General features: G+C 40.4%; 9 protein-coding genes, 2 long non-coding RNA genes and 1 other non-coding gene across 20 annotated transcripts in view; 8 read left to right on the top strand and 4 right to left on the bottom strand.

Moving 5' to 3' along the window:
- Positions 1 to 18230: 18230 nt before the first annotated feature.
- Positions 18231 to 95901, bottom strand: tbkbp1 (TBK1 binding protein 1). The gene is made up of 10 exons (XM_024803529.2): positions 95458 to 95901; positions 62072 to 62333; positions 55786 to 55911; positions 51460 to 51564; positions 48918 to 49065; positions 46398 to 46594; positions 44720 to 44781; positions 39790 to 39905; positions 27065 to 27852; positions 18231 to 23561 (listed from the first exon to the last, which is right to left on the bottom strand). The coding sequence occupies exons 2-10, from the start codon at positions 62315 to 62317 to the stop codon at positions 23433 to 23435; spliced, it is 1917 nt and encodes a 638-aa protein (XP_024659297.1). The 5' UTR covers positions 62318 to 62333; positions 95458 to 95901; the 3' UTR covers positions 18231 to 23432.
- Positions 95902 to 106943: 11042 nt separating this feature from the next.
- pdk2a (pyruvate dehydrogenase kinase 2a) lies at positions 106944 to 116352 on the top strand. Its single transcript, XM_004556797.6, has 11 exons — positions 106944 to 107171; positions 107832 to 107973; positions 108514 to 108585; positions 108724 to 108908; positions 110319 to 110408; positions 110495 to 110572; positions 111034 to 111110; positions 111197 to 111295; positions 114173 to 114283; positions 114616 to 114729; positions 114924 to 116352. Exons 1-11 carry the CDS (start codon positions 107054 to 107056, stop codon positions 115065 to 115067), a joined length of 1230 nt encoding a protein of 409 aa, XP_004556854.1. The 5' UTR covers positions 106944 to 107053; the 3' UTR covers positions 115068 to 116352.
- A 5078-nt stretch (positions 116353 to 121430) lies between these two features.
- Positions 121431 to 123582, top strand: LOC112435230 (uncharacterized). Its single transcript, XR_013100005.1, has 4 exons — positions 121431 to 121484; positions 122067 to 122141; positions 122374 to 122439; positions 123517 to 123582. It is a non-coding gene; the product is annotated as an uncharacterized LOC112435230 (transcript).
- Positions 123583 to 124126: 544 nt separating this feature from the next.
- Positions 124127 to 125779, top strand: LOC143419979 (uncharacterized). Its single transcript, XR_013100004.1, has 3 exons — positions 124127 to 124351; positions 124565 to 124654; positions 125172 to 125779. It is a non-coding gene; the product is annotated as an uncharacterized LOC143419979 (long non-coding RNA).
- A 1878-nt stretch (positions 125780 to 127657) lies between these two features.
- On the top strand, positions 127658 to 246344 carry myo1d (myosin 1D). The gene is made up of 22 exons (XM_004556795.4): positions 127658 to 128165; positions 147053 to 147261; positions 147853 to 147946; positions 151375 to 151540; positions 151869 to 151922; positions 153153 to 153248; positions 154020 to 154136; positions 155084 to 155287; positions 155645 to 155790; positions 155913 to 156027; positions 156189 to 156359; positions 173936 to 174006; positions 179259 to 179333; positions 180336 to 180468; positions 181159 to 181325; positions 185486 to 185693; positions 199003 to 199226; positions 200474 to 200612; positions 201617 to 201721; positions 201920 to 202033; positions 212659 to 212813; positions 241624 to 246344. Exons 1-22 carry the CDS (start codon positions 128071 to 128073, stop codon positions 241778 to 241780), a joined length of 3015 nt encoding a protein of 1004 aa, XP_004556852.1. The 5' UTR covers positions 127658 to 128070; the 3' UTR covers positions 241781 to 246344.
- A 4682-nt stretch (positions 246345 to 251026) lies between these two features.
- Positions 251027 to 256804, bottom strand: cdk5r1b (cyclin dependent kinase 5, regulatory subunit 1b (p35)). 3 transcript variants are annotated; one of them, XM_004556793.2, is made up of 3 exons: positions 256451 to 256804; positions 254074 to 255233; positions 251027 to 253491 (listed from the first exon to the last, which is right to left on the bottom strand). In XM_004556793.2, the coding sequence occupies exons 2-3, from the start codon at positions 254976 to 254978 to the stop codon at positions 253470 to 253472; spliced, it is 927 nt and encodes a 308-aa protein (XP_004556850.1). In that variant the 5' UTR covers positions 254979 to 255233; positions 256451 to 256804; the 3' UTR covers positions 251027 to 253469. The 3 variants fall into 3 exon arrangements, with proteins under 3 accessions (XP_004556850.1, XP_023008454.1, XP_004556851.1); XM_023152686.2 differs by having other exon boundaries at positions 254074 to 255230; XM_004556794.2 differs by lacking the exon at positions 251027 to 253491 and having other exon boundaries at positions 254070 to 255233.
- Positions 256805 to 258994: 2190 nt separating this feature from the next.
- Positions 258995 to 267952, top strand: psmd11b (proteasome 26S subunit, non-ATPase 11b). Of its 2 annotated transcripts, none has more exons than XM_004556792.5 (13): positions 258995 to 259252; positions 260315 to 260416; positions 260954 to 261150; positions 262060 to 262117; positions 262410 to 262604; positions 264586 to 264730; positions 264822 to 264882; positions 265252 to 265314; positions 265568 to 265693; positions 266414 to 266449; positions 266555 to 266606; positions 266696 to 266838; positions 266933 to 267952. In XM_004556792.5, exons 1-12 carry the CDS (start codon positions 259162 to 259164, stop codon positions 266836 to 266838), a joined length of 1269 nt encoding a protein of 422 aa, XP_004556849.1. In that variant the 5' UTR covers positions 258995 to 259161; the 3' UTR covers positions 266933 to 267952. The 2 variants fall into 2 exon arrangements, with proteins under 2 accessions (XP_004556849.1, XP_004556848.1); XM_004556791.5 differs by having other exon boundaries at positions 258999 to 259252; positions 266928 to 267952.
- A 1652-nt stretch (positions 267953 to 269604) lies between these two features.
- On the top strand, positions 269605 to 301106 carry LOC101470525 (vesicle-fusing ATPase). 2 transcript variants are annotated; one of them, XM_004556790.3, is made up of 22 exons: positions 269605 to 269742; positions 273991 to 274076; positions 274829 to 274925; positions 276892 to 276931; positions 279726 to 279892; positions 280114 to 280221; positions 280441 to 280516; positions 280935 to 281090; positions 283713 to 283912; positions 286409 to 286574; positions 286728 to 286802; positions 287469 to 287656; positions 288499 to 288594; positions 289750 to 289906; positions 290025 to 290158; positions 290328 to 290394; positions 290520 to 290599; positions 293084 to 293218; positions 293446 to 293559; positions 297807 to 297862; positions 298075 to 298147; positions 300137 to 301106. In XM_004556790.3, the coding sequence occupies exons 1-21, from the start codon at positions 269731 to 269733 to the stop codon at positions 298103 to 298105; spliced, it is 2241 nt and encodes a 746-aa protein (XP_004556847.1). In that variant the 5' UTR covers positions 269605 to 269730; the 3' UTR covers positions 298106 to 298147; positions 300137 to 301106. The 2 variants fall into 2 exon arrangements, with proteins under 2 accessions (XP_004556847.1, XP_076743815.1); XM_076887700.1 differs by lacking the exons at positions 269605 to 269742; positions 273991 to 274076 and adding an exon at positions 276523 to 276538 and having other exon boundaries at positions 274854 to 274925.
- A 2370-nt stretch (positions 301107 to 303476) lies between these two features.
- On the bottom strand, positions 303477 to 378454 carry wnt3 (wingless-type MMTV integration site family, member 3). 3 transcript variants are annotated; one of them, XM_076887697.1, is made up of 6 exons: positions 378052 to 378454; positions 377196 to 377383; positions 375768 to 375861; positions 314817 to 315058; positions 310164 to 310429; positions 303477 to 306132 (listed from the first exon to the last, which is right to left on the bottom strand). In XM_076887697.1, exons 3-6 carry the CDS (start codon positions 375803 to 375805, stop codon positions 305653 to 305655), a joined length of 1026 nt encoding a protein of 341 aa, XP_076743812.1. In that variant the 5' UTR covers positions 375806 to 375861; positions 377196 to 377383; positions 378052 to 378454; the 3' UTR covers positions 303477 to 305652. The 3 variants fall into 3 exon arrangements, with proteins under 3 accessions (XP_076743812.1, XP_004556845.1, XP_004556844.1); XM_004556788.5 differs by lacking the exon at positions 377196 to 377383; XM_004556787.3 differs by lacking the exons at positions 375768 to 375861; positions 377196 to 377383; positions 378052 to 378454 and adding an exon at positions 327142 to 327541.
- ormdl3 (ORMDL sphingolipid biosynthesis regulator 3) lies at positions 336201 to 389364 on the top strand. 3 transcript variants are annotated; one of them, XM_076887698.1, is made up of 4 exons: positions 336201 to 336554; positions 337108 to 337312; positions 337920 to 338071; positions 388318 to 389364. In XM_076887698.1, the coding sequence occupies exons 2-4, from the start codon at positions 337139 to 337141 to the stop codon at positions 388499 to 388501; spliced, it is 510 nt and encodes a 169-aa protein (XP_076743813.1). In that variant the 5' UTR covers positions 336201 to 336554; positions 337108 to 337138; the 3' UTR covers positions 388502 to 389364. The 3 variants fall into 3 exon arrangements, with proteins under 3 accessions (XP_076743813.1, XP_076743814.1, XP_004556846.1); XM_076887699.1 differs by lacking the exon at positions 388318 to 389364 and adding an exon at positions 383659 to 383868 and having other exon boundaries at positions 336209 to 336554; XM_004556789.4 differs by lacking the exon at positions 388318 to 389364 and adding an exon at positions 340218 to 343393 and having other exon boundaries at positions 336213 to 336554.
- Positions 389365 to 408475: 19111 nt separating this feature from the next.
- On the bottom strand, positions 408476 to 417034 carry LOC143419895 (uncharacterized). Its single transcript, XR_013099919.1, has 2 exons — positions 416082 to 417034; positions 408476 to 408826 (listed from the first exon to the last, which is right to left on the bottom strand). It is a non-coding gene; the product is annotated as an uncharacterized LOC143419895 (long non-coding RNA).
- A 15217-nt stretch (positions 417035 to 432251) lies between these two features.
- The window catches only part of thrab (thyroid hormone receptor alpha b), a 154921-nt gene continuing 60525 nt past the window's right edge, over positions 432252 to 526647 (top strand). Inside the window, exons 1-3 of the mRNA XM_004556777.6 lie at positions 432252 to 432761; positions 455716 to 455798; positions 495509 to 495583. The gene's annotated coding sequence lies outside the window, so the exon portion shown is untranslated. The remainder of the gene's footprint in view (positions 432762 to 455715; positions 455799 to 495508; positions 495584 to 526647) is intronic.

Here is a 526647-nt window from a genome sequence, read left to right as displayed (position 1 = left end):
ACTAAACGGCATCACCAGAGATTTTTTTTTAAAAAAAGCAACAAATATTGCTTTAAGGTGACTTTACACATGATTCCTTTTATTGGTATCATTCTCTAGCAGCACTGAAGGTTTGCTAGATCGAGCTCAGAGCTATAACCTGTGAATGGAGACGTTTGGCTCCTTGTTGTGTGATGGTCAACAACGGCAGCAGGTGCACCATAGGGAAGAACAACAGGGAAGCAGGGCCACCATCAGGAAATGACCCCTGCCACAGAAACAACAATGAAAAATCCAGGGTTTTGGAGCTTTGAAAATATGAAGTGACAAAGGGTGCCCTTTGTGTGGGAATTGACGTGGCACAAGGCTGACACTGTGCAGCCTCTAGGGGTTGATCTTCCAGTCAGGATCAAATGCCAAAACTAGGTCAGGGGGAAGAGAGAAAAAGAGACAGGGTGGGGGGATTGGTAATATTGAGATATTTAAAAAAACAAAAACAAAAGAAAAAGTGTCACATTATTTAAGTTTTCAACAACTTAAACAAAAGAAATTGTAAAGTGTATCAAGTTCGTCTTTATCACCCACTCATCTACCACTGTCAAGCATTTCTACTGTACCAAAAGAAAACATGGCCATTTCATCAGACAGACAACATCAGCAGTCAGTAGACAATCACAGACTTGTGGTTTCATTGTCAGTGCTGGTTTGGTCCTAACTGCTGAAGACACCTGTGGTTGCTACCGCAGGATCTCCACAATCTCGCAAACAGAGGGCAACTGATAATGACACGAGCAACAAATGAACTTTAAAGAGTTGCATAATTCAGATGCTTTGCGGGAAGGTATCCAGTAGCCGTAATGAGCAGCATCTGTCACTGCTAGTGCTGAATATCTCACTTCAGTGCTATTTTGGGACCCTATTAATATGGAACAGAATTGGCATCAGATATTGGGGATGGACCTTACTTGCTTACTCTTAAATTAGATGATTTCTGTTCCTGGAGCGGTCACTTAAGGCTGGCTCCAAAACACAGATGGTATCAAAGATGGAGCAGCTTCCAAGTCTAAAAAGTGAATCTAGCGCAGAACTTGCACCCTTTTTAGTGGCCACCAGTGGATATAGTCTTGTTTGCAGAAAGACTTCTTGTTCTATAGAAGTGTAGGGGAAAACAGCCCTTGAACTCTGTAAATGGTTTCCTGGAAGTCTCATTTCCCGGTTTTAAAACAGGAATCAGTGGGTGATGTCAAGGTTGTTGTGGCCATCTTCTTTATGGTCCATCCTGTGGATTGATCCCTGTGGACCCCCATGTTAAAATATTGAATTTAAGGACTGAAATGAGAATGTTTGACTGCCTTAAAAAGCATTTTGATCCCAGGTTGTGGAAGGAAGCCAGGCAGGCACAGGGAAAATGTGCAGTAAGGCTGCAGCTGCCTGGCAGGTGCAAACCAGGAACTGTATGCCACCTTTATAATATCGATAAAGGTGGCATACAGCGATAATATCACTTACAGTGGCTTGTGGAATATAATTTATCCGATTGACTTCTTGCATCGATGTTCTCTCCCCTTTTGCACAGTCGAGGAGCGTGTCAGGATACATTTCACTGCGTGTTGTACTTGTATAACTATGCATGTGACGAATAAAGAATCTTCAATCTTGAAAAATGCTCGTGAAGTCAGACTGCATGGCTAGGTGCTTGATTTTACAGACTTTTAGAAATGGGACAGAAAACTCCAGAATTAAAAAATTAAGAGTCTGTGTGGCCCAGTCCTTTCTCCATACACTTTATGTTTTTCCTGGTGCTGATTTAATGTACTCATTAGAAAGTGGAGTAAAAACCAAAAACCTCTCCAATCTGCAAAATACTAAAAAGATCAATTTTAAAAATCTCTGTATTTATAGTTATTTTTATTACATTTTTGTCAGCAAACAATAGACATCTTGTATTTAGCCAGTAATCTTTATCAAATTAATTGATATCACAGCAACATAAACCATATTTTCAAACATTTCCACCTTAAAACATGGCTTATAGTCCATATTAAAAAGTCATGCTAACAAGGCAAGAAGACGGCCTCTTTTTTCCTTCCTCTGCATTTCTGCCTACCAGCCATCACTTGCCTGCAAATTTCTCATTCTGGAATGAGGGGATTTAGCATTGTGAGATGAACAGCAGTAGTATTAACAACAACTGGCCTGATATTCCCCTCCAGAGGAACGGGGGTCTGGCTGGTCCAAGCGCACCAGCACACCGACCCTCCCTCTGGCCCATGTTTGTCACAAGCTGACCCTTCCGTTTAATTAATTAAAATTAGCATCTGTCCCCTTGGCATTGACTTGTTACGTCAGATAGAATCAGCTTTTGTACCAGTGGGTCCCCGGGGATGTTGGCCTTAACGAGGCCCAAGATCCTAATTAGACAATGCAAAAGGGGAGGGGGGGGGGGGGGGGGGGGGTAAGAGGGAGCTGGACAAGGAGGGCTGGGGAGGGAGGGTCTGAGCAGGGGGGCAGAGAGAGTCCTGCTGGGCTGAGCTGGCCCAAAGGGAAATGAGGTATTTATACACCCGGCACCTACACATGATGGAGCGAGGGAGGCGGAGGAGATGAGCAGCCCTGATTCTTTCGCTGTCTGTTGTACATCCTCTCCCTTTCTCTGTTTACCTTCCTCTGTCTTTGTCCGGTATGTCTCAGCATTTGTCTCTTTCTGCCTCCCACTCACTTGTTCTCACCCCCGTAGTCACAGTAAAACAAGAAATATAGGTACAGACAAGAATCTGCAATCACAGATTCGACAACAAGCCCATCAGTTTCTTGCAAGCCCTCTGATTTACAAAAGAACATTTTTCAAGCAAATATATATAAGGAGATTTTAGAGTTTCATGAGAGCTGGTATGAAGGGAATTAAGATTAAAATGTGAACAAAGGTGTGCAACTTTTGAAACATGAAATAACACAATTTTTACTTTAAAATGAGGCTGTGGAGTGTGAAATAGTTTTTGTTGGGCGCTGTAAGCTTATTTATTTCTGGGCACTTTAACACAGGAGTCTATGGGGACAGTCTCAGTTTAAAAACCAGTCTCGGGTGATCATTAAAGGAATTGCAGTCTTGCCACTTCCTTTTGCAGCCATGCTGCTGAATTTCAGTGAATTTTACAAGGATAAATTTAACCAAAGTCTGAACAAAGCAAATGCCTGAAACACAATATGAATGTGGCCAGACATACATATATATATATATGTATATATATATATATATATATACATATATATATATATATATATATATATATATATATATAGTTATAAATAAACTAACTTTAAGAACTTCCTTGTGATACGGATACATTCGAAAGACACAGAGCGTGACCTGCTGTCTATAGCTGTTGCTCGTTGCTTGGATTGCTGCCAGCCCCTGTTGTCTAAAACCACAGCCGTATATCTCAGTCTCACTGCACCATCTTAAGCGTCAGGGGCTGGTGGCTCAGCCTGTGTTTTCAAGCTCGTGTCATATCCTGATCCTCTCACTGTCCGGGGGTCGGTGGAGACAGATGCTGGTGCTCGGTGCTGACGAGGGACCAGCCAACATGTCAGACAGGATGTGGGCAGCAACTTGTCCCAGATAGACGTGTGTCAGTAAAATAGTGGGTGACATGGGAGGATGCCCATGTGGTGGGTGATGTTAAAGCTTCCTGAAAGTGTAAGAAGGGGAGGGTGCGAGATGGACGGAAAGTGAGACTGAGAATATATCAGCTTTAATCCACAGCAGGGCTGCAAGCCTGCATAAGATGCACGTACACACACACACACACACACACACACACACACACACACACACACACACACACACACACACACGCACGCACGCACACATATATATATATGTATTTATAGATTCATACAATTCACCATGATGATTGGCTATCTCTTATCAAACTGTCCATCTTTGCTTTTCTTCTCTCTTTATTCTTCCTTTTTCTCTTCTGTGGTTTGGTTTTATGCACCAACCATGACTCTATTTTAGCTTAAAAAAAGAAAAACGCACCAAAATCCAAACTATAAATGCACACGATCACCCCTCCAGCAGCTTGATCAGTGTAAGGTTAAACAGACGGTTAAATTCTACCATGATCTTCAGTGTTCCCATATTTAGCTCTCATGTCTTTGATTTGAACGATGCAATTATTTATTAAATATTTGTAATGATTGGATGTGTTGCACCAGTTTCAGTTCTGCTTACGTGTGCGCATGTGTATGTCTTTGAGGATCTGTTCATATTGTATCCGTACGCGGCTGTGTGGGGTTGACGGTGGGTGCCTGGGTGGGGTCAGTCTCTTCACCCAGTTTTGCAACTAAGAGGAATGCACCTATTTTAACTGCGTCAAATTGAGGTTGTGTCTCCAAATTATGCCCCTATCACACACATTAAAACACCGCACACACAGCCCATCCCCTGTTTCATCTCCAGTATCATGTTTATGATTTCATTCTTAGTTAGTTTCTTAGTTAGTAGCTTAGATGGGAACTTAAAAATCTTAATAAATAATATGCTTCTTTGAAAACAGGCTGATGTCAAAGGAGGATAAACCAACTCAACCAGATGATGAAAAAATAGGAGATGCTAGGGAGGTGTTGACTGCTGGCTGTTGCTTGGTGTGTGTCTGTGTGTGCGCCTGTCCAGCGTAGCTATGAGGAACTCCTTCAGCCAGTCTCCCTGTTTGTCAGCTGGCAACCATTCTCAATATAAGCTCTCTAATTGCTCAGAAAATTAGAGCTAACAGTGATTCCACTTGACACGGGCTGACATTACGGTGACACCGCAACGCCTTGTGCGCCCCAGCCCTCCCTTCCCCTCACCATCATCCCCCTCCTCCCTTTCTCTATCCCCCCTGCCCAGCACCCTCCTCCCGATGCTGTGCCAGCCCCCACTGACCGGAGCCGTGCCCTCTGTGACCGCTGAGTGCCCCCTGCTTGTTGAAGCTGTCCAAAGCATACAAAGTTCAGTGTGATTTGGTAACGCTTTCTGCCACCTCTCATATGTCATCCCAACCATGATATAGTCCTCTGTATATCATATGAGACCTATGCTATGGATGCTTGTGCTTAAAGACTGCTCAAGTGTAAATACGGCTGTTTGACGTCTCTTGAATGCAACTTTTTAAAAAGTGGGATCTTAAGACCTTGCACAGCACATAAAGTTTTCCCTTTTTCTTTATCTAATGTTGAATATTAATATTAAATGATAGATTTTTCAACCTTTCATGCCAACCGCATGTATGCATATATGAATCTGAGTAAATGCCACGTGGATGGATGTGTTCATATATCTTGGCCCCTGCAGGCCAAGATGTGTCACCTCTTTGTCCTGTCACTGTTAATGTGAGCATGGCCAGCCAGGCGTGGAGCTGTTGGAGATCAGCAGGCGAACCCCTTTGCTACACCCTTCCCCATCCGCCACCCTGCCTTCAGCACCACGATTAAATATCCTTTACTGTCCAGGCATCGCCTCGGGCACTTGGAACTTTTTATTTAATTTCGGGTCAGAACCTGTCCGTCTCTGGTGCTCGGGGTACGATGCATCACAGCGCCAAAGGATGCCCAGTGGGCGCCGTCGTGGTGGAAGAGAGGATCAGCAGTGATAGCTGTGTACGGTAGGCACCTCGCAGGTGTTACACTCGTGGCAAGTCGTAATTTCGCAACAGCAGTCTGTCGCTATAACCTGCAGCATTACCTCTTACAGTAGCACATATATGGTGGGTATAGGGGCAGATTGGTGGTTGCAACATGCAGGTAGGATATGCTTCACTTGTCACGCTGTGTAAGAAGCCCTTCCATTAATATGGCCTTTTTGGTTGCATGACTGTGTGCAAAACGCCACGTACACAGTAAACACATGGCTTTGTGGCTGAGACTGTGTGAATGTGAAAATGTTTAAAAAGTTTTAGCAGATGCAGACCTCAGATTTCACCTTGATAAGATTTTATAGATTGAGCCTGTGCCGTAAATAAGGCGATCACGTGTGTCACCAATATTAGTATTGGTAAATGGGTGTAGCGACTCGATTGGGCCTCTTATCAACTGGAGTCATCCCATCTTGTGGCACTTAAATCTGAAAAAGCTGAACCTGCAGCAGCTCATCACTGATATGAGTCTGAGTTAATCAGAGTTTGCTAACAAGTAAAATCTCCCATCAGAGTAACTGAACTATCAGTGTTGAGATTTTTTTTATAGTCAGATAAGGCTCTTGGTGTCTCTTTTTATCTTCCACAAATATATTCCCAACTGGGGACAAACACAAACTGACATCCCTTATTTGAGAATAAGTTGGATTATTCCAAATTGAACATGTAAAATTAAAGAATATTCAATTTCCTTTGATGAAAATTATATACAGACTCATTTCCTCTTACTGTAAGTTTTCTACTTAACCACAAAAACATTGTGGGTGGATCCCCACATGCACTTGCATGCTGATATACTTGTGGTCTGCTTTGCTCAGAGTTAGTCAGTGGAAGCCTCATGACTCAAAGCTTCACTAACTAAGACAGAGACGACCACTCATTATCGGGTCCACATCCAGGCAGAAGAGCCGAGCTGCAGCCCGCTTTGTCATCCTCTGTGTCATGAATACAGAATGGAAATGATTACTTAGAGTGCGAGTCATTAATGGGGCAGTGGCCCTGTCTTTCCCATTTGGCAGTTTTTGTTTCTGTTTCTCCAAATGTGCTGTTTTTCCACCATCCTACGACAAACCTCACAGCTAACTGTTCAGTTCAGAATAGCTTCATCCATTCAAAAAATATATTTCCAATGCATACGAGCAAAGAAATATGCAGTGACTCTTTTTAATGGTGGTTAAATAATCTGATAATCATATTTTTCGTCATTCATTTGTCTGAATCACTCTACAAGTCACATATGTGTGCGGGGTTATCAGTCTGGAAACAACTCTTATTTGTTTTAGAATGAGAAAGCTGTCTGTAAATTAGATAAGAATGGTTTTGTTAGTACTGTGTGGTTTTCATGACATTATCAGCCAAACTAGGGCCAGCCATGCTAGGCACGCAGTTGCTGTTTTCACAATCCATCTTCCTCCATCTCTTTGCTTTCCTATCTCATTCTCACCCTTCCTTTCGAGTATTTCAGATGAAAGGTTCTAAATTTCCTGCTAACCTCCCAGTGCAGTACACTGGTTAAATGTAATGTTTCCCTTATTGCCTCCCATTTAAGAAAGTTTATTTGTAGGTCAGACTAGATCAGAAGGGGAAGATTATGTCAACTGAATGGTGCATTTAAACTTTTAAATTTAGATTTCCCAGCTTGTCACTATACCAGTGACTACCATTCGTGCACGCACTCATGAGCAAGAATACCAAATCAACTATTTGGGGTTATTTTTGCTTAAACTGGATAAAAACACCTATCGTCACCCATGGTCATGGCTCTGGGTGTTTAAAAAAGAATGAGAAGGAGATATAAATTTCCTCTGAAAGGTTTCTGGAAACTCCCCTAACCTTAACCCGCCCTTAAAGTTGAGGAGCTCTGGGATTTGGGAGAGATTCATTGAAAAGAGCCATTTGATGTGGTTTGGACATGTCCTTCCAGGAGGAAGAGAACCTGGGGCAGACCCAGGAAACACTGCAGAAACTACATCCCTTAAATGGCTTGGGAACTCCTAGAAGGGGCAGGAGAGAGGCAAATAGGGGCTTCTCTGCTTAGATTACTGCCGCTGTGACCTGATGGATGGATGATATATAAAACAATCAAATCTATCCATCCAGCCATCCATCTGAATACCTTTCAACCTTCTAAGCAACAAACAGATGTTGATGACATATACTAAAAGAGGATCATGATGCATTTTGTTAGCAGTGTTGATGAAACTGCACTGAAATGGAACCAATAATGTACTTGGCGTCTTTGCCTGTTGTGGCCTCTGGAACTTCATGCTAGTTCAGAAACATTACCCGTACAATACCAGGTCTACTCTGAGAATCTCCACCACTATTTAGGTCAACACAAAAAAATGAAGGAGGCCTCAATTACTGGCTTTAGTAATGATTTAGTAAGTTGATTTGTCAAGGAGGCAAAGGACGGGTAAATCTGCCAAGTTAAATGACAAAAATCATCAAACTCTCCACCCCACAACCTGATTGTTAATATATACTCACCTAATCCTGTTTAGTCCCAGGACCCTCTCCATTGGGTCAACAATATCAGCTATCTGGTGAAAGCTACTGGGGAAAACAGATGTTTGTTGTACATTTTAGCCTTAATTTTCTCCAGTGGCTTACAGTGTAAGCGAGGCTTATAGGCAGTCAGCCAACATTTACTTCATAATGACCGGTGAAAGCAAAAACACGCCTCACTATTGGCTCTTTAATCTTATCCACTGGTAACACGTATCAAGTGTAGACTATGAGCATGATATTCTCGCATGTGGGATCTCATATGAGCCCTCCACTGAACCAAACACAGTTTTTCTTGTTAATTAAAAAATAGACCACTTGAGCTGTCCCCTGACTCTAAAAGTTTTTTGTTTATATTCCACCCAGAGGACCCTTGGCTCTGGCTGTTGGGCGGTCCTGTCACTCATTCAGCCGCAGTGATGGAGGTGTGGCGGAAGAGGAGGTGGTGGCGGTGGTTGCTGGGGATGTGTGATGTGTTGTGACAGCGGGAGCCAGGGCTGGCGGGCGGTCACCATGCGGCACCATATTGCCAGGCTCCCCGGGGATGAGGGATCAGCATGCCAGGCTTGCCAAGAAGTGCTAATAGGCGCAACACGTCTTGCTTTCACACATTAAGGCAAGCGAAGGGTGACAGATCAGAGCTGTGATACTGCCGCCTGAAAAGAAAAAAAAAGGGGCCACGCCACCCGTTTGCCATGCAGTGCAGGCTAATGATGAAAACTCCCCGAGTCGAGCAATATGCCCACCAATCACTCGCTTGATATGTTTGCAGACAGACATACCTCCATCTTGCATGGAGACCAGTGCAGCCTCACTCTTCACCAGTGATGCCCAACTCCATATTGTAACTGACAATAAAGCTACAAGTGTTGAAATGGGATCAACACTTTTCGAAGAAGACATCTACGTTCTCACCCAAAGCAGTCGAGGTCAAGTGGGCTGCTCCGGGCTACAACACCTTTGTCACATTTGTTACCAGAACCCACAGCTTGAATGTACTCTGCTGAGCTGAACATTTCAGTGTGGAAAGGAAATGAGAGCTACTGTGCACCAACTCTTTTTGCTTCCACCTTAGGGACCATATGGTTGATTTGGCAGATTCTCAAGCACCTGCCTCCATTTGTTTGCCTCAAAGATTACTTGGAATGTTGAAATAGCAGAGAAAGTCTCGTTGCTTCAGTCGGAGTAGCTTTCATTTCTTTGGGTTTCATTAAACAATCATTAAAGGCTTTACAGCATGGAAAAAAAAGACATTTAAATAGCATATTCAGACTATACTGTGATGCTTTACTCTCCTAGTTAAGCTTCTGCTTTTGGAAACTTGGCACATTTAGCTAACAGTGTAGGCAGAAGAATAAAGTAAACTGGAACAAAATGGAACAGCCTACACAATCTATTATATTAAATGTGTGCAATACTTTAATTCAGCTCATTTTCATGCTTTTAATACACTACATGGCAAAAAGTGTGTAGATGATAGGGGTTCCTTTTGCTTACTTTGGGTTTGGGGCTATTTTTAGGCCTCTTAGATTCAATTAGCAGAAACCTGAATGCTTTTCAACACAGTAGTAGCAGTTGACCTGTCAACATAATGTTGCCCCATGTACAGCAAGTGGTTCTGCTGATGTTAAGGGAACTTGACTGATCTGCACCGAGTCCTGACCTTAACTCCCACTAACACCTTTGGGGTGAACTGAGAAAAAACATGACCCCGGTGATAAGCCTCACTAATGAAGATATGCCAAAGGTGAGTCTGGAAGACGATGCTTATATCCACTGTACTTGTTTTGATCATTTCTTTTATGCTAAAGTTGTTTTAACACATGACCTGTGGATAATGTTGGAATACTGTCCCGAGTTGTCAATTTTTACAGGTAGCACCTAGCGGAAGATGGCGGTGCTTCAGACTAGGTGAGGGTGCTGCCTGTGGAGGTTGTGCAGGACATAGAACATATGTGATGCCCTCTGAACTGGTGTGAATTTACAGGGTATTAAGCTGCCGTTTTTATGTATGGGCACACATTACATAGATTTTGTACTGGTGATATGAAAGATTAAAAACTGTTCAGTGGCCAGGCCACCTGATTAAGACATTTGCGTTCTCACACAGTTTCTTTGAGTAATGTCCGGAGAGATTCATGGCAGCAGTCCATGCAGAAAAACAACACTTAAAAACGTATGCAGTTTAATTATCTCTTTTATCAATAAGAATCCAACACCATGGCTTTTTCTTCACATCATCGTCATCACCAGTGTCTTTTGACTGCATAAAAATAGACGTCCTGATGGGGCTGATTGTGTCACTTGATATTGTGAAAAGGGGAAAGGTCTGCACACATTGAGCTCCAAGTAATAATTCAATTCTTAAATCATTTACACAAAAGAGATTTTTTGATTTGTAGGATCTTCCTCAGGTATTTGTCAAAAGAAATTTTTCCTGGATGTGCACACACTTCCTCTTTTCTCTGAAGTCATGGGGCGTAGTAGTAGTAGACTCACACATATCGGTTTTTCCTGTTTTTTACATTAAGAGAACAAGAAGATGGAAACATTTTTCAAACATTATAATTAGTTCCTTTTTACCCCTTTCTTTTTTCTTGGAGTGATTTGAGTGCAGTGTGCATTTAAAAGGCTATTTTTTTCTGTGTTAGTGGGACAAAGATGAACTTAGCTGTACTATGTACCAGACACCTGGGCAGATACCCTGATGGAGAGCTGCCTGTTCTTGATCAAATATTAAAGCAGAAGGTGGTGCTGAGAGTAAAAGCTAGTACTGTGTGGGATACATTCATTCTGATACTGACCACAAATATCCTCTAACATCCATTACTTATAATGTGTCATTGATAAGAACATGCATTCATATATGCACTATATTAAGATATTGCACGAAGCTCAGTGTATCACACAGCAGGGTAGAGGAAGTCCCTGGCTTAACAGGCCGTTGTGAATGCAAAATTATAAACATAACGTGAATAATTTATGGAGACCGTGGCTCACCTCTTTGTCACCCCAAAGGTTTGTAGCAGCACCAATCTGTGCTCCAGGATAGGTCACATGACTGGTCAAAGTCTTATCCTCAACAGAATTTCTGTATGTGTTCTATATAATGTTTACCTGCAAATGCAACATGAACAAGCAATGTTTTATTAATGCTTAATATAGTAGATTGTATAACCAGTGGCATGTAGACAAGCCTGCTGAAATTTAAAGAGGTTGGTTTTTTGTTTGGGGATCATTTCGTATTACAGAGATCCTTCGAGGTGGGAAACCGACAATTTGGAAAAGAAAAAAGAAAGTACAGGATAAATCCTCCTCCTCAGTTGTGTTCTTAAAGCATGGGATTTTATTGAATGCTTGTGCATGACAAGGAAAGTACTTTCCATTCATCCACAGTTCATGTCATATTGTGATATAAGTGCACAAAGAGACCATGGAAGCACTACTTTTGCTGCAGCCTTTATGTCAGAATAAACTCAATTTGTGCAATTGAATACAAACATGCTCACAGTGCTCACAAAGGGAATAGCATTTGGCTTTTCCTTTAATTTACACCCTCACTGTCTCTAAGGCCAGTGTAGGACAGTTAGTGAAAAAGACTCTCCTCCTCTTTATCTCTTTAGCACCATTCATTAAACCTTCCTACTGGGGATAACATATTTCACTCTCCCCTCTTCTATCTTTCTCTTTGTTATTCCACCATAACACCTTGACAAATAAACTTGACTGGCAATGTGTTTGACTTGTCTGTGAACTCCGCCATTCATCCATCCATCCATGCTTCCCTCTTCCCTCCCCCCATTGACGCCTAGAGTCCCTGGAGCCATGCTATGCTTGCTGAAGCGCTGTGTTGTGAGCGAGTGCGCTGCCTGCCATCAATATGGGTGAGTTACAGAGGTCAGCGGTTCAAATGCAGTTCACTGCTTCACGCCGGCACTAGCTGTGCCTCTACCCGTGCATATTATGTGTGCTGGAGTGTTGGAGTGTGTAAGCATGAGTGCTGGGATGCATATATGTGGATGTGTCCTCGTCCCTGCATTAATATTCTGTATGTATGTTTGCGTGTCATTGGACCGTGTCGATGTCTTGGCTCGTGTGTTTACTCACTCGGCCACAGCACGGAGGGTTTCGATCTTTGTCCTGGGCTCCCTGCCAGCCGGTATAATGAACATGTTGCCACTGGGGGCATGTGGAACACAAGCGCATTATTGCCTCTTGAATAGCAGGTGGTAAATCTGTGTCTGATCAGCTGTATCACTGAATACATCTCAGTCACTGAGAGGCAAATGCCACAAAGATCTATGGAGTGGTAGCAGTCATACTGCATTGGCTCAGAGAGTATTTGTAAGGTTTGCTCATATTCAAAATCCAAATTGTGGAAGCATATTCCAGTTTGGATTCAGGAGACAGATATTCTCTCCACTGTTACAATCAGACTGAAAACTTTCCTTTTTGATAATGCATATAGTTAAGGTTGGATCAGGTGACCCTGAATCCTTCCTTAGTTATGCTACAGTAGGTCTGGGCTGCTGGAGGCTTTCCCATGATGCACTGAGTGCACTTACTTTTTTCACTCACTATGTTTATACACCACTCTGCATTTTAATCATTAGTTCCCAAAAAGCTGATTCTGTTCATCTGGATGTAATGATTTCAGTGTGAGAAACATTTCATCAGGTTTCCTTATAACAGTACATACAAGGCTTTCTCTGGCTCTCTTCCACAGCGTGTCTTTTGTCCCATCTTCCTGCACTGACCCCATTCAGTCATGGCAAATGCTCCTGAACCTGCCTGGACCATTCTTCCTGTTAAAAGTGAGTTTTTCCTTCCCACTGTTGCCAAGTGCCAGGTGTTGTTTGATTGTTGGGGTTTTCTCTGCATTATTGTATTATCTTACCTTACGATACAAAGTGCACTGCAGTGACTGATGTTGTGACATGGTTACTATATTAACCATATTAATAAAACTGAATTCAGCTGATTGTAAGAAAATGCCTTTTACACACAGTGACAGATAAGAAACTGCCTTTCTGCCTTGTTTCCTATATATAGACTTACAGTTGTGGGTACTTATATAAGAAATGGCCAGAGAGTCAAATAATATCAGTGTGTGTGTACAGTAATGATGGATTGCATTTATATAGCACTTTTCCCTCACATTCACACACTGGTGGAGGCAAGCTACAGTTGTAGCCACAGCTGCCCTGGGGCAGACTGACAGAAGCGAGGCTGCCATATCGCACCATCGGCCCCTCTGGCCAACACCAGTAGGCGGTAGGGTAAAGTGTCTTGCCCAAGGACACAACTTCCCAACCCCCTGAGCCACGGTCGCCCCGAGTAATCCCAGTAAGCCAAAACCTCAGGATTCAGAGTCCTCTACATGGTCAGTATCACAAAGGTTTTCTTATCTTTTCTTGGCAGGGAACGATTTTGATCACAGGCACACAACTGTGAATGCCAAAGCTCCGCTCACCTGCTGTTAAAACCCTCTCTTTGGGAGGGGCAACCAATCAGAAGAAAGTTAGCCTAAAGAGAGAAGCAACTTTTAGAAAGCTGAGGGCACCAAGTCAGTTTAATATACTTTGAACTATAAATCACACAAAGATACCGTACTAGAGTACAAGAATAATAACAGAAAGAGGAAAATGAGCGTAAAGCCCACTTTAAGGTTAAAACTGTTACCAAAAACAGTACACTACATACTATAAATCATGAAACAGCTACGAAACAGCTGTGTAGAACCAATTGGCTCATACAGCAATACATTTTCTCTCTTATCAGTTCTTCTCCTTCACCCTTCCTGTAAACACCTACTTTTCTGTTTTTACAGTCACCTTCATGTACTTTCTTGCTGATTGATTTTTTCAGTTCTTAGCCAAAACCAAAACTGTGATTTTATGTGCCTCGTGAATACTTCCTGTTAACAAGGAAACAGTGACTCCTGCACTGCTGAACAGACTGTGTCAATCAAAATGCTCTTTGAGGATCAGAGAGTTACAAACCAGAACCCAGCGCTGCAATATAGGTCAGTTTTGGGGCCCACCCTTCCTGTGTATTATATATATATATATAAAAGGTCAGATGCAAAATAAATAACCACATAAAATAATAATAATTAAAAGAAGTTGAGACTGCTTGTGGAAAGTAAACTGTCTATGGTTGATTAAAGACATTTGGACAGTGGGGACTACTTTTGCATCAGATAGTGTGGATATATTTGTAACATGACAGCTGTTTCAAAGATATTCTGGATTATAGACAAACTCAAAAAAAGTAAAAGTAAAAAAACAAACCAAATAAGGACATTTTAGAACTATGAAGACATGTTCATGTGGACATTGTTGCTAAAAGATTTTCTTCTTGACACTTGTGGATAATTTTGCATTTTAAATGAAGAGTATATTTAATTTAGACATGATCTGATTAAAATTAAAATCCAGAAAGTGTAACCATAAAGTTAACAGAAGATGGGACAAAACTCACAAACTACCTTCTTGCGTTTTGATAAATCTTTCCTAGCAGTGTCTCTGTGTCTCTAATCATCCACTGCTCTTCAAGACAGTAAACTGAGTTTGTTCCTGCTTTTCTTTTCAGCTCATGTAAAGACAAGCTGTGACTGTTTCCCCATGCTTTGGTGGAAAATGAGGTAGGATAAAGCTCTGTGGTTTGTGTGGTTTGTGTGGCCATCTAGTGGACTTGTAACACACTTCCCATATGGATACAAATGCACTGGATTTTCCTTGCTTGGAAAGTTACTGTCAACTCACTTTCAATGAGTCAAAGCTCTTAATGTGAAATGAAAAGTTTTCACTTTCTGTGCAAAACCCCAAATGCTGAAATTCACACAATACACAGTGTTTGAACATGAACACAGATGTGTAGCATAGCTGGTCTGGCTGAACCCACTGTGGATTTACTGTAAAAGTACAATGTTTACAAGAATTTGGCCTCTTTGGGCTTGTACCAAATATGCAAAAATAGTAGGTGAGGGAAATTGGAAACCTCAGTGACTGTCAGCGTTTTCGACTCCCACACAACTCGAGCGCTTTCTAATGCAAGTGTTAAAAACTACCCAGCAGCTGAAAACAAATGCCCGGTGTTCAGAGTGCCTTCAGGTTTGTTGTGTGATGTAGGAAAACCCGTGCACCTGTTATACTGCATCATTATGTCAACATCTTCTGGTGTGTTGCTGCTATTAAAAAGTATGCAAAAGCCCGCTGTGCAGACACAAAACTTTTGTGTTTTATGTTTTCCAGACCTGATATTTTTAGCACTTCTCTTGATTGTACGGTTTAGAATCCATATGATTGCATTTAAAGGTGACCTATCATTCTTTTCCTGAGTCTAAAGGTGAGGCTGCAGAGTTGTACTTGGTTTCAGACACTTTTTCTTCTTTTGAATCTGTGTGATGTCAGAGAGAATGGATACCCCTAACACCATCATCATAATTTAGCTGACCACAGAAGTCCACCCACGTACTACCACCCGGTGCTTACACAGGGAAGCCGGTTAAAAGAAGATTTTCAGACAGTGGATTGACCGAAGGGCTTCACCAACGTCCAGTATAAGATACAATTATTTTGAACTGTGAGTCATACAAAGCTACACTAGCAGAGCCCCAGAAAAAAAATAGCAGGAAATGAGCACATGAGATAAATTTAAACCAGGTTTATTTTTCAGTCCAGAAAATGTCCCCTCTGACATCAAAGGCGCTGGATACCTAAGCTGCCAGTATGAGATCATCGCAAGCTATCAAACTACCAACAAAGCCTTCATTTATTGCTACTGAATCATTTTCTTTTTCATATAACCCTGTTAGGAAGATGGGGTCAAAGTGCAATTTGAGTTTCAGGTCTAACCCTGCTCACAGGTCCAGCAGCTTCAGCACAGTTAACCTCTTTACCTAAAGCCAAATTCAGCAAAGTATTGAAAAAGAAAAGGCTTCTAAGAATCATGTGTCTCTCTCTATAATGCGTATATGTATAGATCTATGAGAGGCATGCGTGCATGTCGGTGTGTATTTAAACTATCTTGAGGTGTGCTCTTGTTTGAGAGCGTCTAAGTACAAAGAGAAGTTGTTGTGTTTTTTATCAGTGAACAGAAAGCGCAGCTTTTCATCGCTTATTGACAAAGTTCGTGTGGTTTTTCTCTGTTACTTCTCTCTGCAGGCCTGCTGCATATATAGCTTCTCAGAGTTTAACAGAGTTTGTGGTTTTGTGGCCCGGATGGGTGGGTGCATTTTTCTTTTTCCTGAGGTAGTCTAAGCATTGAGGTTAGCGGCGCAGAGCAAAAGACGTAGGAAACAAACTTGGTAAGAGAGCTGGCGGCTGAAGGATGGAGGCTATGATTTAAAGTAAACAAAACGACCTCCAGTGTTTTCATATCTTAAAAGCGTCGACGTTTTCTGCGTCAGAAGCGCTTCCAGTAAACAGATTGATCTGTTTTAAAGTAATGACGCCTGACGTGCAGATAAACTCTTGAAAAGTCGCTGCTACTGATTTTCTGGGTTAATAAAAACGTATTCATGGTTTCCTTAACAAAATTCTGTTCTGGCATTTGTGAAAAACTGACATCAGTTATCAGTAAATAGCTCTCAGCCTCCCTCCCGTAACATTAAACCCGTAACATAAAAATATTTGCCTAAATATTTATAAAGGCTGTAGTTACATGACTGGACATGTATATTTTGTGATGTTTTCTAACACATCAGTTGCTTCAACTTCATCCTCTTTTAAAACATATAATTAAGAACGATTAGATGTATCTCAGTGACTCATAGCAAACACAATTTATCAGCTGTCATCACATTAAGAGACAGAACTGTTTGAGGTCTCTGTCAGTGTATTTCTTTTTAAGTTGATCCTCTGCAGCGTGTCGTACCCACAACATCAGAGAGGTCTTACACGGTGATGAAGGTGCGATGTATTTTCGCAATGATCTCGGCTCACTCTGTAGCAAAAACAGCTTCTCTGCTGACTGAAACTAACAGCATAATTTCTGCTCTCAAGGACTCGTCAAGCACAACAACAGCACAGCTTATGTTTGTGTTTATGCACCTTTTGCATGTTTCAAGGATATAAAATCATTACAGCGTGCATCACGGGCACAACATGCACCAAGAGGTGAACGCGGTCTTTCATGCTCAGTAGGTTTGCGTTATTCTAAAACAAATATTCATGCTTCCTTTTACATACTTGTTGGAAATCTGTGTTCTATTGCAAGAAATTAAAGCTTTAAATACTAATTTCTATTCTAGTTTAGCTGCATTCTTATGTAAAGCCATAATTTACACTTTTGTGTCTACATTTTAACTGCTTTTTACACAGAAAACAGTTATTTTATCATAGTTTTAAATTCCAGAGCAGTATTTGCACCTCTGAAGGTTTTTCTGTATCGCAGAAAAACATGCAGTTTATCTTCACAACACCTGTAGCTCCAATGTGCAACTGGAGCTCTAAAATTAATACTGGTCAACGAAAACAGGATGTGAAATGGAGCTGAGGAAATGACATCACGGTGCGAGCATAAAGAAGCACGATCACACTTCATTTCAGTGCAAGTTTCAGTTTATTTAGTGGAATATTTACAAACAGAGAGATTGAGATGGAGAAAGAAAAGCGGTCTCTTTGTGTGGCTCTGTGGTTGTTTTCTTTGTGTTCATTAAACTTGTTGAATGCCAGCAGTGTTGCTCCACCACACATTACTTAAACACATAAATATTAGTTCTCATTAGTGTTGCGGAGAGTTCATTAGTGCCGAGGTCTCCATGTGCAATGAAGGTTTCGCATTTAGACAGCCTGACTCACATAGTTACTCATGGGCAAGTGGAGCTACACGAGAACAGAAAACTGACTTGATTTCAGCTGCAGCTCTTTGCTGGACCTAGCTATGTGTCTCCTGAGTAAATCTGAAAGAAATTTAGACTGAAATTTCATGACAAAGAAATCTATTTAATCTTTAATGCTGGCAAAGCTGATCTTTTTGTCTGTCTTTGTTAGTCTCCTGAGTAAACCAAAGGAGCCAGTTTGCTGTTAAAACACGAGAAATAAGAAGAAAGCGCTATGATTTTAGCTTTTGACGTTGACTTTTTAAACCATGGCAGCTGGTGGAAACAAAAACCAGAAATTAAACATTTAAAACCCTGAACCAGCGATCCTAAACTTCACTCGGTGGGCCTCGGGGCGGCTCGTACACGCGCGAATGTGTTGTTGTGTGAACATCCGTGTGCATCGCATTGTGAACTCATGCAGGGTGTGATCATTCTGCACCGCTGCTGCTGGCCAAAACGTTTGTGGTTGAGCACAAGACAGCATGAACCACAGTGCAGCATCTTCCCATACATGACATGAACTACCTGCCAAGCAAACCCTCAGTTTTTGAAACGACAGGAAATTATTTTCTTTGGTTCTGAGCCAACATAGGTCCTCAGTCGTAAGAAAAAGTACACATCTTAGTGATTTAATCATGTTTTAACTAAAAGGGGACATATTATGCTATTTTGGACTCTACTGGAGTAACATTGCATGATTGACCCTTCATTAAAATTCACTTTATACTGGACTTCTATCTGAAACGATGCCATTACATCCTGTCCTGCACACTTTAAAGCAGCTTTCTGTTGATTGGCTGCCCCTCAAAAACTAAAGGTGCCTTGCTGAAATGCCTGAGCTTTCGGCTCGAAGGGATTTCTTGTACCTACACAGACCTCATTATTTGAAACTTTGGTCACGTTTAAAGATGAACATCCACTATCCCATAAAAAAAAGGATAAGCATAATAGGTCCCCTTTACATTAAAGTTTATCATGTACTACTGTACTGGTTTGCAGTTTTCTACTGCTGCACAAATACTTTATGATGCAACGTCGCATCATCTTCCTCCACAAAGACAAACAGCTGTGCATGTTTTGATTCTTGTGCCGTTGCTGAATTATCAGTCAAGTCGGAAAAAAATGTGTCAAAAAGTTTCTGTAAGGACCGAAACTTTAAGACAAACACAGGTTTTTCTCTGAAAGCTGCAACCGTGTTTTTGGATATCACTTGAATATAGAAAGTACCGCTACTTAGTGAGTAAAAGTAAGTAGTGAGTAAAGTTGTAGGGTAGTACTGGCATGTAACTCACATATAATTCATATTTAGTGTGGTGTTGATTAGGATTATGTGTATATACTGATTTACAGACACTCCAATTTGAAGTTGTTGAGTAATAGAGTACATGTTTCATTAGTATTACACACTTGCAAAAATTCTGTCTATACACAGCTTTAAATATTGTACACAGAGTGATATAGTTACAAACTGTACAGACAGTATATAGAATACTCTGGAGCCATGAAAGCCCTCTTCGATTTAATGGTCAAGAACTGCTCTGAAGTTACTGTAAACCTCAGGATGCAGTTTTAAAGGACAATTCTGGTTTATTTTAATTCAGTTCTTTTTTAGCATCAATAAGTTTGTAATCACCTCCCGGTTCTTAAGAATCAGACTGGGCAGGAAACACAAGCTGTCATCAATTTTATGCAAGACTTAAGGAAATCTGCTACATGCACTCATTTTGAACTTCTCTGAACCTGACCATTTTCTTGTGAAATTCTTAATAGTTTTTAGGTTTTCCCCCAGGAAATTGGTTAGCAGAGGTGTTAAATAGAGCTCTCTTCTCCCCCCCACCTTGCTCCTATTTTAAAAAGAAAAGAAAGAAAATGAATCATCCATGGAATGCATTTGAACTACAAGATGACAATGACCTCGTCGCTGAAAGACCCCTGTTAACACCTCATGCAAACGACACAACAACACAGAGCATTTAAAGTAAATCAGACAGGTTTTTTTTACATTCAGTTTTAGATCAAGAAAATTCAAAAGTAACAAAGTTACAGAACCACAGCTTGTAACACACTCACGTCAAATGGAAGGTAAGGTTAAAGTGTAATAGATTCCTGTTTACGACAAGCTTTTAGACAATCAAGATGAGCTCAGACGACAGCTTGTGTTGCCGCTCGTTGGAGATTCCAGATGTGTACTATATGCATGCTTTCTTTATTTAAATACATTTTGAAAAAGGTGTGATAATGCTGAGTGACTGTTATCATAATGACTTTCTAACCTTGCTCTGCTCTCTTGCAATGCCAATAATAATAATAATCAATAAATAAAAATCTTCAGCACTACATTTAAAACACTTAAGCATTTTAAGTCTGTAGCAGTGGATGGTGACTTTTTCTGAGTTATAATTTCCACTTTAAAACAGCAAAAAAAAGCATCATGAGTCACCCGATGCAAAAGTAAGGTGTGCTGGTAGATGTGTTTGAGTCTCATCTGGTGCAGTTTTTAAGGTTTGCTGGCTTGTTGGTGAGGCTTAGGCACCAGATCCACTTCATTTGGATTTGAAAGATGTGATTGTTTTGGATCAAATTTCTAATTTTACAGTGCTGAAGACGTTTATCAGCACAGTGACCGGCAGATTAGAGTCACTAACTAAAACATTTACATCCCCAGATCGATTAGCGAGTGTATGCAGGACGTTGCTTGCTGTTGTCAGTGGAAGTCGATCACAAAGAGGGTTTTTCAACAAAAACCTCCCTGTGATTGCTTTGGTCACTAATATACTGCTGTGGTCACTGGAGGATGCCAACTTCTCTAACTAACCACTTAGCAGTAACGAAACTTGAAAAAGTGCGACACAAAACAGAAACGGAGAACGTTTGCCTTCAAAGTAAAAGCTGTACTTTACCACTGAAACCGACACGTTTCAAATGACGCAAATTTTACTTTGAAGGCAAACAGCCTGATTCTCTGTTTTGCATTGCAGTTTTCAGTTCTGCTACCAATTACCAAGTAGTTGGCAAAGCTTTACAGACAAGTCTGTGTCTTCCATCCAAAGTAGACGAAGACGGCAATCTCCTGCACTCCAAGACAATCACGAGGAGGCTTTTGGTGTAGCGCCTTATATACCGTTTTGCAACCAATTTCACCGAGTGACTACCAGCAAGTACCTTTGATTTAACCTCTTCAGTTAGAATATGAACTTTGCAGAACTCAGCAGTGCAAACACATCTGTTAAAATTTAAACCTGGTGGTATGCTAATAAGTTAACTAGCTTGCTAATGCCTAAGAACTTTACTTTTGAGTCCTTCGCTAACGTTTTAAAAATAAATTTCAGTAATCAATTGAAGTCAGCTTATTGCATGCAACATTTAAAAAATGCCAGTGTTCAAATTATTGAGAAAACTGAGAGAGCTTGATTGATTAGTAAGATTTTTTGAATTTTCAGCAGTGAAGCAGATGATTGCAGGGTCATCAGAACCAATAATAAATGTTAAAACCTGATAAATTAAGAGGCAGGTGGTAATAAACCAGAGTCATCCTTTAAACTGGTACTTCTTTGATCCATTTGGAAAACTCTTTCCTCTAAACATTCACAGGAAACTCAAAGCATCCAGAGTTTGCAGTGATTCAGTGATTTGCTCAAGAGTGCGTCACATTATGGTACACGTCCATCATCATCCTGCGGTCACAGTCACTGCCCTGTGTGCTCTAATCTGCTGCGTTCCTCTCTTCAGTAACTTCAAACCGGTTGAGATGCATGGTTGGCTTTGTAGGGACATCCCCAAACGTTAGAAACTGCACATGTAACTGAAAGCCTCGGATTAGCTGACATCAGTGTAACTGTGTTTTTTTGTTTTTGTTTTCACTTTTTGTGTTCAAAAAGTTCAGGTCCCACAAAGAGATCTTGAGTTCCCTTGTGGTAAAAATTAAACACATGTATCAAAAGAAGAGTCTCGTCTTTGCTTAAACCCTGGAGAGATAACTTTGCTGATTGGCGATGGTGTTTTTGATGTCAGATCTCTGAGACAGTAAAAATAGTACACTAAAAAGCCTGCCACTTTTTCTTCAAAGCAGGTCAGATGTCTTGATCTCATGCAACCAGCTGTGTGTTTTAGTTTTTTGTTGGGCGGTCTGGGCAGTCGTGACATCAATCTTTTACGAAGGTCAGATCTCGAGGAAGACTGAGAAGAATCCCAGTTGATATTCTTTGTACAGAAAGTATCCCATTCGGTGGGATTTTGAGCTTTGAGTCTGCTGTATGTAGCAGCATGTAAGCACATGGGAAAGATTCTTTTTCACCAGCATGAGACATGTGGTGCGTTGACATTTGCAAAAATATAACTTCATATTTTTTGCCTTACAGATAGACAATATAAATAGTAAATTACATATTGAAAATATATATAGGGACTGAAAACTGATACATTGTATAGACTATGCTAACTGAAAGGGCTAATATACGATTTGAACAGGCTGCAAGCATAAAAGGTATATACTGACTAAAATTTCCCTCCTCTTAAAGTACCTTCATCGGTGCCCCGCCCTGCAGGGCAATATCAAAACACAAAATTTGGAGCTTTCTGGCTCACTCAGACATCCTTTCTGATTCATGTTCTCCAGTTTGTCAGTTTTTTTCTCAGCAGATGAAATGAAAGACTGGAATGTTTTATACTTTCTTAACTGCCATACTTCCTTGTTTCAGAGAAGTGAAACTGGCATTTCCTTCCTTCGGTGTCAGAAACTTAAAACAACTTTCCCCGCATGCTTTCGTATGGCCCTCTGATCATCTCATTAGACCAGCTTCTACCAGGGCATTGTCCTTGGCACTTACTGCGCAGGGTCCTCTGTAAAAAAAACTGCAGTGCGCGTCTGTGTGTATATGTGTGTGTCTGTGCGAGATAGAAAATTTCCAAGCAGGAATATTTAAAGCTAAGTGGTGAGAATAGTTGCACCATAGCTCCCTGAACTTTTACTGCTGGACAAACATTTTGGCATGCAGAGCCCCTGAACCTGCCAGTGTGCCTCTCACAATTTACTTTGCTAAATCAAATCCACACTTTAGCGGAAAAAGAAAAAAGAATAATAATAATAATTTAAAAAAAGACAACACAATACCCTAAATTGCCTGAACACTGCACAACAAGACTTTTAAACAAATAGCAGCAACCAGAGCCAGTGATTATACAGGCAGATCTGTCTTAAGGGCAATCAGTAAGGGACTCTGCATGTAGACTTATTTTTAAATTCCTCCAAAATAAAATAAACCTCTGCGCCACTTTGCATCTCTACCTATAGCGTCACACATACAGCAGCTAACTGGTTCACACCCTAAATGGATGGCTTGTTTGTGTACATTTGACTTCCTCTCTAGCCAGGTCTGCTAATCTCTTACATAATCTATAAGAAGAGAGCGCAGATGTGCGCGGGCTGGTTGCCATGACAATCATATCTTGCTATTCTCCAGGTGGGAGTCGATGTGCTTGATGAGGGCATCGTCAGGGTAACCGACCGGGAATATCAGCTGGCAGAGAGGGCAGCTCCTCATGTCACTCTCTTCGGTCTCCATCCAGAGCTGCAAAACACACACACACACACACACACACACACACACACACACACACACACACACACACACACACACACACACACGCACACGGACACGTAGTCACTATCAGGTCAAATCACATGCAGTCCTCAGCGTACTCACTTCACAGGATAGTATTAGTAAGTCTGTGGGAGGCAGATTCACAGTTTCATCATTGCAGGGTAAGCGATCAATTCAGGCTTACACAAAAGGTTTTTAAAAAGAGACAAACTTGTAGTAAACCCAGGTGGATTTAATATATTAGAAAAAATAGTTCACAATTGTGAGAAATATGTGTATTTGCTTTCTTAATAAGGGCGACTTAACATCAGTACCAGCTTCAATTTTCTTTTTTTGTTGATTTTGTTGCTTAAGTACATCGTGATCCTCATGATTTAACACTAAAGAGGACCTGCTATGAGTTTTTTCTCTGATGCACTCATACGAAAAAGAAAGTACTGAAGTACGCCCTCTTTCAGTACTAAGGTTTTGCATATTACCACATAATAAAGAATTCACTGGGGACCAAAATTCCTCCACAATGATGTGAGAAACTGAAAAAGTCATACACAGACCGATTGCTTGACGTTAAAGCTGCTGTATGACTTGCTAACGATCAATTAAATACCTGTATTTGATTACTTGATTAGCCTCTTAATTCTTTGTAATATGGAAACAGTAAGCGTGTACTTAGTTTTCAACATACTACTTTTGTATGTAGAAATAAATAATGACACAGTTGCTCATCTGAGGCTGTAGTACCTGGGACTGTATATATACACTGCTACAGCAGTGAATACTGATATTATATTTCAAATAATGAGGCCAGCAGATTTACAATTAATCCTAATACGCCTAAAGCTCAGACTTTAGTCTGCTCTCAGTGCTATTATTGGCTGATTATGATTTTGAAGAGAAGGGATATCCTTAGCTCAGGCTGCGAGCACAATAGTTCCACCTACCTGCTGTGCAAGCTTGCCTGAAAGGGCAGGGGAAGGCAGTTACAACAGCTTGTTTCAGGAAGTGGATGAACTGAGTGACTACACCAAAGCTGGTATGAGATTTTTTGTAAAATTGTGAGTCATGCTACACTAGTAGAGTCCAAGAATTAAAAATATTAGCATAAGAGCTCCCCTTTATATTTAGAGCTTTCAGATCATATGTGGTGTGTTTCTAAGCCCATTCTCTCTCTGCTTGTCAAAAGTACCCAGTGAACCCACTGCAATCCAGTGATGAGCCACAGTTTAGGTGAGCTACGTTAAAAGGAGCTTCTGTAGCCAACATCCCATAAACTGTCGAGAAGATGGATGTCGAAAAACAGGCAAATACTTGCAAATGTGGAAGTGTAGTCCTTTTTATGTCCAGCAGGGGGTGACTCCTGTGATATTTTTTTTTCAAATAAGAAGTGTGATTTCATAGAAGTCTATGAAAAACAACCTATAAGTTATGGTCTCCGTTGCTGGTTTCAAGTGCTGTTTAGTCAGATCCACAGTTTACTCATGATGACTTAGAACTGGATTTCATAAAACAATGAGTGACGTTACACTGGTTACATCTATACTTTAGATAGAGCGTACTCTTTGTCCTTTACCCTCAAAAAGGAAGTAGTTTCATCTTCACACCTAGCCAACACTGACTCATGTGACATAGTTTGAGGTAATTTTTTATATTTTTGTCCCACTGAAAATGCAATAATACAAACGTGGAACTGTAAACACTCTGTAGTCGGGGGGGGGAAATCAGTGGATTCCCTTTAAAGGTTAAGGAACGTGCATCATCATGGTTAAAGAAAACCAAGATTGTCAGTAGGAAATCGGAAAAGAACTGCGGCTTCATGTGTAAAAGTCTGACTTTTCACTGACTCATCTATTCTCTTCAGCCTTCTCCATCTGAGGACTTTGTGGCTTTATAAACACCACAAATACGCCTCGGTATAGTCAGTTTATCTTAAAATGTGGACAGAGGGGGAAATAAGCAGACTTGTGCTATCATAAATTAAATACAGTCACCAACACGTCTAATTGAATGTCAATTAACCAAAATGTAGGGTGTCTTTCTTCTCTAACACAAATGTGACATAACTGTTGTTAGGACTTGTTCTGCCAACAACACATGAACACAGTTTGTTTTGGTCTGTTTTGGTGAATAATCTTTCTAACCTGGAAAATATTAGAGGAAATTGTTTCATTTATTCAGTGGCTGTTGCTCAAGGGTAGAGCGGGACATCCACTAAGTGGAAGGTTGGTGGTTCAATCCCTTGCTGCTCCAGTCTGCATGCCAAAATATCCTCTGGCAAGGTACTGAACCTGGAGTTGCTGTTACAGTGTAACAAAGTGCTTTGAGAGTGCAAGTAGAATAAACAGCAGACCAGCTCAGTTACTAATTATCAGGACAACAATAAAAAAATAATCTGGTACTAAAATTATTTAAATAATAATTTCAGAAGAACATCAGTATGTGACATTACTCCATGTTATTATTCATTCAAGAAAAACTATGTAAGAAGTATATGACAAACCAAGTATAACCTGAAACCTTATTATTTTATGCATGACTTCATATTTTCAGAGGGCTTTCCCCCACTTTTATAAAGAACAATGATTCAGTTAACTGAGTCTTTTGAGTATTTATTTATGCACAGCTCTGTTAAGGTCTTGCAGGTCTTAAGTTCATGTTAAGGTCATTCTGTGTGTTAAGGTCCACAGCATTTCAATTCAGTTAATTTTGGCTCGACCACTGCAACACTATTTTTTTCTTTTTCACCCATTCCTTTGTTGGTTTGCTGCTGTGATTGTTCTTTTGCATGATCCAATTTTAGCTAAACTTCAACTGTTGAACAATTGGCCTTTTATCTAGAGTACTCAAGCATGGAGAGGACATGACTGCAGGTTGCCCAGGTCAAGTCTAAATCATCATGCCTCCACTTCCTTTAGATAAATAATGACATGGTGTAATATAGCATGTGTTACTGTTCATCCAAGTTTACCTGGTAAGGATTAGATGACTTTTTATTATATCCTAATATGGATTTGTGCATTTGTTTTTTTTCTGTGTAGGTTAAATAATTAAAATATGTACATTTTCATATCTGAAGGATTGTTTTTAGGCATGTGGTTTAACTTCACACATGCCTGGGTAAGCTGTTTCCCCCTTTTTGCTAAGTTTGTCTAAGCACATCTTAACTCCATCTCTGTATTAAATGCAAAGTCATAAGATTGGTATCAAACTTCTAGTCTCTCACAAGAAAGCTGAGAAATGTATTTCTCAATATTTTTTAAAATGTTCATTTAAAGGAACTATGGCACGGACTTTAAGATGATTAAGTATGAGCAAGCTACCCTTAGTGGAAATTTTAAAAATGGGTCTGCAACAACTGCAGCACTGATAAAATTGACACCGAGTGCTAGTTAATGTTTTTAAAGTAACGCAAACATGCATCAGGTTGAATGTTTATGGTTTACATATATGTAATAAACTTTATTTAAACTCACATTGATTGAAGGCCAGGACTGAGCATGCTCTGCTGACATGTACCCTGGCTGCGGGTGACAGGTGAGGGTGTTAGACCTCTGAGGGACGGGAAAGGCTGAGCAGGACGCTGGGCCCCTCATGACACCGCTGGGCACTGCAGCAGAGAGCACGCCCAGTGTCCTCGGAGGGCTGATGGGATGCGGACAGGTCCACTCTTCCTCATCCTCTGAGGATTGTGGTGGTTGAGGGGCTGGTGTGGAAGGAGGAGGGGGCTCAAAGTGAAGGTGGGCCACCTCTGACAGTGGAAATGGCATCTCTCTGGAGTGGCGCATGGAGCTCTCGTCATGGCCTCCGTCTCCCCCTCCGCCACCTTGATGGGGAGATGGGGACCCTCTGTGCTGCAGTCTACTGTGGGGAGAACCTATGTGTTGGGACTGCTGTTTTGCGTAGCTCTCAACGTAGGGCCGAGGTTTCGGCAGGGTGGAAACTGGGTCCAGAGAGAAGCGGGGCGGGCACTGGTAAGCTGAGGGATCGGCAACCTCTGAGTAACTACGACGACCCTGAAAGCTGGCTCGTAGGTGCTGGCTGGGTGGTCGGCAGGAGTAAGAGGCTGGTCCATTGTTCACGTCCAGCAGGGGTGAGCGGCGGTGCATGTCCGGGGAGAGGCGCTGCAGCACCGGAGAGCGTCGCTGCTGAATAGGAGAGTGGTGCGGCGGAGGCGGGACTGGAGAATGGCGCTGTGGAATGGGCGAGTGGCGCTGCGATACTGGAGAGTGGCGCTGGTGGTGTATGGGAGAGTGAAGCTGAACTGAGGAAACAAAAAGGAAAAAAACCCAATCAAGATTTGCATGCATCTTAGCAACATGCTATAATTCATTACACACTATGGACAAGAGTTAAAACATACTTCAGCAACATTCTTTTAAGGCCTGTTCAACCGGTGCACAAAGAAAGAAATGAATAGTGTTTTATCTCATGAAGCTCCAAAACTGTTCACACAGAAGGCATGATGGGAAACACATTAGCTCTACTTATGCTGTTACTTATACAGGACAAAACACAAATCAATACACAGAGCTCAGTTGTACTTTGCAGTACACACTATATATTTATTTTCAACCAGTGCTTCTTGCAAGTCTGCTGTCAGATTACTTCATGTCTGGCATGTAGGAATAAACACTCAAACAGTTTTCATGTTTTGTTTTTCATACAGCACTGTGCAAAAGTCTTAAACCACCTCTACTTTCTTTTTATTTTGCTTCCAAGGAGCCAGACCATGTTGTCCGGGCTTTCTGAAAGTTTGGAAATTGGCTGCTTTCTGCACTCACTGTTAGTCCAGTCCTTTCTCTGTCCATTTTCAGAGGAATGTTTTCTTTCTTTATTTTGGTTTAATGTTTTAGCTCTGATCTATGAATCGGTTAAGCATATAAAAGGCACCAAACTCACAGCACGAACCATTGTTGTGTCTACATGTGACAAACAACTTAGAATCAATTTGTAATTTTTTTAATCTTTAGGCACTTTGTTACTTCTAACAAAGTAAAAATCTCCAAAAAGGCCAAAGGTAACACAGTTTGACAGACATAAAATTCTAATTTTGCACCAGCAAGGTGATTCTCAAAGAGATATTAACTACAAGCCAGGCATATCCTGGCATGGTGTGTCGTGTGTCCTTAAAAAAAATTACCTGAAGCAGATTAAAAGCATCTGAAAACAGAGATCACGGAATAGGTACTATAGTGAGCATCTACAGCCAGCTGTAAACCACAGTTTTATGGCTGCATTTCAGTCAGTGGTGTTGGAGATGTTTTCACATTTGATTATGTAATGAAATTATGAATGCAGAAAGGTATTTTGATCCAACATGCATTAAGTATGGCAATCCCAAACACACTAAAGCATACCTAAATAGAAAAACATACAATGAAACACTATCAGTCATTGATTGATCTCCCCAGACTTCGACATTATTAAAGCACCCTGACAAAGGATGAAACAAAAAGTAGCCAACATCCAAAAAACCATCTTTGGGATTCCTTTGAGAAGCCTGGAGAACTATTCCTGAAGAATACTTCAAGAAATATTAAGAAACCAATAGTTCATGCTGTGTTGAGGAATAAAGTTAGTGTTACACCACTCCAGGACAACTTGGTGTAAACAGCAGAACCGAGTTTATTTGGGTACTTCAGAACCGTGGCTTTCACATACAGAGCCCAAAAATACACTCTTCTTCTTTCCCTTTTTCGAACATAGTTTTTTCTTTTTTCGTGACTGCCCCCTACTGGTGGAAAAACATGTAGCAGCCAAAAATCCAAACATATAGTTGAATAACACAAATACCAACAGATTTATGCAATGTTTTGGACATATTTTAGCTTTACACTTTACCAAGTGCTACATTCCTCCCCTGCTAAATAAATGTTGTCCCAACATTGAGGAAACATGACAATAAGAAACAAAAATAAACAACTATACTTCTCTTTTCCTTGTGACAACGTAGAGATGGCGTAAGTCGGAATAGGATTTAGCAGTGCTTTAAGATCACTTTCATGATGCACTATTGGACCTCAGGTGACAGAATCACATGTTACTCTCTTACCAGATAAGCATCGGCTTATAACAATGCTGAGTTGTTTCCAACAGTCCACATACAATTATTACCCTCTAAGACATTACTATCACTTTATCACGTGCTCCGGAGCTTATCAACTTAGATAGTAACCATTTAATCACAATTAACCTCATCAAACATAACGATCCAATGTCTTACGCTACCATCCCAAAAGTATCAAATACTTGTGTCACCATATTGGTAAGGCCTTGTAAGTCCCCATACATTTTTGAAAAGTAACATCATTTAAATTCAAAAAAAACTCTTTCACAGTTCAATAATAACTAACTGGCACATAAGCTGCATAGTAAGGCATCTGTAGAGCTGCCCAAGGTACTCCAAACTGGTCATAGAATGGCGGTGCTGCTGCACTGGCATACAATGGGTTAACACTGTGACCAATTGCTCTTTGAACTGGTTGGCCAAACGCATCATAAGTCAATATTTTCCGTGGACATCTCTCCCTCTGAGATCTTCTCGGCTGCGGTTCCGACAGTTCTGGGTTCATTTCACTGGGCTGACCTGGCGAAGCAACAGTGTCTGATGATGCTGAGGTGTCATGTTCAGCGTTACCTTGTCCATTCACCATTTCTACTTGAAACTCTTCAGCATCCACTCTAAGCTCCGTGCTCTTTCGCTGAAGGTCCTGGTCCAGTTCAGTAGCAGGTGCAGACACCATTAAATCCCCTTGAGGCTGACAGTGGTGGTGCCTCACTCTCTGAGACCAATACTGTTCTTCATCATCTGAGCTCTCTATATGGTTCGATGCGTCTTGTAGGTCTCTTTGTTTTTGTGTCTGTGTAGTGTGGCTTCGTTCAGTTCTTGTTATTGTGGGAAGCGGTAATGCATTACAGGGCATTAACATGTTGCGGTGGAGGATACGGCCTCGCCCAGCACCACGCTCCGGCTTAACCTCATAAACAGGGCTGTTTTCCCCCTTTTGAGAGATCACTATGTGAACTTGATCCTCCCAATAGGAGCGTAACTTTCCCGGGCCTCCCCTCTCTGACATGTTCCTGACAAGTACCCTGTCCCCAGGTGAGAGTACAGCACTTTGTCTCTTCAGGTCATAATGTGATTTCCCTCTTGCCAGAGTCTTTTTAATGTTTCTGGATGCAATGTCATATGCTTCTTTCATTTGTTGTTGCCATTTGTGAGCATAATCCTCATATGATTTGCATTTGTTCGTCTCACTCAGTCCAAAAATTACATCAATAGGGAGACGTGGATGTCTACCAAAGAGTAAATAAAAGGGCGAGTACCCTGTCGAGTCACTAGTTGTGCAATTATAGGCATGCACAACTTTGTTTACATAGTCACTCCAGTTTCCTTTCTTTTCCTCATCCAGGGTCCGGAGCATTGACAGCAAGGTGCGATTAAACCTTTCCACTGGGTTCCCCTGTGGATGGTAGGGTGTGGTCTTTGAATTGGCTATTCCTGTGTACTTCTGCAGCTGTTTGAATAAATGGTTTTCAAATTCTCTGCCTTGATCGTGATGTAATTTACCAGGAAAACCAAATTTCAAGGAAAAGTCATTAAAAATTTTGTCTGCTGCTGTTTTGCCAGATTTGTTGCGTGTAGGGTAGGCTTGAGCAAACTTGGTGAAGTTGTCCTGTAACACTAAAATATACTCATACCCTCCCCTGCTCTTTTCGAGATGGACATAGTCTATTGAAACCATTTCAAAGGGTGCAGTAGCCGGCACGTGACACATGGGGGCCCTACACTGAACTGTAGGTTTTTTCTGAATATTACATTTGCACACCTGTGTGATGAAAAACTCAATATCTTTGTACATATTCGGCCAATAAAACCTACTCCTTGCCAAATTCATCACACGGTCCACCCCCAAGTGACCCATTTCGCAGTGAAGGTGTTTGTACACCAGTTCTTTGTGTGATTCCGGAATCACAATCTGAGTGTAAGTCACAGTCTTTCGTATCAGCAACCCGTCATCTGAGATAAACAGCTTTTTCCACTCGTGTAGTAGCTGTTTTCCTGTAGGGGTTTTGAGCGCTGATGTCTTGTCAAGACTCGCACCAGTACTCTTTAAGTTAAGAACATAAGCTATGGCAGGGTCCTGCTTTTGAGCTTGCAATAGCTCCTGCGTTGTGATCCTCACATCTGGCAGATTTTCTGTAAGTATTTTGTTTACTTCTGGATTGCATGTTATGGCTGATATCCAATCCAGTTGTTTGTCTTCCTGTGTTTCAATGGCATTCAGTACTGCGCTTAACACTTCAGGCGAACACAGCTCAGTACATTCTGACATGTATGAATCCATACTAGAAGGTGTTCTGGACAAAAAGTCTGCATCAACGTTACTTTTTCCAGGTCGGTATTTCAGTGTTATGTTAAAATCAGCCAGCTCGGAAACCCATCTGTGCCCTGTTGCATTCAGTTTAGCTGTGCCTAAAACATAGGTTAAAGGGTTGTTATCACTGTACACTGTCACTGAGGGAGCATAGAACAAATAGTCTCTAAAGCGCTCAGTCACAGCCCATTTTAGTGCCAAAAACTCAAGTTTCCCTGAGTGCCACCTGTAGTTCCTCTCAGCTTGTGTTAATGTTCTTGACCCATATCCAATGACTCTTAATTTACTGTCCTGCCTCTGATACAAAACTGCACCAAGGCCTTCTTCTGAAGCATCGATGTGCAGAATGAAGGGTTCCTCAAACTTAGGATAAGCCATCACAGGTGGATTAGTCAAAACATCCACCAAATAGTCTAGTGCTTTTTGGTGGCTGTCACTCCATATGATTTTTTGGGTGGGTGCAGCATGCCCCGCCTTGGCTGACCGCGCTGGTGTTTGGGTGTGGTCAACTGAGAGTAAATCATATAGGCACTTTGCATGTCTTGAAAAATCTTGTACATAGCTTCGGTAGTATCCTAAAAATCCTAAAAGCTTTCTCAGCTCTTTAATGTTTGTTGGTGGGTTGTCCTTCAAAGCTCGTACTGCTTGTACCTCTTGGTCATCCATTTTGTAGCCGTCTGCTGAAATGATTTTGCCCACATAGCGGACCTCATTTTTAAACAAGTCACATTTATCAGGTCTTAGTTTTACTCCCCAAGCCCGCTGACGTTTGAGAACTGATCTCAAATCTTCAATATGCTGTTCAAATGTTTGACTGTACACCAAAACATCATCTAAATATGGAGTGCATATTTTGTCCCTCAAGCCTTCCAAACTTTCCTCCATGCTCCGCTGGAAAGCTGCAGGTGCATTGGTGAGTCCAAATGGGATTCTATTCCATTCATACAGCCCCCAGGGTGTTGTGAAGGCGGTATATTTTTTTGAGTCTTCGCTGATTTCACCTTGATAGTACGCTTTGCCTTGGTCAAGCACACTAAACCACCTATTGCCGCCAAGTCCATCAAGGATTTCCTGTATTCGTGGAATAGGGTGTCTGTCTGGAATGGTCTTTTTATTGAGGCCCCTATAATCAACACACAGTCTCAGGCCTCCATCCCGCCTCCTCACACACACTATTGGAGAGGCATATGGTGAGGTTGATTTGTGAATAAAGTCTTTTTTTAACAAGTCCTGAATGTGACTTTTTACTTCATCATAGAGAGCACGTGGGACCGCATTATAGGATTTGGCTACAGGAATCTGATCAGTGAGTTTGATATCCATTTTTAAATTTTTTATGTAACCAACTTCCTCTTTGTGTTTAGCAAATGCGCCTGACTCCTCCCTTAACATTTCCAAGACAACTGCCTGTTGTTCTGTGTTAAGGTGGCCCAAATTGACAGGTGGTTCCCAAGGCTCTTCTGCTGAGCTAGGTGGGTTCTGATTGTCTTTTTCTACAATCGAGCCTATCTGAGCTTCTTTGAGATTTACAGGATAACTATGTGTTACCCTCTCTATGTTACCTAGAAGGGTTTTAGGTGGCAGCACAATGTCATGTTTGGTAGCATTAGTAACATAGATATTGACTTTGCGGGTACTGCCTGATATAGACAGCAACTGGCAGTTAGATTTCAGACCCTCATCTAAAGACAAGTTTTCATCTGGCTCAAAAAGCATTTCACTTTTTACCTTTAGGTCTGTTTTGATGGAACAACTAACGCCGTACATTTGTCCACTCGGTACGACAATAGCTTTGCGTCCTGATCTGATAGGATAAGTAACTATCTCGCTACTGGTGGTGTGGATAAGGTTCAACAGTGCTCCTGCTTTGCTTGATCCTACTCTTAGAGAGTTTCTGAGTAAAGACAAGCTTTCACTGGACTGAGTAGTGTCTTTTTTTATCAGTTCCTCAATAGCATTAAACCCTATTATTGGTTTTTGCATCACATCCTGACTTACTAGGATTGGAACCCGAACCTCATTCTGAGCTACAGCTTTTCCTCTCGAATCACAAAGGCTAAGGCTAACTTCTACCCAACCCTGGAAAGGGACTTCAGATCCATTTACAGCTCTCAAGTCTAAAAGTTCATCCTTACTTAGTAAATCGCTGATGGGGTGAACTTCTAAGTGAGGTAAATTGTCTGATTTCCAGCATGCACTCATTATTGAAACTTGGGCTCCCGTGTCCCACAGTGCCTGTGTTTTGCAGTTATTCATTCTACACCATACTAGACACTTTCTGCCCACGAGCTGTGCTACTTTTCTTTTTTTGGTACTTAAATTTAACACGTTTGGGGGTTGGTTCCTAATTTTAGGATTTCCTGAGTCAGTTGGTGATGCTAGGGATAAGCTTTGGGCCTTGGGAATGTTATCACATTGGGACATTGGTGGTAAAGCTGTGGCTTGTCCCGCAGTCACAGCCCCGCCCAGTTTTCCTGCTTCTGAGCTCCCCTTACTTTACATCCCTTTGCCCAGTGAGAGTCACTGCCACATTTGAAACAATGGTCACAGTCCCTGTTTTCTTGTTGACATGCAGAGCATCGCCTTTTTGGTCTCTGAGCTGCCTTTCTGTACGCCCTGACTTGTCTACCACCATCACCACTTCTATCTCGTTGGACAGTTTGCACTAGTGAAGCTACCTGTCCTGTGAGTTCCCTAATTGCTGAGTTACTTTCCTCAATTTTTGCAAATAAGGAGTTATCTTTGAGGGTTTTAGCCGGTTTTGTGTCAGGCTGGCTTGTGCGGGGATCAGTAAGCGCTACATTCTGCTCAACTACATTTAGTCCTGTTCTAAATGACCTGTGGGCTTTTGCCTTTAACGCTCTCTCGCTTTCATTGTACTGGGCTGTTTGCATTTTCATTAATAAGAGTTCATCGCTACAGTTTTCATCCTGCAAATATGCTCTCATTTCTGCTCTGACATTGTCATTTAGAAGACCCGTTCTAATGGACTGAAAACATTGACTTTGAACAAGTTCTTTGTTATACTTTAGGCTAGACTGGGTGCGCTCAGATGCGAAAAGGATTTTTTGACGCAAATCCAGCACTCTAATCAGGAACTCAAGTGGTGTTTCATTTGCCCCCTGTGTAGCTTTGGTTAATTGCTGGTACAGTACTGTTGCATCCGTTTCTGCATAATGGGCTTTTAGAACTTGTCTCAGGCTGGTCAATGTGAGATCTTCTTTCCCTTCCAAATAGCTCCTTAGTTTTAACCCAGGACTGATGGCACGTATGACAGCCTCCACAATCTCAGCTTCAGAGTAGCCCGTTTTTAAGCCGCTTTCCATCTGGTGCTCTAAGCTACTGAAACTCAGCGTGTCTTTAGCTGTAGACTCACCCACATGTCCACTTATCCTGAAGTCTTTTCTGAATCCACCTGATGAAACATTACAGCAGCTGTTGCCAATACAGTCTCTCCCCTTGCGCTGTGTTTCGCCGTCCAGCGACGTCCTCATGGCCACCTGCTGCTCCGCTGATGTCCCTTGAGCCGCCTGATGCTCTAGCGATGTCATCGGCCCTGTCCGCTGCTCCGGAGGTGCCCGCGCCGCTGCCAGTTGCTCCTCGTGCACAGCCTCCACCGTCATCTCCGCTCTGTCTGAAGATGAAGACCGGACCACCGCTCCTGCGCCGACAGCCGCTGACCGCGCCTCCACCAGCAAAACCAGCACATCATTTAGCTCCAGAAGCACCGGCATGCCTTCATCCTCTCGCTGTAAAAGCTCTTCTCGTTCACAAAACTGGCTAATAAGCTTAACGAGAGCTCTGCGAGATTTGCTTTGTATTTCTTTGCTGCCCTTTTCTGTAATATTACATAGTTCACATACTCTGAGCAGTTCTTCCAAAGAAAGTCCACATAACTTCTGCTCCAATTCCAACAAAAAATCTTCACGGTTCACAGACATGCTTGAAAGATAACTAAGACGAGTAAAACTCTCTCAGTGTATCCGACCGGAGAAAACACAGTTTCCGTGGCATTAGCTAGACTGTCGCAATCCGTTAGCATTAGCTCCTTTGCTCTGTCACGCTCCTTTACTGTGTTCCTCTGTGTGAAGTAGTCCCAAAAACTATCTCGGTGGAACCTCCAAAATGTTACACCACTCCAGGACAACTTGGTGTAAACAGCAGAACCGAGTTTATTTGGGTACTTCAGAACCGTGGCTTTCACATACAGAGCCCAAAAATACACTCTTCTTCTTTCCCTTTTTCGAACATAGTTTTTTCTTTTTTCGTGACTGCCCCCTACTGGTGGAAAAACATGTAGCAGCCAAAAATCCAAACATATAGTTGAATAACACAAATACCAACAGATTTATGCAATGTTTTGGACATATTTTAGCTTTACACTTTACCAAGTGCTACATTAGTCAAACCAAAAATTGCTCTAAAGTGTACAAATTCAGCTTTTGCCTTCTGTTCTATATTCCCATGTATGTTTGCACGTGTCAGTAAATCGCTTTATCCATGTCCCATTTTCCGAGTAAAGCCCAAAGAAATGAGGGGTGACTCAAGCCTTTCACAGAGCTGTATTTCATACTTAGATCTGCTTTTGGATTTATTAAACAGATTGCTGGTTGGTAAAAGAACTACATTGCGCAAAAGGTGACATAAATTACAGATTTTGACTGGTTATTTGTGTCTGTGTCGACCTCGAGGATCTTTGCCATCTGACCTCGCTACGACTTTTAAACCCCAAAACAGACACACATCCACAACAAGTCAGTGAGGTGACAATCCAAAAAATATTTTAGTAGTGTTGAATCTGTCTGCAAGCTAACATTCAGACCATGTGCGAACAGTAGTTTGCTAGCATTTTTGCTAGCGAACGGTGGTAGCCCCGTTTTTGTTTAAACATGAAAATAACTGTTTCTTTTTGGACACCGGGTACACATTGTTGTGCAAGACCTGAAGTGGCGTGCATAGAACCCTGACCCAAACCTCATGTAACACCTTTAAAACGAACAACAGCTGTGAGACAACACGTATCACTCACTGGTGTGTGTTTCTTGTGGCTCTTGTGAATACAATAACCAACACAAGTCTTCAGGTGTCAATGCACATTTAGCCTTGCGCAATAATAGAGTACACACTTACAACTGCTTTTGTTCCCAAACAGTCACTTATATGATTCTGTTCCACTATTTTTTCGGCGCAATGTGAAGAAAAGGAAACTGATTCGCCACTTTAATTATACATAAAGATAACATTTTCATTACAGCTCATTATTTGGCAATGATACCATTATTTTATTAGATGACATTTCTGTAAGGCTCTAATCCTTTCTTCAGATGATATGACATGATAGTCACTTAATAGAGATGCACATTATGTTCCCCTATATATTCATAAAAAAAGATTTATTTGCACAAGTACAGTTGTAGTATTTCCTGTAATTACAAGATATGCTGATGAGTCAGTCAGCCCTGTAGTCACCACTTCAGCTCCACTTCCCATTTCAAAGAGGAAACATCATTTATGGCTGATTGGTTGAGGTGTAAAAAGGGAGGGGGCGTTTGTGCTCTCAGGCGCTCTTTGAATGAGAAAAACACAGTCAAATGGGACTACTTTCCTTAACTCATACAACACCCAGGAGAAATTCCCACCTCCCTGAATATTTTAACAATTCATGAAAAATATTTGTTTGCGTTACAGATATCCAGGAGGAAATCATATCCCTCGCACAATCCTGCAACTAATGAAACAGAAGTGGCATATAAGACGCTTTTTCCAGCTTTGCGAGAGTTGCCCCGGGTTTAAGGAGAACTCAGATGAAGCTTGGGGTTTTCTGTGTTTTCCCCGCTGCTAGCTATGTAAAAATGTGCACATATTCATTGAGGCTTTTTTTTTAAACATTATTTTCCAGTTTGTAGCATTTACAAACTGTCAGTCTGTGTGGTATTTTTTGGTTTGTGGTAGGTAGTAGATGCACAGTTGCGAGACATTAGCTATGTGTGTGAATATGCGCACAGGAAGAGAAAGGTGTTGCCAGCGTTTAGCACTTTTAGGTTTTACTCCACAACGTGTCTGTGTGAGTTCCTATCTTTACTTGTTTTAATGAGAAAACAGCTGCAACAAATCACAACCAGTAGTTATTTTCTGGCACATGAATGGAACGAGCAAAAATGTCCACGTGATGTGTTTAAATAGATTTTAGCTAGGTGTTTCAATGTTTAAGAGCTCTGATTATATAAAACTTTTATATCAATTATTTGTGCTTTTACGCGCACCTACACCGAAGGACATTTATTCCAATGAAATAGCTAAAAACTTTACTTTAGGATTTAAACGTAAATACTACTTTATCATCCATCTCATTGTAGTTTCATGTCAGTAAATGTACTTTTTTATATTTACTGTCTGCTTCCTGGATCATTTATAAACATGTCATTTCTACGTAACTTTTGCTGACGGAAAACTTACATGACAGCTCTTCTAAAAAAATTTCTACATGAACCGACTACCATAGTGGTAAACTGCAAACTGTACTTTGACTTTGATGCATCAGTGATAACAATAGCACCCTTAAACACTCACAGGGGAAATACTTTTGAAACGACTGCTTCAAATCGAGAAGGCTAGCGCCATACAAGAGCACTCTGCACACTGTTTTTCAAGCACTAAGTACTTTTTTTATTACCACAGTGTGAACAGACTTAGAAAGAAAGCTAAAATGTGAGACCTCTAACAGCTATAGTGTGTGAAGGCCTTTGTACAGATTTCCTATAAGAATTCAAATGAAGTGCTGAAGTGCATTACTATTGCCAAATATGGCTATGCTTAGCTTATAAATGAATGCAGAGTCCGAATAAAGACAAAAACTGTATTTTCTGGTTACAGTGTTACAAAGGAAGCTATTGATAGCCGGCAAGCTGCTAGGTTGGGTAGCTTGTGTGACTGCACGACTTGTACCGAGAACCCCGCGTGTTCTTTAAATGTGCTAGGTGGCCTCGCCTTTGATTTGGCTTTTAAGATAAAAGCCTTAGGCAGAAACTCTGCAGGAATGCTGTACTTCTGCAGTTGTGTAAAATTGGTTATAAGCAACTGACATTACAAAAGTAGACTGAGACCATTTACTTCAGATTTAAAAAAAAATATTTGTAATTACTAGAAATAAAATAAAATAGTTATTACTGTTCCTGTTTATTTAAATATTATCTAAATTATAAGCATAATAAGATTATATTTATCATATTAAACATCAAGTCATTCTTGTTTCTGGAACGATGTAAATTAAGCTAATTTTGTCATCCACAAAAAAGCAAAAAAAACAGCTGTTAAAATCCTTGCACTAGTTATAAAGCAACAGCTACAAAAACAAAATAATTATATTAATTATGTGAGAAATTAATAAAATTGTGATCTATAATCTGTCTCTGTTCTTTTGGTAGTAAAATAAAAGCTAAACTAAAGATAATTAATCAATATGCGCTTCTAAAGATTTGCTCTTGTTAACCTAAAATGTGACTTAGCTTCAGTGTTTAAAAAAGGATAAAACACACCTATGGACACAAGAAGACAACTGACTGTAGTGCAATAAAAAACATAAAGCCGACTTCAACAATATATTGATATTAGCGTGACTCAAACATGTTGAATCGTTTTAATGTGGAATTCCATTTAAATGTCAAGGTGACAAGAAGCGCGCACATTTCTGTACACGCACATTTCTGCACACGCACATCCGTTACAGATAAGGCCGTGCAGCGTAACAGCCAGTTATCTCAGCTGAAGAGCTTCATGTGCTGCTGTGCTGTGGGTTTTGCTTTTTTACTGTCGATGCTAACCTGGACTAGCCTGCTCCTGCGTGGCTTTCCTCAGGATCTCCGTCTGCTTGGAGCTCAGCGCACGGAGGCGTCCCAGCTCCTCCGTTAACTCTGTGTACGCCAGAGCCAAATTCACCCTGAAGGAGAAAGCGAGGCAATGTGTCATTATCGTCATCGTTTTTAATCATAGAGGATCACAATGTTAACAGAAGGTGTTACAACTCCGCACGATTGCACACACATAGTAATTTCTGTCAAATCTCTGTCGAATATACACCACTGATCTTAATTACTTTGAACCATTTTTTAAATGAATGCATGCAACTTCAATACAAACGCATCTCCTCTTTAAACTCAATGAATCCTGCAGCTCTGACATGGACCTGCAAATTAGGAATTGACAGGCTTCTAGGCCTGAATTCTTAGATCTCATGTCATGGTGTATAATTGAAGTGCATAAAATCACACCATTTCAAGATGTGTCATGGCTCTGAGAGGCCATACGGACTACAGCATCTCTATTTCAAGAAGCGTAAACAAGGCTGTGTGTCTTTTAGCCCTAGCAACAAGATGACTTTGTCTTTTTTGTTAGTATAAAAACTGATCTGAACCCTGCAATATCAATTCATGTGAGGCCATTTAGTATTAAGCAAGTGGATATGAAAAATAATCACTTTACAGACTGTAAGCATTTATCTGACAGTTTAGATGCCATGATATAAGGAGTTTTGTTCAACAAGAATGTAGCAGATTTAGTAGTTAGTCACTACCAATAGCCCCAGATCTGATAAGACTGTTTATCTCACCAATTTTTATAAACTCTACAGTCTTGATCTGAAATTGACTCATTTCTTCATGTTTATTGCAAGACAGAAACCTTAATCTAACGTGAAATCCGCCAAGATAATCTATTTAATCTACTAATTTGAGTAATTTCTTATATGAAGACTTGCATTTAGAGGAAATTGCCATTATCACTAGTTCCACAAAAGGATACGTGAATTTGCATCTTTTAAAATGTCGCAGCGGGGCACATTTATCAGTCTTTGCTTTGTTCTCAAAACTTGAAAACAATAAAAATAAAAAATTCAAACATCTCATGATTGCAAATATGAACAGTCAGTTAGACAGGAAAGCGTGAAGAAAGATGCTTGCTGTGCTCGGGCACCAAATTGTTGCCAGGCTCAGATCTGATAAAGCACTGCAAATTTAGCCCCTTGATGAGAATCTGACTCAGTTCATTCCTCCATAGAGATCGTGGCAGATAAAAAGTTGCAAACGACACATCTGTATGTACTGGGGATTTCTATTGCATGAATAGGAACAGAGTTGAACTTCAACTGCAGCACCAACACAAAAAAAGAAGCAAAGAACGAACATGCATGCGTCCTACACAGCTAATAAAACACACTGTCAAATTAAAAATATGTTCTCTGGCACTCCCGCGCACTAATTTAATTGAGCCCTCCCACTTGCATGCGTAATCCTGCTACATGGGAATGTATTAGAGAAACATATGTTTGTGCTGATATCATCCTCTGAACTGCTATATCTGTATTCTATTAAAGATATCTGCAAAAAAGTGTACGCACAAACATGCTTTCCATGCCAACAGAGGACTGCATCCTGGCATATTTTTAACACCTGGCACAAAATAAGTAAGGACAGGGAACTCGGTTCAGTTAAGCTCACAAAAAAATAAAAATAAAAAAGAAGTCATAACTTCCACTGGGTAGCTGGCTTTGTGTTGGAGGCCCACCTAGTTTTCCAAAGCTGTGACTCATACAGAGTGGTGGTATCAAACCCCTTCAGCCCCCTCCATGTTACAAATAACGTCTTCTTTGTGGTACGAGTTGGTGGAACCCGATACTAATGCTGAGCTGAATCAAGGTCAAAGTTCACCCTTATCCTAATTGTGGCTTTGGATAAATAACGGCCACAAACACGCAGATACATTCAGTGCATCCGTAGGAAAATAACAAACATTTACGCTACTTACTGGCATGGTGGGTGGAGCGTGACGTACAATATCAATATTGCCAAAGGGCTGATAAAGTGTATTCGCTTCCTCTCCTCGGTACTCTCAGGTGGCTCTTGGCTCTCAGGCGCTTTATTTCTAAATGCAGATGTATATAGTGAAATTCTCTCTTTAGATTGGCATACCCCTTCCTTTTCACACTTGTGTTATCGCACGTTTCAATTTTGTGCGTTTTGAAAATCTTTGTCTTACGGTTTTGGTGAGAATGCAACACCTCTAAGTCACGCGGCCATGTGTGAACACCTGCACTTGAGTGCAAGGGTGCACGAAGCATTTAATCACTAATAAACTGCGTCGTTTTTTCTGTGAAACCAGGACCTGTGCGTGCTTTTGTGTCTTACTGCACATGTTTGCCAGCATACGTCTCTCCTTTTGGCTCGCACCTATATTTATTTCTCTCTCCACTTTGCATGCAAGTAAATGTGTGCATACTGTAACATGTACACTACAGTACGTAGGAGGGGTGTGATAATGCTGATACAGCATTGATAAAAGACTCGTGCAAGTGAATAGATCAGGAACAGAGGTATGTACATTGTATATGTTTGTGTGGGAGACGAGTGTGGGCTGATTTTCACATCTGATCTTGGATTAGACATTTTCGAGAAAAAAGACATCACCGCACGCGCCCGTGGACGCCGACCCTCTCTGTTTGGTAGAAAACGTGTTTTTCAAACCTGCTGCTACTGTTCAACCACTCACAGAATAGACCTGGCGTGAGGCGGAAGGTAACACGCAGATACCTGGTAGTCCACGTGATGTGGCGGTAAACTTCTTGTCACTGTGTGCGGCCAAGTTTCGGGGAAAGATAAACAAATAAATAAAGATATTTATTGCGCTTAGAAGAAATGGGGAAACTAGAATTCGGACCTCGCTGAAGGGGTGGGTGTTTAACAGACACTGAATTGTGGTGGGGGCTTTTTACACTCTGCAGTCCAAACACACACACACACACACACACACACACACACACACACACACACACACACACACACACACACACACACACACACACGTACTTCTGCATTATGTTTCAAGCACTTTCAGCTAAACAAAGAGAGGTGTCAAACAGTTCTCACGCCAAGCTGCAGCGATGCTAACAATACAGTTTGCACCAGCAAACACTTGTGTTTCATGCGTCTAATTTTTCATTAAGAAATTAATAAACAGATACCCGCAAGCTGTACTAAAAAATATAAATATCCAGTTTGAATTCATTGCAGAATTTGGTTAATATTGTTTTTTTACTTGAATTTCCAACAAGAAACGGGAATTCCGCTTGAATTTAAAATCATTATGCTGTGATTTATTGGAAACAGCTCTCACGTTTTCAAAGCTGAAGATGAATTAGTCATTCTCTCTGTGTACATTAGCATAGTATAGTATAGCATAATGTGTACGTGTGTATGTGATGTGTAGGGGGGGGGGGGGTTACTGCCAGGTGCCTGCCAGCGTCTCTGCAGTGTGGCTTGTGGTTGGTGAGGCAAGCTGCTTCACGTATTATCAGTCATGAGTGAGGCAAACGAAAGTCCACAAATGCGATCATGAAAATTTTGACTTGGAAAAGATCAGAAAGGTGAGAAGTGGTTAAAAAAAAGCGAAACATGACAAAAACAGATACATCTTGTAACTAACGGATGGCAAAATTAACTCGGCTGCACTGCCGGAAGGTGATTTCATAACTTTTCTTGCATTTAAAGGTGCTAATTAATTTATGGAATCGTTCACTGGTTACAACAACTACAAAAATATCAGGGAAGCTAATTAAACTCAAACACATGCTGCTCTCTAGATTATAAGAAGGCCAAAGATGCTGTGTTAATATCCTCCGCAGCACATACAAAATTCTATTCAGTTCTATTCTAAAATTCTTCTATCAATCTGTGCAGTTTACACTAAATGAGCCCAATTACAAGAAAAAGCACAAGGAAACCAAGTAGCGGCATATCAGTGGGAGTAGGTGATATTGTTGAGTAAAACCAAAAGGTGACCAAGGTTTGGAAAAAGCAGTAGGCTTCTACCACACACTTGTTAAAAGCTAAAAACTAAGACTGTCTTCGCTGGCAAACTATTTACTTTCAGTTTGAACCCCATCGAAACACTTCTGGGGTTTCGCTGTGTGGGAGTCAATTGCCCAACATGATGTGGTTTTTTTTGTCATTCTTTCTCGTTCTTTTTTTCTTCCTTACCTCCTCTATCTTGTAAACATGCAATGCCTGGGACAATCTGTGGGGGGGTTATTAAAAAAAAGAAGAAAAAAAGCTACTTTGTTGCCCCCTCAGTTGCAAACATATTTCTCTCATTGGTTGTACACAGGCAGGGCCATGAATACTCCCAGCTGCATTTATCACGATGGCTTATGTGAGGAAAAATAAAATAAAAATAAAAGAACAAATGCAAAGATAAAACTGGGTCTCTATTAAATAAACAGGAGGAAATGGACTGAAAGGAGTCTTAACGCTGTGCTTACACTGCCCCCTGCTGCTCAGGCTAATTTCATTCCAAACCTCCTTGATTAAATGTTAAACACACAAACAGTGGAGTTAAAGTTTCATGCACACACAGCGGAAAATACATAACATGCAGTGTTCGTGTCCAAACGTGAATACCCTTGTATTAATGCTGTGCTGGAGAGCTCATCTACTGCCTAACGAGGCCCCCGGAGGTCGGCCTGAGCGCATCACGGCGGGAGAATAAAAATACAGATGAGCAGCAGCTCCTGGTGAAAGCATTCTCCTAATCCTCGCATCAGTCTTCTTATATTCACTGTTGCCTCCTCTGAGTTTCTTAACCAGTATCCTTCCTTCCTCATATGACTAAGTTTCCTCCTTTCCATCCATCTCTCCTCAGATTTACTTCATCAGCTTTAGTCCCCCCCCCCTCCCCTCCCAGAGATCTGCCGTGGTCACTTACTGCTCATCTCCCACCTTCTTTATCCACTCCACATCACACTGCTTGCACGGAGAAGTCATTTCCTGCCGAAGTAGAGCATGAAATTAGATTAGCATGCAGGTGCTGGTAGAATATTGGGGAAAAAAATCTGACAGCAAGAGTCTATTTGAAGCCTGTTTGACACTAACACAGCTAAGAGAATGTGTACCCATAAAAACAAAAGGCTTGTGCCATTATTATTTATTTATTCAAGCACTACATGTGGTGGTTTTCTTGGCTTATATTGCATGTAAGATATGGACACCGCTGCCATGCCATTAGTTTGCAAAGTTCCTTTCTTCTTAAGCATCAAACTGAGCGTTATCGACCTCTGGACACTAATGGGGACCATCATTTACAAAATACATATCAGCTACTGAGCCCACAAACTCCTCAAGAAATTGTTTAGCAGGGGGTTGAATCAAGGGATTATGGGTAGCTTTTCCATAGATGTCTTTGTATACAAATAGATTTCTCATTTAAAATCAGAGGAGTCGCCCCCTGTGGGCCATTAGAGAGATTGCAGTTTTAAGACACTTCTGACTAGGCTTCACTTTTCAGACTCTGAATCTAAGTCCATTTTTATATACAGTGTGTGGTTTATGTGTGGTACCCTTTACAGCTTCCGTATGTGGAGGATGCCACCTTTTTAGCCATGCTGTTCCATCACAGATATGACGCAGACAGAAAGTTGACTTTCTTTACTCTTTGATAGAAGAATAGCATTCTGTGATGCGGTCTTGGCTGACACCAATAACAACTGAGGGAATTATCTGACTTCTAAGCTTCTAAATGCTTTACTGTGTTCACCAGCTTTCTGTGACTTGGCCCGATTGCTCTCTGGTCCGGTGGTGAAGCCAGACAGTTGTTACAGCTTTGATTAGGATGAGAGATTATGTACATTGGCATAGCACAGACGCTGATGTCCTTTGGATTTCATTTGTGGCCAACTGCATGCTTAATTTTTGTCTCTCGCTGTTTTCATTGGATTGTGCAGACACAGCTGACATGTACAAGCACACCGTGAGGCAGTAGATATACAGGTTATTCTCTCGCAATTGTTTTTAAAGGTCATGAGAGAATTTTAATGGGTGGTTGCACTGATATGTCAGCCATGGAGCAACTACTTAGTGAAGAGACGGTTCGCTAAAATGACTTCAGCTAGAAAATAGTATTTACCTGTTGTACCTAAGTAGACTCCTAATGTCTAGCAACCCAAACCCCCTTGACTCCACCCCTGGTTGCCACTAAACAGCGAGATCTTTACAGGGATCTCTAAATATGAGGCAAACTGCAGATATGGTTTATTTTTATGTATATAAATCATGCACATTGCATTTAATACACTGCGATATATAAATATCAATTATGGACACTCTAATTAGCTGTAGATATGCATTATTTAAAGACAAAATCGTGGCATTAAATGATAAAAAAAATGACTGTGTTTAAAGGTCATGGGGGATTTTGATGAATTATTCAGCAGGAATCTCCTCTAATGGACGGAGAATAGAGTTTTCATTTCTCTTAATGCTTATCACAAATCTCCAAGGACATTTCAGGGGATGCATGACCAGAATGTATTTTTGTTTGCTGCTTCTCTGACAGTGCACAAGCCTCCTAATGCTTCCCTAGCAGATTGAAACAAGCCAACACTGACCCTCTGGCTATTCTGCAGCTGTCTCATCTCGTCCTTTAGTCTTTCGCACTCTGCCTTCAGCTCCTCCTCCCGCTGACACGCCCCCTGGGCTTCGTGCCGCGCCCCTTCTAGCTCGGCCTCCAGGCGCTGCAGCTTAAGGTCGGACAGGGCGTCAAGGCTACGGGAGCTCTGAAGGGTCAACGCCGGGCAGTCAAGCACTGGGAGAAAGGAGAAGAGGTAAAAGCGCTAAAAAACACAGTGCTTTGAGTGGTTTTCGCCTGACTAATGCAGCGTGCTGCTGTCCATGGCTGCTGTACAATCGATGAGTATGAAAGAGCAAAAGAGATGACTTCTTCCAAGGGCAGCATCGTTCAGTTTGTACCTGGGTGATGTGATCTGTGTGGGCATGCTAGTGATTCAGCGCCGCTCACACAGACTCAGTCCTTGAGCCAGAAGACAGTAACAGTACAGCAGTATCATCTTTTATCCCTGCTCCTCCTGCCTCCTCAACAGAGCGCTCGTATGTGCAGTAACAGGTTTTCCTCATTCATATGCAGCTATTAATCATCACTTCCTCACGTATAAATTAAGGGAAAAAAAACCCATTGTTTACACCGTTTTTTCCAAATATTCGTTAAGGTAATTTGAAGCCTATGCAAAGTAGTACCTCCTCCTCATGAAGGTATACTATCAGCAGAGGCATCTGTTGAGGTGGCAGTGACACATTTCTTCCATCTTTCAACCGCCCACATTGTTGGAGAGGGCAGAGTTTAGCTTCTACTCACTCTAGATCAGTTTAAGTCAACAGATCCTCCTCCATGCAGAAGTAGACTGCGTGTCCTATCCTGAATTCGATGCTACAGTCACATAATGTACTGACTCGCTGAGACAATTTGAATTTAAAATCTAAAATCCTACGTTTGTTCACAAACTTTTTAAGAAGCACAGTGGAGTGCTCTGCCATGTTTGCAGAGTCTATAGAAATGCATTGTAATAAGTCCTGTTGTCTCAAGGGTTTTCCAGCATTTCGTAATGCACACTAGTCACAAAACAGATCACTCAACAGTACAGATGGAAGCAACAGCTGAATAATACAGATAAATCCCCAAATTTACAGAGCAAGTCACTTTACTGCAAATGTTTCTGAAGCCAGAATGAGTGAATTTCAGTCACCAGCTCACGCATAGATTACAGGTCTCTTTTCTCTGTGACTGGGGAGTAGGAACAAAATGTCCAGGCTGAGTCTTTCTGACAGGCTGCGGTCTAACCTGACCTCAATTAAAATGCTTTTCAAACAGACTGTTGGATTTGATCAAAGACTCCATGAACAGGAAAATGCTGAGCAATATTATAGAGTGATAGCTGTTTTCTTGTTTTTTTGTTTGTGTAAATAAAATGCACAAAAAAACTCTTTTACACTTTAAATCAGTAAGAAGAGCCAAGGGTGTACTCTGCCTCCCCACTGATGGTAGCTGGGATAGGCTCAAGCCCCCCCGATAAGGATAAGTTGAAGAGAATAGATAGATTGATGGATGGATGTATCAGGAAGAAGTCAGGCCACACTCCCTGTAAATCAGCTGATCCCTTTCTATGCATCCTACTGGCAAATTTTACATCACGTAGTCTGTTTAAGTTGCTTTAACCTTTAGCCTACAGTTGGGCTTATAGCGGTGGAGTTCCATTTCTATCTCAGCACCTACTGTGTCTCACTTAATCAGGGCCAGGGCCTGTTGTCACTGCCTCTTGCTCTACTCTGTTCTGTCCTGTCGTGACACTGCTCTCCCAATTACTGCAACAATATATCGTGACTAAAATCAGCAGTTGTTCTGAATGGCTACACTCAGTGGCGGGGCTATAAAAAGGAGTCCTTAAAGGTGACTTGAGCGATATAAATATTTCAGCACCTTTCTAGACGATAAGCTACACTTTGATTCAAATACAGATGCTATAAGTAAAAAGGCAAATCAACATTGCTTCTGTTTAAGAGAGTTGCTTTCATTTTTTATGATTTGCCTCAACAGGCTTCAACATTTGTACCAACTGAGGGTCAGCAATGAAGTTGGGTCAGCAGCACAGAAACTCCAGCTCCTCTCACCTCTGCACAGCAACCCAGACAAAAAACATTATGTGAGTTTGAATGCTGGAGTTACATAAATGATCAGGCACAAATCATCCTAATCCAACTTCAGAAAGCTATGGGGGCATATTCTTTCCAGAGCTACTTAGCCATTCACTGAGCACTTTTGGAGAGAAATTAGTGCACTCCCTGCTTTATAAGCACGGTTTTTCACAAGCTTGCTGAATCATACCAGGATGGTTTTGTAATTGCCATAATTGGGTCCATAAACTCTAGGTCAGAGTTCATAAATGCATCGTGATTTCAGCCTTGGTTTGTGGTGTGAGTGGTTGAAACTGATCACCATATTGCCATTTCTCTCTATTGAAACATTTGATGCACACCAGTGCTCATATGGTTTATTCAAAATCAGATATAAAGATGCATAGTGAAGATATAGAGAGTAAGATTGCTGGATCACTTACTGTGTGCGTCTGGGCCAGCATGGAGCTGCAGATACTGCATGTCTTTGCTGTGCAGCTGCATGTTGAGTTTCTGCAGGGAGTTGTCCCTCTGCCTCAGAGCTGACTCCAGGCTCAGGATCCGCTCAACATGTTTCTCCACCAAACTGGTCTGTAATCAAACGCATATTCAAATCTTTCTTTAAAGTCACCGGGATTCAACTATTTACTTAGGTTAAAAATGTTACATAGTAAATATGGATAGAGAAAACACCATTTAAATTACACTTCCAGAGTACCTTTCAGAGCTGAGATTAAAGAAACATTTGCTTTTTTGGTAATCTTAGTTATCACTTGTTTGCATTTGTATCATTACCCAGTGATGTTTGCAGATAATTCCTCTGTTGTGTTGATGCCACAATTTTAGTTTTTGTTTCTTTTGACATCAACTAGTTGGTTAGAAATGGGGAAGCAGGGGTGGAGCTGAGCTAAGGGACTGTGTGAACTTAGGGAAGACTTCTTTGTTTGTTCATGTGTTTTAAAAGTGATTTGCATACTTCCTTGCAATGCACATGGGTGGTAAATAAAACAATATGTGTTTAGCATTGAGGCATCTTTAGAAATATAAAGAAGAATGACTCCTGCGGTGGATGTTGTCAGCACAGAGGCCTCAACTCGACACCAAAAACATCAAAATCCACAGAAGAACTCTGACACGTTCTTTAATATGCTTTAAAAAAAGCATCCCTAGATTCAAAAAACACCTTTGAAATTAACTTGTGAAAAAACTATTAATGGTATTATGCTTCTGAATCCTCACTTTACTTTCAGTTCTGTATATTATGTTAGTAAGTGAGTGAAAGGATGGAAGATAAAGGTCAATGAGGCCCAACAGGTAGACGGAGCTGAATTAACAGCGAGCTGCAGCTTCAGGTGACATTGACAGTGTCTCAGCTGTTGGCAGGAAGCAGTTCCAACATCTTTGGTGCACTTTATCCCTTAATCACTGAGACCTCTGAAACTGCTGAGGCTTCTCTGTATGATGGACTTCACTATCATATGAGATGGTTTATTAGCATAGAGGGCATTTAGGGGAAGACCAGCCAGCCAATCTGTTCAGCTGGCAGCTTCGGGCGGATCTGGATCAACCTTGATTTGCTGTGTTTAAAAAATGAGATTATTTTCTTTGGGGAAACACTGAATAGAATCTTTTCAAATATGATTTTGTTTCAGCTTAATGCAGTTTTGTTTAGCGCTAGAGGAGAACTTTTGAAAAATGACTTTTTCACACCAAGGACAAATCACTCACTATAATAATTCATAAACATGTCTGAGGACAGTTACGTATTAAAGTAAAGTGAGCTTTTGGATTTTGCTTTTGGTGATGGCTATTAGTTTAAATAGATGTCTTCATTTAAGATGAGTGCAAACACTAAAGTTTTATTTTTGTAACTACATGTGTTCCACATTCAGTCATATATTCATGTCCGGTTTGGGGTGTTTGCAACATCTTTGGATCTTGCCTTTATTTTGTAGATGCACTCTTTTATATTTCCTTGTGTTTAAACTTTTTCCAAATTTCCTTGCAAGTCTTTGTTCTTGTATTTTTTTTGTTTTATTTTGGTCATCACTCTGAGCTTGTTTTACTTCCTGTCACTTTTTTGTCCCACTGATTCGATTCACCTGCCTCCTTATTTTATTCCTTGTTTATTCGGAATCCTATCTTCCCATTTTTCTGTTGTCAGTCTGTCTGCTCTTCTACTCCTATTCGGATTCTGTCTGCAAGGTACATTTTTAGTAGCAGTAGGTTTCTGCTTCTCATCTGTCGTCCAGGGTGCATTATCCAATCAGCTCTGAACGGCTTTGGTTGCATCCAGTTAAGAGCCGATTAGAAATTGCACTTACTGAAGTGTAATCTAATCTCAAAACCACCGGGAAATGTTAGGCAACAATTTCGCTTTTTTATTAACTCATTAAAATTTATATCCATTCATAAACAATGACCTCAAATGGAACTGGGCTGGGATAGATGTGGACAAGACCCAACCAGACAAAGGGTTTCCAGACATTCCTCCTTCCTGTCGTCGTCTTCACCAGCAGATCTTAATGTTTTTCAACGACTCTGCTTCTCCTTTAAGTTTAAATCTCAACCTCATCTGTTCTGTTGGATCATCTTTTGTCGGGACTGATGCTGATTAACTGTTAGCTGATTAACGCCCTAATCATTGCATTTCACACACGGATGATCATTCTTTAAAAGCTTAGAAGTATGGTATATGATGTAGTAGAGCATAATCAATGCAGGACTCCAGAATCTGAGACATCTGCAGTTTTAAAATAAAAGCTTTCATAAAAACAATGAAACTACACACACAAGTCAGCGCCACCATCCACACACTTTACTCAATTTTGCAATTTGTCTGTTGTCTTAGTGATGTCAACCATGAAGAGTTTTACTTTTTAAATTTGGTCCCGATTACCAGAACGTGAAGCTGCGAAACTTAATGAGCCATATGTCTCGCAAAGAAAGCTACTGCAAAATAATGAACTGAATAATGCCTCTGACCATCTTGTCGAGATCCCTCTGGAGGTTGTTCTTCTCCATGTGAATCTTCTCGTAAGCCTTGATCACATCCTCCAGCTGTTCCTCTCGCTCCTTTCTCTTCTGGAGCTGAAGCGAGATACAGAAAAGGAGAAAGAAATGTAAAAAGGAAAAGGGTTACTTTTTTCCCTTCATTCCAACTTTTAAAACTTCTTCACAAAGAAGAAACAAAACGGGGGTACAGCTTTCATTTTGAGAGGCGTCAAATGCGTTGGTTGAGAAACTGTTGTGTAACCAAGCAAATTTGGGGCACAGAAATCCTGAAAGCTCAGCGTTTGCCTCATCTCCAAAACAAGGATGTTCAAGTGTGTTAAAAAGAAGGATTTCTTGACATGTCGCTGATCTAATCTTCTTACAGTGTGGCATAATACGAGGGGTGAATGCCACTGGATGCCATAAAGACAGACAGCTCTGAGGGCAGTGACATGCACCAAATTGAGAGAAATGAGTTCATTTTCAAAGCAGATGAAGGCACAGAAGTGAGCCTTTTATTGAAGAATATGGAAAAATATGGTCACTTTGGACTACGCAGAAAATGAGAGCGGGAGCAGCAGCAAGGGAGTGAGATAAACAGAGGACAAAGGTATATCACTGCTGTGTGGTGGAGCACTGAAGCCTATTCAGTGTGTCTATGGTAACATAGGGGAAAAAAACTGGCACCAAGGCGTGTGCGGCTTGTCTTTTTTTTTTTTTTTTTTTTTTTTTTGCCTGTCCCGTTTGGCTCTTTTGCCATCAGAATTGTTGTCTAAAGGCAAAGAAAGATGCCCAACGGATTTACTTTACCAAACTGACCATCCCAGCCTTGCCATAATGGTCCATTTGATTCACCTTTTATTGTTTATTTTATTTTCACTTACTGAACATGGGACAGACTTGACTGGGGGAAAGAAGGGGAGAAAGAAAGAGGGAAAGAGAAACAGCTGAGAAGAGGGACGGGGGAGAAGGGCAAAAAACAAAAACCAACAGAATGAGCAGAAAAAGAAAAAAAAGAAAAAAAAAAGAAAAAAAAATGCATATATCAATCACCTGGGTCACCTGCTGAGAAAGAAAAAAGAAAACAAGCAGAAGAGAACAAGAGTAATAGAATAAACAACATCACAATGATATATGGGAATATGACAGTAAATACTAAATATTAAACATTATTGTGCAGCACATAAGATCAACAGAACACAGTGTGCTTTGAGGTAGGAGCCAAAAAGAGTGTAGTTTGTGGGTGTGATCACCCGTGTGTACACCTGTGAGCATGGACGCGCTTGTTTTTTGTTTTTTAAAAGGTTCCTTCATGTAATGATCTGCTAGAGGGTGTGGGGGGGCCACAGTCCCGTCCTCCAGGGCATGAAGCAGGTATGGAGGAGATCAAAACTCCAGACATCCAGAGGCCCCCAGAACACAAGAGACCAAGGAAGACCAACAGAGGGGCAGCCGCGCCACTGTCCCAGAAAGAGCTGAGGAGAGTCCCAGATGAGGGCTCACTCAGCAGCCGCGGAGCAGAAGCCAGGGGGAGTTGCAGTGACGCGCCCGTGAGCTCCGCCGGCAGCCAGCCGTGCCTGAGTGACCGAGCCCCAGGCCGAGAGGCCGGGGGCACCCCACCTCCGAGTGCGGCTTGTCAACAGCATCGTGACGGAGGCGAGCAGAATTACTCCAGAGCTGGATTTCTGTCCTGAGAGGCCCACAAACGCACGGTTTCCTAAAATAAGGAGATATATTCATTATCACGTTTTACATTTGCACTTCAGTGTAGATACTGTGGGCGGGATTGTTTGTTTTCCATAGTTGGTATCCCTTCGTAATTAATAGTATAAAAGAATCAGTTAGCAGTTATTAGTAGTATTTAGTGCTAAAGGAAGCATACAATACTCTGAGAATCTCGATGAAAAGGTGGAAGATTGTTTTTTTCTTTGTTATGAATGTGGAGTCCTTAAATGGAATAAAAAACTGTATTACTGTACAGTAAAAGAAAAAAGAAAAAATCCATCCATAAACTCAAAAACGTTTTTGTCAGCTGTTTAATAAACGTGCTTTTTGTGGTGCTATGCGGTTCCGTGATATTTAAAAAAGAGAGAGTGAGCGCTACGGGCCAGAGGAAGATCATATATGTTAGTTTTTTTTAGGTGTGCTGTGGCTTTAAAGAGCAGAAGCCTTCTGTGGTTAGTTTGGTTTGTTCAGTAGCTGAAGGCAGTGCTATCACGAGAGAAAACGCTGAAAACTCTGGTTACCTGGAGAGCCGTACAGTTGCAGTTTAAAGGGACAGCATCCTTAAATCAAACATACTCACAAATATAAGTTATCTCTGCAGTCTGGTGGCAAAAAAACAACAATGTAGAAGCACCTTTAGCAGCTATAACTTAAAGTAATTATTTTCAGTATGACTTTGTTGGTCTCTCACATCACTGAGGCAGAGTTTCAGTCCACTCTCCTTCGCAGTGTTGCTTCAGGTTTGAAGGCATTTATTTTGCAGCTTTCTTAAAGTCCGGTGAGGTTGAGGTCTGAACTTTGACTGGGCCCCTGCAACACTTTCCCCTTTTTCAGTCTTTCTGCTGTGCTTGGGATCATTGTCCTGTTGCATGACTCGATTTGGAGGACAGAAGGCCTCACCTCTAACTCTAGAAAAAACAAACCTAACTCCAAAGATTTGGGATGCTGTGTAAAACAACTAAAAACCTAATGCAATGATCTGCAAATCTCACCTATGTTATAGTCACAATAGAATATGGAAAAAATGTTTAAAATGTCTAAACTGAAATGTACCACAAGAAAACTATCAGGTATTTTTGAAGTTCATGGGATGTGCATAATAAGATTCAGATTTTCTGGAGAAATATCTGTGCAGGCTGACATTCAGTATTGGATCCCTGTGATCTTTGGGCCCTCAGGCAGCATTGTATTAAAAACAGGCATGCTTCTGTCATGGAAATCACTGCACAGGCTAACTGTGCCATCCACTAATGCAGGTTAGCAACTGCAAGGTGCCCGGATCCTGCAAGAGAAGCCCAAATAATCATAGAAAATGGACACGCATTATGATTTGTTGTCTGCAAAACACATTAATACACTTCTTATAGTGGACGAAAGTGACATTTTATTAAAGTCCACTTAAACTAAGTCAAAGGATCAAACACAGGACTTTAACCCAGAGACTCGGGCCTGTGTCCCATATGAAACCAAAAATGGCAAAAGCATAAAATGTATATTTTCAGATATAGCTTTTCATTTTGCTTTGACACTAAAACTGCTTATTTATGTTTAGGAAGGGGTGAAAGTTCAAATAAAAATAGACTAAGTCAGAAACAAAAAATTAGGAACACCAACACAGAAATTACAGACCTTGTGATGAAAGTACAGTTATGTATATTTGGTTTCAGAGGTAAAGGACAAAAAATTCCTCACATCAAAGCAAAGGTGAAATAAAAAGAAAAGATTTTGTAGGAGTTTGAAAAAACCCCTGATGTGTCTCAGAGCGTGCGTATGAGGGTTCACTGAGGAAATAGCTGAAAAATATTATTATACGCAAAACGGGGGCAGAAAAAATGAAAAAAGCATAAGAAAGCATCATTATGTTCCCAAAGCGAGTGTTCACATGATTGTGTGATGATACATGAAACTGTAAATTTATAGGCTGTACAGTAATTCGATTTTCTCTACCTGCCTTTGATTATTGGAGGTCACCACTTCATTGAAAATATAAGGTTTGTGCCTGTCAGCATGCATAGGTGGTTGTGGTCAGGGTCTTGTACCAACAGAGCATGCTCCTGCAGCCATGAGCCTTTTAATCACTCTGACTGCATGGTATCAGCGCCCCATGACCTTGTATGTCCCACGCTAATCGTTTATGCTGCTCCCATAAACCATTTCCTTCCCTTTGTTCTGCTGTGTAGTTCTTTTTACCGCTGCTGCTACCAGTTTTACCACGGCCTTCCTGTGTCAGTCGTTTCTCACTTGTATTTCCCCACGCTCTTGTTCTCACAGACTTTGAAACAGGAGAGTTACAAGTGAGGAGAAACAAGTAGTCCGAGCACATTTCGGGCACAGCCATTCATCAAGGTTTTGGACAGCGGGAGCACATAAAGTCCACAATTAGTGCTTGTGTGCAGCGTGCACACATTATGCGTGCACTAATTTAAAAATGTGTGATGCCTGTGTGTTTGTAAAAAGGCGCGCCTTCTTTAGCATTTGTTTTCTGAAGGTTTACACGATAAGCACATCTGTAGCCAGGTTTAGACCCGGTTATGCCGCGCCACCAAAATAGAGCACCAGCATAAAAATCCTGTGTCTTGTCTGTTCTCTTACCTCGTGGGTCAGGGCGTTGACTCTCTGCTGCAGGCTGCCGTTTTCTGAGTGCAGCATCGCCGTCTCTTTGCTCTCAAATGAGCAGTAGGAGTTAGTGTCCTCACCAAACTCATTGATCATGGGGAACTGCAGAGGAAAAGTAAACAAGAAGACAAAAGTACATTGAGCTTGTTTATATTTTTTGTTTGCTTGGTTTTGATTTTTGTTTTTGCTGCTGTATTCTGCAATTTTTCATGAGTCCACACTGTGATCATTAATGATTCATCTTACATCAGCTGCAGCTTCTGTTTGGCCCAGATATCACTCATAGGATTGGGGAGTAGGGGGGTATTTTTCAGAGCTTTTAAACTAATTTATGAATTTCCATGTCAAGTTGTTCCAGTCATATTTCCTAATTTCGTCCCACACGGTGAAATCTGGGGAGGGCCTATTACTAAGCTTTGTCGGTCAGCCTATCCATCTCTAAGTTTGTCCATCTTCTCGTGTTTTGCGGCAAAATGTTGGAGAATGATGAAGCGCTTTTTAAAAATCACCCTTTCAAAAAATGTCATTTAAGATCCCTCAGATGAATGCAAACAGCAGCCGGTGCCTAAATCAGAAACACTGCAGTTCCTCAAATAGGCACTAGATGGTGACTCGGAAAGCAAGTCAGTCCCCATAGACTCCCAAGTTAAAGTGCCCAGCTTTATAACAACAACAAACAAGTTTACAGCCTAAAAACAAAGTTTTCATCTCTGTTGCTAACTTTCTTCTTGATAACAACTTCTGAGGATGTGAATTTATTTATAAATCCAATTATAATATAAATTCAACTTCCGTAAAAAGTTAAAGTTACACATCGTTAGAGTGGCAGCTTTGAAAAGCATGCCCTACTAGCTTTCTATTAGGCTTCACCTAACATGATTGAACAAACTGCAGGTCCAAGAAGGTTTTATTCCTGTTTTGAGGGCCTGTTGCTTATTAACCAGTCTCCCTGTCCTTACAGATGGCTCCCTGGTTCTGCCAGACGATTCTTCTTGTTAAAAAGGAGTTTTTCCTTCCCACAGTCGCCAAGTGCTTGCACATAGGGTATTGTCTGATTGTTGGGGTTTGATATCTCACCTTCAATGTCTTCAAATATCTCTAAAAACCTAAAAATGTAGTTAATTGAACACTTTGTTATGCATAAACTACAAATAATACATTGTTTTGTGTCAATTCCACATCCAGTAAACCTCTCGGGTATGAGGGAAAACCCACACACACCTCTGAGGTGGTCAGTTAACCACTGAAATTTGCCCCATTAGTGATGCAGGTGGCTTGTTAGTCTTTAGCCTGTGGCGTTAACACTGTGTGGACTACAATTGACAGTTTCTTTATCAGAGGTTTAATCATTTATGAGCAGGCTACAAGTGACTATTTATCTGTTTCTATCATTATAACAATACAGTAATTTAACAAATGGACACAGATTGACATCTACAAGGTAAAAAATGTATAAAAAATAAACAAAGACAGATTAATGACATCTGCTTCTTGGATAAAAGTAGGTTTTCACATTCTGTGTCTCATATGGTCACTTTTAGCTCCAAAAAAGTCTTCTTTTTTTTTTAAACTTAAAACCATCAATTTCCTATATTTTTATGTCTGTCAGAAAGATCAAAAGCCACCACGCTCAGTCTGTCCAAGTGCTCTCATACTTAACCACTGTGAAGCCCACAATTTCCCACGCACTTCTACTAAAGAGCTATTTTAAAAAATGAGCGACAAACATCTAGTTTCATTTAAAAGAAAAGCACAATAATTATTTAAAACACCTGTTTATTGCAGGTTTTAGTAAGCATAATTCAAGCAGGAGTAAATTGCTAGTGATTGGCACTATTTTCACCGTTGCATTAATACACATTTGGTGCTATAATGAGTATTTCAACTCTCAGAATCGTGTATGCGAGACTGACTCGAAATAAACTGCAGAGTGTGCTCATGGTAATGAAGGAATATGTCACCCAGTGCAACAGCGAGGCTCACTGATGTGTTAGTAATAAATTCTGACAACAATGGAGCTCTTTAAGAACAGCAGAATCAGGCACAATACTTCTAGTTGGATCAGTGCTGATTTGTCTTTGGATGTGATTTGTTGACAATCTGAAAAACATAGAAATTGCTAGTTTTATTACTAAGACACAGGCAAGGAAATAATAAAGGATGGCAGAGAACCGGCATTTTAGCAAATACATCGCTTACATTTAAAATATGCTGGAATAATTTCATTATATGTAGCTGAATTTATGCCGGTGTGATTTATTACATCATCATCATAACTTTAGAAAAGGAGTTAATGGACTTTATTACATTTACTATTGTTTTCTAGTGTCGGCGGTCATGGTCCTGAACTCCTGTAGTTACCAGAATGCTTTGATAGAAACATACACGTTATATAACTGCGTGTGTCGTTCAACCTAAATGAACACATTTACATTTAAAGTGCCTACCATAGGCTCAGAGGGCTATTCATTTTCTGTGTGAAGTCATTGTTTTGCTGATGCAATGTCTGTTCGAGGAGCAAACAACCCTTTTCCATTTAGTGCAACACCTCTCTCTGCTCAGTTTAACAGTAAATGTTCCCAACGTGGGCAATCCCAGAGGGCATCAAGTATTCTCACGCCGCTGAGCATCAGGAACGCCGACAACAACCTTGATTTACCCATGAACAAAGCAACAAAAAAAAACACTTCCATTTGTATCACTGCAGCAGCTGTGCTGAGGAACCTTGAGCTACACTTAGGACTACTAAAATGTCTTCCATTTGTAACTGATAACAGCTGGATAACAGCTGGATCAGGTGTTAAATAGTATTCGTGCCATGGTTTTTGGTTTCCGCTCTGTTACTTCCTCCTTTCTTTAGTAATGCTTGGTTCTTGTTCATTCCAATTTTCTGCAACACCTGATACCAAACAGATAATCATATTCCCCAGTGTATACTTTGCTGCATGTGCAAACATACATAGAAATACAGCATATAAAGCAGAAAGCAGGCACACGATTGTCCCAAGCGGACCTATGTGGATAAAACATTAAATGCATTAATGTATTGTTTAGGAGTCAGATGCTCTTCAGATGGCACTGAATGGTGGATCTGAACTCAAAGTCTAATGGTACTTTATGACAGATCCTCCACCATGTTTCACAGATGGCTGTAGACTCTCACCTCTCTCCTGCCCTCCATACATATTGATGGAGTTTCAAAATTGGAGTCATCATGCTGTAAAACCAGGCATTTTAACACGGGAGTCTGTGGAAACTGACTTCCCTCAAGTGTCCATTATAAGAATTTTTGGCACTTCCACATTAGCTTCACTTGTCTGCTCCGGAGGGGGATGCTTAAATATTCAAAGCTGAAAAAAGGCACATGTTCTATTTACATAGGCACAGGTGTGACAGCTTCTACTCCAAACAGCAAACATCTGCACCTGCTCTTCCAAAATCAACATCTGTCTCTCTGGGAGAGGGCCCTGAACAAACCACAGTTTGAGAGTAAGTCAACAGCAATGTGGCGGCCTGAAGCCTCGAACAACAGCTGCTCACTAGAATGATGCAGGACTTCGGTCTTACTTCTCCATACCTGCCACCCCTCTCATGCATTTCCAGCACATGTTTTATCTCTTGCAAACAATAAATCATAGAAAAGCCAACAAAATTCATTCAGAATCTCACCCTGACTCTTCAACCTGGTATCACGGCAAAATGTGTAATATACACACAATCAGAAGTAATCGTGGGAAACAGACATTATTACCACATTTACATGTAAATACATATTAACCGCCTAGCTTAATTGTTTCTGGTAACTTAGGACCCGGGAATGCACTTTTTTGCTCACTACCGCCTTCTTGGCTTTAAATGTATTATCTCCCCCTGCTGGAAATGCAACATCTGCACGTGTGCCCATTTTACGGGCACGGTTAACCGGCATGTCTGTTGCACCCTTTGTCGTGATATGGGGTTGGAGTCGTTCTGGTTGACTGTTTCTTTCACAAACAGTCAACTCAAACATAGCTGAAGCTTAAAATTCTCCCCGGTAGCTCGTAATACTGCAACAGCTTGCATCTTTTTGGAACTGTCTTCATTATCACAGCAGCCTCTTTCACAATTTTTCAGTCATTTAAAACATTTTGTTCTCTGTTCACATGCAGCAGAACAAGAGCTACACTGTTAATGATGCTCTCCAATACTGTAAGCAGTACAGCTTATTAAAAGTCCTTGTGTACCTGAAGGAGAATTAGGCAGTGAAGGCTGAGGGAAATTCAGATACATCACTACTTCATAGCCATATTATTTCTAGAATAAGTAGACCACAGACTAATGATGATCACAATGTAGGAGTGATTTTTCTCCAATCCTTCTGTGTTCTTAATTTGAACCATTTAGCTCTCCCTTGCTCCGTACATCATTATCTCCCTTCACTCCTTCATTTCTCACCCTCTCTCCGTGTTTATCAACGCATGATTCCGCCCATGTTGCTCCTTCTTTCCACTTCTTTTCCCATTTTTCCTCATTTTCTGTCCTCCCACGCTATTTCTTTACGCTCATTTGCCTTCCCTTTCCCCGTTAAATCAACGTGCTGGTCCAACCACTGCTGCGAGGTGGATTTCTGCCTCACCAGCTTTCTCACCCAACCAAGAACTGCTTTGATATCCACCGACAAAGTTGCAGGTCCAGCTGTGCAGAAATATTTACTGTCGCTGACGTTATCTTTGGAAACTAAGACGTTTTTGCTTGAACTCTTTGTCACAACCCTTCTGCTGAATCCCAGTAGATTTCAGTGCTAATAGTGTACATTCATGCACTTAATCAACCCAGTTTTGTCAGTGACAGCGAGCACTTAAACTGAGGCATGGGATATGTTTTATATGCAAACCTGTAAAGCCATACGTTAGTGATGTTATTCAACGAAGCCTTGCAGCACACACTATTTGCATCACGTTGACACGGGGAATTTACATGCCTTTACTTGGTGGCACAGAAAATGCATGAATAAATATGCATAAATATGCTTTTATTCTCGGTTCAGATTTACTGCAAAGTGTGTTTTATGCAACTCATCGAACAGAACACAGATACGAGAATCAATTCGATTACTGTAACCTATCAAAGAAAACTCAGTCAATAAAAATAAATGTGTGATTTCCACATCTCTTTCTTGCTTGTGAAGTTTAAACATATCAAATTTAACAACTCTAATGCAAGCTGTCACCTTAGAAGTAAATGCCAGCACCGAGAGCATATTGAGTGGGGAATTAAAAATATAAACTTAAAAATACACAAAATTGACTGTTTTCTGCCAGCATTGCTTTCATGCCTTATTTGTAGCCATAGTTTCCTTTTAGCTCCCGATGAAATGCTCCTCTGACTGACATCCATTTTGTATGCAAAAAGTGAAATGATGTATGAAACACAGCCTGAAGCAGAAAGCCTGAGTTAATAAAGACACCACTGGAAGCGTGAACGTGCAGCTGAACATTTGCACCTAAAAAAGTATCCGAGTATGCATATGAGTTTAATATCTCACTAAGTTTGTTGAGATGTGAGACAAACTCCTGAGGTCTTCAGCTCGTCTGGTCTCCTGTGATTTTTTTGACACCTCTGCTAGTTGAGTAACTTGAGTGGATTTAGTTCGGGATTACGTAAAAGTTGCACAAAACTGCTTCATTCTTGGCTTTAAGCCTTTAACTTTTGGATTTAAGTTGAATCTCGATCCAAAAACCTTCGGAAGGACTCCTTACAAATAAAAGAAAAAGCAAAATACATATCAAACTGACATTATGTTGATGTCCTCAAGAAATGATCACAGACTAATCTGGATCGACATAACCTTCTAGGGTCAGTGCATACAGACAAATATTTGGAATTAATTTCAGGCTCTGATACATGTTTACAAATGTCATTTAGTATCATTTAAAGGAAAAAAATTTTGGCTTCTGTGCCATATATCACAGAATAATTCCCTCCTTTCAGGTTAATGTTCATTCTCCAGCTAGCCAAGGATCAAAGCCGACCAATCACAGAGCATGAAAGCTCTCTCTTTCATCTTTTTTGTGCACAATCTCACTACTTCAATAAAATGGAAGGTGAGTGGACAGCAGTCTCCCCTTTTGAGCAACTTTCAGTAAATAAAATTAAAAAAAACACATTAGCCTCATCCTCTCCAGTACTGCAGTTTTTCTGTCTGATACCAACAAGGTCAAAAACAACTGTGCGAGTCTGAGTTTGCTGTAATGTTTGACATTAGGAGTGAAAAACTCTTCACCTTGATCTCGTAGATCTTCAGCTTCCTCTTGATACTGGTGTTCTCCCGCTCCAGGCAGGCCAGCCTGGTCTTGATGTCCTGATAGGCGGTGATAAGGGCGAAGTGGGAGGTTGAGTAGACTTCATCATGGGGCAGCGGCGAAGACCGCCACGCGACGCTGCCACAGCCATCCTCCTTCAGGCCTCCTGCGTCGCCGCCTCCACCGAGCAGCCCCAGCTCCCCTCCGCCTCCAAACAGAGATTGCATCACTCAGAGCTTCAAGCTGAGGGCACACAGAGACAGATATTTGCTTATTAATTATTAAACTGCCAGATTGTTTCCATTCAATTAAATGCACCATCCAAAAATAAAGTAATTAAAAAAGAAACATTTCATAACTCTGGCTGGGGTCGCCTCTCGGTGCTACAGCAGCAATCCAAAAAACATCAAGCACTCAGCTACTCGCAACAAACAAAAAAGAACAAAGCAGTTTTCTATCGAGAGCAGTCGGACTGCTGGCACACACAATGTAAAATATTCAAAAGCACAGTGGGTACCGAGAGACACGGGAGGATGACTGAGGGGCACGTGAAATTTAGAGATGGCTTACTGTGTCTTAGGAGTTCAGATGTACTGTAGGTGCAGTGATCCAGTTAGCCACAATATCACATCGGGTGTGCTTACGCATAAGCTGCCCCCCACAAAAGAAATGCCAGTACACACAGAGCTACCTGATTATTCACTGCCCCATTCTGACAGAAGGGAAGCAAACTCGAGAAGCAGCGTGACCGCATATCAGGTCAGTGCAGCGGACACAAAGAGATGCAAATTTGCTCTGGATAACAAGGTGAGGGAAAGACACGGAGATCTTAACGTGTTTTAGCTTGAACAAATCATTTGTCTGCAATCAGGTTTTGAAGGTACAAAACAAAGAAACTGAGAGAAATGAAATAAAGAGAAAGCAAGCCGCAGACGGTTTTTAGATAAGTCAGAGCACAGCTTTAGATCATGAGTTCGAAAGATTTTTTTTTTCTTCTTCTGTAAAATCAAACATATTTCAGCATAAAAGCACCCTATTTGAATATGATTAGACTCCGTAGTGTTGCCAACAGATAAAGACTTCAAAACAATCCACTGCACTGGTTCCCAAATATTTCTGAACCGCTGAGCCCATCCATGTATGTGTTTTTAATGGCACTTAGCTTTCAGTGTTCACCCAGACTTTGGGTCTCTGGAGGGCTGAGATGGATCAGTGTTTCTTTGAGCCTGTTTAAAATCTTTCCATCACTTCCATTTAAAAATAACAGCTTACTTTTGTGGGGTTTTTTTTCCTTTTGTGTGCCTGCTTTGTTATTGCCTGCAGGATAACTACACAGTGTTTTAATATGACTTCTGCATTGTTTTTAATATTGTGATTTTGGGTCTTCGTTACTTATATTTTTCATTTAATATTCTGTATTATATAATGTAAGTCTATGAAGCAAACACTGCCCTTGTTCTTGTCTTTTATTTCCCTTTTTTTTTCGCTGTGATTTTACAATATATGGCACTCAAGGTTCATCTCTGGATAAAACGCCGTGCTCCTCGTTGTCTCTTTTCACTTAGCTCTCCAGTCACAAAGAAGGGAAGGGTGGGACACATCAATCATCACATCCCACTCAACAAAAAACGTCTGAGAAGTTAATGCTGCCGCTCTCCCTGCACGGAATAACGTGTCAACATTTTAATTTATGAAGGGCATTTCTGTTGGGAACATTTAGATTGCTGTGGGTCTGGAGGTTAAGCAGCAGTCGGCTAGGGCCAGAAATTTGCAGTGAATTGCTTTTGCGGATATTCTTTAACAAAGCAAACAAACACCTGTGGTGATAAAATGTTTTCAGAAGACAGCCTGGTGTTTTCAGCCTATTCCGCCTCCCAAGTTCTCTGTATCTCCTGAGTTCAATTAGCCACTCACAGCAATATAAATACACTTTTCTGAAGTCGGATTTGTATCTTTTTCTCCAGGCTTAACCAGGATATGATGCTTACATGTACAAAACTGTGATTATTAGCAAAACAGTAAAGCACACGTAATCTCGTGAACCCTTTGGCCTTCATTACCTCGGCCTTTTGCATTTAATTTTTGGTGAGAAGTCCCTCACAGGTGCATGAGTAACCAGTGCATGTACTGTAGCTGATATGTTAATCAGAGTATGATTTGCATATGAGTTGGGTTTGCTGTCTTGTTCCATTTCACAGTACTTAAAAAAAACATGAGCTCTGACAGCCTAGACTCCTTGAGTGGCATGATGAATGAGCTGAGTAGCTAGCTGACCACGCTGGCCTCCCTCCCCTGCCCCGAAGACTCCGGGCTGGGCTGTCAAAAGTGATAAATGGTGCCTGTGATGTCACTATCCTCTTTTAATTCCGCTACAAAGGGCACAAGTGCACAAAAGTCATACTAGACGTAGCAACAGCGGTTTGATTTACTGGTACTAGAGGAGTTACACAACAGCTAGTTGATTTGATGTATACTGGAATGGATGCCTTCCTGACTCCCAGCATTGCCTTGTGAGTCAGCGATTGCCCACTGAGCTATTTTCATCTGCTCCCTTCCTCCACGGTGCTATTTTCCTTGTGTTTCAAGAGAGAGGGGAATAAAGCCTCAGCCAATCTACGGCTCTTTTCCTCGCTGGTCTAACGGGATGATCCAAAAGCACTCCCACGAGCACAGGCACGCACATACACACACACACACACACACACACAAAAAAACACTGAGTAAAATGCACGCGTGGACAAAAATGCCTGTTTGATCAAGCAGTGCCCATCACCTGCCAACTGCCTGGACAGTAGTGTTTAAGCTGGGAAGATATTAAGGCTCCGTGATGTATACTGTGTTGACATCATGCTGTCAAGTCTGAGGCAGTTTACTCTGGCAAACACTGCGTCACTATAATATCATATCTTTGCACATGGTGTCTCATATAGCAGGAGGAAAGATAAACAGTTTGTACAAAAAAAGGGAGCAGAGGGAGAATAACACTGAATACCATTAAAATGGAAATATTGGTGAGACAGCGATTGGTTTCTTTTAACCGCGACAGAAATGTTTTTACAACTGCAAATCTGCAATAATCAGTGTTGTTGTTTTAGCAATAAAAATTCTAATGAAAAAATGTGACCTCTCATGTCACATTTCTTCATTAGATGATTTCATTAGATGATTCTTATATAGTGCGTTTTATCCAAAGAGACGGATATTTTTCTTAAAGGTTGGCACAGACAAAAACAGATCTAATTTAAGAGTGTACATATCATGTGTATTAAATGGACTCAGACATAACTTCAGGTGAGTACTACGTTTGCTATATGTTTATATTAAAGTAGGTAAGTCTTTGTTAACAGTCACGTTGTGTTGTTCGGTTTCTGTCACTGGTGTCCCAGACATGAGCGACAATGCCAGAACCTCTTGGCATCACTATTAAATGCACTAGATACTGTTAGGTGCCAAATGTGAGCATGCAGGTTTCATTTTGGAAAGGGGCACTTTTCAACCCAATCCTCTCTCTTCTCCTAAGCTCATACATGGAACGCTGGAGCCTAAGCACAATTTTCTGGCTAACAATCTTGTGGCTAACTCATGTGTTATTAGCTTCTGTTGGTGCTAAAATTCTGTTCACATGCACAGTGACAAAATCAGCTTGGTTTTGTAGTCTGAAGTATACTTCATTATGTGTTCTCCTTGGAAACTATTGTTGTCCCGATGCGCTCTGACATCCTAGTGCCACCTGAATCTGTTGTTAGGAATGTTATATTTATGTGTATTTTCTTCTTATTGTAGTCTGACTGCCAACAACTGAGCTATTTATGTCATAAATCTGATGCATATCTTTTGGATTACACTACAGCTTCTAAAGATGGACGTAACTTCTGGGTCTGAAAAATGAAGCAGAAGTGCCTTAAACCTCCAATTCTTTTAGTAGCCACCGGCTGGGATACCGTGGCTCCGAAAACAACTTGCAGTCCTTTAGAAATCATGACGAGTTTAAGGCCTTGGTCATTACACTTGTCCGTTATGTAAATTTTTGTCCGATTATCTAGGCCATGCCCATTGGTTGATGACTTGCTGATTGGCAAGCCATTAGCCAATGAGTGTGTAGTTTCATAGCCAGTTAAAATACAAAGATGGCAACGTTGAAATTGTTTGTCCCAAGGATTAGAAATGGGGCGTCACAAACCAATGGGCAATGTTACGGTAGCTACTTGTATACTGTCTATAGTTTAAAAAGATCTGTTAAAGAGTTAAATTAATTCTTGCTGTGTCCATAAGTATATATGAAATCACAAGTCGTTTTTATTTGCAGTACTGGACGGCAAGAAATGAGCACAAGATAGTCAATAACAGCGAAATCTGATGATCTATCAGGACAACACAACAGAGGTAAAGTTAACTAAGAATCAACACAGATCATCAGTTAGTCAAAAGAATTTTGTCACATTAACTTTCAAGGTAAAGAAAAACACTGAACAATGTCACGTCACATGTTCAGAGGTCATATTTCTGGCACAGGTGGAACCTCATTATGTCTCTCAACAACAACAAAAACGTAGTACTGGTAGGATGCTCTACTGCCCTCAAGTGACCCAAAAGAGTTAATACAACTTTAACCACAAAACTGTCCATGTTTGCTTTGGAAGGCTGGCCAAGGTTTTCTTTTCTCATTTAAACATGAGCTCTTGGATGCGATCCAAAGTACTCAGGTAGGATGCCGCTTCCATCCAAGCTCGTTCAGCTGCTGTGGCTATTAAACTCTCCATTAGCGCGGCTCGGTTAATTGTTCTCCATTTTCACACGTGGTCTTAAACTAATCCCCAGCAAGAACAACGTGTTAATATCTGGAAGAGCTGCTTCTATGTATTTATGTATTTATCCATTTATTTGTTTTGCTCAGCCTGGTAAATCACTTTGAATAAGTCATGGCAAGATGGTGATATATTATAAAAATACAACCTCAGGATAGATTACCAAATTACATTTAAACCAAACAAACCTACAACAAAGTAAACTTTCACCACGTAGTATTGGGTGGAATTATTTACATTAAAATTATATGATCTGCCTACATATAGGCTGCATATCTAAAAAAAAAAAAAAGATATTATAGCACCATGTGGATATTTATATTCAGCACCCCGTGCAAAACATAAATCATGCCATAAATTCGAAAAGAATTATGTGCTGGCCGTGGATATCTGAGTAATTTGCATAGAAAATAATTTCCTCTAGTTGCACAGAGAGTGCCGTGGATGATGATCAGTTTGTCTTCTGATAGGTAAGGACCAGAACTCGGGAACATCTGTGTTTTGTGCTCCTCTCATTTATCACAGTGATGCATTTATCACATATACACACTCACAGCTCCTCTACTCAAAATATCCCTCTGATATCTTCATGCCGTCCCCTCTTTTCCACTCTTCTATCCCCTCTCTGTCTCTTGTTTGGACCACAAGGCTCATTTGCTGAGGTTCTCAAAGCCCCACTGGACTCCAGGCATAAAGTCAGATGCTTCTCCCCCAACCAGCTCCCTGCTTCATTACAGTGATTACCGCAAGAAGTCATACATTACCTGGAAGCCACGTGGCAGACACTGTTCCACAGAGACTACCTCCCCCCACTCTTCTTTTCTCACCCTCTTCCCTCCTTGTCCCCCTTTCGTTCTCTCCAGAGATTAAATCACCACTCCCATCCTTCTATGTCATAGTACTAAAAAGGCCACAGACTGCTGCTGTGGAAAGTCTAAAGTCACGACAACTAAGCAGTTAATGTGTTCATCTTTACATGTCTGTGTTGTGTTTCAATGAGCTACCCTATTATTTATTTTATTTCACAATAGCCTAAACAACAGTTTGAGAAGTTCTGGTCTGATGACATTTTCTTCCAGCGTGATTCACGTCTGAAACCGAATGTTATCACATTCACACACTGCAGCACAAATTTAAATACACACTCAGAGAGAAATATATATTACTTGGTCTTTTTTCTGCAGTCTTAGGAGAATTAAAAGAATCCATTTAAAGCCAAAAATACAACAACTTTAGCAGAATGGTCTACAAGACCCACTAAGAAGCTATCCATTAGAGACTAGGATTCAAGTGCATCTTGCCTCGTGATCAGCCTATCAGACTAAGGCATTAAAAATTCATGAAACATATGGCACTTGAATTTTGAAACAGCACTTTTCAGATGCCAAATGGTTTATTTGCACGTTTTTAAATTTCAGATTGGAGTAAGGAAACCAAAGATCAGAAATCAATCAAGCCAAAGGTCTCCCTAAATTTTCAGCTTTCACGAATACCAGCTGCTTATGAAATGTTTTCCATTCAGCATGTCAGCAAAAATAAATTAAAGAATTTTAACATTAGCCACACAGCTATTTGGATTGCAAAGCCAGTCTAATGGTTAGTCCGCCATTGGTCCGTCATTCTGTACCTGAATATTTCATGAATTGGAGTGAAATTCGGAATAGAAATTGGGTGGGCTCAGAGAATGAATCTTAATGACTTTGCTGATCCAGATTTGTCCTCTAGTGACATTTTATTTTTTCGTTTAAGTAAAACAGCAACTGTTATCCACTGGATGCATAACCATGCTTACACTATGCGCCCCCTCAGGATGAATTGTCACTGGCTTTCAGATCAAATACATGCATAAATAATGACACTGATAGTAATTGCATCTGTTCTTTGTGTTGATTTCTACATTGCAAATGCTTGCACAGTGGAAAAAGGACTATATGTATATATATATATATATATATATATATATATATATATATATATATATATATATATATATATATATATATATATATATACACACACACATATACATACTTCAGATGAATTATTTAACCCCATATTGGAACATTGCCACAATAACTATACTTTTGGCTTGTGTAACACGTGCAGCACAACTATATCACCTCTATATTCATTAGAAAATGTAATAGTATGTAATGTCTGTGCATAGCAGCGATGTGCAACCATTAACTCGCATGATGGCTACCAATTAAGACACGGAGATAATCACTGGTTTGACTGCCAAAATCTGTGATGCAGATCATAGAGCATCTCTTTTCATTATTTTCTAACATAAACCCATTATTATCTTAGCACAGATTTCCTGCCATGTTTAAATAGAGCCATTAAAAACATGTAATGAAGGAGCCATGTCTTTGAATTCCAAAAAGCAATTACTTCAACAAATAGATGAAAGTATGTAAGACCATTAAAGATGCTATTGGTGAAAATGCAGCTTTTATCTACTGGAGCATGCCAAGATTTGATTTGTATTTATTTATTTTTGCAGCTAGATCTCTTCTTCTCTCCTTTGACCTCACCTAACACATTCAGATGAATGTTTCCGTTTTTGTAACAGGTAATATGTACAGCTCTATACATTTTCCAGCACCTTGGGAGGACAGTGCATTATATTACAGTAAATATAAAACTTCAAATATAAAACTGTGATCCTGCAAACACCTGATGTATCCTCTGTTTAGCATGCCATACAGCAGCTAAAATGGTGCAAAGTCTCAGCAGGGTATCCTACGCTGAGTTAAAAAGAACAAGCCTCATTCATTTACAAACATTCATAACCCAATCAGATCCTTAGCGCTGCTGCTTTCTGTAAATGCTGCAAATCATATTTTTGGGAACCTCAGAGGATTCGAACAACAGATGATTCTTCTCTCGATGGGAGATCTGTTTGTGTCTCACTGCCAGCTAATCATTGATTACCGTAGACTGTGAAGGGGAAAATCTGCATGTAAATATTGAAAAAGGATCTTCGTGTTTTCACTGTGTGGCTTTGTAATACTAAAGATATTAAAACCTCGAACAATATAATTATTAGCTTTTTTTATTTCCCACAATGATCCTGCATGCACATTTACAAGGTTGTGCATGTACGTTTTTAGGGCTTCTGTTGTATCCAAAGGCATAAATATACGAGTGCAGTAGAAATCACGCCAGTGCGGTCAAGGCTGAGCTTTCCAGTGATAACAGAACCAGGATCAAAGAGAAAACTGGAGTCCCCACAGAGTGCGATTTAAATGTTGTATCTTGTACGTGAACGATGCAACCGCTTTTCTCTTCCATCCAACCCACGTCCTTCCCCTGAGCTTGTATTACATTTTACTGTTTTCCCTTATACCTTCCATCTCCTTTCATCCTATCCTTTCTCTTCCCCGTCCTCGCTCTCTCTACTTTCTCCCTTCTCTCTGTCTGGCAGTGTTAAACAGCTCCTCTCAGTGCTGCCCTGTGATCCCCACAGGCTGGACATTTGGCACCTCTGAATCAGACAGTATGTCTATGAATGGTGAGTCCAGGGTAAGGAGGTGGTGTGACTTTCGGCCCTGCGCTCATCCGCCAAATGCTCCCATAATGCCTGGCTTCAGTCGGCTGCACCTGTTTCCTCTGCCTTTCACAGTGAACAAGGCCAAACCTGGATGGCACGGCACACACTGAGAACCTATTAACATGCCGGCAGGTAGGGTTTGACTGCGTGCCTTTGTGTGCGTATCCATGCGGACATGAGGACAGGCACATCAACGAGTGTGGAAATGAGTCAGTGCAAAGAGAGTGTGTGTTTTGTGAGTGTCAGCACAAGGACAAAGCAGTCACTGCAGGAAAGGTGATCATTTAGTGTGTTTGTTTGCTTGCTGTTGCCAAAAAGAGACAGGTAGCAAGGGTCAGTGGATGCACACGGTGCTGTGGATTTATGAATAAATTACTTATCTGGTTTTTGTTGATATACATGTTATTGTGGTGATCGTGGCTCAAGACTTGGCAGTTCGTCTTGTAATCAGAAGGTTGCCGGTTCGAGCCCTGGCTCGGACAGTCTCAGTCGTTGTGTCCTTGGGCAAGACACTTCACCTACCGCCTACTGGTGATGGCCAGAGGGGCCAATGGCATGATATTGCAGCCTCGCTTCTGTCAGTCTGCCCCAGGGCAGCTGTGGCTACAACTGTAGCTGCCTCCACCAGTGTGTGAATGTATAGTGAAATGTAAAGTGCTTTGAGGGTCTTGAAAAGCGCTATATAAATGCAATATTATTATTATTATTGGTTCACAATTAAACATCCGGAAAGTAGTTAAAACTTGCCCAAAGCTAAGTAAGCTGACGTATAAATATCGCCAACTTATAATTCACAATCATAGACTGTAGTTAAAAGATGCATGAGCCATCGTTTTTTATTTGAGCCAGAAGTGGCTATATATTTGGAGTTACTAAGTTATTACCGTAGTAAGGCTAGTGGGCTGAATTTATAAACTTTACAGCTACATCATACAGACACAATTCCTGCTAACTAGGATTAGAAGATATTAAAATGTCACTCACCAAAACTGGAGGACAGACTTCTTGGACGCACCCATATCACATCACAGCAACCAACCGCACAAACAGAGACTCGACCACTGGCGGCCATGGTCGCCATTTTAGAAAGACACATGACCATAGTATGTTTTATTTGAAAATTTATTTGATCAGACCATGCCCAGCATTTGCTACTGCATACCTTTCATTCATACGTGGCTCAAGAGTTGGGAGTTCGCCTTGTAATCGGAAGGTTGCCGGTTCGAGCCCCGGCTCCGACAGTCTCGATCGTTATGTCCTTCTGCAAGACACTTCACCCGTTGCCTACTGGTGGTGGTCAGAGGGCCCGGTGGCGCCAGTGTCCGGCAGCCTCGCCTCTGTCAGTGCGCCCCAGGGCAGCTATGGCTACAATGTAGCTGCCATCACCAGTGTGTGAATGTGTGGGTGACTGGATGTAGTGTAAAGCGCTTTGGGGTCCTTAGGGACTAGTAAAGCGCTATACAAATACAGGCCATTTACCATTTTACCATTAAAAAATGCAAGCTGAAAATAAAGACACTCACATATCTGATAACATATGCAGATTACAAATTGTGTTTCAAATAATAAAGAGCTGCATTTTACGCAGCACAGCAAACCTGTTCAGCATTTCAATAACGAGGCCAACATGTTCAAGGACACATTTCCACTGACATTATGTGGAAAATATGCCACTCTGACTTTAAAAAAAATCCTATTTTATCGTCTGTTTTTGTTCAGATCCTCTTGCCAACATCTCTCACTGTCCATCCCTGTTATTCTCCAGATTTTAGAATATCTAGGTTGGTAAATATATTTACACACCCAACGATGCTTCCTTCAGCTGTTACTGTGCTCTAGGCAATGAGCTGAACAAGCAGCAGTGAGCTGTGCGTCATGTCTCCTTAGGATAGCATTGTGGGTGAACACATTTGATAGCTGTCAGACATGGAACAAGTGATAAAAACAGCACATCAACCTACTTGAAGAGCCAGAAGGGAGGTAGTTGACATACAGCATAATACAGCAGATGTAATAATTAGGATCTGGCATTTAGGGAGAGAGAACCGGAGTATTGTTGATTGTGTTTCAGGTTTATGTTTTTTATTCAAAATAATATTTCAGACCATTTTACATTTGCTAACTAATGGTAAATGGCCTGTATTTGTATAGCGCTTTACTAGTCCCTAAGGACCCCAAAGCGCTTTACACATTCAGTCATTCGCCCATTCACACACTGGTGATGGCAAGCTACATTGTAGCCACAGCCACCCTGGGGCGCACTGACAGAGGCGAGGCTGCCGGACACTGGCGCCACCGGGCCCTCTGACCACCACCAGTAGGCAACGGGTGAAATGTCTTGCCCAAAAGACACAACGACCGAACTACCCAAACTTACTTCAAAGCCTAAACACCGGGTACTCCAAGGTGTTCAAGCAAATATCTACAAGAGCACAAACTGGTTCCTGTGAACTTGGATGTTGAATATACATGACTGAGTGCGGAATTTGATTTTTCTCATGCATGTCTTTTATTTCATACTGTACTTTAGTGATCCTCTTCCAGGGCATAGCCAATTACTTATTTTAAGAACACTGAGATCCATTTAGTTTAGTTCATTCATACACATCAAATACATTTGATTTGATATTTGTGTTCAAATATTAGAAATATCAAATAGTACATCACGTCTGACTATCTGCTGTATGCTCGTTGATCACAAGCCCAATGGCTTCTGGGTCAGATTTTGCATTTTATTCTCCAAGATGAAAGTCTAAATAATGACTTCCAGGAATTAAATTGTGGTAAAGAAATTCAAATCAGGGGTACCAACCCAAATACGTCTGTAGCATTTAGTATCAAAGGTTTGGGGGTTTTTTTCTCATTATTGCTCATGCTGCCATGCTCATGTTAGGCTTGTTTCATTTCTATTTTGGTCAGCTATCCTCCAAGTTTAAACAACAATGTAGATAAGAAAAGCATGGGATTTATCTGAGGTACTGAGGAGTTTAATTTATTTTGTAATATGAAAAAAAACATGTTTCTGTTTCAGAAACGGAAAAAAATATGTGTTTTCTTAGAAGAACAGTTCTAGAATAGTTAAATACAAGGGATTTAACATACCTCACTGAAGAGGTATGTGCCACCCTGGCTAGACCTCTTGCCCCTCCTTTGCTGCTTTGGTGGTAGAGAGCTGCAGGGCTGGAAGTCCAATCCCCAGTGTCTCCGGTCTCTGTGCTAAAGTGTCCTGTCTCAAAATACTGAACCCCTCTGTGTATTAACTGATTTGCTAGCTGACTGAATGAAATCCTATCATCATATTTTCTTTTATATGATGAAACCTGCAGTCCTACCTCTTGCCCTGTGACAGCGCAAAAAGCTCCAGACACGTCGTTCCCAGAGCCAGATCAGTACTAAATATGCTGAGCCTTTTCCCTGAAATCATCAACAGAAGCACCTGAAACTGATGTCTGATTACTAAGGACTGACATTTAAAGGAGTGGAAAAATACTATGTCAGTGTGATTGCTGTTAAAACTGCACTCCTCTTAGTGTGTCATAGTTGTACTCGTGTCATTATGTATTATGTACTGTCTTCCTGGTTAAGTGTTTCTTGAAAAACATATTTGATTTTAATGAGAAAAATGACGAGGATAAATGAAGGATATCATCAAAAATAGATGTGTTAAAAAATCATGTTTATTTGGGAAGCTATGAAAGGCTCATATTTCTAGATTTTGCAGAAGCAAAATTTTAATGAAACCTGAAAAATGCAAAGCTTTACCTTAAATGTGGCCCTCAAATGAATAATACATTTAGCTAAATGATGCATAGCCACACAGATCGCTGGTTTCATGTGCTTTTTTTTATAGCAAATATTCATATTCACAACAAATCAAATGAATGATTTTAAAAGCAGCAGCGGTAACTGGAGACCTGCCATAATAAATTAACACAAGTCTATTTTTTTATGACTGTTGGCTGACTAACATCTATGTCTGTTCAATAAGCTGCTGTTGCTGTGTGATGTTAAGACTGGAACTCCATGTACTCTTTGAACACGCACGTACTACACACACACACACATATGCACACAGCTCAGCCTACGTCATGTGCCAATAAGGTCCACATCCAAGCACACCTACAGAGACACGTCACACATGCATGATGAATAATGCAAAGCACTTATACAGCCTGTTGGTGCAGGAGAAAGACACCAACTCTAACAAATGATGTTCTGTGCCATGCCATACTGCTCTATGATTCATCACTGGGGGAATCAGCTGTGTATGCAGGCGGCCACAGAACTATCTGTGTGTACGTGTTTTTGTGTGTAAGTAAGCCAGCTGCCATTTGGGAGATTGATGGCAGGGGCAGGATGGAGACAATGAGTTGTGGGGTTTTTTTGCTCTCTGCTCTCTGTTTTCTGTCAGCTCCATCTCTCTTTTCTCTCATCCTCCCCTCATCTTTCTTTCCACCGAAGCTGAAACAAATAGTCAATTCCTTCACCTTTCTCTTCCCACCACCACCACCCCGTCTTTCCTCCCTCTCTCTTGCTCTTTCTCACTGTCATTCATCCATCTTGGTATTCAGCAGCAAAGTTTATCACAGCCCCCCCCCCCTCCCCCCAACCCACTCTGAGTGGGTTAGAAAAAACCTTTATCTTGACTTTGAATGAGAACTTTCCCCACAAAAGACATTAATCTCCTCATTATTATTATAGCCAATCCAATACTTGGATTCCCTCACTCTGAAATCTGAGTCGAGCTAAGCTGCAGCCCAGAAGCAAAGACAAAAAGACAGAGAGGGTGAGAAAAGAATGACTTTTCTTTTCGGGCTGCAATTAAAGTCCTGCCTCCTTTGACCAACTTAATGTAGCCTCCCCATTTAACCACGACCACACACTCTCACGGACACATGCGGTGTACATGCAGTACACTCACACACACGCTGACACGATGACTGAGTCGGATGACTCACGAGTACTAGTGTGTTTCCCAGTGAAACAAAGCCTGTAATTTGGTCTCAGCTGGTAAAAAGCGCATTAAGGAAGAGAGCACAATGCTTTGTCTCGTTGCACAGTTGGCACGCCAGCAGGCTGGAGTGAAAGATGGCTGCTCAGTAAGATGAGATGCACAGTATGATGAGAAAATGTGACAGAGCTGTCGGTGCAGTTAGCCTAGAGGTCAGAGCGGGATATTTAAAACTGTGCTGAATGTTTGTGCCACATTACATTAGTAATATTAGGGCAAAATGACATTATAGGAAACATATTGCTCATAATAATATACCCAGAGCGAGTTGTTGCATGACTCTCTAGCTTTACAGATCCACCATCCACTGTAAACGGAGTAGTTTCCAGATGCAACTCTTTCACAAAAAATCTTTGTGTTATATCCACCATGTATTTCACAGCAACTGAAACTGGTGTAGACATACCAGCCCATCTCGCTAATGCACCAACCCAGTGTGTCGCACACTGCACGACCGCCAATCTTAGCTATATATAAGCTTTTATAACAGCGCTAAATAGAAAAAAATGTAAAAAAAAAAAAAGTAAAGAAAAGACTGAAACACCCTTCAAATATGTTCAAATATGAGTGTTGATGTGGCATAGTTTGTCCACCAGAGGGCACTGTGCTGCTTCCTTGTTGTTGACACAGGTTTGGGATTCCACACACAAAAACCAGCTAATCCAGAGTGCAAACGAGCAAAAATAACTACACATAACAAATTTTAGGAAACTCTGTCCATGTTGTGTGTCTTAAAGGAAAAAAAATATTGGCTGTATTTTTAGATCACCAAAATACTGGTATCCCATATACCAGTAATACTGTAGCTATATGTTTGCTATTAGTTGCTTACCACAGCTATTCCGTCATCTTAAAGTTTTCCCTAAATCACTTCTGTTGTGTATTGTAAGCTTTTTATTTATTTTTTTGAAACATTTTTTGTGAGCTTTAGCTGTATTTTTTCTGTTTTTGTTGTGTTTTCTCCAGTTTTTGCTGCTGTTTTTTTTTTTTTTAAGTTGCAGTGCGTACACACATCTTAAAAATCTATTGTTCGGGCTTGAGATGTAATTGACAAAATAACATATTTACTTTTATGCCATAAGAATAAGGATAGGGTTTGAGTTTTGGCTACCAAATACAAAGAAAGCTAAAACTGAGGCTTCAAAATTGTAATCCACAAACCAAATATGGTTCAGATTACTAAATAATCACAAATAAATAAACAATAATATTACATGAAAAAACTTGATGGATGGATGGGATATCTATTTACCACATATTAGCAATATTAGCAAGCCTAAGCTACAGGTCCTTTCAGAATAAAAGACTCTAGCAACCAAGCAGGAGGTGTTTTATGTATATGTATGTTTGTTTATTTGGTGTTTAATAGCCTCTTAGTCCAATCTTATTATCAAATGCCAAACACTGATTAGCTTTGAGCTTTGAAGGGCACAAAACAATGAACGTAAAGATATCTTCTTGCTCTCTGAAAACCTCAGACGGATATTTTTCTCTTCATTTTCTGACATTTCATGGACTGGAGAATCAAACTTCCTTTTTATTCATGATGAAGAGGATTGAGTTTGTTGCTGTCCTAATTTTGTGATGAAGCTTTTTAACTTATGCCCCATCCTCCATGGGATGAGATGGCTCTCATGGTTTATTTAATAACATCTCATAATCATTACACACATGGCACAGTGCGGGTTTAGTTTTGTGGCTCCTTGCAGTGATGCCGCAGTTGTTGACTCTTTTAAAACTTGCTGCAAGGGTGGGTTAGGTGGCGGGGAAGACGCTGTAATGCAAAACGGTACAGCACTGCAAAGCTTCACAGCCTTGTAGTGGAAAGCAGCATCAGTCAGATGCCATCACACGTTCGTGCATACATACATTAACTCCAGCCAAAGGCCTTGACAGCTCAGATCATTCCAGCGCCAGTGGCCCTGACTCTTACTTGGATCCCACTTTTGTCTTGTTTTCCCGGCATCTGAAGGCTCGTTCGTTTCACAGAACATCACATCCTCCTCCAGTATGTCTGTTCTGCTGTCATACACTGACTAAAAGACTGACTGATAGTTAGACACACACACACGTATGCACACAAATGCACACAAATATGCTTAAAATGTAAAAATATGAAAAATGATGGTATGCCAAATATGCATGAGAACGAGAAGTAATGCAAACAGAGCAAAGTGGAAAAGTCACTGTTATTTTCAGTCATGAAAATGCATTCAGAATTAAGACCATGTCTATTTGGATATCAATTTTTACCCTACTTTACTCAAATTAACTTCTCTTTACTGCATATTTATTCAGATGCCGGATTCATGGAAATTGCACAAAAAACCTGAACATATTTAGTGGGCATATCCACACAAATGCATCATAAAGCACCACACATAATGTGGTTTTAACAAGTTATGGGCTTATCTGAGGAGATCCGGAGCCTAAAATTTTATTAGAAATCAACTTTATTATATATCCACATTATAACGCATTCATATCCAATCGTACCCCTCAGCAAATACGCAATCTACTACACTGAGCTGCAAAAAGAGAGGTTGATTCCAACCGTGGCTTCCATCATTTTAAGACATTAAGATCTACGAGAGGCTGCTAAAGACAGAAAATATAACCAAGTGTTTAATTGGCTCTGAGTGCTGATGTGACAATCTGTGGCTCCTGATTAATTAGAAGTGCATGCTTCTGCTGCTGCCACTGCTGCTGATGCATGTTGGATGAGTCCAGAGACAAGATGATGTGTGAGGGAAAAGAGAGCAGTGGCTTGGATCAGAAAGAATATATGATAAACACGAGCGATGCATGCACTCATGATGAGCGCACGTGGATGAGATCATGAATAAAAAATACCGACAGCACATGCGTGTCCCCTGTGTGTGTTTTACAGCAGCACGTGTGCCTCTTTGTAAGGTGTGAGTACATTACTTTAATGAAAGTCACTGTCCTTGGCAAAGGACATAGCCGCTCAACCGCTGAGGGCTGCTCTCTTTTTCACCAGTCTGTCACACACATATACACACACACAAACACACACTTGTTTTCATGTCTTAGTGGGGACATCTGATTGATATAATGCCCACCCTAGCTCCTTACCCTAACCCTAACCATCAGAAATGAATGCCTAAACCGAGCCCTTACCCTGAACCTAACCATAACCTAACTGTAGCTCTAGAATCACATTTTCAGCCTCAAAAATGCCTTCAAATTCTTGAGGACGGGCTTTGGTCCCCACAAGTGCCAGTTTCTGGTGCTCACAGAGATGTTTAAATAAACACACACACACTGCAATATGCGTTTATCTTTAAATGGCTTTGTGAGGATATCCACTTACATAACAAACGTTAACAATTAAAACTAAACACCTGGCCCAGACCTAACTAATGTAGTCATAACATCAATCCAAAATAAGTCATCTCAACCAGGCCTTTGAAGATGAGTCAGGAAAGGAGAACCAACCAAGAATTAAAACACACACGCACTTTAAACCAGGCTCTGTGATGCTCTCCTTCGCGTAAAGACTAGAGTACTGCAAGATGAAAAGGTGAGCGTGTGTACACATGCATGCATGTGACTGTATGTAGGGGGAATCAAAAGATTGGGGGGGGGGGGGGGGGGACGAGTACGTGCAAAGGAAAATGTACTCAGGGAACTCTATTGAAGTCTGAGGGGATAGTCCAATACTGGGAGGCCAAGACCAAATTACCAGCTTGCAAAACATGCAACTGATCCCCACGGTCCCAAAAGCCAGATTATGTCGAGTATTTAACTCAACATAATCTAATTAACCATGAAAATCTCAACTGCTAAAATTGAGCTGTGTTAGGTCCTCTCTCCTCCATCTTGTAACTCCTCTCGTGGTAAATCAAGACTTATTTGTTTTAATATACAGTGAACTAATTTTACCTGAATTCTTTTACCATACGGCTTTTACTTTGCTTGATGTTTGAAGCAATTAAGGGAGAAAACTTGGTCGGGTATGTTGGTTAGGTAGCACCCTTAAACTACAAATGACAGAAAATCTATTCTTATGTAAAATATATTAACATTTGAGCAGAGATACCAATTAAACGGTGGCATTTCTGCTTAAATATCAGCTTACATCTCAACTATAAAATTTGTTTCAAATCAATTTACTCTTGATCACCTAAACACTTAATCGGCTGTTCCGTCTTGTTTTAACTCTTGAGAAGTGGATTGTTTGTGGCTGCACAGTGGAGGTCAGTAGAGGTCTACAACACCAATGTAGCCATGTGTAAAGGCCACTAAAGTTTATCTAAATGTCACATTGCCACAGTCGAGAACACACGAGTACATATAATAACTGAAAGAACATGCATCAGATAAAAGAGACATTAGAGCAAATAATGTAGACATAGTGTTTTGAAAAGCCCAGAATAAAATCCATGGAAGTGTGAGTGTGTTACCTGAATTTTTAGGAATTGCTTTGAAAACCTTTTCCATCTGGACTCTGTTTATATTTGGCTGTAGAGTTTTGATCTTGGACGTCCCACACATCCATGGAAAGCCAGAGGGAGGAAAAACCCCAGCGGCGCCCCGTTACAAAACTGAGCAGACATCAATGATATGACACTGATTAAGTTGGTGTTGGGGTGGAGGTGGGTGTCATATACACAGCAAAAAAAGCCCCTTTATGAGACTTGCCAGTCGGATGAGCACAAAGATACTAGCTGATGTGGCACTGAGATCAGCTAATATGACAGAATGTCGCTGAGATTTTTTTTATTAGCCAAGGAAGCTATGAAGCTGCTATGACAGAATTTTTCTGTAAATTTCAAATGAGCAAGTGAGAAACGTTTTCTCATTTCTAGAGCAAATTAGGAAGTATTTCATCAAACAAACTTGGGGATTTATTCCGATGTTTGAAGCCACCATTTAGGACTTGGTTATTAGAGAAACTTGATGCATCTGCAAACACAAAAACTGTGATGCATCCCTTTTACTTTGCTGCACCTCTTTTAGAGTCAGTGCATATTAAAATTATATAAACTAATTTTCAAATATTCTTACAAAATGTAATCCAAGTGCTCACAAAAGCCCCTGAGGTGCTTTGAGGAACCCTGCCTCTAAATCTGTTTCTCCAAGCAGCATACTCTTTGCAAATCCAAACCATACGCTAGTAAGCAGTCAGTGGAAGTAAGCACAATTTCGTCTGCCATTATGGCAAGCAAAACTTTCATCTCACTTGTACACTATCCATGTGAGCTATCCATGTGTCTGTGTAAGTCCCCAGCCAGCTAAACTGCAGAACACACTGAAAGCCTTACCAAAAGGGTTGAACTACTCCATTCTGCGCTTGCATGGAGTGCATTTCAGTATGGATGGGATCCAACCAAAGTCATCAGTTTCAGCCTCACGTGTGTCTCTTTTTCATTCTGTGGATAATAAAGGAGGTATGCATGCACCGGTAGTCACCGCACGATTGTTGTTTGATAGGAACAGGCGTCTGAGCTGCCAGCGGAGTGACAAGAACAAACATATGAATGACAGAAGGCAGTGAAAAATTCACTGTAACTGACTTGAGGGAGCTGGGGACATGCGACGCTTGTGAAGGATAAAGGACACGACTACAGTAGATTACAGCACAGCTGATTGGATGAATAAAGGTAGAACTCGGAGGTAGAACTCGGAGAGAAGGGGCAGGGAGAGATGATTAAAAGAAAAGAGGCTAAAGGGGTTTGCAGCCTGTGCCATGCTTTCTGTTTAGAGGTAGAGGTAGGAGAACTGCATTCGACAGCCAATTATTACACTCAGACAAAGGCGCAACAGCAGACTTGTTAGGGCACTGAACCCATATGTTTCAGTTCACGTGTCTCTCTCTCACACGTGTAGACCAGCTTTAACTTAAGACGCACCATTCACCCAAGCAAAAGGAAAGGACTGTGCATCTATTCTCTAAAGATAGTAACCTTCTGCATAAATGTACTAATCCTCCAGCTTTTGTCATCTAGCTTTAAGTAAAAAATGCTTAAAAAGGTGGCGGAAAGGGCTTCGACTGAATAGCAACAACAATAAAACAAGGTGATATATGAGGAGAGCAAAACAGTCTTCATGGATTTTGGATCCAAAAATCTGTTTTCTTTAGTCACGCGGGATTACAAGGCGGCGTGTGTATGATTCACGCAGCTCATTTCCAACCTTCTTGTAGCATCTACGATAGCGCTACCGGTGCAAGTCGAGAGTTTCAGATTTGGGAGATATTATGTGGAGTATGAAGAAAAAAAATTCTTCCTAATTTTCAGTACTATTGTGTTTACTTGCAATGGGACATGAATTCACTATGTCTTTTTGTGGACAGTTCATCTGGTTGTTGGCTTTCAGTACCACGGACAGCAGCCCACTCAGCAAACAACACTGTCAAGGCCTTCCTACAGGAAACAATGCTCTTGGACGCTGAATAGATGCAATGCTGTTTCTATGAGACAGTGAACGAATTAGCCTGGATTCACAGAATGAGCTGTTCTTCCAGATTTAATCCTTAATGATTAAAATGACTGCAGTGTTACAGTTTTGTGGGTGTCAGTCTTAAATGGTCAAGTCCATTTAGGAAATATTACAAAAGAAAAATTACAGTGGCAAACCACTCTCTGTCTTTTGACAACAATTCAGCTAGGTTTTGATGCTCAGCAGATGAAACTGGAAATACTGGCTCGGATATCCTTATTACGTGCTGCAATGTAGGCACCTAAAAATTGGCTGCTGAAGTCGTTACACTAGTGGATTGGATCCTTTCTTTCTGATTTAATTTGAGATTGATCAAATATTAATTATAATTAATCATACTTGTGTGTTTTTTCAAGGTTGAATATAGTAGCAACCACGTATAAATACTGTATTATTGGCTAATATAAGTATTTTCTTGGCTGTAAACAGTTTTTGTTTTTATTACCAGTAATTTTGTGCAAGTTTATAAGTTTAAAACTGTGTGTGCTGGAGTCAGTGCAGTACATTTACCACTTCAAAGGATCCCTGAAAACCCGAAACTATTATATTATCACTAACTTCTTTACTATCTTTGATTAATCAAATAAATAATAATGATGTATCGGCAATAAGCAGTTCCTCCACTGGACGTGTTAAGAAGAAAACAAAGCAGGTTATCAAATAGTTCTCAAATATCAAATAGCCTACATTCCTTTCACACTAACAGCCACTAACTACACTGACATTGCAGGCATTAGCAGTATTAAGCATGTCTGCTGGTGTGCTGGGGTGCGTTTGTGTGGCATACCCCAAAATTCTGACTGATCTCAAACATCAGTAAAGCTGTTTATTTTTCATAAATCGAGGCTGTATTTCCTTTGAAGCAAGGATAACTTGACATATGAATGTGTGATGAGTAGATCATTAAAATGTCACTCGTCGTTTTTCTGCATATGCACCTCTTTTTTTATTTCTGTATTTTCCTCAGAAAAAAACTTGTAGTCACTTGAAACGTTGTTAATAAAATTAAACGGAGTACGGATTCCAATGAGGAGGCGCTCTTTGATCTCCGACTTAACTAGTAAATCCCGTTCTGTTTATTATTTCTTCTTTCTCCTCACAATTCTGGATGTGTATGAAGTAGATTGAGAGACGTTGCATACCTGGGAGGCATGATAAAAAATTGACTATATTATTAGTTCAGGCAGACCACAAAGTCAATCTCAGCCTGCAGTCCCAGCAGATCAGCTGATCGCAATACCAGCCAACATCAGCTGATAGTTTCCTTTCTGTCCAGTTGTTAATGTTTCATTTAATTGTTTTACTTGCTTTAGCCTGCCTATATTTGCTACTTTGTCTGCAAGCTGCTTTGGAACCCACCAGGGCCTCATTTATGTCATGTCTTTTAACTTTAATAGTGGGGTTGACTTTTACTTTTGGGGGGTTTTACTGTAGATGGAACAGGAATTGCAGATTAGCCATGAGCCATATAGAAGACTGAAGTCACTGATCATTAGCAGACATTCATCTCCATGCTCATACCTCTTGTTATCAGGACATTGGCTCAGTAGTGCCACTTGTGGTCAAGAATTGGATATCAGATTTTAGGATAACCCCCCCTGACCTGCACTGGAAAACTAACAAGCACTGTTTTTGCTGAAGGTCCAAACAGATCATTGTGCTTCCGCTCAGTCTTCCTGTGTGACCTGCGTGTCACTCGATCTGATGCACACTGTTTGTCAGCTACATATTTATTGGAAATCTATGTGCTGTGGCTGTGCTGTGCTGAGAATCCAAAGATTATGCCTCAAATGAAATTATTCTTTGTATCCTCAGAGTCAGTTTGATGACATTTTGTTGGTCGGATCTGTCTCCAGCCAGAAGCAGGCATCTTTCCTCTGATAGAGGTTGTCAATATGCCTGACTGCTCTTTTTTTCTTGGCTTGAGTAAAACAAAATCTGACATACTTGTGTACAGACTGAAAGGAAGGTTGTCTTCGGTTTTGAGTATATATGTGTGTATACGTCTTTAAAAGGAGATGAATAAAGTCGCAGCAGCAGCAACATTAAAACGGCAAACATTTTCAGAGATGTCAACAAAAAGGCATACAAAGCACTGGTGGGGCATTCTCATAGTGTGAGGAGATATTTTTAGGTGCACCAGACTAAGCTTAGGAAGTCCTGTAACGAGTGACAAGCAAGTGGGTAACCTGGTTTTACAGAGACACAAAAAGAATCACATGAATCCCCAGTGAGCACGAAGACTCCAGGCCCAAAACGGACTTTCTACCTCCTTCCCGAACAAGGATTTCTCAATGTCTCACACACAATCCTTTTTATGCCTCTTTTGCTCTGCTTTTACTACAAGTCTCTGTCACACAGCTGATCTGGTCACACACACACCCATACACACAAACACGCACTAACAGCATGCATATTACACTACATTATCCCTCTGTTGGTTGGCTTGGTGCCTTGAGTGGGCAGAGAGAGTGAGTGGTCACATTACACTACTGTTACATCACTCCTTCAGTCTCCTCAGCAACCAGGTGTCCTCCAACAACAAAAGCAACACAACCGTGTTATATCATCCCTGCAGCTGCAACACAATGTTCAAGGTGTTTTATGTATATCTATATATATATTTATTAAAAAGTCATTCCTCGTTATCACCTTCCTGCTCTACTGCTGTGCAAAGTCTTGGTGGTATTTGGTGCAGTCAGTGGGGTTTCTGCTGAACAATGGAGAAACAGTTGTGACAGGGCAGTGGGAGGTGTGAGGTTTTTTCTTCTTCTCAGAGCAGCAAAGACGAGTTTGAAAGAAGTGAGGCTTGAAAGAATATGGTAAAGTGACTCAACCAAAGCCAAAACTCTGATTGAAAGGAGAGCCTCGATGCAGGTGGGCTGCCCCTGGCTTTTACAGAAGCAGCAGTAAAGAGAGAATCAGTGGTCACTTTCTTAGCCCACAGATATTACACCACAGTTATATAAAAACATTTTGAAAAAGGTCTTTAGACAGAGAGCAAAGTGAATTCATACACTGCATTTTTTTATTTCAAGAGAATTGATTAACACAAATTCAAAGTAGACTGACATGTGCAGAAATGCAAGGCTTTCTGGTCACATTGACCTCTCCCATCTGTTACGGATGGTTTGATTCTTTCAATAGGATAACAGGCCATGTCAAAAAATGTAAATAATCTCAAAGTGATTCTTTCAACATGACAGTGAGTTTAATGCACTCAAATGGACATTTGCATGACAGCTGTGCAGCTAATAAACCTGCAGGAACTCTGTGATGCTATCATGTCAATATGGACCAAAGTCTCTGAGGAATGCTTTCATCACCTCGTTGTACAATTTATTACTTTTGTAGTTTTAATCATCTGTTATATCTAGTATGATAAACTCTTACACTGACATGGCAAGATATTCAAGCGTTCAGGCGACTTCCCTCAGTATCTCATCTGAACGACTTTATTTGGATGTAGAAGCTGAAATGGAGCATTTCTAAATGCCATTAGCATTTTTCACAGCTCAGTGGACAATGGACAGCTTGGATAATAATTCCATTCACTCAAGTTTGGATAACAAGGGGACGGGCTGTTAATATCTGAATGTGTGACTGCTTAGGGTTTTTGTTTTTTTGCCTTTTTGGACTTGAACTTAGCAGTCAGTACTCATAAAACTGATGCCCATGTCTTTGAAATTCTCCCAGAGTTGCATAAAATTGATATTTCTCTCAAACGTTTATTTCCAAAAAGATTTTAAACCACAACATCAAAGTATTGTAATAAAAAAAGGACATATTTATATCTGTGTCTCCAGATTTGTTTGGGTTTTTTTTGTTGTTGTTTTTTTACCTTTTTGTCTCCTGAAGGTAACCAGGAGGTCGCCTCAAGAGGATTTATTCCCTGAAATTATCAAAGCTTTGTCACCTATATGTTCTCCAGGTGTAACAAGTTGTGCAGCATTTTCCACTGTGCCATAAACCTGATTAGTGAAATCTGAGTGGATTTTGAGGCTCATGGGAACTGTCTATCACTGACTTAACATTACTTTTGCTTTTATTTGGATTAAAAAGAGACACTTTGTGCTCTGGAACCAATCACCGTTATCAACCGTACTTCAAAAGAAGCCTCTTATGTCTGTTTTTATGCAGGTGAGCCTGGGGGTTGTGCTTAATTGGATTTTGGTGCTTTCTCTATTAAAATGATTAACATTTAGTCACCAGTCGTGACTGGTTAGCATCTTTCGGAAATGGTCATTATCTTAGCTCAAAATGATGACTGTTAGAAAATTCTATTTTCACAGATGTCAAACAGAGAAACCTGCTGCAGTGACTTACACAACTGAGTACCTGACTTGCTCTAGCCTGCAATACTTTGACTTATTTAACAGCCAGGCCTAAATAGAGACATCACATGAACAAAACATAAAGGCAGGACACACAGCAGTTAGTGGCAGTCATTCCCTGTTTTTTCTCCCTGTCTCCTTCTTCCTTTACCCCTGGTGACCCTTGAAAGCCATCCATGAATATTCCATCAGCCAGCAGGGCCTCTGCTCTCTCTTTTCATTTAGTGATTCAGTCAGTAAGTAGCTTACATAAACGTCCATATTTATGTATATGAACACATAAGTGAGTAGATCCTCCCAGCGAGCTGACCCAGGGGCAGGAGACACTGAAAGCTAAAGTATGGAACAGTGGCGAATCTATTGGAGGAAAATGAAACAAGTTTTGCATAAATTGTCTATCTGAGAGTTATGTCGGGACTGTTTCTAGGCAGGATGCTTCCTTGCTGTGTGTGCGCATGCAATCGGTCTAATGTTCGCTGGCCACCAGTGATGATACTGCAGAGTGAGACAAACGACCTCATGTTCCTAAGGCTGAGCCCGACTCTCAGGTGCTGAGTGGAAACTACAGCATCATCAAGGTGCTGAGTGAACAAAGTGGATTATTAATTGCAACTTCTATGTGCACCATTGTCTGTAAAAAAAAATAAACAATTTAAAAAAAAATTTCTTCCTAGCAACAAAAAAGCTTAATGGTGACATTGTTGACGCCTGTATTTTGATTATTTTGAGTATCTTATGCCTGTCAAACTGTGTTATGTTTTGCATTTTTTAAATAGATTTAGCTAAAGAAATGGGAACAAACTGTGTGTTATTTTGACAGGTTGCTAGGTTCTTGCCAAGTTGTCAGTTATGTGTAGACATAACACAATTCATCCCTTTGCCATTTTTATGCTTGAATAATTTATAGGTATTGGGATCTATCCTGTCTTCCTTCTCTCACCCCAACCGGTCGCAGCAGATGGCCCCGCCCCTCCCTGAGCCTGGTTCTGCTGGAGGTTTCTTCCTCTTAAAAGGGAGTTTGTCCTCCCTTGCTCATAGGAATCATATGATAGTTTTTCACTGTATGCATTATTGCAGGTTCTACCATACAATATAAAGGGCCTTGACGTGACTGTTGTTGTCATTTGGCACATTATAAATAAATTGAATTGAATTGAATTTATAAACCACTATAAAGAAACTATAAAGAAATGGGAAGGCTCAAGACTTTTGCATGCCGTGCACCGTGACTGTTTGTGCCTCATTTTGCAGCAATGTCGTATCTCTTGCCAAATAACCTCGTTGAGAGTTACTGTTAATCTAACAATGCCATCCATAAAACTAAACCCCTATAATTTAACTAATGAAATACATTGACATAAATCCACAATTTCCTTTTGATTAAATGTTGGGCTGTAAGTGAGGCCTGAGTTTGATCAAATACGTATTAACAGTGTGGAACAGAATGGTTTTAATAAAGCTAGAGAAAGCTGCAATAATCAATATTTTTAAATTAAGAATCGATCAAAGACTTAATTCAAGATGACAGCAAAGGCCAATAAATTTTGGAAATAACCGCCTCATTTAGTGGATAATAAACACTTTATTATCCCAGCAGACCTCTGAGCTGTGATGCAATCCATTTACATCAATTCTACGTCATCATTTTGACCTGACACTCAAATTAATTCTAATTCATTAGAAAATTATTCGTTGTCATTAATCCCATCTCCCCGTGACATCCCCTGAGGTGAGAACATCATTAACGCTATCGTCGAAGCTGCAATAAGCCAACGCAGGCTGTGCAAGCGTCACGACGAAGAAGACAGACGTGCAATAACAGTTTGTGCCGTCCTGATGCAGCCGATATACAGTGAACACTCAGCTATGAGAGGAAATAACGCATGCAGTGTCTTAAATTAAATCCTGCTTTTGAAGCCAGTCTAAAGAGCACAGCAGTTAAACACAAGCAGCTTGTCACTCACAGAGCAGAAAGCTGGAGAGGCCAAGGTCTTTACGACATTAAAAAAATCCTGCATACTTGCTTTAGTCGAATTTTTGCCAACTTTTCTTTCTTTTTTTTTAAAGAACACGACTTTCTGTCCTTTGTGTTATGTTCTGTCCTTTATTTGCTTGAATGGCTTCAATCTTTCTGCATGTTTTTGACTATTTCAATGCATTATCATGTCAGAACTGCCTTTTGAAAGATCTCGTTTGCAGAAGACGATAACGACAGTTATGCTTTGTACGAAGAAGACAGTGTGTACTGCTCAGCGTTGTCACTCTTAACGTGCTGACAGCTCCCAGATTCAGTCCAGCAGGGCGGCAAGGTTCAGGGAAGAAAAACAACACAGATTTATATAGAACAATAAAATGACTCATCCAACTATCCTCACAATAAAAATAGCAGCGTTAATCATATGTTAAAAAACCCAAACTGTACATGTTTGTGTTTAATGACAAGAACTGTTGGTGTTAATTATTACTCTTGTCTGTCAGGAGCTAGAAGTTGTTAAAGAACTAAAAAACCTCAATGCCGCCTATGACTTTAACACTAGAGAACACTTTGTATTCATAATGTTCTAACATTAAGCTCTATTGGCTTCTTTTAGGACACAGCTGCATACATACCCCAGCTCTTCATTTCACTGGCTGTCAGATCCTTTAGTCTCTCATGTACTTACGCTAGAGCCAGCTTTTGTTCCTAGTTTTGTATTCTTCGTGTACTTTGGTTCATTTCAGTTACCTGGGCTCAGCTCACTGTGCATTAAACCTGCTTGTCCTGCTCTCCAGCCATCTCCAACTACTGTCTTCAGTCTGCAGCCACGGACAGCTAGCCAAGATCATCTGCCAATACAAATGAACTCATAGCTCTCTTTTGTGTCCTGCTGTTAACCAACACAGCACTCAAAAAAGAAAAAACACACACACAAACCTTGTCTTGAGTAGTTTCACAAAGGAAGTATTCTATACCCACCAATTGTATAACTCTGCATTGCAACTCTTAGTTAAACACAAGGAGTTCTTTGGTGGCACACAGCAGGTTACAGCATCGGCAAAGCGGGATTGTAACTCCTAACGTTTTTTCAATGGGGTGTGTTTTCACCCAAAGTGTTTACATAGTGTTAGACAAGCAGGTTTTACAATATAACAGTGGTTGCAGACCATGACATGACCTAATCACTGCCTTTGAAATGGTTTCTTTGGAGAGAGAGATCAGATCTGTCAACACATGTAGTCAGCTGCTGTCTTTAAAGCAACTGTGATGCGTCACGATTGCAATAAAACATCAATAAGAGTAGGTCACCTATCAGTCTGCTATCAGGTTGTAATTGAAAGGGGTCAAGATGGCCATTACATTCAATCTCTTTGAGATTAACTGTCATAAATTGGCAAAAATCAGGAATCTGTTGCCATCTGTCGTGAATCTGTTGCCAGTTTGAATTCAAGTTCTGCCAGATTTGAAACAGAAATTCAAAAATCTTCCACAAAAACTCACCTAGTTCTTTCAGGGCAGCAATCTAACTGCGAAATGACACAGGTGCTCAGCAACCTTGTTTTTATGTAGGAATATAGGCAGAATACAAGCAGCTGAGTGGAATCACTGGTTGCAAAGAGATGCCCTGAGTTGCGGTCTTTAGCATTGATTTCAATGTGTTGCAAATCTCCAGTTATTTGCAATGCTTTGCCAATCTGTCTAAGAGAGGTTGCAATGTATTTAGCCATTGTGTGATCGAAAACAGTCACTCAGTGGTTGCAACACCCTCAGTCTAAACCAGCAACAGCAAAAAACTCAACACAAATGTCGGGGAACTGCTGATTTTTTTCTAGTCACAAAGAGGTTGCCGTGCTCTGCTGTGACTGAGCCACTAGTGCCTGAACCTAACCCAGATAATAAGTCCAAAACATAATGGTCCAAAGGAAATGTGAACCACAGTCTCATAGCAGATAACCTTATGTCACCAGCACCTCTCCAGCCTCCTGAAGTTGATTTTGTAAGTCTCTAAAATAAAATACCATAAAATACCTCATGCATAATGATGAAACACAAATAGCATCTGACGCAACGTGATTATGTAAATTCCCTGGTGAGAATGCATTATTTGTGTCATGCGGCGGCTGTGTGAAGGCAAGAGAGGACCCAAATGCACGGCTCTAGACACACGGGGATGAACTCAAAGGCCGGTCTTTATTAACAGGAACATAAGAAGTCATATAAAACTATACTGGGAGCAACTAAAAGCTGAGGCGCTGGGAAGACACGGAAAATGCACACAACCTAGAGGGACGACGCAACACAGAACAAAGGGACACTCTGACATAAATACACAGAAGGTAACGAGGGAAGTGGGAACACAGCTGAAGACAATTACTCATGGCCGAGCAGGGAGGACACGAAACTGACGATACTGACACCAAGATGTGGACCTTAAACACAACACAGTACACAGAGATGAGCACGGAGAGAGAGAGGCAGACAGAGAGGCAGAGAAGAAGGATGAATACGAGGGGATGAGGAGAACACAGAACACATAGGATGGGAACACGGTACCAGAGCAAACACCACAATAAAAACATGGACACAGGGGGAATCCAAATACCAAACCAAACAATCCAATGGACATAAGAAACAAAATACAAAACTACAGAAAAACTAAGAACACTGGGTCAAAATGACCCAGGACCATGACAATTTGACCTGTAGTCTTAGCTAGTTGGTTAGCACAGTTGCCTCACACGCCGAATAACCTACCCCTAGTGGTGGTACCTAGTATAAACAGGAGGGTTTTGTCCCCTCCACTGTGGTGACCCATTGGGAAATAAGGATATGTACCTTAAATAGACAATAGAAAGAAAATACTTCCTACCTAAAAGTGCTCTGCACAAGCTTTGTGTATTTTTATGTCGTGATTTCTGCAAAGGAGCTACCCCTATAATTGGAGCTCCACTGACCTTACACAATATCTCCTTTTCAGGTCTTAAAGGGTACTACTTCATATGTGAGAAACCCTCTAAAAATCCCTTTGTGCTTCCAAATGATGTGTTGCATGACTAAGTTCACTTGGAGTTTGAAGCAGAAACACTTGAGTCAATCAGACTTCTGTTCGCCACGCCTTATCTTTCATTCAGGCCAACAGCATGAGACTACATTACAAGCATTACATTTATAAACTTGTAGCAACCAAATTACATTATTTGTCATGTGGGCGTCCATCTATAATATAGTGTGTGAGTGTGTGTGTGTAGTGTTGTGTAATATAAAAGTTGCATTGATTTTATTCATTTATGTGAGTGGCAGCTTTTAGCTTTGCATAATTTAATTATGAATCGTGTCTGGATGAGAAATTCTTCTAATGATAACAGAAAAGCAGATTTATGTTTGCATGTCAGAATCTTAATGCGCACTTTGCAGGAAAAAAAACATCAGTGATTAGCAGAGCCCGAAATGTGCCACTCACAGAGCTGAGCAGACCTAATAATCGACTGCGTTTCTCTATTTTGCAAAACTGAGGCAACGATTTGAAAAGCATTTCTTTTCCAGAAGGGTTAAATGTTAGACCTGCAGAGCAAATCTGCTCTTAAGATTCTGCGTATTGCAAAGGATGTGATTTTTCAGATTTTGCACCCTGAACGAGTCGTGCAAACGGCAACTGTTTCAGCTGTGATTCTCATTTGCTTCGGCACGTTAATTCATTCAGCACAGAAAAACACTTCCTCTGTGCAATGAAAGGTGCCAATGTTCTCAGTGTGATTGCGTCAGTAACCACTCCTTCCACACACACACAAATACACACAAACACTGTCTTTAAACACATTACAGGAGTTACTCATAGAGCAAGTCTCAAAGTCGGCCGGCACCAAACAGCCGCCCCTAAAAAGACTTTGTATTATTAAAAAATGATATAAACACTTGACGGTGTGTCTCACACAATGAAAGCTCAATCCCAGAGCTGGGGATGCACACTTTCCCCTCAAGTGTGTCTAAATACAATCAAATAAAACACAACAAACCCCAAAATAACATATGTAATATTAGGTGTAGACTGTGTCCTCGGCATAAATCTAATAATTTTCTAAACAAAATCTGTCTGAGAGGCCATTTCCTCATGAGAGTAAACTCACTGGCATACTCTAACCTCACTTCACAGCGCATCATGTTTCCAAAAAAACAGCATCAACAGCACTCATCAGCAAATAACAAAGTACATTATACAACAGCTTCAAGCATGGAGGAGCTCGCTGCGATCCAATTTAAAGCATGGAGGGAAAAAAACATGATTAACGAGGGCAGAAAAACAGCAAAACAAGCCCGGACCCATGAGGGACGATACAGCAGTACAGTGGTTATGTGATTGGTGATTAGCAGGTAAAGTTATGATTCACTTACTTAAATTAGCTCCCTCAAAGGCGACCCCCTGGGAACTGACAAGAAGGGTGGGATGAAAGCTGAAGTGGTGCTAATCAACTGAAGTCTGGAGACCGGTAAGATCTGGCTCTGTAGATGGATGGGAAGCTTAAAGTTAAGCGTTCTTAATGTAACCTCTTGACCCCTCTTACAGGCCACTGCAGAGGCACTGACAGTGACTGACAGATTGCGCATGGTGCTAATTATTAAGGCTATATGAACATGTGAAATAATGACTCGGATCAGGGATGTTAGTCCCAAAAGAGTGATTAGATATTCAAGGTTTTCATGGTCTAGGCACTCCTCCTTCATGCTCAAATGTTCGCTTTCCTCCTTGTGCACCTGTGTACACGCTATGAGGCCCGTGAAGACAATCCCGACTGCCTTTCAGCACGATGTCCCTGCCCACTCTTGAGAGAATCCTTTAAATATTCACTCTATGCAAAAACATTTTGTGTTTGTCATAAAAGAAAGACAAACGACTTCAAACTACAATATAATTTAATCTAAACACATCCTGAATGAATAATGATGAGCAGCATGCTGTGTTACTCTTAGTTAGTCTGTAACATTTTCGTGGGAATATCAAGCCGTTATAGTTTAATATGGAATTGTGAGTACATGATGGGAGATTTAGCAATTTTTTCCGATCTTTCGATGTTAAAAAAAAAATCCTTAACAAAGTTTGTTGTTACAGAGATCTGGGTTGTTTTTGACACCCATACGTCAAAATTTGGGGTTATTAAATTGAAGTTCCAAGTTGTCTTCCTCAATTGTAGCTATTTTCTCAGAAGTTTGAGTTTGTAAGATAAAAATTTGAGATTTGACCTAATTGGATAATAACCAGACATTTTAACTTTTGGATAGTAAAAGTAATAAAAAATAAAAATAAAAATCAGGCTTTGATGATCTTGACCTCAAAAGTTAATCACTGTGAAGCTCAACCAAATCACACCCGGGGTAAACTTTTCATACAAATCCATACAAAAAACTTTGAGTAAATTTGCTAACAAACACACCAAAAACAAACCACAAGGACCTAAGCAAAAATTATTTTGTGCATTGACCCTGCACAGAGGACACGGTGCTTTTCTGCTGTCTACATGCTGCATCTTTGTACTGTCACCAGGGGTGCCCATGATCTCCATCAGGCTAAGAGATTTTTTCTCCTTTTCTTGGTTGTTTTATTTTTCGAGGGCTTTTTGGGCTCCGTGCAAGCATGTCTGCAACGGTTGCATATCCATAAACTTTTACTCAGGCCAGCTGAATAGCTACACAAACAAACAAAAATGCAAAACCATGAATTCCACGTCAGGGGGTAGATTTGGAGGCACAAACACACACCTAAGAGTCAAGTCTTGGATCCTGTTCAAGTATCACATTCCTTCATTTTTCACTTCATGCTTTGGTGTGATTTATACACCAAAAGCTCTTGGTTAGAACAGCATTTTCTCCAACTTTAATTAAACACCTCTTACAAATCTCCATTTTCTTGGTTTCCACTGTGCCATTTCCATCTCATGTGCAGGAGTCACATCAACCCACATTCATACAACCAGGAGATGCAGCTTAAACACAAGTATCTGTGTCTATATACCAGGCTGGACGGATCCTGGTCAGCTAGCTTGTCCATTACTTTGCTTCAGATTCAAATTTTAAGCCCTTTCGGTTTGGTGAACCACCGGCTTAAGGATCAGCAATGGGTCAAATTCTTTTCTATCTACAAAATAGACAAAAAATGTGATACTGAGTTACTGACGGTTTACTTCAGTGATGAGTGTGCTTTGCAGTTAAACAGACACATTTATTTTGGAGACATCAGCATGAAACTTGATAGATTTTTTTCCCCAGTTCACACTCTAGCTTACTATTACAGTCAAATTCTGTTTGGAGAGGCGAATACATGGGTGAAGTTCTGCTGTGAGATTTTTCTTAACCCGTGGCTGTTTTTCCGTGACTTTTCCATTTTTCTCGAACACATTAACGAACCACGAAGAACAGCTACATCCATACGCAAGTGTTTCTATTCCACGAGAAAAGGGCAAGTCTTTGTTTTCCTTTTCACCTCCTTCTCTCATTTGTCTTTACTTAGCCGATGCGCACTGTTTGTATTTCACAGCCAGAAATGCTCCACAGACCGCTTCTACAATCCAGTGAGCACACATCCCCCTTCAGCACCAACAGAAAAGAGAAAGAAAGCGTGGCTTTGCGAGAACAGCTTGCATATTTTCAGTCTGAAAATGTCTGAAATTCCCAAATATTCTCGCAGGGTTTTAAGAGGATAGTTATGCCTGCAGTGAAAATATATAGAAGGCTGTGCAGAATTTACTGTTTTCCATAACTCTCCTAAGTAGCAATATAGAGTGAGAAAAGCAGATTTGACAACCACTAGCCAACAGATGTAGTCTACACTTTGCTGACCGCGTTGAGCGCGGAGCACGGAGCCGAAGTTGAAGCTTGCCTGCGGCCAGGGGCATCGCTCTTTGTGGTGCTGATGTTGCCAGAGAAGCGAGCACACGCGTCTCCTTTAAGGAGAGCTACGCATCAGCTGTAGGCAAATAAATTGAGCGTATAATAAATAAACACAGTTGTATGCTGTATTTTAAAAAAAAAAGAAGAATAAAATCTTAAATCCCCGTTTTTCTTTTTTCTTTTTTACACGAGGCGATCAGTGCGATGACCAAAACATGGCTGTGGTGTTAGACATGCAGTTTGCTCTCTATCTCCAGCACACACACACACACACGCACACACACTATGTCCGTCACATGAAAGCCTTTGCACGGTTTGCATAAAAGAAGAAAAACTCACGCGCTCCCGTTGATCGATCCGTGGATGCCATCGCTGGAGAGAGTGGGAAGCGGGGGGACAGCACCCCCTGGAAAAGCGTCCTGTTTCACGGTGTGTCCGGTGCCCGGGAAAAACCCGCTGGCCGCTCCTGTAGTCCTCCTCCTCCCGTGCTCCTGTGCGCCTGTGGCAGGGATAAGCACGTCTCCTGTAGCTGCTACTGTGCAGGACTGAGCATCACATCGCGCACCGTGGAGCTCCACTAGTGTGGGATGATGATGTCGCGGGAATAGCAGCGTTAGTTTCTCCTTTTAACGAGAACATCTATGTCTCCTGCCTGAGTCACCCTGCATTTTAGAGGGAGAGCTAAGAATCTGACAGCAAACTGAGGCAAACACGAACGTTATAACACTTCGACCCTGTAGTCCAGACGCATTAAGTCCTTACAGAGTCCCCAAACAGCAGAAGGGAATGAGATAAAAGCAGCACATAACGGGACTGAAGTGTTATTTATAGCGCATGCTTTTTTTTTTTTTGCAAACAATTCAACAGCTTACATTTAAAGCCACATGGCTCCTGCAATGGCTACATCCTCTATACATGAAAATTATTCACACCTTCTGTTTTCAGAGCTGTGAAGAAAAAAACGCTGCTTGAACTGGCACTGGTGCCAACTAAGCTAGATGAAGTGTCAGGCACTGGAAACACAATTTCAAATCCAGGTCTCTGTCTGATTGCTGCGTCTTTTACATCTTTGACCCTCATATAGATAATTTGGGTCAGTGTCCCACTTCTGAAATGGGCATAACCTCTGCCAAGAAGGAGAAAGTGCTGTTTCATTTGCACGTCTTATTTGGGACTTCCAGCAGTAAATCTTTTATAAAATTGTCTTTCAGTGCACAAAACGCGTCGTGGTCCACTTAAAAATTGATGGTGTATTTGCTTTGCAGGCTTAGGTTTTTATGTTATTGGCTAGTCCTGTGTAAAAATGTAAATAATCATAGAATGCAAAGATATACTAACTGAAAATGTTGCAAAGACAATGTGTCAGATGTTGAAACTAACAAATGACATGATTTTTGTGCTCACGTTGAATTTGATACCTGAAAAACATTTCAAAGTTGCAGCAGAGCAAGTTTACCACCGCGTTGCATCACCTCGTCTTTTAACGATCCCCTGTGTAAGAGTTTGTGAACTTGGAACATTATTGGACTTTTGAAAGACACTGTTTCCTATTATTACTTGATATAAGTTTTCATCACAGTTAAAGGCCTCCTGTGTCATATTTTGAAACAAAATATTTCATAATGTGTGGCATGATTTCAGTGAGTGGCAGGATTGGACTGCAGGCAGGCTAAATAAGCACTTTTTCACCCTGTAATGTTTAAGGAATGTAGTTTGGCTTTATCTCCATGAAATAGTCCTTGAGCAAAATAATACATTGTTTTCATAGTTGAATATATTACTCCAAAATCTGTATCCAGCCCTCCCTCACTCCTTTTTATCCAGTTCATGTTTGGAGTGGGGCTGGAGCCTATCCCAGCTGTCATAGGGTGGGAGGCTAGGTACACATAAAGACTCAATCATTCACACCCACGTTCATGTTCAGTGGACATTTGTGTCTTTGGAATGTGGGAGGAAGCCACAGAGAAGTGCAGGACCTGCCAACCACTGCACCACCATGCCGCCCAGAATTTTGTGGTGTGGTGGTTACCTATGCTGTGTGCACTAATGCCACTTCATTACTATCACAGACAATGCGCCCAGTCTTTGCACTCACAACATGTTCTGTGAGGTCTTTCCTCTTCAGCCTGAAGGGTAGGACGTCCCCGATTTCCAAACAGCACATCAGACTCAGATCTCTCAGACAAAAAGCAGTTCATGGATTTTTTTTACTTGGATGCTAACTGTGTTCAGTGACAGTAGTTTCCACAAGTGTTCCTGAGCCCATACAGTGATTCCCACTACAGAACCACATCTGTACTCAATGAAGATCATTGCTATTCAGTATTGGTTTTCATCCTTTCAGAGGTTTCTGTGGATTCTCTGAATCTTTTAATATTATGTAGACACAGATGATGAAATTCCCAAGTTCACCTTATCTAGCTTTTGCTTGTGAACTCTTTGTCCATGCAGAACGATGAACACTTTGCAATCTTTACTTCTGAAGGTTCAGCCTCACAGGTGAAATTTCATAGTTTCAGTAATTGATTTGTGGGTTTTGAGACCATCTAGTATGCTTTGAGTGATTTGCAAATCATTGCTGTGTATGCATTTACATTTTACAGTAATCTGACTGTTATGGTGCTAGCACACCTACCGTGTTTTGTGATGGAGGCGTGTCCTTTCCACTGACTCTGATGTCACCCCTTTTCCCTGCAAAGCCAGTGCACAGCTGACTCCACTCAGCAATCAGCACTGGGTATGAAAGCTTGGGAAAGGAGCTGACCAGCCCCAGTGGGCAAGCTTCAGTAGTGTTGAGTGTCTATGGTCTTCTTCTTCTAGCAAGTGTAGGTTTTTGTTTTTTTTTTACAGGGAGAAAAAAGCTTTAATTAAATCTCCTTCCTTTCAGCCTTCATTTAGAGTTTGCTGTCATCTCTCTTTTGTCTTCGGTTTTTCATAAACGTAGGGTCTTATCTGTCTAAGCTAAACCTTTTAAACAGAATCTTCACATTATTTCTGAATCTACCTCCTGCAACTCTTTTTTCCCTCTCTCTCACCCTTGTTATAGTGACTCCTCTCATGAAACACTAACATATTTGGAAATGGGGTGATAAGAAAACAATAAAATATCTATCACATTTTCTCAAGTCTGTGGTTATGTCACAATGTTTTACATTCACACAAAATAAAGAAAAGACCATCTTGAAGCCTACCTTGAAGATGCAGTTAGAAAGATGTCTGCTCTTTAATGACTCAAATTGACAGATTAGCTAATCTGCATGTCAATACACAGCCTACTCATGCCTGCACGCTGTTGCTTAGCATTTCATGCAGGATGGCTAAAAAAGCTCCAGCTGAAATTCTGAATCTCATGCTGCTCTCTCTTCAGGTCAGCACTGTTTCGTAAAACCTTTTCTGACATTCTCCCAGGATGCTGTATTGCCTAAGTTTCTTGCAGGAATAGATGTGAGTGATGGATTCTTGATGGATCCCCACAGGCTTGGGCTTCTGGGATCAAAAAACTGTCTTTCATGTGTTTTTTTAATGTTGTGTGAGAGGGTTCTTATCACACCATTTCACAACTCACTCCTTATACTGATAGGGCGCTATTCTTGTGCATTAAGCCCAAGATAGCTGCATCTTCGGAGAATTTGATGACACAATTATCCCGGTTCATGCTTCTGCAGTAACTTGAGCAGGCACACAAGAGCAAACACTGAGAGGAGACAATTGTAGCTCTAATGTAGCATGTGGATGTGTTTTGATTGACAATCACACTGAGAGCTTTTTCATCTGGGTAAGGTTTTTCCAAGAAGCTCTGGAAAACTCTGGAAAACCTGATCTCAATTATAGATATTTATATGTATTGACTATATACAGGTTCTTCAATTGTGCGCTAATGTATCCAACTCTGGTTTTTAAAAGCAGGAATTAATTGAGGCAGAGATCTGACTCCTTGTTACCTTTGTGGGGAAGTGCCTTTTAATAATTGTTTGCATGATTTCTGTTTCTTCCTACACATTTTACGTCAGTGAAGATGGGCACAAGAAGAAAGCTTCCAGGTCACATTTCATCAGAGAAGCTGCATTTGCTTGGTTGAATCTGGCAGTATGCAGCCGATTACAGTAGTATTAGTGACTCAAAGGTAGAGAGTGCAAAGATTATTCTCTCCCTGTGTGTGCATATTTCATAAAATAAATAGTATGCTTCTTGATACTGTTCATGTAATATATAGCTCTTACACTGACCAGCCACTTCAATAAATCCACTTGCCTAATACTGTATAGGTCGAAACATCTCTGACCTGTAAGGATGTTTGTAATACATCCATTGTCCCAGTAGGTCTGCTTGACATTAAGGCCAAGACAGCACCGCAGGCCTTTTGTCACATTCCTTGAATTCAGTTTTTGGTTCTAAGTTGAGAACCAGATGCTCTGGTGCACACAGGGCAGGAGATTGATATTCATTGGTCACACTTCTGTAACACCCTCACAGCCACAGTGCACCAGTGCACGCATTAATGACATAGTCCCCTCATCCTCTTGCTTTGGGAACGGTTATGATTGATACTCACAGGTACAGTGTAAAAGGTACAGACAGGGGGGGTTAAAAGAGAAAAATAGAGCTGTGGTCATATTCAGTCCAGATTAATTGGAGATAAAGTATTGGAATTTCAGGAGCAGGACCACGCCTTCAAACACGCTCCTTCCAGTTCTTATCTATATATGTTCTCCCCTTTACAAGCTGTTCATTCTCGTTTCCTACCCTTCCTCCCCTTTTCAATTCTTTAACTTCTTCACTTCTATTTAGTACATGGAGATCTGCCAGGCCTGGGAGCTGCCACCAGTCTCCTTCGAGGCCTTCCCCAAACCGCAGCTGAATTCATTTCCAAGCCATTCACCTTAACCTACTAAAACGCTGTCGAACCTAAAATGAGGACGTGGGCCCAGCTAGTGAACTGATAACTCCAACAAGACTGGGTCTAGGAAATCAAAACATAAACATGCACACAGAAATCCTTCAGTTTCTGATTGGATTTTGCAGCATTCTGTAGAAAAAAGAAAAACATGATGCAAACTGGGCATACAGGTTTGGAGAATGCATCTTTTGGGAGACCGCAAAGATGAAAACCACGACACGGACCTTTTCTTGGAGGAAGAACGATTAGATAAGACTGCCAGCTTTAAAACGTTATTGGTAATGGTGAGGATGATTGTGTTACCTTCAGAAGAAGATAACCTGGGAATAATATCCAGGGAGATGGCTGGCCAATTTAAATGATGGAGAGGAAGAAGGATGGAATAACCTGGAAGAGCACTGGTGGGAGTGCTTGCTCTGGGCTCAAATTAGGGCAGGAGGCACCAAAGGCCACTCATTTCTTACTTTAGAGCAGACTTAGGTGGCAGCAGTTTCTGAAATCTAAAATCAATTAAAAAAAAAAAATTCTCAAAACGTGAGTGTTTATTGAACCTTCTGGCAAATTATGTCTATATGAGTTTTCATTTGTCGAATTTTCTCTGCACTGTGAAATTATTGCTCATGGTAGCGCTTCATGTGTCACATTGTATACATCAAGTTTTTCGGGGGGAAAAATCACAGTGATGATGTAAAGGCCACAAAAACTAATAGGATTCACTTGGTGTTACAGGGTTAAAGCCAACAAATTGGTGTAATTAGCTCTCGTGGTTTTGCTCTGCATTTACATTTCTGTTTAAATTTGAAGTAAAAAGACATTTTAAAACATAGTTATGGTCCCAGTTTTGAGTAAGAGTCTAATATTTAGACCAGATTGCTCAAAAGAAGATCCTGAAGCTCAGAATTTAGTTTAAATAATGGTGAGACTTTGATCTCAAAGCTATAACCTTTGAAAGATTGTCCACTGCAGGCCTCTGGTTATGTCTTTCATTTGCACTTCCCTCTCTACTTACTTCATCGTTCACTGACGGCACTTCCTTTAAAATGATTATAATGGCCATGCAGAAGCTCCTTTCATAGACTTGATTAGTAGAATATCTTTAATCTGTATTCACGTAGCACTCCCATTATCCTTTGTGTTCTGAATAGGGACTAAATACAGTGTGAATGTTGTAATGATTACACTAGTCAGACAGACTGTAAAAATGCAATGGGCTTGATTAATTATTAAAAACCTGGTCTTTTACAGGTTGTGATCATGAATGTGTTACAATGGAGATAACTTAAACTTTATTCAGGGTCAGTTTTTTAGCAGGAAAGTGTAATTATTTGCATTTAAATCCACGTCTGCCTAATGAGCCCTCGACAGCTCACCCCTGCCCTACAGTGAGAGGGGAAATTTCCACTGGAGTTGTTGTTGTCATCCAGTTGCTCACCCTTCCACCAATATGGCACTGACAGAATGCACAGACATTTATGGCTGATATGCCCAGCTGTTTGTTGACAGTGGGGAATAGGAGCTGACTACTGGCAGGAATGTAGGCTGACGGAGAGCGGAAAAGTACTGGGGGTAGTCAACAACTACTCCCATAAGCCCCCTGACCAGTTAAGCACGTTCCAATAGTTGTGTCTCGAGGGCCAATTTTAAACAAGCCTGTAGTTACAAGCGACAGCAAAATAAAATGACATTTATTCTCTGGAACGAGGTTTTTCCGATCTCTCACAGGTTCATAAAATGCTTCTCTTGCCATTTGTATTGGCAGTGATAAGCCACAGTCAAACAACCATTGATGTTCTCACTCTACGTTTTCCCTCCCAGGACCAGTTCAGATGCCAGGATATGCTCATCCCCAGTATTGATCCAATAACACATTGCTCTCTTTTCCCCCACATTTTCCCACTGAAAAATTGGATCGTTTTTTGTAAAGTGTGATGCAAAATCCTGTGTCAGTGAGCCAAATTATATAACTTTATAATGATGCTGTTGTAGAAAAATTCCTTCTAACATGTTCTGTCTAGAAGTAATCCTGACAGTCAAAATTTCAGGCTGCAGACAGAGCTAAACAAGCTTTTTGCACAGTTTCAGTTTTGTTTAAGTCTTGGTTGATGTCAAAAAACAGCCGGAACCCCGAAAACGAACATCTCGGGCAGACGCATCTGCCTCATCCACCTGTTGTCAAAACCTTCTGTTTGTGAGAGTTAGCCAGTCAGAAGAAAGTTGGCTTAAAGAGTAAAATGGTGTGTCACAGAGTAAAGATTAACCAAGGGTCTGCACTAAAGAGCAGATGGATATGTCAGCACTAATACATTTTATTTTTTCTTCCCGCCCCAGGAAATTAAAACCTTCAGACACTTAATTGCATTCTGATTAATTTTGATGAATCGATTTGAATCTTTTATGTCTTAAAATATGCTGGATGTTTCTTAAACATACAAAATTGGACTAGAACCAGTTTAAAATGGCAAAATAATTCAGTTTCTTATTCTTTGCACCTTCATTTTTTTTTCAATGCTCATTTTTATTCTGCTGAGTCAACACAAGACATGATTATTTTTCTGTGTTCTTGTGTTTGCTTGCCTCTCATGTGAGAGTCAGGTGTCCCAAGTCACATTTCTTTTTGAAATCAGGTGACGTTCGTGTCTTTTGTTTGGAGAAGTAACGCACTTAAATGTGCACGACCTATATCTGCGCAATTTGTGTCGCATATCTTTATGCATGTTAAAAACATATTTCACAAATATGGGATGATTTTTACTGAACATGTATATATCTCAACTATGTTAATGAAGCTGACTGACAGATCAAAAACAACAAAGACATCTAAACTAAGTCGAAATTGAACCTTACTGGAGTAATACTTGAACAAATATGTTATTCTTTAAATGACTGAAGCAGAGGAAAGAGGGCTACCCAAATCTAACCATCACATCAAAAACAGTAAATATGTCGCCGTTCTCACACGACTGTCTGATTCTCATGGATGAGACAACAGGAAATTGCATTGCATGCAAAACAATAACGCATGCGCGTTACTTTGGGGAAAAAATGGAAGAAATTTCACAGGTTACTGCTGCAAAGCTTAAACGTGTCCCTTGAAATAAAATGCACAAAATCATCAGGGAATAGAAGTGCAAATCAAGCGTCCCTCGGGTGTGCTTCGAATGAGGATGATTAGACACATCACTGACTGCAGCCTTTAGAAATCCTGGTTTTGACATTAGCCTGAAGTGAAATACAAAACACGAGCATACATGAAATTGACCAAATAATGCATGAAAATACAGAAAAGGTTTTTTACTCTTTGCTTGTTCATAGCAGAAATATGTGGTTGGCTTCTTGTACTCTCCCTTTCAAATGAAACATTTTCAAGGACAGCAAATCTTCCTCTGACTGGCAAGTTATAAAGTCTTACAGGAAAAGTGCTAATCATTTCCAAAGTATTCCAATGCAAGGCATAAACTCACAGATTCATCTATCACAGCTGCTCGAAATACCTTAAAATGAAGCAAGATCAAATCTTGTTAGAGCACAAATGAAGCTGATATGGTGCAATAAACAACCTGCCACTTGACAACAATATGACTAATGCTTGTTTTGATGACGTCTACCAGGGATCAGCTTATTATCATGTAGTGGGACCTGATAAAAAAAAGGTGATATGTGTCGTGACATTTTGTGGTGGTGATGTCTGTTATTTCCCTGGAATACTGCTTTAGGCTGTTGTTTTTTCTTTTTTCCCTCTTTGCACATACTGTGTAAACTCTAATGTTTTGATTGAGGGGCAGGACACGCTGGCATTATGAGGACAATCCCAACTGTACCGACACAGCCGTCGCTTATGTAATGGGAGATTTGACTGGGACACTGTGTTCCCTGACGAAGGCACTTCTTTTCAAAACCATGTGTGGCAAGCTTCCAGAGAATCATTCACAGAGAGTGTACTCCTGTTCACTCGGACTGGAGGAACTAAACAAGGAGCAGAGTGTGTCTGATTATGTTATCATTGAAATGAAGAATGAGGTGGAGGTTACTATGTAAGGACTTTGAAACAGCAACACCTGTTTACTGACTGCAAATCATTGTTAGTACAGTAGGTGCTTTACAGTATGAAGTTAATAATTCTTGATTGTGTATACCTAATCAAATACAGCTAATTGTAGCAAAATGTATATATCAGCTTTAAAGCAAAAGCTTCTTTATTTGTCATAATCCACAAAGCCAGATTTGTTAAGAAAGCATAGTATTGAATCAAACTATGTCAAACTCAGTTGTAGTCTGCAACATCTGGTGGCTTACTTGACACTCTTCTACATGACCTACACCAGTGGCAGGTTTTTAAACCAATTTAGCCTTCCCACAGTTGCTACTCATCTGCAAGTGGCTTTGCAACCCACTGCCAGCCCAAATCATGCTTTCAGGCTGTTTCTGACCTAACGTCATATCTGCTGTCATTGCTGGAAGCAGCCCATCAATAGATGTGTACACTGTCGTTTAAAAGGGATGGAGATGGTCAGCAACAATACTCAGGCAACATTGATGCAAAGCAGGATGCAACCATGCTTTCATGTCGTTCATGCAAAATTCTGGTCCTACCATCTGAATGTCACGGCAGAAGTCAACACTTATCACATCATGCAATGCTTTTCCAATCTTCTGTGGTCCACTTTTGGTGAACCTGTACAATTTGTATCCTCAGTTTTCTGTTCTTATCTCACAGGAATGGAAACCAGTGCCGTCTTCTCCTCCTATACCCCATTTGCTTCAATGTTTTATGTGTTGTGCTCTCTCTGCATATCTTTTTTGTAACAAAGAGTCATTAAACTCGCATATCTGGCACCACCAACCACACTGCATTCAAAGTCACTTAAATCACCGTTCTCCCCCATTCTGATGCTTGTCTTTTACTTTAGCAGGTCATCTTGACCATTTCTGGATCCCTAAATGCAGACTTGCTGCAATGTGATTGTCCCATTAGATATTTGCATTAATGAGCAGCTGGTGGCTCTATGCACATAGATGGTGAAGGTCCCAGAACAGAGCCATAGAGCTAAAAACAAATTACTGAAGATGGAAATGGGAAGGCAAGTTATTTGGGCTTTAGCAGTCCTGACAGAAATGCTTTTCAGCTTGATGGGTGAAAACCAGTGTTGAAATAGATTTCATGTGGGGCTCTGACCTATGTCCAATCCAATATCTTTGAGAGCTGGAAAACAGGCCTTACCCTAAAAATCACTAAAGGAATTTTAGTTTGCTGAAAGAAGAGAGTGCATGACACCAGCTCAGTCTGTGCTATTTGCAGGCATGATCACACAAACTTTGTACCAGCGGGTTAAATGTTTAATGTCTGATCAGAACATGTTGGACAGCTGCCTTGTCACATTCACTGGGAAAGTTCAGGGCTGCCCAAACCAGACTGAATATGTTTGCCGTTGAGTCCAGTTTAATCCTGAATGAAGGTTGAAAGTGTGAAAACCAGATGAGTTGAACTGCACGTCTGTCATACTTTTAGCAAACTGGCAGCTAAGTTTCAGACACACAACTTCCTCTGACCTCACTTACATTAAACCTATACTAGTGAACGCTAACCATGAATTATTACAGTAATCACAATGTCAAAAAAACTTACCCAGTGCACCAACACAGTTATGGGTAATGTTTTAATTCTTAGTAATGTATTACATAACACCAGATCAAAGTAAGCTCTTGTAATGGGTCATTTTCTGCTTGGGTACTGCATACTCTTGATAAAGGTTTGAGCATTTTGGTTGGCTACATGGGGCTTTTTTGCGTCTTTGCATGTTCTACATATACTGTCAGCTCTTGTTCTGAAGGTTATTATATCTAAGTAAAACTAAACTAAAAGGCTTTTAGTTAATACGAATTAGACTAAACAAGGAATATTGTGCACATGTAAACCCCAAGTAAGATAAATGACAAAATATGCTATTTTAGTCTCAGCTTTAGCTTTAGTCAGAACAACACATCCAGCACATATCTATTCAGACTCACATGTTTACTGAGAGTGCTTGAGTTGTAGCATAATACCTGTTCTGAACTTCTTAATTGTAAGCTGCAAATAAATATAGTAATTAATGAAATTGGTGAATCGGTGTTGAAACCAAATGAAAAAACAAAACTACATTAACTATGCTCACGTTTTAACTTTTGTAAGTTAGGTAGCTGGACCGGCCAGCTACCTAGCCTGACCTGTTTCCCCATTGTGATGTTTGTGTATTGTATGTATGGTCGGCAAGGTCAGTCTCTCAATTGCCCCTCGGGGATTCAGAAGTTAAGTCTTCTGAATCTGAATGAACTTTTGTATGTTGCATGGCAGCAGGAGGCAAAGCCTGAGACATGTTGAGACATGTACTTCTGCTTTCATACAAAATAAAGTCTTGGTTTTTTTTTAAATGTTTTAAATTGACATTAAACACACCTTTTATGTATTGGCCTTAAAGTGAACAGGCTGGTTATTTTGTTTCAATTTTACGCAATTTATGGTTTCGGTGTAGCTCCAGTTTCTCTGGGTTCCCCAAACAAAGATGGTGGTTCTTCCTACTGGTGATTCTTGTGATTCCACCCAAAATACTATTCAGGGGCTTGTAAGCATTGCAAAGATGGCCAACAAGCAGTAAGCATGGCTTCCAGAAGAGGATTAATATTAGTTTAGGGTTTATTGTTGTTTATTGTGTTTGTGTTAGCGTTTTTATGACTAAAACCACTTGATAAACGTGTTAATTTATTTATATATTAGTTCAGCTTGGGGAACTGAGGAAGAATTTAGGAAGAATTTCGAAAGTTGGGCCTCTGAGTTTGCTAGAGTGGAAGAACCCAAACTCACTAAGCCCGCCTCCTCCTCTTCTGATTGGCCAGCCTGGAGAGTAAATTAGAATTCCCACACTCCCATTGGCTGGAGAATCCTACATCTCCGCTGCTGCCTCCCTTGTTTTCATACTACAGCATGAAAACACCTTCAGTGGTTTGGAGTAGCTTAGCTTTGGAACCTGTTTCTGAGTAGACTCGGGACCTCACAGAGCAACAATGAAGTTCGTTCGGTTTATCATGAAAAACGCCGCCGTGGCCAGCGCGCCGCAACACATCGAGCATTTCTCGAAATTCTCTCCTTCACCCCTCTCCATGAAGCAGTTTCTCGATTTCGGTGAGTATTGATCCTCGCTAATGTTGTTGCTGGTTTGTTTTTGTGACAATGGGGGGATACGTGACCTATGTGGCGTCAGCTGCGAAGACGTGACCACAGATGTACCACCGTTTCGTGACCAAATGTCCCGTGGCCATGCATGCTTGCACGGCTCTGCATCTGCTCTGCAGTGTTTGCAGAAACATGGTGCTCATTTTTGCTAGTGTTGCGTCAGACGTGGGCCTATCACTGTGTGCATTATAGTATATGTTTTTAATTTTCTCACCACTATGAACTGCTAATAAAGACTTTATGATGTGCAGACTATCACGCGTTTTGTGCAAAGGGATTGCAAGTCTCGACACAGATGTTAACATGCGAATATTAATTTTCTATTATTGTTGTTATTATTATTATTGTTGTTATTATTATCGCTGTTATTGTTTTTGTTTTTTTTATCCATCTGACTTTAATTTTGTTGGATTAAAGTTAGTTTAAAAATTACCCACCGTTATGCATACAGTTGTTTATTCCAGTCAGCAGTTCAAAAAAAAAATTTCTCTAAATGTCTCAAATTCGCACAAAGTCCTTCTTACTAACATTTAAGACATTAAAAAAACTTCTGAATGAGTATTTTTCTCCGGATCATCTAGTCAGTACATCTGTTTGTCCCCAATTCAGGTTCCATTAATGCCTGTGAAAAGACGTCCTTTGCTTTTCTGAGGCAGGAGCTTCCAGTAAGGCTCTCAAATATCATGAAGGAGATTAACTTGCTCCCTGACAAACTGCTCACAACTCCATCTGTGAAAATGGTGCAGGGCTGGTAAGTTGAATGGGGTTTATTGATTAATATGATCCAAGTAATCAAATGTATTTAGTTGCTTTTTATATTGTAAATGTATTTATTCAGCAGAAACATTTTCTAAAACAAAAGAGCAGCTTATTACAGTTAGTGTCTGTCAGCCTCCAGTGTTTTAAGAAGCATATTTGATGCCAGCTTTTATCTTCTGTCTAGTCACAGTCACAGCTGTTGACTTGTTTATTGCCAGTTTATCCCCCCCCCCCCCCCCATCGTGCTCAGAATTACAAAGCCCCCTATCTGACCAAGCTGTACTCCTTCCAACTAGGGCTGCGCTGGTGAGTGTGAGGCGGAGACGTTAGAGTTGAACTTTACCCTAGTTTCTCCTCACATGTCACGTGACTGTTGTTTTCAAGGCTGCCGTTTCTGCTGTTTCCCTTTATGAGGAGTGGGCTGTGATCTGTATATGTGCCATAAACAAAGTTTTTCTTAAAGAATTGAGGACTTAGCAGTTTCTCTTGTATTTTGCAGCACATGTTAACATGTTTTAACTTATATTTTCAGGTATGTCCAGAGTTTAATGGAGCTCCTTGAGTTCCTGGACAAGAATCCTGATGATCACAAAGTCCTTGGAGAGTAAGTTTCTCATTCTTATGGGTGTTTTCATGTTTTGTAATGAAACATGACCTTTGTGTTCTCCCAAGTGCCTTCATCCCTTTCAATGTGATACTGCCCAAACCCCTGATGCAGGATGTCTTTGTCATTCCTCCCCAGGTTTGTTGATACCTTAGTTACCATCAGAAACAGACACAATGATGTGGTGCCCACCATGGCCCAGGGTGTCATAGAATACAAAGAGGCCTTCCCCCAGGATGTGGCCACCAACCAGAACATCCAGTACTTTCTGGATCGCTTCTACATGAGCCGCATCTCAATCCGGATGCTCATCAACCAGCACAGTGAGTAACATTTGAATTTTTTATTTATTTATTTTAATTCACCGTACCTTTATTGTCAGTGTGTTGTTGTTGGATATCATTGAATGCCGTCAGGGAATCATCACATGAAGAGCATGGCCAGCTAGAAATTAGCTTAAATTGTTTACATGCTAGAATTTCTTTTCTTCTGATCAGGTTATGAAAAAGCTTATGAAAATCTAATTTGATTCTGCCGTGTTTAATCTTTTGACCATTTCATTCTGTGTGGGCTTTTAAACAAATTACAGTCTTAATGGGCTCCACACAAACTTAGGCACCGAAAAGAAGAAATGCTGCACCGACTGCTGTGCTTGTATATGATGCAGCGTTCATTGCACAATTACAAGCTGATGTAAATGTACTGATGAGTCATCACATGGATGGATTTGGTGCCGCAAGCCTCCCATTTGGAGCAGAATTCTGAAAGCAAAATTGCTCACATTTTTCTGTTTTAGGCAAAAGAGTGAATGGCTTTACATTTTTCCGACTGATACGCCCCATTTTCCTTCTTTTTGCCTGTTGTCCCTGTGACAAGTGCTGATAACACTCCCATGTCAACAGCAGATGGTTGCTCTGGCATGATGTTATGCTCTTCAGACTTCTGTTTTGTTATTGAGAGCTTGTGGAGGTATCATCAGCCATGTGGAACAAAGACAGGTGATGCATATCACTGATCTGATAGTTTAGATTTTCAAAATCACTGTTGCGTAAAGGAAAGCATTTATGCTTTATTAACTGCACAACTCTTCTTGAGAAACACTTTTAACACGTATGCAGGTTTCTGCATCTCATAGCAGCATATTGTGCTCCTCAGTGGTATTTTTAGCATGTGTTCCCAAGTGTCTGACTTGATGCGTGTTTTTCATTTTCTGTCATTTATATGCTGTTGTGGTGGTAAATGATCATAGTAAACACAGCCAATGTTTCAAATAATAAGGGCACCATATGTTCTAAGTAATCACTGTGTTCAACACAGTTCAGCTCTTCTTCAGTCTTTATGATATCAAAGAAAGGGGATATATGGGTGTCCCAGATACGCATAATATACAAGCTGTATATAATTTATGTTTCATAAAAAATGGGCTGAGGGGTTGCATCAAGGCTGATAATAAGATAAATAAGGATTATTTTGAGCTGTGAATCATGCAAAGCTGATCTACTAGAGTATAACAGTTATATTATAGAGCTGGCATGAACATAATATGACCCCCTTTGAGTTTTTTTTCTAATATATGTATTAATAAGTAGCACTATTAAAACAACAGAAAATAGTTGTACTTCTTCATTATCTTTGCATCAAAACCAAGCTGTGTATAGTATTTGTAGTTTTTAGTTAAACGTGTATCTCAGTGGTCCGTTTGCAGAAGATTCACTGTTTTCTTATTTCTACAGCCCTGATTTTTGACGGTACCACCAATCCGGTTCACCCAAACACCATTGGAAGCATTGATCCTCACTGTAAAGTTGGAGATGTAGTCCAGGGTAAATATACAATATGGTTGAATCTGAATTTTGTTTGTCCCTTTGTTTTTTGTTTTCGGTGACATGCTCTCCCTTTATATTCACAGATGCCTTTGGAAGTGCCAAGATGCTTTGTGATCAGTACTACCTCTGTGCCCCTGATGTGATACTTCAGGAGATGAATCGTAAGTTACAGAATTTAGGAATTCTGGAAGTCTGTCCTGCGGCCCATATTGACCCTTTAGCGTTAAATTTACCCAGGTGTGAAAAATCTTTTAAGGTAATCATGCAAACAGCCTCAAGGGTAAAAGTCATTGCAGTGCAATGAAGTGGTTTCAGTAAAGCACAAATAGACCCCGGGCCTCCAGTATGTATGCACAGTATGAGTGGTTTTATGTAAGAGAGCATGATGGATCCGAGAGGGCTCTAAATATAGCAGAGAGTCTGATTTGATGGCTAAGCGGGCCTAGCTGACCACATCAGGCAGTATTGACACACAGACCTTTTCCTCTCCATCCTCACAAAGCGTAAAACCAGAGTGCAGCAGAGTAATTGCCACTAATGGAAATCATCCATGAGTGGTTAGAATAATGAATTGTAAATGAAGTGGATAGAATAAATACTTCTTTTTTTTCCTTCTGTGCAGTGAAGAAGACAAATCATCCAGTAACGATTGTTTATGTGCCATCTCACCTTTATCACATGCTGTTTGAGCTCTTCAAGGTAGGAGACCCAGTTTTGAATATGTGCATGTTCAACTCAATATTCCTGAACATCTTGAAAATTTATTTTGTCTTAAATATTTATAGAATGCTATGAGGGCCACGATAGAGACTCATGAGAGCAGCAGGAACCTTCCACCTATTAAAGTCATGGTCTCTCTTGGGGATGAAGATTTGACGATTAAGGTGAGTTGCAATCTTAAAAAAATAAAGGGACAATTCATCCTGACCTCCAATTTTCCTCCATGTAGACTGGTTGTTGTCAGTTGCTCGATTCTGGAGATGGTGATTGTACAGATTGCTCAGAGTTTAAAAAGAAATAATAAGAAAAATAAATAAAAAATCCTATTTAACCCTTTAAAACCGGTCTGAGCGGGCACGCTCCGTTTTGCCTAACTATTTTTAAATCCCGGTAGCTCTGCAACCACGTGAGCTAGCACAATAATTTTTTTTGCATATGATTCCAGAGGAGTTGTACTTACATCTTATGCCATCAGCTTGTCCTAGGTCACAGTTTCCTTCCACACATATCTTTGCAAAAACTGCATAAAAATCACTTGCAGCAATAAAAACATAATATTCCAGAAAAACGCTTTGCCGATCCGATCAGCTGTTTGTAACACTTCCTACGTCCATTAGCGTGAACTATCACATGTCCGCCATGTCCTGCCCGAAACCGGAAGTGACGTCACTTTCGCAGAAATGTAGTTTTTTTTTTACCATCAAGGCCTCATGAGCCTATACTGGTGTTGTTAAAAGTTATGTTTGACTTTCTGTGTCGTTTCTGGGATGCTTAGGACACATATTGCACTGCTGGAAATAGTTTATTTTGATGCAGATGCTGCTTTTTTGCAAATTTGCACTATAATATTTATTTTCGTTTTTCCTGCAGTGTATAGAAATTGGTGTATTTCAAAAATAAAACTATGAAGACACTCAAAATAAATTTCCTGTGGTGGGAAACTAGTTTGTGCAACTTTTTTGTATTTACAGTTTTGAGGGATAAGCCTCTTAAATTTCTCTAACTAGAAATATATGTTAAAAAAACAAAAATGATTTTCAATTTTATTTATTTATTTTTTTCCTTGCACTTCTTTGCAATTTATGTAATTACTATGCACTTAATGCATGCATATCATTAAAACTTAGGCTATAATGGTTGTATTGATGTATAGCAACTTGAAATACTCCCAAAAATGGCACTACAGCATGTAAAAATATAAGATAAGCTCTGGTGGAATTGGTTCTATGGTAGGTCTTAAAGGGTTAAAACACCAGGCCTCCAGGTAAAATGTGCATTCCCCAACCAGCTGACCAGCGTTTGGCCTCCTTATGATTGCCCCAAAAGTTAATTCTGTTCATCTGGACGTAGCGTTTTCAGTGGGAGAAACGTTTCCCCAACCTTATAAACAACACATTTGCGTGATGACTGAAACAAGTACCATGACTAACAATGGGCTGTGGGGTCAGTTCCTGATCATTAATATGCAAATTTTCATGACCATTGATCAATTGTCATTGGGTAATGGTCATGAGTACCACTCGCAGAGAAGTTTGGTTAAAATGGTACTCACTGTCATTGATCTAAAGGCATGAAAATTTGCATATTAATGATGAAGAAACTCACCTCACAGCCCATTGTTAGTCAGTAGTGCTAGTTTCAGTCTAGTTTTCAGGGTTGGATGATTGAGCGTGCATCAGATTGATGTCAACTTTTTTGCAAACACTCGCCATTTACGTTCTGAGCTGCAGTGAAGCTTGAAAACGTGCAACACAAAACTTCTGAGTAAAAGTTGCACCTTTTGAAATGTTTTGGTTGCAGGGGTTTGCCTTCAAAGTAAAAGTAATCTCCATTTCTGGTTTGTCCCACATTTCAGTTTCACTGCATCATGGCGAGTTGTTTTTAAGTTTGTGTAGACAAATGGACGTCTTCCAGGTGAACTACTGGTGACTGGGCCAGTCTGGTAGGAACCTCTGAGTAAGTGTCATTTAGGTGCAAGCAAAGGCAGGCGTCTCGGCACCTATGATCCCCAAAATTGGGCACCTCAGATCAAAATGATCTAAATGGATCACTGGCACTGGGGGGGAAATGGTGTGATTTCAGGGGTGCATAAATTGGACCAATTTTATGGGTATATTTGGTAAATCCAGAAATTTTTAATAGTAACTCAGTACCTCAAAATTAAATGATTAAAAAGTGCTCAAATCTGCACAGCATACCTGTGTTCAGCCCCACTCTGGATTCAGATAACATCCTTAATGTGGTGGGAAAGCGAAAGATCAAACGACATCCTTGATGTGAACTTGGTCTTGTTCTACATGCATTCATGCAGGTTACTTCAAGGAGTTTCCTCCCATAGTGTTCTAACATATTAACAGCAGCTGGATTAAAGGGTTTAAATTGCCTGTAGGAGTCAACAGGAGCGTAGGTGGTTTTTATTTTTGTGAACAAGCACATATAAAGCAAGGTTAATGAAGCTTGTAAAGGCAAAATTATTTCACCACACTGATCCTGTTTATTGCTGTCGTTGCACCCATTTAGTATTTATTGCATTAATAATACAGGGGATATCCCACACGGTACAAAGCGTGCATCTGATTTCAAAGCTAAACTTACCTCTCCTTTTGTCATGTCCACCCAGCGCTTTCTCTAAACATGTTATGTAATGACTTCACCCTCAATTAAGCACAGTGCCTACTGGCACGCAGAGCTACTAAGCTCTGATAAGATTAGCACCATGGGCTGTGTGCATTCATACTCACAGAGCCTATAAATCTTGACTTTATGCCCATGTGTCAACAAAACACTGTCGAGGCTTCTTGTGCCCGACTAGCTTGACTATAAGTGACATACTATAATAAACAAAAACTTATTGGTCTTTAACAGTTTGTGAATTAAATGGCAGAATCTGCACTTGAAATTAGACACAAACATAAGACACTCGGCTTCCACCCTTATATTGAAGCCGAGTGTTCATGACAGGCAGGCCCGTCTCTCTTCAGCTCTGTCCAAGCACCTCACATCATTCTCTATTTTTACCCCCTGCCCGTGCTGTGCTGTAGGTGAGCGACAAGGGTGGCGGTGTCCCATTTCGTAGGATTGAGAACCTTTTCAGCTACATGTACTCTACTGCTCCGGCTCCACAAATAGGAGACCAGAAACGGCCTCCACTGGTAAGTAAAAGTAAAGCCTAAGAAGTCGATCATTAACAGCTTTGCACAAACAACAAACTGTTTATTCAGCAGGTCTAAAGGGTGCCGTTATGAGCACCACATTCTCTTTGGTTGCCTTTCTTTATAGCCTCCAAGCGTTTTGTTGCTTACTTAGTCATTTAAAGTTTGAAGCACTGGACTAATATTGTTGTTTTTCTGAAAAAGCCATTGACCTTCAGTCACAATACAAACTTGACAAAAGATCTGTTTGTTCCATGGATGAGCAGTGCTGCTTTCAGTGTGACAGAACAAAGCCTTCTTAAACCCTTGATCTCCCTCGTCTCTCTGTACAGGCTGGCTTCGGCTACGGTCTGCCCATTTCTCGTCTCTACGCCAAGTACTTCCAGGGGGACTTGCAGCTCTACTCCATGGAGGGCTATGGCACAGACGCTGTCATCTACTTGAAGGTGAGCCAGGCAGGGTGATCATGCATGAAACTGTGACAAGAAGCCGGCAGTTTGAAAGTCTGGAGCGCATAACAAATAGAAGCTGCCCTGTGCCATGCCTTTTGTTAAACACAAAACCGACTCTGCAGACCTGTGGAACTGGTGTAGGTAAGACAGGACATTTGTAATTACATCCTGTCGTCTTGTCCCTCCAGGCGCTGTCCACAGACTCCATCGAAAGGCTGCCAGTGTACAACAAAACTGCTCTGAAGAACTACAAAATGAGCCAAGAGGCTGACGACTGGTGTGTACCCAGCAAAGAGCCGCTAGATCTGAGCAGCTATAAGGTGACCAAGTGAAAACCTCTTCTGGGCAGTACAATGAAGCCTCCAGAATACGTCTTCATATCCCGTATCATCTTCTGCCAACAAGATGGGAACCAGACTTTGTTTTTTTTCACTCTGAGAATCCTCTTCAGACTAGAGCAGACATAAGTAGCCTTTTTAATTTCAGCCTGTTTTTTTTTTTTTAGCAGTAGCTCGTTAATGCTTTCTGCATCCGTTATCCTTTTCATGAGAAAATGCACACATCAGAAATGGCTACTAACAGGAAATGCATTACAATCACCTCTCAGACTTTGGTGAAGTCGCTCCAGTGTTGCTGAACTACACTCGGTATCGGTCGAGAGTGTGAGGTGACGTCCTCGAGGAAGAGACGGGCGGCCGGGGATAATGCAGCATGTTGCGGGTGATTTTAAAAACGTAGATTATGACTGATTTCATACAGTAATGCTGTTGAAGACTTTTCTATTAAAAGTCTTTACAGCTGTTTAATAAGGGACATGTGGAGGTGTTCAGTTAACAGGAAGCGCCTGTTGTTCAGCCTTATCACAGCAATTTCACCCAAAGGATCACTTTATTCGAATACTTGAAGTATTTAAACTAATACTGGTGTTGCACATTGTTACATTTCTGCTGTACTGTAATGCTGTTTCGTGTGTAAATTTGAACAAATGTTTGACTCTGAGCAAGTTTTGTGCATGCATTTCTTTTTTCTTTAAAAAAAAATGTAATCGCAGTATTCCCACTAACATCAGTTTTTTGTGGACCAGGCTGAATGTAATCCACTCTCTTTCTGGGTGTTGTTTTGCATTAATTGCAGTGAAAAGAACAGTACATGATATAATCTACAGGACACGCGGTTCTCTCTGACGTACAACAGTAAGCTACAGTATCGTTTGCCTGCCTTGGTGGGTGGTTTAATGCTTTGTGACAGTTCAATGGAGGCAATTGTTATTAAACTTCATCGGATGTCGTGTTTAAACTCTCTACCATCTTGTGATCCAGCAAGGCAGGGGCAGATCTTTTGTTGTAATGTGCCATATGAGAACAAAATGCCCTGTTGCATATGAACAGTTATGTTTTGTTGTTGTTGTTGTGTGTGTGTGTGTGTGTGTGTGTGTGTGTGTGTGTGTGTGTTGTTGTTTTTTTTTGTTTTTTTTTTTTTAAATGATTTAAATCCATCTTAATCATACAGTATGTACAGAATTGTTTTTATAGCTACACTTTTTTGCAGCTGAAAATATTGTAAATACTGTAAATGTGATCCAAATGACAATAAAACAGCAAACAGTTTAAAGTGTTACTCTTCTGTTCTATTTTTTTATTTTAATGTCATCTGCAGTCGGTTAATTAAGCGTACAGAAGTGATTATATCAATCAGTGGATGGTCCCTAGGGTGCAGCTGATTACAGCTGTGGGGGATGAAAGGAGAAGTGATTAGGGAAAGAAACAAAAGTAGAGTTTTGCCGCCCGGTGTCACCGGGTCTCCTCTAAAGATGGAGATGAGGTCAAGTTCAGTAACTCTACCCTGTAGACATTCCACCACGTGACCCTCATGCGCCAAAGAAATCTCACCACGTACGTGACCGATCAGGACTTTACGTCTAGTTATTTCCACTCAGCTGCTTTCACTGCCTCGGGGTACAAAGAGTTACACCACTATTTTGCCGGGAAGTGACAAGAAGGAACACACTGGTTTAGTAGCTCTCGGCTCGGAGCCCAATAAGACAGAGGTCATGTTCGAGTAAACGGACTAAGATGTGGGCTTGTGGTTGCTGGATATGTGGGGAGTGTGAGACTCATGCAGCCAAAGGATAAAAGCCTAAAGGGAGTTCTAATAATAGCTGGCTTCTGCTCGCTTTCTTTTTCAAGAGGGTGAGAGGCAGTATACATTTAACATGTTCAGTAATGGCTGTGCTTTAAAGGTCACTTAGAGATGCTTGTTCTAAATTCTAGAGTCAAAAACTGACTTTTTTACCCCTTAAGCTGTAAAAGGCTGATGGGGCAGCATGGACATCCAAGCTTTTGAATTCGATAACTCAAGGACGAGGCAATGTTGGATTTTAAAATTCATACAAATCTTGCATGTGTTTTAATTTGAGTGACCACGACCTCAAGGTCAGTGGTCATATTTGTAGAAACCAAAAATTAAACTTTTCATTAATACAACTTAATCAACATTACCACTTACAAGCATATTTATTATCCTGTGATTGTGCTATCACTTAATTATCAGTAATTTCAAGTAAACATTACTTGTGTTGTATTTATATGATGAAACCAATCAGGGTAATTTTCACCCCCTGTATAAAATGATCTAAATAAATAAATAACTATCCATCCCAGAGATGTAATCTCTTCCAGCATGTGCTCGATTGGCACTCATTACATGCCTGAAACACCTCAGCTGGCTCCTTTTGATGTGGAGGAGTAGCAGCTCAGTTCCTCACCCTATCTCTAAGGCTGAGTACAGACACCCTTTGGAGGAAACTCATTTCCGCTGCTTGCATCTGCAGTCTCATTCTTTCAATCACTACTCAGAGCTCATGAGTAGAAATGCAGACCTCACAGCTTCACTTTTACACTCTGCTCTCACTTCATCACGACAGACCGGTCTGGCTGTTAGTCTCCCATTCCTCTCTCTGCTAACTTAGGAAGCAACCCCAAGATGCTTAAACTCTCCATGGAAAGTTGTACCTGACCCAGAGTGGACGATCCAGCCTTTTCAGGCTGAGAACCAGATTTGGAGGTGCAAATTCTAATCCAGACTGATCCACACCTGGATGAAAAGTGTTCTAGTGCAAGCTGCCCCAGGTCATTGATCACTGAAGCCAACAGGACCACATCATCTGCAAAAAGCAGAGACGAGATTCTGAAACCCCCAAACCCACTGACTGCGCTTACAAATTGGTAGCAAAGGATAGCCCTGGCCAACTAGGCCCAGAGAACCAGTCTGACTTATTGCTGGTAACGCAAACCAAGCTCTTACAAAAACAACTAAAGCTAAAAACACACTTCAGCGAGTCATAGCACAGAATTGGCCTCGTGGTATGCTGAGGACATGCTGGCTGTGAGTGAACAGAAGGAGGAGTGAACAGTTGCTATGTTCCTGTCTGTGTTTCAAGAGCAAAGGTACCACCTCTTTCAAGCTGATTTTCCAGTCCAGAATTGGACAGTCCTAGCAGCAGGTGGAGTTTTCCTCAATCCCAGGAGGACCACTGTTGTTCGGACCTGCGGTGTAGAAGTATCAGTGGCAGCACAGGACACACTCTAGTTGTCTCAGTAGATCAGCTAACATTGGTTTTTGATAACATCCAGTCTGGGAAGTTCTCAGATGATGAATGCAGCGGTGGAGTCTGTCTTTCTTATAATCACTCGCAAAGTGACCCTAACCCATGATACTGTGTGATACCAGCTATACAACAACATTAATGTTTGACTTTATTATTGCCAAACAACACAAAAAGAGAATTTTGTAAAATTAATACTTGTAATAAAATTAATTACCTTTTGTTGATCATATGTGATGCCTTAAGTGACTTTAAATTCAAGACGTTTGCTTGTATGTTTCTCTAATATGCTGATATGTTTAAAGGGGAGGACAATATAATAATACAATTAATTTAAAGAATTATTAAACTGCTGTATCTGACTTAATCACTCATTTAGTTTTACAGTATCTCTTAAAACCCTCCAGGGATGCCCATTTGTTTTTGTTGATGAATGAAAGGTCCTGTGGGTGGCTTGTTCTATATCCCGTATTGAGTGTATATGGGCCAGCAGCTGATCTAAATGCAGCCATAGCTCTGAGTGTTTACCCGCAGGCTTACACAGATACACAGAGGAAAGAATCCAATAGCGCTCAGCTTCTATCTCATACAAACAAAAGGCTGATAAACTCTCCATAGCAACAGCAACCCCTGCCAAAGTACACAATGTCCATCATCAGCATGTTGACGTGTACAAGAATTCTCAAAGTGCCCTTATGCATAATCTTTTTGTACCAAAGGTGTGCAATGTTTGATAGATAAGAAGTTATAGACTTCATATATATCATGACAGCTCCCATTGGTTTCGTGTTCTACTGTTTTAAAGCCTCAATTTGGACTCATAGACATTAAAAAAGAAGATCGTAGACTCTGGATCTGAAAAGTTGAAGCAAATGTGGAAGCGATTTGCTAAATAGACTTCAAGTCCCATACAAGTCTAGTTAGAACACGGCGCTCTGACTTGATCCCAGTAAACTCTTGTCTGCCTCTAGGCTCTGGGCTAATAATGAGTCAGTATGACTCGTTTTGGGTTATATTGAATAAAAATCCTTAGTCAGTTTCACGAATCTTGTTCATACTCAGTTTTTGAAAGGATAGTTGTTGGATATGCTCAATGGCTGATGAACTGTGATTGACAAGTTGTTAGAAATGAGTGGGTTTGCAAGCCACACCTGTAATAACACAGATTTTTACTCCAGAACCCTTAGTAGCAAGCTAAAGTTAAGAGTTTTATCCTAAGAATTTCAGCCTCAGGTGGCCATTAGAGGAAATGAATAAGATATAGTTTCATGAAACTTGCACATCTTCTTCTGCTTTTATTTACATTTTACACTGTGTTTTTTTCTTTCTTATTTCTCTTTACATTGGGTTTGTGATTATTAGTGTTATTTAATATTAGTTCTCTAAAGTAAAGCATCTGGAACGTGACAGATTCAGTTTTAATGAACGAACAAGTAGTGGTAATTGGTGATTTAAAAAAAAAAGGAAGATAAACAACCTGCCTCAGCTCAGTTACATCTCTCGGTGACCTGTGGCCCAGTGACCTGCAGACAAATATCCAGAGCAGAACATTACAACCGCCACAACTGCCAGGGTGAAACACTGTAAACACCCTGACTGCCAACAGATACTAACATGCCAAATGTTTTCATCATGACAAACTAATTGTGATTTCAACAGCAGTAAAGCACGCGGCTTGCTCTGCCAATGGGGTGCTTTTCATAAAGCTATTCATTTACTGCATATTTGGACTGGAGCTACAATTATCTCCTCCACTTTAAGTCAGCCCACAATAAAACACAAGAACTATCTCATTTTCTTTTCAAGTAAAGATAACTCTCGGCTCATTATATTATTAATAATAATGGGGTAATGGTGCTGAGCTTCTATTGCTGCTGTTACCCTCTAGTGGCCTGTTTGATTATAGAAACATCCACCTGTAGTTAGTTTGCATGGAAACTAGTGAATTCACTGTTTGCAATACAGTCACCAGACACTTAATTAGGTACACCTTGCTCAAGCTGTCTGAGCTTGTTATGGCTTAGATTTAACAGTGCTAGAGACATCACCTTATGACATCGTGTGTTGTAAGCAGCCATCCAAAGATGGGTACACTGTGGTCATAAAGAGATGGATATGGTCAGCAACAATACTTAAGTAGGCTGTGACATTTTAAGCGAAGGTCAGTTGGTACTAAGAGGCTCAAAGTGTACCAAGAAAATATCTCCCACTCCAGCAGCAGCCTGAACCACCGCTGATACAAGGCAGGATGGATCCGTGCTTTCATGTTGTTTATGGCAAATTCTGAACCACTATCCCAAAGTTTCAGCAGAAATCGAGACTCATCAGACCAGGCAGCGTATTTCAATCATCTGTTGTCTAAGTTAGTGAGCTCATGAGAGCTGCAGACCCAGTTTCCTGTTCTTAGCTGACAGAAGTGTTTGTACAATCTTTAATTGTACAAACATTTAATTCTGAGCATCACTGAAAGAAAATACAGCCTATTTCATTTAGAAGAATAACACATTCACCACAACACAACAGCTTCAAGTCACATTACCTCCACCCCACGCTTCCAGTTGAACTCATAGTAAGTAGTACATTCTTCATCTTAAAGCTCAAAGATGTCTTGACGTGTGTAGCAAATGCAAGAAGTATTTACTGCAGGTACTCTTCACTTGTTCACTTGCCAGATAACTATAATTTTAATAACAGAAATGTCACAGCCTTCACATTAATGTCAGTTGGACTGTTTTCACACCTTGGCCATCTGCGTATGGAGTAATAAGACAGGTCATGAAAAAATGACCACTTTTACAGTGTCACCACTGTCTGCTGACTGGGCAAACTGAAGAAACTGCCAACACTACAGAAATTTCATGTCTACGCTTGCAACAAGTCTGTGAAAAAATGCACCTTTAGATGCTGTTAAACTGAATTTTCTCCTTTTTTTAAACTGAAGCGGGTCAGTATTTAAGGCCATGTTCAGACAGGGTGCAGTTTCTCATCATGATGAAATGAGAGGTGAGTGTAGCTTTACACTTATAGACATCTGATTGCATTGAAATTGGACGTCCAAACGTATTTAATGTTTTGTTATTTTCATTCTTTCAGCACTTTAATGGCCCGCTTCTATAACCACAGACTGCTGACTGGATAGTTCAAGGTACAATTTTTGGATATTCATGGAACTGTAAGATTTCTTTGCAATATAACTGTAGCTGAACATTGACTGTGTGATGATATAGTGTTGTTATAGGCATACTTTTTATTATTCTTTATACTTTTCAATTTTTTTGTAATGTGTTTAATCTGAACTCAGTAACTTGCAAATCAAATGATCAATTATTGTTGTTGTAGTTGTTTTTAATTAAAAAAAGGAGCAAAAATAGCAAAGTCTGCAGATCTAATTAAATCTAAATATATTGAATTGGTTGAATTGACTTGTAATTTTTATTTCTTTGTCCTTTTCTTTCTGTATAAATATAAACCGTATCTAAATGTGTTTCTGTCATAAAACCCAAGCCTTTAAAAGCGTTTTTCCTCAATTAATTCCAACATCTCGCACTAATGATATGTGATAAAAAAATAAAACCAAAGCTTCGAGCATCTGGTCACAAATTGTTTGTTTCTCCAATAAACACTGACATTTGTACAGTGTTTTGTCGGGATTTATTCAACGAGTAAATGAGAAAGCATTTAAATGTCATCTTTTACATAACTATTGTGTAACTGTTGTTATCCCCAGATGGTTGTCTTAGCTCTGGCCATGTTCGTAGCATTGTCATCTTGTGCAGTTGGTTGCTCGGGGAACACAAATTCTGTGAGTATGAGCTTTGTTCATTGATGTTATGAAGCTAGAAGGCAGATGGAACAATACAAAAAAACCCATTTATTATGCAACAAAAGTTTTCCCCAGATGTTATTTAGCACAGACAGAACTGTGCCGAGCTCTTGTCACACTGAGCTCGTAGAGAGAATAGAACATCACGATATGTTTAATATCAATTACTTCAATTTGTTGTTTGAGAAAGTTTTTGTTTCTTCTTTTCCAGTCTGAACTCAAACTTTGGCGCGTAGAAGATCAACCTTTGTCTGTGCAACTAGCTGCTATTTTCAAGGTGATGCAATGAGCTATTACACAATTAGGGCAACAAAATTAATAAACAAGTCTGTTGATTAACCATTCTGTTAAATAATTTTTCGTTTATTAAAAAATAAAAAAAATAAATGACATTTTAATATCTTTTCTTTTAAATTTTAAGAAATTGTGACCAGTATTTTTCACCTTTTTTGATGTTATAGACCAGACACTTTATTGGTAAATAAAGTAAGAAACTAGGCAGGTTAATTATTCACTATTCTTTAAATCTTATTTTTTTATGAACATCAGGCCTTCATCTTAGCGAAGGGTCCCTGTAGGCCAAAAACGTTTGATTATATTACCCAATTCATCTACTTAAAAAAAATTATTTTATTTATATCAACTGCCAATTTTGCATCAATAAAGTCAAGGTGGAAATGTTGCTTCAAATGCTTGTTTCCATTTTCTGTGTGTTAAAATCTGTTTTTATTTTTTACTTGATTTTTCAGACATTTAGTAGGAAATCACTAGAATTTGCCTTAAAATTAATTGCAGTGGGCTTTGCTTTTTTAATGGTAAATGGAGTGGTTCTTATAGAGTGCCTTGCTTTCCACAAAGTGGATCAAACCACTAACCTTAGGATTTGTAGACTACCTGCACTACCTTATGAGCTACGGCCATTGCATTAAAGCTTTTATTAAAGCACAAGATAAAATAAAAAACATAAATAAATTATAAACATCTACAACAATCCAGCCTTCTGCAAACAAATCCTCAAATCCAAACCAGCCTTTTACAAGAGTACTGTATATACAGTATACATACTCATATATAGATATGCATGTATTTGTACACACATACACATGCATTTATTCATTCCTTTTCTTTATCTTCTTGTTTCTATAGTGACATAGGTATAGGTAACTTCTATAAATTACCGCACAGTTACTACTCTGACTCTGTATGTATTGGACATAATCTGGAGCATCTGGACCCACTATTTTTATTATTATTATCATTATTATGTAAATCCCTATAAATCCGAATTATTATTATTTTATCTGTCAATGAGACTGCAGCATGTCACTCTTTCTAAAAATGCTCACTATTGCAGGAGATGGAGAGCCTGAAGTGTGAACAAACAACACTTCAGCAGCAGCACAATGCTCTGACTCAGGTAGCCTCTATATAACTCCTTACAATCTGTCTCCATACTGAGCACCAGCTACTGAATGTGTTATTTTTTTCATGCGCAGATGCATATATCAAGCCATCAGAAAAGAGCTCAGAAGAAAGTAGGTCAGTGAATAAAATAATCTGCATTCTTTACTCAAAATAAAACTATTTTCAACACGCACTCTTAATTCAATATGTGCTGCAATCTCTCTTCTCAAGCAGGAACACACATCCTCACTTACAGTCCAAATTACATTGAGGTTGATAACTTTCAGTCATCTGTGGAAGATGCAAGAAGACGAGGTGACCCCTGTTTCCACTACACGGTCCTAGATCAGACCTGGCGCGCCACCAACACCACCAGCAAGCTGAAGATGTGTGATCGGCAAGTAGACTGGAAAGGTAACCGACTGCACTTTCTTTATATGTAGCATGCACCTATTTCACTAAAAGCAGCAATGGCATTTCAAAAAACAGAATAAAATTTTCATCTTCTATTGGAGGGTGGTACCGTCTTTTCTACAAGGGTAAAAGTCTGCAGATGCCTGAGAGGTGCGTCCCTGTGAACAACTGTGGCACCAACTCCCCGCTGTGGCTGTCCGGGCCTCATCCAAGGATCAGGGATGGTATTGTGACCCGCAATGTCTGCGGCACTTGGAACAAAAGATGCTGTGCTTTCCATTCCACCCCCATCAAAGTCAAGAAGTGCCCGGGCAACTATTACATCTATCAGTTCACTAAGCCAACATCCTGTTATTTGGCTTACTGTGCAGGTATAAATGAAAAAATGCATTAATATTGTGCACATTTGTGGGAGCATTTGGCTTTTGGATGCTGAAAAATTAAGAAATTAAACATCCACTTTCACCCACAATCCATATTTATCCTGATTGCTGCAAATGTATACCTTTTGGAACAGTCTAATTCCTGCTAAGAGCAGTGCTTTTTAGAGGCCTTTTCGAATGTTGCTGAATGTGTGTTCTCAGACGTCAACACGCTTGTGTGCGGGCGATGCAGGAGAAACCAGTCCTGTGTGAGCAGAGATAAGATTAACTGGAGATGCAAGACAAACAGAAGTAAGTAAAGTTTTTGTCAGTTTGAATGTGTCATACTAACGTTTACGCTGAAGGGATGGAAGGCCTTGGATGTCTGGGGCTTTTATTCTTCTCTGTTTGGTGACAGCGTTTCTTTGTCAATCGTAATGCAACTTATTGAATACTAACATTGATTAATATGGGCAATCAGGCACAAATAGTTGCATGTATTATTGTACAGCACTAATTTGTTACTAGTTTGTATCTATATAAATACAAAAATTCAACATACAAAAGGTTCATTAAACAACTGTGTTCAAACATTAGTATTACTTTAAGAAATATTAAGAGACAGGTGAAGTCTTCCTTTTTTGCTCCTCAAACTTTAATTGTAAGCAAAGCTGGAGAATCTGCTACATAGTTTGTGTAAGAATGATTAAGATATTATCCTGTGCTTTCCATAATACACCTACAAAAGCCTCTCTTTATTAAGAAATTGCTGCAAGGTATATATCTATTTGTCTTTGTAATAATACTAATAAGATTACCTGCTCTTCAGTGTCTTCCCAAAAGATCCACTTCTTTGCGTCTTACCCAGCCCAAATCAATGGCAAACTGAACAGGATCAAGTACAGCAAGGTGCTGGTGAATGTGGGCCGAGCCTTCGACAGGAGGACTGGTGTGTTCAGGGCTCCCGTCAAAGGAATCTACCAGTTCTTCTTCTCCACTCAGACAACCATTAAGGGCCTTAAAACCGATCTGTGGCTAGTAATAAATAATTACTGGGTGGCCGTTTCTCGTGCACATGTTCCCCGTTCCTACAGTGTTGGAAGCACATCTACATACATGACTTTCCTCCGCAGAGGGGCTTCAGTCTATGTCACCCACAACTGTGGTAACTCCTGGGCCACTGCTGCATCCATGACTATTACATTTGGAGGCTCACTGCTTTTACAAAGTAAATAATATACACCTCTGATGTTTAAAATGGTGCTCATTGATGTCGCATGTCACTTTTATTTGTTTTTGTATTTTAGCAAAGAGGAGATAAGGAAAAAGTTTGTTCTTTCTGTCAACAGATTCACAGTTGTTGTAATTTATTTCATTATTTTTGCTAATGCTAACTCGTGCTAAATCAACCAGTTCCACTGTATTAACTACTCTGGAGTGCCAGCTAAATGTCTGCTTTGATGCTTAAATGAAAATATTAATATTAAAAAGACTTAAGAGTGATGTTATTATCTAAATCCATCATTACTGCAATTTATACATTCATTTAAAATTCACTTTCTATTCAGTTTTATTTATAAAGCCTCAAAATTCAGCAAGGCACTTTATTTGGTAAGAAATCCCAACAAGCACTATGTGACAGCGGGAAGAAAAAGCTTTTCTCAACAGGAAGAAGCCTCCAATAGAACCAGTCTAAGAGAGGGCGAGCCATCTGCTGTGAACGGCTGGGGATGGAAGGAAAGAGAAAAAGGGGAGCATAGGTAGACAGAACAAAACACAGAGGATGGGAGACAGATGTGTAGCAGTAATAGCAGGAGCAGTAGCCATAATACAAAGTGGTGAGGAGAGTAGAAATGTGCTGTCTGGTACAGGACGTCCTCCAGCAGCCTGTGTCTACAACAGCATAAAAAGTGATGCTTGAGTCACCTGATCCCACTCTAACTATAAGCTTTATCAAAAAGAAAAGTTATATGTCTAATCTTAAAAGTGGAGAGGATGTCTGTCTCCCAAATCCACAGGCAAAGAGCTGATAGCTGAAGGCTCTGCCTCCCACTCTACTTTCAGAAATTATGAGAACCACAAGTAAGTGAGCAAAGTGCTCCGTTAGGGTAATATTATATTATGTACTCTTTAAGATATAATGGTGCCTGATTATTCAAGGTTGTGTATATGAGGAGAAAGATTTAACAGGGAGCCAGTGAAGACAAGCCAGCATAGAGGAAATATAGTCTCTCTTTGCAGTTCCTGCTGCTATCCCCACTGCAGCATTTTGGATTAATTGGAGGCTTTTCACGGAACTTTAGGAACAACCTGATATTAAAAAATAGTAATAGTTCAGGCTAGAAGTAATAAATGCGTGAACTAGTTTTTCAGCATCACTGAGGCAGGATAATTGTAATTTTAATAATATTACTCAGATGAAAGAAAGCAATTCTACATTTTTTTTTATGTTTTTGGCGTATACTGATCAAAAATGACTCCAAGATTACTACACATGGAGCTGTTGGAGGCCAAGGATTTTAGGGCCAAATATAGAAGTAGGAAATAAAACGTCATCCAGTCATTTATGTCCTAAATTAATTGATTTATGATGTATTGTAATGACAGAACAAATGTCTTTTTTTAATCATTTATTTATTCAGGTTAAAAATTTAATCTCAATGAAATCACATACTGGATGATATTTTACAATATAAGCATGTAAGTTAATACGATTAGAGCAACACTGCTGTTTGTCAGGGTGGAGTTTTCAGTCATAAGCGTCATTAAAAGCCATTTACGTCTCTTTTACACAAGGTGGCGCACTAATATCAGAGTAAGCCTAGTGAGAAGCCGGCGGCACTTAAAGTGTTCAGCTTCTTTTACAGGAGGTTTCATTCAGGAGGCAACGTTAAGATACAGCATAGGAGGGAAAACCTAAAAAATAATGTTTTATTTATCACAGGTTATTTGATAATTAATCCAGTGAATGACTCGTTGTCTACATAACTGTACGTCTACTTTTCATTCATATCATCTTGAGAAAATCTTACTGAGACCCAGTTTTCCCTTTTATGGTAAAAGAGGGCATCATTAAAGTGAGGCCAAAAACATTATGGTTTTCCTCCGAGTGTTTAACAGCTTAGAGGTGGCGTCGTCATTGCTGAAATATGTATCAGAAACTGGTGGAGCGGTGGTCTACAGAAATATTTGCAATGCTTTTCAACTTACACATCGCTGCCTGACCAACACCTCTCCACAGGGCGGGGGCGGGGCTTAGACGAGGATGCTTCAATCCTATTGGTGTACGGTCGTTCAGGAGGGACAGGAGAGAAACTCCAGGAAAAAGGACGGACGGACGGGGGGAGCTGGCGCACGGTGTAACGGGACGGTACCTTTCGGCGTAAAGACGAAACTTTGTATGGACATGAGGATATTTTGGAATAATTCCTGCTTGTTAAAAGAAAAGCGGAGCTCCTGAAGGGAAACGGCGTGTTAAAACGATCAGAATTAGCAGCTGCTGGTTTTTAAAAGGGAATTTCCGACCTCAATTAAACATGACTAAAATTAGAGTTTGACCAAAAAAAAAAAGAAAAGAAAAAATGAGCACCGACTACAGAGCTGCACATTAAAGTAGAGGAGGTGGTCAGGGAAGCCCGCCAATGTCCACCCTTTGTCGGCACTTCAGAGCAACTTGTTGACACATTTTATTTTCCAGGAGTTTCAGTAAGAAGAAAAAAAATAACAGTATGGCAGAACACGAGAGCCTGGAGTTTGGAAAAGCAGACTTTGTGCTTTTGGACAACGTGTCTATGGAAGAATTCATGGCTAACCTAAAACTCAGGTAAGCCAGCCCTGCACGGCTGCGGTCGTTCACCTTTGTAAATCCGCAGGAGTGTCTAATAAGCACTCACGCTCGGGAGAGTGGAGATTTAGAGCGAACACGGTACCTGCTAACAGCATTTTTAGCCAAAATGTTTGCTGTTTGTCATTCAACAGGTGCTACAAAGCTCATTCTTGCTGAATGAAGAGAACTTGTCAAGCTGCTATAAGCTCTGCCATCACCTGTTTTCGATACGTCACTTTCACATGTGAATGATGGGATGGGAAGCTTGTTTATAGTGTTTGGTTGCTGTCGCGCTTCTCACACCTTTTCCTGCTTTCTGACCAAACCGGTAATTCGCTTTGAAATATTTTGAGTGAAACTCCACCCAGCCTCCACACACAGACATGCACACAACTCCTGTACGGTTTGAACGGATTCTCCTCCAGACCGGTTTCTATCAGCTGTGTTGTCAGTGGCTCTGTGTCAAGCATGATGTCAGGCACGCCTTGCAGCGTGGGGGTAACATTACGTTTCAGATGGGCTGTGGCTTGGAGTTCAGTTTCTTCATCTCCTTTCCTCACCTCTGCCATCTGTGATGAAAGTGGAAGCTGATCCCCAATGTCAGTTTGGAGTGAGGTCTTGGTGTGTTGGTGTGTTTTTAATGGTGTGGTACTGGGGGAACTTAGAACAAAGCAGGGGGCACACAGAAAATCAGAATATTTGATCAGAAAAATACTTCACAGGAACGGCTGGCTACAATTTTGAGGTACATGAATTGATGAATTAGATGGCTAATACATGAACAGTGGTGCTGCACAAGAGCCTCAAAATTATTTTGTATTTAATAACTGTTTTATAAATTAATAAAATAAAAAGTTAGACCTTTTACTTAACTTTGTTAAATAGGATTATAACTTTTTAGGATAATATACGCAAATAACCTGAAGTGAAAGTTTGGCAAAATCATGCACATAATATAATTTAAAAAAATGATTGATTACTGTGTTTATCGGTTAAATATTGGAACTTGAGATGATTGGTTTAATTGGTTTTATACTGCTGGGTAGCTTTAGCTGTAATGGTGCAGCACAGTTTATTAAATTTGCATCAGAACCAAAAGGTTTAAAATACATGGTGTGGAGTGCTAATAATATTTGCATTCAAATATAGAGGAGTGGACATAGACAGTAGCAAAACACAGAGATACTTAAAGTGCAAGTATATTAAAATTGTGCTTCAGTTATGTATTTCAATAAATGTCAATTTACAGCCGGAACAATTAATAACAGTATTGGCAGTAAGCTGGCATGTGAAGAAACATGGTCCATAAATGGTCAAAAGCAAATAAGAGGATATGTGCTGAAAAAAAAATGTCAGTGTCAGAACTGTGTGTTGGCTTAAGTTGCACAATTCAAACTAGCAATGGAAGTTGACTCAAACAATGTGCTTGGGTTATCCTGTCTATCTTTGGCCAGGAGACTCTTGCAACAGAGATTTGTATTCCCAGGAGCTTCACTTCCTAATTAAATAAAGATTTAAAGAATATTGAAAAATGAATGTAGGGATGTAATCAAAAATAAATAAATACATAGGACAAAAACCTGGCAAGATGTTTAGTCACTAGTTTCACTTTCCCTACTTAGCACATGTGCTTTATTAGTATCACTATATGGATGAAAGTTTTAGACCATACCACTTATTCTTTGACTTTAGGTGTTTTCTGTCCGTTTGGCACAGGTGTATAAGATGTAGCTCCTCCCTTTCTCCCCTTACAAATATTTGTGAAAGAGTGAGCTGATTCTAAAGAGCTCGCCTGTTTTTGTTAGGGTTAGAGTGCTGCAATGAGTCATTTTTTGAACTTTAAGCAATATGACTTCAAAGTGGAAGTGTTTGGGACCCACAGCAACTCAGCCACATACAGTTAGACCCTGTAAAGTTGCTGTACTTAGTCACATGGCTTCAAAGGGTTGAACCTCTTCTGTCATGAATATCAGCACAAACACAGCATGCCTGGAGTTTCAGGGCATGGGTTTCCATGGTTGAGGAGCAGCATGCACGCCTTACATCACCAAACACAATGCCAAGTGCAGGATGGATTGCTGTAAAGCACCACTGGACTTTGGAGTAGTAAAAATGTGTTCTGTGGAGGGAAAAATCATGTTTATCTGTCTGCAAATCTGATGGATGAGACTTGCTTTGAAGAATACCAGGAGAACATTAACTCTCCAACTGTGCCACACTTAAGGTTTGGTGGAGGAGGGACGATGCTGCGGACTTGTTTTTCTGGAGTTTTGGCCAATTGTATGCAGTTTGAGGAAGACAAATTTCCAGTGCATCGTGACCATACCCTAGTGCACAAGCAAGGTCCATAAGGGCATGGTTGGATGAGTCTGGTGTGCAAGAACCTGAGTGGCTCATGCATAGCCCCGACCTCAACGCCACCCAACATCTTTGGAATGAACTAGAACACAGTTTGAAGTATCTGCTGTTATAGCTGCAAAGCTTGGACCAACTCCATATTGATACTTATAGATTCAGACGTCATAATGAGATGTATTAAAACATTTATTCTATAAATGGACCAACACTTTTGTCCATATAGTGTGAGTCACATCAAGATAAGACTTTATTGATGTTCAGGGGAAAAACACCTAATGAGAGAACAACAAAGGATCTGAAGACAGGAAAAATGCTTTAAAAGGAGTTACAAAATAATACAAAGAAGTAACATTTCACTTTGTGCCGATGTTACAAACGTAATCAAATAAAGTGTCTTGGTAGTTATTGGGTCACAATATTACATACTGACAACTTCTGTGCTCCTTGAGATTGATTCTCCAAGTGCAGCATGAATCACAATCCAAAAAGTATTTCTTATTTGATGATGATAATGAGACCGGCGACTATCATTTAAGCCTAAAATATCCGAAGTTGGTTTGTGGTTTTGTAACCTGGTGACAATGAAGGCCATAGACTATGTTCGACATCATCCTCATCAAACTATTTAGTGAGCCCCTGAGTCTTGATGTTGCCTTTGTCATCTTGAAGAGACCGCTTACACTAGGGGTAAACTGTTTCATCAAGAATTAAAGTGATCACTTAGAGCAGCTTTGTTTTGACTTACAGCGTCCTTCCTTCCTTCTTAGGGAACGTATAACAGAGGCACTGCACTCATTGTTTAACCTGTCATCTGTAGTGTAGCGAGTTTTGCAAAAGCGTAAAGTGTTTTGCTGCTGTGAATGTGAAGGTCTTCATTAAACAACATACAAGTTCAGTTATTAGTAGACATACTGCCAGCAGTGACTTGTAGAGTAAATATTTGAAGGACTTTAAGGTTGCACTTTCCAAGGTCTTTTTCTACTGGCAGTCAGTTGGCTGTGTGGTTTTTCCTTATATGACCAAGCAGAGCAAGATATTCAGGAATGTGGACCACACCAAAATGTTTGTGATTCCTTTTCCGCCCGTGGAGGGTGGGGCTGGTGATAATGGCGAGAACTGTTAGATGCACGTACCTGCTTAAAAGAAGTGGATTGCAGCCAGAATCACTTGGTGCTAAGTATTAGTGGTACCTTAAAGTCTTTCTTCTCCCTCTCAGTACCTTCTGCCAGCTTTTCCTCATGTTTTACTCCGCATAAACATTTGTTACAATGTGCCAATATTCAAGCTTAAATCCATGCTCAGAAAACTGGGGCTTTTAGAGTTACTTGAACACCATCATTAGAAGGAATATATTTAGGGAATATATTAAAATCATTTCAATATATTTCAGAGCTTTAGTTGTTAAATGCATTTGGACTGCTCTTGTTTTTTTAGTGTACAGTTTGCTGTTTACGATAAATCAAAGATGTCTGAGAGGTGAGAGTGCCAGATGCACAAGTGTACATGTTTATAGAGGACATTGCCGTTCTCGTTAACAAAGCTTTTACTAACATACTTTTAAAATTAGATCAGCTTCTGTGGTGTGAACAGTAGCCTTGGCAGACAGGCAAGAAACCTGCAAGGATCCAGACAGCACCGGGCCTCTTTTTCCCGACTCTGTCCTATTTTCTGTCTGTTTGTTTTCCCTCCAGCTAGGCAGCTCGGTCCAGAGGTGGCGTGTGCAGATTGTTATTTGTAGAGGAGGGTGTGACCAGCAAGGAGTGCTTCCTTTTTGCTCCTTTTCCCCTAGTCTGAGGGTGCATGCATGCATTCATGGGCACATGTGTGAGTGTGTTTAGGCTGTCTCCAGTTCTCTCATCCAAAGTGAGCAGTGCTGCAGCCCTTTTGCACATCTCTCATGGGTGTGTTTTACACCGTGTGTGGGAGCTGAGCGTCATAATATAGTGTAACACACTGAAATTTAGCTTCAGAGCCACTAAATTGAATGCATTTATTTGAAGTTATTTACAGGTGCTGGAAGAGCTAACATAACATTTTCCAGGTGGTTCCTCAGGCGCTCTTACTGAGAAGCTCACATTGTTCACTCTTCCAAAAGTTGTGAAAATCCCCAAATATTTTTATTTAAAGTGGGTCAAAAGCCAAGCTTTGGTGTGGAGCCAGTCCTCATTTAGTGACTCCCCAGTTGGCCAAGTTTGACTAACCGACTCAATTACTCCGCTCTATATGGGATTTCTGCTAGTGTTGTTAAATGCCTGCCATGTTGGGAAGGTAATCAAGTTCCCCGGTGGCTGCATGCATGTAAGGCATGATTTGGAAAAGATTGCTTGTGTTCCCTCACTGTGGCCAGAAATGGTTGTTCAAGTTGACATTTACTTTGTTTGACTTGAGGTTGAACTGTGTGGCCTGTTCCAGAGAGCCTCCCAGTCTCAAAATAGAGCCCAGCAGTTGCCCAAAGTCTTTTTGTAGAGATGGTAGGAGAATAATGCCAGATAGCTGTATGGTCTTGAGAACTTTGCACATCGACGTTAAGCAGATATGCTCAAAACTGTTCAGCAGAACCTATATCTGATTATTTTTTATAACTGTGAGTTATCTCTCCTAATTTAAACTCATGTTTACTGATGACAGTAAATGTGATTTTATACCTTAAATTGACTAAATAAAGCAAAATATGGGCAAAACAGTTATAGCAGTATTTAGTGATCACTTTGTCCTTTAGATCTGACATCCTGCGAACTCACAGCTCTTGTGTATATCCCTTCAACCAGGCAAGTTTTTCTGCCACTAAATGTCTTTATAAGGCAGCATTGTCTTGTCTTTTCCAAGGGAAAAAAAATCCTCTGAACCCCTGTGTTTCCCAAATAAACATGGGGGTATTTTTATTGTACATCAGTCTTATAAATAAGTGTCTGATCTTCCAGATTGTCACACTAACAGATGAGGGCAGGTTTTTAATTAATGTCCAGATGAATGAAAATTGGATGAGAGGAACACGATGGGAAATGGGCTGTTTGCTTTAATCCTAACCATCTTTGTGGGTTTTCTTTCTACTGGGCTAAGTATGATAATATTATCAGGACTTCTACACAAGCAAAATATTGTTCTGAACGTCTGAAGGCTTCTGTTTGTTTGACTGCTCTGAGTGATTTGACCCTTGAACCTATCTATGCGGAGTTAAACAGGACTTTGAGCGGGAAGTCTACAATAATGTGGAGCAGGCCGGCAAAGCAGGAAAGCTGGCATTTCCCCTGCCTTTGCTCCTCACATTTCATTGATTCCTACAGCCTCTTCCCAGCTCAGTAAAGAATTTTGTGTGCAGACGGGCATATGCTGTACATATGAGATTCGATTTTGTTCTCAGGTAGCATAGCTAGGTTACAGTTGTCACTCCATTGTGGCATTTCCTGTATTTAAACATAGAATTGCTTGGTAAATTGCTTTGAATTGCTGTAAAAGGAACAATGCTCCTCCTGTTTTAACTGCTCCAACTGCAGGTACATTAAAAGAGGGGTGATGTTAAATGAGACAACCTTCTCTGTTTTTGTGCTGCAAAAAAAAATAAGAGATCAAACTTAGTGTTGGAAACCTAGTGTCTCCCACTCTTGTAAGATATGGTCTCGGAGGACCGGTGACACTAAAGACCCACTACGTGTTTATATGTTATGGGTTTTGTGTGTGTGTGTGTGTGTGTGGGGGGGGGGTCTTTCAATTTAAATGCATTGGCATCTGGAACATATTAAGCTTAAGGCTTTTCCTCAACTAAATCCGTCTTTATTTGCTGCTTTTGTGCCTTTGTTCATTCCTCTGCAATAAAACCAAAGTCCATGTGCACAACCCTGTCCTGGCTGACATGCTCTCTAGCCCCACAGCAAAGATGAAAACGGTGATAGTGTGCAGCAGATGACTGTAAGAATATTTAATCCCGACCCGCATATTAAAGTTTTTTCCTTCCAGTGGTTTTTCAGTCAATGGAAGAGAAATGTCTTTAGATGAATGCTAAGATTGTGTGCTTTTGGAAATGGAGGGCCAGCAGCAGCAAGCACAGAAATGTGCATGACGTCAGTTACAATCGTTGGCGTTAATGGTACAAGATCTGAGGGAGATGACAGGCTCGTTGTGTGATTAACATCTGTTTCCTTTATGTTGCAGTAGCTAAACATTAATGAAAACTGTTTGCTCTTTATTGCAAACTCCAGTTGCTTCAGTCCCTCACACTGCCTATCTTCCTGCGAGATTTCTTACTAAGAAAACGAGCCTTCGCCGAGCTGACAGATTCATAGAAGGCTGTTTGAGAAATGCCTCATCGGCCTGCTCCCCTGCAATCCAGCAGTGAAAAGTCCAGTCTCACCACAAGAATTTCCATACAACCGCCTATAATCTGAAACACATTACCATCCTTACATAAACAGGGGCTGTGCTTGTGTAGCTTTATTTCCCTCCAAAATAGGTTCAGCGACTCTCAGAGATGTCTCATTTGTGGACTCTTGAGATGGCAGGCGGGGTCAGCAGCAGGACGCTAGCCCAAGTATAGTGTTTCTAGGACCAGGTTTTGGTCTTTATTTTAGTGCTGTTGTGTCACAGTTTCCATTTTTCTTGCTGCATCTTTTCCATTATTCTGTGTATCTGCTGTTGGTGGCTTCATTAGATCCAAATTAACTTTGGTTTTATTGGGCCTTCTACTCAGGTATGCAGTGTCTTTAATGGGTGTCATTATTAACAATGGTTTTCTGAATGTTATGCAAGGAATCTACAGACTGTTCCCTCTGTTCATACCGACTATAAAGCAGCTTCTTCCTGAAGTGAGGAAATGCATAACAAAGTCCGCCTTGTGTGTGTAGAAAAACTTACACAATTCAACTCAGTTCATGTAATTTGACACTTTAGATTTCAGAGTTAAAAAAATCATTAGATAGCTTAAAACGTATTGGTTATTATAAGATGTTTTTTTTCCTCTGGAGCCATGAGGTTCCAGATGATTAGCTGACACATTTTCTTCAGCACATTTAAGATGCAAAAGGATTCATTTGGGATTTTATGGCCAATTTCTATAGAGGGAATAATAACAGCTACCAAAAACATCTTAATGCACATCTATACACAAATAAGCTTTAAACACTAACATATCCATTATCAATTTACCTATGAATAAAATAATTGAAATTTGACTTGCCCTTTAGGGTTTAAATTTGTCAGGCATCACATGTAAACTGTCTGGCTGATGATGCAACAAGCAACCGCAACCTGTCTGTGCAACATAATGCCCTGACAAAATTCCCAGTACCCTCATTCTCCAGTCTACACACAGGACTCTTTATCTCCTGTCTGAATCTCATTCACTTCAAGTCCGCTAACATGACGTAGAGCTTAGCAATCCCAGATAAGGAGTGTAGTCTTTTGGTTATTTATGTGCGTTTGTGGTTTTGGGTATGTATGCGTTGTCTTTTGTGCACATTGTGTGTCCAAGGTAGCGATGATGTCGTCCCCTGCCTCCTCCTTTGTTGTATTGTTCTCTTGTCCACCTGTTGGAGCTGTGCTTTGAGCCACAGTGGGGGTGGAACAGCTTACTCACTTTCACAGCCAGCACCTCACATCACTTTGCAGCTCCTAAGTGAAGGAGTACATGTAGGCGGATTATTTACTGTCAGCATTCGGTGGCCATTTTTCTCTTTCAAAAGCTTCATGGGAACCATTTTTCAGACTGTACACTTTGAAACTTTGTGTTCTTATTTCTCCCAATTGGTAATCAGTTGTTAAAGATGTGCCATAAAAGTGAAAATTCACATTAAAGGGGTTTAAGCAAATTAAAACGGCTTTTACATTCGTATATCTGAACTCACCCGACTGAAATCTCTGCATAGATGGTCTGTCTTTATTTTTACACATGAAAAGTTCTCAGAATAATTTAAGGAAAAAAAAAAGCTAGAATTTCTGTTATTTAGTTAATTATTTCAGCTCTAGCATAATAACTAATCCCGTTTCATCTATTTCTGTCCTTTTCTTGCCTCCTCTGTCTACTCCTGCTGTTATTTTTTGTCCATCCGTCTGTTTTTGTGCTCTTCCATGCTGCCCTTTTAGCCCTGATAGAAATCATAGTACTTTCCTGAAATAGCGTGTTGAGTAATGTCTGGTTCTTTTGGGTTGGATCATTTCTCAGTTTTTTTCTTCTCGCTCTGTTTCTTCAAAAATCCACCCAGTCATCCATTTTCATAGCCAAAGCCCACTGTGATTTTTACATCAGCCGCTGCTGGCCAGTGTGTTAAAGCGTAAACGGGTTCTGTGTCAGGAAAGCGGCCAGACTCAAAAACTCAACCACTACCACCACTGCTCCCTTCATTTCTTCTATATTAACAGGCCCTCAAGGCCTTCATTGAATTTTTAATATTTAATCGGGACAAAGTCCACTACTCAAATACTGTACATGCTGCAGTGGCAGCCTAACTTTGGTATGGTATATTGTGTGTGAATAAAGAGGCGGAGCAGATAGCTGTGATCACATTAAACAAAGAAAGGAGGGTCGGCCACCTGATCTCCAGCCAGGCTGTTTACACATGGCTCCCATTTCCCCTAAGTATCCAGGCCTGCCGCCCTCATGGGAACTTTGTGTAGCTTGGCTTTGTCTGTTAATCTGCCTGTTGCAGCTCCTCACAGAAGATTGTTTTATAAGACATGTACCTCTTGTGTGACAGTTTTTATGAGTTGTGCTTTAATAATTTCCTCTAAACAGCTAGCAAAACAGCGATAATACCTATATACTTTATGCAAATGAAAATATGGAAATGTCGTTTTTACCTATGTGAAAAGTGCACATAGTGAAGTGTGCACAATAGAAATTGTGAGTTATATTACTTACTAGAATCGGTGTCAGTATCACTTGTTGTATTTTTTCAGTAGTATTATCCTTAGTTTTATTATTTCAGCTGTTTAGTTACGCTTCTTTCAGTGTGACTTGTCAGGTAAAACCAATCCCATTAACATTGGCTCAGGTCCATCGGGGGTCCCACTTAGCTACTCTGAATCCGTAATACAGGAAGCCTGGAAGTGGGTCACTTAAATGAAAGCAGATGTCAGCATATCAGTTATACCAGTGTTTTTCCTGTTATGTGCCCGAGTCTGCTATATAAAAAAAGGTCTATGCAAACACTGTTTTCAAACATGTGCTCACGCTTTTCCAAAGTGGCATAGTCAAATTATCCAGCTGTCCAAAATACAAACAGAACTGAAATCTAATATAGAGTTTTTAACTTTCTTACAAGTTTATTATTAATTTGGAAATTGGTATTTGGCGAAACAATAGGATTTTGTGTCCCCTTGATTGCTTTAGAGCGTGGGTCACATACAACACAAATTTGATCCAGATGAGTAAAACTCCTCTTTCTGACAGTGCAAAGACATTTAATTAAGCATTTAATCCCCGACAAGTCTTAATATCAGAAAAAGAAGTGCAATTTCAGCAACATCTGTTTTCTACAAGATAAATGTGCTAAATTACAGGGCCTTATGTTTGACACCACTGATTTAGAGATGACCATAGACTCTTCTCTCTGTGATACACAGCATCCAGTTCAATCATCCTTATGTGGATTTATTACTGTACTTTTTGGCTTGTTATTATTTTGACAGATGGGGTGTCTGCATTTCTCTGCCTCATTCTAATTTGATATCATTAAATCGTTCACTTTTAGGTAGACATGACATCATTAGAGGACAAAAAGCGTGACAGTGTTCATACCAGACCCATTCATTGTAAGATGACATAAGATTTAGTCAGTCTTTTGTTTACGTTGCTGATGTAACTGTTAAAGGATGTTGCCTAGTTTCTTGTATTTATTTTAGACAGTGAAAAATTCCAGATTTTTTGATCCCGGGGGATAAAGAAAGTGAAAAGTCCTTTATAAAAGCCTATTGTTGGAGGAAACTGTGCCAGTAGCTTGGAACCATTTGATGTGGGCCTGTGGGAGGGTGGATGGGTTATGTGTTGACGGGCTGTGTCTCCTAAAGATAGTGCTAAACAGCAGCTCCCAGACTAAGCAGGCTTTACAAAGCAGCGGAAAATCCCCTAATGCACAGCCCAGATGTCTGATGGCTGCAGACCGTGAAGAAAACTTCTGTGGCACAGTACATAAAAGAATGGAGCAGAGGAGAGCAAAGTGGAGTAGAGCAGCACTTTGAACACATTTCTGGTGGGTAGCAGAATAAAAAAGGCACTGATATTTGCCAGACAAACTTCGATTATTATAGTTGGTCTGTATTGGGCACTGTGAAACAATGGCTGTCCTTGAGAGCTGGACAGTTATACATGAGATCACATTCAGTGTTTCAACAGATTTAGACTTTATTTCTTGTGTGGGATGGATGGAGGGGGGGGGGGGTTCTAATTGAATTAATAAATACTTCTGTTTATAATTTTGTCTTCTGCAAATATTTCATTTGCCAAGTACTTTGACACAAATAACTGAGCAGCTGCTCTCTAATAGGTTTGTCATCCTCCGGATGAACTCCTGCATCCTGCAAATGTTGGCAGTAGTCTTCATTTTGCTTTGCAGCCTCATAACAGCACACGACCAGCTCTCCACCTGCTGCAAGGTTCTGGTTAAAATGATGTTAAAGCTTGCAAAAGATCTCTAAAGCAGAGCAGTAGATACCATCACCAGCTGCAGTCTAGCACATTGACCACTGATCAAGATCTTCCGTGAACGAGATCAAATGGTATTTTAGCTTTTTGGTGGTGATGGATCTTGTAAAACAAGAGTGAGGAAAATTTACTATTAGTAAATCAATTTAGGATGTTGCTGTTTAAAGAAAGAGTTTATTTGCTGTGTTTGACCAGCGAAAGGGAGTGGAGGAATAGGTGGATCAAATCAGCCACGTAAGGAAAGCCCAAAAAGTTGATTCTGTTCATCTGGACATAGCGTTGTGAGTGAAAGAAACATTTCATTGAAAACCTACGTCCAGATGAACAGAATCAACTTTTTGAGCTTTCCTTACGTGGCTGATTTGAGCATGCATCAAGATATTACTAAAAGAGACTCATATCTTACATCTTCAGAAGACTTTTATTCCGTGACCCACACATAGATGTACAGTGCTATTTTATGTTATTAAAACAAGTTTAAAATCCTTGCATAAGAAAACCTGGAACCATTAAAAGTTTGGCTCATTTGGCATATTTGCTGGAAAAAGATATGCAGTTGTTTAGTACAAAAATGAATACTAATTGTTTCAGGCCTACACTTATGGGGAGAAGCAGAAAAGCTAAAATAAGCAGCATGGTTTTTGTTATGGCTTTTTAAGAGAAGATAAGGTCTTCCCTTACCCAGCATTAAAGCAGGCTGCTGTGACTCTAAACACGAGCAGTGATGGTAATGAACACTGAGTTTAAAAGTGGAACAGACACAGATTATCTCCCTGCCCTTCATAATTCCTACGGTGACCCTGAAGTTCACACTCACAATGATGACAACACAGAGTATCTCGGCTCAACCTGATGTGGGCCACAGATTGCACCATCAGATGTAGGGCACAGTTCAGACACCCACTTCTTCATTGCAAGTGTGCTTAAGCCTCACTGGTCTAATTTTTAACATGAATTCCTCGCCTGCTTTATTTGAACTTTAGGAGTTAAAATGCTGATCCTGCAACAAGTCTCTGTATGAGTGCTAAGCAGAGACAGAAAATCATATAAAATGTTATAACGGCATCACTGTGAGCTGCTTCAGGGTGATTTGTTGAAGAAGGCTTTTTTCCTCTCGTTATTTGAGTCACATTTACCTCCGAATTCTTTCCTGAGTTTATTCCTTTTCTGGGAAGATGGGGTGTGCTTCTTGGTGAGAAAATGTTATAATTTGCTTGTACTCCTCCCCAAGTTAACCATAAAAAAGACCCACCCAAACAAGATTGGAGACAGCGGTTGTGCTCAGCTTTGCTCTGTAATTCACATCTGAGGGAAACTTGTCATATGTGTATATGTGCAGTAGGGTTGTAGACATGTGTGGCAAAAGTTTGTCCTGGTATTTAGAGGGGAGACAGAGTACCATGTTAGAGTGAAAAAACATTGGTCTCTGTCTGTTTAAGGGTAAATATGTGTGTTGATCTGCTCATGTCTCATTGAGACAAGGTGGAATCTAGAAGAAGCAGACAGATGCCTGTAGGCAGACTCAACCTCATCGTGTAGTAGGGCTGTTCGATATAACGATATACATCGGATGACGATATAAAAACGTCTATCGTTTCATTTTACGCTATCGTTTGTTTCGTGGTGTCGCAAAATAAACTGTTTACGGCAATATTGTTTTCATTGTTTTGATAGTCACTGTAGTGGCTATATTAATTTCTTAAAGTTCTCTCTTTCTCTTATATTTAATATAACCACACTACAGACGGACAAGCGCCTGTTTTTATGCGTTGTCGTTAGCAACAACGACGGTAACACCTTCCGTGTCCGCTTGTTTATGTTCCACATAAACCTTTCACAATAAAGCTCAAGATCCTGTTGAGGCTTTTCAAAATAAACGGAATTACGTGAAAGAGCAGATTATTTACGGATGAGAAGTAAAAAAAAGCCGCCAGGTGCTAAAAAATAGACCTTAGACTCAAACGTTAGAACAGGCTTTTCCCCGCAGCACGCCGTGTAATAAATACTCACAAAGAAAACGGCGGCTGTTACAACTTATGTCTAAAAATGTATCGTTTCATGCATCGGTTAAAACACTCGACTCCAGCTACATGACGCCCAGCTGGAAACACTTCACGCAAGTCGAGCTGCCCGAGATTCTCAGAATTTACAGAAAATGTTACATTTTTGTGATTTATATCGTTATCGGACGATAGAATTCTTATATCGGGATATGAGATTTTGGTCATATCGCACAGCCCTATCATGTAGTGAAACATTGTGATGGTTACACTCCGATACCGTCAAGTCGAGGTTTAGGAGCGGATTATAAGAAAGCCCAGTCTTGATCACATGACTAACAGCTTTTGGTTCATACTCACATTCACATCCATGGTCAATTTAGGTGACCAGTGCATTGTTGTTGTTTTTTAACCCTGTGAAGTTAAAATGAATTCATATTTATGCTTACCAGTCTGCCGAACTGGAGCATTTCAGCCAGCAGAAACTGCGATGAGATGCCCACTCCTATATGATAACTGCAGTTGTCCAATCTGAACCTAGTAAAAGCATGAGGGACGTTTTGTCTTCTGTCTTTAAATATGAGATTGAAAAATGGTTCTAAAAACCAAGATCAGATGGATTATTGTTTAAATTTCAGTGTGATATATCGGGGGGTCATCAGTATAAAATTGATTAACAATATTATGTTAAAAATAAAATCAAGAAGCAGTATATAGAGTGAAATCATAATTTTTCTCAAAATTGAAATTTTAAATGTATTCTTCCATTCGACTTAGCCTTCAACCCTGTCTGTGTTTTTGGTTAGGACTGGTGTTGACGTGTCTGCAGATGGGTGTGCATTGCTAGTGGCTTGTGATCACATTGAAATAATACATGTCACCGTGATTATTTTAGCAACATTAATCATTAAATGATAATTTAGTTGAAAGTCAGGCCATGGAGTAGTCATCAGCAAAGATCATCTTCCTACTCCCTTTTTCTCTTCAGCTCTTCAGCTCTTCTCCATCTCCTGCTTCTCTTTTTTTCCCTGTCTGATTCTCCCATTTTCTGGCAGCCCTTAGGAGAGACCTCTTTGGAAGGAGATCACACGACTGCAGGTCAGACCAGTTTAGCCACACTTCCTTTCACAGCTGGGCAGACAGAAAGTTGGATGATGGGAGGAAGTGAGAGAGGATGTAAAGAGAGTCGCATTATTACACCTGCAGATTTATGTACTGCCCAATGTCTCACTTTAATCCCTTATTTAATTTTTTATCTGATTTTAAAACAGACAGATAACCTGACCAAACTGAAATCTGATTCAGCTTCAGTGCTCCTATAAATAACATTTCTGGGAGGCTATTATGGCCTCCCAGCTATTAAGGTTCTCTAATCTTTTTCCTGTGTGTCATTTAAATCCTTCTAAATCAGAGTGGAACAGATGGATCAGCCAGCCCTTTATCTCAGCTAACATGCTCCAACTGATTGAGTTTCGCTTCTTCTCTCCTCTCCTCTCCTCTTCTGATATTTATAAACCTAGGTGGGGAAAACGGGTTTCTTCTGGGCTTTTTGCTGAATAAACTCACCCTCTGTGTCAGTCCTGACTATACAACTTCACAGTGAATCATGAGCATGTTGAATGATTAGATTACTCTTTGTTTGTGTAGTGTGTAATGTTTTACTATTGGAAGGGAAATTGAAACCCACAATGCCATTGGCACTGGCATTGTGGTGGACACAGTAATAATATTTATATGCGTTTCCCTGCGGTGTTTGCTCAAAGAAAGGTTCTGCCGATGCCTCGATTCACTTTTGCTTTGCAGTAGTGACAAAAATATCTTGACAATTGATATTTACTTCAAAATGCAAAATGTGATGTTACTTGCACTGACCAGCGTATAAGCATTCATAAATATGAATCTAAAGATCAACTTTCTATGACTCAGGAATAGTTCAGTTTCTTTGTAGTGGGGTTTTAATGCAGTTCTGATCTACAATAAGTGTGCATACCAGTAGGCCATGCCCCTAAGCACACAGCAGCAGCTGAAAGAAACCAAAGCCATGTACTGCTGTGGACAGTAACCACCTGAAAGACATTAATATTGGTTTATATGTATATGCTTTATTTATGGTTTCACCACTTTACCTGTTCTTTCTGACAAGGAAGCAAACTCCAGAGTTCACTAACAGTAATTTTACCTTACAAAACACAGGAGTCCTTTGTTTACTGAGGCAGCAGTTGGTAACCAACTGTAAACTTAAAAATCACTGTTTTTGCCAGCAGAGTCTGGTGGCTTTAAAGAGAGATTTCATTATTAGCATCATGGCCCACATTGTTGTTTTCTCAAAGTTAATCAGCGTTGTTGTCTGCTGTCAGTCATGTAGTTTTAACATCAAAATATAACTTCAAGCTTTAAGTCATTCACATGTGTTATTACTGCACAGTGTCTCCCTCCTTGCTGTTGCACAGTGACTGATGGTGAAATGAGTGTCGAGCTGCACAAAATAACAGTTTACTGAAGAAACACTTGATGTATTGCAACATTAAATTATATTGATATAAATAATGTATGATTCTGCACGCACTGACCTATTTTTAGCTACCCAGCTTTACCTGCTACTTCACGTGTAATTAGGTCATCTCATGTGGTTTATTGCTGCTATGTTATTGTACCAATGATATGCTGACATGTGTCAGCCAGACTTAGGACTCATTTAGCAGAACGTTTAAAGCGTCTTACCCTATATTTTAAAAAAACTTATCATGAGGGTTTAGCAACTTTTTTTTTATCATCGTGTTTTTTTCAAACATTGTTAATCACGGCTTAAATCAATAACTTCATGTTTGTTTGATCTTTGATCCTTTTTCCTGCATGTATCGCTGCAGAGGGTTGTGTAAAATCTTCCATATGTATTAGACTGGATCGATTATGTGAAGGTCATAATTCATGCCAAGTCTGCATGAATTAAAACATTTATTAACACATTTCCTGGAAATATAATCAGTATAGTAATTTAAGACTAAGTACACTTAATACTATACTTAATACTGAGGTCAGTTTTTGAAAAAACAAGCACATGAAATACACAAAACTGTGTAATTTTATTAGTTTATTTCTAAATGAAGACTTTAGACAATGAGGTAAAACAATGAACAGCGTCCTCCAGAAATTAATTTAATGTAGAACAAGAAACTTCAGTTGTGTAGTTGGACATTTAGAGCTTGCTGTAAAAGCGACTCAGTGACCATAGACCTTGATAGTACCCAATTTAACAGAAGGAATAAATATGTTAATATCCTACTACAAAACCACGGTTGGGTTCGATACCTAATCTTTCTACCACCCACCCATATACTGTGAATATATCTTGCTAACCAAGGTGATAACACTCCACCTTCTGGTTCAAATGAGGTCACTTCTTGCTCCAAACAAAACAGGATATCAGAAAGCAATGGGTGGTGTCACTGTGGCTTCTTCTTTTGTTATACAGGCTGTTTTGGAAAAAACAAGCACAGTTCAGTCTGTCTGTAGATATATTCCCATATTCCCATCTCACTCTTTCCACACATACACACTGTGTTTTTCTCCACCCAATTAGTCCCCAGCAGACACTTCACCAGCATAATGTCTAATACACTATAAAAATACCTGCACATTTGTCATTATGGTGGTAGACCCTGTCACCTCCCATCTCGTAAAGTATTGTCCACCAGAAACTATTGCACATGTGAGTTAAGTGGGCAGCTCGCTGTGTCGACCCATGCGGTAGGAGATGGAGGCCCCGTCTCAGACAAAGACCTCCAATTGATGTCTAAACAATGGTGCTGGCACACAGCAGCCTCCTGCTTGTGGAGGGCACAATAGGTCTTTTACTGTAGCACCAGGGGAGGAGTTGCTAGCAAGTTAGCTTAGCTGCTTAGAGACATTGTTGTGAACCTGAACATTCAACCTCCATGTGCTTGGAGGTTTAACTGGTGGTTTTAATATTTGCTCTGGTCTTCAAATGTCAGAATTTCTTTTATATATTTAGTGTAACTGAAAAGTGACACGATGATGGGCCATGTTGGCTGAGAATAAGCACATTATATTATGCATGCACAGCAAAAATTAGTATTGAATATATTGAGTCACAAAGAATACCTTCGGTTTTCTGTGGTTTTTTTGTGTTTTTGTTTTTATCTAACCTTGTTCTGGTTGATCCTCTTTCAGGACACGTGTGTGTGGTATGTCATTGCCACCTATGACACTGTGTCAGTCAATCTAAACACAGGAATGAGCTAATCTGAGTGTGTGCCTTGCTGTTTTACATTCTTAGAATTTTCTGTTCTCTTGTTTCCTGTTTTCTTAGTACTTGTGCTTCTTTGGGTCTAGAGATATGACCATAAACCAGTATTTCGTTTCTATTTCCATGGGACACTGCAACTGATGAAAGATAAATCTAATCTGATGGAAACTTTTCCTTTTTTTTTTAATAGAGCCAATTTCCTGCACTGGAAGGTTGGTTTACGATCATCTTGAATCCAAATGTCACACAGAGGCCATTTTAGGGCGCATAAAATAGATTAACAGGGCTGAGGCTTATCTCCTTTTAAATATGCTGATAAACAAAATGAGAGTCTTGGACACCCATCAGCAATTTGGGATGATGCTCAAAGACTTTTATATTGACAAATGTGTTCATGTGCAGCAATATCGAAGTGTTGAGGACTACTTAACCTCTCTCATCGTCTGACTCAGCAGTCATAATATGCTTTTAGGGTTGTTTGCAAATGCAGCAGCAGAGGTTTGGCAGCTGTGGAGAAAGAGACCATTCTTCTGTGGAGAGAAACTGGCATCCTAGTCCATTTTGGAGAGGAAGGAAGTCAGGCAGGCGGCTTCAGGGAGAGGGAAAAGCCAGGAGAGGGAGAGAAAGATTGTGTGGGTGAAAGAAAAGGGCACAGAAAGTTAGAGCGCGGGAAAGGTAGCCAGAGGTAGAGCAACTTTAACATGAACTATTATATGTTTGGCAGCTATTTTGCTTGTTTTTTTTAAACTGAAGAAGAAAAAACCTAATTTACTCCTGTGGCTGGATATGCTCCAATCTGGTCAGATTGGTCAGCGGTTCATCCCAAAGGGGTGGGATGTGGATTAGGGAAAACATCAGACCTGTTGGGTGCTTCCACAGAAATCTGGGGATGTCTCTTTAGAAAACTTAGAAAAACATACTATATACAAAGACTTCCCCAAAATACACTGGAATATCTGTTAATAGTGCTTTGCTGGTTCACAATGATTTAACCCAACCCTTCTCCATAAGCCATCAGTTATTATTTAAACAGCTTCCTTATTGATATTAACCTTCATAACAACAGATACATTCAAAACAGCGTCTAACACAGAGCACGCTAATAACATCTGCAGCATGATATTGTAACATGCAAATAAAGCAAGATAGGAAACCTTAAGCTGGTGTCACAGTTTGTTCATATTTCATAAATGCCTTTCTGCTATTGTAATTGGTGAAAATGTAATCTGTAGAGGTCTAAAATGTGGTGTGACTGATTTGTAAAAGGGCGATGTTGACAAGTGTTGCAATTGTGTCAGCATTGTGATTCTGCAGTGTTGTAATTATAATGCTTTTTGTGGTTTCTGGTGTCTGATATTAGACTATACAGAACTCTAGAGTAATACAGTAAATGAGCTGTATAAAAAATATAAGAATTATATCTTCTAAATACATGGAAACTATGCATTTTGAATAGTAAAGGCATTGCATTGTAGTTTTGTTTTGTTTTTTTTAACATATGTTTCCAAAAAAAGTTTTGTTAATCTTTATTATTTCAATGAAAATCATTGAAATCATTGCCAGGCTATCAGTCTAATCTTGTTGGTTGTGATTATCAATAAAAAAATCATTTTTTTATATTCTTCAGGTTTGAGAAGGGGAGGATCTACACCTACATCGGCGAGGTGGTGGTGTCTGTCAACCCTTACCGTGCCATGAACATATACAGCCGGGACGTCATAGAACAGTACAAGGGCCGTGAGCTCTACGAGAGGCCGCCACACCTGTTTGCCATTGCTGATGCTGCTTACAAAGCCATGAAGAGGAGGAACAAAGACACTTGCATTGTCATCTCAGGTATCACGAGAAGCCCCCCTGCACAGACCAGACAAAAGACACCTTTACATCTACAAAGCATTTGTTGAAACTCTTTTTGTGCTGTTGACTTCACACATTGTCTTCTGATGACTCAGATGTTTTGTCTTCTCAATTCAGCTGAAAATGATGATTATGATTAGTCCAAAACAAGTGTTTCATGTGGTCACAAGCTGGGTGAGTGCAGAGAGGATGAAGCACCACTTAGTGGTCAGAGAGGGAAATAAGACCCTCAGATCCTGAGATCACGCCATGAGTGCATTCTGTCATGTGGTTCGGGCAAATATTATTTGTAAAATAAAAAAATAATTAATGTGGAATTAAATAGTTTTGTGCATAACATGAATATAAAACAAAAACTGCAGCTCAGGATTTGTTTATGGGTCTCACCAGCATGGACGTCTCAACTCGTGTCTGTTTAAAATATTCAGCATTTTAAACCACTTGCATTTTGTTGGTTAAATTTGCAGAGCATGCAACACACCACAAAATTATAGATGCCAACATGATTTATGGTTATTTTAAAAAAAAAAAACCCGCTATTAAACTGTTTTGTTTTGTTTTTTGTTTCAGGGGAAAGTGGAGCAGGAAAAACTGAAGCCAGCAAGTATATAATGCAATACATTGCTGCTATTACCAATCCTAATCAGAGGGCTGAAGTTGAAAGGTGAGCAGCTCTTATGGACACTGTCAGCACATAAACACATGGTGAATATTACCAGAAAGGAAGTTGTTTTCTTGTGAGTTCCAGTTGTTATGCATCACCACTTCTGTGGGCAGAAAGCTTATCACATAATCAGTGTTATGGTTATTGAACAAAAACAACCAGGCGCGTATGTTTTAATAGAAGGTGTAAACGGTCTCACAACACATTTCTGAGTAAACAGGATTTAACTCTTCATTCTTTGTGTCGGTCCCAGTGCAATGATGACTACTCGCAGGTCTTATCACAGGTTTTGTTGCTAAAAATAAGTCAGTCTTTAATTTTAGAAGTAAATCAGCAAGTGGTCAGAGGCTTTTAGATCATAGTGGGATATAGTTACAGCTCAGCTAAGCTTAGTCAAAGCCACTGATAAGTGAATAGGTGTGAGCTGTTACTGTGCAAAAAGAAGTCGTTGCATCACATTACAGTCGGATTTTATTTCAGTCTCTTAAAATCATCAAGATAATAAGAAAGTAGAGCAGCTTTGATGCAAAGTCCACGAAATGTAGGTCAAGGGAAAAAGCTGGAAAAGCCTTGACGGTCAACCATTTAGGTGGTGAATACAAAGTGCTGACAAATGCGGAGACACTAAAACTTTATGCACGAATAAACATTTTGAAATCCATAAAATTCTTTGCTCACAGAGCAAAGTTTAGAATTGTGCTTTCTATTTATCGCTGAGGTTACAGCAGCTGGTGGTTTACTTCATTACATTTCAGTACAGGATGGTATAATTAGCCAATGCTTTAAAACCCTTGAGTATAGAAGAGTATAGTATTTGATTATATAAAGGATATTTAGAAAATAACAAATTGTAGATGGGTAGAAGGAGTTTGACTGCGTACTCACATACTAATGATATTCTAAAGGAAATGTATGTGGACAGGATGTGCTTCGTATGTATACAGTCTTTATCAAAAAGGCACTAAAGTAAGTTACTGTGTACACATAGTGTTTAAAGTTGTTGGCTGTGTTTATGTATGTCCCATATAAATTACCTGTTTATCTCTCGATCCACATACTAGACCGTATGAGTCACTGTTTTTAAATTGGCTGAACTTGGCGGCTGTTTGCCCTCTTTTTAAGTTGACTTCTTTCTAACTGGCTATCCCTCGCAAACAGGTGCTTTGACAGCAGGTGGGCGGGACTTTTTTTTTCTCACAGCTGAAGCTTTTAGCTTGAAATGACCATATGTGTCATATCTCCTTTCACTTCCATACAGATTCAAGCACAGACTTAATATTTCAACAGTAAAACGTAAAACAATCCTATTGGTGTATCCATCACAAGATACACCAACAAAAAACCTTATTTATGTATTATTTATAGAACTGTACTCAGGGGTTACAGTGGGCCTGAACGATCCAGAGTGGGATTTTTGATTGATATGTTTACTCAGAGAAGAAGGCGGCAGGTTATAGATTGCTCAGTGACATTTGATAAACTGGAAATTTCAAGCTTATGTCATGTCCTCAGTTATTTTAGGGCTTGTTAATATCAGATCTGTGCACGATACGCTTTTGATGTCATGCGTTTTGTTTTTCATATTGTGAAACATCCTGTAAGTGAAATTAAAGTATACTAACTTTATTTTTTATTTAAAGGTTGTATGAAAATACTCAGCAGTAGGGATGGGTATCGTTTAGGTTTTATCCGATACCGGTGCCAAATCGGTACTTTTGAAACGGTGCCGGTGCTCAAACCGGTGCTTAAAGAATGGAGAACACAAAATTGGTCCAAAAACCTCTCATGTTCAGCTGTTTTTTGTAAAAATATAACAATGTTAGCCTTTTCTGCAGCTATGGGGCATATATGGTATCACTCTTGGCTGGAAGCAGTGCTTAAACAATGGAAAAAACACAAACTTTGTCCTAAACCTCTCATGTTTAACTGTTTTCCACTTTTTCTTTGGTCATTTTAGCCTTTTTAGCCAGGGTGAAGGGAGTATCTGCCATCAAACAAGAGGACAGCATGTAGCTATGATGATGTTTGCTAGTTCACCTTACATGCATTAATGTAATAACGTGGTTAGCCTACTCAACGTAAATTAGCTACTCACGCAGAGAAGAACGGCTGCTGCCACCATCATCCGTCATCATTTCTGCTACACTGGCAGGGCTAGGGGCCAGGACTCTCCTCTTCGTGTTTTTGGGGGATGTTGCATAACAGGCAACCCACCCGCAGTAGATGTGCTCGGTGTGAGGTCTCGCAGCAAGCTATCAAATACGGCGCATTTCTGGGCTTTTAAAAAAAACGCTACGCGTCGCCAGGTGTTTCATCGGATTCGAGGTGTTAGCTCCTTTGACAGTATCACAGTATCAGCTTAAAGCACTTGTTGCAGGCTGCTGAGTTTGCATATTTTGCTATGAAGTACAGCCAGACTTTTGACCGCTTCGCCTTGGACATTTTTAATCTGTAGCTCTGCTCTAACAGAACGTACGTACCTGGCCCCGCCTACGATCCTCGGAAACGTAAAATGATTGGCTAGAATCTAAAGTGTATCACAGCTCAGGAAAAAAAAGCACCGAAATAAAGCACCGAAATGTGCGCTGCTTTTCGGTCTGGTTACTACCGTTTATGTCAGAACCGGTGCCATCATGGCACCGGACACCGGTACCCATCCCTACTCAGCGGTTAAATATAGGTTAGTCCAGGTTAAGCAGGTTTAAGCAGGTTAATTTGCATTACTGTGGTGAATGGATGATGTTGCACTGGTGCAGAGTGGCTGTGATGTTCATGGTCAGTGTTAGATTACATAAAGGGTAGCAGACATAAATTTGAATTTAAAATGATGAAGCTGATTAGAGTTGCTCACAGAATTGTGTCTGTATTTTCAGCTTTATAGTGTCTAAGGGATTCTTTCCCCCCATGCTGCACCACTAGGATTCCCCTGCCTATCAAATCCCACTTTAACCTCACTTTTCTCTTTAGTCACCTATCCATCATGCAGACCGGTGCCTTTAAAAAATTTTTCCTTTGTTTTTCTCTGCTTGCATCCTGCACAAGCTTCAGGCTGTGTGGATTTATAAGAATGAGAATTTAGGTTGAAACAAACTGTGTATTCTCTCCCATTAATATTATTTTATTAGTATATTAGTATAACATGAGATTCAGATGGCTTGAAAATGCCCTCAAAGAGCTACTTTTTACTTCAAGTACATTTCAGAGCCTGTACTTTTACACTTTTAGTTTGAGTAAAAAGTGTTTTTTGACACAACTATCTGAGCTTCTGCTTAAGTGGAGAATGTCTGTACTTATATTACCTCTGACATATACACACACACAAACATCAGCTGTTGAAATAATGGCTACATAACCATGGTAACTAATATACATACTAGGTCCTCTATAATCAGCCACTTAACTTCTAATATCATGATGCCGTCCCACAGAGTAAAGAACATGTTGCTGAAATCAAACTGCGTGTTGGAGGCCTTCGGCAATGCCAAAACCAACCGTAATGACAACTCCAGCCGCTTTGGCAAATACATGGACATTAATTTTGACTTCAAGGGGGATCCCATCGGAGGCCATATTAACAACTACCTGCTGGAGAAGGTATGCATTGCATTTGGTAAAGACTTTGTTTGATTAGTGCATGACGATTCTAAAATATTTTAAGTACATGTGCAAAAGTTTTCAGCATTAAAATGAAGGTGCCTGGAGTTTGTTACAGTAGTTGCCGAGCACATTGTTCCAAGCGGTCTCTGTCTGTTCTTTCTGTTTGTGTAATTCCAGAGTGACTGCCTGACATCCTAACCCTACCATATTATTTTTATATGTTTATAAAGCAAAATCATGCAGTGATAGTTACAGATTTTGTTTTTTCTTGGTTGACAAGGCTTCGAGCATTATGTGACACACGTTTTGTTCATTTTCCAAACAGTCCAGGGTAATTTTCCAGCAGGAAGGCGAGAGGAGCTTTCATTCGTTCTACCAGGTAAATATGTGCGCACCTGTGTTTATTTGCATGTAATCATTAAGGTTGTTTGTTAAAGGTTCCCTGTGCATGCACATATGGATTCACATGAATGCAAATGCAGCGGTGTCTCATTAATTCAGTGATCAACAGTGAGCAGTAGTGCAACAATAAACACTACTGAGTGCAATCAAAGTAAACTGCAACCTAGTAAACACTGATGAAAACAGTCTGTAAATATGTTAGCTGGACCTTGAAGACAGACAACACATTTTGGCAGGGAAATCTGGATGAAAACACAATTTTAGTTTATTTTTAGAAAAGCTCCACAGGGTCCCCTTTTTAATATGCAAAATACAGACTCAGCAGCAGGATTCTGAATCCCTGCAGCATTTCTGAGTCAAAAGACCTTTTGTTTCCAAATGTGGGAGGATAGTGAGTTGAGGTTGTTTGATGTTGAATTTATTTGTTTATTTATTAGGAACCCCCATTGGCTGTAACACAGAGCACAGCTACTCTTCCTGGATTCCATTTTAAAAATATACATGAACATGTTTCAAAACAACACTAATATTCCGCTAATATCAAAGAGCATAGAAACAATAGTGGCAATCTGTGTTGGTAAAGAAATCCAGGTAAAGAAATTCCGGAAATTAAATAGTTGCAGTACTCATTGAGATAAACTCCACAACCGTTGCCGTAGAAACTTGTCAAATGAAACTCTTTCTTTGTTTGATGTTTGGCAACCTGTTTCAGATACTCAAACACTTTTCTTATCACAAAACAAATGTGGCCTAGATTTCATGATACCTTTGTGTGTATATATAACAAAAGCTGTGCCTTTAAGTTATCGGTAAGTCCAGATAATTGTTTATGCATCTCGTGCAAATTGGTAGGAGCAGTGCAGAACTAGTCCGGCTGCCCTGTTCTGCACTCTAGGTTGTTTTATATGTTTTTGTTTGTTTGTTTATTGCTTGCTGAGCATGAGGAGCATACTAATAGGTCTGCTATTTGAACCAGAAAAGCAAACATTTTTAGTTAAGGGTATCATTTAGACAATTTCCTGAACTTGGGAAAAATTCCACGGAGTAAACATCTTTTCTTTTTCCTTTTCCTAAATGGCTTAACTTAAGATTGGCATGCTAATGGCTCAGGCTGCAGCATATTTCTGTTCTATATGATTAACACGTGCAAAGTTTCAGTCAACAGCATTAAAAACAACAAAGTATTTTCTTTGTTATCCTTCACTAGCTACTCAGAGGAGCTCCAGATTCCCTTTTACGCTCGCTTCACATCCAGAAGGACCCAAAAGCATACAATTTCATCAAAGTTGGAGGCCAGCTTAAGGTAATCTAGGCAATTTATATACATTGCAATTCACATATGAACTTTGTTGTGGTTTTGTTTTTAAAAAATTAAACTATTAAGATGTGTTTATAGAACTGGCAAAGCATGAAAACCCCTAAAAGAATGTCAGCGTGACAGTAAGTTTGTTTGCACTGGGATAAATACAATCAAGCACACGATTTGCAGATGTGTCTGTCCTGACCACAGTTTATAGGCTTTTTTGAAACAAACCACGTAACTCCCATATTTGGAGCACAAGTGGAAAAAATAATTTCATTGATTAACAATTCAAAGTCACGGTGCATTAAATTCACTGTGGTCTCTTGAGATATGTTTTAATTCAGACTTCTGCTGTGTGTTGCCATCTTTGCCTGAGCTTAATGAGTAGGAACAAAACCACTTGACAGCAACAAATTGCCTGACGTCATGGAACAAAACACCACCACACAGCCGAGGTGGCGGTTTGTACACAGTTCGCCTCAGCGACTCCTGTTTTTATAGGAAAGCATCTCAGCTAAGAGCTGGTTTGTTATTTAATTAACACGTGATATCCTGACTCGATTGATTAGAAGAGAAAGGAGAAAGCACAAAGACTAAACAGAAAAACATTGTAAACTGTAACATTGTATACTAACATCTGTATTTGTTCCATTGAACCATTAAGGGGGATAAATGTTGAAAAGATGTTACTCAGGCTTTGCTGATTGTTTCCTGTTTCCTTCCAGTTATTTGTTTTGATCCGCTTTCAGTGTCTCTCCTTCTTCTCTCCAGTCTTGCATCAACGATGGTGCTGATTTCAAAGCTGTAGCTGATGCCATGAAAGTGATCGGTTTCACAGGGGATGAGATTCAGACTGTTTACAAGATCCTGGCAACCATCCTGCATCTGGTAATGCCCAGTAATACGACAACTCTGCTTATTTCTTTTGCCAGCTGTGTCCCAGTGTATGTCTGTGAAGGTTCTCAGTCATCCAGGTCATGGAAACTTCTCTTAGAACTGAAGAAGCTTCTTGGATGAGAGGTGAAGCATCTTCAAGAAACTTAAAGAAGTCCACTCACTTTAATTTCCAAGCTCCTTAGATGTCCCAGAGTACAAACTCTTATTACTTTTATTATTACTTGGGATAAATCAGAAGAATTATTAAATGTCCAGCCCCAATACTAAAGCGACGCACCTAATATTGGCCTCTGGGGTTGGTAGGAGGTTGCCTGGGTCCTGCAGATCTTGCAGGTGCTCCATCAGATTGGGATCTGTGGAGTTTTGGAGGATGGGTCAAGACTTAGGACCTTTATGGTGTTCCTAAATAAAATCTCTAGTGTAGTGGGGTGCATTGTACTGCTGTGGGAGGCCAGTCCAGTCAGGGAGAGGTTCCTTAAGGCTAGATCAGTGTTCAAGTGGGTGGTATGTGAGTTAGACGTGAATACACGGAGCCAAGAATTCCCCTGAAGATTGATAAGGAACGAGACGATGAGTTATTCAGTGCACCTGACAGTGGTTTTGTTGATGTGGCTGATTTGTGTGGGGTGAATGAGAATTTTTATTTATTTTTGTTACTGTATATAGTGTTTGTCGCATAATCAGATCATATTTACACTTCTAAAATGTTGTTTATGCTTTGTTTTATGATTTTTATGTCTGTTTATTCAAAGCAAATTCCTGAAAATTATTTCAGTTTAGTGGTCGTTAAAAGACGAGCACCACAACGTTATTAAAGTTTAGTTGGGTTAAGCAGAATATGTTCCTCATTTAAGTTAAATTTCTCACGTAGCGTAGACGTTTTACTTTAGTATTTCATGCCATAAATACTAAGCCATTGTCTTTGTTCTATATTTTAGGGAAATTTGACATTTGGAGTGGACGGTGATGTGACCCTGATAGAGAACACAAAGCTGGTGTCTGTGATCAGGGAGCTGCTGTCCACCAAGGAGGAAAACGTGGAGAAGGCGTTGCTTTATCGCACGGTAGCCACGGGACGGGATGTCATTGAAAAACAGCACACAACACAAGAGGCCAACTACGGGCGGGACGCGCTAGCCAAGGTTATTGCTGTGAATACTCGATATGTTCACGGTGGCCTGTGGGCCAGCACCTGTAGGGCTGTGATATTTTGCTCAGTGCTTGGTGATATTTCTACTGCTGTTCACACTGATTCACACTTGCATGAGTCACAGTGTTATGACTCGAGACAGAGGCTGGAGACTGTGGAGGATGTAATGTTTGTGGGCAATTGCAGGACCAGCACTGTGGGTTGTGACTCATATATTTTGACATTTAACTTCTCTAACTGTTAATTGCACACTGGGTGATCTTGTGCCCATGAGCAAGGCACTTGCTCACCAGCAAGCTGCCAAGGAGTCCAAAACAAACAATTCACGCTGCGATTTTGTCGTCCACAGGCCATGTATGAGCGCTTGTTCTGCTGGATTGTGAGTCGCATCAATGACATCATTGAGGTGAGGAACTATGACGCCAAAATCCACGGGAAAAACACTGTCATCGGGGTTCTGGACATCTATGGATTTGAGATTTTCCAGAACAACAGGTCTGTATAAGAAAGAATAATTAAATAAAATATTTTAAAAAAAGGAGAATTTCCAATACATTTGTCTTTGTATCTTGTTGTAAAACACATTGCATTTAATGTTACTATTCTTTATGCTGCAGCTTTGAACAGTTCTGCATCAACTACTGTAATGAAAAGTTGCAGCAGCTCTTCATCCAGCTGGTGCTAAAGCAGGAACAGGATGAGTATCAGAGGGAAGGCATCCCCTGGAAACACGTAAGAAGAAAATACTCTAACTTTTCAGTGATCATTAACATGTTTTATCAAGTAGTTTTCATTTAAGATCCTTTCGTACATCATCATATGGTATTTAATTTGCCTGCTTGTATATTTTCGTTTCATCATGGTTACTTTTACTCCTTTGTTTCCTTTATTAGATTGATTACTTCAATAACCAGATCATTGTTGACCTGGTGGAACAGCAGCATAAGGGCATCTTTGCTGTGCTGGATGAAGCCTGTATGAATGTGGGCAAAGTCACTGATGAGGTTTTTCTGCAAGGACTCAATACGAAGCTGGCTAAGCATGCCCACTACACCAGCCGCAAGGTAGGGAAAATGAAGTGCGCGCTGTGCTGTCTCTATCTTCTTCTTTTTTTGAACTCAGCAGCTTCTCCTTTAAATGGGTCAGAAGTCTGATTGCTGTCTGGCTTTCAGTAACCCAAATATGTTTTAGACTGTGATTTCAGCAACTTTCTGACATTTTATGGACAAATATTAAACAAAATAGCACATTAATCAATCTAAAAACACATGATGGCTGTAATTTTCATCTCAATCCAGAGCAATATGTACAGGGAATATTTCTGCAGCACAGTTTAATCAAATATTTTTTTCATAATTTCCTGCTATCCCTTAGATCCAAAACTACACGCTTTTCAGCAAACTTTGATGTAAAAAATCAAGGCTGTTTGCTTCTAATGAGGCATTGTGTGGCTATAGTAACCTGAGAACAGCAGAGGGCAGATTACACTGTGCAGTAGCGATTAGTGCTTGGGGAAAGAGACTGAACATGATCCCGTTAGCTTTAATAATCAGCCAGGCTTACAGTGTAATTCACTCTAATGGTCTGTGCAGACCATTAGACTAAACATAAGCCAATTTAATTTGCAAACATCCTTTGCTTTCTCCGGGAGATCAGATGGCTTACAATGAGGTTAAGGTGACTTGCCGTCATAGATCTGGTTTGCGTGTATGTAGCTTTTTCTAGTGCTGTTTAACATGTAAAAGGTTGTCTGGAGCAGCTGATGATTAGTGTTCAAATCCAGGAGGTGTTTTTATTTTTAGGGCTGCAGTTTTCTGTGTGGACACAAGGGGGCATCAGCTGTCAGTGAAAGAGCTTCTTGGAGTCTGACTCAACACTTTGCACAAGTGATGTCACTGGCAGCCAATGAGAGTTTGTGGAGCTGGTGCTTTGCTGTGTTGGTATAAGTAGTGGAGAATGCGTATTTACAAATGCATGAGGGGAGCCATGCAGAGAAAAAGAGAGGAAGAAAAGGAGAGAGGAGGGAGAGGGTGATAGAGTGAAAATAAATGATGACAGGTGGTAGGTAAACATCTCTGTATATTTCTGGGCAGCATACTGTGGATCAAAATACTTAAAGCAACAGGCTACAAAGTAAGTCACTGTGTCAAAACTGTTGAAAGGCTGCATAGTCCCATGTGATGTGAAGAAAGAATAGTGAACGGTAGGCAGTGAACCCTGCAGTTGCTGTTATAGTTCAAAGTGAATGAAGTGCACTGTGACATAGAAACTGTGAATAAAGCCAGGATGAGTCAAGATCAGGTAAAGATTGTACTGTGGGGTGTATTCCTCTTACCCTCTTATCATCTTGGAGTCAGTATTCCCCTCGCCATCACTCTTCTGCTACACTCCGACCTCCTCCTGCTGCTGGTAGCAGACTTCTGACTTTGAAAGGCATGTGAAGTGGTGGGTTTGAATGTAAAGTGATCCAGCTGCTACTTCCTGGAACCAATATTGGCATGAATAAATATTATCCAGAGACTTTCCTCCTGCAGTGTCTGGACTACTGTACAATGTGGAGGCTGTTAATGTTGCCAGGCAGTATTGCCATAATGAGTGAATTGTAGGGGCCTTTAGTCAATCTCTGGGGCATTTTGGGGGGAATAAACGGTGCGTATTACCATTTAGATTAACATCTTTTCAAAAGTTAATTTGTCCAGACCCCACAAGAGATGAGCTTTCCAAGTAACATTGAATGCAGAGAAGATGATCTTTGAATGATCTGAAACAAAAAAAACAGCAGTTAAATTAAATGTTCTGCTTATTGCAAGAGCATGAAAGTGGATGAACTGAAGTGTAGCGAGTGTCTTCTCCTTTTTACCTCTTAGCTGTAAAAGGCTGATGGGGTGTTGTGGCAGAGAATCTCAGAGAAGTTCAAATCTCACTCACCTTGACCTCAAGATCAGAGGTCATGTTTTTTGGAAATCTTGTGAATGCAATAACTTGAAAACAAAACAATGTGGTATTTTCAAATTGATACCATAGCTATATGTACTGGGAGGCTGAGAGGTAACACCAGCAGCCGCCAGTATTTTTAACATATATAAGTAAAAACACTGCTGTTATATGCACCCCTTCACAATATAATAGTAAGCAGCACCCTCAAGTGTATTTCTATAGCTTTTCAGCTGTCCTCAGTTAAAGTTTGATGTACCCTATAGAAAAACAGCAAAAGAACAACAATAATGACATGGAAACAAGTGTAAAAGTGCTTTTTGTTTATAACATATTTAAAGCTTCAAGTCTGTCTGATCCAGTCTGTTGTCATACTGTATATATTTTTAGTTTTTTTGCCTGGGGGCTCGCAGTGCTTTCCCCAGTACTGAATGAAACAGCAGCAAAGAGACAGACAGGACATCTCACTGCATTCAGTCTTATTTGCTTTTTGTGACAGCCAGGTAAAGTTTTTGACCCAAAAGAAGGAGAAAGCTACATGCATGATATGTGCAGAATGTAGCTTTTTTTTTTTTTTTTTAATCGGTTATTCCTCACTTTTTAGAATTGTTCACAAATTATGTACGTCTTGCAGACCTGTGGTCTTATTGAGTCTATGTTTTATGTCAATGTAGTACTGAAACTAAAATGGGAGACTTGGAAAAGGAAAACATGCACATCAAGAGAAAATGCCACTTTGCCATATGAAGGATGAAAAACGCAGATCATCATTCTGGTGTTGGCCTGATGTGTCCTGTTCTGAATGTCTGCAAAGGTTCTCAGTCATCCAGGTCATCGTAGTCTAAGGAGCTTGGACGCTCCAGATGCTTTTCTTTCCAAGCTCCTTAGACTCAAGTTCTGAATGTTTTTCTCTGTTATTTGTTTATTTATGCAGTGCAGACATCAGAGTAATGTTGCATGAACCTGATCTTTACACAAGAATTTTATAACTGTTACACTGAATGTTTGTCCTATTTGGCCGCTCTATGGATTATTTAAATAACGTAGACTGTGTTAGAGTCTAGGGTTGCCACCGTCATCATGCCTAGGCATCTTTATTTATATTGCACTGTTAGTGTTAAATTATTTTTTTTATAACTATACATATATTCTACAGGGAGTGCAGAATTATTAGGCAAGTTGTATTTTTGAGGAATAATTTTATTATTGAACAACAACCATGTTCTCAATGAACCCAAAAAACTCATTAATATCAAAGCTGAATGTTTTTAGAAGTAGTTTATAGTTTGTTTTTAGTTTCAGCTATTTTAGGGGGATATCTGTGTGTGCAGGTGACTATTACTGTGCATAATTATTAGGCAACTTAACAAAAAACAAATATATACCCATTTCAATTATTTATTTTTACCAGTGAAACCAATATAACATCTCCACATTCACAAATATACATTTCTGACATTCAAAAACAAATCAGCGACCAATATAGCCACCTTTCTTTGCAAGGACACTCAAAAGCCTGCCATCCATGGATTCTGTCAGTGTTTTGATCTGTTCACCATCAACATTGCGTGCAGCAGCAACCACAGCCTCCCAGACACTGTTCAGAGAGGTGTACTGTTTTCCCTCCTTGTAAATCTCACATTTGATGATGGACCACAGGTTCTCAATGGGGTTCAGATCAGGTGAACAAGGAGGCCATGTCATTAGTTTTTCTTCTTTTATACCCTTTCTTGCCAGCCACGCTGTGGAGTACTTGGACGCGTGTGATGGAGCATTGTCCTGCATGAAAATCATGTTTTTCTTGAAGGATGCAGACTTCTTCCTGTACCACTGCTTGAAGAAGGTGTCTTCCAGAAACTGGCAGTAGGACTGGGAGTTGAGCTTGACTCCATCCTCAACCCGAAAAGGCCCCACAAGCTCATCTTTGATGATACCAGCCCAAACCAGTACTCCACCTCCACCTTGCTGGCGTCTGAGTCGGGCTGGAGCTCTCTGCCCTTTACCAATCCAGCCACGGGCCCATCCATCTGGCCCATCAAGACTCACTCTCATTTCATCAGTCCATAAAACCTTAGAAAAACCAGTCTTGAGATATTTCTTGGCCCAGTCTTGACGTTTCAGCTTGTGTGTCTTGTTCAGTGGTGGTCATCTTTCAGCCTTTCTTACCTTGGCCATGTCTCTGAGTATTGCACCTTGTGCTTTTGGGCACTCCAGTGATGTTGCAGCTCTGAAATATGGCCAAACTGGTGGCAAGTGGCATCTTGGCAGCTGCACGCTTGACTTTTCTCAGTTCATGGGCAGTTATTTGGCGCCTTGGTTTTTCCACACGCTTCTTGCGACCCTGTTGACTATTTTGAATGAAACGCTTGATTGTTCGATGATCACGCTTCAGAAGCTTTGCAATTTTGAGACTACTGCATCCCTCTGCAAGATATCTCACTATTTTTGACTTTTCTGAGCCTGTCAAGTCCTTCTTTTGACCCATTTTGCCAAAGGAAAGGACGTTGCCTAATAATTATGCACACCTGATATAGGGTGTTGATGTCATTAGACCACACTCCTTCTCATTACAGAGATGCACATCACCTAATATGCTTAATTGGTAGTAGGCTTTCGAGCCTATACAGCTTGGAGTAAGACAACATGCATGAAGAGGATGATGTGGACAAAATACTCATTTGCCTAATAATTCTGCACTCCCTGTATATATGGAAGTGTTTTTTGGTGTTTGAGGAATGTAAAATGGATTTATGGCTTTGTATAAATATGCTTTTTTGTTTTGTTTATTAGCCAAAGCTTTATCTTATGTTTAGAACGCACTCTACTTGCCTCAATAGATATGTTTTAGATAAAAACAAATAGAGATAGATGTTATTTACCATGCCAAATCATTTTAGAGTTCCTCTTTAAAATGATGACACTCAGTGAGCTTGAAGTGACGTTTTAATTGAAGTGGAGGCTTCATGTCTAGTTTGGTACTGACTGATGTTGGAGCTGGTGGGTGGCTGGATACACACACTTAAACCTAAAGTGTTAAATACCTGTATTATTGAAAAAACGCTGACAAATTTGCTCACAGTCTTTGGTCACGTGTTGTCTTGGCAGTTAAGGAGCTGTGATATGCAAACTGCTGTATATTTTACTCCACACATGGAGTGTCACATGACAAGCCCACAGTTGTTTTTCTGGAAACTCTTATAAAGTAAAAAAACCCAAAAAACTAACCCATGAGAATTTTGTTAGTATGTCTGTGTTATCCGTCAGGTATGGAATGGATTTGGAATTTCTTGGTCATAAAAAATGAAACATTTTAGAAGTTAAATAGTGTTGTCATTGCTGACACAGGGTCACTGAAAAAAACAGAGCCAGCAAGAGAGAAACTGTATATTACTGTGACCTCAAAACAGATGCCCTAACCTACATTCATATGCAAATTAGCTTTTGGGAAAGTTTTAAAATGTTCAAGGTTTTGAGCATTCAAGGAGAACACGAGCTCTGCAGCCTTGAAAGACTAACAGAAGCACTCTCACCTCATAGCTCAGAGCTCCTCAAGTTGGCAGGATGAAAGTGTGAAGATGTAGGGAGACCGAAAGAAGAGGAAAGGGAAAGTGAGGTGCAATGTGAGCGACTGGGAGTTGTTATGTGAGGGGAAGTGAGATGTGCACATTCCGCGAGAGAAATGAAAGGGGTGAAGCACAGTTTTATGAAAACAAGAGCTAGGTATTATTGTATTCTTTCCCTCTCCCATCAAAATAGATTCCATGAGCACATAGATGTTTCCAACAAAGTAATAACACTAGATAACCTACCCATCGATAAAAGACAAGGAAAATCAGACATCTGAGTAACAAAAGAACCAGATAATTATCGAAATGGCTTAAAGGTTGTGCAAAAGAGAGAGAACATTGCTTTCAACCAAGCTGCAGCTTCCAGAGTTGAAAAATGAAACCAGCACCAAGACTGCAGTTCCTTTAATGATATTCAATATAATCATCTGATATGTAATGTGACAGGCAGTACAGCCTGTTGCTAGCCTTAGCCAATCGTTTAGGGTGGAGCCCTAAATAATCTAAATATGGTAGCTCTAAATGAACCAAAGGTCCAGACGGTGATGGCCAGTGTGCTGCAGTCAAGGCTTCAAAGTCAGAATTCACAAATCAATGAACATCACCTCATTGGCTAAGTATGTCTGTGATCTTTATAGTTATTTGGCGGCTTGAGGAAAAACTCAAGAATAATATTTGCGAGTAGTTACCGGATGTGTAAAAATAAGCGATTGTGTTTGCCTCTATTCAAAATGAAGATGTCATCTGTTGCTTTATAAAGAAAAGCCAGGTCCAAGGTCAACTGAGCAACTCTGTTTTCCATGCGAAGGATATGAATGTATTTGTGTGTTATATAACTGCAACACCACAAGGGATTTGAACTTATTTAAACTGCACTCATCATGCAGTTAAAGTGTGGGCTTTCAGCTTTAATTCAAGGCCATGTTCAAAAGTAAGTAAACCTACATACAGTAATTTTGAGTTTAAGCTTATTTGTATGACTTTAAACGCTGAAGCTTTGCTATCAATGAACCCACAGACATCAGCAGATGCTGGATTTCATTTAACTGAGATATGTTGTCAGGCATTGCTTAGTGCTGCTTGTGTGTGGTTGTTTGGGCATTAAGTGTTGTCTTCAGTAGGTGAAAGGCATGCTCAACTGGGCTGAGGTCAGAAGAGTGAGCCATTTGAGAACCATTTAGTTGGCTTTAGCAGCTCTACGCTCTCTTTTCTGCTCTGTTTTTGATACGATTATGAAAGCTCACACCTATCAATTTAGCATTTCTCAGTATAGATATTTATTTTGGGCCATGTCATCAATAAACACCAGTGATGCAGCTTCATTTCCAACTATACATACCTGCATTATGCATAAAGATGCTCAGAGATGGGCAGTAACGCGTTACTTGTAAACGCGTTACTGTAATCTGATTACTTTTTTAAAGTAACGAGTAAAGTAAGGGATTACTATCGCAAAAACGGTAATTCGATTACCGTTACTTTCCCGTAAGCACGCTGCGTTACTGCGTTACTAAATCCGTGATTTTTTGTTTTTTGCGAGAGTGTCTCATGACAATGACGTAAGCGAGTGCGACGTTTGTGACAACAGCTGTGTGCAGATCAACAATGGATAATACAGTATATCGAGTGCAGGAGAGAGTATGAGCGTGCAGCGTTTAAAGTGTGGAAGTACTGACCTTACTTTGAGTTTGATTCCATAAAAAGTGACAAAAACATTAGCGTCCGTTGTGCGTGGGAAGAAAACTTCTTTTTACAGCGGGAAAAAAACCCCTGTAAACAAGCACCGAGTGCGCTACGACGTAATGGGAAATTCACAGAGAAACTCGCGTATTCTTCCACTGACCGCTGCGGCACACCTGCACCAGGGCAAACCTCCGCCTACCCCACTCCTGCTGTACAGGTGAAAATAGAGCAACAGGACCGCTAGTCTTTGACTTTATTTATTTTCTGCTGTGTTTTACTTGCATCTATTTGAAAGACTGAGTGTAAACACAAAAAATATTTTATTTTATGTGCTGGAATGTGCAGAAAATAAGTTTAAATGTTAAACTAATTTCTTCAAGTCAGAGAATGGTGCATATAATTTAATTTTTGCTTGATGCATAAAGTTAAAAGATTAAAACTGATAAAACAATTTTTTTTAAAAAGAGACTTTTTCATTTGATTACATTTTGTATGATGGATTATGTAGAAAAAGTAGAATTGGGCTGAAAGATCTATCACTTTATCACCTATTCAGGTTGTAAATCATGTTTATAAAAAGTAACTAAGTAATTAATTACTTTTGAAAAAACGTAATTAGTAAAGTAACAGGATTACTTTTTTGGGGGAAGTAATCAGTAATTAGTTACTGATTACTTTTTTCAAGTAACTTGACCAACACTGAAGATGCTTTAGTTATTCAGGTTACTGTCAGACAAAATAACAGAAAGACTTGTAGGTATAACTCGGTGTAATTCATTAGAATTACTTCATAATGATCCTAAATAACAAAAGCACTATAGTGTAAAATTAAATAAAGCAGTTTGAACGTGAAGGAAGGTTCAGTGCTGTATAAAAATCCATTGCCTTTCACTGGTTATTTTACTAATAAACTGCTTGCTGAGTGTATACGAAATGTAAACCATTTCTGCTTCAGTGTGCAGTAGTCGCATGAGAGCCTCAAAAGCTGATGAGATGGAAATGAGACATGCAGAGCAAGAGATTGAGTCAGAGATCAATTCCAGGAAATGTTCACATAACACGATCTACCGTAATGTTCTCACTCTGGTTCCAGGACTGAATGATGCTACGCTGTCGTCTGGCTTCAGCTCACAAAATGTGACGCACAAATACGTACGCTCTGCAGTGTTCGTTCATTCGCTACATACTACATGTGGACATTAAATTTGGCACGCCGTTGTCAAAGTAAGAAGAGAGAGCATTCCTAAACCGTTCTTTCAGGTCTCCATATGTCATGTTGCGTTGGAGTCTGCTGATCTGAATTTCTTTTCATTTGCTTCCAGGCTTCTCAGCCTTGTTATGAATTAATCAGGCAGTTTTGATGCATGGGAGCTGCGGGCTTGTTTACAGAGAATTCTCACCTAAAGGGAAGCACTTGAATCTGATGCGAGTGATACATCAGTCAGATTTTTGCTTTTGGCGCCATAAAATCCAGCTGTCTCCAGTTTTTGTATCAGCCTGTGTGTGCTCGACTCAACACTTTAATCACACTGAAATCTAACTAGTTTCATAAATGTAATGACTCATCGCTAACAAACTGTGTAGTTTGACTGTGTCTACACGCCTCGTCGCCTTTTTACTTGATTTTTTGTCTTCTTGCACCACAAACACTGAAATGTAAAAGCCTTATTGTTTAAATATTTCTTTTCTATTTTAGTCTGCATGGTATGTTTGTAGGCTCACAGTTACACAACAATTTAAACACTTGCTGTAAAGTTGTAGACAGTGATTGGCCTTTTCAGTTTTTACTGCAAGTTATTGGGTATGACCCTGATTACAAAGCGGAAAACCACAAACAGTAGAGACCAGCTATTGAATTAGATGTCAAATCTGCAGTAGCTTATTGTGTTATGTCTCAGTGTTTACCACTGATTTGAATATTGTTTGTAAGGGCGTTATATCTGGGCTTGCGTGTGTATAACCTTAACATTTTTGCTAACAATTGGGTGGATGGATTATCTTTATAAGTTTCTTCCCTCGTAACACAGATATTTTATTTGGCCGTAACATTTTAAATAAATGTGCTCAGGCAGCTGTTTTTGTAATTTAATGTGTGCTACTACCCAACCATTTACAAGCACACAGAGTTAGTTGTTCAACATAGAGCAGAATTTGATAGCTAAAGATCCAGAGATTCCCCTCAGGAGAAGATCTGAAAGGAGAGCAAATACCTCGTTTGCTCCGTATCTGCTGGATTTTTGTCTGATTTTGTTTGTAGCTCCCAAGTGGCCCCAAAAAAAATCTGGTATTGCAGGTGTAAAGATTTTCAACAGGAAACACTGTGATTTGGGCTGCTGAAAAGTGTTATTGTTATACTGGATTTATTAAATAGAATAACATCAGCTTCATTTTCTAATCTATAATTTGCTAAAGCAATCACATGTTTGGTAGCATTTTGCAGTAAAATATCAGTTTTTCTGTTTTTTTATTAGCTTTTAAATCTTTCGTTGTTTCACTTTATATATTTCAATTTTCTCCCATCTGCTTTCACTGTTTTCTTTTTTTACCTTTCACATAGATCACAGCATCGCAGCATGTGGCATGCTATGGCGCGGCATACTAATGGGATGTACATGAGTATATGCTTGTGTATGTGTGTCCTCTGCCTTCTGCTACATGTATGAGTGCACATGGTGTACTAAGTGGTAAAGCTGTTATGGGCCATGTGTTGGTGATGCTAATCACTGAGATGCTGGTCATTAGTCCCAGGGATGCACAAGGTCAGCTGTAGCAGTCAGGATGGACACAGGCAGCTAACTGATGCCTCTAAGAGGAGAATCGGTGGCGTAAAACGGTTCAGCACCAGGACAGTCTGATGGTTGTTTCAGGGTTTGTACTCTGTCTGTTGGTGTCTGGATTAGCATGTAGTTTGATATGCTGGGTTTTAATGTCCTGACAGCTGCCACTCAGTGCACTGGGCATGAAACGTAAAATCCATCTCCTCATCTGCCACCTGCATTGTTGACTGCAGTGCCTAGTGTGAGTTCTTGACAGGCTTGGAGATAGTCAGATGCTTCTCATTGGGAGGTCTGGCTTGTGGCATCATAGATGGCTCTCCAGTCCAGAGGCTAGAGAGCAGGAGGGCACAGGTGGCAAACAGGACTGCAGGAAAAGTGATTGCAGGAGGTGATGGAAGGCGAGAAGCTGGCAGAAAGTGGGGCATTTCACATTAAGTTGGAGGTCACTTTTATTGACAGTTTAACAATAAAATCTGTTCAAAAGGGTTTGGTTTGCCAGAATGAGATCCACTGAACTCGTCTGTACAGAAACATGGCCGATGTGTCTAATGTAACAGCCAATGTCAAAACCAGTAGCCATGTTTCTGACATTTAATATTGGCTGTTACATTAAACAATAGTTGGACCTTAACTGCTTTAGTTATTGGACTAATGACAAGATGATCAACATTAACTTTGTATTTTAGGGTAAATGTAATTTTTGTACTTCAATTGAATCATTTTTAAGTAAAATTTTAAACATTTAACCTCCTAGTACCTGGCGTCCACATATGTGGACATCACATTTTGGGTTATTTAGACCAAAATACTCAATTTTGCCCTACAAGGGCCTGATATTCACTTACAAGGACATTATACTGCTACTGTTCTATGGAAATTTTAAATGAATATCCTCATATGTGGCTCTTATTTTTCTTAGACACAAAAATAAGGTAAAAAAAAATAAAAAATCTGGTAATTCTTTGTTTCTACATTCATCAGGTCCCAATCAGCTCAAATATCAAAGAGAAATTAAAGAAGGAGGAGGTTAAAGAAAATTCATACCACAGTGCAGACATGTAGTGTAGTTTTTAGTATTGATGGTACATGTCTTTTTTTTCTCAGATTGGTCATTCGATCATTTTCATAGAAGCAACATATACATTGTTTTAGAAAACAGCAAAAAATTGTACCCCGGGGGTTTCAGACAGCATGGAACGTGCTGTTAAAAATGTTTTTAAAAAGCTACCTATCCTTCTGCTCCAATTCAGGGGGAGGCTGTAGCTCATCCCAGCTTTTACAGAACAAGTCACCAGTCTATGACAGAGCTACCACAGAGAGACAGACAACCAGTCACACTTAATTTCATAACTCTGGCTAATTTAGTGCCAGATTTATTGCGCCCACACGCTATTTTGTCCCTTTTAGTAAATCTGGCCCTTAGAATCACCAGTTACCCTTACCCCTGCATGCCATTGGACTGTGGGTGAAAACTGGAGTACTGAGACAGAACCTATTATCTTTGATTCATGAAAACATGCGTACACACAGAAAGGCCCCAGTCAGCCAGGGGTTTCACACCCAGGACCATACTGATGTGATAAGGTCAGCTGTGTAACGTGAAACATCTACTTTTATCTTCCATTCTGTCTCCGTGCATACTGGCGGTTGGGTGCATACTTTGGAGGTTTTAATGAAGAACTATTCTCTAAGTGTCTGAACTCTACCAGAGGGATTATCCAAATCGTGTTTCTTGTTTGAGTGGACCTGAGGAGATCTAACAAGTAACTCCTATAGCAGGTCTGCTGAGTTGAAAACCAGTGTCTGTGGAAGCTGTAGCCTCACTCACATTTTCCATTTTTTTCTTTTACATTTGTTGCCTCTCGCTTTGTTGATCTTTCCAATTACATATATGTTACCAAAGCCTGATGTCTGGCTCTTAGTGCTGCTTCAGTCCTTTATCTTCATGGTCAGGTATGTTCTGAACATACTGCAGAAGAATGAGTAACCTCTGCTTCAGTTTCTGCTGTCAGCTCTGTCCTGGTTGTTTTCATCTCGTCTTTTCTATTCAATTCAATTCAATTCAATTTTATTTATATAGCGCCAAATCACAACAAAAGTCGCCTCAAGGCGCTTTTCTCTGCTAATAAATGTTGAAACATGTGACAGCAATAAAAGGAAAAAGTGAAAATGACGTGTGGAAGCTTCTTATCACTGCTTTTTGTCGTTTTGACACCAGCTTATGTTACACTGTGTACCTGATGCGCTCGGCCCACAGTTCTTGTCTGTCTCTCGCCTTCTCACCTCAGCTCTCGCTCTGCTTCTTCTCTCTGTATTTAAATCCTCCCATCTCTTGTTGCCTCATCTCTTCTGCCTTCTATTCTTTTATCAAGATTATTTTAATGCTCGTTATTTTGAGGTTAAATGATATTATTTTTTGTTCTGTCTATCTTGTTTCCATTTTCATATTACCCGATCATTCTTTCTTCTTCCTCAGTTTCGTTTTATGTTTTTGGCTGTACCTGAAGTCCTTTTCTGTTTTTAATTAAATGCTTTGGCTGTCGGCAGTAATTTCTGCTAAACATGCATTTCATTTTTAAAGCAGAACAGGGTGAAACGAAGGCCAGAGTGGTCGTGCTTCTTTGTTTCTTTGTGAATATGAAAATTAATTTTAAACAATTTTTTTTTTCTGGCATCGTACATTCAAATTTTAAACTGCAAATCAGATAAAGCAAGCATGGTGACCAGGAACACCTTAGGCTTTGGGAACTCTCTTGTGGTCTTTTCAAATGTTTTGTACTTTTTCTTTTTCTCTGTTCTGCATATTTACATTCATGAGGTGAAGCTGTTCGCCATAATCACTATGTCCTACCTCTTAAATTAGCATCACTAGCATTTTTTTTTTTAAAATTTCACTGAAATAACTGAGTTGCTCTGCAGTTATTATTTTAGTTATTCTTACATTTTTGCCTTGTTCACATTTTAGCAGCTTCTGTCTTTATATTTCTAAGATTAAAGATGAACCTATGTCATGGTGAGTCATTCATCTGCCCACAATTTACAACAATCACTCCTCTTGATCAAATTTTAGTGAAACTTGCAAACAATGATCATTTAATAGGCCTTCACCCAAACTGTACTCTAGGTCAACACCAAGGTTTATTCTTTAATTTTATCTTTGAATTTTAATGGATCATGAGCTGAATGTGCTACCGCATCACTGACACTCTCATTAAAAATTGTTAACTTTTAAAATATCTTTACTGATGGCTTATATAACCTGATGGGTCATAGACCTTATTTTTTAAAGTTGACGATAAAGAAAGTAAAATAAAGAAAAATATTTAAACTTTCCTTAAAAACACATAGTTCTTTAAAAAAAAATTGCTCTGAATTTAGTGGCATCCCGAATGAAATTCCATTGTGGATACAAATTTTAGTGACTGTTAAGTTATATACGGGCAGCGTGCATCAAATGTTACATGTGAAACAACCTGAGAACATAACATTCCATTGGCAGGTGAATAATTTGAATTATATATATATTTTAAAAATCAAAAGAATTGGGATTTACAAAAAATATAGATGTTAATAATCACTGTATGTGTGACAGTGTTTCCTCAGACTGGTCCACCCGTTATGGAGGAAAAGGTACATATAGACAGATATATCCATATGTACACTATTATTATAGTAAGATATTTGTGCTTTTTAAATACAACCTTTCAAAAAAAATACAAGTTGTTAACATAGTGTAGAAAAAAAATATGAGTCAGTACTGCACAGTACTGGTTAGTACTGTAGATTGTATTAGTGCTAATCTCACTGAGAATAAATGCAGCGATTTAAGTTGACCTAATAATTGTGCATCTACCCTTGCTTGTGGCTATTTCGTCTGACATCAAAGTCTCTGTGTTGCCATTATTCTGACCATTGTTCTTTCTTTTAAGTGGCTTCTTTCTCCGTAGATGAGCACGCACGCACGCAGCACCACAACCAGCACTACAGCAGTCTCAAACTTAATGCTAGGCTGAAACCCAGACACGGAGGAGGTGCTAACAACAGCGCTGCCAAGATTTGTGTCTTGTCTACGTGTGTGTGTGTGTGTGTGTGTGTGTGTGTGTGTGTGTGTGTGTGTGTGTGTGTGTGTGTGTGTGTGTGAGATGGAGTGTATCTGATTGGGATGGATGAAGGGAAGTATGGCTTCCCACAGATGCAGGCTGTCTGTCTGATATAGCATCTGTTTGTCTGTCTGTTCTGTGTTTCAGTGTGTGTTTAAGGCTAATAACCCCTAAAAAGTGTGTTTGATTTTTCCAAACAGTTTATCTCCTATACTTGAGAGAAACATGAAGAATTTGCTGTACTTACTGAATGAACTGAACTTACTTATTTATTGAATTTAGACCATATAATATAATTTATATAGTACATATAGTATAAATAATAACTAAAATGTATAGTAAAAATGTAAAATGTATAACTAGAAAATGCATTTTCTGAAAAAACTGGACATAGCATACAAAAAACGTACAGAAATTTAAAAGTAGAAGAACAATATTGTGGATGCTTAATCAGCATCCACACTAATAACCAAAAATAAAGATAAATGTTTTTTATGGGATTTTCAGATATTCCAGGATCATTGGGATTGATCTGATAGAGTAGGGTTTCAGCCCAGATACAAGAGCAGCAGTGAGGTCCAGCACTGACAGGTGATGAGGCCTGGCCTGGCTCACAGCCGGTGTTCCAGTTCATCTCAGAGGTGTTAGATGAGGTTGAGCTCTGCACAGTCAAATTTGTTCCATGCCAAGCTTTCAAAAAATTCCCCGCTTGTGCAAGTAGCAACAGGAAAGGGACGTTCAGAACAGCATCTAAAATATTTTGGGAAGTGTGAGGCTTTTCTTTGTTCCTGTGTGTTAATGAGACAATTGATTTGTTATGCAAGTCAGGATGTTCTTAGTGTAGCATAAATATTGAGGATGGCTTTCTCTGACACAAAAAAGGGGATGACAGTCCGTCTTTTGCAAATTTCTGTTTGTTTTGAAGAAAAGCAAAAACATGCACAAAGGATTGGGCTTAGTTTTGGTGCTATAGGTTTGGGATTGTCACTGATTAGGATTAAACCACTGCAGTAAATTTTGTTCAGATAAGTTCTGAACCTTGGAGCAGAGCCACGGTAATATTTTAGTTTTAAAATCTGTAACTTTTGAAAGGTTTACCTCTAGGTTCACACTACAACTTTGACTTTTCTGGACCTCCTAAAATGAAGAGTTTCAGAAACACTGTTTACTCTGTTCACTCCGTTCTAGTTTGTAAAAGTCTGGAAACTGAGACCTGCGAAGCTCACACATATTTTGTGATTTCATTCTTCTTGTGTGTCTATAGTGATGGATCATGCTCCTTGTACCAGTATATTTCTTTGCAGTCTGTGGTTTTCACCCCCATGACCACCTTGCACTCAAGCTAGTTTCTGCCACACTTCTATCTTATTGTAAATCCAAGCAAAGACACTTTCACGCTTACTGTTTGCCATTGCAAACAACCAACCTTCTGGTTGCTAGTTATACCCCCCACACATGACCAGTGATATCAGGTGTTTACAGCCCTGGTGGTTTAAAGCTTACCTGAAATAGACAGGACATGTGTTCAGGGTAGCCTTAGAGTCTGTAGCTGTTTTCAGTCTTCCAGGCAACTAATTATGCAAGTAATTAGTAGATTAATTGCTTTAGAAAAATGTTTAACAAAATGAAGGAAAAGCAGAAAAAATGTCCTGCAGTCTAAACCCCAAAGAATTTAGTTTACAATTATATATTTAAAAAAAAAAAACCCCAAAACAAAACAGAATATTTTCACATATCTGAGGAGCCAGACCAAGCTTGTAGTATTTCTGCTGATGAATGAGTATGAAACAGCTGTTTATCATTATAAAAGACAAACTTTTTGTAGACCAAAGCCCTGTCTGTATACTTCTGGCAATACTCTATGACTCTCGGGCTTTTCTTTCTCGACCCATGTTTAGATATCCATCCCAGGGGCTTTCACGGATTATTTTTTTCTCTCCTTGTTAAAAATCTTGCTGCTTCCTGTACCCTCACCCTTCTCTTCCTAATCACTTGTGTCTCCTTGGGATTGCGACAGAATCTCGGGATGCCTCTCACTCATATACACACACACACACTCACACACTTACTTTACCCAGCGGCACAGCCCATAATGAACTCGCTGCTGTGCAGTTGTGGATGAAATAAGAACCCTGATGTGCTCATCAGAGGCTGTTTCAGGGCTGCGGAAGACTTCTCTGCATCTCCATTCATGCTTCCTCCCTCTTTGCTCTGCTGTCACTGGCCTACATACATGTGTCAGTATATCACACACACACACACACACACACACACTTTATTTTTTTTTACTTCTGTCTCTTCCAATCACACCACATATATCCCTCTTCTTTCTCCTTGTCTCATCTCTGCTGCCATGTCTATTGCCTGTGCCTTGAATGTTTTCAGCACCTTCTTTTGTTTCTTTCTGTCCTCCCCCCTCGTTGCCCTGTTCTATGAGACATTATCAGTGACGACAGTCTTGGTGTTTTCTGCCCCGTTGCATCTACTTTTGCAGTAACAGCTCTGCCCATCACTCTATACAGTTTAACTTTAATAGTTTGTCATGTAGAGAGCTGCATTAAAGGCACTGGAGAAGAAAATAAAATCAGAAGGTTTTTTATGGGGTCGCCTGTGGCTCAGGAAATAAGCTGGGTCATCTACTAATCTCCGGCTCCTTTGCTCTGCGTATCTAAGGATCCTTGGGTAACATACCTAAACCCAGGTTGCCCCTGATGCATCTGTCAACCTTACGCTTTTCATAGCAAGAAGGTCCTGGGTTTGAACCCACTGGCCTGCTGGGGCAGTTCTGTGTGGAGCTTGCATGTTCTCCCAGTGCCTGCATATGTTCTCTCTGGTGCGTGTTAGGTCAACTTGTGAATGTGAGCTTGAATGGCCGTTGCTGTGTTGTCCCTGCAATGATGATGATCAAGCAACAATCAAAACGTGGCCTTCAAGTTAAGAAAACTTTGACCTTATTTATTATTAACCCTGGCGTACACTCTGTTGATGGTGTGGGTTTTTTTTAACCTCCTAAGACCCGAACTCTTCCACGGCATTCATTTTTAATTTCTCTTTGATATTTAGGTTGATTGGGGCCTGATGAATGTAAAAAGAAAGAATTACCAGATTTTTTTTTTTTTTTACCTTATTTTTGTTTTTAAGAAAAATAAGAGCCACGTATGAGGATATTCATTTAAAATTTTGATAGAACAGTAGCAGTATAATGTCCTCGTAAGTGGATATCAGGCCCTTGTAGAGCAAAATTGAGTATTTTGGTCTAAATAACCCAAAATGTGATCTCCACATATGTGGACGCCAGGTCCTAAGAGGTTAATAGAGCTGTGAGGGGACTTAAATGTAAATCTGACCCATGTCTGCTTATTTTGGAGCTGAACACTTGTGATTTGAATTGGAAAGCTTAGGTAATGGGCTGTACAGTACTAACAAGCAGCACTGATGTAACACTACTTTATATTTTTAGATAAATGGTGAATGTCTCTTTCTTTGCCTTAAGGCTCTATGCTTTTAATACATTGTTCTGAGGAACACTTTACCGTGTCATTGCTCACTCGCTGCTCTCTCTTCTCGTCTGTCTCTGCAGCTCTCACCAACTGACAAGAGTTTGGAGTTTGACAGAGACTTTCGCATCAGGCACTATGCAGGAGATGTGGTGTAAGTATCTAAGACTTTTATTTATTCAGGAAAAGCTTTTACTGATGATTCATCCTCTTTTCCTCAGCTTTACATATTCATGCCTCAGAGCTGGCGACTCAAACCACAGCCTTGCACTCTGGCCCACTTCAGGAGCAGATGGAGGTTTTGGTTCTTAAAAGAATCTGAATAGTTTTCAGGGCAATAAATCACACTTTGCAACTGAATTTTAACCAAATCGTTGTTTCATAACCCATCTTCTTTTTTTCTTTTCAACAGTTAGCTTCCTGTAGGGATGTCTCTCCAGTTAACTTAATGTTAAAAACACATTTACATTGCTTTCACTTACTATTTTCCAGATATAATAGTCATGCTTTAAAAAAATGTAAAACTCTCTCTAAACCAGGCCCCGAATCTTTTTATCTAGTCCACCTCAACATTTACACCATCTGCTACTGATGTCGAAGAATTGGCTCTCAGTGCCCAAATACCCCGTTTGACTGATTCATACTGAAAGCGTCAAAGACATCCTTTGAAATGAAGATTAATCTTAATCAAAGTGATCAATTTATAGTTTTATCCACATGGAATTGGATTGGAAAGGCAGTGACGTGCCAAGTCATTGGTGAAAACTGTCATTATAGTCAATCACTCTGCCCATTCCAGTTGTGTAAGAAGACTGGTGGACAGATTCAAACATTTAAATGACATCCTAATTACATGATGTCTCACAAAAAAAATAAAAATACAGCACCATTTCCCAGTCCCAAATCCCAGAGTACTTACTTGGATGCCATTCAAAAGAATAAACCAAACAGGCTAAGCTTCCCAAAAAGTGCTCTCAGGGAAGCATGTTGAGCCCATTTGTGAAGGCTAAGTGTCTGCCACCCAGGGGGATGACTGAGGCAGAGGAGCAGGTTCGACAGGCGGCCTTGATTGGTCCCTGATCGTCTTACACCAGGCAGGAGGCAGAGTAATATTTGTAGTGGCTGCATCAGTAACAGCATGCATTTACTTAAAATGATTTATTATTGTTTATTAGACTCATGTCACAGTGCAGCTCTGTGGTTGAGCAAAATTAAGTAAAAATTTTTTTAACTGTTTGTTAGATTCAGGAAACGGTCACAGTTTTTATGCAGTTATGGCTAAGGATGTGTTCTTTAATGCAGTCACATAACGCCCTCCCTGAAGCAAGTGGTAGTAGTAATCTTTGTCTTTTCAGAAGTTCCATTTCTGCCTTTTTATGTGAGATAAATACAACCAATGAAGTCCCTACAGACATTAAGAATAAAAATAATATTTCGAAAAACCAAGGCGTAACTATGTACACATACGTGATATCACCTGATTTGTTTGACAGAGTGATACAAGGTATAAAAGATCTCTGAGCATGAGAAATTGTGGTACCCTGAACCTTTGCCCGTTCCCACCAGTTAAGACTATGCCAAACTGCGTTGTTGCTGACGTGCAATTTTATTGAATTTGCTCTTATTAACTACAGACAGTAAAAATTCCAGGCAAAAAAGCAAAACAGAAGGCGAGTACATTCCACATGTGCATAGAATAAAAGAGCCAGTGTGTATCTATCAAAGACATCTCTTTGATAGATGACATGCGTTTATTGTTGGCTCTCTTCCACAGCGTGTCTTTGTCCTGTCTTCCTCCCCTCACCACCAACCAGTCACGGCTCTTGGCTCCCCCTCCCTGAGCCTGATATTGCCGGATGTTTCTTTCTCTTAAAAGGGAGTTTTTCCTTCCCACTGTTGCCAAGAGCCTGCTCAAAGTCGTCTGATTGTTGGAGTTTTCTATTACTACCTTAGAATATAACGTGCCTTGTGGCAAATGTTGTTGGGATTTAGTGCTATATAAATACAAGTTGAATCAAACTGTTGCAGCTTTCAGATGAGATACAATTGCTGTTTCCTTTCTTGTAAATGGCACTTATGTTTGAATCCTATGACAGATTTTCCTTGATCGCTGTCTCTAAATATTTGTATTCATTTACAACCTCAGTGCTGTCACCACTAACAGCTACCTGTTGGTGTGTCTTCCCACAAGCTTTTAAAATGATTATAAAAAAGGTTCATTTATTTTCTTGTTGATTAACTAAAAAAAGTGGATCTGAATATTAGCCTGACAGTTTTCACATGAAAATTATTATTAGAGATGGCACGATACCACTTTTTTATGTCCGATACCGATACCGATATCATAAATTTGGATATCTGCCGATACCGATATGAATCCGATATAGTGTTTTTTAATCAACAAAACTGTTTTTTAAATATCTTGCTGCATTTTGTATAAGTTCATACTCAAGTTTAAAACAACAACTACACTAAAGCTATTCTGTTATACCTGTATGCAAAAAAAAAAATATTTCATAGTTCAGCAATACTGATCAATCTAATAAACTTAAACCTACACCATCCTCCCTATTCTGGTATTTTAAAGAGTACTTAGCATAAATATTAAGCAACCTAACTAATAGGGTTCCAACTCCCAGCAACAACAAAAATAAATAAATAAAAAATAGGGAACCACCCCTCACGCTCCACCTCATGATGCTTAATCGACGTAATCAACCTTAATTTGATGCAGTGTGAAAAAAATGCACAGAAAAATCAATTATTTTTCAAGAAATATTAAATAGATTCAACATCTTTCTTCAACAAAATTGCAGACTGCACAGATGGTACCTTCCCAAAGGAAAAAGTACTATAGCTTACTAGGGTATATATATATTAGACTTAATAGACTGAAGAAGTCACTTGGATGAGTGACGAAACGTTTCTCCCACAAAACGCTACGTCCAGATGAACAGAATCAACTTTTTGGAGATTAGACTTAATAGTCACTATATACAGTAATTGACTTCTATTCATTTTACATCAAATTAAAACTTTGGGTGTCAGATAATTATTTATTAAAAGCTAGACATTTTAAATGAGAATAAGAAAAAAGTATGTCTTTGTGCCCCCTTTTCCCTGTTAATGCCCTATCGGCCCCCCTGGCTAAACTTTGCTAGATGCGCCCCTGCACAGTTACCAGCGTCAGCTACGTAGAAAAAGATCCTCGAGTAGAAAGTAATATTAAATAAATTCTAACAACAGCTTATCAAGCTTAAATGTGCTGCTGTTGTTCAGCCGCTGGTTTCCTCTTTCTGGTGCAAAGTGGGCCAAAAGCAAACTAGAGAGATGGACTCGCCACAGAAAAGCCGATCAGCTGATCGTTAAGCAGTTTCATGATTGAAGTAGCAGCGAGAAGAGGCAGTCGCTCCATATATCGCTTGTTAAGCTTAACGCAGGAATGCTTTACAAACATTCAGAGATGGACTTACACACTTGCTTTACTTCTCTCGGGGATAACTTTGTCGGAGATGAAATGCCGGGTTGCTAGCGAAGCTCCAAATGCTATCCAGACCACCGACAGGTCCCGCATGCCACAGCTGCTCTATCACGTGATGCATACTGCTCCGACGTGCTAACGTTCTGAGGTGAGTTACGGCGTGTTGCAAGTTTTGTGAGGTGCTTTCGTGATATTTAATGGATCGGATTACATTTTTTATTTTTCTCCGATATCTGATCCAGTAATTTAGGTCAGTATCGGACCGATACCGATACGTAATATCGGATCGGTCCATCTCTAATTATTATCATTTGAAAAACAACAATAAAATTTAACCGACCACTTTAAAACACTGGACAGAGATTACTGGGATAACTGGATTAGGTAAAGTGTCCCAGCTGCTGTCAGTGTGCTGATCCTACAGTGTCCGTTATTATTGACGATTAGTGTATAAAAGCCCACCTGCTCACTCTTCTCAGATTAACACCCCACTACAGTCCTGCTGTGGTGAAAAGAACAAGCTTACCTTCCACTTGTGCTTCAGGGTGTGCTCCCACTTGCTCTCACCTGATGCTGAAGTTGAAATTCACGTGACATTCACTCCCTGCACCTGATGTTAAAGCTGCTCTTCCACACCTTAGACTGCAGCTGGAGGCCACATTGTGGTCTCCCTGTTTAACTGATGCTGTCTAAATCAGACATTCACAGATCCATCCATCCACCCATCCTTATCTTGGTTGGCTCATGGGGGTAACAGTCCAGGCACATAAGCCCCTCCCTCTTCTTAGCCACTTCTTCCAGCTTATCCAGGAGGACCCTGAGGTGTTCTCAAACCAGTGTCTCCATCATTTCATGGGTTACGCAAGGTCAGAGGTGGGCAATTCCAGGCCTCAAGGGCCGGTGTCCTGCAGGTTTTAGATCTCACCTTGGGTCAACACACAGGCCTCTGGAGAACTTCAGGACATGTTGAGGAGCTAATTTAGCCATTTAAATCAGCTGTGTTGGTTCAAGGACACATATAAAACCTGCAGGGACACCGGCCCTCGAGGCCTGGAGATGCCCACCCCTGCCCTAGGTCTTACCCAGAACCCCTCGTCCAGAAAGCAACAAAGAAGCATCATAGTCAGATACCTAAACCACACCACCTGGATCCTGTCAATGTGGTGGAATATCAGTAATATCAGTTCTCAGAGCTCATGGCCATAGGTAGAAGTGTACAATGACGGGTAAATCGACAGCTTTGCTTTCGCAGTCAGCTCTCTTTTCAGCACAACAGAGGACTACAGTGTCCACATCACTGCTGATGCCATACAATCAGTCTGTCAGTCCAATTTATTTATATAGCAAAGTACAAGACAGACGATGCTGCACAAAGTGCTTAACAATATAAAAATGCCATTAAAAAGAAACAATGTAAAACAATAGTAACAATATAAAACAATGATAGGACAATAAAATAATTAAAACAGTAATTAAGACTATTAAATAAGACCAAAATGTTTGGGTCATAGTGTGTTAAAAATGTGTCTTTAGTAGTGATTTAAATTGATCAAGTGTTTGTGCAGAATATTTAGGGGAAGACTATTCCAGTCTGGGACCGCCACAGAGAAGGCTCTATTGCCACGAGATTTGAGATAAGTCCGTGGGATGGACAGCATTAATTTTGAGCTAGACCTCATGGTTTTTCCTGGAGCATAAACAGAAAGGAGCTCAGACAGGTAAGAAGTGGCTCAGGGGTTAAGTGGCTTAAAAGCAAAAAGTAAAAGTTTAAATTGGATCCTGTAGGAGAGAGGAAGCCAATGTAGAGAAGCTAAAACTGGGGTTATATGCTCTCTCCATTTGGTACCAGTTAGCAGGCGAGCAGCTGCATTTTGGACCATCTGAAGACTTTCTCTTTGCATTTACCTCTGTCTGTATTTCTACAGGTACTCAGTGGTGGGTTTTATTGATAAGAACAAAGACACTCTGTTCCAGGATTTCAAGAGACTGCTGTACAACAGGTAACACAACACACAGTAATACACACTGCTTCAATTTTCAATCACCTCCACACACACTCTTCAAAGTGTCTCTTTCACTTTCTAGCACGCTGATTACATGACAGCTCTCTGAAAAGAACGACTAGTGCAATGAATCCTCTCCCAGCTTGCTCTTATCCTCCTCCTCCTCTTCTTCACCAGTCCTCTTCAGCTTTTTTTGTGCTGAATATAAATGTGATCAACTAATTGCTTACCTGTCTAATGTATGTTCATGGTATTCTTAACACAAATCAGAATCATGACATTTTTGAAAGCAGATCAGTTAATTTTGGCTGGAAGAGTATGTGCTAAGTGTTGTAGCCATATGGAGCTGTTATCCTTATGAGAATGCCTCCAATATGCATCCAGGCTGGGCCCAAGCATTGCTGGAGGCATTATAATTTCATGCTGTCCGTCTGTACTTCACTTGAATGTGATATTTCCTAAACAGAAACAGCAGCTCTTGGATTCAAGGGTGAATTGATTGGATTTAAGTAATCAGAGGTTAAGGTCATCCAGAAGGCTGAACACAAAAAGATGTTTTTAGCCATGACCCAAGAATTCAGATGCTAATTATGACAAAAATTCACAAAATTAGAGAAGATGATGATGTGATGTCCCTTTTTCCCCCAGAAGGTCACTGTGACAATAGATGGTTGTGTCCTATTACGACAACTCAGGGACAACTCAGTCTTCTATAATTGTATTATATCAGTCTTAACAGATATGGATATAAATTTGAACAATCTAGTTTTATTTATCATGCATATGGACAGGGATGCACAAGCATCCAGTGATGCAGTGTGCAGTCTTGACCATAATAGGTCTCATTAAATGTCATGCTTGGATTTGATTAGAAAATCTTGTTGAAATGTTACACATATGTCACATTTAACATGGACGAATATTAAATTCTGCTGCTTCTCTTTTTGCTCAGTAGTCTTGTAAATGTTGATCTTTTCTCTTTACTTTTTCTCTGTCCAGTTCCAACTCAGTACTTAAGGCCATGTGGCCTGAGGGCAAACTGAGGATCACAGAGGTCACCAAGCGACCGCTGACGGCTGCAACACTCTTCAAAAATTCAATGATCTCATTGGTGGAGAACCTCGCCTCCAAGGTGAACCTTTCATAAGTGCTGCATCAGATAATATTCATATTGAGCCAGTGGATTATAACCCTATACGTGTTCCTAAGAAGGAATTAAAGTGAAGAGAAAGATTCTGACTACAAATCCTGTTAAATGACACGACCTGTGTACACTTGCTGATATGCAATACTGCAAGTTTTATTTTTTAAACTGTTCAACCTTACTTTACATATTACTCTCAAGTACATGAAGTAAATGACCAGACTTAAAGAAAATGTTCATGTTTAGGGGCAAATAAAGATTGTATTAAAGGAATCATCTTCATCAGAGATGCTAAATATTAATAAAAACTACTTGCCCAAACTACTTCCTGTTATCTTCCAGATATGGTTTAATTTGGAAGAAATCATTGCACAAAACTGTGCTTTGTTTGTCAGTAGTATATCTGAAAGTTATGCAAAAGAATGTTACGGGCATTCGTTTTATTCCCCACATGCAAATACCTGAAAAATATGAATAATATCTAACAGCATTCATGAGGTGAAGCCCTAATGTGCGAGACCAACTTCCCAGCCCCCCTTTATTTGCTGTTCCTGGTGTCCGTGCGAATACACGTCTGTTACAGAAGAGCATATAGTTACTGTATATCACCACTGCAGTTTGAACTACAGTAGAAAACATTGGCTGGTGTGTAAATCCACCTTGTGTTGCTCTGTACAGGAACCCTACTACGTTCGCTGCATCAAGCCCAACGATGTCAAGTCCCCTCTGCTCTTTGAGCATGAGCGCTGCCGTCATCAGGTGGAATACCTCGGGCTGCTGGAGAACGTCAGAGTGCGTCGCGCTGGATTCGCCAACAGACAGACGTACCCTCGCTTCCTACAAAGGTGCGCCAAAACACAGTCTTTCAAAGCACCTCTGCCCTATGATTAAAGATGTTTGAGTGAATTATATATGGATACTTTAAAGGGCTTTACTTTCCACTTAAAAGGCTGAAACCACCTATGTCGATTGATCCTTCATTTATGTTTTTGATTCATCTTTTTGCCTATAAAATGTTAGGTGCCATTTTTTACTGTTTTCTATCTATCACACTAGCCCATACAAACGGTGTGGAAAAAAGCAGCAATTTCTTGCATGTGAGAAGTTGAATTTAACAATATTTTGACATTTATGGCTTGTAAAAGTATTAAATAGATCAGATTTACCTGAATATGAGCTACAAAATAGTCATATAAATCTGTGTCACCCACACATATGAATATTCACCCAGAAGTCAAACTCTTAAGATTTAGACTCTTTCGTGAGAGTGTCCTGGGGTATTATCATGGCAGAGTAAACATGATGTTACGTATTTACAGACTCTGTCATTTCCTCACCCCCTTTGAAAGCTGAGGCCGAGGCTACTTTTAAGACTCCACAGTCTTCTTTAAAGTGACAGTTGTTGGTGTAAAATGAGCAGCTGCATGAATTTGGAGCCTATTTCTTTGCCCTAAATGTCCTCATAAACACATTTCTGTGAACCGTTTCTGTAACATACAGAAATTTTTTCACATAGCCAAAATGCTGGGGTCAGTTTGAGCAGACATTCCTACATGCAGATGGTTGACTCTTTGCAATATCGCAGGCGGTTGGAGAGGGAGAGCACCACTCAATCATCCGTCCTGACCATGTCCACGGGACATCAAATATTCAGTGCTGGGAAACACTTAACCTTACCAACACTGCATCCCAGATGGTTTACAACTTGTATGCATAAGAAGGAATCAAAACCATCGCAGTATTTCCAAGCGTGTGTTGCACATTTACACAACATCCATAAGAAAACAATCAAATGTGACAAATTGAATACAATATTTCAAAATAAACACACACATGAATATAAATTTTAGGCCTTTGAAGCATGAGTATTGTCCAAGTAGAAGAAAAATAACCTACTTTCAATTACTCATTTATTCACAAGGGTTCGCCACAGCGGGTAGCTCCGCATATTTATTTTTTTTACAAATCTAAAACTGGTTGGATTCCTAATTCTTTTAGTCCCCAAGGGGCTGAGTGTGAATGCAGCAAATCTTGCTTTCTAACAGCAGCACATGTCAACAACGCATTAGAACAACAACAGACCAAATCATTTAATTAAAGATCAAGTGGTCCTGATCTAATTGCACATTGAAGTTTTTTTTCCTCAGTGAGCAGTAAATTAATTTGGTTCAGTCAATTAAGCAAGACCATTGAGAAAAATGACCACAATTATAAATCATAGTTTGATGTATTTTTCATGCTAGATGAAAGTATGGTAGATTGAAGGTTTGTGGTGCATGATTCATTTTTTTTAAAACATTTTCTTCTCAGATTAGCTTTAAAATGTTTGTGCAATAAGAGACTGAGCTTCCCTCACCTGAAACACTATTATTAAAATGTTATTGAACCCCTGAAGCTGTGCGTCGATCAGGCATCAAGGATATTGCAGAAAAAGTCTTGACTGTGGGGTGTAAATATTGTGTTGTGTAACCTAATCAGCATCCAATCAACTAATCAGCTGCATCTCTAGCAGCTATTCCAAAATAATCCCTCCAGTGTCTTCTTTTTTTAAACAGTAATTTAGCGTAATGTTTTGTCCTTTTGATTAAAAGCAATTCTAAAACACCCACATTTGATTATAATTACTGAAGAGGGATGCTGATAGGGCATCTTAATTTGTTGAAGAATTACCCAGTTTTAATGTGGCACAATAACAAACAAACAGCAAGTACTAGTCAGTGACCTGTGTTAAAAACTCATGGTTTATTCATAGGCAAAAGCTTCGACATGTTGCAAACCTGTTTACATTCTAATTAGTTCTAAATTGCTTGCAACTGGAGGTGCAATAACTGGCCTCTGAGGCTTAAATCAATACAGGAATTTAGTCAAGAAATCTAACATATTTGACCAAGTTGAAAATCGTTCATTAAAACACTTTTTTGATCATGAAACATGAAACAAAAGTTATTAGCAAGAAAAAAAAACATAATGTTACCATAACTATTATAAATAATAAAAGTTAAAAGATTGAATTTAAAGACTTAGTACATTCCAGTACGTTTAGTGCATTCAAACAGAGCTTTAAGAAACTTATTACCTACTGCTACATGTAAGGCAGAATATCATCATCATCATCATCATCATCATCATCTATTTATTTATATAGCACTTTAAAAACACACCTGGTTGACAATACTAATATGCACATAGTAATAAAACCAGACAGAATAGAAAATCACCTTAGCTGATTCTGACATAGACTTGCTGCTTCCACTAATAATAATCATCCAATAACAGTAAATTAAGGATCCTGCATACCTTTACTTTTTATCCTTCAAGTATATTTTGTTCTCTGTGGTTATTTTAACATGACACAGACACCTGGGGAGTTTCAGAGGGACACCATTTAGTCTGCAAGGCAGGGGTCTTTATTTTTAAATGTAATTGGATTCTCTGTGCATTACCTGTGTCTGACTGTCACGGTGCTGCAGTGCATTGTTTTATTGGTGCAGTCCATCGTGATGCCCCCAGTGGGACTTGGGTAACTCACAAGAGCTTGTTTAGTTCTTGTTTGTTCTGTTGACTCTGCGCTGCTGTTAACTATCCTGTGACAGGCGGGTAGTATAGGCTGTATACAACAGTATGACGTATGCATGTACTGCAAGTAGTGATGTATAGTGCATTTCTTTCACCCGTTGACCAAGACATCTGCTAAATTTGCCTGTTTTATATCTAGAGCTAGTTTTTGACAACAGGCTGCAAAACCAGCTGATTCTGGCTTTTCATGTGTGCTGTTCTTTTAATCTGTTTGTGTTTCAACACAAAAGAGATATCCAGAGACATTACTTGGGGTCTTAGAACTTATCAACATATTAACAATGGGCATATTAACATTTCACTGGATGCTAAATTAATAATACAAATCTGCAATCAAAGAGATCCATAATCTCGACAGTTTAAAGTCTTGCACGCAGCAGCGTTCATAAGAATGTTCTGCTTTGGCCTCATTACATTTCTGTAATGAGGCCAAAGCAGAACAAAAGCTCAGGGTTAAACTTTAAAGACTGTTACAGGACAGATGTGGATTCTTAGAGTCCTCCGATAGCACTCGTCCTCTGACATTTTAAGCTTCACGTTCTTTTTTTAATTAAAAATACAAGTCAAATATCACTTATTGGGAACTGATCACTGCTGATAGAAGATATAATAATTGTAAGATTGTTTTGTTCTAATGGAACATAATGCGATCAATCCCATACTTACACAGTGTACAGTGTATTAACTAACACTCCAAAATAGTACACATACTTGTGCCTCACCCTTATTCCCCAGCTGTCACATTCACCCACTGCCCTCCTAGAAATCCTGCTGGATTGAGGATTAAATAATGAGACTTTTGCATAACATGCTAACAAGGCATCCAACTCCATTACTCCAGTCCTCCTCGGTGATGGCATTATATCACAGCCTTACCAGCTGTGAAATGACTCAGATCGCAGCTGTTACGTGGCAAAGTTTTGAAAACTGTTGATTTGATCTGGCAGCAGTGATGGCATCCTGAACTCCGGCAACCACCCCTAAAGTCTGCAATTAAATAGGAAGTAATAGAAGATGATGATGCGACGTTTGCTTTGAGAGTGTCGATGAAGAAGTATAGAGAAGATTAGAAGGAGTTTAACTGTTTGTTTTTGAACCCAGGACTTGTTATATCTATGTAATCTGATGCTGAAAATATATCTAGAAAATGTTCTCTGAATTTAACTATAGCATTGCTAATATGTTGATGTTTAGCAGGTATAAAGTACCATCTTGATTTGACATATTGGCATCGTAAACAAATGCAATGTACAGCTGGGGCTGATGGGAGATTCATTAGGACAGAAAGAAGTCCTCAGCAAAGTGAAATATATATATAGAATTATCCAGATCCTATTTAATTCCTCCCACAATGATCTAAATTTAAAGTCATAAATCTGCTGACACACAGTGCACATTTCTTCATGCAAACACTTTGTCCTTCCTCCAGATATAAGATGATCTCCGAGTTTACCTGGCCAAACCACGACTTGCCATCAGACAAAGATGCAGTCAAGAGGCTCTTGCAGGGCTGTGGGTTCGACCACGACGTGGCCTACGGCAAAACAAAGGTCTTCATCCGCACGCCGCGGACGCTCTTCAGCCTGGAGGAGCAGCGAGCTGAAATGGTTCAGAGAATCGTCCTCTTCCTCCAGAAAGTAAGAGTCTGACTGAATCTCAGTAGATGATGAATCAGATATGTCAGCTTGAAATGTAAATCAGATGTGTCAGTATTACACTGATATCATGGGAAATTTATTGGTGATTTAGTGCTGCCAAACTAATGAAAAGCCCCCCTGTTGTCACTGATTTTATATTTTCCTTCTCTTTTAGTCGTCCTTTTACATCCTCTAAAACTTGTCCTGAATTCATGCAAAAAAAATATCCTTTTATGGTATTCATTGACAGCAAAAGGGTTCCTAATTGCAAACATCTGTTATTGTAAATACCTCCGATTTCCAGTCATCAACAGCTATTATCTGATTACGGCCCTTGAAACAAGATCATGAGGTTCTTCTTGTTTCCAGACCCAAGTCGTGCTCTCATTGATATTCACCAGCTTTTGTTCTGCATATGAATAACCTGTGAGACTAGAAAAGCTCAGCCTGTACTCCAAGTTATACAAGCGCCGAGGTATTTTTGGACCTGATATAATCTTGTACTATTAGCATTATTCTCTATCTCTTAGGGTGAATATCTTTCTGCCGCTTCTCTTTTTTGTCTGAGTTTTCACCCACGCAACTCTCGCACAGTTACCAGATAAGATAAGTAGATCTCTAATTTAGAATTAAAGGTGAGTCTGGGTTTTGGGGCAATAACAGAGATGTTCTTTGTGTTAAATTAAAAGCACCACCATAATGCAGATGTGTCCTCATGTAATTGAGCCATGTCTTTGATGTTTTTGCTTTGCAGGCTTTGAAGTTAATCACACCTGCTTTAACTGTGAGGTCTCTGCAGGTGTCAGTGGACTGTAAATATGAAGTGAATTAGTTGTACCTAGATTGTTCAGCTAGATGTTAAGATTGGCTTGGACTAAGCTTAGACTTTCCTTACATATTGGGAATAATTCAGACTGTACATGAACGATGCAAGTAGCCATATTGAGGGCTCATGGTCAGCGTTTTAGCCATCGCCATCTTTGTTTTTATAAACCAGGCATCAAAGGAGCAGGTAGTCACGCCCCAAAGCTACCCATCTTTATCGTATAGTCAGTTGAGACTATAACCTCATATGGACTCATGTGACTCACTGCTGGTCATGAAAAAGAATGCACATTTAAAGCACTGTGCATTGATTTCACTTGACTTTTCAAATGCTAAAAGGTTGTGTTCATTTTTTATACAGTCTGTGGATCAAGCATCTGATACTGGGAGACGTAAACACATAGCAAGAATGAGTTAACTGTTCTTCAATATTTCTTGATCAAGTGATTTGGATTCTTTTGTATGTTTACCTTCTTCCGTGTCACACATTTAAACATTGAAATGAAAAGTGAACTGAAATGAAAAAAACTGAACCAATTGTTTATTTATTTATTTTTATTTTCATTTCTTTTCTGCGCTTCCTGTTTTGGCTCGCCTGCAAGCTTTGCCTCCTGCTGCTGTATCAATTAGTTGACTAATATATTGTTGATTAACAGCAATAATTTGTCATTTGTCAAGCTAACGCCAAATGCATGTTCCAGCTTCTCAAATGCGACGCCTTTTCTCTGGTTTGTACAATTACAGTTAAATAACTTCAGATTTTAGACTGTTGATGGGACAAAAGAAACACATGAAATCAGTATTTATTGCTTTTTCTTCCAGCTATATATGCTGCAAATGATCTGTTATGAATATTGATTGCTGGTGTGTGTTTCTCTGCATTCATGCGTCAGCGGTTTGATGACACCTCCTTCAGGCGAGAATGTCAGTGTCTTGTTGTGATTACGTCGCATTCGCTGACACGTGTCGGCTTAGCGTGCAGAGTACAACTTGTTATTTTTTTCATTTACTTTGATAGATAAAGACATGAGTCTGAGAATGTGGACTGTGGCTCTTTCTGCGTATCAAATTGAGGACACGAAATGCAAATCGCCCGGATGCTTCAAAATGCTTCTTTTGATTGACAGCCAAACGGCAATACTGTCAGTCTGTCAGCAGTTTGTGGGCGTGCAGTGTGTACACACTCTACACACATCTTACAGACTATAGCCTACATTTGGAGTCATGTGATTGGCACTCACGCGCTTTTTCCCAGCCTGTCATTACATTACCTTCGTGTGGGCAGATTCCTTTGCACCATGTTGCTTTCATCCCTACCTTTCTCAAACATTCTCTCCAACCTCTCAGACATGAAAGGGTTATCCAAGCCATATTAACTTTTGTACAGGATTGATTGGCTGACCTTATCGATCCGTTTGACCCTTTGCAGGCTTTTCCCACAAGCTCGCAGGACGGGTGTTGGCTCAACCGCTCCCTCAGGAGAATCTTATCTTGTATCTCACAGGATAAGCAGGCTTTGATAATGAAGGGAAAGCCCAGAGGATTTGAAGCTTCCCCACCTAAGCAAACATCACAGCATTGCTGAGGTGGAAGAGGGGTATTTAATCTTGCCCTCTGTCAGCATTAAAGCTAGGCGTGCAGTTTGCGCTTAACACACAGTCGCATGCCCATTCGCTCATGCGATATGCATGCAGTGACACACAAAATCAAATAGTGGTGTGACAGCAGAATTGACTCCTGTATGTACCACGCTGTTACTCAAACAAACATCCCAGACGGAGTATGATCTGCTGTGCCAAGCAATCCCCTTATCAGCACCTGGCACACCAGACTGCCTTATGCCAGTCGAGACCACAGTGCCAGGGCTGTCATTGTATGACTGCGGCTCAGACACACTTCTTGTTTCTCCGTTTGCTCTGTGGATTTATTATAAAACCACTCAGTTTGCTCCATCAAACAACAAAAAAATCCCCCTACAATCTGTGAATCTGCACAGTCTCCTAAACACAGGTTGAGTGGCCGCTCATAGTGCCGATGCTGCTGGTCGGAATCGGGAGATCATTGTATTTTCTGTGTCTGTGCTGTTGCTTTATTCCTTTAAATTACCATAATGTACAATAAACCTGGTGTAGCTAGAGGAATGGACTGGTGCAGGGGGAGGGGCAAGAAGTCCTCTACTGCTTCATTTAATCCTCTACCCTTCAGCCCCTGTATTCACGTGCTCACACTCGCCTCATCTTCCTGCTTGTGTTGTGCTACTGAGCGCAATACCAGTGATTGCTCTGCATCCATGTCTGTGCAGTCCTGCACTGACAACACTGAAGCCTGCCACATTGAAAGCAATCTGATTTTTACCACTTTGAGAAATGAAAGCATGAAGATTCCCAAAAAAAAAGCACATGACATCTCAACATAAATACAGATGTTATAAATTATACATAGGCCACCCCCACCTTCACTCTGTTAAAATGAATATTTCATAAATTCAAGCTCAGCCATCCACATCACAGTACCTGTCAGCGTTTGTCAGAGCAGGGACAATGACGAGAAAAGAGACACCCCCCTCTCGTGTATTCTGAGCTTCCGCCTTAATTGCTTTCCAAAGCTTTACATACTCTCCATAGCAGTGGGTTTATCAGACGTGGCGAGCGTTATGTCTTTGGCAGTCAGCTTTAACAGCGCAGCCACAGGGGGCTTGTCTGGGCAGGAGCTAAATGAAAATATCTTTAAAGGATAAAGAGCTTTATTTTATTATTTTGTACCGTTTCCCGTTGGGTGAGTCGTGTCTTCAGGCAATAAGAAGTGCAGCAATAATTTAAGTCTTTTTGGGGAAGACTCTGACATGGAGAGCCCTCCTTTATAGCCCTCTTGTGAATAGTGGGCTACTTAGTGCAAGGCTAACACTGCCTCCTCTCTGTTTAACTGCCCAGAACTGATCTGTCTTCTTCTAGACATCAGCAGCTACATGATCTGTAATCCTTTGATCCTATCTGAACCTGCAAAGTGTTTTAGTTATCATCGAAAGCTATCACCTCCACAAAACTCAGTGCAGCTGTCTGTAACTGATCAAAGGAAAGTTTAACTTTTTTGTAACAATCCCACCGCTGGGTTTGAAAGAAATGTGCCTCCTTTGTTCTCAGAGAAACCTGTAATGATGAAACTCTTCATGTGTCTTTTTTTATATGACACTGGTTATATGGCAAAAAAGTCTTTATTTTATATTGTAGTATATCATATTCTCAAACTTCCATGTTATTCATTATTTAGTACCTAAGTTTCTGATCTTTAAACCTCCTTAAACTATGAAGCTGACTTTTAAAGAAATGCCAGATTTAAAAAATAAATGGATAAAATTCAAGGCTGTGAGATTGATTGTAGCCTATAAATATCTTACAGCCCACAATGCTTTTGGATAATGTGAAAACTTTCTCCATGGCAACTGAAGTGTGGCTCACAGGCAGATTCATTTTCCACTTGGCTGTATCCTCACTAATTCTCACTAATTTAATTTCACTTGAATTCATTCATTCATTCATTCATTCATTCATTTATTTATTCATTTTCAGGCACAACAAATACCTATATTGAACATAAAATACACAAAACAAAAAACAAAACTTGCCTGAAAAAGGAGTGGGACGAAGAAAACTTATTAAATCCCACCCCTATACTCACTCATCAACAAAAAAAAACAATAAACTTCCCGCAGCTACGCCCATCATTGAATGAAATTGAAAATGTTATAAATTAGAGATGCAACAGACATGGCCACCCTGTAGCCTTGTTGTCGTTGTCGCCTTTAAAACATGGCAAATTACAAACCACAGGTCCTTGATAGTGGAAAGAATTTAAGAGGCTAATGAGGGAAAATCTGACACAAGTATCTGAACAAATCAAACACAAAATCACATTTTCAGAGATTGAAAGTGATCGAATTTCAAAATAACTGCCAATTAAAGGTGCAGTATGGACTGTTTTCATTTATATCCTGCCACGAGAACTTGAAAGAAACACAGGGATACTTTGATTTTTTTTCATGATTATTAATAATTGGTTGTTGTACATATTTAGTCACCCAGGAAACAGGTTTGAAATAGTGCATGTGTGTCTCAGACTAACACGCTAAAGGGTTCTTCACACTATAGTTTAATGTGGTCCAAATCAGTTGGCAAATTTGTAAATTTGTAGCTTTTTCCTGTGATTCGGTTTCTTTTCTCAGGGAAAAAGTTAAAGCAAACCAAAATGTGTCCCTGCCTACAAATCAAATCAAATCAAATCACTTTTATTGTCACATCACATGTGCAGGTACATTGGTACAGCACATGTGAGTGAAATTCTTGTGTGCGAGCTTCACAAGCAACAGAGTTGTGCAAAATACAATACAAACCACATGCTTAATGTCTGCATAGATAGGTGCTGTGTTCTGGACTAGTGTATACAATGGAAAATTTACTCCTGCCATTTATTATTTATCTGGGAGATCTGCACTCCTATGGGAGTCTGCTGCATCCCAGAATGCAAAGCATATGTGGCCACGGAAAGGTGCTTAGCTCAGACTTGTCGTGTACACTTTGTCGAATCAAGGCGGGATCACATTCTTAACATAAACAAACCACTTGGTGGTTTAGAGTTGGTTTGGAAGCAGACTGAGATCACCTCCATAAAGTGAAAAACTTCAGCTAGACCAAAAGCTGGTTTGAATTGTTTTTAACCGGAAGGACACAATTATACTTATAGTTGTGGTTAGGGCTGGATCAGGAGACCTTCACTTACACAGACCTTACACTGCAATAGGTCTAGGCGACTGGAGGCGTCCCATGATGCACTGAGTATTTCTTCTTCCCGTCTTTTCACACCCTGTGTTTATACACCAGTCTGAATTATTAGTTTTTATTAATTTCTGGCTCTCTTTTACAGCGTGTCTTTATCCTGTCTTCCTGCCCTTATCCCCATCCGGTCGTGGCAGATGGCTACCACTCCCCGAGCCTAATGCTGCCAGAGGTTTATTCCTGTTAAAAGGAAGTTTTTCCTTCCCACTGACGCAAATTGCTCACCCATAGGGGTTCTCTGATTGTTGTGGTTTTCCTTCTATTATTGTAGGGTCTTTACCTTATAAAGTGTCTCGAGGTTGTTATTTTTTTTTATTTTTGTTTTGATTGAATTTAATTGTTATAATTAACAGAGAACTGATGTTAATGATCTTCAGTTTCAACACAAATGACATTGTTTGGGTGAAAAACAAACTACTGAATAGGCTAAATGTTACATACTGGATAAGACAAAAGATGTCAAACCTTCCACTACTAAAAATAAAACGTGAAAGAAAAACATAAGATTTCTGGACTATTTTTGAAGTAAATGTAAAAGTTTTGGATAGTTCAGAAAATCAGGAGAGTCAGAAAGTGTGAATATATTTTGATATTTCTTTTTTGTTTTTTGGTTCCATTGTCGGTTAGAAATTTGATAAAATTTTCATTTGTATGAGATCTGCATTAATGCTCTGTAGATTAGCTTTGAGCACCTTGTGGTTTCAGTAAATGAATCAATTAGCTGGTTTTATTGCGTGTTCCTTTGAGCTCATACTGCTGTCCGTTGGCAATAATCCTCCAGTCCATCTGAATGATGCATCAGCTTTGCAGAGATATTCAATGTACTCTTCAGTCCTGTCTCTCTCAGTGAGATTGTAATGTTTAAACTGAGTTTGAAAACATTTGTTTCACATCATTAGTGTACATTAGCCAGAGGTAAAATTTAAAATGACAGCATGTTCTGGATTGAAAGAATGAGGAATCGGTGTCTGGATTGTGCCGTTGATCTTTACTGAGCAGTGAGCTGCTCACTCGAGCACTCTATTGATTTATGATAATTGCTGCTGACCTGAGCTTCAGCCTAATGTTTTCCCGTGACAGCCTCTGGACAGTGCATGTTTGAAGCTTCACTAAATTCTGTCACACACTCTTGATTTCACCCCTCCCCCTCCAACCCAACATGCGTATCGAGCATGTCACTGGAAAACCAGCTCAATATCCCCGGAGGATGTGGAAACTCAGGCATTCGTCAGTGCAGTGAAGTGTGGCGCACCGGCCTATCTGTCTTTCCATGTCGGAATTTTGTCACGCTTTGTGTTTAGGTGACAACAAGAGGAATGGTTGTCTTTTTTTCCTGCTTTGAATTAGACCTTTTAGATTGCCAACGCTGCAGTCCAATTCCGTTAATAGGCCTTTTATTGGCACTACAGAATACTTTCAGATTAAAGACATTCAGTATTGCCAGCTAATAATGTGCCCTGTCTGTGTTCTACTAAACATTTCAACAGCAGCCTTCCTGCTCTCACCGGTCGCCCTTGCACATGTGATTTGTAAATGCTTTTACTCAGCCTTCATTTCCATAAAGTCAACCCCTCAAATAAAACCCCAGCTTTCTGTCCCACTTTGTTGCAACCAAAGATCCCCAATCTGGCTTTGATGAGCTCGTAAATCCAAACCTCCAAAGCGTGGTGAAAGCAGAGCCTTGGAAAGGATGATCAGATGGCTTTATTGGCCGGGAGAGTAAGGGGGCAGACCGTCAGGGGCCTTGTTATTGGCCTGATTTATCCACAATCCCCAGAGTGTCATCTTCATCAGACTGCCACAATCATTGCAGCCAGCCTGCTACACTGTTTAAGGGGCAGAAAATGTGTTTAGGGGGTGTGTTTGTGCATGTACAGGTAGCTAGATGGCCTCATCGTAACTTTCAGATCTGTTTACCTGCCATGCACTTTAATGAGGCCCCAGTGAGGAGATGGTAATGCCTTTTGTCTGATTCTTGGTTAGTTATTACATTTTATTTCTCTTGCTTTGCCTTTCACCTCCAACCCCAGTATTTTACAATGTAATTAGTGACTTGTAGCTTAGATAAACACAGCTGTTGATCTGGCGTAGGCCTGTGCACCATGTGGATATGAGGCAGGCAACATCTCAACTCGGCTTACACCGACGCTCTAATTTGGCCACCTTTTGCTTTGTTACTTAGTGTATGATGTGAGCACATATGGGCCGGGACTGTGTGGGGTGTCAGATATCACAATGTGACATAGACAAGACAGAAAGGGAAGCAGCAGGAAGAGCACATCACACTGCTAATGAATGAGGTCTGTTGTGTATTTCTTTCTTTTTTTTAAAAACAAAGATTTAGCAGTTCTAAAAACGGGTTCATAAAACATCCAGAGAATGAGACAAACATAATCGAAACATATAAAGTAGCATATTCAAGAAGCAGCTGTTATATAGAAGGGAAAAAATAAATAAATATAATGCTATAGAAGTCTCCTTGTAAATATTAACACACAGTGAATTTAATTCATCAGAGCATGGATCTACTTTGGCTTTGGTGTGCATAAAAAGAAATAAAATGGGGGAAAAACATACTGAGTGTACTCCTTCAACACATACAACTGGAAAATCTTGCACTGCACACAACATTTAGTCTGCCCAGAGTCGCCATTTAATCTGCAAGCCACTTTACAACCCACCTGCATATGATCCTTTTCATGCTGTCCGCCTTAAGAGCTCAGTATACCAACTGCACTGGTCATTTAGAAAGTCTCATCTTTTTAAACTGTTCTAACATCTCCTTTTATCAGTGAGCATCTGATTTGATAGATCATTAAAATGGAGGTTAAAGAAACAACACAATCATACACTCATGCCTTTAATCTGGTTGTGGCTCTAGTGACACAGGTTACACAACTCAAGAGGTGGAGGAGAATAGCGACAGTAATGGCCCACTTCTGTTGTTTTCACAACCTTGGGGCTTAAATAAGGCGTGTGGAGAGCCTATGCATGGCTTTGAAGGTGGTTGTGGCTGTTTTCTGTCACCAGGGTGACAGTTTAGTAGACCAAATAAACAGTCTGTCTGTGAGCTACTCATGTGCTACTGTTGCTCCAGCTAGCTGCAGAGAAAATCTAAGTTTTATACAAAGAGCTAAAGTGTTAAAAACGATGTTAAGTCTCCACTTACAGGTCTGACTGAGCTCTTCCTTCTACATGGTGAACTGTGCACTCTTTCCTTTCCTGTTTCGACACACATTTCAGCCAACTGCACACAAACATCTATGTAGGTTGCAAACCCATGGCACCATAAATCCCTCATTGCCCCTTTCCATAGACTAGGTCGATGGTCCTGGAACAGAGCCATAATGCAATAAATGAATTATTGCAGATGGTAACAACAGAATTCTCTTGACTAATGTTATCTAGAGTGAATTAGTATTTAATATAATGTTGAACTGTAATTATAATCATGCACTAATAGATTACAACATAAATAAGAAGTCTTGCCATACAGCAGCTACAGATGACAGTAAACAAAGAATATAAAGATGATGTTTTAAGCTGTTGACTGCTATTATAAAGTCTAAACATAATTACAGCGGAGGATACTCTGTAGCTATTCAGTATTTATTTTTCAGTTTTGCTATGCACGACAAGGCAAACCTCATCTCACATAAAGACAAACCAGTACAAGCAAATGTAGTTCTAACAAAAGTTGTAAATGAATTAATAATTGCTTTTGTTCAAATTAAATCTTTGCAATAGTCAAAAAGCAGCACACAACTGAAGTGGAAATGAGCCAATCCTGACATCCATGAAAAATGAGTTTCAACATGAAAAGCCGTTTTCTAGCCTCTTGTTGGTGAAGAAATAAACATTATATAAAGAGGGTAAGATATTGTCGTCAGGTGGTAATTCTGATTTAAATGCACATAGTTTGGTTTGCATTCACACCAGGGACGTTTTGACAGTAATGTCTGACCCAGTGCCCACTCCTGAAACTTTGCCTAATTCACCGTAACACTCTGAGCCCCTTCAGAATTCAGACGAAAGCAACTGTTAACCTCATTCACAGAGACGCGAGGAAGCCGCCGTCGCTGAAGCCCATTCATTCCTCCCACCACCGTCACCCCGAGCACGTGGGCGAGTCCTCTCAGGGGTCGATTAGTGATGACTATGTAGCTGCCCTCCTTTTCTCACTCTCATGCATTATGTATTAAAGACAGTGCAGCATGGAGAAAACAGAGGATACGGTTTTAAGCCGTAAAATGACACAGCAATAGAGGAAAACTGTTTGCTCTTATCGTCTGACGTTTATGTAACACAAGTGTCAAAAGATAAAGACTGCTATCCCCCCCCCCTTTTTGGATCTATTTTCTTGAGCTGTTTTGGAAAAGTAATCCAGTTTTGCAGCTTTAAGACGATGTTGTGTTTCTCTTTAACGACATCTGTGGATGGAAATTTGAATTTCAACAGCAGAGACATAAAACCTACAAACTTTGCATCACAATAGTTTGGACTAAGAATAGCTTTGATATGGGGCATGGCATTTATCAAAGCTACACTGTAATAATTAACACAGCCATATAAAGAATCAGATCTACTGTGGACAGGAACCAGCTCAGTATACTTGAACATACATCATTTACAGTAACATCTGGGGAGCTGATAATTCCGTTTTTTCTAGCTAACTACGGCTGATCTCAGCTTAATGGGCATAATGTACAACTGCATAAACTTTGGAGGATTAAAAATACTAATTAAACCCTCCTTTTTTTTAAACAAAGAGAGTGTGATCAAGCCACTGTGGTCATTACATAACATGCTAGCTTTCCCTCATTGATCCAAATGTGATTCAGCTTCTGCTCATAACTACCCTCTTTCCACTTTGTAAGTAATGACGTGGTTAAGTCAGCACTCTAAGCTAGACCATTCTCTACATGCTTTAGTTAAAAAGTGAAAATGTTTCACTAGATATAAAACAATTTTCAGCTGGTGCGGTTAATTATTCTGCTGCAGTCCAGCAGTGCATGACTTATCTTCCTCTCTGGCATTTGTTAGTCTCATCAGGTGAAAACTACCACCTCCACAGTTTTAATATGCAAATGCAACAAATCCTTTTCTTTGCCACCGGCCTCCCCCACACTTTGAATCCATTAAATATTCATGATATCTATGATTACTGCGCATTACACTCAGATGATATCTGCTAGAGAGCCTCCAGTGCAGTCTGCAGTGTTGCCTTAAATTTGTAGGTCTGTGACACTGGATTACTGGCGATGAAAGATTATTTAGACACAATGTAGCCACTTAAATCTGGAATAAACTGAGAGGCTTCATGCATGCCTGTGTATGTGTCTATAAGAGGGAGGGAAGACATATGGTGGCGATTTTAGTGAGGCCGAGTTTAGAGTTATGGTTCTCTGGGGCCCCACTTACATCTATTATTCATGTTCTCGAGTGTCTAATAGCCACTCAGTCTATGTTTGGTTACAGGCAGGTCCTTATTTTAGCTTCTTTAGACTGAATAAAGGCTGTTTAAACATTGCAGTAAGAAATGTATAACAAATGAGAGATTTAATGAGTTGTAATGGTGAGTCACAACAAAATTATTAATTTAAAAACATGGTGCTTGACACTTTGAAATATGTGCTTATATATTAGCTACTATAGCGGTATTTAAGTGAATTTAATGCTGCTATGAAGACCTCATGATTCATATTTAAGTGCAGTGGGTTGCACGTGTTTACGGTTCATTTTTATCATGGATTCATGAGCTAGGCAACCTGCTGCAGTCCATAAAAGGGCAAAATGTTGGAAGTTGTTTCTTCACATGAAGGCCATTTTAGGTCATTCGAAGTTGAAGCTTTGGACAGTGTTTTAAATTATTGATAACGCGTGTCAGTGTTTGTCTGAGGGTACAGCAGGATCCCTGATGTGGTCTCTGATACAGGAGGGTTTAAAGTAACTGCAGTGAAACTGCAGGTCTGCTGAACGAAAAGGCGGGGGGGCTATTTTCCTTATTCTTTCTGACAGTTCCCTGCTTGTTTTTCATTTTACTTTATTGTTATTAAATTATTAATATTGGTTTCAGGTACATTTTTGACACAATTGCTTGTTTCTGCTCCACAATTTAAAAATGTTTTGTTCCTGTGGTTCTGGTGAAGCAACATCACTGCTGTCTGAGTCTCTTTGTACTGTGTAGTACTACACTATAAGAAAACCAATGCTGATTTAAAGTATAGTTCAGTTTGATTTGTCATTTGACAGAGTATAGAGTATATACACTACTGTCAGTCATAGGTTTGTTTGTTTTAGTTTATTTTAAATATATAACCAGTATACAGTCAGTAAAAAGTCATTTAGGAAAAACCTGGAGGAACCTGGATATATGAGGGCAATCCCAAAAGTAAGATCTCCTATTTTTTTTTAGAAATGCAAAAACTGTTTATTTTCTATAATATTTACATCATTTTAAAGGTTGAATTATTTCTTTTTCTACATGATCATCATGTCAGTTGATGCATATTTGTAGGCGCTGTTCCAGTTTTACAATGCCCATGTCGTACCAGCTCGCCGCCATGTCCTTCAGGAAGCGTTGAACCTCATCTTTTACCTCTTCGTACTGCTGTAAACTCTCTACACCACTTACAAAACAGTTTAACGCCTTTTGCGTTCAAAAATCGAATAACTGCGCACATTTCGCCCTTGAAAACGGGAGCTCCATTTTCAACGTCTGCCAAGCCCAAACAAGCATCCAAGTGAAGCCGAGCATGCTTGTTTGAGAGTGGAGGAAGCACCAATCACAACAGTGTGACGAACAGCCGTATGAACAGTTTCTCTACATCCCCACCGCTTTGGAAACCTTACTTTTGGGATTGCACTCACACTATACAGAAATAAATCAAAATACATCACAGTATTACTTTACATTTGTTGGTTTAGTTTACATATTCGAAAAACAGTGTGAAAAGGTGTGGCTTAAAGTGTGGTTGGTAATGCAGAGTAATTTCAGTGTTTGCGCCGTAGTCTCCATAAACAGTTTATCACTTTAAAATGTGCAGCTACAGCCACGCATCCTGAATTCAGGTTCTTGTTTATGTAGAAGTTCATTTTGTCCCTATTCCATTGCTCCTTTAAACCATGGTTACAAAAATGCTGCTGTATTGAACATTTTAACTAGTACTCTGCAGATAAGCTCTGGCTACAACTGGTTAATCGATGCTGGAGTGTCTGGCCCATTGCTAGTTAAACCTTTACACTGTTCTCAGCCAAACACAGGAATCCACACCACTCAGCCATAAAAACAGCCCACTGTTACACTACTGTGAAGAATTCCTTCATTTTTACAGCAGTTTCAGCCAGACTATGTTTGTAACATACAGTATGTAGTTTTAAATCCGATGTGAAGGTTTTTATTAGCTCACTATAGAGATGGATTGGATTTTCTATGAAAGGCAGACTTGGCCTGTCATCCCAAATGATGGAGTTTCCTTGCAAAGTTATCAAAATATCATTTTGCATTATGAGCAGAAAGAGAGGCAATAATAAGCCATAAAACCCAGAGTGAGGATTGCCATAAAGCATTTAAAAGTACTTTCTATGTGGAGATCTGTACTGTAATTGCAATAAAATTATATCTATGTATTCTTTATGTGAACCCTTGTCTTCAGGTGTGGAGAGGAACTATAGCCAGAATGCGGTACAGACGCATGCGAGCTGCCCTCACCATCCTGCAGGCCTACCGACGCTACAAGGTCAAGTCTTACATCCGTGAGGTCAACCGTCGCTTCAAAAACGTGCGATCCATGAAGGATCATGGCAGGCACGTGAAGTGGCCCACGCCCCCCAAGGTTCTGCGCAGGTTTGAAGAGGCGCTCAAGAGCATCCATAGCAGGTACTCCACAAGAAAACATCTGCCGAGATAGATTTTTAAACAGGCCCATCATGTATGTAAGTGTGTTTCTACTCCTATAATTGGTTTATGCTAGTCTGGAATAATTGATTAGACTGCAGAGTTGTAACTTTTCCCTGTTGTTTTGTTTTCGCAAAGAAAAAACTACAAGCAAACCAGAATCCATCTTTGTAAACCATGTGAGAGCATTTAACCTGCTTGTTGGCCAAATGTGTCTAGGGCTGGGTTTATAAGTAGAGGATATAGGTGAGGGCTTGGTTAATTTTATAGCTAGTTGGTACAGTTTGTTTAATCTGCACACCTAACATTTATTTTAGAGTTTGTGTACTCCCAGAATTCAAAGCATACGTGGCTATTGAGAGATCTTTAGCTCAGACTTGCAGCGTCCATGTGGCAGATCGAGGTGGGATCACATTCTCACCATAAACAAATATGAATGTTAGGAGTAAATTCTCCTTGTTATCCACTATTTCTGAATACAGCACCTTCTTCCTGTATTGACTTTTGTTGCTCCTGCCCCGAACACATCTAGCCAACAGGCAGACAGAACATTCTTATAAGGCTTATGGTTCACTTTAAGTTTGCTTTCTTTGTTTTCTCTGTGAAAAGAAACAAACCACAGGACGAAATTAAAGTTTAAAAGAGTAAATGAACTGTTAAACTTGTAGAAGCAAATATCAGCTTTTAATGATGACCAACTGTTGTTGTATTATACGTTCAGAACAGAAACAGAAGCTGAACCTTATTCAAACAAAATGTTTTTAAATTGTTCTCTTTTGAAGAAAATCGCTTTCCTAAATTGGCTGAACTAAAAGTAAATCTGACTCCAACCACAGGAGACAACACATGCCCTCCAGTGTTATTTTACATCCAGATGAGTCTTTTTGAAGCAACTTACACATGTTTCCTTCTGCCTTGGGCTCACACTGGGCATTGATTTTTCTTTCTCCATCAAAGGCTCATCACTTCCTTTCATCCCATTGTCTGTTTGTTTGCCTTTTTTCTATTTGAAGCCGGACACAGTGAGAAAATAACCCTCCTAGAGAATTATGTTGGCTGTCAGTAAATACAGTACAGTGAAGACGGGGTCGACTGCAGTCCTGCTGCAACACCCCACTGACCCGACTACAGTAACAAGGCTCTGTGCAGCATCCTTTATATAGAAAGTTCGATTTTCCTCCGTTCTAAGTTTGCTCTGTGTGTGTGTTTTTGGATGCGTTTATCTCCAGGTGGTGGGCATGGACACTGATCAAAGGCTTATCTCCAGAGGAGACCCTGCAGGTGAGGGCCAAGGTAGCCGGCCTGGAGGCCCTGAAGGGCCAGAGGGCTGATTTGGGGCTGCAACGGGCCTGGGAAGGAAACTATCTGGTGAGTAGGAGGGGTAGCATGAGTCCAGTCATGAAAAAGACATCTTTTACAGAGTGAAATTGGCCATGCTAGCTTTGTTCATGCAGGCTTTGTCTCCTGCAGCTTGCATCAGCTGCTGTTTCTCTGTGGCTGAAATCCAGATCAGACATAGTTATTGAACCTCAATGCTGTGCAGTTTGTAGCATAAAATGCTGAAAAATAGAGTACCCTGCTGGTATTAAACATGTGATTTAATTCATTCATTGTTTGCTGACTCTTCAATCAGACAATGTTTAATAATACTGCCTGCATCCAAACTTAAAACCCTGGTTTATTTTCTTTTGGATTCAGGCATTAATCAGTCTGATCATCGCTCATGACATCCTATTTCATTTCAAAGTTTCAAAGTTGTAGACCACGAACCAATAAGTGATGATATGGTGGCCTTGTCTAACTTTTATATGCACTCTATAGAGAAACCTTCCAGTTAAAAACAAAGGAAAAGTGTTTAGTCTCATTCTTTGAGCAGATTTATTAAAGAAAGTATCAAGCAAGACAAGAAACAAACAGTGTGATATGAATGGAAAATAAGCCTAAAAAGAAGGGAAGCAGTTTTACACCTCGCATTTATTTTACAGACCTCAATTACACCCGGTGGACATTAGAAGACATAAGAAGATAAGCATCTTAACAATGTAATGTTGGCTCAGCTGTTTTCCCAGTAAATAGTAATTACCATAGAGTGTGAATACTGGACTGAAGGAATGTACCCAATTAAGCCAGGGTTTTTTGTCAGTGGATGTTGTGGCTGTCTTTAGGTTAATTATATATGATTCAAACAATTTATTCATTTAAAACTCCTGCAATGAAAACATTTTCATTGTGAGATAATACATTCATTAAACCAATAAAAATGCATGCATAAATAGGATATTTATAAGCTCATCTTAACTTGGGCAGGTTGTGAATTAATTCGAGTTAAACTGGAATATTTTGATAAGTTTCTTGTGGTGTGTGTCTGACAGAAGCGAGACAGCCCTGACACAGCAGCATCGTTCACACTGGTCTCAAGCGATCTGCAGCGGAAAGACAAATTCATGAGAGTCCTGTTCTCCTGCAACGTACGCAAGGTAAAAGCTTTTCAGAGCAGATATCCATGACTTTACCACATGTGCACACACTCACAACACGTGTCTGTGTGTACAAAGACATAAACCCAGCTGCTGATGGCTCACAACATTTCCCTGCAGGGTGTGTAAATGTCACCGTGTTTGTGTGCACCTACTGTATCCCGTGGTGTCACTAATGAGGAGCTTTGTGTTTCCCAGATCAACCGTTTCCACAAGTCGGAGAACCGGGCTGTGCTCATCACTGACCGCCACCTGTACAAGATGGACCCCCTGAAGCAGTACAAACCCATGAAGAGCATCCCCCTCTACAACGTATGACACTCTTTGTTTTAACGCTTCTTTTACTGTAAACAGACAAAATCAGCTCTATAGATACTGCTGTAACAGACCCTGTAGTTCAGGGGTTACATGCTGCTTATCTGCTTAGTGGAGATATCATCTTAATTTCAGGAGCAGGACCACTCCTCCTTCACGCCCCCTCCGGACTCAGGCTATAAAAGCCCCCCTTCACCAATACCTGCTGTTCTCATTTTCATGCCCCACCCTTCCCCCAATTTTCTCTCTCTTCTCCTCTCTTCCTTTCCTTCATTAACTTCTCGTTAGTACATGGGGATCTGCCCGGCCCGGGAGCCGTTGCCAGTCCCCTTCGAGGCCTTCCCCCAAACCACAGCACCAGTTCACATTTCCTCATCGCCCATCGTTACCAAGGATGTGGTCCCAGCTAGTGAAATGTAACATAAAGTGTTCTCGATGTAAATTCATATTTACATCAAATTTGTTGTTAGTGTCGCAGGTGTGGGTCAGAATGAGACACTTGAGTCGTCTCTACCTGAAACATCATAAATTAAATAGAAATTCATAGAATATGCATAAATAAGTTTGTTGATTTAAACTTTAAAGTTTTGTAATTAAAAACTGTAACAGTAAAACAAATAACATTTCACATAGAAATAGTTAGCTGTGAGTAGCAGCTACTCACAGCTATGTATTCTTACACAAATGCAAAGTAAGGGGTTTTATCATAGTGGTGAAATAAATATAAAAAACTTATTTATGCTAAGCCTTTTCCTTTTAAAATACTGCTTCAGGCCTTTCAGAATTCCCCTCGTAAAACTGTCCATTTACTTTCCAACCAGCCAATTTGTCCACTGGAATTACTCTAAACTCTTTGTAGACATTTGCAACCAATGCTCAGAATCCTTTACATTATATCTTATTTAAGAAATGTTCATAAAACACTAAAAAAGAATAAAAAAAAAAAAAGACTGGCACTTGAGAAAAGGAGGTTATCATGTCTTATACTTGTGGTATATGAATTGTTATTGTTATTGTTTGTTCAGAAACTATCCTGAAGCTGAGCCCTGCTAAGGTACAAAGCCACAGCATCCAGGCTATGCTGCAGTTTGTTGAGATTTTATGCGACACTGCTCACTGTTGTGCTAATGTGTTTTTCCATATGAGTGTTTCTAAGTTTTACATACTCCATCCATTGTTTTCTTCTAGCTCTACTGTACTTTGGATAGTAATGACTAAACTTGCTGATCTGAGTCCTAGCTTTCTGTAGCTTTGTGATACCAGCTCCAGACGATAGATAGGTGGATCTAAACACCCTTTCTCTGATCAATATCAAACAGATATTAGACCGAATGACAGTGAGTGCGTGAGGGTTCATATGATAAGGCATGAATTTATTTATTGCTGAACCCCAGCCATGTATCTGTATAGCACCAATTTAAACTCCCAATTTACTGCAGAATTTAATATGACCTACTTATGGCCAAGTTAAATTGTTTACTACATTTAACTGAAATCATATATTGGAAATTGAAAACCTGCTTCTGTGGAATAAGAAGTATGAATTGCCTGGTGTAATTATGAAAGCAGGAATTTGAATCATTCTTCTCATGCTGTACATTAGTTTTAAACTTTATGTTTAGTATTTAGTAAAGGAGTGCTGCTCAGAAGGTTTCCTGTAATTAAAGAGTCTTAGATATTTTTTTTCAGTTGATTAACTGCTTGGTCTGTCAACATGCTGTACAATGGTACGAATATTAGAAACATTTGCTCAGACTAATTGGCTTAAAATGATCATTTAAATTTGTTTAAATGATATATTTTTAACTATTGGGCAAGCAAATTCCATCAGTTGTACGTGCAAAAATCCCATCCTTTTAAACTTTCGGTCAGGTCTTTAGGGAATTTCTTCGAGTTCATCTGAATCTGCAAAAACACATCTCCTCACATAAATCAGAATCTTATCTGAGAAACAGGAGGTGAGATTGTGACCATGTGTATTGAATTGGTGTTATGAATCTAGCATCCCCACTTTGAAGTGGTGATTGTTATATCGATCTACTGGGTTGGCAAGTTGAAGATGTGTGTCAATAATCCAAGTTTTACAAATCATTGTAGCAACATCCCCAAGTTTATCTTCTGAAGTAGATATTTCTTGGCAAAACATTTTATTTGATTCTTTTTTTTAATTAATTTCCTTTTAAAGTTTCACATGAGTGTGGACAAACATGAATATAAAATTGGTGGCTCGTGAACAGAGATGTAATCTGATTACTTTTTTCAAGTAACGAGTAAAGTAAGGGATTACTATTGCAAAAAAGGTAATTAGATTACTGTTACTTTCCCATAAGCACGCTGCGTTACTGCGTTACTAAAACCGTGATTTTTTGCGAGTGTCTCATGACAATGACGTAAGCGAGTGCGACGTTCGTGACAACAGCTGTGTGCAGATCAACAATGGATCATATATCGAGTGCAGGAGAGAGCATGAGCGTGCAGCGTTTAAAGCGTGGAAGTACTGACCTTACTTTGAGTTTGATTCCGTAAAAAGTGACAAAAACATTAGTGTCCGCTGTTCACTGCGTGGGAAGAAAACTTCTTTTTACAGCGAAAAAACCCCTGAACTTCCGAGCAAACCCCGAGTGTGCGGATTCTTCAACTGACCGCTGCAGCACACCTGCACCAGGGCAAACCTCCGCTTGCTATGCAGGTGAAAATAGAGCAACAGGACCGCTGAGTCTTTGATTTTATTTATTTTCTGCTGTGTTTTACTTGCATCTATTTGAAAGAGTGAGTGTAAACACAAAAAATATTTTATTGTATGTGCTGGAATGTGCAGAAAATAGGTTTAAATGTTAAACTAATTTCTTCAAGTCAGAGAATGGTGCATATAATTTAATTTTTGCTTGATGAATAAAGTTAAAAGATTAAAACTGATAAAACAAGTTTAAAAAAAAGAGACTTTTCCATTTGATTACATTTTGTATGATGGATTATGCAGAAAAAGTAGAATAGGGCTTTATTACCTATTCAGGTTTTAAATCGTGTTTTTAAAAAGTAACTAAGTAATTAATTACTTTTGAAAATAAGTAATCAGTAAAGTAGCAGGATTACTTTTTGGGGGAAATAATCAGTAATTAGTTACTGATTACTTTTTTCAAGTAACTTGACCAACACTGCTGGTGAAGCATCCACCACGAACCCTCCTAACTGATGTCCTGCTGTATATTAGAACCAGCAAACAACAAACAGAAAGAGGAAGCAGTGTGAGTGGCTTCCTGAATCTGTAGCAAAGGTGACAGTATTGATTTCCCACCAGCCTGTTATCCTCTGGCAATGTGTCAATATGCAAAAATTCTCATTCAGCTTTGCAGTTGGCTGGTTTTAATTCACGTTCTCACTGTGATAGGTTCATTAATGCTGCTGCATGCACGTAGCACAGGAGGCTGTTTCCATGGTAAATGTGTCCTGTATGATTCATGCTGCCATTTATTACAGCCAAAACTAGCATCATTTAAGGTTAACTGCTGCTATTGTTATAACAGCTTATTATTATAAGGTCAGTAGATGATTTGATCCTGTTTCAGTTTGTCCTTGTAAGCTTCTAAACTGATTATTATACTTCCCCTAGTCTCTGCCCGTAACTGGCATGCTCAAAAGTTGGCGTATTTGCTTTCTTGCTGCAAGTTAGATTAGCCGTGTGCATTTTTGCATTTGGGGTTCTTGACAAGCTGTGCATTAACTTGGTGTTTATGCTGACCCTAGCAGTTTCTAAGCTGCACACTTCTCATTTTAACATCTCTCACTGTTTCGTCTTCATGTTTAAAATCTGTCATTTAATGTCCAAAGCCTCCAGCTGTTTAGTTTAATTTGTGTTCACTTCATAGCAAATGAGATATTTGGCATTCCTCATTAGTTGAGGAATGTCTGCTTTTGGAAGTCGATCAGGTAAAATAATGATGGTCATGATTTTACTGATATTATCAAACCTGGCTGTCGCTAATACAAGCATGCTCCAAAATAACTGCTGGACTATCCCTGAGATAAATTTAAGCTCTGGGTGCCATCGCAGTCCTAGAAAAAAAGTCTGACCACTTGACCGCAGCATCTCTGGCCACTTACGCTGGGCTTACAACAGCAGTCTTTATTTAAACGAATGAACAGAGAGCTAAAACTTTATATTACTGCTCATGTGGGTGTCAATTATACTTGCACAGTAGTTCAGGTGTTTTTACTACGATAACAGGCCGACCACCACTCAGGTGAAACTCTTGAGATATAAAAGTTCAATCTCACAGAGCATGTATAAACTATATATTATATATTTGAAAGTAGAATTTCTTTCTTTTAAACTTTAATGAACATGTTACACAAACTTTTGGCATTTCCGTTTTGGCCATCAAGTGCTCTGCTGCGGTAAAATGGCACAAACGTTGCTTGTGCTCTGCTTTTGCACCTCTGACCTTCGAGGCGAGGCAAAAATGATATAGAAAGTGAAGGTGTAACGCATTAATCTCCAAGGCACATACGCCCCTGTCGTGTGGAAGAAATGAGTGAGATATGAGGCTGCTGTGCACTGACAGCTATGACAAGAAACCCCAGCATTGAATCTGACAAAGTGACAAGTGGGAATTAGAGAGCTTGTAGATGGACACCCAAATCCGGCATCGCTGCATCTGGAAGTGAAATTGGGAGATTGAGTTGAGACAGATGGTGGCAGACAGAGAGAGCAGCATGAGTTAAGGGGATTTTTAGTTATTGTTCATTCAGAGAGAGTGACACACACATATGCATATGCACATCCTGAATTGATGTACGAGGCATACAGAGAGCCATCAGTGCACAGGGAATGGTTTGTAGCATTCAAACATTGACAGTAACACAATGGGAGTAGTTCAGTATACGCAGAGCTCTACATGCAAACTGTATTTGGAGGGAAACGTGAGGACAGAGACATTCTGACAGCTCGTCTTTTTTCAGATTTGATCTAAAATATAAAAAATTAGTGGTGTTCTGAAATCGTACATTCAGTAATATTGTGCATTTTTGTTATTAGGTTGGGCTCTTTTGCAAATACTCCCAACAGACGGCTGTTTACTGGAAATGATTACAGTGCCAAGCTTTTTAATGAAGTCATCGGCATTCACAAATTAGTGTCTGTACAATAAGAGGTACGCTTTTATTGTAAAAGATCCACAACTGTGCTTATAAAAAGTCCAGACTTCATTTAAATTCAGCTGACCACCTGTTCAAAATCATCTCTTTCCTGCAGACACGTTACAAGTGCTTGTACGTACACCGCATCAATTTCTTCATTGACTTTAAATTTTCCTGAGAGCAAACATCATCTTCTGTATCACTGCTGATGAGCGCTGGGTTATCAGGCAACAATACAGGGACCACACAGCAATTTTCAGGGGAGGAAAGTGCAGAGTTCATGGTGATGCAACCAGACGCATGGTTCTCATTTATTTTTCCAACATTTACAGCTTTGTGCTGCCTGAATTCCCAGCCCAGGGTCACACTGTACAAATTGACATTGTGTGCCCTCTCACAGCACACTGAAGAGACAGGAGATTTTTCTTCACCACCTGCAACTGGCTTCCTGTAATTTTGTCCTCTCCAAACTGAAATTGAAGTTGCAGGATGGACATTTCTGCACAGAATAGGAGATTTAACACATCACTGATGCACAAATGCAAGTGATCAGAACAGAATTTCCATGGTGTGATCTAAAAATGGCAGCAACTGAAGGTCCACATGTGCACAAAGAAACTGCCTTTAAGTGGAGATAGAAGCAAATTTAAATAAAAACATCTTGCTCTAAACCAATAAATGCACAAACACATAACACGGTCTTTAGGTGTCGAACTTTCATTCATCTTTTTTTTTTTAATCGTTACATCACTGTCCCAGTGTGTACATAACATACAAGACCTTTATGTAATAAATGTCAGACTGCAAGGGTGAGTGAATTGGTGAAGGTGAAAAAGTGCAAGAGCTGAAGGAAAGGTGGGTGAGGAGGAGCGGATAGAGATGTGGGCAGACAGCCACAGCAGCGTGACTTGGTGCTATTGATCAGACAAGGTCAAACAGAGGGGAGAGCAGTTAGCTCATTGTTGATTAGCAGTGATAGGCTAACACCACAGCATCCCCTTGGCTGCCCTATTCTGTGTATTTACTGCTGCTCCTGCAGGGCAGCTAAAAGGAAAGACTGGGCTGATAGATGGCCAAAACTGTAGTGAAGAGCCAACAACTGTCTGCCAGAGGATTTATATGCCAATTAATGCTGTGAGATCATTGGCTTGTTATCGTTCATTGAAATTAAACAAAATAACGTTGAAGAAAGGGGTGAAATACCGATTCTGAATCGGTGGCTCGCGTTGCTTCTGTTCGCAATCTTTTTTTTTTTGTCTTTTTTTTTTTCATTCTTTTTTACCTCGTCTTCTTCCTCCCCCCCCATTTCCTATCTAGTGCTGACTTTCCCCTCTCTCTTCTCTCTCCCGCCGTTGTTGTCATGCCAACTTCCCAGGAGACGGTGTTGTCATGGATACCGAGCGGCAGGGCAGATCAGCTGATGTCTGGTGTCATTCAGGCATGTGCACAAATCGGCCTCCTGTATGTGCGCTCGTTCCCTCCCTTCTTTGCAGTGAGCTCCCGCTCTCCTCATACCTCTCAACCAAACACAAACTAGAGCTGCAGTGTGACCACATATACTTTATTTACACACTCAGTTCAATAGTCTACATAGGGCTGTGTAGTGCGTGGTGTTTTTCTTGACCAGTTGTCTCCAATAACTCAAAAGCATTGAACACAAGAAGTGCCAGCTTATGCACTCCCAAGATCAGGATATGATGAAAAATAAATTGTAATAATACTGTAAATTTGTGCATCTGCAGCTTGAATGCCCTTGCATTTTTGCAACATGGATGGCTATGGAGCTTAAGTTATTATATTCATTTAATCACAGAGCACCCACCCTTTCCATCGTAATTGGGCTTCTGGGATGTGTTATATAACCAATTATTTGATCCCCAAAGAATAAACTGGGAAAACCTGCTGTTCACATTTTGTCCTCTTGACATCCGTGGTCCATATATATATATATATATATAATATAAGTTTTCAGAAAAATTTTTGGAAGATAATAAATCTAGGAAGGTGTTCATATTTACTTTTAATTGATTAACTATTGAAACATCTATAACATGAAGTGTAAGAGTGAAGGTTCCACTCAGTTTCACATTTCTTGCAATATTCCATATCCTAAAGATAATCGGTTATTATTAACAAACAAGACAACAAAGAGGAGAACATGAAATATTATGAAATAACTGGGATTCATCACATCTTTAAAAAGGCTCAAAAGTTGTACAGTCGTGTAGTCTACATAACAACTGCACTGAAAATCCTACAGTGTAATCGTCAATGCAGATCCAGAGCGTGTAGCGCCCAAATTGGAGGGCAGGACTAAAATATGTCCACATCTCCAAGTTTTGTTAAATATGTAACGGGATGACAGACGAGTCATTGAGCAGGTGGCGGGGCAGATGAATGGCTCTAACAGATTCCATATTCTGGTTAAACTGATTTGGGGGAATCAAGACAGAGAAAAAAATGAGACAAGGAAGCGAATCTGAATGTATCATTACCCAACTCATTAGAACACCGACTGTCGTTCCAATCAATTAAGCCTTTAATATAAATGTAAATGTAATCGGCTCTTTGTAATTAACTGTGGGTGGATTGCTATACAGAGAGGCATGGCTTTAGGCTTTAATTCACGGTGATTACGTGAAGTGTTTGTTTCTGAAATCACGGGCATCATGTTGAGGCTAAATAAGCTAGCTGGTTGATTTGCCGCCGGTCAAAACCTGTCTCTGCTTGTCTGCCTGTGATGGGGAGTTTGTCTCGGCATTGCTCTCTGGTGATGGTTATTAGTGACTGGCTGCCCTCTGGCTATTTCCTCAACATTCACTGCCTTCAGTTCAACTTGGAAAGACAAAGAAAAATGGCTAAAACCTAGGGGAGATGACAAAGGAGACAAAGGAAAGCGAGGCTAAATAGAGGGTGGATATAGGATAAAGGGAAAAGTAATGGGAAGTTAATGAGAAATGAAGCTCAGGTCTTCTTTTTTCTCCTGAAAAGTGTTTGTCTGTAAATATATTGGATTCTTCCTGCAGCTTTGTAGACCTGTGAAGCAGACAATCCAGCTGAAAAACAGAGTCTCCTTTTAACCCAGCTGCTTTAGTTCGGGGGGCTCTAATTGGAAAAATTAGACTGGCCCTTTGGGAGGCTAATCTATAAAGCATTACTCTAGATGCTGATGACGTTCTCCACCAGAAGAAATCCCGTACACCAGTTGACACCAGAGACGGATACTGACTGATATTTGTCCGAGTAATTCATCACATCTTGTCGATAAATCACCAATTTGCCTTAGTGTAATAGTAATGATCTTTTCTTATTTATTCTGAGAAAATTCAAAAAGGGGTTTTTCATGATTCAGAGTATTTCTTTTCTTTTCTTCCATATACCATATACCCTGTATATGCATCCTTTTCGGGGACACATAAAAACAGGAACAAGCAGCAATATTTTGTACAATCCTATCATAAATGAAAAGTAAGGGGGGAAAGTATGTTTAGCCTACACAATTTCTGCTAGAAGATCGAGCGGCTAATAGTTTCCTTTGAAATGAAGAAAACACAATGTTTAAAGAACAAAAGTACATGCCCAGCCTTGTCCCACTGTTGAAATTAACAGGATAAAGACGTGCATATTGGAAAAAGACAAGACTAACGGAAGAAGATCATTAACATATACTGGCCTCTTCCTCAGACAGTTTGCTTCATATTGATATGATGGCATCACACAGTTTCTGCAGATTTGTTGGCGAAACATCCACCATGCGAATCTCCCATTCAAACACTCTCTGGGACTGAGATCTGGTGACTGATGGGCAGATTTGAGTGGGTTAAACTTGCTGTTCAAGAAACCAGTTTTAGATCATGGATGGAAGCGGCCATCAAAGTAGGGCTGCAACAAACAATTATTTTGATAGTCGACTAGTCACTGATTATTTTTGCGATTAGTCGACTAATCATTTCAAGCATCCATTGGACATAAAATGTACAGCTTATTGCACCCGCAGCATCTGCTCTTATATAACTATCATTAGCATACAGCTTTAAGTGTTTAAGGTATGTGCTAACTAAAAATAAAGGCAAGATGATAGTTTATTAAATTTTAATGACATTTGCAGATTGTTTTGGTGAAGTTTAATAAACTCAGCCGTCTGCACCTTGCTATCTAAAATATAACAGCCAAACAATAACATTTTTAAGTTATCTAAGTGACTTATATATCATGTTTAACCTGAGTAGCGAAAGACGGCGGTGGGTTTGAAAACGATTTGCCGGGAGTCCGGTGTTCTCACGGGCTCTAGCGAGCCTTAAACCCCGCTTAGCTATCGAGCTGGTGGGTAACAGACGTCTCCGAAAACGTCGGAGCGCTTTTGAAAATATGCGGTGTCTTGATAAACTGAGCAGATATTTGAAGTTTACACAGCTACATTCTCGCCTGAAAATATGTTAAACGTTTATTTTGTGACCCAGAAAGAATAATAAGAGTAATATTAAAACTAACTAGCTGCCGCCATTGTTGGAAACTGAGCAGGGCCGCGCTATGAATTCTGGGACACAGCTTCTTCTTCTTCAGGGTTTAACGGCAGCTGGCATCCTTGTACATGCAGTGCTGCCATCTTCTGTTTCAGTCCGTTATTACACTCTTAAATCCTACTACTTATTCCTGCGTCTTTGGGGATCTTACAAAGCTTCAAACGACGCGTCGACTATTAAATTAGTCGTCGACGATTTTGATAATCGATGTAATCGTGACTAGTCGACTAATCGTGGCAGCCCTACATCAAAGGATGGGTACACAGTGGTCATAACACAATAGATATGGTCGTTAACAATACTCAGACTGTGGCGTTTAATTAATGCTAAGGGGCACAAAATGTGCCGAGGAAATATCCCCCACACCATTACACCTCCACCACCAGCCTGAACTGTTGATAAAAGGGAAGATATTTTCAGTTTCTTACACAAAATGAGGCAGAAATTGAGACCTTTCGTTCTGCCTTTCTGTCAGCTCAAAGCAGTCCAGCCATTTTTTTCTGGCATCAGTAGGACATTTTCTCTGTAAACCCTGGAGATGGTTGTGTGGGAAAATCCCTGCCCATCTGGCATCAACGATCATGATAAAACACCTTTCTTTCCATTCTGATGATCACTTTGAACTTCAACAGGTCATCCTGAAATGCCTAAACACGTTCAGCTGCTGCTGTGTGATTGGCTGACTACATTAATGTGTTATGAGCCATTAAACAGGTGTACCTAGTAAAGTGGCAGGTGAGTGTAAGTAATTATTGTACTGACCAGTCCAAATCCTTCAGCTCTCTTCACTTTACTTCTTGGTGAAGCAAGCTGTGGTGAAACCAAATTACTCCACTGATTTTCACAACTGTAACACTGTAACAGTGCAGAGTGTTTGTTTGTGTATTTCTCTGTCTGTTTTATGTACATGTTTATCTGTGTTTAACTGCGTGTGTCCTTTCTCTCTCTATTTGTGTATCTCAGGTGACAGGGCTGAGTGTGTCCCCCGGGAAGGACCAGCTGGTTGTGTTCCACACCAAGGACAGCAGGGATCTCGTGGTGTGCCTGCAGGGTATGGTGCCTGCCAATGAGAGCCGCATCGGGGAGCTAGTTGGCACCCTGCTTAGCCATTTCAAGAGGTAAGCAGTGAGGGAAACAAGTAGTAGTCAGAGGAAGGGCAACAGGCACTGGTGAAAGCAGAGTCACCTGTTTATGTGCCTAAATATGATATGTTAAAATGTCCCGAAAAATGTTAGCTGTTCTGATTTAAAGACTTGTGGGTGACACGAGGTGAAGGTAGCTCATTTCTTCTATTTACTGTGTAGAGAAAACTGCTTCCAGTTAATAATCAGCATATTGTCCCCACTTAAACCTTGTGCGGCTCTCATTTGAGGTAATTTCCCGCATAGCTGCAGGAGCAACGTGCTTCCTAAATTGAGAAAATAATAAAATTGGCTCAATTGAATTTCTAGAACATTATGTCAAATCCAGTCACACTGGCTCATATGTGTGGTACTGGCTGATGTGACCTGTGGTTGCAGGATTATGAGGCAGTTAGACGACGCAGCAGCAGCTGTCCCCACTTAAACCCTAATGTTCACTTAATAAGGACTCAGAGCACGCTTCAGGACAGGATATTAATTCGTACATCATTTGTTGTTTTCCTGTTCAGCTGAGAAAGGCAGATGGATAATTGGGATAAAATGTTTGTTAATTCTTTCTAAAGCTATTGTTTCGTTTCTACGTGGTTTTGTGTCCGCTTTAGGTCAAAAATGTGAAATGAACAAAAGTCAGTATGGATGCGCCAATCAGATGTTTTGATAGGACATCAGGCTAATCGTGATTAAAAAGCTGGATTGGTTCTTGCTGACAGCTGTCCAGTCTGTTCAGTTTAATTCTCGGTTGGTCTCTGTTCACTACGCCACGCGTCAGCATCATTGCATTGCTGAGGGAAAGATGTAACGTACGTAACATGGAGGAATCTTATCAGTTATGAGATATTTCACTTTTTTTGTAAATCTTCAGTTTTTTAACTTAACTGCAATCTCTGATCCAGTGAGCTGACATTACTGAGGAAGAACTACGCTATTTTAGATTTATGTCGCCATTTCAATGTTATTTCGCTTCACCTGTCTCTTGTATGCAAGGATGTTCATTCACAGTGAGACTGGGAGCAGGGAAAAGACAAACGCAGTAAAGATCGACACACTAATGTGAAATGAAACTACTGTGCAAATGCAAACCCTGTTCTGAAAAAGTTGGGTTCTTTAAAATGGAAATAAAAATAGAATGCTCATCTAATAAATCAACTTTTATTCACATCAGAGGACATAGAAAACATATCAAATGTTTAAAATGAAGAAAAATATTGACTCATTTCAAATTTGATGACAGCAGCGTGGGAGAGGACCGAGTTTATCACTGTAGTATCTTCTCTTCTTTAATAACAACCTGTAAACATCTGGGAACTGAGGGGACCAGCTGAAGGATTTTTGGAGAGGATTGTGGACTGCAGACAGGGCAGTTAAGCACCCACACTCTTCTACTGTGAAGCCATGCTGCTGTAATAGATGCAGTATGTAGTTTGCTTAAATGCAGGCTTTGCTTAAATATGCAAAGCCTTTCCTGAACAAGTCATCGTCAGGATGGGAGCACACGTTCCTTTAAAACCTGTAGATAATGTACCCCCATACCATCAGACATGTTGGCTTTTTAGTAAACTTTGATAGAAACCTGCTCCTCTTTAATCCAAAGGTTGCATGTCCATGTTTTTGAAAAAGACTTTTGGCCCAGAGAAGATGTGTTTTTGGATCGTGTTCACTTATTGCTTCTACTTCTTTAATACAGCTTTAACCTGCATTTTTGGTTGATTCTCTGAACTGTGAGTTCTGGAAGTGTTCCTGAGCCCACGCAGTGGTTTTTCTTTGAATACTCATGCATATTTTTAATGCAGTGCCACCTGAGGGCCGAAAGATCTCAGGCATCAGAGATCTTCAGGCCCTTTCAAACTAAAAATCTAAAGCTTTTGAAGATATTGTGTACTGTAGATAAAATCTGGGCCAAATTAAATATGTGGATCTATCCACTGTGGGGACCCCTTGCAAATAATCGAGCAGCCGAATGAGGTTATAAAAATTTCTTTAGTTCAGTAAATCTATATTTATTTGTTACAATTTTTTGATAAAGTTACACAAAACGATTTCCCATCTGTTCTTCACAGTGAGAAATATACTGTAGCTTGTTTTAGAAGCAGGCATCCAGTTAAGTCTGGGCATCTTTATTATTCAATCTTTTCAATTTGTGTCACCAGAAAGAAAGTTTTTTTTTTTTTTACCTTCTAAACTTAAAACAAATATAGTGGAGAAATTCCATGTATCCATCTTCTTCTGCTTATTCAGTTCAGGGTTGTGGGAGTTGGGAAAAATTGTGTATTTAAATTCAGTTGACTGGTAATCATAGATTTTTATTTGTTTTTTCAGCTCAATAGTGTCACCAAAGTCTACAGCTGTGGACATCAGACATGCAGGTGATCGGTCCATCTTTTATTGACAGCATAAAAAAGTTTAACTTCGCTGTGTGAAACGTGGTGTGGATCAGAAAATGGACAAAAACAGTCAGAGTGTGTCTAAACGTGCAGTTCTTCTATAATTGCTGTTTTGTGCTCCACCTGCAGTATTACGTATTGAAGTTAGGGAAAATTTCATCATGTCTTCAAATATAAATAAAACATTTTATCCACATCCAGTCGTCAGTCCAACAACTGGCGTATTTATTGAGGGGAGGTGTGTGAACAGTCCTCTTTCATCCAAGCAGCACACACTCGCTGGTTATGGAAAAGATTACAAAGTCATCTATATGGGATTATTTTTTAAACGGACAAAACCAGCTGCCCAGGGACTTGGCTGCAGCATTCAGATAAAAGATGCATCAAGCAAAGAAAACCACTAAGGAGATTGCTAAAACGGCCTCTTCTTCTATATCTTCTTTTGCTTCTTTTGGCTTCTCCCTTTAGGGGTTACCACAATGGATCATCTGCCTCCATCTCTTCCTACCCTAGCAACCTCTTCTGTCAGACCAGCCCTCTGCATGTCCTCTTTCACTTCATCTATCCTTCTCTGTTATCTTCCTCTTTTCCTCCTGCCTGGCAGCTCCATCTCCAACATCCTTTGTCCAGTCTAGTCACTATTCCTCCTCTGTATGTGTCCAAACCTCAGCCACCAGCCTTGCCCCTCTAACTTTGTCTCTAAACTGCTCAACCTGAGCTGTCCCTCTGCTATACTCATTAATAATCTTGTCCACTCTGGTCTGAACAAAACTCTTAGCCTCTTCACCTCTGCCACCTCCAGCTCCACCTCCTGTCTTTTTGTCAGTACTATAGTTTCCAAACCATACATCATAGCGGGTCTCACTATCATCTTGTGATGTTACACATCACCCCTGATGCTCGTCTCATACTACAATACATACTGTCTTAACCCGGCTTCTACAACTCCCTATAAGCTTTTTCCTCTGCCTTTGCAACCTCTCTGTCTGCTGTATGCTTTGCTTCCCAGTGCTCCTTCTATTTGCCTAGAAAACAGAAGCTTTTTTTCTTCTTCTTGTGTTTGCTAGTGCGCACAAAGATTGGACACTGAAGCACTGGCTAAAGGTCATGTGGTCTGAGTCTAGATTTCAATTATTCCACAGTGGTGCAGAAAAGAGGTACATGAAGTTTATCAGTCATCCACGTCATCGTAGTTTAAGGATTTTGGAAAGAAAAGGATCTGGACTTCTTTAAATCGGATGGTAAGGTGGGGCTAGGCTTCACAGTGGGTTCACCTGAAACCTTGGCTGATTGTGACCCACACCCGTTTTCACACCTTGGCTCGTGTGACTAGGTAGAGGATCCATAGGGGGTCCATTACTCTCTTGGGGACACCCGCATAGGGCTTAAAATCTGTGACTCTCCACCAGTTGCTCTTAGAATTGATGAAGCTTCTCGGATAAGAGGTGAAACGTCTTCAAAGAAACTTAAAGAAGTCCAGACGCTTTTCTTTCCAAGCTCCTTAGACCACATGAAGTGATGCACCCATCGTGTCTAGTGTGGGTGCTGATCTGATCTGCTCAAGATTCAGTTGGGACACAACAAGATTCAGCAATGTTGTGTCCCCAAAACTGTGGTCAGCAGACTACCCGAATATACGTAATGAGCTGGAAACGACATGGAAATATTCCAGGATTCAGTGAAAGCGTGTTGAGTGTGAGAAATAATCTTGACGCTCGCCGCAAACCTCAACTTCAATCAGCGTCGGTGGGATGTGTGCCGCTTTATGCAGCGGTTTGACTTTCCCAACATCGATACAAGATCTCAGTGAAAAATGAATCCAACTCTGGATGGAAATCAATATGGTGACATGAGCTTGGCATAAGCTTATTGAAACAATGTATGTGTGCCATCATCAGCACTAAAGAGGGTCGAGTGAACTATTACAGTGTTTTTTTTAAATTTTTTTGTTTTTTAGTTGCTTGGCAGTGTGTTTAGTATTTTCACATGAGTTGAACTTTGCGTTTTCATGGTAGAAGAAGATGTCAATGTCTAAGCTATGCAAATCTAAAATAAATGACTCAGTCTTAAAATAAACTCAGTAAGCTGCTAAATGACTGCTTAAGATCAAACCAGTGACACAATGTAGTTTGTTGATAGCTGACCTTTTCGTTAATTTGATGTACCCATACATTAATGTTTTGATAAGGCGTGTTTTTAAGTCACTGACACTGATTATTATTATTCCTGACCCGTCTACAGTATAGTCTGCTACATGCATTGAGTTCTCTGTTCATGTTTGTGTCTCATTGTGTCTGTGGTTGTAAGAGAGAGACAGGGCGGTGCATATAGTATTGCTTGCAGACAGATGTGCCTGCATCTGCTCATCTTGGTGTTTAATGTGTTTGCAGCGTTGCCTGTGTGTGCGTCCTTCATCATTGCCGTTTGATGGTGTTACCTTGTTCCATTGTGGAGCCCATTTCCCCGTAGGTGTCGGGCTGTTAAGAACCTCCAGTGGGCCTCGCGTAATGACCCTGTATGTGCTTCACATTCAGGCTCATCCATCATTGTGAAACAGTGACAGAACAAAGGGAACACCAGCATGTGCAAATAATGTGTACGTGTTCGTGATTGTGCCTTTGTTCTTAGTAGATTTGTGTGTTGTGTTTGTGGAGGATTTCCCGTGAAGCAGTGTACATGCGATTGCGCTCATGCTTGTGTACTGTAGGATCTTCTGCATCCAGTGTCCTGCTGCTGCAGCTCCCTGTAGATGCGGCTTTAACCTTTATCTCTCCTTCAGCATGCTGCACAGTGTCCATAACAGCATACTGGAAGAAGGGCAGCTTAAATCAGCAACAAAGCAACACTTTATCCTCCTCAAAGTGACATCGAGGCCAAAACAGAATGACACCGCCAAAGGGAATAAATCCTCTTCTGTCATGGCTGTAGTCGGATACTTGAGTTTCCGTGTGGTGCCATTTCTTTTTGACAGTTTGCAAATCTGCTTGACATTAATCTGTTTGATATTTTCTGTTATTATTTATTTATTTATTTATTTTGCTGAGAAATGAAAGTATTTTTCATAATGTCAAGCACAAACTTATCAATACCAAGTTCCTTCAAGCTGGAGTGATTCAGAGATTTCGACTCCGCATACATAAGAAGATAACCCTCTTCCTCTTATCGGCCGTGATGCACCACTTGTCTGAAGAAATTCCAAAATATTTCAGTCTTATTTTGCATAAAAAGGAGGAGGGATTAGATTCCCTTGCCTCCAGCCTTTCTTCTTTCTTTCTTCCTCTGCGTATCCTTTTTTGCTCTTCTTTCTTCTTCCTATTTTTGACTATCCCTATTGTCCTGATCTCAGTCTCTCCTGAACCCCTTAGGCCCCCCCTCCACTTGCTCATCTCTCTCTCTCTGACTCTTTCTCAATCTTTCCTTTTTCCTCCTCTGGCTCCCCCCCTCTTCATTTCTGGAGAAGAGGCAATGAAATATTTAAGGCTGTGCTGCTGTTGAGGCCTATATTTAGACAAGACAGAGCCACCCCCTTTTTTCTCTGTCTTTCCCTTGTGTGCGTGTGTGCTCCTGTGTGTGTGTGTTGACATGCGCACCATGCAGCAGTGACTGCAGCACACCCACAAATCCTCTGCTAGGATAGGAGTAGACACGCTGCATCTGTCACACATTAAAATCAAGGACAGAGTCAAAGAACCCAAAAGACCTCATATATATGTTCCAGCCTCTCTCACTGATTACTATACATCCTCTAATAGTAACAGGGTGGAATCAGGTCTATATCATAAACTGTATATACCATAACACAGTACATTAGTTTGTGAAGTCTTATTTCTTGTTCACCCCACGAAGAATATATCAAAGGACCAGCTATCAATAATGCAAAGAGAAACTATGGTTTCATTAGGACCAGTCTGCAGTGTGGTGTCAATAGACGCATATCAGAAATGCTCTGCCGCTGGCAATAAATGCCAAAGGTAAAGATTATCTGCCACCACAAGAAACGGCTGAATGTTTGCAAGTGTCTTTTTACCCTAAAATGTCTTTGAAGAGGACTTATTTTGCTTGTCCTTATTTTTTATCTTATATATTGTGTCAGTGTTTATATTAAACACGGTAGAAGTTTCAAATTATGAGGTCATAGTGTCTACAAATAATCTGTGTAAGCTAAAAACCTACTGAACTACTGCCCCAAGGAGCAGTATAAGATGAGAAGGGATTATTTTGAACTGTGATTCATGCAAAGCTTCTCTACTAGAGTCTAAGAATAAATATGTGAAGTATAAGGTAAAGCATTAACCAGCACAGAGAAAAAGATGGCAGAGGTATGGCAGTAATTCTCGTTTTCTCACTAGTGTTGCTTAAGACCTCAGTCACACAAGTTTAAAGACCAATCAGCAACCATCTGGTAACCACCAGTCACTGGAAATAAATGTGTATTCCATGATTGGTTGATGAGTGGTTGGTGGGAGCTGCTAGTGGTTGTAAAGAGGTATGAGGACCTCCAAGCCTCCTTATGATTGCTTTAGTTGCTAGCAGGTTGGCGAGGTCATCAGTAGATTGCACAAAAGACAGCAAATCTGCTGGAAACACTCACAGGCTGCTTGCTGAGCTTTACTGAAACTGACAAAAACCAGTTTTGAAATGTGCCAGCAGCACTGGTAAAGCACAACTTTTTCTTTGAAGACAAATGTCCCCCTAACCCTTGTTTTTTGGCTTTGTCTTCCAATATCAGACCCACCATGAATTGCAGGCCATGTTAAAGAACACCATTTCTCCTAACAGGGTGAGGTCTTTGTTAACTCATCATCATGAACAAGAGACTTGCACACTTTTAAAATGTGCACAATAAACCATGACTTGATAATAAATATGAGATTTACTTCGTGCTGTATTCTGTTGTGTTGCAGTTTATATCTCACTCAGTGCCACATCTCAGGCTTCCATGTTGACTCGCACTTTTCCTCACTGAGAGACAAAATGTAAAAATAACTTTGTAATGAATTATTCATCCTCGTCTTCAATTCTCATAGGTGATAAGCTCCAGGTGGTAGATAAATAAAATTCAATATATATATGCCAAAAAAAAAAAAAGGGTTGGGATTTTTTTTATTTTTTTTTTTGACATTTGAAAGTGGCACTCGGTGGGTTTTACGCCATGTTGATGTTGTTCTGAATGTATTATTAGAAACTTCTTGGCACGTCTTCCCCTCCTAACTCACCGCTGATTCTTTTAAATCCTTGGTTCACATAATCTCTGCTGTTTTCTGCCGTTGTAGTTGCTGCGATGTGTAAGCAGCTGGAATTGGTTTCTTAGATAAAGACTCTGGGAAGTCAAGCTGTTGCTACAATGTCCACAGTGACTAATGAAAAAGCCTGTGCAGTGGATGGATTGTGTGTGGATGTGTGGGGGGTTAAGGACATTGATAGCATCCTTGCCTGCTGTCCTCTGTGTGAATTTGGCTGCAACAAGAGATTAATGGTTTTGTTATTAAAAAATTCGTCAATTAGTCAAGGAGAAGAACATCGGGACTGAATGTAGTGCCAATACAATAACCGATTACATCCTAGTAATAAAACAGTTTGTTTGTTTTGTTTAACAAACCTCTGTATTGACTATTAACTTATTATATATTGATTACATAAAAACTACAGACTGTAAATAAACATTGGGCATAGTCACCTTGATGTTGACTGTTGTTTTGAGGCTGAAATTTAGGGGTTTAGGCTTTAGCTTTAGCTTTTTAGCCTGAAGTGATCAGGTTGTAGCTTGGATAACATGGTACTTTCTCAGCCTGAACAGTTGTATCGCATCACACAGACAGCCTACTATTTATTGTACAAATGTACAAATGAAATATTAGAATTTCAGCAACCAAAACTTGAGCAAAGGCTTCTTGGACAGGCTGTATGTATTGTTAGTGCCATTATCCACACAGCAGACCGTATTACTTTGTCAGTATGAACAAGACATAAACATGGTTAAGAGGTCCAGTTTAGCTACTTAAATTAGCAGAGGTGAAGCAAACAGCTAGTGGCTACATCTGCCCGTGGTAGCAAGGCAGATATATTCCTAAGTATAAGCCTAAGTAGAATTTAAATGGATAAATTATACAACAATTTATACCAACTGCAGCAGTCACAAAAACGCTAAGACAAGTTTATTTGCAGTTTAATGTTAAAGTGTTTAGATAGTTAACAGTGCAGATTCCATTTGCACTTGCTCTTCCTTCTTTTAATGAGAAAAATCAGGCTGAAAAGCATTTATTTCACCTGGAAAAAGTTTTTTTTTTTTCAATATTTGCCTTCTTTTTATAGACCGATTAAAACAGGACTTTTTATATGATAATTAAAGTATTTGGTGTTAAATTAACACAGATTTTGTTGTGCACCCGTGTAGTTTAGCTTGTTAGCTTTCAATGATATTTAGGTACAAACCAAAGTAGTAGCTGATGTTTTCAGTGTCTGAAATCATAATACTGCATCTTAATAAAAAGTTTTGGTATCATCAAAGTTGGTTAAATTAAATCAGAGGAGAACATCTACCTTCCTCGACAGTCCATCTGATAATTGAGACATTTTACAGAAATAAATCAAAAAATAAAGGACAGAGTAGTGCAAGACAAACAGTCAGGAAATGATGCTGAGTCATTGTTTGTTATAATGACAAATGGAAAAAAACAAGACAGAGAAGAAATCATTTCAGTTAACTGGAAAATGTAAAAGTTGTTCTGGTAAAAGAAAATAAAGCAGCAGTTTGGTGAGTATAACATGACGTCTGACAGATGAAATTAACTGAGCATCACAGCGTGCTTCACATTTATATTTATTATTTTGTGCTAGTTATTTAATTTAAAGTGATTTTTAATTTGAAAATATTTCACTCAAAACTAGGGATGGGTATTGATAAGATTTTCACAATTTCGATTCCATTTTCGATTCTGTTTAACGATTCGATTCTTTATCGATTCTCTTATCGATTCTTTTTATAAAAGGAGAACACTAAGGTCGATTAGCTTAGAACTTTGTTTTATATCTTCTCTTTGAACAACATAGAAATTTAGGAGTAACATGGCCTTACAAACGCAGCAGTGAGATCTTAAGAGATCCACAGCCTATGGCTCCTCAATGGGGTGTCACAGGGTCCCCAGGAAAAAAATTGTAAATGTAAAATAATAAAATAAATATTCTTCTGTAGCAATAACAAAGTATAACATAAATTATTCTGTAACAATTACACAAGAATATCCAGTAATGTCCCTGCCTACAATTAAACACATTCACTTACCGAAAATCGGGGCATCTGCTGTGGCAAATGGGTCCAAGCCTTTTAGCACAAACTTAGTCACTGCTCGGTGACATTCGTCTATCCTGGCCTGAAAGGAGACGCTACCGGTAGACTGCAGCGAGAACTGCCAGCATCTGAGCCAGACTCTGTCTCTCTCATCATGGTCACCTAAACGCACAGTAATGGCAGGTTTTGTAATAAGGCAGATTGCGCTAACATAATATGGACTGTTAGTTGATTATTTACCTGCCGCATTAACGGGAGAGGACGTGCAAACGTTACCGCTGCTGCTGGGTTGAGATTCACGAGTCCGGATCGGAATTAAAAACACGACATTCATTTAAGGTCATCGCGTGTTTTGTGAGCAAATGCTTTTGCATATTCGTAGTGTTTCCTCCCTTAAATGAAATATCTACTTAGCAAGTATTGCAAGTTGCCCTGTTGTCATCCGTTCTCGTAAAGTATAACCAAAGTTTTGAGGCGCTGTGTTTCCTGCCAGGTAAATGACCCTCCGCAACGTGGTGACGTCATTCGGGGCGACTGGAATCGATAAGGGAATCGTTTGCAAAAATGGCAAACAATTCCAAGGAATTGAAACAGTGGGAACCGGTTCTCAACAAGAACCGGTTTTCGATACCCATCCCTACTCAAAACTAAGACTTTGTCCAGATGTTGTAGAGTACACTCGCTCTGGTCACCGACTGTAGAAATCAAAAGAAAAATCAAAATAATTTGCAGGTTTTTGTGGCTCTTGCTCAAACCAGCCATAACTCATTCCCCTGCACTCATCCTACTAGAAGTCTGAGGTCCTCTGTTTGAAGACTAGTGGAGTTAAAGCAGTATTTTTATGTATGTACTGATTTTGTTACAACTGTGAATGTTTTTACCAAAAGCTTACCTCCTACATAAGAGCATCCTAGCTTACTTTCTCCTTCCCTCCCTTGTTCTGTCCCTATAAACTGTTCAGGTTTGTCTTTGTGACAGATACGTCTTGGTTATATCATTTGTTTCTCTTACTCTCCTGTAACCTCTACCCCACCCTTTGTCCTTCTGTCTCACTCCCACTTGCTTATATTATTCATCCTCTTCTCCCTCCATCCTGTCCGACAGTATGAGTCAGCAGTAGTGTGCAGTACACAACGCTTCATTGATCAGAGTTATGTGGTCAGATTCTCTTTCTGCTTCCTGCCTCCTTTCCTAAAGACTTCAACATTTAGCCTCCCCCTGTCTGCTTCTGACACCCCAGAGGGGTGTTAAATCAGAATGCTTGCAGGGTTTAAGAACAGAGGGGGGGAAATAAACACAGTATTAGTAAGAGTGTTAGGAACAGGGAGAGAACAGCAAGGGAGGTGAGGGAGAGAACAGCAAGGGAGGTGAGGGAGAGACTGCAAGCAATGCAAGAAATGGATCAAATTAGAGATAACAGAAAAGGAAGGAGAAAATTTAGAGGAAGTTGGTTATGGAAAAGTTGTATTTATCTGAATAAAGTCTGACTGATTTGTGTGTTCTTGGTTTAGGTTGCGTATCAGGGATCACATTAGTCTCCAGTAGTAAGATGATGTCGTCAGACATGCTGGCGTCACTGTTCCTTAATTTCCTTTCTGTTTGTGTTTGAGTAAGATCGTTATTTTAGTCATAGACGCGTAAAGCCTGTCCTTCTCTATTATGACAGTAGTCTTTCTTTGTATGGGTGTATTGAGCTTTTTCAAGGACTGGCAGGGTTTTAATGTGAGTCTCCAATGGTTAGAGCTGCGTTCATCCTTTAAGACCCTTTTTCATATTTTATTATTCCACAGTGGATATTTGAACATGGTTACGTACATGTGGAAATAAAAATACTTAAAACATAAATTGTATAGACATCAGCCTTTGTTGGCAAAGCAAAAATAGTAGGCATGAATCTCTTATGTTATGGCCTTTAAATCAAGTCCAGTCAGTGTCTGCAGCAGCAGCAGTGCTCTCATTTTACTTAAGTTAAGACCTGTATGCTTACTGGAATCTGTTTTTCAAGGTAACATGAGACCAAGAGTTGCTGTGTCACTGAAAGTTGACTATACAATCCACCAAAGGTCCATCAGAGGTTGTAACTGATAGGGGAAACACAACAAAATGACTGTCATTTTGTCTTTAAGGTCAGGTTATTAGATCGAATCTCATCCCAGGGCATCAAGTACTACTGTTCAACGTCACTAGTGCCACAGTGGGTGCACGCAAGGCGTTCTTTGGCGTCTCCTGAGTCTGTGTGAGGAAGCCACAGGGTTGGCAGTGACTTAAGTCACAGACAGGTGTCCCACTCTGGAAACCAGAGTTCATGTTCCTGTTTAAGATCTTTGTGTTTTCTTGTTAGTTTAACTTTCACTGGTAAGTTTTGTATCAACTCGAGCTTTCACCCACGACTTGGTTTGGTTTAGGTACCAACAGCTGCTAAAATTAGATTTGATAGGAAAAGCTGGGTTGTAATATATGCCAGCTCAATGTTAAACCTGCCTGTAGAAAAATGGTACTTGAGGCTATCCAGTGCATTTAATGTGACCCCCAACGGATCCTGAACAAGGGTGACAAGACCAGCTGTATTATTGTACTATTGTATATGCTTTTAACATGACCTGATATGTCACAGTAAGCCACATATCTCTGAGATGCCACCAGCTTTATTTGGCACCCAACAGACTCGCACATTCCTACCTGGAATTTTTGCTAAACTTCATCCAAATAACTAAAACACAGCATTAGGCTTTTCAGGATTGTTATCTAAAAGCTGGGAGAACATTATGTGTGCAGTAAATGGGACAACGTGCTAACACATTTGGTGCTTTGAATAAATCAAGGCCATCCATTCATGCAGTTTTTTCTTTTTATAGGAATCAGGTCTGTTTGCTGAGACTAATTAATATTTAAGAACAAAAACTGCTGTTCAATAAATGTGCCAAAGTGATTTTTCTGTTATATGTGAAGATGGCACTAATATCTTTTATAAAAGGAGGGGGAGGGTGGAGGAGAGGAGTGATAAGAAAAACAAAGAGAGAGAATGAGAGAGAAAGCCGACCTGCTTTTGTCTTCCTCTCCAAGGTCACCCTTTCTGCTGAATCAAATATTTCAGACTGATAGAAGTGGGCTTCTCTCTTCTCCTCTTTCGCTCCATCCCTCCTTCTCCATTTCCTCTTTCTCCATCCATCACCCGCCCCACTGCTGCTCCTCATCCCCCTCCCCCTCTTGTTTTTCACTTAACATTCCTCATCCTCCTCCCGCTCTCGCTCTCTCCGCCCCCCCCCCCCCCCCCCCCCCCCCCTCTTTCTGGGGCGCTGCGGATGCAGTTCCCATAGCAACCATCGGATCCATGTTTGTCTGATACGCATGCGATCCATTAATAACCCTGCTGTCTGCAGATAATAACAGCAAATCTCATACTGCAGACAGAGAAATGTGAAAAGAAACATACTAACAAAACTGTAGGACAACAAATTGTAAATAATAGAAAAAATCACACAAAGAAGAAGGAGATGGATATGTTGTGTAATAGAAAATCAGCACAAGCTGGTATATTAGCTTTTAGCTGTCTAGATACTCAATCCTCTGTGGATTTTTCCACGCTATAGGGTATATACATGCTATATTGAACCAATATGACCTTGACTAGTCTTTGATTAGATAGCTAAGGGTGTTTCTTGAACAGCATCTTAGATGTGAATAAAGATTTTTATAGGCAATAATTATAGTCAATTATTTATACTTAAATTAGGTATCAAACCATTTGTAATGACAAGTATGCATTGAAAATAATATCAAATATGTAGAGATAAACAATTTTCTTCAATTTTCTTACTTTTCTTGTGCATTATTTAAGCTACTGGGGAGTTGTACTCTTTATTTCAAATGTTTTCTTTTTTTCCTCATATCTTTATATTTATTTATTCATTGAGGAGACTCACAGTAGTCCACTCCCTGCGTAGTCAGGTATTCCAATAATCACATGTGGAATATACCAACATGTGTGATATTATATTAATTTAGTCTCTACATCATTTAATATTGTTTGCATATATTTTGTTTTACTAAATCATGTATTAATTTCTTCATTTACGTTTGATTATGGTAGTTATGGTCTTCCATAGTAATGCATGGGACAACATATGACTTCAAACCTTTTATATTTTCTAATCTGCAAGTTCACAAATTTCTGCACACACATAAAAGAGACTCGCACACACTCGGAGTCATTGTTATGTGGGCCAGTGGGTAGTCCTACTCGTCTCATTGGCACCGTGCTGCAGCCTGGGGGAGGAGGCTGGCCGGGTGGAGTGATGGATGGCGAGTAGCCAAGCCCAAGTGCTTGTGTTGTTGTGACTGTGAGGATTGTGTGTTTAGGTGTGCCGACTGGGTAAGCATACATTAGAGATAATACTTAGAAGTGTGAAAATGTGCAGTGTATGAATGAAAAAAATGTGTGTGAATGTGCAAGTCAACGTGACCTACTTTCCACTGCAGAGAGCCCCAAACACCGTCTGTCTCGCCACATTTTTCGCTCCTTTTCTGTAACGCACAAGGACGAAAGAGGCGCTGGATTAAATAAAATAGAATAGAATCCAATATATAAAGGGTAATTATTCATTTTACTTTGTGCCTTGTATAGCACACTGAATCTGCATATGTGGAGAAAATTTCACTTTAAATCGCCTTCCCATACCATGTTGTATTATTACACAGTGCAGCCACCTTCAAGGCTGACTTGGTTTTGCATTTTCACATGTTTAAATGACTACTTGAGGATACTTCCAAGAGTAAGTCTGTACCCACGACTGATGTTAAAATGCAAGCCTTTCCAGCAGAAATAAACATGTTTGCAGCCTGATCCAAAAATGCTTTTGATCATTTCCTTTTACATAGGAATCTTATTGGGGGGAATTTTTTAAAAGAATTTCCCCACTGAAGTTTTATTAAAGTTATTAAGACTTTGACTGACCAGTTGTTGCTGACACATGTTGTGCAACATCTGTCACAACTTAAAGAGATGAAGAGACAGACCACACATGGCTGAAAGAAAGTTCAACCAAACCCAAATGACCTGGAGGAAAGAGAGAGGGAGGCTGAGTACAGACTCACATAAATGCAAATATACATATATATGTATGTATGTATGTGAGCAGTCAACCTGGATACCAAACTTTACTCCAAGCAAGCGACTCCTCTGATCCAAGTAGTTACAAAGTGTGGGTAATTATGCCTCGAATACTTTGAACTTCTGAACTCACCTCTCAAGCATGTTTGTGGTGTTGGTCCTTTTTAGAACATCATTATGGTATATCTCACAAATAACATGATTTTCTAGTTAATTGTACCAACAGAAGATGTATGTAGAGAGATTTGGTAAGAGGTTTGAATATTGTATTCATATGATACTAATTAACAGGTGTGTGCGTCTATGTGGCACACCCATCCGGGTATGGATCCATTTTTCTAGCATTAGCTGATAGCTTAGCACCCTAGTCTAGTCTAATATGATTACTTCAATATCAACATAATAATACTAATAATAATAATCAGCACTTTGAAATGGGACTTTACAAGGTAATGGCTAGAACTGGTGGTGATGCATTTAATGTATTTATCAGCTAACAGAAGAAAAGCCTTTTGCATTGATTGCTTTAGCTGTTTTGGTGCATTGAGCATCAATAATTCCACAGTGACGAGCTGAATAGATCATATGTCTTCAAGCAGATTAAAATTAAAATCACCATGAGTGCATCTAAAATTTCAGAGACTCAGTAATTAGTGATAAGACTTTGAGTCCTTGTGTGAATGTTAACAGAATAGTGTTTACGGCGTGTGTTTGCCGTACTACTTGTGAACAGAACTGCACAGATGTAATTAGTGACCTTCTGACAGATACAGCAGTCTGGGACAGATTTATTAAGCATCATTTCAGCTGCGCTCTAATGGGCTGAGATAAGTGTGGCTGGATTTAGGAAAGTTCAAGCTACTCGTAAGGATCAGTTTTTCATGGGAAATTCTCTGAAGTTTAATTGCACCCTCAGTAAATTATTTTAAACCTTGTGGCTTCTCATTATGGAGCGTTGCTGTTTAATTCATATCTGAGCTCTCTGACAAATCTCAACTCTGAACTTTGCCTTTTTAAACTACCCTTCAAATGCCACAGTTCCTGTGGTTCAATGTAGCAGATCAACAAATGATTACAAAGAGGTGACGACTGCAAATTGAACGAGAGGCTCAGCACAAGTGTAACTACAGGGGTCCAACAAAGAGTGGCCACGCATCATACTGATGTCTTCAAAAATTTATTTTTTCCTTTCTCGCTCACTTATTGTCTTCAGACACAGTGTAAACTGAAGAAAACACAAAGTTTCCAACATAAATGTCTTATCAGAGTCTCTCGTGTTAGTGTCCATAAACAGTCTTGAGCAAGCAGAACAGAAAAAATGCAAAATAATGGATATTATGATGATATTTGGTATGTAAACAGTTTTGCAACAATGTAATTAATCAAGTAAATGTGCAATAAATGCATTTGCACTGAATTGTTTAAACTTTAATTGCACTTCTTCTTTTGGTGCTTTCTAACTGTAGAAGCTGTCGAAGGATGAATGTATTAGTAGACTACGGCTGTTAATCCAGTCTGTCTTTTATGGACCAGTACTCACCAGTTTGCATCTGTTTTTATGCACTATATTTCTTCTGCTACATGACCACTTGCTAGCAAAGTAGCTGGCTCTGCATTCCCACAGGAGCTCTGCATGTATGGATATAATGTTCGCTCTTACTGTAGTCTAGTATCTTACTCTCCATGTGGATAAAAGCACAACACAACAAGTGCTGTTAGGCTGAGATGAAGTAGTAGGAATGAATTAAGAGCCTTGATATTTCACGGACTTCATTTCTTCATTGACCTTTACATTTACCCCGTACTCCTCCCCCACCCCCAAACACACACATGTTTCGCCCAGCAACAGCACCATACCATCTCCCAGTGTCAGGCCAATTATGATTAGCCTCAGCACAGTTTCTCCTCCGCCTCCTCCTCCCTTGGACTCTTCTTCTTTTCTCCTGTTATCCTTTCTATTATCTCTCCTCCCATTTCAGATTGAGGCCTCATTTGTTTTCTTCTTCTTGTTCCCGTCCCTGCTTTCCTGTCTTCATTTCCAAATTGCCATTTAAATCCCCATCATTTGCTGTCTCACCACGCTTCTCTTGTGCCTTCATATTTTCCTTCCCATTTTCATTGCCTTACTTTATTCATTATCCCTCCATCTGTGCTTTCTCACACTAATATCAAAAGTACCACAGCATATCTGTCAATTTGATCTAGCCTTTTCTGCCTTTTATCCGAGTTTATGTAATATCCAGCCCTGATAAACTTGGGGCTGCTTGCCTGCAGAAATACTTTGACTACTGATTTCATCTGAAAATGTCAAAATAGAGGCATTAGACCCGTCTTAATGTTTCTCATGGATATTATTATTATTATTAGTTAGAGTGATTCAGAGAAATAAGGACATATTTACACCATCTTTGTTTGTTCTGTAAAGTAAAGAGTATTGAGTCTTGTCAAATAACAAATTCTAATGCAGGTTTGCAGTGCATTGAAATTTTATGAAGCACGAAGTTTCCAACACTTCTTACTGTCACTGTAGTTTTCTCCATAGGAAAAAGATGAGTGCTGAATTCTGCTAGTAAAATATACTTGTAACTGTTGAATTCTTTAAAAAGACTAATATTTTCTAATAAGGCAAACAGATGCTGTCACTCAGTCTACCATTTCTCTTCTTTCAAACTCAGAATTTATGACTAAACTGCTTCGTACAACAGATCTTTTTAGTTTCTCCCACCTCTAGTTAGTGTCTAACTTAATGAAACTGGCCTCAGGTTTTCTTGCCTTTTAATATTTTTAATACTTTGCGCATTCTGGTTAAAAATACCTTGATAAGCTTTTTAAACGACGGGGGAAAAGCTATTGGTTAAAAGTTCTCAATACTGTTTACTCCAGCTGAGCACTCAGGAATAGTCACATCCTTAAGGACTTTTGCTGGACTGATTCATTGAGTTTGCAACTTATAGAAAGTGGGGAAAAAATGTTCTTTGAATTAAGTCTTTCAAACTTTTTCTGTTGCCTGCTCAGTGCATATTTTTCTCTTGATTATTTGCTCTGAGGATTTGGTATCTGACCATCTGTGCTCCCAAAATTATGTTTTTACCTTTTAAATAACTTAAATTTGAAAAATGAGTTAAACCCGTCGTTACATTTCTTGTCCTAGAATTAACGATGAGTCCTGTCTTTCTCAGACAATTAGCGTGTCTGTTAATGTGATTTACTGTGCACATGTCAGATTTCCTACCACTGCAAAGAGAAGAGTCTTGTGGCAGTATATGGAAATGGATGAACCTTTGATTGATACGTTGATTGAATTTAATGAACACAAGTGGAGGCGTAACCACTTGACAAGTGAGCAGTCACGCTTTGGTAATGAGCAGCTAATTGAGGCTGACTCTGTTATCTGCTCTGAGTCAGTGTGTACCAATGTACTGACTGACCTAATGTGTTTAAAGTAAACTCTACTGAGCCTTGAGATGCGATCAGTGAAATGCCAAAGGCACAGGTGATTGGTGAGTAAGGTTTAACTCGCTGGTTTCACGGTATAAAGAGAAGAACAAAGAGAGTGACAGGATCTGACACAGAGCTGACCTCCTGCACAGGCTTGTTTAAGCCTCCTGCTGTGTGGCTATAATGACTCTGCAGTGTTTCATAGCCTCCACCATCTGTGGAGCAGCGACAGTGTCCCCCTGGAGAACAAGGCTTTTGCTTTGCACATTTCCGGTTCTTTTTCATCTCACGCTGATCTCTTAAACAATGAAATGTAGAGGTGAGAAGTCTGTCCTTTTGTTTAACTGGGGCATCTGTGAACAGCTTGTGCAAGTAGATGTTATTGATGGCAGTCATTCACCTGCTGTCCTCAGGGAATAAGGATGTCATGTGGCAGTCCTACCAGTAGTCAACACACATTTTTGGTCCTTTTGTTCTAAATGGTATTGGTGCTTAAGTTAGTCTTAGACTAGGTGTCAGATGATTTTATCAGAGCAGCATAAGTTTAAATTATATAAAACTGTGGTGCATATTGACACAAAAAAAAGCTTTGTTGTGCTTTTTTCACCCATAAAATAACTTTAAAATCACACCACAACATCTCTAAGTGACTACTGGAAAAGGTTCTCAAACCACTGGGTGCCATGAGGGTGGCTAAATCCATCCTTCATATACAATCTAATATATAAATGTGATTCAGTGATCTTCTCCTTCCAAAGCTTTAAACGTAATTGTCCAATCACACATGTCTCAGACTTCCACAGACTCATTCGCAGGATAATGGCAGCAGTTCTGTGCTGAATCAGAGCAGGAAGAAAAACAGATGAAAACTGAGACGCGCAGCTGCTGAGCTTTAGTCACTTTTCATCAGAAAACACAGCAGCTGTTAAATTGTTGTTTTTTAAGCTCTTGTATTTGATTTCAGCCCAAACTGGGAAACACATGCTTGAAATTCTCAAATTTTACACTTATGGATCACAAAAAGGCACTTTATTCAGTCACTACAGTTGACCCTCGACGGCCCTTGATAGTCGGCATCTCTATTCCCCGACTGCAGCGCTCCAGAACTCGCTTACTGCGCATAAAGAAGCAGAAACACTCGCTTAGAATATTAACAAGAAGAGGCCTTTTTAGCTCGTGTTTACTGTTCATGTATCCTCAAACTTCATGCAGCTTCTCCTGGGAGTTTTGGAGTCTAGTTCTCACAATATTGTGAAGTCTAATTTGTCTTATGGGAGTTCAATGCATCAGAACGAGAATAATATACCATCTTACATGTTTGGGAGTGTGATGAACAAAGTGGTTTACGGTGTTATGCAGCGGCAACTTTTCCATAGCTTGTAACATTCCTCTTCTTTGTCTTGTCCAAAGGCCTGGAGCAGGACTGAATCTCAGCCGCTGCATAGATCGCTTTGATGTGAGCCTCACTTGCGCAGCTTCACCTCTGAACTCCACTTCTCCATGTGCACTGAAAACCAACTTCTTTTCTTCCTTCCTTCCTCCCCACACCAGATTTAATCGATCGCATTTTTCGCTGTCAGTGCATTTTTACCCTGTTCTCAAAATGACCTACTTTGTGATCTTTCCCACTGTGAGAACAGCTCTTCTCTTTCTGTAGCAGGGAGAATAGATAACAACGGGAAAAGGGAAAGCACGGTGAGGGTGAGGCAAAAAAAAAAAAAGACATGAAAGGAGATATGCCTGCTTGCTGCATTTTCACAGCTTAGTAAACACTGCAAGCAAAGGCTGTCTTATGGCAAAATCTCATTCTATACCGACCAGGGCAGTTGCTGCAAATGGTTTTCAGTGTTGCATTTGATCTTGTCTTTGAGGCTTTCCTTGCTTCTACAACAGTTAATAGGACACTTTTTGCCAGCCCAGAGGTACAAAGGGAAGGATGGAGATGTAGAGTAAAAATGTGGAATAAGCTGTAGATCCAGATGAAAGGAAATTATCTAAATGGTTCTGACTTGTTAGCTTTGACTTTTAGGAATCTAATATCTGCAATTGGAATATCTCCACCAGCATTCATTTTTCACTGAACTAAAGTGTCCTGCTGCAAACATTTCAGACCCATCAACACACTTAGCTCGCCATCAGAATTGCTTCTTCCCTCTGCATTTCTCTATTATTAATACACCAACCCTGCAGTTGCAGTTCTACCAAAACTTTTCTACATGGGCTCACTAATGCTAATTATAGAACTGAACTCAAAAGCCTCTCAGGCAGTTTTCACACTTTGAACCAGTCCAGACCTCAGTCACTTTAAACTGGGGCACTTTAAATCACTGTGTGTGGTTTGTTTTTGTTCTAGATGGACATCACTAACCTCTACCTGTAGTATGTATGCATTCCTTATACCCGGAAAAAATGATTTTAAGTCTGATGCGGGTATTTGTAATGATCGTTTGTGCTGCCTCACGGCCTGTGCATCTTTCCATTTCCTCTGCAGCAGTGTGAATATAGCACACGGGGGCACGTGAGACATGCGATGCAGCCATGTGAGACACAAAAACGGTGCGACAGTGAGAGGAAGAGAGATGCTGTATCAGGTCTGCTGTTAAATATAAGCCTGTGTAGCAAATAAGGAAGAGGAAATGTAAAGAAAATGAAAAGAAAAGTGGAACAGGATGCAAAAATGCAGATTCTGTGTTCTCTCTACTTTTTAATATGCCATTTTTAAATGCGTAAGTCTCAGAGCAGAGATGAGAAGCTTAAATGTGACATGCAAATTTAAAAAAGTAAGCCTGTAATCTGGAGGAAGGCTATGTAGTATGATTGAGAAGGGTAGCACAATTATCAGCGACTAGCTGTCCCTCAAAGTAACTTATACAGGACTAAACACCTTAAAGCTTTATTTTTTTCAGTGTATTTATGTTTATTAACACCATCTCAACTTTCCACTGTTAAGCTGAAATAAAACGAATCTCCTCGTAAATGTACCTGCATCTCGTGGATATGAAACACATGATGATGACATGTAAGCCCCTTGATTAGTCTATGGCTAATGACCCGGTGAAACTAAATGTAATATGTAATGGGCTTTGCTGTTTTTATAGCTCTTCTAAAACCTGAGTTGAAATGTGTTTTGAAAAATGAAAACAAACTAACATCAAAAACATAAAAACACAAAAGAACATGAAAGCAAAATATGTAAGTATAAAGAAGACATTATAAAAGGTTTTTAAAACTGAGTAATCGATTAAGCTGTTTTAAAAGTTCACAATCACACTTGTTTCATTTCTGTAACGTAGAACATTGTAACAGCAACCGATCTGACGGCTCTGAGTGCAGAGTGAAGGGTAAATGGCTGACATCATTGTTTAGATGTAAACAAGAAAAGACTATAAATCATGTTTTGTTGGTGAAGGCAGGCATTCCTGTAAACTTTCTGCATGGGCACAAAAAATTCACAGTGCCTGCTTGTAGTGCAGTGCGATTATATTTCTTTATCTTTTGTTATCCTTGTGGTAACCATCATTGCTTACTTCCTTGTTTATTCTGATTCACAACTGTAATATTTTTTGCTGATATGCAGCATCTCAAAAAGCTGAATTTGTAGAAAACAATAAAGTAGCCATACTGAGCAATTAGGTGAGTTTCACTTATTATGCTACATACCTTTAACTAATTGCTGTGCCTCATTGTTTTGTGGAAAACTAGTTGTGCGTTGCTTAGCATGAAGTGAATAAATAAATAAATAATTAATGAGTGATATCTTTATTAAAACAGTTCTTGTTCAGCTGTACTGTAAACACATATATCAGTAGCTGCTGGAAAGGTACCCGCACATACAAAGGGTGTCAAAACTACAACACAACAAATGTCCAGCCTCACATAAATAATTTAACCATTTTGTATGGAAAAGCATCTCTGGTGTGCAGCACATCCATCTTTTCAAGAGAGAATTGGCCTCGTTTGTTTGGTGTGTGTAGAAATCTTTTTTTTTTTTTTTTTTTTACCCAGAAAACACACAAAATCAATAAGGCATGCACACCATACAATTTTATTGTTATTACTGAGTGTATGTTAGTGAATCTCAAGCATTTAAAATTACTGCGTGTAGCAGGCACTGCTACTTTCACTTTTCTTCACCCAAAGTGGTGAGGTTGTCTAAAGGGAGAAGATGAAACCAGTAAAGGCTGAAACTAAGAAATAAGAGTTAATAATATGTATACTTTATTAATTCCCGTTGGGAAATTTGTCCTCTGCATTTAACCCTTTCACTCAGTGAAGCAGTGGGCAGCCAACAATCCAGCACCCAGGGAGCAGTGTGTAGGTACCTTGCTCAGGCGTACCTCAGAGTAGCCGTTCAGTGGATTTGAAACCCCGACCTTCCGATCACGGGGTGACCAAAAGCAGCTATTGGAGAGTTTAAGTTGTAACGAGCAAGAATGGAAGCTTTTGTCATGAATTTGACACGTTAAGCATTTGAAACTGTGGATGTCATCATTGTGCATTAAATGTTTGTCATACCTTCATCGTCTGTGCTCATGCACGGCCGGTGGCATTTCTAAATTTGTTTGTACAAAGCCGGGAGGAAAATACTGATTAAATATTCGTGTGTTTGAAGAGCTTGTGCACCGATTTGTGTGTAGTTACTGTTAGTGAACGATGCCCCGTGCCTGTACTGTAAAGGGAATGCTTTTAAAGTGTGTAAAGTCATGGCTGTATAGTTGTAGCTTTAATGTGCACAAGAAATCCTGAAATCCATCAGTCAAGTTGGCCTGCGGTGCCTGAACTTCATGCTCACTGTCAGGAACAAACATATGGCACATTTGTGCATGCCTTCCCTTCGTGAGGTTCCTCTCTTGATCTCTGTGATCTCCCAGCTGAAATATTGATGTAAGGAGACTGTTCTTTTTTTTCTTTTTATATATAGAAGGTGGCCTCACTTTTTCAGGACTGTCTGTAAGGAGGAGATCTGTGCTGAGGCTTTGACAGATCTCCAGTGTAGACCCAACTTTTGTTCTCGTGTGTCAGCCTGCAGGAGTTTCGGTTTCTTTTTTCTGTTTTTGTTCAGATCTATACCTTTCTCTATCCCTCAGCACACTTTCACAGCCTGATTCTTTCTCTTTGCTCTTTATTTTTTGTTCTTTTGAAGACGCCTTGTTTCGTACCGCTGCAGAGATTTCTGCATTGCATTATTTTCTCCTTGATAACCTGTTAAATAAGATTAGGACCAGAGTATAGAGAGAGGTTGGACGCTTGCAGTTTATCCTTAAAGCAAATATAGCTAAATAGGATATGTCACTCATGATGTCACTGGAAGCTCTTCAACCACATGTTAATATGATTGAGATTATTATCCAGATATTTCTTTTCTTCTCCAATTTTGTAAGAGCTATTTGAATCATTGTAAAACTCCAAAACCATCACTGCCTCTGATTAAGCTCCTGCAGTAGTTTGTGTTCTGTGCTCCAACTTTGATCCTGTCCTCAAAGTCTTAAGTCTTTAGAGCAAGCCTAGCTTTGCAAAGTGGTCCTCCCCACTTCCCCACCTGCAGAGCTCATATATTTTTCAGCAGCAGCAAGCTTGGGGGACAGCCAGGTACACTATTAGAGGGATGACTCAGAAGTGGGACTGGATGGCTTAACAGACTGGAGGTAATCCTGCCTTCTCGACCTGAAAATAGTCTTTCCAACATCTCTTCCCCCCTTTTTCATTTTGCAACACTTTTCCTTTCAGATACCATTCTGCATAGGACTTTCTACATATTTTATATTTGTCTTTCCTTTTCATCACACTTAAACTTGACCTCGACCCTCCACAGTTTTGCGCTCAAGTTTTATTTTCACTCCCATTTCATCTAATCACTCATTTCAGTTCACCTTCTCTTTATTTTTTCCCTTTCTCCTCCTGTTCTGCATCCTTCTCAGTGAAAGGGAATTACTTTAGGAAGCAAGTGAGGCTGGGCTCACATGGCATGAAGGGCAAAGACGCACAAAGGGAGCGAGGTTGGAGTAAAGGAAAGAATTGATTTTCCAGTTGGAGAGGCCATGCAATGAAGGACCAAGTCTACCCTCGGGGCTCTGGCTCGTTATGGGAAAGGCCAGCCAGTGACCTTAAGACTCAACTGATCACGTTTTTCTATTCACAGATAAAGGCTTCTATTGGTTTTTATTGGAGTATTTATTCAGAGTAAAGGTTTGGAGCTGACAGATCAGAAAGGTGTCTGAGATCATTTTGGCTTTGTGAGAGTGTGTTACAGGGTATTATGTGTGTGTATACATGTGGGTATGTTGCTGTTTATGTGAGCCTAACCCTGTTTGCCCTTCACACGGAGCACAGCACAGCATCCCCTCTGGCAATTCAGCAGCGCGGTAGAGATGGGAGAGGTAGAGATGGACGGAGAGAGAGGCATATCTAAACATACTCACACCAACAGTCCCATTTCCTGGCTGGCAGCCATGACAGATGGGGGAGTTCAGCTCACGGGGGTTGCCATGGAAACCAGCATCGGTGGTAGTCTGAGCTTTTCCACTCTAAGCGGAGATGGAGAGCTGCACACACACTCTGCAGAGGAGTGCAGCGTGGGCAGCAGAAGCCTTTCGCTTGTTGTTTATGACTTCTTCTTCTTGTTGTTGTTGTGCAACAAGTCGGCGTTATCGGTTCACATTTCAGGGACAGAGATGGGAGGCAGTAATTGCGGATAATGAATTTGTTTATGCCACGATCGGTAATTGTGCCACTGAAGAAAGTGTGACAAGACAAGCACTTGACTGAACAGAGAGATGCATATTTATTTATCACACTTTCAGCTTCCTGTCGCCAGCCCTCCTGTCTACATTTCCATCTTCCCCTCCACCAGAGAGCAATTATCACTCTCATCTTCTCGTTCCCCTCCTCACATTTACATCACTTCGGATTTCTCTCTCGCTTTCTGCTAACAGCAACCACACGATTTATGCCGTTTTCTTCTCACTCTTTGATTCCCGTCATCGATCCTGTTTAAGAGCAAACGAGGCAGAGCACCCGTTCACCCAGAAAGGGTCTAACTAGATGTGACAGGCACTAAAAGCCAATCCACTGCTGTGCTCCAACCCAGCACCACCATATGGATCATTCCTTCAACAGCAGAGCTGCATGAATTCTTCTCTGTTATTCATCTTAATTTTCTCAATCTGTGAGCTGAAACATGCTCGTACATACGTCTCCACTGTGTTGAAGGTTATTAAGATGCACAGCACGGTAATCATACACATTTCTCTCCCACATACACTCGTATACACCCACATAGCATAATCACGATTTATTTCCATAGCACGTTAGCATCTCATACATATATTCTTGCTTTAAAAACACATTCACACACACACAGATATAAAATTCTGTCATGGCGATCGCCAGGGCTTTATTCAGTTGCTCCCTGTAGCTTCATTTTTTATCGTTAAAGAGTTAGGAACTGAGAAATTTAGCTGCCTACTTATTTTTCCATTTAAAAGAATATTTCTACTCTGTTTTTTGGGCGGGGGGAATATTTGTTTGTCCAACAGCAAAATCATACTCACGAATATAAGTCTGCATCTGCCAGCCTCTTAGCTTAGCTTAGCAACACAGTCCTGTCAACTACTAAACTACTGACTATACTCAATATTTAGAAGCAAAGTGAATACATTTAGCTCAAATGAAATTGCAAGTTTTACACTTACATCTAGTTATATTCAGAAATGAATGAGTCATTGCAACATTTTGGCTGCTGTTAGCCTGCCAGCTGCCCAGTACTGCAAACATTTACAACTTGCCAAGCGTTTGACCACATGTAATACTAAAGCCTTGTTCACTGTGATGACTAGAAATCTTAAAGACTGCACTCTGTCAGCATTACATGCAGCTTGTAACTAGTGACTGACACCATAAAATCATCAGGAAAGTGTTTACTTAGTTTTTTTTATGCACTTTTTTTTAGCAAGAGAAGTTGCTTGCTGTTTTCCATTAGAAAGAAACCAGTTTTAATGCATTATCCATAATAACTTTACTTTTCAGACCCAGAGGCTACATCCATATTTTATATACTACATCGTGTGATTGTTATTGGATGAGAATGAGTGCAGGCAGTCTGCAGCTATCATGTTAAGTTGTATTTAATTGACATTTCCAGCAAATAGCTTCACATCACGGTCCACCTACACACCAGTTTTTATTTTTGTTGTTAGAGTGAATAGCTGTCGTCTAAGGGTTCAGGTGAGAAAAACAGACATGCTTTGATTTGACAGCCTGGATCATCAAGCACGTTCCAGGACCAAACCAGCACAGTGCCAGTTTGTACTCGTCGAGTATTCGTTTCAAATTGGTACACAAATACTGGCCATTTACTACCTTTAATGATCCATTTGAGCAGCATGTAAACAAAATACTATGTGTGCCCTTTTATATAAATATAGTTCAGATGGTTTTCAGTGGCTGATTCAGAGTAGAAAAGGCTCTGCAAGTTTCTGCAAAAACTTAACTGCAGCCACTACTACTAGTGCTGCTGTCTATTAATGCTAGCATGCTTTATACACTACTAGCAGTCACACTTCTAGGTTTAGACTGATTTGACACTAGATCACATGACACAGACATTAGAGTAGGTCTGTAACGTTTACAGCCACAGTAATTTAAAACGCCTACATGGGTGTGCAGTGTTTCTACTGTACCCGTGTATTTTCGTGCTGTGGCTTTGAACAGGGTGCAGCGGCAGTGTTTCTGCTGTCTTGACCATACAGGTCTTTAAAAGATTCAGCTTACAAACTAGTCTGCATCACATATCCAATGTGAGGTGCGATCGAATCTTTGCTGCAAAAAACACATTTTGGCCGATCTCCCCTTGGAGGTTTCCCTCCTTGTGCAGTTCTGGACTGCTTCCAGCACAGCTGTCACTCCATGGAGGTCCCCTCAACACTTGGATGTGCACTATGTAATTTCACCATGGATCAGTTTTCATGTTGAGAATCATCACTAGTAATAAGAACTAGTTCTATGATAAGTATTCATGCCATGCTTGTCATTCTTCAGCGGGGTTGTGCACCGTGAATTCTTTCCTCAGGGTCAAACACTTATTTGAGTCTTGGGTCATCACGAAACCTGCTCGTCACATTTGACTATCTGCAGCTTCATCCTCGTTCAGCAAATTTAATCCCAGTTGCAGGTTTCTGTTTTGACACACTGAATGCACATCACAGAGGCACATGTGCAAGGCGACAGGATGAAGCAATCTAAAAAAAAAAAAAAAAAACCCAATCAGCTAGATTTAATCAGATAATGTTTTTGAATTTTACGGCTGAAGTCATTAAACTTAAAGATCACATTTTGTACACTACTGCAAGTTAGTGCATGCTTTTTTTTCTTTAGTAGACTGGATTTCTCCTCCTCTCTCCAAATTTAAAATCTCCACATGAACCGGCTGATGGGGTTTTTGTTGTCCCTTTCTGACCTTGTAATAAGTCTGTGGTTGCTTGAGTGCACAGTGGGGGATTGTTAGATTTCTCTCTATAAGACTTTCTATGTAAAGTGACCCAGGGTGACATCTGTTAGTTGGTGTTACGTGAATAAAATTCCAAAGGATCTCTTTGATCTTCTGCCACAATCCTTTAAGCTGATTCCTGAGTTCAAAACTAAAAGGCAAGTTAGCCGCTCAAGTTTAAGCAACTCGAGGTCTTTCAACTGTGTTTTTAATTTAATACACTTTATAATTTAATTAGATTTTGTATTTCACTTTGTACATCTTAATTTAATCATATATCTTTTCTGACTTTTATTTTAAGCATTACACAGAATTATTATGTTGTAATTTTGTTTGTAGACCGTGGATGTAAAAGCCCAACAATGGACAAGAGCTGGAAATTAGCAATAGCTATAGACTGTATGTGCAGCACATCAGTTTCATGCTCCATATGAGGACTATGTTAGATTGCATTGTCCCTTTTTAAATAAATACGAATTAAAAATTTTTATTTTTACGGTATATTTGGATCACTTCCCTCTGGTATTTTTTTCCATCTCACTTAAAAGCAGTTTTTCTGTCTTATATGCTCTGTCATTGTTGTGCACAACAGTACCTGGTTTCATAAAAGTGTGTCTGTGTGTACATATGTGAGTCTGACAGTGTGCATGACTGAGAAGGATTTTGTTTTTATGAAAGGAGAGTTTTTTTCTGAGCAAGATTTGTGGCTCCAAGATTTATTATTACTGCGTGAGTGTGACTGTGCATATACAGTAAGAGCATTTACAACATGAGCGTGTGTGTGTGTGTGCGTGTGTGTGTGACTGTGGTGTATTTCCAAGATTATGATGGAGTAAACATGATTAATGGCTTGTACCTGTGCTCTGCCTCGTACACACATTCTGGTTACTAATGGATCTGCTTATTTTATCTCTGTGCATTAAACAGTGAAACCAGTGAGGCTGCAAATATTTTCTGATTGTAATGACCAGACTAATAATCCGAGGTTATGTTTGCAGATATTTTCATTAAGAACGTCTAATCAGTGTTCAGTAATTTGTCTGAATTCTAACAGGTATTTCTGTCTTTGTATTCTCCTTCCACAGTGAGAAGAGGAAGCTGCAGGTGAACATTGCGAGTCCCATCCAGTGCAGCATGAATGGCAGAAAGTGCACGGTCATCGTTGAGCCCAAGATCAACCAGTCGCAGCCGGACTTCACCAAGAGCCGGTCTGGGTACATCCTGGCTGTTCCTGGCAACTAAAGTGGGCCGAGACAGAAAAAGCAGCTGATTTTGAAGCTGTCTTGAATAATAATGATGATGATTCACTTGTTGTGTTGTTTTGCAGAGCTGCTAATAATGTGACAGAGCAGCTCGGTCCTCAGTTTGGAAAGCAATGCCAAATTTGAATTTTCAGTTGAATTCTAGGCGGGGGGGTTTTTTTATATGCACTATATGATTATGCACCAAAGAGGTGTTCGTTCTTTTTTTAGAATCAAAAATTGAAATGATTTGCTTTGTGCAATATTTTTTTTTATTGTGCATTGATTATTTTGAGTGGAGGTGAGAGGAGATTATGCAGCAACTGTTCTCAGAACCACTGATGTTGCATAAGAGACAAAAAAAATAAAATCCAAAGGCTTTGCAGCAATTCATAATCCCTGCAGCTCCGTGTGTAGGAGCCACATCAAAAGTGAAACCATAAAAAATTAAGTAAGAGAAAATTCATGTATGACTTTGATTCATCTAAATTGCTTTAAAACAGTAGAAACCTGTTTTTGTTTTCTAAATAACTTTAATTATAATTACTTTAGTTGCAGACTTGCCTGCGTAAGCGGTGAGTGGAAGGTTGTCCACTTATAGTTTTTGTTTCAATAGTCACAATCACTTAAAAGGACAGTGAGCGAGAATCAAATAGCACATTTTTCTTTTAGTTTTAGTCACAGGGTGTTGAGCTGGATGTGTTGAGCACATCCTGAACTTTGCAGCCAGCAACACGGAAAAAATCTACTAATTTTAATCTTGTAATCTTATAGTTTCTGTGCGATGTCTGCAGTTTTATAATAAACACGCTAATGCTGCTTATGTGAGGTTAGAACGTGCTGTTTGTGAACAGCAGTGCAAATATGTGTGCATGCAGAACTTACACTGCATTTGGTGTAAACAGGGATTCTGTAACTCGTTAACAAAAGTCAAATAAGTGGATGATGACATAAGCGTTACTTTGTTCCCTACAAGTGTTTTCAGTCCATATTTTCTCCAAACGTGAGACTTCATGTTCTTACTGGCCAGTACTGTATAATCCCATGTGAACTCCAGCTCCTAAATGCACTCTCATTTGCTGTCTTTGTGTCTAGTGAATAGCCTGATGACTTGTAGTGGCCCTTAGTCCTTTGGAATAGGCTTCCACTTGACAAATATCCCCTTCATCAAAGGAGAGTGAGTGAGTGTGTGTGAGTGCGATTGAGGGAGTCTGTGTGTGTGTTGATTAGCTCTTTTCGCTCTTCACTTCTTGGCTCAGAGAGGCTGGCTGGTAGCCACCAAGAAGGAGCGAGGACAGAAGGGTGTGACGTCCTTAGTCAGACTGCTGTCCCCATGACTTTTCGTATATTTTGTGGTCTATTCAGAGACTTCATTTACATCTTATCTCACTAAAAAAAATTAATCACACTTCTCAAAGTGTGAAAAGCCAAATTGTACTAATCTAATCATCAGCGCGTGAAAGTGGCTCTGGGTCTGGTTTGTAATGTTCTTACAAGCTGTTAGGTGAGTGTCCATTGTTAGCACATTCCAATATGCTGTTTTTGTGTTTTTTAGATTAATTACAACAAAGTGTGGCAGCATAAAAATTGCAATATCTGTCTTTATGTGCATTGGATGGTGATATTCAAATTTCGGTGGTTTTCAGCAGTGCACATACAAACAAAACCAGGAAGCTTCCTGCAGAGTAGATCTTGAATTGTAAACACAGATGGCTGTGAAACTACAGTCGATGAAAGCCTGATGCTCATCTTCAGTCAGCAACAACACTCTTTGCTTTTCTTGTGTAAATACAGTTTTGCTACCATGCAACAAATATATAAGCTTAAAAGTAAAAACTCTTGACTCTGGCAGTTTTAAAATCATTCACACATAACCTCATTTAGTTGGTTTTTCAGGGTCTTTTGATAAAAGTTCATAATTTTGATCAGCCGATGACATTTCTACTTGTTAAGAAAAAAATGCTTGACAACAACATTTTTATAGCTAGAAAGCTGCATTCAAGAACTTCACAGACGCAGGTATTGAGCTATATGCAGCACTTAACATACTAATAAAATAAAAATTAAAATGGGTTCTTTCTGATTTGTCATTTGTCACCAAAAACATCTGCTAATGAAAGTCAGGTTGGTTCTAAAATAGGGAAGGAACAGTTATGCTGTCGGATGCTTTTGTTGAGTCCAAAGATTATCGGAAACTTTTAGTACTATATAATTATTCTGCCCACAGTCACAGGGCTGCATTGTCTCTGTGTAAAGACACAGGAAAGAATCTGGGTTAAGGAACAACAGCCCAAGGTTAGCAATGGAGTTCCCTCTGTGTCTGCCCTAGTTGAAGAGGCAGGCTTCGTCACAACTGAGAGGAAAACTTGTTAGCAGTCGTTTTAGCCACAGTTCTCTGACTGTGTCTGAGTGTTGTATGAACAAGTCATTTATCTAAATTAGCTTGTGAGTGCCCCTCTCCCCCATTTTTACCTCAGAGCTTTTCTGCTGGATGACCTTGTCCTGTTGCTTGATAAGACACAGAGTTGTTTGGGGAAATTGGTGCATTCGTGGTGTGGATTAAGGAAGTGACATTGGCAGCGCTAATAGGTGGTTTTCAGAGGAGCTCAGCAAAGTCTGTGTGTGTGTGTGTTAGCTATAACACTGCAGCTCTCCATATCCTCCAACATGCAGTAATCTCCCACAGGGCTTGTCCTCTCCTCTCCTCCTCTCTGCGCGGCTATTCACCGCTCATCATTAGGATGGACTCGGTGTCACTTCTCACTTCAGCGCTTCTCTCGTTGCTTTCTTAAGTTAAAGGGGGTTGGTGAACAAAGCCCTGCCCGGGATCCTTTCCTGTACTTGCTCTGCTTCTTTTCTCCTCTCTCCCTGCCCCCATTCCTCCCTCCTTCTCTGTTTTTGCTTCCTCGGTCAAATCACTTGGCTGCCTGCTCAGCTAGGCTGGCTGTACCATCCTGCAAGGCGATGAAGATCCTTCAGGTTTATACAATTCTTCAGTCATCCTGGAGTCGAGAGGTGTGGCAATAAAGAGGGAGAGTACACCTGCAACAAGACAAGGCAGGAAATATAAACGATCAGAAACAAAGCTCCTTTAAATACAGAGACAAAGATCTTAATAAATATGAAGGAAAGGAGAAGATCTCTTTGTCTTGGAGCCAGTGAAAAGCTTTGTCACATCTTTATAGGAACACTCACCTTACCTGTGCTCTCTGACAGGCGTCTTTACCAGCTTTGATTTTACACATTTCCGAATAGTTATTAAATCTGATGCACTAATGACTACCCACTCTGTTCACAACTACATGTGAATTATAGTCTCTGAATTAAGAGCAGTGGCCAAATCAAACCTTCAGCACCTTCAACTTCACAGCCAGCCTGTCAATATTGGGCCATTTCATTGATTCAAGTTGGAAACCTATCCAGAATAGCTCTGCCTCTTTACTGTCTGTAAATACTGACACACATACTTACTCACCTTGTCTTTGACAGAATTTCATGCCCTCAGCTCCAGAAGGAAGCATTATAGAACCTAAAAAACATATATATATATAAAACATAACTAACCCTCCGATAGCTTACATTTCATTCACCTGTATTTTGTTTTTTTTATACCTTGAGGTTATTTAAACATACGTGTTTTGAAACTGATGGAAAATTAGTGCTGCAGGTCTGCAGTGGATCAAGTGTTTTGGGCACCACAGCTCTGCACTGGGAACATGACTGAAAACTATATCTGATGTCATGTAGTGTAGATGACAAACATGCAATTTCATTTTCACAATAATCTTCAGTACTTGGGCATTGTAGATTTAGCAAAGGTTACTGAAGCACACATACAGTCGTTGTGGATGTAACCACTGCATCAGAAATGCATTGATGCACAGTTAGTGCAATAAATGTTATACAGCACAAAATAGTCTGTGCATTCATTTTAATGGAGGGACATGTCGCCCGGTAATACAGTGATCTGGATGGCACATGTTTTTGGATATGTACACAGTGTGTTGTTGGCTGTGGGGTTTTCACGGGATTTATTAATATGGAAAAATCACAAAATTTATTCTTTAATGATTTTTATTAAAATCTTTGATGTGCGAGTCTAATCAAAGATAATTACTTTTCCTTTATGCTGATTAGAAGTTTTACCATAAGAATAAAAATCAAAGGCAAGATCAAATATGAATGTTAACATTTATGGACTTGTGCCATTCTTCACTTTATTGTGGCGTGCAGTGAGATGCAGTCTCTAGTTTCTGTTATCAAGCCCATCCATGTTAGCCAAAGTGAAACAAATTCCCTTTTCTTTATTGTAATTTATTCTGTCGTCTGTAGCTTTAAGCTAAATCTGTATGTATGCAGCATTCGTTCAGCAAGTGCCTAATTTTATATTAAGTTTGTATTTTGCATATTTGTGTAAGATGTCATTAGTACCATAAATATACTGTAATATATTTATGGTACGTCTAAAGGGAAATGCTGTAATATTCTGTATGAATGCTAGTTATATTTCTTAATGAAAGCAATTTCAATAATTGATTTATTAATAAATTTATTTGCTTCACTAAGTGATTCCCATTGTGCTTTTGTTGCATGTGTGTGCCGTCATGTGCTACAGGCATGCTCAGATAAGAGGTCATTAATCTGTAAATGATGTAAAGGCTAATGTTTTGTTTCCCAGTCGTAGTCTCTAACACATGATGCGGTAATAGCTGGGCAGAGCGCAGTGTTAATCCACCCACTAACAGCTGTTTCTCCGGTTGACGTCGAGACGGCTAAAACCTCTGCAGTTGGCATGACAACACCACTTCCCACCGCCAATGTGTCACCAGCCATCATCAGCTATCTCAGCAGGGGTTTATAATCCACTGGCTGATGGATGACTATCTGCTGCAAAGAGTGGGATGAGTCTACTTTTCTTCAAGGCCAGTGACTAACTGAGGCCGGACTGACTGATCTGTTGGCTAAATGAATGAGCAGAGCTCAAACTAACCCAGAAACGTCTGTCTCGGTGTGGGAGGTTTCCAGTACATGTGAAGTAATGTACGGATTTACATTTCTGGGGTCTGTTCTGCAAAGATAGACTCTGACTATCACTCAGAGATGTTAAACATACAGCCATACATTAAAAACATAGACTGTATACTAAAAAAGGACCGAGCCACAATAATGTTACCAGTTGGTTTTGGACTTGAATTTAGGGGCCGATGGCGCGATATGGCAGCCTCGCTTCTGTCAGTCTGCCCCAGGGCAGCTGTGGCTACAACTGTAGCTTGCCTCCACCAGTGTATGAATGTGAGAGTGAATGAATAGTTGCATTGTAAAGCGCTTTGGGTGCCTTGAAAAGCGCTATATAAATCCAATCCATTATTATTATTATTATTATTATTAGAAGCCTCGGTGTTGACATTTTGGTCAGTGTCAGGTTTGCTTATTGGAGCCACATGGTGGAATTAGGAGTTACTTATAGCGAGAAGCATCTATAAAGTGTACAGGTGCAAAGCTCAGGTGTAAATGCCTTCAAGATGCCTACCAAGCAACAAACTAATAAAATACCAGAATTTTAATTTCTAGAATATGGAGTTATTGGATGTCTTGCCAGCAAAGTAAGTTATATTATTTGTAAAATAGCTCTATAAACAGTGACACAGTGGTTAGCACTGGTGTCTTGCAGCAAGAAGGTCCTGGGTTCAAATCTACTGGCTACCTCTTGTCCCTGATTAGCTTTTACCCACAGTCCAAAAACAGGCTCATTAGGCTAATCAATGATTTGTGTTGCCACCCGCAAGACTGGCAACAGCTGCGCTAGGCTCCAGAGCACCCATGACCCCGAACTGGATAAGTGGAAGAAGATGGATGGCAGCCTAGCAGACAGCTGTCTGTGTTGGCACACCTGTTCAAAATGGGCACACGCCTAATTCCAGTTATTAAAAATTTCACACAATATACAGTTGCTATGAAGGCGGAAGCTTTCCATAAAGAGCAAACCCATTTTTAGCACCAGGCTTCAAACATGCTTTTTAATGCTGCCAAGAGAGCGATTATCAACCACGTGGTTACAAAGGAAATGTATATATTTCCTGACCAGTTGCAAGTTGTTAAGAACTTAAGTAGAGGTTTCAAATTGCTAATTGCGCTGAGGTGTTTTTGTTCTTGACAATGACAATTATTGCTGATTATTTTGGGAAGACACAAAACATAGCTGACTGAGCTTTTCTTTAACAACATGAGAAAATATTTATGCTTGTGATTGTTGAATAAAAGGTTTGCAGTAATGTAAAGCATAAATCACTGAGGCTCAGGATGATCTCAGTGGACTGATGACAGCCTCACTCTACTACATTTCTATTTCTACTACAGTCTCTAAAAAAAGCTTGTTGTTGCTGACTCTATTTCCATCAGCACACAACAGAATATGATAGATTTTTATCTTTTAACACCACTGGTGAGCAAAGGAAACATGGCTCTTAATTAAGTAGCCTTAATTTGACCTGTCCTGCCCCTAAGCCATCAACGGTAATGTGCAGACCATCTGGTTACACATATTAACACCTACAATCAGAGAGGCTACTCTAATCTGTGAAATCAAATCAGGTCTTTCAAAACCCCACACATCTAGAAAAAAAAGAAAACCTGATACAAAAAACTATGGATGACAAAGTTGCACTCTGTATATTTACAGCTGTCACCAACAGTTTTATAGCACGTATGTCTCTGTCCCGCATGTGGGGGTTTCAAGGTCATTGCTCAAGAACATTAGTTGTGGATGTGGAGGCTAGGATCAGTTTTGCCAACACAGTAAAAGAGAGCCGAACAGAGCATGAACTGCCAGTTCAGATATAAACACAGGTGTGGAAATTAAAAGTTATATTTTCCTATGGCTCAGTAACACTGAACCTAGTACAGAGGGCAATTCCACTTCCTATTAATATTGTTCTGACAATGGCTGCAATTCACCTAGAGGGCACTCATGAGATAGTCCTCAATGAACTGAACTGAAATACAATATACAGCTTAAACAAACCATCTTCTGTTATGACTTTATTGTTTTCTAAGTCTTACAGGAAAGCAGATTTCCTCCCTTTATGGCACGTGTTTTCATAGGTAATCTTAGGAGTGTTGTTATGAGCGAGTGGTGTCTAAATAGTGCTGGCATAAAAGTCCACTTTGTCCCACTGGACACAAACTGGCTGCAAATCGAGAAGGTTTACAGCAGAAAATGCTCACGAAATGGTTCTGAATGGGCACGACTGAATAAAGCTGAACTAAATTATTATTGATCTATGATCCAATACAAAAAGGGAAGACAGTGAAGACAATTTTGCTGTAAGACACTAGCATTGAGCTCATTCATATTGACTGATCACTTTCAGGATCATTGATAGTACAAGACTCCATTAGCAGTGATAGCACAGAGTCTAACTATATGTTAGAAGAGTAGTCAAAGAAGCACATGTGTGTATAAGAAGCAGCTGGTTGTGGTGGGTAAAAGTACGGTGGCCCTGAGAGGCCAAACGGACTGCAACTTCAGAAAAAAGTGACTGCCAAAGTTATAACAGTTAAGTAGACGGTGTATGTGTTTTACAGAAATTGTGCTGCGATTGTAAGACATATGTACAGTGGCCAGCTATCTTAAATTTCACAACAATAAGGCATCATGACAAGATCTAATAAATAACTGGGGGTTTTATTTTGAAGAAACAAACATTAGAATCCTGAGAATTTAAAGAATCCTGTTTCCCAAGAGCCTTTATTCTGAAAATGATGGAGCTTAGATAAATGACTCAATAATAGAGCCGCTTTGGTTTTTCCATACTTTACATCCACACTAAAAGTCACAAACAGTCAGTGACTGTGAGAGAAGGATAAAAAATTTAAGATGGGTTGAAGTTGTCTGCAGGACAAACATTTGATTGAGAAAGAGACAAGTCTTTGCTTCCACCAATCAGAAGAACGGACGGTTAAAGAAACAGAGAACGGAGATTTAAATTAAACAATGTAATGATTATATTCAAGTCAGTCAGCTTGTCAGTGTGTGTACCTGTGTAAGCGCCCCAGCAGTTAGTTATTCTTGTCATGTTGTTGTGTGTACACAGAGACATCTGGGTAATATTTCACTCCAGAGAAAGTTAAAATTCAGAACCACAAGTCTCATTAACATGATTTAAAAAAGAAAAAAGAAAAGAAACATGAACCCGAAAAAAGTTGCTCTACAGATCAGCGGTTGGGTGAATTTACCAGAAGAGGTTATTTCAGCTTTATTACACCCTGTCACTCAAATGCCTCCACATTAAAAAGTCTAGATTTGTTGGTTTTGAGGAATTGTTGCTCTAGAGTGAGAATTGTGGGCTCGCAAACATCATGTTGAAGAAAAACTTCTCTGCTCCTCCAACTCTGACAGTTCATAAGCCCAATCTAGCCTTCTCATTCACCTGAATGGGAAAAGATTTGGGACGATTTTTAAAGAATTCAAAGCCCATAAAACAAACATGTTACAAAGGTATAAGCAGCTGTTTCGTTGCTGGGCTGGTTGTTTTGGTGTAACAAGCAAACAACAGGGATATATGCCTGTGATGTGACTAATGCTTACAGAACATTTTTCACTACAAACTAAGCCCCTGATCTAGGAATCATTGATCCATCCATCTGTTTTCTTCCACTCATTTAATTCAGCTCTTAAACCAGTTGAGGCAACCCCGGACAAATCACAGATCTATCACAGGATCTAGAAAGTAAACTGTATCTAATTGCTTGACAATTTGAAAATTGATAAAGATAAAAATGCAAATAAATATAGCCCTGCAACATTTCTGGGCTACAGCTGCACAGTGCTCAACTGACTGCATACTTTTGAAATCTTGGAAGCATCACTTATTGATTTGGAAGTCCTGAGTATTTACCATAATTCTCCTCAAGGCTGGGAGACTTATTGATAACAGCTCTGGGCACTTACTTGGTAGTTATTTTGATGCATTGTTTAAATTAATTTTCAAATAAATGAACCATCGTTGCTGTTGCAGAATTCTTCCATAGACTGCAAGCCAGGCACGTACCATACTGTGTCACCACCCATGAGCTAGCTGTCAAGCTATCGTTTTAGACCAGATTAGATTTTGGTGTTTACTGGGCTGCTTCCACGGATAAATCCACACAAACCTAATAAAGCTCTTTCCCTAAGAAAGAAGATGCTAATATCAGATTTCACACACATTAATCCACCGCCGGAGGCACAAAAAGACAAACGATGGCCTTGAACGATCAGTGCATTTTATTTTTTTCCATCACAGTACAAAAATAAATTAAAATAAGCAGAAACAAACTAAAAAAAAAAAGTTTCAATTACAGCAACAGCTTTTTTGTCTTTGTCAGAAAAAAAAAGATTGTTTTTTTTTACTGAATAGCATCAACGCCCCTCCCTCAGCCCATCATGGGAAAAACCGAGTCCTAGTATCAGTGTGGCTGGAGAAAAACAACATGTCACACATTCTTCTGTACAGTTAAAACGCTGTCATTCACACACACACGAGCGCGCACGCACGCACACACGCACACCTTTTTCCATTCGCTCACACGTGCAGCCTTCGACTTTTTTGATTTTAATCACCTTTTTTTTTTATCTACAAAGTACGCAACGAGATACAGAAAAGAACTTGACAGAAATCGTTAACTATCACTTGAGGTTTTTTTTTCATATTTTATAAGCTTTTGAAAGTATTTTTTCAAACAACTACTTAATGATGCAAGTGAAAAAACATGGCACGTTTCAAGTGGGCATGTGGACAGAGAGAGAAAGAGAAAAGGGTGTCTGTTTTGAGGCCCTGTATCCCAAATGCCCTGCTTTTTTCTGCTAGAGCAGAAGCCCGTCCAAAGTGCGTGTCCCTCTATTGTGCCAGAGCAAATCCCTCTAAATGAACTGTCTTCTCAGCCAGCGTGTGACTCCCCATCCACAGCAGAAAAAGCCACAGGTCATGACTGCCTGAGCTCCTCATTTTCTCTGATTCGCGCAAACACAGCAGTGATGAGAGAAATAGAGAGGATGGGTGAGGAGGGGCAGATCTTTCTGATCAGAGCTTTCTGTTGGCACTGCCAGCTTTTTAGACAGATTTTCAGAATACTGCAAGCTAAAGAAGTTCACACAATTTCTCTTAAGACACCAATTGTGAAGCTTATGTTACCAAATACTGTAGCTCATGTAGTAATTGAAGTCATTAGGTTAAAGAATGAGGGATATCTCAAGTATTCTGCATGCTTTCTGTTTGGTTATTCCATGTCTTTGTAACTTCTGATTAAAACTGTGATTAGTCTTCTGCAGCTTGCCTCATCTCTCTCATCAGAGGCCATGCTGATGGATTATCCTAAAGGGTGAGCTGTGCTTTTCTGCAGTCGAGATGCAGGAGTCATTGCGGTTTAATTGATTTATTCCACCGTAAAAATGGTTTGTGCTTTCTGTTACTGATATGTGGGGGACAGCAGGTTGGGATAGCTCCCGATTCAAGTCAGTCTCTCAGGACAAAAGATATTCTCGGGGTGATTCTCATAACTAACAGCTCAGCGTGAGTCAAGGTGTCCTTCGGGATGCCACATCGGTGATGGTCAGATTTAAGCATGGTTTTGATCTAACGGCTTTTCTTTTTAAATTAGATATCCACTGATAAATCCCTGCAACATTCATTAGCATAAACCAGATCAATCTTCATTCCCACCAAAGATAAGCACACCGGCTTTAACCACCAAGCCCCCTTCACCTTTTCTTCGTGTCCTTCCCTTAAAGTCTCTCATCGCAGTCTCTCATTTACATTAAATGTGCCTAAATAATACATAAGTGGCAATAAATTAGGTTTCCTTATATTAGTGTGTGATGAAAATCCACCCTTCATTCAACAGCTGGTCAACCTGCTCAGAATTTTCTCAGACGTGTGGGATTTTCATCAAAGATATGGCACTGTTTTAACATTTTCTATGCTGAATCAGAAGCACAAAAACTCAAACATCATTCCAAAATGGTTGCAACACAACCTATAACGACGAAAAGTACAAAAAAAAATTTCCCTGGTAAACAAATAGCCTATTTTATCAAGCATAGCTAAATAAACTAGTGTCACTTTGTTCACAGCATTCTCTAATGCAGATGCAGTTGGTTTACAAATCAAGTAAAAAGAAGAACTGCTCCTGCCCTCCTGGAGACTCTGTAAAATTGCATGGCACACATGCAAAAACGTTACATTTTTCTAAGTAAAAAAAGAAAAAAGGAGAAAAAAATCAAAGAAAACTTGTTCCAGAAAAGCAATAAATAAGCCTCCACAGGTGCAAGCCTCGGAGTAAAACATCCATTAACTTGTTTTATTTTTTTCTAGATGAAAATAAAGTAGGTCTTTCTGAACACACACAACATGACCACTTGTGACTGGCCACATGTCCACTGGCTGTTGTCTTTTCTTTTTTTCTTTTTTTTTTATCAAAAGTTCCACAATGCAGTGCTTATTGTCCATCAGGTCGCTGCAGAGCCGTAAACAGAAACCCACGAAAATATGGATCCAGCACTGATGGCCCCTGCTGTCCTTTCCTTAGATGGCCAGATATGCATACAAAAATGTCCAGTCGTATCTGTTTTAATGGAGAGGACGTGGGTGTTGGCATTCCAGAGAGGCAGGGTTTGCAGCCGGGGGTGCCTGCTCATCCGTGAAGAAAGCCAGTCAGGCGATGGCCCTCACCCTCCTGCAGTAAGTCAGTGCACATCACATCGTCAAACAGTCAGAAGGTCACTGCTGCAGCCTCAGTCCTGTCCACATTCATTGCTGTAGATGTAAGCTTCCTTTTCAAAACAACTTTTTTCCTTTTTTTAAAAATTTTTTCAGTATTTTATATAGATATAACATATCTGCATGTTAGCAAAGGATTTACCCAAGTCTGGCATTTCTTTGTTTACATATAACTGTCAAAAAAAGAAGAACAAGCTTTCATTCTTGGGTGTATTCATAATCTATCCTTTGCTGGTTTGGAAATAGTTTTTTTTAAAACCCTAAGCCCCATTTTTTGGTGACCTTTGTGACCTCAAACACACACATATGAGATAAACATGACCCATATCAATCCCCCCTCCTTCCATCAATCAGTCCTGCTAGATGCAAAGTTGGTGTGAATGTCAAACACTTCTGAATCAGTCTAGTTTCTCAGCAGTTTGGACGATTATAAATAAAAAGCATCACAAATATTCTAAATCCCAGACCGGAGGTTGCCCCCACCTCCCCAAACCTCTTCGCTCCCCCGCCCCTACCCCACCCCCAAGCATCCCCTCACCGGTCCAGGCCGATGAGCAGGCGGCTCCTCTCCTCCTCCTTCTGGCTCTCGTTCTTCAGGTCGGCGAACACTTGAGTGAAGTAGTGCGGGTCAGAGTTGATCTGCAGCATCTTGGCGCTCATCAGGTTGATAATGGACAGGCAGCGGTCCCAGAAGGTCTCCTTGGAGCTCTCAACCAAGAAAGGCTTGAGTGGGTAAGAGATTTCATTGCCCATGTAGGAGTAAGACAGGTAGAGGCAGGTGAGCAGCACGGCTTGCAGCTCGTGCTCCGTGGCCACTTCAGAGGAGACCACATCGCGGCACAGCATGTAGACAAAGACCACATTGGCGGGGGTGATGAATCCCTGGTCCTGCCAACCCTGGAGCAGCAGGGAGCGGTCAACACTTCGCAGCCACAGCACTGGGTCAGTGGGTGACAGGTGCTTCAGCCGGTAACAACGTCGGCACAGAAAGTCCCCAAGGCAACGCAGCAGCTCACTGGTGGAGGCCTGGACGATCACTCTCTTAGGGGTGCCAGGGGCCACATTGGAGTTTGTCAGGGGGGCCTTCTTGACAGACGATGTCGTTGTGTTGGAGTTCTTGGTGAGAGCTGGAGTGCTCTGATCCTGGGTGAAGGTGGACAGGTTGGCGCATGACTGCGACTTCTTCAGGTTCTCGTTGTTCAGGTGGGTAACATTGTTCTGGTAGGTGCCGTTGGGCTGCACCTTCTTGGAGCCTTTCTTCTTTGCTGACACCGCTACGATCCGCTTCCAGGGGAGCACGTTGATGAGCGAGTGGCGCTTCAGGTTCTTGTCTTTGGCGTTCTTGCTGTTCTGGACAGCTGTGTAGTGGCCCACGGTGGCTGGTCCATCTTCAAACAGAGCCGACTTTCTGTAGCTAGGTGACAAAGATAGCACGGTTCCCATGGTGACTGCAGGGAGGCTTCCAGGGGCTTTAGCCGCACTGGTTCAGAAGACGTTTGGAAGGGGTGGGGTGGGGGGGATCCTGAGGGTCTCAAAGCCTGGATGTTTCTGGGAGCTGAGAGTCCCAGGCTACAGGCTGCTGCTGGGCATCTAAAGCGCTGGAGGGGATTGTCCTGTAACGAGCTCTCTGAGGGGATTAGAACCACCTTGACTGTTCTATTTCAGCTCCCTGTCTGCGTCTCAGGATGGCCACTGCTGCTGGAAGCAGAAAAGATCAATAATCAGAAACATAATTAGTAAAAGATCACTCCCGTTTAGATTATCAGTGATTTTTTTTTCATAGAAGCAAACATTTTTCTTTTTCATCAGATAACAGAACCATCATTCACCTTACATCAGATAATATCTGTTTACAATGTTTTCATGCACTCTTGTCTGAGTGCTTTATCCGGCAATCAGGCTTATTAGCAGTATTGATCCCACTCAGTAAGTGGTGGAATGGATCAGCCTATAGCTTAGGCTCATTAGTAAAACGGTATAGACCCCCGCTGCTGCAAATGATCAGCACAATAATCACCTTATAAACGCTTCAGTGTGAAAACGGCGCTTTAGCTGATTTTTATGTGCAGTAGATTATAGAGCATGTAGAGTAATGCACGTGTGATTCGAATAGAATCATGTGTCGTAAATATTTTATAAGAGCTATATTTTACGGTCAGTGGCGACGAGTAAGAGTGAAGCACGCGCCACCCTTCTCGCTAAAATGGAAGACCGGAACGTAAACACCGTAATAACAGGTGAAGGTCGCGTTTGATCAGCGTAAAAAAACAAAACAAAAACAAAAAAACCCCAATGTCACGACAGTGATGTCCGTTAGAATTAGACGAACAAATACGTAAAGGGATGTTCGCATTTTTTTATTTGGACGTTGCTCACTGCAGCACCTTTGAACACGAGAGGCAGTCGGTGGATCGACCTCGCTCTCTTGCGCAGGATGCAAGCTGTTCGATCCATCATTCCAGCGCCCCTGTTATCAGCTATTATCAGCCTCGTGGCTCAGTTATTTGTTGCGAGAGAGATACCGAAGCATCAGGCGAATGTGCCTGCGCTGGATTGAAATGAAAGGATTTATTGGCCTGTTCGCCGTGTGCATCGGTTGCTCTCCGTGGTGCTGAAACTGAGCGTCTGCGTCGAAACGAGAACGCTGGTTGTGATAGGCGGTGGCTTTAAAAATGAATCAAATCCTCATCTTTTAAACCTCCCCCGTCCCCGAAAGTGTAACAATGCGTCGATGCATTGTCTGTCTTCACCTTCACAACCCTTTACTTTACATTTATAATCATATTGTCTTAATTGGATATCGCTGCGCATTGTTTACACATAAAATGAATCCACAAGAAGTTAAAAAAAAGCCTGGCTTTCAAAACAAAAACAAAAAAACAGAAAACAGTCCCCCAGATTCGAAGCAAACTTACCAAATCTCCAGCTCAGTGTGAAAATAACTGCGATATCGAGGTGATGCTCCGCGTATCGAGTCTCTTCTTCCCTATGAGGCGTGATAAAAACACGAAACCATCTCGCAGGATATGAATGCAACAAAGAACGCAATCCGAGCTGAGTTTAAAAATATATATTTGTGTATCAAGCAGCGCATCAACACGCGCCTGCTGTCGGCAGTGCGCAGACGACGGCAGGCAGTTGTGGAATGGATGCTTGGATGAAGATGTGCTTGCTCCTGGTCCTCTTGGCCGTGAGATGCGGATGCTGCGAGGGCTGATGTTGTGTTGTGCCACTGACTGTGTGAGGATGGTTGACGCAAAGGCGGTGGTGGGGCGCCGCTATGCGCTCTGTGCGCGGTGTTGTTTCTGATGGGAAACCACCCCGCCTTTAGCCACACACACACACACACACACACACACACACACACACACACACACACACACACACACACACACACACACACACACACACACACACACACACACAGGTGCTGAAAATGAACCCGATGAACTCTTAGCATGTTTTTCTCGTGGCACCCTATAGCACCTGCATAACCAAAGCAACAGCACTCATCTGGAAGTATCTCTCCGCCTACTTGTAATGTGAGCATAGCCCCGGGTTTGCAAGCCTGTTGTGAATATAGGTCCATTGTACAGCCTGATTGGCAGATTTTAATCTCCATACTGTGTTGTATATTTCAGAGGGCTATTTTTACAGTAACTTGCTGTAAAAACCCAACTGTATTGTATTTATTTATTACAAATATTTATATTGAAATAATTTATTCTTATTTATTTCTTTTTAGATAAAGGTCGGGATAAAATATTTAATTTGCCATTTGTACACATGCACTTGATCTGCATAGCCAATGTTCTGTAAAGCCTATAGAGTCAGAGTCAAATAAATACAAATATATATTTAAGTAACCGAGGTAATGTAGCGTTTCTTTTTTTAAATACATAAAGATAAGAAATAAATAAAGTCTTAAGTAATTGTGTAGATTTTATACTTTTATGCATTATTTAACCTTTATTTAACCAGTAAGTCCTTTGAGATTAAAATCTCTTTCTCGAGAAAGATGTGACCAATGCACACCTTTATAAGATTAAAATGGTCAGGTAACAAAAAAGAGAAAGAAACGAAAAAGAAAGCAAATTTATCCATTTCCACTGCATGTTGAACAGAAATCAGTCATATTGTGACAAATGCAATATGGTTAGAGCAACAGAAGGGGAAAAAGGCTTTGCAAGTTGTAGTCGAAAGTCCAAACATTATCCTGGCAAGTATTCTCTTTATCAAGCTTGGTGAGTGTAGATGCGGCCAGCAGCATCTAACATTCTTCATCATTTTATTGTAGGATATATTATATTTATTAGATGAAATTACCATAGCGTTTCTCCATGTGTGGAAATAATCGTCTTTTCTGAAGTGATCACAGCAATAATCTAGGCAGATTTAAGGCTTTGTGTGTCACACGCGTCTCTCAAACATTTAAAAAACACACAGTAAAAAATGCAGTACATTTAAAAAAAAAAAATACAATAAAGCACGTTTATAGAGAGGGTGATATCATGCAAAACTCTCAAGAGGCAATGTAATCTAAAGTTTTTAATCAGAAAGTAGGTTTTGTGTACTGTGAAATATAGAATTAGTATCCATAGAATTCAGCTTAAATTGGTTCAGTTTTATATCTATAGCACCAACACACAACAAGAGTCACCTCAAGGCGCTTTACAATGCTAGATAATGAAAAGATCAGTATTAGAGTGCAAACCCCAACAATGATGAATCCCTGTTAGCACAATTTGGCAACAGCGGGAAGGAAGAACTTCCTTTTAACGGGAGAGCTCTGGCAGAACCAGGCTCAGGGAGAGGCAGCGTCTGCCACAGCTGGTTTTGGAGTGAGGAAAAAGATAGGAGAACATGGAGAACATTGAGAGACAAGAACAAAACAAAAACTATGAGAGACAGAAGACAACAGTTATTGATATGCAGTAAATTTAATGACATTATTTGTATATGTTTTTCCAATTAGAATATGCTTCAGCAAGAGCACAGAATGAATATCAGCACACATTTAGGGACCCAAAGAGATATTATGACCTGGATACTACGCCGGGGTAAATTTGCACTAAATAAAAATATAATTGCATGATTTTAATCCATAACAAACACACCAAATAGACCACATTAATGTTTTATCAGTTTTTAGACTCTGTCTCCCAAACTGATCTCAGAATAGCACAGCCTGCGCGCATCATTAGGGATGATCGTTCTTAGGGCGGCATTTAGCCACGGAGCTCTCTGAAAGGGATCACATTTTAAACTGAACTTTAAAACTGAATAGAAAATAAAACAGAAAAATAAACAGACCTCTAAAAACTGTAGTCAAGGTTTAAAAAAAACTGAATACGTCATCAGAATTAACATTAATTTCTCACAGCTGGTAGAAGTGAAGACGAAATGGATCCAAGATTCTCAGTTATTGTGGGGAGAAAATTGTCATGGGCAGAAATAAGAACTAGTTTCTATTTATGTTTTTAATACTGCAACAAAGGAATTTGATGACTACATTTCCCATTATTCCTTTCAATCCCGACATGCAAGATGTACAGTGGCGTCACAGGCGTTTGGTAACGTAGTCCCCGCACGTATTTTTCATTCAGGCAGCATTTGAATAAGGAAGATGGCGGCTGCAGCGGTGGTTGAGTTTCAGAGAGCTCAGTCTCTCATTAGCACGGATCGCAACGCCTCTATCGACATCCTACATTCAATAGGTGAGTCTTAGGCTGGTGTTTTGAGGTGAATATCATCCCATTCACTGCTGTAATGAATGATTTTACAGTTAGTGTGAGGCGGCGGGGTTAGCATGTAGCTAGTGGCTTTGAATAGCTGGAGCCGGTGGTGTGCCGTGCTGACTCACTGTAGAACGGTGGCTAACGGGAATTGCTAGCTGGTGGATGTTAGCTCGTTAGCACCGTTGCTAACTCTAGGCCTAGCCATGGAATGTGTCTGTTGGTGGTTGTCAGAATTGTGCATGAGTTCCACTGTGTGTGTGTTGGAGCTGTGACACTGAGCACAGTTGTCATTGACCCAACTAAAGACTGTCATGTTAGCATAGTTAGTGTTGAGGCTAACATCATTAGCCTGTTATCAAAAGCCTCTCAACAACACAGTGAAAAGCAGCTACCTTATAAAGCGAGAGGACCTATAACCTGTTTCATAATCAGCTCTACCTCTATAAATAACTAAATGATGGTGTAAACACACGAGTAGTGGTAAAGAGTTCTTACATTTCCCACAACAGACATAGCTGTCCCCAATCTGCCTTGTCACACCAGCCCTACTAGCTGGCAAGATGTCATTTTCTCTTGTTTACCTCTAAGGAACTTATGTTCTTTCCACCTGTATATCTCTAGTATCAGTGCTGAAATTATTAAATGCTCAATTCCCCTGAAACTGCTCAAAGGGGCAAAATTATTTCTTAGTTATTAAGCCACAAATTGACTGTTTCCCTCAGGATTGTTTTCTTTAGTAAATTAGTTGGATTTTGGAGATGGTGATGGGACTAAGATATCTCAGTTTTGTCCTGCACAGCTTTGGCATTTCAAAAGTATTTCAAAAGATTTTGTTATTGAGGATTTTATGGAACCAAGAAAATTTAATTTTATTTATTTAAATATTTTTGGTTAAACTGTTTATGTCACATGACAAATCACAAGATGGGACTGTGTATTGTTATAATAAAGTGTGGATCACTATGCATGTTTGTAAATTTACTTGCCTCATAGTTATATTTTAATATTTTTTTTCTCATGTGAACTTGTTCTGTTTATCAGTGAGAAGAGATGTTCAAGAGAACGATGAGGAAGCGGTTAGAGTTAAAGAACAAAGCATCTTGGAGCTGGGCACACTGCTGGCAAAAACGGGACAAGCTGCAGGTAATGTTCAAAGACATTCTGTGTACATTTTATGTTTGGCTAAAACCTGGGTCCTGTTCCAGAAAACAGTTTCAGTAAACTGTGAGTCTAGACTTAAAGTCGGAATTGATTTACTCTAACATGAGAAAAGTTAAGCTTCCAGAAAAGCTCATCTGACAGGGGTGAAATTCAAGTTACATCAACTGAATATAAAAATATAAACCATACAGATAATGGTTACATCTAGTAAGAATATCTCACTGAGATTTCAGCATTTGTAGTGTGAACTTGTGCTGATCTGATAAGAGCTCTTATAGCTGCTTTAGGTGCAGCAGGAGGTGCCAGAGAGAAAACCTGCCAGTGAGCAAGTTAGGTTCACAATCTGTTTAGGTTATACGTCTTTTTGCAACAAAAAAACTCAGTTTTCCTCATTTCAGGGTTAACAAAATAAGTTTTCCCTAAACCTGTTGCAGGGCGCTGCTCAGACTAAGAGATGTTGTCATATATATGTTTTTGCTCTTAAAGTTTTGAATAAGTTTTTCTTGTTTTTGTCCACAGAACTTGGTGGACTCCTGAAATTTGTGAGGCCTTTCCTGATGTCCATCAGTAAGGCCAAGGCGGCTCGGCTCGTCCGCTCTCTGTTAGATCTATTCCTTGACATGGAAGCAGCAACGGGGCAGGAGGTGGAGCTGTGTCTTGAATGCATTGAATGGGCCAAGGCTGAGAAGAGGACCTTCCTACGACAAGCTCTGGAGGTAAAAAGATGTCTAGCATAGGCTTGTAAAAACCCTAAAATGTGTAAGCCCATACATACTTTGTCCACACCACGTATGAGAGCAGAAAAGTGTTAAAACAGTGCTACGAAGTCTTTTTTTCTGAACTCTATCACTTTTACACCAGATGTGGCCTTTCTACTTTATAAAAGGAAGGGGAAAGATAACTGGATTAAGTGGGGGATTATTTTGTATTTTGGAAGTTTGATAGTAAAGACCTCCAGAGTAGTAAAAGCAACAAATTGCAGTACATGAACTGTGCCATTCTGATAGAAGAGGAGTATAAAGATGGTTATTGGATTTGTCATAAATGAAGTTATTGCTAGCTGATATATTTGTCCTCCCACCTGACCTCACTTAGTGCTGACATGGAACACAGTTTATGAGTAATGATAGTGAAAACAAAGAAATATGATATCCCAAACATAAATAGCAGCTGTGGGAGAGATCAGATTTAATGTGTTCTGACTCATGGAGTGGGAGACGCTGTGATTTCAGACAGATAATGATGGAGCGATTGGTTGCGCAACACCACCACTGTGACTCTGAGATGAACCTGGATGAAAACAGGAAACCTAAGAATTCTTTACCTTTGCCTGAAGAGGATGACAGTTGTAGTTGTAATTTACAGCAATTATTGGAAAGCTAATAAAATGCTCACGGTGTGATTTCTTGATGCTCAGTGCGGAGCTCGATATGATACCTGCAAGAAACAGTTTGATACCAGTTACAACCAGATGTTTTCATCATCAAAATGCTGTAGAAGTTAAGATTACTCTGATGGAATTAATAAAGGGTACGATTCTGTCATTAGTTGTTTCTTATAACTGCTTCCATGTCACAGCTGTTGCTGCTGTTCTCTGCTCGTCTAACAGCTTCTTGTTCTTTCAGGCACGACTGATCTCGCTCTATTTTGACACCAAAAGATACCAGGAGGCCTTGGCTCTCGGTGAGTGTTTAGAGATCCTTTTTAACATTTTTATGTTTTGGGTGAATTGCAATGTCTGTTTTCTACCACCAAGATATTTGGCAAGAAGTCTTTCATTCTTCTAGTGCTACATTTAAAAAGTTAATGCTTGACTAAAATACTTCATAAATAAGGGGTTGTGGGAGGAAATTGAGCAGCACATATCAGCACTATAATTGCGCATTCATCCCCAGGCAATTACATAATTTTGATCAAAGTTATTGCAGAAGCTGGCGTACACGATATTAACCCAGATTTGCCCTCTTACCCTCAGGCTCCCAGCTGCTCCAGGAGCTGAAAAAGATGGATGACAAAGCTCTTCTGGTTGAGGTGCAGCTGCTTGAAAGTAAGACATACCACGCCCTCAGTAACCTGCCCAAGGCCCGCGCAGCCCTCACTTCAGCCAGAACCACCGCCAACGCCATTTACTGTCCTCCAAAGCTCCAGGCAGCTCTGGACATGCAGTCAGGTAAGAGTTACCAAAGTCTTACCTGGAATAACTTTCTGTCTGGGCGAATTATCAAAAAATGGGAGACTATTTTTTTCCTTCATTTTTTTATTCATAAAGATGCGGGATTGTAAAGGCCAGGTTCACACTTGACCGGCTGATTACTGCTGAATATTTCTTGCATGGGGCTGAAACGGTTAATAAGGCAGATGGATATAACAGCTAATGAATGGTGTGCTCATCCATTGTAGAAGGTAACTGAACAGACTACATAATATTATACCTCTGCCTGAAGGTACATCATCCATGCTCTGCTCAGTAAAAACAAAATGATCCGATACTGATTGAGAAAAAGTAATAATCAGCCTAAACAGTCCCTCTGAATAACTAGTGAAAAAAAAGGTGTCAGATTTAACACTGATGATGCTTGAAAAATGTTGCAAGGGTTAGTTTCACATTTTTACAGTAAAAAGAACAACTTAGTTGTTCAGAGGAGGGGAAAGGACTGATGTATTTATTTTATTTATTTATTTATTTATTGTCATTGTCAAGAACAATGAAATTGCGTTTGGGGCTTCCATACAACCCAAAAAAAAAGAAGAAAATAATAAATACCCCTTAAAACCCAAGTGTACATATTTAACCCAGTGTGACTCCAATGCAATAAGACAATCCTTAGCAATAATGTTCGTAGAAATTCAGACAAAGACCTGAGAAACATGACAAAATACAACAATGCAACCCATTCAATATTATTGTACTGTGAGATATGATATCAGATATGATAGTTATCTATTTAAGAAAGGGGGGGGGGCAGGAGGGGGAAGAGAATAAAGATATGATGCACCAATGCAGACCAGTTCATTGCTATTAAGAAGTTGGATGTCAGCAGATGCTATGACGATGTGAGATCGGCACAGTTTTCTGGCTTTTTAAGCCATCCTTTCCTGCAACACTACCATGCAAAAATTCAGACTTTGTCATTGATAGAATCTTTTATGTCATTCGATTGCAAAAGTTGGATATGTGGAAAATTAGTGCCTGATGTCTACCATGTTGTCCTCTTTTGGTTCAGTCATTGAGCAGGTGCCAGGCATGCCATAAATCTTTGACGAGATGCCCTTTTCTAGAGTTTAATATTGTTTGATAGGATCTCATAGTAAATGGTAATTTTCTGGCCTTTTTTCCTTTTTCTTAGTTTCAGCTTTATTTACAAAAAAGGCACATTTTTCTATTCTTAAGTTGAATGAAGTTATGGTGGTTTAGAGTAATAAAATGTTGATGTAGACAGTGCTGCACCATCAAGAATTTTTACCCTTATTAATAATTATTTTGTGTTTTAATAACATAAAGCAGGTCTTTTCTCGACAGGTGCATGACAAATTTAGATTTGATCTCCAGTGCCTCTAACGGTTATGAGTATGTGAAAACCACACAGTTTCTGATGTTGAAGCCAGAAGAGCTTGGAGGCATGATCTTATCATATTTATTCATGGATATAAATGGCGGAGTGGATGAATACAGTAGAGCTTTTCTAGTCTTATAAACAGTTTAAAGCAGTTTGCACCAAAAGCTGCATTCAGGCAGCCATTTTACGATTGCATACATACTCATGACACATCTGGGATGTTTTTGACTTTCAGTGTTTTGTCTACATGGCAAAATACAGACTTTGAGGTGCTTGGGATCAAACTGCTAAATTCCTGATTACAGGATGGCTGACTAAATTCTTAGACTTAGCTGCATAACACAATATGACCTGAAAAAAATGACACAACATGATCATTTCTTTTGTACTTTCCAGCGTTATGATTAAGTTGTCCATGTCGGGCAACGCCCAGAGAAGCTCAGCACATGGTGGTTTTAATACTCTTTGGAGTCATGCAGTCATATGGCAGCCTCGGCGCTCCGAGTTTTTGTTGAAGCATCACATACTTCACTGTTGTGGGTTTTTGTTTTTGCCTGAAATGGTAACTGTCATGCTGTGCCATCTCTGGTGCAGGGATCATCCATGCAGCAGAGGAAAAAGACTGGAAGACGGCCTACTCCTACTTCTTTGAGGCCTTCGAGGGTTACGACTCAATCGACAGCCCCAGAGCCATCACAGCACTCAAATACATGCTCCTGTGCAAAATTGTACTCAACTCGTAAGTAGTACTTATACTGTTTTACAGTAATACGTGGTACTAAACACTCTTTAAATGTCTAATGAATGTATTTATTACTTGACTCTTTCAGGCCAGAGGAGGTACAAGCCCTGATCAGCGGTAAACTGGCCCTCAGATACGCAGGCAGACAGGCAAGTACAAGCTGTCATTGGATTTTTACCCAAACACGGAAAGAATCACAAATGCTGCAAACCACCTTTTGAACTAAATAAAATAGAAATATCAGTTGTGGATTATTCACAAAGCAGCAGCTTTAGTGTGCAAAGGTGTAATAAACATGTTATTTAAGTGAAGCACACAGTTTTTGTGCGAGTGCTGCAGAATTTTACTCAAATCTTTGATGATATTTGAATTTAAATAAATGTCTTGGTGTGTTTCAGAAGAAAATGACCTTCACTGTAACTACCAGATATTTCTTAGTTTTGTGTGGGTGCTTCATTAATGTTTTTTTTCTTGATAAAAACATTACTAATATTTTTTTCTCATCTTTCTGTTTGTAGACAGAAGCATTGAAATGTGTAGCCCAGGCCAGCAAGAACAGATCATTAGCAGATTTTGAAAAGGTAAGAATGCCTTTAGCATTGTCAAATTTTGCCCGGTGGCTTTAGATAAAGATAAAGAAACACACATTTTGTCATTATGGTCTCTTTGGCCTCACATTTGTCAGCTGAGGGTGAGGTGACACACTCAGAAGTTAACATTAGGTCCTCGATTTTCATTTTGAAGGATTAAAACCTTGACGTTTTGTGTCGTAAGCTGCCTCCTTGTTATTTGACAATTTAAAGTTTTCCTAAGTCAGAGTTTGGCATGTTCCAGGCCCTCACAGAGTACAGAGCAGAGCTGCGGGACGACCCAATCATCAACACTCACCTGGCCAAGCTGTACGACAACCTGCTGGAACAAAACCTCATCCGAGTCATTGAACCATTTTCCAGAGTGCAGGTGAGAACATGCAAGGCTCAGGTGTATATAGGAAACCCACCACTGTAATACAAAATGTGAAAACTTTTACCAATCAGTCCTAAAACTTTACATTTGCTGAAAAGTAAAGTTGTATTTGTGTCTTTGAAGAAAAAACATCTCATAACATGGGGGATCATTGTAAATACAGCCGCTAGCAGACTTTGTTGCCCTGGCAGCCATATAAGCCACCCTCTGCTTTTCTGAGTTAATGCGATACCATCTCTTGGCCTGAAAGCTTGATTTTATAAGCAATAATGCTTCCCCCTCCCCTGCTGTTTGGTTTATTACACTTTCATTTTGGTGAAAACTTTGGGAGATACTGGCATCTTTCTCTCTAGAGTCACTGCTTAACTGCGTGAATATATTTTAGATACATCACCTTATTTCCCAAAGGTATATCAGTTTGAGTGATCCTGGAGAAACCCTGCAATATCCAGAAATGGCACACAGACACACTGTGGACTATTAGCATGATGAGGCAGCTACATTAAAAGCCTTTCTATTTGATTTAACTCTTGTGCTAATCATACAGTTTATACTGCGTATTTCTATCAAACAATAGAAGCTGAAGTCTGCGTGACTGCAACAGGTCTATTACTTAATACTAGTACAGACTGATGTTATTGTTTGTTCTTCATCATTACAACTGAAAAATGTATAATTAAGATCTGTATTTAATTTGTGTCCTTCGGTTTTCAGATAGAACACATATCAGGTCTAATCAAACTATCTAAGGTAAGTGTTGCTGCATTTTGGATTTATTATTTATTAAAATTTTTTAAGCTAACATTCAGTCTTGTGTATCAGCTCATTTTTAATTCCTCATCTTTATCTCTTTAGGGCGATGTTGAGAGGAAATTATCACAAATGATTCTGGACAAAAAGTTTCACGGTAATTGTGTTGTTGTATTAAAAAAAAGTATTTTGCAAAGCTATACTCGGCAGTCTGCTGTAATACTGTTTTTTTGCACGCTGCCTTAGGAATCCTCGACCAAGGTGAAGGTGTTTTGATCATATTTGAAGAACCCCCAGTGGACAAAACATACGAAGCAGCTTTGGAAACAATTCAGAACATGAGCAAAGTCGTGGATTCGCTTTACAACAAAGCCAAGAAGCTGACATAGGTGAGTAAAATTAAAGGATTCGGTTATATGTGCAGTCTTCTTTCTCTCGTCTAAATCTATTTTTCTTCTTCTTTTTTAAACCCCCTCAGAGCAGATCACTGCAGCAGTGAGATGGAGAAACTGTGTGTTTGACCAGCGTGTGCAACATTTTCAGAGGGGACAAGGGAGAGCAACAGGAAGTCTCACAAACTGCAACAAAACAGGATCCCCCAACATCAAACCCTCCCCCCTCTCTACCCCTCCTCCACGGACAATTTCATCACTTTTTTTTTTTTCCTTTTCTTTTTATTCTTTTTAATTTTGATATCTCTTCAGGATTCTGTATAACACTCAGCGGCCATATCAGGCCATCAGGGAATATTGTACAACCACAATAAAAAAAGATGGAAAGGTTTAAGAATATATATATGTTTATATCTGCTGTAAGGTTCGGCCTGCCAAGCCTTAAAGCTGACTCCACTGCAACCTCAAAGGTGCAACTTTGACCTCTGTGGCCTCGGGCTCTGCGAGGCTTTCTCTTCCTCCTCCATATCTTTCAGAAGCACACTGTTCAGTTTTTGGAAGGTTGGGATGCTCCTTGGAGTGCTGATTTTTAGCCCAAGAGCTCCCTCTAGCTCTTTTTTTTTCTTTTTTTTTTTTTTTTTTCCCCCTCCTCCTCCTCGCCATATCAATGCCAACAGTTAGTCCCCTCTGTATTTCAGATATGTATTAAACACTTTCTTTGTTTTTGGCTTTTGTGTTTCTTTTTTTTTTTTTTTTTTTTTTTTTTTAAAAGGAAATCAGATGGTTGCCACGTCTGCCCCTCCTGCTATTATAAGTTTCTAGAACAGACAGGATGCCATTTCACCACTAGTGCCATGTTTTCGGCGCTTCTGTTTGCCTCAGTGTTTGGATGCAATGAGATCGCAGGGTAGAGGTGGAGATCATCGCCTCTGAGCGTCTGTGAGTTAACCCGGGTGAACAGTTCTCCATTGTTAGTTCCTAGCACTAGTGTGGTATGCTAGCAACCAAACAATTTGTATGGTTTTGATTTGGTTTTTGATTTTTTTTTTCTTTTCTCGTTTTGTTTTTCTCTTATAAAGACATTTTCGAAAATAAATATTTTGTATTTTAAGGATTTTGTCTTGTCTCTTGCAAAAAAGAAAAAAAAAAGTTGATAATTTGGGCCAATGGAGCTAGTTTGTTAACCACAAAGCTGCATGAGGTGGTTAGTAGGCTGGTGTTTCATGTTGCAAAATTCTCTGACATGCATTTAATGATGGTAGAGTATCCCAGATGATGTATACGATAGCAAATGTCTTTTTTTTTTTTTAAAGAAGAGGTGTTTACATTTAAAAAATTAAAATTACTCCCAAAATGGAGATGTTAACACCCTAAGAACAAGACTACACTTTTGTGTGCTGCTCTGTCAGTAACAACTTTACATCAAAGGGCATTAAATCCATTTTTTCTAATGGCTTTGATTTTCATTTTGCTTTTTTTTTTTTTCACTAAAGGTAATTTGTTTTATCACATTGAATTAACCTTTTCTATGATTCTAAGCAAGATTTATTTCTTTTCCTCAAAAAACAAGAAGCACAAGTCGTTACTGTAGCTGTCATGATAATTAAGAGTTCCAGATCAAATACTGCATCATTATGAGTAACTTTGGATCCCCTCGCAGCATTTCTACAGATTTTTTTTTTTTTTAACAGATTTTCCACATCTGAAATAAAGATTTCCATTTGCCTTTGAAATTTAAGCATCTTGTTTTCCAGCTTATGTTTTCATAAATAGTTTTCTGCTGTCCACGTGATTTGAAGGCAGTTATATTTAAGTTTTTATAACTCATAGAACAAGACGTGGTTATCAAATTGCACATTTATAGTAGTTCTTTATTAGAAGTTTTTCATGTGGAAACGATATGATTCCCAGAGCAGACAGATCATACACTCACTGGACACTTACATATGCATTTTCCCTTAAAAACAGCCTTATTGCTAAGTAGCACAGGTGGAACAAGCTGCTGGAAACAATCCTCAGATATTTTGGTCAATACTGACATTACCGCATCATATCAACACTTCCTGCAGATTTGTTGGCTGCACGTCCGTGATGTAAATCTCTCCCCTCCACCACATCCGAACATTGCTCTACTGCACTGAGTTCTTCAGCTACAGAAACTATTTTGAGAAAACAAAACAAAAAAGTTTCACACATTATCTTCTTCACAGAATCCACAATCCATCTGACTAAGCACATTTACATTTTAGCCACATTTTTTTGTTTATTTGTTCTTTTCTCCCATAATTCTTGTTCCCAATGATAATAATGCCTATATGTTTAATATGTGTTTTCACCTTTATATTTCAAATTACAATGTTGTATAATCCACAAATTGACATTTTAATATCTGATTTCCTAAAACATTTATTTCTTCAACGCCATTGTTTTATTATAGCTGGACTTAGGACCAGATAAGCCTGGTCCAAGGGCTACATAACTTTTGATATCCCTAAATAACATCCCAGTTTGAAATTTCTGAGGGTTTCTAATATGAAAGGAAAACACAGGCATAATAAAAACTGAAGACTGTAATCTAAAACTAAGTCTAAACCCAGCCTAATGTTATTGTGGATCATTTTTCCCCATATAGAAAAGATTTCGTTTTATCTATTATCTGACACAGCCTTTTTTTTTGTCACCTTGGAGCAATCCAACCTGGGAGAAGATCACTTTTATGGGTGTCTAAGGATTTCAGAAACAAGCTTCCCGTCGCTTGCGTGATGACGTTACAGTACGTGTTGAAATCCCGCCTCCTTCGACGTCAGTCTGTGCGTTTACCTCTGTCAGCGGAAGCTTGATGCAGAGTTTTACCAGAAGTAGGATAAAAAACAAAAACAGCCCACAGTGATGTCTACACGGGTGAGTTTATTTGAAGCTCAGACTCAGAAGTACACTTGGAGCGGAAAATATTGAAGAATAAGCCGGAAGTACACTTAGAGGACTGCAGGGGGGTTTGTACTCGGACAGTGAGCCAGCACAGCACTAGCTGTGTGGCAGATTCAGTTGTCATTCATAACTTCGTAGGCAGCCCGGAAGACAAATGGAGTATCTTATGACCAGTGTGAAACTCAGCATTCATGCAGCTGTTTTTGTTTCCCACCTGTGAATTATTATAAGTAACATTTGCCATATTTGGGCTGTTTAGCTGTGTTTTTAGCCTCGATATAAAAAACCTGCTGTTCAGGGTTGGATGTGTCTCTGAAGTGAAATGAAGGAAGTGTTGCGGTGTTTAATGGGTAAAAGGGAACAAGAAAGGCACATAAAGAGAAACGTTTACTGAAAGCCCAAACTTACTTTTAACTCAGTGTTAAAAATTGCATTTTTACTAATACTTTAGCTACTTTCAATTAACCAGTAATTAAGCCTGAAAAGCCCCATGTTACTGGGTATAGGGCTTTTCAGAGATATAGGGTATTTGGTGATTTTAAAAGTGTGATATTCTAATATATCATCCTATATATTAATTCACACACATGAAACAAACACATTTCAGCAGCATTTTTGTTATATGCAGTAATATATTTGCTTAGGTACTGGGGCCTGTAATTGAAAGTAAGGTTAGTATATCCAGGGTATGTTTCCTTTGTCTGGATTCACCCCTGACATGTCAATCAGACTAAGCAGTCACATGAAGCTGGTCATCATCTCATTAAGTTAACCCAGGATTTCCCAATCTTGCTACAAGTGTATTTGTAAGGGGAGGCGTTAACAGCACAGCCGCTGATTTTGCAAAATAAGATGCACCTTTAATAGCAACCCTGCTGCTGCAGACATATCAGCATTGTAAGAGAAAAAACTCTATACAATAGTTTAGCATTAAAAGTACTGTATTAATGTGTGTGTATTCTAAATGTTTTGATCAGTAATACTGGAAAAGAACTACTAGGCTATATTAATAAAATTTAGTGTATTTGAAGGCATCTCTGTCAAGACGTGAGAGAATCTGATGCATTATAGTCAAGTTGTATTTAATACAGTTAATACTATAGCATAATTCATGCGCAAAATATTAGTAACCATAGCTTTAAAATTAATGTAGTGATCGCCGTTTAGATTCACCTCGGCATAGTACAGGTGTTACTGTCAAAAAGAGAAAGAATGGGCTGTTCTCAGCCAGTGCAACATGTAAATGTGCATTTTGTCTGCGTACACACAGCCTTAGTTTTTAGTCAGTTTTGCTGTAGCTGTGTAAAACAAAGTGCCGCTGGATGAGAGTAAGAGGAAAGATCAATTATCTTCTTGTTTAAGCTCGTTAAACAGATGGTTTGCTAAAGGACTTTTATCAGATTTTTCCCAGTAAACGTCTTGAATGTTGATAACAGAAGTGAGGGCTGCTGTGGACTCTAGAAAAACATGTTCTTTCATTCCCCCAGTTCAACATCGCGGTCACTGTTTGCTGTGTGGAGCTAAGTTGTTAACTACACCCATATTGACAGTAAGCTTCACTGCTGTTCTGTCATCAAACTTATTGCTGAGAAAAACAGAGGCCTCTTGGGCTAAATCTTATAATAGATACTGAGTGTAGTTGCAAATGTGAGTCAAGTATGGTTTTACATGCCATGTCACCTTTCTGCTGTACAATAAAATTGAGTCTGTTCACCTGGACGTAGTGTTTTCAATGGGAGAAACATTTCATGATTCATCCAGGTGACTTCTTCAGTCTCAGAGGCTTTTTTAGGCTTTTTTTGGTACTTTAGTACTCTTTTTGTTCAGAGAGGAAGGGGAGGCGGCCCACTGAACATGGGCCAAGACACCTTCCTGCTATTGTTTTCCCTTTTTCAATGAACAAACCTAAAACAGTTCTTATTATCACCAACAACTCGCCAAAAAAATAACAATTCTTAATACTTTTGACCTCGGATAGACTGACAATCTGAGATTATCAGGAGAGCTAAAAGGCACAAGAAAGCCTACTTCCTGAAATGCTCAAAGTAGGCCAAGATTAACGTTTTTAGATCTAGGTCAGCACTTAATCATCTTTTTGGATATTTGAGATGAAAGCAGGTTAAATCTTGGTCGCTTTCTAAGAAGGATGTAATGAGATGGGGGTTTTCTTGTAATTTTCAAGATTTTGTTTCTACAGTAATTTGGTTTGGTAATGTTTTTTTTTTGCTACGCAGCCTGTGTGTGTGTCAGTATAAAGACTTGTGTATGAATTTGCCTTGAGACATTTTCTGTTTTCATAGTTTCATAATTATTTTTTTACACAACAGCCTGATGTGGAGTCATAAAGATCACTGAGCTGCAAACCTAGTGTGCAATTACAGTACAAAATGATTCTTCAAGGCCAGTCTAAGAGTTGACTAGGCTACGCAAAGAGAGTAGTAAAAAAAAGCATGCATGCACGTGACTCAGGTGTGCAGAAAGTTAATGTTCTGCTGTGGCTTTGACATCATTGCTTTGCATAGTGCAACTGACAGGAAAAAACCTACCAGCACAGAAAAAAAAGATTGTACAGGCCCGTGGTGCATTGGACTGCTAGTTTTAAACCTTTTTAAAGATTAGGGTGCACTAAACCAAAATTTGAATGCACACTTCATTAATACTGGCAATAAAAGGCTTCTTGGTTCAGCCATGACAGCACACGTGTGCTTCTATGCCAGTAAATTCAGCTGGGTAAATCCAAAAAGGAAGGAAATAATACAAATTATCATGTCACTTTCCCCATGATACCTTTAACTGGTAAAAGAAGTGAGGTAATGTGCTAACAGTTTTAGCTAAGTTGCAAAATTTAATTAATTAATTTACAATTAGTCTGGCCAAGTGTGATGATCTGATTCCTTTTTCAAATTCAAATCAAATTCAAATTTTATTTGTCACGTACACAGTCATACACAGTACGATATGTAGTGAAATGCTTGGACAACTGCTCGTGACCTAAAGAAAACAAAAAAGGAAAAGGCTATGAATAAGATAGGAAATAAATATGAAAAATTAAAAAGGGTAAATTTAACTAGGAAGGAATAAAATATAAATTAAGGTTAAAAATGAAATAACTGTACAACACAAATTAGAATGAAGGGTAAATTTAACTGGGAAGAATAAGATAAAGATAAATATATAAATTAAAGTTGAAAATAAAATAACTGTACAACAAAATACACAATACACAATATAGAACTATATAAGAATGTATGAAGAAATCTAAATATAAATAAATATATACACAATAACAGCAGCTGTACAAGTATTAACCGGAAATGAAGAATATAGTGACCAGTGTTGTGCAAAACCAAAGTCCAGAAAGTCCAGTGTGTGTGTAAGAACCATATGTGTGGGTCAGTACTGTGTGGTGGTGTGATTGAGAGACCGTATCGCCTGCGGGAAGAAGCTCCTCCTCAGTCTCTCTGTGTTGGTCTTCAGGGAGCGGAATCGCTTTCCTGACCTCAACAGAGAGAACAGTCTGTTGTTGGGATGGCTGAGGTCCTTCATGATCTTCCTGGCCTTGGTCCAGCACCGCCTGCTGTAGATTGAGTGCAGGTCAGGGAGCTCGGAGCGGATGGTGCGCTCAGCTGACCGCACAACCCTCTGTAGAGCTCGTCTGTCCTGCATGGTGCTGTTCCCGAACCAGGTTAAGATGTTTCCCGTCAGGATGCTCTCTATGGTGCAGGAGTAAAAGTTCCTGAGCACCTTGGAGGGCAGTTGGAAGTCTCTCAAGCGTCTGAGGTGGTAGAGACGCTGTCGGGCCTTTTTCACCACGGTGTTGATGTGACAGGACCATGACAGGTCCAGCGTGATGTGAACTCCGAGGTATTTGAAGCTGTCCACTCTCTCCACTGGGCACTCGTTGATGACGGGGGTCTGGTAGTTCCTCTCCTGCTTAGTGCTGAAGTCCACTATCAGCTCCTTTGTCTTACTGACGTTTAGAAGGAGGTTGTTCCTCTGGCACCAGTTCTCCAGATTCCTAATCTCCTTCAGGTAGGCCGTCTCGTTGTTATCAGAGATCAGGCCCACCATGTCATGTATGACCATAGGCCGACCAAACCTTTTACCCTGTGGTTTTTCTACACAAAGCCAACACAAGTGATGTAAAGACATAACTTGAGAAATGCTTTTATTTGTATTTTTTGTCTTTTGCAAAGTCACTTTTTTTTTTTCTCTGTTCAGGTTATGCAAACGGCTCGATGCCCGTCAGACGAATTGTCGCTCACCAACTGTGCTATCGTCAGTGACAAGGATCAACATTTTGAACAGTGAGTCAGATTTTTGGTGTGCATCTACACAGGCTGTGTGTCTAGTTTCGTCAAACCAGTGGGTTTATGTATCAGCTGATAGTGATGTCTGCATTCAGATTTTTGACGTTCTAGTAGATCAGGGGTGCCCAATCCCGGTCCTCGAGAGCTACCGTCCTGCAGCTTTTAGATGCATCCTTGTTCCCACACACCTGAATCAAATGAATGGCTTGTTATCAGGCCTTTGCCAAACATGATGGCATGCTGAAGAGGTAATCAAACCATTTGATTCAGCTGTGTTGGAGTAGGGATGCATCTAAAAGCTGCAGGATAGTAGCTCTTGTGGACTGGGATTGGGCAGCCCTGTAGTAGATGGACAGACCCAGTTAACAGACCCCATTATGGGATGGATGTTTGTATGTCCATGGAATTTTCTGAGTCATGGTCTGATTAATCCAGTAAGATACAACTTAAAGTAAAATAGATACAAACTGTTGTTGTTATGCTGTTAAAAGGCCAAGAATGAACTGTCCATCATTCAGTTTATAATCATAAATTCATCAAAGACAATTAACGTAAACATGTTAGGTGCTTCTGTGAAGGACAGTCAAACATGTTACCATTACATTTATAATATATGACTTCATTCGTAACTCAAGCCAAGGTATCTTGTTTGAAAACCTTTGTCAAGACAAAAAAAAGTAATGGGATTTTGTTTGTTTCAAGTATTTGCTTCATGTTTGCTTTCCTTCTAATTCTTCGTCTCGATGCAGACACGTGATTGTGCGCAATTCAGCCCACAAGTATGTTTTCACCTTGAAGCCGCATTCCAGTGTGAACATCAACACCATCGCCTTCAGTCAGGCTCAGGTAGGCTTAAATGTTTGAGAGTTTCAGATGATCCTTGGCTGCATGTTGTCACTGATTACTCAGTTCCTTGATGTATTTCCTGCAAATATGATATCTCGGTATTTTTACCGATACTTTTTTACCACGACTGTTTTCTGTAAGTACAGCGTCTTTAAATTCAAAGGTTGTAGATGTCAGGAGGACGTTAGCAGGTCTTAAATTGGGTAAAAACAAACTCAGATAAACTATAAAACATGACTTAAATAAATGTGTCATAAATGAATAAAGTTAAAATGCAGAAACAGTCTGTGCAAAATTAATTATCAGACCGTGCAATGCTCAAAGAAACAGCAAAATAACCCAAGAGATCTACCTCAGACTGTACAGGCCTCAGCTAGCATGTTAAATGTTAAGGTTCATGACAGCACCATTGGAGAAAGAGTGAACAAGTATGACTTGTTTGGAAGTGCTGCCAAAAGAAAGCCTCTTCTCTCCAAAAAGTAAACAGCAGCATGGCTCAAGTTTGCAAATTTATATGTGAACAACCCATAAGGATTCTGGAGCAATGTCCTTTGCATAGGTAAAGCGGAGATGTTTACCCATGATGTACAGTGCTACTTTGGCAAAAACTAAATAGTGGATGTCAGTAACAACACCTCATGAGGGGGGGGGCTTGTTTTTCAGCCAACCTGAGCACCTCGCAGTCATTGAGTTGACCATGAACTTCTTTACATACAAAAGTTTTCAGGTTTTACATGTGAGGCCATCTGTCCAACAGATACTAAATCATCAGGGGTAATTACACACGCTGCTTCTCCATTGTTTATTTTTTGTTAAATAATAATTACATAGTGTAATTTATGATGTGTTTCTGTTCATCTGAGGTTGCATTTACCTAACTTTAAGACCTGCTGTAGAATAGATCATTTATTATGTCCTGAAATGTAAAACCTTAGACTTGACAGAGTGTACTTTTTCTGTTTTATTGATGGTATATACTGTATTTTGAACAAAAGCAGCAGGTGAGCTGTTAGGTGTACAGCAGTGATTAGAGTGATTGACTGGAAAATGTGACTTCCTAGCACGTATTTAAAAGCAGAGGTAACCTGCGTCAGGAGCTGCTGTAGTTTTCAGGAAACTTAGTAAAACACTTCAACATTTTCACCTTTTGACCGATTGATGTTTTTAATCAGTAATAAATAGCTCAGTGTTTTGGATGAGAGGTTTCTATGAGTTCCTGAGCCACAGCTCATTACCTACAGTAGATTGCAGTAGTCACATGACCAAGCTGACCAGCATGGAAACTAAAACAATGCACTGTTTGGGACACAGTGAGCAGCAACAGACACAAATTTGTGTCATAGATAACTTCCACTTATTAAAAAAATGCATGAAAACACTTTGATGGTGTTCAACAAAGCATATTGTTGTGTATTGCTCTTTTAATCTTCATAGCAGTTTGCAATCTGATATTCTGACAAGTAAACTTAAAAACTGTGGTAGTTTGAGAGCTCTTTGCATGGACCTCTTTGTTTGTCTCAAACTGTCTGTTCCTGCTTTTTCCTCTTTTTGCCTTGCCTCTCTCTGCCTGCTCTTCTTCCATCTATAAACTTGGCAGCTACGACCGCACACAGGTACTACTGAAACCCCCTCAAAATGGTCTTATTTTACCACAAGAATTATACTTACTGAATGACCATTTAAAACACGGAAACTGAGTCTGCCTGCTGTCTCAAATAAAAATGGCTAGTTGCCCATCAAAGACACGAGTGATGTATTTCAGTGGAGTTTTGTGAAATAAGACCATCTCGCAGAGGAATGTTGCACTGTGAAACGTGCAGTGATGTTTTCTGTGTGGTAGCTTCGTAGGAAATGTTAGTGCCTTTTAGACTGCTAAATGTTAGCAAGGTTGTTGCCATAGTGCGTCACTTTTTAAGAGCAAATGATAAGGCGTGGAACTAAATCAATCACTTCTCTTTGTTCACAGAGAAAATGGGCAGGTATAATAATTGGACAAGAGATTGAAGGTGAGTTGAAGATTTAATCTTTTCAATGCATTTTTTATTTAAAGCTTTCCACATTTGGCCACTTGGGGGCAGCAGAGCAAAATGAATACAAAACATGAAGTTTTTTTTGCTTTTTGTTAATTTGTTTTCTCCCCATCTGACTTCTTCTGGAGAAAGAAGTCCCTCTTCACTTTACAGATATGTGATACCTCGTAAATAAGTAATAAAGTGTTCACTTCATTTTTCCTGGTTCATATTGGGGATGAATTTGTGAGACAGTACACAAGATTGACAGAAATCTCTGCATTTTCATCCTTTTTTCATCCTGTTATTCTCGAGGCTTTAGAATGCAGTTATACTGATATAGCTGATAATTAAGATAAATTCTGATAAAATATGGATAATTTCTCTTATGAGCAGCTCTCAGTAAAAGTTTCTTACATATATGTACAGGGTGCATAGACTAATGATTGCTATAGTAAATAGATGTGAAACTCATTTTAGTTCACAAGCCACATAGGGCCCATTAAAGAGAGCCAAACTAATGAAACCAGTGCACCACCAGTCTAAAAACACCTCTGACTTTAGCCTGAGTTTTGTGTAAAGAGGTTTCAGTATATTCTGAAAGGTCTAACACAAAACCTTTTGTGATTGCTACTGTTACATGGTTGTGTATTTATCAACAGAGTTTCACTATTTCTCTCATAGAAGTGAATACCTTTAGAGTCACTGGCAACCAGATAAGAAGCACTAGCAGGGACCTTGAGGGTTCTTTGATGTAGCGTGCATACTTCTGACTGCACACTGCAGTCTTTCTCACTGTGCTAACTTCTGATGGTCTTATCATACAGATTTCTAATTGTGCGTGAGGTTAGAGGGTATAGCTATTATTCAAGTGTCAGGAAGGAATGAGGGAATATGATTTGCCCGGCAGATTGAAAGACAGTTTAACAATATGTGTAGGTGTTGCCTCTGCATATCTGTCACAGAGGCTAGCCAGCATCCAGTGAAAGAGGAAGACTTTCCTTTGATAGATATTTTTACTTAGCCCCCTCGGCTAAAGTGGTGCGTCTTACTTGATTTGGGGGGAAGAAAAGAATAAATGTCGTCATAGTTTTAAAATTTGATCCCCGTGAAAAACATGAAAGCCCTTACTCTTATTCTTCACGTATTCTTATTCATCAAATCACTATGTTTTGGTATTTAAACCTACCATGTATTTAATCATTCAAATCATTTTCATAATGAATATAAATGTGGTAGCAGTGTCTTCTAGTGACTATGATTAATTTGGGCATATTGAATGTGGATATTTCCACTACCTGGCAGCAGTGGAAATATCAGCACGCTACTTGCAGACTATCTCATTTTCATAACGAGATAGCAGCAGTTTGAAGAGATTCAGTTTAGAGTGAAAGGGGATGATGGATCATATCTAATTCAGGAGCTGCCTGGATTTCATTTGGTTTCTCACATTAAAGGCTGAAGGAGCTGCTGGCTGCTAACGAGGAGCTAGTGATGTGGTTATCCCTCCATATGCACTAATGAGCTCAAATTCAGCTATTTAGTTAGCATTTAACAAGAGATGAGAGGGATACTAGTAGATATAGCAACACTCTCTTTAAATTCTAAAGTTATACCTATCAGAACGTAATAAGTAACCTGGTGCTTAGCAGGTCTTAAAATTAGGTAAATAAAACCTCATATCAACTGCAAAAAAACTACATATTGCATTTCTTATTGCTTATTTAATAAAAACTAAGCCAAATGCAGAGGCAATGTGCAAAAAACTAGGTATATTTTACTGCCCTGTGTTGCTAATCAGCTTTATAAAAGCAACATTTTATCAGTTTGCTGTTCTGGACACTTTAGGTGTTAACAAAATGCAAAGGAGGAATGATGCCAGCAGTAATCAACTGTAACTGCTCATCAATCTGGGAGTGGTTAAAAAAAGTCAATTTTCACATTCCGACACATTTTGAAGTCCATCATTCTGCAGTGAGAAAGATTATTCACAAGTGGAAAACTCTAAACAGTTGCCAGTGTTCCCAGGAAGAGACCTAGCACATTCTTCTTTGGAAGTGTTGCCTCCTCTATTTACAAAGAACATGGCAGCATGGCTCAGGTTTGCAAAATTGCATCTGAAACTTGTGGTTTTGCACATCAGTTTATTCTGCTTTTATTTACATTTTGTGAGGCTTCATAGCCTTTTCAAACAGACAGTTTAGTACAGTTTTTTAGTTTTAGTAAAGCTACTAATGTCATAACAGATTGAAATGTTTTTAGGCAACGGTGGTGATAAAAACAGCTTTCATGATGTCTTTTTTGAAAGTTTCTCCTTTTTCGTTTACATCAGCAGGCATAATAAATCATTTGGGATCAGTGTTTGGAAAGAGTCGAGGAGCTAAATAACAAGATGGAACAAGAGAAGCACTGACTTCTATCCAAATAACATGACTCCAGACAAATTCTAATGTTGCGCTTTACATGGTGGATATATGAATTGGCAACTGTTTCCTCACTTGTTCACTATGAAGTATTATCTTCAATGTAACTTTGTGTTTTGAAAACTGCTATACAAATAAAGTGATTTTTATTATTCGGACAGCTTTATTAGGTGATATAATAAACATTTTTACACATGCACTACAGTCCTACACTTTTTCAAACATTACTTTAGCTGTTTGCAAAAATACCAACTGTCACATCCAGCGTTAAATAGTCTGCCAGCTCCCCACTACAGTGCCCATGAGCAATGATTCAGGTTAACGAGAAATACTTTGTGCTTTCATTTTGTTCTTTTCTGCCATCACAGTGTCAAACTACACGTTTGACAAGTCCAAACAGTGTGTAAGCAGCATGACCGTGGAAATCGACTTCCTGCAGAAGAAGCATGCAGACAGCAAGGCCTACGACACAGACAAGATGGCTGCTGAGGTTCTCCAGAGCTTCAACAACCAGGCCTTCAGTGTTGGCCAGCAGGTGCTTTTTGGCTTTAACACTTTAAATACTGATTCTAAAACGAAACCGGAGACCAGTTTTAAAATGAAGCTTAGTAACACCTTTACACATAAATTTAAGAGTAAATATGTGATCATTTAAACTTGTTTACTACTTAAATGTGTGTGTGCTTGTTAAACTGATTATCTATGTGTGTTTTTGTTCGTTTTGTCCTGTGCATGTATCTTCTTTTTTAAAACCAGCTCGTGTTGAGTTTCTGCGAAAAGCTGTTCATCTTGGTGGTTAAAGATATGGAGGCCATGGACCCCAGCATCCTGAGGGGAGGACATGGTTCTGGGAAGAAACAGAAGGTATCTGGAGAATATTTTTAATGCTGTCCCTTGATGTTCACTCACCTATATACCATGGTAGCTATTAATTTTAATCCATACAGTTTATCTTAAACCTTCAAAAGGGCCAGATGTTGTACCTGAATGTTGATTTCAAACAGGTTGATGCTGTTATTGAGGCAGTGAAAACAGGGCAGTGTCTCAAGCCAGTTATCATCTTACTTTTGCTTGTTTCTTTAGATTGACATTGGTTTGTTGGTGGCAAACAGTCAGGTGATTTTTGAGAAAGCAGAGAACTCATCCGTAATCCTGGCCGGTGAGTGTCGGACTTTTACTTTTTCTCTCATTGTAAAAATAGATTCTCATATGCCTACACTTAATACAAAGTGCAAATGTGACTGCTAAAACCACTACACCTGTTACACCTGCATTTACATACATCTACATTAACTACATCTGAAGCAATTCTCTAAAGTACCACAAGGGGGCACACTTCACTCACTTAGCTTGGCCTTTGGGGTTTAAAGGCATTGGGTGACTTATTAATGCAATACTTTAAATACAGAAACCAAAACTGGCTCAAGGAGAGTTTAAAGTTACATTTTAAAATTTTAATTAACTTTGATGCACATCAAAATAAAGCTTGCAACGTCTAAGACACTAACAAACGGAGGAAAAAGGAATTAAGTGTACTGTTGAGTGAATAATAAACATTTTTATGTTTTACCCTTCAGGGAAATCTAAGACTCGAGAGTCACGTCAGTCTATTATTAGCCCAGACTGGAACTTTGAGAGGATGGGCATTGGCGGCCTTGACAAGGAGTTTTCGGACATCTTCCGGAGAGCCTTCGCCTCCCGAGTGTTCCCTCCAGACATAGTTGAACAGATGGGTAAGCCCCCCTGGTTTTGTCATCCCGTATTCATTTGTTTGTGGCTCTTTTTCCACTTTTTATACTGCCATGCTTAAAGTCTGATGATGATTTAAGACATCTGTGTGATGAGGCCATAACTGGCCAACAAAAAGAAGTTCGGTTGTGTCAAAATCTATGAAAAAATGACCCTATTTCTTACTTCATCTATGATCTCAGGAAACTGTTTCATGATGATGTTACTGTCTAAACTGTTTCTACTCTTATTGGCTCTAATATGGAGTTCATTTTTTAAATTATCATCCCATTTGGAGTGATAAAGCATTGATCCTCAGTGTTTTGTCAAAGAATTTCATAGTCACTCGATATGAGTGCATTTGTCCATACTTGATGAACATTAACAACCAAAATGTGGAAAGAAAAAATCAATCCTAATAATCACTGTTTTTCTCTGTCTCAGTATTTCTTCCACTGTTCATCAGATTAAAGAGATTACTCATGCTAAATGTAATCAGTGTTTTCAGTTATTACATTCAGCTTGTGTTTAATCCTTTTGTCGACGTAACACAAACATAACGTCGAATAATTCCTCTGAGAAATGCAGCAGCATTACCTGAATCGGCAACCCCCACAGTGAGGGAACAATCAAAGCAGTGTCCTTTCTGGGTGCCTGGACCGTGACTAAATTCCCTGCTATCCCCTCTCATTAATAAATCTTTGACAGCAATCAGATTACAATGATGATTCATTTGCCAAAAGGACAGCAGCTCATTCTAATGAAAGCCATCAGGCGGTCTTTGTGACTAATACGCAAACCCTCGCTTCTCACACGCATTCACACACATCTGTCCTAATCCTTGCTCCAAGAAGCTAACAGTCTTGTGAAAACCTGCTGTAAGGACCCCCAAAGCATGGCAAATATACACTTTACATGAGTTTCCCAGACTCTCCATACCTGCAGAGCTAAGAGCGGCAGTGTCCAGCAGTGTGCGAGCTGACCTTTAAACAGTTGGTTGTGTGCAGGGATTGGCCTTTGGCTGTGCCCAGCTGGATGTTCTAATGAGATGGCATGTCCTGATAGCGCACCCAGCAAAAGGTAAAGTGGTAATTGGCAGGCGTGGGGAGCAGGCGGTGCAGGTGCTGACAGAGCGGCAATATGCGTGTATACGTCACACATGATGTGTGTGTGCCTGAGATGCTGAGAGCTTCACCTTGTCTCCCCTTTGCTCCCAGAGAGGTGAAGCAGACAGAGAGAAGCTTCAGTGCTTGCTCTTCCAAACCCGACACAACCACATCACTTCTCCCCACCTTGCAAGAGAAGCCAACCCCCTCGTCTCTACGCTCTCACCTGTCAGACTGGGCCGCTTTTCCCTCAGCAGGCCAAATGGCAACTCAGATGGTTATCTGTGGCCTCTCAATTAGTCTGAGCTAAATGTCATTAACCAGGTGCAAAAGGCCATTTAAAAGAACCACACTGTAAACATTACCGAGTGGAGAGCTCATGGATTCCACGCATGATCTTCTTGGAGAAGAAGCAAGTCTTTGAAGGAAATCTTAAGTGCTGGAATTATACGGCTTACACTTCTGCTCCTTGGTCTGATCATTAAGTTCATAATCTTAAAATTAACAGCAGCTCAAGATATTTTAAGGTGATATGAATGTGCATCAATGGAGGTGAGGTAGAGTAGGAATTGCAAAGAATGCCTACTCTACTCTGTTCATGTTCATCACACATTTACCCCCCAGTCAAAGGGGGAAAGGTCAAAAATGGCTGTATTTCTTAAGAAAACTAAATTCATATTTCAGCTTCTTGTTAATATCTGTAGACAAACTATAGAAACTTCATCACCTAACACTAACACCTTACTGGCTGACTAAAACTTTGCAGGGCGTCACTGCAGTCCCTTCTCAGTCAACAAAAAAGTAATCCATTAAGATCATTTCTATAAAAGGCTAACATATAGCCAACTTCTTACGAAGGATTGAATATTAAGCTTGAGAATGACGACAGAGCGATAATACACCACAATACTAGGGTGTATGCCAACATTTTGCAGCTGCTACATTGTATAAAGCTAAATTATTGTCCGAAATCTTGGGTAATGAACAACACTTAAAGCAAATGCCTTCTCCTGTTGAATTACTATTTTCTTTTAACTGGAGAAGCCATTGGTCATCCTTCTTACGTAACCTCTGGGCTCTCCAGTGTAACTAGCAGATTTCCAGGCCAAGACTTCCTGTTCTTTTGCTTGTCTATGTTTACTAGTGCATATATATATATTTAAACACAGCTAAAATAAAGCTAAAACATTAGTGGTTTTGAATTTGCATTTCAGCAACGTAGTTCTCCACGGACTGTTTACCTGTTTGCAGCCAGAGCCTACTCAAATGTGGCTGATCAATACAACCTGGACTGCAGACAGAAACCAGATAGCTTCTGGTATCAAATCCCTTATCCCTTTGTGAATAGATTTAGCACATTCTTATGCAGACATCTGTTTAAATAGGTAACTGTTTTGGAAACATATGATACAATTTATGCATTTTGCCACTGATTTCTACTCATTTTCTAGCTGTTAAAGTGAACTGTGGGTGCTCGGTTTAACATCAGCTCCTCTCCTCTGCTTGTCCATCTGTCTCCAGGCTGTAAACATGTGAAGGGAATCCTGCTGTACGGGCCCCCAGGCTGTGGTAAAACCCTGATGGCACGACAGATTGGCAAGATGCTGAAGGCCCGGGAGCCAAAGATTGTCAACGGCCCTGAGATTCTCAACAAGTATGTGGGAGAGTCTGAGGCGAACATCAGGAAGCTGTTTGCAGATGCAGAGGATGAACAGAAGAGGGTGAGAATAGGACACGATGTACATTTTGTATTGTTCTTCCACAACAGAGCCAGCTTACCAAAGCAGAGCAAACATAAAAGTCCTGTTTGTATTAATAAACGAGTCTGTTTTGTTGCAGCTTCCAAGTAATATTGGCTGTGTTGCTAGAACTTTCCTAAACTTCTAATCTAGAAGTCATCAAAAGTCACTGTGTTTGTTCAGAGTATTTTCTCAGTAGCTATTAGTATTCTTCCAGCATCCCAGTGAAATACCGATAAGCACTGCAGAAAAAATCTAATTTCTCAAGAGTGGAGAGATCTGCCCTTTAGCCAGACATAGCTGTAATGACTTTTTAAAGTTTGTGCGTGTGTGTGCGTGTTTGAAAGGGAAGAGGGGCCACTGAAACCCAGCAGTGATAGTTGGTTTGGATGGTGTGACATAAGCCTCACTCTGCACCACTTAATGAGGGGCTGGGTTCTCTTTGACCTCCTATAAGACCTCCCTACAAACCCCCACACACACTGTGTATGTGTGTGACATTAAGAGCTCTACACCTGCTTTAAATGCTACGTCAGAGTCTGACAGGTCCGTAGATGGAGCGATAACCCCCCACCCGGCTGCTCCATCGCTTTTTTTTCATTCATTCATAAGAGGCTCAATACTTGTATTCAGCTCAGGATGAAAGAAAAGCAGTCACGGTTTCTTCTTGCTATGCTTCTGTGTCTCAGCTGAAAAAAAATGTAATTTGATTTTATATTTTACAAGGTTATTATAGTTTAATAGTATACTTTTTAGTAGTTTTATTTTAGTTTTATTTTAATGTAAATTTACAATTTCCTTCTATTTTCCTTATATGTTTGCTGTGTGGATTTTACTTTAAATTTGGTTTTTATTGTTAAAAATGTAATTTTTTCTATTAGTCTCACTCTTGGGTTGAGTATCTTTTCATATAATAGGGGGCATTTTTAAAAAACAGTTTTTACAATATAAAAACTTGACTCACATTTTCCACTTTCAGTAAAAAGTTTACTTTCAAATTTTATTTTATTAACAAAAATATGTATTTTTTGTTTTTATGTTATTTTAGGAAGCTTCTTTTTTTTATTCTTCTGCCTCTGCAAGGTGCTAGATGGAAAGCCATTTTATGGAGTTCCACATTAAATCACTGTAAATTGAATTGGATGTCAAGAAAATACAGGTCAGCCAAGGAGAGGTAGTACCCAGCTGTAATAACACTGCTGTGCTTACTTTTTGTTCACTAAACATTTAAATGAATGTCCAAACCAGAACTTCCTATGGTTTGCCAGCTTCAGATCTTACAAAAAAAATGCCTGAGACTTTAGTTATTCCAGTTTCATTAACCAGATTTTCTTATTTTGAGAATTTTAGTAGCCAAAAAAAAGTCAGTTTTCTGCACATCTTCCAATAAAATGCAGCTGTATCAGGTGCGTCTAAGCTCCAGGGCAGAAAACTTTGGGAGGACAGAAATGGACCGCAGCACACTGATGAATTTTCAGCCTTGAGTTGTGCAGGCAGATGAACTTTTCCACAGAATTCAATGGCCAGCACCAACATACTTTACCCGAGGACCCGAAAACTGACTCCCAGAACTAAGAGACAATTATAATATTGTAAGACCTTGAAAATAACAGACAGCTCCTTAAAACCAACCCCCTGTTTATTTGGTAAACTTATTCATACACCTATATGTTTAAGAAATTAAGCTACAAGCAAAATTAAGCGTGTTTGAGAAGGAAAAAAAGTTTAAAATACACATTTGTGTTTGTCTATAGTTTATCTTTTAGACATTTTTGCAAATTGGTGCATGTTTAAAAGTGTTGATATCTCTTTTCTTATACTCTGTGTATATACAGCGCTTATATCCTCCAGATGTTCCAGATGTACTCCTTTCAATAAGTTTTAACAGAGAGGGCTTTGTTCATTTATCATTCAGTGCATGATTTAGTGCAAAAGATGGACTCGTTCTGGCTGTTGGAAGTAATTTCTGATTTATAGACAAATAAAAACCTTTGACTTTTATATGGCAATAAAATCAAACAAGAACTATGTATCTATACTATCCAGTTCTGATTTCAGTTTAGGAAAAGTGTGTCAGGAAGGTCATATTTATCTAGATAAATCTGAATTTTTATATTTAAGCATTACCTTTTCTAAGGCTTCTAATATAAAGAGAGAATGTTCCTTAATTGATTTGTAAACAGGGAAAGTTTTTTTTTAACCCCCGTAGTTCATCTGTGTTGTCTCCCCTGTAGTAAATATGATAAACATGCATATCACTTTTGCGCTTTCAGGTAAGTAGGTGTAACTGTGTAACACCATCTCCTGCAAAATTACTTATATCCAGCATGACAGATGTAGAAAAACTGGATTTACTCAGCATTATCGAGGCGATGTCCTCCCTGCTTGTGTGAACAGATGGTATAGGATAAAGGTGCAAAGCAGGTATTTACAGTTTACACATTAATCTTCTTCCTCTGCGTCTGTGTCGGCGAACAGCTCGGTGCCAACAGCGGCCTTCACATCATCATATTTGATGAAATTGACGCCATCTGTAAGCAGCGTGGCAGCATGGCAGGAAGCACAGGAGTCCATGACACCGTGGTTAACCAGCTGCTATCCAAGATCGATGGAGTGGAGCAACTCAACAACATCCTGGTCATAGGTGCAAACATGCAGACATTTTCTCGCAGTATATGTAAACTAGCATAAACACTTTCACATTTAAATCCTGTCCTGTGTCACGCCTGAACAGCCAAACTCTGTCTCATTACTTTTGTTCTTCCCTTTCTTCTGGTTTCTTTTCTTTCTGCCTCAGGTATGACCAACAGGCCCGACCTGATAGATGAGGCCTTGTTGAGGCCAGGAAGACTGGAGGTGAAGATGGAGATTGGTAAGAAGTAGCGAACACACAGAATTTCATTCAGTAGACTTAAAACAGCGTGTCCACAGCATGTCTTTTGTCCTTTCTTCCTTCTCTTACCCAAACTGGTCACGGCAGATGGCCCCGCCCCTCCCTGAGCCTGGTTCTGCTGGAGGTTTCTTCCTGTTAAAAGGGAGTTTTTCCTTCCCACTGTCGCCAAAGCGCTTGCTCATAGGGGGTCATCTGATTGTTGGGGGTTTCTCTGCTGTATTATTGTAAGGTCTACCTTACAATAAAGTGCCTTGAGGCAACCTTTGTTGTAATTTGGTGCTGTATAAATAAAACTGAATTGAACTGAAAAGAAAGTTAAAATGATTATAAAGAACATATTTTTAAAACCTATGAAGTAATTAGTTAAAGTATTTGCTCAAATAATTAATAGAAAATCAGTGAAAATACTTCTACTGTGGGTCAGAAAGTCTTAAAAACAGTGTAAATAAGTAATACTCGTGCTATCAAATGAAGAAGTAATGTATCTTATGCAGATTTCTGCAAGTTAATACCAGCAGCCTTACTGGTAAAGCTCAATGGATACAAGGCTGTTATCAGCTGTGACTCTTTGACTGTGTGCACTACAGAACCAGTACACCACACGCGGTCACTTTCTCCATTTCCTTTTCCGCTTTATTCTTCAAGGCTTACCGGATGAAACTGGGCGAATTCAGATCCTCAACATCCACACAGCGAGGATGCGGGAGAACAAACTGCTGGCTAGCGATGTCGACGTTAAAGAGCTGGCTGTGGAAACCAAGAACTACAGCGGTGCTGAACTGGAGGGTCTGGTCAGAGCTGCTCAGTCCACAGCCATGAACAGACACATCAAGGTCAGTCCAAGGAGCTTATTTACTGTCCATTTATTAATGTGTATGTTTTTTGGGTTATAGAAAACAAGGAAATAATAGTAAAATGCCCTCAGAGCAATATGTTCCTCACTAATATAAGAGTTAAAATACTGGCAAGCAACCAGTATTTTCCACAAGCCAATACGCACTATAAAAAGCAAATACAAAGTTTAATTAAAGGGCAGTAAATTTAAAAAGAAAACTAAAGGAAGAGAAGAAGGAAAGTAGAAGTAATGCAAAAAATGTATTCAACTTTTGAAAACCTGTTCTTTTTATATTAGATACATTATTTTCAAAAGCACTGACAGGAACAGTGTCATGTTCCTGGCTTAAGTTGCAGGCCACACACCTGGTGGGCATAATATATGGTATTATAGTGCCAGTTTAAGCAGCCACCCAGGTGTCGAAGGGTTGGGTAGGTATCCAGGTGTGTGTGCTTGTGTGTGTGCCCTCCCTTAAGTGTTTTATCAGGTGCATTGGCTCAAATCTATACTGCTCAGTAAGGCACAAAGATAAGGTGAAGTTCTCATCTGTTAAGCATTCTGCCCCCGCAGAGCAGCAGATATTGGAGGGTGATGATAAATGACAGACACATGTCTGATGGCAGCGATGTTTCTCTTCACTCCTTTAGGCACTTATTCTTCCCTCCCTCCGTCTCTCTGTCTGACCTTTCTGCTCTGAGGGAGTACATTGTCTTCTGACACATTTTGCAATCTACATGTGCAGTACTTCATTTAATGGATTTCACGAGACAGGGTACGGAGTTCATTGGAAGCAATTTGCTGTCTCTGTACCTGTGCTGTTTGTCTGTTGCTCTGATGTAGGCCAGCAACACAGTGGAGGTAAACATGGAGACGGCGGAAAAACTGCAGGTCAGCAGGATAGACTTCATGGCCTCGCTGAATAACGACATCAAACCCGTAAGTTACTGTGCACATGTCTCTCTTAAGTTCTTAAACATGAAATGCAAAGTACAGTGAAATAAAAGTAACATTAATAATCAAAATAACCTGAAGTTTAACTCAACCATTCCCACCTTCTCTGGCCTTTTCGTTATTCCGTAACATGATCTGTGAAACATCCTGAAATATTTGAGAGAAATGTTGTTTCTAAAATATAAAGGAAAACCTGAGTTTTGGATAAGTTTGTCGGTTTGTCTTATCGTACGCCATTCACCATCACGTTTTAATCTAACAGCCACCACAGACAAGAAGACTAATAAACGTCAAACTTGGGCGCATTCTGACATCAAAATCCATGCATGATAAGTCCGAGTTTTAATCACAGACTTTGAGATTTTGCAGTCCAGTCATGCTGCTGGTGGATCTTTGCAAAGAGAAAAACTTTGAATGATGGTGCAGAAACAGAAGCTGCATGTGACCTGCTTGAGAAAACTGAGTGCTCCTGTTGGTTGTTAATAATATTTATGTGATCGAACACTATTTGCATGAGTCGAGATTTTTAAAAAAAGAAAGAAGCTAGGCTAGGATTTAGCTTGTTTGTTTTTATCAGGCTCACTTGAGACACTTAGAGTTTAAAACCACCTTACGCTAAACGATCAGTTGTGCCACAACCTTTGCAAAAGTGTTTTGACTTGCAACACTTAAATCTCTTGAAATTTAGTGGCAGGCTTTGAAAGATGCCTTTTCTCCTCATTAGACTGTAACTAAAACCTGTGATGACAGTATTATGAAGTCGAGCTGATGTCACTAGTCTAAGTTTTGCATATAAATATAAACATTTTTTTCCACTCTGGGCATGAGTTTTGTTTTTGACAGGCTTCAGGGGCCTCTCAACACTATTTTACACCTGAATTGAACCTGTTCACCTGCTAAATGTTATAAGAAGCAGTCCAGGTATAAGCAAGAATTATATCCACAATACTTGTAAATTATATTTATTTGTGATTAAACTTCACTGGATTCAGATGAAGCACTTGTGCAGGTTATACAAGACTACAACACAGAGGAAATATCTTTTTTATAACTAATATTTCCATTCTCGGTTGAGCTCGTGGAGGCAAACAAAATTAGAGTCTCACTTTCTGTTTTCCTCTCTTTGTACCACTTCTTCAGGCATTTGGAACCAACCAGGAGGACTACGCCAGCTACATCATGAACGGCATAATCCGGTGGGGTGACCCAGTGTCAGCAGCCCTGGAGGACGGGGAGCTGCTGGTGCAGCAGACAAAGAACAGTGACCGCACGCCACTAGTCTCTGTGCTGCTGGAAGGTAACTCTCACACGTGTCATGCAACCCAAACACATAGAGCAAATAAAATAAGGTGAGGACAGCACCCTGCTTTACTAACAATTAAAATGGTTGATCAGTGATTTCTTTTCACCGCCAGGCCCACCTAACAGCGGCAAAACGGCACTGGCGGCTAAGATTTCTGAGGATTCCCAGTTTCCATTCATCAAGATCTGTTCTCCGGACAAGATGATCGGACACTCTGAGATCGCCAAATGCCAGGCCATCAAAAAGGTAACAGATTTCATAATGCAGATACAGTGCATATAAATACCGGATGTTTGGGTTAAGATGCTAGTGTGGTAATGTCATTTTTAAAATACTAGTAGTTATTTTTAGTGTTTTCTGGTGTGTTTTTTCTCTGATGGCGATCAGGTTGTACCTTTTTGTTTCCCTTTGGCAGATATTTGAAGATGCTTACAAATCCCAGCTGAGCTGTGTGGTTGTGGACGACATCGAGCGCTTGTTGGGTAAGACGAGAGAGCCCAAAATATTTTGCGGTCTTCTACTCAGTTGCCTTCTGAAGTTACTTTTTATTTGAATCAGACTTGATGAGACCAAGGAAATGAAATAATAAAATTATGTTTGTCGTCAGATTACGTTCCTATTGGCCCTCGTTTCTCCAACATGGTGCTACAGGCTCTGCTGGTGCTGCTGAAGAAACCACCTCCAAAGGTAACCAGGGTTTATTTCTTGCTCACTGTCAGTGTTGCTAGTCCTGAGGTGGCAGAAAGAGGGCAGCAGATCTTATGGATGCCAACATAAAGTCTTGCGAGGAATTGTTAGAGGTCTTTGCCTGCAACTGGCATGTGTGAACGCCTGTGTGTGAGTGTATGGTTATTAGCAAGTGTTTTGGTCCAGGCCTGTTGTGCTCGGAGTGAATGGTGGTGGTGGAGACCCATTTCTCATAGTTTCTTTAGTTGTAGTTTTTGTGTGTCTGTTGTTGATGGGTTTGTGAATGAGGGTATAGCTCACTATATGGCTGCATGTGCATGAGAAGTGGCGCGGGGCCTGGTGTTGAATGCCTGGCTGCAGTGCTCCTCTGGGGTTGTAAAGCGCTGGGCCCAGCGGGGTGCCTGGGGCCGGGGGAGGCCAGGGGGACACTGAGGAGAATGAGCTCTGTGAGAGAGCCAGGACCTGGCAGCACTGCCGCCTGTGTGGCACCTCATCTGCATGCAGCATCACAACCCCCCACGCCATGGGGGGGCAGGCGGCAGCCATAATCCCCCTGTCTGCTCGCCACTCCTCTGCCTCTCCTCCTTGGTCTTCTTCTGGTCGTTCTCCAACTCGTCGGCTTAGTGCAGCGACATTTCTTTTGCTTCCCCTCTTTCTTCCCCGCTCATGTTTGTCTTCTCTACTGTTGCCCTCTGCTCCATTATGCTGCATTATGCTGTCTTTTTTTCTTCTTTCTATTGTTTTCTATTTTTTTAACTCCTGTTGTGACTTAGAGCCCCTGCTCAATGTCGGCCTTCACCTGGGCAGCCAGAAATCTCCAGAATATGACGAAATCAGTCGCCCTGTATTCCAATAACCAATAAGAGCTTTGGCATCAAAGACTGCCTTCATCAAAATTTGGATAACATGAGAACTTAATTACAAAATGTTCACAATTCGACACTTCTGATTGGCTTGTTTGTAGTTGCGGGCAATGAGAACATAACCCGGTGTGATACAGAAAGTGCTGATGTTGCAGCGTAAGCCATTAAAGGAGCAGAGTAGAAGCTTCTGACACAACTTCCCTAAAAATGCATACAAACAACATGTTTAATAGGGTGGATATGAGTGAGAAAACAAAATGCAAAACAACCTTAATTTTAATTTTTACACATATCTGTGATTAAACCAGCTTCTCATGGACTACATTTAATAACTGTTGTTTAGCTAATAATAAAATTACTGTTGTCTAAGCAGGTGCAGCTTGTTTTTACAGGCCTGTGGTCTCTCAGCATCAGATACATCACATACCAATGAAACATGTCAATAAAAATAATACAAATGAGATAAAATGAAGATTTTCACCTTCATATCTGTCAAGCAGTGAAGTTGTTATATATGCTGCTTGTGTTGCTAGAACTTTGACTTTATCAAAGACTGTATTCTGAGGAAGTTAACATGGCTGTAGAAGCAGGGTTGGCATTGTGATTGCGTGTATAGACCAGGTGTATGTTACATGCATCAGCTGACTTGCCTTAAAGCTGTAAAACTATACAAATGATGGACAGGTTGTTGGTCAGAGAAAAAAAAATGCTGGAACTGGGGTGGCCAAAATGTTCGTTATTATAAGGCTTCATAATATGGCTCAAAGACCATAGGTGACACATAGGTGTGCCCAGTTTTTGTATAGTCTGGCTGAGTTCTAGATAAGAATCAGAATCAGAATGGGGTTTATTGCCAAATGTTGAGCAGGTTTACAACATTAGGAAATTGCTGCGGTGCTTCAGTGCAAACATAGTGTCATAAATAGCACTTAAATAGACATGGAAAAAAATAAAAGTAGGGATAAGAATTAAAAGTGCTACGTGGAAAGATATGTGCATGAGCTATACATGAGATATATACATGAGAATAAGAATTAAGAGTGCTACGTTGAAAGATATATACATGAGTGCAGGTGGTGATCAGTGCCAAACCTGGAATGATGCAGTGACACAGCGTAGGGTCATGTGTTAGTGGCGGGTACAGTCATACGGTTATTGTTCATGTGTCCAACAGCAGAGGGGAAGAAACTGTTCTTATGGCGAGAGGTTCTGGTGCGAATGGACCGGAGCCTCCTGCCTGAGGGGAGCAGGTCAAACAGACTGTGTCCAGGGTGAGAAGGGTCAGCTGAGATCCGAGCTGCACGCCGCAATGTCCTGGAGGTGTACAGGTCCTGCAGAGATGGGAGTCTGCAGCCAATCACCTTCTCAGCAGAGCGCACAACACGCTGCAGTCTCTGTTTAAGTGTTGAAACCATCCAGGACACGCAATCATGATGCTTGAACCTCTGTTAGAGCCATCACACACTTTCATCTGGACTGCTCCTGTGCTTTTCCTGTACATTATCAAATGGTTATACATCATTGGTCTCTCTTTTTCCTATGACCAATAGGAGGAGACCAGCTGATGAATGTGAGGGAACGATTAAAGATCCAGACAAAATGACATCTGCTTCTCTTTCAGGGTCGTAAGCTGCTCATCATTGGCACCACAAGTCGTAAAGACGTCCTTCAGGAAATGGAGATGTTGGATGCTTTCAGCACCACCATCCACATTCCCAACATCTCAAAAGTAGAGCAGCTGATGGAGGCCTTTGAGGTAAACTACACAACTATGAAACTACAAATTTCTAATGTCTGTTTCTAAGAATTGCATCTATGATGCAAGATGCTTTTCTTCTGTGAATTTCTTCTTACCATTAGACTTGGCGACATTGTTTTTGCTTACTTTTTTATTAGAATTCCTGAATGCAAAAAATGAATGACAGAATTTAAGTGTTTCTCTCTCGCACTGATCGTTCCTGTGTCTCTTTCTGCTTTACACAGCTGCTGGGCAGTTTCAATGAGAAAGAACGGGCCATGATAGCTAAAGCTGTACAGGGCCAACGCTTGGGGATCGGCATTAAAAAGTTGCTGATGCTGATTGAAATGGCGGCACAGGTGAGAAACTATTATGGTCTTTATTTTGACTTTTTTCAACAGTTTAGTTAGTTTTATGTTGTAGTTAGTATGAATTTTGCGGTAATGCAAGTTTTTTTGTCTTCTTTTTAAAAAAAATATAATATTTGTGGGTTTATGTAAAGTGGATGGTTTGACACTGGGGGCACACTTTCATGACTCCTATAATTAATGATCACCATTGGTACACAGCAAACAATACAGCTTTTAAACATCAGCCTGTGATGACCCATTGTGTGTAGTTTCGTACTTTGGGTTTGCGTTTAAATTTGCATTCTCAGATGTGCTTTCGTTCCCTTTTCCAAAAATAAGCACATCTTTGCTTTAAATCTATTCCAAAAGAGATTATTTTAAGTAGGTTGGTAAAATTGCATCACAAAAAGATGGGTTTTTGGCAGCTTTTTAAAAAAGATCATTAGATTCTGAAGCCGCTGTAGCAAAATCTCGGTCTCGGTTTCAGCCTTGCATGCACAGCAAGCAGGCCTTGATCACATGACATCAGGCACCTGCTGGGGCTATATGGATGCATAAGTGCACTCTACTCTACTCTTTATGTTGGTGCTTGTCCATGCAAAATTCTAAAAGTCAAATCCAGAATCTTAAAGTCAGAAGTTAATGGGCAGTGACATGATAATATTTAGAAGACTTAGTCAGAAGCCTCGCAGCGGCTTTTATTGAATAGGCTGCAAACGTTCCAAGGAAGCTTTGTTAAGACAAGTAAACTGTGAATTACAATTATCCAGAAGTGATGAAATAAATGCATTAATCACATTTTCCATCATGACACAGTGGAAACTGGCAATATTTCTTAAGCGATAAAAGCGAAAGCGAGATTTAACATGACCGTCCAAAGTGAAAGCTGAGTCAAAAATTATCCAAAGGTTGCTGATAGAAGATTTAGGAAATGTGGCAAGGGGACTTTCCATTACCTCAGGCACAAATCTGTCAGGGGCACATCAGAAAATAGTTAGCCTCCAACTTTTAACAGAGTCTAAGCACCTCTGAGAAATCTGTAACTTACAAATGTCTTGTGGTTTAAAAGAGAGATACAACTGAGTGTCATCTGCATAGCAATGATAATAAGTGCTCAAAATGTGCAGAAGGAGCAGATCTAACAGAAATATATCAGCGATCTCATATATCTCATAGACAAACCCAAACATCTTCTATGACTAGTTTTCAGTTCAGTACCGAACACAAATTAACTCATGTATCCTCAACCCAAGAGAAAAAACACGAAACCAAATGGTGTGTGCACAACGTTGTTATGAGTACCGCGATTGACGGGGTGATGTTGACCGAGGCTGGGCTGTGACATTCTGCACGTTGCCATATGTATCTGAGCCTCTCCTGCAGCTTTGCATGAGAGCGCCGCCTCAGATGTGATTGTTCTTGGTGGAAATCGGATCGGACAGAGGTAACAAGATGAAGTGCTCCAACCCGTACTTGTGCCATTCTTGTGACAGCACCCTTCCCTGCAGCTGTTTCAGCAGGACAATGCCAAACCCTGCACTGCCAGAGTAGCGCAGGCTTTTCTGGATATCAAAACCCTGGAACACGATGTGCATCGACCCAGCGTGTTGCAGGCTCCACTCCTAGTTGAGCATAGCTGCAGACTATGCTCATCAAGGAATGGAAAACAGTTCCTCAAACAACACATCTGGACTGCTTGGATGTCATGCCTTGTATTAAATGTCTTGTATAAGCAACTATTATGTTGTTTGTCTAAAAATCTATTTAAAATGTGAACTTATGTTTCTTTTTTGACTATTTTTGGACATTTCTTATGCTGTTGCAGCTCCATGTGTACTAGTTGTGTTAGACAACAGAAAGGTCAAGTTATTTTGGGGGTACGAAACTTGTGAAGCACAAGAAAACAGTCTTTTCAATAACTCACTCATCACCTCCCATTTTATTCAAAACACAGATTTCATACTGGCACAGGCTTTGCGTTATTATTATTTTTTTCTCTCAGTGTGGTCTGAGCTTGAGCAGGCCGTCCCTCCTCTTCTTCGACATCTGGCCGGCATTCTCGACAGTCAACAGGATCCGTCTGTCAGGCACAAAAAACTGTCATCTATTAGCTGTAGTGAAAAACTGTGTGGCTTTGCTGATGATTTGTTGAGGAGAGGGATCCAGTACATTTCTAGTTCACAAACCATTCTCTCCAATACATTCATAGTTGTGAAACCGTGCTCTGCACAGCTTTCCAAGTTATATTCACGTGTTGCTAATAAGATACTCATCAGAAAAGTCTTAGGCTATTCGTGGTCTGGTTTTACCTACGATTTAAGCAAAGATCAGCCACTGAAGGGGGCAAATGTGAGGGGTAGGTTTAAAAAAATAAATAAATCAAGGAGACATGTACAAAAATGAAAACATAGACCACCAAGTCATAGCAGATTTTTGGTCTCCTTTCAACCCACCCGTTATGTAGAGGGATGCAGTGGGTACAGAGTCTTCTCACCTTCCTTACTTTGCCTAAAGGGATTTGTGGCTTGGCCTCCAAGTTTTGTTTTTGTGCATTTTTCTGTCCAGTAGCAAGCGGTGTAGTTCTTTTCTGCCCTGTTCCCCTAAATGATTTACTTGGAAAGCCTGTAGGGACATTGATCCTGTCAGGACACAAAGCATAATCAACCTGATTGATCATAAATCGTTTACTGATCGGTACTTGGACTGGTGGAGGCTTTAAAGAGGACTTTTGTTTTGGGGTTTTTTTTCCCATTACAGACAAAATATATGATTTTACAGCAGTAAGAGTGAGTACAAGTAATCCCTGTGAGCCAAAAGCTTTAAACTGCTCTAAATGTGCGGTTTTCAGCGGTTCCATTTTCCTGCTCTTTGCCTTGTATGAGCTTTATTTGTGAGCATAGAAGCCCCACCCACCTGCCTTTTAAGCCTTTTGTTTACAAAAGGCAGCCAATCAGGAAAAAATGAGGATGCTTAAATGAAAGGGTGACAGAGGATAAACCGCTGCACGGCAGCTCAGTAGTTTTGAGTTATGCAAAACTGCTTGAGCCCTTTTCTATAAATATGCAGCTCAAAATGAATAAAATTAGTCCCGGTTAGTTTTTTAAATGAATTTGTTCCAAATAAGTAATAGTAATACGTTTGTTTAAAATTAAAAGATGTCATCCTTTAACTGTTTACCTCCACTGAAATAGACAAACAGTATCGAATTAGTCACTGTAGTAACCTGTGACATCATGTCCAGCTGTGGTGATTTTATTTTGTGAAAACAAAACCGAGAAGGAAAAATAAAATGTAACAGGTAGAACAATTAGAAACAGGAACTAAATATCCTGTTACTCGATTTGCCAAAATGATGATTTGTGTGTCCTAAATCTTTACTCCTGTGACCTGTGAGGAGATCACAGAACCAAGCAGGATTTAATTAAGTCGCTGTCGTACGTCACAACAGGAAATCTACGTTCCAGTGATCATCTCGTTCTTTGCTTCTCTCATTTTTTCCCTTGTTTCTACAAATTTCTCAGATATTTCTAAACTCCTGAAGTAAAGTTTTAAAACTTGAAATGTTTCACTCCAGCTAATCGATGTCTGCTGCTCAAAGCCACGATGAATTTTCTTCGTCCATCTCAAAACCTCATATTTCAAGTAATATTTGTTTACCAAACCGATGACGGACATCCCACCAGCAGCATCAGACAAACCCAAATCACACCATTAGCTCCTTTCTTCTCCCGACTGTGTCTCTGTTATGTTGCCTATGTGTGCAGCCTGTTTGTTGGGGCTGTGTAATTGCTGTGGTATGCTCCAATGCTATGCTCAGTGCCCCCCCCCCCCCCCCCCCCCACACACACACACACACACACACACCCCATTCTGAGCTTGAAGAAGTATGAACCTGTGTTTGCCGGGACATGCTGCAAACAGCCGCACTCACGTACACATTTGCGGTCTTTATCTTTTTTCCTCTCATTCCAACGTTTCCGACTGCTCTCATGTCTTAACTCTGGTTGCTACAGGCGATTCCAGACATACTGTAAGTTATTGCATAGGTTCCCATTAATTTTGCTTCCTTTTCCCTCCCCTTCTCTTCAATCCAAACTGAAACATGAACTCCAGGACCCGCCGCCGTTGATAGCATGCCGCTGTGATGTTTAACACCTGAAGAAACCCGTGCATGTTCACAAAGAACCTGCTAATAAAATATATAGTTATTTTATCGTATGACTGTTAGCACTAAGCATGCATATCTGTCTTTTCAGATGGATCCTGACTACAGAGTTAGGAAGTTCGTGAGTCTGCTGCAGGAAGAAGGAGCGTAAGTATTCCTTTCCTGTTTCTAACCACATCACCAGAGCAGGATTGACATTGAACACTCACACCGCACACACGTCTGTCACTTTCACCAGCTGTCAGTTACAAATGTAGCAGAAAGGAAAAAGTTAGTCAGAAGCACAAAGTGTTTACATTTTAATCATCGTACCAAGTGTGATTTATAATACACATTTTGTCCTTTTTCTCCCTCTACAGACTGGTTTCTGATAAGTTTGTGGCAATCTAGACTCAGTGGAGCCACGCGGTGAAATAGAGGCATCCTTCAACGGTGAGGCCGCTTTAAGCTGAAACGTTAAATTTTTTAACTCATCATATCCTGTCGAGGGTTGAGGAGAGCTGATGTGAAAGTCTGTGATTCCACTCTTTGAAGAGTCACAGTCAAAGTTTCGAAATAACGTTATGCGAGTCCAGTCAAGCAGATGTAACCACAGAATAACGGAGGATGTCGTTAAAATGCGCTGACTCAAAACTGAATTACCAAACTTACCTTTGACTAAGTAGTTTTACAGCTAATCTGTGCGTGCGTGGAATCGGAAGCATCACACGAAACAATTGTCACAATAAAAACACTTCCACAGGGCACCAAACACTACTGTAAAAAACCCAACAAAGTGAATGAAGGAGACACCTTTAGCAGGAACAGCTTGAAGTAACCATTTTCTATATAACTTTATCAGTCCTTCATATTATTGTGGAGGAATTTTGACTCCCTTTACAAAGTCACTTTAGTTCATTGAGGTTTGCGATCATTTATTATGCACTGCTTTCTGAACTTTTTGAGGCCTGGACTGCAACACCTTGATTCTTTCGAACGATCCAGTCTTGGCCGAGCTTCAGCTGTTGGGTAGATGGCCTCACATGTTACTCTAGAACAGTGAGTAACAACAACCCCCGGGCTGGTCCGTGAGTCGTTTGGCACCGAGCCCCGAGAGTTGAGACTCGGGTGTGAAATTGATGGTTTTCAGGGGTTTTATCGTTATTTTTTAATCGTTTTTATCGTTATCTAAGTTTCCCTGGGTCTTTTTCCGTGTGTTATGAATAAATCTTCCTTTTTTTGGTACTGGTACTGGTTTTATTTGTTGTATTTATCAGCGAGACCTTAAAGGCCGGTCTGTGAAAATATTGTCGGACATAAACCGGTCCGTGGCACAAAAACGGTTGGGGATCGCTGACCTAGAATACTTTGGTATGCATTGGAGTTCATGACTACAAGGGCCCAGGTCTCGTGGCTGTAAAACATGCCATCACGGCGGTGTCGCCACGCGTGTAGCTGTGCTGCCATGTTCTTTATGTGGAGAGAACAGACATGTCTCCTGGCAATGCTTCCAAACGAGCCATACTTGTTCAGTCTTTTTAGAATTTTACTGTCATGAGCTTCAATATTTAATATGCTAACTGAGGCCTGTAGAGCATGAGAAGGAGCTCTTGGATCCACTCCTGGGAACACTGGCACCTATCTTGAATGCTTTCTACTTCTTTCTGAAATTGTTTAAAAATTAAACCCTTCCCAGATTGATGGGGAGCAACAATTGCTTCTTTAAGCTCATTGCTGATGTTTCCTTTGTGGCATTAACACACCTGAATGCTCCAGACCAGCAAACTGCCAAAACGTCTGCTTTTATTAAGGTCCTGAAACTTGGAATTAGTGAGGTTGTATTTACTCTGCATGCTGCTTCTGTGTTTTGACTTAATAAAAAAAAATGACATGCTGTTATATGTCATGTTTTGCTCTAAATCTCCAGCATTTTAAGACCTGTTAAGGACCAGATTATCGTTATTATGTCCTGAGACATAAAACCTTAGAATTTAAAGAGGGCGTGCTTTCTTTTTACCTTGACTATGCATGCTTGTAAAACTGTGACGTGCATTGGGTGTTGTTCAGTTCTGACAATGATTTTGCTCAGAATGTTGGCATCATAAAAGCTCTCTAGGTGAATGAATACAAAGTTATTATCATTCCATGTCTTTATCCGAATCATTACAAAAACGCAGGGCAAAGTTTAAGAAAGTTATGTGTCTAAGTTGCTAATCTTGCCTTCTGAAATGAACCGCGGGAGGACGGTGCCCACGGTGATAAACAACAAGTCTTTCAACAAGTAGCGGGAGCTTTGCTTCTCATCTTGGCATCAGAGGCTTATGGTATAGCTGGTGCACAGCGTGCCTAAAAATAGGTCGACTAGACAGGCGCTCTCCTGTGGCAGCATGCCTCCTTTGCCCGCCTGCCTCATCTCACTTTTATTTCTCTCTCTTCACTCAGTTGCAGAGGATCAGAAGACTGATAAAGGATGGCAGGAGGAAGCAAACGAGATATAGATCCCATCTCTCTACATCCTTCTCATCCCTGAAGCTCTGCGTGCTTCTCTGAGCTGCAGACACCAAGCAGGCAGTCTCCTCCTCTGCAGCATTATGTGATAATATAAAATAAGAGATATGCGCAGTGCTTGTTGTATCTGGGTGTCTGCTTGTGCTGCAATCTCTTTGTGATGCCTCTAGCACTCCATTGGGATTTTATATATATGTATACAAAAAGAGTCGGGGCAAAGTACATGTGCACAAACACTAATTATGATAATGTTTGTTTATATAGACTTTATTTGTAGGAAGAGATCATTCCATGACTTCTTTTCTTATGTTGCACATTTCCTTGCCTCTGATCTTTTTATTGTATGAATAAAATAATATTACTAACAAAAAACATTGTAGTATCTGTAGTTAATGTTGTTTTTAAAGGGACGTTACAAAGGAACTTGTGCTGTGTGTTCCATTATTATAATGTAGGTTTTCAGTTGCTGTTTAGTTCAGACACTGTTCAGTGCGTCCAAATAGCTGTCTGTTTTCTACAGTAGCATGTAAAAAGTTAACTATTAAATGTTCTCATGGCTGTTGAAATCATAAGAATGTCATAACTATCACTTAGTGTAATTACCTCCTGATTATGAAATATTTGAGAAGAGATGAACCCATTCACACATTTGAGGTTAACCTCCACAGCTTCTGGGTTGAGCAATGATTGTAGAGCCTGGCAAGAAAACACTCAGCCATTTATGGAGGAGCTACTGCTGCATGTGTGCACGTTTCTTGATGCAGTTCTCCAGGATTGTAGTAAAAAGTAGCAAAATGTTGCTTGAGATATTAGTAGAAAATCAAAATGATGTCGCTGTATCATTTTTTTTTTCCTTTTTTGTATTTTCTGCAAGTGAGATTAAATTTGAGCTAAAACTTGTGAATTATGGGAAGCTGAATTCATGCACATACATGTTTTTCTTTATAAAGAGATCACCTCATCCTAAGTAGTAGCCAGTGTATTATCAAGAACTCCGGGAGATCACTGGATTAGGCAGGTGCCATGGTAAATGGTAAATGGCCTGTATTTATATAGCGCTTTACTAGTCCCTAAGGACCCCAAAGCGCTTTACATATCCAGTCATCCACCCATTCACACACACATTCACACACTGGTGATGGCAAGCTACATTGTAGCCACAGCCACCCTGGGGCGCACTGACAGAGGCGAGGCTGCCGGACACTGGCGCCACCATGCCCTCTGACCACCACCAGTAGGCAACGGGTGAAGTGTCTTGCCCAAGGACACAACGACCAAGACTGTCCAAGCCGGGGCTCGAACCGGCAACCTTCCGATTACAAGGCGAACTCCCAACTCTTGAGCCACGAATGATAGTTCATTTGCTCGTTCTAACTGGATCAACAGCAGTAGTTTTTAAGAATCCTTTGAGACTCTTTTCAGCTTTAGATTCATATACATTTCATGCAGTATGTGGGTTTGAATCAGAATAACCTACCTACTTCCACAGAATGGCTCATGCATGTGTTTCTCAGATATCTCTGGAGCTGAAAAAATGACACGTGCATGGAAGTGTCTGCAGTTCACTGAATGACCACTAGAGGCTGCCTCTTAAAGTGAGTTACTTCCCATGCACTCTTGTTAACATGCTCAAATGTAGAGCAGCTAAAGTGGGATTTATCCTTCTGGATTAAATCTGTATGTTGAGCAAAGAGTATGATGTAACTGCCAATCCTTCTGAAATCCTACACCATAACTTCCCTATATGAGTAACTACATGTCACGTCAGCACAGCCTGCAATGACTGTGATTCGCTCCTTCAGTATTATTGTTTCCTACTACACATTTCTAGTTGCTTCTTCTACCATAGTTTTTTCAAACCTACTTGAAGAGAGCAGATCGACCTGACGATAGAAATTCCACCGCAACCCAAAGCTTTGGATGTGAAATTGCAGAGCAATGCAGGGATACCACATATAAATCCTAGCAACAGCACTAGCCAGTCGAGTAGACAATATTGTATATAGATCCAACAGAGAACAAAATTAAACCAGTGGTCTGTGTACTTTGTTTGAATTTTAGTTTTTTTCTATGTTTGTTCTTTAGCATTTATTAGCTAGTATCTGGACCAAAGACTATAAAAGATGGACAAAGCTGTGCTTTAAACCTGCATTCTTTTTATGGCCACATGATGGCGATACTTGTAGTTACAAGAGGATTTGCAGTCCTATAAAAATCTTTGGAACAATTACTTTCTAACTTGACCTCCATAAAGACTTTCCTTCCGTGTTTATAACCACTCGATGGCATCATAACGGCTACATCTATGTTTTGCTAGCTAATAACCAAATGTGCAACCAATGCGATGTGATTGTGCAGCTGGAAAAAGTCACATACACGTCTACTCAAGTTGGAAAAGAAATATTTGGTTAATCATGAAAAAAGTTTAGCCTCTTGTCTTTACTTGCTCCGCAATATGGAGTGACACAGATCAGGTAAAGTTAATAATTAGAAGTAATCTGGTATCATTTAAAAATTAAACAATAAGATGCAACATGTCACAAACATGTTGTTTTCAGACTACAATGCAAAAGTACCCAACAAATGACTTCCCGACTTTGGAAATTTGACTGTTTAGCTCATAACCATAACCAACCACCTACTAGGAATAACTTAAAGCTCTTTTCTGAACTGACTGATCTCTGTTGTATTTTAGGCCTGCTTATAGAAAAAGTTGACTCGGTGAATATCAGCAGTTAGCTGGTCCCTGCCTGTGCAGCTATCCTTACAAAAACTCAGAAATTAGTTTTAATGGTCATCAAACTGCATCTTTATTGATATATACTGAGGTGTCATTAAAGATAAAGGGAGGTGGTCAAATGTCGTCTTTTAGAGGCAGAGTGTGAAGGAGCACATTAATAATAACTCTCTGCTCTCATCCAAATATGGCCTCTTCAAAAGCAACCAAGATGACCAACAGCCAAAACCCTCTAACTTCATAAACCAATGGGCGACTTTCATGTGGAGAAGCCCATCTTTTATATACAGTCACACAAAAAAACTCGATAGGAGTTTGTTTTTTCACAGGACTTTTCTACAGTACCGTAATAATAATAAAGTATAATTAAAATTCTCCTTTAAGTGGAATCAAATTAAGTAAGTGAATGCTGTATCAAAGGACGGAGTATCTAACAGACCTTTGTTTCAGCCTGCATTTCAACTTCATGTAGAAAAGTGAGGCGTGTGTTTGAGTGTACCTTTGCAAGCATAAAGAAACATGACACAGGTTTTCTTCTTCAAATATATAATCTTAGTTCAGTCATACAGATATATACATTGTATAATAAATAATATTTATAAAAACATAACATTTACGATTATAAAATAAAAAGGGAATTATTCAACTTTAAAACATTTGTACAAAACTTTGGATATAGCGGGGAAAGATGAGGGGCCTTTGGGGGTCTCGGTAGGGTGGGGGGACTGAACACAGAAAGGTAGGCCCAGGTAGGGAGGGCTGTGTAGAAGATGACGTGAACACTAAGCTATGTCCCAAAGAGAGGACAGCCTACACACTACTGGGTAACTTGTGTGTTTGTTCTTGAATATAATTAATAGGAAGCAGGTGGGACTGTCAGAACATGTTGTGTGAAACCTCTCTTGCTTTGCTCCACCATTGTGAAGAGCCAGCTCGCTGTCCGTCGGTCCATCCATCCTCTTCTGTAGTAGCTTGTCATGCACACGCACATACGCATCCCTTATAAATCATCCGTTCTACGCTTCATGTTCTCAGAATCAGATGTTTTTTTAAACTTCGTGAATTGGCAGTCTTTACAATCCACCCACAAATCATAGCAATTTTTGTTAGTGGTCTTTAAACCGGTTTCTTTTGTTGCAAGTTACAATGTGCTGACACTGAAGTCTATGAAAAGCATTCTTTTGATTAAATGGCAGTAATTTGTTTTTCCCAATATTCTAAAAATCAAAACATGACGGCAGGAGTGTTTCGGGGTGTACTGACAAGAATACGAGTTCATAAATCAACCGTAAAAACCTCAACTGTCCAGCTGACTGAAAACACAGATGGAAGGATGTGACAGCCAATCAGATCTTTCTCAGCCCATGTTGTCTCCACGTGTCGTCACATATCCCCTTGTTTTCTTTCCCTTTTGTTCCCAGAAGTAAAAGATTTTTGTTGAGACAAATGTTTTTCTGCACCGAAAGTGATATAAAATAAAACAAAACAAAACAAAACACCAGAGTTAATATTGGACATAAGCTGGACTCAAGTTTGATGCACAAATTCATAACGACACAGCCATAATAGGTGACCTTCACACATATAATCAGAACTTTTCTGTGGTTAGTTTTTACCCCCAGACTCCGTAAGTTTGAATGGTGAAGTTGCATGACATTTGTAGAAACCATGAGCGATTTACAGGGTGAATGTGGTAACAGCGCCGTCATTCATAAGAACTGCTAGCTTGCAACCAAGAAGAATTTGCTCACATAAACAATGCTCAAATGTTTACCACCTGGAGTTATGAATAGTGCACATAAATACATATGCACGGGTTGTTAGTTAGCAGAACGAGCATGCCTCCTCCTGCATACCTCAAACCCCAGCTCAGTGGTAATATTTCAGAAATGTGGGTTTATTAAAAAATCAGACTGAAGCACATGTCTTCTAGTTGACTGTCGCAGTAGTCAGTCTGCAGGGAAGGAAGGGATCAGCTCAGTAGTTTAGAAAGGACAGGACTGCGGCACTTCCAGTGCCTCAGTTCAGTTCAGTTCAGTAGTTACAAAGTGATGGTTTCCTGGGGCTGCTGACGTGTTCAGTATTACTTAAGAGTAAGTGATTGGGTAGAGAGGTTGGTTAAGTTAAAAAACAGCAACAACAACAACAACAAAAAGGTAAACCAACCAGACTGGCTGGAGAAGTGAGGTGTTAGTTAGAAGATGCTTTTTACTCAAAAGCAAGGAGAGTCACTGTTTTTGTTTTTTTGTTTTTTTTTTACTGCATTAATCTCACATGTAAAAGTGTTACTGTACATGCCGAAAACGCTGTGTTGGCATGAAGGGTGGGAAATAAATAAAGACAAAGGGGAAGGGAGGGGTAGTCATGGCCCAATGCTGCAGGGTGAGGACGAACGAGGGGAGAGTGGCAACTCTAGCTTCTTCCCGTGAGAGTGGACCAAGTTATCCATCAGGTCAACACGGGACACATTCTGCTCAGATATTATGTAGTTATGGGGGTAGTGGTTTGGAAGATAGATTCTTGTGCATGGTTTGTACAAAAAATGGTACAGAAGTATCCATTACTGATGTGCCATTACCCATTAGGGCTTGAATGTGTGTGGATGAATATGTTTTTGACTGCGCTTGTGTGTGTGTGTGTGTGTGTGGTGGGGGAATCAAGGAAGTCATGCAGGAGGTGGGGAGTTGAAGGTCCAGCAGTCAGCTTGTCTGTCTCACTTACACGTGTGTACGTCGTAGACGCGCACACACTCCTGACAGCTGACGTAGCAGCACCAGTGGAAGATGCAGTGACACTTCTCTTTGCGTTTCTCAGTCCGGGTGTTGTGGCCGCGTCCGCAGCACAGCAGGTCGCAGCCCTCAATGCCGTGCGACGACACGTTGCAGACACGATCGCGCGTCCCAAAGGAGCCCGTCTCTGGGTTGGGCTCGCAGAAATTGGGCGAGCCCTCGTAGTACACCAGGTCGCGCTCAGTGGGGTGCTTGAAGAAGGCGTACTTGACTCGCAGGGTCTCCACCCAGCCACGAGACTCGCGGTGCTTCTCCACCACCATCTCTGAGGCGCTGTCGTACTTGTCCTTCAGGTAGTCGCCCAGCATGCGGAAGTCCGGCTGCGCCCACCAGCACGTCTTCACCTCGCAGCTTCCAGAAAGGCCGTGACATTTGCAGCGCAGGTGCATGTGATCCAGGATAGTCTGAGAACGAGAAAAGAAACCAGAATAAAAGTCTGTGCGTGGGAAAATGTTTTCTCCCTTTTTCAAATGTTGCAAAAAAATGCTAGATGTGGCAAATATTATACAAATTAAAACGCATATATTTAAATTTATATTTAATTCGTTATATAAAAATGTGTCCGACAGTTCAAGAAACACATTTAAATGTCCTGGCGATTATTTCCCAGGCTTGAAAGGGTTAATATTAGTTTAGGTAGGCCACCTAATTGCAACACGAGGCTGTACTCACACTTGCCCACCTATTGTGCATCTGCAAGCCACTTTGTAACCCTCCTCTACCTCAGTGCTTCCTTTTCATACCGTTTCTCTGATAATCTGTGTAATATCTGCTGTCAGTGTCTCTTCTGTCCTTTTAATAGGTCTTCTCACTACTTTCTTTGTCTTGGCTGCACATGGAGGCGCTGGGAGTCCCAGAAATGAACCATAAGTCCAAATATGAATTGCTGCAGATGGAAATGACAACCTTCTTTTGACTATAGTGACTGAAATAAAGTGAAAACCACATATTTGGCATCTCAGCATGCATCCAAGATTTTTAAGCTTTTCTAATAACACTTTTCCTCACTAAAGCATCATCTCTTGAGCGTCATGACTCTTGCCCAGAAAAGAAAATCTGCCTCATCCAGCTGGATTCAGAACAGATTTCACTGACAATCCTGAGTCACTGCATGAAAGGATAGTGCGCTTCTTAAACACACAGATCACTTTTTGTCTGTATATGTTCGGTATGCTCCAAAAAATTAAAATAAATTCTCACCTAGCCAATAAATCTTTAAGTACGCTTCTTTTGACAGAACGTTGGAGCTGTGAGGTTGGTGAGATTTTAACTACAGCTGTTGTCCTCTGGGTAGAAACAAGTTATGATTTTTTTTTCTCTTTGTGCAACGCATTGCTCTGAAGTGTAAAATGTGCTGGTCTTAGTTTGATAACTGTTTTGGAAGCTGCCACAACGGAACAAGATCTGGTAAAGCTTTATGCTCAGAGATTTAGAGTGAATTCGGTAATGCAGACTAACAAAACCACTAAAGCCTTGCAAAGCAGGCCAAGAAAAACAATATGCCAGTGGCTGCACTTTATTGAAGTGTCATGCAGCTGTGGAGTATGGAGGCTCTGCGCCGCTGCTAATTCTCTCTGAAGTTATTGGCTCACGTTGTGAGTATGCTCCCGTGGGGCGTGTTTTTATGTTTTCGGTTTTTCATTGTGTTGTGCTTTAGCTCAACAGCTATATTTAGCTGCAGAAATCCCCCAGCTGGGGCGGAAGGCAGGTGGCTGTGGCACCTCTGGGTGAGTAGAGGGGAGAAAAGTGGACCAGTGACATCACACCGTGAGCTTGTCATGCCAACATCAAATCCAAGGCCCTCGGGGCTAAATAACGAAGCGTGAGAGGGCCAGGTGGAGAGGACGGGTGACTCCTCTGACATTACCTCTGTTCAGTGAGCTCCTGTGGTCGCTCTGACTGCTGCTGTGCGCATCAAAGGGCTGTCTTGTTGCCGTGTGGTCCCCCTGTTTTGCCTCTCAGCGAGCAGCCTGTTTTCTCCCAGCAGTGACAGCAGCCAGTGATGTTTTAAGACTGAGCTGATTTGCTTCTTTTTTTTCCCCCTCAGCTCACTTGGGTTATTTGACTGTCGGGGAATTTCTCATTGGGATGCAAGGCATGAAAGGCAAGGTGTGGGGGCATGGCGGGTAGATGAATGTTGCTTAGATCAGTAATTAACCAGTCATTCAAAGTAGAGATGGCACGATACCACTTTTTTATGTCCGATACCGATATCATAAATTTGGATATCTGCCGATACCGATATGAATCCGATATAGTGTTTTTTAATCAACAAAACTGTTTTTTAAAATATCTTGCTGCATTTTGCAAGTCTGCAAGTTCATACTCAAGTTTAAAACAACAACTACACTAAAGCTATTCTGTTATACCTGTATACAAAAAAAATATTTCATAGTTCAGCAATACTGATCAATCTAATAAACTTAGACCTACACCATCCTCCCTATTCTGGTATTTTAAAGAGTACTTAGCGTAAATATTAAGCAACCTAACTAATAGGGTTCCAACTCCCAGCAACAACAAAAAGAAATAAATAAAAAATAAGGAACCACCCCTCACGCGCCACCTCATGATGCTTAATCGACGTAATCAACCTTAATTTGATGCAGTGGAAAAAAAAATGCACAGAAATCAATTATTTTTCAAGAAATATTAAATAGATTCAACATCTTTCTTCAACAAAATTGCAGACTGCACAGATGGTACCTTCCCAAAGTAAAAAGTACTATAGCTTACTAGGGTATATATATTAGACTTAATAGTTACTATATACAGTAATTGACTTCTATTCATTTTACATCAAATTAAAACTTTGGGTGTCAGATAATTATTTATTAAAAGCTCGACATTTTAAATGAGAATAAGAAAGAAAAGTATGTCTTTGTGCCCCCTTTTCCCAGTTAATGCCCTATCGGCCCCCCTGGCTAAACTTTGCTAGATGCGCCCCTGCACAGTTACCAGCGTCAGCTACGTAGAAAAAGATCCTGGTGTAGAAAGTAATATTAAATAAATTCTAACAACAGCTTATCAAGCTTAAACGTGCTGCTGTTGTTCAGCCGCTGGTTTCCTCTTTCTGGTGCAAAGTGGGCCAAAAACAAACGAGAGAGACGGACTCGCGACAGAAAAGCCGATCAGCTGATCATTTAAGCAGTTTCACGATTGAAGTAGCAGCCGGAGAGCGAGAGGCAGTCGCTTGTTAAGCTTAACGTGGGAATGCTTTACAAACATTCAGAGATGGACTTACACACTTGCTTTACTTCTCTCGGGGATAACTTTGTCGGAGATGAAATGCCAGGTTGCTAGCGAAGCTCCACATGCTATCCAGACCACCGACAGGTCCGGCATGCCACAGCCGCTCTATCACGTGATGCATACTGCTCCGACGTGCTAACGTCGTTCTGAGGCGAGTTACGGCGTGTTGCAAGTTTTGTGAGGTGCTTTCGTGATATTTAATGGATCGGATTACATTTTTTATTTTTCTCCGATATCCGATCCAGTAATTTAGGTCAGTATCAGACCGATACGTAATATCGGATCGGTCCATCTCTAATTCAAAGTCAAGTGCTCGTTTTCAGATGGAAACTTGGGATTGTGAGGACAAGTCAAGTACCTATATCATGCCTGTCACATGAGCAATCAGTAATCCAAAATAGTAATAGTTTCACTCAGCTTTTTGTCCATTGTTTTTACATCACCGTGGTTAAACGTTGACCAATAATTGTAACTAACTAACATGGCTTATCAGAGTGCTTCATCTGACAAGTACATTTAGTCTGAAAACACATAAAACATGTAAGCTAATACTAAAACTGAGCTAAATATTCAGATAATAAATAATCATTATTTTTGAGATATTTTGTCATTTTTTCTTGAGTCTGAGGTTTCTTCCTGTATAAAGGGAGTTTTTCCTTCCCACTGTTACCAAGTGTTTGCTCATAGAGGTGCCGTCTGAATATTTGGTTTTTCTCGATGTTATCATAGGGTCTTTACCTTACAATCTAAAGCACCTTGAGGCAAATATTGTTGTGATTTTATACGATACAAATAAACTTAATTGAACTGAAAGTTTAAAAAAGAAACATTGACTTTGATTACCTGTTCTATCTTTGTTTTTTATGCTCTCTAACTCTTATTTCCAAGTGATCTTTGGGTTTAAGTTGTGCAACGACTTTGAACTTTTCCCGCAGTGTCAGTGTTGAACCTTACTTTGTTGTTGTGACTGGGTGAAAGCCAGGTTCTAAAAACTGGGGCAAACTCTTCTGAGATGAGTGGGAGCTCTTACAGTAGCAGGTTAATATCTGTGGTTTTAAAGGTTTTCATATGGATATTATATTGTAGTACCCACATATTTTTGGCTGGTTAATGTTATTTTCCATGTGAAAAGTAGAAAAATAACAGTGCAGCTCTGCAGGTTCCTAATAGTAAATGTGTTTACCGTGCGTCCCGCCTCGTTGTTGTGCCGATTCATTGCTGAGCGAGCGTCTGGACGGTTTTCTCTGGCGTCCGCAAACTCCCTGGACACCAGCACCCCAAACTCTGCATCCTCGCTGCAGCCACCCCACTTCCAGCCCTCCCCTGGAGGGCCCTTGTGGTGGGAGTCGCACCCACACATGGTCGACGTGCCCTCGGCACATGAGCGTGTCACTGCAAATGCAACGCCCGCTGAAGCTATAGCATGGACGAATGCTGACTCTCTGGTTGCTGAAAGAGACGGACGAAGACAGACAGAAAGACAGAGAAAAGGAGAAGGAAAGGAAGTGTGTCAATCTTATGGTAAACGTAGACAAGGTGATCTTTACTACTGCCAACATCCAGACAGATGTATTGAAAGGGATACCTTCAGGCGCTAACCTTTTAACACAACATTTCATCTTTGAGAAGGCACATTAATGGACAGGTATTTGCCACTGTAATAAAGCAAGAAGCCTATAGAAGAACTCCTTAACATCTCCTATATACAATATAATATAAACAATGTTTAACTATGTTTACACAGTTCTGATCATCATCAGTGACGTGGAAGAACCACCAAGGAACCTAACAGCAGAGTCCCTGCAGTGACATCAGCCTATTGTAGTCTAACGCTCAGTGGGATCTAAGTGACCCCCTGTCATCCCTGAGGTGTGCTGCTTTGCATCTGGATAGTGTTTCAGGAATGTTGTTACCCCCCACCCATTCCTGTTTACAGCCTAAGGCCTTCTGGTGAAACCTAGCAGTGTGTCAGGCTGTTTCTTCTTCACTCTGACGGATGGAGTTACGCTGTCTTTGAAGACAACAGCTTATTATGTAACCAGACACCATTGTTTCACAATCACAGCACACTTACTGTGGCTCACCCATTACACTCCACCAGATATAGAAAAACACACACTATTGGTGTCCTGTGACTTCGATTCCAAAAAAAGGTGAGGGGCTTTGTTAAATGAAAACACAAACAGATCCAATGATTTCAGAGCGCTTAACCTACATTTAAATAAAAAGACATTTTTTAAAGTTTGATACCAGCAGTGTTGGGCAAGTTACTTTGAAAAAGTAATTAATTGTAGTTACTAGTTACTGCTTCAAAAAGGTAACTGAGTTACAAGATTCTAAAAGTAATTAATTATTTGATTTGAACTCTACATTTCACCTTTAAAAACGATTTCCTTTGCCTTGTTTGGTATCATTGTTTTCAGCACAACCTCACGTGTCTGAATTTACAGTTATGTTTTCATTTTGGCATACTGTATTAACACAATTGATCTAAAATCAGACAAAAAACATAAAATCTGAGTAGAAAAAGTTACATTTTTTACTGTAACAACCACAAACATATTTAATGAATCATATTTCATAACTTTAAATGCAAATATAAATTGTCAATTTTAAAATATTCACAAGTTTTGCAAACAACAAAGTTATTTGCAGCTATTTACCTCTTACCCCTTTTTTAAATAACCATTTCAAACTATTTACAGAACAATCAGCTGTTCTGCTCAATAACATGCCACAAAAATTATTTGTGCCACCAAAAAAATAATTTCTGTCCACTATAAAGGAGAACATCACAGCCTGATACCTGCAGGTCTGACAGCAGCAGGTGTATCACTCCTGTTTCTACCTGGAGACAGCAGTCGCCTCATTGTTCTGACACACAACACAAAACTATCCACAACACTACACGCTAACTACACAAGACAACACATTAACTACACACTCCAAACATGCTAAACGTCACAAATCTCTCACATCTCAAAACTCGCTCACTCCTAAAACTTCCCCCTCTTCCTAAACAACCAAATGTCATGTTGTCATATCATTTTTTTTATTGGTCAACATGGTACATTTTTCCACCAACACGAACGGGCTGTTTTTTCTTCTTGCTAGCGCTGTCCTTAGACAGTAATCCTGGCGAAACTATTCAGGAAAAAACGCCGCGTATATATTGTTTATAGGTAGCGCCCAGATTACTTACAGCTACTTCTGTGCAACTGATATAAGATGCGGTAAGACAGTTCTGCTCAGTTGCCATTTCATATGACACCAAATGATTTCTCCCTGCACCAAGACTCTCTTACTGTGGAGCTATGATGCTGCAATATCCCCAGAAAGTGCTAAAAAGGGTGTTCCCCAAGTGTTGGCTGAACAGAAGCACCTGTATTCAGCATTAATGGTGCCCTTACAGATCTCCAAGCTACCTATTCTATGTGCACCGACGCCTCACTGCATCATTATGGATGCTAACCTTTGAACTGTGTACTAATAATGTTGGATGTTCTTCACTTTACCCTGGAGGCCATGATTTTCCCATAATTTTCAAAAGGAATAAAACATTTCTGATGGCCCGAACACGGGGACAGTTTTCCAGTTTGCATAAATCTTAAATGAACTCAGGCACAAACAAGTTGGCAACATCAGGAACATTTCCAATGTTGCCTCTGGGTTATTAGAATCGTTATAGTATTTTATAGTCCTTGTCCCACCTTTTTTTTAAGCATGTTTCTAGTTTTGGATCCAAAATAAAGAGATTTCTCTCTTAAAAAATCTGAACCATATTGCTTTAACACCATTAATCAATAGAATTAGAAATCATTGTGCAACATTTTTATTTACATTTTACCTAGCATCCCAGCTTTTTCCCCTCTATGATAGTTATACAGAACAGACCTTCAGGCTTTCAACAGCTGGAATATCTGATCTACGGAATTGCACAACTTGAGTTTTGAAATTTGTATGAACACGACTGGAGAATTAAGCTCCTATTTTGCTGACCACACTGGCAACTAGAGCTAGAAATTCTTTGATGGATCCACTGCCAAAAACTCAATGAGACCACTTAACAAGCCACAGACAAAGTTTACAAATGTTTGTCTGGAAGCTAGCCATATTTTCCCCACCCACAATTTGACTGCAGTCAGTGTCCCAAAACCAAAACCCTTTTTTTATGTTGGCTGCTTTTGAGAAAATCTTGAGAAATACAGACAGTGAAATAACGTTAATCAAAACTATGTTTGTTAATTATTTTTGATATCTTTTGTAAAACTGAAACAATAAGAAACTGTTTGTCTACACATTTCATGTTTATTGTTTATCCCTAATGAAAAGAGGTTTTCATCTAAATGTCCAATGAACGACACTGGATGACATACTGTCCTCATGTTGGGCATCCCTACTTGCCCTGGCAAGCCTAAGTGGGCCCTCCAAAACAGGGGCCTGTGAGCCCCGGGCCCCTGGAGCTCTGGCTGTTAGCCAAGGCTAGCGCTGCTCCTGCTACCTGCTGGGCCCATCAATCCGCCTTTGTTTCCCTTGTGTCACACCGTATTATCCACACAAAGGGTCCAGCGACTCACGCCCCCACAGCCCAGCTCTGCCCGGAGCTGGCATTCCCTAAACTCCCCAAGTCCCCCTCCTCTCCCACCAGCCACCCCTCCGCCAACACCCTGATCCGAAATCCCATACACCACCACCCACTGCAGCACCTCAACCCCCCACTTCCTCCAGGCATCCACCAACAGCACCACGGCAGCCAACCCACAGCTTAAGGTGGCCAGGGTACTGGTTGGTAGCTCTTGCTTCCCTAGCATGAGCTTCTCCATTAATCACTCCCAAAGTGGCACACTCTTCATCCTTACATCCTTGCCTCCTTCCCTCCATCCTATCCTTCCCTATCCCACTGTGCACACTCGGGCTAGGTTGGGAGAGATCCCCTTTCAGCCTGTTTTCATGACAGAGTCAAAAGGGCGTGTGAATGGGGTGTCCGTGGGAGCTGGACTGTGTGAGGCGCGCACTGGCCTTCATGCACAGTAGGGGTTGAGCGGAGCCCCCCGGCCCTTTTCTATTGCCTGTAATCTCATTTGGCCTCCCCTCTCCCTTTTATTTGACTGAGGAGCTTGGACTGCTCACACTGCCCATTTCTGCCCAGATTCCTTCGCCTCTGACACACAGGCTAATTCATTTCCAATCAGCAACCTCACACGCAACACACAAACGTCTGCCTTTATAATTAGGGACTGGAAGGCCTTAAGCAGGACACCTGTGTGCCTTGTTTCCCACTGTCAGGTCTGGTGGGACTGCCTAATTGACGCAGATAAGTGTAGGGATAGTTTACACTTAGCATTCTGCGTGTACAGCACCTGATGGATGCCTCCAGTACATCAGCTGTCAGGTTTTGTTGAGAGATTTACCGCACTGACCTTCTTTCATGTACGAGTGTGTAAACAAGGTTGGGAAAAACCAAAAAAAAAAGCCCATGAGTTTGAAGATAAATGCAATATAGAAGATAAAGATGACTAATGTGTCAGTGCTTGTACCTGCACTCATTTCTCAGTGCAGCCAGGAAAGGTGGATATTATTGTAATTGCCCTAGTTAGTCGTTTGTCAGCAAAAGCCCAGGCAGCTCAGGCAGTGCTGAGCCTTAGGGTGGAAAGTGTTAAACACCAGTTTTGTAACAGCTTGCAGTAGCCTTACCTTCAAAGACTGCATTTTAAAGTTGGGTGTTGTTTGGAAGAGATTATTTAGATCCCTCTAGATCATTTTTTTTACTCAGTAAGCCTGTATGTCAGTACAAAAATCAGCATGAAAGATATAGCAACCTAAAAAAAAGTCCTACCTTTATCTAGAACAGGGCCGAAAATGGCCAGGTTGTCCTTGATGGTGGTGCAGTTCCATCGGCGACCCCTAAACTGGTGCTGGCACTCTTGGATCCCCAGCTTGACTCCTTCAGCGACACTGGGCATAATCTCAATGTAGTTGCGACAGAAACGCAGCTGTTTCGGTACGAGGCCAGGGATAGAGCCACACAGGATTGGTTGGGAGCCCAAAGATGAGTACTGCTGCCCCAGTGCCAGGGACCTGTGTCACAGAGAGAGGGAAAGCATCGTTAAGTGAGATCAGCACCTCTGTGTTAAACACACAAGTGCAAAAAACACTTATTTATTATTTTTTCCTGAGGATTTGCATCAAACCTCAAGACATATTCAGCAAAAGTGCCTAAATAATTGTACCCATTGAACAAATTTGGTACTGCTATCTGACTTTTAGGAACTTTGACATTTTTATTGTAGGTTTTATAAGCAAAAAATAAATAAAACTAACCTGTACATTTCTCACATTAGTTTGGTATTCTTTCAAAAGCCCTTCCCTGTGCTTCCCTCACATCTTCTGTGCCCTCTGTGAACTCAGTTCCACAATAGCAAGAGTGGTAACCTGCCAGGGAGGCCTCACTGAAAGGCAACCTGCTCTGTGAGTGGAGACTGCTTCTGTATTCATTAATCTCCCATTACACTATAAATGTAGCCCTGAGAGAGTACAATGATTCATACCTGAGTGTTTTATTGATTTATATTGTTTATACTAAGAGCTCCTCTTTATTTTGCTTCCTTTTTTCTCACCAGAGAGAGGAGGCTAATAAGCCCACTTCAGGGCAGGGATACAAGCTATTAGTACTGACTTCTCAAAGTGTTTCCACTTGTTAGCTTGCACAGATCTGCTGATCTAACTGATAACACACACAAGAACCTGTCTGTTTAGTTTGGGGAAAAGCCCCCTCGTGTGATTTTGAATATATGAAAACACCTGCCCTTGCAGTACCGTCATTAATTTGCGGTTGTCCTCTGGAGGTGATGTGTTAAGAACACTGATGGTGATGCACGAAGATGGCACGTCTGAGGCGATGCGCCTCACCAGAGGACTCGTGCAGATGTGTCTAAGCAGGGATTAATCACTGCCAAACAGTCGAGCTCAGCATGTGTTGCCAGAAACCATTATAGTTTCACTCAGGTAATTAATTTTAATTGCTTTCTATTTCTCTTGAAATAAAAGACAGAGAGAAGACGTGTGTGTCATGCCCATGTTTTAACACGCTTTTCATGTTGACAAGCTCAAACAAAATTTTCTTCCAGAAGCTCTCTTAGATGCCAGATTTATATTTCTTGTTTATTTATTTCTATGCATAGCCTTTATCACCCCATGAAAAATATGTGTTTGAATACAAGCTTGCCCAGCTGCTAATTGTTTTGCAATGTATGCATGTGATTTGAGTGTGTACAGGGTAAGAGGTGTAAAGATGTGCTGGCAGTTCACAGGAGTCTGCAGACTCTGCAGCACTTAGCGAGTCTGACTGGACAACGTGGCGCTGGAGGCCCTTAGAGGATCACGCGGGAACAATTGATGCCGATCAGATCAGAGCGCCACTCGGGATGACCTCAGGACACCCGCAGGGCGCAACCCAATCATAGCAGGCACTGACTCTGACAGATGAGTGCAGTGCAGTGCCCCACCCGAACACACAAGTGAAGCCATTGAAGTTGGGAAGAAAAAAAAATCGGCTCTTAGATACTCATGTGCACTTCTACATGACGCTCCCACCAAACCCCCTGCACCCACATCTTCCTTCTTTATACTGTTTTTCATCTAAGCATTGGTAGCCTTAGATTAATATTTTGCCAGGTATTAAGAGTTACTAGCGGAGGTAGCATTCTGGCACATGAAACTGTTTTGCTTTTACAGACGACCTAATGTAATTTGATCATCCCATAATCAGCTGAGCCAATTGTGTTGCTGCTGTGAGGTTTGTGACTGACACAGATACACAATAAACAATTCTTATGTTTCACGTGGAAGCTCATAACAAAACTTGATCTGATACTCAAAAATTATCGAATGCTGCTACGCACAAGGAAAAATACGCTTGCTGTCTATTAATAACTCAAAGTTAACATGCCATTTTCTCCGATTTCATGTTCCCATGCGGAGCTAGTAATTTGATAGTGCTCATCAATCTCCATTCATGTTCTTGTCTTGAGTTTACCCAAGCGAATGTAGCCACATTATCTCATCTGCCAGTCCCAATCCCACCAACATCAGAGTTCAAGTGTTGCTGACTTCACTCCGTCTGGTGACTGAGTGACTAAGGACCTTAATTACACTGTCTGCTAGATGGGTTGCTGCCCATTAATCTCTCAGTCATGGGATAGACCAGAGAGGATGATGAGCCACTAGATGAATGCTGGTGTCACATGCTCCCCAACAACATCAATGAGCTACCTCAAAGACAAATCTCTCTTGCTCAAGTCAGATATTTATGAATCAGACCACTGTGCCATTCAAAAGGATGAATCTGTTTGCTGTGGTGGGCAGGATTTCTGATGGAATCAATTAGCTAACCACATGGGACTTTGTGGTGGACATAGCGTGTTTAAACAACAGGCTGTGGATCTGCCAGGCTATTTGTCTTTGTTTGCAAAGCATGTGCCTCGCTTGATCCTTATGGATAGATAAGATGAAAGGGATACGTTATTGGCTAGGTGTTAATGAGAGTTACAAGACTCATTGTGCAAACAGACACACACGAAGATGCATGCACAGAGACCGCATGTGTGCACTGCTGATCCTGCCTGCTTTGCCTCACTTCTCGGAAGCTACGCGCAACGTGTCTCAACCGAGTGAGGGAGCAGCAGACGCAGAGACCTCCAGAGAGGCAGAATGCCGGGGGAATCTGCTGCAGGGGATGAGACGAGCAGAAGAGCAGCAGCAAACGGCAGGGCTTGGCAGGTGCATGCCCGGGCACATCCGTGTGGGGCCTCTTCTGGCCTGGGGGTTTACAGCTTGGTTGGGGGTTTTCTCAGTATCTAAACCGGACTGATGTGAAAGTATGATGGGCCACTGGAAACCACAGAAATGAAGCAAAGGAAACAAAGGGATTCCACCACACACCTTGCTGAGAAATGGGAATTCACGCAATCAAGACTATAACACTGTCAACAAAAACTTTTGGCTCAGCCACTCCCAGTGCAATAAAGTCACTACTGCAGTCTCTGCTGCTTGGGGAGGAAATTTAGGTACAAGGCATGTCTTTATTGCACATTTTAGTTCTTGTTTTGTTTCTGAGCAAGCTCAACCTGAATAGAAGAGTCGACTCATGTGCTGTGTCGTGGGAGGTCTGCGTTACAGGGTTCAGTGTGTGACAGCTGCCTATATCCAGGGACACGAAACGTACCAGGTGACCTTCTGAACTTGTTGAAAACAACATGACATTTGACCTCATTGCCGTTAGCACGATGTGTCCACAGAAGTTCATGACCAGGGCCGATAAGCACAAATCTAAGCAGCTCGGGAGTGTTGCTCTCCAGCCTGTTTGCCTCGTTAAGCAAATAGAGGGTCATTATAGGTGAGTGCCCACAGGGATATGAAGGTGTAATCAAATGTGACTTCAAAATGGCTTGTCAGACTTTACCAGTGTTGAAATACACAAATTTACAGATTAGTGTGGACAAATCTGCCGCGGGCACCTTACGCTGTTTGAAGACTTGTTACATTGGTGTGATAATTCTAGACAGTAAAAGACAGCATGACTTTACAAGAGCATGCACCAACAGAGGTCGTACAGAAGAGCTGAAATTCAAATTTCATAACTATTGAAGTTTATCTGTCAAATTTGGCACAGATTGCTACACTGTCACTTTGTGTAATCATCAAAATATTATTCTTTGTGTTCATTATGTTAACATCAGGGCTACTAATGTTATCACTCAGCAATAATAGTGTCACTCATATTAATCTGTATGTTTGTTTATTGTGTTTTAAATATTTTCTGTAAATTTGTCAGGAAGAGCTAATCCCAGATTTTGTGTTTCTCAGTAATTAAGCAAAATTGTTTATTTATTTTTATTATTTATTTATTTACATATGGTGTAAAAAGATGTGCTTTGTCTTGACTAGAAGCATACTGAAGAAAAAACTCTTTTTTGTACTTATATTTATTAATTATAACTATTTGACACAACCTGAACAGAGGAAATTAACCAAGCTGTTTCATCTAGCTTGTATGTTTTTAGCTTTAAGCTAACAGATAGCTCTGTGTATAGTCATCCTACTTTTAAAGTAAAAGCATTACAGTATCGTATACTACACCTTTAATTGTTCTGCTTTTGGCTTATAGCCACAGTGAAGCGTTATTTTAACAACAAGTTGGGTTTTCTTAGCGATCTCTACCATGTGTTGGCCTATTGTTGGTGTGCTAGTTAACTACACGCTCAGTCACATTTTGCTGTTTTGCTAAAGCTGAAAAACTAAAACTTTAACTGATTAGTACTAGAAGTACAATGACCCAAGCATGTTGTAATTTTACATTGTTGATCAATGTTTAAAGCTGATTGATGATTACAGGCTAGTGTATTTTATGTTTATTATATGTTTTGCTTGTAAAATGTGGAAAGTAACAATTGCAGCTATAGTTTGTAAGTCTAGTTAGTTAGTATGCTAACCGTGGCTGTGCTTGTATATATGCTGGTAATGATTTTATTGGTTTCTAATTCCAACACAATCTTTATTTACAGTACATGGCAACAGATGAAATGCTAAATTTGCATTAAACATATTTGTAAATGTCGTGTAAGATGTCAGAGAGCAGGTAGAACTAATGGTGCATTTGTCTTCTTTAATTATAGAGGCCTGCAAGTATGTTTGAGTTTTTATGTTTGACTCTGTAAATTATTCCAACTAATCAAATTGTTCTCCTCTTGGGCAGTAAACTAGGAAAGTGCAATATGCAAATCTTTAGTATACCTACAACAGTGGTATACTAAAGATGCTACAGATGAAAGATTTGTCATTTACAAACAGATCTGATGCTTTCTTCAAACTTTATTAGAATCTATAGAAATCCAATATTTGTGCTCTTAGTGAGAATTGATAATAGGTACCCAGGCCAGTAATAACCACTGGTTTATGGGACTATTTGTTGTCTTAAAATATATCTTTTCCTCTTGCTTTATCGGTGTCCATTAATATGTAAGGCACAATTAACACCTGAAGGTGATCTGAATGCACCTAGAGGCTGTTTACTAACCCCCAATTACCAGACGTCAAACCAATACAATGTGTTAGGTGTAGTGAGGTTAAATGGTAACGTCCAAATAGAACAAACATCCTAAGCCATCAGTTAGAAAATAACCAAAAATAAAGGTCCAGTTTAAAATCCATATGTAAAGTTAGCATGTCTAACAAAACTACACACAATCATTGGATAGTGGAGTGGTGTGGGAACATTCCTCCTGTCTTCATGAGATCTCTATAGTAGGCAGATCCGAATTTAACACTCGAACCCTTAATCTTAAGACAATATTAGGAGACTATTGCTGGTATATCTTTTATATAATTTGCTTCTTTTGTGTTCACGGTTCCAGTAAAGTTCTGTTTGGCTTATGCCTAGATAGCATAAAAGATGGACGTTGCTACTGTGAGTCAATTGCATTCCTTTTAATGGCCAGCAGGAGGCGACTCCTTTGGTTGTCAAAGACTACATAAGTCTATGGGAAAGCTGCCCTCAGTGCCCTTTCTCCGTGACCTCAGTAAAGATTTTCCTCTTCACTTTATGGGCTCCATCGCTAACTTGAGGGTATATCAAAGACAACATGAAGTTTATTTTGCAAATCATTGTCATTGTTGGAGACAGAAAGGAACGATCATGCTCACTGGGTAACATATTGTAAATTACTCGTCATTAGCCAGTGAGCGTGTGATGCTTCTATTTCACGCTCAGATCCACCCCTGCTTTTCACATTTGGTCTCAAAACACCAACATGTTGAGGGCAAAAACGCTCAGCTCGAGATAACATTTCCCTAACCACGTTGCTTTTATGGTGGGTATGAGTTACGGTTGAGGATTAGGCCAGAAAAAAGGGTGCAGTATGTAGCAGAAGACACCCACTCTCTACCAGTGGATGTCCCACATTATTAGCTATGCTTTTTGCACGTCGATGCAAGCTGATTTCACATGGACTTCATATTAGGGAGCTGGAAAGTTAGACATTTGTTCTCATATGCACCTCGCTGACATGCTAGTACAGTTCAGGGCTGCAGTGGCTTTTCTCCATCAAATGTTTCTTTAACATCTGAGTTCATAACACTGGCTTTGAGTTGCAACATATGGCTTTCTGGTCCTCTTTCTCAGCTTTTGGGCTACATCTACATCCACCTGTTATTGTTATCAGTGCACCCTAATATTTCACTCTAAAACCAGCCCTGATGTGTTCCAATTGTTCTTAGCCGTGTCTGAATAAGTTAACTTATTTCGCATAGAGGAACTTTATAGATATTATAGTTGTTTTGTTAGCGTATGCTGGGTCTGTGCCTGAAGCATTGAGTCCCATGTGTGTTGTGTCACTTCTTCTGTGAGAGCGACGCTCCTCTGCAGTAACAAACTGCAAGACTGTTGTTTGCATTAAACTCTAATCTGCCTCCGATATACCGCTATATGTTGATGCTGCGGCTCAGCTTGGGAGATTTGCCTGGAGGATGTCACATTGCTAAACGAGGCCGTAGCAAAAGCAGGCGGCACCGTGCGCCAAAAACACTGCCGTCGGTATCTCATCTATGAATCCCCCCGACAGAATCCACAGAGAGATAAAGACACTCGAAAGAGAGTAAGTGGGCCAAGGAAAGTTGCCGGCTTTGCCCGAGGATGGGACTTTTCCTGGTGGAGGCTGGAATGCAAAGCTGCTATCTGTGTTTTGTTGTCTTCTCTTTTTCTTCGGCACACTTTTGATTTGTAGTCCAACAGCTCCTGGCTGATCAGATAAAAAATGACAGGACCCCTGAAAAATGTTCAAACCTGTTCTGTCTTTCTACCTCCTTCTGCCTCCCCTCCTCTCCAAGTTCTCTCTGCAGACTGCTGCGGAGCATGCGGAGTTAGGACAAGGAGCCCCTGCAGTCACAAGTATGGAGACGTGCAGAGGGAAACTGAACATGGTGTAAACTTGTGAACCTCCCTGTCAGGAAGAGAATGAGAGCAGCAATAGCTCTGCACTGAAGTGCTCTGGGGAGTATAAGGCACTGATAAATGAATGTCAGAGCGGGAACTTGGCATCTTTCTCTGCTGGTAGGTGGACACAACAGAGTCTGAGCTGTTGTCTTGAGAGGACAGAGCTTATTTGAGTCCTGAGGGAGTGTTTGAATGAACCGCAACTCAAACAGCGCATTGTCCCCAGCTTCTCTTCATGAAAGGCAGCTTGTTGGCACTCCTGCTCGAATTGTCAGCGGCAATGCATCTCATGCAAATCATAACTCACACTGAACTGTTGCAAATCTCTTACTGTATTTCAGGAATTTCATTGTGGTCATTTCAGACACCACAAATTGTCTTTAAAAGTAATTTTAAAAAATTAATGGCTTTAATTAAATAAAACACGGTTAAGAAAGCCCGCCGGTTCACACACACTTCACTCAGAGCTGCTGCTGCAGTCTGAGACACTGCCCATTTCTTTGGACCTGCTGTTGCAAGACCATGCAATCTTTATGCAACTTTTCTCTCCTCTACACGTGTGTCAGTCTGGCAACTCATTGGCTGGTCTGGTGGCTTAACCTCTCTGGCAGTGTTTAATTTTTCAGGGCTGTTGTTGTGGTCAGAAAATCTTAATAGCAAATAAAAAAAATATAATAAAAAATACTAATAATAAACTGAATTATTGTCAGAAAATATCAGATGGTTTTTTTGCTGTGTATCTGCATGCAACCAGAGAATGTTCAAATGTGACTGATTAGTAAAATTCTGGCAACAAAAGGAAAACAGAAAGCTTTTGGTTCTGAAAATCTTTCAATGAAACATTCCTGCGTGATTTACTCGATCTTTTGTTGTTGTTGTTTGGAGAAATTTTTAAATTTTGTGGTTGCAAAGTAAAAAGATCTTCTATTTGAAATGAGACCCCTTCTATTTTTGAATGATAGCCTCCTCCTTTTCTCGCTGCATCTGCCAGGCGTTCGGCTGACCTGGTCAGTGACCTGAGGGCTTTAACTGAACACAGGCTGCACAGGTGTGATCGGCACATCTTTGTCACTGACCCTGTCTGTCAAAGAAATTGCTTGCCACTAATAATTGACCTCTGTAACAAGCCACAGAGGTGAGATCAGCCAGGTAATGAAGACTTTAAATAATGTGTGCATGTGCGCCTCCACACGTGTCCTCTAATGATCTCTTCGCCCCTGGCCGTTGCTGTTTTCCCTTTGAGTAACTGTGCTGCCCTGTGGTTTAAAGCAGCTGATAGCCATGCACCAGGGGGACTTTGTCATTTCCTACAAGAGCACATCCCATGTCCTTTGGTGGTGGGAGAAGATTAGGACTCGCCGTCGCTGCTTTGAAACTCCACACTCCTTTGAACCTCTTACCTTGCTCGGTTTTGCCTTGATAGTGTCATCCCACAGTCTTGTTGCGCTGGGTGAAGTAAAGTAATGGATCAGAAAATAAGGGCAGCAAATCTTTTAGTGAGTGACTGAATCAAGTTTCATCAAGTCAAATTTTTCAGTCAGTTTCAAAACCTCATCTTTGAAACACGGTTGCAAACATACAATTTTTTTCATCTGCTAGAAGAAAAAAAAATTGCTGGCTGCAAGAAAAAACAGAAACGTTAATGCTCATATGACACCTTCTGCTTATGAGGGACGGCCAATCAGAAGGAAATAGGCTTAAATGGCTTGTTTTTAAAAGACAGTGTGTGAACCATGAGGCTCCACTGAGGCCCAGCGTACGTCCAAGAATAACTCTGCGTAGCTGGAAGTGAGCATAATGGGTCCCTTCAATGCATATTTAGTCATATTACAGATGTTTTAGGATAAAGGGAATCTTAACATTTGTTACATAATCATACTTTTTTTTTTTTTTTTTTTAGAAATGTATTATTGTTTTGTACCCAGTATCCCTGTGGACGTCAATTTCTGCTGAGACATTTCTCTTAAGCTTTAGCCCTAAATTGCCTTTGACCCTGGCCCTATGGCAGCCTTCAGCCGTTCATAATGGAACCCGAAAGTTTCTTATGAATTACATTCTTATGGATTTTCCTGCCCTTTTCTTCACCTTCAACTGCAGAATAATACCTAAACATCCTTGATCTTTTCAAACAAGACTTGCAGACGGGAGGATTTTCTCGTAGTAAGGATCATTTAAGTGGCCCCCTTTGCCAGCGGTAGGGGTTTTGGAGTTGCGGGGGGGTGTCACAGCCAGATAATGACATTCCTGAGACCAGGAGATGGACTCTAGAGCCCCATTTAAGCTGCTCAGGTTGAACCGGGAAGGAGATCTTGAGAGGTATGCCACAGATATTATTGAGGCCCCAGTGGTTTTCGAAACTTCCACAAGTAATGCAGATTGAACCAGGAAGTTGTATGTATCCATAGCGAGCTCCAAATGTTAATTAAAGGGCATTAAATGTATTATCTGGCACTTGTAGGAAATGGAATTTGCTAGTTTTTTGTGTCAATGTTGCAGATTTATTTTTTCTGCTTTATTGTGTCAATAATTCTTCACCTAAATGGAAGTTAAACTAATAATGGTCACCCGCAGTTGCACTTACTGCTCATTAAAGACGATTTTCAAAAACATTTAACAGACTCTTGCGTCATTCCTTCATCTCTTTCTCTGTCATTCCCCTCTTTCTTTCTCCTTGCCATTGTTCTCTATTTGATTTCACCTCTCACAACAGCAGCTATGTAAATTTAAAGTAATCTTTTAATGACAAAGAGCACGGACAAAACTGACAAGAGGTGTACAACTTCTCTGCTTTCTCATGTGGATTTAGCAGCGGTGATGATAACAGAGGATCAGGAAAACAGCAGTTATTGGATTTAAACATCTTGTGGCCGAGTTAAAACCGATAATCACTGCCGGTGCTCGATGGCTGGAGTCAGTTCAGCTGAGGTAATTCATCGCTGAGAGTGGCTGTCATCATTCACTTACAGCTATCACTGTTTATGCAAGGAAAACAAACACACTGCTGGCTGCTGTTCTGAAAATAGATGAGATCCTACGCCACACTAACTTACGATTAGGAGTATTAACAAAGCTGGCGTTTAATAAGAGAAACATATTATGTCATCGTTCTTGGGTTAAAAGGTGAAAACAAACCGCGGCAGTAAGTCTAATAATAAGATCTTTATTTCATTTTTCCTTCACCACACAGAGAGCATGGTGTTGTCAGATAACTGGATAGAAACACTGTGGAACCTGTGGATTATGTGAGGTCACATCTAAGCTTCGAGCTTTTATGACTTCTCTCAAAACCTGATGTACAAACTCGCTGTTTTTCCAACATTCTTGCATTTCAAGAAGGCAGTTTACTGCTCTGTCTCTCCAAACCCTCCTCATTAGTTTGCTATGGCTTTTCTCTCCACCACACCTCATCCTCGTCCACGCATATCTGCATATCACTCGAGTTATTTATGCTCTGTTTTGTTTTCAACACCCCATCTTGTAAAAAAGCACGGCTGCCAGGCATAAAGCAGTCAAAAACTCCTCTTCCACTCAAACCCGTCCCACCTTGGCTGGAGAATTTATGGCCAAGTCATCGCCCCTGAGACAGAAGCGAGGAAGAGGCTGCCTGGGCCCTTGCTGAAACTCGGCACCCTCTTGTTTTTGATGCACCAGCTCATTTTGTCACCCTTTGGACATACTCTATACCGTGGGGATGGTGCCACTGACGGGTCCCGTTCCTCAGCACCTGCTCGGTCACCTGAAGCTACCTGTTTCATCTCAACTTCGCCTCCAGTAACATCTACCCTAGCCTACACTTCAGAATTTGTTACCCAAATCAAAGGTAGCGCGCACTGTTAAGGTTCAAACATTACACCAGTGTCATGTAAGCTCCTTGAACAGAACAGCTGCAGGTAATTCACACAGAGAGAATCCCGAGCTCTTTGTCACTGTTGTCTTAGGGTTCTTGCTGAATCCAGGAGTGGGTGTAAAGTCCTCTTTGCCATTAACACTTCAGCCCTGTGGCCTGTGTGCTTGGCAGCTGCCTGCTCTGTAAATGAAACCAGAAGATGCTCGCGGTTTGGACAGCACCACGGTGGGACCACATGCTAGTTGGGCTACTAAAGTGCAGTAGCTCTGACAAGTATTGTGTCGGGTGCCAAAAGAGCTTTGTCATACGCCTACACAAATATCTCCAAAATAGAAGCTTTATGTTACAAAAGAAGACCAGGAGCTATGAGGTCAGCTGCATGTCGCTGAATCTGTAATGAGATAAACCTCTAAATTTCAGTTGCTGGTGCCAAAAGCGATCTGGGATAATTTAACAAAGAGTAAAACCCTGCGGCACCTAAACATATTGTCTCCTCACAAATCCGTAGTGGTGGGGGTGAATTGTATTGCAATTGAAGTAAATGTCCAAAATGTACCGATTTAAGCGCAGCCTGTGCCCCGTGGTAAACCGCAAATTTGTAATATTTTCTTTTTTAATTGTACAGGACTTTGTCAGTCCCAAAAATCTTTTAGATCCACTTCACGGCAGGTTTTTTTGGGGGGGCCGACGGCCTGAATGTAGAACAGTGACGCACAATAACAAACAAAACCAAAATGACGATGATCTTATAAGCCATTATTGTTGTACTTCCTAAGGCACTCCTAAAATTACATGGTTGTATTTCAGAAAAGAAATTAATTATGGTTTATAAATAGGGGGGGCTGTTTTTTGAGGCTTTGTTGAGTTTTCATGCGCAGCATCAGTCCTGTCATTGTCCCTGAGTGAAAGACGCAATTTATGTATTTATGAATGACTTTAACTGTTATGTGCAAATACTCCGAAGTCCATCTTTTGCTGTTGACATCAGCATGGTGACCACTCGCTGAAGTATTTTATCCCCCTTAAATTAAAAGAAGACACCCACGTTTGAATGATTTAAACTAAAAATTCACCCTTTTTTGCATCATAACATACTCCAACGTGATAAATAGACCTGAATGTGCAGGGGAAAAGAACGGCAAGCCTTTTCCGTTACACTAGTATTTGAGGTTAAGATTCTTTGGACTGGGCTGGAGAACATTTTTCCACGCAGTCTACTGAAAGTGCACATTCTGCCCTCTCAGAAATGATCATTTGACCAAAAAAAGTCTCTCTCTCTTTATGCAGCTATAGGGTCTGATGCTGAAACTGTGGATTCGTACTCACCACCAGATGGGATAGCCTCCAAGCACCCGTGAGCTGGACAACCACACACACATCAAATATCCAATCAGATACAAATCCATGAGGTAAGCCTTGTAGTGTGTGAGAGGGTAAGTAGATCAATACATAGAACTTCCAGTAGGCAATGAAGAAGAGTTTCCAGGAAGAGAAGCTTTAGGGCAGCTTGATTGTTGAATGAGGGGAAAATTAAAATGATATTGAAGCAAAAAAAAAAAAATCTTCCTCCTCTTTTCCCCCCTTCTTTGAGTCGGGCCAGGAAAGTGTGTCTGTCTCCTAGTAGTTAAGAGAATAAGTGTCTCTTACACACATGCACACACGCTCCTACCCGTCCTCTCCTTCCCTCCCTCTCTCTGAGGTTCTTCCCTAAGGTAGATATATTTTTCTCTCTCTCTCTCTCTACTTTTTTCTCCCTCAGGATGCCTCATCCACAGGCCCAATATTAAGAGGGGGGGTGGTGGGGGCAGCAGGGGGAGAATGAGGTTTGGAGATGTCAGCTGGCAAGCCAATCACAGAAGATGGCCTTAGGTTACGAAAAAAAAAAATTATTATTCGTTCCCATCTGTCAATCACACGCCACCCCCTGGTAATGTGAAAAAGAAAGGAAAGAGTGAAAAGAGAGAGGGAGGGAGGGAAATGAGAGAAGGAGGGATAGGGAGGGACAGATGAAAAAGGTAGAGTTGAGTTGTTGCTCAACTTGCTTAATCCCGGGATCATCGGGAAAAAAATGATCCCCCAAAGTGGTTTTGGAGGTAGGCGATGTAGCTCGGCTCCTGCCCAGGAGGAGCCTCACACACGCTGACATACATGTTGACACGTTGATTTTTTCGGGGGGGTTGCGCTCTGACTAATTGATCCGGATACATGTGCGTACAGTGCGCACACACACATGTCAACACACGCACGGGCACATATACAGTGAATTTTCTAAATTGTTGCCCGCCCTCCCCAACAGGGGAGGACATAAAAGGGAACACAATAAAGCCATAAACTGTGGCGGTAGCTGGGCCAGGCATGCAGGGGTTATATGCTTCAGCGGCCCAAAGGCGACACATTTTACATCAATACCATTGTCATTCTGATGGGCTGTGGGGCAAGCAGCCGTGGGACGGGGAGGAGGAGGAGGGAGTGGAGAGAGGGAGATAGGGAGTGAAGGAGGAGGGTGGGATGCTTGTGATGGACTTAGCCTGAAGTAACCACGCATTTGATTCACATACAAGGAAACTGATCAGCACCAATGCAAACAAGATAACCCAGCAGAGATCAAACAAACCCAGTTGTAGTGATGATAATCTAGTTAAAAGTTTCGTCTGAAGGCATTGTCAGGTGGCTATCACGGGAGGAATTACCATCAAAGATGCGAGCACTTCAGAAGCGACTTATCCCTGTAAATATCTTACTTAACATCATGTTTTTTTTAAGAATCCCTTTTTCTTTAAAATCAGGATTATTTTACTTCTAACTAAAGTGCAGGAAACATTTTTTTACATTCTTGCCATGTGAATATTCAAACAGACAATTTCAGACCCGAGGAATTCTTGAATCAACACAATAGGAATGTGAGTGAACACTTATTAAAAATTAATATACAAGCCTGGATAGATAACCTGATGGATTTCACAACAGATTGAGAATGCGGCGCCATATGGAAGCCAGCATTTCCTGGAAATCCTGTTTTCAAGTCAGAAAGCTCATCAACTTTCAGAATGACCTGTTTTATTGAGAATTTTGAGAATTCCTGATATTAATTACACAACTATGCACTGCGTTAATGCTTCTAATTATACCATAATCATGTACAGTAGACTTGTAGTTCATACTAGCTGTTACACAGTGCTCATGATGTACCTATCAGCATAAATACTATTACATTTAAATAAATGCAATGTGTATATGTATCAGTATTTGCACCGCACTTCTATATGTCTCGGATGGCTGTGGCTTGGGGGTGATGGTGCCTTTCCTGGAGACCTCTAGGGCATGAGTGGGGTGGTGAGGTTGCTCAGCAGGGGCTGGGAGTGTGCACTCTGCATCGAGAAGGCTCAGTGCCCGCCGCATGAAGAGAGAGCTCGGTGACCAAAGTCTGGAGGTCAGCGGTGGAGTGCCCCCTTCACCCGCCCCTTCTGTGTTTTAGTCTTCCTTAACAATGAAGATGGGGAAACAACAGTGACTGAGCAGCACTCAACCTACCGCCCTGTTTGAGAGGGGCGTCGGGGTTCTGTGGGGGGTAAATATGACAATAACTGATAGATTGCCTGGTGAAAGTTGTATGAGGCCTGCTCTCCAGTTGGTTGTGGTGGGGAGTCTTCTATGCTATACCAATAAAGATGACTTTTCAATGCCTCAAGTCAAGATGCGGTATGTCATAGGGGTGCTGACATTGAGGCAGGTCTGTTTTCGATTATGAACAATGTCATGTGTTACGGCATCGTCAGAAATGTGCCGAGCTCAGCGCTGGGATTTGGATGACAGTTGCTGTGCCGGAGCGATAGACGGTGTGCAGGGCCAGGGATGGATTATGGGAATGTGACAGCGGTCTAATTTATGAGTGCAGGCAAAGGAATCAGTCTGCGGTTTGCATCTGAACAACATTGAAACCACGTTTCCCAGGTTGAGGCCACAAGTGCAGCGCAAACTGCCCAGAAAGGCAACGCGATTACAGGCAAAAACATTGGAGACTCAACAACAATTGCGGGGCATTTTGAGTGGTGGTGTTGTGGAAAAATTTCTGCAGAGGAAGACCTCGGTGTGCCTGTCCACATCAGGAGGGGGGAGACACACAGAGGTCCCCTACCGGGCTGGTTTCTACGGTGACCTGAGAAAGGCCGTAACCAGGTCCGGCTCTTTCTCAGGCCTAATCAGCGTATTACCACAAAGAAGGACATGTGTTCAGCCCCTCCACCCCCACTTCTTTGGCCTCCCTACTCAATCCGACCGGCATGGCTGGACACAGGCAGCCAATAAAACTAGGATTAGGAGGGTAACTACACACACTGGGCTGTAGCGAAAAAGTTTCTGAACACGCCCAATCCCGCCCTGCTCCCTTCACAAATTTCTTTTCTTCTCTGCATCTCATTGCTTCCATCTTTCACTTTATTTTACTTGCTGCCATGTTTGTATCCTTCCTTTCAGAGCCCTCACCCTGTAAGCTCTTCACACAATGGGGTGTCCAGAAATTACTCATTTTGTTGGAGTAGTTCAGCAAATTCCCAATGCCTCTTGCCCACCTCCCTCTTTGCACTCTGGATCCCGTGCTTTATGCTGTTATGATAATGAAATAAGCTCCATCACAATGACAAAGCTGCACATGTGTTTGGCTGTGTACGTGGAAGAGAGAATTTATGTGAATTAGCGCTCCTTTGCATAATTTCGCGTGGGTTCACACTGACCTATAATGCGTGCGAGATTGAAACCTTCCACTTTAATTTAGTGTCCAGGAAACAGATTCTCGTTGGCCTCCATCTGTGAAGTAAGGGCCCGATTAATTAATACCTCATGATGATAACCTCAATAAGAGCTCAATGTGCAGTATGTTCTGTCTGTACAGGAAGTAAACTGTGTGTACTGTCTTGATGTGTCTGTCTTTTGGCAGCTTTGTGCCACTCGGTGGTGGAGCGATTGCCTCGTCTAACAGACCTTGCTAATGCTTCCTGGAAATGGAACAGTGTTAAAGATAATATCAGGGCCATTGTGAGGACTTTTTAAGTTGGGGGCAATGAGAACCATACTCTTAAATAAATCTTTTTCATTAGAGCAGCAAACACCTATCCCTTGGCTGTGTGAAGGGCACTATTGGTGTGTTTGAGCTGCTCAGCAAGGTCCCACAGGGAAGAGCCTAAACCCTCAGCGGTCTTCAGCCGGACACTGAGGCGGCCTAATTAAAGGGCACTTAAGCCCCACAATGTGTGGCGGTGCAGGTTGGAGTTGGTGGGGGTCCCCGGCGAGAGGGACAGAATTCATGGCACTCGTAGACAAGGGTGTCCAGGACAGAGGGACAGAAGAGGGCTATGTGCCAGAGACTTTGTTCACACAAGATGAAGAGTCAACAGCCTCCCCATCCCTCACCCCTCTTTAGCCATCCCCCCTAATAACCACCTTCTTCAGAGAAGCTGCAAACACAATGCTGTCCCACTCCCCTCCTCTTGCTCTCAATCACTGCTGGGACAATGAGGGGAACTCCCCCCCCCAGCACCCTACCACCTTCACCATCCTTCTGCCTCTCCCCGACCCCCAAACAGACACTTCTTTTATTGAAATTCTTTGGTGTTCTAATCCTCCGCTTCCTCCAGGGGCAATAATGGACTCCCTGCGTCAGCCTTTTCCAGCGAGGCTATCATCCAAGCCTGCCTGGGTCACAAGTCCACCCCTCCTACTGGAGAAAATTACCCCGGCAGTGTCATTCCTGTCACAAGCAGCCCATCCGCAGGCCATAAACCCCCAACGCCACTGACCTTAAGAACATATCCGTGTTTGTGGGTAGATATTTCTGTATTTTCAGGTAACGTCTCTAAAGCATTGCTCCGATGCGTTAATTAAAGGTGCGACACTGATTTGCCCAAATCCTTTCTCTGCAGCACTTCCAGATTTTTATAATTCTTTTATTTTATTTTTCTCTTTTCACAGTCTCTATCAGCTTTTTAAAATTTGAACAATTTCCTTGTGGCTGCAATTCATTGAGATTCTGAACTCATGAGTTAGTAGATGTCTAGAAAGTGCTGGAAATACAAGATACTGGATGAACTAAAATGTAAACCCACAAATTTTCTCGAAGAAGTGATGAGTACAGATTATACTTTATATGTTGTGTAAAGCTCATACTTGCATTGCCTAGCCTTATAGTCTTGTTAACTTAATTTACTAAAGTGGAAACTTGGTCCTATGACATGAGTGCATTTAGACAGGCACTGAGTTCATTATATATAACAACTTCATTTTAAACACCTAAGAAGAGGCTCATTACCTCCTAAGTTTCTTTGCTGCTTAGAATGACAGAAAAAAGCGGGACTTAATTATGATAATTAATAATTATACCTCATATTATATCACTGTGCCTCCACAGTTGTGTCTTTAAGAGTAGAAGCACTCACAGTCCAGACTCCAGGATGGCAGCAACCAGTTCAAAGTGTGTTGATGGTGACATCTGCTGGTCTTCTACAATCAGACGCTGCTGTTTATCTGCATATTGCAGTCTGATGAGTGAAATATACAGGTGCAAAATACTCGCTAATATTTATGGTATCAGTAGCAAGAGATGTACAAAAACCTGACTTTTTCAAACCTTGTAGAAGCAGAATTCAAACTGTGAAAGTTAAACTTGGGAGTCTTTTTTTAAACGGACCAAACTGACTGTGTATTCTTTGACTCATTTAGCTAAAACTGTGATATTATAACATTATCTGGTGCAATATACTAAAGAATGCTTTGAGTTAGATTTTTTTTGCCACATCACAGAATATATAACTGCTTACAAATTTCATTCCTGATTTTATGACTAATGGAAGCTACACTAGTTTAATTTTGAAAAGGCTTTGATTTTTTTCAAATTACACAGCAATATTTGGACTTGAAACAATGTAGGAAAAACAAAGAAGCATTCAACTAATTGTTTAAACAGCGCTATAACACATGATTTACATTTTTTGTAACAGCAACAAATTTATATGGTGAAGTTCCTGGGTACAGATTTTTTTTCCCTGTCCCATTTTTTGTTAAAATGTTCCCAGAATACACGCATGGAGCTACAGTACGTCTGTAAACCTATGGATGATAATTGGATACAGATTTATGCCTCGAAAAAAATATTCCTGGCTAAAACCATGCAAAGAATTTACACTTGACCCGCATCTTAAGGGAGACATGGAAATATGAAATGCATCTCATCATTAAAAGCTCTTGTTACTGGCATGCATCCTATTAATGGAATCGCATTACATCTGAAAGACTTAGCTAAATGAGCCGTAGGCAAAACCCTAAGAGTAGAGAAGTGGAGTTTACAGAGGAATGTGTCTAAACATCTGTTAGATTTATAGCTGTGGAGAAATGAATGCAACCGCACGACACCGAAGCTTTGATCTATCATCATCAGTGGTAACCAAAGTTGTAAGACAACTATTAAATGGTGCTCTGGACTAAACCAAAAGCTAATGATTTAAAATGGCATTTTAACATATAACAAAACCCATTTTTCTTAATTACATTTTGTTATTAAGGTTTACCCACGCCATCATTTGCACACTCGTGGTGAAATCACTGAAATACTCATCTCTTGGTGTCATACGTGCCCACATGAGTACTTTCATTATCTCCCTCCTCCTTATATGTATTTTATCAGTGTCATGTACTTGGTCATTGTTCCATTGCCAGAGATGATCTCACAGCACTGACATCCATAGTTCTCATTTGAGCAGAGCTCTAGGTTTACATATCTGACACAACTATAACTCCCAAGGCTATGAGCACACGAGACAGTCCACTGTCAGATGGCTAAACCCGTTTGATGCCACTCATCACAGGGGTACCCTTAGATACAGTAGGTGTCACATAACATTTCATACAAGCAGAGGACTGATGACCCCCTTTGCTTCAGGCTACTGTGGGCCAAAGTTAGTATATGGGTTTATCTTGGGATCTAGAATATGACACTGTTGATCTTTTGATTTTGAAACCACAGTATGATCCACGTTAGACATTTACTGTTGCCTCTAGCAAGGTCTCCTCTCATCTTGGCTACATGAAGAATCGAGAGCTTTCTTTTATGTGTGTGTATAAAGATTTTGCTGCCCACAATTTTGGAATTTATACCAGCTGTGAGAGCGTGGCTGAGACTGTTTTTGACTCTTTGTGTGTTACTGTGGCAAAATGCTAGCCTGTTGAAACCTAATGTAGTGTCTGTGGAGACTCACTGTCATTGGGATTTTATCAGAATATTCACTTTAATTCAGTTTTATTTATCTAGCACCAAATCATACCAACATTTACCTCGAGATTCTTTATATTGTAAGGTAAAGACCCTACAATAATACAGAAAAATCAGCGAAAACCCCAATATTAAGATGACCTGCTTTGGGGAAATGCTTTGGCGACAGGGGAAAGGAAAAACTCCCTTTTAACAGGAAGAAAACTCCAGCAGAACCAGGCTTAGGGAGGAGCAGCCATCTGTTGTGACCAGCTGGGAGTGAGGGGAGGAAGACAGGACAAAGAAACGCTGTGGAAGAGAGCCAGAGATGAAATGTAACTAATAAGCAGCAGAGGATGAATGTATGGATTCATTGGTAACTTGTGATGTACAAATATATTTCAAGAATTGTCTAAAGACCAATTTCTGTAGCAGCTGGAGTCCATTGCAGGATGATCTCTAGATAATTTTGTGTTTTAATCTCTCTGTTCCATCATATATTTATAAAATGTTTGTTTTTCTAAAAAAAAAACAAAAAAAAATCAGAATCAGAATCAGAATACTTTATTGATCCCTGGGGGAAATTATTTTTTTGTTACAGTGCTCCATTATAAACCACCATAAACTAACATTAACAAGACAGACAATACGCTAACTAAGAATAGTGAAAATACAAGTCAGAAAAAAAAAGAATACGTAAGAAAAAAGAGCTAAACTAAGAGAAAAAGCAGGAGCGACTGTAACAGGCTGCACGCTGGTTGGCGCATGCGCACTATAAAAAAACAGCCCTTCAGCAGCTTCTCCAACTTAGGGCTGTGGGCGGCTAGAGCCTGCTGACATCAGAATCAGAATCAGAATACTTTATTAATCCCGAGGGGGAAAGTATGGTGACCAGGTCCCTGCAATATTTTTTGTCCTTTGTCACGACATCCTGTAACTGTGACAGTGTGTAACATTTTGATTTAGTCTAGTTTTCAAAGGCACTGCTATCCAGTGGTTATGAACAAAGACCATCATCATGAATCATGTGCATGTTATCGTCACACTCTCTTGCTGCCTTGGCTACAGTATGCCAAACAGGGGAAAACAAACAGGGGAAGTCACCAAGTCTAAAGCGTTGCAGATTTCAGTGGAATATGATGGAAAATACCTTAAAGACAAGCAAATGCAGCAACAATAAAGACTATGAAGCTACTTATAACAGGATGACACTGGTGGAATTTTTTGCCTTTGTTATTGTAATTTTGATATTTCACATGGTGGTGAATAGCGACATGAAGCGAAACAGTGCATGTCAGTCTCACAAAGCTCCTGGGGCTAAAAACAAGAAGTGAAATGCAAATCTCAAAGCTAGCTGGCTCCTTTTAGCTTATTCACAAGGGGATGCCACTGCACGACACATCAAATATGGTGCCAGATTGACAGATTTTTACTGCAGATGACCTTCCCGCCTCAACCCCTAGGGGATTTTTATCTTGTCACTGGCTCAAACTAGGCATACTACCTTGTTAGGGGAATGTGGAAACAACTAAATTATGGAGCCAATGGCCAATCTAAGGTTGTGTTGCAACTGAAAGCCAATGATTATTACCAGACAGAACATTAACTTAACTTTTTACATTTATTGATAGGTGTGTTAGAAGATGATGAAACAAATATTTTATGTTTATTGAATTTGCCTAAATTTACTCAGGGAACTGGGAAAATAGCATTTGACTAAAATGCCATATTTTTTGTCCCTAATGTGCTAAATTCCAGGTCAATTCAGCACGAACGTAAAGGTGCTGCTATAAATGGATTTAGTATCATATACTTAACTGTAAGGCAATTATTTTATTAATAATACAATAATAAAATTATTTTACATATATCTTTTAGTTTTTTGTGATCGGAACCACAACGTTTTTATTTATTTATTTATTTAGATAGTTATTTTTGTTTGTTTAAAAATAAAAATATAAGCAATTTAATTGCATAAACCATATCTCCTCGTTTTAAAAATCAGGATTCCTGTTATTAAACGTAGCTTATAAGTGTCAATCACTTTTCCCTGAGCTCCTCCTCTGCCCTGACGTCAGGGAGACGTAGCTACGTGTTTTCAGCGCACTCCGCTGTGATTGGCCAGATCAGCTCACGTGACTCGAACATGACTTATCACAGAAAATTGCGAGGAGCAAAAAAACTCCGCCGAAACGTGTGCCGAGAGAGAGCGACGATGACGTAACACCGTGGACCGTGCTGTGTTGTCACCAGCTGTTGGCTAAAAGAAGACGAAAGAAAAGTGGACGCGTCTCGATGGATTGCGTGTTCACGAGTGGACCGTAGGGCTTAGAGACACGTTCGGAACTGAAGGAGGGGAACCGGGCGACTAATGGAAGCCCCGCAGACTCATCAGCCGCGCAGGGATAGTATTAGTTACATAACTGAAGCCATCGATAACGGAAAAACTGTGATAACGGAGTAGTGCCCGTAAAGGTCGGAGTTGAAGCCATTTTTCTCTGCAGTAAGCACAATGATTTCATTAATTAACCCAACGCATTTGAACTTTTCTTGTTTTTTGCTGTTTTTGCTTCCATGCTTCACTTCAAGATCTTTTTAAGGATCAATTGTCTCCAGTGATGTTTCCAGACAACTTGCAAAAGAGCATGCTGGAATGATCAGCGCTTGCGACATTGTTTACTCTAGTCAATCAGTTGCTACTGAACCAGTAGACACCAGCTTTATTCACGCACAAGGCTACTTCTTAAAATGTGTAAATCTCATTTGATCATATTTTAATGTTTTCTTTATTTATACCACGGCAAAGGCATCTGATTGGCTTGCAGATGTCAGGTTAAAGCCATCATATAACCTACTGTTGCTTTATTGCAATACATAGTAATACATAGAAGTAATTCTTTTCCTTTATGCAGTTTCATTTAAGGGCAACCAAGCTACATGATTCATTTTCTTTTAGTTGAGTTCACTACAGGTGTCTGTATAACCCTTTAAATATGACTGCTTACCATTAGAGGTTGTAGATGGTCAGAAGGTAACATCTTTGGTTTTTGTTTCAGGAGACAGTTACACAGTCTTACCGCCGCCATCATGAACGTGGGAACAGCACACAGTGAGGTTAACCCCAACACCCGAGTGATGAACAGCCGGGGTATGTGGCTGTCTTACATCCTGGGCATCGGCCTCCTTCATATCATCCTGCTGAGCATCCCCTTTGCCAGTGTGCCCGTGGTCTGGACCCTCACCAACCTCATCCATAATCTGGTTAGTGGTGTAGTGGTGTCCCTCAAAGGACCAGCACTGCCACAGTTTGCCTTAACCTTTATTGACTAGGTCAAGTCAGGTCAAATCAAGTCGAGGGCACGTGCAGCACAGTAAAGAGGTTTAGGATGTGGTGAATGGGAGTAAGTTGAGAGCTGAGTCAGAGACACAACTGCTTGCTGCTTCACTGCTCTTAGACATGCCTTTGGTTAATGAGGTGATTCTTTAACAAGCTTCTTGTTTTTTGTTGTTGTTTTTTCATAGTTCCTTTTTTTTTTCTTTCCAACTTGGACAGGCCCACATTTCTTGAGAAGAGCGCAACCACACCGTGATCCTGTTACACAAGTGAATTTGCTAGTTGAGGCATGGGCTGTTTCATCATGCAGCTTAAAAGTGTTCCTACTATTGAGAACACATCTGACTTTTACTTATGAGCTTTACAGTAGATTTAGATTTATTTTAAAAGAAGAAGAAGAGGAAGACCTTAGTAAGTTAACTTCCTGGAAGATTTTGTACTTAACGAAGTTTATTCTTGTATTCACATATCAATAATCCACTAGTGTGGCAATCATGTGTGGCAACAGTGTTCTGTTTTTCCCCTTCTCTGTAGTGCATGTACCTGCTTCTTCATACAGTCAAAGGGACACCTTTCGAGACCCCTGATCAAGGCAAAGCTCGCCTCCTTACACACTGGGAGCAGATGGACTACGGTGTGCAGTTTACGGCTTCACGGAAGTTCCTCACCATCACACCTATTGTCCTGTAAGTTGCATTCCTCTGCTTTTCTGTTTAATGCGGCTTTTTGAGGACCGCAGAAAACCATAGAGGACAATATAATGGGACAATACCTTAAGCAAGTATGTTAGGTCTAAGGAGAGTGTAGACAGGAAATGACAACCAGAGTAGGTCATCAGTTCTCTGACAAGGACACGTCTCACTACCGTGTCATCCATCAGCACTTTTGTGTGTGACAGGCCTAAAGCAAAAGCAGCTCTCTTTGAATGAACCTGTGTGTTTGTGGCTTAATCATAATGCCAGTACCTTTTATTCAGAGTGAACTTGCACACACTTATACCTCAGTGGAAAAATATATGCTGCATTATAAAATTCAGCGCTTATTTTCCTTTGGTGTGAGTGTGGATTGATTAGCATACACGCTGCTCCCTTATTAGCCAAGCCTGCAAATTGAGAAGGGGCACAGTGGTTGCAGAAGTGCCGCTTGCTGCTTTCTTGGCCTTTTTCTGTCCTTATTAACCACCACAGTTCAGTTTACAGGAAGCACTCTGCTTCCCCAGGGTTTATTTGCCAGCTCAGCACGAACATTGTAGCGATAGCGCTTTTGCAGGTGTGGACTTTGTTTTTGCACTTATTTAAAGGGGCTCTTTGTCATTTTGTTTTGCAACCACTGCCAGCAGGAAGAAGTGAGCGGTCAGTCTTTAGACTCCAGATGTAATGGCTACACATCTGCTGAAATCTTCTGGGAGTGTTTTTGTACATGTCCTTACCTGTTCCGCTGAGAGCAGGAAATGCAATTCATCATTCTCACTTAACAAAAATCCCTTACTGCCACACCTAAAAGTGCGACTCATATTAAATCAACATAGTTTTATTTATTCCACCATCTCACCAGGATTAACACAACTCTGCAAACATACAGCCAGCACACAAGCCGAGTTTATATACATGGATGTGGTATGTATGTGGTTCTTTTGTTTTTTTCAGGGGGCCATAATAAAAATGATAAATAATCAATAAAACAAGTGTAGGACCACATGATGAAGAACTGTGAAATCAGATGCACACATTGCTGAATTCTGGTAAACTCTATAAGCCGCCGTTTGTTTTTACTTCTCATATTTTACTTTGGTTTCCTCTGAGGTTACAATAAAAAACTAGCTTACATCTTCCTCATATGCCCCACTACTTTTACTTTTTATGATGTCGCAGGCTGGGTTGAATTGTGGCCGAAGGTTCAATTCTACAAATAATTTTTCAGATTGTTGTAAGTTGAAAAATTTCTGTGATAAACGGAAGCTTTATAGATATGTTGATTAGGTGTCATCACTGAATGTAGAAATATTGAATAGGTAATAGAATATTTACTATTTATGAACAAATATATTGTGTTATACATGAAATCTAGCCTTAGATCTTTAGACCATTCTAACCACCCCAAATGCAAATGAAAAAACCGTTTATTGATAACGAGACAGAGCTTGACCAGAGACTGCAGTGTGTGGAAGGCCTCTTGAGGCCTCTTGAGGATGGGCAGTGGCTCCTGAGCCAGTTAAGTCCCCTGAAACCTCTGAGAGAGGATGACAGACAGAGGAAGAGGGGAGGGAGAGCAAGGAGAACAACTGCTGTGTGGGACAAGTGGGCATCTGTAGATAAGCCTCAAAAGGGAATGTTTATGTGGTCCTGCTCGCGAACTTCAGATAAATCATCTCATATTCATAAACCACTTTAAGTGTTTTATCTGCTTCTCATCCTCGTCAAAATTGGAATCATCAGTTAGCCTAACATGCATGCTGGGATTAAATTAGATGGACTTTTTAGCTTGTTGGTGCTTGGAAGCCTAATGTAGATTTAGGCTTACAGATTCTCATATCAACTCATTTGCTCATTACCAGTGTTGTAATTCTGTTGTTTGGCACATTAAAATGGTCTCACAGGACAACTGCTGGCACAGCTTTTGGGAGTTAGGAAACATCTGGGTGTGATTGGCAGAATAAAACTAAGTGAAAGGTTTTTTTATACATAGAGTGACATTTTATAAAGACATTGTGGTTTTCTTCAGGCTTTTAACAGACTGCCTTGCTTTCACACCAGCAGAGAGAAATCTAGACATAAGCTTTATGTCCTTTGCTCATTGTAATCTTCTCCTTTTTTGTGCCTATTCTTGATTCAGGTATATATTAACCAGCTTCTACACCAAATACGATCGGGCCCATTTTGTTGTCAACACTGTCTCCTTGCTCACGGTACTCATTCCCAAGCTGCCCCAGCTGCACGGTGTGAGGATCTTTGGGATTAATAAGTACTGACACAGCAGAAGAGGACACCTCCTTCCTGTGTCCCTGTGGACTGCTGAGAGCACACAGAGTATCAAGCTTCTGATTTGGCTGCAGAAACATTGGGATCTGTGGTCGTTTGGCGCCTCACTCTGCAGAGCAGCACTCTAAATAAAGCCTATTGAGCATACTGCCATGGTACCAAACCCCAGGACGGAGACACAAAACACTAGAGAGCACAAAGGGAAAGTGTTCAGTTGTGATTATTTGTGGAAAATCTTCTTTGAGCCTCGTGATTTTTCCAGAGACATTTTAAAAGGATTTCTCAAAGTATTGTGTACATTTCTGTAGACGTTCTCAAATGTGACAAGTGCCGGGGGAACAGGACAATGTAGTTGTACAAATGTGGTGTGCCATTTTACACTACTGGCACACTGAGGCAGTAATCAAAGTTATTTTGTATGTAATGATACGCTGCTGTATTTATTCAGCTTCACTCTCGCGTGTAGCTTCGTCTTCCTTGAGGTTTCTGAGCTTAGAGGAGAGCAACAATAGTTTAATGAAATGGTAGGGGACCTGTGAAGTGCAGCGGAAGCGAGACACAAGAAACCATGAGATTTTATATTTAGCCCTCGCTGTTCTGCTCAGGGCCAAGATTGGGAAGTTAAGCAGCCTTTATTTTTATCTGACCATTTCCTTATTTGGACACCTCTTGTCCTGGTTTGTGCGCTGCAAACCTCCAGTCTGTGTGCAAAAGCACTCGACTGATCTGACTTATCCAAAGGTCCTGCAGTCTGGCTCTGGAGATGGGCAAAATATGTTCACACATGTTTGTTCCTGCTCTGTAAAAGTACTCAGGATCTGGTATGTTGAGCATGAGTCAGCTGTGTCTGCAGCTCAGACCAGTCAGCAGATTGCATACTGAGTTCTATGTTTATTAGGTACGCTTTGTGCAGTCTGATGCACTGTAGCACGGATGCTTTCATTTACCTAAGAATTAAAAATCCTCCAGAATGATGAAAACAATGCAACAATAAAGCACTCAGGACAAAGATAGAAAAATAAACCCTTGCAAAGCGGGATTAATCACTTTGTCTGCCAGCTGTAGCTGCCATTTTTCTTTAATGCTTTCTTCATAAAGCATCCTGATCTGGATCTAGGCCAGATATTTGGTACAAAAAGGACTTTTCAAAGGTTTGAAAAATGAATTTAGGATGTGGTGTGCTTCATTTCTCTTGCATTACATTGGGTGGAGTTGCAGGTGAGGATTGTTAGCAGGTTCCATAACATAAATTTTACTGACTTTTTTATGGCTGTGCTTTATTCTCCAGTGTAAGATTTTGATTAGGTAGAAGTAAACTTGTTAATATGGGATAGAAATGTCCAAATCACCCTCTGGAATGTATTTCAAAATTCTCCTCAGAGAGCTGGTATTCGTTTACGTTAAGCCTAGTTTTGATCCTGAATTCGGGGAAAAAATAGCCAAGCAGTAGTCAAACAGTGGCCTAGGGCTTACATTCAATATCACCTTAGGTAGTTTTTAATGGAGGATGCTTCTGGCTACTTGAAGTCTAGTTTTCACTCTTGATTTTTCTTTGTGTTGCTCTTCTGTAACTACCTGTCTCATGAACTGCTTTAGATTACACTTTTTTATCATGTTTTTAGCTTACTCCGTCTCCCGTTTGATTGTTTTCTGAAATTAGCTGGTGCTGGAAACGAGGCTAATGAGAACAGTTTGTGGACTGAAAGAAAAAGGATAGAAAAAGGAGACACTAAAGAAAATAGCTGCATAAGATTTTTAAAGTAGGTACGATCCAGATCTTTTAAGAATATCAAGTACTTCCTCGTCATCTGATTGAAGTCTCCACTTCTACTAGTTCTATGTGCTAAAAGAGGTCATTGCATTACAGTAAAAACACTGGTTGCAATTTTCGGAGAAATACAGTGAAAGTGCATCTTTTCAAATCCGCCATGTTTCTTCGTTTTCATTGCGTTTGTCAGTGAAAGGCCAAAGCAGGCCTCATCGTAAGCATTCAGGGTCTTTGAGTTACTGTGGGCTGTGTATCACGTGCACAACAGTGCTTTGATTCAGTTACACAAACAGTTGTCTTGACCTGATTTGTCTTTAAGAAGACACAATTCATATATGTTTGTCAAAATTATTGCCAGGTTTAATTTTTCCTGGAGCAAAAACCGCAGATGGCCAGAGCTGGAAAATGAATACAGACTATGGTTTGAAGAAGCATCATTTCATATTTGGCCTCTGAAATTGATAAATGGTACTGATTAGTTGGGGACAGGCAGAGAGGGAATGAAACATGAGCTCAAACATGGATTTCGTTTAAAGGTGACTAAACTGTATAATAGTTCATCTTAATTCTCATTCGAGGTAAAATTATGTTTTACATTTCTTCTTTTGAACTCAATTTTACGATACCAGATGTTCAATCAGAGGGGAACGTCTATTCTGTGCTGGGATACGAGGATCCATTCAAATCTGTTATGAATTGAAAAAATAAAAATGTATAGATTAATAGTTAAACCACTATTGTGCCCTTTAGCAGTAGTAGAAGCAAGAGCAAGTATAGATCTAATATTTAAAATGACTTAGAGTGGCAGCGGTAGTAAATGTAGCAGAATCATATTTTCCTTAGATTTGTGGTTCACGCTGTCACTGCAAAACATGAAAACATTCATTTTATTAAGTGTGTTAAATTGGAAAAAAGTAATAAATGAATCAAACATGGATCATAGAACCAAAGAGTTCACGTATGTGTACATAATAGTTGATCTGCCCGAGCCTTCATCATGTTTTCAGATGTATTCTTACTCTAAAGGGCTTCATTGTAAGACTTGCTACAGCACAAGATGACAATGCATTTACTTTTTTTTTATCAGACTGTTTGAGAACATCGGATAAACTGAATGTTGATTAAATGTGAAAAGTTGCGCTTGTAACTCCTGGTTTGATTTTCTTTTTTAAAAAAGTGTACTTGCTTTGTTTTTGAAGGACATTGCAAAGCCATTTTCTGTAAGAGCGCTTGACTCTAAATACAATGTTTTTCAAGCATCATCTCAAAATCCTTCATTGTTGTACTGCGTATTTGTGCCGCCGTGTCCTCGTTTTCTGGCGTTTAATTAAAATGCAGAAAATGTGTTGGATCTGTAAAGGAATTGGTAAGACGAAGCATTGTGCTCATCATTTTTTGTGTGCTTTTCAGTATGTACAACAGGCACAACATGGTGTGAGGCAGCCTCTCCTGTCTTGTTGTGGCTGTGCTTAACTTTTGTTTGCACATCCAGGGCTCTCAAGAAGGTTGAGTGTTGACTCTAAACACAGATGTAAGCATCAGATGGATTACTGCTCATCAAAAAGAGAAAGGCTGTATTTAGGACACCTTTTTCAGTGACTACAATGTACTGACATGCCTCCTCCATGACGTGTTTGCAGGAGTTTAGTTCAGACTTTTAGGTTGCTTAACATCATGACTAGTTAGTCCTTACAGTACAATAGAGTTTGCACAAAAGGAAAAATGAAAATTGTACTTTTTTTTTTTTTTTTTTTGAAAATTGTACTTAATAAAAGCAGGAAACACTTTCAGAATTGTGCATAGATGTGATATTTTGTGCTATATTCTGTACTTTGTCTTTGCAGGTACAAGGGTTTGTAGAAAATGCCTGAGAGTAGTAACTCTTGCAATGCACCTCCTGAAAGCTGTGCAGTGCATCAGGTTATTCAATCTGAATGATTGTCCTAAACTCTGCAGCTTGAAACAGTACTTCTTTGTACTTTCTGTCAACTCTACCTGATAGTAAACCTATGCATCAAATCAAAAATTAAATCTATGGTCTTCATTTCCCCCATTGCAAGCTGATACTGACGCTGTACAGTGCTCACCCTGTTAAACAGCACCGGGGGCTGTTTAAACATTCAGTAAGCGAAAGTAACAGTGAGGTATTACGAGGCAGTAAATTAGCAGGGTGTCACACATTATATGAAAGCAATCAAATGATTTAAGTCATAACAATATAAATCCTCATTTTAGGGGCAAAATAAGCTTTTTATTTGGTGTTAAGCAGATATGCAATGGCATCCCACCCATTTATGTTGAATAGATTTAAAGTCTTCTTTAAACATGAGTTGAAATCATGATTAAAGTTATACCTGGGAGGTAAATGTTTCGTCCAAACATTGTATTTTTTTGATAGAAATAGTTGAACGACTTGTTCTTTGTTGCTCATATCCTAGTACTACATCAGTAAAATCCAGTATGTTGATCACGTGCTTCTTTTTAATGATGACTACTACCCGATGTTCATGCAGACGTGCCCCCCCCAGTCGTGACATTTATCACAATTACCTGTATGTGTTTTAGCATAAATTTGCATAAAGGCCTTCTGTGTTGTTATGCTACAAAAAATAAGAGGAACTTAAGATGAACAAAACTATATGAAAATTAGCATTATTTTAAAAGGTCAGTTACCTTAAAGCAAAAACAAAGCCGTATCGGGACTAACTCGTTTAAGATGACAGACGCAGTAAATGGCTTTTTAATTATTGTAAGGAGGACAAATGTCAGGCAACAGGCAGAGGTTTAGGAAAATCAGTGCAAGTGTTACAATAAAAACAGTGCTTTCTTTTTTAAAAAGTATTTTTATAAGCCTAAAACTACAGTGAGGGTAATTCCTCTACATTTTTTTATTGCAGTTAGTTTTCTAGTTTCTAGGTCTAGTTTTTCTTTTAGTTAACTAAAATCTTTTTTGACCTATTTTTAGTGTTTAGTTTTAGTTTTAGTTAACTATAATAACTTTTCCTGAAGTCTGAAAAACTTTCCACTTATCCAGTTCTGTATTGCAGGGAGCCTGTCCCAGCTGTCATAGGGAATGGGACAGCACACCACCATGCTTCCCAGTCTGAAAGCTGTGGCTCTCAAGTATTGCTTTACTTTTAAGGGCTTGATGATAATAATGAATCTATTCTAAAATGTTTGTCTCAGGATGCTTTGGCTCATCTTGCTATTTTCATATTCTTTTTACACTCCATTTGAGGCCAAAGAGACCAGTGCATAGGGCAAATGTGAATGTGTGACCCAGAGTTTATGCAAAAAAAAAATATTATGTTCTGGGCTATGCAGTTAAAATCTGGGCCATATATTATGTGCACAGTGTACCAAATAACAAAATACGTATAAAGAATTCTGCAGTTAAAAAACACAAAGCAAAAACAAATATGCTACAGTAAGTACACCTGAAAAAAGCCAGTCTGTATTTCTACAGTAGAGGGCAGCAAATAGCTGCCATTGACCTTAATATGAAGAGACGTTCTGCCTCTATAAATAGAAAAACCTCAAGGCGGAGATTATTGGTCTTTCTCTCTTTTTGTCAAGAGCTTTTCTCTTCTCTGTTCATTCCCTTATTTACGCTGATTTACAGTGTCATAGAAATGTAGCGACTTCTTTCTTCTCATCGCTCTCCTTGAAAAGGTGTTAAATTTGTCTGACAGTTAACACTTAATCCAAGCTAACATTTGTCACTTTGTATGGACGCGTGAACGCAAATTATAAAAAATATTTGTTAGCAGAGGAAGTAAAGGATGTAGATATCTGCCATGTTAAACATACGCAGTGTGAAGTAAAAATATCGGAGCTGTTTATTTATAGTGTCAACATTTATTTGATCCTTTTGTTTCATGTTGGGAATTCAATACCTTGTAGTTCCAGTCAATGAATATCAGGGTTTGTCTTATTTTGGGATTTACTACACTGTACTGCACTGTATATGCTCATAAAGTCAGAGGAGTCATGTCTCACAGGGTGAAAGTTATCATACTGAATCACTGATTAAATCTGATAAAGATATATTCTTACAGTTTGAACCTTTATTGTTCAACCAAGTCATAAAATTACTATATTGATATTAGTTACTTGTCCAAGTTAGTTTGTTATAGTTATTTAACCACTCTAACCCTTTTAAGATTGTTTAATTGAATTAAAAACAATCATTTAACTTTGCAATATTTTTATTTGTAATATTTATTTACATAAATTCCATTTCTTCCCCTACCATCTCAAAACTGGCCACTGAGATTTACCGAGGGCAGTAAATTAAAACTACTTCCGCCTCAACCAACTACAACAGAAAAGTGCTGCTCACATGTAAATGTAACAATTTAGAATAACACTCATTTGAAGCTTATTTAGTTAATGAATGTTGTTACCTTTAATGTATGTTTTTTTTTGATGACAGAAACCACATTTCTGCAGAATGAGAAATCTTACTTTTAACATATTTTATTGTTATTTTGAACATTTTATTTGTTTTTATTATTTTAGAAGTACCGCTAATTAACGTGAATTAAGATTTTTAATAACTGAATATATTTAGAGGATGCAAGACTCAAAGATATAATGTTAAGATTTGATGTAAAGTAAAAAAAAGTATTTTCAGTTGTGAAAAATGTGTAGAAAAACACATCTCTTATGAAAGTGCACTCATCCTCCTTAGCACCTCTGACTCCTAGAACCAACAGATTTGAAATTTTCTGTAATATATTCTGAAATATTTTGTGTTTTTACAGCCTTTTATACACAGAATGAAACACACACAAAACAGTTTTTATGTCTCGTTGCATAAGACACGAGCTAATATTTGTGTTACCTGGTGGGAACATTATGTGTCTATTTAACATTTTCACAACCTCAAAACAATTCGTATCAATTTTGTATCAAAACTAAACTTAAATATGTTTGTTTAATTTTTAAACAGTAGCTAGGTCTGATCTAGACGTATGATAAAGTTTTCCTTTTGAAATTTACTGTAACCTGATTTTAGATTTGACAGTATTTACTATTTAGAGATCTTTTAAACCTGCTATCATCAGAAAATTAAACATTCACTTTTCAAGCAGGTTGAAGGAGACATATTTTTAAAAATCGTGATTGGCTGACCAGATTTAACCGAGAAAATGTGATCTGTGGATGTCAGGTGGTGGGCAGTGATTACCTTATGATTACTTATGTGTCTCATGCCTGTTTTCTCGCACTGCTGCAGAAATGTAAATGAATATGTCTGAAACATCTATGAAACCCAATGACCCTCTGATCTTGTATGCATGTTTAATTTCCCCTATTTTATGTTAACTCACAACTTCAAAAATAAGTTTTTGCTCATCCCAAAGAGGCAGCATGTCTGCCTTTTTCTTTGGAGGAAAACAAAGTCACATGACTGCCAAACAACCAACAACCTCATTAAGTATGGATGACCTCCCGACCAGAAATGCAGTGCGCCCATCAAGCCCTCTGCAACCGAGGGGGCACGTGTCTCCTCAAATTGAACATTTTGAAATATGCATGCTCCATGTTGTGAGGCTCCCACTGCATACGCTTGGTTTTCCTGTGGATGTGACAGTGCTGGGTCTCATAAAACACAATGCACTCGAGATTCATTTCTCAGCTGCCCTGCTGTGACCTTGACAAGCTTCCACCAGATAATAATGCGTTGATCAAGGGTGTTGAGAGTTTCATGTCATAGGGAAGAAGGATGTCTTGATGTGTGGAAGTGGTTAACTATAAATAGAATCAAACAAGAACTGGATCAATTAATTATGAGCTCTGGATTCCCCGCAGGGTCTTTGAGAAAGCCAAGGACGGGACGGACAACAGGAGATGACGTCCCTGTAAACACTGCCCTCCTGCCATTGAAATGCACCGTGGGGTTTAAAGAGTTTGCCCCTAGACTTTCTTAAGCTCTCTCTACAGTCTCTCTGACTGCTCTGTCAAACTCTATAAAACGTCACATTCATAGTGAACAAAAACTATTTATGTTTATTTTCTCATACCTGAAAAAAGCGATTTGAATATGAAGTCCAGAAATGAGCTGGTGGGGTTAGTCGCCATTGTATCATATGACAAAAACAGGAGTTTGGACGTTCTTCCTGCACCTCTGTGGGTTTTCTGCAGGTACTCCAGCTTGTTCACTCAGTCCAAAGAAATGCATGGTAGGTTAATTATAACCTGTGTTAACCTATGTTAGTACTAGGATGGACTGGCAGTCCATGGTGTACCACACCACTCTGCCTGTGTCAGCTGGAATATGGGAACCTAGTATGATAGACACTTGAGCAAAAATGGATGGATGATATAATTAACACATTCTGCTTTCCAAAGTTGTTAACAACATTTAGAGAGACCCCATCCTTCTTAAAATATCTATGCATGCATCCATCTTCTGGTGCTTATCTAGGTTCAGATTGTGGGTACAGCAGTTTAAGTAGTGACCCAGACTCTTTCAGGTCATTTTCCCAGCTCTTCAGGGGGGGATCTGAAGGTGTTCACAATCCAGTCTTTCCAGTTTACCAACAGAAAAAAAATTCTCAACCTATTGCTATGGGAGAGGCCCGCCACCCTTCAGTGGAAGCTCAGTTTCACCACCTGTATCTCATTCTTTCATGCAAGAGGATAAAAAACTGCAACTTCAGCGGTGGAGGCATTCCAGCATGAGTCAGAGTCTAGTCATGATGTGGCTGTGGGCTGTCAGGAGACATTCTACATCTCTACACTAAAAGTGGGATTGTTGTGACATTTGATTTTGCTGCAGGAAGCTTTGTTGTTCGAGTTTCAGCACCATCCAGTTTTGAAGCGAGTTGTTACTGGAAGCCTCTGTAGCATTAAAGCTGCTCGACACTTATTTGGATACGAGTACATGAAAGTTAAATAAAAAGTCAATGAATGATGTATTAATTTGTCAATTATTACTTTTCTGATTGAATAACCAGGTGGTTCTTACTCCTATAATCCCATATTGTTAAAGCTGCTGGTATGTCAAGACGTCCTTCTGCTTTCACTCCCAAGTCATCGATCTTTAAGATGACCAATCACCTTTGGGTAACTAAATGTATCCAACAATTAAAAGCAAAACCCCCCAAAAAATCACTGGGAAAAAAGTGAAACTGAGTGCTATTGTCCCCTGGCTGATAATTATTTCTTGTGCGTGAAGGCAATGATGCAATGTCCATAATAGTGAGATGCATCTGAAAACACAGCATTATGTGAAGCCCCCCAAAAAGAATATGCTGGAAAAGCACAAATCTGTGTATAACTATGATATAAATGTCAATAAACAACTAAGATGTCCAACTATTTATTTTTTATGTAACTAGATCATCATTTTTAAAGTACAATAATTAAAAAAAAACCCAAACAACTATTGCATATTTTAACAAAAAGCCCTTAAAAAGTCTTAAATGTAATTAGGTGCAGGAACACTGGGGGATATGCTTAATCAGATGAGCCTGGATGAGCCCCATAAACAGGATATTTCTATCCACGTTAACACACTCACTGATCTAAATCTGACTCTTGGCTGGTTATAAATTCCTCTTGTCTGTCTTCCCGCTCATAACAAAAAAATGAAAATGAATAAACTTGTAATAAAGAACCTCGAAACAAAAGTGTTTAACTAAAGTCTGAAACCCACTTTTGTGCCTTTATAGACGAGGACGTCCGCAGTGACGCCTTCAGATGACGAATAGTTTTTGAGCATGAGCTGTCTGGCTTATGTGGCAACTCATAAAGCCTTACCCAGATCTATCACATGTACTATGAATATTCATAAACTGTTCTTGTTTTACATTATTAACATACTCATTCCACCCAATAATAAGATTTATGATGGCTTTGTGACACTCAGAGTTTAAAACCAGCAGTGGAAAATTTGCTGGTCACCATGGTAATGCCACATAAATTAAGAAAATGCTCCAGAAATGCTGCAATAAATAAAACACATCACGGCTTAAGAGACTGCTCTAATTAGATTTAACTTCACTGCAATTTAGCACTGCACTGCTGGGTATTAAGCCATGACTAAATCTGAACACCCCTAATTAATTACCTAGGGCTTACTGAGCATCTTGTGCTTGCTTTGTATTTTTGTTTTGTTTCGTTTTATTTTGCCTTTTCAAGGACGGTCAGCTGTATTGTTCTCCCTCAGTCTTTGTCTGCAGCTGTGTTCGCTTCTGTCGTGTTGTTATTCTCACATTTTGTGGAGTAAAGAGAAAACATGGAAGGGTGAGCTAACAGAGGAGGAGACAGGAGGGGAACAGTGTTTGTGGGTCACTCAAAACCACGTGACTGAAGGCATTTTCAGGTCTGAGCAGAATTCATTAAGACCAACAAAAATAGAAAAAGCAACAAAACAGTCTTTTTTAATAGTGGACATAAAGAACATAACTCTATAAAATAAAAATACAGATTGCAGGAATCCCTCCTCAGCTGTGTTATTGTGGATAACTGCTACACAAACACACAAGCCCGGTTGAGCAATTTAAGTTAATACAACCAAGCTGTGAAAGCTACAATAAGGTTGATGTCTGCACCGGCAGATTACCAGCTACCGTGTTAACATAATGAGAAAACTAGATGCATTTGCGGTATTGTTTAATAGAAAAAATGTCCTTACACTTGCACTGTATGGTGTTTTTAGGAGGCACCAAACCTTACTCTGCCTGTAGTAAAATAAACTACAGATTCCTGTTAGCAGCATGTAGAATAAATAACAATAAAAAGCAAAGAAATAGCAAACAATACAACCAAATCTAAAAATACACTATTCAAATGTACATGTTTTATACAGAAGTGCTCTCTTTGAAGACTACCACAGTGCTATTGTCCAAATACTTGTAAATCTAACCATATCCAAGCCTGATTATTGCATCTCCAACTAAATATCTTCAAACATCTTTTCAGACAAATTTAGATTAAAGTAGCAGCAGGACTATAGAAATTCTCCCCCTAGAATTTCATTTCATTTCATTTCTGACTCAAGGACTACAAACTGGAACGTGTGTCATAAAAGCACTTGAGCCCACACCCTGCGCTCTCATCACGAGTACCTTCTGAAGGATAATTTCATCTGCTATACCACAATTGCATTACTGAGCATGCAAAAAGCTGAAAGCTGCCTCTGAAGGCCTATGTTCAGGCTGAAAGCATTTCGAATGTATTAGTAAGACAAATTACACTTAGTTCGAACGTACTGTCTCTTTCAGGGACCTGTTTCCACTTGTCTATAGATTCTTTTTAATCTTCCTAAGTGGTCCAGGTTGTGTCCCTGTAGGATCAGAACAAGAGAAAGAGAAAACTTGTTGTGCAGCTTTCGGATTACTCCGCTGCCCCTCTGCATGTACACATATTATTATAGAACTGTAGTCTTATTTATCGTCAGGTTGTTGCTGTATTTTCAGATCAGATCACAAAGCTGTTCCCCAGCTAATGGCATTCAGCCATGTCAACATGCACCTGCCTAAATATGAATGTATGTGTAGTTCAAAGGGGAATGCAAAGATAAAAGCAGCATCTTGAACTCGGCCCACTTTGACGGTTAGCATTAATGAACGACTAGCATTTTTATTATATAGAATCGTGTTGCCTGCCTTTGATCACCACTCTGCACTGGATGATTTATACTTGAAAGGTTTTTACTGCAGCTATCCCCTCACAGCTTTATCATATCTTATCCCTGCACTGAATTTCAGTGCATAATCAGATGGGTGGAATTAATGTTTTTGAAGACTAGACAAGACATGACTGTAAGTCACTTAACTTAAATCGTTGTTGATAATTTGCTATTAATCCGAGCAGTCATTTGGTGTGGAAGCATCATCTCTCTTTTGCTTTTAGTGATGACAAAAGTTTAAAGCTTCACCCTCTTCATTTAAGGGTTATGCTGAATATTAATAATTTAATCTGTGCTGAGCCACACGAGCTTTCTGTCCATTCCTCGAATAAATGGATCCGGAGAAATCAGCAGCTTTATCTATAGAGTACGTTTTGTGCATCATTATCAAGTCCCATTGTTAGCTGCTGCCAGAGGGCATTAGATGGGATGGTTCTGTATGAACTTTGGATAGTTGGCTTTCCTAAAAATACACATTTTAAAATGTTACCGAAATTTGAAATGCATATTATTTTGTAAAATATGTTTTGCTATATCAGGGATATTCAATTAAAATTTAAGGACATCCAGTTATAGAACATTTCCTCCATCAAAGGTCCAGAATACATTATAATTCAATGCAATCTATTTTGAAGTGTCATCCTTCACTGCATGAACCTCTTCTAAGGTCTTTCTTTTTTCCTCCTGCCTTCATTTTTTTCTCTTTTGAGTGTGGCAGCTTCATCTACAACATCCTTTGTCCAGTATATCTACTATTCCTCCTCTGCACATGTACAAATCATCTCTAAAGCACTCAGCCTGTGCTGTTCCTCTGATATACTTCTAATCTAGTCCATCCTGATGACTCCCAACCCAAATCTTAGCATCTTTAGCTACGCCACCTCCTGTCTTTTTGTCAGGGCCACAATTTCCAAACCATACATCATAGCAGGTCTCACAATCGTCTTGCAAACCTTTCCTTTGACTTTTACTGCTATCCTGTTGTAAATCACTCAGGACACTCGTCTGCACCAGCTCCACTCTGCCTGTACTCTCTCCTCCACCTCTCTTGTTGATTGTCTGCTGCTTTACGAGGTTGACCTCAGGTATTTAAACTCATATACCTTCACTTCCAGTCTTTGTATGTTCACCTTTTCTCTTGTCTCCTTCTCATTTCCATACGTATTCTTTTCGTTATACTGACTTTCATTCCTCTTCTTTCCAGCACATACCTGTGCCTGTCCAGACTCTCTTCCACCTGCATCCTGCTCTCACTATAGATGACAGTATCATCTGCAAACATCATAGAGACTCATGTGTCAGCCTGTCCATCCCCATCACAAGCAAGAAAGTGCCCAGAGCCTGTGCCTGAGGTAATCAAACCCCCACCTTGAATCCAGTGTCACCCCTACCACACAGCTCACCACTGTCTCACTGTCTTCATGCACCGACCTCCCATACTTCTCTGCCACTGCTGACTTTCTCATGAAGTTCTGCAGTTCCTCTCTCTCTAGGTAGATGTTATGATTATATGTCACATGAATGATGAACTGCTGTGGTTTAGTAATGTGGTTCACAGATTCAGTCTGTTGCTTATGTGGGTTCTTTAAATTAATGTATTTTCTGTGGCAGATTTGTAGAAACAACGTGAGTTTTATGTGACGCTGTGACTGTTTATTTGTTTTTATTTGGAATGACGAGATTTGGAATATGAGTGAATATTTTCCATTATGAAAAGATCCAGGTATGCAGTGCAAGATACAGACATTTCATCTGCTATACCACAGATGGTCTTCATTGTTCAACCTAAACCAACAAGATGATTGCTGCAGATATTCAGCACCAGAGAAGCCAAAAGTTGCTTCCAGATTAGATACATTTAGCACTTTAGGTGTTTTAAGTTCTCTTCCTTATGCTGGATATATAGCGCTCCAGTGTGAGAAGGACTTTGGGAATTCAATCAGCACATAGTTTTTGCAGATGGGCTTCAGTCTATAACAAGTGTGTTGCTTGTGCATGATATGCTATGCAGAGATTTAATGCTGTTTTGCTGTAAAGCTTGTTTGAGCAGAAAAGAGAACAGCTACAGCTCAGCTGCAGCAGACAGCTACAGCGTGTAGACGTGCCTCTGCAGAGCTCTGTATGGCATGAATACTGGACCATGTTTGAGCCATTTTCAGTGTGACACTTGATTGACACATGATTTTGGTTCAGCTACCTTTCATGTCTGATGTGTAGTGGCTCAGTCACACTAGAGTAAATATGGGATTGAAACTTCCTTGCGACTAGGAAGGTTGTTAAGCGGTGATTGCACTGAATTTTTCCACACTGGGTGGCTGATTGCAAGTTCTTGAAGGATGACGGTTTTGCAGACTCAACCATTAAGCAAGGTTGGGCATTTTTTGTTGGAAGGCAATTGCATAAGTCGCCTGGCGGGAGACTGCAATTGCTCTCAGACAGATTGGGAAAAGTTTGCCAGTAACTTCCGTCTAATTTATAAACACAGATTGTCACAATCAATCTGAGTGAGTCAGTGAAACTAACTCATCTGCAATGTGTCACTTTGCAATAAGGGACTTGACTCAACTGGATGCCAGCTCGTTGTATTCTGGTCATATTCTGACAATGTCATTGTGCAGTTAAATTGCCATCTTGCAGCAACTATGTCACTTTAGGGGAATTTCCTTTGCAGTTATATGAATTTCTGGTTAAACTGAATGTAAGTAATTTAAGTTCATCTGGCCACAGATTTGCAGTTTTCTCTGATTTGTCACAGTCATTATCACAAACACATGTATTTGACAACTTGAGCCTGTTTAATCGCAGGGTGATAGCAGACTGACTTCATCTTGCCATTTTATTGTCATTTTGAAGCCAGCAACTCACTGCCAAGCATCCACTTCAAAGTTCATTGCACACGGTCGCATACATTTTGGTCCTGCCATGGTCTCCAGCTGGTCACTAGTGTAACATCAACTTTATTAATGTCAGTGCATTACTCAAGACGTCTCTCTGCTCTTGTCTTTACACTGTAAATTGCTGTTATTCTGAATCTAGTTTAGCCATAGCTGCTTGTGACCAACCTCTTAGTCATTGTTTCCCCTTAGGGAGCCCACCCCATGCTTTATGGATCATCAAACTCACAACTCATTATTTAAATAATTCAGTAGTGATAGCATGTAAATGATGAGCTATGTAAGTCACCCTGGATGAATCTAGCTTTCCCATGAATAATGCAGACTGCAGCAGGATCCCAGGACTCTGGACACAGCACTGCCTCCATATCACCCCACCCCTTTATCATGCATGGCCCTTCTTTCATTCATCCCTCCTTTTTACTACAGTTTTATGTATTATTACATTACTCTTTGATTATCCCCTCTCTTTGTCTCGCTGCCATCCAGTAAACCTTCTATGTTTTTTCTATGCTTCACATCGTCAAGCTTTTTTTTTTGTCTGCCTGACCAGTTTCCTCTGTGAAAGCATTACGAAATTATTCACAGTGATTATTTCCCTCTGCCTGGGCTTACATTGGGTTCTTGGCTGATACATGAGGAGCACCAAGGTCAGCCAAGCTGCTGCTGCTGTAACTCCCATATACATCAGTGAATAGAAATATCCTGCTGCTTTGCCTGGAGAAAGCAAAAGTGTTACACATGAATCAGACTTCGAAGCCTCTACTAGTTAGTAACTTTAGTCCTCACTCCTCTGTGAAAATATTATGGGATAATTAGATAAAGCAATGTCAAAGCAAAACAAAATGTGTTTTAATTTTCTTTAAAATATAATTAAATCTTTTTAAAATTCTAACCCTAACTCCTAACATTACCACATTCCAGTATAGACTCCTAAAATTTTAATACAATGTTTGAGAAGATATTTGCAGGCTGGAGAGGTGCTCAGAATTTTTAATGAAAGAAAAGTCCAAACAATTACTGGAATAATCATTAAAGTTAACAATAAACCACAAAACTAAAGTTCAGGACCACTATAATCAAAGAACTTTCTTTTTCTTTGTACAATTATTTATGTTCAAAAATGGGGAAGTGGGTTGCAAAGCAGCTTGCAGTAGCACATGTAGGCAAGGTGAAGTAATTTAAAAACTGTGTACAGAGTATATGAGAATTTCCACATGGAATCTTGGAAAAGTATCAGCTGAGCCGTAAATTAAAGTGTGCTGGTACATCCAGGTTGGAGACAGGAGGTGGAGCTGGAGGTGGCAGGGTTGAAGATGCTACGATTTAAATTGGAAGTGACCGGGATGGACAGGAGTGGAAAAAAATATACCAGAGACACAGAGACAAAGTTAGAGAGGCAAGGCTGAAATGGTTTGGACATGTCCAGAGGAGGGACAGTAATGATAATAATAATAATGGATTGGATTTATATAGCGCTTTTCAAGGCACCCAAAGCGCTTTACAATACCACTATTCATTCACTCTCACATTCACACACTGGTGGAGAGGGACAGAGGAGGGACAGTGGATATATTGGACAAAGATTATTAAAGATAGAGCTTCTAGACAGGAGTAAAAGATGAAGGTGACAGAGAAGGATGGGTGAAATGAAGGCGGATATACAGACGGTTGGTGTAACACAGGAGGATGCAGATGATTTAAAACAATGAAAGGGATCCAGCAACAAAAGGGGGGCACAGCATAAAAATTAAAGGGTTGGTGCTTCACAGTAAATGACTCCTCTGGTTTCAGGCCTCAGATAATCACTGACTGAAACGGGTTTGCATCCAAGTATTAAAAATAATCCCTGTTGTAATTGTAATAATCAATTTACAGTACTTTTGTGAAAATGGGGGTTCTTGCTAAATGGTTGATGTAATATTTTTGTTAAACCCTTTGAATTATAGTGGAAAGTCTTCACTTCCATCAGTGTTTTTTATTGCTTAATCTCAAATCCCTTTTGATGCTGCACTGAAAAACTGACTGTAAATTGTGATCTACAAGGGAAATAAATTTGAGCTGCTTAATGGTAATTTTTTTTCAGTTAGTTAAATCCCATTTTATTACATTCATTTGATTTAATAAAGTTTAAGACATTAATATAGTTTCCCTGATTTGCTCCCTAGATGAACCAATATTGCATTTGTATACTGTAAAAAAATATTACCTGCCAAAATGATTGATTGGGCTGATCCTATCACTTACCTTTTCAATATTGCTAAAAGATATCATCATTAGACTGATGGACTGGAACTTTTCTCTGTGATTACTTTTCATGTTTTACTTTAACAGAGTCGAATATTGCTTTGACTATTAAAGTCAGTAAATTTCAAAAGCCTGCCCAAATGCAGATGATCTATAGTTGTAGGAAGTGGGCTTGAATATAAATGGTGGAGCCTGAGACCAAAAAGCCTGCTGCCTTACAAGAGGGACATAAGTGTGATTAAAAATGTACGTGCATCACCATAACTGCAACACTTAACCCTAACCACAGCTCTCGCCTCTTCCCCTGTGGGAGTTTAGATTGAGGGGGACAGAGTAGAGAGGGGTGAGGAGGAATTATATGTGTATATGTCTAAGAGTGATGGGTGATGGTTAGGAGAGCAGAAGACACCGTCTGCCGACTATTAGCCCTGACTTAGAAACAAGGCATGGCAGGCAGCCGATTAGCTGACAATGAGAAGATGAGTGGCCTGTCCATCCACCTGGCATGTATCATGCAGACAGGCCATGGTCAAGCTGCTCCTATTTGCACTCCCATTAGGGAATCAGCTCTCAGTCATATTTCTTAGATCCTGGTGGAGCAGATCAATAAAACGAGATGGACTTGTTGCCAGCAGGCCCCTTGTGTCTGAGTGGGAACATCTCTCCTTATCGGATCTGGAGCAGACGTGGGGAGAGCCTTGCCTCAGCACTTTGCCAGAAGGATGAGGCGGGTGAATGCGCTGGTGATGAGTCACTTCCATATGTTGTTTATTGATCCGCCGTGGGATATTATACCTCAGTGCTTCTTAAGTGTGCTGTCTGCTCGTCCACTTTTCTTATTTGCATGGAAATGATGATCTCTGAGAGTGATGGAGTATTCCTGCTCTACAATCAGTTACTGCCGTGTCAAAATGAAAGAAATGAAGCAGATAACAAGGGATCAGAGGTTTTAGTGTCTGGCAATTGGGCAGGTGCATCGTTTATTCTCTACCAAATTGGTTTTGGTTTGCAGGAGATAACATTTTTTCCCTCTGGCTGATGTGGGAAAGTGAATTCATTGCAGGCAGAGCGCAGAGAGTTTTTGGGCTGCCTATTAAAATTCCACATGAACGGTCACACACTGCACCATAATCACAGTCCGCTCAATTGTACTTTGTGACATTTACACACTTCCTTTGTGATTTAGCCATTTGTTTTAAAAAAGCTAATTTTTAAAGGAGAGTTTGCAAAGTCATAGAAAATTGAAAGGCTATCTTTGCAAACCAAATAACACCAAAGGAATGAAGAATGGCTAACTTCATTCTGACTAGTCTTTAGCTCTCCTGTGCTTTAATTCATCCATCCCTCTGTCTGATTCATATCCCTTTTCACTTGCTTATCCAGATTCAGGGGCAGCAGTCTAACCAGAGCTGCCAAGACTTCCCTCTCCCCAGGCAGGGCTTTTTCCCTGAAGCCAGTTGGCACCCAGGCATCTATAACAAAGTGGACCCCTAGAGCACCTTCTGCAGGTGGTGGGATCCCAAAGAGGATGGATCCATTTGGCTCCTTTCCTCTGAGCTGCCTCAGTCCGGCAGGTAAAGGAACAGTCACCACGCACTCGCTGACAAGCCCATCCCCAAGACATGAGTCAGTGCCTTCCATCTATATCACTGAAATTTGTAGTCTTCAGTCATCGGCATCGGGGTGGAACATCTCAACACATGACCTCATTTCAGTGCTTCGGTTCCTGCTGATCTTTGCCTTCAGTCACTTCTGTAGACTTTGCTTAATGTGAGTTTTCCCAGAGGAACATGTACAACGTGCCGAGTGAATGTGTCCTGCAGCCTAATGACACTGGGATCCCTACTGGCATAATGCAGACATAAGTCACATGACATAAGAGTCATGTTTTCCTACATGAATACAGCAAAGGCTGTTGTAGCTCACATTGTCCAGAAGTGACATGAATATTAAAATGTAAATAGAAAGCTGTCTACCTGCAGTGTGCTGTAAAAGTCTATACTTCAACTTAAACACTCTTTTAGTTGAATTCAGAACCATTTTTATTGTCATTTATTGGCATCCGAGGAGAAATCGAGTGACAAGAATAGAATCGGTTGATGTATTACAGTATAGGCGGCCAAAACATTTCTGCTTTGCCAAGTGTTATTATCTTTACCACAGTATTAAATGTTTTATTGGCCATATAGTGTTGGTGGGAACATAGTATTTCTAGGAAGGAATGAAAGCTTAGAAATATAGTGTTATGTTTTCTAGCTGAGGCTGATACATACACATAATGCACTCATGCTGATTAGCAGAGTAATTACTCGAATTGCTTTCTGTGATTCATTTTAGTGTAATGCACCATAAGGGCCATAAAGCTTACATCATACACACTATAAAGTTCCAGCCAGATGAAATCAGTTTTAACACCAAAAGGCAGCAGGTAAAAGAAATAAGGCCAAAAGAGGGACAAAAATTTTATCTGCTGATTAAGACCTCAGGCACACATGTCTACAGACTGATTCCTTCGTAATCTCCAGTTGCTAGGCGGAGCTAAGGGAGGATCAACCCTGCTGCTTTTTTAAGACCTTTTTATTCAGGTAAGACGTCGACTTGTCTGCAACAATAAAAAAATGGTAAAATGTTAAATGGTCTATATTTGTATAGCGCTTTACTTGGTCCTAAGGACCCCAAAGCGCTTTACGCTATACACAATCATCCACCCATTCACACACTGGTGATGGCAGCTACATTGTAGCCACAGCCGCCCTGGGGCGCACTGACAGAGGCGAGGCTGCCGGGCACTGGCGCCACCGGGCCGTCTGACCACCACCAGTAGGCAACGGGTGAAGTGTCTTGCCCAAGGACACAACATCCGAGACTGTCCAAGCCGGGGCTCGAACCGGCAACCTTGCGATCACAAGACGAACGCGCAACTCTTGAGCCACGATCGCCCCATAAACTACAAACAAACAGAGAACATTTAACTTTAAAGTAAAAGTTTTGTGAACTTCTAAGTTTCTGGTTTGCATCTCACTTTTCTGTTTCACTACTACTTAGGGAAGGGTTGTCCAACTCCAGGCCTCAAGGCCCAGTGTCCCCAGGTTTTAGCTCTCACCCTGGGTCAACACACCTGAATCAAATGATTCAGGTGATCATTACCAAGACAGTTGATGAGGTAATTTAGCCATTTAAATCAGCTGTGTTGGATCAAGGACACATCTAGAAACCGAATGCAAAAAAGTTATTAATGTTATGAGGTGTGTAGCTGGGAGGGGTTGGGGAGCGAGCTCTTCTGCTTTGAAAAGTCTTTACCAGGCATTAATTAGATCGGTCTTCGATTATGGGTGTGTGGCATATGGTTCAGCAGCTCCTTCTGTGCTGAGACGTTTGGATGTTCTGCAATCGGAAGCCCTTGGAGTGTGCTGTGGAGCTTTTAAAACGTCTCCCTACAAGTGGAGATGGGAGAAATGCCCCTAGATCTTAGGAGGAAGCAAATATCGGTGAATTACTGGGTTCATCTTGGTGGTCATGGTGACACACATCCCACAAAGGAGGTACTTTTGGAATGCTGGGAGTATGGAAGAAGTCAGAAGGATCATTTTGGAAAGGTGGGGAATCAGTGGGCTAAGGAGTGTCAAGTGTATGAACTTAAAATATGTCCTGCAGTAGTGTTCCCTGTGGTTCCTCCATGGTTATTGGAGACCCCTCCTGTGGACTGGTACTTGCTGGATCTGAAGAGAAAATTGAAAGGAGTCGTCGATCTTGTTTCAGCATTTCATTTTCACAGCTTGAATGAATACTCTGAGTGTATTCATGTGTTCACGGATGGTGCTAAAAGTCCAGATACTGGAAGTACAGGGTTTTGGAATAGCAATTCCATCAAAAAAATATTGAAATAAAGAGACGCACTTCGGATGGACTGGCAGTGTACACGGTTGAAATGGTAGCAATTTTGGTAGCATTGAAATGGGTAGAGTGTTCAAAAATCAGGCAGGTGGTAGTGTGTTCTGACTCTGCAGCTGTTCTTCCAAGTCTAGTCATTTTGTTCGAAGACAAGGCAGGGCATGCTGTATAGTATGCTGTAGACTATAAGCAGAATAAGGTGTTGTGGTGGCAATATTCACTTTCTTTGGGTGCCAGCTCATGTAGGAATCAGTGGAAATGAAAAGGTGGCTAGGTTGGCAAAAGGAGCGTTGACTAAAAATAGGACTGAGATGGAAATTAAAAGCAGCGAATCTGAAGCAAAAGGTATTGTTTGGAGGCAGGTTGTTCAGGAGTGGCAGACGCGGTGGGATTCAGGGAGTAAGTGCAGACAATTGTATCATCTTAAGAAGGGGGTGACAGGGTGTAGGTTGTATAGGGGTAATAGGAGAGAAGAGGTGGTCATTACCAGGCTTAGACTGGGACATTGTGCATTAAATAAAATACTATAGATGATAGGAGAACATGAGACAGGGCTTTGTGGAGTGTGCCAGGAGGAGGTGGAGACAGTAGAGCATGTAATACTGCGGTGCAAGGGTTATGATGTGGAAAGGAAAGTTCTGCAGAATAGATTGAAGGAGCAGAGAATTGGGGAATTTAATCTGAAGAGTGTGTTGGAGGGTAGTACGGTACAGGTGAGGGAACTGGTGGGGTTTCTGAAGGATATAGGTGTTTATGAAAGAGTGTAGGGTCTTTTTTTTTCGGTTTTGTATTGTTTTTTGGATACAGACTGTAAGCTCACTGTCTGACCCATACTCCGGAACAGTAGGAGGCGGTAATGCTCCTTTACGTTGGTTGCCAACCGCCGTTAAACACAAAGAAGAACAAGAAGGACTCATCTAGAACCTGCAGGATGCTGGGCCCTTGAGGCCTAGATTTGGACGCCCCTGACTTAGGGAGTAGTTGGTAAGTGTTTGCACAAAAATCAGTGTCTTTTTTACACACTACAGGTGACCACAGCGATTTATTAATGGCCAGTGCAATTGCAAGGTTTTCAGAGCAGCACTGCATACTTTAACCAATTCAAACTGAGACACAGTGAGAATGTCTACAGCTATGCTAGAAGCTTTGAAAAGTTGTAATTGGTTATGAAAGGGCTCTCAGAGAAATCTGAATGTCAGGTTTATTACAGTAATAGTTTAAAGCTAAGAAACTAGAATCTTAAGCTAGCTTCACAAATAGTTTTAGCAAGTGAAATTAAAAACTAAACCCTGGTTCCTTTGGTTTCCTGGGGAAAATGTGTATTCCTTGGCCAGTTGGTGGTTGGTTAAAGACACAATATATTTAGCTTCTTTGAAAATCAGTTGCACCAGCCTTGCTGGGTTTGATAATAGTCTGAAAAAAATGATTGTACTTCTGAAACTTTTAATACAGTTGTAAGCAACAACACTGCCAAAACACTGAAGACTAAATATAATGGTCTTCTCTACTACCCTACAGAGAAGTACAACCTGGCTTTGCCCAAAACGGAAAACTCTGGTGTGTGATTAGGCAAGAAGGGAGCACATCAGCCAGCTTAATTAACAGATAACTGCAGAAGATCAGTCTCGGCATCAGCAGAGCAACTCTTGAATGCAAGCCTGCGAGGCAGAGTTTCAAAGAAAAGGTCTTTAAGAGACTGGCAAATAAGAAGGAAAATATTAAGTTGAGCAAAAGAATAAATAATAGATGACCCGTGGAGATGTTCCATTAAAAATCATAAATGATAGCTGATTCTATTCAATCTGATGCAATATTTGGCTGATTTCTTTCAAGAAAAACCACATTTCCAACATTAGTTCATAAAAGACTAAGAAGTGTGCATGAGTGAGGGAGAAAGAGGGAAAAGAAATACTGATTGCGTGTCACGTATGTGAGTTGCAGACAAAGTCAGCAGTGGTACATGATGTGTGACAGTGTCAGCAACGGGTCCAAACACTGGTGACCCTCTTGTCTCTTTTTGAAATGGCGGCAAGATTATTGTAACCCTGAAGTGATTTGTCAATTCTTTGGAGTCCTTTATCGAGGTAAAATAGTAACGATTTGCTGCTTCTACTGTGTAGCTTTTTTTCTTCTATTTGAAACAGCTGCTCAAACCAAACCAGCAATTTGAAAATGTGACCCAAAGAAAATGCAACATTTTCACCTAACTATAAATGTCCAGAAATTGTAGTTTAGCTGCCAGTAAGGCTGCCACGGAGTGTGTAATGTTCAGTCGTGTGCTCTTTTTAATGCTCCACTTCCTCTGGACCTTTGCCTTCAGTATGTTCTGTACACATTGCTTAATGTGCAGTTTCCCCGAGGAACATATACAACATGTTGAGCAATGTAATCTGACTGAGGTGACGGTGACTGTGGTTGTACGGCAAATACATCCTGCAGCTTAATGGTACCGAGATGTCTGTTGGCAGAATTCAGTCATATAACCCAAACGACATGCATTAAGTGTACTGTAGTCAGTTATTTAATTGACAGCTCCACATGCAATAGTTTACTTTTCATAGAGGATTCTAAAAGACACAGAGACAATTTTGTGAATACCCTGTGCTGCTTTGAAGAAGCTGTGACAACCTGAAACAATGGGTGTAATTAGCATTACAGGCTTTATGGGAAGTTCTGCGCAAAACTTGCAAGACACTAAAGTCAGGAAATGTGAGCTTTTGCCCCTTTTTTCATTTGTCTTGTGATAGTCCCAAAACATAATGGAAGTGCAGGACTTAATTGCTGGAATATCCTTTAAATCAAATGGTAATCACCAGGATATTAAATGTTAATGAAACTAATCATTAGTTGCAATTTTCTCTTTACGTCCCATTCCCCTTGTGCTCTGTGCAGCACCTTTTATCTATTTCGGTCGTTCTCCATACAGTTCTTTTTCTGTCATCCTGCTATTTTACTCCTGTGCTGTTTTTTTTTTTTTTTTTTTTTTTTTTTTTTTTTATGTGCCACTGTATTTTTCATTGTTCATATTAAAAGCTTTTAACCTAAAGCACCCAGACTAACAGATATAGACGCTGGCAGCTTAGTGGAGCCAAGCTGACACGCCTTAAGCTGCGTGTGTGTGTTCCAAATGGTTGACCATGTGTTAAGGAAACTATGCTTTTGTACAAATATCTGAAAGTCTGCATGGGTGTGCTTTTATGTCAGGCAGGCAGCGTGTCTGGATGGGGTAAATGTGTGTTACATTGGAAAACCTACACTATGACATAACCTGTGTACACAGAAAACATCAAACCACATAAGTCATGCTCGTGTTCAAAAGCATGACATTGTTCTTTAAAACGTGTCCGTGAGCATAGCCTTCAGCATGCACCAATACATCTGAAATGTTTATAGGTGTGGAGTTGTAACTGCGCCACCCATGGGCATCATCCTTCACTTTTTTTTTAGCTTAATCTTTGTGCTTAGATTGCCAGCATGTTGGGTTTATTTGAGCCAGAAGTGACATTTCCATTAGAAGAGACTGCTTAGTTGGGCTTCAGTCATATGGCCTGGAAAGCCATCTGCAATCAAAAGGGAGAAAAGAGTATTCCCCAACTGGTTGTAAATGGTTGCTTGAGGTTGCTGGGAGTCACAAGCATAGTGCTACACCAAAAATCCGCCCCGCAGCAGCTTTGCGTTTTAAAATCTCAGATCTGGTGTGAAACTGTAAAAAGTGCAAACACAAATCAAAAAACATTTTACCTTTGCAAAAGTTGCATGTTTTGAAACATGTTGGCTGCAGTGGCAACCTTTTATTTTGAAGGCAAATTTCCTGATTAGCATCACATTTTTTCAGGATTCACTATAATTCAGAGGTGTTAACAATCAAGTTAGCATATTAGAGGGTCAAATCAGCCAAGCCTTCTGCTGGATCATCTCAGAGCATAAAAATATGGTGGAAAATTTGATTATTATTATTTATTACTGTCAAATTGTAGCTTTATATATCAAATACTTTTCAGGCTGGGGGTTTTCTTTTTCAAATTTTTTTTTTTTTTTTTTGAATGAGCCCATGCAAACTTCGAGCGGCCCTGGTAATCTGCTAGCAACCAAAGCAATGACAAGTAGGTTTTTCAGTGTATCACCATTTTGTGATACACTGATATCACCTGGCAATGGCCAGCAACCTCTAAGGTGCACTTGCCAACCAGTCTGGGCATACGGTTTTCCCTGGTGACTGGTGGTGGCCAGATTGTTGCTGACAGGCCTGTAGACCTACATGACTGAGACCTTATGTTTAACCAGCAAACCCGGTTAGCAAGATGCATCCACAAACCATATGGGTGTAATGCACACAGACAGATGTCTTTTCATTGGAAGCAGAGTAATATGGATGTTGGATGTTGGCTGTACCAACAGCAGGCCATAATATTTTTGAGACAAAGCCATCCAGAACTACAGACACATTAAAGAAGCTTAGTGATCCAAATAAGCAGAAATGACCTCTACCTAGTAAAGCTTTGTGTCAGCACACCTGTGAATTAAACCAGTCATACCCCTGTTGTAAGCTTTGCCAAATCCTACGTGGTGAGTTATGAAATATAGGGAAATTATCTGTTTGTGCTGGGATGTCATAATGTTATTTTAATGGGTATTTTAAGACTGGGAAGGTTCAAACTAAAGATGTCTTTAAGCTGTATTTGCAGCCTGCAACATTGCCGTAAACATTAGCTAAGTGTTTCTCCCTTCGCCAGCATCCTCCTTTCTGCCTAGTCTACAGTACCTGTGGTGATTTCTCTCTAATTCAGTATATTTTAACTGCCTGCTTTGTTCTGCTCCCTGCTGAATTTTCACTCTACTTCACATGCAGCTCACAGCACCATAGATTTAGTGGCACCTGTGCCACTAAATTTAACTGTAACAGTTTGGATAATAATGGCACTGGCTTCACAGTGAGTATTTCTGACTGAAGTTAGATGTAAGGTTATTTTAGACCACCTGCCAAGCAGTCCATTACCTTGGTTTCATCACAACTCATGGCTACTTTTTTTTTCCTCCCCCAAAACGGTGCTTTTGTAAATCCCCATTTTGATACTTTCCATTTGTGTTTCCTCTCCAGCAGTTTCCTGTTTCATTGTGTCTGACCTTTTCACCTGTTCATGGCTTTTTTTCTCTCATCTGTTCCTTATTTTATTGGGCCAGTTCTTACCTGTGCTTTAGATTTTTTTTTGATGTTTTTGGACCTTGCCTCTTTGACAAAGAGCTGCATCCATGTAGAATTGTGCAAAAGTCTTGAACACCTCATTTCTTTCAATTATTCGTCCAAGGACTTGTCCTATTAAACGATAACAGACTGCTCTGATTATGATTATTGCTGTGGCTGTAACCTTGGCTGTGCTTTGGTTATGATGATTATGGCTGTGACACATTTCAATCGATCTGGTGCTATTGCAGCCATTGTATGTGCACAGTGATTTGACATGATTGTGCTGGCAGTGCTTTGATGACTACAGTGTTTAAAGCACAGCTGCTGTAAACGTATCATAGCTTCAACCACAGATGTAGATGCACTGTTTTAACCCCCTGGGTGGCTATATACTGCTGCAGCTTGGCTCTTTGAAAGGTGTAATAAGCAATAAAATTTGCAAGGGAACATAAAACCTTGTCCAAGGTAACATAAAACTACAAAAGTAGTACTTACAAAGAAACCTCTTGAAACCTGGCACTGTTGTCCTAAACCTTGACAGAATTGTGCAAATAGACAGTTCTGGCTTTTAGAAGTTGAAATTTGTATGCAGCCATCCAGCCTTTCTTTCCCAAGTGGACTTTTACAGATGTTTGGCCGAATACTGGAAGTACAGTGAATTCAATATGATGCTGTGTGCTCTTCTTTGACGTAATATTAATTGGTTCCTGGAAGAGGAAACTGTATTTGCGTAAAGTATAAGTGGTCACCCAAACTGATTTACTTTGTGACTTTTTGTTTTGATTGCTGTCCACCATTTTCTCTTTTATGTTGTATTTCTTGAATCTGGTCCATCTTTTGGTTCAAGTTTTAGTTGTGCCAGTTTTTTCCTGCCTGTGTTCTGGACTACCTCTTCCTGATCAGGTAATCCTCAGGTGCCATATTTTTTGATTTTCCTTGTAGTCAAGCTATCCAGCCATTTCTTATTTAGCTTTTTATAATGTATGACCTCTTAAAAGAGGTGAGATTGGACCTCTTGGACGTAACGTTTTCAGTGGGAGAAACGTTCTGTCACTTGTCCAAGTGACATCTTCAGTCTCAGCTGACTGCAGGTTTCCCCAACCTTATAAACAATACATTTGCACATTAACTGAACCCAGCTGACTGAATGAGCAATGGGCTGTGAGGTCAGTTCAATTAATACAATGAATGAGAGCCACAGACCTTTGCATGTGAGTTTCTTGTTTTTGTTTTTTTTCCTCTTTTTTTCCTGTGGTTTATGTTTGTCAGTGAATTGACAGTGGCTGTGCTGGTTTTGGACCTTGCACTGATTTTGTCTTGTCTGATATTTGTCTGCCTGTTTTATTTGCCCCGCTGACTGCGTTCATGTGTATCAATGTAAGCTGGTAGTTTAGAATTCACTTATAATTTTAACTTGTCTCCTGTATTATTGAGTCATTTTGCTGTCTGACATTATGTAGCTTATCTACATTCCAGTAATTGTCAAATATCCAATTATTATCTTTTCATATATTTGTCTATTATCTTTCAGTAATAAAGAAGATTAAAAATAAATAAATAAATAAATAATAATGACTTTTTTTACTATAAGGCTCCAGTTTTGTGTTGTGTGTAAATCAATAAACCTTGAAAGGGAACCTGTGGAAAGATCGTTAATTTTTACCTGGAATTGCTGAGTTTTTTTTTTTTTTACTCTGTAACACTTGGTCTGCTTTCAGAAATACGTGACCATGAAATGTTAGTTTGTTGGCCTAGGCTGTCTCCATGGCGACTTTGCAAGTCTCCCAGGGTGGACAAGTCCCCTGCTGTCTGGACCTTTTTGTTAGCTCTCTTCTCCATCACCAGTGATTCGAAAGACAAGGTTTATGGTCAAAAACACTGGCTAGATGTAACCTGATGGCCAAGGGGATGGGGCTGTAATAAATGTTTTAATAGTTCAGGTTTTTTTTTTTTTTTTTTTTTTTTTTTAAGTTTATAAATAATTGTGTAAGAAAAAAAAATCAACTCTGTATCCCAGATCTGTTTGACTGAGTGGCACAACAAGCCAAAGCAGTGCATGTGAACTGAGATCTGCAACACAAAAAATAAAATTAAAAAATATTAAAGTTACATAAATGCCATTTTAGTTGATTTACATAATTGTTTGTCACTTTTAACTGAAAATAGGATTATTACTTCTAATAATATTGCACCCTCAGAAAGACATGACTCCATTCTCCTTGTGGCAACTTTATTCTCCTCAGTTCAGGTTCGGAGTTTACAGGCAGCATATCATCAGCAAATAATGTTCTCACGTCTCACACACTGTTTTTCTTTTTTCTGCGCTTACTGATGACATCACACGTCTGTACTCTGACCTCCTGGAACTAATGAACTACAAAAATTAACTGAAACTACAATAATCAACTGGAAATAAGTCCAAAAATAAAACGCCATTAAGTATAATCTTTAGAGAGTTTGCCAACGAGTCAGAAAATGTAAGTTTTATAACTACTTTTGGTCGCAACAATAACAATGCCCAGGCTGCAGTACTTGTGGTCAATGTTAAATGTGCTCAGATATGGTTAGAAATGTATTAAGAGTGGTATATGGCTTGCAGTCACCCTGCTGTATACATTAACGAACTAATTAATTATAATAGCTGACACATGCATTCAGAATTTAAATAACTGCTGCCCTAATGAGAATTTATGAAGCTCATTTGAATGTCAAATTTCAGCACAAACACTTTGTTACTGTTCCATTTGTTCTAATTGAAGCAGCTCCAGAGAACACACTTCTCTGTGTTTTCCAAATCGTTTATGATGGGACGAACTGTTTGTGCTCGCAGATTACTTTCAGACATGGTAATAACAGTCCTTACTAGACTACAGTACATTGCAAAAGACTTTAGCCACCACTCATTTCTTGGATTGAAACAGGGAAGCAAAAACATAGTTTGTATAATTCTAGTGAGCTTGAAAATCTGCATTTAGCATGACGTCCTTTATACTGAACTTTCTTCTCCAAGCTTTAATGTAAATTTATTTATTTATTTATTTATTTTTTAAGTGGTCTTCAGGAACAGTCCTCCAGGCTCCTTGAAGGACATTCAAAGCTCTTCTTTGGATGTTGGCTGCCTTTTGTTTTTAACCTTTCTAAATTTTCCCTTTATCATTAACTTATTTGTCTAATGATTCAGTGACTTAATGATCTTCAAATTTAAAGAAACAGGTTTACATTTTTGGATATTGGTAGAAACAATAAAAACCAGAAAAAAAAGCTTAAAGGACGCCTCATTGTTGTTAATAAACATTTTGTGTGTGTGTGTGTGTGTGTGTGTAACCAATGTCCTGCTGGAAAAATGGTGCTTTTTGAAAAGGTGGTGCATAGTGGATTAAAATCTGTGTTCATAATTCCATCAATTTTCAAATCACAATTTATTTCTATAGCACATAATACAACAAAGTTGACCAACGTGCTTCACAGTTGGTCAGAGCAATAGCACAAGACAGTTAGAATAAAACAGTTAAAAGGAGGGCAATGAACAATATGGGTAAACAGCATAACTAGCCACGAAGTTATCAACTAGTTTGATTCAAAAGCCGGTCAAGAGCCGGCTCACCTCTGGACTTCAGACGTGATCAGGAGCATCTGATTGGAAGATCTTAGTGCTCTATTAGGATTATACAAATAGAGGAGTTCAGATAGATAGCTGGGAGCCAAATTGTTTCGAATTTTAAAGGTAAGGAAGAGAATTTTGAAATTGATAACGATATTCGACAGGGAGCCAATGTAGGTTGGTTAAAACTGGTGTGATGTGATCATAATTTCTAGTACCAGTTAAGAGACACACAGCTGCGTTTTGAACTAACCCGAGCTGGTGAAGAGAAGAATATGGGAGGCCCAAGTCAACAGTTAGGGTTTTTAATAATCTTCTAAGTAATGCTGTGATGCATTCAGTAAAAGTTGGATACAGGGACCAATAGTGGGCAAAGCTTCCTTAAGAAGAAGAGAGGGAAGGGAATTTTGACAAGATCTTGAACAACGCTGGCTGAAATACAGCCTTAAACCATAATAGAGCCTCTACTGCGTTTTCGATTGCTGTAGAAACTCACTGAGCCACACATTTCACATTTGGGTCATCCACTGATTTTCAGTTCATTTCATGTACACTTTGGCAAACCTCAGCCTTTTCTCCCCATTTCCCATCCACGAGAATGGCTTCTTAACAGCCACCTTTCCACTGAGATCATTTCTAATGAGGCTTCAGTGAACAGTAGATGGATCAGCTGAAGGGTGAGACGCATCTCTCAGGTCCTGTGTCGGGTTTTGGCTGTCTTGAGCCGCCCTTTCTTAAACGCATTACTTTCAGATGCTATTCATCTGCTGCTACTAACAAAGCACCTAAAGAAACACTGGTCTGTTGCTAAGTTGTCTTTTATGTGTAGACACAACACTGGCTCATCTCTTGAGCTAGGTCTCTTTTATGTTTGAATGATTCATAAGTCAGTGTTAAGTGGCTTAACGAACAAACACAAAAACGCTCCTCTGAAAATGATCTGGTACAAGGACCATAAAAGACGTAATGCCTGAGGAAAAAACTGAAAGACCTCCAGAAAACCTGGAGAAGTGTTGCTCAAGACCACTTAAAAAATGCAAGAACGTCTGGCTCCTTGGAAACAAAATATAAAGAAATCAGGAGTGGCTCAAGACTTTCCACACCTCCTGTATATAATTTGGAGTTAAAGCTCTGTTCCACTAAGGTACAGCCTCAAAATAGATAACATTTTAAAAAAACAAAACAAAAAACACCTGAACTGTTTGTATTCTTGTTATTACAAGTTTTGTATCTGATTGGGGAAGATTATCATCTATACAGGAAATTAAATCTGCCACTGTGATGAATTGCAGCACAGAGATATCACTGAAAATGATCCAACAATTTACTCTTAGATAATATACTACATTAGAACAGCAAACATAATGAGAACATGAAACCAAAACATGCTAATCCCCTCTCAGAGAACGATGCGTTTCAACAATTTTTGCACGAATAGGAAGAGCCTCTAATAACCCCAGAGCTTACATCAAGGTCATAAGAAAAGAATTTTTCCACAAGAAAATTTAAAAAAAAAAGTCTGGGAGAAAGCCAGCTGTGTCTTCAGATGGATTCAGAGTGAAGCTCTTTGAAGGGGTTTGCATTTTTAAAGATGTTCTCAATCACAAGGCTTCTGAACCCATCACAAGGTTTTAGTTTGCAGCTGTATAAAATATTATCCCAGAAGAGTTAGCCAGCTGAGTTTCACAAGAAAATTTCCTCTCAAGTTAAAGAGGGAGAGGGCAGGACAGTGCAGAGCAGTATATGAAAATATACACACACACCAGTTGATGGCAGGCTCCTCCTCTTTTAAGGAGATTGCATTTCTCATTCCCTTTTCTGTCGCTGTCCTCATGTGTCTCTGCCTGGCCTTTTCCTCCAGCTGCTGCTTTGATATTAGCTTCATGAAATCTGTGTGAACACCACAAACGCAGCTAATCTGCCCCGCTGCAAGGCCTCATTCAGATGGTCGCTCAGTCTCTTCTCATCTTCTCAAGTTTTCTCAGTCCTTAATCCTCCCACCGTCAACACAATACAAGGGCTGTCAGTTGTCGCTCTTTTATTTCTTCTCTCCCTTTTTTTTTTTAATAACATAAAGCAAGTTGGATAAAAGGATCGAGTGTTTTCCATCACTGTATGCAGACTCCTGACTGTGCGGCTTTGCTAAGGTTTCCTCCAGGTGTCCTGTGAGTGAGGTTCATTGATTAGTCCTCTACTCATCCATTTTTGTTACAGTCAGATGAGGCATTATATTATAAGGAATCAATACAATGAGTGTGTCATGGAAAAGAAATGCAAAATTGAGCAGCAACAAATGAGTGATGATAAAAACGTCATTTTAACTACAGCAATTACTCTGCTTAGCCTGAGGACACTGGTTCTCTAATGGTTAATACTCTTCTTTCTATTAATTTTAATGCCAGCCTTTTCTTGTATATTACATAGTTGTATACATTTTTCATTTTGACATTAATAATTAGATGGGCTGGGGAAATTGGTGAATATTTTGAACATTGAATGTCTGAATGGATTTTCCGTTTCTTTTTAGACAACTCGGTCATGGAAAAGCTTTTAAAGTTCTTGACTGGCTTCAACCAGCATTTAATTTTGTATGTTAATTTTTAAAATAAGCTTTTGTTTTAGAAAAAATAAAGGTAATATTGTCTTAGGACACCTATATTTCTGTACTGCTATCTGACATGTTGGTACAGTTAAACATTTTACACCGATTGATCACCCAAATATTTATTAATAGTATTTTTGCACTTTAACTGATGCAGATGTGTCAAATCATGTATTTCACTACTTAAACTCGCCATTTTGAATACATGAATGATTTAAATGATTTGAGATGGCACTCAGTAGTCACACACTATCAAAGTAGCTACATACCTAGTAGGTGAATGGTTAGTTATCCTGGTTTGCATTGCATTCTTCACAGTTGCAGTACTGCTTAGTGAGTAGTAGCAACTGTGGCAACCTGTTAGCGATCATAGCAATAAACAAAGAATATGCATTTTTCTCTAGTGACCACTGGTTATCAGGGGATCACTGACTGGGGCTTTATCAACTATACAACAGCTTTGAGCACCCAATGGCGTCCTGTGCATTGCTACTCATATTTTCCCCTAGAGACTGATGTTTCTCAGGTGGTCACCAACCAGTCTGAAGGCTTATGTGGCTGGGATTTTAGTCTTCTTAATTAGAAAAAATTACTAACACAATAAGTACTGATGAATTATGCACAAACAAAAAAACAGAGTGAAAATGTAATTGTTGGCCAGTAAAGTGTCCAGTTTTTTTTCTATAAAAATTTCTTGGTATTTCAGTAAATAGAAAAATTCAATGTAGATTTATTTTGGAGGTTTGTGTGACTGAGTCAAGCATGTTGTCTTTAACTATATTACATGTCTTGATTACTTTAATCTTAATTCAAGCAAATCATGTTTGGAGCCACGGTATTGATTTAGTAGTAAACATAATAAATCTGGTATTAGCGCATCCTTTTTTCCAGTGTTTAGATAAGAAACTCCTGCCTGATCAATATTTTTCTCAGCTGTGCCAAAATTGAAAACTGATGTCTTTGATTGGTTTCTTTCAATTTTGAGCACTAGATTGGACAATGAATAGGATGCCTCAGACCTTATTTGGTTATTGAGCCCAGGTTTGGAGTCTATTTTCCCCTGCTGAAGTAGACACAATGAAGTGAAACCCAGGCAGGCTTTATTTAATACAGTGGAGCAGATGGAGCATGTACTGTAGGAGGTTTTTTGGACTACGGATGATTGGTCTTCTTAATGCATACAATTGATTGCCCCTCATGAACACAAGGCAATAGATCACATATTTTTATTGATTTTATAAATCTAATTATATTTATGAGGAGTATCTCCAGATTTTCTATTTGCTTCTTAGACAATGACTTAGTTGAAATTAAAGCTCTCTGAGACTCTGTGACTCTACACACACTTAAGTTAAAGGCTTGAAAAGACCATTTGTTGCTTGGGAACCCACCTTACAGACAGTACATACAAATGTTGCCCAAGATTCAAAGATTTCTCATTAAAACGAATTGCATGCTCAGTGATCAGAGCCAATACTTCCAGAAAAGACCTCATCAGTCAAGAGAGATGAGTTATTTTCCTTCTAATATACTCAGTGAGTCTGTATGCTGTACTGCAACAAGTCCAGCAAAATGATAGTACAGCACCTTGAAAGCTAGACGATCTATCAGGCCAATTCTTAACATCAGTGTTTTATTGAAGTAATTATAAAGATAAATATAATAAGAAAAAGGAACTAGATGATGCTGATGAATGCTAGAATGATTCAGTTATATAATACAACCATTCAGTAGTTACAGCACTCTTGTTTGAGGAGCTTGTAATGGTAAAAATGACATAAAGCACATCCGTTATAATCAATGGCTGAAGATCACTTTTCTCTCAGACTTCAGGCGTACTCGTGCTTCATGGAGTTTTTAAAAGTGGAATGAGAGGCAGCGCCTTCAGCCATCAGGCCACTCTCGCAGTTTGGATTCGGGGAAACAAACACCTCAACTTTTAAGATTAGATTTACTTTCTGCTAAAGTAGGTGTTAGAAACATGGGCAGTTTTTACATGTATTTAGTAATACAGTAAACAAAGTATAAAGAAATGTAAACATAAAGAGGTTTACAGGTAGGTCAGAGCAGGACGAGACATTCCTCGAGGTATTAACAGGTCAAACTGTAGTATAAACTGTTATAAATCAGATGTTACTTTTTATGTGCTCATTTTGACTGTAGTGTTACTGTCTGTTTAGACTTACTGATGGCCACAAATGGACAGTGTGTATAATATAAGTGAAATAGAATATGAAAGGCTTTAAAGTGTAAATAATTTACTCTTGGAATTGTGTTTATGTGATTGTCTCACCACCACCATTTGCTCATCAGTGAAATAGTGCGACACGATTAGTGTCACTTGTCACGTTTTCCTTCACACAGCATGTTTCATTTATCTGAATTATAAAAACAGTTGTGTTTATAGACTGTACAGTACTTTGCTAAAGTCTGAAAATGAGCGATATTTCTCCAGACCTTTTGAACGTTTTCAATAAGCCTCAGATTTGGTTGCAGACCTGATACATGATGCGTCTGGCTTTTCAATTGATGGGTGAGGTTGTTGGTTTGATATTTGGCTGCTCCAGTTTCCAGTCTGCATACCTAAGTATCCTTGGGCAAGAATGGGCAAGGCATTCACTGGAGCATGAATTTGTGTGAAGAAAGCACTCTACAAAAAATGGGAGAAATCGGTGTAGATAAGGCAAATATAAAGTGTTTTAAGTGCTCAAATAGAGTATAAAAGCATTATGTATCCACCAGTCCATTTGCCATTTAATTTCCACAGTAAATTAATTAGGAATCTGCTCACTGAGATCCTAAATAAAGACCCCAAAGTTGTTGTTGTGGGTTTTTTGTTTGTTTGTTTTTTTAACATTTCCTTTGCAGCTAAAAGATTGATGCCCTGCTGGGTTTTTGAAACAATCCAGGTTTAAGGCACTACCATACTGGCTTCTCCTTTCAGGCCCAGAGTCTACAACTGTCTTTGGACGCCTCTAGAGATTGTGTATTAGTCAGGTGGATGTATGGCACTATTTTTGCTGACACAACGCTTTACATAAATGTTCAGCGAGCCCTGTGTCGTCATCATCAACAGCAGCACTGAAGTTGTTTCTAGACATCTTCATTCTGGTTGGATAAACACTGAGAAATAAAACTTGATAGATACCATTTAATGGGGATTTGGTATACAGTATGTTGGGATGTGAATTAAAAAAAAATGTGGCTCATTTTTTTTTTTTTGCTCTTGCACTGTCTGATGCAGCACTACAGTTCTGTATGTTGCTTTTTATGCTAGCAATCTAATGAAAAGCTCATTTACACCTATATCTCAGCAAAATACTTATAATTAGCTGATTTACCATTCAGATGCAGCTAGTGTCAATTACTCAGGACTTAACCCTCTGTAGCAACTCGTCAGTTACTAAGATAAAAGACGTAATCGATTATTCATGTGTTAATTAGGTGTAGCTACACCTTTTAGTTTTGATGCTCTCTAGCTCTTGGCTGACACCTGATCATGCACCCACCTGTCTCATTAAAACATATCAAACACTGCCTGAAATGTGTCCTCGTGTGCTCTGTATTATCTGGCACCTGATACTGAAGCAGAGTTGACCTTTTCCTGCTGCCATATGCTGCACTGTGATGTGACGCCAAGCTCTCCTACATGTCCAAGGTTCCCACTACACTGAAGGACACAGAATGAAGAACATGTATAAATTACAGCAAATTTTTAAAGAAGACAGAATACCAGTGGCACGATAATACAATTGTCTGGTAAATTTTAAAACCTAGTTTATATAAGTACAGCTGTGAAAGAGGGTTTCTACCAGACTCTGTCATGGCTGTAGGATACAAACGCAGGACTCAAACATGGGAAGTTAACTGAAAACGGAAGCTTTATTACTGGACATAATTCTGCATTTATACAGAAAACAAAGAACTAGAAATAAAAAGTAAGCAACTAGGAAACTAAGGAACTAAGCTGGGAAATGGAGGACTAGGATACTACTAAGAGTTCGGAAGAAACACATAGCAAAGAGGGTGTACGACGAGACAATTGACAGAGGAAAACACAGGGCTTAAATACACAAGGAGTAACGAGGGAATGGGAAACACAGCTGGAAATAATCTGACATAACAAGACTGGGAGGAAGCAAAACTGAATCCACTGAACACAGGACAAGGAACTATCAAAATAAAACGGGAAACAGGAGACAGGTATGGAGACGTGGACTTGACAAGGAGACACGACAGACTGGGGGGAGACAGGAGATGAACGAACACAGAGACAAGGCTGACTCGACAAGAAAGGACGAGCACAGGATGACCCAGAGAACACACGGAGACAGAGATTGAAACAGGCCGAAATAAACACGAAGAGAGAACGAAGATCACTGAGAACTAAAGAAAAACAAAACCATGAACAACAATAATTAAAAGATATAATTCCAGGGTCTGAAACACAAATACTGGGTCACAAACGCAGTACCATGACAGACTCTTTGCAGTCCTGTAAAAAACTAACTATACCACATGTTTCAGGAGCTTGTAAAACCACCTTTATCAGCAATAACTTGAAATAACGGTTTTCTGTATGACTTTAACAGTTTCACACATCACTGAGGAGGAATTTTAGCAAACTCTTCCTTAAAAACATTGCTTGAGTTTATTGAGGTTTGCAGGATTTTGTTTTGCAGAGCTCTCGTAATGTCCTACCACAGCATTTCAAGAGGTCTAAACTTTGTCTGTACTTTTGCAACACCTTAATTCTTTTCTTTTTATTATTATATTTTAATTATATTTAATTCCTATGGGAGGAGCACTTAGTTTTACATAAAGGAAGGAAAAATTCTTTTTTGCTCGACTGTATATCTAATAAAAAAGGCTTTAGCATAAAATGACATCTTTTATCTTATTAAGACTCATGTATGTTTAAAAACAAAGCAGCACATGACAAAATAAAAAGCTTCAGCTATAAGCGTCACTTAACATTATTAAATTATAATGATATTAATTAACCTGAGGTAATAGGGAACCAAAATTCCCTTCACTGTCGTTATTTGTTGTTATACTCAGAAGACAGATTTCTCTGTCCAAGTCGTTAGAGCCTTCACTGCAGATCCTTCACAGCAAAGGAAACAAAGGTGGGAAGAAGCAATTAGGCGGCCACTGCTTAGCATCTGTCCCAACATATTCCCCCCTCAGGGCTGCAGAGAATGAAGCAGAGGTGACAATGAATTCAAATTAGATATAGAACAAGCAAATTAAACAAAACTAAAACAGCAGTTATCTACTTTCTTGTCCTCTTTGTGATTACTCTTTTTTTTCTTTTTTTTTATCACGGTGTGGGACCTGAAACACAGAGGCATACTGTGTGATGCTCATTAGTCTGTGACTCAAAGATAATCAATAACAACCCCCTAAAATAAAGCAAAAAGCACAGATTTTAGTGAGGAAGCAGCTTTTGTACATTATTGCTGTTACATTAAACTATGTTTCCACTTTATTACATTGTGGAATAAATTTTTGATAGCTGGTGATAACAACATTATACTCGCAGAGCAATTTTTATGTGGAGTCATATCGATTTTGCAAGAAAGAAGCAGGATGAGGCTCTCCTGTTTGGGTTTTAAAGAGTGGCTCAGTTGACTTTTTACTTATTCCTTACTTATCTGCAGTGTTGGGAAGGTTACTTTTAAAATGTATTCCATTACAGATTACAGAATACATGCCCCAAAATGAATTCTGTAACGTATTCCGTTACGTTACTCGATGAGAGTAACGTATTCTGAATACTTTGGATTACTTAATATATTATCATGCTGTTTACAACTACGTGAATGTACTATTGCTGTGATTTATTACTGTTACTCACCGCGGCTCTGAACCGTAGTAAAGGGACCTCTGACTAATACGGCGGGGTCCCTGTCGGCTCGTAGCCGAAAAATAGCTTTACTTTGTTGTCTGGGTCAAGTTTGCTAGCGAGAGACAGAGAGAGGCGTTGAAAGGCTGCTCCAACGGAACTTATTGTTTCGGAGGAAAACACGAACACGGTGTACAGTCGAGTCTTAATAGCTTATTACAACTGGGCTCGTCAGGCACTCTTCTTGGCTGCAGTGGTTATTATTATATTTACATGCTTCCAGCTCCCGTTTCTGCTCGATGACAACTCGTACTTTTCCTTTTTCTCCCTCCCTCGCTCACAGACACATAACGTGTATGGCAGTCCATTCTCCCTGCAGCACGGACTACACTGCCCATGATGCTACATTCTTTAGAGCTATACCTGTAGCATTCTGCCTATTAGCTTAGCACAACAACAAAAAGGCGCTCTCTCACCCAGGAAACACACAGTCGCAGAGAGAGCGTTACCCTGTAACCATGGCAACCGTAACGCTGCCGCCTGCAACAACAGAACGTAGCTGTCAAACAAAACCCAAACAGTCCTGACCCGCGACAATATGAAACAGGAAAGTACCGCCGTGTAATCCATTTATTCCAACAAAGTAACTGTATTCTAAATACCACCTTTTTAAACGGTAACTGTAACGGAATACAGTTACTCATATTTTGTATTTTAAATACGTAACGGCGGTACATGTATTCCGTTACTCCCCAACACTGCTTATCTGTTATATATATGGATCTTATTTTTGTTTATTTCCAGTTTTCTAACTCTGATAACTGGTTAGGTCACCAGTAACAGTTGCTATCAAGCCTTTGTTAACTGACAATTAGTCTTTTACAGCATTGTGGAGGAATTTTGATCCACTCTTCTTTGCAGAATTATTTTTATTCTGCCACATTGAAGCATGAACCATGTTTTTAAGGTCATGCCACAGCAATCAATCGGATCCGTTCAGGACTTACTAAGCCACTCTAGTCTACTCAAGTCTTCATATTGTTTTTCTTAAGCCATGCAGAGGTGGAGTTGGTGTGTTTGGAGTGTTTTGGATCATTGTCCTGCTGCAGAATCCAAAAATCAACTATATTGGCTTCCCAATATAGAATTGAATTCAAAATCCTGCTCCTCACAAGCAATCAGAGATGGGCAGACGTGTTACTGTAATCCGATTAGTTTTTTCAAGTAACGAGTAAAGTAAGGGATTACTATTGCAAAAAAGGTAATTAGATTACTCTTACTTTCCCGTAAGCACGCTGCGTTACTGCATTACTAAAACCGTGATTTTTTTGCGAGAATGTCTCATGACAATGACGTAAGCGAGTGCGACGTTTGTGACAACAGCTGTGTGCAGATCAACAATGGATAATATATCGAGTGCAGGAGAGAGTATGAGCGTGCAGCGTTTAAAGCGTGGAAGTACTGACCTTACTTTGAGTTTGATTCCATAAAAAGTGACAAAAACATTAGCGTGCGTTGTGCGTGGGAAGAAAACTTCTTTTTACAGCGAAAAAAACCCCCTAAACTTCCAAGCAAGCACCGAGTGCGCTACGGCGTAATGGGAAACTCACAGAGAAACTCGCGGATTCTTCCACTGACCGCTGCGGCACACCTGCACCAGGGTAAACCTCCGCCTACCCCACTCCTGCTTTACAGGTGAAAATAGAGCAACAGGACCGCTAGTCTTTGATGTTATTTATTTTCTGCTGTGTTTTACTTGCATCTATTTGAAAGAGTGAGTGTAAACACACAAAAAAAATAAAATAATTATGTGCTGGAATGTGCAGAAAATAGGTTCAAATGTTAAACAAATTTCTTCCAGTCAGTGAATGTTGCATATAATTAAATTATTGTATTGTATTGTATTGTATTGTATCTTTATTTGTTTCAGACATATAAAACAAAAAACAATATATACACACTACATATATTTTCAACTTGATGCATAAAGTTAAAAAATTAAAACTAATAAAACAAGTTTTAAAAAGAGACTTTTCCATTTGATTACATTTTGTATGATGGATTGTGCAGAAAAAGTAGAACTGGGTTGAAAGATCTATCGCTTTATCACCTATTCAGGTTGTAAATTGTGTTTTTAAAAAGTAACTAAGTAATTAATTACTTTTGAAAATAAGTAATCAGTAAAGTAATGGGATTACTTTTTGGGGGAAGTAATCAGTAATTAGTTACTGATTACTTTTTTCAAGTAACTTGACCAACACTGCATACGAGGTCTTAAATAATCCGGCCCCATCTTATCTTAATGACCTTATAGTACCATATCACCAAATTAGAGCAATTCGCTCTCACACTGCAGGCTGACTTGCCTGCCTTCAGTTTTCAGGCCCCTCTTCTGTTGAACCAGCTTCCAGTTTGGATTCAGGAGACAGACACTATGTCTACTTTTAGGCTTCAAACTTTTCTTTTTGCTAAAGCATATAGTTAGGGCTGGATCGGGTGACTCTGAATCCTCCCTTAGTTATGCTGCAATAGGTGTAGGCTGCTGGGGGATTCCCATGATACACTGAGTATTTCTTCTTCAGTCACCTTTCTAACTCATGTGTTAATAGACCTCTCTGCATTGAATCATACTTGTTATTAATCTCTGGCTCTCTTCTACAGCATTTCTTCATGTTTTCCTTCTCTCACCCCAACCGGTCGCAGCAGATGGCCCCGCCCCTCCCTGAGCCTGGTTCTGCTGGAGGTTTCTTCCTGTTAAAAGGGAGTTTTTTCTTCCCACTGTCGCTAAAGTGCTTGCTCATTGGGGTCATATGATTGTTTTTGTTAAATGCAGAATTCATGGTTTCATTTACTACATCAATGTGTTAGTTTTATGCCAGATGTAACGGGATTCAAATCTTCCAACAAGTTCAGCTTCTGTCTCGTCAGTACAGAGGTTATCAAGATGGGGGTTTTTTGGCAAATGTGAGACAAACCTTCGTTCTTTTTGGTCATCAGTGGTTTTCTCCTTGGAACGAAGATGGATGCCATTTTTGCCAAGTTTCTTTCTTATTGTTGAATCATGAGCTCTGACCTTAATTGAGACATGGGAAGCTTCACCAATGTCCCAGGTTTTCTCTGTTTGTGTGTAATGGCTCTTACCGTGGTTCACTGGAGTCCCAAATCCTTAAAAATGGCTGTGTAACCCTTTCCAGGCTGATTGAGTTAAGTGACTTTGGTTTTCAGGTGTTTCTTCAGATCGTGGCATGATGTGCTGCTTTTAGAGATCTTTTAGCCTGCTTTACTTTGTCAGACAGGTTCCATTTAAGTGATTTCTTAATTCAACATGTCTGCCAGTAATCAGGCCTGAATGTATTTAGTGAAACTGAACTCAGCTTTCCAAAAAAAAATGCAGCTATTCAGTTAATTTATGACTTAAACCCTCGCTTAATCAATGAAATCATAATTTAAAAACTGCATTGTGTATTTACTCATGTTATCTTTGTCTAATATTAAAATGTGTTTGATGATCTGAAGCATATAGGTGTGATAAATATGCAAAACACTAGGAAATCAGGAAGGGCGCAAATATTTTTCACATCACTTGCCTGTGTAATCAGATGCTTTTGCATACCTGTGATTTGAGGCAGATCTCTGGCTATATTTATTAATAGTGAACAGACCCGGAGCAAAGACATGACCTGTATACCTCCCATTCCACCCCTTTTCATTACTGCCTGATGAGGGTTGGAACATCCCTTAAGGGCTTAGGCAGTGCACTAATAGTGGCTGTCTGGAGACTGAGAGGTCTTGTGCAGAGTGCAGTCACCCATGACATACTGAGCTCTAACCACTCATTCATTCAGCTAGAATGAGTCGACCCCACTAGCAGCAGCACCTCTTGTAAACACAAGTGGTCGTAATGCAAAAAATACTAAACTTTTATAATCATTTAGCACAAGAAATTGCACACTGGAGACATTTCAGAGCAATCAGAAACAGCAGGTGTTTAAGAGGCGTTCTTTTTCTGGGAAAAACCACAACTCAGCCGATGAGTTGTGCACGCTATTGAAGCTAGTACATATTACATAAAGATGTATCACATGGAGGGTTACAAAAGCATTAAAAATGCAAAAGAAGATGTGACAGCGCCACTGCTCCTCAGTAGTCATGGCTGCAGATAATGCTCTTGCTCCAACTCAGCCTGTCATTACTGCGTCTGTTTGTGGCATTATCAAGTTGATAAAATCTGTCCACGGATGTTTAGGCAGACATGATCTTCTGGCATTGTTTCTACACATTCACATCCACAAACACATGTACAGACAAATGCTGAAAACAGCGCAGGCCACTCGGTCGCAGCCAGTAATTTTGTTATCGCAGGCTGTGCATGTCTGCTCAGGTGTTTGCAGTCATTCTGGCTGAAAAGACCACTGCTGGCATTGTCAGGGTTCAGTATTGCTTTTGATTCCTGCATTCTTGTTTATTCTTGTGAGATCTGAATTCTTGTTTTAATTCAGTTCTTCTTGTATTTTTGTGTTTGTTTGGGGGGTTTTTGGCTCCTGTTTGGATTTCATTGCTATTGGATGGTTCACACTGCAGGTAATGTGGTGCTGAATCCGATACATATCTGATGTTTTAGAAAGCGACTGCTGTTTGAATGGTCACGTCACATTAAATCAGTCTTTTACGTCACTGACACAAGACAGACGCTAATTATCAGCGCAGGAGAAGCGTCCTAGAAGACATCGTGAAATCTTCCTGGCCATCCAGTGAAGATGTTAGTGAAACTGTTGGGAAGACAACGTTGGAGAAACGCAAACATTTTATTTGTACTGTATAATCTGCAGATTCCTACAGAAATCTGCAACTATCCTTTGAAGCACCGCTCCTCTCTAAAACAGCAATAAGGATCATTATTAGGCCATATGTAAATAACAAAATAACTTTATAACTTCAAGCAAAATTGGGAAACATAAAGTCCAAAACAGTCAAACAATACTGTTTGGTCTGGGTCTAAACAGAGCGCGTTGTGTGTGTCTTCTTTTGCGCATTCATAAATAGTCACACTGCAATGCTCCACACAGTTGGGTGTGTGGAATATTTCAGTGTGACTATTTATGAACAATAACATCCTATATATACAAAATTCCTTACAATGAAAGACCCTCAAAGGCAATCACACAGTTTTCTGATCCGTTACTGACATGCAAAAGCTTCATTAGTGCAAACTGCTTTGAATTATTATAGAATACTTCTGGAAAGTAAATGTTTTATTTTATAATGTTATTACTGACGTGTCAAATGTAAATGTCAAAAGGAAAAAAGTTAACTCTGAGCGTGGGGAATGTGTCATGGTCATTGCGCATGGTCAGTGCGCCCCAGGGTGGCTGTGGCTACAATGTAGCTTGCCATCACCAGTGTGTGAATGGGTGGATGACTGGATATGTAAAGCGCTTTGGGGTCCTTAGGGACTAGTAAAGCGCTATATAAATACAGGCCATTTACCAGGCCATTTATGGTCCCTGTGCCTCACTAGCTGATCCTGTATCTCTCTCTCTCTCTCGCTCTCCCCCCCCCTGCCGGGGCGGTGCTCGTTTTGGGCTCCCGCCCCTGGCCCACACACCTGGTGCCTATCAGGATGATCGCAAGGCCGATTTAAGACGGCAGCGCTGTGTCACTCGTCGCTGGATCGTTGAGCTATCAGCGTCAGTCTCTCAACCATTAGTGAGTGGATTTGTGTGTCCCCATTGTGGGGAGTGAAGAGAGAGCCTTTGGAGTGCATCTGATTCCCGTCTTTCCCCTCACAAACCCCGGACCCCCCCTCCCCTCCCTCCAGCACGTTGTAAATAGTATCACCTGGTGTCGTTGTGTGAATAAACTGATTGTTAACTCTGTAAGGATTCCCGGTCTGCGCCTGAGTCCATTAACTAAAATGTGACAGAATGAGAATAAGAGAATGAGAGTGGGTGATTTAAACTTAATTTTATGGCTCCTCTTGTCCACATTTTGAATTGTCTTTGAGCGCAAACATCCAGTATATTCATCACCGGGTACACCAGCTCCTGGCATGGAGCTTCACACATACACAGTTTCATGTGTATGTGTCAAAGAGGGACAAGTTGTAAAATGTTGTATAATTATCGCATGAAGAAGCAGTAGAGAAAAAAAACATGCAATTATGCAAATAACTATATTAATTCATTTATTATAAGACGACCCAACATTCATCAGCATTTCAATAAAGATGTTAATTTTTCATTTGGCTACGATTAAGCTGCATTTCTTTGCCAGCATGTTCTACAACAGTTTTTTACTGAGATCATACTGAGGTTTAACCTCTCTATACTGCTGGAAATGATTAATTTTTAATCATCTTAGTTACTTAGACATACAGTATATGTGACAGGCAGAGGTTGAGCTATAATAAGAAGTTACAGGCCAAAAACTTTATAGCCAAATAAAAACCTCTGGTGAAACCAGCAGTATGTGCTTAACCTTGGGGAGTTTTTTGTAACTTGGGTGCAATGGGGCATGCTCTAAACACAATATTGACATAATCAGACCATCGTTTACTTTTGGCACTCATTTTGCCAACTCATAAACTCAACTCATTGAGAGAATAGTTATTTGCTTTTGCAAAACGTCAGCAGATTTCAAAACTGATTATTAGAAGTTGAAGTAATTTCTGTGGGAAGAAAATAGCGGTAAATCCACTGACTACTAATCAGTGGTACATTTCTTGTGGCAATCCCTTCGGTAGCCACTGACAGCGTGGCTGTCGAAGTGGCATTAACTTTGGACCCATCTGCTTTTATGGTACAGTGTGGGTCCAACATTTTTTGTTAGCAAAAAGGTTAAGCTAAAGCGGGGTACCCAATCTCAGTCCACGAGGGCCGGTGTCCTGCAGGTTTTAAATCTCACCCTGGGTCAACACACCTGAATCACATGATTAGTTCATTACCAGGCCTCTGGAGAACTTCAAGACATGTTGAGAAGGTAATTTATCCATTTAAATCAGCTGTGATGGATCAAGGACACATCTAAAACCTGCAGGGACACCGGCCCTCGTGGATTGGGATTGGGGACCCCTGAGCTAAAGGTTCAACAGGTTTATTGAAACACAAGGTGAGTATTGCATGGATTAGTACTTACAGAGCGTTTTTCTACTCCGACTGCTTTCTCACTACAAGCCTCATCTACACACACTTGTTCACCAATTCATACATGCTTTTTTCTATGCCGGAGCACTTTTAACCCAACGTTCACACACTCAAACAGATGCACCCCAGTGTTCAGTATATTGGCTTTCAACATGCAAGTTGGAGGAGCCAGGGATTGAGCCATGGACCTCCCAATTAGTCTACCGCACACTCTACAGGAGGTAGACCGGCTGTGGCTCATAATTACAGAGGTTCGTAAAAGTTTGCAATCTTCATTTTTTCCAGTCTTGAATACAATGAACTAAGGTCCCCAGAGGCTTCAAGGCTTAGATTAACCAGTTATTCTTTATTTTTGGAGCTGTGTTTCATCCAGTAGGTGAACAACAAATGGCACATACATGCTGGTGAGGCAGAACAAGGGAGGTTTAGCTATGTTTATATCTTTAGAAAAGGTAACAAGATACAAAACAGTCTGAGCAACTCTAATGAGACTGGTGAGCCGGAGTTAAATGCTGAGGATAAATGATAATGAGACACAGGTGTGCTAACCTGAGCCTGAAGAAGCCACGCCTATTTGGGGAGGAGCTGAACACAGATGACAAGTATTTAAAACTAAACAATGAGCTGAAAAAACCCAAATATCAGTACAAGGCTTAACTGTATACCTCCCATGTTGTAGCCTTGGAACAGTAAATAATGATTCAGCCACTACTGTGTAAATGTACAGACATTTCTCCACATGATAATGATAATGAATACAGAGCATGTATTAATTTGTATATTTTTATATCATATCTGTTCAACCTTTTAAATATTGCCTCACAAAAAAAAAAAAAAAATTCGTCGCTTCTCGTTTGTACCTTTTCTTATCATATTTATTCAGTCACACAACAAGCCCAGAGCAAAGAGAACAGTTGCCAGGTTCCCACAATGCAACGTGTTGCCCTTTGTTTGTTGACATGGCAAATAAATGGTGCAATTATTTCGTGATAGTTACTTTGCCTCTGTGAGAATGCAGCTGGCATTAGATTTACTGAGACTCTTTACTGTACCGTGTAATAACGATAGTGAGGAGCAGTTAGACAATGTTAGTGTTGGACATAAATGGAAGATTGTGTCTCCAGTTTTCTTTTTACAGCTGCTTTCTTCCTTGTAGCTTTCTCTCTCTCGCTCTCTAATGTTTTGCTGCTCATCTGGAGAGCATTAGCAAAATTGTCTGTAATGGCAGTGAAGCTGTTTAATTTTGTGATCATGCAAGGAGACAAAGTGTAGGAGATGTCACATAAGATTTTTAAGATGCTCAGATTAGCTGAGGCCCTTGGAAGGGGCCTAGATAAAGACAGTCTGTCCTGTGAAAGCAGATAGTATAGCATCCAAAAGAAAGTACTTATATAGACAGGCGGTTCAATCGAACAGACTGACCCACCTAAAAGTCCTCAAGGTCGAAAAAGAGTTAATACAAGAAAGAAAGTGGAAATAATTACATGATAGTGGAAAAGGGTATAGCTATTGAATAATAACATGAAAAATAAAGTTTTTAAAACATTTTTAGAGCCTTAAAGTTGTAGAAATCTTGTAAATCTTCCAAAAAAACAAAAGTCTTAATGATAAGATTGAATAATGAAAAGTGAATCAGCACAGCGCTTTGTTTGTTTCTCCATCCAATTTCAGCATTGGTGCTGAATAAAGGCAGCACTTTATTGGAAACAGATGTAAGCCAACATGCACTGCTCTCCGTTGTAATCCACAATTATCCTCTAAGCAAAGCCCAACTGATTAAGATTGCTTAAGACTGATACACGTAGCGATGTTTGGTCATTTCAAAATCCATCATTTTCTTTATCTGCTGATATTTTTTTCTTTCAGACACATGAAACTTAAACAGATTTCCCTGAAATTTGTTCAGTTATTTGTTTACTCATTTATGCCGACTGGTTGAAGGGTGTTTCTACTGTCTCTTTTTTATTGTTTTGTTGTTATAGATGCAGTTATGGCTCCATCTCCATGTAGCCAATAATCACCCATATAATAATATCAGTCTGTTAATAAATCATTCTGGCTCTACCTTCAACTCATTTACATTTAATGCATCATTTACATAAGTTAGACATAAGAAATCATCTAAAAAAAACTTGAATTTGCTGGACACTATAATCAGATTCAACTACACATTAACACAAATATCTAATCAGCCAGCAACTCAGTGCATTTAGGCGTGCAGACATGTCAAGAGGACCTGCTGAAGGTCAACCTGAGCAGCAAAATGGGGACAAAAGTTAATGAAAATGGCCTGGCATTTCATTTCTGATCTACTGACATTTTCCCTCATGCAAATATGTCTGTTTTTCTTTTTATTATTATTAAATTAAATGGTAAATGGTAAATGGCCTGTATTTACATAGCGCTTTACTAGTCCCTAAGGACCCCAAAGCGCTTTACATATCCAGTCATCCACCCATTCACACACACATTCACACACTGGTGATGGCAAGCTACATTGTAGCCACAGCCACCCTGGGGCGCACTGACAGAGGCGATTATAAAATTAAATAATTGAAGATATGCTCTTTTAAAGATGATTTTACAATATTTAATGTTAAATATTTTCAATAGAATCAATATTTTTTGGTATTTAATCTCTTGTTTTCAGGAATCTAAGGAATTATCCAAGTGACCTTTACATGCAGAATTTCAGAGTCAGTAGGTGGACATAAATGATGCACTACATGAGTATAGATCAGCAGTCTAATCAATGCACACATGAGCACACTAAGCGACTGGATTTCATTAATTTTCATGTGATATTCATAAGAAACAAACAAATTAAATTTAAAAAACTATGTCTACAAACTATAAGGGAACAGAAAGGATACATGCTCCTGGTGTCATGAGTAGATACAGTTTACATGTAATATAAAATAAGCAGTTAATGTTATAACTGTGATATAATCCTTCCATATCGCATAGAAGATGCGACTTTTGTTTCTACCTCAGTAAGCTGTTATAGATAAAATCTTTTTGATGTTTATTTTTTTTTTTTTCTTCACAAGATGTTAATTCATGTAAATGAGTCACTAAGCCATGTCTCAGTGGTTTACTTCTCCTTTACTTATTCCCTTTTTTATTTCTTTTTTAGGAAAGACCTAGGTACACTGTGTTCCCAGCAATATTCACCCATCCGGACCATTGAGCTCAAGAGTTCCAGTCACTTCCATAATCACAGGTTATGTATAAAACTCAGCACTGGGCATGGAGACTGCTTCTACAGACATGAATGCGTCTCTCTCTGGAGCTCGGTGAACTCCAGCAAGGTATTGTGATAGGACGCCACCTATGCAACAAGTTCAGTCGTGAAATTACTACCAACTGTTCCACAGTCAATAGTTAGTGGTATTATAACAAAGTGGAAGTAATTGGGAATGATAGCAACTCAGTCATGAAATAGTAGCCCACATTAAAATTATGTATAATGTCCAACTTCCTCCAGTGCCAGTCACCACAGACCTTAGAACTTCATGTGGACTGCAAAGTGTCAAAGGTGCATAAAGCACACCATGGCTGGACTTTAGAGCAGACTTCTCTGTCTGGAAATGGGCCAACATTCCCAGAAATTCTCCCAGATCATCTGTTAGATTTCACTATACAGGATCCAGCTTACAGTATATGCACACTCTGAGAATATGGACTTATCAGCTGTGATAACACTAAAGTTGGGTAACTTTAAGACTGTTGGCATTTCTCTTTGAGCACATTTGAGGACCATGATGAGCTAAAAATAGAAGCAGCACCGAAAGTGCTCCAGAGCTGTGCAAGAACATAGCAATGAGCGGTGCACTGGCTAATTTAATAATAGTTATGGCTTTTGGCCCAGAAATTTACAGCTTACCTTTTTTGTTTGTTTTTTTAAAAATAGGTTTAGATACCAGGGGTGGAGAGCTTTTAGATCTTTCATAGTGGATTGATGGACTCTATCAGTGTAAAACTGGAACTGAGCTTTCGTCTGTTCCTGTAATTTGGCCACATTTTTTGCCTTCAGTTGACAATAATATAGATGGATGTTTAATATTTAATAAGTAGAAGGGGGAATTATAGCCACTGGCCCCTGGAGCCAGACCTCCTTCCTGTACTTTTGCTGATTTGGCAGGATGTACTCAGCCACTTAGCCTCTCAATTACCACTAAACACTAAACAGCTACTGAGATCCTTCCCCCCCCCCCCCCCCCCCAAAGGACACGCACCAGCACAGTGGTGAAGTTCACATACATTACTTACATGCCACTGGTACAAAATGGACAGATGGGAATAAAGACGCTTGTAGTTTCTTGAGCTTACACCAGATGTTTGCTCTTAAGTGACATAAATCCATAAATCCAAATCGGCCTTTTATGGTGAGAACAGTTAATGGGCCGATGGTCACCAATGCAAAGTACATGGGAGTTGTTGCCACTTAAAGCCTGGACACATATGAAGATGCTTTGCTGAATTATAGGAAAATAAGATGAGAGAATCTTTGCAATGACCTCGTCGTTTTCCAGAGCAGGACATCATGTAAGGTGACATTTATAGCAGACATTATAGCACCTCCATGATACGACCTCAGGAGCCACAAGTGTTCAGGCTTAGAAAGGAAAAAAAATGATTGTGGGTGATTTCACATTCATCAGACTCTGCAGGTATGTGCTGCATTTTTAAAAATGTTAGTTTTTAAAGTCCATTTTGTTGTTGAAGAGTGACAGCTTAAGAATACAATGCAGGCACCATATAATGCCTTATATCAATTAGCTTTCTTTGTGTCCCATTTTAACGTACTTTGGTCTCTGATTGTACTCATTCACCACAGCATGGTTCACAGGTCGCATGTAGAGCTGTCTGCCATAAAAGACTGACAGACAAAACCAGATTTTTCACAATCAGAGCTGAAAGCCAGCCTGCAGGCATATATTTTTTATACACTGGTCCACTCTGAGATATACTGTAGAGCTATTTTACAAAGCTTCACTTCAAATGTAAAAAGCAAAGGAAAAGGTTTATATTATAAGAGAATGCTTGCATATGTTTTAAGTATTCAAAGACCATGATGATATCTGACTTTGAATACAAAGCCAAAAAAATCAATGGTTGCCTGGTAATTGCATTGAATTTTTTTTTCGCTGGTAGAAATCAATTGCAAGCAGTAGAGGAAACCAACAAGTCGTCCACAGGTTGACCAGCTGGTTGCTGCTTTTCTGTCCTTTGTCCTCTGACAACGTTTGCATGTAGCATCTGCTCTTGAGCCAAAGTAAACTGGCTGGAGTTTGGGTCTTATAAAATATTTTCTCACTTCAAATTTTATTCTAATATGATTAAAAGTTAAGTTGCTTTTCTTTCTTTCTTTCTTTTTTTTACATGCAAAGAAGCTGTTTCATATCAGGATATACTTTCATAGCATGCCTTCTTTCAGATTAGTCATATGAAAATGTCCAAGAAACCCATTTACAATTGTATTTTAATAATAATAATGTATACTTTATTGATCCCTGTGGGGAAATTCTTCTCTGCATTTAACCCATTCACTCAGTGAAGCAGTGGGCAGCCATTGGGCACCCGGGGAGCAGTGTGTAGGGACAGTACCTTGCTCAGAGAGGCTGTTCAGTGGATTCGAACACCTGACCTCCAATTATGGGGCCACCACTCTACCTACTGAGCTATCTCTGTCCCCTTTTATCACACTGGGGGGGATTATTGCACATTATCACCTCATTTTTATGTTAGGGATGTGTGTACTTTAAATTTATAACCTGAACTATTCATTTTTAGTAAAAATGTATGGGGTTTTGATAGATACTGCACAAAACATGAAATGTCCAGAAAACATCAACAAAAAATAATTCCTTGAATATATGGTGTCAACTGGAGAAGTTTGGTTATGATGTCAACTGATCTCGTCTTTGTTGCCATGTAAAATATGCCCATTTTTTTTTCCCCTTTTTTCCTAAACTGTCTTCCAGTTTTTCTGTGATTCCTCCTCTCTGCTTTTATTCACATAAAAGTGTGTGCAATGGAGGAACATTAGTAGTCAAAAGCAGACAATGATGTCTGACACGTCTCACTTTGTGATATGCAATAAAAACACAAGGTTTCTGTGTGGGACTGCAGGTCAGTGAAGCTTTGAAGAATCATCCATAAACCTCATAGTGCCAAGAAAACTAATATAAGCCAGCTGCAAATACCAGTGTGGGTTTTGTTCAAGAAACAACAGTTATTGAAGGTGAAGGATGAAGAGTGTGATGCTGTTTTTAATTAATGGGGAGCACCAGCACCATAGAAATATAATTTTGGACCAGCTGATATTAGCTTTGTCTGTCTCAGTTTTGATAAACAACAAAAACTAAAAAAAAAAAGAAAAAACTCATAACGTCAACATTTTATTATGATATCCTTACACTAGGAAAATAGTGGTTGGAGACCTCAGCACAACAAAAATTACTGTGACCATTTGCAATGAACCTGCAGTCTTGTTGCCTTTGAAATTGCTGCTTTAAAAATAGGGACCAACCATCTTCAAAGTCTTCAAGAATCAGTCTGCTATCAGTTTGTGATTGACTGGGGTCCACTTGGCAATTACATGAAATCTAATTGCGATAATATGGTGATTGTTACTTTTGTGAAAATTGCTAATCTGTTTCTACACACAGAAATTCATAGTAAACACTACTCACTTACAGAATCCAGGCAGAACCTCATTGATATATTGATACTCATAATAGTGACATAGTTAGTTACTGTACGACATAGCAGATCAGAATATACATTTAGCAAAAAAAGGTGAGTAGAGGTGGATTAGAGATGATTTACAGTTCTTGGTGCAGACTGACTGCTGAGTGTTGGCAATCTTTATGCATTCATAAATTAGATTGCAATTATTAACTGTGATCCCAGTCAGTTCTATTGCAGTTGTTTGGGAGCTGGTTGCTTCCCACTATGCAACCCAGCTGCCCAGAGGTTGAGGGTGCAACACTCACAACCTCTGGATGAGCAGCTGGTTACTGCTACTGCTTGCAATTGATTTCGACCAGCAATAAATTCAAATTCAAATTCAAATTTTATTTGTCACACACACACAACCATACACAGTATGACATGGGGGTGAAATGCTTGTAGCTGTACAATGCCCGACCATTAATTCAATAGAATTACCAGGCAACCATTGATTTTTTTTTTTTTTTTTTTTTTTTGCAAGGGGGTTTCCATCCTTTGTTTTTTACTCTGGTGTGACAGAGACACAACGCTTTTATCCTTTGGGCTGTCAGTAACTACCTTTTTTGACATTAACTAATTAGTCATTTGTTCTATAAAACATACAAATACTGTGCCAACATAGATCTCCTGTAGACCAAAACATGTTTTATCTGATTAGCAGTCCAAAACTGACAAAAATATCCAGTTAACTATGATGTAATAAAATGAATTATCTCACATTTCTACTAACACCCCATCCTCCAGTTTTGGTGCAATAAATTAATTTCATTTAGTCAATATCTGCAATTCTTTAAGCTTTAGTCCTACAGATAAGACGTATTTGAAGTCTAATGGATCACCATTTGATTGTTACAAGCTTATCATTTGCTATTTAGCATTTTATTTATCAGTAGCATTGTTCTTGCTGAATGAAAACTGCGGCGCCACAAGTCTCTGAACCCTACTTCAATACTTGATACTTTTTCCACACTAATCTACAGTAGATAACTCTTTGTGACTGCTTCTACCATAACCACACGCTTTTATCCTTTTGTCTTTGTTTGACCCTCTCTCCTCCTTGTTTGTTTCTCTCTCTCACTATCTGTCTCTTCAAGATAATTTACAGTTGGACATTAGCCATCCTAGTACTCTCACTCACTCCCCTAATCACTTACTGGACCTGCTCCAGTGCATCAGTGCTAGCCTTCAAAATTGTCTGCATTGCAGGGGAGAGCTGCTGACAGAGAGGAATGGAAAGATGTGAGGGAGGTTAATTTACAGTATGTGCTAGGGGAGAATAAGGCTTGTTTTTGCCTTTGGCTGACTGACTTTTCATTGGAGGTGTAGATGCAGTGGGATGCTGTAGGGTTACGTCTTAGAATAGAAGCTGTGCCAGGCGCCGGCGTCTGAGATATCAGAAGCGTTTACGTCACACTGTATGTGCAGGTTTATCTATAATGGAAACACAGAGTTGGAAAATCTTGTTTAGGACTACTTAAATTATTTACACTTTCCTTTTTATTGTATTTTAAATCAGTGCATGTTTTTCAGTCATTAGACTTACTGGATTACCAAAAAACAGACAAACCCAGGGTTTGCCCAGCCTGTCTTTGATAGACATTACACAGGATCTCAAGGTGTCTACTTTGGTGAACCTCATAGCGTCCCCCAAAAGTGTTCTTCTAAAAGAATAACCACTGAACACTGCTATATTACCCTCCAGCCATGTATATTTTGGCATACATCATAATACAGAGTATCATCCCAGTGAGTATGCTTCTGTGTTGCAGAGTTCTAGTATGTGGCTTGTTTTATGCCCCCCAAATCTCAAGGCATAGCCAGGGGAGGAAGGTGTTGGTTTTGGCACTCTCAGAGTTGCGTCTAATTTGTGCAGATAATGTGGTTCTGTTGGCTTCATTAAATGACATGACCTTTAATTCACACAGGGGCAGTTTGCAGTGTGAGACTGTAAAGAGTCAGCACCTCAAAGTCTGAGGCCTTTGTTTTCTACCGGATTGCTGACACTGGGTTTACAGGAAAATGTAACCATCTTTGTCCACAAGGAATGGGAGTGATCGTGAGATTGATTTGACCTCAGAGCGTTGTACTGACTTTGCTGTTGAAGGGAAAGCTGAACTGAAAGGCAAAACCTTTGACTTACCTGTCATTTTCCATTCCAGCCCTCACCTATGATCATGAAATGGGCAGTGACCAAAAGAATGAGGTCACAGAGATAGCCCGTCACTTAGCAGAAGGTGGCTTGGCCAAACTTTGGAAGGAGCTTGAGTATAGTAGCTGCTTCATGGCTAAAGGTTCATGATGTGTCTTGACGCATGCTCAATCATCCAGGTAAGTAAATCCCAAAAGGTTGATTCTGTTCATATGGACGCAGCGTTATCAGTGGGAGAAATGTTTTGTCACTCATCCAAGGGTCTTCTTCAGCATTTTATAAGGCTGGGGAAACCTGCAGTCAGGTGAGACTGAAGAAGTCCCTTGGATGAGTGACGAAACGTTTCTCCCACTAAAAAAGCTGCGTCCAGATGGACAGAATCAACCTTTTGGGGGTTCATGGTGTGGTTTGAGCATTGGATTAGGATGCCTCCTGGATTTCTCCATTGAGGTCATCCTGGCACAACCAGTTGGAGGAAAACGCAGAGTAGAATCTCAGTTCACTGGGGAGATTATATAGCTCATCCGCTGCCACCAGATTTTGTGGCAAAATGGACAAATGCTTTTGTTTTTCATTATTCATTTAAAGTTTCAATTACACTATATCCTTAGTGTTCGCATTCTTAAAATTCAGTCTATTTTCCCAACCATATTTTAGTATTTCTGAAGTTTTTTGTTGTCATTCTACTATAATTCAATCAGAAATATTGTATTTTATTCTATATCGATTTACAGTAGAACACAATTTATCTTTTTGGAAAAAAAAAACTTTTTAGTCCAAGAAAAGGTGAAAAAGACGACGGCATGGAGTAAGAAAAGAAAAAAAAGGCAAACGCATGAGCGAGCAAAAGAAGATTAGATGTGCACAACGGGCCTGACTGCATCATACTGTGCACAGGCATGACCTGCTGGCACTCTGGGCTCCCTGTCTGCTTTGACTCTCTGATCTTTTTTATTTTCCTGGCAGTCTGCGGAGGCCAAATTGTCATGTCAGTAAAGCCTGTATGTTCTCTACGCTGCTTTTATTTTCTTGTGGTTTTGAATGTGAATTACGGCCTGCACAGGCATGCAAGCAAACAAGGATTTCATGGGTGCAGCACTTTGATTAGTCCAGTCACTCTGGTTTGTTAATAACCGATGCAAATGAGAATCGTGTAAAAATATGGACACAATCAGATTAGAAGCTGATCGCCCTCCGACTGTGCTGTAGAATTCTTTTATTTGGCATTCGCCCTGCTGTATGTTCCCCCTACCCCAAAGTGTGAATGGTGTATCTGATGGTAATAAATTAGGTCTCAGCTGGAACCACTGAGACCTAAACAAAGGAACATATCCCAACAAAAAAGAAATTTTGATTTGGCAGCAACACGCCTCAGAAATTAAAGCTCACATTTTACCTCTACAGTGTTTCCACCACTGCTTTTCGAGTCTTGTTTTCTCAAGCTTGAGTGCAATCAGAGGCATCTGTAGAGAAATGGGTGCACAGTAAACTTAATGATGGAGCAGAACAGCCTGTGTTTGTTTTGGCTTCAGGTCGTAGATGGGCTGCATGGCATCTGTGATTCAAAGTACGCAGCATGACAAGAAATCTAATAGCTTTAAGTTTGAATTTGTAACATAGTACATGGTTTGTGTCTTTCTATAATAACATAATAATTTAATAATAATAATAATAATAATAATAATAATAATCTTAAAATGCGTAAAAATCCCAATAGTAAGTAAAGTAAGTAAAATTGTATTTATATAGCACCTTTCAAGATAAAATCACAAAGTGCTTTACAGAGGCAGAAAACAGACATTAAAATCTAAAACAAAACAAAATCAACCAAAAGTGAATTTAAACAGAGGTTTTTAACTGCTTTTTAAAAGACATGACTGAGTCCACAGATCTCAAACTCAAAGGGAGCGAGTTCCAGAGTCTGGGAGCCACTGATACAAATGCTCTGTCACCTTTTGTTTTTAACCTTGTATGCGGGACAACCAGCAACCCCTGGTCACAAGACCTCAGGGACCTGCTGGGGTGATAAGAAAGAAGAAGATCACTTAAGTAAGTTGGAGCTACATGCAGCTGAATCAGCAGGGGAGTGGCATGAGAGTATTTGTGATGCTTTGTCAGAAGCCTAGCAGCAGCATTCTCAACGCCCTGCAGTTGTTCCAGGGAGGGATTACTTAAGCAAGTAAACAAATGGTAAATGGCCTGTATTTATATAGCACTTTACTAGTCCCTAAGGACCCCAAAGCGCTTTACATATCCAGTCATCCACCCATTCACACACACATTGGTGATGGCAGCTACATTGTAGCCACAGCCACCCTGGGGCGCACTGACAGAGGCGAGGCTGCCGGACACTGGCGTCACCTCTGACCACCACCAGTAGGCAACGGGTGAAGTGTCTTGCCCAAGGACACAACGACCGAGACTGTCCCAGCCAGGGCTCAAACCGGCAACCTTCCGATTACAAGGCGAACTCCCAACTCTTGAGCCACGATCGCCCCACAAGGAATTACAATAGTCTAAGTGAGATGAAACAAAAGCATGAATAATCATTTCCAATTCAGAACGTGACACAATGGGACTCAGCTTAGCAATATTTCTTAAATGGTAAAAACAAGAGTGAACCAAAGATTTAACGTGTGTGTCCAGCGTCAGAGCTGGATCAAATGTAACACCAAGGTTCCTAATGGAGGATTTAATATAAGAAGCAAGAGGGCCTAGATTTTTAACCACGAGGGGAACACATTTCTCAGGAGCAAAGACAATGACTTCCGTTTTATCAGCATTTACACACCCCTCGTCCAAAGGCAGCCGGTCACAACGCGCTCCATCCGGAGATGGACCCCAGAAAAGGAGGATGCTCTGAGGGACTGTTATGACACCACAGATTGGGATGTGCTCCTGAGCCCACATGGTGAGGACATAGAGGGGGCGACACACTGTCTTACAGACTACCTCAACTTTTGTGTGGACACGGTCGCCCCTGCTAAGACGGTACGGTGTTATCCTAATAACAAACCGTGGGTAACACAGGAAGTCAAAGCTGTCCTCAACATTAAGAAGAAGGCTTTCAGGAGCAAAGTGAAGGAGGAGATGAAAGCAGCACAGCGGGAGGTGAAACGCTGCCTGAGGGAAGCAAAGGACACCTACAGGAGGAAGGTGGAGCAGAAGTTGGAGAGGAACAATATGAGGGAGGTCTGGAATGGTGTGAAAACCATCACAGGCCACAACACCAAGAAAAGCACAGTGGGGGGGACTGTGGAGAAGGCAAACGAACTCAACAACTTCTTCAACAGGTTTGACCAGCCCACAACCCCCCCACCCTCACCCTCACCTTCACTACAGAGTCCAATCCCCACTCTCCTACCTCCCTCGCTTCCCCCCCTTCCTGACACCATGACACCCCCCTCCTCCAATCCCTCTCTCAGCAGCAAGACATCTCCCCCCCTCCCCTCCTCCCAAACATCTCCCAGTGTCACAGTGGATCAGGTCAGGAGACAACTGAGGAAACTTCGCCCCAGAAAGGCAGCAGGCCCAGACAAGGTGTGTCCTAGGATGCTAAAGGCGTGTGCTGCTGAACTTGGGGAGCCGCTACAACGAGTCTTCAACCTCAGTCTGCGACTGGGGAGAGTGCCCGCCCTATGGAAGACATCCTGCATCGTCCCGGTCCCCAAAAAGAACCGGCCCAATGAGCTGAATGACTTCCGACCGGTGGCACTGACGTCACATCTTATGAAGACTCTAGAGCGGCTCTTCCTCAACCTCCTCCGACCACAGGTACAACATGCCCAGGACCCACTACAGTTTGCATACAAGGCGGGTGTCGGAGTGGAGGATGCCATCCTGTACCTCCTACACAGAGCCCACTCACACCTGGATGGGGGAAAAGGCACGGTCAGGATCCTGTTTCTTGACTTTTCCAGTGCCTTTAATACCATCCGACCCTGTATGCTTCAGGAAAAACTGAACAGGATGGAGGTGGACCCCTGCCTGGTGGCTTGGATCTCCGACTACCTCACCGACAGACCACAGTACGTCAGGCTGAAGGACATCATGTCTGACACAGTGGTCAGCAGCACAGGAGCACCACAGGGAACTGTGCTGTCCCCTCTTCTCTTCACCCTGTACACCTCTGACTTCGGCTACAACTCTGAATTATGCCATATTCAGAAGTTTGCAGACGACACAGCCATCATGGGGTGTATCTGGGATGATCAGGAAGAGGAGTACAGAAGTCTGGTGAGGAACTTTGTCGCATGGAGTCACACAAACCACCTGCAACTCAACACCTCAAAGACTAAGGAACTGGTTGTGGACTTCGGGAGGTCTAGAGCAGGTCCACTGCCGGTTCAGATAGAGGGGGAGGAGGTGGAGGTGGTCAACAAGTACAAGTACCTTGGGCTGTGGGTGGACAATAAACTGGACTGGTCATGCAACACAGAGCACCTGTATAAAAAAGCCCAAAGCCGACTGTACTTCCTCAGGAGGCTGAGGTCTTTTAACATCTGCAGGAAGCTCCTGAGGATGTTTTACCAGTCGGTGGTTGCTGGAGTACTTTTCTATGCTGTGGTGTGCTGGGGGAGCAGCACAGCAAAGAAGGACTCATGCAGGCTGGAGAAACTGATCAGGAGGGCTAGCTCTGTGGTCGGCATGAAGCTGGACACTCTGGTGACAGTGGCAGAGAAAAGGACATTAAAGAAACTGATGGACATTATGGAGAATGCTAGGCATCCTCTGCACACGGCCATAAACAATCAGAAGAGTCTGTTCAGTGACAGGTTGCTTCTCCCAAAGACAAGAACTAACAGACTTAAAAACTCCTTTGTCCCACACGCCATCAAACTGTTTAACTCCTCTCTGGAGGGGAGAGGGAGGGGAAACAGGAGGACAAAGGAGGGGGGAACAACTAAGCTGTAGTGCCTCTTCACCTCACTGTGCAATACCTTTTGTGCAATACTTTTGTAAATAGTCAACAGTGCAATAGACTCAATACTTGAAATGTGCAATTCACTTTTATTTTTATTTTTTATTCCTATTTATTCTATTTATCCCCTTCGTATATTTTATTTATATTGTCTCTGTATTTATATGTGTGTGTGTGTGTGTGTGTGTGTGTGTGTGTGTGTGTGTGTGTGTGTGTGTGTGTGTGTGTGTGTGTGTGTGTATATATAATATTCTGTAACTCTGTAACTTCTGTCGGTGCTGTGCTTTTTTGGAAATCGAATTTCCCAGAGGAACCCACCCGAGGGATTAATAAAGTTCTATCTTATCTCTTATCTCTTATCTTATTTAGTTGAAGGTAATTACCAGCCAGCCAATCTCTAACGGAATCTAAGCAGGACTGCAAGATTTGGAGCTTAGAAACATCAGGTGGCCTAAAAGAGATATATAGCTGAATATCATCTGCATAACAACGATATGAAATATCAGAGTAAGAGCTAAGAAGTTGCAGAAGAGGGAGTAAATACAACAAAAACAGTAATGGTCCCAAGACAGAGCCCTGAGGCACCCCATAGGCAAGAGAGCTAACGGAGGATCTAAACTTAGAGGTAGCCACAGAGAAAGATCGATTTGACAAATAGGATTTAAACCATTCCAATGCGGTACCCGATACACCCACCCAGTGGTTTAATCTATCTAACAAAATAAGATGATCAACAGTGTCAAAAGCAGAGGTCAGATCCAGCAACATCAAAACATCTCCATCCATTCCCATATATTTTATAACTTATATACTGTTTTGTTTAAAATAAATTAGCATGCTAGTAAAATGAATGGCAAAATGTTTCAACTCTCCTTTACATAAAAGGTGGAAGCCTTTTATTCTAAAGCGCTCGTGTTTTTTGTGAAATAAATGGATTTTATGTGGAAATCAGTGCTGTTTGATTGGGTCTCAAAAATCTGAAACCAGAGAGTAGCTGGAAAAACTCTGAGGCACAAAACCTAAACTGAGACTGCTTTTGTTGAGTAGTTTTTAATTATACGTTAACTTAATATAAAGTCGAGTTAAAAGAACAACATTAAATCAAGTCTGTGTTTGGTCTGGCATCCCTCTGCCATTTCAATTTTTTTGGCATGATTTTATTATCTTGGGGCTCTTCCCAAAGTTGTTCTGAGGTTTAAATCAGTTTTATTGTTTTATATCTCTACATGTAATCCTTCACTGATGCCAGAAAGTTGTTTACATTTGTGTGACAGATTCTTAAAACATGTGTGCAAAATTTTATCTCACTGGCTCCAAATTTTGGCTGTATCTGTATTTTTATTCCTGGAAAGAAAATGTATTGGCCCAAAAAATTCAGCACGGGCCAGGTTCTGATTTGATCCTCTTCAGTGATTCACAGATTGAAGGACTGATACATGCATTATACTTTTTTACCTAATGAGGAACAGAACTTTCAGCACCAGAAATATACTTTTAGATCCAATAAAGTCCACTTTAACATAAGCTCGTCTCACTCAGGGCTCATATGTTGAAGTCCTAGGCCTTAGACACTCATCGAGCCAGTAGCAGCCCTCAGCCTGGGGGCTCGCTGTGAGATAGTAACAGCTTCATTGTTACTTACAGAAATCCACTTATGTTGCAGCATTCTTGCTGTGCTGGTTACTTGTGTTCTTGTGAAGAGAGAGTTTTAAAAGAAGTTTAATTTGATGCTGAGACGACACAATAGATGTTTTTGCAAAATCTCCTTCCACTTCTCAAAGGTTGAAGTATTTAAAATGATGGTAAGGAAAACACTAGAGGGTTTTGTCATGCTAGCACAAATGAAAATTGGTTTGGTGATGAACAGTGTTGGGAAGGTTACTTTTAAAATGTATTCCATTACAGATTACAGAATACATGCCCCAAAATGTATTCTGTAACGTATTTCGTTACGTTACTCAATGACAGTAACGTATTCTGAATACTTTGGATTACTTAATATATTATCATGCTTTTTACAACAACGTGAATGTACTATTGCTGTGTGATTTATTACTATTACTGAAGGTCCGCAGCTCCGAACAGTAGTAAAGGGACCTCTGACTAATACGGCGGGGTCCGTGTCGGAAAAATAGCTTTACTTTGTTGTGCGGGTCAACTTTGCTTGCGAGAGACAGAGAGAGGCGTCAAAAGGCTGCTCCAACCGAACTTAATGTTTTCGGAGGAAAACACGAACACAGTGTACAGTTGAGTCTTAATAGCTTACTTACAACTGGGCTCGTCAGGCACTCTTCTTGGCTGCAGTAGTTATTATTATATTTACATGCTTCCAGCTCCCGTTTTTGCTCGATGACAGCTCGTACTTTTCCACTAACCCTCCCAGAGTGAGCAAGGGAACTTTTCTCTACTGAAACGACTGCTAACAGTCAGCTTCAATGCGATGTGTGATGAGCATATTCCTGTGTGGTATATGAACAGTGAACTTCCGGTCACTGGGAAAAATGTGTCTTCCCCAGCTGGTTTCTGGGTGCTGCTGGATGAAATCGGAGAGGTGTCCCATCAAAAACTTCTTTGTGATTTCTTTGGTCCCCTGCAGGGGGATGTTGTCATCCATAGTTTGCATGGAAACCACTGATTTGTCTGCAAATAGACATTGGCTGTAGTGAAATTTGACATTTGTTTTTTTTAAAGGAAAGTTATAGGAATTTAACATATTTTTCAAAATAGTCTGTTATATTTCAGGAATATCTAAAGGCTTTTATATTCACTTTAGTTACCACATTTCTTACCACAAGCACAGTTTTACTGCATTCCTTTTTAAGGTCATTTAAAATTCATTATGCTAAGCTTGTAACCATTACTTAGCATGTTTTGGGGTTTTTTGTTTTTCGTATTGGTTCGTCAAGTTCTTGGCTATCCTCAGAAAAAAAAAAGTACTTTGCATAATGAGATTTGTGTTTGTGAGGTGAGCGGACTGACCTGTAGTGCATAAACATGAGCACCAGGCCAGCTTAGGACTAAAATGGGAGGATTTTTTATGATTAATTTCCAGGCTGCTGTGAACATGGATGCAGGAAGTCTTCTTTGGAGGACATGTACTCATTTTGTTCATTTTGCACTATGAATATCAGGGAGGACTTATCGGTCTTGTCTCTGTGGTAAATCCTCTGCACCTGCAGTGCCTTCCTCAAAGAGACGCTGATGGAGCAGCACTTTGATCCTCTGCTGTCAAATCCGAGCAGCCGGCAACCCTGTGTAAGGGAGTGTTAGTGTGAATAACGAGTGACGTAGACTGTGTGTATGTCTGTGCTACCGTGTGTGCTATGAATACATAAACGCACCACAGGGAGTTTAAGACGTGCACTTATTATTCTGTTCTAGCTGCCATAGACATCGCCTGTCAAGAACCGAAGTTCAACACACAAGCTGGACCCAGGAGCAGAACACACACACAGCGGTACGAGAGAAAAAATAAACTTTATTATAACTGAGAGTGTCCCGGGAGAGTAGAAGGGAGAAAACGCACGGAACCAGAGAAACCGAGGGACCGGGAGAAGAATCGCGCAGGAAACGCCGAGAGCGGGACCGTGGGAGGGATGATAGCGGGGCCAAGGGAACCGGAGGGAGGGGTGAGGGTCCGTGGGGAGAAGCTCCAGAAAGGTCGAGGCGGCTGGGGTTGATCGTGATCCAAATTCTGGACAGGCAGGTGGACAGGCTGGTGACTCAAAACACGCCGAGCAGTGATCGCTGAAGGACGATTATGGACTGGCGTGGAGCAGCAGGCTGGGCAGGATTAAATGGTCCACCTGGTGATCGCCTGGGATGGGATGCAGGTGTGGAGTCAGCGGCCACGCCCACGGGAGTGGGCATCCCATCAGCACCTCAGACGCCGGGCCGCGGACCATGACAATCGCCTTTACACAGCCATTTGTTTCTGTATTATCAGGAAGTCACAAAATGTTGTGTTATGCTGTGAAGTCATGGCATTTTGTTTAGCTTGTGCTACGATTGCAGTTATTCCGATTATAAAATCTCATGTCCAACATGATTGGACTTGTGAGCTTGTTGGTAATATTTCTATATAAAACCAAAGCTGCTGAGCACCTGTGCCATTTTGCAGCTAGATCGTCATCGTGCTGAAGCTACGTCACTATTTGTGGGGGGATTTTCTGTGTAAGATCTGTGAGTGCTTTGGCTGAGCACTGTAAATGTAGAAGGCAACAAATCTGAGATTTGTGCCAAGTTACTACATTCAGTCATCACATTCTCACAAACAGATTGCATCTAATTGCCAGCTTGAAGGGCGTGGTCTGCGGTGCTGCTGCAGGGGAGGCAGACGCACCTGAGCGGCATCCGCAATCATACCTCAACGGCATAAAGAGCCTGCCCTAGGTCCTGTCGGTTGTTGTTGGAGTGTTTGGCTGAGCTGAAAAGCTGCAGCTGTGTGATTGTGCACAGCAACCGTGAGTGTTAAGAAAGATTATGCTGCAAAGCATGTAAATATCATCGGGTTTGCCGTGGGTCATTTACACTATTCAATTTCAGCAACCATTGAAAAAGCAACAAGATCACAATTCATTGCACATGGCCACTGTAATTTTGGTTGTGCTCCGGCCTCCACCCACAGCTTTCTCCAGTGTGACTGTAGCATTGCTGACACAGTGTCTCAGCCTGTAGGTTGGTCACCATCTTTAGTCTGGACTGAAGTATCTCAACAAAAATTAGATTGCCGTAGAGTTTGGGCAAACATTTTTGGTCCTCAGAAGTGGTCACCCCATCCCCTTTCAGAAGTGTTTGAGCAAATCTACTGTTCCCACCAGAATTATTGTGGTTTCCATTAACTCTAATCATTGAACGCTAGGTTGTTATTCACTGGTGAACATCTAAACATAACTTTTAAATATCACTATTTTAGCATGGCTGCACATGTTGATATGATTTTTTTTTTTTTATAGAACAAATGCATAAACCAGTACTTAACATTAAAGCCAAAATCCCTAATATTGTTTTTATGTCTCGTTGTGATGCCAAAACAGCTCTTAGTAGCTGGGACATGGAGAGGAGCTCTCTGGCAGTGTCCAGGGCAGTGTGATGTTGGCAGAGGATCCTTTGGGTGCGTGCTTTGGGCTGGGATTTCCCTGTATTGGATTGTCCCTGGCACAACAAACACATGCTGGATTGGATTTAGACTTGCTAGTTTGAAGGCTGGCTCAGTGCTTTGGGATCTGATGCCGTGAGCAGGTTGTTCTACTATGGGAAACTGCTGCCATTGGGGGAGCTTTGTTGAAAAATAATGTTTAGGCTTGTTCTAAGTGTATAAGTATAATACAAAGCAATAGTGCACAAAACTCCAAATGTATTTTCATAATTGTCATAATTACACTTGAGTAAATACCAACAAACAAGGTTTCCCAGCTGAACAATGCGCTGCGCAATATAATGACCTGCCAGTGGTTTTAATGCTGAGGCTACCGCACCACCTTCTAGCAGAGAAGACATCTGTTTGTGTTCCACGGCACAGATCTGTATATACATATATACTCATCACAGCTACAAAGTAAAGGGATTTGCCAATAGTACACAATAACCCTCTCTGTCTCTCTTTAACACAAACACACACGCGCTTGCATGGGCAAAAGTATTGGGAATTAGATTGTTGCCAGCTCCCAGGCACAGGGCTGCCATGTGTTTGAGGCACAGTTTTGCAGAACATACAAGCCTTGTAAGTGCTGCCAGGAGCCGGGCTTGCATGTGGGTTCCTGACGCATTGCAGAGGCAAACAAGTATTGAACATGTCTCTGTGCTCACACACAAACATACACACAGACACACACATGGTGTAGATATACAGAAATTACACAAACATCCATACTCATGATTGTGTGTTATCATACTTTCTTCCCACTTGTCAGTCACATGTTCATGCACTGAGACCATGCATTATACGACACTCGGGTTGGCAGAAGAAGGAAGGTGATGATAGAGGAATTGCTGAGGCTTTATGTTTCTTCAAGTAGGAACATTAGAATGCAGAAGACTGCAAGAACAAAAGCTTCTATAGCAGCTTGAAAAAATGTGAAGTTAAAAGTGGTAGGATGCAACCCAAAATGTTCTCTGGGTTTCAAGGACTGTTTGGTTGATGTGATATTTGTTGATTTCACTGTCGCACGCTTATGTTTTAAATTATTTTCTATGTATTTATTGTTTTTGATGATCAGAGATGTCTGCATCTGACAATAGAGGTGGAGACAGTTTTATTTCTCAAAATGAGGCTAAAAACAATAAAATCTCATATTAAGGGTAGAATAGAAAACATAAGGTAAAAGGAAATGGAAATGCCATAATCAATACTAAATCAACAGATGGCTAAATTAGTACTTAGGGTTTGATGAAGAATAAAATGCATTTCTAATACAGTATTTGTATTACTATTATTGTAAATTGCCTTTTGACTGGAGTGGTACTGCAATAATTACATTCTTGTTTACATTAAAATGTGTATATTAAGACTTTCCCTTGTTACTCACAATAAAGGAATGAGGTGATCAATTAAAGGTATATGATATATAAAGCTTTACGATGGTATGAGATTTATTGCTAAGAAGTAATGTTACAACAAAGAAAGTTTATATTCTTTCAATCACAGAGATACACTAAATAAATTCCCCAAATGTTTCTCTGACCATGGTGACCACTTCATGACGTGCCATGATGGCACTTGGCAAATAATCAAGGTAAAGTGCAAAGGTGGGGTGAAAAAAAAAAGAAACGCGCAAGAAGAAAATGAGGAAGTTAAATTACCTGAAACGACACGGTGAAATAAGGACAAGCTGCTAAAGTTATTTGTATGTGTAGCTTCACATGGCTGCATCACAAAAGCAAAAAGCAAACTGTGCCGCGTATAATATAAACATCCCAAACAAACAGTGCTGCTGGCGTCGACATCAGGCTTTGAAATCTTTGTTCCTGCTTCTGATTCACAGCATCGCTTTTTGTCTGTCCGGGGTTTTGATTACAGAGAGATGCTGACTGAAATATCGTCTCCAAAGCTGTTGCTACTTACTGTTAAACCAACAATCCTAATGGAAACAAGGGCAATATTGGACCAAATATCAATATTGCATCATTTCCTCTTGCAATAACAGCATCAATACCCGGGCGCCAAATATTGATATTTTCTTAAAGCAGGCAGGTGCCCTAATCCGATTCCCGGGCATTTTATCCTAGCAGAGTGACTCCTTTATGACTCCTCATGGTTGTAGTAATCAAGTAAATGCTTAGGAAGATTAAATTGAAGTTGTTGTGAAAAAGAAGGAATTGACAATGAGAAATACTGGATCGGCGGGGAACAAAAACTACTACTTTACTGAAATCAGTAATGAGTAATATTACACACAGACACCAATACTGCAGAGCTGTTAATACATAATTCCTTCTTTTTGCCTATTTTACAGTCGCACAGATATTGTGCAACTGTGCAGTTGTGCAATTGTACATCAGAGATGATTGGCTTGCAGGATATTGTAATAGCATCATAATGGGACTGTACTGCATTGAGTTACTCTTTGATTCTCAGCCCTACTGTGGACAATCCAGTGTAACCAAGACAACGTATAAAAATGTATTAACAGTATTAACAGCAGTGCAAATCAAATACATTCATCTCCACTGAACTAGCGGGGATCTGTCCTCATGTCTTCTATTATTGCTATGGATAAATGTTCTTCCTCCTTTTGAATTGCAGTGCTAATACAGCTGATAACTATTGCGTAAAGCCAAGGCTAAACATTACTGCTGTAATAGGTGCACATGAATTCACACTGGTGCAGTGAGTCATAGCGAAGAGGCAATTTGTTGATGCTTCAGAAGTCTGATAAAAAAATGGCTCAATTTAAATTCAGTGCAATTTTGTGCCCTCATACCCTCAGCACAATAACACAGCCCGCAGCGTTTGATTGTCTCTTGCTCTGTTTGCCATGAACTGTGTCGCCATGGAGACATAAGCACACATTTACTGACATACTCTATGGATGCCACCCCCTGTAGGCCATAACTCCCAGTTACATACAGAGTGTCTGATTACAGCAGGGCTGAAATGTGCAACACGGGGCATCGAACAGCACCGAGCGCTGTTGGATCACTTGGTCTTATGATTAAAAACCCCACGCTGCACGGCGGTGCAAGACCCCAAGAATTTTAAACTGTTTAAAGCTTTGCTAAAAATGTTTAGTTTAATGGAAATATTAGAACATTTATTTTTGGATGAATTGTTGCGCTTGGATCAAACATTCCTTTGATTTGCTTAGAAAAGGGAAGAAATCATGTTGGCTTCAACGGTGACAATATATCAAAATAACCCAGCTGTCACAGACGGTGTGAACTCATCCATCAACTTTCAAAAACATTTACCAAAGTGATCTCTCTGTTCTACAAATCTGTAAATATCTCCTTGCTTCTGCTGCTGATTTCCAAGTTTTTTTTGTTGTTTTGTTTTTTTGCCAAGAGGGATTCAGACCTTTTCATAGGTTATGCCTCAACTTCCTTAAAAACTTTATAAAGAAAATGCTAAAAGAAAAAAGTGATTGATCTGAAGTGTTTACTGTACTCTCCAGAGCTCCAGCTGGTGCTTTAGACCTTTTCCCTGAAGCGTGCCGTCATGTTTACATCTTGCTGAGTTGCAGGTATTATCAAGTGATTGATTTTCCAAGAAAATTTGTGCTTTAAAGTGTTGTTTGTGCGTTCTGACTCGCTCTTCAGCAGGATCGGGATCATTACTGAGTAGCCATGAATGTCTTTATTTGTTTGTGTAGCTTCACGTGTGTGCATCACAAGCTGTGCTGTACAATATGAAAATCACAAACAAACTGTACTGCTGGCTTCTCTATTGTCAGTCTCTGAAATGTTTGTTCCTGCTGTCGATTCAAAGTATCAATTTTTCTCTCAGATGGCGATCTTGATTATAGACAGATGCTGACTGAAATATTATCTCCAGAGCTGCAGTTCTTTACTGCTTTGCAGTTCTGTGCCAACACATGAATGACTGTAATTGCACTCCAAGACGTCATAGCGCCATGCTAAAAGAAATGTGAAACATACATGTCCCTGTACTCAACGTACTTGCTCGTCTTGCATTAGAGGTCAGGTTTCTGATTATGAAGCCCAGTTAATGCACTTTTGTTTTAAAATGTGCTGTGAAACTCATGAAAGAGCTGTTAGTTCAAATGTGCGTCACAGACATCAGTCCCTTTAATGAATACAAACAGAAAACTGTACTTAAAACGTAGTTGTAGACACTGTTTTGGCACCCCTGTGTTTGTGAACTCACGTTTTGTGTCATGTTTTTCTTTTGTTTTGTTGTAATCACTGGTTCTAGTTTTACTTTGGTAATTTTCACTAATTGTCACCTTCCTGATGTAACCCGTGTAATTGTTACGCCTGCTGTTCTGCGTTGTGTTTTGGTGTTGAAGCAAGAGGCAGGAGACAGTGTCGAATCTTTGGCTCTTTACTGCACATCTGCAACACAGAGACACATGTTCGATCCGTGCGTGTCACGCGACTGCCCGTAACCCTCTCCTCCGGCCATGCTGAAAGGAGCTGTGCCCTTAATGTACATTAATGTAACGAACCAAATACAACAAATTATTTCAAACCATTGACTTAAACTCTCGAAAAACAAAAAGCACAAAATAAACAATATGTCACTAAAAAACATCAAAACAACTTATAAGAACAATAAATGAAAGACTGCATCTCCAAAACATAAAAACATCTCCATACCTGCAACACAGAGACACATGTTCGATCCGTGCGTGTCACGCGACTGCCCGTAACCCTCTCCTGACGAAGAAAGAAAAGGTGCATGCTGTTACACAAAAGGAGAGACTGACGCGAGTAAACTCTCAAGCCGCTAGCGATACGGACTAGCTTAGCATGCTAGCATATTAGCCGAGTTCTCGGCTATAACTCATTATAATTGTGTATTAATGAACTCGTCCTCCACAAAACTTATCCCAAATGAGTCTCTTAACGATAAACAAAACCGCGGCGGTACGGTCGTATTCACACTGAAGCTTGGGATCCGAACAAACTTTGATTAACCGAGAGCAACGTGGCAGTGACTTACCTCCGGCCATGCTGAAAGGAGCTGTGACCGGGGCACACATGCACGCGCCTACGTCACCACGCAGCGCACACACGCACATGAACGCACACAGACCGAACACACAGATAGGAGAGTGAGATGCAAAAAAATGACATTTATTCCAAAAAAGAAAGTATTTTGGGTGAAATTCACAAGTGTTTAACACATATGTTACATTCACCCCCCCTGAATTTCACCAAAATCACTACACATCTGAATGGTACTGCAGTACCAAGAGGCACAACGACGCTGAACTACCATCACCTCCGGAACAGGTAACCCAAGGATCTTATCCCATAGTTCAGTTAGAAACTATCCATAAATGGATTAAAAGAAGTTGGATAGGTTGATCAGGCCTCCAACCCTTTCAGAACACAAAGGTGCAGCCTACACCTCATCAAACGTGGTCCCATAAAACGCCCAGGGTGGGTGTCATGATGCCTCAAGCAAGTACAACACATTCATAATACGCAATGGGATGACCCAAAAAAACAGTCTATGTCAGAGGCCGAGCCTCCCGTGGCGGTAACAGGCCCCATGTAATAGGCTTCTGGACCATGTTTTCTATCAGCCTGTTGACTGACTTTACCACCCGACCTGCTCTGGTAACCACTCTGCTTCGAACATTGGCATGGTCAGAGTCATGTCTTGGCAAGTTGGATGGCTGCTCAGTATACGGCTGACCAGAGGTCTGATTGATGTCTGAACCAGAAACAGGAACAGTCTGCGGAACAACAGCGTCCCCATGACAGGCACCTGGAACAGAATCTGTGCCAGACTGTGTCGAATCAGAGGTAGCGGAACAGTCAACCGGAGTAGGAAGAGCAAAGTGCTGGGCCTGACCAGCAGGGCTTGCTGGAATGTCCGTTGTGCAAGTCTGAGAATCAGGTGGGGCATTGTCCACATCCGCACCATCACATGAACCATGCTGACGATCCGTGGACTGTGAGGCATGCTCTCCTGCCGCGGAATCCACATCCACTCCATGGCTCAAATCCGAAAGGACCCACAAAGAAGTCCTTGCTGCGGTAGACTCTGTCCCTAGACTGCCAGGGTCCTCCAGATCCCCATCAGCACTGAGATCCCCCTCACTGGAGAAAACGTCTAAGGACTGACTTCCCAACGAATCCTGGACAGGAAGGAAACTCACGTCCAACAGAAGGTTTCTGTGTACAACCTTACTCTGGCCTGAAGAGTCACTGATCCTGTAAATGTGGGTCCTGGGATGCCTCTCCACAACAGTGTAAACCTGAGGCTCCCACTTGTCTGCAAGTTTCTTCTTGCCCCGCTCGCCTTTATTGGCAAGCAGGACGCGATCCCCAACGTTCAGAGACACACCTTTGATTTTCTTATTGTATTGACGAGCCTGATGCTCCTGCTCATTGCTGGTGTGCTCCCGGGCGATCTTGGCAGCCTCAGACAAGTATGACAGAAGAAGCTTGGAGTAGCCGTTAAAGTCCACCACAATGGGATCATGCAAAACAGACTTGAACATAACGTCGACCGGTAGTCGTGGGACACGGCCGAACATCAAGTAGAATGGGGCATATCCAGTAGTCTCGTGAACAGTTGCATTATAAGCAAAGGTCAATGTCTGAATCTGCTGCGGCCATTCCTGTTTGGCTCTGAGAGGGAGAGCTCGCAGCATGTTGCCAAGTGTGCGGTTGAACCGCTCCGTGCCCCCATTGCCCATAGGGTGATAAGCCGTAGTGTGAGACTTGGCAACGCCCAAAATCTGCAGAAGCTCAGAAAATAATTCACTCTCAAAGCTGGGACCTTGGTCTGAGTGAATACGCTCAGGGAAACCATATACACAAAAAACACAGTCCCATAACTTTCTGGCAACCTGCTTGGCAGTCTGATTCTTGCACGGGAAAGCAAAGGCCATTTTCGTGAAGTGGTCAGTTGCCACAAGCACATCAACAGAGCGCTTCTTTTTGTCCTCTGCTGACCAAAAGTCAATGCAGATGAGCTCCATGGGAGCAGAGGTCTTAATACTCTCTAATGGGGCTCGTGCTGCAGGCTCTGGAGTCTTGGCAAGTATGCACCTTCCACAGCACCGAACATGCTCCTTCACATCCCTCTCCATATTGGGCCAGAAAAAACGTTGCCTTGCTAGGTGGAGGGTGCGAACTTGACCCTGGTGCCCTGCCAAATCGTGGACACCTTTCAAGGCCTGCACCCGTAAATTCACTGGCAACACCAACTGGAGTCTCTTTGTTTTGCTCACAGGGTCTCTCGTCTCCCTGTAGAGAATGCCATCCCGAACCTTGAGCCTCTCCCAGTGCTTCAATAGGGCCAGTGCCCTGGAATCCATACCATGTCTCTCACGCCTGGAAGGGTGCCTCCTGCGGGCTACGAGTGGCAGGACAGCGGAGATGACGGGATCTTGAAGTTGGTGGTCCTCCAGCTCATGTAAGGTAAGTGATGGCAGTACATCATTGCCAACTGGTTGCAACTGCTGAACAAGGTAGAGAAGGGAGGCAGCTCTATTCTCCGCAGCGGTTTCCCAGTAATCATGGTGAACCAAGGTAGCCGTGACTTCCGACGAACTGTAGGAATCTTCTGAGGTCAGAGCTGGAACAGGTTGTTGGGCAACCTGAATATTTTGGACACCAAACCTGAAAGCGTCCTGCACCTCATGAGCCGCCGCACCTTCTGCATTCCGCACCAAGTGCTCGTAGGGCTCCTGAAGCAAGCGCCCACCAATAGAATAGGTGAAGGGGTCACGACTGAGTGCATCTGCTACAACATTCTTTCGACCTGGGATGTACCTCAAATCAAAGTTGTAGGATGACAGCTTGGCCACCCACCTTTGTTCATAAGCGTCCAGCTTGGGTTTGGTCAATACATGAACGAGCGGGTTGTTGTCAGTCCACACTGTGAACTGGTGCCCCTTCAACCAGTGGCTGAACTTTTCAGAGATGCTCCACTTCAGGGCCATGAACTCAAGGCGATGGGCTGGGTATCGCTGCTGTGACCTGCTTAGTGCTTTGCTCGCAAAAGCAATAGGGCGTGCCTTATCCCCGTCGATAGGCAATTGTGATAAAACCGCTCCCAGTCCATCCAGAGAAGCATCCACAGACAAAATAAACGGTCGTGAAAAGTCAGGGTGAGCCAACACGGCACAGTTAAGGAGGTCGTCCTTCAGTTTATGAAAGGCCTTGTCACATGCAGGGCTCCAATCTGCAGCAGTCAACTTCCTGAACATGCCAGCACCCCTCCCAGCGTGACTAGTCCGTCCCTTCCTCTTCTGACCAGCCGTCAGAGCAAACAGAGGCTTGGCAATGGCTGAGCAACAAGGAATGAAGCACTGATAGAAAAAGACCATTCCTAAAAAGGACTTAATCCTTTTCACAGAAGGAGTGCAACCATCCTTCTCCATTAGAGCCTCCTTTGGCATCTTGGAAATCACTTCCACCTTAGCTGGGTCCACAGCCACTCCGGTCTGGTCGATGACATGACCAAGAAACCTGACTGACTTCCGCAGCAGATGACACTTCTTTGGACTCAACTTGAGATTGTTGTCTCTCAACCTTTGAAAAACAGCTCGGAGCCGGCACAGGGCTTCCTCTTCAGTGGGAGCAAAGACCAGGAGGTCATCCAAGTAGCAGAGCAGACTGGTGAAGTTGAGGTCACCAAAGATGTTCAGCATCATGCGCATAAATGAAGCTGGGCTATTGCAGAGCCCTTGTGGCATCCGGTTGTATTCGTAGAGGCCAACAGGCGTTGTGAAAGCGGTGTACTTCTTATCCTCCTCACACATTGGAATGTTGTAAAACCCAGAGGTTAAGTCCATCGTGCTGAAGAAGGCATTGCCCCCAAGCGCGGCAAGGCAATCCGCTTGGTGAGGGAGTGGATGCGCATCCTTAAGAGTCCGCGCATTCAACCACCTGAAGTCCGTACAAATCCGCAATCCGCCATCCTTTTTCCAGACCATGACGAGGGGGGATGCATACTCGCTGATGGATTTGCGAATAATCCCTTTCTCCTCCATGTCAGTGAGTACCTGCCTTAGTTGTTGGTAATGAGCAGGGGGTACTCTTCTGTAAGGCATACGGAATGGGCGTTCATCAGTCAGGTGGATCCGATGTACAAAGCGTTTAGCTTCACCACAGTCAAGCGGGTGTCTAGAGAAGATGTCCTCATACTGCTCAATTAGCTCAACAAGCTCTCTCTTTGATTGTAAGCTGGCATGGCATGAGTCAATGTCAAGATCACCCAAACCTAGGGAGCACAACCTGTCATTCAAGTCAGCCTCAGTAGCAGCTGGCCCACTGACTGGTACCTGGGCCATACTCGCCATCTTGCAGGAGTCCTGCTGGAAATCAAGGTCCTCCACCGCAAGGCAAGATGAAACGACAGCAACCCTCGAGTTGCGTTTCAAGGTTAGTGGTTTTGAGGAGAGATTGGTCATCTTCAATGGCACCCACCGATCACCCCACATGGATGTGATCACCCGGCCAACAAGAACGTCTCTCGGCCCAGACCCAGAGGTGCAAGGTTCCACGATGATCGTGCTGCCTGGAGAGACTGGCACATTGCTGGGCAGCCTGCCCCATACCAGATGCTCACACCGTGGGAGTAGTGTCACAGCACGAGGCAGTTTCACAGTGCCAATTTTGTCAGGAACCTCCTCACCCCTCCATCTGGTGGTGCACGACATCATGTCCAAGAAGTGCTCATAGTCAAGAAGCGAGTGCTTGCTTCCCACAGACACAAGCTTCCAATAGTCATCAGAATGTTTCATAACTCGCATCAGGTACTTGAGAACATTGGAGCCAATGATGAGCTCATCACGCTGGCCCGACACTACCAAAACTGGTACAATGCATTTCACACCGTGGACAGTAAGTGTCAAGTCATAAACGCACTTTGGGTGGGTCTGCTTCCCACCACAGCCAACCAGCACAATACGTTCGGCCGACTGCGGTCCACTCACAAGAGCCCCAGCCTCTCTAAGTGACTTCTCGGCCTCTTCACTCATAGTGCAAGCCATAGACCCGGAATCCATCATGCCCCTCAAGTTAACCTTGTTATTCACTGCAACTTGGGTGTAGAACAATTCACTAAATGTAGGCACTACTGCTGGTCCCTGAACCACGACACGGTATCCCTCTGGCATTGTTGAACAGGTGTTGACATAAAGAATTTCGAGATCCGATTCATCATGATTGAGGGTATTAGGTTCATCCCCCACACTGCCCCTCTCCAAGTGTGGGTGATTCAGTTTTCCGAAGGCCAACCCTGCCTCGCGACAGCCCCGGCCTCCCGTCCCTCACGACGACTGTGACAGTCCTTTTTCCAATGACCAGGAGCAAAGCATGCAAGACAGAGATTCTCTCTCCTGCAGTGCATGTGAGTGGAATGACCAGTGTTGCCACAGACCTGACAACTCTTCTTAAGAAAGGGCCCGCGGGTAAAACGCTGCGAAGGTGCAGATGCAGGGACTGTAGTCTGCACATTCTGACATGCAATCACGCGATCCAAGAGGCCGATCAGAGCGCGCATGCCAGTCACATCAAAAGCTTGGGTGTTAGTCGAACCAAGCTCGCAACCAACTGACTGCTGACTAGATTGAGTGGACACAGTGTACGTTGGTGACTGTTGGAACTGAGGAGTAGGAGTAGGCACCGGACAAGAAGACACTGACGTCCCAGAAGGACAGGTTGTCGAAACATCAGCTAGAACAGGAGTGAAGCAAGCTGCTGTGGGCGAAAGCTGACAAGTAAGGTTTGAGGCTGGTGCTGTAGGCTGAGACTGCAAGGCGACACTGGCCTGCCCAGGCTGTGATGCCATCGCTTCTTGAGGCACAATAGAGCAGTTGTGGCTAACCTCTCTCCTCTGTGAGGTGTGGAAACTGCCCTGACTGCGTGCCCTGAGTTCACGCTGGAAGCTATCAATGCGTTCTTGAACCTCAGTGGTTGTCCACTCCTCAGCTGCTTTGATGCTGAGCCTGTTCAAGAGGATGGGGTCAGGGCAATACTTGATGAACATCATCGAGACCTCACGCCCTGGATCCTCAACATTACGCCCCTGCCTACGCAAGCACTCGTCAGCAGCGTCAATAGCATTGTTTAGCCTTATCCAATATTCCATCACTCCCTCATGTTGTAATGGTTTCGTGTTATAGAAGTCAGCCATAGGCATAGAAGAGTAAGTCAATACACTAAAGTGCTGTTTCAGAATGTCAAATATCAAATCAGGAACCTGGACATGGTCAAGTGAGGGGTTGTGACGTAGGGTGACCCTCACTACATCCTTAGCCTTCCCCATCAACCTAGCCAATATGTCACGTGATCGCTGATCTGTTGGTGTGTTGCGTTTTACAAAGTACATTTCCATCATTTCAACCCATTCATGAATGGAAAATTTATCACTGCCATCACCCCTGAAAACTGGTGGCTCCTTGACGTCTGATTGCAAGAAGAGTTTCACCCCAGACAAATTTAGCTCAGGGGGTCCCTGCTCAGCCTTAGAGCTTTCAGTAGGCATACTGGTCCCCTTATCACCTTGCAGCTGGGCTACAATGGACTGACCAATCTGATTGGCCAAATCTGAGATGAGTGTACTCAACTCAGCACTGCCAGCTGTCTGCGGGGTCTGAATGTCACAGGGGGGAACCTGGAGACGAGTGGAACAAAACTTGGGAGCAAATGACACACCAACTTTAGGTGTCTGAACCCCATCCCCAAGAAACCACCCTCGCCCCATACCAACATTAGAGGAAACCTCCCCATCAGGAACACCAGTTGCCTCTGAACCAGATGCTGACTCCATAATGATGAATAAAGCACAATCACAAGAAACAAGATTCCAAATAGTGCAACTGTACAAAAGCAAACACAGTATTCTTAACTAACACTTAATGTTATTCAGGATGAGAATTGAGCAGATTAAATGTCCAAGCTCATTCAAAAAGTCCCACACAAGTTAGGAAAAGCAACCAACTTGGAACGAGGGCAATTATGAAGAGCTCCCCACGGTGATCGAGATGACGTCGATGCTTGATGAATCCAAAGGGTCACGGCACCAATGTAACCCGTGTAATTGTTACGCCTGCTGTTCTGCGTTGTGTTTTGGTGTTGAAGCAAGAGGCAGGAGACAGTGTCGAATCTTTGGCTCTTTACTGCACATCTGCAACACAGAGACACATGTTCGATCCGTGCGTGTCACGCGACTGCCCGTAACCCTCTCCTCCGGCCATGCTGAAAGGAGCTGTGCCCTTAATGTACATTAATGTAACGAACCAAATACAACAAATTATTTCAAACCATTGACTTAAACTCTCGAAAAACAAAAAGCACAAAATAAACAATATGTCACTAAAAAACATCAAAACAACTTATAAGAACAATAAATGAAAGACTGCATCTCCAAAACATAAAAACATCTCCATACCTGCAACACAGAGACACATGTTCGATCCGTGCGTGTCACGCGACTGCCCGTAACCCTCTCCTGACGAAGAAAGAAAAGGTGCATGCTGTTACACAAAAGGAGAGACTGACGCGAGTAAACTCTCAAGCCGCTAGCGATACGGACTAGCTTAGCATGCTAGCATATTAGCCGAGTTCTCGGCTATAACTCATTATAATTGTGTATTAATGAACTCGTCCTCCACAAAACTTATCCCAAATGAGTCTCTTAACGATAAACAAAACCGCGGCGGTACGGTCGTATTCACACTGAAGCTTGGGATCCGAACAAACTTTGATTAACCGAGAGCAACGTGGCAGTGACTTACCTCCGGCCATGCTGAAAGGAGCTGTGACCGGGGCACACATGCACGCGCCTACGTCACCACGCAGCGCACACACGCACATGAACGCACACAGACCGAACACACAGATAGGAGAGTGAGATGCAAAAAAATGACATATTTATTCCAAAAAAGAAAGTATTTTGGGTGAGATTCACAAGTGTTTAACACATATGTTACACTGATCAATAGAATCGTCTTTCACATCTGTTTCCTAGTCGTGGTTATGCTCCTGTGTTCAGTCAGTTAATCACCAACTAGCATGTTTCATTCTCCAGTTCTTTGTCAGATTGTCTTGTTTTTAATAGTCAATCATTTCAGCATTTCTTGATTTCCTGGTGTTCCTCTTGGTTTTTTTCCTTGAGTTATTGATTAAACTGTGTGTGACGTTTGGACTGTTCTCGGGTTTTCCCCTTTTTCCTGTGTCTTACTAGTTTGGATTGAAGATTAAGGTTAAGATTAAAAACTTTGAACTTTTTAATCTTGTTAGTTTTTGTTTTCATTGTTCTTCTGTTTTGTTGTGCTTTGTTTTTTAATTACCATATTGCAAAAGTCATATTTTCCATGGACACATCTAAGAAGGTAAAATATTTATTACAGCATAAAAACAAAACAGCGATGAAGACATCCCAAATCCACGAAAGCTTTGAGAAACTGGTTTGATCCTAAATTTGACCAGATTGACAAAGATTAAAAACACTTGCTGCAATTTTTTTTAATTTTAGCTTTATCTTTTGATCATACAATATCATGTGCCTTTTTTCAGTGATCTTTTACGGCCTAGTTTGAGTTTTTAGTTTAGTTTTGGTTTGTTACGTTAACCTTGAATGGGACCATGCTTTACAAAATGGTCATATTGCTTGTATGAAATTTGGAACCGGTAACTGAGACCATGAGCTCATTAGAAAAGTGTTTACTGAGGTCATAAATCAAGACGTAAGCAGATTTTGTGTTCCTGTACAAGTCCATACAACCCGACTTACTCAATACATGAAAAATTAATTATCTTGCAGCTGGTTTAAAACCACGTTTTCTTATCATCACAGCAGATACTTTATTGGTTTCATGTTTCTGTAGTTTATATATAATCATTACAGGTTTGTGCTGCCAGAAGTGATTAGACTGAAGTGATGGTGCATGTCTGTAACTCTCATTTAAACTCATTTTTAAAAATCAGGAATTTTCAGTTTTTACAGAATTTTCCTAAAAAACATTTAAAAGCTGCAAAAAAACATGTAAACATTGTAAAAGCAGGAAAATGACATCATTCAAACACTTCATTTCAAAAGCTAAAGCTGTTGTAGTGCGTAACAATATTTTGCTTTGTAACTAAATGCCATTGTGGGGTTAATAATCAGCTGGTTTGGGGTCTGTACACACAGCAGCACACTGAATGAAAAACCACGCAAACAAATGTATCCTTCCCTCAAAGGATCTCTTATTGTCAACACAAGCAAAGCTCGTCACTGTTTAGGAATATCAACTGACTGCACAGACACACACTCCTTTAGTGCTTAAAAAAAGAAAAAAGATTGTTTTTGAAAGTCTAGCAGAGAATCTTCTCAGCATGCTTTCCGTCTTTTCATTCTTTCGCTCTCGATTGTTTTCCCAAAAGCCTTCTCGACTCTGTTTAGACACGTTTCCTTTTGTCTCTTTTGTTTCTCCCCTGTATCTTCTTTTACATCCTCCTCTGCATTTAAAGTTGTTTTCTTGTCGGTGTTTTCAAAGTCAGCGTAATTATACAACCTCGGTACGTATGCTTGCTGAAAACCACCGCAGAGCCTTCTTGCAAATAATCCTGTCAAAACAAGGAAGATCAATTTCCCTGTGGTTGTACTGAGACCAGGAACTACTGACTGTGTATTTGTTTACTGTGCCACAGACAGAAAAGGGATGTGTGATGCAAACACACACTTATTTTCCATGTTTGTGGAAAATGCACACAGAGTGAGAACACAGGAATTGATATTCTGACAGGAGAGGTTTCAGAGAGCAGCGGGGAAATGTGTATAAGAATTCTATTATTTTGCAGCCATTAGAGCTCGACTGCACTCTTTTTCTTTTTTTTTAAAACATCAACCCTGACCTCCGCGGAGTCCTCATCATTAAAACGGCAGCTCTGAATAAATGTTTGTTGTCCCTATTTTAGATCTCGGGACAAGCTGCGTGACTGCATCACCATATCTTGCAGCTGAGGCGCACTCTCCATGTTTACGCATCCTTACACTGCCTGATGTTCATGCATGGTGGATATACTTGGTAACAGGACAATAAACCCAGTGTGTATCTGTAAAATTACAGTGTTTCTCCACACTCGTTCATTGTTTTAAATTTGACACCTTCTGTGTAACTTTATTTCACTATAATCGATATAAATAGAATAAATATACCAGTTATTCTAAGGATATCTCTTACTATAATGATGTGTATGTATATATGCACCCTCTCCTCCTTAACGAGCAGGCCAATCTGAATGAAACCTTGCACAAACATTGCTACACACACAGCAGTTATTCAAATATATATGTTTTTAAAAAGCTTTTAATATAAATCCCAATTCTTTTGATTTTCCTGTATATCATTCAGGTCATCTCCAGTTTGCATAAAAGTTTATGGCTCCAAGTTTAATTGACCTCAATTTCAGGTATTTAGCGGTTAGACCCCGACAGCCCAGGGGAGCAAAACTGAATCCCAGCGGTGACAGCGATTAGGACAGGACTCCCCGAAGTCTAGATGCTGGTGGTGGAGATGAAGGTGGAGGCTTGGGAGGAGGTGGGTTGCACAAAGGCGACTGCAAGGAAAAATGACAGGTGCACAGTGAGATTTAAAGCATGCGGACTGAAAGCTACATGGCCAGAAAAAGGCCGGCAGAAAGCTGATCAGACTAGACCCATGATGTCACAATCAGCTGGACAGCGTGGGAAAGTGGAAGCGATGTAAAACTTAGATTAGCCAAAACCTGGAAAGCAGACAGGTGAGTGACAACAGATCTTCATCACTGAACTTACGCATAAATTTCATAATGAAACCTTTGAAGCTATAATGAAAAACCTGTTCACAAAGCTGCCAAAATCAACATTTAAATCCAGTAATATGCTTATTGGGGGTTTTCCCTTTCCTCCAGTTTATGGAGTAGCTTTAGTGTTCAGAGTGCACACTGAAGGAAGTTACTCACGGAAAGTACTTACCACAATCGAGCTGAATTCCCTGTTGCCAGTCCAAGCTTTTCACCTGTTTCTTATTTCTATCATATTTGCATAAATAACACCTCACATCTAGTGTGGCTCCTCCTTAAACGAATAACAAAGAGCTGCCTCTCAGTCTGCAGCTTCCTCACTAGAGCGGCTTATGGTAACTAAAATGTCTCAGCCAGGAAAAAAGTTATATCTGTGGTTATTCCAGAGTCCTGATATGTTTGAATTTCAGTAGAGTTGGACTTGTTTTTGATTTCTTGTATTAACCTTGTACTTTGAATTGTTCCAAGCCCCTCAGTGCTCCTTATGTCATGTTCAGTGTGTGTGGTTCTTGGCTCTCAGTCAAAAATCCAAAACAACTGAAGTGAAACCCTTAAAGGGTTACTGTGCTTTCAAATCACCCATTATCTATTTTGCTGCCTAAAAAAAGCAGCTTAATGCTACTCTCACAAAAGGGAAGTGTCTGGGCACGGCAGGATTACAAAGTAATGACCTTGCGGGCTTGTTGGCTTTGAAATGGTTGCTTTGAAGATTTGGATCAACCACTGACAGACCTGGTCTTCAGAATGCCTTTAGTGCGTCAAGACAATGCTAACACTTCAAAAAGATGGAATTACTCAATCACATTGCAATTGCATGGAGTCAAGTTGGCAATTACCTGCAATTTGTTTGCAATAGATGGTGATTAACTGTTATATAATAGTGAAAATGACCAACCTGTTGCTTTGTGCATGCACAGAAATTTGCATTAACTACTTTAATGTCCAGCCAGAAACCCACAGATTTGACACGCAAATTTAGAAAAATTAGCAATTTAACAGAAAAATGACATGGACAGTCATGACCTTGCTTTTATATTAGAAAATAACCAGTTGGCAACCAGCTGAGTGGAGTCCCCTATTGCAAAGAGATGTTTTAGATGAGTTGTGCTTACTCAGAGTGATTGCAGGCTATCAGCATCACCTTTCTATCCATCCAAAGTTAGAAAAAGTTGATCATTTGGGTTAAATAACAGCCCTTTTTTCCAGGTTAACATTTACTGGAGATTTACTTTATGGTGTATCTACAAGTTCTAATAATTGCAGTGCATTGCGTGAGAAAATTAAGTATTTTTTAACATTCAAATGATGCCATAATTCTAAACCTCACAACAAAACTGAAAATGAGATTAACATGGGGACTTTAAGTTGGTATGAAAAGGGAACTAGTGTGACCTCATTGTCAGAAAAAAAAAACTATTACATTAAAGAAGCATCAACAAAACTCACCTTTAATAGTAACTCTTAATATCTGTGCCCTCAGAAACATAGTTCATTCATAAAAACTAGATTGTCCTGTCATATATAGTACACTATCTATCCACTGCCGTCATCTCACAAATGTTCCAATGCAGGTTTTTTTGTTTTTAAATCATCAGTTTTGATCTTTACTAACAACACCTGAATGATTTCTGTGTCTCTCACTGGCTCAGAAAAGTCGAAAATACTCCTAACATCCTGTAAAGAAGCTGGTTTTAGAGCTAGTGTGACTTTGGATAGTTTGTTTCAATTTTGAATTATGTATAAAAAATATCCTCTTTATTAAATTAATGTTCACATTTCTAGATCACATCAACACATTTTCCCTGTCAACACGGTGCAGCAGAAACATAATGCTGAAAGATTACCACCCGTTGTTATGGTGAACTTCTTATGAAGCTGTAGCCTGTTTTCATGTGTCTGACTGCACGTTTCGTCCTACTGATTATAACGTCTACATTCACGTGCCACACTGGGCGTTTTTCTAATCACCGCTAACACCTCCACGATGGAATGACACGCTCGCTGCTGTGCGTTTCAAAGAGTTTCCCTCGTGACTGACCATATCCATTTGGATTTTACTCCACACGGCTTTTGCCTCCCTCATTTTCTCCATGCTACTGCAGAACCAGAGGAAGTCAGTCTTCGCCTTTGCTGAGGCCCAGACGTAATAAGATTTGAGGGACATCAAAGTGCCTCTCCTTTGAGGAGGAAAAATAGATCGGATGAAAAATAGGCCTGAAATGCAAATGTCCCACTGCGCTGATGAACATGAGTCAGCTTCCTCAGGAGTGCTGCACAAAGACACGAAGACAAGCTTGGACAGTTCAGAAGTTTTGGAAAATGAGTTCATGGATACATTTCAAAGAAAAGCTGTTTGTGTTTAAAACAAGATATGAATCATGTTGTGATGAAAGGCTGCAGTTGGAAAATTGACACTCGGAGGTAATGATGTGAAGCTGTTGAAAAACAAGACAGAGATGAATGCACACAAAAGCAAATACACTAAAGTGAGTCAACAAGGGAGGCACAATGGCATCTCAAGAAGTGTCATTCCTTCTTTTGAGGAGCGTGAATGGAGTTGGCTCGTGCTTTGAATACTGATCACTGACCTCGCTGCAACGTGAAGCAGGATTAGAGGCTGTTTGCGTGCACAAACTTTGAGGTTAGGGCCGACTTTTCCGTCTCATTGACAAGTTAGATCTAAGCTCTGTCTCCGTGCTATTTAATTACCTGACACCGTAATAAGAGCGCGGTAGTGTAGCAAGCATATGAAAAACAAGAGTTTTCAAGATAACACAGTTTCATATCAGCCTGCGTTTCCTGTCTCTGTGCTTTATCTGCTGCCTTCCTCTTTCTCTGCAATTGGCAAGCTTGTTGTGTTTGTTTGCCTTTAACTATTTATTGACAATGCAACCAAGTGGAAGCTCGATTCGGCATTGATCCCCTCCCTACAGCTACAGATACTGTCAGGGGTTGGTTGAGTCATAGTTTCCTGTAAACATTAGGGCCCTTCGAATTTAAACAAATGCGTGGATTTGTGTATGCACAGCGATGTCACGTGTGTAGAATTCTTCTTTTTTATGAAAGCTTGAGTGTTGCAGGAGATGTGCGCAAGTTTCATTTCAACTTGTAAAGAAGAAGTGCAAGTCTATAATTATGAATTGATTTGTTGACTTGGTGAACTGAAAATAACTTTCCACTGATGTGGACAATGAAGGTATTCTTTTCTTTTCTAGTCTAGTCTAGTCTGCACACACAACCATTGCACACATTTGTGGTATTGGTTTTTGTTTTAGTCAGTTATCCTTGTTACAAAATGCCACTCTCATCTGTCTCTGGGCTTTTGGACATGATGTAGCTTGTTGCAGCGTTAGTCTTTCTCAAAAACCCAAGCATCAGATACCATCACTGTCAAACAATTCCTGGACTCCACAGTAAAAAATACCCAACTTTACAGCAGAGAGATTTCAGTTTCAGTATTCAGATGAGTTTTTATGGACCAATTTGTAACGTTTCTGCATCAGTACTTGGTGAAATTGGCTCTGTTTGTTCAAAGGCAGCACAGAAATTAGGTGCCAAATAAGGATTCACCACATACTGGAGTATTATGCAGTGAGCCTGTTTAATTATTCTCAGTTCTCATCTTCTGGCAACCAGCGTTCATCATCATAATTTTTTGGTGCTGTCATTAGATTTGTGTAAATAGTATCATGCAAACCACTTGCAAAAAAACTGCGTTTTTTACAAATTTTCTACTAAATTTAACCAGATCTCAGTTTGTATTAAAGTTACATTATCATCTTATTTCTGCTGCTGTTTGCTTTATTGCTCTCACTTAATATGTTTCGCCTGTGCACACATTTACATTTCAGTAATGCAAATAACAGTGTGGAAGTTTGCGTCCCTGTGTGTGGGTAATGGGACATTTTTCCCATAGTGATTTGGATGACGCTTGATTGTTTTTGCTTTTTATTACAAATGGAGCATTTAGAGGAGCATTACGAGAGCATTTGGGCCGTAAGTGCTGCTGGAAATGGACAGTTTAAATGCAGCCTTATGCTTTTTTTATTCATATATTTAGATTTACGCTCCATTAGGAATTGTCACATAAATTAATATGAAAGTATAGTAGAGAAAAAGACATAAGATGAATGTTTAGAGAGCATCATAGAGAGCGAGGAAATAATGCCTGGAGGCTCCAGGTGGATATAGAGAAATGATCAGGGTTAAATCATCTGGCATCCTTGGCCTACTGGGCGTCTGGACTTCTTTTCTCTGGAAGATCATCCTTTTGTGAAGAAATGCTGGTAGGAATTTTTTGTAATGAAAGTCTCGAGGGGCTAGTAAAAGCAATGGTAATAACAAACAGTAATACAGCACAGCTAAATGAATTTCCCTTTTGCTTATTTCATCGCCACACAGCAAGGATAACTGCAGGGATGACAATGAAGTTAACAAATGAAACAAGTGAGTTTTGTCAAAGGCGGGGAAAAACATTACAGTTTGTCATGTTCACTTAAATACAAAAGAAGTATCCTAGAATCTTCAATCACTGCTTTTACTAAGGAGTGTGATGTAGTAATATTCATGCGGATGGCTTTAATATGTATAAATGTTATTGCTTTAGTTTTGCTGATTTGTTTTTTTCAGCTCCAGGGTCCTTAGATCCCTGCTTCTTTGTGGGGATTTCGTTTCTTTCCTTTTGGGATGTAAGCCCTCTTAATCTGGTTTTTCGTAGCTTTAATTGTTGGTTTACCTCATTTGTTTATGAAGGGAAGTCCCCAGTTTGTGGCTTGCACATACTCCTTCCACTTTTTTTGCATTATTTTTTTCTTTACAGCGAGAACATTGGTTTATTTTCTGTTTTCTGGAGGTTTTGGTGCAGCACCTGCTTTGCATCTGACTTGAGGCAGGAATGGCAAGCAACCAAAAAAAGTGTTTTTGGGGAATACACAAGTTTGGCTGACCGCTCTTTAGGCCTGAGTGACTGAAGCATTATCAGTGAGATATGTTGAGGCTGTTTTTCCTGGTTGTGGCTCTTGCACAGTGAAAGCATTGCAGTTAACATCATCACCTCACAGCAAGAATGCTCTGGCCTCAGATCTGTTGCTTCCATAGGTGTGAATGTGAATGGTTGTCAGTCCGGTGATTAACTGCATGTGGTGCAAAACACATATCAGCAGTTGATTCTGCACACGCCTCAGGTAGTTTTCTTCCCACAGCGATAGGAGTTGGTAATCTTGCTGCAGAGTTAAAGACGTAAAGCCTGTCAGCTCGCCTGCTCCCTCTTATCCCATTACTCCCTGCAGTATTTGAAACTGAGATGCACATTGGATGAAAAACGTCAGCATTAACCTGCTTTTCTGCCACTGTTCCACAGTGAGTCTGTGGTCTTTTGCCGAGCAGAGAAATGGTTGCAAATGTGACAAAGTTAAAAGTATCTTTACATGTATGTAGCATGTGTTGAATTAAAGTGCATTTAGTCAATTATTCTGCATTTTTACCTTAACTAATAAATTAATCGTAGTGCTTAGGAGCACCACACAACAAAAATCGAATTCTTCAGTTGACTCTGTTTTAACATAAGTGTGAGAAGCCATCATCTTTCCCCCACTTTGAATTCCCAACTCAAAATAATATGTGCTGATCTATGAATCCTCGCTGATTTCAGCTTCTATTTAACCTCCGTCATTTTGCCCTTTACATAATCGATACTTTTAACCTCAGTAGTTTGTGTGATTTTGCCAGACAGATTAAAGACAAATTAAAATTTCAGACAACCTTCTGTCCCATATTATTGCTTGCAAAACACACTCTTTACACCACATTTAGTCTGTTGGGATCTGGTCACCCTGAAGCCAAAATTATGCTCGCTTGCAGATGTGGACAAGGACAGCTGCAAACATCACAGTTGAGTAGTTATTCCTATTATCCTTTTTTTCTAGTCCACTTGGATTCCGCCTCAAGGACAAATGCATAGATGCTGCGTCATAGTACACATTGCAAAAACTGAAGGCCATCCATTTGCATTTGCTCTTTGATTATGAAATGTCAGGAATTCGCTGCATCCATAGTGTCACAGCTTCATTAATTTAACAAAATAGTAAATAAAACACAACCTGTGTTCCTTACTGTGTAACAATAATGAAACAAAGACATGTTATTTGTGACTAATTACAGCCAGCAACCTCCTGCAACCACTCTCCAATCAGCAAATACACATTTTTCCCTAGCGACCGGTGGATACCAGAGGAACACTCACTGATTTCCAAGCATATGTTTAACAATAAATTTCACAACAACTATCAGCAGCATGCAGCAACCAATCAGGGTGTACTAATTTTTCCCTTGGTCAGTGGTTGCCAGGGGTCCCCAATTGGTCTGTAGGCCTGTGTGACTCGAGCCTTAGAAATGAACATTTGAAGTAGATCACACACAAATTATACTAGATGAAAAAAGTTGCTTTTATAATCATCTTATTTATAAATGTATTTATTTTTATTTGCTTTAATCATTTATTTATGAATAAAAGTATAAGTAACCATGGTTGCTTGATCTCACATATTCTTAAAAAATTAAGACGAATGTCTGAGAATGTATTGAAATAATAAAGGACCCTCTTCAATTGTTTCCCCAACACAAGAAGTGAAACGTTTTAAAACCCAGCAGTTGATTGTATTGTACTGGCACATAACCTTGAGCACAGCAGGGCCTGTATTAAGCAAAGAACAATATGTTAACTTCAGTCAACAGAGATTGCTATCTTTACGGGCTTGATTAGGTACTTGTGCAATTAAGGCAGAGTACAAGCTGCATGGAGCGATCCATTATTCAGAGCAGAGCATCTCTAGTATCGGGCTCTGACAGCCATTTGTTAGATTAACTCTCACTCCCGTGCGCCGGACAATTCATGTTGAAAAATGTATACTTTAATTGGAAAGTGTTGCTCCTTTACCTAAACACACTAAGCTTGTTTAAAGAGTTTGACAGAATGGTGGATGCTGCTGGGGTTCTGTAGTCATATTCAAAAAGGATTTGACTGCTCATTTGCAGTTGCAGAGGATCACCTTGCAAATGTCACAGGTGCAGCTTTCCATTAAAGTGGGGTTTTGTTGTTATACCAACAAAGGAACACACAATCAGCGATAGGGTCAAAAATACAAGTGCAAAAGGCAAGAAGGAAATGAGGTTAAATCGAGGGCATGGGCATGACTAATGCTCACTCTAAACCACTTGTTTTTATTCCTTTGTCCTCTCAAGTGTGAAATATTGTGGTCTGAATAAGGGATTCAAGATGCAGCTACCTTTCGTTCATTTGATTTCAGTGGTCTAGCCGGCATAAATATATTTATTGTATTTTCAGATGAGTTCCTCATGTGGAAATTGCATTTTATGCATCGACTTTCTGGTGCTCAAAAACAAAGATTACCAAAGAGAAGCACTCCCAGTTAGATTGCTTAATAATTGAAAAATCATTTATACAGCTGGTTCTGACATTTGGCATCAGAGTCATATTTACATTGTTCTTCTCATTTTGACTGATAAGCATTTTTTTTTTATAACAAGCTTTTTAAATCCTACACATTGTACCAATAACAATATGTAAAAATTAATTTATGAGCAGGGCGGGCAATCAGTGCTTCCATAGGATTAACACTGGAAGAAAATGGGGATTTAATTCAGTCTGTGACCTACGCAGACAGTTTTTATTGCTTTTTTAAATCTCCAAAATCTCTTCAGCGTTGTAGCGTCAAGTGCAGAGAGACAATAAAATACTGGGTTTAGTGTTAAAGCTCTAAATGCCATTTTTGCCCTTACTGTATGGAAATACGCCAAGGCTGCTTTGGCAACATTTAGATATGGGCTTGAACTGAAAAAGTTGAAGGCTGTCGCTCGTGTGCTCTGTCATTTTGGCATAATTTTACTTATTATATGTACAGCCAGGTGAGATCATTAACAGCTCAAGCAGTAAAGCAAATCTTTATTTAAATAACACATTTCATTGCATGGGGAATACAGTGTGTTTCACAGAAAGCCAACGATCATTAGAAGAATATGCATATGCATGGGCACAGGTTTCACTCGCACACTGGTGGGAAAGAGGACATATTAAGTGTGCAGCCTGGCGGTTTCCAATTAGAATTTTTTTAGTGTCAGAAAATGAATTTCCTCCGTGGATTGTGGTGAATTTTTAAGCATCAACATGTGTCCTTTCTGCATCAAATAAAGCTGGACTTTATTTCTGTAAAGGAAACATAAAAACCTTTTCTTTTCTAAATAAAAGGTTCTGTTTTGTTTGGTTTTTAATTTTACTGAGAGGGAGGAAAGCGTAGGGGGAAAACATATAATTTTCCATATATGTGTATGCTGTATAGATTGCTAAATGCAAAATCACAGTGACAAATTGCACAAAGCCCAAGTGAAGCACTGCAAGTTATTTGTCTTTTTAACCGCAATAAGTGTCTCAAATACAATCCTGAGCTTTCCATCAATTTCTAGAAAGAAAAAAAGACTCTTTGCAGACATATTTGACTGTGCCATTTGGCATTTTTTTGGTTTCGTGGCTTCGGTAATGTTGATAAATGGTGAATCCAAATCCAAGTCTCGAATTTCCCAGATGCTCTCTATGCATTTCTCCACAGTCTGTGGTGGGAATAGATTCATATAGAAAGGCTATTATCCATCCAGCTGTCCATCTTCACCCTCATTCACGTATTCATCCATCCATTCTCCAGACCAGATGTCCTCATGGCATCTTCCCCCAGCTCCTTTACAGCCAAATCTCTGCATAGTGCATGTAATGCGCTCCTAGTGGATTCTGTAGTGGTTTTATGCCAGTGCAGGAAGAAGGGCTGACATTTGAAAAGCATGTCGCCAAAGGTTAAGTTTAGGTAGTGCAGTGTGTAATTAAAGTGCTTGATTGGACACTTGGAGAATTTAATATTCATCCTTGAAATTGATCTTGTTGTAAAGTAGTTGCTCATGAATAAACCCAGCACTGCATTTGTGTGTCAGTAGGTGGTTGTACTACTGGATGGATTGGCAAAAACTAAAACTGCTCTAAAGTTCACAGTTGATGCATTTCTCCACCATGCTGATCCCCCAGCTTCATTTCCACCAGCAGGTTGATTTTTGATCCAGAGTGAACGTGTCCTGCATCAACTGGCTGGAGCGTCATGCAATTTGGCACACGGTTGCTGTCCCTCAGTAATTGGCGTCCTTCGGCGTTATCACAGCAGCAGCTGAAACTGATGACATCTGAACTAAAAACTCCAGATGCAAGCCTGTAAATCACGCGCCTATTCGACACCCTCTTTAAAGCAGAACAGAGAGGAATACATCATCATTATTATTAACTAGTGTCTTTCTGTGAGCAGCCGGTGGTTATTTGGTTGTTGGCGCTTTATTTTACAGAACAGGCTCTTCCTGAAAATAGAAGAGGAAATGAAACAAAGCAGCAAATGACACTAGCGCGACGCCAAACAGAAAGTCTCATATTAGGGTTCACATTTTAAAGCCCTGTGTGGGAATGCAGACACACAAAAATCGTTCATGTGTGTGCTGCAGTGGCATTTGAACTTGAAATAAACCTTTATTCTTTACACATTTCCACTTCTGCAAACCCATGAAATGTAAATGCCACACATTCTGGGTGTTCAGTGTCAACAGAGTGTGTCACTCTCGGAGCTGACGACTGCCTGCATATTTGCGAGCAAGATTAGCTGGACAGAAATATCCGTATGGCTTTCAGGGGCTGTACATTCACCAAACACAGGATGTCTCTCAAGACTGGAGAGAGGAAGGAGAAAGCTTTTGAATCCCTGAAGCTTCACTTCATAAGATCTTCCGGCGCCATGCTCTTTTTAAGAAAAAAAAAGTTGGACTTTATTCTAAAAAAGATTTGATGGTATTATTTATATTTTTTTTTTTTGAAAAAAGAAAGCTTTTGCACTTTACCATTTGATGATAGAATCCTTGATGCCTTCGGGATCTCAGCGGGACGGCTTATTTGAAGCAATTGTGTTAATTTTGCTGCAAGAAAGAAGATTATGTTTTTCCAGCTGTTATTTTGATCAAAATAAGTGGTGTCTATTATCTCTCAAGTTTAATATTATATTTGATGATAACAAAGAATATTATCCGCTCTGTATCCACAGTTGTTGTTAGCTATTAAATAAGTGGAATGATGCACAAGAAAGCGAGAATGAGATTGTAGTGAGAAGAAAACACGTTTTATTAAATATGATGCGTAATCTAGGGGTGACAAACATACGGCTCGCAGACCAGAAATGGCACGGCAAGGGGTGCAGTCTTGCTGGTTGCCTTTCTAACATCCAGTGAGTTAAAAATAAGGAATATATAAGATGCACCATATATTAGAGCCAAATGTTAAAAAAACAACAGCATTTAGAGCGGTCTGAAGCCTGCTCTTTGTCTGATGTAGGTTTCTATCTGCGCCGCAGTGCTGCGTCTCCTTTGTTATATTTTTCACTTCCAGCGGGGCAAAGGCCTGAACTGCATGCAGGTCGCTTCAGCATCCCGACTCCTCTGCTATGAAGCCATGCTGCTCTAATAGCCACAGTAAGCTGTTTAGCATCATCATCATCCTACTGAAATATATAAGCTTCCGTGAACAGGACATCATCTGGATGGAAGCATGTGTTCTTCTAAAACCTTTAATACCTTTATAGCACTGATGGTCCCGTTCCATATGTGAAAGCTGACAATTCCATAGGCACTAACGCATCCCCATACCATCAGAGACAGCAGGTTTCTGAACTTAACTCTGATTAGCCAGACAGTCACCCTCCTTAAATTCAATTTAATTCAATTTTACTTATATAGCGTCAAATCACAACAGTCGCCTACAATAATACAACAGAGAAAAACCCAACAACCCCCTATGAACAAGCACTTTGGCGACAGTGGGAAGGAAAAACTCCCCTTTAACAGGAAGAAACCTCCTGCAGAACCAGGCTCAGGGAGGGGCGGCCTTCTGCTGTGATTGGTTGGGGTGAGAGAAGGAAGACTGGACAAAAGACATGCTGTGGAAGAGAGACAGAGATTAATAACAAGTATGACTGAATGCAGAGAGGTCAAAATGAGCTTTGATCCAGAGAAGACGGCGGCGTTTTAGAATTATGTTGACATATGGCTTCTTCTTTGCATGATGGAGCTTTAACCTGAATTTGTTAATGGCACGGTGAACTTTCACACACAATGACTTCTGAAGTGTTCCTGAGCCCATACTGTGATTTCCATGACAGAATGATGCCTGTCTTTAATGCAGTGCCGCCTGAGGACCTAAACATCACATGCATCCAGTATTGATTTTCAGCTTTGTCCCTTGTGTACAGAGATTTCTCCAGATTCTTGGAATCATTTCATGGTGTTACGTACTGTAGATGATGAGACATTCAAAGTCTTTGCAATTTTACATTAAAGAAAATTATTCTGAGATTGTTGTAATGCGCATTTTTGCATATTGATGAACTAATTCCTAGCTTTACTCATGAAAAACTTCGCCTACTTAAGATGCACATTTTATGCTCACCTAAATAGTTGCAAAATGTTTCTCCAGCATTTTTTAGGACCATTTTTCGAGACCCTTTTTGCCCCTGTCCCTAATTTCCACATTTTTTGCTGGTGCTATCAAATTAAAAACAAGACAATATTTTCTTAGAATTGTAGATAATTTTATTTTATTTAGAAAAAGATTTTATTGGAGTAGGTTTGGACATATATGTTTAAAAGATATGATAATTGATTAGGCTAACAGATGAATCAATAAAATCGAGTGCTTTATTGAATAAAAATATTTCACTATCCACCTTTCTTTAAAAATCAACTGTAAAGGGATATTAATCAAACAAGACAATAAACTCGGAAGGATTATTAATTATTTTGGTGATTATTTCTAATCACTTCATGTGTAAAATGTCTGAAAAGCATGGGCATACTCCCATATAGTCAGCTTACGTTTGATTTTTTCTAAAGAATTATTCAATAAATTGCTCAATTTTATTGATTCTTCAATAGACCTAATCAATTATATTAAAAAAATGCACGTCCAAACCGATTCCAATCAAAATATAGCTATTTGTGGAATCCTATTAATAAAATGTATCTGTATATATCTATATTAGTTATTTTATTATTAATATATATTATTATATTTCCCCGGCTCTTACATTGTTTCCTATTACGTCCATTCATGACATCTGAATGTTCATTGAGGTGAATGACTCCCAGATTCTCAGGGGGAGGGAGGGAAGGATGAGGAGGAAACGGGGATGGAGGGGGCCTCCGAGGGGGTGATGATGAAGTCAATAAATAAGGGCAAGTGAGGCGAGTCAAAGAAGAGGATTGCGCCGCATTTCACGCGACACGAACGTCCCGACATGTGTCCGTGTGTACAGTGCGTGCTTTACAGTGGAATTCCTGTAGAGAGCAGTAGATAGTTTTAATAAGTGCTTACACCGCCGAGCGCTGCCCTTACTGTACCGGGCATAAGCGGAGGGAGGAGCGAGCGTGTAGTATTTCTTTTTCGCTTCTTTCCCCCGATGTCGTTGCAGCCCATCCAAACGCTACTGGAAGGCAGCAAAAAGAGGAAACAAACGGCTTCAATCCGCGCTGAAGCTTTGCAGGAAGGAGCACTGGGGGTTGTTGTCCGAGCGGGGAGATAATTTGACGGTACGAGGAGCAGCAGCTTGGCCGAGGAATGGGCTCGGAGTGAGGGGACGGGGGAGCCATCCAGCGCTTCTCTACTGCTACACTTGTGCATGAACCCGGGGACTTTCTCACGCTTTATTTCCGCCCCGTATCCCAGCGGGAAGTTGTGTCCAAACCGCGTGGGGAGTAACTGAAGGTGAAGGTGAGTGTCGCGATCATGCCGAAACACGACGTTCACAGCGTGGTGGGCAGGCAGTTGTTTGGCGGCGCTAGCCTCAGTAGCCCGGGCTGGTTTGACAGATCGGATCAGCAGCGAAGGGTAACGCACGGAGTGGAGTCCAGCAGGGGCTGGGTAATCCTGCTCGTCACTCCGGCTAGCAGTTGTCAGCATACCCAAAGTGATCGTCAGGGTACTGACAGCCTTTTTTTTTGTTTGCTTTTGTTGCGGTTAATTGTGGTGTGTGCAGCTTGGCATTTACGCCTGCTGCACACTGACGCGCACGGTCAAATCACGCATGCACACGTGCACACACACATAGGGGCTGATAGCCTAACTGATAAAGATCAGTAGCTATGACAGGCTACACCTACAGTCCTAAAGGGAACCTCAAGCGGCGGTTACCTGACCCTAATTTGGTTTCCAACTTTTTCTTCCCTCGGATGTTGCAGAAGTTACAGTGCTGTCTGTAATCTAGTATCAGTAAGAGCACTGCAGATCAATACTTATTATTACTATGACTTACGGCTCTAATAAATTAACTTTTATGTCAGGGGCGTTTCCAGGATTTTCTTTTTCTTTTTTTACAGTGGGGTGGTGAAGGGGAGGTCCACAGGAAGTCAGAATATTTGATCAGAAAGAGGGGAAAAAACTTTATTGTATTTTCAGGCTCCTGTGCAGCCCTGTGCACTAATGCAAGCAATATTAAATGAAAAGTAGTGTTGCACAAGAGTTTAAGCATCATTTTGTAGAGGGTGGGATTTAGACTCTTGAAGTAAAAGCTATGGCCATAATTTAGTAATAGTACTAAAGCTTATCATCAACACAAGTGTCTACAGTGAAAATAGTTATTATACAGATTGCACTTATTGAGTCATTAATGTGATTCACTGCAATCGTGCTGAGGCATATGATTCCACTTTTAATTCTGCTTTATCAATATCAATCTGCAAAAATAGCAACTGACTGTGCAAAGGTATAATGTATATGGTGGTTGAGCAAATCTACTGACTATATGCAACCGCTGGTTTTATCCATGCTCTCATTCATTGGTGGGAGGCCAGTAATGTGTCACTGATGGGGGGTTGTGTCACTCTGTTTCCCTCTCATGGACACCACAGCCCTGCTCAGGTGATGCAGAAGTAAGATTTTAAAGCACTGGAAATGATCTTGCATTGCAAACAGTCCTATAGATCAAAACGAGTATGCACTTTTAAGTTTGCAAGATCCTATGTTTGCATGTATTTTGTGCATTTGTGTAAATATAGCTGGTTACATAATAGTCCCTGTAATCCTTACAGGCTAGCATTTAGGACCTTTTCTCTTCCTGCTTCTGTCTATGCACAAGTACACCAGTACAGCTCTGGTGATCGCTGTCAGATCTGATCACTTTATATTGCACATATCAGAGCATTGTTCCAGTTGATCAGCACATTAAAGCAATTGCAGCTGTTAAATGCGCTGTTATGCTGTGCATCCACTAATACAGTTTGTTTTAGATAAACAGCTGCAGAATAGAGTACAGTTCAATACAGCAGGGTGGTTAAAGCCAGCTTTGGCATGAATGCCAAACCAAATGCAAAGTGTTGCCAACTGAACTGCTTAATGATGCCAAGAAAAACCTTAATAATGCTTGTTAATATGCAGCAGCTTTGACTGACAGACGACAAGCAACACTGACACCTTCATCATCCCCACGAGGCATGTGAGAATCCCTGCTGAAAACAACCACTGTGCACAATTGCAGATCGTTAGTACCGTAAATGCAACTGGGATTGTTCCCTGTGCGCACTCGCAGCTGTTTGCGTGCAAAAGCAGTCATCACCACATTACAGCACTATAATAATGAAATCACTTAATGTAACCACTCTGCTTAACGCCTTTCCTGGGTCTGGATTCTTAGCGGCTTGTGCTGTGCTGATAGAAGGTGACAGTCTAAAAGCTGTAGGCTCTTGCAGTCGAATCCATCAAGCTTGCAACAGAAACACTTTCTCTGGCTCAGTGAAGCATTTATCAGTTAGCAGGCTATAAGGTTTTAAACATGCTAACCAGCTGCAAATCTTAACATGGAGAGTTTTTACATTTGGAAGCGCTTCAGAGATAGAGAGCAATTTGCACATCAAAAGGACCTGAAACCTAAAAGTGTATTAGTCATATTTTTGGACGAGGCTCTAAATGACCGTACAGTCTTGGGGTTTAATACAAAAGCAGTCTAAAAGTGTTACTTTATGTCAGATGAGGTGATATGACCCCAGATGGCTGCGATTCATTAATCATTAGCTATCAGTTTAAATCTCAGGGTTCTGTCCCTGGGTTGATTATTAGCCTTGGACAAATCCACCATTCGAGTGCAGCTGTGTTCTTTAGAGGTCCGTTTAGAGGCTGTGACTGTAAATGGACTGAAAATGAGGTGTGAGACAAATTTAAGTGATGTTTTTTACACTCAAACTTTTATTAGTGTAAATGTATTTATTTTTTCTATGCAAAGAAGAAAAGCAAATAAGAAATCCTGGCTCTGCTTGTTGACTGAGTGTGTGATGTAACAGGGTTGCCTGAAAGATCACAAGGATGGTGGATCTGATCTTCTCTTCTCTTCTCTGGGGCTCCTTAAGGGGGCCAAGGGTGACCTTCAGTTTCTCCCGGCAGCAAGCACCCCAGCGGGCCTCTCTTTTTCAGACGCTCTTTCTTTTCGTCTTTCTTCCTGGCCTCCTTGCTCTTTTTCCTTTTCCTTATTCCTCCCCCTCATCATCTACTCCCATCCCCTCCCTTTTCCCCATGGTGGGGCAGCAGAGCTGAATGCTAAGAAACGTAGAGAGTTCACTTATATAACCTCGACTGTGCAGCTGATGTCCTGGTCTGTATCTGCTGTATAATGATGTCAGAGCTGTCTAGAGAGGCAGAGGGCATGCTGGGTAGGCCAATATGTCAAGAGCTATTCCTGAACCTAGTATGGTGAATGGGTTCAGTCCAAGTTTTCCTTCCTTTTTAACCTCCTAGAGTCCATTTGGACCTAAATTCCAGGTACTGAATATAGAATTGACAGTCTTGGTAAAGGGTCATAGATTTTATTGGATCATGGATTTTATTAGCACAGGTTGTCACAGTACTCATGCACTCTTTTCCCCATAAATGTACATTCTTGATTACCATAGGACATGTCAGTTATTCACTGGTCTTCACTGTCTCTTTGACTTTAGTTGCCCAACATCTGTGAGTTGACCCACAGAGTTTTTGCCTTCCACTAATTAAACCATGAATCTAAATCGTGAATGGATTTCATAGATGTTTTGAGCTTTATTCTGATGGGTTTTATCAGTAAAAACATCCTGTACAAGTGCTCATGATGTTTGATTCAGTTTGTATTTATTCAAGCGAAGAAATTGGCCTCTTTATGCACAAAGAGAGTGCTCAGATGACTAACCAAACATCCAGCATCTTTGACTGAGTGTGCCTATACATGATTATGCATACTAATTAATGAGTCCAAGCATGCAAGCAAACAAGAAATGATGTTAACCTGCATATTTAGATGGACTTTAGGGCTATTGGAGAGTTTGCCGGCCCTGTATAATGCTTGCAAATGTACAGGTTTGACGGTAGCTTGGAATAACATACAGAAAACTAGGGATTGCTCTTTCTTTGTGACAGTGCTGCAAAAATTCTATTATGGCACCAAAATACAGAATTCTACTTATTTCTGTCACTTATAATGAATTAGATTAATTAGATACCTAAACAAAACCTGTGCATTTACAATAAATGCTGTGAACCTGTTACCCTTTTACGAGCACTATCTCCCATTTATTTCTGTATAAAGGCAGTCTCTGCACCCCAAAAAGTAGCGTCATTGTTAAAACCTTTGTTTTTTAGGGCTTGATTTGCTAAAGCTGAATGGACATATTTATTTATCAGATTGTTAGAAATACAGTAAATTCACTTATTTACTGAACACACCCAGACTCGCTGCCTTTAATATAAGCGAACCAATTGTTCTTACATTCGTAGTCACTCCCAAAGGCTGTTGGCTCCTAAGCCCTCAAATGAGTGTAGATTTGGTCTCATTTTGTTTAGGGACACAGAAACCACAGTTTCCCTCCCTTTTACTGACTCAACATGTGACACAATTTTGATACACAGAACTATCAGTGTAGGATTGGTGTCCTCCTCAGTTACACTGTGTGCACATCTAGCTCACAGCCCAACACATTAGTGAGAAATGGCAACGCTAATACTAATATTAGTGATAGGTGAAAGTTATGCACCAAATACAAAAATGCATATGATGTTAGTATCAAATATGAAATTGCCAGAACAGTGGTAACATCCTTACTATTAATTACACGCATGTCCTTATAGTTTGGTAATTTCATTAGACTTAAACCCCCAAATAACAAAATGTGTTGAAAAATCGAATAATCCACTGTGAAGAAGAGTAACGCACAGAGTTTGTGTTCCAGAAATCAGTAAAGACCTGGATATTTTAATTACTGAATAATTGATTATTTTTAAATTGCTTGAATAACGCCAGACAAACCAGTTTAGTTCAGTTTACCAGTTTCTAAGCCCCAATATCTTCGTGTCATGTGGTTAAGTTCTTGCTGTACAACGCAGAAAAGTGCAAATATATTAGTTTTGACATTTTTGTCCTGATGTTTATAAAAATGTATTCATATTATTTATTTCAATTACCAGACTGTTGGTTCGGCTGCAGTTTAATAGCAGGCCATCCTGCTGTAATGTTTTGGGCACACAGTAATGGTTCTAATGGAAAGTGGCAATTCAGACCTCATTAGCAGAGAAGAATGAGTCTAACCCTCCAGTGTGATGTCGTAGCTGGTTTGCGTGTTGCATTCAGAGGCCCGTGACGCTCCACCGCTGATAAGCATGCTGTGTTGGTGAGCAGGACAAGAGATTATCACTCTGCTCTGCACCAGTCTTCACACAAAGCTCTGGGGGTCCTGCTGTCTTTTAGATACTGCAGCGTCTCATCCCTCTAGCACACAAACACACTAGTAGATGTATTACATCAGATGTCAGCCAGCAGCGGGTACCGAGTTTGTGGTTTTCTTTTTTTTTTCCCCTTTTTCATAGTGTAGTATGTTTGGGCCCCTCCTTTTTGTCTTCTCTTTGTAGGTTAGGTTTCGTTTTAATGCGTAGTTGGGGTTTTTTTTTTCAGTTGTTTCTGTTAAGCAGTGGTTTCAATGCAGATGGTTACCAGAGACTCCCCTGCTTTATCTTTTGTATTTCTCATTCCCATTGAACCGTCGCTGCTCTCTGCTGCCGCTCCTCTTTGCCAGCTTTTGCTTCACCACCTTCCAAATCACTGGGGAAAATAATAACTTGTAAAATGGCCTTTATTGGCCAGAAAGAGCTGCAAGAGTGTTTTACACAGCCGCCCTTCTTTCTTATTAACGCCAGTCAGCTTGGCTCTGCCGGGGTACGACTGGGGCCACTCACAACTAGCTTTTCATCAACGGGAATACTTGGCACCAAGGGCTGTGAGGTTTATTTCTGCCAGGGTGAAGCGTAGCACTTTACGAGGTGGAGTCCATCCGACGTTTGCTGGCACTGCTTCCTCTCTCTCTTGTCTCTCTGTGAGAGCCACCTAAGTTTATGCAGATTTGTTGACATGTTGAACAAGCAGTTCCCGTGACGCTAAAGTGGCTACTTACAAAAAAAAAGTTATAAAGATTCAGAGCTTAATCCAGACAGATTCCCTACATGGGCATCCAGGATTAAATGGGCAATAATGCTTTCATTATCTTCGCCCCTGGGGCAGAAGCTAATCGGCTCATAATCAGAGGTCCTTTGAGAACTCCTTGTGTGATTATAAGTTTGTATGTGAGTACAACAGCGGAGGACGCTGAAAATAAAAGTAATCAAAGATAACTGTAAGTTTACTCTAATAATACTCTTGATTAAACTTTTTCCTGCACAGAAATATTTGTGGTAGCTACTAAAGAGCTTTTAGCCAGAGCTTCAAGAACATCATCAGCACTGTAATTATGATCTGCTTTGATTAAGTAACACAGATTTGTTGCTTTTAGTGTGAGAGGAGCAGCTGGTACCTCAGACCTCAGGCACACAAGCCTGGAGACCAGTTGGCAAACCCCCTGGCAACCTCTAGTCGCTGGGATAAAAATGTGTACTCCGTAGCTGGTTGGTTGGTGAGTGGTTGCAGGCAACCAAAGCAGTTGCACAGAGGTTTTCTGTGCAGAGCATGCCTTTCGGTGACAAATTTTACCAAGCGACAGCATGCAAACTTCATCAAGCTGTGACCTGTTACCAGTGTGCTGTGCATCAGTCTCTTACATGTGTAGGAAAAAACCCCAACTGCTCATTTTAACCCCGGAAAAACCCTGCTGATAGCTGTTTTAAATGCTGTCTTAGATTATTTCTAATGTCCTGGATGTATCCCTGTACTAAGGATGTGCCAGTTGTCAGTTTCTTTATAAATACTAATTTTCAAAATGTCGATTTACTGATAGGCAGCATCAAAACTGATGTTTTTTGTTTTTTAAATGTAAATATTTATTTTTACTTTGGTTTCTGTTTTTGCCAGTGAACCAGAGAAAGCTTCCTTAGGAAAAAAAAAAAAAAGTCCTTTGGCTCTTCGTCACACTATTTTTGCATGATTTGCTAGTGCATAATTGATATGACACAACAAATTAGTCACAGGCATCAGTCAATGTATTTATTTACCATCAGGCAAACAGCAGCCGCACCATCGTGACCAATATCAATATTAGGCCAGTGTATCGGTTAATCCCTAAACTGTGCATATGACACGTGTAAAATATCAGAAAATAGTTCAAAATGCCTGTCAAAAATGAAACATTGCACCTTTGAAAAAGCTGTTGTGTAAAAAGAATGAAGATCACAATCACAGCTAAATACCTCGCAGCATATGGGAGCAGAGCGCAGCTGACAGGGCTACAAAGCAGTGGAGCCAAACGAACAAAATCTGCTGGAGTAATGAATAACTCTGAGCAAAGAGATGCTTATAACAAAAATCCACAATTACAATTTTGGCTCAGACCCAAGCCTTGATATGGATACTCTGTCCTGCCAGCATTTACTGTACATCACTCAGCATTTCATTAGCGCAGAAAAGAAAAAGCCATGAGTACAGGACAGTTTGACCTCCTTTATCCTATCAGTGTGTGTTTAACGTGTTTGCCTTGCTGCTGCTGCGCTGTATTGTTGAATAGAACTTAACCAGGATTACTTCTTTTGGGAAACCAGGATTTAATTTCTCTATGAAGCCAGTGCAGCTCGAATTCCGCTAAAACCCCCGGATTTAGGAGCTGAATGAATGGTCGGCCATAGAAGCAGGAGTTTTATTGCTCCCTCTTTTTCCTAATCTGTCACGCTTGAGGAAATTTAGATGGACTCGTTCCAACACCTGATGGTTTGGCAAGATCTGAAACGCCACCTCTTAATCTTTGTAATTTTATTTATTTATTTTGTTTTGGAAGTGAGGATAAGGCCATTACTTATTCCGTGCAGTGCTGCAAAGTAGCTGCACTTACAGTTGGCCTTCGGGAGAATAGCATGCAGCTTTTCATTAGGGCCAAGGCTTTTCACTTTAGATGGTGTGGAAATAGAAGTGTAGTAATGAGGCCGTGCTTTGCTTGCTCTACAGCACCAGCCTTGCTCGTCGGGTGCTCGTACAGTCTCTACTAAAGTACCCATTTCAGTGTGACCACTAGCCATCTTCTAGATGTTTTCAACTGATTTTATTTTAGTGGGATATCACTCAACAATAAGAGTGTAAATTGTGCTTGCACAGAGGATGTTACAATTGCATTTTCAGTGCTTACATTTGCAGCTGTACTGCAGCACTTGCAGAAATAGAATAGAATACCCTTATCTGTCATTGTATGGGTATAAGGCGAAATTTGGAAGTGGAAGCTATAAACAATCGTCGTTAATTTCTGCAAATTTGAATATTAATTTAACAATGCTGAAAGTTCAACTGTTTAGCTCTATGCACACATCCTCCTTGCACGTTGCTTTAAAGTTGAAGGTTGGTTGACCCAAGACCTTTCAAGCTCTAGTTAGTTAACCCTTTTATATATATTTTTGTCATATATAATTCAGTGGTACCTATACATTATCTGCCACTAGCAGCCACTTCAAGGTTGAGATGACTTGCCCACTTTGTGCTGCTAAAAGTTATTTCGCTGACTTTTATTGTCACTTCTTGGTATCTGGCCACCACATCGCTGCTAATCCTTTCCTGTGTGGACTTCAGTTTGTCTCATAATGCTTCTGTGGTAGCTGCTTATCTGCTACTTCTGTCAAACTGTTTCGGCTTTACGTCACTGTTTTGGGTAGCTGTAACATCTTTGGTACCTGCTAACTAGTTTATATGCTCTGCCTCTTTGTGTCTGAGTTGCTGTGGTCCCTAAATACTTCCACTTTGCAATGATACCACTGGTAGTTGATCAAGAAATATCTAGGAGGGTCAAAAATTCACCAAATCACGTGTTGCAATAGTGACATCCTATTACGGTGCCATACTCGCATTCGGTGAACTCTATAGAATGAAATAAGGCAGACTTTATGACTAGGTGCTTAAAGATGAAGAAACTTTGTGGCCCACGGCACAAGTACCACTTTGTACCACTAATCCATCTACTACTGTTAGTTACTGTTAACTAAAAGTCCAATCAGTTGTTGAAATTGTTATTTCTATTTTTCTGAATGAACCACTGATTCTGTATACACTCTGGTATCCCTGGTTGGGAATCAGTGTTGTGCAAACACTTCGAAGTAACATCTGCTAAGTATTTGTGAGATATTATTACGTATTTAAAAAAGGTTTAGGACTCTGTTTTTAAGACTTATCAAGATTTGAATCAGCTTAGTTATGGCAGGTTGCTCTCGTTTCACTACTTTTTAAAGCAACTGCTTCTTAAGCCAGAGAGTGACCTCTAGTTTGTCCATATGTGGGGTTTTCACAGTAGCAGTCCCAACTCCTGTCTGACTGATGCAAATATGAATGTGCATGCAAGATATTCCCCCGGGCTAAGGAACTAGACGTTGGTTTATGTTATGACTGTCTGTGAGGTTAAAAGATCACTTCAGAGTTTAGTTGAGCTCCTTTGAAGTGTGACCAACAGTTACCCACACTAGGCTCTCTGTTATTGCGTGCCGTGCACTTTTCTGTTTGAGGAAACTTTTTTTTTTTTCTGACATCACATTTCCAAACATTTCTGAAGACGTCATTTGTCCCCCCCCCTCCCCCTGATGGCCTTTTTCCCTCCTCCCGTCACGGCGAAGGCACCGCGTTTGACAGAAAGTGAAGCCGGCCACCGGCTGAGCGAGGTCAGCTCGAGCCCGAGTGTTTTTGTGAACATCGGTTTGTCAGCTGGCCTGTGATCGAATGATGATTGTGGAAATGGTCTGTCATTAAACACAGCTGCAGGTAGGCACACTGTGGCTTGTGGAGAGGCTTACTGTTAACAGGAAATGTCAATCACCTTTACAGAAATTTGTTGGTGGGTGCTATATCGGGAGCGGGGTTATTAGTCATCTCCTGTTGATTAATATCTCTCCTGCACGTTGGCACATTAGCACAGTTGTTTTTCACGCTTGCGTTTTCTGCTTTTTCAAGGAACAATAATAATAATGAGGGAGGATTATTGTAATTAGCTTGCACATTTTAAGAATGCGTTTCAAAACATTTGAATTTGTTATAAATACATATTCATATGAAGGCAATGGTTGTGAAAAACAGTGTGAGATCTGCCACTCGGTCCTGAAGGCTTAAAGTATTTTTCAGATGAGCACTTTAGAGGCTTGCTTCATGCTCGGAATATTTCTAAAACGAGGCGATGTGACCTTTGTGACCTTTTTTTTTTTTTTTTTTTCTTCATCCAAAGCAACCCTACAGGCTTCATTTGCTGATGCTCGCTGTCTGTATGGATTTAACCTTTTAAAGCTGTTATAGAAAACTCACGCTGTGCAGCCAAGCTGAGCAAAAATCCCCACATGCCGACTTTGATGCTCTTCTTTATAACGCAGGATTGTAAACTCGATATCCGAAGGTAACGTTTTACAGATAACCAATAAATAAAGCTAATAACGGCATTTTAATCAGCAAAGAAAATCTAGTAATTAGTTACAGGCCCATCTTTCCTGTCAGACACTGTGAAATGAGATGATTTTTAGAGCATGTAATTAAAAAAAGAATATAATTAATTTGTTTTTATATCAGGAATCAGGTTTGCCCATCAGTCTATGTTTTGAATGAGTCAAAGGTGTAAACTGAAATGCTCAAAGGGAAATTTGTTCTACTCCACGTGTGAAAATTGCAAATAATAAAGTGAAAGATAGAAGAGCCGGTCTTGTGCTTCCAGTCTTTCCTCAAAACTAAAAATCAATCCAGCGTATAGGAATGGTTGTTTTCGAGAAGGCTGCACTGCAAGGTCTTTCGGCCGATTAGGAGTATCCTGTAATTAAATTCGGAAAACTTCTTCAAGAATTACAGAAATTTGGAAGCAGTTTTAGATTTGAAAAACCCACCGAGGTCCCTCAGTCTACACACAGCCTTGCTAGCTTTGCTCAGTTGGAATTTGTGATTAATCCAGGGATCCGCGCAGCATTTTAACTAAGTCTATGCTTCAGGTTTTTTTAAATACCTCCAAGGATGGTTTAATCCACTAAAATATAGATGACAAAAGAGCCCAGCTGATACTGGCTTTCTGGGGTGGATGTCATTACTCATTGATTGCTGCAGTGGTGTTTTTGCTGACAGCACTCTCTCTCTGCTGTGCTTCACTGGGTGTGCGAACAGTGAGACTTGAGAAAGTCACAGAGAGCAGTGGCAGATAGTGTGAATGAAACTCACTCCTCTCACCCACGGCAGTCGTGGCAGATGGCTGCCCCTTTCTGAGCCTGGTTCTGCTGGAGGGAGCTTCCTGTTAAAAGGGAGTTTTTCCTTCCCACTGTCATCTAAGTGCTTGGTCATAAGGCGTCGTCTGATTGTTGGGGTTTCCCTGTATCATGGTAGGTTCTTTATCTTACAGCATTAAGCGCCTTGAGGCGATCATTTTACCTGTTTTCAAAGATAAGATAAGATAAGATAACCTTTATTAGTCCCACACGTGGGAAGCCAGCCTTTGTTAGTTTTTTGGGTTGTTTTAGATGTGCACTCCTTCTGAGCTTATTGTGCACAAAACATTTGTGTATGTTGTACAGTCTGGTCATCCATGATGCTATTTTGCTACAGGTGCTGCAGAAAATGAAGGACTGTAAACAGTGGAGTCTGAATGTTGCCGAATAAACAATTTCACAAAATCATTTGCATTTTGGTCAACGTATACGTCTATATCGGTATATGTAGGCCAGTATTGGCTAGTGGTCTGTCTCTGCATGACAGGATTCGCACGAGAGTCAAGGAGTGCTTTTCATCTCTACCTGTTAATTTTGCTAGCCAAGCAGGGATGGAGAGCTACACACTGGGAGGTCCAGAGTGCAAAGTTAATGCCAAGCACCCTGAGGCAGTGCATGTGCATGTGTGTATGCGTTTGTACAAGAACCAAGAGACTTTTGGATCTGGCAGCCTCGTGCATTCCTCATCTGAATTGTTTCAACTGCAGCCAATCAACAAACGCTGGCACATAGCAGAGATCTGTGTAGTCCAAGTTCATTCAGTTTCTCACTTGTACTGAAAGTAACAGAATTTATGTGTGGGCATGTAGTGAGAGCTGTGTTATATGTTAATGCGTGTACTCGGATGGTGCTAATAGTATGCGTGGGAATATGTGTGTGCTTGTGTAATTCTGATTCTTAGAGCACGGTGTTTCTGCACCGTCTCCATGTGTTTGATGCCGACGACAGGCTCATGTTTCCCTCAACATAACTGGCCTTGCTAGAAGGAAACTTAATAGGCAAAGTGTGAGGCAACCACTCTGTGATTAGTTTGCACTACCGCTTTGAAGTAGCCTTTGCCTGGCAGCGCTGGACACAGAAATTCTGGCAAGCTGCACGCAAGCATTGCACACTTGCACAGCTTCTCAGACAAACGATACGCATGCATGTACGTGCATGCTTTCAAACCAGCATGTAAAACCCGCACATGCATGTTCACAAACATGCAGACAGCTGTTCTTAGTTACGACGTCGTCAGCTTCAAATTTTATAAATCACTGCCCTTTAATGAACACATGTTCACATTCATTTGCCTTTACTACTGACGCTGGCCCTTTTTTATGTCTCTTTTTTTTTTTATTATGGGTTAGCAATTCACCTCATTGATCAGTTCGTGTTTTAAACACTTGCATTTCATAATCGGCGCGTCGCTAGTTTGCACAGATTTGTGTATATACACAAAGGTGCATCCTTTTCATTTTTCCGCTGGCCGACCAGCTGCCTGTTTGTACAGCTCTGTCCAAACTGTCTCCAGTGAGCGGCTACTTCTGTGCCCAACAACAACTGTTCGGCTTTGTTTATTGCAAGATGACACTGGATGGCAAAAGCAGCTGCCAATAGCCCTGTATGACAGAAACAGCTTCTTGTTTAGGATTACTTTGACATGGGTACACTGTACCACTGCAAAATTCTCAAGCTGTGAATACTGTCCAGTCCTGAGCATGCATAAAACACATAAAACGCACCAGAGAAACATCAACAAGAGCAAACTGAAAGTACACTTGTAGCCCCATGCAGCACATGGATTTTAAGTGAAGCTGTTTTCAGGACTAAACTGATGATTGAAACAACGGATGAGGTGTGAAAGTGAACTGTGAAAATAATCAAATGAGTCCACCGATGATTTATAGATTTGTTTTTAAGGTGGTCCAGGGTGACTGAAGAAGGTGACAAGCCGGCAGGCCCCTGAGAAGAAGCTCCGATTGCTGCTTGTGTTCTCTCACTCGTGTCCCTGACCCTTGTCCAGGTTGGACGGGCTCCAGCTGGTCCTCAGAGCGAGCGAGCTCTCCGTGCTTTCACATCTGTAGCCCTGTTTTTGTGCCAAGGCAGGCAGCGCTAACCCCTCTGACCTTCCATTCGGGTTTGTGTGTGAGAGGGAGCGAGAACTATAAACAGATGACATTACAGTGAGGAACTGGCATAAAGGGAGAAATGGTGCCAAGACCGTGTTTGTATTATGAGTTTGTTTATTCTCTCCGTGTTCATATCAGGTGTCACGTGAAAAAACATGGTTAACAGTCTATTGCTTCCCCTTGTTATTGGTTGTGTGCGCGTGTGTGTGTATGAGTGTGTCAGACCTTATCTGACACGAGGGATTAGCAGACTGAAGCCAGCCTCTGGTGTTCTTTACCCTCCCTGCCTGCAGAGGTCCATCTGATTCTTGTTGCCTTGCTGTTTTGGGTTTATTACCAAAAACGACACGATTGTCTGGTATTCCTTTTGAAGTAATCAGCATCTGAGACATGATATCCCCCACTGTATCAGTAACTATAAACTTGAATTTCGTTATGGAATTAAGGACAAAGTCAAAGGGAGCCAAATTTGGCGTGTAGGGCGGCCAACATTTACGTGCATCCAGCTGCCTTTGTGCTATAATTATAATTTTGAGTGTTCTCCTTCAGATGCTGAAGAACGTCAGCATCTGAATGAAAGTCTTGCTGTTGCAGTCTGACCCTGGAGGGTGGATTTAAGCTGCACCACCCTGTTAATGTCAAAGAAAATGTTGTGTATTTTTTGGGCTCGTGCCCCTGATAGTCTTCTTCAGTCCTTTAGACTGCAGCCTCTTCTACTGCAAACTTTGCATCCTGTTTTCATCACCGGTGATGATCCTCAAGGCAGGTTTGCTGTCAAAGAGCCCTGCAGAGAAGGTTATTAGACAGGATACTGACTACCAAAGTTACTGCTAGCACCTGTTGTGTGGTTGTGCATTTCTCCTTCTCACCGGGCGTTTTTACAATGATTTGCAAGCATCATTTTAAATGTGCAGTTTTTAAATAGCAGCCAAATTCCTAAACAAAAAGATCAGGCTACGCACTTTTTTTTTTTATTTAGCCTCTTTTGTCATTAGCGGAAGAATCTGTTTTGCCTGCACAGGATTCAGATTAACTTCACGTAAACAAGGGGTTCACAGGAAATGATGCAGCATGCAGCCCATCCTTTGTTAGTGTTTGCGATCTTATCTTGATCAAGACAGTCTCACTCTGCTCTTACCGTCTATCAGACTTCAGCCACAAACAATGGATGGTTAATGAAATGTAGTAACTGTAACCTCTGATAAATGTTACTTTTAAAAAAATAACATCTCTCCCACCTATCCTTTTATTTTTTACTAATTTGGGGAAACTGTACCTTTAAAACTAACTCGAAGCAACTGCGAAATATGCAGAAAAAGTTATGTAGTAAGCGTAGTGCACTCGAAAAACTGAAATACAGAAAACACTATATAATGTGAAAGTAATATGCATTAAAACAACTGGTGGGAGGGCGCCATTATGTCTTATCACTCTATTTAATGCCATACTGTATGTTCATCGTTTTGGCCTAATGTGAGTCGATTGTGTGCTTCAGAAATGCAATAAATATGTATTTTGTTTTTGCATCCAACTGTTGTGCCAACAGATTTTATTATTAGAAATGAGCACCAGTGTATTTCCAGCGAGTGAATAATTGATTATTGAACCGTTTCTTTGGGAACAAAGGCCTCTCGCCATGCATACTGATGAGCTCATACAGTACATGCGCCTGCCGTGCATAGGGTACACACATCCCCATAAAAGGCCACTCAAAGGATATAAAACTGTCAGCAGTTGAAGCAGAGCATGGTCTGGTGCTATACTCTAGATCACGTATACGTGTTTGTCTGTGCTGGCTTTGGTCCTGCGGCACACTGCTGCTTCAGTGAATCAGAGTCCCAGAGCTTCTTTACTCTAGATTAGAGAAAGGAAGGAAATTAGAGAGAAAGAGAGAGCGAAAGCTGGAAATGGGTCAGACATCTAAGAGCCAGGCATTTCTTTTTCTAAGATGGGTGTCAAGACTTTATCCAATTGCTTCTCTTTCCTTCTTTATCTTACTTTGTCTCGCATGCACCCCCCCCCAACTCTCCCACTATTCCAGCCAAAGAAAAGTGCAAAGGGAGGAGAAAGTTATTATGCCTGGCATGGCTGCAGAGGACTGCCTTTAATTTGGACGCAACCCAGCTGATCAATCTCCTCATTGGCTCTGTTACAGCACTGTGTGTTTGTGAGTGAGAGTGCGTGTTCAAGCCCATACGTAACAGCTAAGCTTTTAAACTACGCAAACCAACAGAGTGTTCCAAAAGTAAAGCACACTGGATTAATTCCATGTGGAATTGACTTAACTCTGTAGACAGAGCCGCGGAGGAACAATGAATCGGATTAGAGCTGGAATGAGCGTTAGCGGAATAAATATTGCAACAAAGTCAAAATAAAGGACCATCAGATGCATGTGTGGAGTTCTATAGATGCTGATGTTAGACCGGGTCAACGGGTTTGGAAAGAGGGGCTCTTGAATGCGCACACACACACACAGATGGAGGCATGCATTCACTCTAATTTACATTTAAGTAACTCTGCGTGATTTGCATACTGTGCAAACATATGGACGTGATTCAGCGGGTGGTTTGGCAAAGAGGGAGAGCCTGCAACATTTCCTTTTGAGGCTATTCTCTGGCATTGACAGCATTTAGCCGACTTCTTTTAGGAAGCATTAGTTATAAATGCATGACAGCAGCTTTCCAAAACAGCAGCCTGGGTCCCCTCAGAATTCATTTTAACAGGAAATCCCCGAAAGGAAACAATAACGTTTATTCATATGTGTGCTGTAAGGAGCACAGGGTCAGTTATTTTCTCTTTATTCTAGTTAATTATTTTGCCAATAAAATGCAATAAAATGTTTGCAGGTTTTTTTTAAAAAACTGAAAATAACTGTTTGTTAAAACAGCAAAAAGTGACCAATAGCCGCTTATCAGTACCAGCACCTCACAATGAGGCCTGCTCCCACAGGAAACAACACGGATAATGTTGTAATTCCAAAGCACTTACGTGACGTCACAATTGTGGAGCAAAAAAGCCAAACAACCTGCTCAGTTTGGCCACAATATACAGGTTACACTGTTTATAGACTGTACTTTGTATTACCTTCACTGCTGTTTGCTTGCTTTCTTCATACTCAGCATACAGCAGTGTGCAGCACTTCATGCATTTGCATTAAATGTCTTTATTATAGCTGTTTGTTTTTGTTTTTTTTACTTTAAAAAAAAAAGGGCTACCGGCTTGTAGGCAAAGCAGCCTCCATATTGTGCATTTACATTGACATGCAATGTGTGAGTGTGGTTGATTTTGATTGGCTATTTACTGTTTCCATGGTTACAAATTGATCATTGGGAACAGTAGTCTTCCCTTCAGTGCGCCGTCCTGTTCTATTTTCATGTGGAAGAACTTGATGCATTTTAAAATGTCAAGCTTTGGATAAATGGCTCGGTACTAAAGCTGAGATTTATCTAAAAGGATTAACAGTCCTCACAGAAGCTGTCATCTTCTTTTATTATTGTGAAGATAAGCATCACACTGTGCTTGCAAAATATTGGTTTGCAGGACCGGCATACTGATTTTTTTTTTTTTATTTTAAACTCGAAGACTGAAAAGCTCATGACGAGAAAATGGAACGATACTTAAAGCTGAAACAGCTTTGCAAGAAAACGTAACAGCCTGTTAGTAAATATCCTTTTATGCGGTCTCAGAATGATTGCAGAGCAAACAAACAGACTCGTACTCGCTCCCTTTTCCATCACCTGCTTTTCTGATGGACTTCTGATTGAAGAGCAGAAAGTAATGGCATTTTATTTTTCAGTCAGGGCAAAAGTGAATCGAGTTTTCTTGATGTTGTGTGACACTTTTTTTTTTTTTTTTTAATTTTTTTTTTAACATGAGCCATTTTGCTTTTCTTCTGGAAAATAAAATAAAATAAAAATTCTAACAATAATCAGGGTCAGAGCTTCCTAGTTGTTACTGTATATATCACTGGGTTTATCCAAGGTTTTAAAGATTCTTTGTCATTATTCAGTCACATAATGAAATTCTGTGAGTTGGTTATCATCTTTAAACAGCTGATATTGAACACACAGACAGAAACCCATTAAATAAATAAACCCAATAGGGAAACATAAACAGTAGGTAGCATTGCAGTTACATGTTGTAAAGTGCATGTCCCTGTCTTTTTAGGCATGAGGTGTGAGCTCTGGGGAAGAAGATGGCCCTCAGTCTGATTCTTGTTTTTTTGGTCCTAGACTGTCTTCAAGAAGGCAGAGGGACAAACAGCTTATTACCTGGGTGGGTGGAGCCATCATCTGGACACAGCCAGCATACATTGTCATAGAACTGGGAGAGGAATTCCTACAATCCCCATTACTGTTCTGAGTACTTACCTTTGCATACACTCATTGGGAACTTCATTAGTGACATCTGTTCATCTCCTTGTTAACACAAATTTCTTATGAGCCAGTCACTTGGCAGCAACTCAACGCATTCAGGCATGTAGACATGGTCAAGATGACCTGCTGAATCTTAAACAGAAGTTCTTAGAATTGGGAGTAAAAATTAATTATGTGACTTTGAATGTTGCATGGTTGCCAGATGGACTGATCTTAGTATTTCTGAAACTGCTGATTTACTGCAGTTTCAAAAGAGAAAATATGCAGTAAATTGAAGTTTTCTGGATGAAACTGCCTTGTTGATATCAGCGGTTAGTGGAAAATGGTCAGACTGCTTCATGCTGACAGGCAACAGCAGCTCAAATATGCTCTTCTGCAACCGAAGCGAACCGAGCATCCTGAATACCCGACATGTTGTCCACACCAGGTGCTACTTCTAACAGCTAAGAGTAAGAGACTGAGGCTACAGGAGATATTATGCTGAAAATATTATATCATTATGTGACTCAAGGTGCACCTAATAAAGTGGCTAAGTGTAGACAGAAATGCCACCAAATCTCTCACATTTGCAGATTCAACAAAAACATCCTAGCATAGTATCACTGGGTTTACTCATCCTAAAAGCATCAGTTGTAGTCACTGCTAAAATATGGAAACTCGGCCCCATATCCAGTTATATTTGCTATATCATCTTCCAAACATCTTCCAAACAAGCATCTGGGATGAAGGGGGCTTGTGTTGTATTCATTATGTGGTGAGACTCAAGAAAGAAGGGGGAAAAAAAAAAAAAAAAAAAAAAAAAAAAGAAAGAAGGGAAAAAGCCTCAAGGAACAGCTGATATTATTTAATGCTTTTAAAACTGCCGCATACGTAATCTGTTGTGAACATCTGCTGAACCTTTAAATCAGACATTGACCTCTCGGTGTGGCTGTGTGTCGCTGTGCACCAAAGCATGTCACAAGAATGAAGCTCATGTGAAGACATGTTATGCTGTTGAGGAAACAAGTCAGTCTCTCTCAGGCTGACAAGTTAGAAAAAGAGCATTTTTACTCCTCTTTGTATCACCTGTTCTTTTTGTGCATCACGATCGGAGGCAGGAATATTAATGAGAAGCTCATATACTGCCATTTGTAATCTCTGCTCCCTGCTTATCTTTTATTTGCTCAGACAAATTACTCAAGTAATGATGTTTGGCTCGGGTGATATTTTTATGCCCGTGTTTAAACACCACAACAATAGTAGTGCAATAAAGGTGCAACTGCTAAAGCCGGTTGTTGGCTATCAAAATAGATTAATCAATGCTGATAAAGAAATGAGCTGTCTAATACTCCAGTGCAATAAAGCCTTCCTAGTATGCGTTACTCCATGTAAGTCCTTTGTTTTGTTTAGCACTTAGGCGTTATCCAATGAGCTTCAAGCTCTGTGGATTTTCTTTCCGAATAGCATCTTCTTTTTGTGTTCCAACTCTTTCAGAATAAAGCACCGGGTTTTCATATAGCAAAACAAAAATCTGGAGAGGTGCTGTCTCCTTACATGTAGCAAGAGAACTTGTAAGGGAACGAGACTCACAGAGTGAGATCTTGGTTGGATGAGCCTACAAGTGCGTGAATAACGTTTACATTTTGATTTACATCAAGCTATAGCTTAGCAGGGTGCTGGTGTAGCTCACCTGGTTCAGCAGTTTGACTATATGGTAAAGGGTACAGTGTGTGTGCCCCCTACCCTCTCCCTGATTTCCAGTCTACACTCTAATAAAAACTCTAAAAATAGCTGTTAATTCTCTAATATGTTTAACATGTTGATCCTGAACGCAGCTCATTGCTTTAAGTCTGTTTTGGAGTCTGATTGATCCTTTATGATTTTTGGTGAGCTCAGCACGGTGCATTATGGAAAATGTCGCATGGGGAGTAAGATGCCGCTGAAGAGTTTGCTGCAATGACTGCTAGCGTTGTTAATAAGTTAAAGCTTGGTACGTCTGGACCCTTCTTGCATACCAGCACTAGTGTACGGCACAAAATAAAGTATCATTAACTACAAACACCAACTTATTTCTCTTTTAAATAGATTTTATAATGTAGGTTTCCTGTCAGGTTTACCTCTTCTCTCTGCCACCTGTGAGGATGCATATTTATCCCTCCCCAAGTCCTAAGAGCTGGGTTAGCATATGGGTTAACTGAACAATCAAATGCATGGCTGCCAAACTCGATCACTCTTATCAAATGAAGAGTATTGGTTGCAGAAACGTACATTTCTTCAACTTAGAGCTAATTTATCGAAGAGATCCGGTGTGAAGTTGTGCGTGATTGGATGATGGTACAATCCTTTTTTTTTTTCGTTTGATCAGTCCATGAGTAGTAAGGCTTGGCCTCTCTGGCTCATTCTGTTAAAAATTAAAGGCCTTTTAATAGACCTCCCTGCTTTACAAGCATTAGGTAGCACTAACAAACTGCTTCTGAAATTAGTTCACTGAGATTAGGTGTGGTGAGGTCTTGTGTAAGTTTTTAGGTCCATTATTTTATTGGCTACCACTGGAAGGAGACACTAATGCTGTTCCCAAGCCCTGATAGATTGGGGGTGGGTTGCATCACAAACCTGGACAATAAGGAAAACACCCAGATCCATCTGCTGTAGCGACCCTTTGGGGAAAAAAGTGTAGCCAAAAGTACCTTTTAAGTTATTAGCTGTCACCGTGGTTTTTTGTGTGTTCCCAGCATAAAATGAAAATGAGAATAATCAATCCACGTAGCCTCTGCATATCTTTATATTTTAATTTGTGAAGCAGCAACAGCTGTGAGACAACATCTAACACCCAAAGGCCACCATTTCTGTTTCTCATTCCCGTTGATTGTGCCGCCAACAAGCTGTCTTTTAATGAATAACTTCATCATTATCTTTTCAGTGCAAGATATGATTTTATGTGTGCTGCCTGTCAGGTCAAGAGGAAAAGTGTCAGCGGTGATGTGCGTCTGCGACTGAAAGTCATCAGATAATGATACAAGCTATGGAAATATATCTAGTATGCCAAACAGAAGATTATGATGTAAAGATACCAAGTGTGTTCAGTTGTGTGTGGATATCTCAGTCAGAGCTTTGAACGTATTTCTTTACATGTCACATTGTTAACTACGCTCGGGAGGCATCTGTTTTCCGGACTTTGTTATTCTCTTGACATATAAGCATGTGAACGTATTTGTGTGTACGTAACAGTAGCGTCCTTAAAAAGGATCCTGATGTTTTGCACTGTTGACATTAGCTGTATTCAGATTATTGTTACTACTATTATACTTACTTATTTTTAACTTTTTGCTGTGATCAATGATGATTCTGAGGCCTCATTTACCTTGGAAGTCAAAGGAGAATCGCAGTGGGCAAGGCAACGACGAACTCATTGGATAAGGTCTTCAAATCTAAGGACATTTCTTAGCCGATGAAAACATTGATTTTCACTTTTTTTTTCTCCATGGGGACCTATAGTTGGGGAAAGTTTTCCTGGGGAAAACAGGACAGTCGACAAATTGTACGTGGTGCTGTAGAAGGATTTTATTAAAACCATAGACAGCCACCAGAAGGACCAACAAATCAATCTTGGAAGAAATCAAGCCATCAACGTCACTGGAAAGACAAAAGATATGACACGCCAACTTTGAACATGTCATCAGAACAGAATAGTCATTAAAAAAGGACATCGTTATTGGAAGAACAGTAGGAAAAAGGCAATGCGTTGGTTCGGCGCCATTAAAACAATGACAAGAAGACTTCAAACTCACACAGGATCAATGTTGCTGTACAATCCACCAGATTTAGATTTCTGAGGTGAATCTTTGCAGAGCCTATAACATATCCTGCATCCTTGTAAAAAGAGGATGACTGATATTTTCTGGCTGGAAATCAAACAAGAGGAACTGACAGTACCGGACAGCTCATTGACAATAGTAGCGGGCTGTGTCGACCCTACATGTAGTTGTGCATAAATCCCCAGGAAGGCCCAACCTTTTGCCTTCTTGTAGGAGTTGTGAAACTTGCCATGTCATTGGCATATTTTCTGACTACATTCTGGTTGAACTATTGTCTTCAATTTCAGAAACTCACATGCATTCATCTTAGCCTGTAGCCCCACTCATGTGATGCTGTAAAACAGACTTTTTTTGTGCTTGTTTCTATTTTCACACAGTACACATTAATGTGGGCACCAACCTCTGCACCCCCCACCTCCCACAGGGTGTGAGATACAGCATCTTATGAACATGGGCATGTGTTAAACATTTTTGCAGTTTATATACAATTAAATGCTAATAGAGTGGGAGGCTGGAGAGTTGGAGGGAGTTAAATAGCTGAAAGCATGAAGTCATGCAGAGCGAGGATACAGAGGTCAGCACAGTTGTACGCATCGCCTATGGGGAGAGGTAGGCCATGGCTATACATGATTAGAGCGTGCGTGAAACTATTGTGAGCATAAATTTACTGGCATGCCTAGCTGAGCTATTGCGAGGCTCAATTATCTGTGGTTGTTCGTCCCATACTCTTGCATTCACAGCCTGTATGTATTAATTAATCATTTCAATCCCCCTTTTTCACGATCAAAAAATAAGCTAAATAAAATCGAGCCATTTTGAGTTGGCATTTTTATCAGACTGAGTTAGTGTTGTCCGAAACACAAACACACACAAAACATTATTTAATTTGCTTCTACCAGATCACTTCAGTTGATCTGATATAAAGGGCCTGTTCAGAATAAAACAACTCAATGTTAAATATAATTTACTTTAGTGGTCATATATAAAGACCAGCTCTATTATGCTTATAGCCTTTAGAAAAAGTGCAGATATGCCTAGCGTGAATGCTCTCTCTCAGCTTGCTTTTTACTTGGCGTTCATCAGCATCGCCATGAGTGTGCAAGTACCTTGATAGTATGTGTTGAAGCATGAGTGGTAATTATTCAGTTTTTCTAATGCAACTGATTAAAATATTTAACTTGGCCGAGATGTCTGTTAATATTGCCTGGGGTCTTTCGTTTATGTACAGTAATAGGTGTTAATATTGAAAGGTCTTTTTGTACAAAGTGTAATGAAGCCAAGCAGACAGTAAAGCGAATATCTGCATAGTGTACTGGAGAGCTGTATACTCCATATACCTGCCCCTTTGAAAGTTCGGCAACATTCATGCTGTAACGGCGCTTTGATGCCTTTGACCAAAGCCTCGAATTAGACAATTCATTTGGTTGAAGGATTAGACTGCTAAGCTTTTTAGTGGTAAGCTGGTCACATGAAGATCTAAAATTGGTTTTGATAGACAAGAAAACCTTGCGCCTCCTTTGGGGATTTTCCTCTCTTGAACTCCCAGACTCCTCCCATGTCATCCCTGACTTAGCAGTACATGCATGCTTCAGTGGCCATGTGGATTTGCTTGTGCTCGAGTTGTGGCTATCTGTAGGATTTGGCTCACAGGATTCCTCTGAAAGCCTTTTCACTCCCTGGAACTTTTGGCCTGGTGAATGTTTTGCTTTTGTTGGCAAAGACACGAAGAATCACAGATTGTCTCTTCTGATTGCAGAGTCTGCGAAGACCTGTGTTGGGATAAAAGCTGTATTCAAATCTAAAGAAAGGGCACTGAAGTGAAGGCAGCTGACAACCAAGGTAAGAAAAAGTTTGCATGGCTTTGTGTACAACGCTGGCGGCTTGTATTAACTGTCAGACTTCGTCAATGGGATCTGTTAGTGTAATGGTACTGTGATATATTGACAGTGAAAAGCCTGGTTGGTGGTTGGTGTTACTTTTCCACTGGAACACAGTGTCTCATTTCCACAGGTACAGAGTTGATGGGGTTTTTTTATGGTTGTTTTTCGGGAGACTTCTGTATATATAGTACATATGAACTGTACACTTATTGACTGGCACTGACATGTTTGTCAGGTTCCCATGGTTTCCACCTGTCAAGAATGTCCAGAACATTGGAAAACGATCAAAAATAATCTATCCAGAGCGTTTCCTCATCTTTCCAGACGAGCTATGTTAGCAAACCTGATTCTATTTGCCACCTAAGCACCTCAAGGGTCACATGTGTTGTATGAACAAGCTCCAGACTTCATTTACAAAGGAAATCGCATGCTAGATAGTTTTTCATTTTGCATGTGCTTAATGATTCTTACATATGCTGTTTCCTGTGTATGCAGCTTTTTCAGTGTGGCAAATGAAGGAAACTACACTTTGAGAACAATAACAGTGTGTTTGGGCAGTGCATTATGCGTGCTATGCAAACACATTCTCAACTGGTGCAACATCCCTGTAGGGTTGTGGAGGGTTGAGGAATCACTCAGTCTTGACAAGACAGTAAATGTGGACATGGTGGAATTAACCTTGTTCTGCAACACATTTTCTGGGCCAGCTTTTCTTTTTTGTCTGCTGGCAGCGGGTCAGCGTATCGTCTGACAGTTTACATTCCTGAAATTGCAACAGTCAACGATTTTCCCCAAGAGTGGTGTCTTGCACCGTGTTGGATTTTTGCCTTTTATCATAACTGCTACATGTTAACATGCTGTGCCTCATTGACGAGTCGTGTCTTTGATTCAAAGCGGCGTTCCTGATGACTGATGATCTATTTCTTGCTTTATGCATGTTCTCACTGTCTAACACCACCCTGGTTGATGGAGTAATTGGAAGAAGTCTGCTGAATCCTAATCAGGTTTTGAGTCTGATACAGAAGAAGTAAAAGTGAAAGATTCATATGTAATGACTTCTGTTGGCTGAGGAGTAGGAAACAATCAAGCTTTGAGCTGCAACCTAATAAATGTTAACAGCCTGTGTCTACAATCGGAAAGTGAGAGTAACCGCATATCTAACGTTGATTAAATAAATGCATTAGAATGAGAGCTGGAGGCTGCTGACATTTCCAAGCTTTTATTTCTTTAGCTAATTCTCCAAATGCAGGTGGTCCCAGGTCAGAACTTGAAGTTGACAAGCTTGAATTACAGATTTGATATAAATCAGAGATTAACATAGAGACTCTGACATGTGGAACCGATATGGTGTTATTAGGTCCATTGTTTTTCTGAGGATTTATAACTCAGTCGGTCACAATCGGAGGGCGGCTTTGGGCACTGACGCATGGATCTATATCTTTACTTACTTTGGCTGATTACTGTCATCACTTTGCAGAGCCAAATTTCATTTTGACATTTGGGATAATGGCAGGAACATGCTCCTCTGCACTGTATAAAAGCATTCATACTGTAGATAAAGGGTAGATATGAAGCAGAGAAATTCAGGGTCCAATCATCTACAGCAGCTGAACGCATTGAATTAAAATTGTTAAAAAATGCTGAATGAAATTTTAAATAAGGTAGGGAAAAGTAGGAGAAGTTTGAATATTTTTGGAGATTGTACTATCTATATAGCTGAATCATCCAGGTTTGACTGTATGATGGTGGGTGCCACAGATGGATGTGCTTCTCTTTTGAAACCTAACTGCACATTGCTACGATGCCACGTTGTTGATTGTTTAGTGTGGGAGCACTCCTACACACTTACATTGATCTGAACACTTTTGTTTCCTTTGTACCCAAAAAAATGTAAAAGTTGTGTGATAGCATCTGGCTACGTCAAAGAGCTAACTAGCATCATAATTATTAGAAAGTTGTCAACTGCTGCTTCCCCATTTCTATAGTTCTCTAATTCTGTGTGTATTGTTAGTTGCTTTGAAGTTCTTCCTCTTTTTGATATCACATTGTTTGAATTTACTACATACAGTGGGAAAGTTACCCCACCTCCTACTAGTTTTTAAAGGTATAGTTACATAGTGAATAGGACATAAAATGGTCATTTTCGGTTGGATTTTATTGTACTCAAAGCTGAGTCCATTAGCCTGCATCACACTTTAAAATTTGTTTTAGTGACAGAAATAGTAGTTTTTGTAACAATCAATCCATCCATCCATTCATCCAACTATCCATGATCTGCCGTCATCTGTTTTATAAGGGGCAATAGTCCAGGCAGAGATACGCCTAAAATACCTCACCTAGAAGACACCTGGTTAGGTGCCTGAACCACCTTCAAATAGTGGCTCTCTGAGGCCCTCTTGAATGACTAAGCTCTTTCCTCTGTCTCTCAGGCAGAGCCTAGACACCCTTTAGGTACAGACTGATAGAATGAGATCACAGCAGAAATGAGCTTTCTCAAGAGTAGGTGAGGATAGGAACGCAGATCATCTGGTAAATCTGCAGCTTTGCCTTCCTGCTCTTCACCGCAACAGACTGATACACAGTCTGCGTTATTGTTGTGTCGTGTCAATCTACTGCTCAAGTCTTGCCTCACTTGTGAGCAAGATCCAGAGATGCTCAAACTCCTCTACTTGGAAGAAATGGTTAGAAATCTTTCTAATAGCTTAAAATGTGTCAAATATAGGGCGTTATTACTTCTGCGTCATTACTTCTGACTAAAAAGGGTGGAACTGATATTTAGGTGTGGTACTGAGATTATGTATTTCAATTGCATTTTGATTAGAAACAGAATGATGACGTGACGCACATTATAGTAGGTATCAGTGCAAACATATCAAGTGCATTTTAGATACATAAAAAAACCCTTTCTAAAATGGGCCTGCCTTCTGACATAAACTTGAATAAAAGTTCTTGACTCAAATGGTCAGGTTTGCTGGCTGTGTGAGAACACAGATTACCCATAACACACAGATAAACTCTGTAACAGCAAGATAAATATCTGTAGTTGACAGAGCCTACCGCAGTTTATGAATTGTAGTACTGACTAAAAATGAAACGCTTGGCGTCTGAGTGTTTTGTAGTTTGCTAATTGCTATTAAACCAGAAACCACAATATAATCCTTTTCTAATTATAGTCAATTGACTTTTCTGTTGTGCTGCGCCGAGCGACTAAATCAAAACAAAGCAATCTCTGTCAGCGGATTGAGCGTCGGGCATCGCCTCTGTATACCCTCGTGGCTCTCAGGTGGCAGAGAGAACGAGCAGATCCACTCCCTCCCCATCTGTCGTGCCCGTCAGGGGAATCACCTTCTCGCTCTGGCACACACTTGCAAACAGACGCACACACACATCCACCTGGGAATGCATTCACAGCTACAATCATAAACAAGAGCAAGCATAATCAAATGAGCATCCACAAGCTCACAGTCGCTGATAAAACAAATGGGACGCATTCCGATTCACGCAAAGATAATCTGTGAGCTTTGCTTATCTGCAGACAGGATGTACCTGGGGATGTGTAAAGCAGGATAGGCAAAGTGTGAGTGGGCTGAAAGCCAGTGGCTGAATTGCTTTTTTTCTTTGACAGTTTGACTCACCACCTCCCTGGGTAATCCCAGCGTTCGCTTTTGGACAACTCGCGTACCAAGCAGCAGTTTCACTTTGATTGAATTGAATTCGTCAGATGGCCATTCAGGCCTTTGCTGCCACTAACGGGAAGACGTAAACTGTATGACAGTCAAAGCTGCGTAGAAGAGAGACACAGTGACATTTAAACTGAAACCATTTCAGTCAGACAGATGAGCGTTCAGGCTGTCTCTGTATTAATGCTGTCTCCTTTTCTGTGACATTTGAATGAGCTTTTTTCCCCCTCCACATTGGTGATCAATAAAGTAACTTAATAACCTGCCTCGAGACTCTAGGACGATTGGACAGAATAGAGTAGCGTCAATTTAGTGCAGTTTTATTCTGCAAGGAAGCAAGGGATTCATTTGATATTTCCAGGAACAATGGAAACAATAACTGAATAATGACACTAACTAATACCAGGTGCGGGTTTACCTGCGTTTTGGCTGGAAACATGGCTGGGTGTCAGTGAAGCAGTAGAGACATGACACTGTTATCTTATTGTGTTTTTTTTTTTCTTTCTTTCTTTTTGTGCAGCGCAAGTGCTCTTTGCTTTCCAGCGTATGGGTTTATTGTGTTGTAAACAAGGGGCAGCTATAATGTTAGGCTGCAGCATTATCGAGGTAGCGTGTGTGGTATTTTTATGAAACTGTGTGGTTTTTAGGACGGCTCTCTCATTCACTCACAGGAAGTGGTTTTTGCCTCTTTTCTGCAAAGCACAAAATGTTCCTCTTTTGCAGGTCTCCTGATACTTATTTCATTCATTTCTTTGTGGTCACGCCAACATCTGTATTAAAGGCGAGCTCTGCTTGGGGTCAAAGCGGAAAAGTGCAAACCGCAATTGGTAAAGATTAGAAAGGTTTTGTGGTGTAACGTAGCTACCCCTGAGGGCCGCGTTTGTATTTGAACTGTAGTTTATTGGTGCTGCACAGAAAAAAAGATAACGTGAAATATATATTAAATATATTTTACCAACACAGCCTGTTTAGATTGTCTTTCAACTGCATTCTTTTCATTACATGATTTGTACTGCTTTGTTGTAGACATTGAAGATAACTGGCACAATGGCACAACAGGGAAGGAAATAGTACTCAGCACCATCTACTCTTCTTCCTGTCCTTTGTTTGTTGGCCCCACTTCAGTGCTAGACTTTTAATCTTCATATATGAAGGTGCTCTAGTTAAAAGTTAAAGTCCAGAGAAGCCTGCACTCACTGAGATGCACTCGCTCACCCTCTGAAATACTTGCTGTGTGGCCCAAACGCAAAATAAACAGACCAGACGAAAGACACACCGGGAGTATATTTCCCACTTCGAGCAGCACGGGGAGAAAGAAGTGACGAGAGAGGGAGAGCCTTGTTCACATACACTCACTAGCCATTTCATTAGGTATACTATACTTAGTATTGAGTGTGAGCCCGTTTTGCCCTTAATTCCTCATGGCATAGATTCAACAGTCCTGAGAGATTTTGGGCCGTATCGACATGACAGCATGTCACATTTCCTGCAGGTCTGTAATGTAAATCTCCTGTTTGACTACATCCTAAAGGTGCTCTGTATGATTGAGATTTAGTGACTCAGTTTCCTCAGCTGACAGGCGTGGCAGTCGGTGTGGTCTACTGGTGCTGTAGCCCATCTGTTTCAACATTTTGGGCGTATCCTGCATATCTTGGCTGTAATGAGTGGCTATTTGAGTTACTGTTGCCTTGCTGTCACCTTGAGGTGTCTTTAAAGATGCAGCAGTAACTCAAATGAGCAGACGCTCTTCTGCAACTGAGGTATGCAGACGAGCATCTGATTATTGCCTAATTATGGTGCTGTTGCTTATCACCTTGAAGCAGTCCTCTGAACTCTGGCATTAACGAGGCGTTTTTGCCCATAGAACCGCTGCGTACTGGGTAGGGATGGTTGTGTGGGAAAATCCCAGCAGAGCAGCGGTTTCTGATATCCAAATGTGTCTGTAATCACACAGTTGCTTTAACCTCTGATTTAAAATTCAAAACAATAGAAATGTAAAAGTGCAGAGGTGCTAGCCTGAGGTTGCACGGTACGAAACAAAGCAGAGCTAAACACAACCCACAGTTCTGATAGCTTGTTTTAATCGACCAGCTATCGCAAAATGAAAATCTGGATCTCATATCATAATTGTTTTAACATTTTCTTCGGGGGGAATAAAAGCTGCATCAGAAGAAGAAAGCCAAAAATAGATTCAATTCTGTAGCTTTAAGTCCTGCACAATCTCAACATTTTAACAATAAATGAACCAAAACTTCATTTGCAAATGCTTTTGAGGGACTCCTCAAACATGTTTACATTGACTTGTTTTGCTATCGTGTCACACTGTCATTGAAAAAAATGACGTTAGATTCATGTAAAATAGGCAGCAGCTCACTGCACAGGCAGTGCACTTTAATCGGCTACAGAACTGACTTCTCTTTTATATTCCTCCCACTTTGTAAGCCATGATTGCAGCCACATGCCGTTGTTCCATTCAGATCACATACTGCAACACTAAGTCTTCACCAGGCTCTTTGAATTGCTTGTCACTGCAACAGCTCCTGTCAGACAGCCAACTGTACTTCCTGGTGTGAAACAGATCTGATTGTATCGACTGCTATCTAGTTTCAAAGTAACAATGAGGCAGTTCTTTTAGCAACCCAAGCTGGAAACATTTTTCTAAGTTCACAGGTTTCACGGGGAGCTTGTGTTTCCATACACCGCAGCGGCAGCAAATCTGACAGGAATACAAGTTTCTTTAAATGTTGACATTTTAATGCATCCATATAACAGACAGGTTAGTGGAGTCCTGAGGTTTTGCACACTCAAAATAACGAACATGGTCGTGCAGCTTTTTCCAAAATAGCATTATGTGTAAACAGTCTGTCACGTGTCAAAAACCAGCCGAGGGGGCCAGAACTACTCCACTAATAAAAGTCATTAATTACTCTAATTTGTCTACTTTGTAAAAATCTTGAGCCACCCCCCTTTTCTTTATGTTTTGTTTCCAAGGAGCCAGACCCTCTTGTAATTTTTTAAGTGGTCTTGAACAATAGTTTTCTAGGATTTTTGAAAGTCTTTCAAAGATTTCTTTTGGACATTGGCTGGGATGTTTTTGTTTTTTTGACAAACCTGGATATGTGGAAGATAACAGAAGGTGTAAAAGGCCTCAAAATATCTACAGCAGATGAACAGTAGCTAAAAGGCATGTCCCTAAGAAACAGGAAAGATGCATCTAGTCCTTCAGTTGATCCACCTGCTGTTGAACGAAACCTCATCGAAAGTCACATCTCTGAATTGGAAGGAAATTTGGAACAAAATTACTTAATAACTGAACTGAAACAGGTGAAAACAGGTCTTATAGGGTGATTAAATCAAATCTGAAATTTTTTGAATCAAATCATCAATAATATGCACAGAGAAAGTCCAGGAAAGAAATACAACATCTACAGCCGTCTGTAAAACACGATGGAGGCTTTGTCTTGGTTTGGGGCAGAATTTCAGCAAGTTTTGTTGGAGATCTTGTCAAAATCAATTGAATTATAAACTGTCATTGTGCAATATTTGAAGCAGTTTGTATTTAGAGGGATCAAAAGCTGCTAACGAAGACCCAAAGTTCCAAAGAAGAACTTTGAAAGCCCTTCGAGAAGCCTGGAAAACTATACCTGAAGACTATTTAAACAAATGACAAGAAATCTTGCTTAAGAGAGTTTAAGCTTTGATGAAGATTAAATGTAGTCATGCCAAATGTTGACTTTTAAGCTTGTTGAAATTGCTGCATCTGTTTCCCTATGAAAGAACTAAAACAAGTTGTCACCGCTTGTTTAAATGAAGGTAAAATGAAATTAATAGTTTCAAGTAATTGCACACATTTGATTTAATGGCTGTTTTATGAATACTTTATACTCCATTAAGCACCAAACCCCAGTTCACATTTCCCTCATGTTTATTAAATGGGTGGATTTAGTTCTTTTCCCTTAAAAAAATCAGTGCCCCCTCCCCACTTGTTAATGTTTCCGAAAGTGGTGTCAGTTGAGTCACGTAACAGGTGCAGCAGGCACAAGATCCTGCCCAAACATTTTGGCCCCCCCGCCATGTTATATATGTAGTATACAGTCCAGCCTGTCCCTGTGGTGCCAGAAAACACGCTCAGCCACACCAGACAGATCATTTTGCTTCTCTGGCTAACGTTGCCCTGCCTGTGTTTGGTCTCGCTGTCACGGTTCAGCTATATGGGACTATAGATAAAGGTAACATATACCTTGTGATGTCTTTCACCTCAAGCTAAGGACCAAAACATCTGAGCTACTGCTGCTTTACAAGTTTAATGAATACGCCTTCAGCATGGATAAGAAGCACTGTACATTAAATGTTGATTGGATAGAAAGTAGGTCATTTTGTTGCATAAGCTCTGAGGGAGTACATGCAAGAACATGCTGGCTTATATTTTTCTATACTGAGTGTTTATCACAGCATGTGGTAGTGGTGGTGGAGCGTTAGTGCACAGTGTTGATGTTAAATGCAGTTTGTGCCATCTGCCCAGAAACTTTATATATTTGTAATGATGTAAAGAGACAGAGAGAAGAAGGAACGATTAAAAAAAACTGACAGAGACGTTGGAAAGAGACTTGAGGAAGGGGAAGAGGAAAGAAGTGGCCTGTGACCGGTGGGCAGCGTTAACCAGTTGAGAAAAAGGCATTCCAGCGCTTTTGTTGTCGGGCCACAAATATTCCAGTCTTCCCTTCCTACTCCTTTGCCACACAAACAAAGTGAACTCCGGCAAAGGCGGAGAAGAGAGAAGACATTTAAAGGTCTCACGTACAGTGGACATCATTGTGTCCCATCTGTTAGCTCTACACTTTGTTTGGCTTGAGTTTCAGCCATACATGTGTATGAGAGTTTATTAAAGACAGACTAAGGAGGAAATTGAGTCCAGCTTCAGAACTTTGTTTGCAGATATGAATGCACGCACAAACACCACCTCCCCCGCGCACACAGGCGAATGTGCGCTCAAATACGTCGAGTATATTCAAATGTATTTCTTAACCTCCTAAGACCCGAACTCTTCCACGGCATGCATTTTTAATTTCTCTTTGATATTTGGGCTGATTGGGGCCTGATAAATGTAAAAACAAAGAATTAGCAGATTTATTTATTTTTTACCTAATTTTAGTTTCTAAGAAAAATGAGAGCCACATATGAGGATATTCATTTAAAATTTTGATAGAACAGTAGCAGTATGCTGTCCTCGTAAGTGGATATCAGGCCCTTTTAGAGCAAAATTGAGTATTTTGGTCTAAGTAACCCAAAATGTGATCTCCACATATGTGGACGCCAGGTCCTAGGAGGTTAAGCTTTCAAGCACATAGTGAGGAGATGGACGCAGGAAGGTACTGGTGCACCTTTTGTACTGTATTTGGATGAGTTCCAGGTCATTGACCCGAGTCCTCCACTTTCTCATTAAAGATACAATTCTAGAATCTGAGCAGACTCAGCTCAACATGCCATCACTACTAAAAGCCATATTGGGACATTTTCCCTCCACCACTGGAAGGAGACCTATAGGAGAGCAGATTGTGAAGTAAAGTGAATAATATTGACACAATTTTTTTAACTTATTGCTTGGTTGAACATTAACTGGGTATATGCTTTAATTTTTGGCAACTTGATGACAGCAACAGAGAAGGTATAAGCCCAAACGTATGGTTTCAGATTATATTACAAGTCTTATTTTCTCTCACTTTAAAGCCTCTGCTTTACTTTGTCTTAAAGCTAGCTGTTATAACGGTTGCCATTTTTTTTATTGTTTGATGTCTCGCTAAGCTGGCAGCTGATGAGTTATCTCCATTATATCAATTGCCCATGTGCCGTTTGGCAAAGTACCTAATCCAAGTCTGTCAGGGTTAGTTTAGCTGTAATTCTGCCAATGTGGTTTGACAAACTTCTTCTGTGTGGATGTGTTTGTGTGTGCAGGTGCTGTCAGAAACTTTGTTCAGCACTTGTCCGTTAGTCAGATAGGCCTGCAGTGCACACGCTTCTTTTTCCACCAAATATTTGAGAATCTTTAAGCTTTTTTTTATTTATAATGCACCAAATCACAACAACAGCCACAGCCAACAGACGCTACAATAATACAGAGGAAACTCGAACAATCAGATGACCCCCTGTGAGCAAGCACTTGGCAAAAGGGGGAAGGAAAAACTCCCTTTTAGCAGGAAGAAAACCTCAAGCAGAATCAGGTTTAGGGAGGGGCAGTTATCTGCTGCGATGTGAGGGGAGAAAGACGGGGTAAAAGACGAGAGCGCTACAGATTAATAATAACTAAAGTTTAAATGCAGAATGTTGTATAAAAAAATCAGTATGGCTCATATTTCATTGTTTTTTTCGTTGCTAGGCTATTGAGATTAATTAAGTTGATTATATTCGTGTGACCCCACCTCACCCTAGATGATAATCTGTGTGTATGAGTTTCCATTTGGATATTGCTACAAGTAGAATAGGCGACTGATAATTTGGGGGTAAAAGATTTGGGATAAAAGAAGTTTTACTCTCAAGCAGAACAGAAAAGAGAAGCGACTGGAGACAAATCTCACAGTGAGTCAACTTTTGAACTATTAGCTGATTGAGATTTTCCTCGGATTTGTTGTGAGGATGCTGGATTATGGGATTGTACAAACGCAGTAAGCAGCTCACTTTGCAGCATGGGTTGTCTGTGGAGTCTACGGTGAAATCCGAAGAAATGATCAGCTCTGTGGGGTGCACCAGAAAGAGTCTGCTCCCTGTTTTCATCCAGCTGTCCATTTCTCAAAGTTATTAAATTCATTTGTAAGAAGTTTACCCAACAAAGTGCACAGTAGCAGCTATAGCAGTGCTTCTTAGTGTGAATAAATGTAGCCCTAATGTGAGCCTGAGTATATACTGATCAGTCTTAGTTATTACACACAAAGCCTGGTGGGGTTAGGCTAAAGTGCCTTAGACTCGTTAACATGGCTCTTGAGCCATTACTGGGCACTTCTTGCAGGATGGTGGGACACACTGTGCTGCTTAGGGAGTGCCTTTACCATAAGATGGGTGGTGGGTTGTTTCATAACATGGATGAAAGACCCCCTAAGTGCAGAACACTTAACTGTGACTAAGTGATCACTGTTACTAACTTCACCTGTCAGGGATTTTAATCTGTGTCTGATCTGTGTGACTGTACCTCCCAGTGTGTGTGCCCACATTTGTATCAATTGCTGTAGTTGACTCTTTATATATGCCTCCCTGTCTGTTCGTAACCCTATTTGTGTTTGCGTCTTCTTGCGCCGTGTCTCTGAATGCGTCTCATTGTGTTCATCACTGCCCATGTGTGGACTCCCAAGGCTGTGTGAGTTCATTGTGCGTGTCTCCTCCTGTTTAGATAACGCCAGTGTTGTCCATACGCGGAGAGACAACTGCAGAGGCATACACTATGCATACTTATGTGGTCAGAAGCCTATGTTTTATGGAACATACTGTACTGAGCTGCTCTGCTGCAGTAAAGGGGCTATAAATAGAAGGTGCTGATAAAGAGTAAGAAAAAATGGGGCACGGTGTGAAATAGACTCACCAAGCCGGTTACTGTTTAAACACTCAGACAGGAGCTTAAGGAACACCAGACTGGGCTTAAACCAACACTACGGTAGATTATATAACCGTGAGCAATATTAAAAGCACAAGTATTCTCAGTATTGACTTTGAATTGATGTGTCTATATTTATAGTAGGGGTTTGGCTTTCATTACCTGACGTATTTATGATTTTCATTAGTGAAGGAACGCAGAGTCATATATGTTAACTGTGAAGGCTGAAACCACATTGAGGTCTGCCAGATAGGTTCACTGGGGGAACAATTCAACTACTCTTCACCAGCACAGTTGGCCAGCCTTACCTGGCATTTGCACCGGACCTCATTTTCATGTGTTGTTTTCAAAGGAGGACCTTTTTCGTCTTTGACTTTGTATGCTTCTGTTGTTTGTACAGTAGCTGCAGTCATCACACTGCACCGCCCATGCATTACCAATCCACAAACAGTCATCTCAAGACAGTTTATATTAGAAGTTAAGAATCTCAACGAAAGAGCTGCGGCGGAGAGAAAGTTCTCACTTCCAACAGGAAGACATCTCCATCAGAAACAGACAGAGAGACGGCACAGAGAGAAGTTAATAACACGCTGAAGTGGCATGTGAGTGGAAAAGGAACGCTCCATGCAGCATGGGAAGTCCCCCGAGCATCCTGAGCCTATAGCAGCATAAATCAGGGATAGTCCAGGCTCACTCGACCCAGCCCCTAACTGTAAGTTTAATCAAAATGAAAGTATTAAGGCTGATCTTAAAAGTAGTGTGTTTCTGTTTCCTGAACCACCATTTACTTGAACTGGTGGTGTGTTTTAAACTCACAGATGCCAGGAAGAACATGGGAAAGTATTTATTTTTAAGACAATACATTTTCAACTTTTTAAAAAAAATTTGGTGATTGGAGGATAGTAAAACATCTTTAGCCAAACCTTAACTTTGACCCAAGAATCTGGTGTGGTCCCGCTCTGAAACAGACCCTTGGAAAACCCGGAGAAACCCAAAACAATGACATAAATAATTTTCTTATTTATTTATATATATATTTGTAATTTGATTTAAGGATGATTATGTCCTGTCCAAAACTGAGAGGGGGATTAACAAACCTCACCCAGACTGATGAGCATCTGATGAGCATCTAATTAGCATCAGTTGGTTTAGTGGAGGCGCGCTGCCTGGGTGGCAAGATGATGCCCTCTCGCTCGCTCCTAATTCTCCAGGCAATTAACTCTGCTGCTCTGATATGAGCACAATCCAGCATCAAACAGATTGTGTGCTATGGAACTGGTAAGCAACTCACATGCACCTCTGCTGGGAAATGTCTGCAAAAGTTCAGGGATGGAGTGCATGTGCGAAAACATTTTCAGGACAGTTATGAGGGAATTTCCCTGCAGTGCAGTGTGGTCACCTCGAAACAGGACAAGTCGGTAATATATCACACCTTCTATCTATAGAAGCGTCATGATTTTAAAGAGCAAGTCATAGTTGATGATTTGTCATGACTACAATTAGTTTAAACACATTGAAACTGGCAGGAAATGCGTTTTACAACAGCAAAGGTTTCCGGTCGCTGAGCAAGAGAGATGAGGGGTATCCTATCCCTGCCATGAGCGACATACTCAGAGGAGGAGGTGTTTTCAATTGTTTGTCCTCTGATCCAAAAGGTTACAATGGTTTACATAGATGGGCTCCCCTAGCCTTAGAAAAAGATGAAATGCAAAGAGAACTGTGGGCTTGCACACCCGCGGCCCTTCTTTTGTTGTCTTATCATGTTGGGATTTTATGCTTTCAGAACAATATGTTGAAAAGACAAATTGAGGTTTTTGCTCTCGAGTTTTGCAAAAGACGATACAAACATTTTTTGCTCTGGTGATGATCTGCAGAATTTATTGGAGGATATGACTAATGAAATAAGTAAAGTGAAGTTCTGGCTTGATAAAAACAAATTATCATTAAATTTGAATAAATCTAAACTTATGTTATTTGGAAATAGTAGTTTAAATACAAATGCAAAGATTCAAATAAATGGTGTTGATATTGAAAGAGTCAGTGAAAATAAATTTCTGGGGGTAATAATAGATGAAAAACTTAACTGGAGAGCTCACGTAAGATATATTCATTCCAAAGTATCACGAAGCATTGCAGTACTAAACAAGGCAAAACAGGTATTCGACAGAACATCACTTCATATTCTCTACTGTTCACTGGTTTCACCATACTTAAGCTATTGTGCAGAGGTCTGGGGCAATAACTATAAAACCACATTACATTCACTTTTTACTCTTCAAAAGAAAGCAATTCGAATCATCCACAATGCAGGTTATAGGGAACATACAAACTCACTATTTTTGCAGTCTGAAATATTGAAAATTGACGATATAGTGAAATTCCAAACAGCACAAATTCTATTCAAAGCAAAAAATAAAGAACTGCCAGGTAATATTCAGAGTATGTTTTTTTTTGAAAGAAGGAAGTTATAATTTAAGGGGTTTTTGTAACTTCAAAACAATGAAGGTACGTACTACAAGAAAAGGCTTTTGTGTTTCTGTTCACGGAGTGAAACTATGGAACAAACTGAATATGGAATTAAAGCAATGTCCAAACATAAAACTGTTCAAAAAGAGTTATAAAAATACGATCTTCTCGATCTATAAAGAAAAGGAAAATATTTGAATTAAGTGAATGTCTCTATTTAAAAACAAACAAACAAAAAATTCATGATGTGATATTATAGTATATAGTATATCAGAAATCTGTTCACTATTTTTATTACAAATTATATCAGTAAGGAAGCTGACTAAATATTCACTGATAATTTATGGCAAAGGGGTGGGATTAAATAAGTGTATACTTCTTCCCACTCCCTTTCAACATGTAAATTAATCAGAATGGTTTTTTGTATGTAATTTGTATAGTATTTTTTTCTCTCTTATTTCTTTTCTAAATGTACTTGTATATTGTTCACATGTTGAAATAAATTATCAATCAATCAATCAATCACTGAAAAATTGATCCCAGATCTGTTCAGTCTCACTTTCACCTGCCTTGCTTTTCCACGAATCCTTGGCCTTGATCTTCCCTAGTCCCCCCCTTTGCTTCTACCTTCTGCTGTGCCTCCATAACACTCCTTCAGATTTTCTTTATGCCTTTGTGTTAACACATGCGATACATGCACGCGCATGCACATTCAAACCATATCCATTTGGCTCCCTGCACACACTGCACCCCCAGTGTTCCCATTTGGAATTCTCCCATCCCCTCATTTCCAGAGTCCTGTTTTACCATAGCAACACTAGCATGTCTGAGCTCAAACACACATTTCATATTCATCACACTTCGCCCTCTCTCTTTCTCTTCTTTAAAGCCTCAGTTCTGGGCCTGTTTTTCTGGCCAGCTCCCCGCTTACTGTGTTCCTTCAAGAATTTTGGCGCAGATTCAAACATCTTAAATCAAGTACAGGCTGCCACAGCAGCCCGGGCCCCTTCGCTCCTCGTCTTCCACCCCACATGTTGACCCCAGGGAGTATTTGTGTGCAGAAAGGGGGCTGACAATCAGGCCACTGACAACCTGTCCCAAGAAGACTTTGCCGCCTGTCACATCCCTTTCCCCCCGTCTCTTAACTCCTCCCTGTCCATCATTTTCCCACTCTTTTCCCTTCAGTTTGTTTTGTCACTATTGGATAGATTAACATTTAACTAACACTATCTCAGTCTCCTACAAGGATGGCTGATTTTGTAGTCCCAAGTTAAAATTTCAGAGAGATTAACATTTTATATGCGTCTGTGTATCATTGACGCCCAAGCACAAAGTGTATCAAATTGAGCAATCAGATTTTTTTTTTTATTATTTTTTGTTAGTGTCTGTAGTTAGTGTTTGTGGGGTTTTTAAACTTTAATCTTGATCTACTTGGAATTTCGTTTTGTATTGTTGCAGAAACATTTCTTATAAACCAGTGCATTTGTTTGAATATCTTAAAGCGGTAGCCGGGTACATATTTCACCAGTCTGGCTCGATGAAATCAAGAGACTGTTTTAGGTAGACAGCGTCCCTACAAAGTCAGATTTTCAAACCTTTCCTTTGGCAGTTTATGCATCTGGATTGTTTTGGGGTGAGATTTCCAGACCTCGAATGTCTGTTGAAATATCTGCCTTCGTTTATAGATATAACACAAAAAGACAGCACACAGCTTTTATATTTGAAAGACTTATGAAAGATTTTTTCAGAATTCATCACCTGATTATCTGCAGTCACTGCTAAAGCAAAAAAACCCAGTTCCTACGTGAAACTGCTCACATTGAGTTTTATGAATTTAATCACATTAATAAAAACTTAATTTGTTTAAATCAAATTGCTAAAACCTCGTATTTTATTTTAGTTTAATGGATTAAAACGGTGTCATTTGACCTGCAGTCGCTTCCATTCATCTGCAGTAATTTGCAGAATGAACCCGAGGAGAGATCACATGCATCAAAACCTGTTTCAGTGTTTAAAGAAAGAGTAAAAAAGTGCAATTGGCAATCTAACGATTCTCTCTACTTTTGTGTCTTTTCTCCAGGGCTCATTCCCGCTCTGCTTTTCTTATTTGTGAGGGGGGGGGAAAGCAACAGCTTCCCCCCAAAAGTCAAGTGGGAAGAAAGTAATTCTACAGATGTTGTCTGCTGGAGCCCAAAGTTACTTTCTCCTTCTTCCTTCCCTTTACCTCTTCATGACCCTCTTGAATCATTTACTCATCTACACTTTGTTTTTCTCTTCCATACGGGACATCTGTCTGGTTTTTATATGCTGATTAACTAACTGCCTTTAATTTTTTTGCACTGGTGTAACACTAAGATCTGCTAAGCTGTGTGGACAAAGGAGGCCCTCTTTTTGTTCTTTCATGTGGTTTTGTGTACATGAGCCTGGACGTGTATAGAGCTACTCGAGACACTATCCAAGTTTTTTTTCCTTCATATGCGAGATGCTCATATGACAAGCCTGCTGCACATTAGTCCGGTGATTTACAGAGTTTGGCTGTGGCGCCAACCTCACCCCCTCCTGCTTCGACTCTCTCGCTGGTTCATCCGTCTTTGGTTGTCCATTGTATTTGGTCTGGTTTAGATTCTCAGTTTGATGGCTTCACTGCTGGAGAGAGAACACATGTGCGAAGCGGATGTGTTGCCTCGCGTTTTCACAGCCAACTCCCTCACATCTCGGCAGCTGTCGTTGTCACATTGAAAACTAGAACCTAATATTTTTCATGCCTTTTATGCGCTACATGGAATGGCACTGCATTCCCATCAACATTTAAAAATAACATCAGAAATAATCCCAAGGTGCCAAGATGAAGTCGGAACAGACAGACGGCTCTGAGCTTATGATTACCATATTTTCAATGGGGACTCTGTCCTTGTGGCGTTCATGGCTTTTAATGGCCATGCATTCATTTAGTCTTACACAAAGGCATCAAACTAATGTAGGCTGTAACGGACTGGCGTGTTTCTTTTTGTTTTTTTGAACAGAGTGTGTGGCTTGAAAGGCTTTGGACATCAAGTTGTCTGTCAAGACACTTTCTTTGTTACAGTGAAGTTATGCTGGTTTCTGTTCTCAATTGGTGAGGCTGTCCTGATCTATTCATCATCCTCTTCTGTTGCCATTCAGTGTACAGTCATCATTTACAACAGTCCAAGCCTATTGTGGTCTCTCTTGGAAACCAAACATGAGTAACAGACCTTTCTTGATTGGTTCAGGAATCATATTTTTTTCCTAGTTATTATTAAATTGGAAGTTGTCCTGCGTGACCTGATTTTTTTTTTTTTTTTTTTTTTTTGCAGTGTATGCAAGGCTTGCCTCTTTCCACATCTCTAAACAGCAGCCAGCATTTCTAGTCTAATCAGCAACTCTGTTTGTCAGCTCAATGCCCACAGCGGTGGCATCAGGAATGGGGACGTCATCTTCCTACTTCTTCTTCTACTTCTTCCATCTCTTCTTTAGTTTTTTTCATTTATCAGCTGATGAGTGAAAATGACTAAGCTCTGCTCTGTAAATTATTTACTTGTAAAGCAGGGATGGGCATTGAAAACTAGCTTTTTCTGTAAATGCAGTGGCGTGTTGCCTAACGTATTTATCTCTCTGTGTTATGGTCCGTCTAGGTGTGGCCAGACCATAACATAAGGGTGATCCATCCCCGTCCGACCCCAGCAGCACATCACACAATTACTACTGTTTGATGGTGATTTATTTCCAATGAGTGGATTAAAAAAAAACAAAGAAAAGGAGCGAATTATAACTGTGGGGTGGACCTAATGCCAAAATAACAAACAGAAGGAGCCTATCACAAGGATAAATCAAACTTGCCTACTCAAAAAGAATTAAACCAAACGACTGCAACTTAGCCCCCTAACTAACAAAAACATGAGAAACCTGTAATCAAACAAAAGGGCAGTCCACTCCTATATGCTCCTGTATCAAACAAACATGGCTAGACAGGGAACACAAAGTCTGCCGGTTGGGAAGGGCCGAGGATGAATGACTGGCCATCCATGGTGGTGTCATCCAGATCATTAGCCAATCTGTATGGTCCGTCCCCTGGATCCACCAATCACGGAGAGGCACCTGCAGACTCAGATTTACATATGAGACAGCATTACGACAACAGTCGTAGCACTATGTAAAAAATAAACTAAACTTAAAAAATAAAAAAGTGCAAAATTGCTGAATAAGGACAACGCAGTTGACTCCTCTGGAAGTCTCCAAGCGATGCTAGATAATCTAGTATTGCTAGCTCTTCTCACTCACCACCACACTGGGCGCACTGATGCTGTTTACTTTTTTGTTCATTCATACGGCGTTCTTCATCTGATTGCTTCATGTAGATCCGTCGGCTCACTAGTTTTGTCTGGTTTAAAACAAAAATAGTCCCCAATAGGCTATTTAGGCTTTTTTTCTTACAGTAAATGACTGTGTGGTGTGAACGGGCATACCCCGAGGCTAAACTACAGTCTTGGCCATGAGCTAGTACAGTTTGTTGTAGGTTTCGTTACAGAAATCAGTCTCTAACTGGCATATGTTTTTGGTTTCAAATATAATCGGTAAATTGAGTCCTCTGTGCTGTTGTACTGTCCCTGGTTGAGTGGAAACATCACTTGTTAGTGATTAGCTAAGGCAAAAAGAAAAAGAGCATAAACCTTCTGGCAAAAGTAAATTGGCAAACTTGAACAGTATGTCAGACTGAGTGAACCAGTTGAGACAAAAAGGCCTTTTACAGTGCAGAGGGAGCTCTTTCATCTGTTCCGTGACCTTATATCAAAATGTTGACATTCCTGGCCTGACCTTCTTTATCCCGCACCTGCATATCTTTATCTTTTATTGCTTATATTGAATTATCTTTTAATATTCTCCATTGACTGTACAGTAGGTATTCTGTCTCTGGGTATCTTCTCCAGAAATGTCTCACATTTGATATGTTGCTCTGTTGGTTTGTTAGCCAACAGAGCAAAAGCAGCAGGTCTTCTGAGCAGATCTCTTAGAGTTTCCATAGATTTGATCACAGATCAAGTATCTGTCACATCTACAGTTCTCCGTGTACAAAAGGAAAGCGTACAGTTACTCTACGCGGATTGAGTCTCTGGCAGAGATACCCGAGCCAGGTAAAACGTGGCAGTTGATGCGTTGAGCCATCATTACAGTATGTACAAAATCAGTGGAATCAAGTTTTCTGTAAAACAAACAAACAACAAAACTGTCAAAAAACAAAAACACAACACATCCGTTTAGGTTTTAGCATCGTCCAAATAAGTTTTAATGTTCTTTGGTTATAATTACATTTCATATTAGACAGTGCGATTGTGATCTTTGCTTATCCAGCAGAAAAAAGTCAGACTTCAAGGGTCATGTGATCCACTGTTTTGTTTGTTTGTTTGTTTGTTTGTTTTTCCAGTACACTGGTATAAAACCTAAACAGCCGTCTGGCGCTTCTTAACAACAGACCTTTTAGGTAGATTTCCCACAACTTGAACACCAAGATAATTGGGTCACAGTGCTGATTTACAAGCTCATGCAAACTTTTACTTCAGTGCTACAATTGCTTAAGGTATTACATAAAGCCTTAGAGAGTGCACTTGTACAGTAGTGAGCACTGCATCTCTACAGGATGTGGTTGGCTGTCCGGTGTTCTACCTTCTACTAAATGCATGACACCCTACAGTATCTACGTTGCGGTTGGCAGCTTTGTTGTTGCTATGTTTTTTTTTAACGCAACAGCACTACATGTGTATCAACCGCAGAGTTTGATAGCGCGATCGGTCAGACCATGAGGTGGCAAACGCTCTCGCTTTTTGGTGCCGCTTGTCAGATGCCTGTCTGGTTTCCCCGAGGCGTCTCTACTCTGCTGTTGTCTGAGGCAGGCGGAGGGAGGTAGCAGTGTGACAAAGTCAAAGTTAGATCAGATCAGCCTGGAAATCTTTTTCTGCTCGACACTTATGAAGCTACAGTAAGCAAGTACTGTAAGGCCCTGTGCAGCTGTGTAGCTGGGAAATAATATGGTGAATTTTACAGAGTGCATTTAGCGTGTTTATTTAAATCCTGCTGTTGAAAATGCTCAGTGAAGGTATTTTCAGTTGCCAACATGGTTCTTTAACAGGAGTCAGTGGAAGGACCAGGGCAAGTTGTAATGAGCAGAGCTGGCTACAGCTTGTGGTGTTTTCTTGTGTTGACTGCCCCTGGGAGGGGTGGTAACATTATCCTCACTTCACCTGTCTCTTCTTTGCTCCACTCCTTGGAGCCCATTCCCTTCTATACAAACACACATACAGGGAAGACAGGTTGCTAGTTATGGCAGGGTAACGGCCACCTGTGGTCAATCTAGAATCACTAAATACCCTTTAGACTGTGGGAGGAAGCTGGAGAGAACCCACAGAGGCAAGGGAAGGACCCCAGCCAGTCGGTGGATTCAACCCCAGAACATTGTTGCTGTGTTGCTGACCACTGTGCTGCCTGCTTTACCTTATCTACTGTCATTTACTGTATGTACTGTTATTATGGTTTATGTTACTTTTTAAGATAGTCATAGTTTAAAATGATGAAATCAGCATATCTAGAAGTAATCCTTGAGACAAAAGGTTTCAGACTTCTCTAAACTTTCGGGGTTTTTTTTTTCTACTTTAGGCTCTTTATGATGTCACTAAGAGCAGATAACCCCATGGTCATCTCTTATGCCCCGTCCACCCGTCATTCATACTTTCTAATTGTGAGATGCAGCCAATTAGATCAAGCACAGTTCAAAGGAGTGGGACGGTTGCTAAAACGAGAAACTTTTCAATTCTCGACAACCATTAATTTATGACTCTTCTGTGTCCTTCAAGATGCTGTCACTTCATAACCATTACAGATAACCAGTCATGAATGAAGTGTTACTGAGAACATGCAAAGGTGACATCTAATTTTGCTGACGCTTTCATGGCTGACAGCGAGCACAGCCCTGGTAGTTTACAAAGGACAGTGTTATGAAGGAACAAAGTATTTATCAGATCAAAGAAGAAATGAACAAATCCAACCAGACGTCTGATGCTCAACGCTGGTGCTTGGTAGGTTTTAATATCTGGTGCTGTGGATGTGTTTGTGTACTAAAGTGTCCTGGTTGAACGTCTGTGCTGTTAATGAGAACTGGGCTTGTTTTTCATTTTGTTGGAGAGATCCTGTTTGGCCGGTTTGCTGGGTTTGGGTTGTGCTTGACTCATGCAGCATGTTGTTAGTTCTAGGAGGAGCACTGCCCTGACCTCACCCACAGATGAAGAAGTGCTAGACCAGGTGACTGACTGCAGGGTGCACAAATATACCTCATACCAGAGGGAAATCTCTTTCATTGTCTGTGGTCTTGTCTCCTGTTGTAATCGCAATCATCAGTCGAAAATTTGAGTGACCTTAGGGTCGCCCACTTTGAGCAGCTTGTTTGTTTCTCAGAATGGTTTATGGATGGAAAGAGACCTAACTATTGGCTGAGAGGAGGCAGGACATCCCATTCTGCGTCCCCTTCAAACGTCCACTTTGGATTACACGTCCTCAGACTTCATTCGTTACTGGAAGCAGCTAGCTTCACTCTGTCTGAGGTTTAAAAAATACATAAATTAATAACAGCATTTCGGAAGCTGAATGCTGAACTGCTAAAATCATCCTTTTAAGTGTCTCAAGATGAATTTCACCTAAACCCTTTACCTCATTGCTCCCCTGCACAGCGCCTCTGCAAATCTGCTTCGTGATAAAGCAGAAAGGCTTTTAAAATATCTGTGCGTTCAGAGAGAGCCTGTTATTAGCTACTTTGATCTTCCTTTTAATTACCCCCTGCGGCTCCCTCTTTAACACTGTTAGACGTAAAAGGCCACAGTTACATCTGACCTGCAGCCGGCTCTGACACAGGCCGATGTCTGTGGCTTCACTTGTTGAAGATCTTGCTGTATTGTGGCATGGAGTTGTGTGCATAGAAGAATAGGCAGCAAGGTAAACTGCCTTATATCATGGTGAAGTCCATAATCCTGGACTGTACACACCAGGACGCCGTTCAAAGGAGGAGATAAGCAAAGACAAAGGTTGTGTTTACACTACGTTCTGCTACAGAGTTCAAGTTTTAAGTGAAGCAAAGCAATTTGTTTTATTCTGACATAGGGGTGGGTGGGTGTGCTCTTTAAGATGTTCCCTATAGAGTGGGGCGGGGCCTTGCCGCGTGGCCAGAGGGTTATGCAATTTTACTTCATAGGAGAATATATGGTGAGAAGCAGAAGTGCAGCTGTCTTGCAGTGATTTTCCAGTCACCCTCTGACTCACTTTGCTGATATACTTACTGGATAATAAAAAACAAACTCAAACAGTGATTGATTTGTGTGTCTTTCAGTTAACTGTATTGGCCAATCATTTGTCTTAATTTGCTTTTGCACTTCATCATTTTCTTGCCAAAACCCTACCAATTTCCGTTTTTACATATCTATTTTTTTTTCAGTTGTGCAACCTGAATTAAATGCTCCAGTCGAACCTCATGAACATCAATATTCTAAATGCAACGAGTTGAAGCACACTGCACTAACCATCTTAAGTAAAATGATTTGCATTTGCAGTAGGTTAAAATCATTTCACTGCCCTGTTGTTGCTATTTTCTGTGTGTCTGACAGTAGATGTGAAAGTAGGCTCAAAGCCGACTGTGGCAAAGCAATTGCAGAACTTCGACCCAAAGGCAGCGTCTCTTTGAGGTTTTCCTCTTGCGAGAAATAAGATGAATGGTCCTCTATAAGCACATTTAAAAGCATACAAATTTGTAAAAATGCAAATGACTAAAAACCCAGCTAGATGTTAACGATAGCTTTCCTTTTTTGAAAAATTATGATTTATCTCTGGTAGTATAAATTTCTACTCTCGCAGCTTTTAACACACTCTTGCTGCCAAGGGTTTGACGAGAACATGTGTTTCTGTTTTAACTCATATGAAGGTTGTTTAAACAAATGACATGTTCTTTCTGATTTGTTTAAAAAGGTCATTTTCTGTCCATACATGCAGCTTCATAGTTTACATAAGAACCGTAGTCTTTTTGGACATTATTTTAAGAAAGACAAAAGAAAACGTTACAAAAGTTGGAGATCGCCATTATGACTCTTACTGTCTGTTCTGTCTTTCTTTTTCTGCGCCTCTTTATGTTTCACCTTTGCTTCCTTTCACTTATTGCCCACACCCACTGTTTCTTAGGCCTCGCTCACTCTAGAGTAAAAATAAAATGGCAAGCTCGATGTGACTGTGAAAAACCAGTGGTTGGTGAGTGATTGCATTGGATTTCTTTACTGTTTGGGACTGATTGCAAATTGTTGTGGTGACCAATTTTGGCCACAAGGCAATCATGCAGGTTGTGCATTTCTATGCAGGGAAGGAGGCATCTTATTCCATCTATGGAGACCAACAGATTTTGGAGCTTCAGTGTCAATAAATATGTAAAAATCTTTCATGTGTTTTACAGCATAATGAACTGCAAGTTCTAATTTGAATGGTGACGTGAATGACATTCAGCTCAGGGTTGATGTTTTCATTCAGGACTGTGGCTGCTCCTCAGTTGCAAAGCCTCTTGCTAAAAATCTGGTCGTTAATGAAATTAACAAGCTTCAAGATTGAAAAGTCGATGTCACGTGCTCATCATTGTCTCCAACCGCTGTTTTCTCTAGTGTAACTGCAGCCTCATGCAAACTTCACCCACTCTCTGTGTTGGTTTATCACACTCGTAAAACTTTTGCACCACAGTTTTGCCCCGTTTCTTCCTCTTTGTAATCGTATCTGCAGAGACCAAAGTTGGCACATGCAAAACTTGAAAGAGAGCGAAACCTTGTATTTCTCTGCTTTGCACTTTCAAGTATGGAAAGAGCCACAAAATAGCCCCCCCCCCCCCCCCCCCTCCCCCGCATCTGAAAAGAACCAAGCTCAAAGCTATAAACAGGAAAGTGCTTATCACAGTCTGTGTGTGTGTGTGTGGTGGGGATTTCTGTTGATAACATAATTTTGCTGACATAAAGATCTGTGAAGTTAAGGTTTTGTATGTTGGAGTTTTCCGTAAAGTGAGCATCTCAGCCGCTTTGCATGTCCTTCCTGTAAACATCTCCCATTGAGATTAAGATTGATAGCTTGAAGCACTTTCCAGTTTAAGAGCTCAGTATTATCTGAAAGGTTCTGATGCCAAAGCGATAAATTACTTTTTCAACAACATTTAATTAAAAAAGCAAAAGTTCTGGTTAATGTTGTCACAGCCACTTAAAAAACAAGACCCCTGTAAACTGATGTGTATAATGTAGAATGCTATTCATGTACACATTTAAACACAACAGACTCTGACCAAAGGATTGCACTGGTGGTAATTAAAGCGATAATGTTTTGCATGCGAAAACCCAACTGAAGTCCAAGAGCTTCATTTTTTACTTTTTTAATGTTTTTTATGTCTCAAATATCGCAGACAGACGCTGAACGTGTAGAGTAGGACAACAATTGCAATAGTGTGATAACCTATTAAAAGGTCTAGTTTGGTGACAGATTTTGCTCTTCCTACCTGATCAGCTCAGTCCTTGCATGCATGGCGCTCGGTAACAGTCAGGTCAGTATAGAATCTGAATTATCAGCCTCGTCAGCCCGCTAACAGAGCTGGAGTCTGCTGGTTCAGCGATCCCATGCGCTAACATGAACTCGGGATTCTTTCTCCATCTGTTTGTGTTTTTCCAAAGATCCCGTAGAAACGTTGGATATTGGGTTGAGTATCGATGCACTGCTCAATTAAGGTGGTATGTACGTATGTGACGGTGTGTCAGAAAGGAGGGATGAGTACGACTCAAACAACTGAAATTTTTTATCATACAAAAGTACAGTTCTTCATTATTTTATTGGATTTGCTATAGTTACTGTATTGTTTTATTTTATATTTTTAAACCAGGTGATTCTGAGGAAATAAATTGGGATAGAATCACAGATTTTCTATAGAGTGACTCTAAGGACCAATACATTCATATTTAGATGTACTAGCCGGGAGTCCAAGAACAGCATTTTGAAGCAATTGTAACGTCACAGTAGCTTCTGACAGGACTTTAAATATTCTGCATTAGGGTTAAAACTCTGGATATGCAGTGAAGTTTAGTTGAGGTAGAAATAAACTGTTTTCAGGATTTCCACACAGATAGTTTGCCTCTGTGGACCTGCAGGCAGAAGTTTTGATCGTTTTACCTGGCCCCCGTCATGCCGTCAGTATCGTAAGAGCTCAGAGACAAATGAAAACTCAACAACGGGTTGACCTTTACAATTTAACAGAGATGCGTTACAAACCTTGTGTATGAGTTTGCACTGCAGTTCAAAAAAATAACCAGTATTTCAATATGTCGTGCATATCGTGGCTCAAGAGTTGGCAGTTCGTCTTGTAATCAGAAGGTTGCCGGTTCGAGCCCCGGCTCCGACAGTCTCGGTCGTTGTGTCCTTGGGCGGGACACTTCACCCGTTGCCTACTGGTGGTGGTCAGAGGGCTCGGTGGCGCCAGTGTCCGGCAGCCTCGCCTCTGTCAGTGCGCCCCAGGGCAGTTGTGGCTACAATGTAGCTGCCATCACCAGTGTGTGAATGTGTGGATGACTGGATGTAGTGTAAAGCACTTTGGGGTCCCTAGGGACTAAGACTACGTCCACACGTACCCGGGTATTTTTGAAAACGCAGATTTTTCTATGCGTTTGCACCTTTCGTCCACACGTAAACGGCGTTTTCGGTCACTGATAACGGAGATTTTTAAGAACTCCGGCCAGGGTGGATATTTTTGAAAACTGTTTTTGCATTTACGTGTGGACGAGAAAAACGCAGAAAACGCAGCGTCAAAGGTGTGCGCCTTTTTTGACGTCACACTGTGCGCCACGTTATTGTTTCGGTGAAATGAATTTCTACAATACTGTTACTTGTACTCTCTGCAGTGTTTAAATGCTTACATATACACACACAGTTACTGTCCCTCCACACATACGACTCAGTTCTGCTTCTATGCCCCATCTTTGGCTACGTTCACACTGCAGGTCTTGATGCTCAATTCCGATTTTTTGATCAAATCCGATTTTTTTTTGTCTGCTCGTTCACACTACAAATAAAATGCGACAGCAAACGCGCTCTAGTGTGAACGCTCAAAGCGGCCCGCATGCGCAAAAGAAGATGTCACACACAACGCGCTCTGTTTAGACCCAGAGCAACAGTATTGTTTGACTGATGGCCCTTAATATAAAGACTTCGGACTTCACGTTTCCCAATTTTTGCTTTAAGTTATTTTGTTATTTACATAATAATATAAATAACCTAATAATGATCCTTATTGCTGTTTAAGAGAGGAGCGGTGCTTCAAAGGATAGCTGCAGATTTCTGTCAGAATCTGCAGATTATACAGTACAAATAAAATGTTTACGTTGTCTTCCCAACAGTTTCACTGACATCTCGCGATGTCTTCTCGGGCGCTTCTCTGGCGCTGATAATTGGCTTCAGTCTTGTGTCGGTGACGTAAAAGACGGATTTAATGCGACCTGACCGTTCAAACAGCAGTCGCTTTCTAAAACATCGGATATGTATCGGATTCAGTACCACATACGAAAGTGACCCAGATCGGATTTGAAAATATCGGATTTGCGCCGTTCACACTGTCATAGCATGATCGGATATGGGTCGCATAGGGTCAAAAAGATCGGATTTGATGCGCTTTCGCCTGCAGTGTGAACGTAGCCTTTGTTTACTATTTCCCACCGAGGCTTCTAGACTTCTGATTGGCCAACATTTCTACACGGTTAGGAATATATCGCCACCTGTTGCTGTGGCATGTTCCTAGCAGCGTTTTCCTTCATTTCTGCCTTTACGTGTGGATGGGATTATCTTTTAAAACGAAAACGGAAAATCTCCGTTTTTAAAAATACCCGCGTACGTGTGGACATAGCCTAAGTAAAGCGCTATACAAATACAAGCCATTTTACTATTAACCATTCAGTACACTAAAAGCTTATTGTGCTCAGTATCACAACATTAGGTAAACATTTAGTTGCTTCAGGTTTAAACGCAGATGCAGATTTACATGAAGTGGGCTATGCTTGTGTGGTTTAGATTAGAGTTTTGCTCCAGCTCTTTCATCTTTGCTCTCTAGAAACGTCTGTCAGACTCGGCTCTTCTTCGTGAAGAAAATGAAAGCAGTGTTCAGTGTGGTTGGTTCATGTGGTTACATTAATGCTGCCATTTTAAGGGTGTATTTATGTTTGTGCACGTATTTTAGGTTTGAATAATGTATTTAATACAGACTGATTATGTATTTATCAGAACTCCAGCATTAAAGCTTGCTGCTTCATTCATGGTGTGATTTCTTGTACGCATGGCTACTCTTAAAAATCTGTAGATACTCCACTTCTGCTTTTCTGAGTGACATCACAGTCCCCGGGGTCTATTCGACAGAAAATTTGATGTGAACAGTGCGTCACTCTGTGCATGTGTGTTTGTTGATACAGCTGAAAGGAGGACAGTTTCAGTTTATTAAAAAAATGGAGAATGGGGAGAAGAGTTTTCTTATTATGCAGCGATAAACACAGAGATAGCGTATCCTTTGCAATGTGTGACAACATGTGGTGAGTCACATGGTTTCTCGCTGTTTTGTGTGGCTGAATGCGGCGAATGACCTCAAACGTCAACTCCTAATTGTCACTGATTGTGCTATAAAACGTCACGGATTTAAAAGGGAGTTTATTATGCACATATGTATCAAAGCTTAAAAACAGTGGCTTCTATACAGATGCCCACGTGAATGCAGTGAGTCGGTGTGTGCTCTGGGTACATGTGGCGACGTTTCAAAGGTTAGTTGGATTTGTGAAATTACAGTCAGCAAACTTTTGAATGTTAAAGTCATCATGTGGTGGAATCTGCAGCATCAGACGAGTCTTCAAGTCTCCCAGCCTCTCATCACATATGTTCTTAAGGCACTAACTGAAGAACTGCAGCATGCTGGGTTATGTTAATGACATGGCTGCACAAAGGAACTGTCCGCTTTAATTATGGAAGTGTTGGACTCCTGGCTTCTGCTCTCGTTTCTTTTTTCCCCTCGTCTTCTTCCGCGCACTTCCTTCCCCTTTTTCAACCGCTTCCCACTGTCCTTTGATTTTCCCCTCCCCTGCACAGTGAGGAGAGGTGGGCTAATCCTCTGTATCAAATGTGTCACCTACTCTAAGCAGGAATGAATAGGCCCTAGATTACCACCAGACACTAATCGCATTTAGCCTTCCCGATGATAGCTTCTGTTCCGGGTTGGGCACTGAGGCCCGTGTTATTTGACGCATGCCTTGAGTTTTGTTCGGATGCAGCTGTTGTCATGCACCTGTTGTGCGTCTTCCTTCCTTTTTTCTTCCTGAATTCTGTGGAGGTCATTGTGGGATTATAAATTCAAGGTTTGCACAGATGGAGGTGAGTTTGGTTTACATAGGCACAAAAGCCTATAGAACTGCTGTTGCGACAGTGCAGACAACTATGTTTGAAGGTCCAGCAGGATCTTTCGTACTAAAAGCTGATCTGTAGCTGAGTTCTGTGCACCAATCATTTCTGAGCAGACTTTGGTCAAATGATCGCCCTGAAGATCCAAAAAAGGAAATACAGTTACACCAAAGTGCAGTTTCAAAACCACTGGCTATTGTTTGTTAGCTTTTTAACACGTATCAGCAATAACTAACTCACAAAACAGGAAGTTTCAGACCCTATGTAGAGATGCATTGATTGTAAAAGTGTGATTGCCATTTTATTTCTAAGAACTGACTGCACATATAAGCAAAAATCAACTATTCTTCAATGCAAATTGTTATAAATGTAATAAAAGAACTTATTCAACTGTATAACTCCCCCTGCAGTGAGTTACAGTTTGTCAGCTGGGTGGAGGTGATTTTAAGTGTTTGATTAGGTTTGCTGTTACAAACGTTTTCATGGTGGTCCCTCTGTGGTTTACCTTAGCGAGCTTTGTGTCTTCACTCACACTGGGGAGTTTGTAAGCTAACAAGTGTGTGCCTGCACCGATGTACGAGTGCTGAGTGTTAATGAAAGGGACAGACATATGGGAAGCTGACCTGCCAGTCAGTAGTCGGGGCCAATATTGCTCATGATCATCCGATTTGTGTCTGAAGCTCAATCAATGCATTTCTAAATACATATGCACTCGGTTACACTGATATCATGATTTCACTGGAAGCCCCAGAAAATGTGTTTTTTCCTTTGAGAGAGTTAAATAAGATCAGTTTTATGTCTGTGCTCGAGATGTTCCTGCCTAATAATTTAATAGCTGTTAAAACAATAGAAAAAGAATTCTCACACTTTGAATGGACAAAGTTAAACACGCAAACAAATATTTTGAGCTGTTATTCTCGTTTCATGTTAATAAGATGTTAGATATGACACATGCACATACAACCTTCATTCACAGAGAGAGGGAAGTAGAGCCATCTGCAGCCCCGGGCAGTGGCCAGTGTAACAAGTTTCAACTGGTACCTGCAGTTGTGCGCTGATAAACTAAACATTATATTTTCAATCGACTAATATTTCTGGCTCCAGCTAACGTCTAGTCCAGGGGTCGGCAACCTGCGTCTCCGGAGCCGCATGCGGCTCTTTAGTCCTTATAGTGCGGCACCGCGTGGTTTGGGAAAATAAATTAGAAGTATTTAGCTGAAGTGTATTTTATTTATGTTAGTTCTTTTTTAACTTGTAGTTCTAAATTGGAAGATTATTGTGATATTGAAATAAAAAAATATTATATTCTATTATTTTTTTCATCGCTCAAAATAAGCGTCACACTCGCGGAAGCCGGTGTACCCGCCAAAACGCCGTGCATTTATCGAGACTTTCAACCCCAGGTAGGCCAATTATGGATCTTCGGATCCACATTACGTCAGCAGCTATTCTCTACCGTGATCTATGTTAAAAACAAACACCGCTCACGCCTCACAGATGACAGCTTACAGTCCTGCGTAAAGATGAAAGCCCCGATTTGCAGACGCTGTTCGGGAGCAGAAGTCCCATTGTAAACATATCACGGCAGACCCGACGATGTTTGCATGAACACGCTTTTCAGCATTTCTTTATTTTCACACACGGTTGCTGACGCATACAGACGGCTGTAGCTTTTCAGCTCACAGCCCGACACATACCAACACAACAGCATAGATAGCACAGATGTAAAGGCGGCGAGGCGTGGTTGCGGGCGCCGCTCAGGTGCGTCCGCCTCCCCTGCGGCGGAGCTGTAGACCACGCCCCGCCACACACATTAACCAGGTAAAATACATATTTAATCCGAATTTTGCAAATATCTATTTTTCATTTTTTAGCAGAAAAATTTTTCTATAGAAAAAAATGGCCTTTCAGTTTCTCTAAAGCTTTGAGATTTTTGTTTTATTCTGTTTGGAGTGGAAGAGTAAGGGGGCTGTTTCTTAGCTGTGTGCTTGCGAAATATCCATAGTTGTCATAATTCTTCTCCTTAATTACACTTGAGAGGTGGAACTGCAGATTTCATTTGGGAAAAAAAGGCCAATAGTAAACATACAAGGAGTTTCAACTGAGATTTTGAATATAGCTTTAATTTGACACTCGACTAAAGACGCTCTCTTGGAGATTAAAATGATCAGTTCCCCTTCGATGAGGACAAACACATTCTTTCACGTACATATTTCATACATGAGATCAGCTAAAGAGCTACACACAGCATATAAAACACACTGACAGCTCCTTGCAGTCTCTGTCAGTGTGTTTTAGATATATTGTGTTACTATATAGGTCAACATAACATAACATAAACATAACCTAATTATATCTTGGACCCATTCTTTATGCCTGTCAGGCTTTGTTTGTACTGGCTGAAGCTTAAATGAGGGCATTGTGGACATCACAACAGCCAATCTACGAACAAGCTCTGCAAATTAGTTTGGACTATAACTGCTGTGTTGTGCGGCATTGGTCCATATCCTTATGCAAATAAACTGCAGATTCATAGAAGAAAAATCACGGTGTTTGATCAGTGGTGCAGCTACCCAGACTAACTACATCCTGCCCTTTTTACAAAGCATCAAAACAGCCTGAGAATATAAATGCCAGTGACTGTACATCGCTGTAACCACTTTTTCTATATTTAGTTTAATACTGCTTAACATTAACAGTTACAGCATTTTAATTAGGCATTTCCAATGTGGTTAACTTGCACCAGCGATATAAAAGTACATTTTGTGTGTATGTTTTAGGTCATGGGTGTGATGTTTTTTTACATCTCAATACAATATACAGAAATGCTGCTCTTTCTGTAGCCTCCATTCTCCCTTACTCCTCTTCCCAGCACATACTTCATTCTAATACAGTGTCAAGGGCACTGGAGCAAAGCTATATGCAGCTTGACCAGCAGTAAATTTTCCTTCTGTCAAGCCCTGTTCCAGTGTCTTCTCCTTATTTGCCATGACCTTCGCACTACCCTCTTTCTGTCTCCTTGAACCATGCAGCTCTGCAGGCTCTCATCAGCAAAGCCTTGTGTCACTCTCTGACTCCTCTTCCTTCTATCGCTCCTTATTGCCACCCCCTCCCCATCTCCCGTTAGTCATCCTCTCCCTGAGAGCTGTGAATTTTATGACTGCTCGTACAGTGAACCTAGTCTTCTAGACCGAGGCTAAACGACTGCCCTTGGAATGACACGTTCTCGAGCCCCAACCCAATCTATTCGTAATCTTAATAGATCGACATAGATGTATTTGGTAGAACTTTTTCTGTGTTTTCCTTTTTCTTAAATGTGCGAGGATAGTTTCTAGCATGCACATCAATGTAAAATTATTTTCTTCACAGCTGGCTTTATTATTGATTCCTGACATCAGAGGCAATATCTCCAGCTACATAGCAAAGTGTGCATTCAAATCCAAATGACATTCTGCTTTAAAATGCATGTAAAAGCTGCACAATGGAACAATTTCCCTTATCCATAATTAACATAAATTGCAGCTGGTTAAAACAGAAACAGGAAAACCTGCAAGTTTAAGTTGCTGCAAGCCTCTTTGCATGTAGATCACAACTTTATTTGTGATCTATATGTCCTAATCGAGGTCATATCTTTTCCTGCCCACTGTGTTCTGGGCAGTTCTTTCCACTGCTCTTCCTCCTTTTAACTTTTACGTTACAAGAATTGGAGAATGTTGAAGTCCCAGAAAGGAGCCAAAAGTGTAAACTTTGTGTGAACTGATTACTACAGCTGTGTACATTTAGGTTTTATTAGTTTTGTTTGTTTAAAATTTGAATTAATTTAGCTGGATAAGGCATTTTATACTAACTGTGACTCAGCATGAAGCACTCTCAAAGATGCTGGATCCTCTAAATGATACACGCAGTGTCCTTTGGTATGATCGACATGAAGCACCAAATGCTGCAGTATTAAACACTGAAGGCAAACACATTCAGCAATATAAAACTGCGACAAAGGGCCTTATGTCATATTTGGGAAGTTTATATTTCCTTTGTTTCAGTTCACTTTTTGACACAGGTTTTGTTCTGCTGTTTGGTTTAGGCACGAATGCTTCTGGCTAGATGTAGGAACGCACCGTGACATCCTTAACCTTGGATATTGAAGAGTTACACTACAGCATGCTTTTAGATGGTATCGATACAGTGCGGATTATGAGTTCTCGCATTCCACATTGTTTCTGTTCATTCATTCATTATTGATTATTTTGCTGTGAGAGGACATAAACAGCAGGCCTGCACAGGTCTCCAGCCTGAACAGGGCTTTTTAATTATCTCTGAGTCTGAACACACATGAGAATTTCTTCTTTTTTTAAACATAAACAGCTTGAATTCAACTCAGGTGTGCAAAACCTCCATCGCCATGCATTTGATGTAAATGTGCAACTGTTAGAAAAGCATGCCAGAACGGATCAAAGGAATTGATAACTGTGGGGACAAACAGTTCATATGAAATTTCAAATGAACCACTTTTCATTTTTCTTTCGTGACCAACTGTCTACCAAGTGACAATTTACAGAAGATTGCAACTGCACACATTTCGCAGTGCATTGCACTATTTGGATGGGATCGTGGTGTAGTGGTTATCACTTTGAGCACACAGCAGATTCTGCGTTGGTTGTGGGCTTTCAGTGTGGAGCTTGCATGTTCTCACTGTCACATCCATGCAAGTTTATAGATGATCCTAAGGTGCTCATGTGTGAGAGGTACATACAACCTTTAAACTGCATATAATAAAACGCTGTGTGAATGGAACTTGGTCTGAATCACCCTGAGTACTGTAGTATCTGAATGCCAGTCCATTTTCACTCCCCGACTCTCTGTAATAATGGATATCCGGATACCTTTGCCAGACAAGTTTGTGATCCCTTAGGCTGCTGGCATGGATGCTGTTAAATTGCTGCAATTGTTTGATGGAATTCTGCCTTTATGCCATTAGTGTGTGCACAGTGTGGGCATGTCTTTTTCCAGATGTTAGATGGACTCTCCTTCTTATTTTGAGTAAGTGAGATGGGTCAAGGTTAAGTGCAGTGGAAGGAGGAGATAGCATTGTTGTCAAGTGTGGGATTAGACAACTAAAGGAGCCCTGCTCATGCACACTCCACAAAGCTATTAACAGGGGCGTCTGCTTAATATCAGTCTGTTGCAGATTGATATTACACTGCACATACACTGCATTAGTAGGGTCTTCATTAGACTTTTTTTCTTTCCTTAAGCCCTATCCTAAGTACTGCAATTTACTCTTTGCTTCTTATCTCTTCTTCATGTATGTGAAGACCATTTCTGCAACTTGTGCATTCAAAATTGCCAATTGTTGATTCCAATTTTCTAAATAAAAGATCTTATAGAAGATATATTTTGGTTTTCCATATGTTAATGTGACACTTTGTACACTCAGAGTTTGAGCTCTTTATAATATGCAGTGTTTAGCCTGGCGTGGCTCGGTCTGCTATGTCATAAAATTCTCCCTGAAGGCAGAACAGCAAGGCAGGATCTGATCTTTCCCATCCACCATTACTCAGTCCTGACAGGCCAGTGAATTCCCCACACCCCTCCCAGTCGGCAGTTCAAAGCCTTACATTTGCCACTAGAGAGGAGGGGGCGCCGCGTTGAACTTGGGGCCCACTGACAGAATTTACCCTCAAGATGTTTTCAGTTGAATGTCCTCTGAAGTGGGAGGACTTTTTCTGCTTCTGTTTTAAACTTCCTTGGGATCAGTGTGGACATTTCATTTGGGGAGATCACATTGGTGATTTTTCACACTTTCACGCCAAAAGCAACGGGTGCACAAATCCTGCAAAACGCAGCACTTCTTGCAGCTTGCATGAAAATTTCTTGGCCACAAGCCTCGCATCTCCAGTGCCTGTGCTCTTGCATCATTGCACATGATTGTTTTTAATAATTGGCAAATACCACTAGTTGTAAAATAAAATCCCACAATTTACTATAGTGAAAGTTTGCAGCCAGATTGTTAGAACATCATAAAGGAATTTATGAATCAGGTTTTACAGTTTTCATTTGCAAGTGTAAAGATGTGGCAGTGATATTAATTGTTTTTTTTATTTCAGTCAGACAGCTTTGTGAAAAAAGGACAAAAAATCCAATAGAACTAGAGAAAGGACAGCAAAGAACTAAATTAAATTAAAGAAGCACAAATTATTATTGTGCTCTTATTATTGTGTTATTATTGACATGATGTAGGGGAATGGAGGGCAGGCATGGGTCAGATAAGCATCAAGTGATCCGTCATGGTGAGCACAAGAGTCAGCATATGAGCGATCTTATCGAAGTATCCGCATTTGGATGTTCTGGCACCCTTCCAGTCTTGGATGGATAATTGAGATCACATAATTAAATATTCCTGCCAGGAAGCTACTTTACGACATTATGCCTTTAGGTCACATACAGCTTGGGAACATTAGAACCTTAAACACCTCCCACATCTGGATCTTCTTGCAGTGTCGTAGGTATCTACGCTACATTTAATTACCGCGCTCGTATTGTTTTTACTTATGGCATCTGTGTTTGTTTTGTTAAAGGCAACCTAATTTGGTTTTCCTTATTTGTTGTCATATGTATACTGTTACAGTAGAGGATGCTCATATTGAACACAGGCAAAGTTAAGAGTCAGAGACAGACTGCTGTAAGCACTCTGTCTCTGACAGATTTTTCTGCTCTTAGGTCTGTACGATGCCAATGAAAGCAGATACTTCTATTTTGAACTCTGAATCATGCAAAGCTAGTTATTTAAGAATAAAAACATGCAGTTGAAAATGAGCCGAATAGGTTCCCTTTAACAGGAAACAGGAAGTTGCCGGTTTCAAGTTTGCTATGTTGTTATTTCATAGTTAAAGAATCTACACCTTTAAGTTTGAGGTGATTCTTCAGAATGTGCCGTCTGAAGCAAAGAAGAAAGTAGGTAATTGAAGGCAGTCCATGGTGAAAGCTGCTGAACATATGGCCTGATGTGTCCTTGGCTTTGGTTCAATCAGATCTGCGCATACGGTTTCGACCCACATCCTAAAGTGCTCAGCAGTATGTGACATTGCACTGAGGTTGGCTTAGTGCTATATAAGAAGGTGGTCCAGTCAGCGCAAATATAGCACAAGCATGTGATCAAATGGCACACGCATACGATTGAAACCCGACTTGTCACAGGACACTCGTGAACACGGGCCCAGCAAAGTTTCACATGCTCTGTGCAAAACACAAGACAGCTGTGATCATTTTATTATTCACAAAGGACATGCATTGTAGATGCAGAACATACCATGAAGTATTCTTTATTGAATATGAAGTAGGGCTGCCACAAATGATTATTTTGATAGTCGACTAGTCACCGAATATTTTTGCGATTAGTCGACTAATCAGATCATGCATCCATTGGATGTAAAACGTACAGCTTATTGCACCAGCAGCATCTGCTCTTATGTAACTATCATTAGCTTACAGCTTTAAGTGTTTAAGGTATGTGCTAACTAAAAATAAAGACAAGATGATAGTTTATTACATTTTAATCAAATTTGCAGATTGTTTTGGTGAAGTTTAATAAACTCAGTCTCGTCTGCTCCTTGCTATCTAAAATATAACAGGACACCGGAGTATATTCTCAAGCATCTCACACTTCTGATGATCAGCTGTCTGCTTGATGTTTATTCAGCTGTGTAAAAACTATAACTTTAATCTCAGCCAAACCGATTTACTCAGGAACAAATAAAATACTAAAAAAAGCCAAACAATAACATTTTTAAGTTATCTAAGTAAGTTATCATGTTTAACCTGAGTAGCAAAAGACTGCGGTGGGTTTGAAAACGATTTGCCGGGAGTCCGGTGTTCTCACCGGCTCTAGTGACCTAGCCCCCGGCTAGCTATCGAGCTGGTGGGTAACAGACGTCTCCAAAAATGTTGGAGCGCTTTTGAAAATATGTGGTGTCTTAATAAACTGAGCAGATATTTGAGGTTTATACAGCTACAGTCTCGCCTGAAAATATGTTAAATGTTTATTTTGTGACCCAGAAAGAATAATAAGAGTAACATTAAAACTAACCAGCTGCCGCCATTGTTGGAAACTGAGCTGGGCCACGCTATGAATCCTGGGACACAGCTTCTTCTTCTTCGGGGTTTAACGGCAGCTGGCATCCTTGTACATGCAGTGCTGCCATCTTCTGTTTCAGTCCGTTATTACACTCTTAAATCCTGCTACTTATTCCTGCGTCCTAAATCTTCAAACGACGAGTCGACTATTAAATTAGCCGTCGACGATTTTGATAGTCGACGTAATCGTGACTAGTCGACTAATCGTGGCAGCCCTAATATGAAGATTATATTATAGTTTAAGGATTACACTATTATGCAAGTAAAGTTAAAAAAAAACAAAGCAAAGAAACATCAAAATTTTTAAACCCTGGTGTGAATCATCCAAAAATTTCACAGCTTCTCCATTCAGTTCTCTTACAGTTTCCACATTTTCCTTCATGCTAAGAAACCTTCTTCCTTGTGCCCCATCTTCTTTTTTTCTCTATTTTTTGCCCACACAGGCCTACAAGGGAAGAGCCCTCCAGCTAATTAAAAACTTGCCAGTGGAATTTCGCTGCGACAAAAGGAGCTATTCATGTCAGCAGGACGGTGAAAAGGCTGCGCCGGCAGCAGCGATAGCATTGCTCAGCGTTAGCAAAATGAAGAGGCTTTACTTTGAAGCTCGTCCTCTTACGAAGACACCCAAGCACTTGACTCGGTGCATTGCTGCTCTCCCTTTGCTTCTGTTTTGACATCCATTATCATCTGATGCTCTGCAGTGGGGGAGTGCAGCTTAAACTTGAGTGTCAGTAGGTCTGCGTAGCTGACCTTCAGTCTGAAGATGCTGTCCTTAATGAGTTCATCTGTTGCCTGTGAAACGTATCTGACCCATACTACATTTTTCTTTTTTGCACACAAAAAAAATCCATTATAGACTCGATCCATTTCACCGCCACGTTGTTAGTCCACCCCTCGGCTGTATCTGCAAGGTCAGAGATCCCATGTGCAAACTCAGGGAATGACCTTCGGCCTCATCTGTTAGCCAAATTAGTCATCTTTAGGGCCTTCAGTCTATCAAATTATCCACCCATACCCTCATCCATCCATCCAACCTTCCTGTTCTCTCTGCAGCAGTTTCTCCGGGAAAATTGATTCTTTACGTTAAAGCAGAGGGGAGTTCCCTCGTATGTGGTATTTTAAGTGCAACCCACACTTTCCATTGCAGACACACGTCATCGAGAGTACATTGGTAGTGGGTGATATGAATAGAATTCACTCACAGTGTATAGTACATACTCTGAAACATCACTTGAGAAAATTGAATGTGAAAGTCCATTGTTGACCTTGGCAACAGCGATTGATCCTCCTGCAGCAGATGGAATATCCTTGGTGGAAAACTCTGGAGAAAAGTATTGAGTGGACTTCAGGCTAGGAAGTATATGTCAAATTGAGATAGTATTGACATTAAATAATAAATGAGGAGAAGAGGAGGAGGAAAAGTGTCCATTTCAAGAAGCTGAAAACGCTTTTCTCCAAATCTCAACTTTCTTTAACTGACTGCAAAGTTGTCTACATCATTCTCTGACTTTTTTTGTTGACACTTTCCAGTTTTGTAGTACAGTCAGTTCAACATATGGAGACATACAAACAAAAGCATTACTTCAGGCATTTCCTATCGTAGGGGATCGTGGAGACATTAAGGGCTTCCTTCCTTCTTCAACGTCTTAAAACACTTTCAAATTTCTGTTTCCTTCCTCTTTCTAATTTTTTATTTATTTTTTTTTACCATGAAGTGATTTTCTCATGTGTTCTTGAACCCCCTCTCTCATTCAGTTTCTCTCTTCCTCTCTTTCTATTTCCTCTTCTGCCTCTAACCTCTGTCATTGTGTGCCAAGTAGCTGTTGTAGCCAGTATGCATTCTGACACTTGTGGGCATTACTGTCCTCATGGAGCTTTATAGGGAGACAAACTGTAATGAAATGCTACAAGGATGCTGGGATGTATTTGTCAACAGTATAGTGTTGTCTACTAAAGTATTCATTTAGGTGTCACCAGAGAATAGACAAGCTGAACTAAACATCTTTCACAGCCAAACCTCAGACATTAAAATGAGACATTGCATGCTGAGTCACTGCTCCATTGGATAAAGTCGAACTTGTGCAACAGAGTTTACTTTTGTTAAGTTACTGTGGTTTCATAGGCATAAAGTAAAGCGTCATATCTGTGGAAAATTGAATATTTTGGGGAGAAATGTGTTTGAAAGAATTAATAAGTGTGAAATGACAGGATGTAGATAAGAAAGGAAGGAAAAACAAAAGATGGGCTTATGATGACACTACATGCGGAGCCATCAGGGGTTTTCCTGTCTCAAAATTGGCCTTTGGGGAGTGACTTTGCATCTAATGTTGATTGGACTGTGTGCACTAAAGGCAGTAGGTCTGTGTCATTTTATGTGACAGAAATCTGTGTCTGTTATGCTTGAATAAATGAAACCACAATCTATAAAACTGGTTAAAAATATCTAATGCCAGTGCTGAGGTTTTCTGACTAAAACCTCTTAGGAATTTTAGTGGCTAAAATTCCCCTATGTATGAAAAACCCTGGCCATATGCTGTGCAATAGTGGCTTTTGCTTTTTAACCAATTAATTGGTTAAAGTTCTTTCCCCCCTGTTCCAGTCCACATTCAGCTCTTTAGCTTGTGTACATACAGGGTTGATGTCGATCCTTTTATCTCACTTAAGTGGCCCACATAGTAGCACAAAGTTTCTAACCTGAGATGATATGTAGGTGAAGATCAGAGTCAGAGCCTGCTCCAGGAAGCAGATGTCTGCAGCATCTGTCTGATGCGAGACTTTCAACGTTCACTTCTAGTCTGACTGCAGCTAACATAAAACCAGTTATGCTAGCTGCAGGAGGACGTTTCTGCGTCCGTTACAGCATGACTGTGACACAGACCCATACATAAAGGTTTGGCTTTCATGTTGGTCTCTGAGGTAAACAGGCCAAGTCTCCTGAGGCCAGAGTTAAAGAGTTAGAGAGAAAAGAGAGAGAAGGAAAAAGAAAGTGAGACGGAGTGGAAGAATGGGACAATAGAAGAAAATGAGAAGGAAAGGAGGAAAAAGGTGTGTCGAAGGAGAGTAACGTCAGGTGGTCAAAAGAAGGATGGAGTGAAAAAACTAGTTCTTCAATGTGAAAGAATGAAAGAATTGAGGAAAGGAGAGAACAAACAGAAAGGACAGCAAGAACACTGAGCCTGAGGAATGAGGACAAAGGGCAAGGAGGTGCCGTTACTGGCCTTTGTACCGTGTACCTTTGTTTGTCTTCTATATATTATATCCCTGCATCCTCCAACCACCACCTAAGCTTTTCATCCACTCTGACAATCCTCTTTTTATTTCTTCCAGAACGGAGGCAAGGCGGACTACACAACGCAAGAGGCCTGGGGAAATCATTAACTCCACGCTCGCGCAGTATGACTGGTAGGCTGTGTTCTGCCTGTCTTCTTGTGTATTTAATAAATGTATGCTTATTATGCGAGTGTACACAGCAGAGCCTCAGCGAGCCGCTGGCTTGTAGCCGGTGCTGTTTGTATAGCCGTTCATTATCTAATTGTAGCAGTGCCCACATGCCCACTTTGTCTGCTTGGTCCCACTGATCACTTGCTGGTCTGATTACATAGATGTAATTTTCACAGAGAAACGGTTCGACACGTCGGATTCACTGTGTGAAAACAATGCAGTATTATCATAATGACACAGCACCATCACCCAAATCTGCAGCTCTCCTCTGCTCCGCAGAGCTTTATGGCGAGTTTTTCTCTCACACCATGTCTGCAGCTCTCGAGAAACCCGTTGTGCGCTACCTGATCCACAGACAGTAAGCAGGCAAAGTTGAAGGCTTCCGCAGTGGAGTGGCTGGAAGCTAGAAAGCCAGATATTTCCCTCAGGGGTTGATTGGGAATAAAAGCAATACAAGAGAGACTGGAAATAAATAATAGATTCTGCAGTCGGTGTTTTTCATGTCGAGTTGATGATAACGTTGCGTTCCTGTGCTTCCACTTCCAACGATTGGGAGGAAAACAAGCATTTAATTCCTCTAAATTTTTTGAAATGTCAGTAGGATCACTGTGGATTGCTCTGTAGTGTTTAAAAGTACACAGCAAAAGAGCGTTGACTGTTATTTATGTGTGTGTGTGTTTTCTTTTTGGAATGTCTAACCTCTTTAGATCACCATTGCTTTTATTAATTAAAGACTGCCAAACAGGGGACTGACTTCATTGGTATTCTGGAGCTTTGTTTCTTTTGTTCCTAGCTTGACAAGCTGTGTCTGCTGCTCGTGTAATTTTCAACTCTCGTCTCAATATTTCATCCAGTTCTTCTTGACCAAAGGGGAAAACCCCCCACTAATGTGCCACCTAATGTCATGGATTGGACTATTAACAAGTGTGTGCAGACTGACTGATTTATGTAAACATATTCATCTGTCAGAGGAAGAAGAAGCTCAAGCACCTGATGATTTGACACTTGTTTTGCATCACGTTTGCGCCATCATCCTTCACTGTGAGTCGTGTCTCGTCGTAATGACAGAACTGAATATTCGGGACTTTTAAGTTTCCTTCTGACTGGAGGGGATGTCTATAAAATATTTTCCATTCTTTGTCTTACAAATATTAATCAGCAGCAGTACATTCATCTGCTGCAGATCATTTATATCTGACAGAGCTGTCACACATCTTTTAAGGTCTTATTGGCTGGAATAACACTAGATAATAAATTGATCATCCAAGTAAATCAGCTGATCTTACTGCCAGGCTCGTCGGGTGATGGCTCAGCTGATACCTTCTATACATGCAGTTGGGTAATGTCATATAGGAAGTGATCGCTGCCTATCCTTGCTACTTCCTGCTTTTTCATGTCTGACACTGATGTGACATTTGACATTGATGTCTGCTCTGTTCAGTTTCTGAAAAATATATTTAGTTGTTGCAGTGTTCTGGTAGGTTATAAATATGCAAATATGTACGGTGGATTTGTGTACGTTGACAGTTGTATTTAAATTTGTTTGAGTCATTCAAAGATTAGTTTTGGGTCAAAGGTCTCCCTTCCTCTCCCGTCCTTTCCTCTCCCCTTTCTGCACAGCTGGGGAGAAAGGGGAAGCATATAATTGCAGTTTAATCCTCTAAGTCCCTGCAGAGGAGGGAGGCAATGCATAGCGGCATGGACAGAAGAAGACAGAACAGCCATCGGAGTTGTTTGGACAGATGTTTGCAAGCCAAATGGGGACTCCTGTCAGTCACAGGTTGAAAGTGTGCATGTTAGATGGACACGTAATGTCGGAGCATTTGTAACAACAAAAGAATATTGAACATTTGACTGACTCGTTGTTTGGTAGCTTTTGCGATCAATATACACCTCAGGAGAAGTATTCTTTTATACTCTGAGCTTTTCTCACTTCTATTTCTTAATTTTAGTGAAGAGGAGACAGTAGAGCAGGGAGATGGAGCATCAGATGGCCTTGGGTTAGAATCAAAACCAGGCATCTGCATTTGGCCCCCTGTTCAACCACTGAGCGAAAACAATACCCCAGTAGAAGGGGAAAAAAAAGTCTGTTTTAAGCATTGACTTGTGTTGTAACTGATTATGATACTGCTGTAAATAATTGACATTCAGGATGCTCATCCTCGAAGGTTCGTGATTCAGGTTGAGAGATTGGTTAAACTGTCCAACAACCAGGTATGCCAGGGGTGTCCAGGAATCTGTGTCCTGCAGGTTTTAGATATCACCCTGGGTCAACACACCTGAATCAAATCAGTTCATTACCAGGATTGAAAGCCTATTTGACTCAGAAAATCCTGCAGATTTGACTGATCACTTGGTTTATTAGTTTGGCATGTGTAATAAAATATTAAGGTAAACGATTCTTTGAAAGGCATCCAAAAACATACAAGGTATGTTTGCTCATCAAACCGAACCTTCATCAGTCATAAGAAAAGTTATTTTTGTTATAGCGTAAAGCAAACCTGCAGTAAGCAGCCATCCATCTGATATACATTCTGCATCCTGGATATGGGAGTATGTGTTTACTTGCTCACCTAAGCTATAGAATATATAGCAGCTGCAATAGAAAATGAAACCCTGTACTCTATATCATCCAGTGAAGGTAGAAGCCTCAGGTTGTAAAACATGCTCCCCTGTCAGGACAGCCTTTTCTGTCATAATGATCCGCACTGTACTGCATTTCTGTGTATGCTGTAATTCCAGAATATGTGTGAAGGAGGAGAGATTTAGTCAGCAGGGAAGAAAAATTGGTGAGCAGGACATTTTAGAAGGTGTTTTTAGCCCCAGGAAGCGTGTCTTTGAGAACTGGAGTGGGGGCAGTGAAGGCTTTAGCTACACTTTAAGGTTCAGGGGTTATGTGTGCATGTTTGTCTGGTGGGGTTACTCCATGTATAAGCGCAGCCATGTGTTTATGTGAATGTGTATCTTTAAGTGCTTGTGTGTCTTCAAGTGGAGGCAATCGGGGAGCGTTAGGCAGGGGTACAGGGAGGCGAGGAGGGCGAATCCGTCTCCCATCACTTGGCTACAGGCAAGCGTTCTTAGCACCTCGTAAATCTCACCTGCTGCTACAAGACTGCTGCTGACATAGCTGCTATAGTGCGTACTGTACTCACAAACATTCGTGCACACATGTGGTGTACATGCACATTTCGTAGAGCGTGTTGCATGCAGCACCAGAGTCGGTCATGTCAGCAGCAGGAGTGAAATTGGGAAAATAAAGTGATGTATAATCTGTCTGTTAGCGTTCCATGTTGGAAAATGGCATCTTTTATTGGAAGTGGTTTCTGTTGGAGCAAAGAGGAACAGCTGCTGAACTGAAAATAAGAAAATCCAGCTGTGCTCCATCTAGTCCTGTTATATTTTCTTTACTCTTTAGTACATTGATGAATGATATATATGCGCTTGCAAATTTTCAACCTTTTGAAAGCGGTTCTTACTAAAGTTCTTACTAAGCTTAAAGGCGATTTCCAGTCAGATCTTATTTTCTTATAACTCTTATTAGCTGTAATGACACTGCAAGACGATACGTGATTGTAGGTTTTGGTTTTGTAAAGGAGCCAAAAGTTGAGAAAGATTACCAACGCTGCTTCGTTTTCAGTTTCAGTTTTGCCCTTCAAATAGATTTGACTTGGTAGTTTGAGCCTAAGCTCAAGCATCAGTGTCTTGAACCTCGTTATAATCAACGACTCTTAACCAGTGTGGACACTCTGCATATCTCGTCTGTTCTCCTTGCAGTACGTTCCCACTCAGAAAACACGTTTTTACTACAATGCAGTTGTGGTGCATCGTGGTAACCACAGATGTCAGAAGTTAAACCCGATTGCAGCACAGATTCCACTACTTGCACGGCGTTGCAAAAGCTTACGACTAAGTCAGTTTAAAATGAACAATTAATTACACATTATGACTTAAACATGGACTCCAAGAAGCTGGCAGCCACAAATCTCTGAGGTACCCATCTAAAGACAGGCATGATAGATTACTGCTAGTATTCTCACTGTGCTGTTTTTGCTGTTGTCTTTGAACATCAATTCTCAAACCTCCAAAAACCACATGCAGACAACCGACATTGGCTACATCTCTGGAAGTGTCTGTGGGTATCTGTCAGCTGGACTAACTAGCTGTCTGCTGCCACCCTGTCCACAGCTCATTGATTACTGAAACCCCCTCTGCTCAGAGGCTATTTGCTAGTGGCTCAGGGGGGCAATGGTTTCCTGGCAAACAGAGTGCGTCCGGGCTAAACTGAGCTCTTTTTTTTTTTCATACCCTGACAGACGTTTGCTAAATGAGAGATCGAATACATTAGCGCAGAAGGTACACATTTGCGACTGCTGCACTTTGCCGATGCTGCTCGTGTTTTCGAGTGAACATGGTTATTTGCAGTTGTCGTACACAAGCGAGGCCTGATTATGTGGTGCTCGAAGACCAGACTCATTCATTTTCCCTGTGGCATTTTGATATGTGTTTGTGGATGTCATCTCTCTGGCCGCACCGCTACTTTTAGATGCTTTTTTTTTTTTTTACTTGGGAGGAGGGGTTACCATCTATTTCTACACACAGTTGGCATTAATGATCTGTTATGTTAGCCACTAGCAGTGGTACCTTTGGTCTGGCATCCTGTCGATACACTGTGTATATATAAATCAAGCTGAGCTCAAGGTTAAACATTTTATGTGTGTGTTGGCTGCTTTCTGTGCTGCTGGTGCTGAAATCTGGACAATAAATGGCCTCAGTCAGGACGTTTGCATAGCCTAATTAGCATGAATAAAGTTGGCCTTTTACTTTAATTTTTGCTGTCAGCAAAGTCTGTCTCCATACTTTCTAACTTCTCTTCCGTGTCTGTGGTGCTCTTGTCTTGCCTGTTAGTTCCTACTATTTAGGACAAATGTATATTATTTAAGTTTAAATAAAATGTTAATTTATCTCCTAAAATAGCTGACCCCTCCATCTTTTAGAAAACTGTCAAGCAGTAGTAATTTATTGGTGGATCAGTGGCAGACCTCCTGCTGTGAGTACTGGGACGTTGCCCTGTGGCTTCAGGGTCACTTTGACCTGCCGAGCAGTCAACTTGACCAGCAATAAAATAGTAAGTAGAAATTAGCTAAATCCACAGATCTCATGCAACTCCCTCATTCTTGGTGCCCCTGCACGTCAGTGATGCACACAGAGGTGCAACCAGGTCTACTTCTTTACAGGCTTCTTTACGGATAGATTAACCAATAGACTCTCACATCCACGATGATACAGACGCTGTACTGGTGTGTTGTGGTGAAGAGAGTGCTGAGGCTCCCTTGGCGAACACACCGTGAGAAGTTTGATTATTTAGGAGGGACTCTGAGTAGAACCACTACTCCTCTACTTGAAGGAGGCGGTTGAGGTGGTTCTGCGTCTGACTAGGATGACTTCTGAGCACCTCTTAGGTCAGGTGATTTGGGGTACTATGGGAGAAGGTTAGGGTCAGGGCATTCATCTCTTGGTTGGCTTGGGAACACCTCACTGTCCCCCGAGATGAGCTGGAGCAGGTGGCTGTTGACGGGGAAGTCTGAGACCTGTCTGCTCTCCCTGTGACCTGAAGAAGGGACAGAAGATGGATGGATTTATAATTGCTATGTTTGTGAGGATACACCTATAGGTATAGCATATGGGTTGTTGGTCAGTTCCAAATGTTTGCATTATGAAATCTGCATCAGTTTTTCCTCCCCAATTAACCAATTGTGCACATTTATCTCTAGTCTGATATTCCTCACATGCAAAATTAGCAGTCGAGTAGTTTTCCGTTCAGATTAATATGCAAGATTGGTGCAGGAGGCTGATTGACTCAAAAATAAATTACAGTCTGTGTGTCCGGGATAATTAACAAACATGTCATCCCGTGTGGCTTAATGATGGAGCTCCATGGAACAGAGCAGTAAGACATCAGGCGTCGACCCTACTGTTGTTAGCAGGATCCTTTCTTTTTATGGGATTTATCAGAAAATGCAGATTTTTGTGAGGGTGGCGGAGTAGTGTGCTACTGCGTCATAAACACCGGCCTCTGCCGCTAATAGGACAGCATTTTCTCTGCACTAATTGCTGAGTGTTGTTTTGCTTAGACTGTGGGATCCACAGTGCGGCTTTTATTGCCTCCCAGAATCCTCGCTGATAATTCATTGAGCAGTAATTATTGTTTGTTTTGCCTTGCTTTCCCACATAAAATCGGTCCGAGGTCAGCAGCTCAGGCTGTCATCAGAAATTTGACTCTCTGAGTGCAATCACATCACATAATGATCTGTAACAAACAAGCCCCCCCACCCATCGCCCTCCGTCTCTCCTGCTGTGGCGGCGTCAAGCGTAATGACTCGTCCTCATCCTTTCCCCACTTATCTGCCAGCTCGTTTTGCTCCTCATCACGAGGCCCTCGGCGGTCCAGCTTCAAAAACAGAAACACACTGATGCCGTTCAGCGCCTGCTTATTAGGAGCGCCGCACTTGAAGATCCAAGAAATTGACCGTTTGTATTAGAGGTGGGAATCACCATACATCCCACGATACGATATTATCACAATAATTAATGCACGATACGATATTATTGCAATTTTTTTAAAATATTTTGCGATATTCAGATTCTGTACATAAAGGTAAACTTTATCAATATTCATTTTATCTAATATCAAAGTCTCGCACTCAGTCTTTCTCTCATTTCAGTCAGTTGTATTGTTGACAAACTTGAACGGTTTGTATTACAGTCTAGTCCAACTTAACTGAATGCAACCATCTGGTACAATTATAGCTATTCTGAACTATGCAATTTATGAAAACTATGCAGCCCCTTCAGCAACTGAAGAATTTGAAAGTAAATTAAAACAAAATATAATTTTACATTAAATAAAAAAGTTTTAAACTTAATTAAAATAAAACATTTCTTAAATTAAAATAAGTAAACTGTCATGTTTATTTCTGCCAAAAAAAAGTTAAACACATTTGGACAGTGAAGGAATGTCAGAATTCTTGCTCAGAAAAAGGATCAACATGCTCTGAAGTCACAGTTCCAGTCCACAAAAACTTTTTTTGTAACAAAATATCGATTTCTGCTGTCCCTGTATCGATACATTATTAGCAAACAAAATATCACGATACTACACAGTATCGATTTTTTCCCCCACCCCTAGTTTGTATTATGTCTGTTTATTTTTGCACCCTGCTAAATGTGCTTATGTTTAAGTGTTTTAGCGTGTGCTTGGTGTGTGTTCCCTCTACTATTCGAACATCTTAGGGCTTCATCTGTGACAGAACGTAAACACTCACACACTGTGTTTCATCCCAAACGGCATCTTTATCGCCATGAACAAATATTATGTGTTCAAAAACACACACTTGTGGCTACAGCATAAAGAAATCCTTGCAGCGCTTCCAAAGCGTGTCAGAGGTCTTTCTCCTGTTTTTTTCAGATGTGTCAACATGTATTTTTCCTCTGCGCATGCAGCATTTTATCTGGCCTTGGCCCACAGCTTTTGATTTCCGAGCACGTACAGGGTGGGCCTTTGCTGATCAAACGACCGCGCCTTAACGCGAGCGGCAGCCCTGGACATTGTCCCATCAATCAGATCGTAAATGTCATCAGAAGGATGTGGGATGTGGCGGCTACGGGGCAGATGAAACATGCTGAGGAAGGACTTTTATCCTGCAGGCTGGGATCCAGTGGGAGGTAGAACTTTATTCCTGTTCTGGGACGGTTATATAAGTTAGAGCCTGGTTTCTTTAACTAGCAGTTGGGGCCTGGTTTGGTCTGCAGGCCTGCATCTGGTCAATTCCCACATGACGAGTATATTCAAGTGTGAACTTGGATCCCATGGTTAAAAAATGTGGCTTCTTTCAACGCCAAGTTATAGACTGTGATGATTATGTCCAGTCTTTGTTAGATAATAGCCAGAAAAATAGCCATCAGCATGCTCATGTAGTCTCTATTGTGATGTCACCTCAAAAAAATTCTCACTTTAGTTCGAGTGTCACTGTCACAGTTAGATTTTTCTGGGAAAATAACACAGGAGTTTATGAGAATAGGGCATACATGTAGACAAGGGAGGGTTTTAAAAAGCGATTACATCATAGCGTTTGTTATTTTCCCACAGAAGATTGTATTTTTGCTTCTGCTTATTGCCAGGCATTACAAATTCATGTTGTGCAACTTCACAGTATTGGTTCTGGCACAACTTTATTTTAAGTTATGCTGGAATTTCCGAGGAAACAGTTTGTCAATGTGAATTTTTGGTAAAGTTTTCTATTAAAGGTGTTTTATGGTTTGAATAGAACTTTCAGTGACATCATATAACTCACGGTGTGGCATAAATCCTTTATTCAACAGTAAAACTGTCAAGTTAAAATGAAACAGAAACTTAGATGGATGGAAGGTAAAAAGATCCTTGTCTGAACTCCAAACAGGTGCCTTGGTACAGCAACGGTGAAAAGATGTAATGATTTGAGGACTTTGTTAAAGAGGATGCTGGATTCAATTAATTTTTCGCTATTACAGCATTTCCATTTTAGATTCCCGGGATTAGTGCACACTGGCCGTCACGTCCTGCTGTGCATTTGCAGAGTAACGCATTCATTCAAGCATTTAAATCACATAACCTCATAACTTAGATAATTAGAGCCCACCCACAGCAGGAGTCCGGTCCACTGTCAGTCTGTTAGATCAGCTAATTACCTCAATTACGCAGACAGACACACAAACACAAAACCCAAGAGACCGGTTTTAAGGAGCAAGTCGCTTGGCCTTGGGATCTTTCATCAGTCTGGAGCTTTTTGCTTCAAACTATTGGTTTGCGCTGCCACAAAACTTGAAGTATGACGTTCATAGTTTCGGATGGGGAGGTTTTGCATTTAAAAATGAGCAAAAGTTCATTTTGCTAATTCCTGCAGTAATAAAACCTGGTTCTCCCTATTGATCCTTGAGCTGTGACTCAGCGGTTATCTGCCGTGAAAGTCTTGGGTGTTTTTTGTGATGTGGTGTAAAGTATGGCAGCTTTAGTTATTTTTGTACACACTTTCATTCTCAGTATTTCCCACAGAATGAGATTGTATCGTGTTTTTCATGAAGCAGGGGTTTTTGTATATACTCGTCTGGGCTTGAGAGGGGATTTTTAAATGCTTTCTTTGTTCATAGATAACAATATCTGATATATTCTACCATCCATCAGCTCAACCGCCTCAGACTTGCTCGTACTTGCTTTCTTGGAAGGATTGGTAATCTCAGCAGACTGAAACCTGCTGGTCCATCGACTCATAGCGTGAAACAGTGACCACCCCTTGCTAGCTGCAGTCCATGACAGTGGAGTTGGAGTCTGCGCAACCCTGCGACTCGAGATTCAAAACAACTGAATGGCACCGAGTTCTGTCAAGAGCAGAAACCTGACCTTAACTGTAATGAACCAGACCAGACAGGAAAAACTGGGGTTAGCTGGTTAGAAATAATCTTAACTTTAAAAATACGGTCAAGTAGTGTATCATTATTTCAAATATTTGGAAATCAAAAATTTGACTGTAAAATATATTCAGACGAGTATCAGTATACCTGGGCTGGAAAGTCAAGTTTGTGTGTGGAAGGAAGCAGTCATTAGCAGTATTTAAACTGAATGCCTAATTATCTGGAGGTAATAAGATTATCAGCAGCATTTTGCCTCATCTCCCCAGTGTAACCTACCGAGCTTCTCCTTTAACTTTCTCCTCCTTTTCATTCAGGCTTTTATGTTTTCCCCTCACATCTGCCCTTTTTCTTTTTCCTGCCCTCCTCTCTCCTTCGTGTTCCTTCTGCAGGAAAAATGAGGCACATTTCCCCTCTGTTAATCACTATGATCAATGACTGCCTTGCCACCGTGTTGCCCGTATGGCTGCTTTCTGCTGCCTGTGTGCTCTCTCTCACTGCTCTGGAGCAGCTCACGCTCGGAAAGGCATTATGAGCCTGTAACTGACTCTAAAACACGCAGGAAACAAATCAGCTGAGCTGCATGTCTAGCTCTTGTATTCTGCATCACAAGCAGACTCCTAGTAAAAGCCATGTGCCCAGAAATAAATGTAAGATTTAAAATAAATATTTTATGTCAGGTTTTTGTCATTTAATATAAGTTTTATTGATTTTTCTTGGCTTCAGCTCCAGGATTTATGTAGTTGCGGTTCTCTAATGTAGCCAAGCAGAAGGGCAAAGCTGGAATTTCCCCTATCGGAGCCATATGCTGTTACATCCTTGTTTGCTCATCTTATAAAACTGCACTTTTACTTTTCCGTAATTCAATTTGTTCTCTATAGACGACAGTTAAACGGAACAGGTCAGAATCTGTCCCTGAACCGCACCAATCTTCCAGTTTTAGTAGATCGTAAGGAAATCTTTGTTTTACTGTCATTTAAGCATATGTGCACAGTCATACATCAGTGGCTAAGCTGTGTGTAGATAGAAAATACATCTTATAGGTGGTCTGCGATGAGGTTCTCACTGTGGGCTGAGTGTGGTTTAAAGGGCAGGCTCGTGGTAAAGCTGCAGAAATGATGAAAATGCGCCACATTGAGGCTTAGAGATATGTCTGCGGTGTGTGAACTCTGACTTTTAATTTCCTCCTCTTCATGCCTAGAAATAGCACGTTGTTGTGCCCATTTTTGAATCATGGTGACTCTCCTCTCCCTGGAGTGTTACTTCATTTAGCACCTCGTCTCGTGCCGTATTCTACTGAGACTCTATCAATGAAACACCAGCGGAATAACAACAAACAGTGTGTAGGTGTGAGCAATGTGTTTTGACACAGCCAGTCACTTTTGGCAGCTGTCCTCCGGAGCAGAGCCCAGGTCTGACGTTTGCTAATGTGCTGACTTTAGCACTCGTGTGTCCCGTTTTTTGTTTTTGTTTTTTCATTTGTTTTTTTTGGGTGTGTGTGTCTGTGAGTGTATTTGTGTGTGTGTGGGTGGGTGTGTGCACAGTCACGTAACACTGATGCAAACCTCCAATTGCCTGGGCAGAAAGGGCCAGAAACCAGTGCCAGAAACCTAAGCAAGAATTTCAGAGTAGGCGTGTCGTGGGTATGTACTGCTTTCAGCCAATCGGCTCACGGATTCACCCGGAAGTTGTGGCTTGGAACACGTGTTGTTGTGGCAACACGGGAACTGAAAGGGTTGCAGATGGGGACGGGAAGAAAACAAGCCATTTGAAGCCAGAGTGCAACCTCTGCAGGTCATTTAATGTGATTCTTGGATTTGCAGATACAATTCCACAACATGACAGAGATACTTTTGCACCAGTTAGTAATGTTAAAAGGCTTGTTCCAGGAAAATGTGAGCTAACAGAAAGAAAAGGAAAAGGCAGAATCTTATCTGAGGAGGCCGCTGGTGTAAAATAGTCTCATCTTTTACAGCTGGGTCTTGTCAGACACAGAACAAATGTCTCTCTGGTAATGTTCTCTCCACACTTCTGTTGTCAGCTAATGGACCAGCCCAAGATAAAGGCAGATCCCCGACGGACATACACACACATGCAAAGACACAAAAGACACTGCATGCAATCCAACATGCTCCTATCCTGAGAAACGGTTGACTGACTAGAGCCAATATTCTTCCTGCTCCCATAGACACATACTATCACTGCAGGTGCTGCACAATGAGGCATTTGCATTGTGCAGCCAGACTGTAACAAAAGCCAGAGTGAATTCTTTTCCAAAAAAAGGAAGTGTAAAGTAGACATCAGGAGGATACATGAGCTCGAAAACGAGTCTGCGAGAAATTCCTACCCTGGGGAGAAATAGGCATTACTGCGCAACATCTCTGAAATTACATTAACACTGCCGTTTACAAAAGGAGGACCAGATTATCTGGAAACAAATCCAGGTTGGATTAATTACTGCTAAAGATCCGCTGCTACATTGTGACAAAATGATGATACGCCTTGAGTATGTTTATTATCTCATTGTACTGATTCTAACAGACTTCGGATTTCTGAAACGGAGCAAAACTTTCCTGATGGTTTTCTGCTTCCTGTTTGTTTAAACTTATGCATTATCAGATATAACACTAGTCACCGTGTGGCAAGAAAGGAGGTTTTAAATTGAAACCATAACGATGGTTTTCACACCGTGTACTTCTGGGTTTTGCATTGCATTCTTTTGCTTTAGACACTCTGGTAACTTCAGTAGTATACAAGCCTGTGCATACTGTGCATTTTAAACAACAGGACTCAACTATTGTCTGGTTAATATCAGGACTTTTGTTTTCTTAACATGGACTTTTTACTACTAATGTCAACGCTACCCACATGAGTGAGATGGTGGCGTCATGTGAAAAAAGTTTCTATGGGCTTGTAGGGAAAACTAAGTACAGCCCATGATTCAGTAGCTTGTAGAACAGGGTAGGCAATCTCAGTCCACGAGGGCCGGTGTCCCTGCAGGTTTTAGATGTGTCCTCGAACCAACATCTCCACTTTGGTCTCATCTGTCCAAAGGACATTGTTGCAGAAGTCTTGTGCTTTGTTCAGACACAACTTTGCAAGCCTAACCTCTGCTGCCATGTTGGTTTTTAAAACTTTTTCCCGACCCTTCCAAACAAACAATACTTTATCTCTGTTTTACATTTGCTGTCATGAACTTGAACATTTAGCATGCTGACTGAGACCTGTTGAGTTCAAGATTTCTCTGAGAATTGCACAGTCTGACCTTAGGACGAATTTGTTGTTATATCAACACTGCAATGTTTCTCACTGGGAAATGGCCAAAACCCTGCTTTCATAGAGGTGGTCACATCTGCTGATTAATAAGCTACAATGCACATACACTTTTTTTTTTAAAGATCATAAGAAGCTAAATTGTTTTAAATGATAGCTGACAGCTTCAAATTGCATGCTGTCCTTTTTCCTCTGCACAGGTTCTGTTTACCTGCATGCAACCAAAGCCTGTAATTGGTCAAAAGAATTCAGGCTACAGAAAGAAACCTAGAGAACCCCTGGTACCAGTAATCCTGTCCCTTGGCTATAGATTCATATGCATAACTGTGTATATACATAACAGTTGTATTAATTTGGAAGGCACACGTGTTAGTAATGTGGTGTCTGGTGTGCTTGTCTCTTGTAAGGGACAGTGTGGCTAAAGAAGCAGAGCGATGGAGAGAGCTGAAGTGAACAAAAGAATGAAACATGAGATCAGGCACCTTCCCCAGCAGAGAAAAGGGGCTTTTTATTAAATCAGATCTTCAGTTTATGCTCTGTTTGCAGGCACAATGGCTGCTTTTCCCTCAAGAAGCTTACTGGCTGGCATTTCCTGCCCTGGGATGGCCCTGTCCAGATTAGAGGAAATTGGTTTGGTTTAATGGCTCAAAAGACAGAATCCAGTCTGGATACTTGTTCCTTATCATTTGCTTTTTTTTCTCTCTCTCTGGCTGTTGGTGCCTAATTTTCTGCATCTACTTTGCATCACACACTTAATAAGAATATTAGTAAATAAGTGTCGATTTCTCACTTTACAGCTTCTGATGGTCTTTGGTTGCATATACGGACACCTTGGATCAGGACCAGCAGTAAACTAACACCTACAGCCTCAGGCACAGCAGGGGGGTTTTGGTTAACTGGGGCTGGTACATACAGACACAATCGCATTGTTTCTGCACACCAGCTATGTTGTGTAATAGGAGCAAATAGTGAAGAACCAGTGATGTTAAACCAGTTTATATAAGAAAAATAAATCTGAGTGTCTGTGCTTCTACTCCCTCTGTCAGTTAAAAGAGACTAGTAGTTTTCCAACAGACCCTGCTCCAGTTAAAACAGCTTGTCTGCTGCAGTCCCCGAGGGGCCATTCAGGATGCACATCCTTATCTTTTCTTGGTGTTAAAGTGTCAGTGCCACACTGATACTGAGTGGCCCTTCTGCTTTGGAAAATAATCATTAGTATGAACAAAGGAATAAAAGTTTGTACAAATGGTTGCTCATGCCTATCACAGCAACAGCAGCAGCATTATAAAAGTAAACACTTAAAGACTGTGGGTGGGTTCGGACAAAAAGACAAACAACAACAAGATATTGTGATCTCTTGATTTGTAGCATGTGAGGAATTTGTATTTGAGCACAGAGTTTTATTGGGCTCTTAGCGCGTTTACAGCTGCACATAGGTATGAGTTGGAGTCAAACTGACAATACTCAAGTCAGGAGCTTTAAAACAACAAAATATCCTGAGTTTAAATGCTCCTATAGTTTTCTATGCATATAAATATACATATCTTTGCAACTAGGGGAGTCACTCTTGCTAGTCATTAAGAAGAATGTAGGTTTAAGGCAAGTTACAGAAGCTACATCTGTCTTTTAGACATAGGGCGCTAATAAGTCCTTAGGATAACCAGAAGAGAATAGATGAACGGATGGATGGATGAACTTATATACTTATGTGTATGACTGTGTACGTGACAAATAAAATTTGAATTTGAATTTATAAGTCCTTAGGAGATGGCTGTGAACATATATTAGGTGGTGATAAGAATATTATAAATCATGCTGCAAATAGTGTTATTAACGTAATTAAGTAAGTAATTAAAATTAGACTAAAAAGTAGATTATTCAAGAAAATGTGCAAAAACCAGGACTGTCGTGTAATTTTTTGATGGCATTATTATTCCATTGTTACTCACATTAATAAAAAATAGATTTTTTTTTTTTGGTTGCTTTTTTAAGATTAATCTATATGCTAAGCAATTATTGACCACTGGGTAAAATATTTCTTTATGCTTCTTACAAATAATGCTTATTCCCCTGACTTTAAGTTAAAACATTATCATTCATATTTTACATACTTTAAGCATCGAAGTGAGGTATATATGCTTAAAAGATAATTCCATTACTTTAATTTTTGCAGGACAACAACAACAGGATATCTTTCTCGTGAGTTCATTCATATTTATATACGCTTGTTATATTCCACTCGGTGGCCTCGCAAACGCATTGCACACAAGTACTCACAGCTGCGCGTGTAAACAGAAACTTTTAATAATGAAGCACTTAAAACCAGCAGAACATCTAATCTAATCTTCCATATTTGTGCTCTTTCCACTTACTGCTGGAAAATCCTGTTATAGTTCGCATAAATATGCAAACTGAGAAGATGAAGAGAACAAGAAGTACCAAGTCGACGTCAGTATGCATACAGAGAGCCCATCACTTGAGCGTACGAGTATATATGAGATGTTGCTGTGACTTTTTATTATTTTTTTAAAAACAATCAAAGCCAAGTGCACCAAGCAAGCTCATATTAATTATCCCGCAGGTCCGTGAGGTGATTGGGTGTCTCGGATGTTCACCAGCACAGAACAACCTTGTGCGGCGCTCATTTAGAGTGCAATTACTTAAACACAGGCACAATAATGATATGTGCTCATTCACCAAAACACTGGCAGCGTGACAGTTAATGAAGATAACCCACGGGTTCTCTGACGATTGAGCAAGGTAATTATATAGCTGTATTCAATGCAATTAGCTGTAGCATACCGAGGTCAGGGAGGGGACGCACACACGTGTTCTTTCACCGTTGCAGAGGGACTGTTAGCAAAGAGAAGCAGGATGGCTCCAATCCTCTTTCCCGGTCCCCTAAGGTCCCATGTTATTTTAATGTTTCCCATCTGACGTCGGCCATGCATGTCTGGTTCTGTTAGTTAGCAGCACAGGGGAGGCAGTGTAGCCAGTCTGTCTCCTGCGCTCACTCGTGCAAGTGTGCATGGCGTGCGTTTGAGTGCGACAGATGAGGAATTGTAGTGCACTATCTAGGTTATCTATTTGGACTGCTTGTTTAGTTGCAGAAGAGCCTTAAGGGCTGTGATTATGAGTCGCAGTGCACGGGTTTAAGTCTTTGCCTTCTGTTGGTTTTTATGGTGCCGATATAAATAATTCAAACAACTGCATCGTGCATTGATCACCATGGATCTACAGAACCTTATAGCTTTTCATGGAATTGCACTTAAAATATTATTTTTGGGTTTTTTGTATTTGTAACTTGCCAGGATTTTTATCATGGCAGCTGCACTCTTAGTATACCCGCTCATGTCCTAAATATTCTTTGTTGAAGGGATTAGAGTGTATAGAGCAGATTTTGGCAGAGACGTTCTTCGTAAATAGTTGAATAGAGTCACAGTTTGACTTTTATTTTCAAATCCTGCATTAGGTAATGGGTTGCACGCCGTTGCTTTGCCAGTAGAGGCACCAAGAGGATGCTGCCATCATTATATCAGCTTCACAAATAATACATTTCGTGTTCAAACACTCAGTAAAAGACATCCCCGTAGGGGTGCTACATTCAAAGCGCCAGCTGAAACTTCAATGAGATCAAAGAGCATGCGTTTGCTTTACAGCCCAATTACACAGGAAAGGTAAAAACTGTCCAAGTCAATCTTTCCACATGTTTAAAAAAACACGTCACGCCAAACAGTGAGGCTATATCCAAATATGTTGGTACATAATTGGTTTATAACTTTATCCCCATGCAGCTGATGAAAAGAACTGGCTGCCAATACAGGTACTGGATTTTAGTCTTTCATCTGTGGAGGAAAGAAAGCGAAAAATGCCATGTTGCTGCTGGCAATTTTTTAATAATTGTGCCTTAACGTGTTTCTTTTCTATCATTCATTCATGCTACTGCTGCATATCCACAGAAGCTAAAATATTTTATTCTTTCAAAAGAAATCTGAGGATGCAAAATAAGAATTGTGCAAACATAATAGAGACAACGATGAGACAAAGGCCTGCCTCATTTACTTGCTCAAACAGACCTGAGTTACACATATTTGCTTTAAGCCATGCCAAGGCAAACTCCACCTTAAATTTTTATTTTGGGTGCTACGCTGAATGCACCGCATCATCTCAAACCATGAAGCAGTTACTACGAGCAAGCGGGAAAGGCCAGTAATGGCTTGCTGCCATGTTTTTATTGGCATGGCACACACAGCACACCCCAGTTTTATTCAATAAAATGATATCTTCCTAATGTGATGTTGACTTTTGGGCTGCTTCAAAACTACTGGTGCATTGTTGCTGTTTAAACACACTGTGCTACTAAATTAGTCAATAGCTGTGAGAATAGTTTCGGTGCGTTGCATGCACCTGAGTTACAGTTAAACCTTTGCATAAAGCTGCCACCCTTCAGTTGTGTTATCAGGTGTCAGCATCGCTCGTAATCGCACCTCACACTTTCCCAAACAGCTCGAGACCACTAAAAGACAAAACAGGAATCCCGTGTGGTTTTGCACCTTTATGTGGTAAATGACATGTCTGAAATGTTGTTGCTGTAGCTCTTGTTAAGAATCTCTGTGCCAATCAATATATTGTTTGAGGTGTTGCTGTTGTTTATAAGGATCTCATGCGAGGGAAAAAATGTTGTTGTTTTTCACCTCACCCTCCCAGTGTCCCATTTGCACCAACCACCCTCGCTCACTGACATCAAAAAGCTAGCGTAATGCCTCCTAGCTGTGTCTCACGTACGGGCTCCCACCACCAGCTCAGCATTCGAACAGCCTGGGACCCCTCCAGGTGTGATATTTTATTCAGCAGAAGCTGCCTGGTTTGAATTCCTAACCCTCTTAAGCAGGGGTATTGCCATCGTAGGTAGCTATTGCCTCTCAGCATCCTTGAAAATGTACTGTATACTTCATCTTTAACACGAAGCTCTCCTAACATGTCAGATGTATAAAGTTTTTGACTCTCAAGTACAGGTTAAGGAAACATGATATACGGTAGTCAGTGCTGGCCCTCACAACAAGTCTTTCCAGCAGAGCTTTGAAGTCTGTGTTATTTAGAGATGGTGTCCAGTTGCTGATACTGCAAGGTAAAACCTTCAGGGTTCGTAACCTTTTAGATTAAATGATACTGACGAATATACTTCTAGTATTTTGGGGTTGTGTACAGACTTGATATAAAAAAGTGTGACATCGCCAGTTGGCATTTCCATAAACTCACTTATTGAATCAATCAGAGTGAAGCCACTGCTTTTTTTGTCCTTGAATGAAAAAGCAGATGTTTATCAGGCCTCTGATTAGTTGCTATTTTAAGACCGTTTTAAGACGGGAATTACATTGTATGGATATATGTATTGGTCCAACCCTCTTATTCCTTGAATTCACGTGTTTTCAGTCCTGAAAACAAGAGTATAAAATCAAACACCTAGCCATGCAGTCTGCCTTTGAAAACGTTTGTGAAAAACTGGGTTGTTCTAAAGATCTCAGTTCTGAGTGGTTCTGTAATCTAATGCCAGCATTGCAGCAAGTCAGTTTGTGAAACTTCTTCCCTCAATCATGATCCTTGATGAGCTTGCAAAGCGGATGCGCTTAGGATCCACAGCACTGGAAAGTTACAGAGCGGGGCTTCTCATTGCGGAGGTGCATTGTGTGTAAAAGATGACTCAAAGCTCCCAGTGCATGGTTTTTGATGGCATGGGTTTCAGTGGCTGTGCAGATCCTACACAGTCTGTAGGTAAGTGACCCAGTACTTTTGTCCATACGTGGCCAATAAAGCTGGTTGGTCTAAATGTCCCATCAGAAAGTTCTTTCGCATACAAGCAGGATGAATCAGCGTTTGGGGCACAGAGACTGAGCAGGTCTTAAACACACCATTTATTCCAGAGAAGGAAGAAAAAAACTGAATTGACAAACACAAAAGACACTTATGTAATAAAAAACATTTTCTGTGTGCAAAAATCCCTGCCGACAGGAATAAACAATGTTTTTCATACACTAAAATTCCCCCCTTAGTCCCGTGATACCGCTGTCCAGCCACACCCGGGGAAATGCTCCTTATATTTAAAACCAGGGGAGGAATTCCTCTTCTGAGATAGAGACCACGCCAGTCAGAACGCCAAGGAGAACCTCCTACCTCCGCCCTGTCTCTCCCTGAGGGGCTCGTTGCCGCACAGCCCAGGCGCACTCCACACTTGGGGCTCTCGATTGCTGCCACCGCGGCAGAGGTACACCCTAACCCTAATATAAATATCAGGGTAAAACCTTGCAAATGACATCAATACTGTATGCACCAATACACACTAAGCTCAAGACAGCACAAACTACAAAACAAACACAAATTTACTTTCTTTAGTCTTTTGCCATTGTGTTCCTGACTCTGATCCTGCAGATAGAAGAAAATAGAGGATGGGTAATTCCATTAATTTTGATGAAAGAGCTGAGCATTATTAAGAAGAACATTCTAACACTGCCTGTCTCCACCATGGCAACATGCATGAACTGTTTCACTGTTTCACTGGATAAAGAAGGGTATCCGGATCTGAATTTAATTTGATTTGCATGAACAAAGACCCAAAATCTCAAATATTGCCATATCTCACAGTGGTAAAGAGTCCTTCCAAAAACTCCTGAATCCAGAGCTCCAAATGTTATTTTGGACTCCATTCAGCAGCCTAAAAGCTTATAATGCAAATTCACCCTTAGCCTTTGGAATTACAAACAAATCAAGCAAACATATCCTGGTTCAGATAATAAACCAGGATATGTTTGATGTCTTATGAGACAAATGCAAATTTGGAAGTTTCCTAAATTTTCACTGTCTTTTGGTGATTAAAGAAAATGATTAAAACCCGCCTTTCGTCCCATGACAGCTGGATTGCCCTAATGCCAGAGAGATTTCCGCTGGAGAAATTGCAAGGCAACAACATGTGCGGAGAAATTTCATTCCCACCTTAATAACCCATTTGGTTTCTTTTTAATTATAGTTTTCTTTGAATCATTTATACACACAAACTGACCTTGTCAGTTGATGGCACTCTATAATTTCAGTGACTCAGTCAAGAACGCTTAAGTTAAAATTAAGTTGTCACGGAGCCCTAATTTAATGTTTTATGTACCATTAAGAAGCAAGAATCGGCAGCACACTCTACCACGATCTGCTTTGTCAGCAAGAATAAGCACTTTCACAGAGCTTCAGTGGCACGATTATTAAAGCTTCATGGTTAATTACCTAATAACATCTCACTGTATCAGTCTTCTGTTCGGCCAGGGACAGCAGGGACATCTCTGAATCTAATTTGTTGTACATTGCACCACTTTGTAACCCGATGTAGACCTGATGTGATCAAATGAAATCAAGTAACATAAGGGCTGTTTCAAAAATTATATTGTACTTTTGATTTGTCCTCCAGCTGCATTTCTGTTTGTGTCTTGTTTCTGTTTCTCAGCAGCAGGGAGGGGTGACAGTAACATAAAACAGGAATGTGAGATGCTCCCCGTAAAAGGACGAAAACACGTCTACCCTGGATCGTCTGTTTAATTCATGGATTGAATTTGTGGTGGACTCATGACAAAACAACGACTGATCTTTGAGTGATTAAGAAACAATCACAAAGGAAAACTATAAGAATGAGCTGTATGTCTGAGCGAGCTCTACTGGCAAGTTAACATTAATTGACCGCCCATTAGACTAATGATAGATCACATGAGCTCCGGGCAGCTGGGCCCGTAGGCCTGCTGTTTGTGATAAGGCTGCCGAAGCAGCATGTTTGTCTTTGGGTGCAGCTGTTGTAGGGTGGTGGCTGCAGCATAATGGGCTCTTTTATAATGCCCATCTGAGCTGATGCACGAGCAGCATGCTCCCAATTTGTTTATTATTAATTACATAATTAACTTTGTAATGTTGCTGCTGTACACCACTATAGTGGATTTTAAATGAACCAAGATGTGATTAAAGTGCCGACTTTCAGCTTTTATTCTGAAACTTTTTGTATTGTGACTACTGAATAAAACTCCGTTGTGGGGAGTGACTTCCAGAAGTCTAGACACCACATACAAATGCTGTATTTCCTCCTGTGAGATCCTCTGCTCGGTCTTTACTGCAGTCGCCTCCAGTTGCTGCTTATTTCTTTCAGTTTTGTATTTAATAACTTAAACGCATGCTCCAGGCCACTGACGGCCTTGGCTATTTCTTTGCTTTGAAAAACTCTTGAGGTACTTTTGCAGTATGCTTTCGGTCGTTTGCGCTGTGAAGCACAGGCTGATCAGTCAAATGAAAGCCATGAGCTTTTTACCTTCTTGTTTCCGTCATTCTGGTTTCATCAGTCCAAAGATTCTTCCTGAACTTTTCAGGCTTCTGTAGATGTTTACTACAAAGTCTAATCTGGCCTTCCATGTATACAACAATCTGTATTTCGATTCATTAAATCATCTTTTGTTTGTAGCCTACCTCCTCGAGAGTGATCTTGACTTGGCTGGATGGCGTAAAGAGGTTTTCCTTCGTCCACTTGTCTTGTTTTCCGTGATCTTTCAGGCATTTTTGGTGTTGCTGAGACTTCTTTTCAAGTATGTACCAGACTGTTGATTTGGCCACTTCTAAAGTTTATACTATTGTTTAGTAGGTTTATTTTGGGATTTACCGCTTAACGATGGCCTCTTTCGCTTGCATCAACATAACCTTGGACCTCATATTGAGGTTTTCAGTGAAAAGCAATGAAATGGAAGTTTGGCAAATTCCAGACCTTTTATCTTCTTAAGTAGTTGTGAAATATGCCATAAAAACTCGTTAGTCAGTTGTCCAGTTAGTTTTAGGCCTCTGAAAATGTGGGGCTGTGTATAAAAATGGCTGTAGTTTCAGAACAGTAAATGCAAAACTTTTGTTAAACGCCTTCAATTAATGGGGCGATCGTGGCTCAAGAGTTGGGAGTTCGCCTTGTAATCGGAAGGTTGCCGGTTCGAGCCCCGGCTTGGACAGTCTCGGTCGTTGTGTCCTTGGGCAAGACACTTCACCCGTTGCCTACTGGTGGTGGTCAGAGGGCCCGGTGGCGCCAGTGTCCGGCAGCCTCACCTCTGTCAGTGCGCCCCAGGGTGGCTGTGGCTACAATGTAGCTTGCCATCACCAGTGTGTGAATGTGTGTGTGAATGGGTGGATGACTGGATATGTAAAGCGCTTTGGGGTCCTTAGGGACTAGTAAAGCGCTATATAAATACAGGCCATTTACCATTTAATGCTGAAAGTTGCAAAATGACAAAAATTGCATCATTGTCCAAAAACGTGGACTGACTATGTAAGCATTGTCTGAAAAGTTGATATTAAACATCCTGTTTACTTTTCTAAATGTTGAATCTGGCTTTAGACACAATGCAAACTGTTAGCTTTAGTAATCCTGATGTCCCATGACTACATATAGCCCCGTCACATCTCCGTCTACGATGTTAATGCCACTGTCAAAGCTTGACAGTAGATCTTACTAGCCCTGCGTTACATCACTGGGCTTAATGGTGCTAGGCTTAGCTCATTCACTATTTATGTCACTTGGTTTCTCTTTTAGCACGGTGAAGAATAATAGCCTTCTTTTGAACTTTATTCCCTGAGATATGAGTCACTATAACAGAGGCCACATTTGATCTCAGGTTTTTAAGTCTTTATTGCTGCCCTGGTGGCTGAGTCCCACTTGACTAATGGGAGCCGTGGAAGCGTCTGTTGGCTGTGCACTAGTCACTGGATCTGCTCTTACACACTGTGTGTGGCCGGTGAGCCAGTTCCAGTAGTTAATTGATTGTCTCTCAGTCACAACAGCTTATTTGTCTTTAATGTCACGGCTGGGTCAACTGATAAATGAACGAATTATTTCAACAGCAGTGTCTACATAAAATCCCCCCCCCCCCCCCCATACTCTCCATTCTGCATTGCTATCTTTGGGTAAAACATGCTTGGGAATCTGCTCTTGGTATGTTATCCATGCATGGCGTGTTTTTGATGTTTTCTAATGTTTTGGCTGCTTTGCTTACTCATCTTACTTCTAAAAATAGTGGCTAGCTAATGATGCTGGTATTTTGGGATGATTTTAGCAGACCGTGCTGGAGGAAAATACATAAATGTAATGCACGGGTAAACATTTTTTGTGCCAGCTGCTAGTGCTCCCACCAGCCAGGACGTGCTCCCTAAAGTAACACTTGTTTGGAAGCTCTCTTTGCACCTTTACTATGCTGATGCCTTCTCTTTTACCCGCCTCACTTACATTTTACTGCTTGAAAAAGAAACACAGCGTAGATGAACAGATGCTGATGTGTTTTCCACATACAATAGTGTTACTGTTGTACTGCAAGAACTACTGATTAGATTATAGCATAGCAGAAATAAATGCATGCCTTTTGTTTTGTGTTTTTTTGTTTTTAATGCATTTGACTGACAGCTAATTTGGTTACCAAATAGTTGTCAACAGTCACACAACATGTTCTTCTTGTGCACATAACCTGTTGATTTATTTATAAACAATATTTTTCAAAAAAGTTCTGTCTCATCTGTTGCATGGCGAGCTAATCAAATCTAGCCTGTCACAAGTGATGCCCGTCTCCCCCCGATATCGATAATATGAAGCTGAGATGTGAGCAGATATTCATTTAGCACAGTGGGATTAGAAATGACCCCCAGAGTGAGAAGTTGGACCACTTTAAGTTGTGAAATTGCTAACAAAAATAATATAAAACGGCTCTTGAACACAGATTTGTCTTGATGGAAAGTATCTCGAGCCACCCGTGAACTTGTGACCACCAGCCCTGAATTATTCAGTGTCAAAATGTTCGCTGGTGTAGCGTTGTACGCTCACTTGCTTACATATGCATAAGTGCTGTGTTCAAGTACACCTTGAAAAAATGATGGCTGTCTGTGTGGGACGCAAAAAAGATCTGCCAGAGGTCACCAATGACTCAGTGGAGTGAACAGAAGTTAGCCACGGTCTCCTCTATTTTAATTAGAGCCACTGGTTTCTTCCTGTTCATACTGGACAATGTGACCACTTTAATGGGATTGTTAAAACCTTTGTTTCACTTAAGCAGAGAAATCTTCTGAAGCTTTACTCATTTTAGTGTTCAGATCTTCTATTTGTGCGACTGTTCCTCCACTGCCCCATCAGAAAGCGAGCATTAGCACCATGTCAAGGAATATTTATTTAGACAGCACTCAGAGACTCAGGCTTCACAGTCAGGAGACACAAAGTGCTTTACTGAAGAGACACAACAAAATATAGGTTAAATTTTATAAAACAACAATGCATCTTGACTGTAACCTTAAAAAAAAACTACCTTGCAGGTAAATCTGTGCTGATTCTAGTGACTAATGAGGAGCAGCACGCTTGTTTTGTTTTGTAGTAAAAATCAAATTGGAATAAGTTTGCAAACTAGAACTTGTATCCATGTCCAGGTCAGTTTCGTTCTTCAGTATCAAACCACATTAAGAAAAATATATGAAGTAAAAGTCCCCTTCTGTTTCTCTGATTATTGGCTTTAAATTTTGCCGCCTCCTACTTTTTCCCCAATCGGACATTTTTGGGAAATGCCGTCATAATTAGCCTTTTAATTCTCGAGGCAGGGCTAAAAGCAGGTCACTGTGACCTTTTGAGCACCAAATTCTAATCGGTGCATTAAAAAAGTTCCCTCAAGACGTTCAAGCAATATCACACTCATGAGAATGTGGACGTACAGCCCAAGCACATGCATCCGCCCGCGTCCGTCGCCGGCAGAAGCACATAAAAAGGATTTTACGACAGAAAGGTGGCCGAGAACTCAGATGGCATGACCGTGTGTCGATGAATTATTGTTTGCACCTGTGAATACAAACAGCTGTGTTTCTGGAAGGTTGTGAGAAACCGTATTCCTTTCTCCATTGTTGATGTATGTACACGCCCGCATGCATACTGCATGTGCACTGTAAGGCAAACATGTACAGATTATTGTGTGAGGTCAACATGCCTCCAATCCTTATCTGGCTTCTGTGTTTGGGTCCCATAGGTGCCCTCCCTCGCCTCTCTGTTCCTTACTTAGCTGGCACCTTTTGTTTCTACCTTTGATTCAGAGGAGCCTGTGGGTAAGAGCATGTTGGGGTCAGCATGCCAAATTGATGCAGTGCTGATCCCCCGCTCCCCGCTGTAAGGGAAACAGAGTGTATGCGCTCCTTTGGCAGCCTAAAACACCCTGCAGTGTGGTGAACTTGAGGCCACTGTACCCGTCTGACCTTTCCATGCACAAACATCTATACAGCATGTGGTGCCTGCATGATTTTATGTATACTGTAAGTATATGTTGGCTTTATTTGAATATGTGTGGTGGTGGTATTTTAAACACAGGTTCTCTGAAGTGTGAAAGCGCCTCTCTGTCGTCTGAGTCTCACAGCATCTGTGGCGTATCTGGTCGAACAGGACTATCCCACTGCAAATGTCCTGTCGAGTCGTGTCTACGTTCGCCAGAGGGGAAACGCATAGCTGCTCACACAGAAACTAAGCGCACATAATTTGGTATTTTTCCATTCATTGTACAGGTTAATTAAAGTACACGTTTAAAAAATTGCCTCATTCGAATGTGAATTCCCACACTGTGTTAATATTTTATTTAAAACTCATTTCCTCACGTTGCATTACCTCTTCTTGTTTTGAAAATTGAAAATTTTGACCTACATTCTGAAATATGATCTTATCCACTCTCATAAATACGAAAACGTGGTTTAATTAAAAGCAACATCAATTTAAAGTTTGTTATCACAAGTCTCTGTGAACTAGTCCTGATGGAGGGAAGTTGTAGCAGAAGTTTTAAGTGTAGGTGTTTAATTTCTTATGAGTTCAACTTTTAATTTTAGGAGAATGATTGTGTTGTTTCTTTCCATGCACAGCGAGACTTAAATAATTCATAGCATGCTAGACTTGAAAGTTTCTTTTTTTTTTTCCAGAGTTCACAGCTTTGAAGATCAATATCGTAAAATAATTGTTGGTTTGATTATTTCATTTGCTCATCTCGAGCTGAAACAGGCAGAGCGGAGACAAAAAGAGAAAGCAAACACCTAAATAAACCAATTTTGCTCACATTCTGACCCCACATTCGCAACGTGCAAATTAAACAGCTGGATCCTTTCATGTAATTGTCTTGTTTAGCCATCAAAGTCCAATAAAGGCTTTTGATGTTTTCTTGTGAAGCTGTCTGAGAAGAAAAATGTGGAAGGTAGACGAGAGATATAAGCTGGAATCACACCTGCACAAAGTCAAGTGTTCTGCTTGTGCCTCGAGGATAGTTACATATGTGCACGTGCAAACAAAAAAGGCATATTGGCATAGGCTGCAGTATTTAAGGCCCTCACCGCTTAGAAATCTGTTTTAGTTATTGTTCATTTTAGGTGTTTGACCTTCACTGTGCAGAACAATAAATGTTTACAAATTGGCGCTGGAGGGCTGTTTTCACATTGGAAAAGTTTAATTGAAAATCAAAGTTCTGCATTTCTGACGCAGTTAAGATCATGACCTGTGCCATTAGAACTTTTTTTTCTGAGTCCAGTAATCTTTCAAGATGTGGGTTGCAGATGAAAAAAACGACTTCTGCAAATTGGGAAATTGGAAACTACCAATGCATGTAGAGTGTAAAACATGTGCTTGTTTTGCCACTTGGGCTGGAGTACAAACAGGCTATGAAGGCACATGAGAAGGAGGAACTAGCAGTTGGTGATACGTAACCCAAAAGTAAACAAATTACTCAACCAAGCATTGCTACGGCGTTTGCTAGCTGCATTGCATATAACAGGAAGAGCAAATGGTGGATGGAGATTACTGATGTGGTTACATGGTGGTGAAAGAGGGCTTTGAGCAAGTGGTTCGAATCAACCCAAGATAAAATATCCCAGGCAGAACTTTTTTTTTCATCTGACAATATTATGCAGTCATTTGAACAATTACAAAGTTGTTACTTAAGTTTTTGTTAAAATAAAGGGTTAAGTAGTTAAGATTTCCAAGGAAAACACTATCTAGGCTACTTTTATGCTTATATTTATCATGTTGTGTCACTGTTTCAATGTTTCAAGGTTTTGCAGACACATGACCAACAACCCTTAATGCTGACTTGTTCAACATGTGCCAATCAAGTGGTAGTGTAGATTTAGGTGAATTTCACACAGGATTCTGTGACCATGTGGCAACCACCAATTGTGATGGAAAAACAGGTATACCCTGAATGGTTGTTGACGGTTGTTGAAGGTTGTTTGTTAAAGGCCCAGACACAGGCCTACAGATCACAAAAGCATAATTGCTTGGGTTTTTTGCATATTGCCACAGTTATTGTTTTCATAGAAGTAATAGAAAATGGAGGCTGTTTACCTTCAAAGTAAAAGTCGCGGCTTTCGAAACATGTCGGCTGCCGTGCTGAGCTACAGCTTTTACTCTGCGTCACTCTTTTTCCACTGTTGCTCAGCTAGTAGTTAGCAGGTGTTTTGAAGAAAACATGAAAAAACTACCGGAAGCTGTAGTAACCAAAGCAGTCACCACCGTCTTTGCAACCGTTCCTTTAGCGACAGCCAACAATGTCCGTGAACCACTGCCAACCAGTGGAGGGATACACGTTTTTCCCTAGCAACCAATGTTTGTGTCACATCTAATATGGCCACCAGCTCTTGAGCAATTTACACATGACATCATGTGAGAAACCTCAACATAATGACATGACTATGATGCTTCTGCTGCTGGCATTGTGTGGAAGTAGATTCACACTTTGAAATAGGTAGTCTGTGATCACTGACTGTAGCTCATTGGAAAAGAAGAATGGAAAATACCCTTCATTTGGTTTGCACTAATAAATGCTGCTCCCTGCCACCTGCAATCACTGAGAAAACTCTAAGTATTCTTTTTCTGTATCATCATACGCATCATTGTTAAAGCTTTAAAGCGGCAGAAAGAAACCTGTGATGTTTCTGCAACTGACGCAAGGGGTCACAACATTTTCCATTAGTTTGGTAAGATACCTTAGATAACTTAAAAAGAGGAACCACCTCCACTCATGGTCAGGTCCAGCTGGGGGTCAGTGTAGGCCTGGCAGCCTGACCGCAATGAGGCCTCCCTCGCTGGCGAGCCTGCTCATTAGTCTCCTGAAATAGTAAAATGGTAATTTAACAGGAAAAATGAAAAACAGTCCTGCTGAAAACTGCAACAGGTGCCTAGAAGTGCGTCTGAATGTCAAAGCTTAGGGCAGCAGTATTTTTATTTATTTGCTTTTTGACATAAGCATTTCTTCGAGTCTTACCTCACTAACTGTTCACCGTGAACTGACATCAATGTGTTTACTTGGATGTAGATTATGTTTTTACTTCTGATGTGTGTTTTCATTGCAAACCGGGTTGTAAATTTCATCTTAAATTGTGATAAAAGTCTTAAACTGAACTTGCATATGCTGGCAGACACACAGGAATATCACAGCAGATGCATTGTGATACAATATAATAAGCTTTATACATATTTACATAAATGGTACACACTCTACTGGGTAAATAAAGCGCTCACACACTCACCACAGATACCCTGCCATATACTTCCAACACATATTTTAAAGAGTCTACCCGATCATTACGCACATTCCAAACCCACTAAGGCAGAAACAAAAGGCAGAGGTGGCGATGATGTGCTGCTGACAGCTCGTCCCGGCCCTTTGCCCCTCCTTTTTCCTTCTAAGCATCGAGCGTGCCTCACTTTCTTGAACTTTTCCCACATGCTGTTTATTCAATTTCATCATAGGAGTCATCTGACTGCACGCTCCGCTGGAAAATAATAGATTTGTCTTGTAAAAGTGACTGAAACGAGTGAAACTGTTCCTGGATTGAATCCTAAATGGCTCCTTTTGTCTCAATGATTGTAACAGGTTCTACTTTTTTCAATTTTAGTAGCAAATGAAGTAAATTGAAGGGGAATAATGCCAGTGGAGACAGATAATAAGTCATCAGCACACAGAATCACATGCAGGCTCACGTCCTGGGGTGTTAGGTGGAGCCTGTCTGAACACACATTGTAAAGGTGTGCGCTCTGCTGCTTCCACTCTTTTTACTACCCAGTAACTAAGAAGCAAAGACATCCATCAACCCAGCACATTTCTTGTCCCTCTCTGATTATTTTTTTTAATCATTGACACATATTCTCATGCGCTGTCTGGGAGACTTTGTATATATAGGGTGCCACATGGACATGATTTTCCTTGTGTCTATATGTGTGTGTATCTGTGTGTGCGTGTCCATGAAAGAAAAACAAAGAGAAAGCATGGGGTAAAAATATGAAATGATTGAGTAACCGTTTCATTTTATTCCCCAGGGATGAAAACTCAAGATTTTGCACTTTGACAGACTTGGCTCTCGCCACATTCTCTCCTCCCCCTGCTTTTCTTATTCACAGCCCTATCATTTTCTTCTGTTGTACCGTCTCTCTGAGTCAGTGACAAAAGTAAGCTGCCCGTTCGCTTCATCTGTTCTGACAATGCTCGGAGAGCGAGCGAAGCCGCGGACACCGAGGATTGACATGCCGCGTGTGTGCGACATGTGTAGACCGCCTGACTGGGCGTGTGTCTGTAAAATGTAAATGTGTGCAAATGTTAGCCTTGATCACCATGCACATGTGGGCTCCTGTAAGCTTGTGTGTCCGAGTATGACAAGAGCTTTGCTGGTAATCAGAACCAGGACCACACAGGCATTCAGGCTAGCTGGTGGGAATCGGGGGGCCCCTTGCTCTCGGCACCCAACATGACTTTCTGCCAAGAAAATCACCTTCCAGCCTGTTGGCTCTACCTTTTTGTCGCTGCCAAGTTCTCCTCCCCCTTTACCACCTTCTCCTCTTTCACAGAATCCTGTGCACATAGCTAGAAAGGACTGAGATTATACTGTGGGGTGGGTGTAGTTATAGCTCTGTGGAGCCCCGGGGCCTCACCAGGTCTTGTGGGCTTCATTACACCGGTGGGTGGGAGGCATTGGTTGGGGGCATGTGTAAGAATTGACCATGTGGTCCTTTGTGAGTGTATGTGTGTTTTTGTGGGCTCTTTACAGTATGTGTTTTATTGCTCATTACAGAGGTGGCTGAGATGTGTAGATGAATGGGAGGTCTTGAGGGGGTTGAAGGGTGTCACGGTGTGTGGGGTAGGTGGTTACACATGCAGCTTGCTGCAGGTCAGGTCTGTGTCTTAAAAACACCTGTATGCACATTCAAGTAAGACGCAGTTCATTTGAGTCCTTGGGGTGAAAACGGGCCGATTTACATTAAAATATTCTTTTTTTTAATTTGACACCATTTGAATATTATATTAGTGACTATAAGTTACTCTTGCTAAATACACATAAGTCCTTCAAGATGGAAATGTCTCTGCAGCCTTCCTCAAATGCTTTTGGGCACGTTGTTGGAGAGTTATTACTATGTAATAGCTCAATCACACTAGAATAAAAATAGGATAACAACCTCATTACCTCACAACCTTCAGTCCTTCAAGTATCTTGGTGTCCACATCTCCTCAGACCTGACATGGGCTGCCCACATTCAGGCCCAGACCAAAAAGGCTAGGCAGCGCCTGTATCACCTACGACAACTGAGGAAGTTCAGGGTCTCTCCAAAGATCCTCAGGATTTTCTATACAGGCGCTGTGGAGAGCATCCTCACACAGAACATGACATCGTGGTTTGGGAACAGCTGTGTGAAGGACCAAAAAGCTCTCCAGAGAGTGATCCGTACAGCAGAACGCTGCTGCAGGATTGCTCTCCCCCCGCTTCAGGACACCTACACCAGGAGATGCCGGACTAGAGCAGCGCAGATACTGAAGGACCCGTCCCATCCTGGCAACAAACTGTTCCAACTTCTGCAATCTGGTAGAAGGTTCCGCATCATCCGGGCAAGGACAGAGAGACTCAAGAGGAGCTTCTATCCCCAAGCCATCCGGGCCCTAAACACACACACCCGCCCTCTCACATCATCTATAATTGACTGAGACAGGACTCTTCCAGACACTAAACCAAGGCACAATGTACATTTCAATTCCTTTAATTTTAAATATGTTTATATTGTCTATCCTGTAAAATAGTCAGATGTCTATTCATATTAATGTACAGAATTCACCTGCTTGCTGCTACTACTGCACATTCACCCAATGTATATACTACATATATATGTAGTGTGTGTATATATATGTGTGTGTGTGTGTGTGTGTATATATATATATATATATATATATATATATATATATATATATATATATATATGTATATATATATATATATGTATATGT

This window comes from Maylandia zebra, linkage group LG8, assembly GCF_041146795.1.
Source record: "Maylandia zebra isolate NMK-2024a linkage group LG8, Mzebra_GT3a, whole genome shotgun sequence".
Lineage (NCBI taxonomy): Eukaryota > Metazoa > Chordata > Actinopteri > Cichliformes > Cichlidae > Maylandia > Maylandia zebra.
This window is presented reverse-complemented; position numbering and strand designations above follow the sequence as displayed.

Coding starts and splice junctions, on each gene's coding strand:
- tbkbp1 (XM_024803529.2), bottom strand. CDS start 62,317: ATGCAATCTCTGTTTGGAGGCGGAGGGGAGCTGGGGCTGCTCGGTGGA. Junction 51,565..55,785: donor TCAACGCCCTGACCCACGAG/GTAAGAGAACAG, acceptor ATCTCGCTTCAG/CTCCAGAAGAGAAAGGAGCG. Junction 27,853..39,789: donor GCAGGAGCAGGCTAGTCCAG/GTTAGCATCGAC, acceptor TTGTTTCCTCAG/TTCAGCTTCACTCTCCCATA.
- pdk2a (XM_004556797.6), top strand. CDS start 107,054: ATGAAGTTCGTTCGGTTTATCATGAAAAACGCCGCCGTGGCCAGCGCG. Junction 110,573..111,033: donor GATACTTCAGGAGATGAATC/GTAAGTTACAGA, acceptor CCTTCTGTGCAG/TGAAGAAGACAAATCATCCA. Junction 111,296..114,172: donor ATGAAGATTTGACGATTAAG/GTGAGTTGCAAT, acceptor GCTGTGCTGTAG/GTGAGCGACAAGGGTGGCGG.
- myo1d (XM_004556795.4), top strand. CDS start 128,071: ATGGCAGAACACGAGAGCCTGGAGTTTGGAAAAGCAGACTTTGTGCTT. Junction 151,923..153,152: donor GCTTTCATTCGTTCTACCAG/GTAAATATGTGC, acceptor ATCCTTCACTAG/CTACTCAGAGGAGCTCCAGA. Junction 155,791..155,912: donor GAGATTTTCCAGAACAACAG/GTCTGTATAAGA, acceptor TTTATGCTGCAG/CTTTGAACAGTTCTGCATCA.
- cdk5r1b (XM_004556793.2), bottom strand. CDS start 254,978: ATGGGAACCGTGCTATCTTTGTCACCTAGCTACAGAAAGTCGGCTCTG. Junction 253,492..254,073: donor CTGCTCATCGGCCTGGACCG/GTGAGGGGATGC, acceptor GACTTACTGCAG/GAGGGTGAGGGCCATCGCCT.
- psmd11b (XM_004556792.5), top strand. CDS start 259,162: ATGGCGGCTGCAGCGGTGGTTGAGTTTCAGAGAGCTCAGTCTCTCATT. Junction 260,417..260,953: donor AAAAACGGGACAAGCTGCAG/GTAATGTTCAAA, acceptor TTTTGTCCACAG/AACTTGGTGGACTCCTGAAA. Junction 266,450..266,554: donor GTCTAATCAAACTATCTAAG/GTAAGTGTTGCT, acceptor TTATCTCTTTAG/GGCGATGTTGAGAGGAAATT.
- LOC101470525 (XM_004556790.3), top strand. Junction 280,517..280,934: donor CTCATCCGTAATCCTGGCCG/GTGAGTGTCGGA, acceptor TTTACCCTTCAG/GGAAATCTAAGACTCGAGAG. Junction 297,863..298,074: donor CTGCTGCAGGAAGAAGGAGC/GTAAGTATTCCT, acceptor CTCCCTCTACAG/ACTGGTTTCTGATAAGTTTG.
- wnt3 (XM_004556787.3), bottom strand. CDS start 327,221: ATGGATTTGTATCTGATTGGATATTTGATGTGTGTGTGGTTGTCCAGC. Junction 315,059..327,141: donor GGAGGCTATCCCATCTGGTG/GTGAGTACGAAT, acceptor TCTGTGACACAG/GTCCCTGGCACTGGGGCAGC. Junction 310,430..314,816: donor CGGCCCTGTTCTAGATAAAG/GTAGGACTTTTT, acceptor CGTCTCTTTCAG/CAACCAGAGAGTCAGCATTC.
- ormdl3 (XM_076887698.1), top strand. CDS start 337,139: ATGAACGTGGGAACAGCACACAGTGAGGTTAACCCCAACACCCGAGTG. Junction 337,313..337,919: donor CCAACCTCATCCATAATCTG/GTTAGTGGTGTA, acceptor CCTTCTCTGTAG/TGCATGTACCTGCTTCTTCA. Junction 338,072..388,317: donor ACCATCACACCTATTGTCCT/GTAAGTTGCATT, acceptor TTTCTTTTTTAG/GAAAGACCTAGGTACACTGT.